Source organism: Typopeltis vanoorti, chromosome 1, assembly GCF_054136105.1.
Source record: "Typopeltis vanoorti isolate ZY-2024b chromosome 1, IOZ_Tvanoo_1.0, whole genome shotgun sequence".
Taxonomy (NCBI): domain Eukaryota; kingdom Metazoa; phylum Arthropoda; class Arachnida; order Uropygi; family Thelyphonidae; genus Typopeltis; species Typopeltis vanoorti.
Genome location: NC_143549.1, coordinates 48029930 through 48606645, shown reverse-complemented (window position 1 = coordinate 48606645; position 576716 = coordinate 48029930). Strand labels below are relative to the sequence as shown.

The window sequence follows — 576716 nt, the reverse complement described above, 5'->3', positions numbered from 1 at the left end:
AGAGTCTATGATTTGGATGATGTTTAGTGAGTATTTTGCAGTTATTAGTTTGTGGATGAGGCCTTTGTGCCACACTTTATCGAAGGCCTTCGCCACATCTAAGGAAGATTGCGACTGTATATTGTTTCCAATCAAATGCGATAGTTATGTATTCTATAATTCTCTGGATTTGTTGAGTTGTGCAGTGACCGGTTCGAAAACCAAATTGTTCTTTTGGGATTAGATCTAGATTGTCCGTTTCGTTTTGTAGGCGTTTTAGTATTACTTTTTCAGCGATTTTCCCAAGGCCTGACAAGAGGCTGATAGGTCTGTAATTCTGGGTGAACTGAGGTGCTTTTCCCGGTTTGTGGATGAGGATTATATCTGCCTGCTTCCAGCGAGTGGGGAAGTAGTTGAGTCTTAGCATCGCATTGATGATAGCCACTAGATGCATTATTGTTTTGTGAGGGAGTGCTTTTATAATTTTGTTTGAAATCTGATCAGGACCTGGTACTTTCTGTTATTGAGGTTCTTGATGATTTGGTATATTTCATTTGGTGTAGTATAGCTTGTGTTGTCACGGGTGATGGTTTGATGAAGTGCATCGCGTACTTGCCTGTGGATTTTTTCAATGAAGCGCAAGTCAGCATGAGTGTAGGTTGGTTGAAATTGCAGCTTCAGGGTATCTGACTATGCCTCTTTCTCCATGGATTGGTTGTATGTTGGGGTGATCGCTGCGAAGGGTTTTAGTCATTTTCCATAGTGAGTTATCTACAGTGTTTAAGGAGCTTAGTTTTCTCTCCCATAGTTGATTTTTATGGTCTTTGATTGCATATCGGACTAGGTTTGTTAACCTGTTTAGCTCTTGTTTATCCTGAGGTGATAGTATTGTACGGTATCGACGTCTGATGCTGTTTTTGTTGCGGATAAGCTTTAGAATCTCTTCTGGGAGCAGGTTGTTTGAACTGGTGTGGTAACGGTGGAGGCTGTTCCAAGGCCAGTTTGGATTGTGCTTTCCAGTTGGGACAGGGCCTGTGATGTTGCAGAGAGTTGCGTTGAGCTTCTTGAGATTTGTGTAGGATTTTTCGGGGATGGTTTTTGCTTCTCCTCCTTGGCTAAGCAGAACTAGATTGTGGTCGGAGCTAAGATCATTAATAACCTGTAACTGGAACTGGTGTGGGGGTGTTCCTGGAAATGGCTATATCCAGCACATCAGGTTTTCTCAGTGGTCCGTAGTGTGTTGGTTCAACAGGACCTGCTATGGTGATAATTCTTGCTATAGCGAATTTGTGTAGACTCTTCCCATTCTTATTGGTGTTTCAACTGTTCCACGCAGGATGTTTTGCTTTTAGGTCTCCCGCCACTATTGTTGCTTCGTTTGTGTCAATGAGCTGGGAGAGGTCTGAGGCTAGGAGTGGTTTGCCTGGGGGGGGGGGGTTGTAGACTGAATATAGTTTTAGACTACCTGTGTTGTGAGTGTGTATTTCAATTCCAGTTTCGTACAGGTTTGTTGTTGTTGTTTTCTTGATCTCATTAATCCTTTTTTTTAACAAATATAGCTGTTCCGCCCCCTCTTGCTTTGAGCCTGTCTGTCCTAAGTAGTGTGTAGTACCTTATTTTGGGGTTGTTGCAAAGCCGAAGATGCGTCTCGATGACTAAAATGATGTCTATTTTATATCTTTCAGCAAATTCTTTTAGTTCTAGGAGGTTGTTGTTTAGTCGGTTAGCATTCCAATAAGCAATCTGTATTGAGTTAGCTCTGGTGACCGTGTTATCCATTAATCATGGAGAAGATGACTTGTGTGTTTTTGAGGAACTTGTTGGTGTCGGCCTGATTGGGATTTGTTTTGCTAAAGGTTGCTAACATCTCTCCTAGAGTAGCAGCTAGGATTGCTGCTGAGGTTTGGTTGCAAGGTGCCGGTTTGTTACTTGTAGAAATCGCAGATGCGTATGATTTTTCGGGAGTACCAGTCCGCGTTCTGATTTCTGATGTAGTTCGCTTCTGAGTGGTTGGGGCTATTACCTCTCTAGTCTTCTGTAGGTTGGATGGGTGGGGTGAACATCCCTTGTAGTTGGCTGGGTGTAGGCCGCCACAGTTTGCACACTTAGCAGGCATGGTTCGCGGTTTGACACAAGTGTGCGAGGGATGGTTGTCACCGCACGTGACGCACTTGTAATCCGCTTTACATAGTTTTTGTGCATGCCCATACTTTTGGCAGCGATGGCATTGACCAGATGAAGCCTTTCTTCTGAGAGGTTCGGTCTTGATGACTAAGCTGCAGACTATTTTAAGGTCGTAAATTTCTCTATGGTCTTTACTGATCTCGACTAAGACCAGAGGCATGGGGCGCCTGTCTGCTCGGTACATGCGCGATATCTTAATCGGCTCCAGGCCTTGTGATCTGAGGTCAGTAGCTATTTCTTCAGCTGGTATGGTTTCAGCCAGACCTCTGATGACCACCTTTAGATTTTTTTCACTTTTAAGTTGAAACTTGTGATATGGGACTTTCTGTTCATCCATAAGTCTGGTGAGCTGGCGGTAGTCCGAAGTTCTTTCTGGTTGAATCCGTGTTCCTTCATCTGTGCTCTTGGCTGATGTAAATTTGATGTTTGCGTTCTTCATCGTCTCTGTAATTAAATACCATTTTTCTTTTGTTCTTAAAATTATTGGTGGAATCCTCTCTTGGGGTTGTGCCCTGGGACCGATCCCAGGGCACAACCCAAAGAGAGGATTCCACCAGTAATTAGGTAATAGAGGATTCTCTATTCTTTCATCAGGTTGTGCTGTTAGGTCAATTGGAGTTGTTCTTTCCAACGGTTGAGGTATTATTTCATGATCTGCAGCTGGCGAGCCCCCCTTCTTGCGCTTCTTTCTGCTGACATCCTGATAGTCTGTAGAGTTATCTGAGTCCACTAGGGGCTGGTTGTTAACTAGCGACATAATCTCTCTGGTGTTATCTTGAGAAGTGCTGGGGAGAGGGTGAGGGGATTGACAGTCTTCTGTTTCAACCTCTTCTATTTGGTGGATTGCCACCTTTCCTGGCCATTTCCTTTGCAGTAGGCCTCCTACATGTGAAAGTCCACTAGCTAATCCTGTAGACACTCTTAGGTGTCTACCAGCAATGCGTATAAACGTAAAAGTAAATCCTGCAAATATATGTATCTGAAATAGTTGTGCTAACAATGGCGATTCTAATGAATCTCCCTCGTTGCAATTACAGTCCACTTACCTGTGCTGCTGTTCTTAAATACAGTATAATCCGTAATTGAATAACTTTAATCACGTCTCTGCTAGTTAGTCTAGCAGCTACACTACAAAACCAGAGTTTCTCATATTTGATTATATTTGATTAACACGCTCTACCGAAAAGAAAATCCACAACCATAATGAAAATAATGAAAAAACTAGATTACTCGCCACTTCCCAAACTATTCTACTATCGTGATAGAAACTTGGAAGTGATGCAGAAGTCATATTTTCATATAAAACTATCGCGGTAGAAACTTTAACGTAATGCAGAAGTCATATTTTCATATACAAATAGCTAAAGGGTGTCACACCTTATTATTAAAATTCTTCGGATTAGAAATATGTTGGAAGTTTTTTTAATTTAATTATACTATAAATTAAAGATGCCGAGAAATTATTTGTATTATTTTAATATTAAAATAAAAATAATAGATAATGTTACCAACATTTTGTCCAAATTACTGAGTGGTTTCATAGTAACGTCCATGAACGTTAAACCAGCCAACTGATATGTTCAATTGTACTCAGAAATTATAACAACTTGATTAATTTTTCTCTAGTTAGTCCATGTGTGGTGCATAAAAGTAAGTTTTCAAAAGATTCCACTTAGTATTAATAACTTTTATCCTAGAAAGTAATTTTTCCTGTTGTTTTTAAATTTAGTGTTTCTAGATAAAAAAATCTGCCAACAGAGGGCGCCAGTTTACGGATGCTTAAACAATGTAAAGAACGTGTAAACGTACCAGAACACAATGACTTACTTTTATTTTTATTAGTGTTTTGATAGCTTTGAAAAGGGTTTCATTACATTGTCTGTTAGCAGTAAATTCTTTAGACTAAAACGAGCGCCATTCCTTATCACGCTCTGTTAAGTTCTTGATCGAACACCTCATTATATCTAATGGGAATATGCTCACTTAACGATAACGGTCAATGTAACAACATTAGTTGAAAAGAACGTTGACAAGCGACAGTTTTCTTATCAACTTCACGTGTCTAGAAGCAGATAAAACGCAAGTCTTAACCTTTATTATTATACGGTGCATTGCGTTTTTATTTTAACTATAAAAAAATTCATTGTAAATATCTGTTTTATTTGAATTTAGATATACATTTAAACAAAAAATATGATTTATTTTTAATAGAACAAAATTTATAAAGATACTATACATTTTTACTTAATATAAATAATTTATCATCATTGAGACAAGTGAAATTGCTTATTTCTATATCTGCTATATTGTTCCTTTTTGTGCGTTTTATAAATCCAGTCTTTAACCAATGATCCATACTTAAGAATTTGAAAGCTAAAAAAAAAAATTACCGTATTTACTCTAATATATCTCGCACTTTTTTTTCCCAAAAGCAAAGCTAAAAATCGTGGTGCAGATATATGCGGGGATTTTCGGAAATATATATAGTCTAAATATATATATATATATATATATATATATATTTAGACTATAATAGTTTATGAAATTCACATCGTATGATACTTTATGGGTTGTTTCCTTAAGTATCTAATACGTGGGTTTGAAAATGTTTAGTTTTAGTATATATGACTGTAAATTTTTTATTAATAAAATATAATAAGCACATATTTAACTGTCAATGGGAAATAGCGCCTTTTTTATTTGCTAAACTAAACGCTGTATTTTTGTAAAATATCCTGTTGCCGTAATACGGCTGAACGAGCGACCTTATTAAGCAGCGCCGTTAGGCAGGCTGCCTCTATGCTCACCCTGTCGACGGTATGAATTCACGGTCTGTCTTAAACTAACAATTTCCACTAAAAAATATAATAAACCATCGAGAATATTTATGCAATTTTCGCTGAGTTGATGCTTACTCTGTGAAATAAAATCTGTGGGAATATTGATAACGTTTCGCTTCAAACAAATTATAAAAACTGGTGATGTATTAAGTTAAAAATGTAGTTAGATTATTAAGAATTCATAATAATTTGACGGATTTAAAATTTCATTTTTATTGCATTAACTATAATTTTTAATTGTGATATTTATATAGTACGATATAATTCAAGAATAAGAAAATTTATATATATATATATATATATATATATATATATATATATATATATATATATATATATATATATATATATATTTTTTTTTTTTTTTTTTTTTCCCATTGTGAAATCGCGCCCCGCACAATCTGCACAACCACACTGCTCGGCCCTGTATAACAGATTAGCGTCTGGATGAGTAAATTATTATTAGTAGTAGTAATAGTTGTAGTATCTTTTTTTTATTTATTTATTTTTTACGTAGTCAATTTTCCAAGAAATTGACTATGACATGTCAGTCTATTTTAGGATTTTATTAAATTATTTAACCCTAAAGTCAAATTTTATTAAATAAAATCGAACATTTATAAATTCATTTTTATATCCGATTTATGAAAGATAAATAAATAAATAAATCATGTGAAATTAAGGCACAAGCCAATGTATACGTGGAGGGCTAATCGGTGAACATAAAATCGATCTTGATCAGTTTATTATTCTTTTATTTTTTATTTTTTATGCTCTTCTTCTCCCTCGTATGGTTCTATAGCCCAAATTGACCCTTGGTATTTTGTATTTGTTGTCTCCAATACTGTCTGACCAAAACTTTTATTTTCCAGTTTGGATATTGCAGTATGATGTTTCTGTCTTGACTGTTGGTATCTATCCATCTTGTTCTAGGTTTCCCAAGAAATGCACTATTTATCGTCTTCTGAAGAATACTGTTATTTTCAATACGAAAAAACATGTCCTCCCCACTGAATTTTGAACTGAATTATACTTGATATTATAATATCCTTACCCCATAATATCATTTTATTGAAATGAAAATATATTATTGGTTCTTTATAGAGTTGATACAACTCATGGTTCCATCTAATCCTCCAGAGAACATATCATTCACTGGTCCAAATAAGTTTCTAAGGATTTTCCCTTCCAAAAGCAGAAATCAAGTTCTCCGTATTTCCATAAATATTATGTCACACAACTTCTCAATGTTCTGCTCTTTATTATATTTCTGATCAAATATTGTACCACTTAATTTAAAAATTATCTTTAAGAATCTACTCAACATGTTGTGTGGAACCATCGCTAGCGAAAGGATTTCTTTAATACATTTTTGAATATTATTTTCCTACCGAATATTCAGTTCAAAATATTCTTTGAAAAGCGATGTGCCTTAGATGAAAGCATTTCTGATTATTCTAAAGAGATCTTAAATACAAATCTAAATTGCTCAAAAGGGATGATAAGTACAACTTAAGGAGCTGAAAAATTTTTTTATCATTTGGTACGAGTGCTAAGCAAAGAACTAGGTGATCAACAAAGTGTTGTTTATGACACAATTTAAATACGGTTAGCATTTTAGTATTTTTTTTAGTTGCTTCCATGACGCGATTAGAATAAATTTCTAATTATAACATCCGTGCAATCTGTGTACGAATTCTAATGTTTTCGTATTTTCATTCATGGGTCGAATGCTTCTTAATATTCATCTGGTATGAAGTGTGTGTGCGTAACAATTAGTAATTATTGGATCTTCCGTTTTCGGATTGATGAAGGCTATTCTGATTAACTTCGTTTTTCAAGTGTGTTTATTCCAACTAATAATAATTTGGTTGCAGGGTGCGGAGTTAAGTCATAGTCGACCATCTAATTATGTCTCTTGGCATCTCTATGCATCTTGATCCGAGACAGTTGAATCCCTTGTTGGGCAACTTTTTAAGGATCGCTAGGGATGTGGGAATCGATCCTTAAGTAACTTGGAACGCTTGCTGGTGCGGAGTGGAGATGGCAGAAAAAAGCTACACTTGACCAGTCAGCGAATACATCAAAGAGTTCGAATTCAATCATCGACACGTGTTTGTTCTAATGAATGAGTTAGTTGGTCTCAGTCAATGGACGTGAGGTTTTGTTCTGGGGCTCCAGTTTTCTCTCACAAACAGGCATATCGATCGAAGAACACGCTCAGTTTACATAAATTTATCAAATGTAGTTAATTTATTTTAAAAAATAAAGCATTTTATTTCATTCGATTATGTGTGTCATTTATTGTAATAAATAACTTATACTTTGCTTAATATTAGAAATTAGTAATTATCATAAAATACTATGAAAACGTTTGAAGATCTTTCTACGTTTCATAAGATTTGTTCTGCGTAACCAACGGATATTATTCTGATATTTTATTAAATTTCTGATTGAAGTAACGGTGGATCTAGCAAGGGGAGTAGTCGATCCTCCTCCTCCTCCTCTCTTAAAGGACTTTATCTATAGATGATTTAGAATTATAATGCCAATTAAAAATGCGATATGTTAAAATCCCGATATTCTAAAATCCCTCTTTCAATATTTATCAGATTGACTTGATTAGTTCAGAGCCTCCGTAGCACAGTCGGATTCGGTGAAAACCTCTGGTTGTAATCACGTAGATTGATTCCCATCTAGATCGCGACGAATCTCTTTAGTGCTTTTCAGATGAAGATTAGTTAACTCGTCTCATACAGAGATGGAAAGTTTTCATACAACAAACTAGCCGTAGCATACACGCAATAAAAATACATAATAGTTTATTTGAAAACAATTCAAACGAAATCTAGATAAGATCCATATGCTTATCTTCTTAGAATGCAGTTAATTTCCATCCTTTCTTGGCATCAATACATTACACATCCCCATCTTCTTTGTCAATCCCAAAAAGCACATTCCTTGTTTCATTTCATATATAATTTTGTTTATTTATTTATGATTATTTGTGTTTATGGGCAGGAGTCAAATTTCTTGTAGAAAATGTTTGTCCCATCCATTTGCGTGTGTGTGTGTGGGGGGGGGGGGGATTTTCACGCGTTTCTTGCAAAATTCTTGAATTAAAAGTTACCACAACATTCAAGAAAGTTTTGCTTACCAATTTGTGGTGCCATCTACTGTTGAAAATCAGAAACAAAGTTAAGAAATAGGTAATAAGCAAAAATGAATGGTTATATCTTTGATCAGACGTTACAAATATAGAAAATGAGGTTAGAGATGTGCAAAAGGAAACATTTCAGCTAGCATGGAATCACGAGATATGTTTAAAGGCATATAGTGACTTTTTTTTCAACTTGGATTCTCGAGTTGGTCGATTCTGAAAATGATGCAGAAAATTTGGGTTTTATCTTCCAGAAGAAGATGATAATGATATTCGGCCTGTTATCTACCCACTACAGGGTGAAGGCCTCTCCCATTGCAGGAGGGGTTGGGTCTACTAGTCCCACAGTGAACCAGTCCATCTTATTAGAATGTTTATTCACTTGAATGTATGAATGAATGTAAAAGACAATCACAACCATCCATGCCTAGGCGGGATTCGAACCCGCAGTTTCTTGGATGGAAAGCGGATACGCTAACCACTCGGCCAACTAGGCCAGCCAGCGAGTAGAAAATGTTTTATTTTTAAAAAAGACCTTAGAATTTAAAAAACTCTCAAAATAATGCTAATTAGTATTAGGAACACAAAATGGTGTCTAAAGTGCTTTGGTACGCTATTATCAAAGCACATCATTTAAGTATTGAATTAATCTTCAGGAATAATGAACGTACAGATCATTTTCTAACTAATTTCCAAATTTTAGGGCTAAAAAATTCTGCGTGTCCTCCTTGGGGAATAAAAAGGCATAGAGAAGTTTTACTAATTCACTTTCATTGGGAAAAGGTCATCTGGAAAGGAAGAGAAAAAAATGTACAAAAGACCATTATTTTGAATTATCGTTCCCCGTTGATATAAACGCACCATTAATAAACTTTCTGCAAAGATTTCTGTTGCAAATTCAATGTGAAATCATCATACTTAACGTAAATTGTGTACAATTTTTTACGGAAGTAGAAATGGGGCTTCTTTTATATATTTGTTTAATGGGAGCCTCTTTATATTCATTTAGTTTGTATTCCCTAAATTTGAAGTTACATCTTTGTTTGGAAGGACATTCATTTTACGAATTGCTAGAAAAGAATGCATTCAAGGACGGTTTTATGTTTGAAGAGGAAACCTGAGTACCCGGAATTTTAGCACATTTATTACATAATCCAGTCTTGAACGTTAATTCTCTCTCTCTCGATACATAATATGCGGGAACAAAGATGCTACGATACGAAAAACTGTACAAAATATAAACCTGTAACATATCTTGGACAATTATATAAAGTATTAACTATGCGAATCTCAGACATGATTGTGACGCAACACTATGGTTGCTATAGAAATCATGTGATTTGAGAGAAACAGGTAATAAACTCATAAGCCAAAAATCAAACTCGCAAATATAGCAGGATATTTATTATTAAATATAAGATTCAAAATAGTAAGAGAAAAACGCTATTTAAAAAATCATTATTAATATTTGCGGGTTACTTCAAATATATAAAAGAACAATGATTGGATAAATTCAAATTATATGAAGGAAGGGGGAAATATTACATATGATCGAAGACCATGAAAAAAAAAAGTCAAATATTTTAATGTGAATCCCACCCTCGAAAAGGTATAAACTTTTCAAAAAGTTCGAAAACGTGTCTTGAAAATCCCCATATTTGGTGCACTCGGAAACTCTTCAAACCTCCAATAAGCAGATGGAATTTCGCTCCAATGGGCGAAATCCCCCCCCCCCCCACACACACACTCATGAAGAAGGGTATCTTTGGAACCATTCCATGCCCCCCCCCCCTTTTGATTCTACTTCGTTCTGAATATACTGTTAAACAGAATTAGCAGCACACGTTATATACACGATGAATGAAGACACAATGAACATAACAGAACCAGTGGCTTCTTGTTGTTCCTTCTTGTGTAAAACTATATGCAGAAGGAAAGATTCGGGAATAATGCTAGCTTTGAATTGCACAAGTTTCGTTTTCAACTGATTTACTGGTGGGGATTCTTTCTTTATGCGTGTAAGATAATGCCCATTAAAATGAAACAATAAAGAAAGAAGGATAAAAAGAGAAAGGAAATAATTGGATCAGTGAAGATGGAACATATGCGAACTATAATGCGAACAAACAAAATTTACTAAAATTCTGTTTCAGTTTTTCTCTTCTTTAAGTTATTTAAATAAAATATTTTCAGGGACATCGCACTTTTAACAATTAAAACGAAAGGCAAATTAATTAATTGCTTAGATTGCAGCCATACTCTAATTTTAGCCGGAAAACATTCTCTCTCTCTCTCTCTCTCTCTCTCTCTCTCTCTTTCTCAATTTTCAATCCTTTGGTCTAAATGGATTGAAGGATGAGACCTGAAGAGATTTGATTTGAGTTTAGTTTATTTTTGTTATTTATTTATTATTATTTGCTTTTCAATTAAATTAATTCAAATTTATGAAAATTGTACTAATAAGTTATTTGTCGAATTGTTATTAATTTGAATTAATTTAATTTTTTATAAAATAAAAAGATTAGAAGATGAAATATAATATAACAGAATAAGAGCCATAGCTAAGAAAGAGAAGTCAGAAAAGAAAAAGAAAAAAAAAGAGAATCATGGAACGAATTTGTTTCTAATTTAGAAAAATGACTTATATAAAATGAGACCCAATGTATATAAGATGTAAGATTTTGAACCACTTAAGCGCAGATACTAAAGAAAGCCTAAAATTAAACACGGAATTGAAATCAAAAGAATTTCTAAACTTCTATACAGAATTGTCGACAGATAAATATTTTAAAAAAGACAACTGGCACACAATTAACGAAAATGAAAAGGAAATAACTAAAGAAGAATTAGAAATCACCCTGAAAGAAACAAGAAACGGAAAATCACCTGGAAAAGATAAGCTAGGTTCAGAACTATATAAATACGCAGGATCAAGACTCAAAGAAAGACTCCTGTTATTTTTAAATAAAATTTATTCAACTGGTATCCAAGCAAGTGTGATTCCTATCTTTAAAAAAGGTAATAGAGATGACCCTAAAAACTATAGAGGTATCAGTATACTAAATTCCTGTTACAAAATATATAGCAGAATCTTAAATAGCAAACTAATGAAATATTCCGAAAACTTTATTCTAGAAGTACAGAATGGATTTAGAAAAGGACGATCATGTATAGACCCAGCCTTTTGCCTAAAATTAATAATAGAGAAAAGAAGAGAATACAATTTAGAAACACATCTTAGATTTATTAACTTTGAAAAGGTATTTAAGAAATTAAAAGAAAGCATTTTATTTAACATATTAAAAGAAAGACAAATACGGAATAAAATCCTAAAAGCTATCACAAGTATATATGAAAATAGTAAAATACAAATAAGATTAAATTGCGAGCTATCATATACGAGAGAGATAAACCAAGGGGTCCGACAGGGATGTCCCCTCTCAGCAACTCTTTTTGATATCTACTTAAATGAAATAATAATAAAACGGAATAAACATTTACATCAAGGAATTAAACTTTCTCCTACAGTGAACTTAAACACTCTCCTCGTTGCAGACGACCAAATCATAATTACAAATTCTGAAGATAACTTACAGAAAGCTATTTTAGATCTAAATGAGATATCCAAAGATTATGGTATGATAATATCAACAGAAAAATAAAAAACTATGACCTTTGATGGACAAGATCCAGCAAGAACTAAAATAGTAATAGATAACAAGATCTTAGAGCAGGTGAATTCATTTAACTACCTAGGATGTATGATCACATACGAAAATGAAAAAGATATAAACGTAAAAATTGCAAAATATTTAAAAATAACAGGTGTAATTAACTCTATATTTAAACCAAACCTAGTTCAAAAATAAACCAGACATTAGGTTTACCAGTCTTGTTGCATGGAAGTGAAATCCGAACGCTAAAACAAAAAGACAAAAAATGATAACAGTTGAAATGATGTTTATGAGAAAAACTGCAAAGAATACTCTATTCGATCACAAAAGAAACGAAAAAATGAAAGAATTAATCAAGATTCAATAAAAGAAGAAATTTAAAAATATAAACATAAATGGATGGAGCACTTGCAAGAAAAATGAAAACAGAAATATTACCAAAACCAGTTTTAAATTACAATCCTCTAAAGAGATTCAACGATGACTTCTAAGGCCGGAACAGGCCACTCTAAGCTCAAGTCCTTGAAAAGCATGATGATGATGATGATGATTACTTCGTTATCCACATTTAATGTCGTTGCTAATTAGTAATGGTAATAATTATGGTAGTAATTATAGTAATTGGTTAATGGTGATTATTCTTGTAATAAACTGCACATAAAAAAAGGTAAAGAAGTTCCACAATTTCTGTTTGCTTATTAAAATATGCATGTCGTATAAACCCAGTATTCTTAGCTTCACCTCTTCACTTCCAAATCTACCATATAAATTAAACTGTGTCATGAGATGTTAAATATAATCCATACATATATGTGGAATTATGTCTACTAGTGTGCTTATTTTGTTAAAATGAACAATTCGAGATTGTTTACTCAAACATAATGTATCAAGAATTGAAGAAAAACTAGGAAAAAATTTAAGACTACATAAAAATAGAAAACATAATACACCTATTTTTAACCTGGACAGAATGTCATCATCGTCATCATGCCTATCAAGGATTTAGGCCTATAGTGGACTGTCCCGGCCTTAGAAGGCATCGTTGAATCTCTTAAGAGGACGTCCTGGTTTTCTTTTTTCCTAGTGGTTTGTAATTTAAGGCTTGTTTTGATAATCTCTTTTTTTTTTAGTTTTGAACGTTTATGTTTATATTTTTATTTCCACCCATTTATGTTTTTATTTTTTAATTTCTTCTATTACTGATTCCTGGTTTAATTCTTTCATAATTTCTTCATTTCTTTTGTGGTCGAATAGAGTATACTTTGCAGTGTTTTTCATAAACTTCATTTCAACTCTATTAATCTTCGTCTTTCTGTTTTAGCGTTCGGATTTCACTTCCATACAACAGGACTGGTAAACCTAATGTCGGGTATGTTTTTGAACTAGGTTTGGTTTATATATAGAGTTAATTACACCTGTTATTTTTAAATATTTCGCAATATTTACGTTATACCTTTTTCATTTTCATATGTGATCGTACATCCTAGGTAGTTAAGTTAATTCACGTGATCTAAGATCTTGTTATCCATTACTATTTTAGTTCTTGCTGGATCTTGTCTTTTAAAGGCCATAGTTTTTGATTTTTCTGTTGATATTATCATACCATAATCTTTGGATATCCCATTTAGATCTAAAATAGCTTTCTGTAAGTTATCTTCAGAATTTGTAATTATTATTTGGTCGTCGGCAAAAAGGAGAGTGTTTAAGTTAACTGTAGGAGAAAGTTTAATTCCTTGATGGAAATTTTTATTCCATTTTATTATTATTTCATTTAAGTAGATATTAAAAGAGTTGCTGAAAGGGGACATACCTGTCGGACACCTTGGTTTATTTCTCTCATTCGTTATTTAATCTTATTTGTATTTGATTTCATTTGATGAAATTAACTAATCAAGAAATTTTGAAATACCTTTCAAAATATATTCGTGAATGTCTTGTTCGTGTAACAATGTGGAATATAGGGATATTTGTCTGCTGTAACATAATGAAAATATCTGGAATAGTCATTTGCCTGAATTTCTACACCGATTGTTAACGAACGACTAAAATAAATATCAAGTAAAGTACTGTAGCATTCTATAGCTGCGTGCTTTTTACCATCTTTAATAAATTACAGCATGTTTATTTTCGACTGTTCATTTCGATTTTACTCTTTGTGTTTATTCAGCCTACGTTACAGAACAATATTCGTCATTCTCGCAATGAACTGGATTTTAATTCTTAAAAAAATATGGCTCAACGTTTGTTACTTAGGAGTACGAGTAGTTATGAAGTGGCATCGAAAGTCTGGAACAATAAACATGCATTTGAATAGGGCATTGCAAGCTATTCATGAATATGTACACATACCGGTCACTGAATGATAAACTTCTATCTAATACCTTGTTGGTCTTCTTTTAGCCTGAATTACAACAAACATGAGGATTACATAGACTCTACAAGGTGTTGGATTCTACAGCATACCAGACGTTCACAACAGTCCTTAAACTGGCTCAAATTTGAAGGAAGAGAATTTTGCTCCAAGAGCTAGTTTTCTAACGTTTCCCATACTTTCTCAATTGGGGTTCTGATCCAGGCTTTGTGATAACCAGATGGTGGAAGTCGCTGTCATGCTGTCATGCTCGGTGAAACAAAAACACTGCTGAACAATAATTGTTCAATGGACAGTAGCATCGTCGTCAATGAAACAACCCTCTCCTGCAGGATAAAAAGTCAACACTTCGGGATGGACTTGATCGGCAACAATGCTCAGATGTTCCTTGGAGAGCAGCTCATCTTCCACCAATAGCAGACGAGCCATTCCGTTCAAGAGAACATTCCCCACACAATGACACTAGAACCTCCAGAACCTTGAGTTGTGTTTACAAGGTAAGTTGGATTCATTGTTTCATTGGGACTCTCGCCCAATTCTCTGCCCATCGTCGGTACAGAACAAGATGTACCGAGATTCGTGGACACGCATAACTTTTTTTCCCGGTGTTCAGTCACGGTGTTCTTGACACTGTAGACGAACTTTCTGATTCTTCACAGAAATCAGTAGCTTCCTTACGTACAGACATGCGACTGCCATTACCGATCCTCTTCAATTCCCTGCGTATGGTTCAGTGAAATATGGATCCGGAATAACCTACATTAAATGCTTCGGTCAACTGCTGTGCACAGGAAGTTCGTTTTGTCGTACAAGCCGCTTTCTCAGATGACGCGTTCCTGCAGACTGTCTTAGAACCATAATCATGCCTCTTAAACAAGTAAGATGGATTGTTTCGGCACTGATTGAACACCCTGGATATCTCACCTTTTGAGAAACCAATCGGTTCTGCTGTTTACCAAATCGCGGCTCCACCAGACAGACACCCCTCAATAAGCGCTTTATCGAACGCTGAAACATTCGTTGTTTATCCCATTGATGATCACTGAGCAGCAGCATTCTTAAATAATTGCCTAGAACACATGATGACGCATGAGAGTAAGTATTTTGCATGCACGCTCCATAAGTGACGTTAACTTATATTTGCATGTGTCATTATACATATACCCCCATTCAGTGGCGGTATGTGTATAACAACAGTTTATTTATTTTTTTGCTTTCTCTGCACTCTGAAGACACCACGTTAGTTCCAGGGTTCACAACGATAAATATGAGTTTCATTGTTATTCAGCTCCTGTGTACATTTTCGTTCCGTAAATCAATTTTCAAGTTGATTTACGGATCAATCGAAGAAATGGCTGCCCAAGAACCTGCAGTGAATACTACTGATCCATCTGCTTCAGGAGACAATGCCATTATGCTTGATGCTCCTGGACATTTAGCTCCTGTTGAACCCCAGCAACCTAAACACGTTTCCTTTGGAGAAAATCAAGTTAGGGAATTTCAGTAAGTATGATTCTATTCAATGAATACCTTACAAAAGTATATGAAAGAAACCTTGTTAATGGTATTAACGATTATTGTAGCATTTTGTTTTTTCAGTTTTAATGTTGAAAAGTGTATACATTCAGTGCGAAACGCACCGACCAAATAAACGTTTACTATGTGCGTAACGAACAGAAAACCGTGGGAGGATGGTACTTCTCGTATCAATCTATGTAGAGATCTTTCCATGGAAATCTTGCGGCCATTCTGAGTTAAAACTAGCACAAAGTAACTCAAGTGATACAATCATTTACTTCAGGCGATTTATTATTGCTGTTATTTATTTATATATTTTAACTATCTCTAATGGATGTAAAAATGGAACTACGATGATAAGTTTTTTTTTTGCTAACAAACAATTTGCTTGGTTTGTAATAATCATGCGTCACCATTTATAATTATTATTTTCATCACTCCTTGCTTATCTGTAATACATTGTAGATTACCCATCCGGAAGACGATTTTTTCTCGTATGCCTAATAATCGAAAGAATCTTTCTTCACAACAGTATTTTTGAATATTTTCAAGCGAATAATTGCCTCTATCGTTCAAGATATTCTGTTTTGCTGGAAAATTCTGCACCACCGATGTTCAGAATTAATACGTTATTTTTTTTTTGCTTCTTTCTTTCCATCCTTTGATTCATATGGATGCAATGTTTGTTGATTGTTTGTTGATCACGTGTGAAAGATTTCAATGGGAAAATTAAATTTTGATTGAAACATTTCTCAATATTTCCGTTTACTATTATTAAAATTTTCTCAATTTTGTCATTCGTTACAGTCGCACAGAGAAAGAAATTAAGGTTATAAAAGAGCACTACAAGGAATTTAATGCCGTATTTGAATACCGTCAGGATCTTATAAGTTTGGGTGTCAACCTAGAAGAAAACATCGGCTATATTGAAGAGGAGAAATTCTCCATTTCGAAGTTTATAAAACGCCTCTTTTAAGCTGCTTTTAAAAATGTGAGGACGGACCGCGTGGATCTCGTAACCACTCTCCAATGAGGCTGAGGTTTTGAATCGAGATTTTTGTTTTTTTGAGGGGAGGTGAATTTTATCTTCAGGTGGGAGACTACCCTATACATATTGGAGGTCTCAAGGCGTTTGAAAATCATCCATGTTCAGTCTGTAGAAGAGAGTTCCCCGATAATTTTTTTTTTAAAAAAGCAACGCAACTAAAAAACTTAATAAAATAAAATATAATAAAATTACTAAAACATCTCCTAGCCCATGCGCAGTACAAATGTACACGTTGTCTATTGTGATTGCTGTGTTAATAAATGCTGTCGTTAAGAATTAGTTTCCCACGATTTTAGAATCGTGAGAAACTAATCACTCAACTAAACATCGACACATTCTTTGTTCAATGAATGCAGGAATTACGGCATTCAACCATGAGAATCCTGCTAATATTTATTTTATTTTCATTACAGGGTGAAAAAAAAAAGTCTAAATTCGAGAAGATGATGAGAAGTCCTGTTGTTTTACATTTGCTCTGTTATTTCGTCATGTAATTTTACCTTTGTTTTGTGTAAAACTCTAAATTCTCGTAGATTGTCAGGGCCACATTTATGCATTTACTTTGTTTATTTCGTGTTTTGTTTAATCTATTTTATTCATTTTATGGTTATTTAGTTGGATATTTTGTATTTTATTCTGTTATTATTTTTTATTTATTATGTTAATTTTATTTTATTCTATTCGTTTTTTTATCATATTTATCTTTGTTAACTTTAAAACCAAAATTCAAGATTAAGACTGCTACATTTATGAATTCAATTCGGTTATTTAGTTTATTGTTTATTTTCATTTTATTCTACTATTGCTGTTAAACTATTGTTATTATGTTTGCAAACATGCTCATTCCAATCATGTTGGGAACAATATCAGAGGTAGCATTGTTACCAGTAGGACTTGCATGCCAGAGAGGACCAATATTAGAGTTCAGACGAAAATATCATTACTAAGAGAAAAAAATCACCTAGGCCACACAAGCCTTGGTATAATATTTTAATATTAGGTTCATGGAATGCCAGAAGCTCCATACCTTGGAAATAAGAATGCTGAGATCGTTCTCACTGGACGGACTTAAATGGACAGCCACACAAGCCTTGGAACAATATTTTATTATTAGGTTTATGGAATGCTAGAAGCTTTTCAAAAGATCCATACCATGGAGAAAAGAATGCTGAGATCGACTTCACTGGACGGACATAAATGGATAGCCACACAAACCTTGGAACAATATTTTACTATTAGGTTCATGGAATGCTAGAAGCTTTTCAAAAGATCCATACCATGGAGATAACAATGCTGAGATCGTCTTCACTAGACGGACTTAAATGGGTAGCCATACAAGCCTTGCAGTAATACTTACGATATTAGTGGAATTCCTACTGATGAATGCTTATGATTTGGTGGCCTTCGAGGTGGTGTGTACGTGTTGAATTTTGGTGGCTAATTTCCAAACTCTAATATACATACCCCTGGAATAAAAAAGCGTAAAAATGTTAAAAAAAGGAATCACCTCTGGAGGTCAAACCTTCAAAACAATTCGAAAATATCCACCAAGACATGAAGAATTACTAAAATTCTAATGAAGAAATGCCATCGAAGCCAGCCTCCATGTACAGTATGTGGCAATTAATCTTTCGGCTGATGAGTTGATCCATCTGACGAATCACGAAAGAAGACTTTCACTTAGTTGAAGGAAGTCCTTTAATATAAACAAAGATCTCTAAAGTCATTAAATAGATTCTGTATCTTCAGAATTGAAAGAACAGATCGACTTCATTGCTGAATAGAGGTAATTATCTACACTGGCGTCAGGGAAGTGCGTTGCGATCCCGAGCCCGAACTGATACTTCATATAAGACTTAATTTGTTCCATGTATGTGACCTCAACACTCCAATTGACAATAATTGACATTAATGTCTTTAGGGGTGAAGCAAGATGCTTTTCATATTCCCCGCCATCTGTTACCGCTACAATGAGGGTAGAATTTTATGAGCAGTTTGCTCGCCCTGGATGGGCATGGAGATTATGCATCGCTACAGGAAGTTAAAATGACTTTTAGTCTTTTATGTTTGAATATATCCGTTGGCTCGTAGTCTACAGCTTGCTGAACTAGATCATTGGGGTGTATGGACTTCTTTAGGAAGAACTTTGTTGCTAATGATTGTAGGAAAGAGAAGATATAAGGTCAACACTGGAGAGTTTGAATCTGCGCTTATATACACGAAGCATGGAAATGCAGTGCATGTAAACTACAGAAACCATTTACGTCCCACAAAGGAGTCCAGTTTTTCAGCTGGAAAAATAGGATTAATGACATAACAGTTTTGGCTAAACTTCTGTTTTCATGTGTGCAAAACACTGTAGTGTAGTTAAGGAGTTATGAATTACTATTTTGTATACAGCTCTCTGAATAGAAAGATAAGCAAAAAAGTGTATTTTCTATTCAAAGTTAGCTACTTAACATGCCATATAAACTACGGCTTAAAGCTGGAGGTAGTAGTTTATAAGAAAATGAGTTGTATTCTTTAAGCAACGAGCACATTTTGCATATTCAATCAATTCTTCATCTCAATACAGTTTTGTTGTCAGTATTCGTATTACGTGAGAATAACAATAACACAACTGTATTACGTCCTCACTCCACTGAAGCCTTAGCAATGGAATTCGTCTTCTGCATGTTGATACAAACCATTCGTGTATGTATTTCATGAATCGCATTTATGTCTGCTTATAGCATTCATCATCACCAGTAAACGTAAAACTATTAAAACTATTTAGGCCAAACGAATCTTATAGCAAAACCTAAAATCTTATAGCAAAACTGAAAGTGCATATATCAGTATTATTATTTAGAGAGACTTCTAGAGAGTCAGGGAGTCATCGAGAAAAACCACATCCTACACGCACCAGCTATCATACTTATTCTTGGATTCATTCACACTGCTTGACCTCACAACATCCAATGGTAATCATTCCAATCATGCGCCATACTATGAGAAAAACCTATCCCTCACCCCTTCATTCTCAGCTTCCAAGGATGTCCTCTAATCTTTTCCCCACCTCCCATAAAATGAAAAATTCCATCAACTGAAATCCTGTATGACTCTTTCAGAGATTTGTGAGTCTCAATCATATCACCTTCCCCCCATCTTTCTCCTGTTTTCCAGTGTCTGCAGCCTACAAATTCAACATTTGTCTTCGTAAGTATTCCACAATCCTGATATCATTTTCAACACTCTCCTCAGCACTCTCTGTGTGCCTGAATCACAACGGATTCAGATCATTCTGCATGCACTGCATATAAGCCGCATTCTTGATTACCTTACGTACCTTTATATCATCAATAAATAACTGTATGTCACATGTTAAATCTTCCCAATGTCATTAATACAGATGGAATAACAGCGGACCAAGAACGGATCCTTGAGGCATGCTACTGGTTACCTTGAATCTCGTAGATTCACACATCCATATACGACTTTTTGATATCTGTCCGTCAGCCATCCTCTTAACTTCGTTAATATTTTATAATCCAAACCCATATTCTCCATGCTGTATTCTGTCAAAAGCCTTAGCAAAATCCAAAAGTATCATGGTGTGTCCATTCCTTCCTTGCCTAATTCAATAGTAACATTGTTATAGAGAGCAAGGTGCTAAAATATGACTTTCTCTTAGTTAACTCGTGCTGTTCATTGCAAAGTAGAGATTCACTGTCAACCCATTTCTGAGTGCGAGTACTGACCAACTTTTCCAAAATCTTCTCACCACTCCTGAGATACTGATTGGTCAATAGTTGGATACATCAGTTTGTGCTGCACCGTTGTGCAATCTGATTACCGTACATTATTTCTACTCCAAACTGAAAGCTTTTTTTTTATTACTATCTGGAAGATCAAAATTTAAAACATTTTTAAGAGATCATGAAAACAATTTAAGAGATCAAGTATATCTTGTTTATAAAACTAGATTATTAAATGACAAATATACAATCGCTATATGAATAAAAGAATTAACCAATACATAGATAAAATATAATGAAATGAAGAAATAGAAATAGAATGGCTTAATATAAAGACGATACTAAATACAGCAGCAAATGAAAGCTTAGGAAAGACCAAAAAATTCAATAAAAGGAAAAAAAACTGAAAATATATGGATGATACAATCAAAGAAATAATCAAAATGAAAAAAGAAGCCTATCACAAATGGTTAAGTAGTAAAAGATTAGAAGATGAAATAGAATATAAAAGAATAAGAGCCATAGCTAAGAGTGAAGTCAGAAAAAGACATATAGAATCATGGAACAAATTCGTTTCTAATTCAGAACCTGATATACAGGGTGTCCTTAAATTCATGGCTCAAACATAAGGAGATGGTAATACACACCGAAAAAACCACCAATATTCGTCATAGAATATGCAGCCGCAAACGCAGTGAGGATTCGGAAATGAAGAACTGACATAGGTTTCCAGAATGACATTTATTGGAGATAATTACAAATCATAATACCCGGCCAGATATTGAGGGCGAACCGTTGCTGGTTCTCCTGTGGACATGTACCAATGGGTTCTGGGCACCCACAAATGCGCATTATGGACATTGACTACACCTTCACGTGAGAAAGTTGATTCATCCGTAAAGAGCACATGAGCGGGGAAATCGGATTGTACGACAGTTTGCTGCAGGAACCACTGGACGATATCCATGCGCAGGGGATAATCAACAGCTGTCGATGCCTGCAGGTGATAGGGTGTGTAGCCCTTTCTTCGTGCAGTTCTCGTCAGACGCACATCCAGGCTCTGTGCTGCGGATCGCGTGCTTGTATCTGGGTTATGGGTCACCATACACAAGATGTCCTCGCTGATAGTTGGCGTTCTGAACCTCCGTGCTCGTCTGGCATCATGTCGACTGACGTGGAAGGTGCATGCCTCACACAGCTGACGGTGCAGTCGCGCAAACATTTTATGATCGGGCACACTGCGCATAGGATATCGCTCACGGTACAGTCTTTGCGCCTCTCTACCATTGCCCCGGGCTACGCCGTACATCAAGTGCATATCGGCTTTCTCTGCGTTCGTAAACCTCTCCATCTCGTGTCCGGCCAACGCTGAGAATGCTGGGATTTGGCCGATCCAGCGCTTTTAAGCCGTGCCGCGTCGTCTGTTTGTCCCCTACCGGCACCAGGCTGCGTTTGCTGCCACATATTCTATGACGAATATCGGTGGTTTCGGTGTGTACTAGCATCCGCTCACGTTTGGGCCATGAATTCAGGGACACCCTGTATATAAAATAAGACATAATGTATATAAGATTTTGAAACACCTTAATGCAGATACCAAAGAAAACATAAAATTAAACACCAAATTGAAATTAAAAGAATTTCTAAATTTCTATACAGAATTGTGGACAGATAAATATTTAAAAATAGGCAATTGGCAAACAATTAATGAAAATGAAAAGGAAATAACTAAAGAAGAATTAGAAATCAGCCTGAAAGAAACAAGAAACCTGAAAGAACATATTATTATTTTTAAATAAAATTTACTCAATTGGTAACCCCCCAATAGAATGGAAAAAAGCAATTGTGATTCCTTTCTTTAAGAAAGGTAATAGAGATGACCTTAAAAACTATAGCGGTATCAGTATCCTAATTCCTGTTACAAAATATATAGCAGAATCCTAAATAGCAAACTAATGAAATATTCCCAAAACTTTATTTTAGAAGTACAGAATGGATTTAGAAAAGGACCATCATGTATAGATCCCGCCTTTTGCCTAAAATTAATAATATAGGAAAGAAAAGAATACAATTTAGAAACACATATTGCATTTATTGACTTTGAAAAAGCATTTAAGAAATTAAAAGAAGCATTTTATTTAATATATTAAAAGAAAAACAAATACCGAATAATATCCTAAAAGCTATCACAAGTATATATGAAAATAATCAAATACAAATAAGGTATTAAACGTTCTCCTACAGTAAACTTAAACATTCGCCTCTTTGCCGATGACCAAATAATAATTACAAATTCTAAAGATAACTTAAAATAAAAGAAAGTAGGTATGTAATGATATTATGGAATAATAATATCAACAGAAAAATCAAAAACTATGGCCTTTAAAGGACAAGATCCAATAAGAAGTAAAATAATAACAATATTTTAGAACAGGTAAATTCATTTAACTACCTAGGATGTATGATCACATATGAAAATGAAAAATATATAAACCGAAAAATTGTAAAATATTTAAAAAATAACAGGCGTAATTAACTCTGTATTTAAACATAATCCAGTTCGAAAACGAATTGGATTAAAAGTATATAATACATTAGCCCCACCAGTGCAATTGTATGTAAGTGAAATGTGGACAATAAAACAAAAAGACAAACCAAAGATTAATAAAAGCTGAAGTTGAAGCAGATCATCACAGAGATGACGCAGAAAATTGCAAAAAGTTGAGAGGCGTTTAAATGAACAGAGGGAGAAAAGAAATTAAACAGGAAAATAAGAAACGACAAAAGCAAAGAAACAAGTAAGTCAGGAAACAACGGAAATCAGGTAACCATATTCACATAGGAAAGAATGACCGGAAACGCCATCCGAAAGTAATAGGTGGCGCTGTTCACCAGCGCTCCGGGTGAGCAGTTGGGGCTTCCTCATTCAAGCTTTCGACGTCGCACGAAGAACATGCGTCGTTTTACTAACACTGAGATGGTAGACATGCACTCGTTTACCATATTATGTATCCAACTACTATTGAACTGTTCAACTACGCCTAATAAATTTTTTTACGCTACTTACTGCCTTGTGTTATTTCTGTATCTTTGTGTCCCTGTTAGTACCTTCCGGTGGCGTTTCCGGTCATGCTTTCCTGCATGAATATGGTTGATTTTGATGTTCTCTACCTCCCCTCATAGTTTGTAGGTGAAATTTTGAACCACCCTGTATATGGAAACAATTTCAAGAGAATGGAGGAAAAAACAAAATCATAGGAATTAATATAGGATATAAAGAAGTAAACTAGCCTTTTATATGCTGAATGACCAAGTTATTTTTGCTAAAGATGAAGACCAATTGCAGAAAAATCATGTATTGAACAAAACAATAGAACAGTATGACATGAAAATCTCAATAAATAAAACGAAATCAATAGCGTTTCAAGGTAAAGAAATTAAAAGATGCAAACTAGTCATCCACAACAAAGTAATAGAAGAAGTGAACAAATTTAAATATCTAGGAAATTACATAAGTCCCATTGGAGAAATCGACATTGCATAAAAAAAGCAAAACTTCCTAGCAGTCACTGGAACTTTCAATGGACACCTCAGTAAACAGATGTCTAGAACAACCCAAATAAAACTATATAAAATAAGAGCCAAACCAATTCTGAAATATGGCAGTGAAACATGGACTTGGGGAGAACGAGATAAAAGACAAGTGGAAACCGCAGAAATGAAGTTCCTAAGACCGCTCGAAAGCTATAAAAGAATTGATAAGACAAGAAATGAAGAAATAAGAAAACAGTTATCCATAATTAACATAACAGAATACATCACAAACTATAGAAGGAACTGGAAAAACCACGTAGAAAGAATGAAAGAGGACAGATGGTCAAATATCGCTTGGAATATAAACCAAACGGATACTGATCAAGAGGAAGACCCAGGAGGAGATAGACAGAAGACTTTTTAAACCTTTGAAAATGTTACATGCAAACAATTGCCTAATACGGGAAGCCAAGAAGAAAAGGATAACCAAAACTGTTTTATTATAAGAATGGGTTAGAATTGATTATGAATAAGAAGATAGTGCATAAGCTGTTTTAACAAAGACTATTACGATTATAATTTTTTTCATTTTTATATAAATTTTGTTAATAAAATGAAAAAATAATGAAATCAGTCTGCACCCAATCTGAAACCCAATAAGAAAATAACAGAATTCGCCTAAGAAATTTTTGAGTAACAAATAATATTACAAATTGGAAATATCTTTTTCCTTTTTAAATATGAAGGAATTCATATTTAAAAAAAAGTTAGGCTTTGGGCAACAAACAATATTGTTTGTTGCTCAAAAACCTTCTTAGACGAATTCTATTACTCCTTTCATTTATGATATGTTCCGTAATGAATTAACAGAAAATAGAACAAGTCCAGATTATTCAGGTTGTTGCTATTTGATCTACGAATTCGTTTCTTCGAGACGAATAAAAACAGATTTTCCAGTCTGTCCGTAATATGATAAGCCACGAAATCAAGGAATCTTCTCTGTTGAATATTCGGAAAAGTAAGAGAAAGAAGGACACTTGTCCTTAAGAGATGCGAGAAAAGTTGAGATTACATCAAACAAAATGTTCGGTGTTTTAAACTTTTCACAATGAAAATTTCCAATAGTTGGAGAAAGAGAAAATATCTGTGAAAATATTTGTTTCGAAAAGTGAAATATCAGGAGGAAATGACAAACGCATCGTAATACTTCAAATAGTATTACAATATCCGATGGAAAATTGTCTTTCAATATTTCAGTGGTATCTGATAACAGAATGTTAGTAAACAAGGATAACAACATCAAGCCGGATCATAACATCGGATGGTTACTCGACATGAATGGTCCAGTAAATGATGTGAAATAAGATAATTGAACGGATGTTTAATCAGTAAAATATCTTAATCACAATTATCTTTAATTTAAAGTAGAAATGGGAATATTAAAAATAATTAAGATATGAAAACCAGAGAGAAAGTGTTCTCACAGACTAAACATTCACATGACCTCAAATCAAAGTTCGAAACTCTGCACCTTACTAAGATGTTCGGATTTATTAAAGACGTTTTGCTTATTTCTTCTCATACAAAATAAAAAAATAATGAGAACTAAAATTAATTTTAAAAAAAAATGTTTCCATGAAGCTAGTGGTCTGCACTGCTTGGTAATTTTAGTTCTCATTACAGGAACTTTTTTTTGGCTAGATAGGTGAAGCAAAAATGCTTTTCATATTCCGAGTTATCTGTAGAAGAAAATGTATGGATGGGATGTTATTGATCTATAAGCTCTGATCATGGCAGAAGGGTAACAGCAATAGCCGAGTCTCAGTTAATACTTCATTGGCTACAGCATTGCCGTCCATTACTCAGAATGCCTACAGTGGAATCCCACTATGCATGCAGTAGCCTTATCCTTATAAGGACTGGCTTAAAGAGGCGAAGCAATAATGCTTTTCATATTCCCCGTTATCTGTAGAGGACAGTGTAGGGATAAGGTGTTATTGAGCAATTAAAGCTCTGATCATGGCAGGAGGGTAACAGCAATAGCCGAGCCTCAGTTAGAACTTCATTGGCTACAGTATTGCCATCCATTACCCTCCAAGGGTATTGGATTGAATGAATCAATCACCGCATCTCACCACTTCGCAAACGCCATGCAGTAGCATCTTTGGTAGGGAATAATTATATTTTGCTTATGTAGATTTTGGATTGGTGCACAAAGTATGTAATAGTTCTTCAGAAATTTTACCATAATAAACAAATAATAACTATATTATTAATTATCTTAATTTTTTAACTTTATTTCAATACTTAGTTCCACATTTTATTAAATTAACACGTAATAATTTTACACATAACGTATTTTTAATTCAACAACATATGCATGAATTTGTTGTATATATATATATATTTCTTGGATTCCTGGAACGCACTTTTTGTGATAAAGCGAAGTTTTCTTATCCCATTTTCTTGAATCTCTTCTATGGTTTTGAAATGACGTCCTTTCAAAGTAGTTTGAAGATTGGGAAACACGAAAAGTCTGCTGGTGCTAAGTCCGGATGGCTGATGTTTTGTTATATAACTACGGATGAGGAGCGACGTGTGAGCCAGCACATTTGTGATGCAACATCCAAGTCTGGTTGTCCCACAATTCAGGCCTCTTCCAACGCACAGCATCCTTACATATATAAAGTATATATATAACTCTTTGTTTACCATCTGACCACGTGGTACAAATTCATAATGGACAATGCCTTTCCAATCAAAAACCCCAACACATCACCTTGATCTTTGACAGACTTATCCGTGCTATTTTTCGTCGAGGAGACTACAGTTCTCCTTATATGCTTTGTTAAGTAACAGAAATGTCTCTGTAAAATTTTTACCAAGTTTGCAGCAAAATTTTACACACACACACACACACACACACACACACACACACACACACACACACACACACACACACACACACACACACACACACACACACACACACACACACACACTGTTTTTCAACCTTTTTTCCTGACAAGAAGTGAGGAAAAAATGAAAACATTACTTTGTCATTAATCCGAAGAACAGCTTGTGCACGTGCTCAATTCAGCGGATGTAACTCGACGAATAATTGTCATAGCAAAACGGGGCAACTGGCTTTTTTTTTTCATTTGTTGTCAAAACCTGCTGCTAGGAGCCCTCAGTAGCCGAAGCGCGCGGTCATGTCGGTTGCCGCGCTATTTAAAAAGTATATATATATATATAAAGAAAGTTTTTAAACTTGGGTCTACTATGTTAAAGATACCAAGCTATTTTATAAGCTAGGTTTTAATCCTTTTTCCCAAGTAAGCAAACAGACTTACTTATTCCCAAATTTGACTTACTTTTTCCCAAGTAAGTCAAATTTGCGCCTGAACGTAGTTCAAGTCTGAGGCAACTCGTGGTAAAGGTAGGGGAAGCTCCGATCACTTTTTCTTAGTATTTCCCCTAATGCAAAGCACATCCTCTTACGGAGATGTATGATGCTATGCATTAAAGGCAAGGGGCCACTACCAGACCGGTTTCGACTTTTATTGAGGTCTCATCAGTGGGAGCCAGACCCAACACACACACACACACACACACACACACACACACACACACACACACACACACACACACACACACACACACACACACACACACACATACATCTTCAAGGCCCACTCTTCCACTCTTCCTAATTGGGTTGTGGGGGCAAAAGCTGCAAGAGGAACTTCCAATGGTCACAACCTCTGCCACCAAGTTCAGGGGTGTTCTGGTGGGATTCCCAAACGTGTCCACCCAAGGTTTTGGATAAAATCTATCCAGCGAGTCCTTGGCCTTCCACGTGGCCTCCCACCCTCTGGCTTGGCAAAGAGGGCCTGCTGAGGGAGCCTCTCTTGTGGCATTCTGACCAGGTGCCCGTACCAGCGTAACTGTGATCTCTCAACACGGAGAAGCTGCGGTTGAGTATTGAGGGTTTCCCGAATTGCATAGCTTCTGACTCTGTCGAGTTTTGTCAGACCGCAACCCGTCGAAGGAACCTCATTTCAGCCGCTTGGATTCGTGTCCGCATTCTTTCGGTCATTACCCAACTCTCATGACCATAGGTGAGGATGGGGACATAGACTGTATTAAAGACAGCCAGCTTTGCCTTCTGGCTTAACTCCCGCTTCAATACTACTGAACGGCCAAGCTCCCGCAATATTGAGCTTGCTAAGCCAATTTGAGTATCTAGTTCTACTCCCATTTTCCATCATCCGTGAATAAGGACCCAAGGTATTTAAACTTCTCCACCTGTCTCATTGGGACTCCACTTACATTTAGAGGGCACTGGGATGGTTGTCTTGAGACCACAAATGTTTCAGTTTTGGCCACACTGATCTTCATTCCGGCATCTGCACAAACAGCTACAAACCTATCCAGGGTCCGCTGGAGGTCATCTGTGGAAGAGCTAAGCAGAACTAGGTCATCTGAAAAAAGCAGACGTCCAATGCTACATTTTCCAATTCTGACACACTCACTGCCTCGGCTGTGCCTATCAATCTAGTCCATAAATATTATGAAAAGGAGGGGTGACAGAACACACTCTTGGCGGAGGCCAACGGAGACTGTAAAAGGTTCAGACTTTGTGCTGTTTACCCTTACACAAAACTCTGGTCATTCATACAGGGACTTGATGGCAGCTAATAGTTGACCATCCACTCCATACTCCTGTACTACTTGCCAAAGCTTATCCCGAGGAACCCGGTCATATGCCTTCTCCAAGTCCACAAAACATGTGTAGACATTCTTGGCATATTCCCAAGATTTCTCAAAGACTTGCCTTAAAGTGAAGATTTGGTCAGTTGTGCTTCTACCAGGACGAAAGCCACATTGTTCTTCCTGGAACTTTGACTCAACTATGCTCCTGCACCGTCTTTCCAAGCACTTAGCATACACTTTCCCAGGCAGGCTGAGCAGAGAGATGCCACGATAGTTACTGCAATCCTTCTGGTCTCCCTTCTTAAAGACTGGTATTATTATGCCAGTCGGACATTGCTTTGGTGCTCGCCCAGATATCCAAGCAGCCTGACACACTCGAGTCAGCCAGAGAACACCGTCTCGATTTAAGGCTTTTAGCATTTCGGGCCGAATTTCATCATCGCCAGCAGCTTTGCCCGATTTTAGCGATTTTATTGCTAAATGAACCTCTTCTGCTGTGAGACTAGTCATTGCCCCGATCTGCACCTCTTGGATGCCCACAACTGCTGGGCCACCCGGGTTAAGAAGGCTTTCAAAGTATTCCCTCCATCTGTGGAGGATATCCTTCTCGGTTGTTAAAGGTGCACCATCAGAGGCCTTAATCACCCTTGCTGTAAACGATTTCCTCCCTCACAGGCGGCGGATGGTCTGCCAGAATACTTTGTTTGCATTTGCATAGGATGAATCTAATCTTTCTCCAAAGGATTCCCAAGCCTTCTGCTTTGCTGTCTTTACTGCCTTAGCAGCAGCTTTTCGTGCCTCAGCATACTGCAAACGCATCTCAGGTGACCTGACTCTAAGCCATGTTAGGTAGGACTCCTTTTTTGCCCGGACAGTTTTTGGACTTCTTGGTTCCACCAAGGTGTCCTTTTCTCACTGCCCGTTGCCACGCCGAGCCGCTTTCTGCCACACCATGAGAGTGCAGAGGCGGTGACAGCTGTTCTGAACAGCTTCCATTCTTCCTCAACATCTGCGGTATGCCTGGGAATCACTTTGAACCTGGAGGAAATGTCATCTGCAAAATTCTTCCTCATAGCCTCATTTTCCAATGTCTCCCGTTTCACGCGGTATAGCTGCTTAGGCCTACCAGCGTTGATGGTAGCATCTGGTTTCTGAAGCCGTAGAGTGCACACAACAAGGTGGTGGTCAGTTGACAGTTCTGCCCCTCTTCTCACACGAACGTCCAACACTGAGGAAAATAAGTCTACTGAGACAATAAAGAAGTCAATCAGAGACCTTTGCTCTAGTGTATCCCTGTACCAGGTATACTTATAGAGCTTGAAAGTATAAAATGATAAAACATTTTGAGATATAATTGGATTTAGATATGAAAGTTTAATATTATTAATATTCATGTTATTTTGTTACAGGTAGCTCTTGTCACATGATAAAAATATTTTCTAACAACTCTTGAAATACAAAAGGAACCTCTACTCCACAATTTTGAATGTCTATTAATCTCAAATGCGATCCTAACTACTTTAATAACTAAAACTAACATACAGGGTGGAATCTAAACAGATAAAGCAGGAAATGGAATATAAAAACCAACATATCAGGTAATCTAAACTGGATCCCGAACAATTCACCACCACATAGTCCTTATAAGGATTGGCTTAAAGGGTAGAATCAAGAATGCTTTTCATATTCCCCGTTGTCTGTAGAGGACAGTGTAAGGATAAGGTGTTATTGAGCTATAAAGCTCTGATCATGGCAGGAGCGTAACAGCAATAGCCGTGCCTCAGTTAGAACATCATTGGCTACAGCACTGCCATCAATTACCCTCCCTGGGTACCCATTTTAGTCGCCCACCCAATTTAGTTACTTGAATACAAATTCAAGTAACTAAATTGAAAAAGATAGAATATCATTTGTAAAATAAATGTTGTATTTGTACCTACCCTATTCTTCTTTATGAACTGGTCAATAACATCGTCATAAAACGTTGTTTTTATTTTAATTTTCCCAAGCAACACGCACACTTGTAAAGGCTGACTGAAGCTCACTGGTTAGAGCTACTTTGACTGCGTATGGCCGTGTTTAAGCAACAGGGTGAGATGACGTGGAGGGAACGGAAATGTCTATGCGCGCGCATGAAATCACAATGCTGAAGCCTGGATGCTCCCACAACAAAGCAAGCCAAGGTATCTTGACTAATGTTGGCCCCTCGATACACATCGCAAAGCTCAATTATTGCCGCGCAAGCTTAAAATGTCTTCTGTCTACAAAAATAAAAGCCTAAATGGAATGCTTATAAATGCATGCATTTATTAACAAATAAATATTACTTTTTTTCTCAATTAATGAGCTTGCGCAGCAAACATGGAGTATTTTTGCAGTGGCGAATTCTCCATGTTTGCTAAATATAAATATAAATATAAATGTGAATCAGTACTTGTAAGCTGCATGTAATATAAGAATTGTATCCAATACAATCTAATATATTATATGAATAGGTCCTCCAATCGTTGACAAGAATCAAAGCGATAAGGTCCTCCCGCTCCATGATCTAGATACTAAAAGTTAATTTCTTAGCTTTTTAATCTAAGTCGGTCAATTGACATCTCTATAAACAATTGCATCCAATTGTGTAAAGTGTTCATAAACTCATTACAAAAAAAAATCGATAGAAATTATCGTTTTAAAGGTCTCTCTCTCTCTCTCTCTCTCTCTCTTTCTCTTAAGAATTCTTAAGAATCTCTTAATCTTAAAACCTTAAGAATGACAAGTGCTCACGTGCTAGACAGTCTAATAAAGTTTCATAAAGATGTCCTTCGAAGACGGAAGAAGGAAGCTAAACCTCCTATCTTCCACATTACGATGGTGAGGAATCCCATCACCATCGAGCGTTACTTGGCACTTTCTAAAATCACTCGTGGACTTTGAATACGGGAAAGAGCCCGAGCAGATACAAATTGTGAAATCTGCTTTTCAAGCTGCTATGCTTGATAGCATAACGAAAGAGAAGCTCAGGCCTTCTGACGCAGAAGATCCAGTGCCTTTCTTTTTGATAAAAACCAACAATGCATGGGAAAGACTTGTATCCTGCAATATAAACGACGACATCTACAGCACTCTAATACATCAGTCCACCCAAAGCACATCATTGGAAAATTCTCTATCACTCTACCAAACAATACTTCATTGGGACCTACCATATCGCACAAGAGCTGCCAAATCCGACGCTGATATTCATTGATGAATGTGGCACACACTCCATCTATATTACAGAAATTCAACCCGGATCATTCCGATAACTGTCTGTTCCAGTACTGAGCAGGAACAGTCAGACTTATCTATTTAGAATGTCCTGTCAATAGCCAATTAATCCGTTCGTCTAGGGCAGGGGTCGGCAACCGGCGGCCCGCGGGCCGCATGCGGCCCAAACGTGCGTTTTTGGCGGCCCATAATAGGGTGACCATACTTGCATGGCATGTGACCCGTATGTTAAACTATTTAAATAATAAATTTTATAATACGAATAATAAATTAAAAATAATTTCATACGATACTTCGTGCTATCGCCCTACAACTTGGCACAAGTCAACTTTGTCAGTCATTATGAGTGGGGATAACAAAGGTGACTTCATCCGACGACAACCGAGATTTTGGTTCACTTTTGCAGTTGCGTTCCCTGGTCCGTCTTATATATATGTTAAAAATAATTTCAAAAATGGGTTCAAGAAAAGGTAAAATTGCAGATGGAATAGCAAGTACTTCTTTATTGAAAATGGGGGTAAGCCCCTTTGTCTTATTTGTCATAAAATTGTCGCAGTTATGAAAGAATATAATATCGGACTTCATTATGAGAATGAACATGAAAGCCAATACAAGGGTTTGAACTCTGAACTTAGAAAAAATCATTAATAAATGAGAAGTTTCTTTGATTGCTCAGCAAAACATATTTAAGAAACAAAGTATTCATAATGAATCGGTTGAGTATAAGGACGCTACAAAACTAGCTCATAAAAAATGTATTATGACTCTTGCATTTATGGTAGACATTACAACTACCGTAATGAACTTAATTTGAACCTGTAGGGCTAAGGTGAATGAATAGCAGAATAGAACTGTTTTCTGAAATAAAAGCTTTTGAAGGCAAACTATGTCTGTTGAAGAAATATATGACGGAGGAAAATCTACATCAATATATATGTTGCAAATCTGCATCCACAGTTGGATGACAAACACAAAAGGACACTTTTGTTGGGACGATTTACAAACGGAATTTTTAACAAGATTTGTGGCTTTTCATAAAAATAGCATCGAAATGCGATTATTTTTGAACCCTTTTAATGTCGACGTTGATGACGTACCAAACCAACTACAGATGGAAGTTTTGGAATTACAACACAATGAAACATTAAATAACACATTTTCGTTAGAAAATATCCAAACATTTTATTGATGCTTACCAAAAATATTTTAAGGATTAATGAGTTTCACAAAGAAGATGATAGTCTCATTTCGAAGAACATACATTTGCGAAAAAGCATTTTTTCTGCCATGAGTTTTAGAAAAAATCAATTTTATTCTCGACTGACTGGTGGACATTTGCATGCTTCGATTTGAATTTGCACATGTTATTTTTTCTTAATTAAACGCTTGCGGCCCGATTTTTAAAAATAAAAACTGAATGTGGCCTGCGAGCCTGAAAAGGTTGCCGACTCCTGGTCTAGGTGCACGGCATCCTTGACCTTAGGTTGTCTCCATATAGAAGAGGAATATCTCAATCATGTGCAGTCAGAGTCAAAAAACCATTTGATCTACAATTACCTCTTCATCACTGAGAAAGCAGTAATACACAATTTCTGTTTTCGACATACAAGACCAGATAGCACAAAAGTTTCACAGAGACGGGTGGATGACCATTTTCTTGCCGCCCTTAAACAAAAAGTGAGAAGTTATCCTACATGAACATCATCACCACAGGCAGAACAACATCCCAAGACCTTTTCCATTAAGAGTGGAATCCTCGATATAATCTCGTGGCTGAGCAGGACGACTGCACATCACAATCCACTTTCCAACACAGAAGTGACATAATTTCTCCCCACCCCCCAAGAAAGGAGAAGAAAAAGATTTTCATGCTATTTAACAGTGTGAATAATGCGTCGATTACTTTCATGTAAATATGTAATATTTTCTTATCGCAATTGTTATTTTCGTGTAAGTTGCAGTATTATGTTACAATAACTGTTATTGGTATCTAAAGTGTAATATCGTCTAAAAACAACTGTTATTCGTAATATCTCAACAATCAATGACCATGGAACCTGACTGCAGACAACTAAAACCGATTAATACTGTATCACTGACGGGCAGTTTTGTTGTGTTGGCTGAACATTATGTTACTTTTGATACGTTTTGTATTTATATTTGCTATTATGTATGTAATACTAAAGATGATATTGTATAGGAATAAAATCAGATTCAAATATATCAAAACGATATCATAAGTGCGAAGATATATGTCTTCACTTTGAATTTGAGGTTGCACACAACAAGATGGCTGCTCTATACAAACACACTCAAAGGATGCTCCGTGAAATTGCACACTGATTAATACCACTGTTCACACCGGTATAGGAGAAAAATGAGATTATTTGGTGAGAGAGCTAGAGAGAGAGAGAGAGAGAGAGACATAAAATAAATAAATCAGCTAACGTCTTTTATTCCCTTATAGGGAGTAAGCGAGGCCTTTATACCCTATCTAGATTTTGGAGACTGAGTGGGCAGTTCAATCTCCACCGGTAGCCAATCAGTGATAGCTGGCCCATGTCTATCACTAATTATAGCAGCCACATGATGAAGAGGCTGGAAAACAAGTGCTGCCATCTCTTAGCACCTAACGGGTCTCCGGGAGGAAAACCCGCTTGCTGGTGCTGGAGATCGACTAACTCGGGAATCGGTCGAAGAAAAGCTTAGAAAAATTTCCTTCAGTCGGCGACTAAACTTGAACTTAAGTCTGACTTTGAGCGAGCAGGTGCCACTTCCACTGAACTATACAGGCCTCCGAGATTGACATTTATATTTGGTATGAAAATGAGAAACGTTTACAGCAGAATGTAATTAATACAAACTCGGTTTATGTTTGTGTTTATAAGGGTGGTCTGAAAAGTTCTAGGCCTAACAATGAAAAAAGAATTTATAATTTCAAAATTATTTTTATTTTTCAACATAATCTCCCTTAAGACTAATACATTTATTCCGTCGATGCTCCAGCGCCATTATCCCTTCCGTGTAGTGGTCTCCGTAAGATCTGCAAAACACCTCTCACTGCTGCAATCACCTATTGATTCGAATTAAAACGCTAACCAGCGATGAAGAGTTTTTGTTTTGTTTTGTTTTGCTTTGGGAAGAGACAGAAGTCAGAGGGATCTAAATCTGGAGAATAGGGTGGATGTTCCAATAATTCATAGTGCAGATCCCGTAATTTTCTCGTTGCCCAAACACCTTTGTGGGCAGGTGCATTGTCCTGATGAAAGATGATTTTTACTTCTGGAAACCGGGTCTTTTCTCACGAATTTTTTCCTCTAGTCTGGATAAAAGATCAGAATAATATTTCCCGGTTATTGTTTTTTATTAATTATAAACAAAATGCTAAAGGCATTTTGTTTATAATTAATAAACAAAATGCCTTTAGCATCCCAAAACACCAATGGCATGACATTTCCTGCTGATGAAACCGACTTTGTCTTCTTTGGCACTGAACAACCGGCTTCTGTCCACTATTTTGACTGCTGTTTGGATTCTGGTGTTTAATGGTGAATCCAAGTCTCATCCACAGTAATAAATCGACACACAAAATCAGTTCAATTTTATTCTTGTTAAAGCGCTCCAAGCACTGTTCAGAGATTGTCATGTGAGCGCGTTTATGATCTGTTGTGAACAAGCGCGGCACTCATCTTATGCAAAACTGTTTCATTTGCAATTCTTCATGTAAAATATATCCTTCACATTCTTGTGAAATGCCTATAGTTTCAGCAATTTCATGCACATTGACTCGGCGGTCATCTAATACCATATCATGCACTTGATGAATGATTTCTGGTGTTGTTACACTTTTTGGACGACAATTGCGTGGATCATCTTCAAGGCTGGTACGGCCACGTTTACACTCGGCAGCCTACTTCTTATTTGTCGAAAACGGGTTGATATCAGGACTCTGCACAGGCCTGGACAGCCGTTTAACACTTATCTCTTCAAACCATTCCATAACAGCTGCAGATTTGTGGCATGAGGTAATGTCATCTTGATAGTAACATTAGTCCGTTCCATAAAAATTCCACATTGTAGGCAGCACCTGATTATCCAGAATATCAAAGTACTGAGCTGCTTTCATGGTCCCACTCCAAATCAGCTGAATGCACCCCCACACCATTCTGAATACACTCCACCACCAGACTTTACTGTGGATACAACACACTGTGGTAACAAGCGTTTACCAGGCTCCATCCACACCCGCATCCTGCCATCAGACTGGAAACAGGTGAACCTTGATTCATCACTCTAGAGTACCGTTTTTCCACTGGTCAATTGGCAGTTTACACGATATTTGCAACAGGCGAGAAGAGCCGTCTTATTGGTTATCGTGATGTTCGGATTCTGCGTTTTCGTGGAAACCCAGTAAATGACTTCTTTTCGTACAGTATTAGTGCTCACTATTGTAATACCGGTGCTCTGGAACTCATCACGGATGGTCTTTGCCGATTGTAGAAGGTTTTTGCTTGCCATCCGTTTCTAGAACCTCCTGTCCCTGTCAGTCATTTTCGGCAGCTGCCCTGGGTGTTTTCCTGCACCTAGTGATGCCAAAACGTCTCTATTTGTTGATCACATCGTCAACAATGATTATGGAAGCTCCAGTTGAGTGGCAATAGTACGGATAGACATGCTACCAGTGTGATAGCCCAAGATGACACCTATCTCGAAGTCACCGAGTTCACGTCGTGCTGCTACGATGAAATACTGGATCTGTACACAGATTTAATATTATTAACAAACCTGGAGTGTTCCAAAACTTCAAATAACAAGGGCACACCTGACAATTATTGATAGATAGTGTATACTCGGATACACTAAGTTGTGTCAATTGTGCAATTTTTTTATTTATTTGTTATTGAGTTATGATTACATATCATCATATTATTACATTACATTATCATTTGCATATTATTACATTACATCCCATTCATTTAAATTTTCTTCCAAAATGATAAAACAATGATATCCTATGCATAACCCAAGAGCATTAGCTCATCCGGGTTACAAGGCGTGTAACAATTACAGAGCATAAATAATCAGTGCCGTAACGAGGGCGTGGCGAAAGAGGCGCCCGCCGAGGGCGCCGCTTTCGCCTCACACACCACACACACACACACACACACACACACACACACACACACACACACAGAGAGAGAGAGAGAGAGAGAGAGAGAGATTTTCTGTTAGCAAATATATTTTTCTCTTTAATCTATTCGGATTTTGGATGGATATCATTCTCCTATTTAGGTTAGATTAGGAGTGTAAAGGCATTAAATGCAAATGCCTTGCTAATTTATTTACTAATATATTACCCGACGATAATATATTGGTAAGTAAATATGGAGTACTAGATAGATGCCATGTTCATTTGTTTTTAATGGATATTTTTATACTCCATATTTCATTATTATACTGCATACTGCTGTTCAACAAAATATGACAGGCTGTCTTTAGGATAGCAATGAAAGCGTGCCAACTAAAAGATTTAATGAATCATTGATTTGTCTGTGACAATGACTCTGTAATAACACAACGCGATATAATCTTATGGCGTTGTGTAAAAAATAGCATATTCCAGGGGTTCTCAATCTTTTCCAGTGGCGTACCACTATATTTAATTCGGGATATTAGATGTACCAGTAAGCAAATTTATTCTGGAAAAGCGTGATTTGTTGGTCCCAGGGGCAAAATAACCATTTCTCTAAATACTAGTGATATTATTTATTTTTTTTATTCAGATATTTATTGGATAAAAAACAGATACTCCTGGAATTTATTCAATGGATTGTTCTGTAAAATGTGCAATTTTTAAAACTTAAAATAATAATCAGTGAATATGTAAACAAATTTTGACAAACACATATTCCTGATGTTGAAAGTTTATTTTTCACTTGGTTAGACTATAAAAAATTTAGTTTAATCCTTTATCCAAGTGTGTGCAAACAAAGTTTGCGCCTGAAAGTATCTTCAGGACTGGGGTAAAGTTGTACAACACCGGGCAACTCCTTGCAATGGTGGAGCAAGATACCAACACTTCTATCTCAGTATCTCCCATAATGCAAAACACATATCTTCCCTTAATGCATAACATTAGACATATCCGCAAGGAGATGTGTTTTGCATTATGGGAGATACTGAGATTGGAGTGTTGGTATCTTGCTCCACCTTTGCAAGGAGTTTCGCGGTGTTGTACCACTTTACCCCAGTCCTGAAGATACTTTCAGGCGCAAACTTTGTTTGCACACACTTGGATAAAGGATTAAACTAAATTTAACATATTCCTGATAATGATTCTCCAGTTCTCGAATAAACTTACAATCAGTACAAGCTATAAATATACCATATTTAAAATTACAGAACTCACATTCTTGTTTCAGTGTGAAGGTTGTGCGTGTTTAGCTAAACACAGCTTCTTAATGTCTGTTTCAATTGACTTAATTTGAATCTTAAATTGGGTTCAACATTCAACTTATTCCTGTACTTGTTTTTGATATAAATGAGAGAAGAAAACCCACATTCACAAAGGTAAGTAGTTGCAAACACTAAGAGAAATTTTTCAACTTTTTCTGAGATCATTGGGTATTCATTTCTTCTTGCCAACCAGAAGTCTGTTAAATCCATCCTCTTGATCGTTTGCCTGAGACTTCCGTTCGCAGGAGAGCTCGATCAGTTCATCTTTCTCGGAAGGAGTTAACGTTTCTGGTAAGCTGTCATCAATGGAAAATGGCTCTCTAATCCAAAATTCTGAAGCCAGGTTTTCAGGGAAGTATTCCTTGAAATCTGTGATTAGACTCCCAAGATGCTTCTTTATATTCACTGCCAGTTCACTATGAAGGAGAATTTTATTCTCAGTTAAGAAAGCATCCAATAATAGAAAGGAACACGTGTTTTCAGTATCGGTTTCTTTAATGATGAAGCAAAATGTTTTCCTGAGAGCCGCAGTTTTATCCTCTATCAAGAATAAGGAAGTACATGCACCCTGCAAGCTCGTGTTCAGCTGGTTGAGGATGCAAAATAAATCTGCCAGGTAAGCCAACCGGCAAACCACAGTTCATCAGTGAAATAATTCAAGTCTGACTCTGAGGATTTGTCAGAGAGAAACATCTGCACTTTTGAACGAAGTTCAAACAGGCGGCTCAATACATTTCCCCTCGACAGCCACCTAACTTCGGTGTGAAATAAAAGAGAATCATGTTCCGCACCCATTTCATTGCACAAAATGGAAAATAGTATCTTGAATCCATAGCTCTGGACTTAATGAAGTTAACAATTCTCACACTTTCATTCAAAACTGTCTTCAGAGCAACAGGAATATTTCTTGAGGCTAAATCCTCGCGATGAATGCTACAATGTATAAATTTTGCTTGTGGAGCTACTTCTTTAATTTTTGTAACAACGCCACTGTGTTTCCTAAACATTGCACGTGCTCCATCAGAATAAACGCCAACATATTATTCCACTCTATATCATTCATTTTCATAAATTGGTCTAATTTTGAAAATATTTCGTTTGAGGTTGTTCGAGCAGGCAGTGGTTCAGAAAACAAGAACTCTTCCTTCACTGTCTTCCCATCTATAAATCTTATATACGTAAGAAGATGGGCCATGCTGGTAATGTCAGTAGTTTCATCCAATTGTATGGAAAAATATTTACTAGCCTGAACTTTTTCTATTAACTGCTCCTTAACATTTGAAGACAAATCTGAAATGCTTCGTGATACGGTGTCATTGGATAATGGAATCATTTCAAGTTGTTTTGCTGCCTTTTCGCCCAAAATTATTCTAACCATTCTAACCATATCTGTGGCTGCTGGTAATATTAATGACTCTCCGATCGTGTGAGGTTTTCCTGCCTTAGCTATTCTTAAACTGACTTCATAAGATGCCTTCGTGTTAAATCCTGAAAATGAGGATATTCGTTTTTTCCTTGCTTACAAATCGGACAGTTTCCTCTGGAAATATTCCAGAGATTTGTGTTTTAAATCGCGATGCTTGGTTTCAAAATGAGGTTTAAGAAGGGAAGTCTTCATCGAATGTTTTGATAGCGTTTCATAACAAATCACACACTGAGGAACAGGTGCGGTTTCTTCTCCAATATATGTGAAACCATACGATAAATAACTAAGATTATATTTACGTTCTGCTGTACGTGGCTTTTTGTTGCATTCTTGTACAACGATGTCCTCAGTCGGTTGGTTAGGATTCGAATTGTTTCCCCCGCTTTCACTCATTTCTCCCTTCAATCTTTTATAGGACCCGCTCGTTAACCACTTATTCATGTTCTGGTTTCTATCCTCTGGCACAAACTACATATAAATCTGACAATTTCGCAAATAAAATCTCCCATTCAAAGACAATAATCTAACACCACTACTTTCTTAACTGTAAGTGCGGCTCGCAGCTAAACAAACGACAACGGAAAAACTGTTTCCCAATCAAATATATTCGAGTTACTTTCTGTCATTGTCATTTGATTAATACTTATTAAATTCAAATTGAACTTCCGTATTATTTTTATATATTATTATACAAAAGTTTTTAATAATAATGTAAAATCTAATTGTTTTCATTTAGTTGCATGAAATATTTTAAATGGAACTGTTAAATATCTGCGCATACATTTGTAATTCCCAACTCATGTTGCGAGTATATGTTAATTTACTCTCTTATTTTATACTCTGTTTTCGTACAACCTGGCAGTGGCTCGCGTACCACTAGTGGTGCGCGTACCATAGGTTGAGAACCCCTGGCATATTATTATTATTAATATTATTATTATTATTATTATTGACACCTCCAAGGTGTCCGAAGACTCATCGCGGGAGGACACCTACAACTGTCACAACTGATACACCGAACCACTACTACGAATCATATCGATCAACGCCATCTACCGCCCACTTCCACTACCACCACCACAACTGGTATTCTATGTCTGTAAAAATTGCGTGTGTTCTGAAGGGTATATATATATATTCGATAGCTTTTCGAGCTTTTACTAAGATACATCGACGCTTGTACAGTACTTATGATTTTCGGTTTTCATAATTGATAACATCAGCGCGCACCCGCAAGCGTGTCGTTCAAAATGAAATTTAAAATATGTCCTTGTTATATGTACAACGAATACTACCTTTCCAATTTAATTGGCGTGGGGGGGGGGTGGGGGGGGGGGGGGGTGGGGGGGGGGGGGGGTGGGGGGGGGGGGGGGTGGGGGGGGGGGGGGGTGGGGGGGGGGGGGGGTGGGGGGGGGGGGGGGTGGGGGGGGGGGGGGGTGGGGGGGGGGGGGGGTGGGGGGGGGGGGGGGTGGGGGGGGGGGGGGGTGGGGGGGGGGGGGGGTGGGGGGGGGGGGGGGTGGGGGGGGGGGGGGGTGGGGGGGGGGGGGGGTGGGGGGGGGGGGGGGTGGGGGGGGGGGGGGGTGGGGGGGGGGGGGGGTGGGGGGGGGGGGGGGTGGGGGGGGGGGGGGGTGGGGGGGGGGGGGGGTGGGGGGGGGGGGGGGTGGGGGGGGGGGGGGGTGGGGGGGGGGGGGGGTGGGGGGGGGGGGGGGTGGGGGGGGGGGGGGGTGGGGGGGGGGGGGGGTGGGGGGGGGGGGGGGTGGGGGGGGGGGGGGGTGGGGGGGGGGGGGGGTGGGGGGGGGGGGGGGTGGGGGGGGGTCAAAATGTGAATTTAATTTTTTTTTTTTTAATTTCAAACTTTTTGGTTCAAGTTTCATAGTCTGAGATGCACCGACAATCGTATTATTACATCATTATTTATTATTTAGTTTAATTTACTAAATAATTATCATTAATTATTTAGTAGACTAAATAATTCTTTAGAATGAAGAACAGATTTAAAAAAAAAACATGTTGAGTCATTAGTTTAGGATAACGTTCTCACACTGAATGATAAAAATCGTCTACTTCCTAAAGTGTATACGAATTAAATAATATGAGATGGAAATCTCTGAATTCATATGATTGCTGTTTACCTTTTGTACTCCAGTGAGATATTTCAGTTTCCAAAATTTAACCTTATTGGTTTGCTTTGTGTACGAAATAAAAAGTGAAAATATAAATGAAAATATTTCACTAATTGAGACTGAATATATATATATATATATAAAGCTTCATAGTGTAAATATAACTGTGGAATAATTCTCATCTACGTTACTTTTATTTCGTAGGGTTATTTGAAACGCGAGTACGAGCGAATTAAGGATATGCGCAATTTCGTTGCCACCAGACAGACCGCAAGATCGTGAGTTTTTGTTTTCTTATTTGTATTATTATAATGTATTATTACATCTTCTAATGTACAGTCTTTTGTTTCTTGCAATGGAACATGTCGAGATGATGTTAGAAAAATCATTTAAAGAGTGATAAAAAAAAATGACAAGATTGAAAACGACTAGCCCCTCATGTTATGATAGCCCTTAACATTGTTTTCAGGTCGTTTAACAGTTTTTTAAAAAGGTTCCAAAACTTGATAATGAATCTTTCAAAGAATATAGGCGTTTGTAGTTTGTACATATTTTACACAGTATAACGCTCATCAATCTGTGCAGATGACGCTTCGAGGAACGACCTAAAGCAGACTTTATGCTTATGCAGTTAGTGAAAACACATTCCTTTGTAAACGTAGAACAATAAACACTGTTTGTTTGTGATTGAGTAATCTTATCTGAGTTCATATCTAATATTTCTGAAAGTGTAACAACTTACCGAATTCTCTTCTCTTTTAGCTTAATTTTTATAATGGAAAAAAAGTAAAAACCACCAGCAGGACATTTCGGCAAAATTAAAGAAATTCATTGGTAAGTAACTTGAGTATCTAGCTTTGTGCAGACAGAAAGAAACGACAGTCTTTGCATCGCAATTAATTACATTTATTTGTCTAGTAGCATGTTTTTCCAGCCTCCATAGCTCATTCGATCTATACGACCCCCCTTTGATCAGATGGGTTCGAATGCCATTCATGACTCTAGGATCCTTATCAGGTCTTTTCGACTAAAGGTGAGTTAGCCGGTCTTATATGATCGATTTTTTTCTGGAAATGCAGATATTTCATCCCTCCGAATGGCAAACCGTTCCTGTGAATTTTCTACTTTTCAAGAAATTAGGTGATTTTATTTTGTTACCAAGTTTGAATCAAGTTCAGGCAATTTTCATAACGGACTATCGGGTTTGAGGATACAACAGGCAACTGCAAGTGACACCTTGAATTGCTGCATACTCTTTACTTAGCTAGCTTAGTCCTAACGACAAAATTAAATTTTTAATTCCGGAAAACAGTGAAACCAAAATTAAGGAATGCGATGAAAATCTGTTTCCACACCATTTTTGAAATATGACTTTTCGTTAAGGACGATTTCGGAGGAATTGATCTTATTATATTATTCCTATTATTATTTACGCCCTCGCGTGGACCCACACTTTTTACCGTGTAGGCATTCCAAAACGAAATCCTACGGAATAGGTTGGTTACTGGATATTCCCAAAGGTGATTTATGTCTATAGAAGCGTGTGTTCACGAGGCCGATTTGCCTGTTCTGGGGAACGAAACACCCGAGTTTCCGACGGAAAATATCCCCTACCTCCGTATGAGACTGGCTAACTCACCTTTAGTCGAAAGAGACCAGATAGAGGTTCCTCACGTCACTGACGGTAATCGAACGCAGGTCTTTCCAACCAAAGCTTCGTATATACTGACTGAGCTACGGAGGCTCATTATATTATATTATATTATATTATATTATATTATTTAAGAGCGTGGACGATTTCCGATTTCAGTGAATGTCTGAGAAAGGGAAACGAATCTCTTTGCAGATGACCAGACGTTCGGCATTTCCCCCCAGTACTTATAAACTACTATTATCACATTTTAAACAGAAACTCTCATAGGCATGGAATTTTTTGCTTATTGTGATTTCAGTAAATCTTATATGCTTTTGATCTCGTCTGTGTTATTGGGAAATTAAGTCAGGAAGTAACTTGCCTTGTCGGCCTTTGAAGTAGTGATTAGTAGTAATTAGTAGTAATTTATTTATTATTTTTAACCTTCCTATAATAATACAAAATGTTGAGCAGTCATACGTATATGTAACCTAAGAGCAAAAGCTCATCCAGGTTACGATATGCATAAAGTTACAAAAATTTATGTAATGCATTTTCTTTATATATACATATGTACATTCATATAATATACATATTACATATTATAATAATATCATTACATAATAAAATCGCAGGAGACATGCTAACATGTACAGAGAAAGTAGCATAATATTTCATTAGGAACAAAATAACGACAAAGCAGTTAAACAGCATTTACATTTTTACCTTTTACCCATGGGACTGGGGACTGGATCTTTGAATACAAATATGCTAAAAACCAATCATTTATACAATTATTTTTAACAGAGCTTCCTCATTTCTGTGGGAAAATAAATACTTTGATTAGAGTTTTGTATTTGTTTGGGTTAGTTTCATTTCTTATTGTTAATGGTAGTGTGCTGAATACTTTTGGCGCTAAATAAGTATAATGTTTGTGTATCGCTTCTTTATTTGCTTTTGGAACTATATATTTTAAACCCTTGTGTCTACTAAGGAAAGCATATTGTTTGATATTTATGTATTCGTCGTTCTTTTTTAATGAATAATATAACAGTACCATATAGACGTATAAATATCTAAGGGATAGTATTTAGTATGGTGTATTTATTACACATTGCAGTATCTTTATATTTGTTTCTAGTTAAGATTTTAATTACTTTATTCTAAGTCTAGACTAAAGGTTTCAGCGTAGTGCTATAGATTCCTCCCCAACTTAATATACCATATTGTGGTGTGCTTTGAACCCAGGCAGAATATAATATTTTTAGCATATTTAATTTTAAGAATCTATTTAGACAGTAAAGTCTGTTTAACAAATCCTTACTTTATTTACGACATCGGTAATATGCGGTTTCTAGCTTACTATCAATTCTTAATCCTAAGTAAGTTGAATTTGAATTTGTCATGCAATTCCAATCATGCAAAATTAATTGTGCAGTGAAGTTCATTTTGGCTGTTGTATTTCGCAAGTTAAAATTTGCATATTTAGTTTTTGAGACATTCAGACTGAGTTTGTTTGACTGGAACCATGTTACTTTCAAACGATCAGCATTCACGATGGTTTTCATTTGTTCGGCTGTGCCTGTAGAGAAAATTAGTACTGTATCATCTGCAAAAGTATTTATTTTACAGTTTAGTTTAAGATTGCAGAAGTCATTGATAAATATATTAAATAAAATTGGTCCCAAGACAGATCCTTGTGGTACACCGCTGTCTACAGTTTTTGGAGCTACTATAGGTGTTGTTTATTTTTACAATTTCTGATCTGGCATTTAAGTAATTTTTGAACCAGTTTAGGGCAGCACCTCGTATTTTATTCCTATGACTCCTAATTTTTTGATTAAAATTTCATGTGACACAGAGTAAAAAACTTTGTGTATATCTAGAAATACTGCTAATGTTAGTTTATGTTCATCAAGGGAGGCACAAACTGTGTTTGTGAAGTTCAGTAAAGCGTATTCTGTGCTAAACTTTTGCCTGAACCCAAAGTGATTCTTTGAAAAGAAGATGTCCAAAAATTTCACGATGGATTCCCTTTGATGGATTCTCTTCGATTGCCGTTTTTTCTCTATGCTGTGGGCAATAGCGTTTCATGCGCTTTAGCCTTCCACGTTCATTTTGGTAATCTAAGACATTAATCATGCAGGCTACTTTTACAGCCATTACAATAAGCGTTCTCAGTCTCAGTGACTCAAAGCTTGTTGCAGGACATCCGTAGGCGTTTTAACGTAACTTTGATTAGAGATTAGCTATCCCTATGCAGTCAAATTTCCATGTTGAGCAGTAAATAATAATATAAATATCAAAGAAATAAATAAGATGATAATGATAAATTGAGAGGTAGAAGTTGATATCTGTGAAAATCATTGATATAAAGCCTTAGGTTAGCTATACTGAAGACTGAGGGTAAAGATCGACTGATCAGTCTTCAGAAACGTCGTTAATAGCTAAATGACCTCACCTATTCTCGATGAGAAATGAAACGTGTTAGCGGATAGTTTTTTTTTTTTTTCCTTCTGATAACGAAAATATTAGTTTAGAGCAGCAGTGGCCATAACGTGCTCGAGTCCACGTTCGTCACGCGGCATTTCACGATCTACCAAAAATAAATAAACAAAAAGAGAAGAGAAGACAACAGAAAAGAGGAATAAAATAAAAAAGGAGAGGAGAGGAGAGAGAGAGAGAGAGAGAGAGAGAGAGAGAGAGAGAGAGAGAGAGAGAGGGTTAATAAAAATTACTGCACTAAAAATGTTTAATTCGAAACACAATAAATCAAGTTCACTTTGAAGTAAAATAATTTTAAAGTCGAAGCACAACAATTTATTTACTTATTTACTAGTAGAAGCCTTCCTTGTATCCATTTTCTTAGTAAACTCCTTAAAATTAGGTGTGTAATTAGACAAAGCAGTTCTTATAAGCTCGTTTCAACCCCGCCATGCGCACATTCACTTACTCCCGTACCATCGAATCGGTCAAAGGTTGCGGCTCTTCTAAGTCTTATAAGAATTATTTTGGCTCCAGAAGGACACGTAGTTGGATACCCCTGGTTTAGAGTAAATATCGAGAAGAGAATGGATGGATTTATATGCTAAAGACTCATAATGAAAACCAATGGAATGATTGTCTAAAATTCGGAAAGGTGTCGTCACCAAACAAAGTACTATTGTCTAATGTGACCCATTAAAACCGAACAGTAAACAATTTTGTGATTGATCAGAAAAAGATAATAACGGTCATTTACTTATTATGAGATAAGTAGCTGATCGTTGAGATATTGTATGCAAGTGTGATGATAATAATTTATTTTTTCTCTCTTTTTAGGTAAATAATATAAAAAGAAAGAAAAAGGAAAAAGAAATAAGAAGTAGAAAAGAGAGAAAAGATTTCTTCTTTAGGGTTTATATTAGGATTCAGACGAATAGATCACTTCTAAGGAAAAAAATCATCCAGTCACAAATCATGTGCAAAGTAATCTTAACTGGACGGACATAAAGGGACAGTCACACAAGAATTGGAATAAAATTTTACTTTAGGTTCGTCGAATGTCAGAAGTTCCATACCATGGAAATAAGAATGCTGAGTTCGTCTTCATTGGGCGGACTTAAATCGATACAGGATCACATTGCTATGCAGAAACAAAAAAGGAAAGCGACCAACAGAGAGAAGTGGAAGGACATGGTGCTGCACCCTCTCACTGAGGAAGCTACACGAAGAAGAAGAAGACGAAGAAGACATAACAATTTTGTCTAAACTGTTTTCATGTGTGCAAAACACTGCAGTGTAGTTTTAAGGAGTTGTAAGTTGTTATTTTGTAAACAGTTCTCTGAATAAAAAGTTAGTAAAAAAGTGTATTTCCTACTCAAAGTTAGCTGCACAACATGGCATATAAACTACGGCTTGAAGCTGGAGGTAGTAGTTTGTAAGAAAATGAGTTGTATTCTTTAAGCAAGGAGCGCATTTTGCATATTCAATCAATTCTTCATCTTAACACAGTTTTGTTGTCGGTATTCGTATTACGTGAGAATAACAACAACACAACTGTATTACATCCTCACTCCACGGAAGCCTGCGCAATGGAATTTGTCTTCTGCATGTGGATACAAACCATTCGTGTATGTATTTCATGAATCGCATTTATGTCTGCTTATGGCATTCATCATCACAGTAAACTTAAAACTATTTAGGCCAAATGAATCTTATAGCAAACCTAAAATCTTAAGAACTGCTCTAAATTTCAGTAAAATTCACCAGGCCAGAAAGCCAGACTAACTTGCTTGCATACGAATGGAAAAAATAAAATTATATTTTACATTCGGGACCTATTTAGGAATTTTAAAATTGTTTATTGACAAATGCCATTATGGCAGTTGGTGGATTTTATTGACAGTTGTAGATTTTTTATTTCAATCAAACTATTTTGGAAACACAAAATGCGAAACAAAAGTGTCTAAAAAAGTGTCAATGTTTTTACGAAAAATATGAATTGTCAACGAAGAAAAAAAGACCGAGATAATTGGCTTGATAACGAATATTAATAAAAATTTTAACGGAATAAGTATGAACTGCCGCTCATAGCTGAGTGAAAGCCGCCTTCCCCACCAATGGGAGGAGAGTAGTTGCACACCCCAAGTGCATATATGTGGTATGCACTTACGAAAGTGCATATTTCATTGTTATTCTTTAGAGAGAGAGAGTCATGGACTCATCGAGAGAAACCACATCCTACACGCACCAAGGTTTTATACTTAATCTTGATTTCATTCACGCTTCTTGCACTCACAACATCCAACTGTAATCATTCCAATCATGCGCCATACTATGAGAAAAACCTAGCCCTCACCCCTTCATTCTCAGCTTTCAAGGATGTCCTCTAATCTTTTCCTCACCTTCCATAAAATGAACAATTCCATCAACTGAAATCCTGTATGACTCTCAGAGATTTGTAAGTCTCAATCATATCACCTTCCCCCCATCTTTCATCTGTTTTCCAGTGTCTGCAGCCAACGAATTCTCAGTTTGTCTTCGTAAGTATTCCACAATCCTGATATCATTTTCAACACTCTCCTCGGCTTTCTGTATCTGAGTCACAACGGATTCAGATCATTCTACAAGCACAGCATATAAGCCACATTCTTGATTACCTTACGTACCTTTATATCATCAATAAATAACTGTATGTCACATGTCAAATCTTTCCCAACGTCATTAATACAGATGGAATAACAGTGGACCAAGAACCGATCCTTGAGGCACACTACTGGTTACCTTGAATCTCGTAGATTCACACCTCCATATACGACTTTTTGATATCTGTCCGTCAGCCATCCTCTTAACCACGTTAATATTTTATAATCCAAACCCATATTCTCCAATTTATGCAACAGTCTGCCATGCTGTATTCTGTCAAAAGCCTTAGCAAAATCCAAAAGTGTCATGGTGTGTCTATTCCCCCCTTGTCTAGTTCAATAGTAACATTGTTATAGAATGTGAGCAAGATGCTAAAATATGACTTTCTCTTAGTAAACTCATGCTGTTCACTGCAAAGTAGAGATTCACTGTCAACCCATTTCTGAGTGCGAGTACTAACCAACTTTTCCAAAATATTCTCACCACTCCTGAGATACTGATTGGTCAATAGTTGGATACATCAGTTTGTGCTGCACCGTTGTGCAATCTGATTACCGTAGATTATTTCTACTGCAAACTGAAAGCTTTTTTTTATTATTATCTGGAAGATCAACATTTAAAACATTTTTAAGAGATCATTAAAACAATTTAAGAGATCAAGTATACCTATTTTATAAAATTAGATTATTCATCATCATCATGCGTATCAAGGATTTAGGCCTAGCATGGCCTTTTCCGGCCTTAGAAGTCATCGTTAAATCGTTTAAGAGAACGTCCTGGTTTTCTTTTTCCTAATAGCTTAATGACACAAATATACAATAGCTATATGAACAAAGAATTAACCAATATCTAGATAAAATAAAACGAAATGAAAAATAGAAATAGAATTGCTTAATATAAAGACGATACTAAAAACAGCAGCAAATGAAAGCTTAGGAAAGACCAAAAAATCAATTAGAAGAAACAACTGAAGATATGGGATGATACAACCAAAGAAATAATCAAAATGAAAAAAGAAGCCTATCATAAATGGTTAAGCAGTAAAAGATTAGAAGATGAAATAGAATTAAAAGAATAAGAGCCATAGCTAAAAGAGAAGTCAGAAAAAGACATAGAGAATTATTGAACAAATTCGTTTCTAATTTAGAAAATGATTTATATAAAACAAGACCAAATGTATATAAGATTTTGAAACACCTTAATGCAGATACCAAAGAAAACATAATATTAAACACCGAATTGAAATTGGAAGAATTTCTAAATTTCTATACAGAATTGTAGACAGATAAATATTTTAAAAAAAGATAATTGGCAAACATTTAATGAAAATGAAAAGGAAATAACTAAAGAAGAATTAGAAATCAGCTTGAAAGAAACAAGAAATGGAAAATCACCTAGAGAAGATAAGTTAGGTTCAGAATTATATAAATATGCAGGAATAAGGTTCAAAGAAAGAATCCTATTATTTTTAAAGAAAATCTGTTCAACTAGCAACCCACCAATATAATGGAAAAAAAGCAATTGTGATCCCTACTTTAAAAAAGGTAGTAGAGATGACCCTAAAAATCATAGAGGCATAGGTATTGTAAATTCCTGTTACAAAAAATATAGCAGAATTTTAAATAACAAACTAATAAAAAATTCTGAAAACTTTATTTTAGAAGTACAGAATGGATTTAGGAAAGGACGATCATGTATAGATTCCGCCTTTTGCCTAAAATTAATAATATAGGAAAGAAGAGAATACAATTTAGAAACACATCTTACATTTATTAACTTTGAAAAAGCATTTAAGAAAGTTAAAAGAAGCATTTTATTTAACATATTAGGAGAAATACAAATACCAAATAATATTCTAAAAGCTATCATAAGTATATACTGTATATATGAAAATTCTTCTTCTTCTTTGAGTGCCATCTCCTATCAGAGGTCGGCGACTACCTATGCAAATTTTGAGCGATCCTCAGCCACTCTAAACAGTCCCTCAGAGCTCATGGCAGTCCACTGTCTGATGTCTGCCAGCCAAGATTTTCTTCGTCTTCCTGGTCCTCTTCTTCACATTTATCAATTGAAGCAATTGAAGTATTTTATATTTTTAATTACGAAGTAGGTGACCAAGATGTGCAGTTTTCCTTCTTTTTATGGTATCTAAAAGTTCACGTGATTTTCCCATTTGTTCCAGTACTTCCTGATTGGACGTTTTTGCTGTCCATGGGATTTTTAACATTCGTCTGTATAACCACATCTCAAAGGCTTCATTTTTTTTTATTGGTGTTGTCTTCAAGGTCCAAGTTTCTGCATCGTACAGAAGTATAGAACATACACAGCATTCAGCCATGCGTACTCTAAGCTTTAAGTTTAAGTTTCGGTTACACAGTTTTGATTTCATCAGGAGAAAATTTTTTCTTGCCATTTCAATTCTAACTTTTATTTCCATTTCTGGATTGCATTCTTTATTTAACAAGCATCCGAGATATTTAAACTTTGTCACATTTTCTATTTGTTTCCCATTTAAAGAAAGTGATGAATTAAGAATTGGTTTCTTGCTTATGCCAATCCAGAACCATGAATTTAGTTTTGGTGATATTTATTTTTAATCCCATTTTTTCACTCTTTTCATTCTCTAGTTCCAGAAGATTTTGAAGATCCTGAATATTGTCAGCCAGGAGGGATGTGTCATCAGCATATCGGATGTTACTGATGATTTCACCATTTACATTAATTCCTTCCTCTCTTCCTTTTAAGATTTTTTGAAATATGGCTTCTGAGTATATGTTAAAAGGAAGAGGTGACAGCACACATCCTTGTCTTACTCCTCGTTTGATGTTAATGGGGTCTGTAATAATGTCATCAACTTGAACAGTTGCCTTTTGGTTCCAATATAAGTTTTGAATGATCCTGATGTCTTTACCATCTAATCCAATTCTCTTTAATAGTGCAATCATTTTAGTATGTTAGACTTTATCAATTTCTTATTCTTATAAGAAATTTCTTATTCCAAAAATGTTTTGATCAATACATTTTTGGAATAAGATTTGAGAGCACAAAAGAGCCTCTCTTGTTCCCAAACCGTTTCTAAAGCCAAACTGGGTATCACTGATGATGATGTCTTCACATTTTCTGTATATTCTTTTTTGAATTATTTTCAGGAACATTTTGAGAACATGACTCATTAAGCTGATCATTCTATAGTCATTACAAGTCTTCGCATTTGCGTTTTTAGTTAGCATGATGAAGGTCGACTGTAACCAGTCTTGTGCGAATATGCCTGTATCGTAGATCTTATTAAATAGCTTTACTAATATAGCAATGACGTCACCTTCTAATAACTTTACTATTTCTGCTGGTATTCTATCAGGGCCTAAGGCTTTACCATTTTAAGCTGAGTTCAGCGCACATTCTACCTCTGATCTTAGAATGCATGGACCGTCCATCTGTTCATAAGTATTTTCTGGATTCTGTCTGTTATCAGAAAAGAGTTCTTCTACATATTTCACCCATTCTTGTATTTTGTCATCTTTTCCGGATATTATTTCTCCCTTTTTGTTTGGAAGGACACATAGTTGTATTTTCTTAAATATACCTGAGGGCTCTTTCAGCTTTTTGTGTAGATTAAAACTGTTATGCTTTTCTTGTAGAATTTCAATTTATCTACATTTTTCATTCATCCAGATTTCTTTTGCTTCTTTGATCTTGCCTTTAATAATTTTTTGAACCTCTTTATATTTTGTTGGACTGTGATTTTTATATGATCTGCGTTGATCCATGAGAGAAAGAATTTCGTCAGTTATCCAATCTTTCTTTTTTACTGCTCTATCAGGACACAAGGTATTGGTACATTTCTCTATGAAGACAGATTTTAATTTGTCCCATGATTCATCAACTCTCATTACGTCATCATTCTTGATAAATGCTATTTCTTGATTCAGATCTTGACTAAATTTGTTTCTTATCTCTGGGTTTTTTAACTTTCCTAAATTAAACTTTTTGTTGCTATTTCTGAAGTACAGGTTTCAGTCTAATTTTTAACACTGTCACCAATAGATTATGATCAGAAGCAATATCCGCACTAGGAGAGGTTTTCGTGCTCTTTATGGAACTTCGAAATCGTTGATTAATTAGCAAGATGAAAATTATTAAATACAAATAAAATTAAATCATGAGCTATCATATACGAGAGAGATAAACCAAAAAGTCGGACAGGGATGTCCCCCTTCAGCAACACTTTTTAATATTTATCTAAAATAATAAAATACAATAAAAATTTCCATCAAGGTATTAAACTTTCTCCTACTGTGAACTTAAACACTCTCCATTTTTGCCGATGACCGAATAATAAATTCTGAAGATAACTTAAAATAAAAGAAAGTAGGTATGTAATGATAATTATGGAATGATAATATCAACAGAAAAATAAAAAAAAAACGATGGCTATTTTTAGATATTTTTTAGATATGACTTTTTTTAGATATTTTTAGATAACAAGATTTTAGAACAGGTAAATTCATTTAACTACCTAGGATGTATGATTATATATGAAAATAAAAATGTATGAACCTAAATACTGCAAAATATTTAAAAACTAACAGGTGTAATTAACTCTATATTTAAACATAGTCTAGTTCGAAAACGAACTGGATTAAAAGTATATAATACATTAGCCCTACCAGTTCAATTGCATGGAAGCGAAATCTGGATAATAAAACAAAAGATTAAAAGCCGAAATGAAGTTTACGAGGAAACTGCAAAGTATACTCTATTCGATCACAAAAGAAATGAAGTAATTATGAAAGAATTAAACCAGGAATCGGTAGTAGAAAAAAATTAAAAAATATAACCAGAAATGGATGGAACATGTTGAAAGAAAGAAAGAAAACAGAAAGATTACGAAAACAAGCCTTAAAGTACAAACCATCAGGAAAAAGAAAACCAGGACATCCTCTTAAGAGATGATTCAACGATGACTTCTAAGGCCACTCTAGGTCTAACACCTTGACAAGCATGATGGTGATGATGATGACATTTCGTTCAGTTTTGAGAACAGAGGATACGCCGCCCATTGTTGTAATCAGCTTGCAGGTAATTTTTAATGATCGGTCAAAAACAGCGATATTCCCTTTCCCGAATGTTGAAAAATTTCGATGTCTAAATTCTCGATCATTTATGAATACATCCATGTTTAAAAATACGTGGCTTAGTCACTGACATTTGCTACACACATGTTATTTAGGCCTTCTGGGTCTGAGCTTGTCGACACATTCACGAATATTATTCTCTTCAGAATATTTCGATTATAAAATATTTATTCTTGAAAAATGCTTGGAAAACTAAAATCAAAAATTCCAGGAGAACCTTTCGCGGCACGGTATAATTGATACCAGGCCCCCGCGGTTGAGAAACACTATCGTAGAGGAAAGGCCAAACTTCCGGTTAACTAGACATCAGCAGCCGGTAGATGAGTTTCATTACCAGTATTGCCGCTACTTATTGGAAGCTTGAATTGTAAACATGGTTTTTGAACCAAAAACCATGTTTACAATTTAAAGCAATAACTCAGTTTACTTTTGCCACGTTTCTTGCAAAATACAATGCGAAGGATGATGATGCATCGAATAATTCAGGCCATTGGAATTACTGACAATAAGTTATTCATCTTTCATAACAAATAATAATACGTAGTTTATGTGAACAGTAAAAAAAATAATAATAAATAAAGTACAGGGAGTAGGTGAGGCCGTTTTAGCTCTATCTAACTTTTTGGAGACTGAGTGGGCAGTTCAATCTCCACTGCTAGTCAATCAGAGATAGCCAGCCCAAGGCTGTCGTTAATTAATCGGTACGCAGGGGAGAAGGCAGCTAACAAGTGTCGCCATCTCGTGGTCCCTAATCCCAACGCAATATTTTTAATGTATGGAAATAGCGTGGGTTCTACGGTCGATTTTCTTGAGTTCACGGAACGAAAAACCTGAGTTTCCGGGAGAAATAAGCCGCTTGCCCGTGCCAAAGAACGACTAACTCGGGAACTGGTCGAAGAAAGGCATAACAAATTTTCCTCTAGTCAGCGACTAGATTTGAATCTCAAGTCTTTCTTCGTGGTAAAGCGGTGTAGAGTGTAAACGCCACTTCTACTGAGCTACACAGGCTCTATGTGAACAGTCTCATACAATTTTTTAAAATATATTTCAGTCTCTTTATGACAAATTCCTTTATATGTTTCTTATAGAATCTGAAGATATTTGGTTTTCATTCTTAGATAACTTATTGTGCCTACTAATGATTAATGTATAAAGAATGCATAAAATATTCTTTATTTTTTATTTTAATTTTTTTTTCTGCTGATAAACTTTAAGCTGAATGCACTCAATGCAGCTAAATAAACGTTGAACTTGAAGTTGAATACAGTCAAGAAATTAATTTATATTGCAAAAGATAAAAAATGAAAAAAAAATAAAATTGTCTTGCAATTTTATTAACAGATTATATTTTATGTTATAACAACTAAAATAGATATATTTCATTTTATTTTTATTTTATTTTAAGTAAAATTTTTTAAAAAAATTTCTTTAATTTTTTAAATTCCTGACAAATTATTATATTTAATAACTATACCATTTATTTAATTGTTGTTATTAATAATGAAAAATTGCAGATGACGTCGCGTGTCTGATCTGATATCCATATTTGGAAAAACAGCTTATAATTGCCCTAGATTTGCACGTAATTATTGGAGATTATTTAAAATAAACAACAAATTGGCTTCAAGATTATTATAATAAGGAGATTATTATAACGACTATTTATATTTGTTATTTATTTATTTATTATTATAACTATAAGCCTACTTATGCCTACTCCCCACCATATATAAAGTTTTGACAAAAATTATAAATAATAGAATAAAATCTAAACTAGAGGGAATGCAATCCTGTGAACAAGCTAGATTTAGAAAGAATTACAATACTTTGGACCATATTCACACATTAAGACAGCTCATTGAAAAATCAATTGAATACAATAAACTCTTAAGTTTGGCCTATAGACTACGAAAAAGCATTTGATTCAGTTAAAACATCTGCAACACTAAAAACACTTGAAACCCAGAGAACTGAGAAACTATATATTGAAACACTAAAACATATTTACAATAATGCAACTTCTGTAATTAAATTATTTAAAAACAGTGAAAAGTTCCCAATACAAAAAGGCATCCTGCAAGAGGACACCATATCTCCCAAATTATTTACAGCTGCACTAGAGGAAGTCTTTAGAAGCCCTGATTGGGAAACAAAAGGAATAAACATAAATGGAGAAAGGCTGCATCATCTGAAATTTGCAGATGATATTGTCCTGATAGCAGATAATCTTGAAGATCTGGAAGAAAGGCTAAATCAGCTAAATGAAGCCTCCAGAGAAATTGGATTAAAAATAAATTGAGAAAAAACAAAAATAATGATGAATAAATACATACACCATAGAACTATCAAAGTTGAAAACCGTGAAATAGAACAAGTTACTTCATATGTATATTTGGGCCAATTGTTATCCTTTGAGGAGTGCCAAAGAAAAGAGATCGAGCGATGAATTCACCTTGGATGGATGGCTTATGGGAAAATGAGAGTCATATTCAGAAGTGACATCCCTATGGGTCTAAAAGGAAAGTTTTCGACCAGTGCATACTTCCTATCTTAATATATGGATTAGAAACATGGACTTTAACAAAAGCCCTAAACAAAAAGCTGAGAACAACACAACATCGCATGGAAAGAAGTATGCTAAAAATAACATTAAGAGATAGGAAGACACACATGTGGAGCTTGTCCACAAAAGTTTTGATGTGATCAAACAGAGTGTGCACCAGTTGATTTTTGGATTGTAGCCCCGTATTTAGGTCATTCATATGCAACGAGATGTCGCTCACAAAGGCGAAGTATATGATCACATCGCCGTGATCCGCTTCGCACTTGGGTCAAAAACTCTTGGAATTGACGATGATTCAATCATCTTGCCCTAATAATTTTGACGACAGTCACAATAATTTTCATGACATTCTCAAATTCACTAGTTTTCGCGTACAAATTCTGCTAGTGGATTAAACAGTGGTAATGGACAAAATTTTTTCCTTCTAGTTCCGGCTCTTTCCGTAGCAGCGCAACAAACGCTTCGTTCTTTCCCACTATAGCAGGGACACCATCCGTTACCGTACTCTCGAGGTTAGTTAAGTTGAGGCCGAAACGTTAGAGCATTTTCTTGGCGGCTTCAAGAATATCAGTGCCTTTCGTCGTTCCCTTCATAAGTATGAGCACTAGAAGTCCTTCTGTCACAGTGAATTGCTGATCAATGCCACGGACAAGGATAGCCATTTCTGCTGTATCCTTCACATCTGTGCTCTCATCTGAAGCAAGTGAATATCAACGTAAATTCGGAACACCGTTTTTTAAAGTACCTTCAATGTCATTCGCAAGTTCTTCGACACGTCATGCTACAGGAACCCGAGACAAAATCGGTTTTTTAAACACTTCCTTATTATTTGGGCACAGAATATCCCCAGCAGCGATGAGACACTCTTTCACAAACACGCCATCCAAGAAGGCTTTTGAGTTTTTAGCAATTTTTTCAGCTATTACATAACTTACTTTGACGCACGCTTCGCTCTCTTCCCTCTGCCTCTGCCTTTCGAATAGTTGGCATTTTAAATCAATTTGGAGACGATTCACTTTGTCCACACGAAGCCTCCCTTGAAGGTGATCGAAACTGGACGCATGCTTTGTCTCATAGTGTCGTTTTATATTGTATTTTTTTGATATTGACACTGACTCACGACAAATTAAACACACTGCTTATCGTCGATCGGCACAAAAAAAGTACAAATTGGTCCACTTTTCATTAAAAACTCGACAGGAATCACTTGATTTACGCTTTTTATTCGTAGATGCCATAGTGATGGAAGGCGACTAACCCAAAAAATTATCCAAAATGACCGTGTAACGGTTATTATCCCACACTAATGAAAAAAAAGTCTGGCAATAAAACCACAATAGTCTATGGCTAACATAATGAACCTGTGTGCGCTTATACACGAATATCACACTGTTCATGACTGACTGACTGTAGATGAGATCGTCTTGTATTTATATGAAAATAACGAAGTATCGAGAACCTTCGAGATGTATCAGGAAGGCACTAGACAGCGCACTCGAACGAACTACTGCTTCAGCGATCTACCTGAGACTTTAGTACTAGTACTTAAGCGCCAAGTGGTACTTAAGTACTGCTTGGCGCTGGTAGGTGGCTAAAGAAGCATGTCTATTTAATATTTATTTTTGTAGGATTTTATGTAAAGTATCAAATGCACAGCGTTCATTGTGAACCTTGAAAGCATATTACAATTCTAATTACCGCAGTATAGCTTAGTGGCCCGCGGGCTTCATTGAAATAATTTTTTATTTAATCTCATTTTAATGTTAAGTACTTATTTTTTCAAAATGGAGGACCACGGCAAAGAGCTCCACGGGTTATACGTTGAAGATTTCTGCCCTAAAGGGATAACTCTGATGAACGAAGTAGTTCATCAGAGATATCTGGCCCAAGATTATCACAAATTTATCAACGTCATCCAGTAACGAGTCGGCTGGTAAGTGCCGCCATCTCGTCGTCCCTAATCCTTATAGTACATTTATTGTCTGAACTTGTCTAGTGTGGGTACTACGGTCGATTTCCTTGAGTTTACGAGATAAAAACCCGAGTTTCCGGGAGGAAAAAACCCGCTTGCCCGTGCCAGAGATCGCCTAACTCTGGAACTGGTCGAAAAAAGGCTTAGAAAAAGTTCCGCTAGTCAGCGACCAGAATCGAACTTCTGACGCTCTTTCTTCGGGCGGTTTAATACTGAAGAGTATAAACACCACTTCCATTGAGCTATACTTGCTTTCGAATAGTTTATGTAATTAATAATTAATATGTGGTTAATGGGCATGGATGTTTGTGATTGTCTGTGGAAATAGTGGTGGTGGTCGGTGGTAGATGGCGTTGGCGTAGTTGCAGTCAGTTGGTGGATTGAATGGGGGAGACAGAGTTGTAGATCAGGTACCCTCCCTCGATGAGGCTTTGGATTCCCTGGAGGTGTCAAATAATGATAATAATAATAGTTATTATATTAATATAATTATTAATATAAGAATATATTATTATATCAATAATGATAATATATAATAATAATTAATAAAAAATAATAGCATATAAATATAATTATTAATATAATAGTGATAGTAATATATTAATAATAATAGTAAAAATTACTATTGGGCTCAAAATCACTATTTTAAGCCCAATTATAATTGGGCTTAAAACAGTGATTTCAAATTAATAAATTAGTAAAATAAAATAGTGATTTTGAGCCCAATAGTAATAGTAATTTTTACTATTATTATTAATATATTACTATTATATTAATAATTATATTTATGTGCTATTATTTCCTCTAGTAGAAGAAGATAATTATTAAATTAAACGTCCTATATATATATATATCTTTGTGATATAAATCCACATACTTATTTTTACCTTAAAAACTATCACGTGATTATATAAAAAGTTCGTCAATTTTATTTTCTGTATTCAGAAGACTTTATTATGATAATAAGTGTTTATACATTTGTGCATGTTATAACATGCATAGTACATGGCCATATATATCAGTGGCGGCTCGTACATAAGCAGTGCGACACTGCAGCACCCAGAAGGAAAAAACGAAAAAAATAAATTTTGTTTGTGTTTATTAATAATAACAATGCTTACAACATTATATAAATGCAATACAACATGTTAAAGGTTAAAGCTTGTGTTTCGAGATTGATTGAATAGTTAATAATTAGAATTGTTCGATTAACGCTTCAGAGTACGAAAGAAATACACTGCGATCTAACGCAGTGTCGAATTATCACGTTCGGTCAGTTATGGCTAGACTCGCCGAAATTCGTTTGCAGTTGTCATATAACAAGTGAATCCTACACTGCTCATTGAGCAGTGTCGCTACAGATAAAATTGTATGCTTCCGCGCGTTATTTCTGTGTGATACGAAACTTTTATTATTAGTGTGTGTTCATGGTGAGGTGAAATATTTTTTATAAATTTTTTTCTCTTAAAATAAAATATAATTATTTATTATAGATACAAGGCTGAATTATGACAAGTGTCACTGTTGAAAATATGAAAAGAATTATATTTTTCAATTATGATTACACGAAACAAATGCGCTGCGATGTGACGTAGTGTTGGAATGTCGAAACCGGCACTGCTCGTTGAGCAGTGTCGCTACAGATACACTGTATGCTTGCGCGTGTTATTTCTGTGGACGAAACTTTTATTATTATTGGTGTGTGTTCATGGTGAGGGTGAAATATTCTTAATAAAGCAATTTTTGTAACATGCAAATTTACTTATTAATAAATTGGTTACTGATTAAGAAAAAATGATTTTTTTTTAATTTTTATGTTGTGTATGCGGTATACCCACTTAAAAATTTTGCCAGCCGCCACTGATATATATATATATATATATATATATATATATATATTAGAGTGACCAGATGTTCCTTTTTTTTTAATAGGATTGTCCCCTTTTTTGAATCTGGTCCCGTTTTCCCCACAAAATTTTTAACGGGATGCTAATTGTCCCTTTTTTATTAACTTTAGTTAATAAAAAAGGGACAATTAGCATTTTTTTATTAACTTTAGTTAATAAAAAAAGGAGAAACCTAAGAGAGGGAAACTGTCGAAGCTCTACGTCCCATTTTAGTCGCCTCTTCCGACATGCATGGGCTACAGTGGCGATTTTTAAGTAAAGCTCTCTCTAAAAATTAAGACAATCACCCAGACTACTCCTTATGAGTGGTCAAAAGATTGTTTGATTCAGCATTGGTTCCATTCAGTGAAGGGCTCCTCACCAGTGAGCAAACCGGCTCATATTGCAGGGATGGGCATCCACAAGGCCCCTCACGGGCCACGCTAGAAAACACCCTCCTCAGAGAGACTCAAAATGCTCTCTCAGGGCAAAACCCTCAAAATCTAAGCCCCCCTCTCACTGGGAGCAAAATTCCAGAAGAAACCTAAGAGAGGAAACCTATCAAACTCTGCGCCGATTTTAGTCACCACTTACGAAATGCATGGGCTACAGTGGCGATTTTTAAGTAAATCCCTGTTTAAAAATTAGAATGATCCCTAGACCACTCCAAAGTGACCGAAAGACTGTCCAACTCAGAGTTGGTTCCACTCAGGACAGGCCCCACCACTAAGCAGAACCGTTCATATTGCAGAGAAAAGCATCCAACAACAACGACTCACAAAGGCCATGCTGGAGAACACCTTTTCAGAGACTCAAAATGCTCTCTCAGGGCAAACTTCCCAAAATGTAAGCCCCGCCCCCTCACTGGGAGCAAAATTTCGGAAGAAATCTAAGAGAGCGAAACTCTGGACCCCATTTTAGTCGCCTCTTATGACATGCATGGGCTATAGTAGCGATTTTTAAGTAAAGCCATGTTTAGAAATTAGAATGATCCCTCGACCACTGCATATTGGCCGAAAAATCGTCCAACTCAGCGTTGGATCACTCTGTGACAGGTTCACCCTTCCACTGAGCAGAGCAGCTCATGTTCAAGGGAAAGGCATCCACCAACAGGGCCCCACACGTGCCACGCCGGAAAACACCTTCCCCAGAGACTCAAAATGCTCCCTCAGGGAAAAACCCCTCGAAATCTAACCCCGCCACCTCACCAGGAGCAAAACTTCGGAAGAAACCTAAGAGAGCGTATCTCTCGAAATTCATCCCATTTTAGTTGCCTCTTATGACATGCATGGGTTGCAGTGGGATTAATAAGTAAAGCCACCTCTAAAAATTAAGACGATCTCCCAGACCACTCCCTACAAGTAGTCGAAAGATAGTCCAATCCAACTCAGCGTTGGTTCCACTCACACAACCACTGAGTAGAACCTCTCATATTCCAGGAAAATGCATCCACTGACAAGGCCCCTCACGGGCCACACCAGAGAACACCCTCCCCAGAGACTCAAAGTGCTCTCTCAGGGCAAACTTCCCATAATCTAAGTCCCTCCCCCTCACAGGAAGCAAAACTTCAGGAGAAACCTAAGAGAGCATAACTCTCGAAACTCATCCCATTTTAGTTGCCTCTTAAGACGTGCATGGGTTGCAGTGGAACTATTCTTAGCCCTGCCGCCACACGGGGAATTATTAAAATTACGGTTTATCTTTCTTATTAGAAATATCTTTTAAAATAAAAAAGGTGTATTATGTTTATCTAATAAATGCTTAAAAATGTTGTTTTTCTTTAAAATATTATTTTAAACTTCATATAATTATATATTTAACACTGTATTTTTATGATATTTTTCGTTTTTATTTTAGAAATAATAAATTAGTGAATTCCTGATGTATTCGGTATTTGTAACAACATCTGCACAATCACAGAATTAATTATTAATTTTCCTTAAACTGAATAACCATAAGGGATTCGAAATTTTTAGGACAGAAGCACTTCTTAACTGCGCATTGATATCTCTATCTACCAGTAATTACACTTTTTCCTTTATTGTAATTTCTCTCAAAGATATCTGCCATATTCGATAGCATGTTGCAGTTATTTTCTTTGCTAGAGTAAAAACAGAAGTTTCATGGAGAAACAACACTAACTACCTCTGCCAAAGATCGACTAATTTCGGACGCGAACGGACGAGCCTGAAATCGCTCCTGCTTTTATCTTGATTTTGTGTGGTATCGATCAGAAAAACTGGATGTATCTAGCACCGACTGATAGCTCGTACAGTGTTCTATCTAACAGTGTGTGTAATATACTCTATAGTTTCATAGCTCAAAGCATGTATGAGTGAAATTTTATTCCATCTTTTTGAACTGAATACTGCTGTGGTCAGACTATCTATTGTTCAGCTATCTCAAACCAGTCATAATAGGATTAGCTGCCACTGAAAGGGTTAACACCCCCCCCCCTTTCCAACTGCTGCCACTGGGAGGTACAAAGGACACAAGAAACAACTCTCTGATGCTTATTTCAATGGAAGCTTCACTTTAGAAACAAGCAGAAAAACTGTAAGTACTATCTTAAATTTTGTATCTTAGAAAGCGTAGCAGTTCAATAGGAAAGCTATAATACACAACTTTAAGTAAAATTAAGATGGCGGCACGGAACGAATTAGAGTTCGAAAAAGCCCTATAGATCTGCTGCGTAACATTGCCAAAGTAAGCGGCAATCTAAGAAATTATTTAAAAAAGGACATGTTAACTGCCGTGAGGGAACTAACAAAGGTATTTAATAAAATGAAAAATGCAACCAAAGCATCGATAGAACAATTTACAAACAACAAGGGACAGGCTAACTTAGCTCAGCCTACTCAGCGACACTCGCAAGTCGTTGAAAACAACGCTAAAAACAAAGACGAATCCGAAAACAATCCTTGCTATAAATTAGTAGTCAAACCGATAGCTCAACTAAACAGCGAAGAAACCAAAAATCTTATAAAAGAAAAAATAGACCCAAGAAATATAAAAATCGGAATCACAAATATGAAAAGTATTAATAACGGAGGAGAGCTAATTGAATCCAAAGAAAAGACCGATATAGACTTGCTACATAACGAAATATCTAAGGAATGCAAAGACACATTAGTAGCAAATCCCAGTAAGAAACATCTTCCAAGACTGATAATATATGATATTCCCAGTGAAAGTGATACGAATGACGCAATAGACTCAATTCGCATGCAGAATGAAGAACTCTTCATCGGCGACACAAAGATGACACAGAAATTTATCGTGACAAATAAAAAAACGAACAAAAGAAACCTGATTATAGAAGTCGATCCAACGGTGAGGACCAAACTGCTGAAAACCAGTGTTAAAATCCTATGGAGAATTTTTCATTGCGCAGACTATGTAAGCGTTCTGAGATGCTTTAACTGCAATAAATTTCACCACCATACACGAGACTGCAGGGTAAAAACCACCTGTCCATTCTGCTCTAAAGAACATAAGTTCAGTGAGTGCCCACGAAATAAGTACGAGATGAATTGCATAAATTGCCAAAATCACAATAAACATGCCAAAACCAAAACAACTGCAAACACATGGCATAAGCAAAGACTGCCCGACATATAACTACTACAAAACAGCTCAAAATTCAAAACATAGATCATGGAAAGCAATAATGAAGCTTGTAGAAACTGCACTGCTTCCCTGGCATGCTTTCAAATAAATCTTCAACGCTCTATCAAGGCTGTCAATAACTTAACAGAACTCATAAATAGAAAAAATATAGGAATGGCATTAATACAAGAACCTTACAACATCAACAACAAAATATGTGGCTTTCCTAGTAATTTTAAAATATTTTCCAAATGATCTGAAAGAATGAGAGCTGCAATACTCATGGTCAACCTTGAAGTTGAGGCAATGTTAATTTCTCAACACAGCAACGAGGACTCGGTACTTATTGAAATTACGTACAGAGGAATTAAAACTTTTGCTGTAAGTATGTATCTAAACTATCACACTGACATAAAATATGACTTAGAAAAAATTGGCAACATCGTGGATTTTATCATCAACCACGGCTTAATTTTGGGAATACATAGCAACGCCCATTCGGTTTTATGGTTTAATGACATCACAAATAATAGAGGTAAAAATTTGAAAGAGTTCATAGCATCAAACTCCCTACACATACTAAGCGACGACAGTAACACTTCATCATTCGAAAATACCAGAGGAAGCAGCTTCATCGATCTAACAATGGTAAACAGCGCTATTTTACCCTGGGTTTCTGAATGGAAATACGAAGAAGAGGAAAGCTGTTCTGACCATCGCATAATAAGTTTCATCGTCAGTAACAAAATTTAAACGGAATAGACAACAAAAACCATCGCATTAACATCAAGTACTTCACCAATAAAACCAATCTAGAGATATTTGCTAACGTATTAAAAAACCGAATTTTCATGCCTAATCTATATAATCACTATAATGGGATCAGCAAACAACAGTTCAGCTTAGACAAGAATCTAGCCATCTGGGCATCGGAACAAGCCGATATAGACTTCCTTGCTTATGTGCTTTCATCAGGTCTTAAAAAATTCAGCGACCAAACATTCAGAACAACCAAGAAGCTGAACATCGAAGGAAGAAAATCAGTACCTTGGTGGAACGCCGAATTAACAGTCCTAAGAAAAAGTGTTAACTCATTCAGACGACTATATCAAAGAACATACAATAACCAAGACTTAAGAGAGAGAAAGCAGAAGACAAAACTACTATAAAGCCAAATACAGCTATCAGTCCAAAATTACAAACGGGAAAACAGAATCATGGAAAAAATTCTGTACTGGTTCAACCGTATCGAATTCTTGGAACTGCATATATAAATTTGCAGCAAGCAAGAATAAGTCAACACCTATATTATCAACCATCAAGAAAACAGACGGTACCTACACTAAAAACTTAGCAGGAACTGCAGCTATTATGATCAACAAGTTTATTCCCGATGACGATGAATCAACAGACGAAGAAATCCACAAAACCTACAGACAAAGAATGAAAACAGACAGAGATACTCCTAACGACGACTTTTTATAACTAAAGAAATCGAGTCATTATTAAGATCAATGGATCCAAGTAAAACTCCTGGAGAGGATGGAATAACCAGCGATATACTACTAAGAGCTTTTGTAGAATTCATAACAACAGTTTACAACGAATGCCTAAAAAGAGGGCGATTTCCTTTAAAATGGAAACGTTCTAAAATGATACCCATAACAAAACCTGGAAAAGAAACATCCGACGAAATTAGCAAATACAGGCTAATCATTCTCATAAATGTTGCTGGTAAGGTGCTAGGAAAAACTTCTGATAAACCAAATAATGCACTGTGTACTCAAGAAACCTATTAATCAGCAATCAATACGCATTTAGAACTCAATCCAGCACAGTAGATGCAATTATGGAGGTAAAAGAGTTCACAGAAGACAGTCTACAGCAAAAAAAAAAAAAAAAAAGACGTACTACTGATCTCACTCGACGTACAAGGAACTTTCGATGCTGCGTGATGGCCAGCCATAATCAATCAATTAAGAGACTTAAAATGTCCAAAAAACTTACTCGATCTTACAAAAAATTATTTAACAGACAGAAGAGCAACCATGCTATTAAAAACCACAGCTGTAACGAAAGAAGTCAAACGAGGCTGCGCTCAAGGCCCCTGCTGTGGACCAGGCTTCTGGAACATTCATTGCGACTCGCTTTAAGACTTCCATTCACTACAAAATTAGAAATGTAAATGTTAATCAGTACTTGGAAGCTACATGTAAATATGCATTGTATGCAATGGAGTATGTAGGAATTAAATTACCCAATAGGGTTACTATTGGGAGAAAAACGCACGCGCACGCACACACACGCAGCTCGCACACGCACACACACACACACACACACACGCACACCGAAACAAAATTGGTGTAGATTCCTGGACCAACGAAACTACAGGCAATAGGACCACATAATGTACAGTTCAAGTACAGTTCCAAATACTGTAAGAATTAGATTCAGTGAGAATTAAACTAAAAAAATAAAACGAAATATTAGAGAAATGATTTTTTTTTAAAATACAAAGTTAAGAGCAATGAAAGGTTATAAAAATATATAGCAACAAATGTCTTCATCATCATCATCATATCAAGGATTTAGGCCTAGCATGACCTAAATCCTTGATATGCATGATGTTCTGGCCTTTGAAGTCATCATTGAATCGTTTAAGAGGACGTCCTTGTTTTCTTTTCCCTAATGGCTTGTATTTTAAGTCTTGTTTTGGTAATCTTTCTGTTTTCATTCTTTGAACGTATTCAATCCATTTATGTTTGTATTTTTTAATTTTTTCTATTACTGATTCTTGGTTTAATTCTTTCATAATTTCTTCGTTTCTTTTGTGATCAAATAGAGTGTTTTTCACTCTATGAGAAATAGTTTTTTTCATAAACTTTTGTTTTATTGTCCAAATTTCGCTTCCATACAATAAGACTGGTAGGGCTAATGTATTGTATACTTTTAGTCTGGTTTGTTTTTGAGCTAGGTTTGGTTTAATATAGAATTAATTACACCTGTTATTGTTATTTTTAAATATTTGAAATTTTTACGTTTATATCTTTTTCATTTTCATAGGTGATCATACATCCTAGGTAGTTAAATTAATTCACCTGTTCTAAGATCTTGTTATCTATTACTCTTAGTTCTTGCTGGATCTTGTCCTTTAAAGGCCATAGTTTTTGATTTTTATGTTGATATTATCATACCATAATCTTTGGATAACTCATTTTGATCTAAAATAGCTTTCTGTAGTTTATCTTCAGAATTTGTAATTATTATTTGGTCGTCGGCAAAGAGGAGAGTGTTTAAGTTCACAGTAGGAGAAAGTTTAATTCCTCGATGGAAATTTTAATTCCATTTTATTATTATTTCATTTAAGTAGATATTAAAAAGAGTTGCTGAGAGGGGACATCCCTGTCGGACCCCTTGGTTTATCTCTTTCATATATGATAGCTCATGATTTAATCTTATTCGTATTTGATTATTTTCATATATACTTGTGATAGCTTTTAGGATATTATTTGGTATTTGTCTTTCTTTTAATATGTTAAATAAAATTCTTCTTTTAAATTTGTGAAATGCTTTTTCAAAGTCAATAAATGCAATATGTGTTTCTAAATTGTATTCTCTTCTTTTCTCTATTATTAAGTTTAAGCAAAAGTTTGGATGTATACATAAGTCGTCCTTTTCTAAACCAATTCTGCACTTCTAAAATAACATTTTTGGAATTCATTAGTTTGCTATTTAAAATTCTGCTATATATTTTCTAACAGGAATTTATTATGCTTATACCTGTATAGTTTTTAGTGTCATCTCTATTATCTTTTTTAAAGATAGGAATCACAATTGCTTTTTTCCATTCTACTGGGGGGGGGGGGGGGTGCCAGTTGTATAAATTTTATTTAAAAATAACAGGTCTTTCTTTGAGTCTTGATCCTGCGTATTTATATAGTTCTGAACCTAGCTTATCTTCTGCAGGTGATTTTCCGTTTTTTGTTTCTTTCAGGCTGATTTCTAATTCTTCTTTAGTTATTTCCTTTTCATTTTCATTAAGTGTTTGCCGGTTGTCTTATTTAAAATATTTATCTGTCCACAATTCTGTGTAGAAATTTAGAAATTCTTCTAATTTCGATTCGGCGTTTAATTTTATTGTTTTCTTTAGTATCTGAATTTACGTGTTTCAAAATCTTATATATATTGGGTCTTGTTTTATATAAATTATATTCTAAATTAGAAACGAATTTGTTCCATGATTCTCTATGTCATTTTTTCTGACTTCTCTTTTAGCTATGGCTCTTATTCTTTTATATTCTCTTTCATCTTCTAATCTTTTACTGCTTAACCATTTATTATAGGCTTCTTTTTACTTTTTGATTATTTCTTTGATTGTATCAAAGAAATAATCAAATGAGATCCCATATCTTCAGTTTTTTCCTTTTATTGAATTTTTTGGTCTTTTCTAAGCTTTCATTTGCTGCTGTATTTAGTTTCGTTTTTATATTAAACCATTCCATTTCTATTTCTTCATTTTGTTTTATTTTATCTAGATATTGGTTAATTCTTTGTTCATCTAGCCATTGCTCATTTGTGTCATTTAATAGTCTAGTTTTATAAATAAATGTTTTAAATTTTCTTTCTGTTCTTGTTACTTGTAGCCATTTAGCAATAAATGTAATTATACAATTTTTAAATTTCCTAAAATTATTCACTTGCAATACCACTTGCAATACCACTTTCAAAGCTTTATTGCCCTAATATAAATTAGACTTTATTGATTAATACAACATTCCACTCCCCGTGTGGTGGCCGGGATAAGAATAGCTCCACTGCAGCCCATGCATGTTGTACAAGGCGACTAAAATGGGTACCCAGGAAGGGTAATGGATTTCAATGCTGTAGCCAATGAAGTTTTAACTAAGGCTCGGCTATTGTTGTTACCCTCCTGCCATGATCAGAGCTTATATAGCTCTATATTATCCCATCCATACATTTTCTTCTGCAGATAACGGGAATATGAAAAGCATTCTTGCTTCACCCATAACCGCGCGGTTAGCCTAATGGCTTTGCGCTTCGCAACCATATGCCTGGGGAAGGAGTGTCCCAGGTTCGATTCCCTTTGTATACGTGAGGAATTTGAGGATCTTCCTCAGGCATAGCCAAGTTAGCCGGTCTTGGGCGCGGTCAGTAGGGTTTTTTTCCGTCAGCTTATCTGACGTTTTTCATCCTACAAACCGGCCCCATGAACATACGCCTCTACAGTCAAAAAAATATCCCCCCAGCGGCAGACCAGGCGACGGGTCGGTTGGGAGTAGTACTAACAAGAAGTCGCATCTAAAGTAACACGCGGACCCTGCATGGGAAGCGGGAATAACGCGTAGTAGAAGAAGATTTTTGCTTCACTCATCTAGCCATTTTTGTATTTTTAAATACAACATTTCTATTTTCGTTAGAGTCAGTAAAAATCTTATAAATTGGTTACAATATTTAGTTAATAAAGTGCACCTCTAAAAAGCATTAAGAATAACATGTAGCTTTTCCGTACTTGAGAAAATGAAGCGAGAAATATTATAATAAATATTATAAAAGCAAAGAAACCAGATATAAATGTCAACATTGTCAGAGAGCATAAAATTTACTACTCGATTCTTCTGTTTACATTTGTTGCCTATTGCTGGTTATAATTACAAATCCCTAAGTAACATGTGTCCAAAACGTTGTGAAGGATCAGAGACCCATCCCCTTTCTGCTAGTTTTATCGAAAATATGCGAAGAAATTAAGGACAGTGAAATTACTACAACAACAATAAATACATAAATAAATTTCGTTTCGAAAACGGAAAAATCTGGATAAAAAATATAAAGATATAAAAATGAATATAACAATATTCTCGATTTTGAAGTATTTATTTTAAAAATCTGTATGAAACAAACGCAAGGTTGTAAATTACATATTACTACTATGGGTCAACTAAGGGTTAAACAATCCTAAAACCTTGACAGCAAACACATGGAACTTTATCAATCCTCGTTAGGCCTCAAACAAGATGGCGGTCTAATATCGCCTGATAAGTTAATCCACAACATATTTCAGACACTTAAGCTGTTGAAGGATTATTATTGGATTAACATTAGGGAGATTGCGCATGTGGTAGAATGAAGGGAAGGAACAAAATCAGGAGGTGTGGAAAGGCAGTCGGGGTAGATGACATTCGATCAGAAATCATGATACAGACAGAGATAGAAAATGTTTCCAGTGGCTGCACTGCATAATCAGAATGCTTGATCAGAAGGTTTTCGGATTCCAAGTAGGGCATCTGTGTTTGTAAAGACTTTTTTATCCTTTTTATCCTATTTTTAAATCCATTTTTTATAAAAAAAATAAAAAACAGCGTTATTTGTTTACTTTTTTAAAATTCAAATACTGTATTCCAAGATTATAATTAATTTTACTTAAAACTCTCTGGTAGAGTATATATCCTGCCTGACATTCCGCACGCACACGCACACACACACACACACACACACACACACAAATAGTCTTAGAATGATTTCCAAGAAGTACGTCGAATGTTTGGAAATCTACTCTGTTGATCAACAACTACGCAAGAGATGCAAACAGTTTTCAGATGCCAACTAGGCATTTTATAGAAAAGCCCGAACTACTGCTAATGTTTTTTTTTTTTTTGAAAAAAAAAAGTTGTATTTAAAAACGGTCAATAAGATTTATTAAGAATGATTTTTTATATTTTATTAATATACATTTTTTCAGAAGTGTATTTCAATGAATCAGTTTAGGTATCAATATGTCATTATAAGATGAACAAAAACAAGCACACAAAATGAAAGTCACACAAGCGGGCTCTTGCAACAATGGTTTGCAACCTAGCAAACCAAGTGGAACATGAGAATTTCAAATTATAGCCCTGTGATGTTCATATATTAATGTGAAAAACCTTTAAGAAGGTTCTTCTTATGCTGCTCTCGATTTCAACCAAGGCTTTTCCACCTCAAGGACATTGTCGATAAGGACAAAGGGAAATTATTCGTCATATATGTTCACGGAAATCATACTAATCATGAGTAACCTTAAAAAATAAAGCTACTTTTTCTGTGGAATAATTATCATAGTTGAACTAAAAATTGTTGAATAAAATAAGTCACTGAAACTGCAAATCTTTTTAAATTATCCGACATTTCTACATCTTCATTTCGTCAATCCTATAATTGCCTGCTCTGAAGAAGTAAAGTGGGATGTGTTGCTGGAGCATCATATTCTTTTTCATGATATGCCAATGTAAAGATGAGTAATTTATCTTAGTAGAAGTGTTCTTGAGTAATACAGGTTCGTATTTATGCCTGAAGATAAAATAATATATTTTGTGTAAACCAATACACAATAAACCTCCTCTGTAGTGTGTCTGAAGTGAATCAAGATAGTAATCTGCGTAAATATTTGAGATAGTAAACATTTGAAAAAGAAAAAAAATAATAAGCTGGGCCAGACACAGACACTTTTTTAATATTTCTAGTTGCTCTAGTCATTCACAAAAGCCTAGATATAAATAACAACAACAGTTAGGAAGGAAGCAACACTGTTTCATTTTTTTTTTTTTTTACAATTATGAGAACTGATAAATGGAGAAAAATCTGTAACTATAATATACTATGCCTAAAACTTCGATTGCTTGTTTTAATATAGTCAAAGATCTCTGTTTATCTCTTTGTCTACATATCTCTCTCTCATTGTAATATTATCAACGCCGTGGTGTGCCTTATTACATATTCGAGATTCGGATGTGTGTGGTTTAGATATAACGGCAGATCTATTTATATCTTGCATTCACAGCGGAGCAAGTAACTGATTCCCAATTATCGACAGAAATAACATCTTTGCCATTCTTAGGAATTAAAACTGAAAATATTAATGATAATATTCGTAAAGGACTCCTGGTAATATAATATGATAATATTATTAAACTGATAAAACTGGTCATAATCTGTTACTTAGATATTCCGAGCATAATTGGTTGTTTGGCGAATTTGGTGCTCCTGCGAAATTGGTGATTGATTTTTGTCTCTTTTAATTGTGTTTTCCCTTAGAAAATTAGTGTTTTATAGTATACTAGTGTAGATTTTAGTGTGTCGTTAGTGTATTAAATATTTTATCACATATTTGTATTAAGATATTTCAATATTATTATACGTTTGAAATGGCACCAAAAAAGGGCAAGAAAGGTAATGCTAGAAAAAGAACCGCGGGCGAGAACAAGGTTAGCCCTGCTAACGAGGTTATTGAGGAGATTAATGAAAATGAATTAACCTCCAAAATAGCGAAGTTGAAGCAGATCATCAGAGAGACGACTTTTTGCAGAAAATTGCAAAAAGGCGAGAGGCGTTTAAATGAACAAAGCGAGAAAAGAAAATTAAGCAGAAAAATAAGAAATCACAATAAAGCAAGGAAACACGTAAGTCAGCAAATAACGGAAATCAGGTAAGTGACTTTGTTAGTAAAAAAAGAAAGAAGTTATTTGGTATGGTGACTCTCTAATAAAACATGCTATAGATGAGAAAGGTATAACTGCGAATTTTCTTGGAATGAAAATTAAAAATATACCGCAAGCAATTCAGAAAAAGAAAAAGTAAACGAAATCGTAGCTGTAGTAGGTACTAACGATTTAACTGGTGATTAGTTCAGTATGAGAGAGGACATGAAAGAGTTGTTGGAAGAGGCGAGAGTGAAGAGGGAGAAAGTGAAATCGTTAGTATTTTACTGCGCTGTGATAAAAATGAATTAAGACGAAGAAGAAGGGCTATGATAGCAAATGATTCCAATTCATAGGCTGTGTAGAAGGAATGGATGCGAGTTTTTGTAGAGCGAGTTTGAGGGAAGACTGGATTAATCCTATACCTGAATGTGTTTGGTATCAGGAGTCTAGAAAAACTTATAACTGGTGAGACCTATAATTTAGTTTCCCTAAAACTAAATTATAAAGAGAGGAATAAACTGTATTATAAAGAGAAGAATGGCTGGAATTACTACTATAATATGCCAAAAGGCTATTTTACCGGCGACATAAGTTAAGTTAAAGGGGGATGGTAAATCCCGTTTTATTTTATAGCCGGGTACGAAACTCGGGTCGAATCCATAGAGTTTCATGCCGAAAAAACTATCGGCTTGCCCAAGTGTAGTGATCACTTGGGTAGTACAAAATCAGGGCAACTCCAAGCAAAGGTGGAGCAAGCTCCGTCACTATTAAGGTTAGTGACGGAGTTTGCTCCACCTTTGCTTGGAGTTGCCCTGGTGTTGAACTACCCAAGTGATCACTTACACTTGGGCTCGCCGATAGTTTTTTCGGCATGAAACTCTATGGATTCGATGGATTTCGATCCGAGTTTCGTACCCGGCTATAAAATAAAACGGAATTTACCATCTCCCTTTAACTTAATGGTGGAAATGTGAGTGTAAGAGGACAATGTTATGTAACTGTGTTAATGACGCGAATTGGCTTTGTCGTGAAAATGTTGACAAGGAGAGAACGATTTTGGATTTGTGTTCTTCCTGTTCGAGCCCATCAAATGTGTGCAAAGATGTCTACATGTGTAAGGCATTAGAGAAGAATAGAGATCTGCAAGATGTCCAACTGTGTCAGGCAGACTACAGACAAGACAATACAAAAGAACAAACAGGTAGTTTATTATGTCTATTCACGAATGCTAGGAGTATCAGAGTCAAAGGGGGTAGAGTTCGTTACCTTAATCAATATGTTGCGACTTCAGATTGTAGGTATTGTGACACGAGCTATCAGAATCAGACCTACTACCTAGTATCGAGTGTCAAGGGTACAGTATTTTTAGGAAGGATAGAGGGGTCAGGAGAGGAGGGGGAGTGCTGCTAATAATATCAGATGATTTGAATCGAGACCTATGATTCTACCATTACTACTACTAACAATATCTCATATGGCAGTGAGTTTGAAGCCATCTAGTGTGAGGTGGAATCTAACAAGATCAATTTACATAGTGGGGTGTTGTTACAGACCTTGTGGGTCTGTTGTTAGTGATGAAGAAATGCATCACCAAATAGAAAAGATGAGCGAAAAGAGTAATCATAATGGGAGACTTCAATCCAGATATTGATTGGGTAGCAGTAGAATATCATGAGAAGAATGAAAATACATTTATTGAGCTGTTGCGGGACAACATCCTCAAGCAGCATGTGACAGAAGGAACTCGAGGGCAAGGAGTGTTAGATTTGATTATAGTGTCAGAGGGCGTTTCAATTAAAGGCATAACTATTCTGCCACCGGTTGGTGACAGTGATCATGTGGTACTCACTTGGAAAGTCACTACGTTTATGAATGTTCCATTCAGAAAAAAGTTACATGCTGAACTACAAAGCAGGAAATTTTGACCGACTGAGGAATATGCTGGGTTCAGTGGAATGGGGTCGATTGCTGAATGGAAAGATTATCGATAGTGCATGGAGTCAAATGGATGTGTAATCTTATTAAGCAAGAGATTCGGAAGAAAAGGGCCATGTTGAAGGAATACCGTGTGTACAAGGATTGCACATCCGTTATGAACGTTATGAGCAGCGGGCTAGAATAGTCACAACTGTTGTATGGAAAGCAAAGTCTGAGTATGGAAAGAAACTGGCTCTACGTGCTAAAGAGAACCCACAAGATTTCTGTCCTTATGCTGCAAGTAAAAGCAAGAATAAATATGAAATAATAACTCTTTTAAATCCAGATGGCGTGTGGATTGCAAATGCAGAAAAGGTTGCTCAGTTAATAAGTACCCATTTTGTTAAAAGCTATCAACAGGGTGTACGCAACATTGAGCTCACTGTATGAAGACGAGGGATTAGAGCTATTATACAAATTCAATAATAATTCAGCAATAGGGACTGATGGGATATCAGTACATATGCTAAAAGAGTGTTCTGCTGAGTTGGCCATTCCTTTGACCAGACTATTTAATATGAGTCTCAGAACAGGAAAGATTCCTCAGGAATGGAAGGAATGTATGGTAATTCCATTGCACAAGGGTGGTGCAAAGACCGATGTATCCAACTATCGACCAAGCAGTATCTCAGGAGTGGTGGTGAAGATTTTGGAAAAATTGGTTAGGGCTTGCATTCAGATGGGTTGACAGTGAATCTCTACTTTACAATGAGCAAGATGGGTTTACTAAGGGAAAGTCATGGTTGAGCAACTTGCGCGCATTCTATAACAATGTTACCATTTAACTAGATAAGGAGAATGGATACATAATGATATTTTTGGATTTTGCTAAGGCTTTTGACAAAATATAGCATGGTAGACTGCAATGCCGGTTCTAGGAGTCCTGACACCCCGATGCAAATGTAAGTTGAGCACCCTTACTTTTTTCAAAGTGTAGTTAAGATTCGAAGTTTAAAAACTCAAAACACAATTTTTATGTAAACTTATACACTTTGAAAAATACATTAACACAGCAGAAATCGCAAAACATACAAAAATGTACAGAGTAGAATTAGATACGTAACTTGCCAATTACTGACTATGAGCTGTTATATAGTTGTATAAACTAGAAAAATTGCGCCATGATAAAAGTAATTTGTTTTTTTATGGAAAACGCAATGTATGAATAATTAGATGGTTTAAAATTGCTTTTCTTAATTTTAAGGAAGCACATTTATCACAAATTTTGCTTGTTTCTCGCAGATATCACCTATTGCGATTATTGATAATCCAACCAGTCTTTCCAGTGGAATACTAGATCATAGATATGTTTTAGTTTGTCTTAAAGGATCGTTCGATACTTCCTACTGAAACTGGTAGTGTCAAAAATAATCGAAATAAATTGTTAAATTAATAGGCTTAATAAATCATATGCGTGTATGTATGTATGTATATATATATTGCAATATTTTCAGTGGGTCTAAACTATCCTGTATGATATCCTTTAGAATTTCTATTTCGTTACATAATTCGGTGGCACAAATATCCTTTTCTTCATCAATCAGCGCAACTTGTAAATCAATGTTTTCTTATGGTCCTCATTCATATTAGAAATTTCCTTGAAACTGCATTAAAATTGATGTTAAAAGTGACTTGTCAGGAGATCAAATATTTCAGCCAAAGATTAATAATGAAATTATTAATTTCGTTATTATTAATTATTAATTAATTAATATAATTAATTAATTAATATCTTAGCTTGTGGATCAACTGGTGCTTCATCTGATCATAACAGAATAATCTTCTCTTACATTTGCGTAACACTGCTTTTGAACTGAGAAATTTCTAAATCTAATGCTAACTCTTTTGCTGATTCAAGTACATTAAAATCTTCACCCGATCTAAATTCTTCAGTAATTAGTGAAATATGGGCAAGCTATCTCTGATTGGCTACTGGTGGTGATTGATCTTCCCACTCAGTCTCCAAAAAGATGGAGTGTAAAGACCTCGCCTGCTCCCTATAAGGAAATAAAAGGCGATAGCTTATTAATTCTTCAGTAAAGTCGATTACGTTATTTAACAGTTTAGATACGCTTAAATTTGTTCTGATTTTTTTTTTTATTACATGACACCAAGGGGTCCAAAGACTCATCGAGGGAGGACATCCACTCCAACTCTCCATCTCTGCCATTCAATCCAACTACAGCGAGCCGCAACTACCATCTGCACCAACGCCATCTACTGGGCCACCACTAGTATTTTCAGACAAACATCCATGCCCACGGTGCGATTCTAACCCGGAGCCTTTTGACTGGAGAGCAGACACGCTAACCACTCTGCTAACCAGGCCATTTTACTCACTACATTGATCCTGCACAAAATTCATACTAGATTATAAGTGAACACAAAAATCCATAATCTTTAATTTTCAAAGCTAATGTTTTTGCTTCATATTTTGTACTATTGTCGTAACTCAAATATTATAAATTTCCACAAAAGAATCTAAAATTTCTTCAATATTATATCTAAAGCGAGATATAATATTGAAGAAATATCTATAATAGATATCTATTATATCTAGAGTTATCTGATAAAGTTTTAAGTACAGTTTTGGTGTACTTTTTCACTACATCTCATCGTTTAGTGCTTTGACTAAAGACTTGTATAGTGCTGAAAAATCACTGTTTCAGTATTAACTTGAGCAGCATCAGCGATCACCAAATTTTAATGTGTCCTGCGCAAGGGAGTTAATATTCGCTCGAAAAAAAGTGCTCGAGAGTTAATATTCGATGTCTCTGAACGCTACAGAGTTTTCCTCGCATGTTCTATCCGTTATCGTGTCCATCCATGTCCCGCGAATTTTTAATATCGAAATTTAAATATTTTAATTTATCTAAGACCTTCAGACTCATTGAGAAATTTAGTTAGCTGCCCTTTCTGTTTCTCTTCTTCAAGTTCTTTTGCCGCTTTTCTTTTTCTTTTTTTTTTTTTTTTTTTTGCAGTTCCGTATAATTTTTTCATCTCCATTACGTCCAGATTTATTCTGAAGTAAAAAATCTGTTGAACAAAAAATTCGGTAAGATATAAAAAAAAAAATACTTAAATGCGTAAAATTTTCGCGGATTTTTAGAGGCTTAGGTTAATTTTTGAATCTGCTTTCCTCAGTGAATTAACTACACATTCACTGTGGTTAACAATCAACAGTTCGATGATTTAAAACCGCGCGTGAGGTCTGTTCCACAAATGATGCCCAGATGTCACTTCGTAATAGAGATTAAACTGGATACACCTGCTCGCCTCGCGTTCTAACTGATGAATGCGCGCTGCATGTGTTAAAAAAAAAAAAAAAAAGTCCGTAGTGAAAGATCCCCCGGCTCGTTTAGTGCGTCTGTGCCAGCTCTATACCCACATAGCGGAAACCAACTTGAAGTTTTTTGCTAAATATTATTAAAAGTCGCAGTATTTATTACAATATATTCAGTGAATATCCACATTTAATAAACGCTAATATTAAAACGTGTTTATTTTATTTTTTTCAACTCACTTCGGCGTCCCGATGCGACTCATCGTCTGCTTACCTTGTTGATCCGACTCTGTTCACAACTAGAGTGGACTTTGCAAAAAAGCCGGACAGGGAAAAACTCATTGTAAAGTTTTGAAAAAGTTTTTCTCTCTCTCTTTACAAAGAGAGAGAGACATAAATCATATCATACATATAACATCATACATTTAATACAAAAATATCATAAATAATACTATGATACTGTATTATTTTTTCATAATAGTAAAAATTTCCAAATTTCATTTTTTTTTATCAATTATCAATTTGATTTAATTACGGTTGAATTTAAAAATCGGTTTGATTTTTCCCATCAAACAAGAATTGGGAACAATCAAACAAATACAAAATGGAAGCAGCCATATAAAACATAAGAAATAAATAATATCAATCCTGGACAGCATCGCTCAATATTACTTCTAAAAGAAGCGGCACCGCACAGGAGTTCTACTACCCTACATCGATGGCATCTCGGAATGAGTGGCAGAGATTATGAAAAATATAAACTCATCGGTGTATTCAAACGTATGTTTGTACAAGCTGTGACAAACAGGCAGATCTGTCAATAAACGTATTTTTGAACACTGGCTTATCAAATCGCATAAATCTGGCCTGGCATAGCATGGAAATGAAAACACAGACAACGGAATCCAATGAGAAAACACCAAACCCCAAGTATCAACAGATTTAAGTACAAATACTAACGCATATTCAAAACAGTGCGTAAGCCTACTTTATCGACCAAACTTTAATTGCAACGATTGTTTTATCATCCCTAAAGTTTGGAAAATTGTCATCTTCAATTGTATTAAATAATTTCGTAAAAATGACGACTGCTTGTATAGAGAAATCTAATCTAAGGCATGCGCTCTATAGTTCTTTTGTTCAAATTCCTTACTGTTGCTCTTCGCTTGCACTGATAATTGCTTATGATACGTAAGACGAAATATTTGTACAATAAATAATTTTCTAGTGTGTAATTGTGTAATTATTTCACATTTTAATTGAACTTCTATATTGTTGTTGACTTCATTCACGTTTGAAGTTAAAGATTTGAAATATCTGGTATAAAGGAAGGGCTTGCAATGCGAGAGTTCCCAACTGTGTGTGTGCGTGTGTGTGTGTGTGTCTGAGAGAGAGAGAGAGAGAGAGAGAGAGACAGGCCGTTTAGAAGCGTTGGTATACGTCAAATAGTGTTTGTTTCTTTAAATTTATTTACTGTTACTTTAGGTTTAGAATTTTCGAACTCTAATGTAAACAGCAGTTTCGTCCTGAACTCGAAGCTCAGATTATTAGTAAAGTCAAGTAGACTCGATCAGATCTTTCTTCTCAGAATGACGTACACCTTTAGCCTATTCTAGAGCAAGCACTTCATATCAGTAATCTGCTCAACTTCTAAAAACTTACTATCTTTTTCAGTTCAAGAGGTGACTTTTTACCTGTCGGGTTGCTAATCCTATACAAACCCCAAATCTCCTCAATCTTGGCGTATGATTTCATGTTTTGAATAAGGTACCAAAAATCTCCTTCAGTATTCTTGATGCTATCCAGAAGACAGCAGTTCAGGTAATCACAGGCTCAATTTTCATAGGGCTGGTCCACTGAACTGACATCTACCATTTCTCTACTGTTCACTAAGCTGCAATCTCCCCTTTTCTCGGCAAAACAGCCTTCCTCATGTTTCTCAACAACCCCTGTTCGTGAGGAATATAACTTTTTACTGATATTCTTTTTTTTAGCTATTAAAAAAGATGGCTCTTATAATACCTAAAATTTAGCGGAAACTGCAGCTATTATGATAAACAAGTTTATCGCTGATCATTCATGATGAATCCACAAATGAAGAAATTCACAGAACATACAGACAAAGAATGAAAACAGACCTAGAGACTCCTAATGACGATAAAATTGCGTCTAATGAAATTGAATCAATATTAAGATGAATGGATCCAAGGAAAACCCCCTAGTGAGGACTGGATAATCACTAGCGACGTACTGTTATGAACGTTTCTTGATTTCCAAGAATTTATAACAACAGTTTACAAAGAATGCCTCAAGAAAAGACGATTTCCTTTATTCCGATACACTCTAAAATTATACTGGTAATCAAACAAGGAAAAGAAGTACAACAAAAAACAAAAATAAATAAATAAAAAAGAAGTATTTTACTACTGATCTCATTCAACGTGCAAGGAGCATTCGACTGCATTGTAGTCAGTTATAATTAATCAATTAAGAGATTTCAAATATACAAAATATCTATTCTACCTTACAAAAATTTATTTTAAATACAGAAGAGTAACCACAACATTGAAAACCACAAGTGTACAGTTAGAAGTAACGGCCAATGAAGAACTCTTTAAAATTATAGAATGGACGCGTGGGAGGAAAGTCATATTCTATATCACCAAGTCTAAAGTGCGCAACATCTCACGTAAGTAATCAAAACAATCTATAACCGTCTTCCTAAACGAGGAAGTTCTTGAGGTAGCCAGTAAGTTAAAATAATTAGGAATAACAACAGACAATAAATTTAACTTCAACAAGCATACAAATTGTAAACCTTCTATGTCAGCAAGGGTAAACTAGGAAGTAGGCCAACGAGAGTTGAAAAACAACATATACCGGAGCTATACTACCATTCATGTCGTATGCCGCAGCCTTCCGTTTCACTACAGTAAGCGGATTCGCCCGGAAAGAAAACTTAATAAGGAAAAGGGAAGTTCTGAAAGCAACGGAAGTAAAACAGATGGAAACGTTAGTTGTTTTTTTTATGCTATATTAAAGACAGTCCATTATAAGAAGGCTGTTTTAGACTTCATCCTCTCTCTTCAAACAGTCAAAAAGAAAACAACTTGCTATGGTTTATTCATATATTTGTTCGCAACAAATCACATATCTCCAGGAATGAAAACCCAACACCTCTCATCAAAAGACCGCAACAATTTACAGTGACAGTAGAATCACTATAGACGACATAAAAAAAAAAACAGAACAACACCTAGCGTTAATAGAGCAGACAAGAAATCTGGTAAGCGATTTCACTTTACAAAGATGAGAAATTAAGTTCTGCTGTCTGAGAGAGTATACTGGAGTAGCAGGAAAATGAGAGGGCAGGCCAGAACAGATGCTAAAGAAGATGCTATAAACGAACGGTTAGAAATAAGTTACGAAAATTACTTGAAAAAATTCAGCCATAAAAACTTGCAAAAGAAATGTTTAAACTTGTGGGAAGAAGAAGAAGAATGGAAAACATCAAAAAACGGATCCGATACAAAAGAATTTGTGCTAAGTATCAGAAGCTGACTCCGGCTGAAAGTAGATGCCATCTCTCTCTCTCTTTAGGTTTAACCAGGCTATTAATGAGACATTGAAAATGGACACTACTTACATAGATTCTGTATTCTGAAATCGCCATTATGTATTGGTTGTCCACGCATTCAACAGCGTATCGATCATATAACTCTGTGACTATCAGCTACTGCTTCATCGCGATGCACCTAACAACACATCATCACTTTAGGAGACGAGTGGTCAGTGTCAAAACAGACTTGTCCGCACGTACTATTTAAAATTATTTAATTTTTCCAATAGGAAAATTTCCAATTTTCCTACATTTACAACGATACTTACATTTACATTAAATGTGGATATTGATGATACAAATACTGTATAAAGGCAATATTAATTAGCAGTGGCGGCTGGTGGCTTGAAATCGTGGGGATGCTGCAACTTTCGAAATTGTATGTATATTTCGAACATGTATACACTGTAAGTACAGTGTATACGTGTTTGGATAAAATATCAAAATGATGGTAAATATTTAAAAATAAAAATTAAACGTGAAACAATATTGTTTATTATAGATAAAATTGTACAGTTTAGTATAATTCAAAATTACTTAAAAATAAAATCCATTATCATAACCCAATATTCTAAAATAAAAACTATAACAAATGTTATGTCTTTAATTGCAACGTCCAAATATTTAAAGAGACGGAGTAAACCCGATAAGCACTACGAACACTCTACTACTGGCGCAAACTGCATATAAACAACAGTGTCTCATTACACTAATACCTCGCATCTCACTATGACGTGCATATGGATTTTTATTATTTTTTATACAAAATAAGAGAATTGTATAGGATGTTGATATTACAAGCAAATATAAATAAATTAATAAATATATTTATATATTGAGAAAAATTGGAGGTGCAATTCGGTAGTACATAGGCACTGTCCTTTAGTTTATTGCATAGGCACTGTTAATTAATTTATTTAGGCATTGCACGTAATGTATGCATTGCATGCAATGGAGCGTGTAGGTAGGACACACACACACACACACACACACACACACACATGCGCGCGCACACGCACTCATGGACGGTACATATCCAATGCAGCTTATACAGGGTGTCCCAAAATTCACGCAAGAAGTAATTTTGATAGAAAACACAGGTTTTTAATTAAAAATTGTAATTTCTTATTGATTCATAAAAGTATACAGTATAGGGTTATGCATGGAATAGCATATCGGGTAAATGGCCTCCACGACTTTGCTGGCACATACGCACTCTTTTGTCGAAATTTTCCATGACCGTTTTGCATAACTGTGGCTGAATTTCGTTGATACAGCGCTCAATTTCCTCCTTCAAGGCGTGGGCTTGTTGGCATAAACCTTAGACTTCAAAAAACCCCAAAGAAAAAAGCCCAACGGCGTTAAGTCACATGATCTGGGCGGCCAATGCTGATCACCAAAACGGGAAATTACACGACCAGGAAATGACTCATGCAGTAATTGAATTGTTTCTCGGGCTGTATGGCATGTGGCACCGTCTTGTTGAAACCACATGTCGTTCGCATCCATATCTTGCAATTTAGGCACAAAAAACTGGATTATCATGTCGCGATAGTGAGCACCATTAACTGTTATTGCCTTACCAGCCGCATTTTCGAAGAAAAATGGACCGATGATGCCTCCAGCCCAAAATCCGCACCAAACAGTGACACGTTGTGGATGCATTTGTTTCTCAACAATCACTCGTGGATTTTCTGAACCCTAAATGCGACAATTGGTCGATGAACGAAGCCATCAAGATGAAAATGAGCCTCATCGCTGAAGATGATTTTGTTCGAAAAATAAGTATCCACTTGTTGTTCCATAATCCATTCAACGAACTCTCTTCGCTGTGTGTGGTCAGTTTTTAATAACCCTGAACTGTCAGCTGTCACGCTGTCTTTTTTTTTTCTAGTTGGCAACATTTTACCGCACAAATGGCACTAAATTTAAATCTTGCGTGAATTTTGGGACACCCTGTATATCTCTAGAATATTTCTCCTTATCCGTCTATCAACGACCCTCTGTAACTCACAAATCTTCAGTCTGTGGAGCTGAGCGAACAGGTTATACCATACACTTGTCACCATCTTGGTCACTCGTCTCTGGATCTGTTCCGTCTCTTTCACAACTCCAAGAAATCCAAGTGACCAGATCACTGCACAGTAATCCAAATGGGCCTTATCAAAATCTTATAAACAGATACAATAATCTGCTTATCTCTGCTTCTCAGGGTGTTCTTCAATAATCATGTAATCCCATAAGTTGTTTTAGCCACTTTCGTAATATATTCTGTAAATTTCAACTCCCTATCCACCAACACCCTCAAATCCCTGTTTACATCGGATTCATGGAGTACAGTTCCATCATTGCAGTACACAGCTGATAATCTTTTCACCTAAAAATGCATAACCTTACACTTCCCATGTGGTATCTTCTCAAATGTCTCTGAGAAGTCCAACAGTTTCGCCGCATTGCTATTACCTTTATTCAACTGAGCTATCACTTCATCGTAAACAGTAAGTTACTGAAACATGACCCACCCTTCACAAAACCATAGTGCCCCATGTATTTTTCATGTTGTCTTATTCTATATCTTCACGACCATTCCTGAAATGCTGATCGGTCGATTTGATACTTCTGTTTTGAAGCTCAATGGAACTCATTCCTCTTCTTCCACTTCTTTGGCTCTACTACAGCTGAGACACAAATTGAACAGTCACAACTATTTCCCTAGCATATTCTCTATTTCGCTAGCTGATATTCTTTCAAACTGATAGATGAATTCACATGAAGATTCTGTAACAGTATTTTACACCTCAGCTTCTTCTCCCTCTACTCTCTGCCACGTCTATTGCTGAAATAGCTTGTCTCCTCTCCTCTCCTATCGTATTCTGTTTTGCTTTCTTATCATATGACCCTTACGACTAATTACCTTTCTCTGTGAATCCCCTTCCACATGCTTTTCTTTTTTTTTTTTTTAACTTTTGTTTAATATTACATTTCATTCATTTAATTCTTCATTTAGTAGTTCTGTTAATTCTAAGCATGTAATCTACTCGTTCTCTTAAACACCTCTTGATCACTTTGTCCTGCAGAATGTCCGATCATGGCGCCTTTCCAAGCAACCTGCTGAGTTTCTCAAAAGGGGGCTTCACCAAGTGACTTTTACCGAGAACCAGTTGCTGAGCATGGCGAAAAGTTGATGACAAAGAAGGAAGTATGTTTTTGGTGTGATGAATTTAAAGGGAATCGTAGTGACTGATCGATATCTGGCGGGTAGGCCTTCATCGAGCAAGACAGAAGACATTTAGCGAATTATGATGATTGTTCTTGAAGACCGGCGAGTGAAACCGCTTGAAATTTCACAACTGGTGAACTCGAGTAAGTCCACTGTTCACGAAATTGTTCACGATGTCCTTGGCTTTTAAAAGGTGTGCTCCCGTTATGTGCGCTGACAATTGCCAGAGGAACACAAGGCAGCATACATGGGAATGTGTCTGGAAAATCCGTTGCGATACAGCGAAAAGGCGAGGATGAGGAATCACAGGAGATGAAAAGTGGGTTCATGGCTTTTCCCCGGAGAGCAAACAAGACTCCATGACCTGGAAACTTTCTCAATCTCCCGTGGCAAAAAATTCAAAACTGTTTTACCTCTCCGTAAATTCATGGCCATAGTATTCTGGGATCGCCAAGGCGTTGTTGACTTCTTGCCGAAGGAAGGAACAATCAATACAGAAGTTTACTGTACAATGTTGGATAAACTGAAAGTCAACATTCTACACAAACGACCAGGACTCCTGACAAGTGGCGTGATTTTAGTGCAGGACAACGCTACTCCACACACACAGACAAACACACGCATCGCACACCACTGGTGAGTGGTCGGGCTGTAATCGTTGGAAACCCTGCCAGATCTCTTCCCCCCCCCCCCATAGTATGGGCTGTAGGGGCGGGATGTGGCAGGGCTTGTGATATTGTGGGGGAATGTTGCGGTGCGACGTTGGTTACTGGGTGAGAGCACGGACTTCTTCAGTACTGCTATTGATAAACTGATCTATCGTTGGAACAAGTGCATCAATAAATTTGGAAACTTTGTGGAGAAGTAGTGTATGTTCACTTATTTCTTGATGAATAATTTCAACTTCTAATTATTAAACATCCTCAAGAAAAAACAAAACAAAACACATGTTATCTGCTTTTCGGAAACACTCATATCAGCCACGTCTTGTTAATACCAGTACCTTTTAACAAATGGGTACTAACAAATGCCAAAAATTCTTCGTTCTTGTTCGAATAATTCTAGCATTACATAGGGGAACACAGCTAACGCTTTGCACTTACAGACTCATTCATATTTTCAACCTCGGGAACTAAATGCATCATTTTCTGTCCCTTCACAACCTTATTTGTCTTATCGGTATCTTCGTGCATCTTCACTTCCTTCCTCTCTAATAACTTTGATTTTGCACTTCTAGTCTCAGTGCACTCAGCAGAACTTGTTTTCTTAACTCCAAACATTTAGTGCAAATTCAGTCTGCCTTATATAAGTCTTTTCGGCCATCAATCTTACTCCACACATCCATAAACTTCCCTTCCATACAACGTACGCAGTGAGTCATCTGCAATTAATGCCCTCCATCTGAACTTGCATCAAACTGCAGGAACAGATTCACTATCTTTATATACTCTCAATCTTCTCCTAGTAACTCTTTATGTCTTCATGTCTTTCATGGACAGAATACCATCCATGGAAATACCCTGAAGAGGCGTAAGCAGGAATATTTACCGAATTGCTCTTTTCTGCATAAATACTAATAATAAACATCATCATATATTAAACGGTTTGTTTTCTTACGGATAACATGAACATTTTAATCTAATTTTGGTGCACCAATGGAATATGAGATCAAAATGGTGGGAAGATGTGGTATATATGAATACCATTTTATGAGAATATGTTTATAAGGTATAACTTACTACTATTACATTAGTTAGCAGCACAAAAAAAAAAAAAAAAAAATCGCTACTCGTACTTAATCACGTGTCTATGTCTGAAAATTCCAACGTATTTTTGGGTACCTTTTTTTATTATTTTTTTTATTATTTTTTTTTTAAATACGCTTAGATCATATTTATGTGTATTCCATAAAAGGTAGTGATCTCACATTAGGAGATAAGATTCATCTATAACTTGAAATCATCATAAATAAAAAAGTCCCCCCCCATGATGGAATTTAAACCAAAAGTATACGGGGAGTGGAGGGCAGGTACGTTAACCATTCTGCTAACAAGGTCGTCGGGGTTCGATAGGTCCTCCTAAAGACTACAAGAAATCATAATAAGCCATAAACTATAATACTCGTTTATAATTTAGGGAAGGGAGAATGGGGCTTATTAGGATTTGCATTAACTATTGCAAATAATGTGTTTTCATAGGCCGATCTTTGTCTTGTGAAAGGAAAAACTGTTTCAGGAATAAAAAAGACAAGAGCTATTTATAAATTTCTTGTATATGAATGCACATATTTATTATAATTAAACATTATTTAAGGTTCCTAATATCGGGCATACTTATTGCTTTTTGATTTTATTTCGTGATTTTAATAATAGACGTAATAGTTTTTAAACAAGTATAAAACAGACTAATGTGACATATTAAACGTTTGCCGTTAAGCACAGACATTCCACTTTTTAACGCGTAACATTTTAAGAGGCTCACGTGGTCTGAGGGTTGTTATATGTACCTCTGAATTATTCCATCGGTGTGTCATCTCTCTCTGTAGGCGTGTTGATGTTATTTTTCTGAACAGTAATTTTGTAAACAGTACATTACTTTTTTACATTACATGAATTGCACGTAATTCTTGTTAAAGATATTCACAAAGTAATAACTTTTCTTTTGGATTCTAATTGAGTAAATAAACTTGTTTACTTCGATCCTATATATGGAATTACTTCAAAGTTCATGCGTTAATTGCTCCTTAATGCAATATTATTATTCTAAAGAGCAGCATCGTCTAGGTTAAGAATACGATTAAAGGTTTCCCAATTTCCGTGTCAAGGAACAAAGAGGAAAAAACTATCTAGGCTAACATAAAGCAGCAGATACCTGCTTTCACCTGGCAGAAATATGACTGATTATCACGTGTTTTTATCTTGAATTTAACTCCGCCTTGGCATCGGTACACAGTCGAACCAACCAGCCATGAAGAAACCTTTGGCTGTGCTGTAACTACAAAGTTAGCGACGCGGCCTTATTAACACACATCTTGGCAAAGGCCGTCTGAAACAACACCACTCTCTCCACGGCTGATTCTCCACTCCAACTTAAATAAAGTGAATGAAACACGCGCGTCGCTATATCAGCGACGTACAGCATCCCCCCCCCCTACCCCATCACCTGTTTATCGTATGGCTACCGCAAGAGACAAGATTAACGTCGATGTTCCAGACAGTTCGTGGAGCTGGGTTGTGGCAGTGGCTTGCTGCTGGTTGACGTTTGTGATCCAGGGACTGGTACGCTGTGGTGGAGTGATTTACGTAACCCTAATAGACACCCTCGTCGTCTCCCGTGGGGAAGCATCATGGCCTTTTACGTTGAGGATAGCGATATGGAATATTACGGGTAAGTAGCTTCATTTTAATAATGCAAGAGATAAAACAAGTTGGGTATGATAAGTAAGAAACCACTCTCTTGGCATTCTGGCTCACCTGCGATTATATTATTCCCCACAGTTTTGGGATGTGGTAAATCCAAGAGTGCTTATATCTGTAATATGATGTTTAACACGCATTTTTTTAGACTTGCTATTCAATTATGAACATTTCCACGTGAGATTCTGATCCACATTCTTCGGTATGCCAAAAATGTGGGATCATTATCGACTTTAAAAATTGGAACATTTATGTAAATACATGAAGATTTTGCGGTGTTTTTCCCCTATTTTCATAATTTCAGTAATTAATGATCTACACTCTACTTTGCTTCAAAATCGGAAGCCAATGTTGTTGAATTAAATTCGAGGATCTGGGATCACGACACATGCTCTACTAGGATCACTGATGCCTATTAAATTTCAAACAATAACCGTGTTTGTCTTCCAATTTTAATACATTCACTTCGATTTCTCCATTTTCACAAATTAATATTCAGAAAGGCAGTTACCTTTTCTTGAAGCGAAATCAACATTTAGATGGTATTCATATTTAATATTTTCAGGTCTTTACGACTTTAAATTTGTATGTGTGTGTTTTATTAGAATTCAGATAACTTCCTTTGTGATGTGATGTCGTTTTAGATATATTGCTCTGTTAGAAGTTTCTAAACTGCACCTCTGAAAGTGGGCCACAAAATCTGTGATGAACCCCAACCTCTTTGCATATGTACATAAACACTGTGTACTGCTAATAATTATTATGCAGTATTATGCCTATACGCTATGTACGTGTATCTACTTTTATGAATATATTTACACGTATATATTGTAAATAGTATTTATATACAATAGTTTATGTATGATTGATCCTTTTAATATTAAAAATATTAAATAATTAATAATACTAAATGTTATATTTAATGAATTTTCCGTATTAAAAATTAAAAAAATATATAAATAAACTAAATATATATACACCATTTTTTATTATTTTCAATATAAATATAATTAAATTGAAAATGTTGAAAACAAGGTATGATGGCCTGGTGATTCAATCCAATACCCTTGGAGGGTAATGGATAGCAATGCTGTAGTTAATGAAGCTCTAACTGAGGCTCGGCTATTGCTGTTACCCTCCTGCCATGATCAGAGCTTTAATAATAGCTCAATAACCTTATCCCTACACTGTCCGCTACAGATACAGATAACGGGGAATATGAAAAGCATTCTTGCTTCGCCCCTTTAAGCCAGTCCTTATAAGGACTATAAACATCGACGAGGAAGGGAAGATGTTGAGAAGTTAATCGACCGTGAGATGAAGTGATTAATGATTAATACCCTTGGAGGGTAATGGATGGCAATGCTGTAGCCAATGAAGTTCTAACTGAGGTTCGGGTATTGCTGTTACCCTCTTGCCATGATCAGAGCTTTAAAAGCTCAATAACACCTTATCCCTGCACTGTCCTGTACAGATAACGGGGAAGATGAAAAGCATTATTGCTTCGCCCCTTTAAGCCAGTTCTTATAAGGTATATAAGGTATATAAACATCGAGGAATCCACTCTTCTAAGTCGTGTAATTTTCTATGTCTAAAGCTATGTATACGAGAATTTGGAAAGAACGTGACCTTTGGAGGGTAATGGATGGCAATGCTGTACCAATGAAGTTTAACTGAGGCTCGGCTGTTGCTGTTACTCCCTGGGGCGCAGAGATTCGAGAGTTTGAGTTCGCTCTCCTAAGGTTTTTGCCTTAAGGGAGCAATTTGAGTCTCCGGGGAAGTGTTCTCCTGCACGGCCCGGTGAGGGGCTTTGTCGGTGAATGCTTTTCTTCGGAATATGAGCGGTTCTGCTCGGTGGTGGGTAGAAGGCCATTACTGAGTGGAGCCAACGCTGAGATGGACGGTCTTTCGCCCACGATTGAGTGGCCTAGGGATCGTCCGAAGTTTTAGAGACGGCTTTACCTTAACATATGTCTAAAGCTATGTATACGATGTTGATAAGAGCATATAAGTATCGATGAAAATTGGAATAACAATCTCGACTGTAAGTAGCCTCAAATTTTCTTTCCTGTTATTTTATAAATCCACCCCGTTTTCTAGAAATTAAATTTTCAGCATTTTATTTATTTATTTAGTTTTTATTACTTTTTTTTTTTTTTTTTTTGTTAATTCCATTCATGAAAGGTTGGTCAAGTATATATTTAGTACTGTTTTTTTTTTGGAAGTATCAGAAATCCTGATCTAAGAGCAAACATGAAACTTTTTTACGATTCATTCTAGGTCCTCAATAAAAATTATGTATTTTCGCATATATCGGGTAGTGAAAATCATCCACCACCACCTAAAGAATTTCAGAATTATCTAGAATAAATTAAGCCAACAAGGGTTTTTATGTTGTGCTACTGCGATAATGAATGATTTGATCATTATAAGACATTTTAAATATTTTCTGAATGTTTTGCAATCATTTTCTACTTGCTGGGATTTTCTTTGATCACTTTCACACTAGTTTCGATTGCCATTTGAATTTTAGGGTGAAGCTTAATGAAATGAATGGACCAGATGCCTAATGCAAGGATTAATATCTGCGTTCTATTTCATATTTTTGACAAAGTAAATGTAAATTTTGTACTTTTTGCCATATCTGAACTGCCTCTTAGACACTGGATCACATCAGTTCAAGTGATCAGTGGCGCACCCAGAGGGGGGGGGGGGGGCAAGGGGCTCGGGTACCCCTAAAGAAAAGGAAAAAACACTAGAAAAATTTTCAAAAATCTTTTCCTAATTAAAATTCATTTTTTTTTTATTTATGTTGTGTGCTACTTATGAATTAGCGATCACTGCAGATGCTCAGTTATAGGTCGTATGCGATGTGTAGTGTGTATTCGCAAAACGTCAACTCGGTCCCCCCCAAAGGTTAAATTCTGAGCACTCGGCTCCCTCCAAGATTAAATCCTGAGTGCGCCACTGCAAGTGATAAAATGTTATAAAAGAAAAAAACATTGCGTTTTACAGAGAATTAAATATCTGAATAAAGAACTTTCTGTGTGTCCCATCTTATCAACTTCAAGAGCAACATAATTTACAAATAGATTAGTGACCGTGATCGGAAGAAGCCATTAACGGAAAAAGAAATATTTCGTTGACCATGACAATGAACGATAGCAGAGTGCAAAGTCTGTTATTTGTATAACTTGTTTCACGTTGCGACCCAAAATTCGAATTAGAGATAACTAGTTTATCCACTGTTTACACACACACACACACACACACACACACACACACACACACACACACACACACACGAAAAAAAGGGCGAGATAATGCTGACGAGGAAGATGCATTTAATCTCTCTTTTTATTTATTTAATGACAATCTCAGCCACAAAATGTAGGAACTTGTAGCCCATTTACTTAGGTTAAGATTTTTTTTTTCGTGCATTTCTTCAAACTGGTATTAAGTCATCTGCATTCGAATGTTAAAAGGTGGGAATCTATAAACATACTGCTCATCACTTGCTTCTGTTTTCCACACGACGAAGTTTGTTAACCAAATAGAGAACTCTTAGAGAAAACTCACCAGACTTATACGAAGATCGATCAAACAGTCAAAAATTATTATAATCATAAGACACTGTTTCTTACCTTATTTCACCTTTTGTTGTACCATAGCAGTAATAAATGTTGAACTGTGTAGGAATTCTTAACCTTGCATTTAGCGAAATAAACAAATAAAACAAAAGAAAAGGAACACTGAAATGTCCTTCCAGCATGATAAAATGTTTTCTAATGGTTTGTCATTTTGTAAAGCTGATAATGCCTAGAACAGAACAGAACATTATTCCTTGCTTTGGAGAAAAACGATCTATATCCGTATGTAGGTGAACATTAATGATAACAATGCTATTTTACCAATTCACAAATTAAGCAGAAAGAGTTTGCTAAGTTCGCTTCTGTAAGCCTAATTTTTAATAGAACAGGGCAATGACTCTGATCTCCATAATTTGTGGGAGATTTGAATAGAATGGATTGTTCCAACAAACAATATGTGCGAATGTAGATTTCTCCCCATCCACTTCATTGTTTTGTTAAGAGAAAAATCCCAGTTACCTCAAGTAAACCCTCTACTTCTGTACAGGATCCGGTCTTGCTTCGTAAGACCAGAATTCAAAGCAATTTTTAGAAGGAGAACATTTTTTTAAGAAGTTTGGTGATTTATAAGGAACGTTTAGGACGAAATGTTCTCATCCAGTGGCTGCTGAACCCTTCAGCTAAACATTCCAAACATGGTGTATCACCTGTCGGTGTCTCTGTCACAGTAACGAAATGTTGGGCAAATTTTGTAGCCCATGGTAGTGCATAAATATATTGTATGAACTTTGTAAAATAATGATTTTGAATTTAGTCTCTTTTGAGATGTAGTACTGATTTAATTAATTAAAATTTTACTACTATGGACTCTTTTAACGCTGCTTGTCTAGATTAAGTGTAGGTAATATCATGGTAGACTTAATAAATATAATAATAATAATTACACGTTATGTATTTTCATAATGTAAGTTACACATTTTGTTGATACTGTTATTTGACCACCACTTTGATTATGGGGAGCTGTCTTTGACTAAAGCAATTAAACATTTTAAGCAATTAAAATTGAAAAAAAAAATCTTAGATAAACAAATTAAAAAGTTTTAATTTTTTTTTATTTCACATTTTATTTATTTCTAGGAACATTTTAAAAGATACAAGTGTAAGATGATCGGTAGGAAGTGACAACTATACTGTCACTTATAACATTCCAAACATGGTGTATCATCTGCCGATATCAGAGTAGCGGAATGTTGTGCAAATTTTGTGACCCTGGAATGTCACACCAAGTGATTTATCAGCGGATGCACTCTCCTCCTTCCCATATAGAAAGACATCTGTTCAGTTAAACGATCAGCTTTCTTTCAGTGAAAATCAAATGTTGCTCTCTTCATAATTAGTACAAAACAGTTGGCGGTGTAAACAACAACTGCATTGAAAACTTCATAGAATGGAAGAACAGATTTTATGTCTTAAATATGTTATATGCAATGTTATTTCCTACGCGGAAGAATATATTACGAGTGTTTTTCAGGGTCTCAGCACAGCAATGGAGATATGTTTCGCAGATCATCCATGCTGCGATCTTGAGAAGTTCTTGTAACTGAATGATATGTGAAAGCAGCCTCCTTCCCAGCCAGTTTATAACCCTACACTCAGCATAATTTCACACTGATAAACAAGCAGACAAACCGTAAACAGACGTTACAACAGTCATTATCAATTGCTTGCCAACATTTTAGCAGATAACAAATATGTAAAGATAAAACGGTTTTTTTTAATAAACATTAAAATCGACCAATGTATTTGCTTGTTATTATTTGAATATATTTTTAGTTTATTATTTTCAATATATTTTAATAATTTTTCGCTTAACAATATTCTACGATTCTTAATTATTATTAATTGTTATTAACGTATATTGATATCTTCAAAGAAATGCTCATCAAAGCAGGATTGAAAACTTCAGTCTTAGCAAAATTAAATCTCTGAAATATTTCAATGTTTATAAAGAGTTTTAAAGTAAGGCAAGTTAGTCAACTAAATTTACGTAATCAGCAGGCTACCGCAACACCGTCACACAATGGATAACATAAAAGCAGCAGAGCGTTTCTGTTGACGTCATCGTCAAGAATTACTTTTTTTTTGCATTTGAAAAATATATAAAGAAAAGTGGTCAGGTTAGAATAATAACATCCACGGAAGTGAATAAAACTACAAAAATAACTAATGATGCAAAAAGAGTGGAGGAGTGGGGGGGGTTGTAACTTAAAAAAAACAATACATGTTCTGTTTAAATGTAGGATTTTTTGTCCTAATTGAAAAAAAAAACTCGTTGGGAAAACGTGCATTGTCAAAATAATAAAATTTATGATGGTCCATAATTATGAAAGAAGTTATTTTTTTTAATTCTCCTTCCGTTAATTCCATTTTTGTACAGAAAGTGTATTATTTTAAATCTCGCTCAGTTCACATTTATAATTAAAAGTGCGTGTTCCATTAATCGTGTTGTTAGATTTTCGACTAATAATATTATTAACCCTTAGAACTAAATAATTCTTGACCTTCGGATGTCAATTACAACGCAACTGCAACGAATATTGACCTTGTTGAATCGCTTTCGCTAATGCAACGTTAGAAAGACAGATCACGTAAAGCGTGTGGTAAAGGTCTAATTAGGTTAGCTGGCGGCTATATTAGAAAGTGGGACATTGGCGTCGGCCTTCGTTTTTGCGAAATCGCTATACGGGTTTTGATTATTTATTTTTTTTTTTACGAAACTCTTGTCTGGCTAATGTTGTCCCTTATAATGATCTGTAAAACTTTGCTAGACGGCACCAAACTAAATAAGCACTGCTATATGAGGGATACATACAAATATGTATATACAGTATTTCTCCCCCCCCCCCATTAGTCCTCGTATACTGCGATATGCATGGTAGCCTTCTTTAAAATTGCCCTTCGACACCCACATACCTTTTTTACCAACGCTGATAAAAGATTTTGAAATAAATTGTGTCGGCCAGCTTTAACGACTTCCAAATGACATTCGTAGCTTTGACCTTTTCACTGATAAAAACAGCCCAACCTTCCTTAGCCATTTCGTGGGATGAAGAACCAGAAGACGGGAGAAAAGGTATAGGGTAGAGAGAGAGCGCTGCAAGCATGAAGCACCAGGTTTTTCTAGGTATGGAGGCGCAAGTAATGCTATTTGTGTATATGAGATGATCCCTGCAACAGCCAGGACTATGGTTGTTATAAATAACTATCGTTGTTTTTTTTATTGCAATAGATTCTTTTGTGGGTTTCATCCCTCAGAACAAGAGGTAAAAACCCAGCTAGAAGAAACACACACACACGCACGCAAAATTCTACATCTTTATACTTAGTTGTTTCGTTAGAATAGAGAGAGAAATACATTTCAGATATCCCTTGGAAATAGAGATAATTTTTCACGATTTTTTGAGTGTTTATCTACGGTTACTTTTTCGGTAATCAATCCTACAAAGCACATCCAGTAATTGCTATCATTCAGTGTGTTCGGAAATATTGCAACACACCAATTCTGCTTTCGGGAGGGAGAAATATTCCCCATAGGCTATGCGGAGTTTCATAAAATGCGAAGACTGTTGCATAGCAATTAGCATGTCTTCCGTCAAGCTTGTAAAGTTGTTATTCATTTTTATTTGCTTGGGAGAGAGGGGAAGAACTACACTGCAATTTTTTCCCCTCTAAGTTTGCACATTTTTAAGTTGAATTTTTTCCTTTTGTGATAAGCTGTGATGGATCACGCTTCAAGTAGACTTAATGAACAGGTTTATTTCGAAAGATCGGAAAGCGTGATAAATTATATTTAGAAAATATGTCTCATTTATTAATGCTCTGATGCTTCTTAAAATTCCACGTGTTGTGTTGAAATTCAAAACTTATCACTAATAGTTTTTGAATACTTGCCAATATAGCATACGTCATATTAGCATCATGATGCAGCACTTACTAAACCGATACCCCTCTTTCCCGGTTTCTTTGAGGGAACCTGGAAAGAGGGGTATCGGTTTATTTCTTCAGGCCAGGTTTCCTTGAAATTACTTCAGGGGAAACCGTGTGCTGTTCGAAATTTCATAAAACCAATCAACTGATTTTTCTTTTTTCTTTTCTTTTTTTCTTCTTTTTTTTTTATTTCAAAGTAAAGTTAATCATCCCATTACAGCCTTCAATCACATAAATACTTTAAAAATTCGATGATTATAATTATTTAAAGTGAGAATGATTGGTATTGTTATGTGCTGAACAGAAGAACCTCCCGAGATAAGTTTAATGGCTCCGTGGAGGTATAAAAATATGATAAAACAACACTAATATAATAAACTTTATTATATAGACATATTATTATTATTATTATTATTATTATTATTATTATTATTGACACCTCCAGGGAGTCCAAAGACTCATCGAGGGAGGGCATCTACTCTACTACTCTATCTTCACCAACTACAATGAACCACAACTACACCAACGCCATCTATAGACATAGATATTTTATTTGGAAAGAATCTGCTGCATTGTTTTGGTTTCAATTAGAATTACGCCAAAGCGACTAAGGTTAGGAAACCAATAAATTATACTGTTAAATGTGTATGACTGGCTTAGCCATTTCGTGGGATGAAAAAAACTAGTTTCGGAGAAAAACAAACAAACAAACAAAAAAAAAAAAAAGCACTCAGACGAGATTCGAACCTGTCTTCAAATCAAATGGAGTCTGTTGCTATCGTAATATTTATCATAACAGCTTTGTAAAAGTTGTATAATTATACTAATAGAAATTCAACACCTCTTTGCTATCAGCCATCATAATTCCTGTTTCTTGTGTATGGGGGTGTCGTAGTTCGCTGCTTCGGTTTCTTTGTGCCTCCCCCCCCCCCCCTTGTACGCCATTTCTCGATCCTCTACGCTTTTCTGCCCGCACAAGGTGCTCAGTGTACTGTACGTCTTCAAACTTGAGTAAATAGAAATGATATGTTTTTTAATATAATAAATAAATAAATAAACTCCAGGAAATGTTGTAACCTTTCACTTCAGTTTCGATATGTTCCGGTAATTTAGTTTTGTGAAATTTGACATAAGGCGAAATTTTTGTCCGATGAGGATTTTGCGGATTCCATTGAGCGTTAAAAATCAGCTGATTATAAAACTTCAAGCGCCACTTAAAGCTTCTTCATAAAATATAAATAATCTGGTGTGGGTTACCCAAGTTTGAGAACTCTGATAATCCAAAGTTGTACGAAACTTCCAAATTATCTTAAAAACAAAACATAACATTCTTGTGTTATTTTGCAGGGCCAATAGCGGGAACTCTCAGCTACTGTTGGACAATACGAACGATAACCTTTGTGGGTGTTTTGATTGTCAGTCTTGGGAACGCATTATGTTTCTTTGCAACCGACATAACCTTCGTTACGGTGTGCTTAGGAATCATTCAAGGTAAATATTCACAGAATGCTGCAACTTCTTAAACTCTCCCTATAAGACCATTTGGTAAGCTTCTAAAAATGTATATTGTTTTCTTTGTTAACAGGTCTTGGAATCGGGATGGCTGTGACGCTGGTTCCTGTCATTGTCAATCAATACTTCGTCAAGTACAAAACAACAGGAATGGGAATAGCCTGTGCAGGGTCTACTCTAGGATCATTTACCCTTCCTTATCTGGTCGAATATGTTCTGGAGGAGTTTGGACTCAAAGGTGGTTTTTTGCTAATTGCGGGAATTACTCTACAAGGAGTATTAGCTGCTGTTCTCATGAAGTCTCCCAGTTGGCTCACAAAGAAAGAAGGGAGTGCTTCAAAAACACAAGAAGTTAAGCGTGTGACAGATAAAATTTCTAATGGTTATTGTGAAATTGGTCCCACTGAAGAGATAGACGCACTTCTGAGGAAAGAAGAGGCTCATAAGGAGATTGAAATTATACGAATTAAGAAGGAACCGATTCTTGAATATGAGAAAGAACTAATAAAGACAAATTCTTATATGCCTGACTCACCTGAAGCAGAGTCTCATTTGTTAAACGATGTTCATTCTCCGGTGCATCCCAACAGATCCAACCATTTGAGGATGGTTGGATCGATATTAACCAACCCTGTTTTCATTATAATTGCACTCAATCATGCCATATTTTTCATGACTTACATGACCTATCTTATTGTGATTGTAGACTTTGCCTTGGACCATTACATACCGAAAGTTAATGCTGTCTTTCTAGTGTCTGTGTTTTCAATAGCAGATCTGTTTGGGAGAATTGGCTCTGGATGGATAACGGATAGTGGATACATTAAAAGGAGAAACTTGATGATGGCAAACATGACAATCATTGGAACTCTCTTTGTAGCATCTCCAGAACTTACTCAGTATAGTGTAATACTATCATTGGCTGTTGTGCTTGGTCTTCTAGTAGGAGTTAATCTCATTATATTCTTTGCCCTTCTAGAAGAATACATTGGACTGAACAAACTAGCCATGGCTATTGGCCTGATGAACTTTATAAATGGGTGTGTAGCGTTCGTTGTTCCTGTCGTTACGGGTAAGTGCCATGTGAACTACAGTTCTGTGTAATCCTTATTTATTTTTTACTATAATCCAAACTATTTAGATTGAACCAATATTGAAATTTGTTTATGAATTAATGTAGTCAGAAAGCACGAAATTAGTTTCATTATTTTTTGCAAGGAAAGATATGAATAGGCATTTAGGAAAACAAAAATTTAGAAGAAAATTAACCCCTACCCTTCCCTCATGAAAGCAACAAAAACTATTTGATAAGAAACACTAAAAATTGCAAATTTTAAAAATAGTCAAGGAAAGAATCAATGTAATCAACGTATTAAAACTGTGTGTTTTTAAATATAGTTTTTGTTTTGTTTTTTGTCAATACTACCCACGATAGGTTAGTAACATACAGCATTTAGCAACCGTGCCGACCAAGATTTATGTAATTCAGAAGTTCTGATCTCGAGACAAATATTGTACTTTTTCTAACCATTTGAGGCCCTCAAAATGCCGCTACTGAGTTAAAATATTAGCTTATTGGCTAGAAAATGAACATGCTCTCCAGTTGACCAAAATGGATGATGCAACAATGTCTATTGATTTAGCGAAATAATTTCTTTAAAACGAATAAACACTTATTTCTTTAATGCTTTGGTTTATATAAAAATAATTCCAAACTAAATAAAATATTGTCAGAGTGCTCGCGCGAGCGCTCTGACAATATTTTACACATACACACACATACACACAAAATTTATGCATGAATAAAATAAAAATATATCCAAAATTACTTTAAAAAATTAATTTCCATAGTTTATATTACATTTGAATCCTAAGAGAACTGGAAGGAATGATAAGTAAGTTCGATTGATAAAACTTACTTTTGTTTTATTAATATAGTTTTCATTTTTCAATTATAACATTTATTGATATATTTCATTTTGAATTAGAATTTACAAGAAATATAGATACGAGTGTTTATTTTGTGGTTTCTTCTTCTTGAGCTTTCACCAACCAATGAGGTTCTTTAGCTGTCCAACTTTGGACTTTTCAAACATCCCCCCCCCCTCAAGGATAAGGTGGTTAGCCCTATGCCTACTGGTGTGTCCTATGTCTGGGGGAAAAGGGAATTGACTTGCTGTGTGGGAACTGTTCATGAACGTTTGCTAACAGGAAAATATTCCCGAGGAATGGAGGGAGTGTACGCTTGTCCCCATCTACAAGGGTAAAGGGGATGCACAAGACTGTAAGAATTACAGAGGAATAAAGTTAATGTTCCACACAATGAAAATCCTAGAAAGAGTTCTTGATAGAAGATTGAGAAAGGAGGTTGAGATTGCAAAGGAGCAATTTGGCTTCATGCCTGGTCGATCAACGACAGATGCTATCTTTGGGTTACGGCAGATGATGGAAAAGTTTCGGGAGAAACAACGGGAGCTACATCTGGCATTTATTGATCTCGAGAAAGCATACGATAGAGTGCCAAGGCAAGAAGTCCGGAGGTGTCTGAGGGAGAAGAAGGTACCGGAGAAATATGTCAGGCTGGTGCAGGAGATGTACAGAAATGTGAAGACAAGAGTTCGGACCTGCCTGCGACAAACAGAAAGTTTTCAATTGACAGTTGGCTTACATCAAGGGTCAGCATTAAGTCCGTTCCTGTTTAATATTGTGATGGAGGTGGTGACCGAGGCGATGAGAGAAGACGCACCTTGGACAATGTTGTATGCAGATGACATCTTGCTATGTGCAGATTCAAGAGGAGTGGCAGATAAACTGGAAAGGTTAAGGAAAGTACTGGAAGAGAGAGAGGTATGAAACTGAGCAGAAGTAAGACAGTATATGTGTTGCAAAAGTGGACAGCGGCCAGTAGCAGATCTGGACAGGAAGGTAGGGGACTTTAGATACTTAGGTTCAACAGTGGAAGAGGATGGAGAGGCTGAGAAGGATGTGGGGTGCAGGATACAAGCGGGATAGGGGAACTGGGGAGAGAGAGAGAGAGAGGGAGATGGCTGGAGTGCTGTGCGATAAGAGGGTGCCGATCAATCTAAAAGGCAAAATATGTAGGACAGTAGTGAGACCAGCTATGATGTATACTATGGAAACTGTGGCCCTGAGGAAAAATAACATCAGAAGGATGGAGGTAGCGGAGATGAGAATGCTTAGGTGGATGTGCGGTGTGACCAGAAAGGATCGTCTGAGAAATGACTATGTAAGGGAAACAGTGAAAGTTACGAACTTAGGAGCGAAGATACAGGAGGCAAGGTTGAGATGGTTTGGTCATGTGATTAGGAAGGAGGACGAATATGTGGGAAGAAAGGTCATGCAGATGGATGTGTAGGGGATGGGGAAGCGTGGGCGGCCAAAGAAGAGATGGCGGGAGCTGGTGGAAGAGTACTTGAGGATGAAGAACTTGGATGCGGTTACAGCCCAAGACAGGAGGATGTGGAGGAGAGTCACCAAAAACAGCGACCCTTTAAGTGGAACAAGCTGCAGAAGAAGAGTGTCCTATGTCTGTAGATGCGTGTGTTCACGGGTCGGTTTGCCTGTTCTGCGGGGACAAAAAACCAGAATTTTCGGGTGAAAAAATCCTCTATCTCCGCATGAGACGGCTGACTTCCCCTTCCTTCGAAAGAGACTAGATAAAGGTTCCTCGCGTCTTGGACCGGAATTGGATCCAGGTCTTTCCAACCAAAGGGTTTCGTCCATGCTGACTAAGGTATGAAGGCTCCAAGAGACATACACGTTCACAAATCACAAATAAACGCAAGAAACCCAAATACATATGGTACAGCACGTGAAAAAGGATATTTTCTATTTTTTTTTTAATTTTTATTTTTACATAGTCTCGTTATGTAAGCTCATCTATGGAGACCAAATATGAAACGTTTTCTTGCCACATCGCGTTTCCAAGCCGTGCAGTGGACTCACATTGGGAGATGAAATTCATCTTCCACATAAACACGTTTCAAACTTTCCTGGGTATGAAGGGATTTGAACCCGTAGCTTGTTGGTAGGAGAGGGAATATGCTCCCCACTCCGGCCAATCATTCCTGCAATATGAATTTGAAAAGGGAAAAAAAAAGTCCAAGTTATACATTTCTTTGGAATAAGAAAGGGAACTGCGAACTTATTCAAGACTGATGGTTCGCGAAATCAGTTTGTTCAAAAAAATCATCACAGCAATGTTATCAGTTACCTATATCTAGGTCCAGTCAAGGTTAAATAAAATAAATAATAAAGAAGACAGACTGTTACCATAGAAAAATAAATGGATAAATATAAAATATATCATAATGTAACATCTAAACCTCAAAACCATCAAAATCTTCTATAAATGAACGTGCGATAAATCAAAAGGAAATGTTAGCATAATGGACTAATTCGAGAAAGAATAAAGGATCAAATTTAGTAAAAAGAAAAAAAAAGAGAAGATAAAAAATAAATTAAAAAAAACCGGTAATGAGGCATTTTATAAGAGATATTTGGTCAAGCTAATTGCAGAACTTCACATTACTGCTACTATAACTGCTGTAGTGTGAAAAACTAATTTCAGGTCAGTCTGATGCAATTATCTTTAATTCTTGTAGATAGTAGCTTTTTTGAAATTGCACCAAATGCAATGTTAACTATTAAGATGACTTTGGTGCAACTGCTGGCCAACGTGGATACCCTGATCTCGATATTTAGTAATTTTTTCCAGTTCTTTGTTGTTATCGGGGGGGGGGGGGGGTACTGCGATGTGATGAATCCTAACTTATTACAGTTCAGTAATTGTGATCCGGTCTATTATGGTCCAAAGGCCGATCAGTACCCCCCCCCCCCCTCAATCAGAATTCTCTCAGTTTCATTTTCCAATACTGTCTTGATTTTATGCTGCCACCAGTTATTAGAAGTAGGAAATCTTTTTTTTTTTTTTTTTTTTTTGTATACATGCAAATGAATTCTTTTGACCACTTATCACAGCTGCATTTATAATCAGATTGGGCTAACTTTATCCGAGCACTGATCAGATTCTCTACAGTTTTAACTAATCGTATAATCTACCTTTGCTGTTATTACTGATGCTCAAATTTTTGCTTTGATTGCATCAATTTGTAACGCCTCTTCTTGAGCAGCCAGAATAAATTCTTCTGTTCCTTTTTTTTTTAATATATCTATATTGAAACCATCGCCACGTCTTGGTCAGGTCCGTAATTTTCTCAATGTCTCGCAGAAATTCCCCATGTAGGGATTTATTTTTCCAGCACACATATCGGTTATTTTGATTTTTTTTTGCAATCGTATTTATTTCCTATTGCTTTTAAAAGGCATTTTTTTGAAATTGGATGAAGCATTTGCTCAGTGTTATTGTGGATGTAATTTTTTTAAACAAATTTCTTCTTCTTCAGCGTTCTGTCTCATTTGCAGCCGATCCCGCCCACATTTTCTTCTTGACAGATACAGGCGGTCAACTTGACTTCGTGGATGTAATACGTGATGCATAGCGAGTCTTCCTTTGTCCAATCTACTATATCAGCTGTGTATCGGATCACTGGGATCGCCCAAGAGTTGATTGCACGAGTTGTGTTCGATACATTAAGCCTTGTTCTCAGAGTACTCTAACCATTTTGTTGTATTCAACTGCTGTTTGTTATTTGACTTTCGAATGGAGAAGATCACTGGCTTCTAATATTCCTAGGTATTTATAGTGTTCGTTAGCTAAAACTAATTTTATACATTTCTCCTGCTCGAAATTAAAATTGCTAGCGTCATTAATTTTTCCTCGTTTAATAGATAGACTTGCACATTTATCCAAACCTAATTCCATTTTGATGTCCAGACTGAAAATACGAACTGTGATTCTTTATTCTTTCAATAAAGAATCCATTTGCTGGGCAGATTTTTCATATAGCTTCAAGTTATCCATATATACAGCACGTGGGAAATTGTAATACTACCTTTATACATTTCATATCCAATTTGTTTATTTATTTCATAATCATAGAAAAAGGTATCAAAGAAATGCTGAAAGTAATGGTGACAAGGAATCACCTTGGAAAATTCCATGTTTAATATTGATATCTCCGAATCGTTTATGATTGACTATTACAGGGTTTGTTTTTTTTTTCTTCATGAATCATAGCAGCAGTGAGAAAAGAACAGGAAAGTGGTAGAGTGTAGAATACTTTCTTGTAGTGTATCCATGCAATACTTAAGTTCGTTTGTTTCGTTTTTCGTCTTTTGTGAGATTAATTTTATCAATAAGTAGCTGGTCTTTTTATTCCTCTTTATTAGTGTGGACACCTCCAAAGAGGCTGTACGCTATCGCAGAAGGTCTACTAACATTCCAGAAACCCAAATATCGGTGGGCAATCGACAGTGACTCTGAGTGACTGTCGATTGCACAACACCTGTCATACACACATCTTTGAACTCATTCACCGACGTCAAACCTGACCTTGATCTTCAAGCCCTTGCTAACTAAACACTTTTTTTTTAATTTCCAAGGATGACCCGCAGTTCTTCCCACACTAGTTATGCTTTGAAAAATATCATGTGTATCAGTTCTCAGATAATCTTTATGTAACATATATTTTTCTCATATTCCTCTTTTCCTACTATCGGCTAATTTCTGTTATCCACGAATTTTCAAGCTGTCCTCACCAGGTTTACCAATTATCACTCTCTGGACGATTGATCACTCTCTGGATCCAGCACCATTACTGCTACCTGAAAATATCTTTTAAAGAACAAAATGACACGTGACAGTTTCGTAATTAAGTGCTTGCAAATATAAACAAACAGCAGAGAACTATCTCTTTTTAAATCACTTGATTGCTGATTTCTAATATTAAACAAAGCGTACGATCTTAATTAAAAGAAATTATTTATGCAATAGATTACTGAAATAACTGGATTTATTAACAAACAATACAGCCTCCGTAGCTCAGTCAGTATAGACGAAGTCCTTTGGTCGAAAAGACCTGCGTTTCATTCCCGTCTATGACTTGAGGAAACCTTATCTAGTCTCTTTCGTCTAAAAGTGAGTTAGCCGGTCTCCTACGGAGGTAGAAGGTTTTTTACCCGGGAACCCGGATTTTTCGTCTCTCAGAACAGGGAAACTGGTCCCATGAACACACACGGATTTACAGTCATAAAAATTATATTATCTAATCCCTCTTTAGGAGGGTTCAACCTACCCCCATAAAGAGACGGGGGAGAAAGGGAGGAACCCCATATGAGTAAATAAAGAAACTGACAAACAATGAATAAATTACATTTAACAAGTATGCCTGTTTGCAAAATGTATGCATTCCGAGGTCGAATTCGCTATTTGAATAGGAAACCCTCTCATCCATTGACCGACTAACTCAGTAAATTAAACCAAACGCAAGTTGGTGATTAGATTCGAATCGCTGACCTCGAGCGTAACTTTTTTCCGCCAACAAACTCTCCAAGCTACTTAAGGATCTCCCCCCCCCCACCCACACACATACATACACACCCGTGACGGTCCTTAAATTATTACCTAATAAGGTGCTTCTACATCTAGGGTCAAATTGCATTGAAAAGCCAGGAGCTGGTCAATAAGCTCTATTGACCAGCTCCTGGTCAATAGAGCTTGTTGATCAGGAGATAATTCCGTATTCAACTATGTTTTTATTATTCTGGGAGATGGCTTTAAGAATTTAAGGAATTTAAATTCTCAAAGTGGTCTGCTTAAAGAATTTAAAATCACTGATGCCACATTGAATTTAAAAACTGACAGTTATGATGAGTTAGTTTGATGACGCATATGGTAAAGATATCTGACAGAACTTTTATTTAACATAGGAAACGACACTTGCGTTTGCGTTGTGTCTTCTTATTAAATGTAAATGACGTTTAAAAATTATTCAGCGATATATTTTGTCACTAGTAACTAAAATAAAACCAAAATTCACACTAAAGAATGCTTAAAGGATTGTTTTGTTTCGTATATAAACACTATTATTTTTTCATACTTCAGCATGAGTAATGTTTGACGTTCATAGTTTTTTTTTTTTTTTTTTTTAAATCCTGGGGAGTTTCTTTTACAAGTTGAAAGTTCAAACAGTCGCTTAAGATAAAAATGATTTCAACGAGAGGGCAATTTTTTCATTCTATCGAAAAAGCGACTCATTGCATAATGTTATCAGTAAATGGAAGTAAAACTCCTTAGCTTCTTGATTTCAAGATCCAGTCGCTTTTATTATTTACTAAGCGTTTTTCGGATGCTATAAATATAAATATGGTGCAATTTCCCTAGATGATTAATGACTCGGTGCTCGCCTTTACTCAATCTTTACGTTTACTTTGTTGGGAATGTTTCATAGTCCACTCTACAACGAACTGGAAGTTGTTATAAAACTTGCATAGTTTGGGTAGGAGAAGGTGAAGAGAAAAATTCTGACTGCAATGTCACTTTTGGCTATTCTGCGAATTTTTAAAATCGAATAATAGTTCAGCATTCATCTGGATGAACTGCAGTCCCTTTTTATACTTTATGTTACGACAAATGGTAGCAATATTGAAAGCTGGGAATTCGATATGTTGCAACTGATTTTTAGCTATTTGTCTGGTAACGGAGATATCAAAACAGAGAAAGATCATCAAATTAGTTTGCACTTTTAGTAAATAAATAAGAAGAAAATTTATGTAAGCATCATTAAAATATTCTTATTTGAAGAGAGAAAAAAACGAAAACAGCTGACGAATACTCATCAAATTCCATCAGTCGTCGTTTTAATTCTTTCTATTCCCAAAATTAAAAAAAAAGAAGGAAATAATAATAATAAAAAATATCCAATGGAATTAACCGATAAAAACAGATAGTCTAAAAGCAACCTGACAGAAAAAGAAAGAAAGAAAGAAAAAAAAAAATGAAACGAAACGATTTTCATCGATGATCAAAACTGTCGTAAATATTATCACCTTTATTGAAGGGAATTTTTCATTTGCAGTTGTTTATTTCGTAGCTCAAATTCCCGCCCCCCCCTCCCCCCTCATCGGCATCCGAATTTTTCTCACGTCAATAACAGTCAACTAGAGGAGAGGCAGTTTTGGTCTCTCGCTGCTTATTGGAGGTATGAAGTGGCTTAAACAACTTCGAATTTTGGTCGGTTAAATCAAGTTTTCGCATTATTTAACCTTTAAACCACGTAGTGTGTTAAATGTACCGAGGGTGGATTCACATTAAAAAATAAAGGGAAAAAATGGAGGCACTTTTTAAATTGAAATGCGTGTATCTCGTTACAGTGAACATGGTTAGCGAGGCAATCACCTGACCTTAAGACTAGTATTGAATCTGTTTATTTCAAAACGTACTCATAAGTAATGAAATGACTTATTTTTCTTTCCAGGTTACTTCAGAGATGTTCTAGGATCATATGACCATTTGTTTCATTTCTTAGGAGTGTCTTGCATAGTTTGTGGTTTCATGTGGTTTCTCGAACCCGATGGTTTGCTCTGCAAGAGTAAAAAGATGAGAGGAATCAAGAACACACAAGGAAACTGCAATGGACAACAGCCATAGAATAAACAGAAAAAATAAATATATTAAATATATATTGTTTGTATATTTTGATTATTTTTTGTACAAAGCCGTTAAATATTATGAAACTGATTAAAATTATTTAAAACAATAAAAATAATATTTCTTTTCATTCTTATGGTTCTTATCTTTACAAAACAGAAATGTACGCTGTGACTCCATCTACAGGTCGAAATAGGAAATACGTTTACATGCCTTCAATGTAATCTTCATTCTGCTTTAACTATGTACGGAGTGGTTTCTTAAACTTAGAGGAGATCGAAATCTGGAGAACTCATGCTTGTACCATAACGGGATGTGATTACCACGAATACTTTTCCAATAAGATCAGACACTTCACGTGAAACATGGATTCTGGCATCGTATTTCAAAATAAAGCCTCCGTTTGCGACAGGTCTTTCTTGCAGAAGATTCTTGTCGTATGCTGTTATCTGCTATAAAATCTCGTAACAATATTTCGTTTCTATGGGAACAATTCTGTTGTAAAACTTCACTTTCAATCTCATTAACGCTAAAGAGATTCGTCTACAACTCTCTTGAAAGCTGCTTGATGGTTAGTTGGACAGCAATTGGAAATTTCAGTAAAAATTCTGAATGCGATTCAGATTTTTCTACATTTGATATTTCATAACGGTTTTTTTTCGATCTCTTTCAAGCTTAAAATATGAATACAAAAATGTAACTTTTTCTGGATTAAAAAAAGATAAATAAAAGTCATCCCTGCGAGTCAGTGCTGAGCTGGCTCATATTTGTACTATAAACTGAGGATGTGTTGGTAAATTTAACACAAAAATACATAAATAAGTAAAAATTATAAACATTGAGTGCGAGACTGTGAGTTACAAGCAAGGAAAAGTACCCCCAATTTCATACAAAAAAGAAAAAAAAATTTTTTCTTACTTACAATTTCGCCTACCCTGTAGATCCTATGAAATTTTAACACTCTTTCAACTTGTCACGAGATCTTATATTTATAAAATATAATTCAGTCACCACTCTACTTTGCACAGTACATGAATCCATAACAGCCGATATTTGTATATACTTGTGCACTCGTGACCGATCGCAGCACTAATCATAGAGGTGGAGCTACGAGAGGAGATGGGGGTCTAAAAAGTTCTGATAACACCTAGAACAAAAATTATAATAACGCAATTGATCAGGGGAGAATTCCCCATGCTTGCTATGCCCTCTGCGCAAGCTCATTACTTGAGAAAGAAGTAATATTTATTTGTTAATAAATGCATGCATTTATAGGCATTCCATTTAGGCTTTTATTTTTGTAGACAGAAGACGTCTTAAGCTTGCGCGCCAATAATTGAGCTTTGCGTTGTGTATCGAAGGCCGATGCTTGCTCGACCTTCGATACACAACGCAAAGCTACCTTGGCTTGCTAAGTTGTAGGAGCTTCCAGGTCCTCGCAGCAGCAGCACTGTGATTTCATGCGCGCGCATAGCCATATCCGCTCCCTTCACGTCTTCTTAAATATAAGGCCATACGCAGTGAAAGTAGCTCTAACCAGTGAGCTTCAGCCAGCTTTTACAAGTGTGCATGTGTTGCTTGGGAAAATTAAGTTACAACCAACTTTTTATGATGATGTTATTGACCAGTTCATAAAGAAGAACAGTAGGGTAGAATTTGTATTCAAGTTGCTAAATTTAAAAGGATCGAATATCATTTGCAAAATACATGTTGTATTTGTATGATTAAATGTACATAAATTTCTAAATATATAGCTTTAAATAGTCAGTAATTCATTATTCCGCTAATCAGACTTCAATCACACCTCTCACTCTCTGAATGATAACAAGAGCAAGCGCGAATTTCAGCATTCGCTCCTGCAATTGATATAACCACAAGAAAGAACATACAGTAGCAGAATTATGAAAGTAACTAAAGTTCTTATATCCTCGCATGTTTATTCTTGTGTATTATGTCAATTGCATTAATATAATTTTTGTTATGTGTTTATCACAACTTTTCAGATTCACAACTTTTCAGAAGCTATTCCAGACGATACTTGTCTGGAATAGCTTCTGCAATCTTTCATGAGTGGGATTATTTTTTTGATGAATCATCTACACAGAGACTGATGTCTTGAACGGATAATTTAACACAAATTATTAGTTGTTTGCCACATTCATAGTACAGTGTGGAAAAGTGACGGTGCTAAAGTTGACTTTGGTGTCATGCATGCATTTAGATCAAAATACAGTCATTCAAAAAGGAGTTTGCAAATGACTTTTCGAAACACTATTGTATTTCCATTTTGTAGAATTATATAATTACCTTAATAGATCAGAATTCCAGGCCTTCTAGTGCTGTTATGATTTAATGAATTTGTTAGAGGCTATTGAATAATTAATTTTTTGTTCCAAGCAGAATACTTCATTTTCGTATTCATCACAGATGATTGATGTGCAATATGACTCGTAGAAACCATAGCACTGTTACTGTTCATTCACACGCACCATCCCCATTTAAAATTATCACAGATATTCAAAACGTATTGAATAAAAAAATAAAAGAAAAGTAGAGAGAACTATAGAATATACAGCAATTGCCCCATATATTTATGTGTCACTAAAATTGCTATAAATTTTAAGAGAAGTCCTTGAAGAAAACTAGTTTAGCGGTCTCTATGACGTTTATAGCTTTGTTTACAAATATGCTATGTTTAGGAATGGAAAGACTTCTAATTATCTTGCATTAAAGGACAACACGTGGCATGACCTCCGTATCCTTATAGAACCATGAGTTAAAATGCAATAAAGAGTCGATTTTCCAAGTAAATTCGTATTAGTGACATGGCAGATACTCCGCCTGCAGATTTTAAGCTCGAAATTGAAGATATTTAGTACTTTGTCGGTTCAAGATTAAAAAGTACTGAACTACAGTTAAGTTTTACAATTACAGTTGAAGGTAAGGAAATAGATATTTTTATCATATTAGTTCCGTGATGGGAAAAATATGAAAAGTATTTGGCAGTCAATCGTGATAGTCAAGTTGGATCGCTTAGCTTTTCATGCATGTCATCCTAAGTCTTCTCTGTCTCTTATTATATTTAATTGTTTATCTATTGTATCAGGGAACATCCTTAAAGGCTGCCATCATCTTTTGTAAGAAGACGTCTTGAAAATCTGCATTTGGTGCTGTCCGATGAGAGGAAATGATTTTAGAAAAATGCCACACAAAATACCCACTATTTACGAAATTAATATTTAAAACATTTTAAAGCTCGTAAAAGTGAAAAAATTACTCTGCACGAGCAGAATTATCATTTCATTTATCTTATTATTGAAAAATATCGAAGGTCGGATATTATTATTATTATCAGAACCTCCGTAACGCGGATTGGATTGGATTGGTTAGCTCCAGCTATCAATGAATCAAGGCTTTCAGAGAAGAGATTACGGAAGACAAGTGCCGCCATCTACTGGTTCTATACAGAATAATGCTAGAAAATATATAGAAAATAGAAGAAAATACTACTTGTTTGCACTAAAAGGCAATTATCTCTATAACTAAACGAAAAAATACCTAAATCTCATAAAAGTTCTTGTAGGAGACTAGAATTGAGCCGAACCGTCTTATATTGTTAAAAAAAAAAAAAACTTACAGAAAATCTTTAAAAATTTGATCGAAACCTCAGAAGCTGTCTAACCAAGAAGGAATAGTTTACAAAAAAAAAAAGTTGCTTAAAAAAAAAACATATTTTGGGCGTAATTTCAGGATGTCTCTTTGGAAGATGAAAAGACAATGTTTGTTCAACTGTCACATGAATAACGTCTATTTCCTTTAATAACAGTTAAAATGAATAAACATTTTAATTAATTCATTTACATTTTAATTCAAAATTCTGCACTGAGTACTGAATGAAATAATATACATATAACACTGTACTAGTGAAAGTCGTATAATACGACAGTGATGTACTATAGAATGCTACAGTTTGAATCTAAGGGATCGATATGATTCATGTGTGCGTAATTATGTATTTTTCAAGCCTCTTGAGGCAGCATTTCAGATAACTTACTACATGGGCAATGCTTAACATGGGTTCAAGAGTAAGTCATATTTTTAGTGAAATAAATGCAATTAAATATATAAAATCATCGTGTTCTTTGGTTATATAAAATAAGTATCATAAAGGTCATTATTATTCTACGCAGAGTCTACTACTGTCCACTCAGTGATGTGTAACACTTTCTACAGTGCGAATTTCGAAAGAAAAAATGTATTTTTTTCTTTCGAAATATACATTTCGAAAGAAAAATACATTTTTCTTTCGAAATGTAGATTTCGAAAGAAAAATGTATTTTTCTTTCGAAATTCGCACTGTAGAAAGTCAGAAAGAAAGTCAGAGGGGAAGTCAGAAAGAAAAATACATTTCTTTCTGACTTCCCCTCGTATAAATAACCCAATAGTATGGTTGTTTTTAATACAGAAGATAGCCTAACTTCTGTGCAATATTCATTTTATGTAGAGCTGTTTTTTTATAACCAGTAGACCGGCATAAGAAACGAAAGTTAATACATGATTCATATATTGTTTTATATATTACAGATTCGTTGCTTTCTAAGTGCCCGTCATTGAGTTCGATTCGCATAAGAGATCAGAAATCTTTATCAAGTTTTCGTTTTTATTTGGCATCTTTTAGCGTTATAAAAAGTTCATAATATACAAATGAAAGATAAATTAATGGTTTGGTAGAATATTTTCCGTCAGATGGAGACACTGCCCTTACTGTTATGGCATCCATCTCTCTCTCTCTCTCTCATGTGATGTCCAGAGAACCACAAATGATTTGGAATTTTTGGTCCCAGGACTATATTATATCGTCAGATCTAGTGTGAGCATTTATTTTTTGATGGAAACATTCAAATATTGAAAGGTCTCGCGATATATGTAATTTTAAATTCTCCCAGTATATTCTTGGAAGAAAATGGAGCCAAATATATTTTTTTTACTGCTTTCCTAAAATCTTTCAAAGTTGAGCTTCACCTTTCTATAGAGTGAATCTTCCATGTTAGCATTGCACAGATTTTTTTTCATATACAGTAACCATCTTTTGATGCTGAATGTTATTACAGACGCGAGGATCTAAAACAGTTTAAATAAATAGTTAATATTTAAATAATTGCTAGAATTTTGATTCAGAATATTTTCTGATATGCATTACTTACAGAATGATTTGAATAGGCTGGAATTGTGGGCATGGGAAAATGGGTGTATGTTCAATATCAGTAAATGTAAAGTCATTCACTTCGGCATGATTATGGTAGAGTGGTAACACTCTATCTCTTAATGGATACCCTTCTAACATTTTAAACAAACGGCTATTTAAAGTCAACCACCAACAACGTGTTACGGTGCCCCAATATGTGTCCACAGCTGTCATTCCATATATTAATTCAGTTTCCACAAAATTGGCGAGAATGTTAAAAGCTCATAACATCAGAGTGGTTTTTAAACCAACTACCATGGTCAGACAAATCTTAAGATCGCCCAAAGATGAGGTACCTTTCTTCAAATGTCCTGGAGTATATGAAATTCCATGCACGTGTGGCCTTTCTTACATTGGTCAGACTTCTAGAAGTTTTGAAATAAGACAGAAGGAACATGTGGGGGATGTCAATCATAATAGAATCATCACATCTGGTTTAGCTCATCATTTCTCAACATCAAATCACGTTATAGATTGGAAAAACAGTTCTATGCCTTACATTGAGAATGACTACAGACACAGAACTTTCAAAGAAGCAGCTGTGGTACTACGCACAGGCAATAATTTAAATAGAAATCAAGGTATTATTCTTAAAGACATATGGAAAAATCTCGTCATCTCTCTCAGTTCAACAGAACTACAATATGCAAAAAACTACACAACACGTGGTCATGTACCGGATTCTGACTGAAGCATTCGAACAGGTGCACGTCATCAAACACGAATGATCAAATGTAATGGCCTAACAGTTACTAAAGTGTATGTTTGAAATGTAACTTAATGCATTTGATTTCACACCAGTTCAGCCTTGAAAATGCTAGACAGTGGCTAGTGAAACTTATTGGCTCTTTGTATATTTTATCATTTATCTTCTGGTCTTTTAATAATAAAAGTTCTTTATATTACTACTCTCTTCAGAATCCAACGTAATCCACCATGGCAAAGGCTACATTTGTAAATATTATTTAATGTAAATCACTTATTTATAAATTAATATTCATATAATGAATATTAATGAATATGAATTCATATAATTCATATTCATTTAATCAAGTATGCGTACTAATAAAGAAAAAACTCTGTATTAAAATATTATATAATATTAAATGTTGTTATATAATATTAAAATATTATATAACAACAATTAATTTGTTGTTCGCTATTATTGTTTGCTACCACTTGTATGTGACACTATATGTGACTACTGGTCACATAATAATAATTATTATTATGCGACAAATAAAATAAAGTTTAGAAAGTGGGTTTATAACCAATTTTATTTGCATTTCAATTGTGTTTTTTTTTTTTTTTTTTTCAGAGAAAGGGACGAAGAAATGAAAGTTGTCAGCGAAGTCCTTAGTTTATTTTTCTCTCGAAAAGTTTTAAACCTGTTGTACCTCTGTAAAATTCGCTGCAACATCATAGTTCTTACATTGTTTAATTGCATCGATTTTACAGGAGTCACATCCGAAATTCAAAGAATTGTAAAATTGTATATAAGAGATGTAAACAATAATATCAGCCCATATAAAATTAGTCCAGAAAAATTTACATGATTCTGTAGATAAAAGATATATGAGTGTGTATTTCAAAAGAGAATCCCTCAGAGATTAGAAGTACGTTAGAATTACCTACATAAGTAATACAAAATGCCCATCCGTAGAGACCCAGAGGAATTACACATGCAAAAATAAAGTAAACAAGTATCTAAAAATAGAAGTTTAGGGGAAATTACCTTAGAGTTCGGAAATATATTTGATGTGTCACTTGGTATATGGTAGAATGGAATCCCATCGTAACCAAAGCAGTCTGACACTGCCGTCAAGGTCGATAGCAGAGGGGGGGGGGTATACATCAGAAGCTGTTACGCTATGCTGAAAAAGGGATTAGGGCGATAGAAGTCGGAATTTTCTAGAGGGAAAGGAGTTAGCACGTGATATGTACGGGGATCTCAGACCTTAGTTCAAAGTTTGCGCGGAAATATTTGGGATCTAAGAAACTTCGCGCAAGGTCCAGAGAGGCGAAATAAAAAAGGCAGGAATGGACTAAGGTGAATCGACTTGGAGAGATGTGACGCCAGGAGAAAAGAGGGGAGTCGATCCATGGACTACGTACCATCCCGGATGTAGTCAGGGAGGGTAATCGCAGGCGAAACCTCGTAGAGCGACCAGCGGCCCAGGACCAAGATGACCCTATGTCCGAGTGCCTACTACGCCGAAAGATCGCGCTCCAGCCCTGTGAGTAATTCCAGAGAAGAACACGGTGTCGATGATGCGTCTGAAGCGATAGAGCAAGCCGTAACAATAGAGGGGGACCAGAATAAGCCCAAAGAGAAGATACGATTAAAGTGCAATTGTGCCTATGAAAGAATTAATGTGAGTTGAAAGTTTTTTGTTGAAAACATTCTCTTAATTTATGATGTGACTGTTTTGGATAGACTGAATTCTTAGGATTGAAAGATGTAATAGATTGAAAACTTATTCGTATAAAGTAAATCTGCTTTTAGAATAATTGAAAAGATATTAATGAAAGTTTAAGCTTGCGTTGTATTACGTTGAAATGGTTTAAAAGAGCTGACAAGAAAATTATAGAATTTAGAATTGTAATGGTGTGAAAGGTTGATTGCTAAGTGAGTGTTACATTCTTTTTGTGAAAGTTAGAATTGGAGATTTTATTAGTCAAAGCATGATAATTCCTAGATTGTAAATGGGCTGATAGTTATTTTATATACAGAATTAATTGTTTGATGAGTTACGTATTTGATGCTTATAACATGCCTAAGAGTTGTCCTATGTGATGTTTAAATTTTGATGCTTGGCTTTGAGAGGAAATGATAGTAACATCATTTAAGTGCATATATTGTATTATTGTCCTAGTGTGAATAAATATGTTTGTTTTATTTATAAGAAGTGCCGTCTGATCTTTTATTATAACAAAATGCTTGACATGCCTGGAGAAGGGATGACAAGTCGATAAAAGAAATATCACTGACAAGGAAAGATGTGTGATGCACGGTGATAACAGCAGTATTACATCCAATAAACTGATGAAGAAAAAGAAGAGTGTCTGTAGTCTGAGTCACTTTTCAATGATACATTTCATTAGAATAAGTCATCTTTATTTGAGCCTGTTATGAGTTCAAAAAAAAAAAACTTTTTTTGTGAATCCCATCAAATGAAATATTATAAACTTACAGCACATCAGAGCGATGATCTTCCGTGGCAAGAAAGAAATATAAAGAAATTCATCCACCACCTAAAAGCATGCAAAACATCCTTTCTCAATGTGCGTAAGGTAGGCAAAAGCGGTTATTTAGGATTACTAACAGAGCGACAATTATTGTCTTACAATAGTGTGATTATGCCGTGTGTGTTCTGCCCGTTTGCCTTAAAAACTTGACTTTCCCGATTGAAAACCAAGCCACCTTCCATATGAGACTGGCTAACTTGTGAAAAAATTCTCATAAATGTTTTTGAGTCCTAAAGGAGATTCGAACTACGGTGTTTCCATCCAGAAGAAATCGTCCGGATCGAGTGAGCTGAAGGCAAAATTTGGTTGGTTGGTGTTATCATTACGTCAATGTAACTATAATTACGAAGCCAGTGTAATAATGGCTGCAAATCGTATGTTTTCTTAGGATGGTTCAGATTTCATGCATAATAAAAAAATTCTGAGTTTCCGAAGTCATGTGATGAGGAAGTGGAACAATTTGTAATTCCTCATCGGATCACTTCATTGATCTTCACGTAAAATGCTTTTGATATCTCAGAGAAGAAATCTGAATCCAAGGGTTTCCATTCAGAGGGTGTCAACACTAAAGGCATGTAGACTTGGATTTAACAATAGGTAAATATTTTTATGTAACGAAATCTGTGGTGAATTCATCACTAAAAACACACGTACTAACCACAGCGATAACTTTTAATACGTAAATATTTCATCCTAAATATGTTGGGATATCATCAGTACAGTTATTCAAACAATACTAAGAATAACCCACAGTTAGGGCGCATGATTACAATGGAATCTCAATGTGCGTGCAGTAGCGTGTTATAGAAACACGTTTTCGTTCAGTTATATTAAAAGATAACAACGAAAAAAAAAATAATTAAAAAAAAATAACATATAAAGATTATTTTACACAATTTTGTATGACAATTTCCCATACTTTAGGAATTTAGGAATAGTAAGAACGTCGTTGCGGTTTAAATTTGGTCTCTGTAGTAGGGTTTCAGCAATTTCTTCACATAAACGTTCATGTTTATATAAAGATCTATGTAAAAGTTTCAACTTTTCCCAATTGATCCTATCGTTTGGATTTTCAACCCCGTGTTGAGGGAGACCAGATTTCTGTGGTTTGAAAAGAAGAATGTGGTCCTGATGTTCCGAGATGCGTTTCCGAACAGATCTACCTGTCTGTCCAAAGTAAGACAATTTGCAGGAGCATGGGATCTCATAAACGCCAGGTAACATCAAAGGTGAGAGTTTGTCCTTGGGAGAAGGTAACAAACTATAGATTTGGTTGATGGGTTTTGTAAGTAGTGCAAAATTGTATTTCTTCATAATTTTTGAAAGACGTTCGGAGATGCCTTTGACGTAAGGTATGGGAATCCTATGGACTTCTTCCTGTCTGGTTTGATGTGTGGGGAAGTAACTGATGATTTTTTGAGTTGTTTTAAGATTGTATCTATTTAGTATGGCTGTATTTTTTATTATTTCTAGTTCTTCGTTTAGAGAATCTTCAGAGGAGCAGAATTTGTGTGCTCTGGAAACTAGTGATTTAATGATGCCAAATTTCTGAGATGGATGATGAGCGGAAAAATTGTGAACGTAGCGACCTGAAAATGTAGGCTTGCGATGGAACCGTCTTCTTTCTTTGAATGTGTAAATCCAGAAAGGAGATACCCCTGTGGAGATTCTTTTTCTAGCATAAAGTTGATGCGAGGATGAAGAAGGTTTATTTTACCTAGAAACAGTTGTAATTCCTATTCGGGATGATCCCAGACTGCAAAGAGGTCGTCGACATCGTAGCCAAATTTTTGATTTGGGTTCAAAAGTGAAACTTTTTCTTCATGGTATTCTAGAAACAGGTTTGCTAAGTTTGGTGATAAAGGAGATCCCATTGCTGTTCCTTCTTCTTGCTTGTAAAGTTTACATTTCCAGGTGAAGTAACCAGATGTAATAACAAATTTGAATAATTCAGCTATATCAGACGGAAATTTTTGAGTTAATAATTCTACTGTTTCTTTATGGGGAATGTTCGTGAAGAGGGAGACAAACTTCAATCTAATTAACAAGTCAGTTTTTAACAGTTGAATGTCTTTTATGTTTGCGTGAAACTTTGTGGAATTTTTGATTGAAGAGGCTAAGTGGCCTATGTGAGGACGGAGAAGGTTAGATAAGAATCTTGATAACTTGTAAGTCGGACTGCTAATAGAATCTAAGACTGGTCTGAGTGGAACATTAATCTTGTGAAGCTTAAGTAAGCCATAAATTCTAGGAGGTCTAGTATGGTATGTCTGGAGTTTTTTAATTGTTTCTTCGTCTAAGAAGGAGATTTCATCAAGTAGCTTATTTAATTTCCTGAGTTGACGTTTTGTAGAATCATTATCCAGTTTGGCGTAAGTATTACTATCTTGGAGTAATAAATTCATTTTTCGGTCATATGAATTGGTATCAAGAACACAGTGGTATTTCTTTTGTCAGCTCTGGTAATGATTATGTTTTTATTACGTTTTAAGGAGGTAAGAGCTTTCATTTCTGATGGTGGGATATTTAAGTCCGAAGGTTTGGCATCGTAGATTACTTTTGATACCTCGGAACGAAATCTGTTGGCTTCTGTACTGGAAAGATGGCCGATGTTTCTCTCTATGTTATGTATGAAATCCAAATATGAAAAACATTTGAGTGAAATCACAAATTTATGACCTCTTGCTAGAACATTTAATTCGTTTGTTGTTAGTGTTACCGCGGAAAAATGGGTAGTCAAGTTATCTAACCGTCCACTAACAACAGTCGAATTAAATCTGCAGGTTTGAAATATGGTTTGAAAATCCAAACCATAGGATCCATTGGGAAAAGTCGAAACTTTTGCATGGATCTTTATATAAACATGAATGTTTATTTAAAGAAAGTGCTGAAACCCTACTACATAGACCAAATTTAAACCGCAACGACGTTCTTACTATTCCTAAAGTATGGGAAATTGTCATACAAAATTGTGTAAAATAATCTTTATATATGTTATTTTTTTAATTAATTTTTTTTTCGTTCAGTTGTATTTTAATTTACTTCTATAACACGTTACTGCACGCATATTGAGATTCCATTGTAATCACGAGCCCTAACTGTGTTATTGTTTGAATTACCGTACTGATGATGTCCCAACATATTTGGGATGAAATATTTACTTATTAAAACATATCACTGCGGTTAGTACGGGTGTTTTTAGTGATGAAAAAAAAAAAAAAAAGGTAAATATTGCTCACCATTTTTCCTAACTTCTTCGAGTTTAATATCAAATAATCCGAACACGAGCAGTTGTATGAAACACTAATAGACTTGAAATGAGAAAATTAAACTCTCCAATTTCAAAAACTTCACCACAGAATTCCAGAGATGTGTCCTCTCAGCTATAGATATCATTAGAAAATTATACAGTGAGCTCAGTATGAGCTAACACTACAACAAACCACTCTATTTATACTTTTCATTGCGTTAATAAGTGAGAATTCATTAATTAAACCCTCAAAATGATTTTATTTGGAATTCCATACTCAGCTCAAAGAATGTCTTCTTTTCCCTCCAAACTAAGGCTGTAACGACCAAGTAAGTGATTTTACAAAAAAAACTCAATTACAGCTGTCAATTGAGTATGTTTTGGCTCGTTTGCATGTTTTGTAGGATGAATAACCAGTGTTTCCGGAAGGATACACCTTTCTACTTCCGTTACGACCAGGTAACTCACCTTCAGTTGAAAAGAAGGAAGAGGGTGGGGGAAAGAGTTTATAAAAAAAGTTCTTTGCATCGTAATTATCCACGGGGTTTAAACCCAATCCAAACTAAACAGAGCCTGATTGAATCTTTCTCCCTTGTCCCCCCCCCCAGCCCTGTCAGGTGCATAATGTTATAATTCTATAGTGCATTAATGTTAATGTCGTGGGTAAGAAAAGGGAAGATAAGCCGAAAATCTTTCTCTCGAGGCCAAACTTGGTGTGAATCCATACATGACGATGAACACCACCCCACCTGCTGGCAGTCAAGCGAAACGTGAATCAGCCGTTTCACTCCTAGCAAAGGTCAAAGAATTGAGTGGCGAAATGACAAAAGGATTTATTTATTCGTTTATTTGATCCGAGTACAAAAATAGTTGAGTACTCGCTCTGTAGTACTTTCTTCGTCTTCTTCTAGTTGGTGACTTTTAATGAAATCGTAGTTCAATACTTCTCTTTTGATTTATTTGTGAAAAATAATTTAATCTTCACGAGTAATTTTGATTACAGTCAAAATCAAAGTAATTTTGATTACATCAAAATGCAAATCCTTCATTGATTGAACTTCTCGCGATGTAACAATTTATACGAATTTATAACGACATTCCTTTTTAATATCGTTGGTATGCATCTCTTACTCATATAAATCCCTAGTTTATGATTAGCATAGCGAAATTTTGACAGCAGTTTTATAACGAGTACAACGTCTTAATTTACATCTGTTTTGTTACTCGTAGGGAGTGACTTTTAACATTCAAACGCACATAAAAATAAACAAAGAAAACACTGATGCTATAAAATATTTGTGAAATGCCAAAACTTTTTCTCGCCTCCCCAATTAAAATAATACGACAAAACAAACACCTGTTAATAGTTAGCGATTTAGAAATAAGAATATGTTAAGCCAGGAAGAGTTTTTATTTTTCATTCATTCTTTCCTTCTTTTTTCTTTGTCTGTGTGTTACTTACTCGATAAAAATAGCCTAACCTAGCAACAAACACGACCCAATTACATAACATTAAGAGTAAACAGAAGTTAAAATTTAACCCTTTTTCATCCAGAAATCTTCCAGTCACTTTAGAGAAGAGTACCCCCCTTCCCATATTTTCATAAAAGAAATGCCGCTTATTATCTCACTGCTTCCCTATGGATAACACAAAATCTTAAATGTTCTTATTGGAGGATCGTCATGTTTACAAGTATGCGATGAAAATATCACCAATACATGAACAGGAAGACCGTATACACTTATAAATAAAGATGCGTTGGCAGTGCCATCTAATGGCCAAAATATACTTCACAAAACTTTTGAAATCATCTTCCGTTATTTTCGCATTTATCCAATGTGACGTATAAAGCAGAATAGCGATGTAAGCATGGGTTGCGTTTTGGACCGCAAGCTTAAAACAAAAATTTACACAAATTAAGACCAATAATCCCATAGGATTATATTAAAATAAAAAAGGATGCGTTCCGCGAATTCATAAGTAGCCACCAAAGTAATTATTCGGCTAACCAGTCTGAATACTCGAAATTTTTGTATTACCGAATAGTGAAACTTGCTTTTGACAAGGCAATATTTAAGGTTGGACTCTTGGAACTCTTGCGCTCTTGGAAGTGTTATTTCTACTAACACTTACTCTTCGTTTAGAAGCAATATCAAAAATATTTCTCACTATTTTATTATTTAAATAATCGCTGTAATGAAACCACACACATGCGGTCAAAGAACTGGGCATTAAAGGTAACTATGCAGTGTTTAGTATATGCTGGCGTCATCTACTGGGAAAAAATATCACTCACTGCAGTCTTTTCATTTCTTCTTCAGGAAACAAAAACATTTTTGTAAGCTGTCATTATTTCGATTTTTTACATGTATAATAAAATTTATTTAGTTATTTACTGAGTGATATGAGGTTCAGCAATGTTTTGTACGAATCCAAGTTGCTGTTATCATTAGTTTACTTGGTTGTCAATTGCAAAATCATTTCATGAACTATTTTTTCTATGATTGGAAAATCTGACAATGCCTTCTCGATTTTATTTGTACTTTGGGTCCTAAGTAAAGCCTGATCCAAACGGATACAAAGTTATTGAATTCTCTCGTTGGAAAATGTATGAATTGCTCAAGGGATCATGAACAGCTAAGAAGCCAATATAAGGAGTATGTTGGTTATCTCTTAGCAAATCAATGTTTATGTCGCTATTGAAATAACATAATCATGATTGGTGACATGTTACATGTTGTCTTCAAATTGTGTGAAGTCATAAGACCTAATAGAGCGGGATATATAAGTCAGAAGGAATTCAAGGTCAAAGAGTGTTAGATATGACTACAGTGTCAGATGAGTTTCAGTTAAAAACGTGACAATTCTACCTCCGACTGGTGACAATGACCATGCGGTGAATTGGCAAAGTTTATGAAATTCAATTCAGAAAAGGTGACATGCCGAACTACAAGCAAGGGAATTGTGACAAACTGAGGAGTATGATGGATTCCGTGCCATGATACTGAATGTATATAAATTGTATATATCACTTGTTGGATGGGATGAATACCGACAGTACATGGGAGGTGTCTAAAAATACTTAAAACGTTTTATATTATCACTGTAATGATCTGATATTTAATTCTGTTGTTATTCAAGCTAGTAACACTGTTACCTGTGGATTGCATTGCATTTTTTTAAAACTGAGATGTAGTGGGTTTTCTCTTCCTGAGATTATTACAAATTGTTATTCAAAAAATTGTTTTTATAATGACGTTCTTATAACTTTGAATTTAACTCCTGATTTACTGAAAATAAAAAATATTTTAAGTAAAAAAAATAAATAAAACATGTCATTACTTTATCGAAATGAAATGGATATCACCCCACCCTAATAATAAATGTAATTGATGTAATGTAAACTAATGTCATTGATAATATTTTATAAATAATTGCTTATCAACTGGTCAATTCGAGTTTTTTTTTTCTGCTTCTCATTTTCCTAGGGAATAACAATGAATATTTCCTCGAGGATTTCCGTCTCTGTTTGCGTGTAGAAGGGGAGATTCGTTCTGACTCCTCATATAATGAAGCACTCGAATCTGTCTTCTTTGGTACGTGGAAGATGGTGAAATATAGAAGGTGGTAGTGGAGATGATTGGTTTGTTGTGTGCTCTCTAGGAGAACTTTTTTCACGCTGAAGTTGGGATTCCATCCCTAGATAATGTTGAAGAGCAGTAAGATATGCTTTCACTTTGACATCGGGATGTTCATCTGTCCACTTCAAAATTTGAGTCATTTCTTCATCTACTTTGTACATCTCTTTCTCCTCTGCAGGTTGAAAGAATATATTTATGAAATGTCGGCTTCATTTTAACAACCCGGAGAGGAAGGGGTGAAGGTGATAATATACTTGCCAAGAGGTGGGAAGTCCCTCCGTGCTGGGAAATCAATCTACGTTTTTGAATCAGACGGGTTTGTCTGCTTGCTAATTTTCTTAAAATATATATATATATATTTCTTTGTTTAGAATTGTTTTTATTCAACTTCACGTTAGCTTTCAGTTCGTTTTTGCAGATTTCAGAAAACACTGTAATTTGTTGAACAGTTTCTCAAAAGGGCATTAGACTAAGATCTGCTAGAATATTGGATAAGTCGTTGTTTGGATAAGAATTTTGGATAAGAAATGGCCGTTGGGTCTTCAAGCCATTTAAATTGGCCTTTAATAAACAGTATTACTTATTCCTTGTGTTTTTCATGTTAATTTAAGAAATGAAACTTGATGTCTCTGTGCAGGCGTTGCGTATCAGCTGAAGAGAGTGCATGTGATGAAAGAGCTGAAGCCTCGCTTCTTTTGTGTTCGATACTCTAATATATATATATATAAGATGCCACATAAATGGAAGACCGAGTTTCCGGGAGAAAAATCCCGCTGGCACAGCAAGGAGCATTTCTCCCGGAAACTAGGTTTTCCTTCCCGTAAATTTAAGAAAACCGACCTTAGAATCCACACTATTTCAGATATTAAAAATATTGTGTTACGGTTAGGGACCACGAGATGGCAGTACTTGTTAGCCGTCTCTTTACTGGGTGCCCGCTTAAGAATAGTCGTGAGCCAGCTATCTGTGATTGGCTACCAGTAGAGATTGAACTGCCCACTCAGTCTCCAATATCTTGTTCATTACATGGAATACAGTGATGTTTTGGTGGTGGCGGAGAGATAGAGAGAGTTTATTTGCGTTAATCTAAAAGAGAAATATTCTCAGCTAAATGCAGTCTGATTATCATCCATGAAAGGAAAAAGATGCTGCTTCCATTTATATGGTATACCCGTGAAGAAAATATTTTCAGTCTCCTCTCCGTCCTTCCCAAAGCAAGCAGAAGTTTGATCGTCTGCACTAAATACGCTTCCCTCTCCTAGTGAATAATAAACGGTTGGCTGGTCAAGTGGCTACGACGCTGCAACAGAATCACGGAAAGCTGCTAAAAATAACTGGGCTGCATCAACAAACAACTGAGAGTCAGAAATTATGTCTGTGTAGTTCATAGCAGTCAGTGCTCGCTGCTTTATTTTCAAGGACATTTATTCTTAATTCTATAAAATGAACAGAAGGAAGAGGGGTAGAGATTAACATTTTATTTACATTAATTTTCTTGAAAATCACTATACACATCTTAACATTGCAGTTGCTGTTAAAGAACTGTTGCTTTCCGTAATCTCCGTGTTGAGAGATCACAGTCACGATGGTACGAGTCCTTGGCCTTCCACGTGGCCTCTCACCCTCTGGCTTGGCAAAGAGGGCCTGCTAGGGGGAGCTTCTCTTGTGGCATTCTCTCCAGGTACCCGTACCATCGTGATTGTGATCTCTCAACACAGTCACGTGTTGAGAGTAATGTGTTCTGTTGGAACAAGTTTGGGAGTCCCACTAGAACACCTGGGCTTGGTGGCGGAGGATCGTGACCATTAGAAGTTCCTCTTTCAGTTACTGTCCCCCACAACCCAATTAGGAAAGGTGGACCTTGAAGATAGACAGATAGATAATTTCCGTAGCGCATCCACCGAAACACGAGTAATACATTTCTGCAGACACAATTGTTTTCTCTTTCTCCATCGCATTGGATTACAGCGAGAGAGCGTTAAGTTCGCCACTAGAAGAATGTCTTAAGTGACCACACTAACTGAGATTAATTTTCCGCACACTTTCTTCAATGGCAACAATGTAAAGTTCTTTTTTATTCTCCTCTTATAAATGTAATTGTGCCATTGAGGGCATTTCTATATTCCCCCTAATCTTTTCACGACTCTCATACCGGCGATCTCCAGTCTTTAATCAATTGTTTTCTTTCAAATCCGGGTCTCCAGTTCTCCAAATTCAGGATATATGAAGTAAATTAATTTAAACACCCTTGTATATTGCTAGTTTAATGTGTGACAAATTTATTTATCATTTCATATGTCCCTTTCTAAAGCCATTGGACACAATTTCTACTCACAGGTAAATTGCTCCTTACAATAAACGCAGTCTGACTGCATTTACCAAATAATCCGGACATTAAAACCACTCCTCCTCCTAATGGCATAGCTCTGATTGTTGTTGAAACAATCACACATCCATCCTATTACAAAAGACGGAGATAGATGCGTACTGCTAGAGGACCGACCAATTATCATCTTCTTAGTCCTTTCGAAAATAATGGAAAAATTCATGAATAGCCAATTTCTTCACTACCTAGAAACCATAGATTTGTTATATTTCAGTCTACAGTCGCCATTTGTAATTCGGTTGCCAGCGTCTTCTCCGATCGTTTACTACCCGTCAACTTGGATGGGGTCCCCCCCCCCTTCGAGCGTCATCACTAATCCAGAAGTACCTCAGAGCAAAATCATTCTGTCTTATCACATGCTCTCTTTCTCCAGTATCACATGAATGGACTACTCCCAGTCACTACTAAACCGATTAGCACTTGTGTAGATGACAATTTACTCATTTGTCCAACCATGCAGCACAACGACATCCCAGGCGTAAAGATTATCTACAGCCAGCGATTCAAATATTAATCTTAATATATTGAGCTCTTCAATAAAGCGATTTCAATCTAACAACTTCCGCCACCAAAACACAGTCTTGTCTGTTCTCTCGTAAAACAGATCTAGTTGACCCACCCTTAACCTCAGTAACACACAAGTCACCAGACAAGATCAGATTTATTTGTCTCTCTCTCTCTCTCTCTCTCTCTCTGCTTGGAGCATTCACTTCTGTCTCTCGCACCACAAACTCATCATGTCAACAGCCTTCCTCAGCATTCAATAAACGCTGATCTTCTTAAATATTTTTACACAAAGCCAGCTCTTTATACAAATCCCAAATCAGTCCATCCTTAGAATACTGATCACTGTAAACATTCTTCACGCTGTTCAGAGAAGCAAATCAGCTCAATATTAGGTCTCATTTCTATATATAGTTTGGAACAGCATGCCTTTTGGCTCCTTGTCATGCGCCTTTTCCAGATCTATAAAACTTAATTACACATCTTTTTATATTCTGAATGGATCTGCATTGGACTCCAAGGTTGGGCTCTTGTTTTCAAGCTCTTTCATTTTTTTCGTGAATAACGTTTGTTATTTGATTCTGCAGTTCATCTCTGAAGATCGCTAGTTCTTCTTTTCAATATAACATTCCATTTTATCCTGCTCAAACTAAATCGTATTTCAAGTACTCTGGATATTCTTGTGCTCTTGAACCAGCCAATGAGACTTTTCTTTTTAATTCGGGTCTTCGCTTCGTGTGGATTTGCGCACATTTCGTGTTGCAACTTGGTGTTTGTAATAAATAACAGATGACTTGAACAGAAATCCGGCAGAAACTTTTCGTTATTATTAAATCGCTTTATTCTTTATTCAAAAATTTCCGAACACATTTGTAATATGTCGTCATCATTTCCTACTCTGTTATGTAGGCTGTTCAACAATGAATTATTTTCCGGTTTTTATTTTGTGCCAACTACCAAAATTCCACCATATAAACTTCGTCTTGTAATATGGAAGAACTTTTGCAACAAAGTGCCTACCCATAAACTACATACGGGTTAAAAGCAAAATGTTTGATATCTCTTATGCTTTCTATGTATTCTCTGTTTAACAAGGTTACATTTAATTCTAATATTCTCTGTTGAATTTTAAACTACTACTTATTACTGAATTAATTATTGATATTTTTTAATCATGTGCAGTATCATTAATTCAATGTTATGATTAGGAAATATATAATTACAACAGACTTCATAGTTTGCATTGGAAACTGCTGTATCATCAACGAATATTGGGATTTCATGATGCAGTTGATTAAATTATGATTAATCAGGATATAACAACTTCAGTTTTCATTTACACAAGTTCATTCTCCATAAAAATCTCTGGATGTTTAATTTCGAATTCTCATTTGTGGCTTATATATTTATATGTATAATCTCTGTCTACTTTACCATTCGATATGACCTACGCTAATTATAACCGATATAATTTGCGAGATTTCAAAATAATTACTCGTGTAATTTCGAAAACTACACTGCAAGATTAGTTATTTGTATCAACAAATAGTCGAGAGTTTTTTCAGCAGTTCGTATGGAGTTTCCTCCCTTTTTCTCCCCCGTCCCTATTGGGGCGAGTTGAGTCCCTTCATGGGGGGTTAAGTATTTATGGCTATAGACCCGTGTGTGTTCACGGGGTGGGTTTGCCTGCTTGCGGCATGAAAAACACCAGATAAACTGGCGGAGGCTATGACTGAGGAAGATCCTCAAATTCCTCACGTCTTCGACGGGAATAGAACCTGGGACACTCCTTCCCCAGTCATATGGTTGCGAACCGCAAAGCCACTAGGCTAACTGCGCGGACTTTTCAACAGTAATAACTCAAAAGTAAAAGGAACCAACACACAGGTTACATATTTAACCAATTTATAGTCCTTATAAGGACTAGCTTAAAAGGGCAAAGCAAGAATGCTTTTCATCTTCCCCGTTATCTGTCTGTAGAGGACAATGTAGGGATAATAAGGTGTTATTGAGCTGTATAAAGCTCTGATCATGGCAGGAGAGTAACAGCAATAGCCGAGCCTCAGTTAGAACTTCGTTGGCTACAACATAACCTTCCCAGGGTCTACATTCTCATTGACACTTCTACCATTTAACCAATTTTTATTTTTTAATATCGAAATGAAATTTCAAGAGAATTATATAAAAAATTAAATGGTGTATAAATATAATTCTAAAATCTTTGAAAAAATTTAAAGTTTTGATAACATTTTTAGTTTTTCTATTTATTTATTTAGTTATTTATTTAATTATTTAATTTTGATCTAATTACTTAATCTATTTATTTAATTAATAATTAAAATTTAATCAGACTTGTTGGATTATAAAGTGGTGTTCACTACACTCATTACACTCAACGTTAAGGTAGTTTCGTCAAAAGCTAAACAATATCGCAATATCGAGTCGTGAATGATAATTTTAAAAATTTATCAATTGATTTTGTGACCAAAGAGATGAATATCATTTTTCATATCAAGAAAAAGTGATATTACTAACATAAAGCCTCAATAGCAATTGACCAAGGACTGATTAAGCGCCCCCCCGCCCCCCGCCCCACTTTCCAAGACTCTTTCTACCTAATAAATTAGGACACGGTTTAGCCTAATTTATTAAAGAGATATTTCCTAAGGATAATTTCATAATTATTATTATTATTATTATTATTATTATTATTATTATTATTATTATTATTATTACTATTGAATCATTGAATCATATAACTTGGTTGAATCATTTCCCACGATTTCCAAATCGTGGGAAATTATTAAAGTAATAATTTTCCACCATTAATTAATGATTACTTTAATCATTTCTCACCAAACTGGAAAACAGGATATACGGAGCATTCCACAACTTTCGTAGAAATTGTCTCGATGGTCCTAATGGTACCTAATGAAGGCCGAGAAAAGGAAATGCGAAAATAACATTAAAAAAAAAAAAAAAAGAATTTTTGCCAACTGGTGAACCTCATTGTTATGTTACTTTTTATTAAAATGCGTACTGATAAGAAATGTTTGGCAAACTTTAAAATACCACAAGAAAAAAACATTAATAATTAATAAAAAAATTCGAAACACCATCACATCTGTAGTCCAATTTATTGAATTTGCATGGTTTAACACATCAATGCTCGTTTCATATGGAAATTCTTAAGAATCCTTCGCACTGAAAGGCAAATTATACCTCCAATTCAGAACACAAGGGAATAGCCCACACTGCAAAGGAAAAGCAGAAACTCTAGTTGACAGCTTGGAAACACAATGTAACCCCTCTTATGAAAATCTGAAAATCAGTCTTATTTATAAGATTCACTGCCGAGTCAAGCAGATCATAACACAACAAAATGATTACTCAGAAATTATGACACCTACTTCTCCAGCAGAAGTTACAAATATAACCCATTTGAATAACAATAAGGCTCCAGGTCCAGACGGAATCACAAACAGAATAATTAAACTACTCCCAAGAAAAGCCATTGTGCATCTACTCAATATAATCAATTCCATACTCAGATTCAAGAATTTTCCCTTAACATGGAAGACGGTGACTATCAAGCTAATCAAAAAGATTAGAAAGAACCCCTAGCTACCAGAAAGCTACAGACCTATCAGCCTTCTGTCCAGCCTTGGAAAGGTTGAGGAAAAAGTCATCCTCACAAGGCTTCAATCAGATAAATTAGGTATTATTCCTAATGAGCAGTTTGGATTCAGAAAAAACCATAGCACCGTACAACAGATACACCGACTGGTCGAATATATCACTAAAGGTTTCAACTGGAACCTCCACACAGTCTATAAAGTGGTCTTTATAGATGCTGCGAAGTTTTTTGATAAGGTGTGGTCTACTCTGCAAACTCATCAAATTCTAAATACCAATTAATTTAGTAAAAATAGTTCACACATACCTCAAAGACAGATTCATGCAAGTCAAAATAAATGAAATTGTATCAACCAGACGCAAGATCCTGGCAGGTGTGCCACAGGGCTCACTTCTGGTCGTCCCCCCTGCTATTTTCTATCTACACAGCTGATATCCCTCAAAACCCAAGTTCAACAATCATAGCGTTATATGCAAATGATACTGCTTTATTAGCAAGATCTCTCAACCCCAAATTAGCTATCATAAGACTCCAAAACTGCATTCATACATTGGAGAAGTGGCTGATGGACTGGAGGATCCAAGCAAATCACAGAATAGTTCAACCATACTGTTCACTAAAAAGAAATCTCAGACCAAGGAAGACATACACCTGCTAGGATTCAAGATTCCATGGCAGAGCGAAGTCAAATATCTCTGCGTAATGCTTGACAAAAAACTTCAATGCACCAGTCATATAAAACACATAAGCTCGAAGATATCCAAAGCAATTGCTGAGCTCTACCCCGCGATCAACAGAAGAAGCAAACTGGATACTTGAAACAAACTACTCATAATAGAGGATGGTAATACGCCAAGTCATCACTTATGCATCTCCTTCATGGAACCATACCTCGATTACAAATATTCAAAAGTTGCAGAGGATACAGAATAAATGCCTGAGAATGATCCTGGACGCCCCATGGTTCATTACAAACTCCCAGATACACAGAGAAATCAACATTTCTTACATCACATCCCTCCTTTATGATCTAGTAGAAAAGTTCTTCACCAAGGTATATAATCATCCAAACCCACTGATCAAGCAAGCCTCAGACCTCAGACTACAATAAAATAGAATTGAACAAATACAAAAGACCCAAGTCAATTCTACGCTCAGCTGAACACAGCTAATCTCACTGCCCTTCCAGGATGAGCTTAAAGCTCAATAACACTCCACTGAAAGAACTTCCCTCTCAGACAAAAGGGAATATGAAAAGCATATATGCTTGACTCGTCAAATCAGTAATGTTCTGTGTGTCTGTGTGCTGCCAATGTCAATTGCCCGAATTATAGACATTGGTAATCATATTTTTATCTATAAGACAATCACAAACATCCATGCCCATGGCGGGATTGGCCAGCCTGGTTGGCCGAGTGGTTAGTGTATCCACTCTCTCCAGCCAAAAGGCTGCGGATTCGAATCCCGCCAAGGGCATGTATGTTTGTGATTGTCTGTGAAATTACTAGTGGTGGTGGTGGGCGGTAGATGGCATTGGTGTAGTTGCGGTTCGTTGTAGATTGTGTAGTGTGGTAAGTGGTGGACACAGAGAGTTGTAGAGTTGGCGCACTTCCTTGATGAGTCTATGAACTCCATGGAGGTGTCTTGTAATAATAATAATAATAATATCTATATTTAATTAAAATACTTCAGTAGTTGAACCAGTGCTGCAATTATAGACATCGGCAATCAAATTTCTATCTATATATCTATATATTTGTACAATTCTGAACAGATTTATCCGACTGAACAAAAAGGCAATTTTCAAAAATCTAGAGGATCAAAAAACCAGATCCTTATTAATAAAATGATTTTCAGAAGTTCAAAAAGACAAAAAACTAACTTAAATATGGCATGGATAGACTGTAAGTATTCGATACCCTCCAAAACTCCGGATCCTAAAATCACTACAAATATTTAGAATTAGAAAAAATATGTTCGTTTCTGGCTGCTGATATGAAATCATGGAAAACAATTTTAAAGTGAATAATGAACGATTCGAATATATCAGTATTAAATATGGAATTTTACAAGGTAAAATTCCTTGTCACCATTGTTCTTCAGCATCTCTTTGATACTTGTCTATGATTCTAAAGAAAACAAAACTTGGATATGAAATTCCTAAATATAATATTAAAATTTCCCATTTGTTGTATATGGATAAGTTGAAGTTATATGGAAAATAATAATAATAAATAGACTCTTCATTATCTATATAAATATACTCTTAATAATAAATAGAGCCCCAGCAAATAGACTCTTTACTGAATTCGTATTTTCAGTCAGGATATCAATGGAATTTGGTTTAGATAAATGCACAATTTTTCTATTAAACGAGGAAAAATTAATGACATTAATAGTTTTAATTTTGATCAACAGAAATACATAAAAATAATTTCGGCTGACGAACACTATAAATACGTATGAATATTAGAAGCCAGTGGTATTCTCCATTCGAAAGTTAAACAACAGGCAGCATCAGAATACATCAAAGGAGTTAGAAATATTCTGAAAACAAATTAAATGGATTAAATATAATTACAGCAATGAATTCGTGGGTTATACAATAATCCGCTACACAGCTGGCATAATAGATTGCAAAGAGGAAGACTTGGAAAAGCTGGATCGCAAAACTAGAAAACTAATGAACTATGCATCATACATTACATCCACGAAGTGATGTTGTCCAGTTGTATCTACCAAAGAGAACAGGTAGACGGGATCTGTTGCAAATGAGACAGGCTCTGGAAGAAGAAGAAATTACTGTAAGAAGTTACATCGACAATAGCTCTGAATAAATGCTTCAAGCAGTTACAAAAGAGAGCCTTATAAAAGCAACAGGAAGAAAATCCAATTACAAAAAAGGAACAACAAAATAACTGATATGTGCGCTGGAAAAATAAACCCTTTTATGGCCAATTTCTTCGAGATAATGAGAACAAAATTGACTAGAACAGGACGCAGAAATGGCTACGATATGGATATATTAAAAAAGAAACAGAAGGGTTTATTCTAGCAGCTCAAGAACAGGCATTGCAAACTAATTCAATAAAAACAAAACTTTTGAAAATCAATTATAACAGCAAATGCAGAGTGTGCGATCAGAAAGATGAGACTGTAGAACATCTAGTCGGTGCCTGCAGCAAAATCGCTCAAACTGATTATAAATACTGCCATGATTAAGTGGCAAAAATGATTCATTTTCATGTATGCAAAAAAACATTGCTTTCCTACATCTAATATCTGGTTGCAGCATACAATCGAGACAGTATTGGAAAACGAAACAGCAAAAATTCTCTGGGACTTTAGAATACAAACTGATCGGCATTTGGAACAAAATAGACCTGACATCACAATTACCGAACATCGACAGGTTTCGATTATTGATATCAAAGTACCCAGAGATAACAACATTAACAACAAAGAACTGGAAAAATTTACTGAATATCGAGGTCTGGAAATCGAAGTTGGCCGGTTGTGGTTTAAACACACCAACGTCATCCCAATATTTGTCAGTGCACTTGGTGCAACTTCAAAGAAGCTATCCAACTGTTTACAACAATCAATCAAAGAAGTGACCCCATATTACCTACAAAAAAAAAAAAAAAAACAGCATTTACTTGGAACAGTTCATATTTTACGACGCTACCTTACGGATTATTCTTAGATTCTTGGATAGAATCTGAATTGTTCTGTATCACCAATCAGATTGTTGTTTAAATTATTTCTTGTTTTGACTGTGTATCAATTATGCGAATACAATAATAATAATTATAATAATAATAATAAACACTTCATAGTTGACATGAGTGAGAAAAAACTATATCAACCTTTTTCTTCTTCTTCAACCATTTGGTTCTGTCCACTACTGGACGAAGGCCTTCGATATGATTTTCCAGACAACTCGGTTTTCTGCCTCTCCCATCCATCTCACTCTTGAAATTTGTTCCAGTTCATCTCTTCACCTTCTTCTCTGTCTTGTTCTTCCTCTTTATTTTTATGTTGTTTTTATAGTCCATCTCCCATCACTACATCTGGCAATATGGCCAGCCCATCTCCACTTAGCCTATTTAATATATTTTACAATATCCATACATTTTACAACATAGCTTTCTCTTACTTCTTTCCATGCGATGTTGTGTTGCTCTCAGCTTTTTGTTTAGGGCTTCTGTTAAAGTCCATGTTTCTCCTCCATATATTAAGACAAGAAGTATACATTGGTCGAAAGCTTTTCTTTTTAGACTCATAGGGATGTCACTTCTGAATATATCTCTCATTTTCCCATAAGCCATCCATCCAAGGTGAATCCTTCGTTCAATCTCTTTTCTTTGGCAATCCTCAAAGGATAACAATTGGCCCAAATATACATATGAACAAACATCTTCTATTGCATGGTTTTCAACTTTGACAATTCTATGGTTTCTGTATTTGCTCATCATAATTTTTGTTTTTTTTTCTCTACTTATTTTTAATCCAATTTCTCTGGAGGCTTCATTTAGCTGATTTAGCCTTTCTTCCAGATCGTCAAGATTATCTGCTATCAGGACAATATCGTCTGCAAATTTCAGATGATGCAGCTTTTCTCCATTTATGTTTATTCCTTTTGTTTCCCAATCAAGGCTTCTAAAAACTTCCTCTTGTGCAGCGCTGCAAATAATTTGGGGGATATGGTGTCCCCTTGCCGGATGCCTTTTTCTATTGGGATCTTTTCACTGTTTTTATATAATTTAATTATACAAAAGTTGCATTATTGTAAATATGTTTTTGTGTTTCAATATATAGTTTCTAAGTTCCCTGGGTTTCAAGTGCTTTTAGATGTTTTAACTGAATCAAATGCTTTTTCGTAGTCTATATAGGCCAGAAATAAGGATTTATTGTATTCCTTTGATTTTTCAATGACCTGTCTTAATGTATGAATATGGTCCAAAGTATTATAATTCTTTCTAAATCCAGGCTTGTTCACAGGATTGCATTCCTTCTAGTTTAGATTTTATTCCATTATTTATAATTTTTGTGAAGACTTTATATATGGTGGGAGTTTGAAGTTTTTAATTTCTTCCTTATTGCCCTTTTTAAAAATTACTTACCTTACTTTTATAAAAATAGCCGATTTGATATTCACTGCGAATATTAACACAAAAATTAATATAAAAATAAATAAAATGTAATATTTCCAAATATTTCTTAAACATTTTATAGAACTCTTAAATTGATTATAGAAATGATATTTATTAATTATTAGAATTTGATTAATTTTATAAAACAAATAATAATCATAACACACCAATTTTTGTTGTAAACGGTTAGGAATCAATCGACCGTGAGATGCGGTGATTGATTCATTCAATCCAATACCCTTGGAGAGCAATGGATGGCAATGCTGTAGCCAATGAAGTTCTAACTGAGGCTCGGCTATTGCTATTACCCTCCTGCCATGATCAGAGCTTTAATAGCTTAATAACACCTTATTCCTACACTGTCCTCTACAGATAACGGGGAAGATGAAAAGCATTCTTGCTTCGCCTCTTTAAGCCAGTCCTTATAAGGACTAAAGGATGTTCATAAAACACATCAGTACTGTAATTTCTAACATTGCTGAAACTTCTCAAAAATTGAATTTGTTAAAAAACATCTGAGCAATGCTTTGCTCGGATTAGATTATAGATTATTAGATTATATATATATATTTTTTCCAACAACATTATTGTGTGTATTTAGAAACCCCCATGGACCTGCAATTGCAAGTATGAGCTTGGCACAACTGGGGTACCTGAGATAAGTATAGCCTCCTTCCCTCTTAGACATACTGCTTTCCTATATTGTTCTACGTCTTGATTCCTCTTACATCTCCTCTATTAACATCTGTAGAAGAAGACACGATACTATAGTCTTTACTATTCTAATTCTGGAGGGGTTCCTGCACTCTCCACTGAAGCTGTTAGAGCAATCCAAAGCTAAGGGGAATTTCATTTGCCTTTAATAACTATTAATCAAGGCAAGCTTGAGAACCTTCCGGTGGCAGCACCACCATCAAGCTAGACAGCAGATTGCCAGTAACCCCTCACCCCCCCCCCCCCTCAGTTGAATTGAAACTCACTAAAAACTCATGACAAATCAAAAAGGACGGACCTTACTGGAAATGACTCAGCTTGGAGAATGGTACAATTGAGACACAAAAACGAAAAAAGAAGATACCTAATATTTGGAAAGTAGCTACATGGAACTTTAGAAGTATACCCCATAAAATACAAAAATTTGAACAAGAAAAAATAAAAAATAAAGATAGCTACCATTACAGAAACAAAGAAAAAAAAAACTGAACAGATGAAACCGAGAATTACATTTATCTTTATATGGAAGAAAGGGCAAAGTCAGGTGTAACGATGTTCATACATAAAACTTTAAGAAGAAATATTATACACTACAACTACTGGAATGATAGAATCATACAGACAAGACTAAAGATACATAGAGGATATTTAACAATAATAGGCACTTATGCCCCAGAAGAGGGAAAAGAAGAATAATCAGAGATTTTTTTATCAAGAACTACAAAAGATTATAGATCAAATAAACCCTTCTGATTATATTATAATAATGGTGACTGAAATGCAAGAAGTGGTAATACCTCGCATAAACCCAATATAGGATCGATAGGAGAACCGATATATAATAATAATGGGAAGAATTAAGAGCATTCACCTTATACAACAATTATAGAATAACGAATACCTAATTTAACTAAAGATATTCACAGATTCACCTGGCAGGCAAGAAATACAAAAAACATCATATACTATACAACAGTTAATATGAAATTATCAAATATGGTCATAGACACCAGAGTATATAGAGGAGCAGAGAGAGAATCAGACCACTATTTACTAATTGGGAAACTTAAATGGAAACCCAGATTGGGGGAAGGAAAAATGAAAAGAAAATAGAAACACAGAAATATATAAAATTAAAAAACTCTTAGACGATAAGAATATCAGAGGCTTGTACCAGAACAGAATTAGAGATTGGTTGAATATAACTGAGGAAAGTACGACAGTGGAAAAAGATTGGTCAAACATCAAATATATATTAGAAAATGCTGCAAGAGAGAGTTTGAGAACAAAAAGAAAACGGATAAGACGCAGAGGTCTAAGACAATGGGATGAAGAGATCCAACAGATAACTGAAGAAAAAAGATACAAACAATGGCTAATTTTATAGACAGATGAATCATTCATTGAATATAAAGGGAAAAGAGCAATAGCAAAGAAAGTATGTAGGGGAAAAAAATGGGTCTGTACATTAAAAAAACCTAAAACCAATAGAATCCTCAAACAAATGAATACGGATTTAAAAGAAAGAACAAAAATCGATTCGATCGAACCAAAAAACTGGCAGGAGTATTTTGCAGAAGTTATAGCATGATAACTCGTTGATAAAAGTATTCATCTTGAAATATAAAATTAGTAATATAGATGAGTTTACATACGAAGAACTATAATACACCCTCAAACAAAGCAGAACAGGCAAATCACAAGGAAAGGATAATATAAACACAGAACTTATTAAATTTGCAGGTAAAGAATTTAATACCAGATATCTAAAACTTATAAACCAAATATACAAAGAAGGAAAATCCCTAAAAAACTGGGGGTACAACTCTAGTGATCCCAATTTACAAAATAAGACAACAACGAGATTGCAATAACTATCGTGGCATCAGCCTCCTGAATACAGGTTATAAAATCTATGGAAAGGTGTTAACAAACAAATTAATATCCTATATAGAATCACAGCTGGGAGAAGAACAGAACGGATTCCATAAGGGAAGATCATGTATAGACTCGGATTTTATTTTAATAATAATTATAGAAAAACAAACACAATACAATATTGAAAGGCATAGCTTTGATTATATAAATGCACTTGACACAATTTTGAGAAATAAACTACAGGAAGCTCTATAGGAATATCACATTCCAAACCAACTACAATGCCCTATTGAACATTTACCATAATAATGAAATAGCAATAAAACAAAATGATACCATGTCTACTTGGAAACCAATTAGTCCTTTATCACCCATATTACTTAACATATATGGGTGATATTACTTAACATATATATCACCCATGTTACTTAACGATATTATCAAAAATGGAGAGAAGTAAATACATGCGGTTTCCAAATTAATCGATATGCAAAAATAGACACACTGCGCTTTGCTGGTGATCAGATCATCTTTGGAAAGACTGAAGACGAACTCAGAAAGCAATCTATAACTTAAATATTATAGTAATCAAAAAATAGTAACAAATAATGTAACAATTGAAGAAGTTAATAATTTTAAGTATTTACACTGTAAACTGTCTTACATAAATGAAATCTATATTGATTTTAAAATGATAAACTTTTTAGGACTTCCAGGGTAACAAATGACAATGCTGTAGCCAATGAAGTTTTAACTGAGGCTCGGCTGTTGCTGTTACCCCCTTGGGTGATGAGATTCGAGAGTTTTTGAGTTCGCTCTCTTAAGGTTTTTGCCTTAAGGGAGCAATTTGAGTCTCCGGGGAGAGTGTTCTCCGGCACTGCCCGCTGAGGGGCTTTGTCGGTGAATTATTTTCCTCGGAATTTGAGCGGTTCTGCTCGGTGGTGGCGTGTGGGTGGAAGGCCATCACTGAGTGGAACCAACGCTGAGATGGACGGTCCTTCGCCCACGATTGAGTGGCCTAGGGATCGTCCGAATTTTTAGAGACGGCTTTACCTTTAAATATGGCAATGAAGTTTTAAGTGGGGTTCGGCTGTTGCTGTTACCCCCTGGGACGCAGAGATTCGAGAGTTTTGAGTTCGCTCTCTTAAGGTTTTTGCCTTAAGTAAAGCCAACTCTAACAGTTTAGAGTTGGCTTTACTTACACATCGCCAATGAAGTTTTAACTGAGGCTCGGCTATTGCAGTTACCCAGCCATGACTAGAGCTTTTTAGCTCAATAACACCCCATCCACACATATTTTTTTCATTCAGATGACGGGATAAAGAGTCAAGGACTCAGTCCATCGCCCCGTTCTTATAAGAACTATAAGAAACTTTATAAAACTAACTGGACTAATTAACAGAACATTTATACCTAACTACGAGGATGGTCTGAAAAGTTCTCGGCCTAACAATGAAAAAACGAATTTATAATTTCAAAATTATTTATTCGTTTATTTATTTAATTATTTATCCTGTATTTTTCAACATAATCTCCCTTAAGTTAAGACGATTACATTTATTCAAGCGACATTATCACATCCCTGTAGTGGTTATCAGTAAGATCTGCAAAATACGCCTCTACCGCTGCAGATACCTGTTGATTCTAAGAAAAATGCTAACCAGGGAGGAAGAGTTTTAGTTTTGAGAAGAGAATAGAAGTCAGAGGGAGCTAAATCTGGGGAATAGGATGGATGTTACACCTAGTGCAGATCCCATAATTTTCCCACTGCCAACACGCCATTGTGAGCAGGTGCATTGTCATGATGAAAGATGATTATTTTCTTCTGCATACTGGGTCTTTTTTCACGCCTTTTTTGTCTAGTCTGGTTAAGAGATCGGAATAATATTACCCAGTTATTGTTTAACCCTTTTCAAGATAATTAATAAACATAATGCCTTTAGCATTCCAAAACACCGATGCCGTGACCTTTCCTGCTGATGGAACAGACATTGTCTTCTTTGGCGCTGAATAACCGGCACTGTTTTGACTGCTGTTTGGATTCTGGTGTGTAATAGTGAATTCAAATCTAATCAATAGTAATAACTCGACGCACAAGATCAGTTTAATTCTTGTTAAAATGCTCCAAGCACTGTTCAGAGATTTTCATGCGAGTGCGTTTTTGATCTGCTGTGAGCAAGCGCGGCACTCATCATAGGCAAAGCTTTTTCATTTGCAATTCTTCATGCACAATATATCCTACACGTTCTTTTGAAATGTGTATAGTCTCAGCAATTTCATGTACTTTGACTTGCCGGTCATCCAATACCATATCGTGTACCTGATCAATGATTTCTGATATTGTTACACTTTTTGGATATGCTTCACGTGGATCATCTTCAAGGCTGGTACGGCAATGTTTAAAGTTGGCAGCCCATTTCTTAATTGGTGAAAACGAAGGAGAAGAGTGTCCTTAAATTTTTATGAACTTCGAATGAATTTCTTATAGCGATAAACCTTCTTTTACAAAGAATTTTATAACCGCACGATATTGAATTTTATCCATTTCATGATATCCTTAGAGTCTTATCTTTTATCCTTAGAGTTTACAAAACAATAGCCAAACCTACACTATTATATGAAAGGGAGATATAGACCTTCTGAGAAAGAGATGTAGAGAGAATTCAAGTAGCAGAAATAAAATTCCTTAGTAAAACAGAAAACTAACCCTATTAGATAATAAAATAAATGGTGAAATAATTAAAAATCTTAAAATAAATTCCATAACAGACTCAGTGATTACATAAAGGAAAAACTGGCTAGACAATATAGCAAGAATGCAGAGAGAAAGATTACCAAAAAAAGATCTTAACATATAAGCCTATAGGAACAAAGAATGTCCGAAACTTTGCCTAGAACCTGGAAAATAATAAGATGAAGACTTCAGCAGTTGAATCAGTGCTGTAATTGTAGACACTGGCAATCGAATTTCTCGATATCTGAGCAATTCTTGATCGGATTATATTTTCAACAATATAAATGTATTACTGTGTGTGTGTGTTTCAATACGGATGGTCCATTGCTCAAAAGTGTTCTTTTTTATATCGGTATTTATTTTTTGAATCAACAAAAACAACGTCTTTCTAACAGTAATAATAATAATAATAATAAGCACTGTATATCGACACAAAAGATTAATACAAAATAAATGCAATGCATATTTCCAAATGTTTCTTAAAATTTTTTAGAAATTTCTTTAATTTTATAAAAAAAAAATAATACTCATAACACACCAATTTTAATTTTCAATATATGTTCTTAAAATACTTCAGTCGTAGATTACCAAAAAATGTACCCGTGTGGTTGCCGGGATAAGAATAGCACCAATGTAGCTAATGCATGTCGTACGAGGCGACTAAAATTGGTACCCTTGGAGGGTAATGGATGGCAATGCTGTAGCCAATGAAGTTCTAACTGAGGCTCTGCTATTGCTGTTACCCTCTTGCCATGATCAGAGCTTTATAGCTCAATAACACCTTCTCCTTACACTGTCCTCTACAGACAACGGGGAATATGAAAAGCAATATTGCTTCGCCCCTTTAAGCCAGTCCTTATAAGGATAAGGACCAAAAAATGGTGAAATGGTGTATTACTTTATGTTAGGATATCGGATTGGAGAAAGAAAAAAGTCCTTTTTAGGACTTCCAGTGTAACGAATAGCAATGCTGTAGCCAATGAAGTTTTAACTGAAGCTCGGCTATTGCCGTTACTCAGCCATGACTAGATCTTTTAGCTCAATAACACCCCATCACACAGATTTTTTTCATTCAGATGAAGGGATAAAGAGTCAAGGACTCAGTCCATCGCCCAGTCCCTTTTAGGACTATCAGTGGTGTACATGTCGACTATTTGACAATCAGATATCTGGACATCTGATCAATTCTCTCTCTCTCTCTGTGTGTGTGTGTGTGTGTGTGTGTGTGTGTGTGTGTGTGTGTGTGTGTGTGTGTGTGTGTGTGTGTGTGTGTGTGTGTGTGTGTGTGTGTGTGCGTGCGTGCGTGCGCGCGCGTGCATATACTACCCACAAATGTTGTAATCCACTAAGGAGATTGGTACCGTTGATTGGCCAAGAAATTTTACGAGAGAAATTTTGAAAGATAAGTTCACTTTGGATGGTAGAAATGATTGAGAATGTGACGATTGTGATATGCGAGAAGATATTAAAAAGTATTGCTGGTACATTCGAAAAAAAATAACAAGAAGTAAAAGTTGTGAGTCTGTTACTACGGTATGATATGACAGGGGCTAAGTGAGATGGAAAGCAATGATCGCGAGTGAGTCACTGGCAGACTGTGCAGGAGGAATAGCGTGGATGTGTGGAGTGAGTCTGATGGAAGGAAGGGTTTCTATAAAGTGGATATCTAAATTGATTTGGTATCAGGAATCTTGAGAAAGTGTTGCTGAGTAAGAATTCCGTAGTGCACACGCAAAGAAACTAGAATATTTAGGGAGAATGCAGATGGGTGTGGATCCATGCAACTTCGTAGGTGGGGGGGGGGGGGAGAGTGATGACGTGGTGCAAAATGTAGCACCCCAAGTTCTTAACATTATTGAACTAAGCAACACAAGGTGTAAAGTAGGTTATGGGATTAAGAGGCGTTGCAGTTTATGTACACTCATAAATCGAAATAAGGAGGAGGAGATTTTGGAATTGATTAACTAAACTTGCCCAAACGTGATAAGCATCAGTGAAATTTGGTTGACCGAAGATCACAGTGTCATAGGAAAATAATAGAAAGAATTACTTAAATTACTTAAATTAGCTCTTTATACTTAAGTAATAGAAAGAATATAGTATCTTCAGAAGACTGAAAGAACAAGATAAGGGAGGAGGTTTTGCTAAGAAGTGTGGACAAATTGAAGCGAAAAATAGAGTAGAAATACATCGGTGGGGGGGGGGGCAGGAATGCAGAGGGAAGTTCATTAGGTCATCTTTGTGTGTGTGTGTGTGTGAGAGAGAGAGAGAGAGAGGCCAAAAGGATGATATATGCAACTCATCATACTAATATAACAGTTCATATTAGCATGATGAGGGCAAGTCGAGTAATTATTATGGGGATTTCAACTATGAGTGGGAAAACAATCGCCTTAGGGTGGGAAGAAAATAGAATTTATGCAACTGATGAGAGATAAATACCTGAAGCAGCATTTAAGGGTAGGACACGACGTTTGAGAGTTATGTATCTGATCATAGCATTAGCGAATTTAACAGTCGCCAATCCACAGTATTCTTTAATGAAATATACGCCATTTACTTATTCTAAATAACTCCGTCTACCGTGCATACTTAAGTCAATATTATTAGTAAACAACTGAAATCAAAATCACTTATCTTTCAGCAGCGTTACAAACCAATGAGATTCACCAGATATCCTCGACCCGAAAGCCTGATTAGTTCTTTCTCTTTTTAAGCACATATTGTTGACCCTGTTCCACTATTAAATAACATTGATTTCGTTATTAATTATAAAAGAATTATCCAACACTTTCAGGATAATATTCATCCTATTAAAAATATACCTTTCAAACATACAATGGCAAACTCCGAAAAAAATAAAAGAATTATTGGTTAGATGAAAATTTGATCCAAAAGTCACTCTCAGCAGGCGACTCATTCTACGACTTCATTTGTCTGCTTGAAACTTAGAACATAAATTATTGAAATATTCGAGAAATTAAGAACATGTAAAGGGGAATTTTTTTCGAGCGAACTTAGTTAAAGATGAAAACCAGAGTAATCTTTTTATATTCACAAGCAAAGGAGATTGATCTGCTAAAATGTTATAAGAACACTTGTAGTACTTATTGCCTTCTTTGTTTCTGTCTGTATGCTTAATGAATTTAATGATTCAAAATGTGTGCATCGTAAATGAGCATTTTCATATGGTGAATTACTGACACAACAGGAGACAAACGCGTGTGCATGTGTGTGGGGGAGGGGATGGTAGAGAGAGAGAGAGAGAGAGAGAGAGATGAGATGGGATGAGATTTTGAGCCCAGTATATAAGAAAGAAAGAAAAGCAAGCCGTGTGTCTTTTCCATTCAACTAGAGAATAATCAAAATTACACCATTCAGAAATTAAAAATGTTTAAAGAAAATTAATAAGTTCTGATTCTTCGAAATGCATTCACAATTGTCAATCTACATGTTCCAAATAAAGCTGATATTTTCAGTAAAAATAATGAGTGAATGAAAAGAGAAGACTGAGGTATAAAAATGATGAAAGAAATATGAAAAACGAATATGAAAACGAACATTCCCTTGTTGAGAATTCATGAAACCAGTACCAGAAAGACAGAATAAAAACGAATAAAAATACTTGAGAAGTGATTAAAACATAAAACAAAACATTTCTTGAACTGCGCATTAAAGAAAGAGAAACGGAAATGTGTTTAGACCTGGCTGAATAGCTATTCCTTATGTGATTAATTTCTACTGTTAGGAATCCATTTCACTACATAAATACTTCTCAATTCCTCAGCGTGCCTGCTTGTTCAGTATAGTTTTTCAGTGTTTTAGGTTCTTGATTAATATCCTGATAGACTGAATAACTTGATACATTTCTTTTGGAACAAAATTCAAAATCTGAAGACCACATTTTAGAAAATCAATGAAAGAGGAAACGGGGAGGGAAAATTTTTTTCTCAGAACAGACCGATTAGAGGGAATGCTCAGGTGAGGTTTTAAATATATCATTCTCGTTTTTGTGTCCAATCCTATCGTAAAATTCATGTAATATAGTTAACTAATAGTTATTTATTTATTTTTTTTTAAGGAATGAGCACTCATTTATCTAAAATAGTTCCCAGAATATCACAAATTAATTGCTACTGATGTTCATCCTGAGCTCTTTAACTCAACATAAACTTTTTGACAATGGAGATTTTCTTTAAGGCGATTTGCAACCATTCAGGAATGCGCAACGTCGAAATCCATTCTGATTGAACAGAGTTGGAAGATACAGGAGAGGGAAATTTCACAAATAAACTGAGAAAATATAAATATACTTTGGAGAGAATGTACTGCATTAAAAAAATATTACTCACGTTATTCATTTTTATTCATAACGAAGGGAATTTGGAATGTGTTCGAGATGGCTGGTTCGCAAACTAAAGTTTAAAAAACTCATCAGACCAGTATCTTCGAGTTCTCTATTCGTTGCTGCATTCGCTGATAAAACAAAATACAAATTGGTGCAAAATATCTCCTTTAAACCGAAACTGCAAAAAAAGGGAAACGTATGAAACAAATGATAACATATCAGAATCTTATGAAAACAAAGAATGAAAAACAAGACAAAACAAAGCGGAATTAATTGACAAGAAATAATAATGGAAAATATAATATGGACCATTCAGAGTAAGAAATATTTAATGAAATGTAGTAGAAAATAAAGAGGATATATAAATCAAAGAGCAGCGATCCGTATTATAAGAGAAATTTTCTAAAAAATAAATGTCAGACAATAATACGAATAATATGACACAAATGATGTAAAGCGAAGTTTTCAAGAGAGAGAGAGAGAGAGAGAGAGAGAGAGTGGAAGTTTTAATCGCAACTATAATGACACAATCACAAACGTAATTCAATGCCAGAGGGGTATATTTTATGATTGCATTTAATAATTCATGTTATTGACTGGAAGCACAATAACTTCCATTTTACATGAAACAACAAAAAGTTAAGATTTTTCTTACAGCATTTTTTTACTGAAAGAGATTTGCTTTTGTAATAGAAAGTTATATATTTTTACCAGTAAAAATATTAGAAATAAATTTCTTCCTGAAATTGCAATAGCAACTGATGAGAAATAATTCAAAATGTAGAGTTGATTTTCTTTAATTCATGAGGAAACCATAAACTATAATGGGATATTCATACAAATGAGAATTAATATTTTCAAAATATTTTAAATTAAATTTTAAATAAATTTAAAACAAAAAATTTAAATTTACATAATTTAAAAAATTTAAATTTTATTAAACTTTTGTCATATATATATATATATATATATATATCACACCTATTTAGAAATTGAAGACGTTCTTTATAACTCTCTGTAAAAAGAATTCATTTCTCTGATGGTTGAGGTTTCAGGGTAAGGTCCTTTTTCAGGGTAAGGTTCTGAAAGTCCTTTTTAGGACTTCCAGGGCAACAAATGGCAATGCTTTAGCCAATGAAGTTTTAACTTAAGCTCGGCTATTGCCGTTACCCAGCCATGACTAGAGCTTTTTAGCTCAATAACACTCCATCCACACAGATTTACTTCATTCAGATGACGGGATAAAGAGTCAAGGACTCAGTCCATCGCCCAGTTCTTTTAAGAACATTTCTCTGATGCTGATGATTAGGTTTTTCTTATGCTGTGCTTTTGGAAGTAAGTACTGAGCTTTTCAAGATGTAAAGCGAGAGTCGAGACATGAATTGAGTTTTGAATGGTGATGATTGTGTGGACCGGCAAGTGATATTTGTTGTAAATGTGTCCTGAACACCACGCCATTATACAGTATGAAGATAATTTGGGGCAGAAAAATTCACGTTCTGAATGAAGTGATTTAATCAATAAAATAAAAAGAAAATGAAAGGTCTATTGATAAAAATAAATAGAAGGTACTAATTATAATTAAGATAAATTTAAAACAAAGATAAAATGACAGCGTTTTTGTGTATTTCTAAATCTAATGATATCAGTATTTTTGTATGACTATCGCAAATCACTACTTTCCATAATGATTTACAGTCTCGCCATCTAGTGACGAGAAAAAAACAGAAGTAGTGAAGTTATTTTGATTAGCCTTTGAAATAGAAATGCAAACGTATGAGTATAATTATTACAGGTTAACAATTATAAGCGTCCTTAAATCTGTTATAGTATTGAAATTATTTCACAAATGAATATTAAATATAAAATATAATGAAATCTACAATGAATATCTTCAAATATATGAAATATATAATTTTCTCAGGACGTAGAATATCCGGGATTGTAATCAAAATCACTTAAATTTAGGCACTACGGAACTGCAGCACCCCCAATTTTCTCGATATATAAATATATTTATTAATTTATTTATATTTACTTGTAATATTTAATTTTATCATCAACAATCCTGTACAATTCTTTTATTCTGTATAAAAAATAATAAAAATCCATCTTGTAGTATTTAGGAGGGCGAAGGACGCTAGCAGCTCTGTGTTTACCACAGTGTCATATTGCTACGCGAGCAAGAATGTGCACGTTATAGCGAGATGAGCTATTAGCGTAATGCGGCACTGTCTGTTGCGCAGTTCCACTGTTGTTTATATGCAGTTTGCGCTATTAGAGTATTTGTAGTGCTTATCGTGTTTACTCCGTCTCTTTAAATATTTGGACATTACAATTAAAGACATAAAATTTGTTATGGTTTTTATTTTAGAACATTATTGGGGTTATGATAATGGATTTGATTTTTAAGTAATTTTGAATTATACCAAACTATAATTTTATCGATATTTAACATGAAAAAAACAATATTTTTTCATGTTAATTTTTTTTAAAATTTTTACCATAATTTTGATATTTTATCCAAACATGTATACACTTACAGTGTGTATGTATATTTCGAAAGTTGCAGCATCCCCCCCCCCCCCACGATTTCAGCCACGAGCCGCCACTGCATTTTATTCTATTTTTAGTTTGAACATATACTCGCGCATATGTTTCTCTTAATCTTTCCAACAAAGTGTACCATTACAAAACTAATTGCTTATTTTTCACGTAATGTCCACAACAGTGAGAACTGATGCAATAATACCTTCAGATTTTCTAGTCTCAATTTACTAATTCAAATAAGTTCGTTACCGTTAACAGAGACAAAGAAACACTTTAGAAATAATAATAATAATAATAATAATAATAATAATAATAATAATAATAATAATAATAATAATAATAATAATAATAATAATACAATGTTTAACCTACCAGATAAGTTAGCGAGAAAGATTTGTTACTGTGGATATTTCCATTTCCTGGTCCAAATAGATATGCCTGTTGAATTGTAAGGCATCAGCTGCGAGTATTGCTTGAAGGTCTGCGTATTATTGACAGAAATAGAAAAACGAAATCTGTTCAAGCGGATATTAAATACAGCATTATTTCAAAGCCGAATATATAGAAACTATAAGAGTTTCGTATGAAATTGACCAGAAAGCTTACGAGAATACGCTCGCCGATATTTACGAGTTGCCCTAGCCTGACCTTATAGGAGAGATGACCGCTAGCCCAAGCGTCCATATATTCCTCTCCTATTGGTCCATTTTGAAAAGGTTTCACTGGCCTAACAGCTGTTTCAAACTGGTTCGTTTTCGTCAAAATCCCGACAGAAACATTTAGAGCGCAAAGACTCTTACTACTAAGGAAAACAAAAAAATTGGGGGGGGGGGGAGTTGGACAGAGTCCTTGACTCTTTATCCCTTCATCTGATTGAAGAAGATCTGTGTGGATGGGGTGTTATTGAGCTAAATTTTAGCTGCTAAAGCTCTAGTCATGGCAGGGTAACGGCAATAGCCGAGCATCAGTCAAAACTTTATTGGATACAACATTGCCATCTGTTACCCTAGGAGAGGATCCCCGCTTCTAATTGGAGAGGTGTATTTTTCGTAAATGAACTCTCAGTCGATGGTATTTACTAAAATAAAGAGCCAAAAGGCTTCACTTCGGAGATGCAAACTTATACAAATTAAGCGGATATTAAATCCAGCATTAGTTATCCAGAATATTTAAAAACTATAACATTTCGTATGAAATTTGACCAGAAAGCTTACGGGAATACACTCGCCAATATTTACGAGTTGCGTATTATTTTATTATCTATTCAGATATAAGAGATGAAAGCCTGGCGATGTTGTGAGATGAAAACAGCGATTTTATATCTGGGGAGATGTAGGAAATATAAACAGTATTTATTGCAATGCGTTCTATATATGTTAATTAATATTTAATAAACATTTAATGAAAACAGTGTACACTGAATCTCTTCCTTATATTTTTAAAACTTTTTTCAAAATATCCATAAGAAAATTTGTAACCATAATATTCTGTCAAAATTTTATAGTATTTTTTAAATATAATTTGGAAATATGTGCTTATTTTGATTTTTTTAAAAAATACCTGTCATTTTATTCAATACAAATTTAACTAATAAGAATTTTTCTGTATATTTTGATGGATGGGTAGAAAGATACCTCGTGTGGTGGCCGGGATAAGAATAGCCCCAATGTAGTCAATGCATGTCATACGAGGCAACTAAAATGGGTATCCAGGGAGGGTAATGGATGGAAATGCTGTAACCAATGAAATTCTAAATGAGGATCGGCTATTGCTGTTCCCTCCTGCCATGATCAGAGATTTATATAGCTCAATAACACCCTATCCTTACACTCTCCTCTACAGATAACAGGGAATATGAAAAGCATTCTTGCTTCTAACCAGTCCTTTTAAGGATTTCGATGAGTAGTACAGGGGATAGTACCGATCGTACTATTACAATTTATACACAGGGAAAGTATATATGGTATACAGGGGGATAGTACCGATCGTACTATGAAAATTTAGATACCGGGGGATACTACCGATCATACTACCAATCATACTATTACAATTTATATACGAGAGGTTAACAAGAACTGGGCTAGAAATCTTACATAACAAGAAATGCGTAATAGACGAATATATCACGTTATTTACGATATTCATTCTATTTGCTTTCCAGCATGTTTGAATAGATGATAATGCGATTGAAGCTGTACTAGAAATATAACTCGTAGATAATACCAAAGGAAGTTTAGCATAGTATTTTGAAGGCACAAATAATTTGGAAATTATTCTGTAGAGATCCAGCCTGTACCACTGAAAGCCACATCTGGTCTCCTTCAAGATGAATGGTGGTCTCAGTGTATGCATTAAAAATTGTCAACCACCTAAAAGAGTTAATAAATATCCTTGCGTTTGAATCCACTTCCTGCTTATTATGTAGCTGGCTCGATATCCATTCTACCAATCAGAAGAACGTAATTCTGAAAAAAAAAAAAAAAAAAACATTTAATGAGGTGCCTCCTTATACATATATAAAAAAAATATATAAGTGCATTTTTTTTTCTGGTTTGCGTGTAGAAGCGATTATACCAGCCCACGCTCAACCACTTCATGTACGCAATATAATATTTTTAAACAGGTGGGGTTTAAACAGGGCGTGTTTGTAATCTGTATTTGGAAGAAATTCTTTTTTTTTTTTTGAGTAATTTCCTTCCAATTTTCGATCTCTGTAATATGTGTTTAGTGTGCCTGTTCCGCTCTCTGTAGGTGCTTAGGTTTCTGTCGTCGAATGGCAGCTTGTTGACCATGTCAAGTATGTGGAAGCGTCGGTAGTGATTATGATACTCATATATCATGCAATTCTTTGACTGTGGTTTAATTATCTGATATGTTGTTATATCAGATAACTAAACAACAGATATAACAGATATAACAACATATCAGACAACATATCAGATAAAGTTGTACCCAGCTGAGAGGCATCCTCTTTAACGAATTCGATGGAATCAAAATTGTTATACTATCGATTTTTGTTAAACGTTCTTTTATGCATGAAGTAACATTGGATTGCATTTCAGTTCTGTTAATTATAATTCCAGTTATTTTTTCATAGTCGAAGAAATAAATGCCCAAGATTCTACAGGAGAAGTTCTGCCGTCATGATTTCGTAATAAATGGTGAACTTCTCCTGTAGAAAGTAAACAGATCATTCAAGATGCAACAAGACCTCGAAGAGAAGGACCATTTTCTACAGAAAAATTCGTAATGTGGTTTTACATGTGCATGGATATTGGTGATTAATAAATCACAGAAGGAAAGTGTTACTATATTCCTTTTATTGACATTTCTTACAATTTATGAAAACATACAGAAATCTGGAACAGATCAGGGAATCGCTTGAAATATTCGACAATTTCGAAAATCCTCTATCGCTTCCTATTCCTCTAGAAGATGAACGTATCTGCATATCATCGGCTGGAGGCCAAGTTTGTAGATTCCTTCAGGAAGCTGAAAGTTTTCGTACAAGACACTTCTAATGACGCATCGGCATTGATGGGTCAGTCTTGATGGCATCAAACATCGTTCTTTGATCATCGGAATCCATTCTTCCAAGAGATCAAGAATATCCACAAAGCCGGTGTTCTCGAGTTCTGCGACATACGGAGTTCCAAGTGTTCTACGAAATGCTGATAATACGATTTTTAGGTTCATCTGGGATGTGACGTTAAGAAGTAATTGAATTCTCGAGGCAATATTCGTGAGACCACTTTTTACATCATCTTTGATGATAGGTGATTGAACATCTAAATCATCCCAATCTATGAGCTCAAAGAAATTCTGAAGTTCGTTATACAGATGATTCTGTATGTTGACGTAGAAATAAGGGTGAGTAAGCTTCATTTCTTTTAAAAGATATCCAAGGGTGAGCATTAGATGCAACAGCTCAACACTACAGCATCCTATTGCAAACATACGAATCGAATGCCTTTCGCAACAACAAAGAACATCAATGAGCCGCTTACCGAATTCGAATTCCAACCTATTTTCATTGGCAGCACGATGGAAATAAGCTAAAGGGGATTTCCACTCTGATCTCCTCTCCGGAACTGCTTTTCCAGGCAATAACCACAATGAATTGATCTGCGTGGTATACCCCAGTATTTGATTTGCAAGACCTTCTAAACGATCACACTTGTACAAACACATCAGAACATCTCCAGCCAGTTTCATGTCACTAATGTTCTTCCAAAAGCACACTTTAGCCGTGGTGTAAATCATACTTTTCACTTCAGCATCATCGAAATCAGTACCAGTTTCGTTCTTCCACTTGTTGTACAGATCCACAATGGTCCGGATGCGCTGTTGTTCTCTCTGGGAATTTTCATCTTCCTCTTGAGTATTTATCAGTTCTTCGACGGCCAAATAAAATCTGTTGAGTACATTAATCGCCATAGTCCAGTAATTTGGTAGCTGATCTATCTGAAATGCAAGGACAAATGGTTGGTACCTAGTTCTCTAATATTTCCAGTAAATGTATTCTTGCGTCTGCTCTGTTGCTGTCTGTTACTGTTGGCTGGAACCTAATACATAATTGTTACCTTGTTACTGCTCTTAATTCAATTGTTCATTTTATGTTAATGTTCTGCTTTGATTTCTGATTTCACATAATTTTGCAAAACAATAAAAAAATTGAAGCTATTCCTCATTTCTTATAAATAACTCTAACAAAGTGTTAATTTAATACCATAATAATATCCATGCCTACACCAATTCAGTTTTCAACAAATATAGTCATCACTACGTCAAAACAATATTCAGTTACTGTTGGCTGATCTATTTCTGTAATGCTAGTCAAGAGAGTGATAACGCCCAGAGAAATAAACGTTTAATGATCAAAATAGAGTACATTTTTCTTTACTTTTTGGTGTTTGTGATCTTCCAAAGTCAAAGTCATTGATCTCCTTAGTTTATTTTATCTATTCGGAATCATTGGGATTTTCGATCGCCAGTTAGCCCTCGCAGTTTAAGATGCTTAGCACTATCATTCTGTTATTATTCCATCTACAATTTAGAAAGCATATTGGCGGTACTAATAAAGATTAATACTAACCTTTCTTCTTTTTTGCACTGGCGGACAACAGCAGTATTTCTAGAATCGTACTTCTCCTGGAATTCTTAGTTTCCTATTTCTACTAGAAGTGGGACCGTTGTGTTTCTGTCTTCATGTATCTTTCATTTTATTGCGATTTCTTTGGCACTCTGTACTCAAAGACGGATCCTATTTTAATGGAAAGCAGCGTTACACAATGCGGTAAAGAATAATTTATTGTTTCAGGGCCTAGCGGAATTATTATTTGTCTTATTCGAATAACAACCGGTATATTTGCTGCAGCTTGGTTGTCACTATTAATTCTTTTCAATTTAGTTCCTGTGATAAGCGCATATACACTATGCTGGTAGCTTTGGAGTATGCGTTTAATTATCCTTTATAATTAAATATTCCAAATTTCAACAAGAAATATCATACTGGTGATTGTAATATATATTTACTCAGTCCAGTAGAGAAAAGTAGAAAAAGCTTCTCTTAATAATTCTAACGATGTTTGTTACAGATTGGTACCGTAACACAGGTAGATCGAAGCCGCATCCCTCAGTGGTGGGTCAATAGAAGAATTGTATACATTCTTATTGTTGTAATTATTATTTCTCTGATTTAGCTGGAAAGGTATTTCTCCTTACCACCCTTATATTACTTTTCCATTTTAAGAATGGCTCAAATACTTGTGAGAAGAGAAGTGGACTCAATGGAAAACCTTGTTGGACCTCGTTCTCTAAGAAGATGTGATTAATTAAATCCCTGTTGAACAACGGACATGTTTCGGCAGCCTCAAAATGTTTTAATGTTTTGTCTGCAAAGAATGCGTTGTGAGTGTTCATGTGGTATGGAATCAAATGCCTTTTTCTAAAGCAACTTGTGAGGGTTTCTGGGGAAAATGGTATGATATATTGGATTAGGAGAATCTTTGATTGTAAGGTAAATTTAAATTCAACATATTTCTGACTGAACAAAATATCAGTTACGACCTTTCGAAGCAGAGATTAAAATCTGACTGGAAGGTAATATAAAAAATCACTGAACAGGGAAAGGTCTTCTTCCTGTACTCCCCCCCCCCCCCAAAAAAGTGAATCTCCTTTTATGTTAGTACAACTGATTTGCCTTTAGTAGAGAAGTGATGATGTGCATTTTTATTTCGATAATGTTGTGAAAGGTTCATCCTTAAAGACATCAGAAAATGTCCGAAAATGAAGGGGAAGACAAATTAATGGAATGTGGGCTATTTATTTGACTCCTATAATTGATATAATAAATTAAGAGAGTAGTGTGCTCAAGTTTAGTAGAGAAATTACACAAAGCATACAACTGAAGAAATAACGATACTTTTGATGCTTTGTGAATTGTCTTTTTAAAGTTCCAAAAGTATCGCCATTTTGTGATCGCATTATTCGCTGATAAACCTCCGATAGCGGATGTAAAATAAATCTGCTCGCATTCCCGATTGATTTTTTTAATTTCTTTATACAAATTTCTGATAAATTATATTATTCACCTAATTACAAAACAAAGTGGATTTTTAGCCACCCAGCTTGTAAAAATCGTACCTTAATTTCAGACTACAATTATGAAAATGATCATCTTTGTGAGATTATTGATACACTTTCAAGGGATGCATCCGATAATACGATGGATTACATGTCAACTGTTCTAATAACAATAACAAAAATAATAGCAAAATATTATTATTATTATACAGGACGTCCAACGGCAGACTGGCTTTACCAGATAAGCCCGATTAAATATGCCTCACACACTATTTTAAATGGTGAATAGATGATAGAATTCATCCATATCGGATCCGTAGTCATCCGACTCAAGAAGGACAGCAATTACTGATATTCCTCCTGAGAATCAGGCCAGAAATGAACTGAGTACAACCACTGTTGATGTCTGTGAATTAAAACAAATGCCTTGAGTCACTAACGGTTATATAAGGAATCACGACTGTAACGCATGTGTTCGCAGAACAGTTTTGCCTATTCTGGGGGACGAAAAACCCGTGTTTCTGGTTATAAACTTCCCACCTCCGTATGAGACTGGCTACCTCATCGTTCGTCGAAGGAGACAAGATAAAGGTTGCTCACGTCTTGGACGGAAATCGAACTCAGGTCTTTCCGACCAAAGGGCTATAGAATAATAATAATAATAAATGTTTCACTAATTTTCTTTCAATAATTACAGAACTACGAACAACTTCAAACAAAAGTTGGAAAATATTAAAATAAGTTTTTTCTAATTTATAATAGAAAGAAAGAAAATACTGGAATCACCATGAGAAAGATACAGTTATTATGTTACATTACACAGAGCTTATAATTATTTTTACAAGGCATGCTTTGCTAAATACAGCTTGCACAATTTGTAACTCATGCAAAAGTCGACCACTTCATTATCGAAGTTGTTACTATTAGCTATACATTTTTGCTTAAAAAGAAATTATTTTAATTCGTTTCTGATTTATCCCAATACATCTAAGCACTCCGCTTGGAACTTAAACTTGGTAAAATAAATTAATGCATGTAAAGTCGCAAAAGTTTTTGATATTGGCTTTACATGCATTAATTTATTTTGCCAAGTTTAAGTTCCAAGTGGAGTGCTTAGATATATTATAATAAATCAGAAACGAATTTATTGTCTGAAAACCTATTCAAAAACTGTATTTAGACAATAAAGAAATTGTTCTTGTATATACTATGAACTGTTTCTACATTAACTGTTTTATAAAATACGCACTGAAATTCATTGCTATGTGCTCGATTCCATCGTTATAAATAAGATGAAGTTGGAGATGCCACATTTTATAAGTGTTTCTAATTTTTCGGTTGCATTTGGTTTATCTGAAAGTCCATCTGCAGAGAAAACAGTTGAAGCTGCGCGAAACAGTTGAAGTATTGCTTCATAATCTACCCTGTGAACAGTTTTCATTCTTAAGTGTAAATATTAAATGAGCTTTACATTTGCTGGTCTGAGTAGTGCAATTGGTTTGTTTGTGCGATAAATAAAATGAATTTGTTGCGTTAGAGTAATTCTGTGTAACAAGGTCTGGATTAAAATCTTCTTCTTAAAGCATGGGTGTCCGTAAATTCCGTAAGCGAGCTGAAAAGTTTCCAGTGTGCGCATGTGTCATTTTTATGAAATTAGAAGAGCTTACTTTATAAAGCATAATAGTTTTCATGAAAACCAAACTCATTAAATGCAACTTAATCGGTTTTATATAAAAATAAAATTTTAAGATGTCTCTGCGAATTTTATAGAGCATTTAATATAATTAATTCACCAATTAATGTTTTTTTTAATACAACTTTTATTCTTTCAGTGAATTCGCTATTATTTATTATCTCGAGGGGTCCTACCTAATAATTATACGGAGAAATTTTTTCCAGTCTCGCATATTTCATCTAAAGGTAAAGGTCATTAAATTTTGACTTAGGTGTAATAAGTAAAAAATTATTTTTGATCTCACTTAGAGATTTACAGTTTTCTTAAGATAATACCATTCTATCTTCTTATATAAGAAGGAATAAAGGAGACTAGTTTTCATCAACGGAACATTTTTAAATGAACAAACTCAAGCATCGCATTTTTTTTTTTTTTTAGATTTTAAATAAATAAAACCACTGTTTCCATTTTAATTTAATGTATAAAATGTTTATTTTTGGTTATTATTAGCTTCTTGTATAAGTTTCGGATAAAATCAGAGCTATAAGCAAAAAAAAATTCTTTTTTTTTTTTTTTTCTTAGATCATTTTTCTGCTGATAACAGAGTTTGCCTATAAAACTCCTGTGGTTCCTTCTTTCTCTGAAAGAAGCTGAATCTTCTCACGATAGATTTTCTATGAAGAACTCTGAGGAAATTCACTCCGAGCGCATAATTATTGCACCATACTTCTACTGCTGTTTCTATTTTTAGGGGGCGGGTAAAAGGTTATATTTAAAAACTCTGATAAACTATATTAATATTTTTATTTATTTTATTAATTACTCATTTTTCATTTTATTTTAGTGAATCGTCACGAGATGGCTCTTGCAACAATGGCATGTAACATAGGAAGACAAATGGAAAATGTGTAATTGAAAAACATATATCCGTGTAATGCTCAATATATTAATGTTTCAACAGGATCTGACAACTGTAATAAAGAAGGGTGTGTTGTTGTAATTTATCAATTTTAGATGCTTGAAAATCCGAGATTTCGAGAGAAAGATCGCGTCCACCTCCATATTAGACAGGATGTCTTGCATTCAGTTCAAAATCCTTTACAAATGTTCTTTATATTCAAGACTGGATTTGAACCAACTTAAGCGCATTGTTGATACGGAGTGAACGAAATTATTCATCATGTATGCTTACGAAATCACACTGACTATGCGAATAATCTTAAAAAAGTAGATACTTCTGTAGAATAATTATCAGTTACTTCAAAAACTGCTGAATAAAATAATTTACTGAAGCCGAAAATCCTCTAAAATTTCCGACATTTCGAAATCTTCCTTTCTTAAGTGGAACGTGCGATATGGATGTTGTAGCATCATCTAAAGACGCTCTTTAACTTTTTTACAGAAAAAAACCTACTTAGGTGAGAAAATGAGTTAAGCTTATTCAAAAGAAAATCTACATCATCGGAATTTTGCAAATTTTCTTTTTCCTAATTAGCAGCCTATTTAACACATCTGGAATATGGAAGCTTTTGGTAGCCATTGGGATGTAGTTAGTTGTCGCGGATCTTTTTATACAGTGCTTGATTCTGACTATTCTCGAGTTAAAATGGAGGGAATATATTAGAATAATTATCTGTTGTGTTACTGCAGATTCAATAAAGTTATCATCTCCTGCTCCTGTTGGCATACGAAATGATGAACACTCATCACAGATGGATGAATGATCATCATTCCTCATTTCATCCCACAATATGATAAATGAATGAATCTCATTCAGATGACAATCTCAGTAATGTCGTTGAAGTAGTCTTTATATGGTCTTTAAATTGAAATAAATTGAAATTAAATATTCTAGTCAGTGAAAAATTATAATAAATTCATGCAAAACAATAAATGGTGTACTTATAATAACCCCAAATTCATATAAGAATTTTAATATAAATATTAAATTTAAATAAAAATTCCTGTTTTTTTTTAATTTTATTTATATTTTTATAAATATAAATATAAATATAAATATAAATAGAATTATTCAGACCAAAGATGATCGCATTCGGAACTCGAAATGTATTCGATTCGAAACTCATTTTGTTTACCACAGCTAAATGTCCGAATATCTTTGTGAAGATAGTTTATATTGGGGAGGGGGGTACTTACGCTTCTCCCAATATACACTATGTTTACAAGTGTAATAATAATAATGATCAGTATTTACTGGACTTCTGCTTTGGAGAGGGATTGGCCATTATTACTAAACCACGTTTCAACATAAATATGTGCACAACTTCATATGAAGAGAAGAAGACACAAAAAATAAGAAAATCCTCATTAACTACGCAATTGTTGATAGTGATATCTTCATGATATCTTCATGCTCGTTCAGGATACAACAGTGTACAGAGGATTTGAAATTGGAAGCGATCATTACTTGTTACTAATCAGGTTAAAAACGGATATTACATTGAAAAGAACAGTACGTAAGAACGTTTTAAAAATAATTAAAATTTGAACAGATGTTGCTAGTAAATTGTAGACTCGACTATACAAACACTTTTAAGACAAAATGAAACAAATGGAAAACAAGAACCAAACCTTGGAGTCTCAGTGGTAAACTCTGAAAAGACTGATTGATTCAGCTATGATGGTATGTGGTGAAATTGTCTGCAATGATTGATAAATAAGAACACCATGATGGACAGAACAAGTTAAGTAAGCAGTCCTGGAAAAGAAGAAAGCATACCAAAGGTTTATAGCAAATAAGTCAGCACATGCGCTAAAAGAATGCAGAGAAAAATGTAAGAGAGCTAAGCTGTGTGGAAGAGTAGCTAAACAAAACCACGGAAAGAATTTGGTAAGAGTATGGAAACTACATCAGGAAAGTAGTAGAATTTGTCACTCCCCTTCATTAGAGATGATAAAGGTGACATGGAAAGTGAAGATCAGAATATACAGGATGTCTGGAGTAATTATTTTGAAAGACTGTTAGACGAAACATTTTGAAGAGGAATGCAAAGAGGAATACATATCAATACTTTAGATAGAAAAGTCGTCAAAAACTTGAAATGTGGAAAGATAGTTGGAGTAGATGGCATTCGACCAGCAATGCTCAAGTACGGAGGTATAAAAGTCTTGCAGTAGCTACATTGAATCATTCAGAGGGCCTGGTCAGAAGGTTGAATTCCCGGAGATTGGAGAAGAGCTCATATGGTATCCATCCGTAAAAAAGGGAAATAAAATTGAATACGAGAATTACAGAGGAATTTCTCTGCTGAGTATTCCATGTAAGAAACTTGGACAAGAACAAGCTGGGTTCAGACCAAATAGAGATTGTGAAAGACAAATAGAAAAATCCTGCGAATATGACAAGGATTTATACTTACATTTTGTAGATCTGGAAATGACAAGGTACTAGTGGAAAACTTTGAAAAGTTTTCCGATAGCACCTACAACAATTACATGGGGTGAATGGAACATTATACATAGCAATACACAGTTTCTATTTAAGTTGTCAGTCAGCAGTTAGAATTGAAGGAAATACAGAAAGATGGTTTGGTATAGAAAGCAGGGGGGGTAAGATACACATTATATTCACTCTTATTCATCATCTATATGGATCACATTATGAAAGAAAGCGGCATCAAGCTGATAAGAGAATTGGAGATGGCAAACTTAGCTCTTTGCTATAACATCTAGCGCAAGTCTCCAAGATACCCTAACTACATTGAATTATAGCTATAACAAATTTGGCACGAAAATCAGCAATAAAAAGACCAAAAGTATGAAGATAGGCAGAAACACTGAAAACATCAACTACATTCGTAATGGAAAGCCTATAGAACAAGTAAAATATTTCAGCTATTTAGGGACAGTTTTAGTGACGATGACAGTTTTAATCTGGAAATAGACAACAGAATAAGCAAAGATGAATGGAGGTTAGTCAACTGAATAAATGTGTATCGAATAAGAGAGAAATTGCCCCAAACACCAAACTATAGGTATAAAAGACAAGTTTAAACAAGTTTTCAGTTATCGATCTGAAAGTTGGTTAGAAATAAACCACTTTTTCAAAGACTAGAGATCACAGATAATGGGGTTCTGAGAAATATTAAGGGAGTGAATCAATGACAGAATCATATTAAAAATTAAAATATTAAAAAGTGACTTGACATTGTTAGTATTCAAGAATGTGTGAGCAGGGCAATCTAAGGTGGTATGGCAACCTAAATAGAATGGGTGAAGAAAGATTAGCACAACAGTTCTTTGATGCCAAGATGCAGGAGAAAGACCCAGAAGAGCCAAATGTTTGATACAACAATATTGGAGCGGTCACAAGTAATAGAGTTAATTTGGGGGAAAATTGTTGATACAAGATTCGTAATGATGTACAAATTAATCATGTGGTGCTGTCAGAGTAGCCTGAACATCCGTTGATGGTACATATCAGAAAATTGATACGAAGCCGAATGCAGTTAGCCTTGGAAATATCAAGAATAACCATTTGGGGTTCTCCAAATCATTCCACTGCTTATCGTCACAGGTGTGTAAAGTCAATGAAAATGTGTGTTGTAGAACAGGGTGAGGAATCCGTACTGGTGGTCACTAATTAATTGATGGTCAGTAGGTGGTGAATAAACTGGATGTTGATAACTTTCTCCATCACCTTCGACAGCAACGAGACGATAGTTTGATGGCAAACGTTTCTCCTATTTTCGGAACAAGTTTCCAATGCTATTGGTGTTTTCGGTAGATTCCAGATAAAATATAATAGATCATACCCTTCTGGTCCAATTTTAGAGGATCCATTCTTTGAGCAATTCGTGATGATTTTACTTGGTCTTCTGTTTGGAGGAAAAGAACGACACCAAAAGGTCTGGGTGTTCATTATTTTTGGGTGATGTTACCATGGTATCATCATGATGTGAGAGCGGTGTACATAAGAAATGGCTTGACCTTATGCTCAATAGCCTTGGTAAGGCTCGTCTGTCAGTTGACCAGGAAGCAAGTTATTGCATTTAGTACTTACGAAGTCTGCATTGGATTTGTCGATGCCCTTCTTACTCTATTTTGAGATGTAGTGTAGGATGCGAAGGTTTTGACTTGAGCCAATGGAATATTTGCTGTATTTTTATCGGTGCCTACAAAGCACACTTTTTAGACAATTGTATATTGGAGAGAGAGAGGTTGAGGATTTGCAGCAGAGTAGAGATTGGTGGTCCTTATTCCAGTAAGAATTATTTCAGTTACTTTCTCAAAGCAGGTTTCTGGATCGAGGGGCAGAAACCCTAATCAGATCGTGCAAAATATGCGTGTAAATCTCTCAACTCATCCCGGTTGACACCACCGTAGTTCCAAAGGTATGAGGTTGAGACTGAGTGGGAGAAAATCGATCTCCAGGAAGTGGAGAAGTTTAGAGGCAGAGTTGCAAAGAGGAAAACCAAACACCGACAGTGTACTTGGAGGGAGAACTGATTAAGAAAATGTCTGGGTGTCGAGGGAACCAGAGAATGATGAATATTATGGGACATTCTGGTTGTTGAATGTGATTTGCGTTAAATTTTCACACTAATAACAAATTATTCGGCTGTGTGTGTGTGTGTGTGTGTGTGTGTGTGTGTGTGTGTGTGTGTGTGTGTGTGTGTGTGTGTGTGTGTGTGTGTGTGTGTGTGTGTGTGTGTGTGTGTGTGTGTGTGTGTGTGTGAGAGAGAGAGAGAGAGAGAGAGAGAGAGAGAGAAAGAGAGGAGTGTCATGAAGTCGTCACATAATTATACTTTATGAAATTAACTTTTATAAATAAGTAGTCCAAAAGTACAACAATGCTGTTTAAATTAGAAAAACGATAAAAGGCAGCAAGTGAAACCTATATGGTGAGGGGTGAGGAAAGTTTGGCCACAGTAGATCGTAAAGCGGGGATTTCAGATTTGATAACCTTTAGAAGAAATGCCTCATTTGAGAAAAGTGCGTAAGCCTCCTTTTTTTTTTACTGAAGGCATCATGCAAAATGCATTTGACATAACTGAGGTGGACTGTCGCGTGAAGGATACCAATTAGGAGGCAGTTAAAAATAGTAGATTTGGCTTGAATACGTGTAAGTGGTGTATATCATTAACGTTCGTATTGATGTCCAGATGAAGGTGAAATGGATGTTCATGTGTTTTATATTGGATAAAAATTTGGATTTTTTTTTATGGGGGGGGGGGGGTATTATTTTATGGAAAATATGCTTATAAGGCAGTAAGGCTCATCTCACCAGAGTCCAATTTCTGGAAATAGGTCATACCAGGAATAATGTTTGGTGTGTATTTGGTGTGAATATAAAGTTAAGCAAATCCTTAGATATAAGCAATTGATAAACAGACGTAAAATATTTAATATTACAACAGATTGGTTTCCAGAATTATTTAGAAATAGAGGTGAATAGAAATAAATATAAAAATGTTTATATTTTTTTAGAAAATATAAATGTAAAGAGCAAGCTCGATTATTTCACGATCTCTGAAGTGTCTTATCCCACAAAACTTTGCTGAAAATAAATAAAAACATAGATGCTGAAAATAAAAGGATGTTTATGAAACGCTTCACTAAAGATATAAATTATTATATTTGCTTTGGATAAAATTTTAATTTGCGAAGACCATTAATTTATCCTCAATTTATCTTATATCTTATATCCTGTCACAATATATCTTATATCTTATCACAATAGTCCTTATAAGGACTGGCTAAAAGGGGCGAAGCAAGAATGCTTTTCATCTTCCCCGTTATCTGTAGAGGACAGTGTTGAGATAAGATGTTATTGAGCTATTAAAGCTCTGATCATGGCACGAGGGTAACAGCAATTGCCGAGCCTCAGTTAGAACTTCATTGGCTACAATGTTGTCATACATTACCCTCCAAGGGTATTAATCACCGCATCTCACGGTCCGAAACCCTTCCTTATCACAATAACCTATACATGCAAAATGTTTATGATTATTTTGATGAATAAAAATATGGTTTATAAAAAAAACTAATGTTTATTTTAATGATTACTAAAATGGTTTAATAAAGTCTTCTCAATTTTAAAGCATTATTAATAATAACAATTTTTTTTAAAAAAATTTAAAGCATAAATTAATAATGTATAGAAATATTTAGAAATCGACGTATAAATATGGTTTTAGTATCTTTTAAATTCAAGAAAGACATAGAAATATCCATAACCAATCCGATCCAAAGTAGTTATTGTAGTTGTTGGCACATGGTGCCATCTATCCTTGACATATGAAACTATAATTAATATGTAAACAACAATGATAGAGCTCTAAATCAGAAAATACATATAATATCTACAGCAGGGGGTTCTCAACCCTTTCCAGTGGCGTACCACTATATTTAATTCAAGATATTAGATGTACCAGTAAGCAAATCTGTTTTCGTACCACCCGGTAGTGGCTTACGTACCACTGTAATATTTTGAGAAGGTTTCTATCTTTTATTTAATATTTACTTATAATGTTCTAATGTTACTATTACTGTGCCTTTGTAATATTTCTATCTTAAATCTGTCTATCGATTTCTTTATATATCTATCTATTTCTTTAGACTTTCTTCTATATTCTCATTCGTTACCTTTATTATATTTTATCCTTATCCGTTAGCTTTCTATATAGTCAGTTAATCTTTAATTCCTTTTCCCTACTTTCAGTATATTAAACTTATACTTGAGATTTCTCGAAATGTATTTGATTATTCCGGACTGTGCCACTAAAAATCTCTAATTGGCATAAGAAAATATTTATACTTCCAGTAAAGCACCTCTATACAGTTAATTACAATCGTGGCTAACTCCTAACATAAAGTTCGTACCAAGGTTTAATTTCTTTCCCGCTTACAGGATAGATTTATTTGGGAACAGTGCAGTTGCTAAAAAGATCAGACGTCACTTCTTATAAATAAAGCAAACATATTTATTCACACTAATACAATAATACAATATATACACTTAAATGATGTTACTATCATTTCCTCTCAAAGCTAAGCATCAAAATTAAAACATCGCATAGGAAAACTCTCAGGCATGTTATAAGCATCAAATACGTAAATCATCAAACAATTAATTCTGTATATCAAATAACTATTCAGCCCATTTACAATCTAGGAGTTATCATGCTTTGACAAGTAAAAAACTCCAATTCTAACTTTCACAAAAAGAATGTAACACTCACTTAGCAATCAACCTTTCACACCATTACAATTCTAAATTCTTATAATTTTCTTATCAGCTCTTTTAAACCATTTCAGTGTAATACAACGCAAGCTTAAACTTTCATTAACATCTTTTCAATTATTCTAAAAGCAGACTTTTTTTCCATACTAATTAGTTTTCAATCTATTACATCTTTCAATCCTATGAATTCAGTCTATCCGAAACAGTCCTTCACATCATACATTAAGAGAAAGTTTTCGACAAAAAAAATTCAACTCACATTAATTCTTTCATAGGCACAATTGCACTTTAATCGTGTCTTCTCTTCGGACATATTCTGGATCCCCCTCTATTGTTACGGCTTGCTCTATCGCTTCAGACGCATCATGGAAACCGTGTTCTCCTCTGGAATTACTCACAGGGCTGGAGCGCGATCTTTTGGCGTAGTAGGCACTCGGACGTAGGGTCATCTTGGTCCTGGGCCGCTCTACAAGGTTTTGCCTCCGATTACCCTCCATGACTTCATCCGGGATGGTACGTAGCCCATGGATCGACTCCTCCCTTTTCTCCTGGCGTCACATCTCTCCAAGTCGATCCATCTTAGTCCATTCCTGACCTTTTTATTTCGCCTCTCTGGACCTTGTGCGAAGTTTCTTAGACCCCAAATATTTCCGCGCAAACTTTGAACTAAGGTCTGAGATCCCCGTACCTATCATGTAGGTAATTCTAACGTACTTCTAATCTCTGAGGGATTCTCTTTTGAAATACACACTCATATATCTTTTATCTACAGAATCATGCAAATTTTTCTGGACTAATTTTATATGGGCTGATATTATTGTTTACATCTCTTATATACCATTTTACAATTCTTTGAATTTCGGATGTGACTCCTGTAAAATTGATGTAATTAAACAATGTAAGAATTATGATGTTGCATCGAATTTTACACCACCAGTGGTACGCGTACCATAGGTTGAGAATCCCTGATCTAGAGTATATTAATGTGTTTATATAATCTAGATTATATAAACGCATTACATGTTTTTCGATGGTGATATTTAACAATCTTCAGCAGTAAAAATTCATGCATCCGTGCAGGACAAGATGGTTCAGTTCCTTCTGATGAAAATCTAACTGAATCTAAAAATAATAATAAAGAGAAAGAAAACGTTTTGTGTAAATTTCGCGACAAAAATATGGTAATACATAACATTATCCATAATATAAAATTTATCAGCATCCGTTTTGGAAAACAGATGTAACGGTTAGATCAAATCCAAATATAAAGAACTTCAATCACTTCACAACTTAAATATAAACTCCATAATGTTGTCATGGCTGTTTTAATGAGAATCGACCAAACCAAAAAGTGAAAAAGCGAAATTCTTTAATATTTTCTAAATTTTTAAAATGCTAAATAAAACAAATAACATCAAAGCACTCCACTTTTAATTTACATATTTTATCTTACAAAATTATTTATATATTAAAAACAAAAAATATTTCGCTAATTTCTTTAAACTGTATTATAAAAAAAAAAGAAGCAGATCTTACCATTTTTATTTTCACATATATTTTCTTAAAATAGCACAGAAGAATGAATAAAGGTAACAGACGAGGGGGTACACCCCTGGAAGGGTAATGGATGGCAATGCTGTATCCAATGAAGTTCTAACTGAGGCTCGGCTATTGCTGTTGCCCTCCTGCCATGATCAGAACTTTATACAGCTCAATAACACCTTATCCTTTACTCTCCTCTACAGATAACGAAGAAGACGAAAAGCATTCTTGCTTTAAGCCAGTACTTATAAGAACTATAAAGGTAACAGAAGGCAATGTTGTAGCCAATGAATCTTTAATTGATGCTCAGCTATTGCCGAGCATCAGTTAAAGATACCCCGCCATGACTAGAGCTCATAGCACATATTACACCATCCATCCATTTTCTTCTACAGATAACGGGGAATATGAAAAAAAAATTCTTGCTTCACCCATCTAGCCAAAGGAAAAAATAAAATAAAATATAAAGAATAAACGTATTGTGTAAAGACTGCAATTCTATCTAGCTATCTGAGCTATAGCAAATTTATATGTGAATATTTATCACCAGGTGGCATACGGTGAAGTTCTGAAACATCTCACAAATTCCACTAAATTTCAGGATAATAACAACATAATTTGCAACGCAACTTCGATTGACATTTCTTGTTTTTAATTTTTGTTATTTTCTGGTTAACCTTGGTACGAAATTTCTTTGAAATACGTGACATCAGTTAATTAATAACATTTTCTTATATTTGAGCATTGAATATCACAATTTCATTAGTGTAAAGCATCATATTAAATAACAATGGAGAAGTGACCTGTACATTTCTTGCTTTAACGACTGGATGATAAGGAAATGAAATACGGAAAACATTTAAAGTAAGAGAAACAATTTCTTTTTTTTAAGTTATATAATTTGAAGATTATAAAATTATTTATAAAATCTTAATGTATTCTGCTTATTCCATGGAAATTGAAATGTTATTTAAGGAATATTGTTAGTATTATTAAATTTATGTTGACATATTAAATAAACCTTTTCATAGCATAGTAGAAATGATATAAATAAATAGAAAACGAAACAATTTGGCGACGGCATTGCCATCCATTACCCTCCAAGGGTATTGGGTTGAGTGAATCAATCACCCTCTCAACCGTCCCCAAATTCCTTATAAGGATAAGGAATTTGAATCCTTATCCTTATAAGGAATTTGGCGACGGTTGAGAGGGTGATTGATTCACTCAACCCAATACCCTTGGAGGGTAATGGATGGCAATGCTGTAGCCAATGAAGTTCTAACTGAGGCTCGGCTATTGCTGTTACCCTCCTGCCATGATCAGAGCTTTAATAGCTCAATGACACCTTATCCATACACTGTCCTCTACAGATAACGGGGAAGATGAAAAGCATTCTTGCTTCGCCCCTTTAAGCCAGTCCTTATAAGGACTAAAAACGAAAATTTCAAGATGGCGTCTCGCATTTTAGTGTTTCGTGTTGTGTATTTTTGATGGTGAATTGTATGATATATATAGAGGTAAGCGTTCTTCATTTTCTGAAATTTCATATGCTGTTGATTTGTACATTTAGTTAATCGCTCGATATTGCTGGCAATCCTTTCCATCTGCAATATCCTCTACAAAATTTCTGCTGGCAGGTCTCAAGACCTGCGGGATTTCTAATTGCGATCATAAGCAATTTTCCAATCACTACCTACTAGATATAACAACAAATAAAGCAGACATGGATAATATTACTGATCTGCTAGAGCATCTAAACAAAGAACAAGCATTAAAATTGTTTAAATTACTGCTTAAAAAATTTGACACTGAATGGCCAGGTTTCCTAAACCTGTACACACAACCGGAAGAATCCGATGATATGGACGGCGAAGTGGAAGAGATCAATGACACATCCATCTCCCTGACCGAGAGCCCCAGTCAGACGGTCTTCACAGGAGAACAGACGGGCAAGAGACGGCGAATCGAGGAAGATCATGTGGAAAACGAAACTACCTCACAAACAGTCCCGGAAAAAAGGGAAAAGGTCCCTCCGGTAATTCTCCGTGAAAAGGAAAAATGGACCACAGTTGCAAGAAACCTAAGAGAACATCAAATTGGATACTCCTGGGCCAAAAACACCGACGAAGGTGTAAAAATTCAACCAACAACAGTGACAGACTACAGAGGAATAACAAAAATGATGGATAACAACAAACTACAGTACCACACCTTCGCACTAAGCAGCGAAAGAAATCTAAAGGTTGTACTGCGAGGTGTCACAGAAGGCATTACCTCCGAGGAGATCGCGGCTGACCTTACCCAGCAGGGCCTATCACCTATCAAAGTCAGCCGGATGTACAGATCCGATAAACAACCAATGCCATTAGTATTGGTTGAGATACAGAACACTCAAAGACAAATTTATGACATAACTGCAGTCTGTGGACTTAAAATATCAACAGAGCCACTCAGGAAAAGGGCATCAGCAGGGCAATGCCATCGTTGCCAAAAGTTTGGCCATGCCCAAAGACTCTGTAAAGCCGAGTTCAGATGCCTGAAGTGTGGCGAGAAGCATGAAACCATTACATGCACAAAAGCAAGAACCACACCAGCCAAATGTGCCAACTGTGGAGGTCCCGACCCAGCAAACTATAAAGGATGCAGCCACCATCCCAGAAATCACGGAACTACAAGACCCGTCCAACCTCCCCCTATCTGGACCACCAATCAAAGCATCTCTGCTGCGCAGTAATCAAACCATCAAAACCCAAGCCATAAAAGTCAGGAAAGGGCTCAACCTTCCACCAAGACCTATGCTGAAGCAGCCCGCCCAAAGGACACAATACAAAGCAATCAAATAGGCTCCAACATCACAGCAATACTGACTTCTTCGCTAGCCACTATGCTCCAGGAATTCAGCAGAACAAACCCAACTCCATCCTCCACAAAGAGATTCCTGCAAAGAACCCATTCCATACTCTCAGCACTCAACTATGAATAAAACAAAAGTAAAACCTAACTCGCTTTTAATTGCAGCCTGGAATGCCAATGGCCTCACCAACAAAACATTAGAACTACAGGAATTCGCACAAAGACACAACCCGGACATAATGCTGATCAACGAGACCCACCTAAGACCTGCCAACAACCCAAAAGTGAGAGGATACACAATATACCGAACGGATAGACTCAGCTCCAGAGGGGGAGGCACTGCCATCTACATCAAACCATAACTCCACCACAATGCCATATCCAACCCACAGACTACAAACCTGGAAACCACAGGAATACAAGTCCACACAAGCAATGCTGGAAGCCTCAAGATATTTGCTGCCCACAACTCACCAAGCAATCCTCTACTGACAACAGACCTGGATGCAGTCCTCGGCACCACAGACCCCACCATCATAGTAGGTGACTTGAACGCCAAACACACAGCATGGTTCAGCACCACCAACAACAGAAGTGGTCGCATACTACACAACTATTCAACACTTAACTCAGTTGTGGTAGCAGGACCCACTGAGCACACTCATTACAGCCCTCATGGCAGATCAGATGTACTTGACATAGCTATCCTTAGAAACATCAGTTATCAATACAAACTAGAGACGCTCAATGAACTATCATCCGACCACAACCCAATACTGATCAAACTTGGCACGCAAGATCAACTAGCCCACCAGCACACCTTCATATCGTGGGATAGGCTAGCTAAAATCCTACCAGAATACATTGGTCCTGTACCAATCATCCACAAAAAAGAAGACATAGATGAAGCAATAAGCAATTTAACAAGCCTAATTAAAAAAGCACTAGAAACAGTCACCAAAACCGCAACCAACCACCCATCCGGTCGGCTCCCAGAAAACATAATGGACCTCATCAGAACAAAAAACAAAGCCAGGAAAAGATACCACAACACAAGAGCCCCACAGGACAAGAAAACTCTGAACAAGTTGAACAACCAAGTCAGAAAAGCACTTCAACTCCACAGGAACTAGGATTGGGACAATAAATTATCATCACTCAACCCAGAAGATCACACAATATGGAAATTTCTAAAGATTCTGCGCACTAAACACAATCCCCTACCGCCCATGCAAACTGCTCAAGGAACGGCGCACACGGATAAAGAAAAAGCAGAAGCAATAGCAGAAAACCTAGAAAAACAATGCAGCCCGTCATATGATAATATAAACATCACCCACATATATAAAGTCCACCAGCAGGTCAAGCGTACCTTAAATCAGTCTGAAGACAAACCAGCCAGCATCACCCCCACTACTCCATTTGAAATAACCAACATCATAAAACATCTAAACAACAAAAAAGCTCCAGGGCCAGATGGAATTACTAACAGAATCATCAAATTACTTCCTAGAAAGGCTATTATGCACCTGGTTAACATAACCAATGCAATATTGAGGATACAACACTTCCCCTCTGCATGGAAAACAGCAGACATCATACCAATAAAAAAGCCAGGAAACAATCCGCAACTCCCGCAAAGCTACCGTCCAATAAGCCTGCTCTCCAACCTGGGAAAGATTGCTGAAAAAATTATCCTTTCAAGACTACAAGAAAAATCAGACCAATTAGGAATAATCCCAAACGAACAATTCGGCTTCCGCCGTATGCACAGCACAGTGCAACAAATACACAGAATAGTGGAGCATATCACTCAAGGATACAACTGGAACATTCACACAGCTGCAGTTTTTCTGGATATTGCCAAGGCCTTTGATAAGGTATGGCATCAAGGATTACTCTATAAACTCATTCAGGCCAACATACCAACAAACCTTACCCGTCTAATAAAATCATACCTCACTGATAGATCCACGCAGATAAAAATAAATGGCGCCATCTCAACTAGGCGCAAAATCCTGGCAGGAGTACCTCAGGGATCTCTTTTGGCTCCTTTACTTTTCACAATCTACGTGGCTGACATTCCACAGAACCTGAGGACTATCAGCCCTATATGCAGACGACACAGCCATAATGACAAGATCTCTCCGCCCACACCTGGCCATCAGTCGTCTCCAGGATACTATCACAAAGCTAGAGAAATGGTTCTCCGACTGGAGGATACAAGTAAACCCCGTCAAAAGCTCAGCTATACTTTCACCAGACGCAAAAGCCTTCATCCAAGATGATATTGAACTTCTCGGAAAAAAGATACCATGGCAGACAGAAGCCAAATACCTTGGAGTACAGCTAGACAAAAAGCTAAATTTCACAGCCATATCAAGCTCATAGGCACAAAGACATCCAGAACCATAGCCCAACTCTATCCCCTGATCAATCACAACAGCAAATTGGATAAACGCAACAAGCTGTTATTATATAAGATGGTAATTCGACCTGTAATCACATATGCATCCCCGGCATGGAGTCACACATCCAAATCTAACATCCAGAAACTACAGAGGATAAAAAACAAATGCCTGCGGATGATCTTAGGCGCCCCATGGTTCGTCAGAAACACGCAGATCCACAGAGAAACCGGAACCCCTGACATCCGTTCTCTCCTTCATGACCATGCCGAAAAGTTCTTCAGCAAGGCACATTCTCATCCCAATCCACTAATCAGACAAGCTTCCAGTTATAGTGAACATGACTATCAAAAACACAAAAGACCCAAGGCAATCCTGCTTTCAGCAGAACAGAGCTAACTCCATATTGACAAAGTGCGAGCATAAGTCTCACAACCTCCCCCATCAAGCTTCTCCACACAGATAAAGGGGAAAATAAAAAGCATTTTATGCTTCACCCAGCAAGCCAGTAACGTTGTTGTTGTAAAACGAAAATTGGTTGGGAATGAACTCCACATGTGGTTGCGGATGAGAATGGCACCAATGCAAATCCATTCAAGCGTGTCGTAAGATGCGACTAATTGGACGCTGAGTTTCGAGAGTTCGCTCTCTCAGGTTTCTTCTACTGGTGAGGGAGGGTTACCCTGGGAGAGCATTTTGAGTGTTTTGGGGAGTGTTCTCCGGCGTGGCCAGTGAGGGGCCTCGTTGGTGGACGCTTTTCCCTAGAATATGAGCTATTCTGCTCATATTCTAGGGAAATGGAATATGAGCCAATGGTGAGGTGGACGGTCTTTCGGCCACTATGGAGTGGTCTAGGGATCGTCCTAATTTTTAGAGTCCGCTTTACTTAAAAAAAAAAAAAGCACCAATGTAGCTCATGCTTGTCGTACGTGGCGAATAAAATGGGTATCCAGGGAGGGTAATGGATGGCAATGCTGTAGCCAATGAAGTTCTAACTGAGTCTCGGCTATTGCTATTACCCTCCTGCCATGATCACAGCTTTATATAGCTCAATAACGCCATATCCTGACACTGTCCTCTTCAACGGGAACTATGAATTTTTTTTAATCAGAATCTCATACGTTTAGAATTTATATTAAGATCACTACAATACGGGCTTTACTTCCATCCCCTTATCAGGCATACCCCACATTTCATCTGCTTAACAGAGAGGACGACGGATGCTAGAGAGTGGTCAACTTTATGTTTTGATGCAAACATCTGTGGCTATCCTGAACTGGTTGAACGAATACATTCGTGGAAAAAAGATAGAAACCGTCTCTTTACAGCCCTCCTTTATCTTTTCTTCAATCAATTTGTTTTTTAAAGCTTCCATTCATTATTTTTCCTATCTTGGACACTCTAAATGCGTGCTAATATTTCACGTACTTCTTGATAACTATGACCCACTCAGCTTATGACCTCACTGGAAGTTATTTAAACACCCCGTGTCTACTATCACTGACAATACGAATGATTTGACGTAGCATGTACGACAGATATTTTTATGTGAAAGCTGTCTGTACGTGTACTATCAGGATTATCCAGAAATGCCAACTGAACCCGACGAAACACGAACCTATTTCTCCTAACGATAAAATTCTCTCTATCAATGCAAGACTGTCCAATGATTTTAAATCCCCACACTGGTGTTGTTGTCGTGTCTAAAATACTGTGAATTCTACTGTCGGTTTTATAAGATGCGAAACTGAAAACTAGAGTTTCCGGAAAAATTCTGCTTGATTCGGTGTTATTCTACAAACACTTGAATAGGAAGGGAAAAAAGCCTGGAATATGCTTATGTGGTCAGAGACTAGAATCAAACCGCTAAACTTTCTTCTGGGAGTATGTTACTGTGCCAGAAACGTTGTTTCAAGACTACACATGTACCTTTATAATACCAAAGTGGTAATTACAGCAGAATAACTAAGTGCATGATGGGAAATGTATTATTCTCTGCCAAATGTGTTCATGTGTTCTAGTAACCTATTTGACTGTTTTGGGGATGAAGAACAGGAATAATCTGGAAGAAAAACCCTGCCATCTTCGCATTAGGCTTGTCCGAAGTCTCGTAAATTGTCATTTTGAAATGCACCAGATAATCTCTTCCCCTACAAATGTTGTTTTTAAATGCAGATGTCTTCGAATATAGTTTTAACCTGCAAATGAAATCCTGCAGAAATGAAACGTTTTGAATGTACTGAATAACATTCTGAATGCCATCTTCTGGATGCAGTTCTTTACAGGCAAGTTTTAAATTCTATCTTTAAAACCCACATACTTTCTCATAAACCTTCTTCATATTTTGCAATGGATCAATCACACTGAAACTCTGTAACTGACAATTGACATTAATGCTTTAGGGGTGAATCTAGATGCTTTTCATATTCCCCGCTATCTGTTACGGCTACAGTGAGGGTAAAATTTTATTAGCAGTTTGTTGAATGGGCATGGAGATTATGCATCGCTACAGGAAGTTAAAATGGCTTTTGGTCTTTTATGTTTAAATATATCCGTTGCCTCGTAGGCTATAGCTTGCTGAACTAGATCGTTGGGGTCTATGGACGTTTTTAGGAAAAACTTTGTTGCTAAAGATATTAGGAAAGAGACGATATAAGGAATATTTGTATCGCGATGAAGTTGAATGTTTCTGATGAACCAAGGAGCGTTTAGAATCATTCGCAAGCACTTGTTTTGTAAATATTGCAGTTTGAGAATGTTAGTAATGGAGGTATGGCTCTAGGCTAAATGAGTATAAGTGACTATTGGACGAATCGTGAGCTGGTATAAAAGCAATTTGATTCTGATGTTTAGCTTGTTGTTCCTGTTAATTAGCGGGTAGATCTGGACGATGGCTTTAGATGCCTTAGCACACGTACTCTTGATGTGTTGGTAAAAAGTTAATTTTTTGTCGACCACGACAGCAAGGTATTTTGTTTCTGTCTGCTAGGGAATTTTAGTAGTGAATAGTAAGACGTCTCCTGCAGGAGATATCGATCTTTTCGTGAAGAGAATGGCTGAGCTCTTTTGGGGATTCACTTGTAGTCTCCATTTGTAGAAGACCATTTCTTTAACTTTAGAAGGTTTTCTTGAAGCTTTTTAGTAATGATGTGTGGCCGAAGAGATCTGGCTAATAATGCTGTATCATCCGCATACAGGGGTATGGCGGATCACATTGGGTTGTGCGGAATGTATGACATGTATATAAAGAACAGCAATGGAGCCAGCAGGGATCCCTGCAGTACTTCTGCCAAGATATAGCGCTGGGAAGAGGTAGTACCATTGATCTTCACTTGAATGCTTCTATTCTGTAGACATGATCTAACTAGATGTACCATGTTCAAAGAGATACTGGCTGAGATAAGTTTATGTAGCAGTCCGAAGTGCATTTTTTTTGTCAATGCTTATGAATGCTTTGGAGAGATAAAAAAAAAACAGCTCCAGTATATTGACACCAGTTGTAGCTGGTGGTAATACAGTATATTCAACTATTCTGAAGATTTGCTGGGTAGTATTATGGTATTGCCGAAAATTTAATTGCTCTTTAGGAAGGATGTTTAGTTCATTTACGGAAGCTTGAAGTCGTGAGAGGATTGACCTTCTCTGCAATCTTACCCAAGTTGGAGACGAGACTGATAGGTTGATAATTGTGAGACAGCTGCGGGTCCATGCCTGGCTTATGTATATGGATTACATCCTGTTTCTAGGTGGGAGGAAAAGAGTGAAACCTTAAGATTGCATTTATTATTATGATCGGCGCACTACAGCTTTTCAGGGCAGCAGATGATCACCCTATTTGTGATGCCATCTAAACCAGGAGCTTTTTTTGTTCTTTAAATTTTTTATAATATCATATATTTCAGCAGGTAATGTGGGTTCAATATGGTCATCACCGGTATCTGGGAGTTTTAATGAGTGTCTGACGTGTCTGTGAATTTTATACAAGTGATCGAAGTCTAAGGTTTGCGCTGCTCTTCTGAATTTTTTGCTATGACTTCTGCCTTTTCTACGTCTATGTGAACAAGGCTCTGGTCAGGAAGTATAGGAGGAAGGGATCTGCCTTTGTTTCTGATATTCCTCAATAGATGAGATAGAAGCTATTCTTTCTTCCCATAATTGATCTCTGTAGGCTTTGAATGCATCTCTTACTGCACCATTTAGTCTGTTAAGAACTGTTTTGTCTTGTGGCGCGGGTGTGTTGTGCAATCTTTTTCTTGCTCATTTTTTTTCTCTGATCGAGTTCATAAGGTCTTCGGGCACACGATCAGGCTTGCGTACAGATTTGGAGGAGGTGGCTGCCATTACAGTGGAGATAATTTGTTGGGTGAGGCTTGTGACTGCGGTTTCGACATCTTCTTTTGAATTTATATGAGGAACAGGTCCAATATAATCCTGGAGTACTTTTGACAATCTTTCCCACGATATAAATGAGTGAGAGGGAGGAGACGTATTCTTGTTTTCACATCTGTAGTAAAATTGGATTATGATCAGATGATAACACGTTCAATGATTTTAGGCTGTACTGAAGTTTAATATCTTGCAGGATAGCTATATACAGGATATCAGCGGTGCCAAACGTATTAAGATGAATTGATTCGGTGGGGCTTGCCACAACAGAATAGTTTGATCCTATGTAGTTTGAAAGGATGCAGCCATTCGTGTTGGTGGTTCTACAATTCCAGGCAAGGTGCTTGGAGTAAGTCTCCACCAATATTGAAAATCAAAAAAAATAATAATAATAAATAAATCTTTTTTTTTTTTATTATTCTGGTTCAATAATGTTGTATTTTCTAACTAAGAGGAGTTTAGAAAATTATTTCTTAAATTAGTTGTTGCCCAAGTTAACTATATAATGTGAAATTTCACTTAACATTCTGGGGCTAATTTATGTTAATCAAATTATTACTTTACAAACTCTAAAAGAATTCCTAGCACAATCTGAATAATCAAAGCAGTCAGAACTCAAAAGACATAAATCAGATATAAATTTCTAGAAAAATTTTATTGTTTCTAAAACTTCAGTTACAGCAAGTCATATTCTACATGATAGGGACCTACAATTTGGTAAGGGGTTGTTATGAAATCAATGGTGGAGAAGTTCTACAGAGAATAGTGGAAGAACAGGGGAGAACCAGAGGTCATCCCTGGAAACTATAAAGAGGGTGTGAGTAGGTGAGTGAGAGACAGGTTTTTTTCATGCAGAGTTGTGAATGATTGGAATGCCTTGCCTGAGAGTGTGGTGTCTGAAAGAAGTTTGAGTGTGTTTAAGACATGGTATGATGTCTTAAACACACTCAAGTATGATGAGATGTGTATGTGATAAAAGGATCTCCCAGATGAGTCTTTGACTCCATGAGGTCTTGGGGTAATAATAATAATAATTTCCTATTATGCAAACATGTTTCTAAAAGTTTCAATAATGTCTTTTATATTCAAGAAAAGTCTAGATTTAATGCTGGAAAGTTTTCCATCTGACTGCAACTCTCTTATTCATTGATAGCTTAAGCTCACTATTAGTGATGTCTTGAAGGATGGAGATAGGCTAAACTATTATTAAAAAGTTAGCAATTAAGCGACTCTGCCTTGTTCCCATTGGGAAATAAAAGGCATTAGAGTAAAACTGCGAATATTTATGCCAGTTGTAAAAAGGAAGGAGGGAACCGATTCATTATTCAACTGGATGTTTAAATAGGATCTCCCCTTTTGGAAGGACATCAGCATGAACTCTGATTGTCACAGTTTTCTTCCACTTCTAATGGCAAACATTTTCTGCACTCATGGCCCATCCAACTGTCACAATCTACCTATGTTAAACCGGCTTGTGGTTGCCATCAAAGAGCGTCTCTACACAGCCAGTAAAATACCTTTTAAACTCCTTCTGGATGGACATGCCAAATTTCAGCTATTCAAAATGGATGTAAGAAAATTGCCTTATGCTCCTACTCCTAATGGTCAATGTTTGACTACTGCAAAGTGCTGCTCAGTTAAGAGCAAATGCATCCATCATTCATCATACTTTAGGCTTCTCACTGAATAAATGGCCATCTTTAAAAAAAGAAACCTAACAGCTAACACCTTTTATTCCCTTATAGGGAGCACTTAACACTATCGTTACTTTTTTATAAGCATCATCCAATGAAGAGATGAAAAGCATCACCATCATACGGTTCCTAACCCTAACGCAGTATGTCTGAATTATTGTAGGCTCTACCAGTGGCGGCCGGTGAAGTTTTAAATGTTGGTGCTGCCTATGCAAAATAATGTTTAAAAAATTCTTTTTTTCCTAATTAGTAACCAATTTATTAATAAATAAATCTGTAAATTTATTTACTAATAAATTGGTTACTGATTAGGAAAAAAATTGTTTTTAATTATTTTGCATAGGCAGCACATCCACTTAAAACTTCACAGGCCGCCACTGGGTTTTACTTTCAGTTTACAGAATGAAAAACCAAGTTTCTGGGAGGAAAAAAAAACACTTTCCCATTGCAAGAGATTGACTACCTCAGGAACCTTTGAAAAAAGGCTTAGAAAATTCCTCTAGTTGGCAACTAGAATTGAACTTAGTCTTTGTTTGGACAGCATAGTGCAGAGAATGCAAGCATCGCTTCCACTGAGCTCCACAAGCCCACTCATGGTCACCTTCAAAAGGACTTTAAGGAGAAAGGTGACCTGCAGGCACATGAACGGTATAAAGCGCAGGGCAGAAGGGTAACGAGTGTGGTGAGAAAAGCAAAAATGGATTATCAAAGGAAATTAGCCATGCAAGCTAAAGAGAATCCCAAACAGTTCTTTCAATATGCTGTTAGTAAAAGAAAAACTGTACACGGCAGAATGATTTTAAGGAACGCCGATGGTAGGGAGGTCACTGAATCAGTCGATATAGTGGAATTACTGAGTGAGCATTTTGCAAGAGTATATCATCCAGGTGGTGATGTTGAAGGAATGAAGGAACCATTAGTTTATATGGGAATTGTGGTGAATGAAGTGGAGGTGAATAGTCTATTACAGAACCTTAATGTGAATGCATCTGTGGGATTGGATGGTATATCAGCACGGGTCTTACGTGAAGCAGCTAAAGAATTGTCAGTGCCCTTAACCTTATTGTTTAATCTGAGTCTCAGGTCTGGTTTAGTCCCGAAGGGGTGGAAGGAGGGGAAAATAGTTCCACTGCATAAAGGAGGATCCAAGACTACCGTTCCAAATAACCGACCGATCAGCATATCACGAGTAGTTGTCAAGGTCTTGGAGAAAGTAGTCAAGGGAAAAATACAGGAATGGATTGATAAAAATGAGATACTGTATGGAGGACAGCATGGTTTTGTAAAGGGTAGATCATGTCTCAGTAACTTGTTCAGGTTTTATAACACAGTGATGGCTGAACTGGATAAGTGTAATGAGTTTACAGTGTTACTGCTGGACCTGGCAAAAGCGTTTGACAGGATACCACATGGAAGTCTCATCCGTAAACTGCAATATATGGGAATGGATATAGGGTTGGTGAGATGGATAGGAGGATGGTTGATGGAGAGATACCAGAGAGTAGTTTACTCAGGAGTAGAGTCAAAAAAATGGCCTGTGACTAGTGATGTGCCGCAGGCTTCTGTTCTTGGACCACTGCTGTTTAATTTGTTATTAACGATATAGGGAAGGATCTGAGAGGAACGGTTCATTTGTTCACCGATGATGCTAAGTTGGGTAGGGTAATAGTGAATGCTGAAGATATCGAAATTTTGCAGGATGATTTGGATAGATTGGAGGTCTGGGCTAAGGAGAATGGATGTCAATTTAATGTGGCAAAATGTGAGGTTATGCATTTTTGGGTGAAAAGATTAGCAGCAATATACCACATTGGTGGAACTGTACTCCAGGAGATTGATGAGGGCAGGGACTTGGGAGTGTTGGTGGATAGGGAGTTGAAGTTTAGGGGGCACATCACAAAAGTGGCTAAATCAGCTCATCAAATCACTTGGATGCTGAAGAATACTTTGACGAGCAGAGATAAGCAAGTTGTTGTTCCTCTGTATCGAGCCTTGATAAGAACCCATCTTGATTACTGTGCCCAGATCTGATCACCTAGGTTTCTTCTTGATGGGGAGGATGTTGAGAGGATCCAGAGGCGAGTGACAAAGATGGTAGCAGGTCTATGGAATGAACCTTATGAAAACAGGTTGAAGATTTGTTGGTTGCAGAAATTGGTTGATAGGCGGAAAAGAGGAGATATGATTGAGACATTGAAATTGCTGAAGGGGTTCTATAGGATTAATTCAGAGGATATTTTTGAGAACAGGACTGGTGGTGGTGGGAGGACTAGGGGATATCCATGGAAGCTGGGCAAGAGTGTGGTTAGTAAGGGTGTTGAGCTGGGTTTTTTACTTTTGGAATAGTAAATGAGTGGAATAAGCTGCCTGAGTCTGTTGTGGGTTCTATGACAGTGAATAAGTTCAAAGCAAAGTATGATAGATAATCTGTGAATGTCGATTAGTTGTGATGCACATGGTGTTTAGGGCTCCCTCAATGATTCTAAGGACTCCTTGGAGTCACCCATAAGAATAAGAATAATAATAATTAATTAATTATTCAGAAAATGTCTAAATGTGCCGCCATCTCGTGACTCAAAACTAAAAATGCCCATACTCAATAACAGGAATGAAATACCACAAACCTATATTGGAAAATTCATACTGCCAACTATAGACAATCAAAGATAAAACGTGACGTCAATGACAGATGGGGGAACCCAACGAAATTCCAAACATTTCATACTCTGTCTTATCTCTGACCATCACCTACAATCCCATATGAAAACCATTCACTTATCTACATCTTATAACAACACACACCCATGACACTGCTGCACTTTCCCCATTTACCCTACCCCTATTTGGTTTAAATTGTCCGACTAATCACTGCACGAATCCATATCCACTACTATAACTTCCTTTTTTATTCAAATCAATGACGTCACTTATTTACAACTAACAAATTATGTCACTTATCTACATCTGATAACAACACACATCCAAACACTGATGTCGCTTCCCCCATTCACCTTACCCCTATTTGGTTTAAAATGTCCCACCAATCACAACACAATTCCTTATCTCTAACCATCACCCACAATTCTATATGCAAACCAAAACACACGACGTGACGTCAATGACACATGATCCTCCAGGGAAATTCCAAACTCATGATGTTACACACACAAACACATTACGATCTTATCAGCCAATCACGTCACGATTTCCTTATCTTGATTTTGATCTGGTTCAAAGTGCCTACCATACTACTCATGTACAAGTTATTAACTGGGAGTTTGCAGTCTACATTTCCAAATGTAGAAACGATTCTAAAATTTTTTTCACAATACCTATTTGTAACGATAGTGGTGATAGTTCATTTACGATTTTGATATGTGTTAAAAATTATTTTTACGAAATTCGTTAACTCAGTTGCATTTAATTAATATGTCAATGATGTTCACAGAAAATGAGGAAGTTCAGTTATTCGATTATATAAAGGCCTGTGTATCTCAGTGGAAGTGATGCTTGCATCCTCTGCGCTTGTTCGCTCTAAGGCCAGCTATCTCTGATTGGCTACAGGTGGATATTGAACTGCTCGCTCAGTCTCCAAAAAAAGATAGGTATAAAGGCCTTGCCTACTCCCTATAAAGGAATTAAAGGCATTAGCTGATTTATTTTATTTTATTTATAAATTCGCTCAACATAAAGCGAGAAAAGTTCCAATTTAGTTTTATATTTACAATTTTATATTTACAATTTTATATTTACAATTTTCTGCAATAAAGAAGATACACAATGCAATGTTTTTTTCAATTTTTTTATTAATAAATAATATTATAATTTGCATTTTATTTTAAACACCACAATAAACAATAATTGATAATGATGATCATATCTGCGAAAAAAACTGCAAAAGGCTAAAAATACAGATTTCCACACGCGGACAAATAACCGCGTTATAGGCAAAATATTTATTTATACGTGTGCTCGGAATAAAAAAAAAACATGTAAAACTTCCAAGAGAATCTAATATTATAAATATATCTTAATATTTATTCAAAAATCGCTATGGATGTACATAAAATTTTACATACAATGTAAAATTTCACATACAATCTCTATGAATCTATACCTGAATAGGGAAGTGTTTCATTTATTTTAACGAGACTTGATTCTTGTCAAATTTGCAGGACGCAGGAAATTTTAAAATCAGCCATAATATTTTATTTCTATATTGAAGTGCATTGAGTACTAAAATTTGGTAACGAATTTCTTGGATTTTTAATTTAAGCCGGTCAATTGGCATCTCTACAAACAATTGCATCCGATTACGTAAACTCTTTATAAAAAGAAATCGGAAGAAATCATCGTTTCAAAGCCTCTGAATATTTTAGAAAATACAGTTCTTTCTTTTAGATGCATTTGTTTTTTCTATTATCCTTTAAATTAATTCCAGTTTAAATAGTTTTTTTTTTGATTATCATTAAATGTCATTCGCCCTCTCATATAATATATATATATAAAGATAGATACACTTGATGATGATACCCTTGGAGGGTAATGGATCGCAATGCTGTAGCCAATGAAGTTCTAACTGAGGCTCGGCTATTGCTGTTACTCTCCTGCCATGATCAGAGCTTTAATTTAATAGCTCAATAACACCTTATCCCTACACTGTCCTCTACAGATAACGGGGAATATGAAAAGCATTCTTGCTTCGCCCCTTTAAGCCAGTCCTTATAAGGACTATAAGGATAAGACTCAGGCACATGCGCAAAGGGATCACATAATTTGATATTGTTGAACATATCGATTTTGTTACGCGTCTGTGTATAAATATAAAAGGGAATTAAAAAAAAAAAAATGAAAATAATGAATGCGAAGGAAGATAAGCTGAGTCGATTTATGTATACGCCATTCTATACGCATCGAGTGAATTTCGTGGTATTTCGCTACAGTAATCGTTAAGTACACAGCGCCTGATGTTTCTTTTTCATTTATTTTATTTTTCAAAGTGTGGCTGTGGATTGGTTTCTTTCAATCCGGACGCTTCACTTTCCCCTGACAAACGTCAAACCAACACTGAACTCCTTTTGTTTTAGCGACGAGTACAGTTTGGTAAAATATTAAATTGAATCCTGCAGTTTATCCCGTTGCTATCCTAAATGGACATAACTTTCCTGATAGAAAGTATTTAATAATAATAATAATAAAAAAATAAAAATAAAAAAATCAGCTAACGCCTTTTTATTCCCGTATACGGGAGTAGGCGAGTCCATTTAGTCCTATCTAACTTTTGGAGACTGAGTGGGCAATTCAATCTCCACTAGTACCCAATCAGAGATAGATGGCCCAAGGCTATCACTAATTAAGCGGTACACAGTGAAGAGAGACGGCTCAAATGTGCCGCCATCTCGTGGTCTCTAACCCTAACACAATATATTTAATGTCTGAAATAATGTGGGTTCTACGGTCGATTTTCTTGAGTTTACAGGACGAAAAACCCGAGTTTCCGGGAGGAAAAACCCACTTGCCCGTGCCAGAGATCGACTAACTCGGGAACCGGTCGAAAAAAGGCTTAGAAAAATTTGCTCTAGTCGCTGACTAGACTCGAAACCAAGTCTTCCTTCGTGCAGCCAAGCGCCGCGGTGTGCAAACGCCACATCCACTAAGCTAAACAGGCTCTCAAATCATCATCATCATCATCATCATCATCACAACAAAACCCATTTCAGAGCGCACATCAATCAGTACCAATTTGGAGCCTCCGTAGCTCAGTCGGTATAGACGAAGGCCTTTGGCCGAGAGGACCTGGGTGCGAATCCCATCCGTGAGGTCCCTCAGAACAGGCAAACCGGCTCGTGAACACGCACGGATCTACAGTCATAAAATACTTAATCCCTCACTTGGAGGGCCCAACCAATCCTAAGGGGGCGGTCGAGGAACGGGAGAACCCCACACGAATAAAAACAAGTACCACTTTGGATCGGACCATCGTCAGCTTACTGCAGACGCGCATCGAACTGCAGAGAAAATGAAATGTCTTCCCAGAATTCCAAACCTTCTTCGGTTTGTTTACTCCATCACATAAACAGCTTCTTTATGCATTTATTCATGTTTAATATAAATGCATACAGAAATGCAATTTTATTCAAATTTCTTTAATAACTATTTTTAAAGGTTTCTTTAATTCTTATTAGAAAATTTTCTAGAAAAACATTAAGATTAATTTTTATATTATAATTTTCTAACTTTATGTAATATTTATAATTTTTTTTTGTTTTTAAAACTAGCTTAAAAAAAGATGTTTTATCAACATTGATATGTTAGATAACGGTTGAGACAAAGTGACTATAATCTACTCCGTCAAAAAGACCGCTTCAAAAATTGTTGACGCTTGATGTCCAATGTGTAGTTTCTTCATTTTGTGTGTAGAAGACAGCACCAGTCATTTCAAAGTGAAGGCTTGTGTTATATTTAGTTACTGGATCAGCTGTGGGTAGGATTACGTTAGGCATTGCGTTTCATACTGAATTCATATTCATACTGAATCTGAATAACGTACAGTTAAGCACGTGGCATTCGATACTTTGTGGTATTCTAGAACTCAAACTTGAACTCTCCAACGAAAAATTTTATTCTTAAGCGCTGATGTGATCGATTTAAATAAATAATGCGTCTCCGCTCAGTTGGTGTGCCTGGTTGTTAATAGCTATGGAGACCGTTTGTAAATAGCGCAGTTCAACATCTTACCCAATGCTTTCATGTGAGATGCCTGCAGATAAATTAGTTTTGCCACTCTTTCTAAAAATCAAAAAAAGCAATACTCCCCAAAAAATTCATTTTATGGATGAATTGGATTTGGATTGAGACTCACGACAATCACATTGCCTTCCCCTTTTATAAGTAATAGGATAGGAAAGAAATTCATTCATCTACAGTAATCATCCTGTGTGTGTGTGTGTGTGTGTGTGTGTGTGTGTGTGTGTGTGTGTGTGTGTGTGTGTGTGTGTGTGTGTGTGTGTGTGTGTGTGTGTGTGTGTGTGTGTGTGTGTGTGTGTGTGCTTGCGTGCTGACCCTTGAAAAAGCTAGTGCACCGACTGAATCTTTTAACTGGAGCGTATTGTCCTAAGAATGGAGATGGCAGTGCAATGATATGGATTTCGTCGAGACTGTGCTTGCTCTACATCGCAGCAATTTATGGTACCGGCTTGTATCATTCCAACACAATACCGCTCCCTGCCAAAAAAAAAAAAAAAAAAAAGGAACCATTTGTATGTCGATAATAACATCTGAACAGTACCGGGCACAAAACATCAACCTTAATCATTTGAAAGGACATCTGTTGGATGAAAAGTAAAGCAGAAGGACGACATGCCCGAGACAAGATATTTTATTATAGGAACTTATAGATTTTGGAAAAATTGGTTAGTGCTCGCACTCAGAAATGGGTTGACACTGAATCTTTGCAATGAACAGCATGAGTTTACTAAGAGAAAGTCATATTTTAGCACCTTGCTCACATTCCAAAATAATCTTACCACTGAACTAGATAAGGGGAATGGATACACCATGATACTTTTGGATTTTGCTATGGCTTCTGACAGAATACAGTGTAACGATATGCTGTTATTGTAACGAAAGGCTGTTTGTTTGACTATATTGTAATATCTTCTTTATTCTAATTATCAGTGCGCTTTTGCCTACATAATCTTTCTTATTTATTCTATTACGTGTTTATCCACCTTTCGTATTTACTAGTCGTATGCCTAAGAACTCAGGAAAATTAATTTGTTAAGACTGCGCCACCAGTATTTCTATATCGGCATAAGACTCAGTAATACGTCCGGTAGATCTCTCTTTCTCTCTCTATCTCTCTTACTAGCGTAAATTCCTTCAACAAAGTTTACATAAACAGTCGTGGTTCTGAAGTACTTAAATTACACGTTTAATGCTTTAGTTGTTTCCCGTCACAGATCGTATTGTATTTAGGAACAGTGCATTGTAAAATAAGAGATCAGGCTGCGCTCCATTGACATAAATAAAACACATTTATTTACATTAATAACAAATTACAATAAATAATCGATAAGGGAGGTTACACTCGCTACCTATCCGTTAAACGTTTAGCATACTGAAACAGAATTCCCCTTTCAATACTAAATAAATATTCAATATAATTACTCAATTACTTCTCTGCTTATTAAACGAAATTATTGAAACTCTAACTTACAAAGCGGTTAGCTAACTATGCTAAGTTATTACACAAATTTTATGCCAATTATTAATAAATCAGAGGACTCTCTTAAAGACTTCTTATTACTATTTCTTATCAGTCCACCTATAACGTATCTCTTAGATTAAAAAAGGAATGTACAACAAAATATGGAACAGACTTACAGAGGCTCTGTGTCGCACACTCATCCAAAAGTCTTTGAAGGTGTTTATACACAGAGTTTGCAAACAACTTTCTCATACACTTAAATCGTAAACAACTTTCTTATGCTTACATAGAGCTATTATACAAAGTTCTGGTGGCAAAGCATTGCCTTTGTTTTTCAAATTCTAGAAATTTTTGTTAAAGCAGTAAGTACAGGCACTTCCCAAAGTGTTATTTACATTAATAGTTAGCATAAAATATATAAAGACAAACAAGGTTATTTTTGTAACAATCTCATGAGACTTGACCTCTGTAAAAATCGATGGAAAGCGCCTTGGTATTTTCAAAAGCTACATCCAGTTTTACAACAGCATGGAAGACGTTGCATAAATTGGAGAATATGGGTTTCGAGTATGAAATATTAACGTGGGTAAGGGGATGGCTGACCGACAGATATCAAAGAGTCGTATATGGAGGCGAGAATCTGTGAGATTCAAGGTAACCAATAGTATGACCCAAGAATCAGTTCTTGGTCAAATGTTATTCCATCTGTAAATTAATGACGTTGGGAAAGATTTGACATGTGACGTACAGTTATTTATTTGATTATGGAAAGATATGTAAGGTAATCAGGAATACGACTAATATGCAGAATGATCTGAATCCATTGTGATTCAGATACAGAGAGTGCCGAGGAGAGTCTCAAAATGATATCAGGATTGTGGAATACTGATTACGAAGACGAAATGAGAATTTGTAGATCGCAGACACTGGAAAACAGGAGAAAGAAGGGTGATATGAATGGGACTTATGAACTTCTGAAAGGATCACACAGGAATTCAGTTGGTGGAATTTTTCATTTTATGGAAGGTGGAGAAAGGACAATTCTTGGAAGCTGAGAACGAAGAGGGTGAGAGCTACATTTTTTCTCTCATAGGATGGCGCATGATTGCCCTTGGATGTTATGGGTGCAAGTAACGTCAATGAATTCAAGAATAAGTGTGATAGCTGGTGCGTGTAGTTTGTGATCTCCCTTGAATGATTCCCTGACCTAGGGATCCTAGACGTCCCCTAAAATAAGCCAAATACGCATTAGCCAAAAACGGGATGATTCTGTTTGTGGATAATGCGTCCTGTTGTTGATCTCTTAAAAAATGTTGAAGGAGAACTATCAAATTTAAAGAACGTAGTGGAGTTCGTTATGTGTATCCCTGGAAAAAATGCGAGTGTCGAAATATTATTTTCTCGCATCAACGCTCTGTGGACCGATGAGAAAAACAAATTGTCTGTAAAAACTGTAAAATCAATGCTTATTGTAAAATCATTCTTCAGTAAGGATTGTGTAGTTTTTAATGACATCATTCTTAAAAACGAACAATTGTTAAGTGAAATTCATTCTTCAGAAAAGTATTGCAAAAGTGAGCAAGACTGATTGGTTAATAAGAATATTGTCAGGTGAGAAGATCACTACTGCATTAACAATCTATTTTGTATCTATAATAGTAAGTAAAAAAACATTTGAAGGCAACTTAAAGTTGCTTAATGAAAATATGCAGCCTAACAATTTGATTTGTTATTTGTTTACTTATACTAAGTAAAGTGTGTGTGCATAGTAAACCTTCCCAGGAACATGCTTGGAAAGTTAGAATCATTTTGTAAGACTGGAGTATGTGATGGATGCGGATACTAAACTTTCGCTCTCAGTCATAAGTGTTCCGTATTTTTTTCCAATGCATCCGGGATCCCTACCCTAACCCCCCTTGGAAGTCTCTGTAAATAATAATAATGATATATGCACTTTCCCAAGTGCATACCATATGTGCACTTGGGAGAGTGTAACCACTCCTCCCATTGGTGGGGAAAAAGCCTCCGGTCAGCTATGAGAGGCAGTTCATACTCATTTAGCTTAAAATTCTTATAAATATCCGTTATTAAGCCAATTATCTGTCCAATTATCTAATAGTTTTACGAAAAATATGAATTGTTGACAATTCATATTTTTCGTAAAACTATTCAGTTCCCTATCTTTTAATCAAGTTCCAGTTGCGTTGTCTGTTTCAATTTTCATACGATTCTTATTCATTTCTTTATCGTTCAGTCTCATATATTCTAATTCTATTTTATCAAATTATCATATTCTACTTAACTTGAGTGATATTAAAAGAAAACATCATTTTGCCTCTTCAAGTAATTCGAACTAGAATACACCACAGTTTCATACTTTAACGTATATAATATTTAAGAATAAAAACTGGCATAGTAGGATTTTTTCAGAAATTAAAAAAATTCATACTTAAAAAACTTAGAAACTGGAGATTTAATACTACTGAATTTTTATAAAGATTTTCTAAGTTATTCTTTTTAAAATAATTTTATAAATTTCTGATATTACAGGTTGCTCAGACATTAATCCCATAATCTGAATGTGGTTTGTGTTCTTCGCGACAGCCAATACGAGAGAAGTGAGCTGACAAAATTTTACTTTACCTGTGCTAAAATGTATTAAAATAGATAAGTCAGTTAGTAATTGTTCGCCAAAATAACCTCATTATTAATTTCTTTTTTCTTTTTTTTGTCGTGGCCGACGGCAGCTTTCTTGAGTGACGACATGCTACTTGACCGTATAAATTTATTATTATTTTTTTAAATTTCTGAATACTGAATTTCATTTAATACTATTCAGTCGGCCAGTGAATTGAATAAAAGTTGCAATTTACGAAGTACACAAGTAAAAGAAAGAAATGGAATTCCCTGAATATCTGTTGTGTACATCCTACGAATATATCGCAAACTGTATTAAATATTGTGCGCATTTAAGGTTGTTTTATTGCAAATGTATGTTTTAGACTTTTTTCCCCCCGCAATAGTTCGATTGAAATAAAACAATCTGCAACTGTCAATAAAATCCACTAACTGCCATAACGGCATTTATCGATAAACACCTATAAAATTCCTAAATAGGTCGTCTCTTATGTAAAATATGTCTAATTTTATTTTGTCCATTTGCATGCAATTTAGTCTGGCTTTCTGGTTTGGTGAATTTTATTGAAATGTACAGCAGTTTTAAGATTTTAGGCTTTGCTATAAGATTCGTTTGGCCTGAATAATTTAAATTCTTTTAAATAATAATTTACAGCTCCTAAACTATACGAGATTGTTTTGTTGTTCACTTGTTGTGGTGATGAATGCTATAAGCAGACACAAATGCAATTCATGAAATGTTTTGTATCCACATGCAGAAGATGAACTCCATTGCGTAGGCTTCCTGGAGTGAGAATGTGATACAGTTTGCGTTGTTGTTATTCTCACGCAGTACGAATACGACAACAAAGCTGTGTTAAGATGAAGAATTGATTGAATATGAAAAATGTGCTCCTTTTTTAAAGACTACAACTCATTTCCTTATAAATTACTCCCTCCAGCCTTGAGCCGCAGTACGTATCAAATGTTCGTAGCTAAGAGTGAACAGAAAATACAATTTTTTTCTTATATTTTTATTCAGAGAACTATTTACAAAATGATAATTTACAACTCCTTAACTACACTCGAGTGTTTTGCACATTGGAAAACAAAAGTTTAGTCAAAATTGTTATGTCACTAATCCTATTTTTCCAGCTGAAAAACTGCACTCCTTTGTGTGACGTGAATGGTTTCTGTAGTTTACACAACTGAATTCTTACACAACTGAATTCCATGCTTTGCGTGTATTCGCACAGATTGAAAATCTGGAATTTCGAGTTCACACTCACGGATCAAATTGAGTCTTATATGAAGTAGCAATTCGGGCCCAGGATCGTGACGCCAGTGTAGATAATTCCCTCTATTCCACAACGAAGCAAACCTGTTCTTTCAGTTCTGAAGATAGGGAATCTATTTAGAGATATTTCTTTTTATTAAAAGACTTCCTTCAACTCAGTGAAAGTCTTCTTGGGTGATTCTTCAGATAGATCAATTCATCCCCCGAAAGATTAATTGCCATATGCATGGTGGCCTCGATGGGATTTCTCGATTAGATTCGTAGTCATTCTTCTTGTCTTGGTGGCAAATTTCGAATTGTCCTCAAGGTTTGAGCTCCACAGGTGATTCCTGTTTTAAGTTGCCTTTTTTATGCTTTCTTATTCCAGCAGGTATTCCAGCACTATATTTCTTATTCCAACACTATATTAGAGTATCCTTCATACGATTCCAGATGTTCGAAAGATTTTCACCCTCCTCCGGTTGCACATACTTCAACTTCTGTTTTAATTCACGTTCATATTTTCTTCTCTCTTGTTTTACATCTAGTTCGCTAATATTGCATCTCAGTTGATTTGCATGCGCTGAAAAATATTTATTGTTTACGTCAAGTAATGCCGATTAGATGGTAACCATAACTCTCAGCTCCTCTGAAGCAACGAATATTCAGAATGCAATTTCCATATTGTTTAATGAGTATGATATACCCAGGGAGGGTAATGGATGGCAATGCTGTTGACAATGAAGTTTTAACTGAGGCGCGGCTATTGCTGTTACCCTCCTGCCATGATCAGAGCTTTATATAGCTCAATAACACCCTATCCATACATTCTCTTTACAGATACCGGGGAATATGAAAAGCATTCTTGCTTTTCATTGAACGTATGACCATTAGGAGATTTCCACGTCTGCTTGAGTGTATTCTTCCTCATAAACAGAGTAGTGCGGCGTATTATTAAGTTTCTGGATGTGGCCAAGTTAATTAACATCTCTCCATTAATATTTGGCTTTTCGTGAACGCTTTGGTTTCCAATAATTTTTATATTATTTCTTCTTTTACGCCATGTTTCCATTCACATCGCCATAAAACGATTATATCCATTTTCCATGTCATTTAATGATTACGATACGAACTATTAGATTGAACGTATGATCAGTAGGAGAGTTCCACGTCTGCTTGCGTGTATTCTTCCTCATAAACATGGTGCGGCTTATTATCAAGTTTCCGGATGTTAACAAAATAATTAATTCCATTATTATTACTGGTGTGCGATGCCGAGCATCTTACGTATGTTGGTATTTGATAATCGGACGAGCATCTTACGTATGTCTGTATTTGGTATTCGGATGAGCCTGATCACGCAAGTCTCCATCTCAGCATTCTCGTTTCCATGGAATGGAGGATTTGCTCGTGTTTCTTTTTGTTGCCCGGCATTCTGCTCCGTACATGGCTACTGCACTAATGACTGTTCTACAGATCTTTGATTTTAGGAATAGTGGAATCTTCTTATCACAAAGAACTATTTCATTCAGGAATGATTTTTTGAAATGTTCGAAAGCTGTACCAAGCTTTTCGCATTCCATAAATTTATTCGTAAACTATTGTCTCAAGGCTTGTGTGGCTATCAATTTAAGTCCGTTCAGTGAGGACGATCTCAGCATTCTTATTTCCACAGTATGGAACTTCTGGAATAGATTGATGGACAAGCTTCTTGCAGTCCATTAATCTATTCATAAACTATTCTTTCGAGGCTTGTGTGGCTATTCATTTAAGTCTGTCTAGCGAAAACGATCTCAGAATTCTTATTTCTCACGGTATGAAGCTTCTGACAGTCCTTTAATGTATTCATAAACTACTGTTCCAAGGCTTGTGTGGGTATCCATGCATTCTTATTTCCCTGGTATGGAGCTTCTGATAAGCTCCTGGCAGTCCATTAATGTATTCATAAACTATTGTTCCAAAGCTTGTGTAGCGATCCACTTAAGTCCGTCCAGCGAAGATCTCAGAATTCATATTTCCCCGGTATAAAGCTTCTGAGAAGCTTCTGACAGTCCATTAATCTATTCATAAACTACTGTTCCAAGGCTTGTGTGGGTATCCATGAATTGTTATTTCCCCGGTATGAAGCTTCTGACAAGCTTCTGGCGGTCCATAAATCTATTCATAAATTATTGTTCCAAGGCGTGTGTGGCTACCCATTTAAGTCTGTCCAGCAAAGACGATCTCACAATTCTTATTTCTCACGGTATGGAGCTTCTGACAGTCCATTAATATATTCATAAACTACTGTTCCAAGGCTTGTGTGGGTAACAATGGTTATTATTTCCCCGGTATGAAGCTTCTGACAAGCTTCTGGCGGTCCATAAATCTATTCATAAATTATTGTTCCAAGGCGTGTGTGTCTACCCATTAAATCCGTCCAGCGAAGACGATCTCACCATTCTTATTTCTCACGGTATGTAGCTTCTGACAGCTTCTGGCAGTCCATAAATGTATTCATAAACTATTGTTCCAAAGCTTGTGTGGCGATTGACTTAAGTATGTCCAGCGAAGACGATCTCAGAATTCTTATTTTTATGATATGGAGCTTCTGAGAAGCTTCTGACAGTCCGTTAATCTATTCATAAACTATTGTTCCAAGGCTTGTGTGTCTATTCATTTAAGTCTTTCCAGCAATGATAATCTCAGAATTCTTATCTCCCCGGTATGCAGTTTCTGACTAGCTTCTGGTAGTCCATTAACATATTCGTGAAGTATTATTCCGATGTTTGTGTTATTGTCCACTTATGTCCATCCAATGAAGATTATTTGGCAGATGTTTTATCACTAGATGATTTTTTTTTTTTTTTTGAGAAATGGTTGTCTGGCATGCAAGTCCTACTGGTAGCAATGCTACCGCCAGTGTAATTAACAAAATGATTGGAATGGGCATGATTGCATACAAAATACGATGCAGCAAGAGTAGAATCAAATAAAAATATAAAACAATGAAATAAAAATAATAAACTAAATAATGGAATTTGTCCAGAAATGTAGCAATCACATAATTTTGAAGAATTTTGCTTTTAAAGCAAACATGGATAAATAATATGATAACCGAAAAAAACGAGTAAGATGAAATAAAAATAATACAATAAATAAATAATAATAACTGAATAAAATACAAAATATCAAAGTAAATAACGATTAAATGAATAAACTAGATGAAATAAACATGAAATGAACAAATTAACTCATAAATGTGACCATAACGTAATCTACAAAAATTTAGAGTTTTTAAGCCAAACAAAGTTAAAATTATATGTGAAAATAACAAAGCAATTAAAAACAACAGTTCATCTCATCATATTCTTCTTGAATTTAGACCTTGTTCACCCTGTAATTAAAATAAAATAAATATTAGCAGAATTCTCGTTGCTGATTGCCGTAATTACTGCACTCATTGAACACGGAGATTGTTGATGCATCTAAAATCGTCTAAAACTAATTCTTACCGACAGTATTTATTAATACAGCATTCGCAATAGACAACGTGTACATCAGTACTGCGCATGGACTAAGAGATTTTTTTTAGTAATTTTATTGTTTTATTTATTCACTTTTTTAGTTTTGTTGCTTTTTTTAAATAATTCGGAAACCCTCTTCTAGAGTTTAACATGGATGATTTTCAAACTTCTTCAGATTTCCAATATGCAGGGGGGTGGGCCAGTACCAGAAGATAAAATTCAACCCCACCATAAAAACAATCACAAAAATCTCGATTCGGAACCGCAGACTTTTTTTGGAGAGTGGGTACGAGGTCCACGGGGTCCGGCCAAGAAGATGGTTGGTTTCTTCAGCATTTCACTGCATCAGAAACCGAAGAGAAGTGCGGAGTGAAAGCACGGTTTATCTTTCGTTCGCTGCGGATGAGAATCTGGTATCATTCTGTTTATTAATAGATGAGTTTTAATATTATCATTATTTTATTTTTAATGGTTGTTTTATTTAAGTATACACTTCTGCTATTCCAAATGAAAAATCCGAAGGGGCATTTTTTTTTCCCGAGGATTTCTTTGTTTTCTTATGTCGATGCTTCAAAAACTTTGCTTAATCACATCGTATTTCATTCTCAAACTGGGGGCGAATTTACCATCACATACGACACCCAAAATTAATATTAGTCTGTAGTTATCAGTTACGTTTGATCTGCGCTTAAAAATGTGTAACAACAGTTATATTAAGCCATCGTGAAATATTTCCTAAAGATTATATAACATAAGATTATAATATAACTGTAATATAGCTAAAGATTATAATATAACATAAAATGCAAGGCGTAAAATAAAAATATAAAATAATATAATAATTTTATTTCCCTAAAAATAACTTAAAAATACCAAAACACCATAAACTATTCTAAAGATATACTCAATAATAAAACGAGAAGCATAATTTACTACTTATACTACTTAACTTTTACTGTTAGATCAACGTGTCCTTTGTATTTTGCATTCCGGTGATATTTTTGCATATTGCAATATGTTATAGTCGAATTTTAATGGTAATGATAAAAGCAAACTTCTTATTAAGTCAACCGTGTTATTTTATTATTAATGAGGGATCACGCCGTCCTTTATATTATATATATATATATATATATTCCCAATCTCATGAAAGGTTGGACGAGTCAGAATTTGTAGTTTTCTGTTTGCAATTAACGCACTATGGTTTGATAGAAAGGTTATAAATTCATTGCATTTTCATGATAATAAGGAATTCTGGTCTACGCTTCTTCACGGGTTTATATTTACGTCCCATATCTGAGGTGGCGCGTGTTTGATGGTGAAATGAATCGTAAATAATCTGAAGTAACACCTAGAACTTGCTTTCTGAAGTTGGGGAGGGCAATACACGCGCTGAATTCAGACCTAAGAAATATTTTGTTTTAAAATTATTGCGAGGATAAAAAAAATCTAACATATCCTGATTAACTGAGAGAAGAACACAGAAGATAAATGGAGGCAAAATATTCTGTCGGTATTTGGGGAGGGGGGGGACTAAAATGGAGGGGAAAAGTCCTGTAAAAAAAGAATCAGATATTAAGGTGGTGACGTAAAAACAGAAAATAAGGATATTGATGTCTCCACGAACGAGAGATGAGTGTGCTGCATCCACAAAATTTATTACGAAATGCGGAGTGGAAAGTGTTTAAAAAATTAAAACGCAAAATCATTTTAGCTTCTTCCACAGCTAACGGATTCATTTGGAATAAAAGTGTTCACGGATATCTGATAATAATGCATTCTTAATTATCATGATTATAAAGACATTGTAATATTAAAACATTTAAAGTAATTATAAAAATAATTTTAATTTATTTTAAATAATATTTTAAAATAATTATAAAAATTATTTTAAAGCAAGCGAAATAAATTATTTAATTGAAGTGAATATCCCTGGAACCCAGTGGGGTGCGAGGATGCACTTTGGTTGGAAAATCCTGCGTTCTGTTCTGAGACTCGAATTAGCCGATCTCAGGAGTATTTTTTTTTATATTTGTTTTTCTTCCACGCACGCACGCGCGCACACACACACACACACACACACACACACACACACACACACACACACACACACACACACACACACTGAATGGGAAAGAAAAAACAAGAGGTCGTTCTTGTGCATTGAATTTCGGTGAACAGGGAAATGAAAGGAAAAAAAATTTGTCGTGGCGAGTGGTGAAATATGTTACAAGAGAGAGAGAGAGAGAGAGAGAGATAGAGAGAGAGAATATGATGAGTGCAACTACAGTGAATAAGTTCAAGGATAGGGAGGAGCATTGAGAGAGTGTAACAGATTATTCCCGAAAGTGTTTCAGGTTTTAAGTGTAAATATGAAATAAATAAGTTGGCGTTATTTATCGAGGGGACTTCCCACGAGTGCCCCATGGAAATTCCATCGTCATAATAGTAATGATAATAATATAATTAAATTGATCGTTTTTCATTAGTGTTTATTTAATATTTAAAGTAAAAGCTTTATTTTATTTTTTTTTTAAAAAATCTTTTTTCTCTGAATTATGACTTGTAGCAGTCGACGCCTCTATTAATTCACTTGTGTCAAAACTACTGTAAAATGGGATGTTAATCATTAAACATAATTGATTATCTAGTTGGATTAAGGGAAATGAAATGTAATATTTATATAATTCCCGTTGTTGTTGTTATTAATGTTATTTGTTTGTGCAGAAAAAGCCGTTATTGTTTTGGAAGAACTTCCGAAACAGCAAGGCTGTGAGGCCCGGGTTATTAAAAACTTTTTTTTTTTTTTTTTTTTTTTTTTTTTTTTTTTAACGTGATCTGGAAAATGTAAGGAAAAAAAACACCTAATCATTTTATTTTATTTATTTATTATTATTAATATTTTTTTTGCAATTTTAATGTAAGTGTGACGACCAATAGGATGATGACTCCTCTCCCAACCAACAGGCTAGAATTCTGTAGTTCTTTGCCCACCCAAGATACTAATATCTTCGGTGGGCAAGATATTATGCTGTGTTTCCGTTAATTTTCTTAAGAACATGGGTAAATTAAAGATCTTCTATTAAAAATTATCAACAGAAGGTACGTTTTTAATAGATTGTAAAAAACAGACAACATTATTTTCCTACAGCAAGTACACTTGGCATACTGTATCACTTGAAAAAATAAAAAGAAAAAGAAACAAAGAGAAAAAAAATACCTGAAGAGGCAATAATTTTCATGTCAGATAATTTTAACAGGCCCAAACTTTCCGTAGTCCAATGGAAATTCAAGCATCATTTATAAATGGAGGAGGTGCTAAACCGGTAAAGGCGATCAAAATTTAAAATCCAAATTTGGCCCACGGTCTTTTTCCTAACCAAAGAGGGAAGTTCTATATAATTTGGCTGTGTTAGATGAAACAGAATAAACCGAGAAAGGAGTCTGTTGGCTTCATTTTTATGGTGGGGTTAGATCAAACAGTTTTCGAAGTATAAGTAAAAAAATCGTAAAATTCAAGAGAATGAGTGAGTGAGACTATCCAAGATTCAAGATGTTCAGTCCGAACATAGCCTACGGCCTTCTCAGAGCGAGAGGTGGGTTCCGTGAAATATATTTGATAACAGGGTCCAACAGTTCCAAATATAAGCATTGAACCACACAACAAGTCAGGAAAGGTGATTTTCGTACCCAGAAATTTGAAAATTTGTAAACAAAATGATTTCATATGCAGATTGCGACAAGGTAATATTTTACACCTTATGACAGACAGCTGTGCAATTGCCTTTTATGTGAACAGAATACACGAAAAACATTCATTTTTCAAATTAGCTTGGAAAAAGTCACTAAAATAAAAAGTCACACTCTTATTGCCCTGAAGAATACATATGAAACTCAAAGTTTAAGAATAATATTCTCCCCCATCCTTTTGGAAGTCCGTGTGTGAGTGTGTGTCGTACATGAAATCGACAAATTGCCTCCCTAAATTTAAAGCCGAAAATTTAACTGCAAAGAACTAAGTGGTTCGGAGTATCAGTGGATATCGTCTTAACGACAACTGATATTTTAGAAAAATATAATTACGGATTCAAAATCATTGGAAAATATGTTTCGTGTACATTAAATCACTCTATGTTCGTGGGAGAAATCATGTCAGTCGTAGCATGAATAAATTCATTTCATAAATGAAGAATCGATAATTTCCTAAATAATTACATAATTACGTCATTTTGAAACTGATAAATACTTACTAATATTTCTAGCATCACTTTAAAAGAGGCGCTTTATAAACTTCCAAAGGGAGAATTTCTTCTCTTCAATATAGCCGATGTTATCTTCTAGGTTGACGCCCAAATCTATAAGATCCTGACGGTATTCAAACACGGCATTAAATTCCTTGTAATGCTCCTTTATAACCTTCATTTCTTTCTTTGTGCGACTGTAAAGAATGACAGAGTGGAGATAATTTTAATAACAGTGAATGGAAATAATGAGAAATTCTACAATCAAAATTTCATTTTTCAGTTGAAATCTTTCCACGTGTGAATTAAGAAACAATCAAGAAACATAGTATCCACATGAATGAAAGGATGGAAAGAAAGAAAAAGAAAAAAATTATTAATTCTGAACATCGGAAGTGCAGAAGTTTCCAGCAAAACTTAATATCTTAAATGCCAGAGGCAATTATTCGCTTGAGAATATTCAGAAATACTGTTAGTTAAGCAAACTGTTTCGACCAGCAAAAAAAAAAAAAATTCTTATCACGATAGTTCCATTTTTAAGTCCATTATAGATAATTAAAATACATAAATAAATAATAGCAATAATAAATCGTCTGAAGTAAATCAATGTGTCAGTTGATTCACTTTTTGCTAGTTTTAACGCTGAATGGCCGCGAGATTTCCATGGAAAGATCTCTAGATAGATTGATACGAGACCTGTCATCCTCCTCCTACGGTTTTCTGTTCGTAACACACAGAGTAAACGTTTATTTGGTCGGTGCGTTTCGCACTGAATGTATACACTTTTCAACATTAAAACTGATCAAATTGCTACCACAATTGTTATCACCATTAACAAGGATTCTTTCGCATCTTTTTGTAAAATATTCATTGAATAGAATCATACTTACTGGAATTCCCTCACTCGATCTTCTCCAAAGGATACACGTTTTGGTTGCTGGGGATCAAGAGGAGTTGAAGGACCAGGAGCATCAAGCATGCTGGCATTGTCTCCAGAAGCAGATGGATCACTAGTAGTGGCTGCAGATTCCTGTGTAGCAAGCATAGTATTTTTTGATTCAGAATCAGCAATTTCTTGAGTACTTTCTTGTTGTTCAGAGGTGGAAGGACCAGCGAAATTAACAACACCTTTGTTTGAAAATACGACCATTTTCTTGGGTTTAGTATCCACAAAAGTGGATGGTCCGGGAACGCCGAGAGTGAAAGGTTTTTGTTCTGAAGAAACTGCGTTCTCTTCAGTGCATCCAAAAGGAGTAGATGGTCCCCTACTGGTAGCTGCAGGTTCTTGTTCAGCAAGCATTGTGTCTCTTGATTCATAATTGTCCTTTTCTTGATCAGTTTCTTGTTGTTCAGAGGTGGAAAGGCCAGCGCAATTAATAGCATCTTCGTCTGCAAATGCGGCAATTTGCTTAGATTGAGTCTCCACAAAAGTGGATGGTCCGGGAACGCCGAGAGTGAAAGGTTTTTGTTCTGAAGAAACTGCATTCTCTTCTGTGCATCCAAAACGAGCAGATGGGTCACTACTAGTGGCTGAAGGTTCTTGTGCAGCCAACAGAGTATTTCCTGATGCATTATTGACCATTTCTTGATTAGCTTCAGGAGTTGAAGGAGCAAAAACATTTAGTGATGGTTCATTCTGTGAACTAGCATATCGTGAAGTATGTCTTAAAATACCACGTGGTGGAGGTGGTGGCAGTTGTGGGCGTTTCCTTTTCATGCACGGTACTAATCCTGGAAGAAATTGGAAATAGAATATTTTTAATAATGGATTGTGTTCATCTGAAAAGACGGAGAAATAAATTCTTAGTTTATGCCGCCTTTTAGATAATTGAAATAGTCAAAAAATAAATATAAAAATTTAGCTGAGTACTAAAGAAAGATTGCCGTATTGCGACCACATGTTTATTAAGATAAATAAAAATAAACAAAACCCGAAAAGTTTCGTATGTCGTTTGACTTACATCTTCAGGGTTAAAGGTAACTAAACGTTTAAGCACAAGAAATGAGAAATTACTCAAAATAGTCTATTCTATGATGTTATGGCCGTCTAACTGTTCATTAAATTAAAAAATCCGAATGCAGAATCTGCGCATGCTAAGTTTGAACAATGCTGGATGTGTTGCCACGTTCTGTTGTTCACGTTCACACTGTCCGAGTTCTGACTCAGGTACATATATACTTTTCAATATATATGTACCTGAATATATAGAATGGACTATTTTGAGTAATTTCTCATTTCTTGTGTTTAAATAAAAATAAAAAAAACTCGACAAACTGGTCGAGTTTTTTTTTTTATTTTTATTTATCTTAATAAACATGTGGTCGCAATACCGGAATCTTTCTTTTGAACTGCTAAACCACAGAAAAATACGCCTACAATTAGCTGAGTACTGTTCAATTTGCGCAATATATTTTAGTGCCATACACAATCATGCTGCTATATAGTTCGCATAAAATAAATAAAGAAACCTGAATATTAAGTTGGAGAAGTGCTGTCAATCGAATTATGTTTTATCGCCAAAAGAAAAAACAATTTCGAAAATTTGTAACTGCTTATGAGAATATTATCTTCGACCTGGCAGTTAAGTAGTACCAGCAGTTAAGTTTTAAGTGGCAGTTAAGTTTTAAGTAGTACCAGCAAAGTTACCTTTGCTGGTACTACTTAAAAGACACACTCTCTACCAAACAAGTCGACATATTTGTTTTTGATTAGTGCTTGAATTAGATTTTCCTGGCTTGACAGCTGTTTCGAAATGTTGGTTCTCACAGAGACACAATAAGTTTGTTCAAATTTCCCAAATTCCAAAAACTCGTGAGGGACCTACGATGATCACTCCCTACCTCTGTCATCTAACTGCGAAACTGCTTATGAATCTCTAGGTTCCACCCGAGAACATTCATCCACATCTCACTTAGGTGCAGTCGCAGCCTCACAAAGCGTCAACTCAGAGCGAAGGCAGGCAATGAAATATCAGCTAAACCGAGGCGCAGACAAAGCCTGCCGGCTGGAAACGAATATTCTAACCACCCAAGTTCCACAAAGTTGGAAAGGGTGACATTTAAAAGACCAGCGTCCAGTAAACTGCAAACTCGTCAGCGTATCAAAAGGGATCATTCTTTCGATCGGCTAAGTAATCAGTGCCCGAAAGATCACTGACTGAAAAATACTCGGACCTTTTTACGGCAATCGGAGACAAATAGTACTGCCACTCAGCCAACTTCCGCTGAAGGCAGCGGCAGACAAACACGCCAGCCTGCACGGTCCTCCTATTTCACACAGCAATCCATCCACGGGCAAGAATACTTGTCTTTTGGTGGGAGATGAATTTCATCGCCCATTGTGAGACCACTCCTCTGTTTGGTGGAGGCCTGAAGTGGTTTTAAAAAGCTCCATGTTTAATGGTCCAGAGCAAGATTTCCTGTCTGTGTAAAACTTCAATAAAAAATTATGAAATTCAGGAATAAAAAAATCCTTAGATCTCTCACAGTACTAATGTATTATAACCTTTTGTGCGTCGGAGTTACAAAAAAAAAAAAAAAACTGAGTTCGCATGCTTACATTTTGTATTTGAAGGCTTTCTCGAAGTGAGAAAGGTGAAGGTAGTTCTATATTTTTGCAAAAAATATTTAAAATCAGTATTTGAAATCTAAATACATGATATTTCGGTGGGTTCTACACATTTAATTTCTTTCATGCAAATTTACTCTCCCCCCCCAAGAAATGCTTTAAACATTCCGCCAATTATTATATAAACACAGTATGTAAATTATAACCTAACACGGGCCTATAAAACTGGCTTTGAATAATAATAATAATAATATTATTATTATTATTATTATTATTATTATTGTTATTATTATTATTATTATTATTATTATTATTATTATTATTATTATTATTATTATTATTATATCCACACCATCAAGCAGACGTAATCACCCCGGAACATGATAATTGCCACATTCTGAAATCAATATCAGAATGGAAACAACTGACAATCCCCAAAAAAGGACTATCTATTCTCCACATCAACATCAGAAGCATTCAAAAATACTGGCTGACCCTGCAAGCTTATCTGAAGGAAGATATAGACGAAATAGACATTTTAATACTGACTGAAGTATCTACGACAAACCTACCAAATGCCACACTTCCAACAACACAAACACTGCAGACAAACAAAACGAGGCGGTGGTATAATAATATTTACCAAACACAAACTAGAAGTAACAGAAATAAACTATAAACTAGAATACGCAGAAAACATACGCATCGAAATTAAAAACATCAAACAAGAAAACTCCCTGATATTAAACGCAATATACAGACCACCCAACTTAAGCACCACAAAATTCCTAGAAGAAGTAAACAGATGACTTTCAGCCACGAAAGTAGGCACCTCAAAATACTTGATAATAATAGGAGACATTAATATAAACATTAGGAACATAAATAACAACACAGAACAATACCTAGACCTATTATCGGCATATAACATAACCCCATCCATACAGTCGTATACACGAGAAGAGATAGTCGGAAACACAACAACCTCAACCTGCATTGATCATATAAATATAAGGGCCCCTCCAAACAGCCACACAGCAGCCGTCATAACATGCAAACTAGCAGACCATTATTTCACAGCATTGCAGTTACACACTGAACCAGAACCCATAAAAATCACTGAGACTACAAAACAGTATCATAGCATTGTAAACGAAGCAATAGTGAACGATGAAATCAGAAAAACAGACTGGATGCAGATAGCATCTTTAGACTCTGCTGAAGCTGTATATAATAATCTTAAACTTGCATTTAACAAAATATACAACAAAGCATTAACAAAAATAAAAATACGCCCCCAAACGAAACAAAATCCATGGATAACAGACAACATACTAACAGACATACAAAGAAAAGATGCCCTATGGAAATAATTTAAGAAGTCACCGAACAATATCGCTTTAAAAGCTGAATACAAAAGAAAACGGAATCTCCTAACAACCCAGATTCGAACGGCAAAAAGAAACTATTACAGCAACAAATTAACAACAGCACAGAATGACATAAAGGAAACCTGGCACCTGATTAATGAAATGCTGGACAATATACACAGAACCACTGCCACAGAAACAATAAAACACAGCTTTGCCTGCGACCCCAAATCCCTCAAACAGTTGGCAAACAACTTTAATCAGCACTTCGTGAACTCTGTCCAAAAGCTACAAGAAACAACCTTTCCTCACACATACGAACATTCTCCACTAGGTCCACGAGCAACCCAGTCGATGTGGTTCCCCACAGTAACAAAAGAAGAACTATCACTGGCAATTCAACAAATTAATCCTAACAAAGGACCGGGGATAGACGGAATCAGACCAAAAGACATCAAGAAACACTCAACCGACCTACTTCCAGTTATACAAAAACTGTTAAATAAAATCTTCGAAACGGGACACATACCTGAAACACTGAAGACTGCATTAATCACACCCATACACAAACAGGGAAAAAGAAACATAATAAGTAATTACAGACCTATCGCCACGCTGCCTGTAGTCAACCAAATCACGGAGCGCATTGTACATCAGAAACTCTCCACATACGTTGAAAAATTTCAAATCATACCCAAAACACAATATGGCTTTCAAAAAAATAAAGGAACAGCAACACTCCTGGAAGATTTCACAGATCTAATAAACGCTGCATTGGATAAAAACAGAATAACATTAGTGGTATTCATTGACCTAACAAAAGCATTTGACACACTAACACATAAAACCTTGTTAACGAAACTTACCCATATCGGAATTGGAGGTCGTCTACTCCAGTGGTTTAAAGCATACACGAAAAACAGAAAGCACATCACACGTATAGGATCAACACACAGCAAAGAGGTACATGTAACCTGTGGAGTACCGCAAGGAGCTGTCCTATCTCCCATTCTATTTAACATATACACACACGACATAAGCCAACTCCCCCTAAAAAGTAAAATCTTCCAGTATGCAGACGACACTGCCATAGTATCCATTCACAACACTGCAAAAATCACTTACAAAAATATGCAACACGACATCAATCAAATCACTAACTGGTTAACCGAAAACGGCATATATATAAACCCTGGAAAAACAAAGCTAATGATATTCAAAACCCCCCAAACCCTGCCCATAGAAACTAAATATCTCACTATCAAACATTCATCCTCCTATACACAAAGTGCAGAACCTAAAATCACAACCATCACACAGGTGAAAACAACACGCTACCTTGGACTTCACTTCGATGCAGATCAAAGTTGGAATAGCCATACAAACTACCTACATACCAAGCTTAGGATAATAGCAAGCAAACTATACAGATTAAAAGACATTGCCCCAACCCACATAAAAATACTAATCTATAAAGCATTATGTGAAAACATTTTAAGATATGCAATCACATCATACGCATTCTGCGCAGACTACAGACTTAACAGGCTACAATGGTTGCAAGATAAAATGATAAAACTGATATTCTGGGAACAATCCACTCTTATGCAGGAAGCATGGACAAAACACAAAATATTTAAGGTGAAACACTTACACCACTACACAGTCATGTTAAAACACTACTACAGCCCAACATATAGAATAACCAGAACAACATATCAAATAACAAGACCACAGTCAACAAACTACATAACATATAAGTACAACAATAACTACAGCAAAGCCACCCGAAACTTCTACGTACCTGACATGATAAACAAACTGCGGTTCGACAACAGAAACCTAGGAACATACAGAGAGCTGAAACAGGCACTATATAAATATTATAGCGAGAATGAAAATTAGAGCAATTCCTGTTTCTCTCTCCCCCACCACACACACACACACACACACAAACCTACGACAACCCCCCCCCCTCTCAAAAAACTACCACTACAAGAACACAAAGAAACAAACACGCCATGTCTAAATCCAACCCAATTTGCACAAAAAAAAAAAAGAAGTTAAACTGTAATAGCAGTCGAAGTCTTTCAAGCACGTACCAACAAACAGTAAAATCAACACCTGGCTTGTGACCACAATAGGAACACAACCATGAAACTACCACTCTCTGTCATCTATTATCTTCCTCAGATAAGCTCTGCTAAGCTTCGAGGAAGAAAATTACTAACTTGCAAGTATCTGTTATACACACTTGTAATGCGTTATAAATATTATACACATATAATTACTACAGCAACTATGTATGCAATTCATCTGAGACATAAAAAAAAAAAAAAAAAAAAAAAATTCTGTATAATCCTTATTGTAAATACTGTAAATATTATTATTGTATATAACTTATACTGAGACATAATAAAATGTAAAAAAAAAAAAATTATTATTATTATAATCGAATTGTGTGTGTATGCTGCATTACTCCATTGTATCGTGAATTGTGTGCACATTGGTGCCAATCCATATTTAGCTAGTTTAAAAAAATGTATATTCATATTTATAAAATGTACTCTGCATTTTGTATATCGAATTTTCGTACTGTACAGAAAAGATAATATGTTTTTCATTGTGTGTGTGCAGATACTCTGTGTGATAGTGAACCTTATCATTTTCATTGTAAAAACAAAAACAAATAAGTCGTTTATTTAAAAAAAAAAAAAAAAATTATTATTATTATTATTATTTTAATCATAAACTATATTATTCATACCTACCATTTACATTATATGCATGTGTTGATAACTGCATACAACATAAAGCATGGGTTATAAGCATCTTTTTTATTATAATGCATATGAACAATCAAACTGAAGGTGAAGTTCTACTGTTTACAACTTCAATGCTAAACATGATTAGATAATGCTTATAACCAGTGGCAGTTCGTGGCTTGAAATCGTGGGGGATGCTGCAACTTTCGAAATATACATACACACTGTAAGTGTATACGTGTTTGGATAAAATATCAAAATTATGGTAAAAATTAAAAATATATATACATGAAAAAATATTGTTTATTATCGATAAAATTATACAATTTGGTATAATTCAAAAATACTTAAAAATAAAATCCATTCCTTTAATTGTAATTAAAGGAATCGATTTACAATTTTTGGATATTACAATTTTTTAATTGTAATGTCCAAATATTTAAAGAGACAAAGTAAACACGACAAACACTACGAACACTCAACTACTGTCGCAAACTGCATATAAACAACAGTGGAACTGCACGACGGACAGTGCGCATTACGCTAATAGCTCGCAGCTCATTATAACGTGATTATGCTTGCGCGCGTAGCAATATGACACTGTGGTAAACACAGTGCTGCTAGCGTCCTTCGCCCTCCTAAGTGCTACAAGAGGGATTTTTATTATTTTTATACAAAATAAGAGAATTGTATAGGATTGTTGATGATAAAATTAAATATTGCAAGCAAATATAAATAAAGTATAAACATATTTATATATCGAGAAAATTGGGGATGCTGCAGTTTCGCAGTGCCTATGTACGCAGTGCCGCCTCTGCTTATAACAAATATTTACAACATACATTTTTACAAGATATAATATTATAACATTAATAATAAATTAATCAAACTGTGTACAAGGTGACAACATCGCATTTAATGCGAAGTACGAAATTCCATATATTCCGGTGATATTTTGAAAAGTTCTCTAATTTACGTATAAAGTATAAAGTTCGCATCTTTCCATAAATATGCGAACACTGTGGAGTTCGCATATTTATGGAAAGGGGAGGAATAAGAGAATGAATTAATCAATAATAATGTTAGATATAACAAGTAATCACATGCAAATGTATTACGATGGCGAGCAGTCATCACCGCTGCAAGCTAATCTTCAATATTCGGGAATTCCATTGCAATTCGAAATTGCCTGGAATAGAAGTTAAAGCACTTACTTCGTATATACTTCATCTTCATCTTGACCATCTATGAAATCTTCTTAACTTTAGTTTTTATCAATAACGCTTTATTTTTTGGAAGCTTGGTAGATTTCTCCTAACAGGTGAATCAAATACTTGACAATTAATCATATCAACAAAAGCTAATTCTTTGTGTTAATGACGTGTTAACAATCGAATTCGTTGTTTTGGTGTTTAGCATTAGTGTCATGTTTCCTTTCATCAAAATAAGTTCTCCTATTTTTTTTTATTGTTTACGAAATTATGTCCAGATAACTGTTGCATTTGAATTCAAATTCTGTACGAACATCCACTTTTAATTACGGAGAACATATGTTAGGACACAACATTTTGATTCCTAGTTCATATCAACGCGTATTTTTTTTTTTTACTGTTATCATCATTTCAATAGACAAATGTGTTTCTTTTCCTTTGTAATTTTTCACTCATTAAAGGATAGGAAAATCTTGCGTTTTTAGTTTACTTTATTTTTTTAAAATAACGAATATAAAGAATAATTTGTGAAAAAAACAACTGCACTTAATATTTTTTACAATTTGTAACTAAAAAGACTTGCAGTAATCTATCTCAAAATATATTACTCTCCGGGATTTTTATGTATTAAATAAGTAAAACAAAGAATCATTAACTTTTAAACTGAGAATTGATTAAAAAAATAAAGTGACAATAAAAAATAATAAGTGAATTCAATGTCGAAGCAACTCCATATAATCTTGTAGTAAGTTACATATTCAGGACTTGACAGTTTTTGATTGCCATTTTAAATTATGGACAATCAAAGCAATCATCAGGTTGATAACAAAAAGGGTGCTTGCTCATCTCAATCACGAGCTTTACAATCATATTCTGCACCTAAATAAACTAAAGAAAAAGGTCCCAATGAACATGAATCCTCACATTTCCAATAAGCAAATGTTTGTAATTGCAAATAGCTACACATGCAAAAGAGAACGAAAAAAAAAAATGCAAAGAGAGAACGATTCGGTGTTCGTCTGGTTCGGACGTAACAAGCATGCGTTCAGATGTCTGCATAAGTAAGGAAATAGATAAGAACAGAGATCTGCAAGTTTTCGAACTGTGTCACGCAGATCACAGACAAGAGTATGCTAAGAAAAAAAAAAACGAAAAAGAAAGAAAGAAAGAAAGCATGCATGTATTATGTCTGTAGGCGAACGCTAGGAATATCAAAAACGCAGGATTAGAGTTTGTTGCCTTGTTACCCCAGATTGCAGGCATTAGTGAGACCTGGCTATAGAATCAGACAAACTAACTGGTATATCGAGTGTAAAGGGTACAGTATTTTTAAGAAAGATACGGGAGGAGGGTGCATGCTGCTAATTTAGAATTCAGACCTATGACTGCATTACTAGTAAGGATTTTTCACGTAGCAGTGAGTTTGAAGCCATCTGGGGTGGAGTCTAACCAGATAACCGTGACAACACTCCACTGACATAGTGGAATGTTGGTGCAGACCTGGGGGATCGGTTGCTTGTAATAAAGAAATGATCACCAAATAAAGACGATAGTCGCGAAAAGAGTAATCATAGGGGGAACTTTAATTAACAGAACATTGATTGGGTAGCTATGAAATCGCACGAGAAGAACGAAATTGAATTTATTGAGATGTTGCGGGACAACTTCCTCAAGCAGCATGTGACAGAAGGAACTCATGATCAAAGAGTGTTAGATTTGATTGTAGTGTCAGGGGGGGGGCCGAATTACAGTTAAATACGTGAATATTCTAGCTCCGGTTGGTGACAGTGATCATGCGGTACTCATTGGGAAGTGACTAAGTTTGTGAATGTTCCATTCAGAAAAGGTTACATGCTGAATTACAAAGCAGGAAGTTATGACCAACTGCGGAGACACTGAGTGCAGTGGAACGTGATCATTTGCTGGATGGAAAGGATATCGACTGTGCATGGGAAGCATTTAAACAATACTTAACTGATGCGATATCAGAATGTGTCCCGAAATTTCGAAGAATAAATAGAGTAGGAGTCAAATGGATGTGTAATCTTATAAAGCAACAGATTCGTAAGGAAAAGGTGATGTGGAAGGAATACCGTGTGTATAAGGATAATATCCGTTACGATAATTATAAGGAGAAGGCGAGAAGAGTCACAAGTGTTGTATGAAAAGCTAAGTCCGAGTATGAAAAGAAACTCCATCTGCAAGCCAAAGACAACCCACGAGAATTCTATGCGAGTGACTGATGCAGAAGAGATTGTTCACCTACTTTATAGTCATTTTGAAAAAACTATCAGCCTGTTATATGAAACACTGGACTTGCAATACCTCTTCACTCTATGAGGAAATCATGTATATGAGGGGAAGTACTAGAGCTGTTGTACAACTGAATAAGAATTCTGCAATAAGAACTGTTGGGCTATCAGCCCATCCCATTCAAATGCTATCTCCTATCTAGGAGGTTGACTACCTTGACTACCGTGATGTGAGTCATGGTTAACTAAATGCACAAAAATCCTGAGAGGGCCGCATCAGCCCGGGGACCGTTGGTTACTCATCACTGCTTGCGGCTCCCGAATTTTTTTTTAACAGATATAATTTTAAAAAGGGCTCTTCACTCCAAATAGGTTGCGACGCTGGTCTATACCGATTGAGCTAAGAAGACTCTGGGATATCATCACGGATTTGATTCAGTTAAAACATCTGCAACACTAAAAACACTTGAAACCCAGGGAACTGAGAAACCATATATTGAAACATTAAAACATATTTACAATAATGCAACTTCTGTAATTAAATTATATAAAAACAGTGAAAAGTTCTCAATACAAAAAGGCATCCTGCAAGGCGACACCATATCTCAGAAATTATTTACAGCTGCACTAGAGGAAGTCTTTAGAAGCCTTGATTGCGAAACAAAAGAAATAAACATAAATGGAGAAAGGCTACATCATCTGAAATTTGCAGATGATATTGTCCTGATAGCAGATAATCTTGAAGATCTGGAAGAAAGGCTAAATCAGCTAAATGAAGTCTCCAGAGAAATTGGATTACAAATAAATAAAGAAAAAACAAAAATAATGATGAATAAATACATACACCATAGAACTATCAAAATTGAAAACAATGCAATAGAACGTGTTTGTTCATATGTATATTTGGGCCAATTGTTATCCTTTGAAGAGTGCCAAAGAAAAGAGATTGAACGAAGAATTCACCTTAGATGGATGGCTATGGGAAAATGAGAGACATATTCAGAAGTGACATCCCTATGAGTCTAAAAAGAAAAGCTTTCGACAAGTGTATACTTCCTGTCTTAATATATGGAGGAGAAACATGGACTTTAAAGAAGCCCTAAACAAAAAGCTGAGAGCAACACAACATCGCATGGAGAGAAGTATGCTAAAAATAACATTAAGAGATAGGAAGACAAATACCTCATTAAAATCTCAAACAGGTGTCATGGATATTGTAAAATACATTAAAAAGGCTAGGTGGAGATGGGCTGCGATATTGCCTGATGCAGTGACGGGAGATGGACTAGAAAATCAACAGAGTGGAGACCAATAGATGGAGCGAGACAAAGAGGAAGACTGAGAAGAAGGCGGAGAGATGAACTGGAACAAATTGCAGGAGTGAGATGGATGGCAGAGGCAAAAAACCGAGTGATTTGAAAAATCATGGGGGTCCAACAGTGGACAGAAAACCAGAAGGTTGCAGAAGAAGAAGAAGTGCAGCCTAATACATATATAGGTTTTTATTTTTTCATTGTCTCATAATACAAAATAATTCAAGTTTTCTCTAATTTCTCTATTTGACAAATATACTGTGTATTTTGGTCAGACAGTGTAGTGCATTTTGACTTCAGACATATGCCAATTATGATACATTATTCTCCATGGCTTTTCCAACATTGATAAAAATTATTGCACGTTCTCAAAACAAATTTGTGAACACATTTTGAGTTAATTTATTTATTTTTAATTGTATTGTTTCTATGGAAATGATATTACTTGTGAAAAATGTAGAATGGTAGATAATTTGTTGTTCCGTTTATCCTCACAGGAAATTTCAGTTCTGGTAAAGTTATTTATAGCATGCAGCAAACAAATCTAAGCATCTATCTCTGATATGTAATCTGGAAATATGTAATACGATTATGAGAATTATTATTATTAATTATAACCAAGGTAGTATTGCATTGAGATTTAAGGACCCACTCTATACGGCACAATCCATAATATAACGTCCTCTGTATAGCGGTGTTTTTCTGAGTGTGTTGTATGGCTGATTTGTCTGTTTTTACTGTTCAAAATATCCTAATTTTAACAAAAGAGTCTTCTATCGCTACATAGTGTAAGCTATGTAGTTTGATAAACTCAAATTAAAATTGTTCGTTTTCGTATCGAAATCGTGGTAACTGACTTAAAAGACACTACATACTTTCATAACGTGAAAATACAAAAATCTCGCTATAAAATGTTCAAATAGCTTTGAATACTTTTATATAGTGATTGATTGTACTTTCGGATACTCAAAGTGACAAGGAATATATTTCGTCATTTTTCATTGTGTTGTTAAATTTCTTAGCATTATTACCAGTTTGATCTGTGAAATTGGTCTTTTGCAATTAATAAAATTATTCTCAGAAATTCAAAAAGACGAAAAACTAACGTAAACATGGCATGGATAGATTTTAAAAAAGCATTCGATTCCCTCCCATCCTCCTGGATCCAAAAATCACAACAAATATTTGGAATTAGCAAAGACATACGTTCGTTTCTGGCTGCTGCTATGAAATCATAGAAAACTTTAATAGTCAGTAATGGACGATTCTCGGAGATATTAGCATTAAAGGTGGAATTTTCCAAGGTGATTCCTTGTCACCATTACTCTTCAACATTTCTTTGATACCTTTGTCTATGATTTTGAAGAAAACAAAACTTGGATATGAAATTCCTAAATATAACATTAAAATTTCCCATCAGTTGTATATGAATGACCTGAAGTTATAAGAAAATTGGCCCAGAAAATAGATTCTTTGCTGAACACAGTTCGTATTTTCAGTCAGGACATCAAAATAGAATTTAGTTCAGATGAATGACAATTTTATCTATGAAACGAGGAATAATTAATGACACTAGCAGTTGTAATTTTGATCAAGAGAAATATATAAAAGCAATTTAAGCTGACAAACACTATAAATACCTAGGAATATTAGAAGACAATGATATTCTCCACTCGAAAATTAAACAACAGGAAGCATCAGAATACATCAAAAGAGTTAAAAATATTCTGAAAACAAAACTAAATGGATTGAACACAATTAGAGCAATGAATTCTTGGGCTATACCAGTGATCCGATACACAGCTGGCATAATAAATTGGACAAAAGAAGACCTGGACAAACTAGACCGCAAAACTAGAAAACTAATGACTATGCATCATGCATTACATCCACGAAGTGATGTTGACCGGTTATATCTACCAAAGAGAATAGGATGGGGTCTTCTGCGAGTGAGACAGAATGTTGAAAAGAATAAATTAGCTCAAAACGTTACATCGATAATAGCTCTGAGCAAATGCTGCAAGCAATTACACAAGAGGGCCTTCTAAAAGCAACAGGAAACAAATCCGATTAAAAAAGGAACAGCAAAATAATCGATATGTGCGCTGCAAAAATAAACCCTTCCCTGGCCAATTTCTACGTGATACTGAGGACAAAATGGACGTGAACAAGACGTGGCAATGGCTATAATATGGATTTATTAAAAAAGAAACAGAAGGATTTATTCTAGCAGCTCAAGAACAGGCATTACAAACTAATGCAATCAAAGCAAAAATTTTGAACATCAATAATAACAGCAAATGCAGATTATGCGATTACAAAGATGAGGCTGTAGAACATCTAATCAGTGCCTGCAGCAAAATAGCTCAAACTGACTATAAATACCGCCGTGATCAAGTGGCAAAAATAATTCATTGGCATGTATGCAAAAAATATGTTCTTTCCTACTTCTGATAACTGGTGGCAGCATGAAATAAAGACAGTACTGGAAAACGTAATAGCAAATATTCTCTGCGACTTTAGAATATAAACTGTACGGCATTTGAACCCAATAAACTTGACATCACAATTATCGAACATCGACAGGTTTGGATTATTGATATCGAAGTACCTAGTTGGTATCCAGTGATAACAACATTAACTGGAAAAAATTACTAAATATCGAAATCTGGCTATTGATGCAGTTAGTGCAATTTCAAAGAAGCTGTTCAACTATTTACATGAAATTAAACATCAAAGAGGTAACCCCATATGATCTACAAAAAATACAGATTACTTGCCACAATCCACATTTTATGACGCTACCTGAAAGACTATTTTTAGATTCTTGGGTGGAATTTGATCACCAGTCAAATTGTTGTTTGAATGATATGTTGGTTTGACTGAGTATCAATTATGTGAATAATAATAATAATAATTCTACTAGTAAGCTGACAGAAAAATATAATTGGATTGAATCTATAGGAAACGACCCTGGAATGGAAAAGGTAAAACAAAAATGGAAACGACAAAATATAATAAATATAGCAAACTGGAATGTAAGAGGAATAGCATATAAAGAAATAGAATTAGACCAAATATTAAATGAAAGAAATTTTAAAATAGCAGTAATCAATGAAACAAAAAAGAAATTAAAAGGAAACATGAGAACTGAAAATTTTAATGTGATATACAGTGGAGTCGACAGAGACCAAAGAGCACATGCAGGAGACATGATTTGGATTCATAACTCCCTTTCAAAACAGTTAAAACATTATAAATTATGGAACAAAAGAATAATAGAAGCTAGAATAAAAATAGATAGAGGCTATTTAACAATAATTGGTTTATATGCCCCAGAAGAGGGAAGAGAACAGGATAATATTGATTTTTATAATCAGCTACAAAGCATATATAATAAAATGAATAAAAATGATTACGTAATTTTAGCAGGAGACTTAAATGCAAGAATTGGAAACACGAAAATTAATAATAATATAGGAATACATGGAGAACATATTCTAAACAGGAATGGTAAAAAATTGATTGACTTTGTAGTTTACAATAATCTAAAAATAATGAATTCCTTCTATAAATATAAAGACATACATAAATATACTTGGGCAGCAAGAGGATGGAAATCAATATTAGATTACTTTATATTAAACGAAAAGACATCAAAATTTTCACTAGATGTTATAGTTCACAGAGGATATGAAATAAGTAGTGACCACTTCCTTGTTAAAATAAAATTAAGATTACCACCTAAATGGCTACAAGTAAAAAGAACAGAAAGAAAATTTGAAACATTTGTTTATAAAACTAGATTATTGAATGAAACAAATGTACAATGGCTTTATTAACAAAGAATTAACCAATATCTAGATAAAATGAAACAAAATTAAGAAATAGAAATAGAGTGGCTTAATATAAAAACGATACTAAATACAGCAGCAAATGAAAGCTTAGGAAAGACCAAAAAACTCAATGGAAGGAAAAAACTGAAGATCTGGGATGATACAATCAAAGAAATAATCAAAAAGAAAAAAGAAGCCTATCACAAATGGTTAAGCAGTAAAAGATTAGAAGATGAATTAGAATATAAAAGAATAAGAGCCATAGCTAAAAGAGAAGTAAAAAAAAAAGACATAGAGAATCATGGAACAATTTGTTTCTAATTTAGAACATGATTTATATAAAATAAGACCTGATGTATATAACATTTTGAAACACTTAAATGCAGATACCAAAGAAAACATAAAATTAAACACTGAATTGAAACTAGAAGAATTTCTAAATTAAAACACAGAATTGTGGACAGACAAATATTTTAAAAAAGACAACTGGCAAACAATTAACGAAAATGAAAAGGAAATAACTGAAAAAGAATTAGAAATCAGCCTGAAAGGAACAAGAAACGGAAAATCCCCTGGAGAAGATAAACTAGGTTCAGAACTATATAAACATGAGGAACAAGATTCAAAGAAAGACTGTTATTATTTTTAAATAAAATTTATTCAACTGGTATCCCTTCAATAGAATGGAAAAAAGCAATTGTGATTCCTATTTTTAAAAAGGGAGATGACTCTAAAAACTATAGCGGTATCAGTATACTAAATTCCTGTTACAAAATATATAGCAGAATCTTAAATAGCAAACTAATGAAATATTCCGAAAACTTTATTTTAGAAGTACAGAATGGATTTAGAAAAGGACGATCATGTGTAGACCCGGCCTTTTGTCTAAAATTAATAATAGAGAAAAGAAGAGAATACAATTTAGAAACACATATTGCATTTATTGACTTTGAAAAAGCATTTGACAAAGTTAAAAGAAACATATTATTTAACATATTAAAAGAAAGACAAATACCAAATAATATGCTAAAAGCAATCACAAGTATATTTGAAAATAATCAAATACAAATAAGATTAAATCACGAGCTATCATATACGAGAGAGATAAACCACGGGGTCCGACAGGGATGTCTCCTCTCAGCAAGTCTTTTTAATATCTACTTAAATGAAATAATAATAAAATGGAATAAAAATTTACATCAAGGAATTAAACTTTCTCCTACAGTAAACTTAAACATTCTCCTCTTTGCCAACGACCAAATAATAATTACAAATTCTGAAGATAAACTACAGAAACCTATTTTAGATCTAAATGAGATATCCCAAAGATTATGGTATGATAATATCAACAGAAAAATAAAAAACTCTGGCCTTTAAAGGACAAGATCCATCAAGAACTAAAATAGTAATAGATAACAAGATCTTAGAGCAGGTGAATTCATTTAACTACCTAGGATGTATGATCACATATGAAAATGAAAAAGATATAAACGTAAAAATTGCAAAATATTTAAAAATAACAGGTGTAATTAACTCTATATTTAAACGAAACCTAGTTCAAAAACAAACCAGACTAAAAGTATACAATACATTAATCCTACCAGTCTTAATGTCGGAAGCGAAATCTGGACAATAAAACAAAAAGACAAACAAAGATTAACAACAGAAGAAATGAAGTTTATGAGAAAAACTGCAAAGTATACCCTATTTGATCACAAAAGAAAAGAAGAAATTATGAAAGAATTAAACCAAGAACTAGTAATAGTAAAAATTAAAAAATATAAACATAATGGATGGAACACGTTCAAAGAATGAAAACAGAAAGATTACCAAAACAAGCCTTAAAGTACAAGCCATTAGGAAAAAGAAAACCAGGACGTCCTCTTAAACGATTCAACGATGACTTCTAAGGCCGGAACAGGCCATGCTAGGCCTAAATCCTTGATACTTATGATGATATATATATATATATATATATATATATCATCATAAGTATCAAGGATTTAGGCCTAGCATGGCCTATATATATATATATATATATATATATATATATATATGTATGTATGTATGTATTCATGAGCATTGACTCGGTTACTTTGATACATTTAGAAAGATATTTAATAACTAAAAAAACCGAGAATTAATTAGAAGCATTAATGATAAAAAAACACAACTAGTTTTGGCTTTTTATAGCCTTCATGAGGTATCTTTTTAGGAAGAGAAAACAATAATAAAAACTGAAGATTCTAAAAAAACTGAGAAGCACAGATAAGTCGCAGTACATTATTGAAATAAAAAAAACGTCCTATTAACAGTTGTTCTATTTTAGGTGCCATTGTTTGTTGTATGCATGGTAGCAGACTCCCGAGATTCTCTCCGATCTCCCTGGATTCCACTATCTTTCTTTCAAATTCATCATGGCAGCGGAAAATGTTTTCAGATCTATCCAATGAAATTGATTGACCTTGAAAATCATCATGAGGATTGCTAGAGAAGAAAATGTGGCTGGATAAGGCACTGGCATGTGATCTTTTATAGGAGATGTCTCTTTTATGTTCCTCCATAAAAGTTTAATAGACTTATTAGTTTCACTATAATAAGGAACATTACAGTCACACCATAGTTTATATACGCAGGGATATTTCAGTTTGTGATTGGGCTTGTGTTGCTTATAAGAGATCGGATTTTTTGAAGTGTAGTGAATAACGTCCTGATGTTGTACTTCTTAAGGACTTTTGCCAATTTTTGGGAGACCGAACTGATGTATGGGATTGAGATGCTACCTTCAAAATTGATAGTTTCTGTATTGCGGTGCCTAGGAAGATCTATAAGAAATTTCTTAATGTTTTTTTTTATAATACCCATTTCTTCAAAGACATGTTAGAGGTGATTAATTTCTTTTTGAAGTTCATCTGGATCGTTTAAAAGAGAGCGTGCTCTGTGTCCCAAAGTGTAAATAGTTCCCAGTTTTTGTGGTGGAAAATGATGAGAAAGATTGTGAGGATATCTATTAGTATGCGTTGGTTTTCTCTACATAGAGATTCTAAATTTTCCAGAGCAGCGTGAGAGTTTTATATCCAGGAATGGTAGGGAGTTTTCATGTTCTAGTTCGGCTGTGAATTTTATATTTGGATGTTGGTTATTGAGATGATGAAGAAAATCCATGAAAAAGTTTTTGCCTTGACTCCATATAATAAACATGTCATCTACATAACGCTTCGAAACTTTTGGTTTAAACAAAAAAGGGCGATATAGCTCTTGTTTCGAAGTCCTCAAGATAAATAGTCGCCAGAATAGGGGATAAAGGGTTCCCCATCGCCAAGCCCTGGTTCTGCTTATAAATGGTGTCTTGATATCGGAAGTAGCCAAATTGAACGCAATGCTTTAATAAAGCGAACATGTTTTTGGATAATTTATCCTTTAGTAAAATTAATACTTCTTCAGTTGGTACATTTGCAATAATGAAATAATATCTAAACTGGCTATAATATCATTCTCGTTGATGGATATATCTTTTATATGTACAAAGTCTATGGTATTGTTGATGAATGATGAAGACTTATTAGAGAAAGACTTCAGGTATTTTTCAAGATGTTTTGATAGCTTGTAGGTTAAAGAGTCAATACCTTCCACAATTTCCACAATTGGGCGAAGAGGAATGTTTTCTTTATGTATCTTCGGGACTCCATAAATACGTGGTGTAAGTGGATGTAGGGAGCGTAGAGAAAGACATACATTGCGAGAAAGTTCACTTGTATTCTGTAGTAAATTTTTAGTATACGGTTTTGTAGTTCACGTGTTGGATCTTCCTGTAATATTGAAAATGTGTCATTTTCAAGTAGTTGAAGCATCTTACTATGGTATTCTTCAGAATTGAGGATAACTGTGGCATTTCCTTTATCTGCCGATAAAATTATTATATTTCTGTTCTTTTTTAGATTTCTAATAGCTTGTCGTTCAGCTGAAGAAATGTTATCTGTTGGAGGTTTTTCATTATTAATAATAAAGACAGATTCAATACGAAGAAGTTTAGCCAAATGAGTAGGAAGAAATGAAGTAGCTTTTTCCATTTTTGTATGAAGAAATTCTTTGGGAATAAATCTTGGTGAAGTAATGAAATTAAGGCCTTTGCTGAGAATATCTTTTTCGGCATCTGTAAGAATAAGGATTTGTTTATTACCACTTTGTCTGGATCGACGCGGGCTTTTGTAATATTACATGTATTTTGTACTTTCTTAAGATTCTCAAATTTCCTGATAAGAGTAATCTTATTATTATTTTGTATCTATATTGCTTGTGTTTTACTATTAGAAATAAACTATTTAAGCTATCATTATCCAGAAACTGTTCAAGATTTTCAATTAAAGATATTTTTTCGTTGAACAAAATAGCCAGACTGCTTTTTGTATTCGAAATTCTTTCACTGAGTAGGTCTAACTTGGCTTTACGATAGATTCTTTTGGCGCGCATTGTAGTTATATTTTCTTAAATGAGATGAAATTTGGAAAGACCATGAAATTTACAACGTTTTAGGATTGTGAAGTTACTTGGTTACTAACCTCTTAGAAACTGTCATCACAGGAATTCTCCTTTACAGATGCCCAGATAAAAAATTTTCTGTACTGATTTAATTCTGAGTCAGAATTGCTAAGTGAAGTTACTTGGTTACTTGATTAATAGGTGTTTCACCTATTACTCAAGCAATGATGCATGTCGAAGACTTTATTGTCCAGCATCAAAATTACATTTCATAAACGTCATCTCGATTTCCATTCTATCCAAAACCAATGATGGAACTCAGTGTTCAAAAAAAGATCAAGACAGCGCATGGATTTTATTTTGGAGATATCCTGCTACATTTGCTTTTAAACATTATCTTCCCAAGGCCCATTGCATTAGATCGCACAGTCAAAAACAATCCTTGGATCCAATTTACATTGAACCTCTCATTTGTGGATCCATTGCAAAACTGTTATATATTATACAAATTAAATGCCATTTCGAAATCTCTGAAGGACAGTATGACCTGTCAAACTTTTCCCTCCTACTCAATTACTTTCCCCATTCGAAATTCTCTTAGTTCTCATTCTAGAAGAATACTTCGCTCTCTCTCTCTCTCTCTCTCTCTCCAAAACACATTCCTAGATTTCCCTAAATTGGATATAGGGAAATCTAGGATTTCCTAAATTGGATTTAGATTCCTAGATTTTTGCGTCGTTGTATAGAATTACATATTGTTTTAAATGCGTACGTTCCAGCCAGTTTTCTTCTTTTGAGGAATAAAAAAAAAAGTTTTCAAGAATAAAACTTCCACTTTCATATTAGACCCTCTAATTGACTTCACTTGAAAAGCTTTGATAAAGGTCCTCTGCTTCTTGGACCGGATTCGAACCGAGGCCTTTCCAAATAAAAGATGTCGTCGATACTGATCCAGCAATTTCAAGCTAATTTTGTTACAGAGCTTCTTGTAGTGTCTGCCTGTCCACTCTCCATCTTTAAATAATTAGTGGATGTTTTCAAAATTTCGTATTTGTTTTACTATAACATTCTTTGCATATTGAATTGTGTAGTATAAAACATTTTTATTTAATTTTTTACATTATATTTACATTTTACGTTAAGTTAGTCAATAGATACGATACTCCTACAATTTGGATTCCAGTTAATAAATGACGGCTACGTCTAAGTATTACTATTTAGCACACATACCATTTCGAAACTTCGAATCAGTGATGCATTATAAATATAATTTTCTGACATCTTGTAACGATATATAATGCATCGCTGATTAAGCGAAATACCTTGCATGTTTTACTTTGTTTTAGTGTGCTAAGAGAAAGTCGGTGTTATTTTCTTTCTATTTATCGTATCGTGATTTCTTGTTACCAGTTATTTTAATATTTACATTTTCGATATGAGATAAGAATCCAAAGGATTAGATTGAAAATTCATGAGAAAATCTGCCCAAGGATTTGAAGAATTTAAACTAACATTATTTTTAAACAAAATCCGATCCCATTCGCAGAGCAGAATTTAAAAAAAAAAAAAAAAAAAGACAACGATTTTTACGCAATTTTGCTTCAGTTCTGTCTTAACAATTTTTCAGTACCTGAACATGAAAACTATTGCGCAGTGTTATACAGAATAGTAATGGCAGCACTATTCCATAGTGCTGCCATCTTTTATCTCGTTGTGTCAACTACAAAATGAAATCGGTCTTTTCTTTTTCTATGAATTACCGTGAGCTTTTTCGAAAATGCTTTAGATAATAGCATAACTTAAAACATGAAATTATTTCAGTGATTTTTTTATACCAAGAGTACCTAGCAATATCTTAAAGTGGTCGTATAATATAAAGAAAATTTCAGGTTGCAAATAAATAAATAAATAAATAATAAAATATTGATAACAGCTTGAAATGAAGTTTATGAGAAAAACTGCAAAGAAACGAAGAAATTATGAAAGAATTAAATCAGGAATCAGTAATAGAAAAATTTTAAAAATATAAACATAAATGGATGGAACACGTTGAAAGAATGAAAACAGAAAGATTATCAAAACAAGTCTTAAATTACAAACCTTTAGGAAAAATAAAACCAGGACGTCCTCTTAAGAGATTCAAAGATGACTTCTAAGGCCGGAACAGGCCACTCTAGGCCTAAATCCTTGATAGTCATGATGATGATGATGATGATAAAATATTGAACATACGGAATCAGTTTTTTTTTTTTGTGTGTGTGTGTGATTCTGCAGTACATATATTCTCTGCGGGCTTATCAGATTAACCAGTAGTTCGACAATAATCAGTCAGCTCCATAAATTGCACACGTAAGTTTCCTTTTGAATATTAAAACTCTGATTAGAATTAATCATTCTCAATCTAGATGGCGAATATTGCCACATCTCCATTATTATTATTATAATTATTATTATTACTTTATTCACATAATTGATACACAGTCAAAACAAGATATCATTTAAAACAATTTGACTGCTGATACAGAACAATTCAAATTCCATCCAAGAATCTAAGAATAGTCCGTCAGGTAGCGTCGTAAAATATGGACTGTTCCAAGTAATGATGTTTTTTTGTAGGTCATATGGGGTTACCTCGTTGATGTCTAATTGCTGTAAATAGTTGTATAGCTTCTATGAAGTTGCACCAAGTGCACCGATAACTATTGGGATGACTTTGGTGTGTTTAAGCCACAGCCGGCAAACTTCGATTACCAGATCTCGATATTTAGTAATTTTTTCCAGTTCTTTGTTATTAATGTTGTTATCATTGAGTACTGCAATATTAATAATCCAAACCGTCGATGTTCGATAATTGTGATGTCAGGTCTATTGTGTTCCAAATGCCTATCAGTTTATATTCGAAAGTCACAGAGAATTTTTGATGTTTTCCAATACTGTCTCTGTTTTATGCTGCCAGCATTTATCACAAGTAGGAAAGCCATATTTTTTGCATACATGCCAATGAATTATTTTAGCCACTTGATCATGGCGGTATTTATAGTCAGTTTGAGCTAATTTGCTGCAGGCACTGATTAGATGTTCTACAGTTTATCTTTCTCATCGCATAATCTGCATTTGCTTCTTCTTCTTCTTCTTCTTCTTCTTCTTATTATTATTATTATTATTATTATTATTATTATTATTATTATTATTATTATTATTATTAAACGAGACCTCCAGGGAGTCAGGGACGCATTGAGGAAGGCCACATACTAATGCACCAGCTATTCATACTTATTCTTGAATTCATTCACACTGCTTGCACTCACAACATCCAATGGCAATCCATTCCAATCACCCACCACCCTATGAGAAAAAAATCTAGTCCTCACCTCCTTCTTAGCGACATTCATTTTCAGCTTCCAAGGATGCCCCCCTTGTTCTTTACCCAGCCTCCATAAATTGAAAAATTCAATTGAAATTCTGCATGACCCTTTCAGAAATTTGTAAGTCTCAATCATATCATCCCCCCCCTCTTTCTCCTGTTTGCTAGTGTTTGCAGTCTACAAATTCTCAATCTGTGTGTTCATAATCAGTATTCCACAATCCTGATATCGTTTTAACACTCTGCTTTCCACTCTCTCCAACATATCAGAATCACAAAGGAAACCAGGAGACCAGACCTGCGCACAATTGTCCAAGTAAGATCTTATCAAGCCTTATAAAGAGGCAAAATGATATTCTTATCTTTACATGGGAATGTTTGTTTCAGCATTGCAATTATCTTTTGAGCTGTATTTGCAATCTTTGCCACATGGCCGCCTGAACTTGAACTTCTTATCTAATAACACTCCAAGATCCCTACCCTCGTCAGTTTCTTCTAGCATAATCCCACCAATACAATACTTTTGAATCATCATCAGCAAATAGCTATATGTCGCTTGACAAATTCTTCCCAATATCATTAATGTATAGACTGAATAAGAGTGGACTAAGCACTGATCCTTCACCAGTGGTACACCACTAGTGACCTTACATTTTGCAGACTCACATCCCCCCCCACACACACCACTCTTTGATATCTGTCAGTCAGCCATCCTCTTATCAACGCTTATATTCTATAATCCAAACCAATATTCTCCAATTTATGCAACAGTCTACCATGCTGTATTCTGTTAAAAGCCTTATCAAAATCCAAAAGTTTCATGCTGCATCCATTTCCCTTGTCTAGTTGAATGGTAACGGTAACGTTATTATAGAATGTGAGCAAGTTTCTAAAACATGACCTTCCCATGTTGCTCATTGCAAAGTAGAGATTCACTGTCAACCCATTTCTGAATTCGATCCCTAACCAATTTTTCCTAAATCTTCACCACTACTCCTGAGATACTAATTGGCCGATAGTTGGATACATCTGTCTTTGCAACATCCTTGTGCAATGGAATTACCATAGATTCCTTCCATTCCTGCATAATCATCCCTGTTCTGAGACTCATACTAAACAGCCTAGTCAAAGGAATAGCTAGTTCAGCCGAACACTCTTTTAGCACACGTGCTGATATTCCATCAGTCCCTGTTGCTGAATTCTCTTTCAATTTGTGCAACAGTTCTAATACCTCGTCCTCATACACTTGCGTTTCTTCATCCTGTGAAGAGGTAGCAGCGATCTCAATGTTCAGCACATCAGGTTGGTTGATTAACAAAATGGGCACTCATTAGCTGAACAACCTCTTCTGCATCAGTAACCCTCACTCCATCTGGTTTTAGAAGAGGTTATTCTTTCATATTCATCTTTCTTTTACTTGCAGCATATCGATAGAATTCTTGTGGCTTGTTTTTAGCATGCAAAGCCAGTTTTTTTTCACACTCAGATTTTGTTTCACGTATACAACAGTTGTGACTGTTCTGGCCTGCTGCTTATAATTTTCATAAAGCACATCATTATTATGCACACGGTATTCCTCCCACATCATCATTTTCTTACAAATCTCTTGCTTAAGAAGATTACACATCCATTTGACTCCTACCCTATTTATTCTTCGAACTCTCAGGATGCATTGTGATATCGCATCATTTAAATATTGTTTAAATATTTCGCATGCACTGTCGATATTCTTCCCATCCATCAACCGATATCCCATTCCACTGAACTTAGTATATTCTTCATTGGCAATAATTTCCTGCTTTGTAGCTCAGCATATAACCTTTTCTGAATGGAACATTCACAAACTTAGTCCCAAGTGAGTATAGCATTATCACTGTCACCAACCTGAAGCAGAATAGTTACGTCTTTAACTGAAACGCCCTCTTATACTATAATCAAATCTAACACTCTTCGACCTCGAGTTCCTTCTGTCACATAATGCATGAGGAAGTTGTCACGCAACAGATCAATAAATGCATTTTCATTCTTCTCATGAGATTCTACTGCTACCCAATCAATATTTGAATAATTAAAGTCTCCCATTATGATTACTCTTTTCGCGCTCACCTTTTCTATTTGGTGATGCATTTCTTCATCACTAGTAACCGATCCACCAGGTCTGCAACAAACACCCCACTTTGTAATTGATCATGTTAGATTCCATCTCACACCAGATGGCTTCACTGACACATGAAATACTGCTAGTAGTATTACTACAATCATAGGTCTCAACTCTAACTGGATTCAAGTCATTAGATATCATATCATTATTTCGAATCTTGCCTAAAATTTTGTCATTTCGAATTTGGCTTCAGTTTCCCTATTTTTAGTAACATAGATGACACAAGGTTCAAAAATGATATATTGTGGGCAATAAATAAATTGTGTACAGTATATAGTGGAAGGATATATGGCTAGGTCAACTAAAACTTCACTGGTATTCAAAACTAAAGTCGAACCCTATTTATGAAGATTACAACCGCAAATTAAGACGAATAGGTTTGTGCCAACTTGTAGAGCTGATAATTTCGAGTAGAAAGGGGGTACATACTCACATTTTCGAATAGCGAGCAACGGAATTACGTAGTGACACTTAGGATAAGAAGTAAAAGGCTGCGCTAAGCAACTATGTTTGAAGGAAGCTCTTTTCATTAAGGAATTAAATTGCAAACTTGGATGTCTTGGAATGTCTCAAAGATATTCCTGGATGTTTCTATGCAGGGAAGAATTATTTGATGTTTGAAAGCTGCACGATACTGATATTGCGAGAAAATTTGGAATCTCACATAGCATTGTATCCAGGCTTAGGGCAGTGTTTTAAACCAGTGGAATGTGTTCTTAAGAGGTCGCCCTCGTTCTACCACTAGCTTTTGGAGACTGAGTAGGCAATTCAATTTCTACCGGTAGTCAATCAGATTAACAGATTGGAAAAAAAAAATATATATATATATATATATATATATATATATATATATATATCGCAAATCAGCACTAGTTTTAAAAGAAAATTGATTGCTGCAGGAATGATAATCTTAAAGAAAATATAAAATAAATACCAGAGACAAAGAAAATACACTTAAGTTTTGGAAAAACCTATGGGACAACCCTAAGAGGCACAATAACAAGGCAAAGTGGATTGAACAAATTACGAACGAATCTCAAGAACGAAAAATGGACCAATTGAAAATAACAACTGAAATGGTTCAAAAGCAAACTAAAAAGATAAAATATTGGTCAACACCCAGGAAAGATGAATTACATGGCTACTGGTTGAAATATCTAATAGGCTTACACGAAAGATTTGCTAACCAATTTTACGATGTTGTAGAAGGAAAAAGCAAAGAACAGTAGCTCACAGCAGGGAAAACGTTTTTGATCATAAGAGATAAAGAAAAAGGCCCAAACCCAGTAAACTTCCGACCAATGACCTGCTTGCCAACAACTTTTAAGCTACTCACAGGCATACTAGCTGATAAAATACACAGCTATCTTAAAGCAAATTCTCTTTTCCCAATTGAACAAAAAGAGGGACAAAAGACTAATTGCTGATTGATAAAATGATTCTGAAAAATTGCAAACGTAGAAAAACCAACCTTCATATGGCTTGGATAGATTATAAAAATGCGTTTGATTCGGTGCCTCATAGTTGAATTTTAAATTGCACAGAACTATTCGGTATTAGCGAAAACGTACAAAACGTTTTGCAATCCAGCATGAAAAACTGGAAAACAACGTTGGTTCTGAATAGAGAAGAAATTGGAGAGGTAAACATAAAAAGGGGTATCTTTCAAGGAGACTCATTATTTCCTCTATTGTTTATATTATTGTTGATCCCCTTAACTAAAATTTTAAATAAAACTGCTCATGGTTATCAAATTGCGCAAAACAGTGCAAAGATATCTCGCCTTTTATACATGGACGATCTGAAGTTGTATGCAAAACCAGAGAATGAACTCAGATCATTGCTTAATACTGTGTACATATTCAGTCAAGATATATCAATGGATTTTGGCTTAGACAAATGTGCACCTGCTGGAATAAAAAGAGGAAAGCTTGAAGATCTGAACGAAATCGAGTTGCTCAATGGTGAAATAATCAAGGCAATAAAATTCGAAGAGAGCTACAAATATTTGGGAATTTTCGAAGCATCACAAATTCTGCACAATAAGATCAAAGAAAGAAATAAAGCAGAATATATAAGACGATTAATTAAACTCCTTAAGTCAATGCTTAATGCTGGAAATTTGATAAAAGCATTTATTACCTGGGCCATGCCTATTCTGAGATATTCAGCAGGCATTGTTAAATGGACCCAGCACGACATGGAAGATTTAGACCGAAAAACTCGAAAATTAATGACAATGCACCATGCCCTCAATCCTCGCAGTGACATTGATAGGCTCTATCTATCACGCAAAAAAGGAGGTAGAGGATTATTACAAGTGAAGAAAGTTATTGAAGAAGAAAAATGAAATGTGAATGATTACCTGCAGCAAACAACGGAAAACTTTCTAATTGAGGTAAGGAAAGATGGTTTATTTAAACCCATGGAGATAAAATTGGAATACAAAACTAATCAAGCAAAAGTGAGAACTGAAAGATGGAAAAATAAGGCATTGTATGGAAAATACCTTCACAGCATGGAGGACAGCGCTGACAGCAACTTAACCTAGTAATGGAAGCACTTAAGAAAGAAACGGAATCGGTAATTTTTGCAGCACAAGAACAGGCCATAAAACCAATGTTATGAAGGCAATAATACAAAAAAATTCAAGAAAACATTAAATGTAGATTGTACAAAGAAAAGGAAGAAACAGTAGGCCACATTATAAGTGGATGCAGCAAAATTGCACAAATTGAGTACCGTACAAGGCATGATAACTTAGCTAAGATAATTCACTGGCATTTATGTAAAAAGTATGTGATTAAAGTATCTAAAGACTATTGGAAGCTTAAAGTTCACCAGAAAGTGGTTGAGAATGAAAAAGCTAAAATACTCTGGGATTTCAAAATCCAGACTGACAAATGCTTGGAATGTAATACACCCGATATCACAGTGTTTGAAAAAAGTGAAACAAGGGTGTTCAGTTTATCGAAATATCAGTACCTGGAGATAGTCTGATCGATGACAAAGAAACTGAAAAAATTACAAAGTATCGTGATTTGCAAGTCGAAGTTGAACGAATCTGTCAAAAGAAAACGAAAGTTGTTCCCATAATAATAGGTGCTTTAGGTGCCATCCCTAAAACATTGAAAAAACATCTAGAAGCACTCGAGTTAGATGGATTAAAAATTGGGCAGCTGCAAAAGGCCGCTTTGTTCGGCACAGTTTTCATTTTCAGAAAGTATTTCCACAACTCATAGGTCCTTGGGTAGGGCTCGAATTAGTGGAATATAACGGGCCTTTTACTTTAGACTGACGAAGCAAATCAAGCTTTGATGACTATTACACACACACACACACACACACACACACACACACACACACACACACACACACACACACACACACACACACACACACACACACACACACACACACACACACACACACACATATATATGTAGAAAGTTGTAGAAAATTTTTTACCTTGGGTAAAATATGTTATGTTAATATATATGTTAAAGATACCAAGCTATTTTAAACCTGGTTTTACTCCATTTCCAAGTAAGCAAACACACAAATAAGTCAAGTTTGCACCTGCACGAAGTGTGAGTCTAACTGACCCACAAGATAGTGCAAGGTCTAGGCAACTCGTGGTAAAGGTGTAAAAAGCTCTGATCACTATTCTTAATATTCACCCTTAATGCAAAGTCCATCTCCTTGAGGCTACGTGCAGGCGCAAACTTTACTTATTTGTCTGTTTGCTTACTTGGGAAATGGAGTAAAACCAGGTTTAAAATATGGTTGGTATCGTTAACATATATATTATATCCAAAGTAAAAAAACTTTCTACATCTGTCTCCCATCGTGAGATTTTTATTTGATAAGGTCAGAGCACCTTTTGGTAACTTGTTTTGGTAAAATACTTATAAGCTCTGTATTACTTAACCTTGGTATTTCTAAGCCTTGCTCCCACTGATGAGACCTCAATAAAGGTCGAAACTGGTCTGAGTAGCGACCCCTTGCCTTTAATGCATAACATCATACATCTCCTCAGGGAGATAGGCTTTGCATTAAGGGTAAATATTAAGAATAGTGATCAGAGCTTATTACACCTTTACCACGAGTTGCCTAGACTTGCACTATCTTGTGGGTCAGTTAGACTCACACCACGTGCAGGCGCAAACTTGACTTATTTGTCTGTTTGCTTACTTGGGAAAAGGAGTAAAACCAGGTTTAAAATAGCTTGGTATATCGTATTTAAGTTGCAAATCGGCAATTAGAAGTGAAAGGTTGTGCAAAAGATGGTTAATGTTATATCATATTATTGTTATTAAAAGCAGCTAATGCTTTTATTATTATTATTAATTTTAAAAAATCATGAAGCCATTTCTTCTTCTTCTCCTTCTTCTTCTTCTTCTTCTTCTTATTATTATTATAACCTACGGACCTGCAGAGAGCTGAAACCGGTGCTATGTAGGTATTATAGCGAGACTGAAAATCGAAAGTCATATTATGGCCAGACAGCTAAATCCATCATTTTGCGTATGGAATAACACCTGAGAGACATTTCCTACAATAGGACCAGAGCCAGCGCTCTCTCTCTATCTCTAGCCACGTTTTCCTCTCTATTAACTCAGATGAAGGCTACCAACACCCCGTAGGCTGGCCAAAAACTTTTAATATCCATGTGTGTTATGATGAACTCGAAAGAAAGTTCATCGAATCCAGAGAAATTTCACTAGATTCATCACATATTAATAACAGCCTTAGTTTCAATCTCTCTGACGCACACATTGCCACTATTCAGTATTGGCGCACTCGTGGCAGTTCATGCACATAGTCAACTTTAATTGAAACTCAAGCTCGTATTCCTGTTTTTAAATGTACTATTGTCTTTTATACTAGATCTGTTGATGTAATTTTATCATTGATGTAATTAATATATATATACTGTATATATATATATATATATTATATATATATATAAAATGATTTTAATGAATATATATTGTATCCTTGTATTGCTGTTTGAGAGAAATTCGTTATAGGGTTGTGTGTGTAATTTCCCTCTAATTTTCAGTCTCGATGTAATACCTACATAGCATCGGTTTCAGCTCTCTGCAAGTCCCTATGTTATAATAATAATAATAATAATAATAAGAAGAAGAAGAAGAAGAAGAAGAAGAATGGCGTTATGATTTTTTAAAATGAATAATAATAATAATAAAAGCATTAGCTGATTTTAATAACAATAATATGATATAACATTAACCATCTTTTGCACAATCTTTCACTTCTAATTGCCGATTTGCAACTTAAATACGAGACCTAAAATTTTTAATTAGCACTAAAGTGCAAGATGAATTTCATCGTCCAATGTGAGATCAACTTTCCAGCTTATTTGTGTCTTGAAGTGGCGAAAAATTTCCATGTTTCGTCTCCGAAAAAAGAATTTATACGTTAAAAAAAAAAGGTCAATTAAAATACAATACATAAGTTTATATCTGTGTAAAATTAACAGCCTATTTTTCTACCCACTGCAGAGTGAATGCCTTTCCTATTGCAGAAGGTTTTGAGTCTACTGCTCCCATGATGACCCAGTCCATATCGGGAGAAGACAATCACAAACATCCATGCATACGCGAGATTCGAAACCGCAGCCTCTTGGCTGGAGAATCGATTCGCTAACCACTCGGCCAACCAGGCCGACACACACACACACACACACACACACACACACACACACACACACACACACACACACACACACACACACACACACACACACACACACACACACACACACACACACACACACACACATTTAATGTTAATAATACTCTTCTAGAAAGGTTTGGTACCACATGTACCAAACATATGGTACCAAGTTAGATAATCCGAATCCTGCTGGAAAGACAAAACATGGAACTTTTAAAGCCGCTTCAGGCCTTCATTAAGCAGTGGGACGAGCTCACTCTATCCACTTCTCGTGATATTGTCTAATCGCCTTCAAATGAAGAGCCCAGATAAATGTTGATCGCGTCCTAGACGAGAGCAAAAAAAAAAAAAAAAACCTGACCTCACCTAATCTATTCTGCTAGATCTTCAATACCGATCTTCTTCAAATCCCTGCGCATAGTTCCGTGAGATATGGATTGGGAACAGCCTTCATAAAATGCTTCGGTCAAATGCTGAACGTAGAAAATCAATTAGTTTGTACAAGCTTACTCAGGCGACAACGATCTCATTCTTCAAGACTGTCTTAGACCACAGTTAGGCCTCAGACAAGCAATGTGGATTATTATCTTACTGATTAAACACGCGGGATATCTCACCTTTTGAGAAACCAGTCAACTCTGCTGTTTTCAAAATCGTGGCTCCAGCCAGATGGGCACTAAATAAAAAGTTCAAAATCTTAAAAATAAGATTTTGAGTATATCCGACGGTCACTTAGAATTTTCCCTTCATAGTCATACAAAGTTTTGTGGGTGTGTTTGCTTGTGTGAGGTACTCTCCTATCAAAAATCAATGCACACGCGTATATTTAAAAACAAAATGTCTTAATTAATATATTTTGTTTAATCGATAGAAATTGATGATATATCGCCCTGCATGTTGCTGTAATAACTGCGTAAATGTCAAATACTCCGTGAAAAACTTTGCTAACTTTTCTGGTAAAAGGTTGATATTATTGTGTTTCACTGATTCTATAAAGCTCCATTAATCAATAGGACTCAGGCCGTGTTCTGTTGTGGCATTAAATGATGCAAGACCAAAAAACCAAATTCTTCCGCTCATCATCCATCTCAAAAATTTGGCATCATTAAATCATTCGTTTCCAGAGCACACAAATTCTGCTCCTCTGAAGATTCTCTAAACCAAGAACTAGAAATAATAAAAAAATACAGCCATACTAAATCGATATAATCTTTAAACAATTCAAAAAACCATCAGTCACTTCCCTGCACATCAACCCAGACAAGAAGTCCATAGGATTCCCATACCTTACGTCAAAGGCATCTCCGAACGTCTTTCATAAATTATGAAGAAATACAATCTTGCCACTACCTACAAACCCATCAACCAGATCTACTGTATAACTTGCTACCTTCTCCTAAAGACAAACTCTCACCTCTAATGTTACCTGGCGTGTATGAGATCCCATGCTCTTGCAAGTTGTCTTACTGTGGACAGACAAGTAGGTCTGTTCAGAAACGCATTTCGGAACATTAGGACCACATTCGTCTTTTCAAACAGCAAAAATCTGTCCTCGCTAAACAAGTAGTTGAAAACCCAAACCATAGGATTCATTGGGGAAAGAGAAAACGTTTACATAGATCTTTATATAAACATGAATGTTTATATAAAGAAAGTGCTGAAGCCCTACTACACGGACCAAATTTAAACCGTAATGACGTTCTTGCTATTCCTAAAGTATGGGAAATTTTCATACAAAATTGTGTAAAATAATCTCTTTATATATGTTTATCTTTTTTTTTTCAGTTATATTTTAATTAAATTCTATAACACGCTACTGCACGCATATTGGGATTCCATTGTAATCATGCGCCCTAACTGTATGTTATTCCTAGTATTGTTTCAATTACTGTACTGAGGATGTCCCAAGATACTTGGGATGAAATATTTACTATTAAAACTTATCACTGCAGTTAGTACGTGTGTTTTTTTAGTAGTGACCACTAATTGCAAAACATTAACCCGATGCTGCTTACAAATATTTCTTTATAAATATTTCAAATTGTTGCTTTCACTGTATTCATTCGAAAGGCTCGTAAAAATCACCATACGTGAATATTAACGAATTTATATTAGCGAGATTATATGAAATATGAACTATGAAAACTTAGTTTTTCATCGTTAAAATGTCCGTCCTTTACTGTGCATTTTGTAGCTTTCCAGCCTTGCGCAAACCTTACCAGAATTCGTCATGTTTACATGCCTAACACATTCAAACTATGATAATGACTCTTGAAAATCTTTATCTGTTGGCCATCTGGTCTTGACTTGAGAAACTATAAAAAAATAAATAAATAATGAAATGGGGGAAGTTGAGAAAAAAAAGAACGCGACATAAAATCCCAGTTTCCTCTGTGTGTGTGTGTGTATGTGTGTATGTGTGTGTGTGTGATTACATACAAAAGCAGATAGCGCGGTATGTCCACTCATATTTACCAAAATGGGAAATGGGAGTATTGAACTTCTTTCCTTAATACATTGATTTCGACGAGTACAGGCACGAATGGTAACACAAAAATTCAGAGACGCCTGTTGTTAGAGAGCAAAGTAAATGAAGATGGACACATGACTACATTCACTTAAGTAGACAAACGCAATAGCGTAGCAGGACAAGGGAAGATTTGGCAAGAAAATCATTCAGTTAGAAATACCATCCATCTATTCCCCCCCCCCCCAATTTCCTCTTATGCTAACTGGATTTTGTTGTGCGTGGGGGGGGGGGGGATCTCTCTCTCATGCCTCCATTCAGCCCTTCTGTTCAGTGCAGCAACTAAAACACTCATCACATATTAAAATCTTTCTGTTGCTTAAGCCTTTGTGCTGTTCGATTTCTGTTCGAAGGTTGTCTGCTTTATTTATTTAAAGTTGTCATTCCTGTTGGTTTAGAGTCCACAGTAATAGAGTTTTTGTAGTTCAATGTAGGTCGGCATATTTTTGTGAACGGTATACTGAATATACAGTATACCGTTCACTACATAGTTTTATTCTAGAGTCTGCGATCTTCTTTTAGGACGATATGTTTATCTGCCGGCTATTGCTTGTCATTCCACTTTCGTGTGACGCGCTTTCAGATTTTACGAACGTAACATTATCTTATGCCAATAAAACAAAAGAAAAAAAAAATAGAGTTGCGCAATGGAAAAATAAAAAAAAAACATAGCAGCGGAAAAAATAACCAAATACACATAACAACAATAACAAGAAAACTGATTATATATTAAAAAAAGAAATTTCTCTCTCAAATAGTATTCACAATATAGTAATCAGTTGCACACACATGACGCATCGCATTATAGGTCGTGACACTTCTCATATGTGGAATTAATAGAGAAAAAAAAAAAGAAATATGAATTACCATACCGAATATGAGGATATATTCCTATATCCTCCTATGTTTTTTTTTTCTTGTGGTTATATCAGTTGCTTTAATATAATTTTTGTTCTAGGTGTTTATCAGAACTTTCCTGACCCCCCCCCCCACCTTGTATGTGTGGTTGGTGGAGTAGCAATACTACTTTACTAGTGAATTAATATAGAACAAAATACATATCCGGGCACTGAATTCGAATCCTTTATGCAGATGAACGTAAAAGCCACTTACGCAGCGAATATATGCAAAATATTTAGTCATTACATGTTATAGACAACTATTTAAGAATGCTGTTGGTCAGTAATCGTCAATAGTGCTGTTTTCCAGTGGGAAAAATAAAGATCTTTCAATATATATATATATATATATATATATATACACACAGGTATCCCTCGATTAACGACGGTTGATCAATCCCTCGGTGTTACCGCGTAAATCAAAATCGCGTTAATCAAATCTAATAATTAATGGTAAAAAATACAATTCGGCCCTGATCGATTGCTGTACTAATAGTTCGTTTTATATGGTACTCTTTTAGGAAAGATAAAAAATAAATGCAAAGTAAATGTTTAATAAATACTTGTACCTATATTAGTTACTGCAATTATTTTTAATCAAAAGAAGTTATAAAGAGTCGTTCGAGTTTTTTTCTTATCGACATAAATTCTACGATAAGCAAAATGACTCTCCTGACTTCGGCAAACAGGCACTCTTCAATTAACATCTGGATCCATATCCATTACTTGCTGCTAAGGCGATTCTAAACTGCGAAATATTCCATCCAGTTCTTCGACTGTTATTTCTTTTGTAACCTCATCTTCACATTCCATTTGTTCGTTGTCTTCATACGTGCGTTGTTCAATTTCAAGAAGATCGTTGCTACTGAAATCTTTTGAATTTGAATCCAATAATTCTTTAACATCTGCATCAACACCGAGGTCTTCACCAATTGCAACGATTTCTTTGACCACGTTGTTCACAGGATTTTGAAAACAACCTAAGTCATTAGCGCATTCTGGCAGAAGGTTTTTCCAAACAGCTTTCATGCAACTAGAAGACACTTGCTCCCACGAGACACGAATGTTCTCAATTGCGTGATTAATGTTAATTTTTTTCTAAAATTCGTGGAGCGTAATCGCATTTTCTCCCGTTGTTGTTTCTACTGCCTTTTAGAATGTCTTTTTAAGAAAATTTGATTTGGGTTCCATGTTATATGGTGAGTGGTCGGTGTAATTTAGCGCTCGTGTAAAATTGGTGATTATTGGTGTTTTTCTGTGTTTTTCCTTAGAAAATTGGTTTTATAGTATATTAGAACGATTTTCGTGTTTTTACAGTATTTTGTGTGTCTTTATAACATATTTTATTGGGGCTGTCGCCGCTAGAGGGATTCGTAGTGTGTAGTGTTCGTGAAAGCTCCAGATAAGATAAGTATTATTTTCAGTTATCGTTGATAAATTTATTTAATATTGCGTAGTTTTGTTTGCCTTCCGTCTCTTAGTGCATCTTTTTGTGTGTTTTTGGTGTGTTATAATTTATAATTTGATAAAATACGTTGCAAGTAAATATGGCTCCAGTACGAAGGAAAATGGAAAATGGCGGCCAGTAATGATGGTTCGCCATCTTTATCAAAGAACAGTAGTATAAAAGAGATGATTCAGTGCACTAGCTGCGAAATGTACGCTTTGCGGAGTGTGGTTAGATGATAATAAAGAAGTGAATGTGTGTATAAAATGTAGGGAGAATGAGGAATTGAAGAGTATTTCGGATCGTGAGTGTGATATTTTTGTCAAACTTCAGAATGAAGAAAATAAGGATATGACAAGAAACGGCGAGGTTGTACCAGAGAATTGTGAAAGTGTGAATGATGGTATTAATGGTTTTACTGAGAATAAAAAAGATGAGATAGACGCAATGAGTGATATCGCGTTGTTGAATGGTACGATACAAAGGGCAAAACAGCAGCTAGAGCATATTAGCAAAAATCGACTGAATGAACCAGCCAATAATAAAAAGTATGACAGGAAAAATAGAAGTATGAGTGTGAACATGAACAAAATGAAGGATAGAGTGCTGTATAGAGACTTGTTAGTACGAGGTGTGATAGTAGAGATTTTGACAAAATCGTGCCAACCTGGTGCGATCATAAAGGATGTAACTGAGTCTATTAGAGAGCAAAAGGAAAGGGTGAAAGAAATGATTGTTGTGGCAGGTACGAATGATTTGAAAGGAGACAAAATGGAAATTATAGAAAACCTGAATGAATTGTTTGAGATAGCAAAAGAAAAGAGTGAGAGAGTTAGAATGATTAGTCTTTTGCCACGGTATGACAGTAAAATGTTTAAAAGGAGGGCCATAATTGCGAATGACTTTATGCGTGGGTTATGTATGACGAGTGGTGTGGAATTTGTAGACGTGTGGAGTGAGTTCGATTGGCGAAAGGATCTATATAAGATGGATGGCTTGCATTTCAATGGTTACGCTGTAAGAAGACTTGAGAAAGTGTTCCTGAATGTGGTGGATGTGCAAATTCAGGGAAACTAGATTTATTAAGGGGTGGGCAGGAGTAGATATACAGTCCTTAGGGAGGCAGTTGAATGTAAGAATGAATATAATATGCCCGAGCAAATAAGGACAACAAATCAGAGTGGGATAGTAAATATAAGGCATCAAGGTAGGGTTGGGGCTAATCGGGGTCTTAAATTCATGTACACTAAAGCTAGGAGTATTAGGAACAAGAAGGAAGAGTTTTTGGCCATGGTTGGCACTTCCAGACAACAGGTTATTGGTATTAGTGAAATATGGCTGATTGTCGATGATATAGCTAGTGGGATTGAAGATGATGGGTATAGTGTGTTCAGGAATGACAGGGAGAATAAAATGGAGGGAGGAGTATTGTTGATGAGCTGCAGCCAAGGAGAATAGAAGTTGAATTGCAGGATAGAGAAAAGAGCACATTTGAGGCCATTTGGTGTTAGATTGTGGCTAGCAGAACTAAATATACAATTGGGTGCTGCTATAGACCAGGTGATGAAAAAGATGGTGGTGAAACTATGCACAAGCCAATAGAAGAAATAGGTGGAAGGAGGGTGATTATTATGGGAGATTTCATGGTCGCATTGATTGGAGTGAGGAGAGGACACATGGGAGGAAGGAATTGGATTTTATGCGGTTATTAAGGGATAACTATCTGCGACAGCATGTAATGGAAAATACTAGGGGTCAGAGAGTGCTTGACCTAGTAATTTTGGCTGTAACAAATATGACCACATTGCCGCCAATCGGTGAGAGTGATCATAGGGTCTTGACTTGGGAGGTGGCTAAAGGTGAAGAATTTTCAATTAAGACAGGGTACATGTGGAATGATCGGGGTGGAAAGTATGACACACTTAGGAGTTTGATTGGTTCAGTGCCATGGCATGCACAACTGCAAGGACTAAAAGTCGATAATGCATGGGAAGTAGTTAAGAAGCGTTTGCATGAAGCAATGGCTGACTGTATACCTAGAGTCCGAATAATAAATCAACTAGGGGTTAAATGGATGAATAACACCATTAAGCATGAGCTGCAAAAAAAGAAACAACTCTGGAGAGAATTTAAAGAGAAAGGTGACCGGCAGGCACACCAACAGTATAAAGCGCAGGCAAGAAGGTAAGAAAAGCAAAAAAGGGTTACGAAAGGACATTGGTCATGCAAGCTAAAGAGAATCCTAAACAGTTTTTTAGATATGTAGCAAGTAAAAGGAAAAATGTACATGGCAGAATGATTTTAAAGAATGCTGATGGTAGGGAGGTAACTGAATCAGTTGATATAGCTGAGTTACTGAGTGAGCACTTTGCAAGAATATATCATCAAGGTGGTGACATTGCAGAAACGAATGTACCAGTAGATTATACGGGAATTGTGGTGAATGAAGTGGAGGTGAGTAGTCTATTGCATAACTTCAATGTCAATACATCTGTGGGATTGGTTGGTATACCAGCTCGTGTTGTACGAGAAGCAGCTAAAGAATTGTCTGTACCCTTGACCATTTTGTTTAATTTGAGTCTCGGGTCTGGGTTAGTCCCTAGGGGGTGGAAAGAGGGGGAAAATAGTTCCACTGCATAAAGGTGGTTCCAAGACTGCTGTTGTAAATTACCGGCCGATTAGCATATCAGGATTCGTTGTCAAGGTCTTGGAGAAATTAGTCAAGAAAAGAATACAGTATTGGATAGATGAAAATGGGACATTGTATGGGGACAACATGATTTTGTGAAGGGTAGATCATGCCTCAGTAACTTGCTCACGTTTTATAACACAGTGAAGGCTGAACCGGATAGGGGTAATGGATTTACAGTAATACTACTGGACCTTGCCAAGGCTTTCGATAGGATACCACATAGAACCCTAATCGGCAAACTGGAGCAGATGGGGATAGATATAGGGTTGGTGAGATGGATAGGAGGGTGGTTGAAGGAGAGATACCAGAGAGTGGTTTATTCAAGAGTGGAGTCTAAAAGACGGCTTGTGACTAGTCGAGTGCCACAGGGCTCTGTTCTTGGACCACTGCTTTTCAATTTGTTTATCAATGATATAGGAAAGGATTTGAGAGGAAGTGTTCACTTGTTTGCTGATGATGCAAAGTTGGGTAGAGCAATTATGAGTGCACAGGATGTCAAAATTTTACAGGATGATTTGGATAGTTTAGAGGACTGGGCTAGGAAAAATGGATGTCAATTTAATGTGCCAAAGTGTAAGGTTATGCACTTTGGGGGTGAAAAGAATAGCAGCAATACATCGCATTGGTGGAACCATACTCGAGGAGATTGATGACGCCAGGGATTTGGGAGTGTTTGGTGGATAGGGAACTGAAGTTTAGGGGGCACATTGCAAAAGTGACTAAAACAGCTCACCAAATCACTTGGCTTCTGAAAAATACTTTAACATGCAGAGACAAACAAGTTGTTCCTCTGTATCGAGCCTTGATAAGACTCCATCTGGACTACTTAGCCCAGTTATGGGCACCAGGGTTTCTTCGTGATTGGGAGGAAGTGGAGAGGATCCAGAGACAAGTGACCAGGATGATAGCAGGTCTGTGGTATGAACCTTATGAGAATAGGTTGAAGATTTGTGGGTTGCAGAAATTCTTCGATAGGCGAAGGAGGGGTGATATGATTGAGACATTCAAATTACTGAAGGGTTTCTATAAGATTGATCCAGAAGATATTTTTGAAAATATGATTGGTGGTGGGAGGACTAGGGGCCATGAATGGAAGCTTGGCAAGAGCGTGGTTGACAAGGGTGTTAGAGCTAGGTTTTTTACTTGGAGAGTGGTGAATGAGTGGAATAAGCTTCCAGAGTCTGTTGTGGGTGCTACGACCGTGAATGAGTTCAAGGCAAGGTATGATAGATACTGTGTCAATGTCGAATAGTTGTTCTTGACATGATGTTAGGGCCTCCCTCGATGAGTCTGTCGACTCCTTGGAGTTGCCCGAAACAACAACAACAGTAATAATAATAATAAAATAGGCTTTGAAAGTTGCAATGACGCAAGTGTCCATAGGTTGTAACAATGATGTCGTATTTGTTTGGAAAATTAAAACATTCACATTCTCACACAGATCCTTAAGAGAATTTGGATGACCACGAGGCTAGCAGCCTCGTGGCGTGAGCATGATTTTACATGATAAATTTAAAGGCGCGTTAATCAAAACTCTTGCCGCGTATATCAAGGGATTGCCTCAATTAATTCCTTCGCGATAATCAAATCTGTGTTAAGCAAGGGATACCTGTATATATATACAGGTGAACTATATATATACAGGTATCTAATCCTGTATATATATATACAGGTAAAATTTGAAGTAACCGGACTTGATGCACTGTGTAACATTACTCAAGGACAAGTTATCCAAAAAAAAAAAAAATGTTAGCCTTGCTTACACATTGCATCAGGTCCGGTTACTTCAGATTTCAAGATACTATATACAAGCAAAATCATGGACTGGCTATGGGTAATCCTTTATCCCCTGTACTCGCAAATATCTACTTAGAGGATTTTGAAACCAAGGCTATCCCTTCCTTTATTTTAACACCTAAAGTTTGGAAACGCTATGTAGATGATGTCTTCATTATTTGGAGCCATGGACATGAATCCCTTATGGTTTTCCTCGAACATCTCAGTAGCAGACATCAAAGTATTAAGTTTACTGCCGAGCTTGAAACGGATAACTTTTCTTGATGTCAAACTTACTCGTTCTTCTGGTAAACTCAAAATATCGATATATATATAGAAAGCTCACACATACCAACAAATATCTGCATAGTCAGTCCCATCACTTCTCTCCTCATAAGCTTGGAATAATTTCCACCTTGGAACATAGAGCCCGTTCTCTTCTCGATGACCCAAATGAACTTCTTACAGAAATAAACCATCTGAAAACCTCTTTCGAAGTTAATGGATATTCCAAGAGAATCGTTGAAAGATTCCTTCTTAATCCACCTAGACATCACTCAGAAGAAACAAATAGATTCAAAGGCAATATATCTATTCCTTACATAAGTACAGTTTTACACAAATTAGCAAACGTTCTAAGAAAATACAATATCAGAACCTTGTTCACTCCTCTTCCAAAGATACGTTTCTTAATAAGCCACCCAAAACCTTGTCATCATCATCAACTCAAATACCCTGGTGTATATAAAATATTGTGTGATTGTGATATTCCTTATTTTTTGCAGACTGACAAATCTGTCGAATTGCGTATGGAAGAACACATGAGGGACATTACTTACAAGAGACAGCGAGCCAGTGCATTATCAAATCATATCCTTTTCTCGGCTAATCCTAATAATGAAAACCAAAGTCACAAAGTCTGCTGGGAAAAATCTACTAACATCTTCCAATGCAATGATGAACCAGAGAGAAAAATCGTGGAATCTAGAGAAATCATCTTCAATTCTGTTCATCTAAATAATAACTTGCGCTACAACCTCCCAGATTGTCATTCAGCTGTAATCATGTACTGGCGTTCACGAGATGCTGCTAGCACGCACTTTCCCAACAATACTAACGAAAGAACAGCTTTAAATACAACCACAACTATTTAATGTCAGTTATATATAGAGACTCTCTATGATGTTCATAGTTTATTTAAGCTTCAGTGTTTTAGCGTTTTTTCTTTTTTCTTTCTCTTTCTTTTATAATGTCACCTGATGAAGGCTGTTACAAGCCGAAACTAGTCGTGTTTTTATATTGAAACCTTTTTATTTATATCTCGGTTCTAGGCATTCAATTCTTTACACACACACACACACACACACACACACACACACACACACACACACACACACACACACACACACACACACACACACACACACACACACACACACACACACACACACACACACATATATGTGTGTGTGTGTGCGTGTGTGTCTGTGTATGAAAGAATGATCATTAATTCGATTAACATATATATTTTTATGAACAATTAAATGACTAGAACCGAGATTTAAGTAAAAAGGTTTTAATATAAAAACACTACTAGTTTCAACCTTTAACAGCCTTCATCAAGTGACATTATAAAAGAAAGAAAAAAGAAAAAACACTAAACACTGATGGTTAAAAGACTGAACAACATTAGACAATCTCTATACATAATTAGCATGAAAACGTTGTAGTGTTCTTTCGTTTGTTGCATTGTTGGGAGAGTGCGTGCTTGCAGCATCAAGTGAACGCCAGTACATGACTGAATGACTGTCTGGGAGGTTGCAGCTCAAGTTATTATTTAGATGAATAGAATTGAAGATGATTTCTCTAGATTCCACGATTTTTCTCTCAAGTTCATCATTGCAACGGAAGATGTTAGTAGATTTTTCCCAGCAGAATTTGTGACTTTGGTTTTCATCATTGGGATTTGTCGAGAAAAGGATATGACTTGATAATGCACTGGCTCGCTGTCTCTTGTAGGTAATGTCCCTCATGTGTTCTTCGTGAGAGATTTGCCCTGTCTGCCCAAAATAAGAGATATTACAATCACACAATATTTTATATACAGCAGGGTATTTGAGTTGATGATGACAAGGTTTTGGGTGGCTTATTAAGAAACGGATCTTTGGAAGTGGAGTGAACAATGTTCTGATATTTTATTTTCTTAGAACGTTTGCTAATTTATGTGAAACTGTACTTAATTAAGGAATAGATATATTGCCTTTGAATCTATTTATTTCTTCTGAGCAATGTCTAGGAGGATTAAGAAGGAAGTTTTTAATGATTCTCTTGGAATATCTATTAACTTCGAAAGAAGTTTTCAGATGGTTTATTTCTGTAAGAAGTTCATTTAGATCATCCAGAAGAGAACGGGCTCTATATCTTAAGGTGTAAATTATTCCAAGCTTATGAGGAGAGAAGTGATGGGACTGACTATGCAGATATTTGTTGGTATGTGTGAGCTTTCTATATATATATCGATATTTTGAGTTTACCAGAAGAACGAGTAAGTTTGACATCAAGAAAGGTTATCCGTTTCAAGCTCGGCAGTAAACTTAATACTTTGATGTCAGCTATTGAGATGTTCGAGGAAAACCATAAGGGATTCATATCCATGGCTCCAAATAATGAAGACATCATCTACATAGCATTTCCAAACTTTAGGTGTTAAAATAAAGGAAGGGATAGCCTTGGTTTCAAAATCCTCTAAGTAAATATTTACTAGTACAGTAGTACAGGGGATAAAGGATTACCTATAGCCAGTCCATGATTTTGTTTGTATATATTATCTTGAAATTTGAAGTAACCGGACCTGATGCAATGTGTAAGCAAGGCTAACATTTTTTTGGATAACTTGTCCCTCAGTAATGTCAGGACTTCATCTGTTGGGACATTAAAAAAAATAATAAATATATACATACATACATACATACATACATACACACACACACACACACACACACACACATGTGTGTGTGTGTGTGTGTGTGTGTGTGTGTAAACAATCTCCATCAAGATATCAAATTGACCATGGAGATTGAAGACAATAGTTCCCTCTGTTTCCTAGATATTAAACTCACCAAGATGCCCGAGGCTATAAAAGTCTCTATATTTAGAAAGCCGACACACATACGGACAAATATCTGCATGCGTCCTCACATCACCATCCAGCGCAAAAGTTAGATGTTATATCAACGCTAGCGAATCGTGCAAGGTCTGTACTGTCAGATGAAGAAGAACTAAAAAAGAACTACAACATCTTAAATGGACCTTTAAAAGCAAAGGCTACTCTTTAAAAAGTATTAACAAAGAATTATTCCACCGTCAATGTAGCAACGTAGAGACACAGGACGACTCCAAAGGTTATATCTCTTTGCCATAAATCAGTACACTATCCAAAAAACTGAGTAGAATCTTAAAGAAGTTTAACATACAAACGTGCTTCTCGACTTTTCCAAAAATAAGATCAAGTTTCATCAATTACAAACAATCTCACAATCTGCAATTCCCAAGTGTATACAAAATCACATGTGAGTGCAAAAAAACCTTACTATGGCCAAACGGAGAAATCTATCCTCCTACGTTTCGAAGAACACCAGAGAACATTGCTTACAAGAGAACCAAGGCTACTGCCCTATCAGGCCATGTTCCTGTATTCAATAAACACAAATAACGAAAGCCGCCAACATGAAGTAAATTGGACAACAACTTCAAACCTGCACATTTGCTACGATGAGGTAGAACGCCGAGTTCTACCTCATCGAGTCAAAAGAAATTACCTTGGACCCTCTTCATATGAACAATAATCTGAGGTATAATTTGCCTGACTCTTTCAGCTCTACTGTCAGACATTGGCGATCTCGTGGATCCACACACGTACAGGTGTACAAAAATAGAACTTTAACACGGATGCTCAAGTTCATAATAACTGTAATTTACAGTCGAATTTATAGCTTTATAATTTTATAGCTTTAGGTTGTCTTAGTGTTTTAATAGCTTTCTACTGTCTTAACGCCTGATGAAGTCGATCCTGACGAAACATGTTGTGTATCCAATAAATCTCAATTTGTTATAATTCTCGGATTTTTAGTCAGTTTATATAAAAAATAAAAAATGAATATATATATATATATAAATTTAAATGATTTTTTTCCTCCTTGTTAATAGTAACAATGAATAAATACTATTGTTGCATCAATTTATTTTTCATTCCTCAATAGTAAATAAAGAAATAAATAAAATACTTTTTTTTATTTATTATTTTCTAGGAGTAAAATTTTTGCCTGGAAATATATATTTAGAGGAAAAAATAGATTGTTCCAATCGGGAGATAAAAATTCTATGCAGGACTATTAATTCGTGCAATTAGGATATGGGGGGAGTTTCTTGAATTGTTTTGCGTGGAACATTTTGGTTCAAAACTATTTCAACCCTACACACTTGTGTTGGAACAAATGACAAAGTTCTCAGAACGCTACAAATCCACTTCAGATATCCATATGGTCACCAATCTCAATGCTATTCATTACTATCTCCATAAATTTCAACTTTCTCACGTATTAGTCACGTCGACATCAATATGAGTACAATAATCACTCTTCGTACACTTCGTTTCCATCATATATTTCAATGTAATATCAGTTTAATTACAATTTCAATATGCACTTAATATCCATGGTAACTTTGACGTCTATTCTCAGAGAAAGCTGAGATTCACGACCTTGCCTACACTCTTTGATTCCTTTTGTTTTGATCAAAGGTGAGGTTTGTGCATATGTTCTCTAATATACCATGCCAAAGAGCTCCAACGAAAGGTTAAAATCTCCGGATTTTGATGGGGAAAGAGACACCAACCTTCTTTAGTTGGTGTCTCTTTCCCCATTTTGTCAAATTCACTTGCTGTCTCTGCTGCTCTCCTAATAAGTTCTATACTGTTTGATTTCCTTCAGTATATTTTTTTATTAGTGAATTCATCTTCCTTTGAGGCTTCCATTTTTACAACATCACCTACTCTCCTCTTCCAACTTCACAGATCAAACAGCTAGAGTGATTGAGATGTTTGCCATCACTACACAATCTTTAACATATTGTTCATATGTCTATCAGAATACCAGCCAACTTCAACTGTTCTTCATATTCAAGCCTTCCTCCTCCCTGGTGGATAGATCTCCTCCCTATACAGCAGCACCTACACCTATGGGATGATCTTCGCAACTTCGGTGCCTAATTTCCTTGGGTGAATTATTGTTTCTAGCCACCTGACCAAAAGTTATGTACCGAACATATTACTGAAATAAGCGAACACCTTGCAACTAAGCGAACACCTTGCAAGAGTATATCATCCAGGTTGTAATATTGCAGGAATGAGATAATAAATGCCTGATACAGGAATTGAAGTGAATGAAACAGAGGTGAATAGTATATTCATCATCATCATCATGAACCATGGGTTCACTGCCCGTTGATGTCCGATGCCTGCTTCACTATCTTCTTCCACCTTTCTTTGTCCAGTGCACAGTGTCGCAGTTGTTGTACACCCATTCCACACCAGTCTTTTATATCATCTATCCATTCTCTGTATGGTCTATCTATTCCGTTTAAACGATCCAAAATACCAAACATAAATGTCTTTATCTTCCGGTCCTCACTCATTCTACAGATGTGTCCAAATAATTGCAGCTTCTGTTTTATAATCTTCTGCATTAGATTCTGTTTTGGTTGTATCTTCTGATAGAGCTCTTCATTGGTGATTTTCTGTACCCATCCTATTCTTAGAATCTTCCTGTAACAAGTTCTTTCAAATGCCAAAATTCTTTTTCTCGATTCCTTATTTATTACCCACGTTTCAGATCCATACAGTACAGTTTTGAAGATGTATGTTTCCAGTACTCTTAGTTTTGTTTGCAGACTGATCACTTTACTTTTCCAGATGTTATCCATGACCTTCAGATTTGTTCTTCCCTTTGCAATCTGATCTTTATTTCTTTTTTACAGTCCAAGTCATATGTCAGTTTACTTCCCAAATGTGAACTGTTCTACATTTTCTATATCAGTTCCATCCACTTGTATCTTTTGTTTCATGTTCTTCTTACCAAATACCATTGTCTTTGTTTTTTTCAAGTTCATAACAAGTCCAAATCTCTTCCTTTCCTCATTTAACAGTTCCAGTGTTTTTTGTAGTTCTCTTTCATCTTCTTCAATAATAACAATCATCTGCAAATCTCAGATTGTTAATTCCGTGTACAGATATTCCTTTGGCATCTTCCTTCAATTTGTCCATTGCTCTTTCTAAATGTGCGATGAAAATGCTTGGTGATATTCGGTCTCCCTGTCTACTACCTCTACATGTTTTAAACCATTTCCTTAAATCATCACCTATTCTAACTGCTGCAACTCCATTCTGATAAACATCTTTTAATATAGCACTTAGTTTTTTATCAATTCCATTGGATTTCAGAACTGCTAATGTCACCTTCTGGTCAATACTGTCAAATGCTTTCTGAACATCAACAAAGGAAGTATATATGTTTTTATTTTTTCTCCTGGCTTTCTCTGCTATTAACCTCATTGTCAAAATCTGTTGAATTGTAGTTCTATCCTTCCTAAATCCTGCTTGCTCGTCTGCAAGGCATGCTTCCAATTGTGTCCTCAATCTTTCTGTCAATATGATCATCATCACTTTACCAAGGTGACTTATCAAAGCAATTTTTTTCTATAATTTTTACAATCTAGCTTATTACCTTTCTTGTATAATGTTACTAATATTGATTTCACTCACTCCTCTGGCATTTTCCCTTCTTTCCATACCATATTACATTGTTGGTGCATTTCTGTAACCATACTTTCACCACCATATTTAATCATTTCTGCAGTAATGTTATCGTTACCAGGACTCTTGTTGTATTTTAGCCGTCCTATTGCTTTTTCTACCTCTCCTCTTAAAATGCCCATATCATGCTCATTACCTGGTTTTGATATCTGCTTCAATTCTTCAGTCAGTTTCCTAACGTTATCTGAATCTAGTTTTTCTTCATATACCTCACTACAGTATCTAGCCCACCGTTGTACAATTTTTTCTTTATTCATCAATACTTTGCGTTTTTCATTTTTAATTGTGGTCTGTTTTGGTTACCACTTTCTATTAATGGTTTTCATCATTTTGTACACCTCCCTTGATTTATGCTCTCCATAGTACTATTCTATATTGTTGCATTGGGCTTCTAATTATTTCATCGTATTCATGCTGACTGCTTTTTTCACCTCTTTGCACTTTCTTCGATATTACTCTTCTATTTGTTCTGACGTATCCCTTCTTATCTTCAACATTCTTTTCTCCTGTACTAACTTCAGTGTTTCTTGTGTAATCCATTTCTTCTTGATCTTCTCTTCTTCTGGTACTGTTTCTTTAACTGCATCTTCTATCGCCTTCATTACTCTTTTCACTCTTAAATTCGAGTTTTTTCTTTCTCCACACTTTTAAGTTTCTCTTCTAACACTGTTCTGTACCTTCTTCCTATTTCTGCTTCACTTATTTGTGCTGTACCTCTTCTATTCTGATGTTGGGGTTTATATTTCTTTTTAATTTCAACTTGATGTTTACAATCACTAAACTATGGTCCGAGTCAATATCCTCTCCTTGAAAATTTCGACATTGCTGTATTGATGTTATCGATCTTCTTTTAATCATAATCATATCAATCATGTTTTTGGTTTTCCCATCATTTGATCGCCACGTCCATTTTCTACACTCCTTTTGTTGGAATCTTGTGTTACAGATCATCATCTCGTGGTCCACAGCAAATTCTAACAATTTTCACCTCGTTCATTTCTTCCTCTGAAACCATATTTTCCCATGACTCTTTCCCAACCATCATTATTAGTATAGTATATTACAGAATAGTATATAGTATTAGTATATTACAGTATAATAGTATATTACAGAATAGTATATAGTATTATACTATGTTACAGTATAATAGTATATTACAGAATAGTATATTAACAGAACTTTAATGTAAATACATCTGTGGGATTGGACGGTATACCAGCTCGAGTCTTACGTGAAGAGGCAAAGGAATTGTCAGTTCTCTTGACGATATTGTTCAATTTAAGTCTCAGCTCTGGGTTAGTCCAGAGGGGGTGGAAAGAGGGGAAAATAGTTCCATTGGAGGTTCCAACACCGCTGTTGCAAATTTTCTGACTGATCAGCATATCAGGAATCATTGTCAAGGTTTTGAAGATATTAGTCAAGAGCAAAATACAGGAATGGATGGATGAAAATGGTGTACTGTATGGAGGATAGCGTGGTTTTGTGAAGGATAGATCATGCTTCAGTAACTTGCTCATGTTTTATAATACAGTGACGGCTGAACTGGATAGGGGTAATGGTTTTACAGTGATACTACTGGACTTTGCTAAGACCTTTGACAGGATACCACATGGAATTCTAATAAGCAGACTGCAGCACATGGGGATGGATATAGGATTGGTGAGATGGATAGGAGGGCGGTTGATGGAGAGATATCAGAGAGTAGCTTATTCAGTAGAAATTAGAAATTGTTACTAGTGGTGTGCTACAGGGTTCTGTTGTTGGACCACTGCTATTTAATTTGTTCATTAATGATATAGGAAAGGGTCTGAGAGGAAATGTTCATTTATTTGCTGATGATGCAAAGTTGGGTAGAGCAATGGTGAATGCCATGGTGTCAAAATTTTGCAGGATGATTTGGATAGATTGGCAGTCTGGGCTAATGAGAATTGATATTACAGAATATCAAATATCAATCAATATCAATATTTAACAAGCAGAGATAAGCAAGATATTGTTCCTCTTTATTGAGCCTTGATAAGACCCTGTCTCGATAACTGCTCAGATCTGGACACTGGGTTTCTTCTTGATGGGGAGGAGGTAGAGAGGATCTAGAGGGGGAGTGACCAAAATGATAGCTGATCTATGGAATGAATCTTACGAGAACAGGTTGAAGATCTGGGGGTTACAGAAATTGGTTGATAGGCGGAAAAGGGGTGATATGATTGAGACATTCAAATTATTGAAGAGTTTTTACAAGATTAGTTCAGAGGAAATTTTTCAGAACAGGTCTGATGATGGAAGAACTAGGGGCCATCCATGGAAACAGTAAGAGTGTAGTTAACAAGGATGTTAGAACTAGGGTTTTTACTTGGAAAGTGGGAAATGAGTTGTTGATGCCATGACTGTAAATGATTTCAAAGCAAAGTATGATAGATACTGTGCGAATGCGAATAGATGTTCTTGATATGATGTTTAGGGTCTCTCTCTCTCGATGAGTCTAAGGACTCCTTGGAGTTGCCAATAATAATAATAATAATAATAATAATAATAATAATAATAATAATAATAATAATAATCTCTACCTCGTAGAACACGTTTGGGACACCATAGGGCAACGCATTGCTGGTCGAAATTCTCCTCCAATAAAAACAAAGAAATTCTTTCTCTGAAGAGGAGTGGGCCAGTTTGTCTCATGAACTCCTGAATCACTTCGTGATCAGCATGGTATGATGTTGTGAGAGCTGCATTACAGTTCGGAGGGGACATATTCCATACTGAAATGTCTCTCCGCATAGTTTTGTAAGCACTGTATATTAATTCCATAACTGCGTCATTAGGAAATCTGTAGCCTTTGCAAAAACGTATATTATTATTATTATTATTATTACATGACATCTCCAGGGAGTCCAAACACTCATCGAGGGAAGGCGCCTATTCCACAACTCTCGGTCTCCACTACTACTTTCATAATCTGCGCCAACACCATCTATCGCAGCCGACCACCACCAGTATTTTCACAGACAATCACGAATATCAATGCCAATGGCGGGATTAGAACCCGCAGCCTTTTGGCTGGAGAGCGGATACGCTAACCACTCGGTCAACCAGGCCAGCAATTTAATGTCGGTCTGGTTGGCCGAGTGGTTAGCGTATTAAATTGTATTGCATATAAATTAAATTGCATTACATTTCATACAAATTAAATTGCAATAGCTTGCAATTTAATTTGTATGAAATTTATAACGCCGGCAAAGGTTAGTCGATTGGTAGAGCCTCTGGTACTAATGGCTCAGTTAAGTAAGTTTGAGCGCGGTTAATAGTTGGAAGGGGATGAACAATCGTTCGATGCTCTTGGCACACTCTCCCTCGATGAGTCTTTGGACTCCCTGGAGGTGTCAAATAATAATAATAATAATAATAATAATAATAATAATAATAATAACAATAATAATAATAATAACAATAACAATAATAATAATAATAATAATAATAACAATAATAATAATAATAATAATAACTATAATAATAATAATAATTTATTAGTATAAATTGCAATATCTTGCAATTTAATTTGTATGAAATTTATAACACCGTTTTGTGCAATATAATTTATTAGTGTGCTGACAATAAATTTATGCTACATTTGGTGGTAGTCATGAAATTTTTTTCATAAACATGTATAAGTGTAGTTCGTCCTTAGCTTTTGGACACTAGTGTAGTATATTTTGGCCTTGGCCAATGTTGTCGTTTGATTACAAATTTTAATCTAATTATTTCCACATTTTTTTCTCTAAAACTTTTTAAATTATTGTTCCTTTACCCCCCGTCTTAAATAATACGATACGTGGGATATAGAACCACGATTTGGAAGCCTGGTGTAGAGATTTCACGAATTTCTCGCGGTTAGTTTAACCGCGTTTTAGAAACGTGTGATAATGTGCTTATTGTTTTGAAAATTATGGTATGCTGATATTGCGGGATATTAACGTCCGCAGCGGATAAAATTTTATTATGATGGTAAAAAGAAAGGTCAGTAGAATTACATTTCAAACTGCGAGTGAAATAATATTTCGCCCGAATACTTTTCCAAAATTATGATGATGTTGGAAGAGAGAGAGTGACATGAAGCTGTAATGAGAGATCTGTTGTTGAGTAATTAATACTGTATTTTCAATTGCATAGGAAGTGTTGTTTTTTTGTTTTTTTTTTCACTCACGAAATGAGCAAACTGGCCAGAGAAATGCCAACTGTTGTGAGAGTTAGAGCGTTTATTGCGTCTAGTAATACATCACAGTGGAGTCAAAAGACTTGTTTCTGCACTCACCACACTGCATCCCATCCCAAGAACTTTTCTCTCACTCGCTCACTCCTTACACACATTCCAAGGGATGGTCCCTTTTGTTTCTAACCTTGTGTTCCTTCACTCTGTGAAAAATTTCTTCCATGTTAACCTAGTAATGGTTCCTTATCAAATTTTGTATCGTGATCATCCTTTTTTAAAAAAACTTTATAATTCCACCAACTGGAAGCTACCTTATCCTTTATGATATATCTTCATCTCCATGTAAACCGGATGGCTAAATATAATAATAATGTTTTTAGACAAATCATTTGATGATCCAAAAGCTAAAATGTTAGTCTGGTTGAACAAGAAAGCGAGTTAGTTTTTGGTATATTATGCAGTTATTTAAGGAGACCAGAATATATAAAATGTATTCTGGGCTCCTTAAATAACTATATATATATCATATACTGTACTACTTCATTAACCATGAAGTTATCTATCGTAATGCAATGCATTCATTGTTTTTGATGGAGAGAGGTATGAGGTAAAAATGCATGTAAAGGATATGCTTCATTATGTGTGAATACTGGAAGATATATTTTAATGGTACAATGAAATATTTGTGAAGTTTACAGACATAAGAATAAATTAATTTAAAAAGGAAGTAATTCATAAATCTCGCACATTATACACTAAATTTAATTATTTTTCTCTTTTCCTTTCATTTTGTTTCTTACAGTGGTCTAGTTTTCTGATGAATGCATATTATTCATTGCTATACATTCATTCAAAACAAATTAAACTCTTGTTCTTTTGCCTATTAATTTTTTGTAGATTGTTCAAGATCATTTGTTTCATTTTATAATGAGATGAAGTTTTTCTGAATAACGTAATTTTTTTTGTTTTATATTGACCCCTGATATTCCGAAGACTCATCCTTATGGTGATAAAGTAGCCCTAACTAGACAGCAAGTAAACCTTTATACATTGTCATAAACTTGCATGCCTGAAGCGTACGTGCTGGGAGAAAAAAAGTGTCAGTAGGTTTAGAGTTAGTGTTTAGTTGAAAATGTGTTCTCTCTTCGTTTCTCAGAGGGAGATGAGTATTGTAAAATGAATGCACAAAAAGTGTCTGTGGATTTAACAGGGGATAGTGTGAATAGGAAAATTTGGTAGTTGCAATGGTTGTCTGTGATTATTTGGATGAATGGTAAAAGCAGAATACTTGACGAGAGAGAGAGAGTACATATTTTATGGAAGGAAGTAGAATGCATGAAAACTAAGTTAAGAAGGATAAATGAAAAAAAAAAAAAAGAGATAGATTAGGAGGTTTGAGAAGTTCACTGATGTCCTACCATTCGTTTCAGGGAAGATAATGGTATACGAGAAAGAGGAAATGAATAGAAATCAAGCAAGTATAGGATTAAAGGAAAGTGAGATGAGAGTAAGAAAATGAGGAAATACTAGTGTTAAGAATAGTGAATGAGGCTATGAAGTTTGATTATTCAGAGTATATAGAAGTGAACTTGCCTGGAAGAATGATAGGCTATGTGACTGTTACATTGAAGAGAGGTCAATATGTGGATGAAAGTAATGATTGCTGATCCATGAAACAGTCTCAATTTGGATTGTACAAGATGTGAGTGCAAAGCATGCATGATAGGAATGACATGATGTATAGAAAGAGAGCTTTGGATTAAATGGATTATGTTCTCTTTCCTAGTACAGTACACTGTGGATGTCAATTCTCCAAATGAAGATAACTCGGACTGCAACCTCATAAAAGTCTTTTACCACTGAACAGCCTTCACCTGCCAGTCTCCTGTCCTTTGGCACTACAAGCATTCCAAATGGGATGACATCTATGACTTCTATTCCTCCTTCCGACTACTGCTTCAGTTCCGACAGAAATCATCCTCACATGAAGAAAGACTTTCATCATTTATTCCACTCCAAATTCTCAGCCACCATCCAAATCATGGTTCTCAAAAACAGTGTGTGTGCAAGCACAGTAAAAGAAGAAAAAAAAAAACCTGCATCCTACAAATGGCACAAGACCACAACTGCAGCTGCCCACACTACCTATACTGCATCATGCAATGGGTGTAAAAGATCACCAAATCCAAATCAGAAAGGGCCAAATGTTGAAACCTTGCCTCTTGCTCAAACAGCAGTCACACCTTCTGGTCCCTTGCCAAAGCCACTGGGTGCAACTTTTAAAAGCCCACCAGGTTTCCACCCTCTCACTTCCAGATGGTACTGTAGTTAAATCACCTCACAAAGCTAACTTACTGGTATCACTCTTCTCTTCCAGTTCCTGCATTGATGATGTGGGCAAAGTTCTCTCCACTCCATCAAGAATTGCTCTCTCTCTCTCTGTATGTATATATATATATATAATCATCTCTGTAATCTTCTGTAGAAAGAAATCCAAAGAATCCTCAACAAACTGCACACCAGCAGGCGTCTTGTCCTGATGATATTATTATTATTATTTGACACTTCCAGTGAGTCCAAAGACTCATTGAGAGAGAGTCTTTGGATTCAATCATTCGATGCCAACAGCATCGAATGATTGAATCCTTTCCAACTACTAACTGCACTCAAACTTGCTTTACTTTTTGCATGAGCCATTAGTAGCAGAGGCTCTACCAATCGACCAACCTTTGCTGGCAAAGGTGGTATTCCACCTATTGTGTTAAACAATTGTGCCCCAGAGCTCAATCTATCCTATTTAACTGTCTTCTACCCTACAACATGGAAACAGGACCACTTCCAACCCATCTCAAAGAAAGGTGATAAAAGTCAACCAATGAACTACTATCCAATGGTTCTCACTTTTGTTTTCTCTAAAATTGTGGAAAAAGTCATCAATAAACAACTCTTGAACCACCTAGAGACTCAACTAATAATTGACAACTAGTATGGATTCTGTCACTTGCGATCTACAGCTGATCTTGCTTACACCACTCACCTTTGGACTCAAGCAATGAAAAAATTTGGAGAAACTCATGTGGTTGTCCTCAACATTTCAAAGGCCTTTAGGACACACACACATAATTTATAGACAAAAATACTACTATGGTGGTGTGTAGTTGATGGAGACGGAGAGTTGTAGAGCAGTTGCCCTTTCTCGATAAGTCTTTGGAACTCCTTGGAGGTGCCATGAAATAATAATAATAATAATTTGATCAAGTTTGGCACAGGGAACCTGCTTAGCAGACTGCATCCTATGGGCTTCCTTCCACACTCTGCAACTGAATCTCCAACTTTCTCACTTGTTGCTCACAATGTGTTGTGGTGGATGGATTCCTCTCCTCAGATTTCCTCACCAGTGCAATCCCTTCTTTTGCCAACTCTCTTCCTCTTGTATATAAATGACCTACTCTCACAGACTTCTAATCATATTAGATTTTGGCAAAGTTGGTTAGAACTCGCATTTAGAAATGGGTTGACAGAGAATCTCTACTCTGCAATGAACAGCATGGGTTTACTAAGGGAAGGTCATGTTTTAACAACTTGCTCATATTCAATAATAATGTTACCACTAAGTTAGATATTGGGAATGGATACACCATGATACTTTTGACAGAATAAAGCATGGAATACTGTTGCATAAATTGGAGTATGGGATTGGATTATGAATTGTTGGCATGGATAAGAGGACGGCTGACTGACAGATATCAAAAAGTGATATATGGGGGGATGTGAATCTGCAAGATTCAAGGTAACCAGTAGTATGCCTCAAGGATTGGTCCTTGGTCCATTGTTATTCAATCTGCACATTAATGAGATTAGGAAGGATTTGACTTGACATACAGCTATTTGCTGATGATGCAAAGATAGGTAGATTTAACAGGAGTGTTGCTGATATGCAGTACTTGCAGAATCATTTGAACAGGCTGGAATTGTGGCCATGTGAAAATCACTGTAATTTCAATGCTAATAAATACAAAGTCGTGCATTTTGGGGTGATTAGATATCCAATATTATTATTATTATTATTTGACACCTCCAGGGAGTCCAAAGACTTATCGAGGGAGAGTGTGCCAACAGCATCGAACGATTAGTTAACCCCTTCCAACTACTAACCGCACTCAAACTTACTTAACTGAGCCATTAGTAGTAGAGGCTCTATCAATCAACCAACCTTTGCCAGCATATTATATTAGTGGGATTATGCTTGAAGAAACTGATGAGGCTAGGAATCTTGGAGTTTAGTAGACAGAAAGTTGAATTTCATGGGTCATATAGCAAAAATTGTAAATGCAATTCAGAGAATAATGGCAATACTGAAATGAACCATGACATGTAAAGATAAAGAAGTTATTTTGCTTCTTTGCAAGGCCTTGATGAGACCTCACTTGGACTGTTGCATGCAGGCCTGATCACCTGGCATGGTGATTTTGATACAGTGGAGAGTTTTTAAAGGAGACAGTGCCAAGAATGATATCAGGATTGTGGAATATGGATTATGAAAGCAGATTGAGAATTTGTAGGCTGCAGACGCTAGCAAACAGGAGAAAGAGGGTTAATATGATTGAGACTTACAAACTTCTCATGGACAGTAATCTGTTAAATTGGCCACTATTATTCCTCCATTCTTTCCTTCAAAATTATTACAAGAGCCACTACTAACCAGTACATCTTAACTCACCAAACCAACTTCACTGCCTCCTCTTTCATTCCATCTACTTCTGTTCTGTCTCCTCCCCTCCCACTCTGCCTTCCCCAAAGAAAAACGTTCAGCTTTCAAACCAAATGGTGAAGAGATTCATTTTTTCTTCTTGTCCACAGTTGGCATTAATGTGCTATAGGTGTTGTGGCCTTTCATGTGTGGGTCATATATATATATAATATGAAAGAATGATCATTAACTCGGTTAACATACATATTTTATAAAGAATTGAATGACTAGAACCGAGATTTAAGTAAAAAAGTTTTAATATAAAAACACGATTAGTTTCGGCTTGTAACAGCCTTCACCAGGTGACATTATAAAAGAAAGAAAAAACACTAAACACTGAAGGTTAAAAGACTATGAACAACATAGACAGCCTCTATACATAATTAGCATGAAAACGTTGAGGAAGGCTGTTACAAGCTGAAACTAGTTGTGTTTTTATATTAAAACCTTTTTACTTAAATCTCGGTTCTAGTCATTCAATTCTTTATAAAAACATATATATATATATAATGGAAATTATGAGGCCAGTGTAGTGTTTCTGAATAGCGTATTTGGGTTTATAGGAGTTACCAAAGCACAAAATATAGCTTATTCTAATATGTCAGCACCACTGTAATTACTAAATGAAGATATGATGACCACGTCTTAGCAGAGTTACTGATCCAACATACAGAGGAAATGCAGATGCCTGCTCATCCTAACTCTCTCACTCTAATATGAAAGTTGGTCCACCCTTTGCTGCTATAACTACCTTCAATCTTCAGAGAAGGCTTTCTACTAGATTTTTGTGTGTGTGTTAATACTCTTCCATTGTTTCAGAAGAGCATTAGTCAGTTTGCTTGGTCACTGATGTTAGGCGATCCAGTCTTGCTTGCAATCAGCATTCTTCAACATCCATCTGATGAAATTTTTTTTATTATAGGCCACATGTTAAGATTCTCCATCACTAGAGGTAGGGGCCCAAGCCTGTACTAGTAATGAAAAACAATTCAAGACCATGATGATCTCCTCCACCAAACTTCACAGTTGGCAGAATACATTCAGACTTGGAGCATTCTTTTGGCATCCATCATACCCAGACTCATCTGTTGGACTGCCAGATGGTGAAGTATGATTCATTACTTGAGAGAATATATTTCCAGAGTACTGCAGCAGCGAGCTTTACAGATGCCATTCTATGTGATGCTTAGCATTGTCTTTGTTGCATTAGCTTGGGTCTGGCTACAAAGTTCTGTTTTTCCTACTTGTTCTAGGATGATAGGACATCAAAAAAAAAAAGACATCAGCAGCAAATGAGTTTAGATTTTAGTTTAGGTTATTGAAACTTTTTACATAGCAACATTTTGCAGATGATGAATGATTATTGGTGGGGGCAGGGGGGGGGGGCAGATGACAGTTTACTTAGACAGGTGTTAAGTTTTCGAACTTCGTAATCTATAGAGAGAGTGGGGGGGGGGCCTTCATATTTTTTTGACAGAATTAGAAGAGAAAATATATATCTTGGAATGATGGTAGATAGAAATTTGATGTTCAGGGAACACATCACAAAGACTGTGAAAAAGCAACCAAAGGATTATTTAGTAAAGAGGATGATATTGACCACGAGAAAGAAGGGTATGGCATTTTCGTTATTGATGATACCAGATCTGTGATCAGATCGATATTAGGATTTTACAAAGATGAAGAAACTTTTAAGTGGAATTAAAAGCATTCAACAAAATGGTATGTTACCTGTATAGAACATTGGTTATGGATTCTTTAGAATGTAGTAGATGGAAGCAATATGATTGAGACATTGAAACTCTTAAGAGGAAATACCTGATGGGTACTGGGAAAATTTTTAAGTGTAACATGAAGGAAAAGGACAGAGGACTATATCTAGAAGTCGCATTATGAAGTGGTGAGAAAAATGAGAAGTTCCTTTTTTTTTTTTTTTTTGTATGAAATATTGGTGCATGGAATTCGTTACTTTAGAGGTTGATAACACAAATGAGTCGAAGTCTATTGTAGCACATTAGACTTTCTGGTATTTGATGTGGATCTCTCCATGGATATGTGATGATGATAATCTTGCAAATTTGACTACTGATATAGCACTGAGGTGAGAAACATATTTTTGTATCAAATATTATTAATGATGTTTGGTATTAATTGGGCATTTGTAGATATTCTGATATATATAAAAGAACAAACATGGATTTTCATAAATTATTTAGATTTATGTAGTTGCTTTGTTAATTTCTATTAATCAAGCATTGGTACAGTTCATTAAATTAAGTTAATAAAATTAGGTACAGATTTCATTGATATTTTAGTCTATATATTTAGTGATTAAGAAATTATGCTAATATACCTACAAGCCATGAAGAGACTAAGATTTCCACTTAGATTTTTTTCCAACCATCTGTTTACTGGGCATCTACAGATGCCTAAATTAAAAATGCAAATGGCATCCGATTTAATTTAATTTAATTGGTCAAAATCTTTTTTCTTTGTTTAATAGTGATTTTTATTTATTTATTTTTGTTAAAAAGTTAAAAATGCATTAAAACTAGTAATTACATTTATTTTTATAATCACCGATATGAGTTTTACTAAAAGGTGCACATACATAGCATTTCTTAAGAGGTAACAAATGTGTTTCTTGCTAATTAAATTCAAATTATTTATTTTAGTTCTGCTGGTACTTGTATTCATTTTTGAGTATATTTTTAGGAAATATAATTTTATTTTTGATCCCTATCTTGTAATATTAAACAATCGTTAGCACAAGTATCACTAAATTTAAACATCAAAAATTGCTAAATTACTTCTTGATTAAATTTAAAGTAAATTACTAAATTCTGTGACTGTTTCTTTATTTTATAAAAAATCATGTATATATTAAGTATATATTTAACTCTACTTGAAAACATTTCCACCTATAAATTTCTTTTACAGGCTCTAGAAGACAAGCTACAAACCAAGTTATCAACATTTTTTGTGAGTATTAGTAATATTTAGTTCATGTAATACTGCAGAAATGTACTTAAGATTTTATTTTTAGACTAACACTTTAACTTGTCAAATTAATATTTAAAACTTATTTGAGTTTTAAACATTTAATTTAAAACTTTTGATTTAATTTTCTTCTTAACATACATTAAGCTTGGTAGCCTACTACTGCCCAATAACTATTTAGTAGAAATCTAATTATTACTATGCAATCCTAATTGCATAATTTAATATATCCCTCAATTTTGTGGTCAGTTAGTGTGAAAAATCTGTAGCATCTTGGAAAAAATATAAATATCTTAACCTCCCAAACGGCTAGGACGTCTATAGACATCGAGCTAAATCTGGATATGTTTCAGCCCACCTATTTAAAGAACCAGGATAAGAAGTGCAATTTGACTGTCGTGTCCATTAGAAAGTGTGATAAACCCTCACGCTGAAGAGAACGGTTAATCGGATTATCTCGCGTTCGTAGCTGCCTCTCAGTTGCCTATAACAAGAAACTCACTTCCTTGTTCCATGCTGGGTAACTGGATTTTAGTTATATAGGATAGACTAAAACTAGAGAAATTATTTATATTTTTATTTTCTCTTTTTATTGTACAATACAATTTTAATATCTGGACAAAATAAAGATCTTGTATAATTTGTTCACTTAAATATTGCCTTACCTTGGAGAACCAATTTAATTATTTATTTTTTTGCGCTAATTTTTTTCTAATCGCTTACTAGACAAAAGATTTTTCTTTGTTCTCGAAGAAAGAAAAACCCATTGCTGTGTGTGCATACAACGAAACTATGGGTGGAGTCGACAGTACGATTAGCAGCTATCATTCTATCTGTCATGAGGAAACAGGCATAAAAAATATTACAAAAAAAGTGTTTGGACATGTATTGGATTTTGTTATTTGGAACAGTTTCCTCCTGCACAAGAAAAAATGTTTGTCTACCATAACATATCTAGAATACAGTATAGAAATTGCGAAAGCATTGCTGCATGCACATGCACCTTCTTCAGCAAGCAGAAAAACAGGAAATCCTGCCAGACATCTGAGGTTGAACGCTGCTAACTTCAACCATTATCCCGAAAATCTAACACCAATGCTAATAAAAAAAAAAAACCTTCACGCAAATGTTATGTATGTAATAAAAAAAAATATCAGAAAGGAAACAAAAATCTGGTGCCCTGAGTCTAAAACTGCTTTGTTTGTTTACCCTTGCTTCAAGGTGTTCCACACTGTTCAAGAATTTTAAATTCTGAACAGCGAAATAAAAAATGTTTGTTTTCAAGGCCATCAAAACAGTCCTTTTCAGGACTACAAATATTGATAGAGGGATACCTGAATGTACTGTTTATTTTCATCTTGAAGGCTAAATTTTAAGTTCTTTTTATGACACAATGATTTTTTTTTTTCTCATAGATAGATGAATGATAGAATAGATAGATAGATAGAAGAATGATATTTTCAAAGGAATAAAATATAAGAGGAACTGGAATACTCTTTCCAGTTCCAGAGGAACTGGAAAGAGTATTCCAGGTAAAGTATTTCACCAAAACGATAAAAAATAATGAAATAAAATCTACCCTATATATATATATATATATATATATATATAAAATGATAAGCCTTTTTTATGTCATGTTTTTCAAAACGTTTTGAAACTCAGCTACCCTGCGTGTCGAGTCATCTTCAGGGGCGGAACCCCCTTTCGAGTTATCACAATTGAAGGAGAACTGACCTACAGACCGGAACATGGGGGGGTTGGGCTTAGCCCCCCCCTTTAGTTAATAAATGAAATATATAAATAATAACAGGAACATATTCACCTTGCCAACACTCAACATTGATGTGATATGGGTTCCAAATTTGTTGTTTCAGAGATATATATATATTACAACGTTTTGTAATAAAAATTTCTGCTACAATGAAGTTTGACATAATCAACAATATTATTACTACCTTATTTCTGTTTCTCGTGTGGGAGAAAAACGGTAAAATATCACTCTTATAATTATATGAGATGTTATAATGGCAAAAATAGTAAGAAAAAAGTCATTTGCACTTTCTCTTCAAAACACAAAGAAAGAACATTGTAAATTCAGCCAGTGGAAAAAAAAATACTACATATTTTTCTTCTGTTATCTGATTTTTTTTTCTTGTAGTACAAAGAAGAAATCACTGCATATAACATGGAGTCTGCAGGAGGGAAAAAATCTGGAAATTGGTTACATTAGAACTAATAGAGAAATCATCTCAGAAAACTTATTCACGTAAGATTCTAATCTCAGCAGACATAACATTTCCTTCTAGATTACATATCTAAAGTAACTGAACTTTTGCTACTATTTTACACTAAAATGAATGAGTATGTTCCCCAAGTGATTTACGTTTGTAACAGCTGTCTTGCGAACAATTTATGAAATAAATTATCTGAAATATCTGCAGATTGATTAGGTCTATACCCCCCCCCCCCCAAAAAAGAAGATTATGAAATGCATGCACCTTTTCTTTGAAAATAATTCAAATCCTCTTTTTCAAGATAATTGTATGATTTAATTTCTAATTTTTGATAATAAAAGTGAAACTGATCATTATAAATTAAGCAATTATTTTGGCATAAATAATATATAAGCATGTAAACGAAATCTCATTATTTCTGTTAGGATATAGGTAATCAACAATCGAAAAGGAAACTAGACATTCTTGACATATTCTGCACTACAGCCTGAGGCACTTTAGTGCGACTTTAATGTTCTCCCCTTTCTTCTCAATAGCACTGAGAGTAATAAGCCTTCAACTTTTCCTCCAGCTAAGAGGATATTACCAAGTATTTATAAGACGTAGATTATTTCAGAAATAGCTTCCAGCAGCAGAAGAAGTAATATTTAGATTTTTTTAAAGAAAAACAAACAAAAATAATACTTCTGAACTTTCTTTTGTGTGGTATGCATATAAACAATTTTGCATGGTGAAAATATAGCATATTATTTCTAAAATTTGATTGCAAATAGATAGAACAGCATTAGAAGCTTCACGGTACACTCTGATTGCCGTATATCTTTTGTCAAAATGGTAAAATGAAGTAATTGATTTTCATTACTGTCTAGAAAAGCTTTCAAACCTGTATAGAAATTTAGAGTAGATATGCAATTGAGTTCCAGGAGAGGATAAGGAGGTGTGGGGGGGGGGGGGGGAAAGCATTAGAAAATCTTCAAAATGAGCAAAAATTTTGAATCATTCCGTATATGATATTTTTCACATTATATTTTCAACATATCTACAAGGAAATGCACTAGATATTATCGTAATATGCATAATACAAATAAATAAATAAATAAATGACGAAGGCAAAGAATTACTGCTAAAATATCATTGGATATAAATTTTTGATACCAAAAAAACACACAATCAGAAACCAAGTAATGCAATTTAGCATTTTAACATTTTTTTTTTAATTTTGTCTTTATGAATAACAAAAAATCGTTTCTAAAACTGAAATGTGATGATCCATATAATGCTATTTGGCTAGAAACGAAAGCAAACGGACATGTTTATTTCAATAAATATTATTTAAAAATAAATATTTGACATAATATTTTCAAAGCAAACTTTTGAAAATTCTGAAATTTGTAAAAAAATGATTCAATTATTATAAGTAAAGTGAAAGAACAATCAGTGCAACTCTTCTGGTGCACTGATTTGTAGAATTACCAAGTATTTATAACACGTAGATTATTTCAGAAATAGCTTCCAGCAGCAGAAGAAGTAATATTTAGATTTTTTAAAGAAAAACAAACAAAAATAATACTACTGAAGTTTCTTTTGTGTGGTATGCATATAAACAATTTTGCATGGTGAAAATATAGCATATTATTTCTAAAATTTCACGTAATTTCAGCAGACAGTAGAACATCTGGTTTTAGATTGCAAATAAATAGAACAGAATTAGAAGCTTCACGATACAATCTGATTGCCATATATCTTTTGTCAAAATGGCAAAATGAAGTAATTGATTTTCAATACTGTCTAGAAAAGCTTTCAAACCTGTATAGAAATTTAGAGTAGTTATGCAATTGAGTTCCAGGAGAGGATAAGGAGGTGGGGGGGGAAGCATTAGAAAATCTTCAAAATGAGCAAAAATTTTGAATCATTCCGTATATGATATTTTTCACATTATATTTTCAACATATCTACAAGGAAATGCATTAGATATTATCATAATATGCATAATACAAATAAATAAATAAAAGACGAAGGCATAGAATCACTGCTAAAATATCATTGGATATAAATTTTTGATACCAAAAAGACAAAATCGGAAACCGAGTAATGCAATTTAGCATTTTAACATTTTTTTTTTTTTTTTTGGGTGTGCTTAAGGGTCAAAGCTGCATAACTGAGAGGAGACCTCCACATAGCCTTTAAAGGAATGCGGAGAACTGACCAGGGCTTCTGACCTAATGTCCAATCCTCACCTTCTCGTGGTGCACCCTGTTGGGTATCTGCCTGGATACTGAACGAACGAGGATGGGCTGGCAATTTGGGATTTAGCCGACCAAATTGTATTCTTATTGGTTAAACCAAAATAAAAAACGATGGTACGACATGACAAAATTTCATGCCGGCTGGGGTGTCGCCCGGTTAAACAAGGCCCCTGTTGTTTTCGCCAGGAAACCAGGGCGAACAGCGAAAAGTCACTACTGGAACAAATCTGAAAGCAAACCCCAACTCAACATCACCAGAGTTAAAGATCGGTACTATCAACATAAGAAGCCTGAATGGCAAAGAAATGGAGCTAGCTGAGGAATTAGATAAGTACCAGATAGACATAATAGGAGTAACTGGAACAAAAAAGACAAAAACTGGTGAGATCTTTCTGAGCAATAAATACAAAATGTTATATTCAGGCAATGACAATCAAGGAAAAGAAGGAGTAGCCATAGTATTCAACACAAAATACGAGGCTAATCTTCTTGAATGGCAGTCAGTCTCAAGTAGAGTAATGTGGGCAAATATGAGAATGAGGAACTGGACAATGAGACGTATTTGTGCCTATGGTCCCACAGAAGACTCTACTAAGGTAGAAGTGGAGGAATTTTTTGAGGCTTTAGAAAAAGCAACTGACACAATGAAAAAGGAAAAGTTGGTCCTTGTTGGGGATCTAAATAGCAGAGTAGGAAATGATTGTGAGACATACAAAAATATTTTGGGAAAATTTGGAGAAAAGAGCAAAGTTAATAATAATGGCAAATATCTGTTGGATTTCTGCTCAGGACATGGACTGGTTATTACTAACACCATGTTCCAACATAAAAATGTGCACAAATTCACATGGAGAGAAGAGGCAAGGAATAAGAAAAGTCTCATTGACTATGTTATTGTTGATAGTGATGTTTTCTCCCTGGTGCAGGACAGCAGAGTGTACAGAGGATTTGAAATTGGAAGTGATCACTATTTAGTCTTGAGCAGTAAAATTGAATTTCATATTGAAAAGAATAACATGTAAGAAAGTTTTAAAGCGAATAAAAGTTGAGCAGCTCTCAGATGTGAATTGTAGACTAAAATTCACAAAGATTATTGAAGAAAAAATGAAAGAGTTTGAGAACAGGAATCAAACCTTGGAGATTCAGTGGCAAACTCTGAAGGAAACATTGATTGATTCTGCTAGAGAGGCATGTGGTGAGGTTGTCTGCAAGGATAAAAAAATTAGAACTCCCTGGTGGACACAGGAAGTTAAAGAGGCAGTGAAGGAAAAGAAGAAAGGATATCAAAAGTTCCTGTCAAATAAGTCAGCTTGTTCTCTTAGAGAATACAGAGACAAATGCAAAAATGCTAAACACTGTGTAAAACTAGCGAAACAAAAGTCATGGGAGGACTTTGGCAAGAATATAGAAAATAAATATCAAGAAGGTGGCAAAATATTCTGGAGGTTGTTGAAGAAGCTTAGGAATGGAGGAAAGCGTGCTGTAAAAGGAGTTAGAGATGATAAAGGTAACATAAAAACCAGAGAAAAAGAAATCCTTGAGGTATGGAGTAATTACTTTGAAAAACTGCTAAATGAAACAAGCAGTGATGACAGCGCAGGTCTGCATGCCTGGTCAAAAACACTGACCAGGCATGCAGTCAGGAATACATATCCATACTTGAAGTAGAAAAAGTCATCAAAGGCTTGAAATGTGGAAAGTCAGTAGGAGTGGATGATATTCGACCAGAAATGCTTAAGTATGGTGGTATAAGAGTCTTACAGTGGCTGCACTGCATAGTTCAGAAAGCCTGGACAGAGGGACGAATTCCCGATGATTGGAGTAGAGCTCTCATAGTACCCATATATAAAAAGGGAAATAAAACCGAATGTGAGAATTATAGAGGTATTTCCCTACTGAGTGTTCCTGGCAAGATCTATATAAGTATACTTGAGAAATGGTTGTGAAGAATTGTGGAAGAAAAGCTTGGTGAAGAACAAGCTGGATTCAGGCCAAATAGAGGCTGTCAGGATCAGATTTTCACTTTACGACAAATAGTCGAGAAAGCATAGGATTATAACAGAGATCTGTATTTAAGTTTTGTCGATTTGGAAAAGGCATATGACGAGGTGCCAAGAGAGAAGCTATTCAATACGCTACAGTTATATGGTGTCAATGGGGCATTATATCAAGCAATACGTAGTCTTTATTTGAGTTGTGAGTCAGCAGTTAGAAATGAAGGAAGTACAGGAAGATGGTTTAATGTTAAATCTGGTGTGAGACAAGGATGTACATTATCCCCTCTGTTATTCATTATCTATATGGATCACATTATGAAGGAAAGTGGTATTAAACATGATATCAAAATTGGAGATGTTAATGTCAGCTCTTTGCTTTATGTGGATGATGTTATACTTCTAAATAAATCCGCTACAAGTCTGCAAGATTCTCTGACTAAATTGAATAGCTGTTGTAATAGATATGGCATGAAGGTCAGCAATAAAAAGACAAAGACAATGAAAATAGGCAGAATCATTGAAAATGTCAACTGTGTTGTGAATGGAGAACCTGTGGAACAACTGAAACATTTCAGCTACTTTGGCACGATTTTTACTGAAGATGGTAAATTAAATATAGAAATAGACAACAGAATCAGCAAAGCTGGTATGGTAGGAAGTCAATTGAATAAATTCATATGGAATAATTAGAGAGAAATTAGTCGGAACACTAAATTAGCTGTATACAAGACAGTGTTCAAACATGTTTTAACTTATGGATCTGACAGCTGGGTCAGAAGTAAAACACTTGACCAAAGATTAGAGACTGCAGATATGAGAGTCCTGAGAAAGATTATAGGCGTGAACAGATGGCATCAATGGCAATATCATATTAAAAACGAGGATATTAGGAAAGAACTTGACATTGTCAGCATCCAGGAATGCGTTAGCAGAGCTAATCTCAGGTGGTATGGTCACTTAAACAGAATGGGCGAAGAAAGATTAGCAAAACAAGTGTTCTCTGCCAGGTTGGCAGGAAAACGACCCGGAGGAAGACCAAGATATAGGTGGATTGATACGGTACAAAGTGCCTTAGATGATAGAAATATGAGATCTGATGATGTTGAAGCCTTGACAAGTAACAGACTGGTTTGGAGGAAAATTGTAGATAGGAAGTTAGTAACGATTTAACTTTTTTCATGTAGTACTATCATATCCTATACACCCCCTTGAGGCTACATGGCAGGAATTTGATGATGATGACATTTTTTTTTTTTAATTTTGTCTTTATGAATAACAAAAAATCGTTTCTAAAACTGAAATGTGATGATCCATATAATGCTATTTGGCTAGAAACGAAAGCAAAAGGACATATTTATTTCAATAAATATTATTTAAAAATATAAATATTTGACATAATTTGATTTTTTTTTTTTTATTTTCAAAGCAAACATTTGAAAATTCGGAAATTCGAAAAAAAATTATTCAATTATTATACGTAAAGTGAAAGAACAATCAGTTTATCTCTTCCGGTGCACTGATTTGTAGAATAAAATACACCAAATTTACTATCACTAAATAGATTCATTGCAAAACTGATCAGTGGTCATTTCAGGATTGATTTTTTTCGCATATGTGAAATTCATTTCAATTTTTGGGAAGAGACACAATAAATCATTTTAGAGGCAAGAAAGGTCAAATAACTTAGGACAGTAAATGAAATTCTAAGCAACACCATAGATGTAAAGACAGGGGGACACAAAGGTCACTCAGCAACAGTTAATCCACTAATGGCTATAGAATAGCCATATCGAGATTAACGGCAGAGGAAGGTAATGGCATGATAAAAGGCAGAATGCCGACGAAGTTTTGATTCATGAAAAAAGCTAGGGAGAGCTGACTATTTTATCCACACCAGCCAGTTGGGAGGTTAACAAAATCTATAAGAGATTAGCCAGTTTACTTTCAGTTGAAAAGTTCTATTAACATTTGTCAGGATCAGTTGAAATTGTATAACATAAAATTATATTGTCAAAGTTGGATAATTGGGAGAAGCTCTCATAGCTGGTAAGGAATGCAGAACTAACTAGGTATCAGAAAGTTTATTTTTCACTTGGTTAGAGTATAATAAATTTAGTTTAATCCTTTATCCAAGTGTGAGCAAACAAAGTTTGTACCTGAAAGTATCTTCAGGACTGGGGTAAGGTGGTACACCTTACCCCAGTCCTGAAGTTACTTTCAGGCACAAACTTTGTTTGCACACACACTTGGATAAAGGATTAAACTAAATTTATTATAACTAGGGATCAATCCAGCATTCAGTCCTCATCTTCATGTGGTGTGATGTTATTCACCTAGATACTAAATGAATGAGGATGGACAGGAAATTTTCTGGGACTTTGTTAATTAAAATGTACTCTGTGTTGGGTTAAATCAGATGAACACGATGGCCCAATATGGAAAAACGTCATGTCGGCTGGGGTTGCCCAGTTAAACAAGACCCTGCTGTTATCATCAGGAAACTGGGGCAAATAGTGAAAAAGTCAGCTATCGGAACAAACTTAAAATCATTAGAATTGATAATGGTCACCATCAGCATTGAACGTATCAACAGAAAAGAAGTGGAAGAATTAGAGAAGTTCCAAGTCAATATAATATGTTTTTGATTGAGACAAAGAACACAAAAATATGCGAAATACTATTAAGTAATATGTATAAGATGCTATATTCAGGCAATAATGATCAGAGAAAGAAAGCAGCATTTATAATATTCCACAATGAACATGATAAACTTCTGGATTGCAAGGTAGTTTCAAGTAAAATGATGTGGACAAATTTTACAGTGGGAAATTGGGGGAAAAAAAAAGAAAGATTTATTTGTTTCTCTTGTCTATAGAAGATTATTGTAGATTATTTTTTGTTATTATACAGGGCAGCTGAAATAAAGAGAAAGGAAAATTTGATTTTTTTTTGTAGAAGAATAAACACTAGAGGAAGAAATGAATAATAGGCATATAGAAATGACATAGAAAAATTTGGAGAAAAGGAAGAAAGCTAATAAGCCTGGTGACCAGACTTATACATTCATATAAATCTGTTTCCTGATTTATATCCTCAACAAGTATACAGAATACTGCAACAGTACTACCTGATCAAGTTCGTGTTATTACTAATGTTATATCAATACTTTTCTGCCACATTAGTCTCTCACTGGTGAGCACCCTAATATCATCCTCATATCTTATATTTCTATCTTCATTTCACCTATTCACACCCCTTGATCTTCCTCTGGTTCATTTTCCTACCATTGTATCAGATCGACATCTATTTCTACTAACTTGTTCTCTTCCATTCTGTTTAAGTGACCAGACCATAGCACCTTAAATTGATTAGTTTTGCTTACGTCTTGAATGCTAACAATGTCAAGTTCCTTCCTGATATCATTTTTAATTATTCTGCCATTGATACCATCTGTTCGCTCCATTAATTTTTCTCAGAACTGCTCTATCTATAGTCTTGTCTTTGAGCAGATGTTTTATTATAACCTCAACTCTCAGATCCATAAGTCAAAAATTGTTTTGAACACACTCTTATATATTATTAATTTAGTATTTTGGCTAATTTCTCTCTTATTCCATGTGAATTTATTCAGATGGCTCCCCCCACCATATGAGCTTTGCTTACTTTGTTGTCTATTTCCATATGTAATATGCTATCACTAAAAGTTGTGTCTTAAATAGCTGAAATATTTTATTTGTTCTGTAGCTACTCTATTTCGAATGCAGTTGAAGTTTTCCATGTTCCTGCCTATTTTAATAGTTTTGGTCCTTTTATTGTTAATTTTTATGTTAAAATTGTTATATCTGTTATTCAGTTCAGTTATAGAATCCTGGAGATTTCATGGGATTTGTGTAATAATATAAAACAAAGAACTTCTTGATATTTCTGATTCTGATATCAGGTTTAATGACACTTTTTTATATATAATGGGAACATATCAATGATGAATAGGAGTGGAGATATTGTGCACCCTGTTTCACATCCGATTTTGCATCAGACCATCTTTTTGTATTTCCTTCAATTCTAATTGATGACTTTCAACAGAAATAGAAATATAGACTATATATTGTTCTTTCATTTACCTCATATAAGTGTATCATTCTGAGCACAAATCTTCAACCTGTTTCATAGTTCTGCTATTATCTTGGTCACTTGTCTCTGGATCCTCTCTACCTCCTCCCCATCGAGAAGAAACCCTGGCACCCATATCTGGGCACAGTAGTCTAGATAGGGTCTTATCAAGGCTCGATACAGAGGAACAATAACCTGTTTGTCTCTGCTCATTAAAGTGTTTTTAAGCAAACAAGTGATTTGATGAGCTGATTTTACCACTTTTGAGATGTGTCCCCTAAACTTCAACTCCCTATCCACCAACACTTCCAAATCCCTGGCTTCGTCAATCTCCTGGAGTACAGTTACACCAGATATACTGCTGCTAATTTTTCACCCCACAATGCAAAACCTTACATTTTTCCACATTAAACTGACATCCATTCTCCTTAACCCAGTCTTCCAAACTATCCAAATCATCCTGCAAAATTTTGCAATCCTGAGCATTCACTATTGCTCTACCCAACTTTGCATCATCCGCAAACAGATGCACAGATGCTTTCCTATATCGTTAATGAACAAACTTATTTTGTTCATTAACGATATAGCCACATAACTAGAAGCTCTGATATGTTGGTCCACTCTCCACTATATAGAATAGTAAAACTATCTATATATTTTGTTCCCTTTAATTTCTATTTTGTTTCTGTTATCACAGCTATATTAATATTTTTAGGTTTTAGTTATTTTAGTAATTCTAATTCCTTTACTTAAGTATAAAGAGCTAATAAGCTTCATTTCGGCAATGAAAACATTACTTAAATTAAGGGGATATTAAATCCCACATAGTTTTAAAACGGAATAAGAAACTCAAAGATTGGAATCAGAGAGTTTCTTGCCGAATATAGTAAACTATAAAGTATCGGCGACACTAGCATTAGCCAATGCAAGTGATCCTAGTACGTAGTACAGGATCACTTGCATTGGCTAATGTAGTACGTAGGCTGCCCTGGTATTGTACTACGTAGTACAGGATCACTTGCATTGGCTAACGTAGTACGTAGGCTGCCCTGGTATTGTACTACGTACTAGGATCACTTGCATTGGCTAATGCTAGTGTCGCCGATACTTTATAGTTTACTATATTCGGTAAGAAACTCTGATTCCAATCTTTGAGTTTCTTATTCGGTTTTAAAACTATGTGGGATTTAATATCCCCTTAATTTAAGTAATGTTTTCATTGCCGAAATGAAGCTTATTAGCTCTTTATACTTAAGTAACTTAACGGTTGCACCTGTTTGGAAAACTCGTTCGCAGAGTACATAAGTTCTTTTCGCTATACACTTTGGTATTAGGTCTAGCTACTCACTGATGAAGCCTCAAAAAAGGCTGAAACCGGTCTGGGTAGTGACCTCCCTCCATAATGTAATAACAGCATACATTTCCTAGGAAATGTGTTTTTACATTATGGAAAATACCTAAGAATAGCGATCTGAACTTCCCCACCTTTGCAACGAGCTGCCCTGGTATTGTACTATGTACTAGGATCACTTGCATTGGCTAACACTAGTGTCGCCGATACTTTATAGTTTACTATATTCGGCAAGAAACTCTCTGATTCCAATCTTTGATTTTCTTATTCGGTTTTAAAACTATGTGGGATTTAATATCCCCTTAATTTAAGTAATCTAATTCCTTTGTTGTTATTCTTTGCTCATTCCATGTGGCTAGTTTTAAAATATCCGAGATTCCTAATTGGTTACCTTTATCCTTACTTGGTCATTTTCTGTTGTTTCGGTCTGATGAATTTTCCAATTCAGTTGTAGAAATTTTTTATTTGATAGGGTAATCAGCCTTATGCAAAACTTCCAACCTAGAGGAACAGAGTCAAAATCTACAAATACTGTTACTTGGTTAATAGTGTGCATACGATATATTGTAGAGAATAATTTTGTTTTATTGGTGATAATTTCATCGATATAAAAGCTATACTAAAATGTGATCTTTTGGTTTCATCACAAATACTTTTTTTTTTTTTCAGTATTCACAAGGAGCAGCATTTATAATGTATTTATCACAAAGATTCTTCTTTCTGTTGCCTAAAAGATATGATAAACATCTGAGTTTTTCTTGGAAAGGATACGCTATCTGTATTATCATATAATGTAGTGGCTAATTGATTAATATCTTATCCCTCTACAGCTGCCATTACTTCCAGTATTTGAACAATATTTGATGGCTCATTTCTACTTTTGACTTGGAAATTCAATTCAAATCTCTCCTTTCTCTTGCATGGAAAAGTAGTTTTAATAAGTTTAGCATCCCAACAAAATATATCTAATTATTAAATCCTATCAAAAAAATTTCTCATCTATTGTCCCTATTGTTAGCTACTTTATCAGCTCACTTGTGAATGTCAGTTGATACTTTGGGTACATAGGCTGTTCTGTGGAAAAAAGAATTAATGAACATCAGTATTACATTGAATATGGGAAACTTCAAAAAGCTGTTGGAAGTTGTTTCACAAAAAATATTTCTAAATGCTACAACTTGCTTAAAAAAAAAAAAGTCAAACTTTGGAGTTCTCACCTGCACCTCAGACATGACACTGTTTATAGGTTTGTCAGCCTCTCTTGGGTTTAGATCAGTGTCGGGATAGGCTGGAGCAATTAGGAATGGAAGCCTACGTCGGGACCATAGTGGAAGAATTTCGGCAGGGGTTCATGAAGTGATTTTCATCGTCTGCAAGAGGAATTGGAAGTGCTCAATAAGGAAGTTCTGGAGTCTTTGGTGATTGATGAAGTAATAAATAGTATTTGAGTGATTGGGAGTCAACACAAAGAAAGCACAAGAGGTCTAGAGAAGAAACGAGAGGTCGTGAGAGTGAGGGAGTAAGTAAAAGAGCATTGAGTAATGAAACTGGGAAAGTCATGCTGGGTAGCATAGGAAACGAGGCCATGAGTGATGCTTGTTTGGACTTGAATGAAGTTATAAGTAGTAAAATATATGGTGATTCTATGATTAAGGGTATGGAGAGCGCTATGCCTGAGGAGTGCTTGGCTGGTGGAACAATAGAGAGAGTGGCTTTAACAATAAAGAGAGGGCATGATGCAGAAAAGATCATAGTTCTGGTGGGTACAAATGACATGAGTGGTAGTATAAATAGGGTAGAAAAAGATTTAAGAACATTGTTAGATATCGTGAAGAAGAAAAGTGTCAATGGGAGGATAGTGTGTGTGTGCTGCCTCGTTTTGACAATTATGAGATTAAGTAGACGAGCGATGATAATGAATGATATCATTGCAAGAATGTGAAAACAAAGAAGTCTGGAATCTTGAGTGTAAGAGGGAGAAACTTAAGCAGTGATTGTATATTTGTTGATCCTTATTTGCGGAATAAATTATAGAATAGAGCAGATAAAAATCGGCGTGAGACTACTGAAATTAGTGACATGTATATCAGTTCAAAAGCTGGTACAAGAACTAAAGGGAATCTGCAATTTTTGTATACTAATGCAAGAAGCATTCGAAATAAGAGGGAAGAATTTTTGGCATTAGTCAGTGCAATCTCACCAAAAGTTATAGGTATTAGTGAAGCTTGGCTTTCAGCAGAAGATGTGGTCACTGGAATTGAATGTGATGGGTACAGTATTTTCAGGGAGGATAGAGAAGATAGATCGGGGGGGGGTGCTATTGATGATAGCTAATGAGTTGCATCCAGAGAAATTGTATATCAAGATGATAGACAGGTGAATGATAGTTCATTTGAGGCAGTCTGGTGTGAAATAGTGACCAACGCAACCAAAGATACAGTTGGTTGCTGCTATAGACCAGGGGGTACAGAGGGTGATATTGAATTCATGCATCAGCAAATTAGTGCAATGAGTGAGGGTCAATGATCATTATGGGGATTTTAATTATGGTGATATCAATTGGAAGGAGGAAATATCACGTGGCAAAAAGGAAATTATAGAACAATCTCGATAAGTCACCTTGGTAAAGTGATGATGATCATATTGACAGAAAGATTGAGAACACAATTGGAAGCATACCTTGCAGACGAGCAAGCAGGATTTAGGAAGGATAGAACTACAATTCAATAGATTTTGACAATGAGGTTAATAGCAGAGAAAGCTAGGGAAAAAAACAAATATATTTCCTTTGTTGATTTTCAGAAAGCATTTGACAGTATTGACCAGAAAGTGACATTAGCAGTTCTGGAATCCAATGGAATTGATAAAAAAAACTAATAGCTATATTAAAAGATGTTTATCAGAATGCAGTTGCAGCAGTTAGAATAGGTGATGATTTGGGGAAATGGTTTAAAACAAGCAGAGGTACTAGACAGGGAGACCCAATATCACCAAGCATTTTCATCACACATTTAGAAAGAGAAATGGACAAATTGAAGGAAGATGCCAAAGGAATATCTGTACACAGAATGAGAATTAACAATCTGAGATTTGCAGATGACATTGTTATTATTGAAGAAGATGAAAGAGAACTACAAAAAACACTGAAACTGTTAAATGAGGAAGGGAAGAGATTTGGACTTGTTATGAACTTGAAAAAAACAAAGACAATGGTATTTGGTAAGAAGAACATGAAACAAAAGATACAAGTGGATGGAACTGATATAGAAAATGTAGAACAATTCACATATTTGGGAAGTAAACTGACATATGACTTGGACTGTAAAAAAAGAAATAAATATCAGGATTGCAAAGGGAAGAACAAATCTGAAAGCCATGGATAACATCTGGAAAAGTAAAGTGATCAGTCTGCAAACAAAACTAAGAGTACTGGAAACATGCATCTTCAGTGGTGTACTGTACGGATCTGAAACGTGGGTAATAAATAAAGAATCAAGAAAAAGAATTTTGGCATTTGAAAGAACTTGTTACAGGAAGATTCTAAGAATAGGATGGGTACAGAAAATCACCAATGAAGAGCTCTATCAGAAGATACAACCAAAACAGAATCTAATGCAGAAGATTATAAAACGGAAGCTGCAATTATTTGGACACATCTGTAGAATGAGTGAGGACCAGAAGATAAAGACATTTATGTTTGGTATTGTGGATGGTTTAAACAGAAGGGGTAGACCATACAGAGAATGGATAGACGATATAAAAGACTGGTGTGGAATGGGTGTACAAAAACTGTGACAGTGTGCACTGGACAAAGAAAGGTGGAAGAAGATAGTGAAACAGGCATTAGACATCAACAGGCAGTGAGCCCATGGTTCGTGATGATGAAAAAGGAAATAGAATTCATACATCTTCTATGAGATAATTACTTGAAACAGCACGTAACTGAAGGGACACGTGGTGTGAGAGTGTTGGACCTGGTCATTGGTTCAGAGGATATATGCATAAGTAAGGTGTCCTCATTACCTCCAATTGGTGAGAGCGATCATGTGGTATTGACTTCGGTGGTTGTAAAATTTGTGGATTTCTCTCTTAAGAAGGGATATAAATATATACAGAACTACAGGTTAGGCAGTTATAACAAGCTTCAGAGTGAGCTTAAGCCATCCCATGGCAGAACATATTGCATGGAAAAGATGTTAGCAGTGCATAGGATAAAATCAGTGTGTATCTGAGGAAGGCAATATCATATTGTGTCCCCCATGGTCAGGAAGACGAACAAGGTAGGTGTTAGATGGATGGTAGTAGTAGTATTAAGCTTGATCTGCAAAAAAAAAAAAAAGAAAATGTTATGGGGAATTTACAAGGAGAAAGGCGATCAGAACACCCATGAGCAGTACAAGACTCAAGCTAGGAAGGTTACCAGCATAGTAAGAAAAGCTTAATCAGATAATGCGAAGACCTTAGCCAAGGAGATCAAAGGTAATCCCAGAGTTCTTCCGCTGTGTGACAAGTAAAAGGAAAAATTACTTCGGAAAGATAACTTTAGTGGGTGCTGATGGTATTGAGGTGACAAATTCAGATGTAATAGTAGAGTTACTGAGTGATCACTTTTCAAATGTCTATCACCCAGGTGATGATATCTCTGTACCTGTAGCAATAACTAATGTGGGAATTATTATTATTATTATTCAGGCCTCCAAGGAGTCAAAAGACTCATCGAGGGAGGTCCTTCCTAAGACATAAAGTCTGTCAAGACTCATCGAGGGGAGGTCCCCCCCCCCACTGAGAAACACAAAGTCTATCATACCATTCTTTAAACTCACTGACCGTTCTCGCTCCCACCACTCCATCAGGCAATGCATTCCACGGCTCAACCACCCTCCACACAAAGAAACCACTCCTTACCCTCTTGCTCACAGTTTCCTTTCATAACTTCCAGGGATGGCCTCTTGTCATCACTCCTTCCCACTGATCAACCAAGCGAAAGAACTCCCCAGTGTCAACCCTGTAACCACCTCTCAACAGTTTAAAAGTCTCAATCATATCACCTCTCCTTCTTCTATCCACCAAACTCTGCAGTCCACATTCTCTCAGCCGATCCTCATAACTATCCTTGTACAGTCCTGAAACCATCTTTGTCATCCGTCTTTGTATCCTTTCCACAGTTAATTTATCCCCTTCAAATCCTGGGGACCAAATCTGAGAACAATAGTCCAAGTGTGGTCTGATCAGAGACTTATACAACGGAATGATAACCCTCTTATCTCTGCAGGTCAGTGTCCTTCTCATAATAGTAGCAATCCTCTGTGTTACCTTCACCACCTTTGCAATATGTCCCCTAAACTTCAGGTTTCTATCAATCATCAACCCCAGATCTCTTGTCTCCCCTACTTCCTCCAGTATAACTCCTCCCATAGAGTATGTAGCATCCCATCGATGTTTCCCAAACCTCAAGACCTTACATTTTGCTGCATTAAACTGACACCCCCATTCATTTGCCCATCTATCTAGCTTATTTAAATCCTCTTGCAGGGCTACCACATCTGCACTATTATTAATAATCCTTCCCAGCTTCGCATCATCAGCAAACAGCTGAATATTCCCTTGCAATCCACTGACAATGTCATTGATATAAAGGTTAAACAATATAGGTTCTAGTACTGAGCCCTGTGGGATCCCCACTTGTAACCCTCTGCCTCCTTGAAACTGCTCCACCATACACAACTCTCTGATACCTATCAGACAGCCAACCCTGAATCCAGTTGACCAATCTGACATCCAGACCCATGTGCTGCAACTTAAATATCAGCTTATCATGTGGCACCCTGTCAAATGCCTTCGCCAAGTCTAAGAAAATTGCAGTATATGCCTTATTAGGTGGCCTCTTGACTACACAGTGGTACTTCTGGATTTTGCTAAGGCTTTTGACAGGATACCCCCATGGAATACTGTTGTGCAAATTGGAGCAGATGGGGATGGATACTAAATTGGTGATATGGATAGGAGAATGACTTAGGGAGAAATACCAGAAGGTGGTGTATGGAGGAGCAGAGTCCAGGATGAGGCAGGTGACCAGTGGTGTGCCTCAGGGCTCTGTGCTTGGTCCATTGTTGTTTAATTTGTACATAAATGATATTGGAAATGGCTTAAAGGAAGATATTCAGTTGTTTCCTGATGATGCAAAATTGGGTATCGCAGTAAAAAATCAAGCTGATGTTGAGAGTTTGCAGGATGATTTAAATAAGCTGACAAAATGTTGAAAATTTATTTATCACTAGGTTAGACTATAATAGATTTAGTTTAATCCTTTATCCCAGTGAGAGCAAACAAAGTTTGCGCCTGAAATTATCTTCAGGACTAAATATAGTGTTGTACTATCTTATCCAGTAAGTAGTGCAACACCAAGGCAACTCGTGGCAAAGGTGGAGCAAGCTACCAGGCACTTCTAACCCAGTATCTCCCATAATGCAAAACAGGTGGTTTTGCATTATACTGAAAACAGTGTTTTGCATTATGGGAGATACTGGGTTAGAAGTGCCTGGTAGCTTGCTCCACCTTTGCCACGAGTTGCCTTGGTGTTGCACTACTTACTGGATAAGATAGTACAACACTATATTTAGTCCTGAAGATAATTTCAGGCGCAAACTTTGTTTGCTCTCACTGGGATAAAGGATTAAACTAAATCTATTATAGTCTAACCTAGTGATAAATAAATTTTCAACATCTTTCTCTAAATCCAGAGTAATTTTTAAAAAAGGTGATAAACCTTTTGGCAACTCCCATAGGCACAGATGACTTGCTACTGCTTCTGCCTGGTATCTCCAGCTCTGGGCCTGGCTCCCACTGAAGAGACCTCAATAAAGGTCGAAACTAGTCTGGGTAGATGGCCAATCCCTTTAATGCATAACAGTATACATATCCACATAGGAAATGTGTTTTGCATTATGGGAGATACTGGGTTAGAAGTGCCTGGTAGCTTGCTCCACCTTTGCCACGAGTTGCCTTGGTGTTGCACTACTTACTGGATAAGATAGTACAACACTATATTTAGTCCTGAAGATAATTTCAGGTGCAAACTTTGTTTGCTCTCACTGGGATAAAGGATTAAACTAAATCTATTATAAGCTGACAAAATGGGCAAAAGGTAATGGAAATGGATATCAGTTCAATAGAAAAGTGTCAAGTTATGCATTTTGGGATTAAAAGATTACTGGCTGTGCTACATTGATGGAATGATACTCCAAGAGATTGATGAGGCTAGGGACTTACGGGTGTTGATGGATAGGGAGATGAAGTTCAGGGGACACATTGCTAAGGTGTCCAAAATTGCACATAGGATTACTTGGTTATTGAGTAACACACTAACATTCAGAGATAAAGAGGTTATTATTTCCCTTTATAAAGTATTGATACTTCCACATTTGGATTACTGTGCTCAGGTCACCTGGATTCCTTGGAAATGAGGAGATTGTGGTGAGGGCTCGGAGGAGAGTGACTAAGTTGGTGAGTGATGTAAAAAATGCTCCCTACATTGATAGATTGAGAGCTTGTGGATTGCAGAGGTTGGTTGATAGGCGGAGAAGCGAGGGATATGATAGAAACATTTAAATTACTAAAAGGTTTTTATAAGATTGATACAGGGGAAATGTTTCAGCTGTGTGATAGTGATGGAAGAACAAGAGGTCATCCCTGGAAATTAAGGAAAAGTGTGGTTAACAAAGGTGTGAAAGCAAGGTTTTTTGCCTGGAGGGTGGTGAATGAGTGGAATGCATTGCCTGACTCAGTTGTGAGTTCATCGTCTGTAAATGAATTCAAGAAGAGACATGATAGATATTGTTTTGATAGTTTGGGTCTCCCTCAATGAGTCTACTGACTCCATGAAGATACCCATAATAATAATAATAAAAGCTTCCTTTCTCTGGTCACTTTTGCTTGAATTTTGCTTCTCTCTCTCTCTCTCTCTCTCTGACAATAATAATATAACATGACAGTTATCATTTAGAAGAATCTCATTTGCTTTTTGCCTTCTTTGTTTTGGTAATAACAGTTATATTTTTGTAGTACTTCTCATTTTTCTCTCAATTCCATATCTTTTCTGACGATACTTGTTATGTAGATAGTACCTATTTTGAATTTGCTGAAGTTGAGTTTGATTAAATCACCTAAGTGTAGAATGTTGCATTGTGTGCTTATTTATTACTTAAAATACAAATTAACGTAAAATTAAAATTCTCTACTAAAGAGAATTTTTTTTTCTTTTTTGAGAATTTTTCTTCTGTATTTGTTGTGAAATTCAAGCCTCTTTAATTATGTTCTTATCTTGATGAGATGACCACTTTAAAAAATATATCCATTCAAATACTTAATCTTGCTGAAGTTTAAGTATTTGAATACTTAAATCTAGTTAATGATTAATAGAATCCCATTAATCTAGTTAATGGGTTCAAGTATCATACAGTACCCAGTATCCATTCTTGTTTCACATGCTGTTTGCATTCTCCTTTGATTGCAAAGAAAACTAATACTAACCAATATTTTCTCTCTTTTATTCTGATGGCATTTTATTTTTCAGGTATTGATTCTTCTTGAAATACTTTTAATTCTAAAGGAGAGGAATCTTAAGGCTGCACTTGGCACCTAGTAATAACACACACTGAACTAATAATTCTACCTTTCCTTCATAATATGCTGCGTTTCTGCCATTTAATTGTAATTCAGTTGTGCATTACATGTTCTGTACATTTCCTTCATATGTGTACTTGGCTTTATTTCGTTGTTGTTTTAAATAACAGTTGTAATCATGAAAAATTATCTCATACATATTAGTACTGTGGTTATACTAATATGTAAGTTAAATAAATCAGGCACTCTGGCCTGGGGATCAAACATGGTCTATTTTCATATTACTTCACGCCTCTAGTAAACAAGTTAGTAGTATTACAGAAAATCATTGGCCATCTAAAGATGCATCGGTAGCACACTCAAAAGAGCAACAGTGCTATTCAATTAGAATTATAACCTAATGAATCTTATCTGCCATACATGAGAAACAATTTTTTTAAGGCTTTTATGGATCGAGAACATGTCAAACATTTAAATCTATTATAAATCTCCATGGAGACTGTTGACCAATTATCTTATTCAGTTTAAACCTTTCCTAGATTTGTGTACAACTTTATCAGGAGAGTAAAATAAAAATAAAAAATATAGTGGATAAGTTAAACAACAAGCTAATTAATATTAATAAATGTTATTATTATTTAAAAAAATAATAATAACATTTTTACTTTACTTTTCTGATGAGGTGTATCTACAAGAAGCTAGTGGAGGTTTAAACTCACTAAAATAAGTGGTCATCAAATAGTTCCATGTGGAATTCACACTGGACTTTTATAACAGGTTTTGTCACCTTAAGGTGAATTAGCCTGTCTCATATAGAGTTTAAGTATGGGACAGGCAAAGTAAGTATGTATTTTAACATTGACGTTTCTATAATTGCATCAGTACTACTTAAATCATTCATAAATAGCATCATATAATTCAAGCTCAAAACCCTTCACTGTATTGTTGGCAATAAAGTGAAGAGATGCTCTTCTTTTGATTTTCTATATGTTGGCAGTTTATTAAGCTGCTTAATTTTCTTTCTAATTTATGAAAGAAAAAAAATTTTCCTTAATTTTCAGTTTTACAATTTACTTAATTTTTTTATTTTTTAGGTTAAAACAACAAGGAATGGAACAACATCTCATAACAAACTGTCACTCACTCAGTCAAGATTGCCTTTTGCGGCAAGTGAACCAAAAGATTTAATTACAAAGAATGAAGAAAGGACTTCATCACTCATTAGTGTTCCTACTAGTGAAGGAATCTGTGGATCTAGTTCATCTGCTTTAAAACAGCAGAAAGAGAATAAATATTCTGTTGAAGTTGAATCTGTTTTTGATGCTTCTATCTATGATTGTGTCATTCCTGAAACACAGTTATGTAGTTCCAAAAAAAACTGTTTGCCATCTCCAAAATTTCCTCTTCAAGCAATATCTAATGATGAAATACATAATACAGGTGAGATTATATCCAATGTGAAATTGAATAATCTCCATGCTTCAGATCATGCTGGTATAACAGAAAATTCTTCTTTGTCAGGTACGTTTGTTGATGTTAATGAAATCCCTGATACTCCTGAAGTTATTCAGAGAAAGCTATCAAATTATAGTGGTGGGAGACATTTAGTAACAAATTCTGTTTTAGAAATCAATATTGCTAAAAAGGAAAAAGTAACACCCAGAAAAAAAACTGATGCTAATCCATCTACCTTGTCTTTAAAACGTCCATCCACAAAAGGTTTATCTCCAAATCCAAAGAAACAGAAAGAAGTTTTATCCTTAAAAAATAAAGCATCATCAGATGTTATAACTGATTTGAAAGATCTGTCTACTTCTAAAAAAGAAGTTATGAATATAGAGTTTTCATATTCTGTTCCAAGTATTAATGAAAGAGAAAATAGCATTATATCTGGCAATTGTATAGGTGAACTTTTTTCTTCAAATAACTCTGAAACCTCTAATACTGTTGCTGATGTTGCAGAAGCAGATATTTTAGGTGATAACAGCCAAAACAAACATAAACTGCACATTGAACCACTAGCGCTTTTGCATAATTCCATATCAGATAGTAGTTATCAGCCGAAATATAATACTGAAATTTCAAAGAATTCATATATAAAAAACACAAACTGCTTATTGTGTTCATCCAACAAATCAGAATGGTTAAGGACCAGTAAGAATGAAAGTCATCTGTTATTAGAAAATAATGGTGATCAACATTGCAAACACACAAATGCTGTTAATTTTGCTAACCTGCAAGATGAAAATTTGTCATTTTTTGCTAGTAAGTGCAAGAATAGTTCTATCAAAGAATGTATTTCTGTAGCAAAATCAAGGTAATTTGTTTTTTCTCATATATATATATATATATATATATATATTATTATTATTATTATTAGAAAGTTGTAGATGATAGCTCTTATTTCACATGGATAAGAGCCTTCTGCATTCTCTGATCAAAGCTAGCTAGCTCTTTTATGTGTAATTGGATGTATAAATTGAATATATAGATATATAAAGAGCAATAAATGTTGCTGTAATAGAATAAATAGAATAACATAGTTTTCTTCATAATCATCATATTTCCTCAGGAGGTATACAGTATTCTGTGATTGTAGTATATGAAAGTTTGTTATTATTAACTTTCTCCAGATTTTTCAAATCCAATTTTTTTAGATCTTGTATTTTGGTCTTCTAGGGATATTTCTATGTCACTCCACCTATAGATAATTTCTCTGAGGACTTTTTTTTTCCCCATCCTGACAACAAACATTTGTTTTAGTAACCTTTCCTCTTCCTCCATTCTATTTGAGTGATCGTACTACCTGAGATTAGCTCTACTCATACATTATCATCAGTTTCCTGGTATGTGTCCTCAAAGGTTTTCAGGCTCTTATCATTTTTCAACTATTGTCTTAAGTGAAAATATATTCCTGGCAACTCTTGTTTTGTCTGAGCCCAGTTTTTGTTTTTTCCAAGTTCCACAATTTTTCTTGAAATTGTTTCTTTTCAAATATGCCTGCATAAATCTTACCTGGAAAACACTTTTATAGATTAATGTGAGAACTCTATTTCAGTCATCTGAAATTCACCCTTCTGACCTTTTGAATCATGTAGTGCAGCCGTGTAAAACCTCTATACCTCCATATTTGAGCATCACTGGTCAAATATCCACAGCTGCTTTTCTACATTTCAGGCTTTTGGTTGCTTTTTGTATATTCTCATGATGATGTTCCTCTTGAATATTATCTACCACTTTTCTGTCACTTCTTGTTTCATTTAACTTCTTCTTCCTTCCCTCCTCTTTTACCTTGTGGTGTCGAGGATTTTCTATTCACTTAACTGCTACCATATCGAGGATAAGGTGTTTAGCCCTATGCCTCCGTGTGTCCTATGTCTGTAGATGCGTATGTTCACAGACCAGTTTGTTTTTCATACCTGTTCTGAGGGATGAAAAACCCCTAGTTTCCGGGTGAAAAAAGCCCTCTACCTCCTTATGAGACCGGCTAACTCACCTTTAGTCAAAAGATAAAGGTTCCTCACATCACTGATGGGAATCGAACCCGGGTCTTTCCGACCAAAGGGTTTCGTCTATACTGACTGAGCTATGAAGGTTCACTGTTTCATTTAACAAACTTTCAAAATAATTACTCCAGCCATCTAGAATATCTTCCTCTTCAGTTTTCATGTCTCCTTTATCATCTCCGATTCTTTTACACTACTCTTCTTTCTATCCCTAATCTTTTTCATAACCTCTGGAACTTTCACCATCTTCCTCATCAGGGACGAATGCTGGTCTTGAAATTCATGCTTGCTCTTGTTATCATTCAGGGAGTGAGAGGTGTGATTGAAGTCTGATTAGCGGAATAATGAATTACTGACCATTTAAAACTATATATTTACAAATTTATGTACATTTAATCATACAAATACAACATTTATTTTACAAATGATATTCTATCTTTTTCAATTCAGCTACTTGAATAGAAATTCTACCCTACTGTTCTTCTTTATGAACTGGTCAATAACATCGTCATAAAAAGTTGGTTGTAACTTAATTTTCCCAAGCAACACACACACACACACACACTTGTAAAGGCTGGCTGAGCTCACTGGCTAGAGCTACTTTGAATGCGTATAGCCTATGTTTAAGATGACTTAAAGGGAGCGGAAATGGCTATGTGTGCGCATGAAATCACAGTGCTGCAGTGAGCACCTGGAAGCTCCTACAACCAAGCAAGCCAAGGTAGCTTTGACTAGACGAGAAAGCATCGGCCTTCGATACACAACGCAAAGCTCAGTTATTGCCGCGCAAGCTTAAGATGTCTTTTCTCTACAAAAATAAAAGCCTAAATGGAATGCTTATAAACGCATGCGTTTATTAACAAATAAATATTACTTCTTTCTCAAGTAATGAGAAATACTTGCTGTGAAAGCATAGCAAGCATGGAGAATTCGCCCCTGTTCCCCATCTTTGTCCATGTTTTTAATTTTTTTTAATCTCTTTTTAATTTTTTTTTTTATCAGTATTTGTATATTTGAGTCTGCTAGTTTTTCGCTTTGTTATATTATAAATTAAAGATGCCAAGAATAACTGCTCTTCTTGAATGGCAGTCAGTCTCAAGTAGAGTAATGTGGGCAAATATGAGAATGAGGAACTGGACAATGAGACTTATTTGTGCCTATGGTCCCACAGAAGGTTCTACTAAGGTAGAAGTGGAGGAATTTTTTGAGGCTTTAGAAAAAGCAACCGACACAATGAAAAAGGAAAAGTTGGTCTTTGTTGGGGATCTAAATAGCAGAGTAGGAAATGATTGTGAGACATACAAAAATATTTTGGGAAAATTTGGAGAAAAGAGCAAAGCTAATAATAATGGCAAATATCTGTTGGATTTCTGCTCAGGACATGGACTGGTTATTACTAACACCATGTTCCAACATAAAAATGTGCACAAATTCACATGGAGAGAAGAGGCAAGGAATAAGAAAAGCCTCATTGACTATGTTATTGTTGATAGTGATGTTTTCTCCCTGGTGCAGGACAGCAGAGTGTACAGAGGATTTGAAATTGGAAGTGATCACTATTTAGTCTTGAGCAGTAAAATTGAATTTCATATTGAAAAGAATAACATGTAAGAAAGTTTTAAAGTGAATAAAAGTTGAGCAGCTCTCAGATGTGAACTGTAGACTAAAATACAGAAATATTATTGAAAAGAAAATGAAAGAGTTTGAGAACAGGAATCAAACCTTGGAGATTCAGTGGCAAGCCTTGAAGAAAATCCTGATTGATCCAGCTAGAGAGGCATGTGGTGAGGTTGTGTGCAAAGATAAAAAAATCAGAACTCCCTGGTGGACACAGGAAGTTAAAGAGGCAGTGAAGGAAAAGAAGAAAGCATATCAAAAGTTCCTGGCAAATAAGTCAGCTTTTACTCTTACAGAATACAGAGACAAATGTAAGAAAGCTAAACAGTGTGTAAAACTAGCTAAACAAAAGTCATGGGAGGACTTTGGCAAGAATATAGAAAATAAATATCAAGAAGGGGGCAAAATATTCTGGATTTTGTTGAAGAAGCTTAAGAACAGAGGAAAGAGTGCTGTAAAAGGAATTAGAGATGATAAAGGTGACATGAAAACGGGAGAAAAAGATATCCTTGAAATATGGTGTGATTACTTTGAAAAACTGCTAAATGAAACAAGCAGTGATGACAGCACAGTGGTAAAAAACACTGACCAGACATGCAGTCAGGAATACATATCCATACTTGAAGTAGAAAAAGCCATCAAAAGCTTGAAATGTGGAAAGGCAGCAGGAGTAGATGATATTCGACCAGAAATGCTGAAGTATGGTGGTATAAAAGTCTTACAGTGGCTGCACTGCATAGTTCAGAAAGCCTGGACAGAGGGACGAATTCCCGATGATTGGAGTAGTGCTCTCATAGTACCCATATATAAAAAGGGAAATAATGCTGAATGTGAGAATTACAGAGGTATTTCCCTACTGAGTGTTCCTGGCAAGATCTATGCAAGTATACTTGAGAAACGGTTGAGAAGAATTGTGGAAGAAAAGCTTGGTGAAGAACAAGCTGGATTCAGGCCAAATAGAGGCTGTCAGGATCAGATCTTCACTTTACGACAATAGTCGAGAAAGCATGGGAATATAACAGAGATCTGTATTTAAGTTTTGTCGATTTGGAAAAGGCATATGACGAGGTGCCAAGAGAGAAGCTATTCAATACGCTACAGTTATATGGTGTCAATGGGGCATTATATCAAGCAATACGTAGTCTTTATTTGAGTTGTGAGTCAGCAGTTAGAAATGAAGGAAGTACAGGAAGATGGTTTAATGTTAAATCTGGTGTGAGACAAGGATGTACATTATCCCCTCTGTTATTCATTATCTATATGGATCACATTATGAAGGAATGTGGTATTAAACCTGATATCAAAATTGGAGATGTTAATGTCAGCTCTTTGCTTTATGCGAATGATGTTATACTTCTAAATAAATCCGCTACAAGTCTGCAAGATTCTCTGACTAAATTGAATAGCTGTTGTAATAGATATGGTATGAAGGTCAGCAATAAAAAGACAAAGACAATGAAAATAGGCAGAATCATTGAAAATGTCAACTGTGTTGTGAATGGAGAACCTGTGGAACAAGTAAAACATTTCAGCTACTTAGGCACGATTTTTACTGAAGATGGTAAATTACATATAGAAATAGACAACAGAATCAGCAAAGCTGGTATGGTAGGAAGTCAATTGAATAAATTCATATGGAATAAGAGAGAAATTAGTCGGAACACTAAATTAGCTGTATACAAGAAAGTGTTTAAACCAGTTTTAACTTATGGATCTGAGAGCTGGGTCAGAAGTAAAACACTTGACCAAAGACTAGAGACCGCAGATATGAGTCCCGAGAAAGATTAGAGGCTGACGTGAACTGACGGCATCAATGGCAATATCATTTTAAAAATGAGGATATTAGGAAAGAACTTGACATTGTCAGCATCCAGGAATGCATTAGCAGAGCTAATCTCAGTTGGTATGATCACTTAAATAGAATGGGAGAGGAAAGATTAGCAAAACAAGTGTTCTCTGCGAGGTTGGCAGGAAAACGACCCAGAGGAAGATCAAGATATAGGTGGATTGATACGGTACAAAGTGCCTTAGACGATAGAAATATAAGATCTGATAATGTTGGAGTCTTGACAAGTAACAGACTGATTTGGAGGAAAATTGTAGATAGGAAGTTAGTAATGATGTAATTTTTTCATGTAGTACTGTCATATCCTGTACACCCCTTGAGGGTACATGGCAGGAATTTGATGATGATGATGATGAAGAATAACTGCCCCCGACTTGTTTTGGCCTTTTTGAAATCAGTCTGTGCATTGGTCCTTCCCATAATTTATAGCATTATACATGTTTCAAAGGGGGAGGGATTGTATTATGGGATACTAAGGCAATTGATGTTTTTTTTTGTTTCTCTTCCTAAAACTTTTTTTATTTTGACTGCTTTTATTTGTGCAGTACTTCCCAACTCTACATGAGAAGTACTGCAACTATATGTCATCATCATCATCATCATCATCATCATCAAATTCCTGCCATGTACCCTCAAGGGGTGTACAGGATATGACAGTACTACATGAAAAAATTACATCATTACTAACTTCCTATCTACAATTTTCCTCCAAATCAGTCTGTTACTTGTCAAGACTCCAACATTATCAGATCTTATATTTCTATTGTCTAAGGCACTTTGAACCGTATCAATCCACCTATATCTTGGTCTTCCTCTGGGTCGTTTTCCTGCAAACCTGGCAGAGAACACTTGTTTTGCTAATCTTTCCTCTCCCATTCTATTTAAGTGACCATACCATCTGAGATTAGCTCTGCTAACGCATTCCTGGATGCTGACAATGTCAAGTTCTTTCCTAATATCCTCATTTTTAATATGATATTGCCATTGATGCCATCTGTTCACCCCTCTAATCTTTCTCAGGACTCTCATATCTGCCGTCTCTAGTCTTTGGTCAAGTGTTTTACTTCTGACCCAGCTCTCAGATCCATAAGTTAAAATTGGTTTGAACACAGTCTTGTATACAGCTAATTTAGTGTTCCGACTAATTTCTTTCTTATTCCATATGAATTTATTCAATTGACTTCCCACGATACCAGCTTTGCTGATTCTGTTGTCTATTTCTATATTTAGTTTACCATCTTCAGTAAAAATTGTGCCTAAGTAGCTGAAATGTTTTACTTGTTCCACAGGTTCTCCATTCACAACACAGTTGACATTTTCAATGATTCTGCCTATTTTCATTGTCTTTGTCTTTTTATTGCTGACCTTCATACCATATCTATTACAACAGCTATTCAATTTAGTCAGAGAATCTTGCAGACTTGTAGCGGATTTATTTAGAAGTATAACATCATCCGCATAAAGCAAAGAGCTGACATTAACATCTCCAATTTTGATATCAGGTTTAATACCACTTTCCTTCATAATGTGATCCATATAGATAATGAATAACAGAGGGGATAATGTACATCCTTGTCTCACACCAGATTTAACATTAAACCATCTTCCTGTACTTCCTTCAATTCTAACTGCTGACTCACAACTCAAATAAAGACTAAGTATTGCTTGATATAATGCCCCATTGACACCATATAACTGCAGCGTATTGAATAGCTTCTCTCTTGGCACCTTGTCATATGCCTTTTCAAAATCTACAAAACTTAAATACAGATCTTTGTTATATTCCCATGCTTTCTCGACTATTTGTCGTAAAGTGAAGATCTGATCCTGACAGCCTCTGTTTGGCCTGAATCCTGCTTGTTCTTCACCAAGCTTTTCTTCCACAATTATTCTCAACCGTTTCTCAAGTATACTTGCATAGATCTTGCCAGGAACACTCAGTAGGGAAATACCTCTGTAATTCTCACATTCAGTTTTATTTCCCTTTTTATATATGGGTACTATGAGAGCTCTACTCCAATCATCGGGAATTCGTCCCTCTGTCCAGGCTTTCTGAACTATGCAGTGCAGCCACTGTAAGACTCTTATACCACCATACTTTAGCATTTCTGGTCGAATATCATCTACTCCTGCTGCCTTTCCACATTTCAAGCCTTTGATGGCTTTTTCTACTTCAAGTATGGATATGTATTCCTGACTGCATGCCTGGTCGGTGTTTTTTATCACTGTGCTGTCATCACTGCTTGTTTCATTTAGCAGTTTTTCAAAGTAATTACTCCATACTTCAAGGATATCTTTTTCTCCTGTTTTCATTTCACCTTTATCATCTCTAATTCCTTTTACAGCACTCTTTCCTCCATTCTTAAGCTTCTTCAACAACCTCCAGAATATTTTGCCACCTTCTTGATATTTATTTTCTATATTCTTGCCAAAGTCCTCCCATGACGTTTTTTTAACTAGTTTTACACACTGTTTAGCTTTCTTACATTTGTCTCTGTATTCTGTAAGAGTAAAAGCTGACTTATTTGCCAGGAACTTTTGATATGCTTTCTTCTTTTCCTTCACTGCCTCTTTAACTTCCTGTGTCCACCAGGGAGTTCTGATTTTTTTATCTTTGCACACAACCTCACCACATGCCTCTCTAGCTGGATCAATCAGGATTTTCTTCAAGGCTTGCCACTGAATCTCCAAGGTTTGATTCCTGTTCTCAAACTCTTTCATTTTCTTTTCAATAATATTTCTGTATTTTAGTCTACAGTTCACATCTGAGAGCTGCTCAACTTTTATTCGCTTTAAAACTTTCTTACATGTTATTCTTTTCAATATGAAATTCAATTTTATCCTGCTCAAGACTAAATAGTGATCACTTCCAATTTCAAATCCTCTGTACACTCTGGTGTCCTGCACCAGGGAGAAAACATCACTATCAACAATAACATAGTCAATGAGACTTTTCTTATTCCTAGCCTCTTCTCTCCATGTGAATTTGTGCACATTTTTATGTTGGAACATGGTGTTAGTAATAACCAGTCCATGTCCTGAGCAGAAATCCAACAGATATTTGCCATTATTATTAGCTTTGCTCTTTTCTCCAAATTTTCCCAAAATATTTTTGTATGTCTCACAATCATTTCCTACGCTACTATTTAGATCCCCAACAAGGACCAACTTTTCCTTTTTCATTGTGTCAGTTGCTTTTTCTAAAGCCTCAAAAAATTCCTCCACTTCTACCTTAGTAGAACCTTCTGTGGGACCATAGGCACAAATAAGTCTCATTGTCCAGTTCCCCATTCTCATATTTGCCCACATTACTCTACTTGAGACTGACTGCCATTCAAGAAGATTAGCCTCGTATTTTGTGTTGAATACTATGGCTACTCCTTCTTTTCCTTGATTGTTATTGCCTGAATATAACATTTTGTATTTATTGCTCAGAAAGATCTCACCAGTTTTGGTCTTTTTTGTTTCAGTCACCCCTATAATGTCGATCTGGTACTTATCTAATTCCTCAGCTAGCTCCATTTCTTTGCCATTCAGGCTTCTTACATTGATAATACCGATCTTTAACTCTGGTGATGTTGAGTTGGGGTTTGTTTTCAGATTTGTTCCAGTAGCTGACTTTTCGCTGTTCGCCCTGGTTCCCTGGCGAAAACAACGGGGGCCTTGTTTAACCGGGCGACGCCCCAGCCGGCATGAAATTTTGTCATGTTGTACCATCATTTTTTATTTTGGGTTTAACCAATAAGAATACAATTTGGTCGGCTAAATCCCAAATTGCCAGCCCATCCTCGTTCGTTCAGTATCAAAGTAGATACCCAACAGGGTGCACCACGAGAAGGTGAGGATTGGACATTAGGTCAGAAGCCCTGGTCGGTTCTCCGCATTCCTTTAAAGGCTATGTGGAGGTCTCCTCTTAGTTATACAGCTTTGACCCTTAAGCACCCCGCAACTATATGTTTAAAAAAAACAAAAAACAAAACTATATTAATCATTTCAAATCTAAATAGGTAAATAATTAATAAACAATTATATTATTGCAAGACTGGCCTGGTTGGCCGAGTGGTTAGTGTATCCGCTCTCCAGCCAAAAGGCTGCTGGTTTGAATCCTGCTGTGGGCATGGATTGTTGTTGTTTGTAATTGTCTGTGAAAATACTGGTAGTTGATGGTGGTGGTTGGCTGTAGATGATGAAAATAGTTGCAGTTGGTGAAATGAGTTGTGGAGACAGAGAGTTGTAGAGTATGTGGGTGACCTTCCTCAATGTGCCTTTGGACTCCTGGAGGTGTCTAATAATAATAATCTTGCAAATGTTTGTTTTTTACCATGTAATGTACAGATGGTCCTAGTCTTGAGTTTTCAGTTATTTTAGTAAAATTATTTTGATATGAAAATTAATTTTGTTGTTATAATCTTAAATGTTTGCTAAATGATCAAAACTTGATTGCATTTAGTAGAAATTTAAATTAAACTGCCAAGAAATTATATTTCTGTTTAATCCTTGATCCAAGTGTAAGTAAACAGTTTGTGTGTGAAGTATGGTATGGTATAAAAAATTTTACCTAATTAATATAACGGAATTCGTGGATTTTTAATATTTCATATTATTCATGAATTTTGTCAAATACAGGAGGACTCTAAGTGTACACCCATGGAACTATCTGCTGTTTTTTAATAGGTGTGAAGAAGCTAATGACTTCACATTAATCCTTACTGGGAGAGGAAACACTCAGAAATTTTGTGGACTTCAAACCAAAAAAAAACCTGCATTTTCTTCTCAGCGTGCATACATTCACATCACATTTTGGATAGAAAATAATCATAGATGTAAAAATGTATTTATTAAATCTTTCACATGTTACAACTTGCAGAGATCTAAGTAAGTAAGTAGCTGTTTAAGCTACTTACTTACTGGTGTTTTTGTCAAAGTCAGGTATGTTTTAAAAATTTTAATTTTTAGCTACTTTTTCAGTCAATATAACCGCAAATGACAGCAAACATCTTGACAAATGCAAGATCATAAATAATTTCACACTAGAATATACTCATGTAAAGTAGTGGTTATGTAGACAAACACTTGGCGATGACAGTGCATTTCTGAGAGATCTTATTTTATATCTTCATTGTTGTCTTACTCCAACCTTGATGACCATAACTACCACCACACAAATCTCCCAGTTTAAAAATGCTGCATTTGCTTTATAAAAAATTTTACCTAATTAATATAACGGAATTCGTGGATTTTTAATATTTCATATTATTCATGAATTTTGTCAAATACAGGAGGACTCTAAGTGTACACCCATGGAACTATCTGCTGTTTTTTAATAGGTGTGAAGAATAGATATTTCTGTCTGTTTAGGCTGCAGGTTGAATATCAGTACAAGCATTGGGTGCTTGTGAATGTGCCATTAAGTTGTAGGTGAATTTCATTTTCTAGTGTGAAATTATCGCCCTGCTTGTTAGGGATCTAAAGTGGTTCAAAAAAAATTCTCTGTCTGTGCTTTCTAGAGCAGGAAAAGGATCAGTTAATTTGAAAATTAACTGATCCTTTGTGCACACATGGTATTAAAAATATGATAGATTTGCATCTTTTCATGGTTGAAAAAAACTGCACTGGAATTATTTCCAGTAATCATTAGGTAACTGTTTCAAATCATATATCAACATTATCTATCCAAATAGTGAGGACTGATACTTCAATTTCATTATCTTATTATTTTTTTGAATGTTGGAAGTTGTGTCCAACATGACAGCCCTTTGTAATTGAGGTTTGATTATTAATGTTTCAATCAGTACCTGCCCCAAATTGTTATGTTATTTGTAAGGCATTAAATATAAGGTCAGAATACTTTAATCTCTGGATTTCCTTAAAAAATTCTTAATATTTTCATTCTATGATTGAATGTTTTTGTAACTTCTGACCTGACATTTATATCTGTAAATTAAAAACTGGTTCGAATTCTGTATTACAATAAATGTAATGAATTTTCTCAAGTTTCATATAAAGATATTTTACTGGATTTTTACATATGTAACATATGTAAACATGGCTACTTGGATATTTAATTTGTCCTTCTCTTTTTGTTTTTGCAGCTTTGGGTCTTTTTTATTATTGATTGTTGCATTCAAGATTTATTCCAACAATTATTTAACAAACTCAAGGTTTAGTACAACTGTTTAATTTGTACATAAATGATATAGGAAATATTCATTTGTTTGCTGATGATGCAAAATTAGGTAGAGTAATAATTAACATGATTGGAGATGATGTAGAGAAATTGCTGGATGATTTAAATAGGCTGTCAATATGGGCAAAAGATAATAGATGCCAGTTTAATGTGGAGAAATGTAAAGTTATGCATTTTGGGATAAAAAGATTAGAATTTGTGTACCACATTGACTCGTGTCGTACGAAAAGCAGCTAAAGAATTGTCAGTGCCATTGACTATTTTGTTTAATTTGAGTCTCGGGTCTGGGTTAGTCCCAAGGGAGTGGAAAGAGGGGAAAATAGTTCCACTGCATAAAGGAGATTCCAAGACTGCTGTTGAAAATTACTGGCATATCAGGAATTGTTGTCAAGGTCTTGGAGAAAATAGTCAAGAGGAAAATACAAGATTGGATAGATGAAAATGGGATACTGTATGGGGGACAGCATGGTTTTGTGAAGGGTAGATCATGCCTCAGTAACTTGCTCATGTTATGTAACACAGTGGCGGCTGAACTGGATAACAGTAACGGGTTTACAGCGATTCTACTGGACCTTGCTAAAGCCTTTGATAGGATACCACATGGAATTCTAATCAGTAAACTGCAGCATATGAGAATGGATAGGAGGGTTGGTGAGATGGAGAGATATCAGAGAGTGGTTTATTCAGGAATATAGTCCAAAAGATGGCCTGTGACTAGCGGTGTGCCGCAGTGTTCTGTTCTTGGACCACTACAGTTTAATTTGTTCATTAATGATATAGGAAAGGATCTGTGCATCTGTTTGCAGATGATGCAAAGTTGGGTAGAGCAATAGTGAATGCTCAGGATTGCAAAATTTTGCAGGATGATTTGGATAGTTTGGAAGACTGGGCTAAGGAGAATGGATGTCAGCTTAATGTGGAAAAATGTAAGGTTTTGCATTGTGGGGTGAAAAATTAGCAGCAGTATATCACATTGGTGTAACTGTACTCCAGGAGATTGACGAAGCCAGGGATTTGGAAGTGTTGGTGGATAGGGAGTTGAAGTTTAGGGGACACATCTCAAAAGTGGCAAAATCAGCTCATCAAATCACTTGTTTGCTTAAAAACACTTTAATGAGTAGAGACAAACAGGGTATTGTTCCTCTGTATCGAGCCTTGATAAGACCCCATCTAGACTACTCTGCCGAGATATGGGTGCCAGGGTTTCTTCTCAATGGAGAGGAGGTGGAGAGGATCCAGAGACCAGTGACCAAGATAATAGCAGGACTATGGAATGAACCTTATGAGAACAAGTTGAAGATTTGTGGGCTGCAGAAATTGGTTGATAGCAGAAAAGGAGTGATATGATTGAGACATTCAAATTATTGAAGGGTTTCTATAAGATTAATTCAGAAGATATTTTAGAGAATAGGACTAGTAGTGGGAGGACTAGGGGCCATCCATGGAAGCTTGGTAAGAGTGTGGTTAGTAAGGGTGTTAGAGATAGGTTTTTTACTTGGAGAGTGGTAAATGATTGGAATAAGCTGCCAGAGTCTGTTGTGGGTGTGCCATGACTGTAAACGAGTTCAAGGTGAAGTATGATAGATACTGTGCGAATGTTGAATAGTTGTTCTCGACATGATGTTGGGCCTCCCTTAACTTTTTAATAATATGTAAATATTTCATCTTATGTATCATAAGACATCATCAGTACCGTTATAAATAACAATAAGAACACAAATGACAAATTAAATTTAACATTGGTTAAGCAGGCTCCTCAGATCATGCTCTTAACGCCTTACACGAAATTTGTTATCCTCAACTGTATAAAATGAGTTTATCAGTTGTAATTTTTTAATTTAATTACTGCCAATAGTATTTAGTCCTTAAACACACTACCGTATACATAGAGAGATTCCAACGTAAGCATGTGCACTGATGTGTTTTTTTTTTAATGTAATTCCTATTGTTGTTGTTTAGAACTGTACAATAAAACCTCGATATTACAGACTAATTCAGACGAAGGGGTGTCCATTAAATTCGAAAGCCCGTCATATAATAAAGTAGATTTTCCGAATGTGCATGTTAAAAATTGACAAATTAGCAATCAAGTTCTTCATAAAGCTTCATCAAAAAATACATATAATATAAATATCCCATAATATCATGATATAGCTATCCCCATTATAATCTTAATGCTACTTTTATACCACCTATAAAATTAAAAAACATAGTCAACTCCTCTAAGTATTGTTTCCTGACATTGGCTCACCCTGGAGTATATCCTATCCATCACACCTGTAAATTACTATATTGGTGAAACTGGATGTACAATTCCTATCCATAAAAAAAGAACACAAACAATACATTAAATTTAACAATTTTGGTGAAGCAGGCTCCCCAGGTTATGCTCCTAACACCCTGCACCAAATTGATTGGATAAGTACCTGTTCTTTACATCACACAGAAACCTAGTATGAATTCAAATTTAAAGGAGCCTGTGAGATTTCAATCAAACATCCTATTTTAACAATAATGGTTTCAGAAAAATCTCAAGAATTTGGATGGCACACATTCATCCCACTTAGTTCTTCAAGTTTTCCAGCAAACCCTGACTTTAGGATCCTACTCTTATTGACTACCATCCACACTGTTTTGTTCTAATTTATATGTATACTTATATGAGTAATTATATGAGAGCATTTTGGAAGTTTTTCTACTTGGTTATACTATAAATTAAAGATACCAAGAAATTATATACACTCTGGTCTCTTTTTATGCTGTAGATATGTCCCACAGAAAACTGCTTAAAAAAATTGCACAAAAAAGACCTAACTTACGTTGAAAAATTACAAATATGTTCCATAATTTTCTAAAACTGAAACAATGAATTAAAATAAACCTAAAATTGCATAAGAGTTTATAAAAAATTCAGGAAAATAAGAATGCCTAAGTTTGTTTTAAAGCTCTATTCATTTAATTTTATTGAAAACTAACATTTTTTTTTTACATTTTTTCATCAGAATTATCATCACTATTAGACAATATTCGGCAACGTTTGCGAACTGGTGCGAAATCGCTTGCATCACCAGAAGAGATAGTCAGCCATCAGATCTGTATGGTAAAGGCAATGGTTCTTCACAAACAGAATTAGCTTCACCCTCGTCTGTGCTGATTTTTTTCTTCTGACAATGTAATCAGTGATTAAACTTTGCACTGATGATTTTACTAATTTTTTATACAGCTTGCAATATAAATTTGTTCTAATTTATATGTATACTTATACGAGTAATTATTTGAGAACATTATATGAGAGCATGAAGACATACAGTTCTTCAGCTCACATTGGAATTTAAAGGCTCGTTCAGAATTTGTGTCATTAACAAGAAAATGATTTTCCAATTTATTGCACAGTTCAAGACCACCTCGAATTATATTTGCAGCGAGGGGAACAGGTTTTTCTTCCACTTCACTGTCATTTTCTGGATCTTCAATGATATCTAAAGTTAATTGATATCCAATAATATCATTGTCATTTTAGACATTATCCACAAGCAATTGGTCTACATCATTCTGGCTAAATGTATCAAAACCTTCTCCACCAGTTTCATGTGTCAAAGTAATGATTTCAGCTGATAATGTAGATGTTTGAATTGTTGCACTGTTTGCAACACATCCAGGCCAAGCTGCTTTCCAGCAGGCATTTAAAGTTTGTGGTCTTATTTCAGGAATAGCAGATGCATCATGATTTAAACAGTCCAAAATAGAAAATTTTTTCCAAACATCAGGTACTGTTAATGATTCATTTTCTAGTTTATCATGGCATAATTTTGAATGAGCCTTTAAATTCCAATGTGAGCTGAACTGTATGTCTTCATGCTCTCATATAATGCTCTCACATAATTACTCATATAAGTATACATATAAATTAGAACAAATTTATATTGTAAGCTGTATAAAAAAAAATGTGGATGATTTGGGGCATTGTCAACAATTAATAAAACTTTAAAATCGAAAGCTTTTTGCTTCATATATGTTTCCACTTCTGGTACAAAGCAGTTATTGAACCGTTCAGTAAATACAGCAGGCCTTTGTATTAGCCATCCAATGTACTGGCTGCTTAGATCTTTGCCTTTTAGAACACGTGGTCTTAGAGATCGATTTACTAGGAGGGGTTTCAACATTTGTTTCCCCTGATGCATTGCTACAAAGTAACAATGTTACTCAATCTTTGCTTGCTTTAAACCCACTTGCTTTTTTCTCTCTCAGACTTTGGGATGTAAGTTCGACTAGGTATTTTCTTCCAAAACAATCCTGTTTCGTCAGCATTAAACACTTGATCGGGACAATATCTACACCTTCAATAATTTGGCAAACTTCTCTTGAAATTTTTTGGCTGCTTCTTCATCTGCTGCTGCTGCAACCTAGCCTGTAATCTTCATGTTATTGAAGTGCATTCCTTTTTTTTAAAAACCTGGTTAGCCATCCTTTGCTAGCCAAAAATTCTTTATCAGCCTGGGAAGCAGAAGGCTCCATTTGCTTCATCTATTCATAAAACCAAAGAGCTTTTTGTTTAATTAAATAACCACTTATAGGAATTCTTCTTTGAGTTAATTCTTCAATCCAAATTACGAGTGCCCGTTCCATTTTTTTCTAATAAAGCATCTCTTCAGTACGATGATGATTTGGCACTTAGTTTTGTGCTAGAAATGACAGATTTTCTTATTGCAACTTCATTCTTTTTAATTGCTCTTATAGTAGATTCGCCTAAATTAAAATGTTTACCAATCATCATAGATCCCTCTCCTTTTGTTAAGCGATCTAAAATTGCGATTTTCATTTCCAAAGAAATTGCTTTTCTATGGTGCTTTTTTTTCTCCATTGGGCCAAATTTAATCTTTCAAATAAAAATTAGCAAAATTTAGACTTATGATAACAAAAAGGCAAACACTTTACTCACATACAAAATTAAACTTCATGGACACTCACTGCTTACACTTTACTCACGTTATGCCAGAATGTGTTGCAACACGCTGTTCATTATGTACAAGGGGAAATCCCGAATTTTCATGAAATATGCACCACATAACTTCAAAACTGCATAAAAAGAGACCTGAGTGTACTTGGTTTAATCCTTTGTCCAAGTGTAAGCAAACAAAGTTTGCACCTGAAATATTTTCAGGATTGGGACAACTTGTATATAGAAGCTGATCACTTCACATCACTTGCCTTAGTATCCCTTAATGCAAAACACACATCCTTACAGGTATGTATAATGCTGTGCATTATGAGAAGGGTCACAGACCAGTTTCAACTTTTATTGGGGCCTTGTCAGCAGAAGCCAGACCCAGAGGCGATACTAAGGTTGAAGTAATGCTGAAGCCATAATTCTTATATGAGTAGTCAAAAGGTGTCCTTATTATTAAAATACTCTGGATCAGAGATAGATGTTGAAAGTTTTTCCACTTGGTTATATTATAAATTAAAGATACCAAGAAATTATATACTTGGTTTAATCCTTTATTGTGTAAGTGTAAGCAAACAAAGTTTGCACCTGAAATATTTTCAGTACTGGGGCAACTCGTATATAGAAGCTGATGACTTCACATCACTTGCCTTAGTATCCCATAATGCAAAGCACATATCCTTACAGGTATGTATATTGCTATGCATTATGAGAGCATGTTGCTCTTTAGCTTAATTTATTTTTTGTAAGCAAATAGATGATACTAATAACAGGACTCTAGTGTTGTAATGTAGTAAGGTTTTATTTATTTTTTTCACCAGAGGTCAGGCCAGTAGTTTTAACAGTTGACCAAATCAATGCAACATACCATGTAGATTGTAGTGTAGCTTGTTTCTTTGCAGGTAGTTCTCACTTTATGAATTCCTGCTTTTTGAATTTTTTGGATCAGCATTTTTATTTTAAATTGTGCATGGTGAAGATGATTAGGGGCATGTACAGAGAATTACACAGTATGTAATGATTTAATGATCGGTTAGAACAAGCCTTGGCAACGTGAGTGTATTATTCATAGTTTTCTTCAATTATGCCTGATTTTTTATTTTGTTTTCTTTTTAACTATGATGACCCTTTTACTTTTCCAACAATGTCAAAAAGAAGTGGCATTGCAAAACCAGAAAAGCAAAAGAAACAAAGAAAAGATTATGTTAGAGAAAAAATACGAAATTCTTACCAGCCATCAAGTAGATAGCACTATTAAAGCTCTTTCTGAGAAATGTTCTCTTGCCATTTCTACAGTTTGCACCATTTTTAAGGATAAAGAAAAATATTGAAAGAAGTAAAAAATGTGCAATCTATACAGTCCACTGGTTGTGGACTGTATAGATTGCACATTGATGGCTGCAAAGAGACTTTTACTGCAAGTAAGGGGGTCATGTGACTTCTATAAAAAATGCAAACTAGTTAGCATAACATTAAAGTAGAAGTTGAAGCTGCAAGTGATAGTGAGGCTGCAAAATCTTATCCAAAAAAATAAATAATTAAAGAATTAAATTACTCGCCATCACAGATTTTTAATTTTGATGAGATAGGTCTTTTTTGGAAACGGATGCCTGCAAGAACTTACATTGCAAAAGAAAGATTCTCAATCCCAGATTTTTAAGCATCAAAAAATTGCATCGTTCTACTATTAGGAGGAAATGCTGCTGTCGATTGCAAGTTAAAATCCTTATTTGTGTATCGATCAGAGAATTGAAGTCTTTAAAAGGAATTAATAAAGATACTCTCCCAGTAATATGGAAGGCAAATAAGAAAGATTGGCTTATGCATCACTTTGTTCCTGAAGTAAAACTTTATTGTGAGAAAAAACAAATTTCATTTAAAGTGCTTCTGATAATTGACAATGCACCTAGCCATCTCCCATCAATAACTTGCATTTACCCTAATGTAAAAATAGTCTTTTTACCTCAGGGGAGTGATTGCGACATTTAAAGCACATTATCTCAAAGAGACTTTTGAAATCTTAATAGAAGCAACTGATAAAGAAGGAAACTTTTCTATCAAAGAGTTTTGGAAAAGATTTGACATATTAGATGCATCTTGGGTAACGTAGCACCTGGCATAAAGTTTCCGAAAACAACTATGAAAGGAGTATGGCATAAACTTTGTCCTCAGTTTAATGATTATTTCGAAGGCTTTGAAAACACAATGAAGATTATGAATTCTGAAACTGAATCTTAGGTATGGCCAGTTGTGAATGGAAGTTTCAGAAAGTGGTGTTAATGACTGTTTCAATCTCACACTATGGAACTCTCACTTAATGATCTCCTTGAATTAGAGGAACAAGAAAGAAAAAACACAAAGAAGAAAAAGATAATGAATATGAAGCTCCAGCTTGGTTTTTCACTTTAAAAGGCCTAGAAGAAGCATATAAACTTCTCAAAAAAGCTCAAGTAATCTTTGAATCACAAGATTCAGACTTCGAACGATTTAGTAAATTTTCCCATGAAATGAATAATGCTTCTGCTTGCTGTTGAGATATTTTAAACAAAAAGAAGCGAAAGTCAACGAAGCAGATGACACTTGAGGCCTTCTTTGAAAAAAAAAAAAAAAAAAGAGAGAGAGATTTTTCCTTCCCATGTCAAGTATATCTCTTACTACTTTGACGGCTGCTGATTCACCCGGTGATATAGAAATGCGCTATCTTTTTTTTAATTTAAAATTTTTTTTATATTATTTTTTTAAATATGTAAATCTTTGGCCAGTACAGTCTTTTCTTACAAATGTAACTCTCGCTTATAATATTATCTAAGGCAAATAAACTCCCACTTTATGAATTCCTGATTTACAAATGGTCACCAGGAACCAATTAATTTGTAAAGGTGGGAACTACTTGTATATTTGTGTGTATACTCTAGATCAGAGGGTCTCAACCTTTTCCAGTGGCGTACCACTATATTTAATTCAAGATATTAGATGTACCAGTAAGGCAGTGGCTCACGTACCACTAGTGGTACGCATACCATAGGTTGAGAATCCCTGCTCTAGATGTTGATCTTAATACGAAGGTTGAAATGTCAAGTGATTATTTTGGTTTTTATTAAACTGAAGTTGTACTTTAACGCAGTAATTCTTTTCATAATTTTTATAACGAATTCTGATCACCACATAACCATGAAGAAAAGATTTTAATATCACTTCTTTATTTACTAATGTACCAGACACTCTTGATTTAATGAAGTCTAAAAATCCACCATATCTTTCACTTATTCAAATTTACTATGTATGCAGGTTACTTTACATGGTGAGGAAAAATCCATAAACAGATTAATCATACTGCTATTGGTTTCCCCTCGCTATCCCCCCCCCATAGCAAACTTTTACATGGAACACTTTGAAAACAAAATACTTATATATATGTCTCTAGTGTACTTTATTAATGATGCGTTTGCTATTTGGCCCCATGGACAAGACACTTTGGATGCTTTAGTTTCCTACCTAAACAGCCAACACCCCAAAATTCACTTTGCAGTAACTGTTTGCCTTCTCTTGACACATTAGTTACCTGCCTTTCAAATGGATCACTATCTTTTATCCATTTATAGAAAGCCAACACACACGCATGGGCGAAGATATCTATACAAAATCACATCATCATCATCCATCCCAACAGTTTGATATTTTAAAAACAATTATGTACAGAGCCATTTGTTCTAATGATACAGCTCTTTCCACAGAACTTTAATATCTTGGCTAATGGCTATAATTCCTACAAAATAGACACATAGCCCCATTACTTCTCTGTCTTCTAAATGGATCATTACTATTTTCTATGTCAGGGGGTACATCAGAAAATATAGCCAAAGTACTAATAAAGCATGGCCTTCACACCACATTCAAACCACATGTTAAATTAGCAACTCTGATCTGCTTTCCTGAGGATAAACTTTACCCTCTAGCATATCCTGGAGTGTTTGAAGTTCCCTGTGACTGTGTCTTGGCCTACTGTGGGCAGACAGGAAGATCTGTTAAGATCTGCCTTGGAGAACATAAAAAAATACATTTACTACCATTATTGTAGCAAATAAAGACTGGCCAACCACGCTTTGTACACTCCTTTACACGGGATTAAATGGAAGAAAATTAATGTGCTATTTAGAAGTAATTACAGATCAGAAAGATTATTTTTAGAGTCAGCCATAGCTGTGAAGAATTCTCCTAATCCTAATCAATTAATTTGCAAAAAATCTTGGAGACTGTTTTATCTTCAGATCAACTTCTACATATCTGTAATACTTTTATTTTATTATTTTTTTTTACAACAGAGGTACCAAATTAGGACTTGAGATAGTTAGTCCATTACAATTTGAATTGTTTTTTCACATACTAATTGTTACATATACATGCTGCTTTATGCTCTGAAGATGCTGATTTGAAATTCAGTGAAATAAAGCCAGTGAATAAACATCTTTTTTTCTGAAATAGTTCATCTGGTGTTGTTAATACCATTAAAATAAGTTTTGTTCTAAGTGTTTATCAGAACTTGCCAGGCTCCCTCGTATTTTACTTCTAATCTGCTATCAGATCCATTAGTCACACAATTGGTGGAATACCATTTTGTATACTACTAGTTTAGTGTTCTGACTAATTTCTCTCTTAATGCTACATAAATTTATCTAGTTGACTTCCCACCATACCACCTTTACTAAATCTGTTTATTTCTTCATTTAATTTGCCATCTTCATTAAAAATGTGCCCAAATCTCTGAAGTAGTTTACATTATGGATTTCCATTCAGAAGTTGAAGGTTTTTGGATTTTCTGTCTTTTTATTGCTGATTTTCCTGCTATATTTGTTACAGTAGTATACCATTTATCTGACTTTCACAACAACAACAACAACAACCCTTCAATTAACCAACCCTCTGCATGGATCTGAAAGTTAGGCTAGTAGAACAAACAGTATCAAAGAGCAGAGTCTACGGGTATTAGAATTTTTAGAAAAATTAAGGAAATGAACAGGTGACATCAGTGGTAGAGTCATATTAAAAATGAAGATATTGAGCAGGCACTAATATTATTATCAGAGACCTCCAGGAGTCAAGGACTCATCATATTCTCTCTGATTTTTGATGGCCCATGATGTGCATGGTAGACATTTTATGCACAAGCTTCCTGTCTCCGATTCAATGTGAACAACATACACACTAGTCTGTGTATGTTGTTCTTTAGCATTAGTTACTATTTCAACATATTTGTTCACCCATTCAAATTTAAATGAATTTGCACTTTTCTGTTTTTATTTCAAAAGGAACATTTTCAGGATTGAATGTACTAAAAACTGCTAGCGTAATATTTCTCGTATTAATGTTTACTCGTATTAATTTCTCGTACAAGCAATAAACAATTGGGTTGCTACCCAATTGTTTATTGCTTGTATTTCACATTGTTTTCTTATACCTGTATTTTTTATTTTATCTAATCTAGTTTTATTTATTATTTTTCTTAATATATTCATTAATACCAAATTAATTCACTTAAATCTGCATAGCTACAAAAATCCATCCCCGTGTGCACAAGTTCAAGTGATGCTACTGTCTAGATCAGGGCTTCCCACACTTTTATGGGTCGAGACCCACTTTTGAAAACTGTAATTTTTTGTGACCCACTTGCTTGTAATGCAGTGATTTTTCAGCGACTTGCATTTTTGCCAGATTCCTTAAGCTCTCTTCCATTACTATGGTCAATATCAAAAAAATAATAATTAGAAAAACATTTATTATTTACATAACATGCTAATTCTTAAATTAAGAAAATACATTTTATTTGCAATTACAAACAACTAACTTGCATCCATGCGTCTGTTATTTTAACCTGTAACAGTATATAGCTATAATAATACGTCACGACATGTTGTCGCAAGTTTGTTCGATCAAGCATGTTTGGCTACTCACCTACATTTTTGAACTATCTACAATAATGAAGTGTAATTTCTGTCAAGAGTTGATTGATAAGCATTCAAAATTTATTTGATATAGATCTACAAGCTAAGAGAAGCTAGACAAAAATAGTAATTCTCGTGCGATTTTTAATTGAATCGGCTTTGAATTGTTCATCTGACAATTCTCGATAAGTAAAACTCTCCTAATGAACATGTAAACTACTCTCATATTTTAATGTTTAGCATGACCCACCCAAAATCAGCTCATGACCCACACTTTGGGAATCTCTGATCTAGACAGTAGAACCACTTGACAGATATGACTAGTTGACATCAACCCGAAGTTAATTAGCAAATCCAATACCTGTTCTTACCATGGCTTTTTGCTCACTTACAGATCAGCTATCAGCTGATGATGTGTTGAGGAAAACCAATTATTTTCATTACTTCTTACAGTTTCATATGCTAAACACAGTCAAAAACTTTGGAGTAGTCTGTGAAATACATTACATCCTTTGAGGGTTCTTATTTGAAATTTGATGATGATGATGTTAATGCAAAAAGTTCCACTTGAAATCTGTATCTTGAAGACAAGATTCAGATTTTAAGATGCATTTCTGAGTATCTTAAAAGACAAGTGTAAAAGCTGATCCTGTTGGAGTTCTTGGAATTAATACACTACTTCAGGTGTGTGTGGGGGGGGGGGGATTTACACAAAACTAATAATTCATGCTTAAATGACTATCAACAGTATTTTGCACACCCTTTGAAGAAACTAAACCAAAATGCTGCACTTAATTTAGTACTCTAGTAAATGAGCTGGCGATATATGCTATAACCTATTCTGAGATGTAGTATGATTTACTTGTTCTGTGATAAAAATTCAAAGGCATAATATTTTCTCCCTGTTCTCTTATATATCATTTAACTAAGGGAATTCATGTGCTATTATCTATAATGTCATTACTGTACATCAAAGAAAGTTCATACATTTTGGCAAGTGATTGCAAAGAAATTAAATTAAATTTTTTATAAACTACACATGAAAATGACATTTAAAACAATATGCAGTGTATGTGTGTTAATTACTGTATTTCTCTTTGTAGTTTGTTTGAAAACAACAGGACATGAGTCCTTTAATTGTAATTGGGTTTGATTCTTGTCATGACAAAAGAAGAATCTTTATATGGGGTTCTTTTAAATGAAGATGATTTTAATTGGTATCATATGGTCCTGGAAACTTCCCCCCCTCCCACCCTCAAAACAAGGTCACAAAAATAATGATATTGTGTGGCTTGTGGTAGATAGTGTTGTGCAGATTGCAAATTGTGCAGTGTACAGATTGTGTTGTGGATTGTATACACAACACTACATAAGTGTCATGTATAGTAGTCTCCTGCAACAAGTCTTGGGGCTTCATAGAGGTATCTTGTGGTTAGTAATAATATTTTTTTTTCAGTATTTCATCATATTGCATTTTTTTTTTTTTTTTTTTGATAAATTTTTAAAGCTTATGGATTCATAATGTTACCAGTTATTTATTTTTAGATCTTTGGAAAATGCAAAAAGAAATGCAGAAAACGCGCCTACTTTAATAAGAGGTAAAATCTTGAACGTGGAATACTTTCCAGACATTCAGGAAGTCCATCTCACATTATATTCTGAAAGTTCTGATATTATAACATGTACCCTTAAAGGACACTGGTAAGAGTTTTCATCTGTTAACTGAAAATTAAAATATATTTCAATTGTATAGATTTAAAAGTATTTTAAACAATTTTTTAATTTACTTTTTTTTCTTAATTACTCTCAATGCTCTTTGAAGTTGAGTAAAAATAAAAGTCACATGGAGGCAGTTAGCATGATATTATGTTTATCCAAAAATTTCAGAAGTTGAACTTAGTTTGCAGATGTTGTCATGATTAAACCTTTTTTGGAAATCTATTTTTTTGCAATATACCATAGAATTTTTTTTTAAATGTAACTAACAGATTTTGATTTTATATTTAACTGTATCATTAGTGATTTGTGTGCAGAAAAAAAACAAAACAGGGATTCTATAATTGCTGTTAAGTTCAGTAGTGATTATGTGCATTTGTGTGTACGTGTGTGTGTGTGATGAAAAATTAATGAAAATTAATTTGAAAATATTTCCTTTTTTTTATAGGTCAGATATATTTGTCAAAAAAGATGACATTGTACATGTTATTGCAGTATTTCATAACAACCATGCACTTATTCATGAAGATGGTTTCGTGATTGTTAATCCAGATTCACTGATATCTAGTACTTTGGTGGTATCATCTCTGTTTTGCATGAGAAAAGCTGTTTTGAGTGAAAAATTTCGTGGATGGGATAGTGGAAATTTCATCATGTTGCTAGGAAATATTGTGCACCAGTTATTTCAAGAGGTAAAGTGTAAAAGTTGAGGTAATTCCTTATATGCTTAAACATCGTATGTTAAAAAAAAAAAAAGGAAATGTACACTGAATGATTATTTTATTAGGTATACCTATTTAATAGCAAGCAGCAGTTCTTCCCTTTACTTCTTCATTATCAATATTAGAACAGCCTGAGTTCATCAGAACTTGTCTGTATAGGATGCTAATCCATGCAGAATTGATTGTATCTTGCTTTTTTTTTTTTGTTTCATTTTTATTTTTATTTATTTATTATTATTATATTTATTTTGTTTATGTTGGGCTCATACATGAGAGGTTGGCTTATTAACCTATGGTGTGTTAGTACTGTGTATGGGAAGAGAATTAGGAAAGGAGGAACTCGTTCACGTTGGATTTGATGATCTGTGCAGTGTATTCCTTGGGAAAGGGGAGGCTGTTTCAGAATGCAGCAGTAGGAATGAAAGAGGAGGAGGAAAAAGAGAAACTTGTTCTGTGAGTATGGAGTTGGACTGTGAAGGGTATGTTGCGTGGTAGATACACGTTTCAATGGATTTGGTGGAGAGATGGGAGGTGGGGATTATTGATGATAGCTTTGAACATTTACCATGGATATATTTATATAAAATGCATAAAGTAGATACAAAATGCTTATGCTGTGAGAGTGGTTGGAGTGAGTTGGTAAGAGACGAGTCGTTAATCAGCCGGATTGGTCTCTTCTCTATTGCATCGAGTATTTTTAAGAGAGCTTTTGAGGTACCTCCCTAGATGTGCAAGATGGATCAGATTTGTGATTTGTACAAGGTTAATATGTGTTCAGAGGTAAAGTAAAAGAAAGAAGAATACTAATTTTTTAGATGCCAAGAAGGCAATGGTTGTAATGTGTTTATGCCAAGAGTTTGATGTCAAAGTAATCTTGGGGGGGGGGGGGTGAGATCACCTTGCCTAAAGATTTGACTAGACTGATACTAGTCAGAGGTATGGTTTGATATATAATTGATATATTGATTGATTGATATATAATTTACATAGGCTTTTATCTGATCACTTCCTGATGTTTTTTGAAATGGAGAATATGGTTCTTTTTTGTTGGAAATAAGGTAGATCTGTTTAGGAAGCATTGAAATCGACAAGATTATAGGAGCCCCAACAAAGAATAGTTTGGGGACCAGAATTTAGGCTTGAAGAGGTTGCAGCTCTGTGAATTGTGGTGATTTGTTTGATACAAGGTTTGTCAAGTGAGAAATAGGAATGTGGTACTGTCATCAGAAAAACTGTGTATTGGATTAGTGTTCAACTGGCATAGGAAACTGATGTATAGAAGATGGGGGGGGTCTGTGAGAGGACAGAACCTTGTGGGACCCCAACATTAATTGCATAGTTAAAAGATAGGAAACCATCCATCATCACATGCAATGTGCATCCAGTCAGAAAACTGGCCAACCAGTTGCAGAAAGACAAGCTGGATAATGGAATCTTACTTAATATGCTCTCGTGATGATCTGGTGAAAAGCCTTGGTAATTTCTAGTGCAACCACTTGGGATAACTTCTCCATGATGCTTATCCAGAGGTGGGGATGATATAGATGAGCAGATCCCTTGTTGAAGGGCATTAGTGGAATCCACACTGGTGGTCATTTATTAGTTGACTACTTTCAAGGTTACATAGAAGTTGGATGTTGATGGCTCTGTCCATTACTTGGAGAAGACTGAGGTCAGGGAGGTGGACAGTAGTTTGATAGTAAGGATCTGTCACTCTTCTTGAGAATAGGTGGTACAATAGATGCTGATGGAGTAAGAAAGCATAAAGAGGCAACACAGAATTGGAGTCAACTCTGGAATGCAAATATTCAGGACATTTGTAGGAATGCTGCCAGGGAACTTTTTGATGTATAATTTACGTAGGATTTTATGTGATCACTTCCTGGTGTTTGAAATGGTTGGAGGATATTTATCAAAATCATTTATGCAAGCATTAAGGAAAAGTATGATGCCCGGAGATTGTTTTCTCTATGAGTGATGATGCAATAGATCCATCGGGATGCAGTAGCAGTGGGGGGGGGGGGGGGGCAGTATCAGGCAAAGATTTAGCCAACTGTTTGTCTAGAGTGCACAGCTGCCATTTAGGCACAAAGCAAATTTCCTGCTTTTGGTTTTTTGGAAATCAGTTTTGGATGCACTGTTGATTTTCTTGTAGCTGTGAGAGAAGGTAGTGTTTTTGATGCATTGAGAGAAGACGGTTCTGGATGTTAGCCAGTTGTTTTCTCTTGGTTCTTCATTTGTACAACCTTGACAAATCTTTTTTTTTTAGAATCAAGGCTTACTTAGAGGATGAGAATTTAGTATAGAATGTGGAATATATGCTTCCATTCTGGAGAGGATTACTTTAGTGATGCATTCAGTGCATATACTTAGGATGGAAGGTGAAATCAGTAATCCAACTATGGAAATGAGGCATAAAAATCTTGATTAAAAAGACTGTGTGGTTGTCACTCAACAGGGAAAGAGATAAGCACAAGGTTGTGGTCTCAATTACCCAATCACAACCAGATAAGTCCAATCACTCTGGACCTCTTCCTAGCCAAGAAGAGGTCCAGAGTGGTTGGACTTATCTGGTACTCAGGTGAGCATATGAACAATTTATCTAAGGTCATTTGTGATGGCAAATGTCTCAGCATCTCTACCTGCTTGGGCTGTGCAGTTGGGAAAGGAAAGCCAGTTAACATAGTGTACATTAAAATTACTGAAGAAGATAACCTTATGGAAAGTTGGACTGAAAGACATCAACTTTCAAGGAGAGGAAGAGTTCAAAGTGGTTGGTGGCATTGAAAGTGCGATACTGACAGCAAAGTCCAACAATGACAGAATATTCCATGCATATCCAATGCAGCACAGCCACCATTAGTTCTGATGCACTTGCTGGTGTGTCACAGGAAAGTTGTCCTGTCCCTTTTTTTTTTTTTTTATTCATGGGTCCAAAGCAGTGACATCTAGTAATTTTTTTTGTAATTGAAATGATTAGTTCAGTGTGGAAGTTGAGGATAATGCCATTATATTTTCTGTTTTCAGCCTCGATCAAATTGTGAACCATTGATGCGATGTGATGAGAATATACAGCTAGCTGATATTTAGTGGCTGGTGATTTTTTTTAATCTAAATACTGGTTGTGGATCTGTTCTAGCTTGGGTTCAGTTAATTTGATTTTGTAGGAGGCACAGTGGACAGAAGAAAGGCTGGTTCAAGTTCATAAGAAGTTTATATGCCGATTTGTCAATTTTTATGCACTGAGCATATGACCATTGGTGACAGAAATCACATAGATACCTGTTTTAGTTCTGTGACATCTAATCTAGTCTCTAGCTGCAACGCTTGATATCATTGTTGGATTTATTGGTGCTGGTCAGCTTTGGATATGCCTGGAATACTTTGCCATCATTGGGCTTTGCTGTTGCCATCAGTGCTTTTTGCAGATAGTATTAGGAGGATTTGCAGATGGATTTACACACAGCTGATATTATAAGAATATAAAAGACTGTTATGGGGCACTTAAAAAGTACTTACAGGTATCATCATCATCAAATTCCTGTCATGTACCCTCAAGGGGTGTACAGGATATGATAGTACCACATGAAAAAATTACATCATTACTAACTTCCTATCTACAATTTTCCTCCAAATCAGTCTGTTACTTGTCAAGACTCCAACATTATCAGATCTTATATTTCTATCCTCTAAGGCACTTTATACCGTATCAATCCACCTATATCTTGGTCTTCCTCTGGGTCGTTTTCTGGCAAAGAACACTTGTTTTGCTAATCTTTCCTCTCCCATTCTATTTAAGTGACCATACCACCTGAGATTAGCTCTGCTAACGCATTCCTGGATGCTGACAATGTCAAGCTCTTTCCTAATATCCTCGTTTTTAATATGATATTGCCATTGATGCCATCTGTTCACGCCTCTAATCTTTCTCAGGACTCTCATATCTGCGGTCTCTAGTCTTTGGTCAAGTGTTTACTTCTGACCCAGCTCTCAGATCTATAAGTTAAACTTACAGGTATCTGTGTGATATAATCTCCTTGAGAATTGCAGCTGTGGTGTTGGTGAAATTCATGTAGGAAATTTCGTTTATGAAGATTTGACTGTGGCAGATCCTTGTTTAGACAACTTGTTCATTTCCATTTCATCCTACAGATTGTCAATTGTGTTGTGAATCAGTGATGTGTTCAGTGTGAACTGAGTTGGCTAAAGTAAATAAACTTCATTTTCCTGGAACCATTCACCTTGTGACATGCTGCAGTTTCTTACTGGAAGTAATGTTGCTAGATGATAAACTTTGAACAGAAAGAAGATACACTTGGCAGCAGTATTTATGTAGGCTATGACATTCAGACAGTTTTAGCTATACCAGGATGCCTAATCTGTGCCTAATCCAAAACTATCCACACCATTGCTGACACCATTAGTCTACAGCATTAGTCATAACAGATTTGTTGATTCCTGCTGCAGATCGCCAAACTCTGATCATACTATCAGCATGGTGTAATTCTAAATGGGATTATTTGTCACATGACAACAGTACTAACACTGGACATTTCTCAGGCTCCCTGTGCAAACTATACCTTGTAATTCCTCCTGTTTACATGAGTAGAATTTTAAAGAGTCATCCGTTGCTACACCTTATCCATGATAGGATTCAATGCATTGGGCTTTCTGATATGTTCCTTAGATCACTTATTACTGTGTTTAGTGCTTTGCTAACCCTGTCAAAATGGTTCATCTCTTGCACGATTCTTATAACCTTCCATCAACCTCACACATCAACACATTGTCTTCAGCTAGGACTACCATTAGCTGGATGTTTTCTTGTTGCAGAAGCATTCTAGCTTCCTTAGAATTTTTTAGCAGAGGAGTAGTTTCTGTTTGCATTAGCATGTTCAGCACTATCGTACATCACTCAAGTTGCTCGGGGTTGTGCATTTGTCCCATTATTGCACTGAATTCACACAACATACACAGGCATTCATGTGTTCTCTTTTTGTAGTTGAAACATATAAAAGTGAAACCTAGCAGTGGATTCCACATAATAAACTTTCCTGTCTTTGTAGTCAAGTCAAAATACAAGGCAAATTCCCTTGAAACTATTTTCCCTTTTTTTTTTTTTTCCCGTCATACTTTATTTTATTTCTTACTTATTTTATTTTATTTTTTCAGATGTCATCTCTTCCAATTTGTTTTCATTTTAAGGAACAAAAAATTGGCTAAAACTTAATTTATAAGATTGCAAAAAGTATAGGTGGTATAGGCATTTCATGTTTTTGTTAGTATTGCTGGTTGAGTGGTTAATATCACTGCCCTGTATATAGGTTCAGATTCCATGCTGCATGAATGTTTTTGTGAGACCATCATCTTGCTTATTGGAGAGCAGGCAAACTGGATAGTTTTACTTTAGTCCACTTGTGGTGGACTAAAGGTAATAAATCTTTGTTTATTACCTTTCATGAGAGCGATTGGGGGGGGGGGGGGGCTTGGCTGTTGTTTTATGCTATGATTCAGGGCTTCAGAGGATTTTGATTATAGGGAATGTGTAGATTTCTGAATTGCAGGATGCTTCATTTTTAGATCACAGAGAAATTAATATTGATTAATCAGCTTCTGTGTTGCATCTTTCAGGTTAGATCCATTTGATCAGTTTGCCATAGCATCTTTGAGCATCCAAAGAGAGTCTAATAGATACTGTTTTTAGGCCATTGTGAAGAATGTACTACTGGAACATGATATTTTAATAGTATTTACCATTTTATAGATTGTTTGTTTAGGCATTCATTTTGGTAGCCTCTTTTGTTCGATTGGTAGAGCCTCTGCTACTAATGGCATGCAAAAAACTTAAGCAAGTTTGAGTGCTGTTAGTAGTTGGAAGGGGTTCAATCGTTCGATGCTGTTGGCACACTCTCCCTCGATGAGTCTTTGGACTCCCTGGAGGTGTAAAATAATAAGTAAATTCCATTATGTTGTCGATCTATCCCTACGAGGTTCGTATACTATGGCTTATCTCTTGATGCTTTAAAAAGTATTGGTGCCATTTTCATAGCTGAAATACCTCACTCTGGTCTTCTTATAATATACTACTGTTTGCTTAGTTTTTTTTGTTTTTTTTTTTAGCACCAGATATTGTTACTTTGTTATCTGGATGCACTAACATTAATGTTTACAGGATTCTACAGATTTTAAAAATTAACACATGATGCAGCTAATTATGATTATGGTAAATCATTCTAAGGGATTGATATACCCTGAGATATTCATTACATACTGTTTATAGAAAGATGTAAAAAACTTTGCTAGTCATATGCTAGATATCATTAGATAACTGTGGATAGTTTGGGTCTCCTGCAATGAGTCTTCGGACTCCATGGAGGTGCTCATACAATAACTGCAGATGTTTGTGACCTTGTAAAATTAAGCATAATACACTGTAAACTTTTTAACTGATTTTTGGATGCTACCTACTGGTCTCAAAACACTAAGTAGATGTTGCTGATCTGTAATAACATGTGTTTTCAATATATAATTTAATTATAATTGCTAATAAAAATAACTTTAATGATTTATTGACAACACAGGAATAAAATAAATTTTAAAAAATCATCTAATAGTAACATTTTAACAAATCAAGAACAAGGATAACAAAGTAACTTGAATAGGAACAAAAATGCAAAACAAATTGCTCAGCAATTTTGCATCATTTGGTGAGGTGGTTAACAAAAAAGTATATCAAAATCAGGTTTTTCTGAAACAAAGATTAATGATATTAGTTATACCATATGGATGCAGAATTAATTGTCTTGGTTGGCACTAATGATCTGAGAGATGAAAAGTATTCTGTGAGAGAGGATGTGAAGGTGTTGGTGGATGAAGCAAAAAAGAAGCATGAGAAGGTGAAGATTGTAAGTCTTCTGTCATGCTTATGATTGAGGAAAAGGCATTGATAGCAAATGAATCAATTCTCAGTTGTGCAGAAGGAATGATTATAAGATTTGTGCTTATGGTCTGAGTCAGTGGAAGGAAGAATTTGTATAATACTGACAGGTGCACCTAAATGGTGTTAGGTGTGTAGAGAGAATTTTGTTCACTCAGCATGCTGAAGTAAATAAAGTTCTCTCTAGACACCTAACACAAAATTCAGGAAAACTCAAGCAATTAGGGTGGATACAAGTGTGTGAGAGAGAGATAGAGAGAGAAGGCACTCATGAGGCAAGTGAGTGAGTGCAGGAATGACCAATCAGTATGAAATTTAGTCTCTAAAGCAAAATTATTGAATGGGGTAGTCAATTCAGAAGGTAAAAGTGGGAGAAGGGACACTGCAGTTTCTGTATACTAATGCCACAAATATTAGGAACAAGAGAGAAGTTTCTGGCATTGGTTAGTGCCGCCTTGCCAAAAGTTATGGGCATTAGTGACTTGGCTAACAGCAGATGATGTAGTTACAGGGGGGATAGAATGTGAAGATTTAATAATTTCAGGGAAGATAGGACTGAGTGAGGGGCACGTGCTGATGAATACAGATGAATTGTAGCTCAAAAGAATGGGAGATAAGTGGGAGGATGACTGTAAAGTCATCCTCCATCAAGGACAAAAAGACAAAATATATGGTTGGTTGCTGCTATAGGCTTTGGGGGGGGGGGATTTCCAGGGATGGTCTAGAACACATGTATCAGCAATTTAGTATAATGAGTGCAGATCAAGTGATTATTATGAAGGACAACTATGGAGATATAGATTGGAAGGAAGAAAGAACACATAACATGAAGGAAATGCAACTTCTATACCTACTTGAGGCAACATGTGATGGAGGGGACTCAGGATTTCAAGAGTATTGGACCTGGTCATAGTATCAGAAAAGCTATCCATAACCAAGATGGCAACATTGTTTCTGATTTGGGAAAATGACCATACTGTCTTAACTTGGGGGATAGTAAAACATAAGTATTATGTCATGAAGGGGTATATGTGGAACTACAAGGCAGCTGATTATGACAAGCTTAGGAGGAGGGTTGGAAGTGTGCCATGGCATATAGCCCTCCAGAGGAAGGATGTTAGCAGTTCATGGGAGATAGTTAAATGGCATCTATAGGAAGCAGTATTAAATTGCATATCTAAGGTAAGGAACAAGCTCCAACTGAACATATGGAAGAAGAAGAAGATACCCAACATTAGAACTGAAGATAGGAACCATCAATATAAGGAATATTAATGAAAAGGAAATTGAACTTGTAGAAGAAATGAAAAAGTGTCACATGGATATAATTGGCATTACTGCCACAATGAAGGGGGGAAAAAACAGCTGAGATCTTACTAAGTAATAACTATACGATATTATATTTGAGCAATAACAATCAAGGAAAGGAAGGAAGCAGAAGTGATAACAATCAACATCAAACATGAAGATAAATTTCTTGATTTGAAGGAATTTTCAAATAGAGTTATGTATTAAACTTCAAAATGGGGAAATGGACACTGAAACTTATTTGTGCCTATGGTCTCCCAGAACATTCTCCTAAGCAAGCTGTAGAGGAATTTTTCAAGTAATTAGAGAAGGCAGCTGACATAAATGGAAGAATTGATCCTTGTTGTAGATCTAAACAGCAGAATAGAAAATGAATCAGGCATATTGGAACATTTTAGGAAAATTTGGAGAAAAGGGCAGGGCTAATAACAATAAGTAAGTATTTGCTGGATTTCTACTTAGGATAGGGACTGGTCATTACCATGTTCCACATAAAGATGTGAACAAGTTCATCTGAAAAGGAGACAAGAAATTAAAAAAAAGCCTTATTGACTACGTCATTGTTGATAGCGAGATCTTCATGCTGGTTCAGGATACAAGAGTGTACAGAAGATTTGAAATCGGATGTGATCATTGTTTAGTTCTAAGCAAGATTAAAATGAATATCATATTAAAAAGAACAGTATGTAAGAAAGTTTTAAAAAGAATTAAAGTTTGAGCAGCTTTTGCAGGTAAAAAAACTATAGACTAGAATTAGATAAAGGAAATTGCTAACACCATGATATTGCTGGACTTTGTGAAGGCATTTGACAGAATACCATACGGAAAATTATTACAAAAGTTGGAGCAAATGGGAATGAATATGGAGCTAGCAGCATGGATAGGGAGGTGGCTGACAGACAGACACCAGAATAGTATATGGTGGAGTGGAACCAGGATAATGAGGGTTCTATACCAGGGCCACTACTCTTTATTTTTGTATCATATCTATTCATGTGGGGTTCCCCCCCCCCCATTTCTCGACTGTCCCTAGGACTGGTTGAGCCCTCTTAATGAGGGATTAAGTATGTATTTTATAACTGTTAACTGTAGATCCGTGTGTGTGTGTTCACAGGGCAGTTTGCCTGTTCTGAGAGATGAAAAACCTGAGTTTCCAGGTGAAAAAAACCATCTATCTCTGTATGAGACCAGCTAATTCACCTTTAGTCAAAAGAGACCACCAGAAGGTTCCTCACACCATGAATGGGAATCAAACCCAGGTCTTTCTAACCGACTGAGCTACGGAGGCTTTGTATCAATGATATAGGGAAAGATTTAAGAAGGGATTTTCAGTTGTTTGCTGATGATGATGTAAAACTAGGGAGAGAAATAGTTGATAAAGGTTATGTAGATATCCTGCAAGATGATTTAAATAAAATGACATTGTGGACAAAGGTAATGATTGTCAGTTTAATGTTGCAAAATGTAAGGATATGCATTTCAGGTTGAAAAGGTTGCATACATTGTATCATATTAATGGAACAGGGTTATAGAAAATTGATGAGGCTAGAGACTTGTGAATCCTGGTGGGCAGGGAGTTGTAACTTTTGCATACTGCAAAAGTTGCATGGCTCAACAGGTTACTTGAATGTTGAAAAACATGTTAACAAGTCAAGTCAAGAAAAATACATACTTAATCCCTCACTAGGAGGGCTCAGTCAGTCCTAAGGGATGATCGAAGAATGGGGAGAATCCCCACACGAATAAATAAATAAATTGGCCACTTGACTACTGCGCACAGATTTGGTCTCCTGGGTTTCTTGGGGGACCAGGAGATGGTAGAGAAGATTTGGAGACGAGTGACTAAGCCAGAGACAGGTCTTTGGAATGCTTCCTATGAGGATAAAGTGAATGTTTGTGCTTTACAAAATTTTGTTGATAAATGGAAAAGGGAAAGCCTGATAGGAACTTTTAAGATATTAAAGGAGATTTATAAAATTGATGCAAAGGAATATTTTCAATATATGATAAATAGAGAACTAGGGGACCATTGTAGAAGTTGTGTAATGATGTAGTTCAGGGGTGTTCAACCCATTGATCGCGATCGACCGGTCGATCGCGGAGCAATTTTTGGTCGAGCTCTTGTGTATTCCTCCTTACTTACAAATTTAATTAAAACTGAAAACATAATATTTTATGTATCATTATTTTGTATTATTTTTAATTTGCTTTAAGTGTATTGCTATTGTTTATTTATTTTTTGTTAAAATTATCAAATCAGTAATTTTCTTATAAGTCCGGGTAAATGAATTAATTTGGATCACTGGAAGTCAAACAGCGAGCCAAGTGAATACGATTATAAGCAAAGTGTAAAAACTCAATTGTAGCTTAAATATTAAATATTCCAAAACACATTACATCGATTTTTTACTTAGGTTAAGTCCCATGTGAATATTGTAAAAAAAATAAACTTTGTTTGTCTCGGTATAGTTTGTATTAGATGTTTTTGTAAATAACTCTTTTGAAGCTAACTGTATATACTGATTTAATAAGAATATGTTAGAGTGGTAAAAACAATGGCAATGTTTTTGTCGCCGAAGCTGTACATGGTGGCATTAGAAAGATTGTTATTGAAACTTATATGTATAAGAAAGGCTTGCAGGCTCTAAGTGTAAACATGTCTGAAGTCAGTCAGAAAGAGTTCAAACAACTTTCTGATGGCCAGCAACTTACAATCAAAAGAAAATGGAGGAGAACTAAAGACATGCCAAACTTGAAACTTGAGATGAAAGACTCATACCGATTCTTTGAGGGTTACCAAACTTTATGCGAGGTCTCAGAGGAGGCCTAATAAAAAGGGACTGAAGCAAGCAGAAGGGGTCCCGGTTCCAGAATTGCTGTCAGAGAGGAGGCCGCCCAGTCCAGAGTTGCTGTCAGAGAGACTGTGTGGATCCACGTTGCTTGAGAGAGAAGTTTCCCACTTCCAGAAAGGAGCTTCTTGGTTCTAGATGTCGCTAGAGAGAGACTACTTCTAGGCCTCAGACATGGTTTCAAATTGCCGAAAGGAAGAGTTCCAATTGCTGGAGAAAAGTTTCCAGGCCAGGTTAATGTCAGACATTCACCAGTGTGTTGCATTTTCATTACAATTTGATGAATCAAACGACTTCACTGATATTGCTCAGTTAATGGTATTTATTTGCATGGTATTTCAAGATTATTCAAGTAAAGAAGAACTTTTGAAAATTATACCTTATTGGGAAGGACTAGTGGAGAAGACATTTTTTTGGCATTTGATGAATTTATGAAACAACACAAACTTCCGCTTTTTAAACTTGTGTCTATTACTACTGATGGTGCTCCTGCAATGATAGGTAATAAATCAGGCTTCATTTCATTATGTAAAAACGATGACAAATTATCCAGATTTTTTAACGTACCACTGTATTATTCACCAACAAGTGCTGTGTAGTAAAAGATTAAACACAAAAGATGTTTTGGATATTACATTTAAAATTGTAAATTCTGTTCGAGGAAAAGCCCTGCAACAGCGGTTATTTAAATTACAGGCAGATGATGATAGGGAACTTCTGTTGTACAATAATGTTTGCTGGCTCAGCAAAAGTCAATTTTTAGAAAGATTTCTTGTATTAATTAACGATATAAAAAATTTTCTTGATGAAAAGGGAGATATTTATCCACAATTGAGTGATAAAAGATGGTTGTTGCACTTATCATTTTTAGTAGATTTCTGTACAAAATTAAGCAATTTAAATTTAGAGTTACAAGGTAGAGATAAAAATTTAATTGACATGTTAAGTTCAATAAAAACTTTCCAACAATACTTACTTTTATTAAAGAAAAATATAAATGACTATGAATTTAGACATCTCCCATATTTATTAAAATGTTTTGAACAAAATCAAGAAATGCTTCGCTATGATTTAAAAGAATTTATTCGTGAAATAGAATTAGTTGAGGAAGAAATAAATTCAAGATTTAAAGATCTTAATAAAAGTTAAAATGATTGTATCTTTTATCAATAACACTGGCCAACAAAAAAAATTTTTTTTCTGCTGATTATGATCTGACACTTGTTTTTTACTAATTTGGGTGTGCTGATTTCTAATATCAAACTCATTTTTCTCTATCATGTCAGGTTTTTCCTCTATGGCATTTTCTTTTTGCTAATTTGTAAGTTTTTGATAGTTTTAAGGAGGCAGTACTATTGAGAGGATCAAAAAAATCAATTTTTTAATATTATTTTCTGAAAGTATGTACTTTTAAAAATCTGATCCTAACTTTTTATCAAGAAATTCGAAAAATTCCCGAAGATATAGCCTATTATTCAAAGCGGTGCGCAGATCAGAATCGGAGCGCTCACCGCTCTCGTTTGTTAGTAAACGAATAAATGCATAAGAACCTGCAACGGCACGCACTGGCACTTTGAATGCGAGAGAGGCCGATAACCGACCTAATACATTTAGGTGATGAAAAGTAGGCGATGACAACTGCTTTAAACAAATAAATGCTATATGCGTCATAGCGGTCAATCGTTAATCGATCGTGAAAGTATGATGAGCGCTTATAACGTTTCAATAAAGTCTCCGGTTTTTTTTGTCTTGTTAATTGCATGTTAGTTGGCAGTGAAGAAAATACATCATGTCTACTACTCGAAAATGTGTCAATAGTGTAGATTCCTTCTGCTACATTTGTGGCAGCTTTACTGTTCCCAGTCAGAGGACAAATATCACTGATTTTGTTAAGAAAGTGTACTTTGCATACTTTGACGTAAAACTTGCAGTTCAGGACAATTCATGGGCTCCAAATAAAGTGTGTAAGTCGTGTAGAAAATTTACGACAGTGGAGCAAGGGAAAACGCCAAAAATTAGCTTTTGGCATTCCAATGATTTGGCATGAACTGAAAAATGACGTAGATGATTGCTATTTTTGTTTAGTTCAGATTCTGGTTATAATAAGAAGAATAAGAAAAAAATTGTGTATCCAAATCTCGACTCAGCAATTCGGCCAGTTGCTCATTCCAATGAAATCATGCCAATTTATAAAGGACTTCCTTTACTTGAGAACGAGCATGATTGGGATATGCCAGATGTTCTTGAGGAGCAAGACCCGGATGTTGATTTAGACAATGAAAATTTAATTTCTAGTTTTGGACCACAACATTTTACTCAAGCAGAATTGAATGACTTAGTAAGAGATTTGGGCCTATCAAAGGAATCATCGGAATTGTTAGCTTCAAGATTAAATGAAAAAAACTTATTGGAACAAGATACGAAGATAACTTTTTATCATAGCAGGGAAAGTAATCTTGTACAATATTTTAAACACAAGTGTGGGTTTGTTTACTGTAACAATGTGTCAGGTTTACTAACTGAAATGAGTGTTGTACAATATCATCCAAATGAGTGGCATTTATTTATCGACAGTTCAAGCAGAAGTCTCAAGCGTGTCTTACTACACAATGGGAATGTATATGGCTCAATTCCTATTGGCTATTCAGTCCACTTAAAGGAAACATATGAGGACATTAAAAAGGTTCTGAAGTTATTAAAGTATACAGACCATAACTGGATCATCTATGTGGATCTTAAAATGGTGAACTTTTTACTTGGCTTTCAAAGAGGATATACAAAGTTTCCGTGTTTTCTATGCTTCTGGGATAGTCGAGCTAGAAACCAACACTGGAGTCAGAAACATTGGCCTCTTAGAATATCCTTAAATGTTGGAAAACAGAATGTTTTAAATCAACCTTTAATCGACAGAGAAAAAATCATTTTTCCACCTCTACACATCAAACTAGGTCTTATGAAGCAGTATGTTAAAACTTTAGATTTACAAGGTGACTGTTTCCAATACATATGTGAAAAATTTCCACGACTTAGTTATGAAAAAATTAAAGCCGGTGTATTTGATGGACCGCAAATTAGAAATTTAATGAGAGACCCAAATTTCATCAACTCCATGAACGAAATTGAGAAAGAGGCCTGGACTTCTTTACGATGGTTGCGAATAATTTTCTTGGAAACAAAAAAGCGTGCAATTACAAAGATCTAGTGGAAACAATGCTTGAAAATTTCTAGCACCTAGGTTGCAACATGAGCATAAAGCTTCATTTCCTATACAGTCATCTTGATAGATTTCCCGAGAATTTAGGTGCTATAAGCAATGAACAAGACGAAAGATTTCATCAAGACTTAAAAACTATGGAAGATCGGTACCAAGGAAGATGGGATTCTCACATGATGGCCGATTACTGTTGGAGTATTCAAAGGGATTGCCAAAACAGAACACACGGCAGAAATTGCTACAAACAAAAATTTATTCCCTGAAACTCATGTGTAAGTAAAATTGTTATTTTTTTATAAATATTCTTGTAAATTTTAATGAATATTGTTAAGTAGTTATGTATCTAATTATTGGCCTCTCTCGCATTCAAAGCGCCAGTACGTGCCATTGCAGGTTCTTACGCATTTATTCGTTTACTAACAAGCGAGAGCGGTCAGCGCTCCGATTCTGATCTGCGCACCGCTTTGAATAATAGGATATATCTTTGGGAATTTTTCAAATTTCTTGATAAAAAGTTAGGAACAGATTTTTAAAAGTACATACTTTCAGAAAATAATATTAAAAAATCGATTTTTTTGATCCTCTCAATAGTACTGCCTCCTTAAATCAAAAACTTACAAATTAGCAAAAAGAAAATGCCATAGAGGAAAAACCTGATGTGATGAGAAAAATGGGTTTGATATTTGAAATCAGCACACCCAAATTAGTAAAAAACAAGTCTCATATAAAAGTCAGCAAAAATTGTGTTGGACCTGTGTAATCCATGTCAAGAAAACTTGAACATCACAGAAATTTCAAATAAAATTCTTGGGCTGTTGGATATAAACCAAGCTGAAGTAGAACTTGAGATAATAAACATTCAGTATAGTTTACATTTAAAATCAATAAACAATGAAGTCATTTGGAAGTATGCACATGAAAAATTTTGAATATTAACTGATATTGCGTGAAAAATTCTCGTATTTTGGATCGACATACTTGTCAGAGTCTGCTTTTTCAAATATGACCGTCATAAAAAATCGATTAAGAAACCAAATTACAAATGATCATTTGGATGATTGTCTGTAATTGTCCACTTTTTCATATCAACTTGACCATGAAAAAATTGCGAGATCCAAACAATGCCAAATTTCACATTAACTTTTTTTTTTTTTAATCAACCAGCATTTCCTTTAACTTATGAGTTTGTAATCAATCGGTTGTTTTTTCTAACTTTGGTTTTCCAAAATAGAGAAGTAAATATTTTATTCCAATATATATATACGTAGGCTGTTCAATAAGTAATAAGACTAATTTTACTGTCGCGAAGCCACTCATCACAATATTAATTTCTTTGGAATAAAGAAATGTTGCTGTCTGTATTAACAAAAGAAGTTGATAGATGGCGTATGCAGTCTGATGTGTCAGAGTGTCACGTGATTAACGCAAGCTTGTTTCGGCATGCCTACGAGCGATTAGATTTTGTGTGCGTTTGCAAAAATCGGCATCGGACAAGCTTAAGAAGTTGTCGCCTTCTTGTTCCAGTCTTTCTTTCCATTCTGTGCACACATCCACTCGATGCTGCATTTTGCTCTGGTGTCAAGAGTTTGGGAATCCATCGGGCGCAAACATGTTTCAGTCCCAAATGAGTGAACACTTCCCCACAGAAATATTCAGGACAACATGCAGCTGGCATACTGTAATTCTGTGATCCTCCTTGATGATAATCACTGCTGTGTTGATCATTGCCTCTGTGATGGACGTTGAAGGTCTTCCCTCACGTTCAAGATCTTCCACATTTTGCCTTCCTTCCTTAAAAGTTTTATGCCAGCAAAAAACACTTGCCCTCGACATTGCTTCATCGTGGAAGGCTTCGCGAATGTTAAAAGTGTCCGATGCCGATTTTTGCAAACGCACACAAAATTTAATCGATAATGCTGTACCAAGGACGCTTCCATTTCGACGACTGGTCAAGGTTCGTAGGTGCGCCGAAACAGGCTTGTGTTTAGTCACGTGACACTCTGGCATATCAGCCCGTGTACGCCACATATCAACCTTTTTGTTAATACAGAATGCAATATTCCAAAGAAATTAATATTGTGATGAGTGGTTTCACGATAGTAAAATTAATCTTATTACTTATTGAACAGCCCTCGTATATATATATTTTTTTGTATTAAAATAATTAAAAGTGATAAATAAATTTTTAAATACACAAATAAAGTTTTTAGTTGTGTGTTTTTTTTGTAGTTGTGTGTTTTTTTTTTAGTTGTTTATTTGTGCGTAATCAGATATCAGGTTGGGAGAACATGATCTAAATAAGAGAGTAGATCACCGAATAACTTATATATAAGAGAGTAGATTGCTGAATAACTTTTTATAGAAAAGTAACTTGCATAGTAAAAAGGGTTGAACACCACTGGTATAGTTAGTAGAGGTGTGCAGAGCAGATTTTTTGTATGGAGAGTGGTGAATGAGTGGAATAGATTCCCAGAATTAGTTGTGAGTTCCCTGACAGTGAATGAGTTTTAGGGGAGGAATAATAGCTTTTCTGTGTATAATAGTCTGTGTTTCCCACAGAGTCCAGAGACTCATTGTACTCTGAGATCATGCTACTCTATAATAATTATTATTATTAAGAGAGTCTCCAGAGAATCCAGGACCCATCGAGGGAGGCTACATACACCAGTTATCATACTTATTCTTGAATTCATTCACACTGCTTTCACTCACAACATCCATTGGCAATCCATTCCAATCATGCACCACCCTATGAGAGAAAAATCTAACCCTCACCCCCCCCCCCTTTTTTTTTTTTTTTTTAGCGGCATTCATTTTCAACTTCCAAGGATGACCTCCTGTCCTTTCCCCACCCTCCATAAATTGAAAAATTCCATCAACTGACATCATGTATGTATCACATTATGAAGGAAAGTGGTATTAAACATGATATCAAAATTGGAGATGTTAATGTCAGCTCTTTGCTCAATGCAGACGATGTTATACTTCTAAATAAATCTGCTACAAGTTTGCAAGATTCTCTGACTAAATTGAATGTGGAACAAATTCAATCTGTGGAACAAATATGGAAATAGACAACAGAATCAACAAAGCTGGTATGGTAGGAAGTCGATTGAATAAATTCATATGGAATAAGAGAGAAATTAAGCAAAACACTAAATTAGCTGTATACAAGCCAGTTTTAACTGGCTTGTATACAGCTAATTTAGTTTTAATTCTGACCAAAGACTAGAGACCACAGATATGAGAGTCCTGAGAAAGATTAGTGGAATGAACAGATGGCATCAATGGCAATATCATATTAAAAACAAGGAGATTAGGAAAGAACTTGCTGATCTCAGCATCCAGGAATGTGTTGGCAGAGCTAATCTCAGGTTTTATGGTCACATAAACAGAATGCGAGAGGAAAGATTAACAAAACAAGATTTGCAGGAAATTAACAATTTCCAGGTTTGCAGGAAAAAGACCCAGAGGAAGACCAAGATATAGGTGAATTGATACAGTAAAAATTGCCTTAGAAGATAGAAATATAAGATTTGATAATATTGGAGTCTTGACAGGTAACAGAATGATTTGGAGGTAAATTGTAGATAGGAAGTTAGTAATGATGTAAATTTTTCATGTAGTACTGTCATATCCTGTACACCCCTTGAGGGTATATATCAGGAATTTGATGATGATTGACTCTTATTCTATTTATTCTTTGAACTCTTGGGACACATTCTGATATTGCATGATTTAAGTATTGTTTAAATGCTTTTCATGCACTGTCAACATTCTTCCCATTCCTCTGAACTCAGTGCACTCCTCAGTTGGTGGTCATAATTTCCTGCTTTGTATGTTCAGCATGTAACCTTTTCTGAATGGGATGTTCATTCATAGTCACTTCCAAAGTGAGTACTGTAATCACTGTTACCAATCGGAGGCAGAATAGTTTCGTCTTTAACTAAAACACCTTCTGACACTATAATCAAATCTAACACTCTTTGACCTCATGTTCCTTCTGTTACATGCTGCTTGAGGAAATTGTCCTGCAACAGCTCAATAAATTTAATTTTCATGAATTTCATGAGATTATTTCAGTAGAATCTCATGAGATTGTGCTGCTACCAATTCAATTTTGGATAATTAGTCTTCCATTATGATTACTTTTTTTCATGCCCATTGTCTCTATTTGATGATGGATTTCTTCATTACTGGCAACCGATTTTCAGGTCTGTAACAACACCTCCACTATGTAATTGATCTTGTTAGATTCCACCTCATACCAGATGGCTCCAAATTCACTTCCAAATGACAAACTGTTATTAGTATTGCAGTCAGTGTTCTCAACACTAAGATTCAAGTCATCTGATACCATTAGCTGCACACCCTCTCCTCTCCTATCCTGTCTGTTCTTCCTGAAAAAACTGTACCCTTTACACTCGATAACAATTAGTATATCTGATTCTGATAGCACGGTGTCACTAATACGTACAATCTGGGGTCCCAACATATTGACAAAAGGCAACAAACTCCCCATTTGTTTCTGATACTTCTAGCATTCATGTACAGACATAATAATCTACTTCCATGTTCTTTTGTAATATTCTTGTGTGCAGTCTACTTGACACAGTTGGACAACTTCCAGATCTCTATTCTTCTCTAGTGCCTTATACATGTAGACATCTTTTCACACATTTGATGGATCCAAACTGGATGAACACATATATTATATTTTGATTATGTTACAATCGAATATGTATTAAAAATCATTTCATGTATATAATTATACATATATAATTAAGATGTAAAATAAGTAAAGTTGAAGTGGTAATAAGCCAGTTAATTAATAATTTCATTCTCAAACACATCCTGAAGTGTATAAAGTTCCTTGTGCTTGGAGTTTAGTATATCAAGTTGGGATTGGTGTTAGAGAGACTGTTTTTAAAATCAGCATCAGCTGTGATCCATTCTCCCATTCTCAATAAGTATGGTTGCATTAATTTGCCAAAAGATCTTGGAAACCGTAATTTTGAGACCTGATAGTCTGATTTCTCCAAATTACCTCATGGTTATCTTGTCCTGAGATGACATTATGAAAGGATGTTAGTTCAGTTTTGGTTAGAGTTTGAATTGTTTTCCATATTTACTGAGTTCAGTGCTGTGTGCTAGTCACAGTTATTGTTGTGCTCTGAATATTCTGGCAGATAAAAAAAAAAGTAAAATATTAGTATGCTTAAATGTATATTTTCTTCTTTTGGTGTTATTTATCCATAAAACTCTATTATGAATAATCAATGGTACACCTGAGCTTTTCTATGATTGTATATGTATATATAATCTATTTTGATATGTTTGAATATGTATTCAGAATCATATCATGTATATGATTATACAAATATAATTAAAACATTAAAGTTAACATGGTGAGAAGCCAGTTAAATAAATTTATATAGAATAAGAGAAACCAACTAAAAGATTGAGCCAACAGTAACCAGCTGACTACTCAAGCCAATTTTATCATTCAGATTGAGAGTAGGATTTGAATTAAAATATCTGATCTTAAAGAACTAGAGATCATAGATTGTAAGCTTGAAGAAAATTAGAGGCATGAACAGGTGGCATCCTTGACAGAACGATATTAAAATGAAAAATATAAAATCTCTTGATGTTATTAATATATAGAAGCTCACTTAGAATAGAACACCAAAAAAACTAAAAATACATTTAAACATAAGAGCTTATCAAATCAGAGATCTGAAAAATAGACTAATTTAAAAAAAAAAAAAGTTGATCAAAAAAATAATCAGAAATCTTAACTGTTTTCGATTGTCATAATACCTCCATATTCCACGAGGCCAGAGAATTGTGATGAATACATAAGAGTTCTATAGCTCACTTAGAATCGGCAACAGCATTTGGAAAGAGCTGATTGACATTCTGTCTAGGATGGGAAGATTATTGGTAGTTTTCAATTGAGGATGAGTTACTAGTCACATATGGAGGCAGACGTATGGTGTTTTCTCCTATGATTTTTTTGTTCCCCACAAGACAGAAAAACCAGCCAAGAATATTATTATTATTACAGACTACTCCAAGGACTCCTTAGACTCAGTGAGGGGAGGACTTAAACATCATGTCAAGAACTATTCAACATTTGCTCAGTATCTATCATGCTTTGCTTTGAACTCATTCACAGTCATGGTATCCATAACAGACATTATTATTATTATTACTTGACACCTCCAGAGGTTCCAAGGACTCATTGTAGGAGTGCAATCTACTCCACTTTGCCAAATACATCTCACCCTCTCCACTACTGTTTAATTTTCCAACTACAACACTACTACCATCAATGGCATCTATCAGCCATCATCATCATCACCAACCGTACTACCACCATATGAGATCAGCCAACTCACTTTCAACTGAAAAGGGACATATAAGAATTCCCCTTGTCACGACAAGAATCGAACCCAGGTCTTTTCCAGTCGAAGGGCACAATGTTCTTCCAATTGCGCTACGAAATAGGGATGGCCCCTATTTCTCCCACCACCTTTCTGAAAAATTTCTTCTGAATTAATCTTGTAAAAATCCCTCAGTAATTTGTATATCTCAATCATATCACTCCTTTACTGCACACATCAACCAGTTTCTGTAACCCACAAATCTTCAACCTGTTCTTGTAAGGTTCATTCCATAGACCTGCTAGAGGAGCCAGAGGTGAGTGACCATCTTGGTCACTCACCTCTGGCTCCTCTCCACCTCCTACCCATCACCAAGAAATCCTGGTGCCCAGATCTGTGTGCAGTAGTGAAGATGGGGTCTTATGAAGGTTCGATAAAGAGGAACAATAACCTGCTTGTGTCTGCTCGTCAAAGTATTCTTCAGTAACCAAATAATCTGATTAGCTGATTTAGCCACTTTTGCAATGTACCTCCCCCCCTAACTTTAACTCCCTATCTACTAACACTCCCAAGTCTCTGTTTTCCTCAATTTCCTGGTGTACAGTTTCAGCAATGTGATATACAACTAGTAATCTTCTCACCCCGAAATGCATAACCTTGCACTTTTCCACATTAAACTGGCATCCATTCTCCTTAGCTCAGTCTGCCAATCTATCCAAATCATCCTACCAAATTTTGACATCTCTATTGCTTTACCCAACTTTGCATCATTCTCAAATAACTGAACAGTTCCTCTCAGATCCTTTCCTTCATCCTTAATGTACAAAATAAACAGTAGTGGTCCTACAGCAGAAGCCTATACCACGGCACTAGTCACAGGCCTTCTTTTGGATTCTACTCCTGAATAAACTACTCTCTGATATTTCTCCATCACCCATTCTCCTATCCATCTCACAATCCTATATTCATTCCCGTGTGCTACAATTTACTGATTAGAATTCCATGTGGTGTCCTGTCAAAGGCCTTTGCAAAGTCCAGCAGTATCACTATAAATCCATTACCTTTATCCAACTCAGATATCACTGTATTATAAAATGTGAGCAGGTTACTAATTCATGACCTACCCTTCACAAAACCATGCTTCTCCCATTCAGTATCCCATTTCCAGATATCCATTCCTGTATTTTGCTTGACCAAATTTCCAATACTTTGACAACAACTCCTGATATGCTGATCGGTCAGTAATTTGCTGCATCAGTCTTGGAGCCTCTATTATGCAGCCAAACTATTCCCCCCCTTCTTTCCACACCCCCTCAGGACTAACCTAGATCATCTGAGACTTAGATTAAATAATATGGTCAAGGGCACTGACAATTTCCTCACTGCTTCATGTAAAACTCAAGCTGGTATACCATCCAACCTAATAGCTGCAGTTACATTAAGGTTCTGTAATATGCTATGCACCTCCATTTTATTTACCTCAGTTCCCACATAAGCCTTTGACTCTCTTGCAATATCACCACCTGGATGTTGATAGTGGTCATGACCATGGCAATATGGTCATATTCGTTATAGACAAATTCTCATATGCAATTACTAAATCGATCACTCTTGAACCCCTAGTATATGCTGTCTCAGGTAATTGACCCTTAGTAGCTGCATAAATCCATTTCTTTCCTACCATGTGTTCTGTCCTCCTTCCAATCTATGTTCTCATAGTTGAAATCCCCCCCCCCATAATAATTACCTGTCCTACACTCATTGAATCTATTTGCTGATGCATGCTATCTGCATCATCTTTTCCCTTCTCCTAGTCTATGGCAGCATCCAGCTGTATACTTTGTTTTGCTAGCCTCTATCTCACACCTAAGATGTGCTATTTTTGCTGGCCTGCAGTTGAACTCTACTCGCTTTGGTTGCTGTTTATCGGCTGTCATCAATAACACCCCCCCCCCATTCTTTTCTCTTTATCCTCCCTGAACACACTATACCTTCACATTCTATCCCACTAAGTATATCATCTTCTGTTAGCCATGTCTCACTAATGCCAATAACCTTAGACCAGGATGAACTAACCAATGCCAAAAATTCCTCCTGCTTGTTCTGAATTCTCTCAGCATTAGCGTACATAAAGTGCAAAAACCTCTTAGTTCTACCACTATCCTGATTCTTTATACTGACTTGCCATATTATACACATTCTTACATTCAACAGCTTCACTGATGTCTGCATATCCACTCAACAACAACTCCCCACTGCTCTGAAAGCTCTAGTTTCCCTGATTCTGCACATCCACTTTCACTTCATTCAGCAATACTTTTTCCAGTCTCTGAACACCAAATCCATTCAGATGCAAACCATCCTTCTGTATAAGTCCTTTTGCCTGTCAAACTCACTCCACACCATTCCTCCTGCATAACCTACACATTGAGTCATTCGCTATTATGGCCCTCCTGCTCACCTCTACTCTGTCATACCATAGCAACAGACTCAGTATATTAGCTCTTTTAATCTTTTCTTTTGCCTTTTCCAGTAATTCTTTCATGTCTTCTCCCATGCCATACTTTTTTCCCTTCAAATCATTCGTTCCAGCCAATACAATCATTTCTTTCACCCTACCCTATCCTTTAGTGCTTTAATAGCCTCACTAATATCATTCATTTTCACACCCAGAAAGCACAATTTCTTGTCGATCTCATCTTTTATGATTGAATTGCCATACAAGACTTGCTCCTTAATTTTTTTTCTCTCTCTTGGTCAAGCCTTCATTTCTCTTATCTCACACTTCTGTCTGTTATCAGTTGACTCACTCACTAGATGTTTCTACATTTGCTCCATGTAACCAAGGCTCTACATCATGGATGGCCAGGTTTCCTATGCCCGAGAGCTACATAGGACATTCTGCAGATTTTTGTGAGCTGCAAAATATTTTCTGAAAATTTTAATAATTAATAACATATACAGATGTATATAATTATGCTAGCATTATTAAATTGTTTAATTACCACTCATAGAAAGCTTAGGCTGGGTCTTCATTTTTGCTATTAATGCATTTAAAATCTTACTGATGTGATTTTAAGATGGTATAAAGAACCTCATTCAGCTGTTTATGAGGGCACAAAATATCACACTCACAATATATTGTCAGTTCAAAGTTTCCTGATTTTTTTATATTTGTTTATATTATATGAAAAATATATATGTATCATGAATTTTTGTCTTTTATGATAAAGACACATAACACTAAAATTACCTCAATTAAATTAAATTAAAATAAATAAAAATTAAATACAGATGTAAACATTCTGTATTTAATAACCCAATCATTAATGGCTACCCTGAGCCTGATGAGATCCTAATTTTTCAATATCAGGTTCAATGTTTGACAAACGAATCTCAAGTCTCCTCTTTCACTAATTTGCAGTCTATTTCACTGCTCAGCTAACAATCGCAACATGATGCTGAATCCTTTCTCGACCAAGTATGAAGAAGGAAAAGCAATGAGCAGTAATTTTATTTCTTTGCCAAAGCTGAGGATACTTGCATTGCATGTTTGGCCAGAATTTCATACCCACACTGAAATTGTACTTGAGCTTCATAATCATTTTTAAGTCTATAAATTCTTCGCACAAATTTGGATGAACAGAAGTGGCTACTGCCCAGGTTAAGAACCACTGGTGTGGATGATGCGGTTCGCTGTAGTTACTGGAATGAGTGGGAAGATGGAGAGTTATAGAGTAGGTGCCCTCCCTTGATGAGTCTTTGGACTCCCTGGAGGTGTCACGTAATAATAATAATATGTTTTAAGCCTTCCTGGTTGGTTGAGTGGTTAACATATCCACTCTCCAGCCAAAAGGCTGTGGGTTCGAATCCTGTTGTGAGCATTGATGTTTGTGGTTGAAAATAGTGGTGGGCAGTGGATGGCATCGGTGTAGATGATGACGGTTGTTGCAGTTCGTTGTAGTTGGCAGATTGAGTGGTGGAGATATTTAGTCTTTGGACTCTCTGGAGGTGTCACGTAATAATAATAATAATAATGATAATAAATAGCCAACACTCTAAAATCCACTTCACAGTAGAACAGGAAGCTAATGACTGTCTGCAATCACACAGTTTACAGATGGTTCATTACCTTTTTCTGTTTGTAGAAAATCCACACATACAGGGAGATATTTGCACAAACAGTCACACCATCATCCTGCTCAGTAGTACGATATCCTAAAAACACTATAACTCGCAGAGCTAGAGCTATTTGTTTCAGTGGCAATGCTCTTACTTCTGATGTCACTCATGTCACACCTTTTTTAGCCAATGGCTATAATCTCCATAGGGCAGAAAAAATACTAAATACTCCTCATAAATCCCCTCCATTGCCTACCATACAAGACCACACAAAAACTGTTACCATCCCATACATTCAATGCCTGTAAAGGTATCTAGAGCTCAATAAATATCAGCTATGCACCATATTTAAACCTTATGTCAAATTGGCAACTCTCATCTGTTCACTTAAGGACAAACGCTCTTCTTTATCACATCCAAGAGTTTATGAAGTGCCCTTTTCTTGTGACCAGGCTTGCTATGGACAGACAGGAAGAACTGTTGACATCCACCTTAATATTTGTTTTCTCTCTTTTTCCAACATAGATGGTGCCTAATTATGATTTTAGTTCCTTGTGTTTCCATTACATTTTTTTAACATAGTCCCACTGTTATATACCAAATTGTTGTTTCGAGTACTGTTACAAAATGTTTTTGTGCTCTGAAGATACTAGATATAATATCAGCAAATAAGTTTATAAATATCATTTTGTGTTGTTATCAATACTGTGAAAATAAATAACGTACTCTGAACACATAAGCCTTTCCACACATTTGCATCAAACACTCTTGCAAACTGTGATCAGCCACTGCTAATATACATGATTGTGTTTATGTTTAACTGATTTAGCCTCGACTTATGCCTCTTCAACTTGAATCAGTTCACTGCTGAATGAAGTTCTCCCTCAATTTTCTCCATTCAATTCTATTTTAGCTTTTCTCATTCATTGCATTTCAGCAATACTAACAATTTCATCTTACTATGTCTTCTTTGGTCTTCCCCTTTGTCTACTGCCATCCATAGGTCTCCATTCTGTCAATTATTTGTCATTTTGCATTGTTATATCTTGCAATGTGTCCTCCCATCTCTGTTTTAAATATATAAATGTTACTGATGATGTCCAGAACACCTGTTCTTGAATCTTATCATATGGGATGGTATTATATCCTAAAGTGTCCTACTGAGCATATTCTTTCCATTCTTCTCTTGATAATTTTCAGTTTGTAAATCATATTTTGAGTTAAGTTACAGGTTTCACTGTCATATGTAATTACAGGTAAGACATACTGGTCGAAAGCTTAAAGTTTGCACTTTGAGAATATCACCTTTTAAAATATCTTTCATCCTCGAAAGAGCTATCTAATCTAGATGTATTCTTTTCATTTCTACTCTTTGTCTCTCTTTAATTTTTATTATTTGTCTTAGATAAACATATGAATCTATCCTCTCCACTTCTCTATCTTTCAGTATAATTCTCTCTTGATGTTAAATTGTCATTTTCATCATTATTTTTGTTTTTTTTAAATTCATTTTCAACCCAATTTGACTGGACACTTGAACTGATTTTCTTAATTTTATTTCTAGGTCTTATACCAAGAGAACTATATCATCACAGATGAGTTTCAGAATTTCTGTTAATTTTAATTCCTCAATTCTATCATATCAATTCATGAAAAACTTCTAAGGCAGATATTGTACCTTCTTGTCTTTTATTTATTGGAAAATTTTCACATTTCTTATGAGTTTAATAGCAGAGCATGACTATATATATTTAAAGGTTTCTATGTCTTCTATTCCCAATTTTAACAGTGATTACTCTGATAGCTGAATTTTGATTGAGTCAAATTATTTTTGTTCACAAAGGCTAAACAGAGTTTTTTTTTTGTCCATTTCATTCAGTTCATTCATTCATTATATATTTGCTCATTATATTTGTTTGTCTTTTCTATAATTTACCTAAGACTATGGATATGACCATTAGTACTGTAATTGCATCTAAACCTTACCTGCTCATCTCATTGCATGCACTTGATATTCTGTTATTTCTTACTTTTGTGAACATTTGTATACTGCTGATAATAAACTAATGATCCTGTAATTTTTATTATTCTTGTTTCACTGTTTTTTTTGTAAATGTTAAGCATAATTTAGCACAATTGTATCTAATGTGTTATAATATGCATTTTGTATTTAAATTTTTTTGCTATTGCAACAGTTGATAACTGATTATTCTGTATATAGGTGGTCCAACAAAAACTTAAAACTGAAGATCAGATTCTGTCTATTTTAGAAAGTCTTATGAAGAGAAGTGATAATATATTGGCAATGTAAGTCACTTTTTTGTATTAGTTTTCCTTCATGGCATTACTGAGACAAAGATGACAAAAACAGCTCAGATCTTGCTAAATAATAATTATAAAATGTTATATTTGGAAAATTAAGGAAAGGAAGGAGTTGTGATATCATTCAACAACAAATACTAAACTGCTTGATTTGAAGGCATTTTCAAGTAGTTGTGTATTAAACTTCAAAATGGGGAAAATAGACAGTGAAACTTATTTGTGCCTAAGGTCCCACAAAAGACTCTTCTAAGGAAGAAGTGGAGGAGTTTTTTTGAATCATTATGTCATGTTTATGTCAGCTGCCTATTCTTAGAACAGGCAGCTGACATAAACAAAATGGAAAAAGTGCTCCTTTTCAACAGCAAAATAAGAAATGAATCTCACCAGGCATCTAGGAAAATTTGAGGAAAAGGGCAAAGCTAATAACAATGGTAGATATTTTTGCCAGATTTCCACTCAGGATATGGACTTGTCATTACTAAAACTGTGTTCCAACATAAAAATTTGCAGAAGTTTATGTGGAAAGAAATAAGAAAAGCTTCATTACTATATCATTGTTGATAATGACATCTTCATGTTGATTCAGGATACAAGAGTGTTAAGAGTAATTAAAATTGGTTCAAACCAATTTTAACTTATGGATCTGAGAACTGGGTTAGAAATAAATCACTTGACGAAAGACTAAAGACCACAGATATGAGAAATATTAGAGGCATGAACTGATGGCATCAGTGGCAATATCGTATTAAAAACAAGGATATTAGGAAGAACTTAACATTATTAGCACCCAGGATTGTGTTAGCAGAGCTAATCTCAAGTGGTATGGTTCACTTTAATTTACCTTTACAGAATGTAAAGGAAAGATTAGCAAAACAAGTATTCTCTGCCAGGTTGGAAGGAAAAAGACCAAGATATAGGTTGATTGATATAGTAAAAAGTGCCTTAGAAGATAGAAATATAAGATCTGATAGTCGTGCGGTTAGCCTAGTGGCTATGCACTTCACAACCTTATACCTGGGAAAGGAGTGTCCTGGGTTCGATTGCCGTCACTGACATGAGGAACTTAAGGATCCTTCTCAGACATAGTCAAGTTAGCTGGTCTTTGGGCATGGACAGCAAGGATTTTCTCCCCAGTATATTTGGGATTTTCCTCCCACAAGCAGGCAAACTAGCCCTGTGAACACATGCAGCTACAACCATAGAATAAAGCCAGAGGCATAGGACTAGTCACCTTATCCTCAGGACGGATACAACTTAGAAGGGCTTAAGATAGCTCTGTAACAGCCCAGTAGGCCTAATATAGAAGGGAGGAGAAGGAGAAGAAGAAGATATAACTAAGATATTTAACTTAGCTCTTTACTTTATTCAGATGATGTTGTAGTCCTGAACATATCAGTGCAAGTCCCCAGGGTTCTCCAACTAAATTGAATTATAGCTGTAACAAATTTTGTGTGAAAATCATGAATAAATAGACCAATTCTATAAAAATTTGCAGGAACATAGATAACTTCATTCTCAATGGAGAATGTGTATAACAAGTAAAACACTTCAGCTATTTAAGCACAGTTTTTACAGAAGATGACAAATTAAATTTGAGAATAAACATCAGATTAAGTAAAGTTGTTATGGTGGGGGTGACAATTGACTAAATTTGTATGAAATAAGAGAGATATTAGCAAAACACCAAACTAGCAGTATACAAGACAGTGTTTTAACCAGCTTTAATTCATGGATTTGAGATTTGAGTTAGAAATAAAGCTTGATCAAAGACTAGAGACCACAGATATGTGAATTTTGAAAAAAATTAAGGGAGTGAAGATCACATCTATGACAGAATCATATTAAAAATGAAGATATTAGAAAGGAACTTGCCTCTGTTATCATTCAAGAATCTATGAGCAGAGCTAATCTAAAGTGGTCTTGCACTTAAAATGGGAAGTCAGAGGAATACCAAGGTCTAGTTGGATTGATTCTGTCAGAAGTGCCTTAAAAACACAAAATTTGGATACAACAGTATTGGACTGCTGACAAGTAATAGAGGAAATTTTTGGATAGGAGATTAATATTAGTGTAAAGAGCCTCTGTAGCTCAGTTGGTATAGATGAAGCCCTTTAGTCAGAAAGATCTGGATTTGATTCCTGTCCATGACATGAGGAACTTTTATCTCATCTCTTTCAACTAAAGGTGAGTTACACAGTCTCATATGAAGGTAGAGGGTTTCATCCTGAAAGTCAGGTTTTTTTCATCCCTCAGAACAGGCAAACTGTCCCGTGAACAAAAAGATCTACAGCCATGCATACTTACAATAATGTGGAAGAGATAGGGTCCTTGCTACATTATCCTTACACCCATAATCAACTTCTTGGACGGAGGCAACACATGATGATGGTTAATGCAAACTTAATGATGCAGTGCTGTCATAAGTAACCTGAACACCCCTTTAAGGTATATATCAAGAAATTGATAATGATGATGGATCTGGAACAGACATATGACAAGGTGCCAACAGAAAAGCTGTTCAGGATGCTACAGCATTTAGTGTAAATGAGACATTATGTTGGGCAATACATATTTTATATTTGAATTGTAAGTCATGAGTTGGAATTAAGATACAGGAAGATAATTTGAGGTTAAATGAGGTGTGAGACAAGGCTGCACATTATCTCTATTCTTATTCATCATCATTATGGTGGATCACATTAGAAGGAAAGTAGTAGTATTAAACCTGACATCAAAATTGGAGATGTTAATCTCAGCACTTCCTTTGCAGATGACATTATACTCCTAAATAAATTCAGTGCAAGACTACAATATTTCCTGACTAAACTGAATAACTGCCATATTCAGTATGAAAATCAGCAGTGAAAAGACAACTATGAAAATAGACTAGAACATTGAAAACATCATCTGCTCCTGAATGGAAAACCTATAGAATAATTAAAGCATTTCAAGTATTTAGACACAACTTCTAGTGAAGATGGCAAATTAGGTATGGAAACAGACTACAGAATAACCAAAGGGGAGTCAATGGAATAAATTTATATGGAATCAGAAATTGGTCAAAGCACTAAACTAACTATGTATAAGAGCGTTCAAACCAATTTTAATTTATAGATGTGAATGTTGATTTAGAAATAAAACACTTGATCAAAGCCTAAGGCCTCATTCTTAGAAAGATTATGGGTGTGAACAAATGGCATCATTTATTATTATTATTATTATTATTATTATTAGCAAACTGGAATGTAAGAGGAATAGCATATAAAGAAATAGAATTAGACCAGTTATTAAATGAAAGAAATTTTAAATAGCAGTAATCACTGAAACAAAAAAGAAATTAAAAGGGACTATGAGAACTGAAAATTTTAATTTGATATACAGTGGAGTCGACAGAGACCAAAGAGCACAAGCAGGAGTCATGATTCATAACTCCTTTCAAAACAGTTAAAACGTTATAAATTATGGAATGAAAGAATAATAGAAGCTAGAATAAAAATAGATAGAGGCTATTTAACAATAATTGGTTTATATGCCCCAGAAGAGACCTCAATAAAGGTCAAAACTAATCTGGATAGTGGTGGCCCTTCCGTAAATGCATAACATTATACATATCCACAAGGAGATGTGTTTTGCATTGTGGGAGATACCGAGATAGGAGTATTGATAGCTTGCTCCACCTTTGCAAGGAGTTGCCCGGTGTTGTACCACTTTACCCCAGTCCTGAAGATATTTTCAGGCACAAACTTTGTTTGCACACACTTGGATAAAGGATTAAACTAAATTTATAATAATAATAATAATATAGGAATACATGGAGAACACACTCTAAACAGAAATGGTAAAAAATTGATTGACTTTGTATTTTATAATAACCTAAAAATATTGAATTCCTTCTATAAACATAAAGACATACATAAATATATTTGGGAGGCAAGAGGATGGAAATCAATATTAGATTACTTCATATTAAATGAAAAGACATCAAAATTTTTACTAGATGTTAGAGTTCACGGAGGATATGAAATAAGCAGTGACCACTTCCTTGTTAAAATAAAATTAAGATTACCACCTAAATGTCTACAACAAGAACAGAAAGAAAAATGTAAACATTTGTTTATAAAACTAGACTATTGAATGACACAAATGTACAGTGGCTATATGAACAAAGAATTAATTGATGGAAAATAAAACAAAATAAAGAAATAGAATAGCTTAATATAAAAACAATACTAAATGCAGCAGCAAATGAAGGCTTAGGAAAGACCAAAAAATTCAATAAAAGAAAAAAACTGAAGATCTGGGATGATACAATCAAAGAAATAATCAAAAAGAAAAAAGAAGCCTATCACAAATGGTTAAGCAGTAAAAGATTAGGATGAAATAGAATATAAAAGAATAAGAGCCATAGCTAAAAAAGAAGTCAGAAAAAGACATAGAGAATCATGAAACAAATTTGTTTCTAATTTAGAACACGATTTATATAAAATAAGACCCAATGTATATAAGATTTTGAAACACTTGAATGCAGATACCAAAGAAAATATAAAATTAAATACTGAATTGAAATTACAAGAATTTATAAATTACTACAAAGAACTGTGGACAGACAAATATTTTAAAAAAGACAATTGGCAAACAATTAATGAAAAGGAAATAACTGAAGAAGAATTAGAAATCAGCCTGAAAGAAACAGGAAACGGAAAATCCCCTGGAGAAGATAAGCTAGGTTCAGAACTATATAAATATGCAGGAACAAGATTCAAAGAAAGACTCTTATTATTTTTAAATAAAATTTACTCAACTGGTATCCCCCAATAGAATGGAAAAAAGCAATTGTGATTCCTATCTTTAAGAAAGGTAATAGAGATGACACTAAAAACTATAGAGGTATCAGTATACTAAATTCCTGTTACAAAATATATAGCAGAATCCTAAATAACAAACTAATGAAATATTCTGAAAACTTTATTCTAGAAGTACAGAATGGATTTAGAGAAGGACGATCATGTATAGACCCGGCCTTTTGCCTAAAATTAATAATAGAGAAAAGAAGAGGATATAATTTAGAAACACATATTGCATTTATTGACTTTGAAAAAGCATTTGACAAAGTTAAAAGAAACATATTATTTAATATATTAAAAGAAAGACAAATACCAAATAATATCCTAAAAGCTATCACAAGTATATATGAAAATAATCAAATACAAATAAGATTAAATCATGAGCTATCATATCTGAGAGAGATAAACCAAGGGGTCCGACAAGGATGACCCCTCTCAGCAACTCTTTTTAATATCTACTTAAATTAAATAATAATAAAATGGAATAAAAATTTACATCAAGGAATTAAACTTTCTCCTAAAGTTAACTTAAACACTCTCCTCTTTGCCGACGACCAAATAATAATTACAAATTCTGAAGATAACTTACAGAAAGCTATTTTAGATCTAAATGAGATAGCCAAAGATTATGGTATGATAATATCAATGGAAAAATCAAAAACTATGGCCTTTAAAGGACAAGATCCAGCAAGAACTAAAATAGTAATAGATAACAAGATCCTAGAACAGGTGAATTCATTTAACTACCTAAGATGTACGATCACATATGAAAATGACAAAGATATAAATATTATTATTATTATTATTAAACAAGACCTCTACATGAAAGAGGAGGTCTTGTCATGTAGTACTATCATATCCTGTACACCCCTTGTGGGTACATGGCAGGAATTTGATGATGATGATGATGAACAAGACCTCATGGAGTCAAAGACTCATCTGGGAGGTCCTTTTATCACACACACATCTCATCATACCATGTCTTAAACACACTCAAACTCCTTGCAGACACCACACTCTCAGGCAAGGTATTTCAATCATTCACAGCTCTGCACGAAAAAAACCTGCCTCTCACTCCTCTACTTACACCCTTTTTATACAGTTTGCAGGCATGACCTCTGGTTCTCCCCTGATCTCCCACTATTCTCTGTAGAACTTCTCCACCATTGATCTTATAACAACCCCTTACCAACTTGTAGATCTCTATCATATCTCTCCTCGTCCTTCTCTCCACTAGACTCTGCAAATTACATCTTCTCAATCATTCCTCATACTCAACATTCCAGAGGTCAGAAACTACCTTAGTCAGTCGCCTTTGGACCCTTTCCAACATCTCTTCATCCTTCTGAAAACCCGGTGACCAAATCTGGGCACAATAGTCCATGTGTAGCCTAATCAAAGCCTTATACAATGGAACAAGAATCTCCCTACTTCTACACGTCAGTGTCCTCCGCATCATTCCCAGAAGTCTTTGTGTTGTCTTCACAATTTTGACGATGTGCCCCTAAACTTTAGATCCTTATCCACTATCACCCCCAGATCTCTTATTTCCTCTACTTCCAACATTATATTCTCACCAAGCATAAATTCTGCATCCCATCTTTGTTTTCCAAATTTTAAAACCTTACATTTTGCAACATTGAACTCACATCCCCATTTGCTTGCCCAATCACTCAATTTATTCAAGTCTTCTTGCAAGGCCACAACATCTTTACTACTCTTTATAGTTCGTCCCAACTTTGCATCATCTGCAAACAACTTAATATCTCCATCCAAATCTTTGCCAATATCATTAATATACAAGTTAAATAGTAATGGCCCTAAAACAGATCCCTGAGGCACTCCACTAGTGACTTTCCTTTTCCTGGATATCGCACCCCCATACACAACTTGTTGATACCTATCAGATAGCCAGTCTCCAATCCAATGCACTAATCTAATATCCAACCCCATCTGCTCTAGTTTGACTGTCAACTTATCATGAGGTACTCTATCAAAAGCTTTTGCAAAATCCAAGTATATTACTGTGTTATCCTTCTCCTCTGTCCAAGGAAGCAGTTACTTTATTGTAATAACTAAGTAGATTACTAAAACTTGACCTCCCTTTAGCAAATCCATGCTGTCCATCCAAGATTATACCATTGTTGTCAACCCAACTCTGGATCCTAGTTCTCACAAGCTTCTCCAACAACTTAACCACATCACCTGACACAGAGATAGGCCTATAGTTTGATGCTTGAGTTCGATCACCTCCTTTATGAAGTGGCACAATCTTGCTCTCCTTCCACTCTTTAGGAACTTGACCAAGTGCAAGACTAGTGATAAAAAAATATGTCAAGGCAGGTGTCAACTCTCTGGCACATTCCTTCAGAATACGCAGTGATATATTATCAAGTCCCACAGCCTTATTTATATCTAGTTTACTCAACTCCCCAAACACCTCTTGCTCACTTACAGTCAGTCTATCCTCCCCAACATCAACTGCTCTCAATCTCTCCATGAAGTCACATTCACAAGATCGAAAGATCTTTATGAACTGCTCATTAAGTATCTCCACCACACATTCTGCATCAGCTGTCTTTATACCATTTCCTCCAATCACTGTCATCCTTCCATAATCATTCTTTCTTTTGCTAGCTACATATCGAAAGAACTCCTTAGGATTCTTTTTGGCTTCATTAGCTAACTGCTGTTCATACCTCTCTCTCTTTAGCTACTCTCACCAACCAAGTCACCCTCCTTGCCTGGTCTTTGTAGACCTCATGAAATTGGTTACTTCCACTTCTCTTATGCTGCCTCCACAATGTCCTTTTTTTCTATATCGCATGCTTAATCTCTTTATTTATGCATCTCACACCTACCTTATTTAACCTTCTCACCCGTAGTATACATTTAGACATTGCATCTACTAAATAGTTTTTGAAAATCCCCCAAGCTGCATTGATCTCTTTTCCAGCTAACTCCTCATTCCATGCTACACCTGCAAGCTGTCTCCTGAGCTCTTCATAATCACCCCCACCCCCTTGAATTTCACATATATCCTTTTTTCACAGGGGTCCTTGCACTGCTGGCAACCGCCCAGGTAATCACCTCATGGTCACTTTCACCAATTGGTGGATGATTTGACACCTCATTTATAATTACATCCTCCGATGAGATGACCAAATCCAAGACCCTTAATCCTCGTGTGCCCTCTGTTACATACTGTCTGAGGTAGTTATCCCTTAAAAACTCAAGAAGCTCATTTTCTTTACTTCCAGTTGCTATCTCTTCATTCCAGTCTATATTGCCATAATTAAAATCACCCATAATGATCACCCTCTTCTTATTTGCTTGGTTATTTGACTATACATTTCACTATCACCATCATCCACATTACCAGGTCTATAACAACATCCCACCAAGTATTTGATTCTATTCACCTCTATCTCACACCATACTGCCTCAAAACCACTGGCCCTACTTCCCTCTTGCATCTCTACCTTATATGGACATAACTCTTTCTCTATCATCAATAGCGCTCCCCCTCCCTTTTTATCCCTTCTATCCTCACGAAACACATCATACCTTTCCATCTCTATTCCTGTCAGGATGTCGTCCTCATCTAACCATGTCTCACTTATTCCGACAATCTTTGGGTGCACAGATGCAATTAGTGCAACCATTTCATCCGCCCTGTTTCTTATACTTCTAGCATTGGTATACAAACACAACAGCTCCTTTCTGGATCTACAGCTAATTCCACTGATACCACTCACTCGATGTGATCTCTCCATGCTGGACTGGTGCCATTTCCCTTTCTGCTTCTTCATTTCAGAACCCTTTGCATTTCCATCTGTTTCCTCTTGATCCCTGGTCATCCCATTTCTTTCCTGCCTACACATGCTCTCACCTCCTCTTGGAGCATCCACCTTTCTCGTGCTGTGTACCCCTGTCCACCCTGAGCCTCCCTGTTTCCTTGCTCCTCTTGCACACCCATTCTCTCATTTTCTATACTCATACCACTCACTTCCCCATTCATTTCCACTTCTTCAATCTCTCCTGTCTTACTCTCCTGCTCTTCCACATCACTCCCCTCTCGATCTGATTTATTCTCTCTATTCACTTCTCTACCTTCCAGCAGCAGTCTCTCCAAGCGACTCACACCATAACCACTCAAATGCAGTCCATCGCTCCCATACAGCTCACTTCGTCCCTCAAACTCATTCCACACATTAACAAACTGTACTCCCATCTCCTCACACATTTCAGCCAGAATATCATTCATAATCCTTGCTCTCTGCCTCATTTCACCACAATCATACCTAGGCAACACACTGACTACCCTTCCTGTCACACTATTCTCTTTTACCTTTCCAAGCAGTCTCCTGACATTCATTTTGACATGCTCTTTGTTCACTCTCAAATCATTTGTACCAATTAATACAATTAACTCTTTTGCTCGCTCCCACCTCATATCCAATGCCCCAATCACTCTACTCATTTTACCACCTGGAAAACATACCTTGTGCATTTTATCCTCTAGCACACCTTTAATAATGGAGTCGCCCTACAACGCCACTCGCTCATCTTTCATTAACTCTTTCATGCCATCATGATTTTTTTTAATAGTTTTGACCTAAAATCTCTTAATTTCATTCCGCATCCATTTCATTTCTTGCCTCATCCAATCCAGTTCAACTTCTGAATCTCGCAATACATTCTCTCTATCATCAAATCTTTCTAACTTTCTAACTCTAGACTCCCTCTTCTCACTTTCCCTCTCATTCATCCTTGTTTGTTTCCGTACTTTCGGTCCAACTTTCACTATCGTTCTTCTCACTTTCACTCTCATTTATCTTTCTTTGTTTCCGTACTTTCGCTATCATTCTTCTCACTTTTACTGTCATTCATCTTTCTTTGTTTCAGTACTTTCGGTCCAACATGCGTCCAACTTTCGCCATCATTTATTCTTTCGATTCTTTTCACTTGCGATTTCTGCATCACGCCATTTCTACTTTCATTCGTTCTCTCCATTTCGTTTCTTTACACCTCACTTTCGTCCCTTTTAACATCCGTTACGGTTTTCAAATCGCTCTCTTTCTTTTTTCCTGATTTTTTAACATTTTTTCGCCTGTCTTTCTCACCATCCTTCTCTTTCAAACGTGCACTTGCGACACAATTGGTACTAACACTTTCTGTCATCAGTTTTTTCATATTTGTATTCATCAGTTCCTCGTTCAGGTCACACTTCACACACATACCCTTCTTCCATCTGCACTAAACATCCACAAATCATTTATGTAATCGAAGGAATACATATAACAGACCTCACACTTAACGGAATGACTGAAATCTAAATTAAAATCATGGAATGACAATGCTGTCGCCATTTTTTTTTTTTTTTTTTTTTTTTTTTTTTTTTTTCTCTGCAGGTTACTAGGTCTAATAATAATGATTTTGTAATTTAGTTTAGGCAAGAAAAATCACCCACACTAATAATACCGGTAGCGTACAACGTTTACAGCCGCTCTTACTCAAACAATTACGCATATATACTTAATTATTACTACTACTACAACTCCTTGGCATTACAGTCCATTTAGGACCTGGGCCTGTCTCAGGATAGCCTTCCATTCTTCATGATTCTGTGCTTTGCTCCTCCAGTTCTTTACTTTCATTTTCTTTAAATCATCCTCCACATCATCAAGCCATCTCCTTTTTGGTCGTCCTCTGGGCCTAGATCCACCTGGTCCAGACATGAAGACCTTTTTTACGGCTCTATCATCCCCCATTCGCTGAACATGTCCTAGCCATCTCAGTCTTCTCACCTTTATTTCAGTAATAATATCCACTTCATTGAATTTCTCCATTATTTCTTTGTTATTCCTCACTCTCCAAAGTCCATTCTCATTAATTGGGCCAAAGATCTTTCTTAATACCTTTCGTTCCCAAATTTGTAATCGGTTTTGATCTCTCTGAATCATTGTCCATGTTTCACAGCCGTACAAAAGCACAGGTTTGAGGATTACTTTATATAGCTGGATTTTACTTTTTATCGAAATCAAATTAGATTTTAATAATGGCTGAATACTATAATAAGTTCTATTTGCAGCAGCTATTCTATAGGTAATTTCAACTGACATATCATTACTTTGTTATTACTGAACCCAAATATTTGAACTGCTGGACTCGTTCAAAGATTTCTTCATCTACTGTGAAACTTTGGCTGTTTCCCAATTTTTGTTTATCCCTGGCAACAATTAAGCATTTTGCTTTAGTTTTGTTTGTTTGTATCCCATTTTCCTTATCTCCTCTCTCATTTGTCTATAACCTTCTCTAAGGCTTCTCTCAGTCCTTGCAATACAGTCCACATCATCCGCAAAAGCCAAAAGCTGTAGACTTCTATTCATAATAGTTCCTCCTCTGTTTATAATTACATTTCGTATTACCCTTTCAAGGCATAGGTTGAAAAGCATTGTTGATAGTTGATCTCCTTGTCGTAATCCTTTGGTAATCCTGAACTCAGGTGTGAGTTCGCCCTGTATTTGCACTCTACCCATGGTATTTCTGAGTGTCATTTTAACTAATCTTATCATTTTAGGTGGAATTTGGAATTCCTTCATGACTTTAAATAGCTTATCTCTATTGATGTTATCATAGGCTTGTTTAAAGTCCACAAACAAATGGTGCAGATTGATATTGAACTCATAGCATTTCTCCATTATTGTTCGTACTGTAAAGATCTGGTCGTACTGTAAAGATCTGGTAAAGCCACATTGGTAGTCACCCAGTGTTTTTTCTATAAAGGGTTCCAATCTAGTTGCCAGTACTCTTGCAAATATTTTGTAAATTACTGTTAACAGTGATATTCCTCTATAATTTTGGCACAGAGACTTGTCATTTTTCTTATGTATAGGAACGATAATAGCAGTGTCCCATTCAGTAGGCATAGATTCAGTTTCCCATACCTCTGACAAACACTTTTTGATTAATAGTGATTGCCCACCGTATTTTAATAGCTCGAGTGGTATTCCATCTTTACCAGGTGCTTTATTATTTTTCATTCTCTTTAGGGCTAATTCCACCTCGTTTAATTCTGGTGCTTCCTCTGTCTCAGCTTTTCCTATACTTGCCAGGGGTTCATTAAACTCGTCTTCTTCTGGAATGTTATTTTCCAAGCTTGTTTTGTCCTGAAGGAGATCTTCAAAATATTCTGCCCACCTTTTCAAAATGTCCTCCTTTCCACTGAGCAAGTTTCCTTCATGGTCTCTGCAGAAAGTTGTTCTGGGTTGAAATCTGCCTTTAATTTCCTTTATCTTATTATACATTTTGTTAATTTGTTCTGTATTCTTCAAAATCTCAATTTCATTTAGCCTTGCCTTTTCCCATTCATGTTTCTTTCTTCTACACATCTTTTTGGCTTGTTTTCGTTTTTCTCTATATTCATTCTCATTTGTTCGAGTTTTTCCTCCAAGCATCTTTAGACGAGCTGTATTTCTGTCTTCAACACACTTTCTACATTCCGAATCATACCATTCATTTCTTTTATCATTATTTCTGAATCCCAGGACTTCTTCAGCCACTTTAGTAATTTTATTCTTGATCCCTTCCCATTTTTTTATCTATTGTCATATTATTTATATGTTCATCCTCATTTTCTTCATTTATTTCTTCTCTCAATCTTTCAATATATTTTTGTCTGATTGTTCCATCTTTTAATTTTTGGACATCATATCTTGGTGTTCTCTTTCCTCTACCTATTTTATTTATTTTTATTCTTTGTTTATATTTAATTCTTAACAAGTAATGATCCACATCACAATCTGCTCCTCTGAAACTTCTTACATCAATGATATCTGTCGCATGTCTTCTATCGATCAGCACATGATCGATCTGATTTTCCGTTATTCCATCTGCCGATCTCCAGGTAACTTTATGTACTTTTTTATGTGGAAAACAGGTTGTACATATGATCATATTTTTGCTACTTGCAAAATCAATTAGTCTCGTCCCATTTTCATTACTTTCTTCATTTGCACTATCTCTTCCAATTGTTGGTCGAAAGGTCTCTTGCTTTCCTATTTTGGCATTCATGTTTCCTAGAACCTTTTTTACATCATGTTTTGTTACCTGATCATGTATCTTCTCCAATAATTCATAGAAATTTATCTTGTCTTCTTCTTCACAAGAGTCCTCAGTTGGTGCGTGTGCACATATAAGTGTAATATTGAATATCTTAAACTTTATTCTCAGTACACAAAGTCGTTCATTTACTGGTCTAAAATCAAGAACCAAGTGTTTCCATTTTTTATTAACCAAAAATGCGGTGCCAAAGGCTTTTTGATCTCCTCCACTGTAAAAAATAGTATCTGTTCTGGTATCAAATATGCCACTTCCTTTCCATCATCTCACCTCCTGCAATGCTGTTATCTGCACTCTATATCTCTGTAGTTCCTCACACACTCTCTTCAATGTTCCTGGTCTGTTCAGGCTCAAGACATTCCAGCTTCCAAACCAATATTCATAATCCTTTTTCTGTTGTCCCGCAAAGTCTGTCTGGCTAATTTTCCTTTTAACTTTCTTAACAAATGAGTTTTTACAGGACAGGGTTGTTAGCCCTGTGCCCAACCTTACAAGAAGGAACCCGGGTACTGGGTACCCATTTTAGTCGCCTTTTATGACATGTAGGGCTACATTGGGACTATTCTTTAACCCTGGTCACCAAACGGGGTATACTTAATTATTCCTAGTAAAACTTATATAGTAAAACAGGAGCTCTTCAAATCACATCTGCAGCACTTGGCTCACTAGCGCTCTCTCCCCCAAAAAATATAAATGTAAAAATTGCCAAGCTAAAAGTATACAATACATTAGCCCTACCAGTCTTAATGTATGGAAGCAAAATCTGGACAATAAAACAAAAAGACAAAGATTAACAACAGCAGAAATGAAGTTTATGAGAAAAACTGTAAAGACCCTATTTGATCACAAAAGAAACAAAGATATTATGAAAGAATTAAACCAAGAACCAGTAATAGAAAAAATTAAAAAATATAAACATAACTGGATGGAACACATTCAAAGAATGAAAACAGAAAGATTACCAAAACAAGCCTTAAAGTACAAGCCATTTAAAAAAAAGAAAACCAGGACATCCTCTTAAACGATTCAACAATGACTTCTAAGGCAGGCTGGAACAGGCTATGCTAGGCCTAAATCCTTGATACACATGATGATGATTATTATTATTATTAAGAGAGACCTCCAGGAAGTCAGAGGCTCATCGAGGGAGGCCACATACTACACACACCAGCTATCATACTTATTCTTGAATTCCTTCACGCTGCTTGCACTCACAACATCCAATGGCAATCCATTCCAATCATGCACCACCCTCTGAGAGAAAAATATGGCCCTTACACCCTTCTTGGCAGCCTTCATTCTCAGCTTCCAAGGATGCCCTCTTGTCCTTTCCCCACCATCCATAAATTGAAAAATCCCATCAATTGAAATCTTGTATGGACCTTTCAGCAGTTTGAAAGTCTGAATTATATCACCCCTCTTTCTCCTATTTGCTAGTGTCTGCAATCTACAAATTCTCAACCTGTCTTCATAATCAGTATTCCACAATCCTGATATAATTTTTAACACTCCCCTTTTGTACTCTCTCTCTCCAATATATCAGAATCACATCGGAAACCAGGAGACCAGACCTGCGCACAGTAGTCCAAGTGAGGTCTTATCAAAGCCTTGTAAAGAGGCAAAATAACATCCTTATCTTTACATGTGAACATTTGAGCATTGCAATTATCTTTTGAGTTGTATTTGCAATCTTTGCCACATGGCCCCTGAACTTCAGCTTCCTATCTATTAACACTCCAAGATCTCTAGCCTCATCAGTTTCTTCTAGCCTAATCCCACCAATATAATATGACATTGGATATCTAATCATGCTGAAGTGAATGACTTTACATTTACTGACATTGAACTGACACCCATTTTCCCATGCTCACAATTCCATCATCATCATTAAATTCCTGCCATGTATCCTCAAGGCGTGTACAGGATATGATAGTACTACATGAAAAATTTGCATCATTACTAATTTCCAATCTACAATTTTCCTCCAAATCGGTCTGTTACTTGTCAAGACTCCAACATTACCAGATCTTATATTTCTATCATCTAAGGCACTTTGTACCGTATCAATCCACCTATATCTTGGTCTTCCTCTGGGTCGTTTTCCTGCCAACTTGGCAGAGAACACTTGTTTTGCTAATCTTTCCAAGCCCATTCTGTTTAAGTGACGACACCACCTGAGATTAGCTCTGCTAACGCATTCCTGGATGCTGAAAATGTCAAGTTCTTTCCTAATATTCTCGTTTTTAATATGATATTGCCATTGATGCCATCTGTTCACGTCTCTAATCATTCTCAGGACTCTCATATCTGCAGTCTCTAGTCTTTGGTCAAGTGTTTTACTTCTGACCCAGCTCTCAGATCCATAAATTAAAATTGACTTCCTAGCATACCAGCTTTGTTGATTCTGTTGCCTATTTCCATATTTAATTTACCATCTTCACTAAAAATCGTGCCTAAGTAGCTGAAATCTTTTACTTGTTCCAGAGGTTCTCCATTCACAACACAGTTGATATTTTTAATGATTCTGCCTATTTTCATTGTCTTTGTCTTTTTATTGTTGAATTTCATACCATATCTATTACAACAGTTATTCAGTTTAGTCAGAGAATCTTGCAGATTTGTAGAGGATTTATTTAGAAGTATAACATCATACGCATAAAGCAAAGAGCTGACATTAACATCTCCAACTTTGATGTCCTGTTTAATACCACTTTCCTTCATAATGTGATCCATATAGATAATGAATAACAGAGGGGATAATGTACATCCTTGTCTCACACCAGATTTAACATTAAACCATCTTCCTGTACTTCTTTCAATTCTAACTTCTGACTTACAACTCAAATAAAGACTAAGTATTGCTTGATATAATGCCCCATTGACACCATATAACTGTGGCATATTGAATAGCTTCTCTTTTGGCACCTTGTCATATGCGTTTTCCAAATCGACAAAACTTAAATACAGATCTTTGTTATATTCCCATGATTTCTCCACTATTTGTTGTAAAGTGAAGATCTGATCCTGAACAGCCTCTATTTGACCAGAATCCAGCTTTTTCTTCAAAAAGCTTTTCTTCCACAATTCTTCTCAACCGTTTCTCAAGTATACTTGCATATATCTTACCAGGAACACTCAATAGGGATATACTCTGTAATTCTCACATTCAGTTTTATTTCCCTTTTTATATATAGGTACTATGAGAGCTCTACTCCAATCATCTGGAATCTGTCCCTCTGTCCAGGCATTCTGAACTATGCAGTGCAGCCACTGTAAGACTTTTATACCACCATACTTCAGCATTTCTGGTCGAATATCATCTATTCCTGCTGCCTTTCCACATTTCAAGCCTTTGATGGCTTTTTCTACTTCAAGTATGGATATGTATTCCTGGCTGCATGCCTGGTCAGTGTTTTTTATCACTGTGCTGTCATCACTGCTTGTTTCATTTAGCAAATTTTCAAAGTAATTACTCCATACTTCAAGTATATCTTTTTCTCCTGTTTTCATTTCACCTTTATCAGCTCTAACTCCTTTTACAGCACTCTTTCCTCCATTCCTGAGCATCTTCAACAACCGCCAGAACATTTTGCCACCTTCTTGATATTTATTTTCTATGTTCTTGCCAAAGTCCTCCCATGACTTTTGTTTAGCTAGTTTTACACACTGTTTAGCTTTCTTACATTTGTCTCTGTATTCTCTAAGAGCACAAGCTGACTTATTTGCCAGGAACTTTTTATATGCTTTCTTCTTTTCCTTCACTGCTTCTTTAACTTCCTGTCCACCGTAATAGAGTTCTAATTTTTCTATCCTTGCAGACAACTTCACTACATGCCTCTCTAGCTGGATCAATCAGGGTTTTCTTCAAGGCTTGCCACTGAATCTCCAAGGTTTGGTTCCTGTTCTCAAACTCTCATTTTTCCTTCAATAATCTTTATGTATTTTAGTGTACAGTTCACATCTGAGAGGTGTTCAACTTTTATTCGCTTTAAAACTTTCTTACATGTCATTCTTTTCAATATGAAATTCAATTTTATCCTGCCAAGACTAAATAGTGATCACTTCCAATTTCAAATCCTCTGTACACTCTGCTGTCCTGCACCAGGGAGAAAACATCACTATCAACAATAACATAGTCAATGAGACTTTTCTTATTCTTTGCCTCTTCTCTCCATGTGAATTTGTGCACATTTTTATGTTGGAACATGGTGTTAGTAATAACCAGTCCATGTCCTGAGCAGAAATCCAACAAGTATTTACCATTATTATTAGCTTTGCTCTTTTCTCCAAATTTTCTCAATGTCAGACATACATTTTTGTATGTCTGGCAATCACTTCCTACTCTGCTATTTAGATCTCCAACAAGGACCAACTTTTCCTTTTTCATTGTGTCAGTAGCTTTCTATAGAGCCTCAAAAAATTCCTCCACTTCTACCTTAGTAGAACCTTCTGTGGGACCATAGGCACAAATAAGTCTCATTGTCCAGTTCCCCATTCTTATATTTGCCCAAATCACTTTACTTGACACTGCCTACCATTCAAGAAGATGAGCCTTGTATTTTGTGTTGAATACTAAGGCTACTTCTTCTTTTCCTTGATCACAGTTCCAGCTAATTCAAATCATTCTGCAAGGACTGCATATCAGCAGCATTCATGATTATCTTGCCTATCTTTGCATCATCAGCAAATAACCGTATGTCGCTTGTCAAAATCCTTCCCAATATCATTAATGTATAGATTGAATAACAGTGGACCAAGCACTGATCCTTGTGGTACACCACTTGTTACTTTAAACCTTGCAGACTCAGATTCCCCATATACCACTTTTTGATATCTGTCAGTCAGCCATCCTCTTATCCATGCTAATGTTGTATAACGCAAACCCATTTTCTCCAATTTATGCAGCAGTCTGTCATGTTGTATTCTGTCAAAAGCCTTAGCAAAATCCAAAAGTATCATGGTGTATCCATTCCCCTTGTCTAGTTCAATAGTAACATTGTCATAGAATGTGAGCAAGTTGCTAAAACATGACCTTCCCTTACTAAACCCATTTATTACAAAGTAGAGATTCACTGTCAACCCATTTCTGAATGTGGGTCGTAACTAATTTTTCTGAAATCTTCACCACCATTCCTGAGATACTAATTGGTCGACAATTGGATGCATTAATCTTTGCACCACCCTTATGCACTGGAATTACCATACGTTCCTTCCATTCCTGCAGAATCTTCCCTGTTCTGAGACTCATATTAAACATCCTGGTCAAAGGAATGATCAATTCAGCTGAACACTCTTTTAGCACACATGCTGATATTCCATCAATCCCGATTGCTGAATTCTTATTCAGTGTGTGCAACAGCTCTAATACCTTGGACTCACGCACCTGCGTTTCTTCATCTAGTGAAGAGGTAACAGTGAGCTCAATGTTGCGTTCACTAGGTTGATAGCTTTTAACAAAATAGGCAATCATTAACTGAACAACGTCTTCTGCATCAGTAACCCTCACTCCATCTGGATTTAGAAGAGTTATTCTTTCATATTCATTCTTTCCTTTACTTGCAGCATATCGATAGAATTCGTGTGGGCTGTCTTTCACACGCAGATCCAGTTTCTTTTCATACTCAGACTTTGCTTTCCATACAACAGTTGTGATTATTCTAGCCTGCTGCTTATAACGTTCATAACAGACATCATCCTCATGCAAATGGTATTCCTTCCACATCATCCTTTTCTTACGAATCTCTTGCTTAATAAGATTATGCATCCATTTGACCCCTACTCTATTTATTCCGCGAACTCTCGGGACACATTCTGATATTGCATCATTTAAATATTGTTTAAATGCTTCCCATACACTGTCGATATCCTTTCCATCCAGCAACCGATCCCATTCCACTGAACTCCTCAGTTGGTCATAATTTCCTGCTTTGTAGTTCAACATGTAACCTTTTCTGAATGGAACATTTATAAACTTAGTCACTTCCAAAGTGAGAAGCAGAATTTGCAGAATCATATTAAAAGTGAGGATATTAGGTAAGACCTTGATGTTGTTTGCATTCAAGAATATGTTAGCAGAGTTCATCTCAGGTTGTATGGTCACTTAAATGGAATGGGAGAGGAATGTTTAGCAGAATAACTTTTTTGCAGGATGGCAGGAAAACAATCTGTAGGAAGACCAAGAAGGTCAATCGATACAGTAAGATGTGCCTCAGAAGATAGAAGTATCTGATAGCACTATTAAATTATTTAAGGAATTTACAGCATATACTGGAATATTAATTAAAAGAAACTTTAATAAATACCTCCCATATTTCGGCATTGTCACATTGCCATCTTCATAGGAACATACAACTATGACACATACATGCAGGCACCACAAAAAGCAAATGAAGCAGAAGAGAGAAAACTACTGTTGTTCCTAGAGTCCTGAAGGTGTGCCCCCCCCCCCCCCCAGTAGGCCATATTGGGTTATCTTGGCTGTTGGGCTGAAGTTCTCAAGATGCATGCTTCCCAAATTTGGGGCAGTTTCATGCACCCAAATTTGTTGAGGTTTTGAACGTTTTTTAGAGCTGAGGCTGATTCCATGAACAATCTTTCATATTTAAATTTGCTGCAGTGTATTAACGTGGCTTTCTTCTAACGTATTCTGTGTCGGGTATTCTTTTGCTGCCGAAGTGCATGAGAATTTGAAAAGATACGAAGTCGGCACATCAAAAAATTTAAAAACTTGAAAAACGACTCTACCTCCGAACATCAATAACCTCTCAGCACTGTAATAAACCTTTGTTCTGTTTCTTTGAAGCCTGAGGCACTCAACGCACTGGCACATGGCCACAATTTTGCCATATCTCCTATGAAAATACCGGCTGAAGAAATAACGATTCAAATAGAACGTGGTATCCGCAACCTTCCAAACCATATCGCTAACAATATCATACTGGATGTAACCGGTGTTCTCACCAAAGCAAGACCACCAAAAACCAACCTGTCCAAAGGAGAATATAGAGCTCTACAAGAAATGAAGAAAACAAAGAAATAGTAATCACCAAAGCAGATAAGGGAAATGCCACTGTGGTTCCTCAACCAAACCTACTACATGGGTAAGCTTAATGCTTTATTGTTATATCGGGCTACCTGCCTCCCCATTGAGTATAATCCCACCAGCTCCCAAATTAGAACACTCCAAAGGCTCCTTAAGAAGGTCACTTCTTGGACTGTGGAAGCTACCAACAAATTAAAACCTTTTAACTGTAGACCCTCTCGAATATATGGACTTCCAGAAATACATAAACAAAATGTGCCATTATCCCATAGTGGATGGCATTGATTCCACCACATACAAATTAGCCAAACATTTAGCCAAAGCGCTCACACACTATACTGGCAGTACACCATCACACTTAAAAAAACTCAGCCACTTCAAAGTCAGTATAGAAAACCTCTCACTCCAACATACTGACAATGGTCAGTTTTGACGTCTCCTCCCTGCACAAATGTCCCACTCAAGGAAACATTAGAGCTCATCCAAGCCAAATTTCCTCCCAATTTCTCAGCCCTATTTCAGTTCACAATGAACTCAGGCTATTTTTTTTGGCAAGGAAAATTCTACAAACAGATAGAGGGGACAGCCACTCTCTCACCCCCTGGCCAACTCATTTATGGAGACTTTTGAAGAGAAAGCCTTAAACTCAGTCCCACAAAAAACCCACTGTTTGGCTTCACTATGTTGATGATGTGTTCATTATTTGGCCACATGGCTCAGATTCACTCCACTCCTTCTTAACACATTTGAACAATCAACACCCCCATAATCCAGTTCACCTTAGAAAAAGAGGAAAACAACAGTCTCCCTATCCTAGAACCTGATTACTCGCCAGCCTGATGGATCCTTGGTTTTCTCTGTTTTACAGAAAACCCCACCCATACAGGCAGATACATTCACCAGCAAATCCACCACCCCCTCACAACAATATGGGGTTATAAAAATACTATATAACAGGGCAAAATTAATTTGTTCAGATGACAATGCCCTAACCACTGAACTAAACCACATCCTTAACACTTTCTTAACCAATGGCTACAACCCCCCCCAAAAAAAATCCAGAAAATATTAAAACCAGTTAATCACGACCCTCCCCTTCATAACAAAGATTACACTAAATCCATCACCATTCCCTATAACCAGGACACCTCTGAAAAGTTAACCAAAATCTGAAAAAAATATCACCTGACTTCTTGTTACAAACCATATAAAAAAATTGGCATCCCTTATCTGCTCCACCAAAGACCAACCACTTCCCCTAGACCTATCTGGGGTATACCAGGTCCCTTGAAACTGTAAACCATCCTACTTTGGCCAAAGAAGCAGGACAGCAAACGTCAGGATTTCGGAACACAAAGACTACATCCGGTTTCACCAGTACAGCCACTCTGGGCCTCCAGGCCATGCTCTGGATACCTGCCACAGAATACATTGTAAGAAAGCCACGTTAATACACCGCATCAAATTTAAATATGAAAGATTGTTCATGAAATCAGCCTCACCTCTAAAAAACTTTCCAAACCTCAACAAATTTGGCTGCATGAGACTGCCCCAAATTTGGGAAGCTTGCATCTTTAGAACTTCAGCCCAACAGCCAAGACAACCCAAAATAGCCCACTAGGGGGCTCCTTTAGGACTCTAGGAACAACAGTAGTTTTCTCTCTTCTGCTTTATTTGCTTTTTGTAGTGCCTGCGTGCACGTGTCATAGTTGTATGTTCCCATGAAGATGACAATGTCACATTTCCGAAATATAGGAGGTATTTATTAAAGTTTCTTTTAATTAATATTCCAGTATACGTTGTAACATATAACATTTTTTTAAAATACAAAATGTTATATTCATGCAATGACAATGTGACATTGCCGAAATATAGGAGGTATTTATTAAAGTTTCTTTTAATTAATATTCCAGTATACGTTGTAACATATAACATTTTTTTAAAATACAAAATGTTATATTCATGCAATGACAATCAAGGAAAAGAAGGAGTAGTCATAGTATTCAACACTAAATGCAAGGCTAATCTTCTTGAATGGCAGGCAGTCTCAAGTAGAGTAATGTGGGCAAATATGAGAATAGGGAACTGAACAATGAGACTTATTTGTGCTTGTGGCCCCACAGAAGGTTCTACTATGGTAGAAATGGAGGAATTTTTTGAGGCTTTAGAGAAAGCAACTGACACAATGAAAAATGAATAGTTGGTCCTTGTTTGGGATCTAAATGGCAGAGTTAGAAATGATTGTCAGTCATTCAAAAATATTTTGGAAAATTTGGAGAAAAGAGCAAAGCTAATAATAATGGCAAATACCTGTTGGATTTCTGAACAGGACATCGATTGGTTATTACTAACACCATGTTCCAACATAAAAATGTGCACAAATTCACATGGAGAGAAGAGGCAACGAATAAGAAAAGTCTCATTGACTATGTTATTGTTGATAGTGATGTTTTCTCCCTGGTGCAGGACACTAGAGTGTACAGAGGATTTGAAATTGGAGGTGATCACTATTTAGTCTTGAGCAAGATGAAATTGAATTTCATATTGAAATGAATAACATGTAAGAAAGTTTTAAAATGAATAAAAGTTGAGCAGCTCTCAGATGTGAACTCATCATCTTCAAATTCCTGACATGTACCTTCAATGGGTGTACAGGATATGATAGTACTACATGAAAAATTTACATCATTACTAACTTCCTATCTACAATTTTCCTCCAAATCAGTCTGTTACTTATCAAGACTCCAATATTATCATTATCAGATCTAATATTTCTATCATCTAAAGCACATTGTACCATATCAATCCACCTACATCTTGGTCGTTTTCCTGCCAAAATTACAGAGAACACTTGTTTTGCTAATCTTTCCTCGCCCATTCTATTTAAGTGACCATACCACCTGAGATTAGCTCTTCTAATGCATTCCTAGATGCCGACAATGTCAAGTTCTTTCCTAATATCCTCGTTTTTAATATGATATTGCCATTGATGCCATCTGTTCACGCCTCTAATCTTTCCCAGCACTCTCATATCGGCAGTCTCTAGTCTTTGGTTAAGTGTTTTACTTCTGACCCAGCTCTCAGATCCATAAGTTAAAACTGGTTTGAACACTGTCTTGTATACAGCTAATTTAGTGTTCCGAGTAATTTCTGTCTTACTCCATATGAATTTATTCAGTTGACTTCCTACCATACCAGCTTTGTTGATTCTGTTGTCTATTTCCATATTTAATTTACCATCTTCACTAAAAATCGTGACTAAGTAGCTGAAATGTTTTACTTCTTCCACAGGTTCTCCATTCACAACACAGTTGACATTTTCAATGATTCTGCCTATTTTCATTGTCTTTGTCTTTTTATTGCTGACCTTCATACCATATCTATCACAACAGCTATTCAATTTAGTCAGAGAATCTTGCAGACTTGTAGCAGATTTATTTAGAAGTATAACATCATCCGCATAAAGCAAAGAGCAGACATTAACATCTCCAATTTTGATATCAGGTTTAATACCACTTTCCTTCATAATGTGATCCATATAGATAATGAATAACAGTGTGGATAATGTACATCTTTGTCTCACACCAGATTTAACATTAAACCATCTGACTGCACTTCCTTCAATTCTAACTGCTGACTTACAACTCAAATACAGACTAAGTATTGCTTGATATAATGCCCCATTGACACCATATAAATGTAGCGTATTGAATTGCTTCTCTCTTAGCACCTTGTCATATGCCTTTATCAGATCGACAAAACTTAAATACAGATCTTTGTTATATTCCCGTGCTTTCTGAACTATTTGTCATAAAGAGAAGATCTGATCCTGACAGCCTCTATTTGGCCTGAATCCAGCTTGTTCTTCACCAAACTTTTCTTCCACAATTCTCAACTGTTTCTCAAGTATACTTGCATAGATCTTGCCAGGAACACTCAGTAGGGAAATACCTCTGTAATTCTCACATTATTTTATTTCCCTTTTTATATATGGGTACTATTAGAGTTCTACTCCAATCATCGGGAATTCGTCCCTCTGTCCAGGCCTTATGAACGATGCAGTGCAGCCACTGTAAGACTTTCATACTACAATACTTCAGCATTTCTGGTCGAATATCATCTGCTGCTTTTCCACATTTCAAGCCTTTGATACTGTTTTCTACTTCAAGTATGGATATGTATTCCTGACTGTATGCCTGTTGAGTGTTTTTTACCACTGTGATATCACTGCTTGTTTCATTTAGCAATTTTTTTGAAGTAATCACTCAATACTTCAAGGATATCTTTTTCTCCTGTTTTCATGTAACCTTTATCAGCCCTAACTTCTTTTACAGCACTCTTTCCTCCATTTCTATGCTTCTTCAACAACCTCCAGAATATCTTACCACCTTCTTAATATTTATTTTTTATGTTCTTGCCAAAGTCCTCCCATGACTTTTGTTTTACTAGTTTTACACAGTGTTTTGCTTTCTTACATTTGTCTCTCTATTCTCTAAGAGCAAAAGCTGACTTATTTGCCAGGAACTTTTTATATGCTTTCTTCTTTTCCTTCATTTCCTCTTTAACTTCCTGTGTCCACCATGGAGTTCTGATTTTTCTATCCTTGAAAACTACCTCACCACATGCCTCTCTGGCTGAATCAATCAGGGTTTTCTTCAAGGCTTGCACTGAATCTCCAAGGTTTGGTTCCTGTTCTCAAACTCTGTCATTTTTTCTTCAATCATTTTTGTGTATTTTAGTCTACAGTTCACATCTGAGAGCTATTCAACTTTTATTCGCTGTAAAACTTTCTTACATGTTATTCTTTTCAATATGAAATTCAATTTTATCCTGCTCAAGACTAAATAGTAATCGCTTCCAATTTGAAATCCTCTGTACACTCTGGTGTCCTGTACCAGGGAGAAAACATCACTGTCAACAATAACATAGCCAATGAGACTTTTTTTATTCCTTGCCTCTTCTCTCCATGTGAATTTGTGCACATTTTTATGTTGGAACATGATGTTAGTAATAACCAGTCCATATCCTGAGCAGAAATCCAACAAGTATTTGCCATTATTATTGACTTTGCTCTTTTCTCCAAATTTTCCCAAAATATTTTTGTATGACTGACAATCTTTTCCAACTCTGCCATTTAAATCCCAAACAAGGACCAACTTTTCCTTTTTTATTGTGTCAGTTGCTTTCTCTAAAGCCTCAAAAAATTCCTCCACTTCTACCATAGTAGAACCTTCTGTGGGGCCATAAGCACAAATAAGTCTTATTGCCCAGTTCCCTGTTCTCATATTTGCCCACATTATTCTACTTGAGACTGCCTGCCATTCAAGAAGATTAGCCTCATATTTTGTGTTGAATACTATGGCTACTCCTTCTTTTCCTTGATGTCATTTCCTGAATATAACATTTTGTATTTATTATTCAGAAAGATCTCACCAGATTTTGTCTTTTTTGTTTCAGTAACCCCTATTATATCTATCTGGTACTTATCTAATTCCTCAGCTAGCTCCATTTCTTTGCCATTCAGGCTTCTTATGTTGATAGTACCGATCTTTTTCTCTAGTGATGTATAGTTGGGGGTGTGCTTTAAGATTTGTTCCAGATAACTGTAGACTAAAATAAGCAAAGATTATTGAAAAAAAAATGAAAGAGTTTGAGAACAGGAACTAAACCTTGGAGATTCAGTGGCAAGTCTTGAAGAAAACCCTGATTGATTCAGCTAGGGAGGCATGTGGTGAGGTTGTCTGCAAGAATAGAAAAATTAGAACTCCATGGTTGACACAGGAAGTTAAAGAGGCAGTGAAGGAGACATCATATCAAAAGTTCCTATCAAATAAGTCTGCTTGTGCTCTTAGAGAATACAGAGACAAATGTAAGAAAGCTAAACACTGTATAAAACTGGCTAAACAAAAGTCATGGGAGGACTTTGGCAAGAACATAGAAAATAAATATCAAGAAGGTGGTAAGATAAGGTTGTTGAAGAAGCATAGAAATGGAGGAAAGAGTTCTGTAAAAGGAGTTAGACATGATAAAAGTTACATGAAAACAGGAGAAAAAGATATCCTTGAAGTATGGAGTGATTACTTCAAAAAATTGCTAAATGAAGCAAGCACTGATAGCACAGCGGTAAAAAACAACACTCAACAGGCATACAGTCAGGAATACATATCCATATTTGAAGTAGAGAAAGCCATCAAAGGCTTGAAATGTGGAGAGGCAGCAGGAGTAGATGATATTTGACCAGAAATGCTGAAGTATGGTGGTATAAAAGTCTTACAGTGAACTTGCACTGCATAGTTCAGAATGCCTGGACAGTGGGACGAATTCCCAATGATTGGAGTAGAGCTCTCATAGTACCCATATATAAAAAGGGAAATAAAACTGAATATGAGAATTGCATAGGTATTTCCCAACTGAGTGTGCCTGGTAAGATTTATGCAAGTTTACTTGAGAAATGGTTGAGAAGAATTGAGGAAGAAAAGATTGTTGAAGAACAAGCTGGATTCAGGCCTAATAGAGGCTGTCAGGATCAGATCTTCACTTTACGACAAATAGGAAAAATCATGGGAATATAACAAAGATCTGTATTTAAGTTTTGTCGATCTAGAAAAGGCATATGACAATGTGCCAACGGAGAAGCTATTCAGTACAGTACAGTTTTATGGTGTCAATGGAGCATTATATCAAGCAATACTTAGTCTTTATTTGAGTTGTAAGTCAGCAGTTAGAATTGAAGGAAGGGCAGAAAGAGGGTTTAATGTTAAATCAAGGATGTATATTATCCCCTCTGTTATTCATTATCTATATGGATCACATTATTATGAAGGAAAGTGGTATTAAACATGATATCAAAATTGGAGATGTTAATGTCAGCTCTTTGCTTTATGCGGATGATGGTATACTTCTAAATAAATCCGCTACAAATCTGCAAGATTCTCTGACTAAATTAAATTACTGTTGTAATAGATATGGTATGAAGGTCAGCAATAAAAAGACAAAGACAATGAAAATAGGCAGAATCATTAAAAATGTCAACTGTGTTGTGAATGGAGAACCTTGGGAACAAATAAAAGATTTCAGCTACTTAGGCACGATTTTTAGTGAAGATGGTAAATTAAATATAGAAATAGACAATAGAATCAACAAAGCTGGTATGGTAGGAAATCAATTGAATAAATTCATATGGAGTAAGAGAGAAATTAGTTGGAAACAGATGGCATCAGTGGCAATATCATATTAAAAATAAGGATGTTAAGAAAGAACTTGACATTGTCGGCATCCAGGAATGAATTAGCAGAGCTAATCTCAGGTGGTATGGTCACTTAAACAGAATGTGCGAGGAAAGACTAGTGGAACATTTTTTCTCTGCCATGTTGGCAGGAAAACGATCCAGAGGAAGACCAAGATATAAGTGGATTGATATGGTGCAACGTGCCTTAGATGATAAAAATATAAGATTCTGATAATGTTCGAGTCTTGACAAGTAACAGGCTAATTTGGAGTAAAATTGTAGATAGCAACTTAGTAACGATGTAAATTTTTCATCTAGTACTATCATATCCTGTACACCTCTTGAGGTACATGGCAGGAATTTGATGATGATGTATACGTTGCAAATTCCTTAAATAATTTAATAGTCATGTGTTACCAACATATAAGGCTATCTACAAGAATCTGATAGAACACTTAAAAATATTGGAGTCTTGACAGATAACAGATTTATTTAGAGTGAAAAGTATTCATAGGAAGTTAGTAATGATTAAACTTTTTTCACATAGTATAATTGTATAGCCTGTAGTCCTCATTGATACATATCAGGAATGTGATCATTCTCTTTTTTTTTTTTTTTTTATCCTATACCTGAGAGGACAAAGACCCTCTAAGCACATCAGTTCTATGTGTAGGTGTGTAGGGATGGTAGGAATGGGTAGAAGATCGAGAAAGAAAACGTTTATAATGAAAGTTATATTTGGTCTTTTTTTAAGATTAACACATGCTATTTGGATTACAAGAACTTAGGTTTTAATACCTTAGGTTTCAATTTGGGTTCGAATTTATATGAGTATTTTGTGTGTTTTTATAACATATTTTATTGGGGCTGTCGCCGCTAGAGGGATTCGTAGTGTGTAGTGTTCGTGAAAGCTCAAGATAAGATAAGTATTATTTTCAGTTATCGTTGATAAATTTATTTACTATTGCATAGTTTTGTTTGCCTTGCGTCTCATAGTGCATCTTTTTTGTGTGTTTTTGGTGTGTTATAATTTATAATTTGATAAAATACGTTGCAAGTAAGTATGCCTCAGTACGAAGGAAAATGGCGGCCAGTAATGATGGTTCACCATCTTTATCACAGAACGGTAGTATAAAAGAGATGATTCAGTGTACTAGCTGCGAAATGTATGCTTTGCGGAGTGCGGTCGGAGTGTGGTTAGATGATAATAAAGGAGTGAATGTGTGTATAAAATGTAGGGAGAATGACGAATTGAAGAGTATTTCGGATCGTGAGTGTGATATTTTTGTCAAACTTCAGAATGAAAAAAATAGGGATATGACAAGAAACGGCGAGGTTGTACCAGAGAATTGTGAGAGTGTGATTGTAGAAGGTTGTGAATGATGGTATTAATGGTTTTACTGAGAATAAAATAGATGAGATAGATGCAATGAGTGAGATCGCGTTGTTGAATGGTACGATACAAAGGGCAAAACAGCAGCTAGAGCATATGAGCAAAAGTCGACTGAATGAACCAGCCAATAATAAAAAGTATGACAGGAAAAATAGACGTATGAATGTGAACATGAACAAAATGAAGGATAGAGTGCTGTATGGAGACTTGTTAGTACGAGGTGTGATAGTAGAGGTTTTGACAAAATCGTACCAACCTGGTGCGACCATAAAGGATGTAACTGAGTCTATTAGAGAGCAAAAGGAAAGGGTGAAAGAATTGATTATTGTGGCAGGTACGAATGATTTGAAAGGAGACAAAATGGAAATTATAGAAGACCTGAATGAATTGTTTGAGGTAGCAAAAGAAAAGAGTGAGAGAGTTAGAATGATTAGTCTTTTGCCACGCTATCACAGTGAAATGTTTAAAAGGAGGACCATAATTGCGAATGACTTTTTGTGTGGGTTATGTATGACGAGTGGTGTGGAATTTTTGGACGTGTGGAGTGAGTTCGATGGGCGAAAGGATCTATATAAGATGGATGGCTTGCATTTGAATGGTTACGCTGTAAGAAGACTTGAGAAAGTGTTGCTGAATGTGGTGGATGTGCAAATTCAGGGAAACTAGATTTATTAAGGCTGGGGGCGGGAGTAGATATACAGTCCTTAGGGAGGCAGTTGAATGTAAGAATGAATATAATATGCCCGAGCAAATAAGGACAACAAATCAGAGTGGGATAGTTAATATAAGGCATCAAGGTAGGGTTGGGGCTAATGGGGGTCTTAAATTCATGTACACTAATGCTAGGAGTATTAGGAACAAGAAGGAAGAGTTTTTGGCCATGGTTGGCACTTCCAGACCACAGGTTATTGGTATTAGTGAAACATGGCTGACTACAGATGATATAGCTAGTGGGATTGAATATGATGGGTATAGTGTGTTCAGGAATGACAGGGAGAATAAAATGGAGGGAGGAGTATTGTTGATGATAGTTGATGAGCTGCAGCCAAGGAGAATAGAAGTTGAATTGCAGGATAGAGAAAAGAGCACATTTGAGGCCATTTGGTGTGAGATTGTGGCTAGCAGAACTAAATATACAATTGGGTGCTGCTATATACAAGAAAATAGAGGAAATAAGTGGAAGGAGGGCGATTATTATGGGAGATTTCAACTATGGTCGCATTGATTGGAGTGAGGAGAGGACACACGGGAGGAAGGAATTGGATTTTATGCGGTTATTAAGGGATAACTATCTGCGACGGCATGTAATGGAAAATACTAGGGGTCAGAGAGTGCTTGACCTAGTAATTACATCTAAGGATTTGGCTGTAACAAATATGACCACATTGCCACCAATCAATTGGCGAGAGTAATCATAGGGTCTTGACTTGGGAGGTGACTAAAGGTGTAGAATTTTCAATTAAGACAGGGTACATTTGGAATTATCGGGTTGGAAAGTATGACAAGCTTAGGAGTTTGATTGGTTCAGTGCCATGGCATGTACAACTGCAAGGACTAGAAGTCGATAGTGCATGGGAAGTAGTTAAGAAGCGTTTGCATGAAGCAATGGCTGACTGTATTACCCAGAGTCCGAATAATCAATCAAGTAGGGGTTAAATGGATGAATAACACCATTAAGCTTGAGCTGCAAAAAAAGAAACAACTATGGAGGGAATTTAAGGAGAAAGGTGACCGACAGGCACACGAACGGTATAAAGCGCAGGCCAGAAGGGTAACGAGTGTGGTAAGAAAAGCAAAAAAAATTACGAAAGAACATTGGCCATGCAGTCTAAAGAGAATCCTAAACAGTTTTTTAGATATGTAGCAAGTAAAAGGAAAAATGTACATGGCAGAATGATTTTAAAGAATGCTGATGGTAGGGAGGTAACCGAATCAGTTGATATAGTTGAGTTACTGAGTGAGCACTTTGCAAGAATATATCATCCAGGTGGTGACATTGCAGAAACGAATGTACCAGTAGATTATATGGGAATTGTGGTGAATGAAGTGGAGGTGAGTAGTCTATTGCATAACCTCAATGTCAATACATCTGTGGTATTGGTTGGTATTCCAGCTCGTGTTGTACGAGTAGCAGCTAAAGAATTGTCAGTACCCTTGACCATTTTGTTTAATTTGAATCTCGGGTCTGGGTTAGTCCCTAAGGGGTGGAAAGAGGGGGAAAATAGTTCCACTGCATAAAGGTGGTTCCAAGACTGCTGTTGTAAATTACCGGCCGATTAGCATATCAGGAATCATTGTCAAGGTCTTAGAGAAATTAGTCAAGAAAAGAATACAGGATTGGATAGATGAAAATGGGATATTGTATTGGGGACAACATGGTTTTGTGAAGGGTAGATCATGCCTCAGTAACTTGCTCACGTTTTATAACAGTGACTGCAGAACTGGATAGGGGTAATTGGTTTACAGTTTACAGTAATACTGGACCTTGCCAAGGCTTTTGATAGGATACCACATAGATCCCTAATCGGCAAACTGGAGCAGATGGGGATAGATATAGGGTAGGTGAGATGGATAGGAGGGTGGTTGAAGGAGAGATACCAGGGAGTGGTTTATTCAGGAGTGGAGTCTAAAAGATGGCTTGTGACTAGTGGAGTGCCACAGGGCTCTGTTCTTGGACCACTGCTTTTCAATTTGTTCATCAATGATATAGGAAAGGATTTGAGAGGAAGTGTTCACTTGTTTGCTGATGATGCAAAGTTGGGTAGAGCAATTATGAGTGCACAGGATGTCAAAGCTTTATAGGATGATTTGGATAGTTTAGAGGACTGGGCTAGGAAAAATGGATGTCAATTTAATGTGCCAAAGTGTAAGATTATGCACTTTGGGGTGAAAAGAATAGCAGCAGTATATCGCATTGGTGGAACCGTACTCCAGGAGATTGATGAGGCCAGGGATTTGGAAGTGTTGGTGGATAGGGAATTGAAGTTTAGGGGGCACATTGCAAAAGTGACTAAAACAGCTCACCAAATCACTTGGCTTCTGAAAAATACTTTAACATGCAGAGACAAACAAGTTGTTCCTCTGTATCGAGCCTTGATAAGACCCCATCTGGACTACTGTGCCCAGTTATGGGCACCAGGGTTTCTTCGTGATTGGGAGGAAGTGGAGAGGATACGAGAGTGGAGACGAGTGACCAAGATGATAGCAGGTCTGTGGTATGAACCTTATGAGAATAGGTTGAAGATTTGTGGGTTGCAGAAATTGGTCGATAGGCGAAGGAGGGGTCATATGATTGAGACATTCAAATTACTGAAGGGTTTCTATAAGATTGATTCAGAAGATATTTTTGAAAATATGACTGGTGGTGGGAGGACTAGGGGCCATGAATGGAAGCTTGGCAAGAGCGTGGTTGACAAGGGTGTTAGAGCTAGGTTTTTTACTTGGAGAGTGGTGAATGAGTGGAATAAGCTTCCAGAGTCTGTTGTGGGTGCTACGACCGTGAATGAGTTCAAGGCAAGGGATGATAGTTACTATGTGAATGTCGAATAGTTGTTCTTGACATGATGTTAGGGCCTCCCTCGATGAGTCTGTCGACTCCTTGGAGTTGCCCGGAACAATAATAATAATAATAATAATAATACACATATATGTACAAAACGTCTACTACCGTATATTTTCACGTATAAAGCCAACTAGAAATTTTGTTGGATTTTGTTGGATCTAATAACCAAATAGATTTTGTTGGATCCTACTACCTATTCTCAATCTATATTTGGATCCAATATATGGTTATTACGATGTTCTTAACTAGTTGATAGGTTGCAAGTTGATTTCTAATTCAAATATAAAGAAAATTTATATTTAAAGACTGCACCACTTTATGTCTGAATTAGTTCAAGAATTGAAAATAAACTAACTCTTAACCACCTTTCCCTTATATGTTGTTATTATATATACTGGCCGAGTATATTTAACTTACTTAATTTACCCACTTTAGTTCGAATATTTTATGAATGGTGCAGTAAAAGAGATTCAGGCAAAATAACAACTTTTGATTAACAAAAACAAACATTTAATTTTAAAATCACAAATTTTACACTTAACTTCAAATCAGTAATTAAGATATCACAAACATTTTAGCTTCTCTGATAAGTACAATCATACAAACTCAGACAATGGTAAATCTGTTATCTCTATAATACAGTCTTCTCACAGTTCCTTAAGTTCCAAATACAATAAAAATTGCAGTAACACCTCTTCACAAACAAACACTTTTAATTTTACACTTCAGCTAATTCTCCGCAATAGTTACTGTTAGTATAAGGAAATTCTAGGATGAAACTCACACACTTCTCTGTATAGAAATATTAAAGGTTGGAATAATCTTACCGATAATCTTTTTTCTTCATCTACTTATACGTAAACACTTTTTATAACTGTAAACACTTAAACGGTATACAGCACTCGTTACATAAATCTTCTAAGCAATAATGAATTAATCATCGGTCACTATACACATAAACAAACGTTCTTGCATGAAGTACTACTGATCACTCGTGAATTAAGGCAACACACAATAATTCTTAACTTGAGGTTTTATATGCACAGTTGTTCATTCTTCCTGCATTCAATTAATTCTTTAGGCACTATAATTCTAAACACAGCTATCCTTAAACTTCAACTTTACAGCCTCCACTATTCTCTAGTAACTTCATGCTTTATTTCAAGATTCTGTGTGTCCTTGAAAGGTCGGCCCTGAAATTAAATCTCAACTCAAGTATTGTTAGTCTATTTAGTAGTCACTCAGCTGTCTTCTGTAGCCATAATTGTTATTCTACAACTTATTAGCTACCGCCTCTCAACTGGTAGACTTTAATTAGCTCTTTGAGTGATTTTGCCGACTCGCTATTATCGCACTCTGATTCCAACCGAATGCCAATCCTCTCCCTCTATGTTTCCTCTCTATCTCCTTATCTATCCCTTCTATCTCCAAATTTTCAGCGTTCCTCGCTTATATATATCCGTTCTTTCCGCCTAAATTATTTTCATGATCTCTTTAACTAAAACTCTTTTCAATAAACTTTTAACATTCTCCTCATGCACTGTTCCAAACTCGCGCTCGCTTACTTACATATGTCTCCATGACAACAAAACATAATAAAATTGAGCTATTGCATAACGTTAAACTTCTACAAGTAGGAATAAATAGAGAATATTTACATTTCAATACGCAGTAAAAAATGTTAAATACAAATTCTTATAATATTACATAGCAATAAATAAAATAAACTTAATAATATTTAAACAAGTCTTGCTTGGTATATGGTAGATTATGTTAAATGTGAACGAAGAACAAAAACATACAAAATAATTTCATTCACAGTTTAACAGTAGGAATAGGTAGCAGATCGAGGAAGAAAACGTTTATGATGAAAGTTATATTTGGTCTTTTTTTAAGATTAACACATACTATTTGGATTACAAGACCATAGGTTTTAATACACATATATATATACAAAACGTCTACTACCATATATTTTCACGTATAAAGCCAACTAGAAATTTTGTTTGAAAACTAGCCCTAAAATGCATGTCCACGTATAATGCGATCTATTAATCTCGTTCCCCTAACATTATAAATAAAACAATACGAATCAATGAAAGAAATATTTATTTTAAAACAAAATGTCAGAATCCTTTAAATTCTTCTTCATCTTTTGAGTCATCAAACATTTCATTTATTAATTCATCTGCAAGCATTGCGTCATCAGAGTACCACTTGTCATCATCATCATGCTCTCCATTTTGTTGTGCGTTATACTCGCTTTTGTATATGACGTCATCTTCGGATCCATCCATTGAATTACTTATTCCACATTTAAGAAATGAGCGTTGAATCGTTTCAGATGGTATCGAATCCCAAGTCTCTTTAACCCAGCTGGTGACTAGGGTGATCTCAAGCTTCTGAAAATTCCCACCCTTTGTCATCTTCACCAAACTAGATGACATCCATTCTCTCCATTTTTCATGTAAATGATCTTTAAACGGCTTAATCAAGCTGACATCAAGCGGCTGCAAAACGGAAGTTAGACCACCCTAATATTACTCTCTGCTACACCAAATTCTCTCATATTATGTTCTTCTGCAAACTGCACGATACGCAATTTAAATCCTGCTTCAAAAGATGAACGTTTATGTTTCTGTTGGCTCATTTTCAGGCTAGGTTTGTTTAATGAATAATATTTATTCATTAAACAAACTGTGAATAAATATTATTCATATAATGAACTGTGGTTAAACCGATATAACTGTGCTAATATCCTACCTGGGGGGGGGGGGGATATTAGCACTACTTACATTATTGGCTTTATGTGCAGATACGATGTATGCTCGGTCGCCGAATGCGAGTGGGTCAAGTAGATTTGGTTGCATAGGCATTAGGTAGCATATATTGTGTGTGCAAGTCTAATAAGATGTTATATTTTTTAAGATCCTCATATAATGCGAACCCCTAACTTTAGACCATAAATTTTAACCATACATTTTTCGCATTATACGTGATAATATACGGTAGTTTCGCTAGCTGTAAGCTAGTCAGTTACAGCTAGTGAAACTAGTAGACGTTTTTGTATATATATGTGTGTATTAAAACCTGTGGTCTTGTAATCCAAATAGTATTTGTTAAAAAACGTTTTTAACACATACCGCAAGCCCTCAAGAAAAATTGACATTTTTCTTGAGGGCTTGCAGCTGTTTGAGAATAGTCCATGAGGGAAGCTCTTTCGGTGAACAGAAGTAGATGAAATAAAAGAAACAGGTTCGATAGCAGGTAAACTGGCCCCGTGAACACATATGGATTACAGTCAAGAATACTTAAGACCCAGCCATAGGCCTGATTCTTCAGCTATGCCAGTCCTGAGTCTGGATAAAATTTGGGGAGATTGAGATGGTGTCGTACTTCCCTGTAAAAGGGGCCTCATGGCCGTTATTATCATCACACACAATATATATATACACACACATACATACTGTGATAATTGCTGTTTAACTTATTCATGAATGATATTGGGGTTGACCTAGATAGTAATATGCAATTATTTGCTGCTGCTGATGATGATGATGTATAGTCAGGAAGTGTGACAAGATATAATTTCTCATACAGAGAATCCTTAAAGGCTGATATGAACAAACTTGTTTTATGAATAAATGAAGAAATGTTGGTTCAATGATACTAGGTGAAGATTATATATGTTGGACTGTAAGGGCATTGCAACAGAGTATTATATTAATGGTAATATCCTACAAATGAATCTTAAAGCAGGAGACCTAGAGGTGAATTAAAGAGTTAAATTGTGTGACTCACATTACTAAGGTGGTTATCACATCGGATAACTCGAGTGTTGAAGATAACGCTAGCTTAAGTCAGGAAATTATTCTTCCCTTGCACAAGGCTTTGATAAGATATTATGTTAACCATAGAATAGTTGACATACAGTCAACTACAAAATAGTTGGATTTTTCATTCCTATCTTTAATAGATAAACTTTTCTGTTTCACTTACTAATTATGTCTTCAAGAAATTGGTTAACCAAAGAAATGTACAAAAAAAAAAATATGGGAATTTCTAATGATAATTACTTTTGGAAATTATAACATTACAAACTTCCAAATATCACTTATCATGATACCCTGATTTCTGTTCGACATGAATTGAGAGCTTATGACTTCAGAAGGCTCTTTGAGATACACACATTCTAAAAACTTTGCTGTTTGAACAATGAATGGCTTACCTGCTATGTCAAGTGATTCTCATGAGTATTCCATGCTAATTTTTAAAAAGTAATTGTTAGAAGTTTATAGAATTTATTTTTATTAATATACCTACTTCTCTAGTTGGTCTACTCACTGAACTTGCTGTTACTAAAGTAAGCAAAACATGTAAAAAAATTTGTTTCTGTTAAATATACTAGTGAATCCTTGTATTAAATCCCACTATTTTGTAGTTATTGTTATTATATGTTGACCTTGTAATTTTCCTTACACAAGACCATGTCTTATTATGTTTGGATACAGTCAGTTGGGCTCAGAGAAGATGAAGAAACAACTGAAAATGATCTAACAGAGGGTAACCAAGAGTTTATCTGCTATAGGATGTTGTATGTATGTTTGAGGATAGAATGAGATTTTCAAACCATGGGAATACATTCTTCATATTTTAAGTAATAGGTGAAAGAGAGGAGATATGGTAGAAACATAAGTTTTTAAGGGAATCTTCTGGTATAAGTAAGATTTTCAGCCATCCCTCTTATACAAATCTAGTCTTCCCTTAAACTCACTCCATATATCTAAAACTTGCATCGATTCCTTCTACACAGCATACGCATCGAATCGTTTGCCATCATATCCCTTCTTAATTCATTTTATCATATCGATAAAATTCATTTTCATCGATATGAATGAGCGAAGAGTGAGAAAGTCGAGCGTGAACTCTTGCCTCTCCCAACAACCCTTTCATGTCCTCTCTCATACTGACCTTATCACTGGTTAAGTCATTAGTACCTACTACTCTTACGATCTCATTACTTTTCTTTTCTATATTTTTAATTGCTTTCTTTATATTCTTAATTTTCGCTCCGGGAAAATTCGAAGTTATAACTCGCTCGTAAGTAGCATGTTTTATTATAGCAAATAACCATACCAAATAACATCCTTCTTTTTACAAACGTTACTTACCCTGATTTCTGTTTACTTCCTAACTTACCTATTTCCATGCTTTGTTTCTTATTTTGCTGCTTAATTTTTTTCCCCTCCCTATGTTCATTTAAACACCTCTCGATATTTTGAAATTTCCACATCGTCTCTCTGATGATCTGCTTTAATTTTGCTATTTTGGAGGTTAACCTCGTTAGTGGTTACTCCAATAGCTAATAACCTCATTAGTGGGGCTAATGAATTATTGGGGGATATGGAGGAGGGTTATGGAAAATGCATTGCTCTTCTTAGCATAACATTACTTGTACATTTTTGCACCATTTTAAACTTATATTATTATTGAAATATCTTAATAAAAATATGTTAGAAAACACTGAAAATTAAATCTATACTAATTTACTAATATACACTAATTGTCTAAGGGAAAAGCACATTAAAAACAGTCAGAAATTGCCAATTTTACATGAGTTCTAAATTCACCGACCAACCACAATGTATCTTTGATAAAACCTCTTTAATATCTTATAAGATTCTGTCGTGTCCCCTCTCCTCCACCTATCAACCAAACTTTGTAATCACAAACCTTCAACCTATCCTCATAGGGAGTATTCCACAGACCTGTCACCATCTTGGTCACTCATCTCTGAATTATCCTGACTACCTTGTCTCCAAGTATGTGTGTGTGTGTGTGTGTGCAGTAGTAAAGATGGGGTAAAATCATAGCCTTATAAAGAGAGATAAGACTTCCTTTTCATTACTTGTTAGCATGTTTTTCAACATCCAAGTGATTCGTTGGGCTATTTTATCAGCTTTTGCAATATGCTTTATGAACTTTTAACTCTTTGTCCACCATTATCCCCAACTCCCTAGCCTAATCAATTTCCTGCAATCCAATACCATCCATATGATACACCATATACAATCTTTTCAACACGAAGTGCATAACCTCACATTTTGCAATATTAAATTGACAATCATTGTCCTTTGCCTATAATGTCAATTTATTTAAATCACCCTGCAGGATATCTTCATCACTTTTATCAATTAAACAATTTTTTTTCTTGACTACAGAAGCTATGTGAATCGACTATTTGGGAAATGTTGATCAAGTATCTGAGAAAAAACTATTTTAATACGAGATCACTCATATTTTTAAAGAAGCCACAACAGTCGCCCGTTCTGTAGAAAATCTTAATAGGAACCAATGTTTATCCGAGATCTGGAAGACCCTAATTAGATCTCTAAACACACAAGAAATGAACTTTAGTACCAACTATAAAACATTCCTAAACAACAACAAGTGAAATCATGTATGCGCCACATGTGTATTGCACATGTTCAGTTTTGTTTTGTAATTTATAATTAGAATTCTGTTATTGTCTTGTTTGTAACATGTTTTGTTAGCTTTAGTTCCTCTCATCAGTCCTGTACCCTGAAGATGCCAACAGTTTAAGTTGGTGAAACTAGTCAATTCACATAACTTTTATCAATTATTGCTCTCTCCAATTTAATATTCTCCCTTAAAAATTTTCTTATGTCATTGACATACAAATTAACGAGTAGTGGTCCCTAGTACCGAACCCTAGGTACTCCACTAATCACCATCATTCTACTTGATTCCACTCCACCATATACTACTCTCTGGTGCTTATCCATTGGCCAACCTCTGTCCATGCTGCTAGCCTCTTATCCAGTCCCATTTGCTCCAGTTTTTGTAATAATTTTCCATGTTGTATTCTGTCAAATGCCTTGGCAAAGTTGAGCATTATAACCATTACCATTACAATATATAACCATTACCTTTATCCAATTTTGCTGTCACTTTATTATAAAATGTGAATAAGTTACTAAGACAGAACTTACTCTTTACAAAGCCATGCTGCCCACTATAGAGTATTGCATCCCTATCCACTCACTGTTTTATTTTGCATTTTACCAACTTTTCCAATAATTTAACAACCACTCCCAATATATTAATTGATTTATAGTTTGCTACCTCTGTCTTTGAGTCACCTTTATGCAGTGGTACTATGTTATCCTCTTTCCACTCTCTTGGAATCCTGCCAGAGCTGAGACTTAGATTGAAAACTTCGTCAGGGGCGATGCCAATTCTCTTGCACATTCGCATAGTACATGGATGATATGCTATTCAGTCCCAATTTTTTTTAATATGCTGAACACCTCCTCTTCATCTACCTCAATGTTGATATGCATCTATGTAAAATCACGACCTCGATGATACACCTTTGCAAAATGATCACTCAGCAACTCAGCTATTTCTTTTGGTTCAGCCACCTTCCTACCATGTGCATTGTTCATAGTAATTTTTCTTCTTACTTCATACATAACAAAAAAACTCTTTTGGGTTTACTTTGGCCTGTTTGGCTAATTCTCTCTCTCTCTCTCTCATAATCTGATTTGGCCTTCCTTACCATACTAGTTACTCTTCTTGCTTGCACTTTGTGCTGCTCATGAGTATGCTGATCATTTTTTTTTCTTTATATTTCCTCCATAATTGTTCATAGTCATTTTTCTTCTTACTTCATACATAACGAAAAAACTCTTTTGGGTTTACTTTGGCCTGTTTGGCTAATTCTCTCTCTCTCTCTCTCTCTCTCTTTCTCTCATAATCTTATTTGGCCTTCTTTACCATACTAGTCACTCTTATTGCTTGCACTTTGTGCTGCTCATGAGTGTGCTGATCATTTTTTTTTTCTTTATATTTCCTCCACAATGTTTTCTTTTTTTGCAGCTCTTGCTTTATATCTCTACTCATCCATGTTAATTCCAACTTGTTTTAGCCTCCTAACCTTGGGTATGCAGTCTGATACTGCTACTCACAAGCAATCTCTGACAACTTTCCATGCACTACTGTCATTCTTTTTTTGTAGTTTCTCAAGCCATGGCACTCTTCTAAGATGACTCCTGAGTCTCTCATTCACCAGACTTATAGTGGAAAATAAACTCCTTATTGACAGAGAACTCCACATGTTTGGCAATTTCCCAGAACAACACCGCATGGCCACTGTCCCCAGTTGGAGGCTGAGAGTCTACCTTGGGTATGGATATATCTTTTGGTGCTGCTATCAAATTCAATACCTTCAAATCCCTTGTCTCCTCTATAACATGTTGTTTCATGTAATTATCCCTTAGCAACTGCATAAATCCCACTTCCATCTTGCCATGCCCCTTTCCTCTCTCCAGTCAAGGTCCCGATAGTTAGTCTCCCAAAATAATTGTTTGGCCTACACTTATTATGCTAATCTGCCGATACATAGCATCTTCATCTTCCTGTGAACCCGCTAGTCTATAGCAGCACCTGACAACGTATTTTCCTATTTGAAATGAACCATCTTGCTCAGACCTAATATCCTCTTTAATATCCAAATAAACTTAATCCCTAATTAAGTCCCTGTGAAAGCCTATTCGGCATTGCATAATTATTACTGAACACATGATAAGATAGATAAGATAAAAGATGATAAGAAAGCAATTCATCAAAATACCAAACTAGTTGTATACAAAACCTCTAATCAATTTTTTACTTTTGGATCTGAGAGTTAAATTAGAAATAAAACACTTAATCAAAGACTGGAGACTACAACTTTGAGAAGAGAAGAGTGAACAGATGATATCAATCATTGAATCGTATTAAAAATGATAATATTGGAAGTAATTTGACATTCTTAGCATTCAGGAATGTGTGAGCAGAGCTCTTTTCAGGTGATACTCTCCACCTGAAAATAGTACCTCGCTCATTCTGTTGAAATAGAATTGGAAAGGAAAATGAAGATTTATGCAGTAAGAAGTGCCTTAAAAGACCAATAAAACCTGATAAGTTAAATTCAAGAATATTGGTGTAACATTTCTAATGTTTGAAATCAGACTAGAAACAACAAAGACAAGGTTTTGAGAAAAATTATGTGCTTAAATAGATAATAACATCAGTAGCAGAATCATATTAAAATTAAGAACATTTCTTAATCATCATGTGAGTAGAGAAAATTGGAGGTGATGTGGTAACTTAAACATAATGGGAGAGAGGTAGGGTTAGCAAAATAGGTTTTCAGTGAGAAGAAAAAAAAAACCTGGAGGAAGACTGAATCAATCTAGGTGGATTGATTCAGTTATAAGACTTTAGAAGAATGAAATATAAAATCTGATAAAATTGGAGAATGGTAGATACTAATTTGCAGGAAAATTGTTGATAAGAAGTGGTAATGTAATCTTATTTTGATTGTCATAGTATTCTGAACACCTGTTGAGGGTACATTTGAATATGAGTATGGTATAATAATAGTCATTGTTATTTATAATGTTAGGGTTACAAGTATTTAAAAACTAATGATGGCAAGGTCATTGCATGGTAAATTAATTTAAATAATGAGACAGTGATATAAAATAAGGAATGGCTGCAAAGCCCCTGATTTATGCCAAGGTTAGATTCCTAGAAATTCTGGCATATATTAGATCAGAATAAATTGAAAAACCTAAAATATAATGCATTTCAATGAGATGCATATCAGGTGCATGAGAATTATTATTTTTTTTTTTTTTTCAGTTTCCATTGTCTTTAATTTTATCATCATTTCATGATTGTTGCAGTGGAGGGTTTCAATATATAGCTCCCTACAGCCAGTGGGATGTGATTTCCCAACCTACATTCTTCTAATAAGTTCCATTGTTTTTTGTATTATTATCTATTTGCATAGCTCTTTAACATTTTTACCACAATTGCGCTTCTACTCTTATGATCAGATATGGTTCCAGTTTTATTTATTTTAAATATCAAATTTGTTAAATTCGTTATTTAATAAATACTTCATTAAATTTAATAAAACAGTGCTATTGTACAGAAAAACCCTTGATAATATAGTATATAGATGATTATTAAATTATTTAAGGAATTTACAACATATACTGGAATATTAATTAAAAGAAACTTTAATAAATACCTCCTATATTTCGGCAATGTCACATTGCCATCTTCATGGCATACAACTATGACACATGCATGCAGGCACTACCAAAAGCAAATGAAGCAGAAGAGAGAGAACTACTGTTGTTCCTAGAGTCCTAAAGGTGCCCCCTAGTGGGCTATATTGGGTTGTCTTGGCTGTTGGGCTGAAGTTCTCAAGATGCAAGCTTCCCAAATTTGGGGCAGTCTCATGCAGCCAAATTTGTTGAGGTTTGGAAAGTTTTTTAGAGCTGAGGCTGATTCCATGAACAATCTTTCATATTTAAATTTGATGCGGTGTATTAACATGGCTTTCTTACAACGTATTCTGTGCCGGGTATCCAGAGCATAGCCTGCAAGCCCAGAGTCGCTGTACTGGTGAATTCGGATGTAGTCTTAGTGTTCCAAAATCCTGACATTTGCTGTCCTGCCTGTTTGGCCAAAGTAGGACAGTTTACAGCTGCAAGGGACCTGGTTTACCCCACTTAGGTCTAGGGGAAGTAGCTGGTCTTTGGTGGTATTTATAAGGGATGCCAATTTTTTATATGGTTTGTAACAAGAAGTCAGGTTATATTTTTTTAAGATTGTGGATTTTGGAAATATAGGAGATATTTATTAAAGTATTCAAGTTTTAAGCTTGAGTTTTAAAATGCATTAACTAGAGAGTCAATTAAATGCAACATTGTGATCTGAGACAATGCTCAGATCACCAGTAATTTATACTGCATTGATTGGGTTCCTAAACTCATCTTTGGGTCAATCCATCCATTAGTATGCAGTACAGTGCATTTTTTTTTAAATTGATGACAGTGTTGAATAGCTGCTGTAGGGATGTTGTCATCATATTTCTGTACTTGACTATTAAACTCGAGCTATTTTCTAGCCAGGCTGACTGTGAATGTATGGTTTTATGTGAAGTCCACTTTACTGTAATAGATTATAAACTATAAGAACATATTATTTAATGTTCCCACTGACATTTACTAAGAAAAAGCCAGAAATAATTTTTAATTGTCAAAATAGTGAAAATGGAATATTTTTAATTCTTCAATGAGAATGTGATATATTATGATATTGGTTTATTTAGGTATGGTCAGGATGTTATTGAATCAGATATGCTAAGAGAAGCAAGGCAGTTTATTCCAAGTATTCAGAAATGGGTAGAGCAGCATGTTAGTAAACCTGATAACAGTTCAGGAAATGGCATGATCCAAGTGACAGATGTATTGGATATTGAAGATAATATTTGGTGCCCTAAGCTTGGTCTAAAAGGAAAGATTGACCTTACTGTTAATGTGAAGATTCATTCTAAACACAAAGTGAAAAACCAGGTAATTTTTTTGGAAGGTTTAGCTAAAACTAAATTTGTTCCTTTCTGCAAAAGTGTTTACCCTTTCCATACTCTAGATGTCAAAATATTTCCCCTACCACCACCACCACAATTTGCTCAACCTATGCAATTCCTATTACTCTTTTCTTTAGATGATTAATTATTTTGAAGTTCCTTACTTAGCTACTCAGAACATTTAAAACTACTTGTTCTAATCATGCTTGTAGAATTCCAAGAGCAAGAGTCTTCTATGCTAAACTATTAAATTTGAATGAGCAGAAAAGAAGACACCATAACAGGGATAGTGAAACTTGCTTTGCATAAAAGCCACATATGATAAACTTCAGATGTTTGAGAGCCGCAAAACATGAACAAATATTACACACACATATTTTTTTTGTTACATGCATATTTTGTTTTAAAAATTTTGCATAAATATTAAGAAATATACGTAATAATATTTATTCATGTATGTAGTTTTTAAACTGTTAGTTTAAAAAATCACAACATATATACACACACACCAAACATTTTCAAAATCCTAATTGATCATTGTTTTAACTATATTGAGTGTATTTAATATGGTAAAACTATGGAAACATCTAAAAAAAAGTATGAAGATTTGCATTTCATTAAGAGCTAAGCTTGAATGCAATGGAATTCTTTAAATAATTTTGCCTGCATCAGCAGTGATCCAAGAGGTATGCCTCTTGGATCACTGCTGATCCAAGAGGCATACCTCTTGGATCAGCAGCAATTTGTACTGTAGTGTGAAGCTGATACTTGTGCTATTAGTCAATGAAGTTTTGTATTATTATTTCAGCTACATTCTTCATGATAAATTTGCCATCAGAATAAGGGCATTTAGCACATGAATGTTCCATGATATAACAAAACTAGCTTCAGTTGTTGTATTGGCTTCCTTACTAAACATTGTTAACAATGTTTGCTAGCTATTTATTGATAATTTTAACACATTTAACTTGTTTTTCCGTAATGGATAATCAGACAAAAAGTTTTTGTTATTTGTTTCATAGTGGCATTTCAAGTTAAAAAAAAAAAAAAAAAAAAAAAAAAAAAATGATAATTTTAACACATTTAACTTGTTTTTCCGTAATGGATAATCAGACAAAAAGTTTTTGTTATTTGTTTCATAGTGGCATTTCAAGTTAAAAAAAAAAAAAAAAAAATGTGTTGGATATTTCTGTTTAATATTGTGATGGAGGTGGTAACAGAGGAGGTGAGAGAAGATGCACCTTGGACAATGTTGTATGCAGATGACATCTTGCTGTGTGTAGATTCAAGAGAAGAAGCGGAAACTAATTTTTTTTTTTTTTTTTTTTTTTTTTTTTTATGAGTCGAAGAGAAAATGATATAATGGCTAGGGCGTACCCCTTAAGCGACGCGCAGCCACATCGCCCTACAGCTGTGAGAAGTGGACGAGGGCTACCGCATCAAGGGCGGGTGCGGTTAAAGAAGCGAGCCCAGCAGGTGGAGAGGATGTTGCGAGTGGGAACACTGAATGTTGGAAGTATGACTGGAAGGGGAAGAGAGGTGGCAGACATGATGAGGAAGAGGAAGTTGGACATTTTATTTGTGCAGGAGACAAGGTGGAAAGGGGGAAAGGCAAAGGAACTGGGAGATGGATATAAATTGTTCTACTCTGGAGCGAATAACGAGGGAAGAAATGGTGTAGGAATTGTGGTGTGTGGCAGAATGAAGGGTGAAATACTGGACGTGGGTAGAAGGAACGACAGGATCATGCGAATGAAAGTGGGTCTTGGAGAAGAGCGGGTGGTCGTATTATGTGTATATGCCCCGCAAGTTGGTTGTACAGCAGAGGAAAAAGATGAGTTCTGGAACGTGTTAGATGAAGAAATGAGGGAATTGGAAGAAAATGAGATGGTGATTGTCGGAGGAGACTTGAACGGGCACATAGGAAGACAGAATAGAGACTGTGAAAGGGTGCATGGTGGCCACGGAGTGGGAATGATGAACCAGGAAGGAGAGAGGGTTGTGGACTTTGCAGTAGCATTTGATCTGGCAATTGTGAACTCGTTTTTCTTCAAGAGGGAAGAACATTTGATAACATTTAGAAGTGGTAACAACAGCTCACAAATTGACTACATTTTGACTAGAAGAAAACATCTTAAGGTTGTGACAAATTGTAAGGTAATTCCAACAGATCAGGTAGCACAACAACACCGACTGCTGTGCGCAGACTTTAAATTAAGATCGAAGATAAGAACTTCTGGTTGCCATGGGATGAAGACAATTAAGTGGTTTCGCTTAAAAGAAGAGAGTGTGAGGAATCATTTTAGGGAGAGAGTGTTAGAGAGGATTTCGGATGGACTGGAAAGTGTACAAGATTGGTGGAAACATAATTCAAAAGTAATCCTGAGCTGTGCAATCGAGGTGCTTGGTGAGACATCTGGAAAGATTAGAGAGCAGAAGGAGGGTTGGTGGTGGAATAATGATGTACAAGTGGCAGTGACAGCTAAGAGGAAGGCAAAGCAGAAGTGGGATGAGTCAAGAGTGGAAGAGGACAGAGAGGTGTACAAAGAGAGAAAGCAAGAAGCCAAGAGAGTTGTGGCACAGGCGAAGGCCATGGCATATCAAGATCTGTATGATCAATTAGAAACAAAGGAAGGACAAAGAAAAATTTACCAACTAGCGAAATGTAGAAATAAAGCAGCTAAGGACATCTTACATGTGAGGCAGATCAAAGATGCTGAAGGAAGAGTATTATGGAGGGATGTGGAAATAAGAAACAGATGGAAAATATACTTTGAGGGACTTCTGAATGAGGAAAATGCAAGGACTCACAGAGGAGATGGGCAGCCTTCTGAGGGGATGGTGCAGAACATCAGTAGAATGGAAGTGACGGAGGCTATGAAGAGGATGAGGAATGGAAAAGCGGTGGGCCCCGACAGAATTCCAGTGGAGGCATGGAAGGCACTGGGGGAAGAGGGAATTGACCTGCTGTGGGACCTGTTCATGAAAGTTTGCCAACAGGAAAATATACCCGAGGAATGGAAGGAGAGTACTCTTGTTCCCATCTACAAGGGTAAAGGGGATGCACAAGACTGTAAAAATTACAGAGGAATAAAGTTGATGTCCCACACAATGAAGATCCTAGAAAGGGTTCTTGATGGTAGATTGAGGGAGGAGGTGGAGATTGCAAAGGAACAATTTGGCTTCATGCCTAGAAGATCAACAACAGATGCTATCTTTGGGTTACGACAGATGATGGAAAAATATCGAGAGAAACAAAGGGAGCTACATCTGGTATTTATTGATCTGGAGAAAGCATACGATAGAGTGCCAAGGCAAGAAGTCTGGAGGTGTCTGAGGGAGAAGAAGGTGCCGGAGAAATATGTCAGGTTGGTGCAGGAAATGTACAGAAATGTGAAGACAAGTGTTCGGACCTGTTTGGGACAGACAGAAAGTTTTCAAGTAACAGTTGGCTTGCATCAAGGGTCAGCATTAAGTCCGTTTCTGTTTAATATTGTGATGGAGGTGGTAACAGAGGAGGTGAGAGAAGATGCACCTTGGACAATGTTGTATGCAGATGACATCTTGCTGTGTGTAGATTCAAGAGAAGAAGCGGAAACTAAACTGGAAAGATGGAGAAAAGTACTGGAAGAGAGAGGTATGAGACTGAGCAGAAGTAAGACAGAGTATATGTGTTGCGCAGTGGGCGGTGGCCAGGAGACAGACCTGGAGCTGGAAGGAAATGTCATCAGGAAGGTGAGAGACTTTAGATACTTAGGTTCGACAGTGGAAGAAGATGGAGGAGGTGAGAAGGAAGTGGGATGCAGGATACAAGCAGGTTGGAGGAACTGGAGGGAGATGGCTGGAGTGTTATGTGATAAGAGGGTGCCGATCAATCTGAAAGGCAAAATTTATAGGACAGTAGTGAGGCCAGCTATGACATATGCTATAGAAACTGTAGCCCTGAGGAAAAATAACATTAGCAGGATGGAAGTAGCAGAGATGAGAATGCTTAGGTGGATGTGCGGTGTGACCAGAAAGGATCATCTGAGAAATGACTATGTCAGGGGAACAGTGAAAGTTACGAACTTAGGAGCGAAAATACAGGAGGCAAGGTTGAGATGGTTTGGTCATGTGATGAGGAGGGAGGACGAATATGTGGGAAGAAGGGTCATGCAGATGGATGTGCAAGGAAGGCGGAAGCGTGGGCGGCCAAAGAAGAGATGGAGGGAGCTGGTAGAAGAGGACTTGAAGATGAAGAACTTGGATGTGGTGACAGCCCAAGACAGGAAGGTATGGAGGAGACTCATAATAAACAGTGACCCCACTTAAGTGGGAGAAGCTGCAGAAGAAGAAGAAGAAGAAGAAGTGGCATTTCAAGTTACTGGCTTTGTAATGACTGAGTGACACATTGCAGATAAGATACAAAGGTTTGCTTCCTTTAATATTGAATGCAAAATCTTCCTCCTATTCTTGGTTAAAAATTCTGTTTTCATCTTCATATGTTTGCTTCTTACAATTTCATGACACACCATCTTCCTTCACAAAATTTTCACAGACACTTCTAAAAAAATTAAAGTGAAAGAAACAATATGCTCCAACACATCACACACATACACACACACACAAGATGCAGCTAAACTTTACAGTGCCAAATATCACACCATCATCATCATCATCAAATTCCTAATATGTACCCTCAAGGGGTGTACAGGATATGATAGTACTACCTGAAAAACTTACATCATTACTAACTTCCTATCTACAATTTTCCTCCAAATCAATCTGTTATCTGTCAAGACTCCTACATTATCAGATCTTATATTTCTATCTTCTAAGGCACTTTTTACTGTATCAATCGACCTACATTTTGTTCTTCCTTCTAGGTCTTTTTTCCTGACAACCTGGCAGAGAACACTTGTTTTGCTAATATTTCCTTTACCATTCTGTTTAAGTGAACCATACCACCTGAGATTAGCTCTGCTAATACATTCCTGGGTGCTCTTTCCTAATATCCTCATTTTTAATATGATATTGCCACTGATGCCATCTGTTCACGCCTCTAAACTTTCTCATATCCGTGGTCTCTAGCTTTGGTCAAATGTTTTATTTCTAACCCATCTCAGATATATAAATTAAAATTGGTTTGAACACTGTCTTGTATACAGCTAATTTAGTGTTATGACTGATTTCTCTCTTATTCCATATAAATTTATTCAGTTCACTTCTTACCATACCAGCTTTGTTGATTTTGATTTTGTTGTCTGTTTTCATATTCCATTTACCATCTTCATTAAAAATCATACTTGGGCAGCTGAAATGTTTTGCTTGTTCTATAGGTTCTTCATTCACAATTCAGTTGATATTTTCATTGTCTTTGCCTTGTTATTGCTGACCTTCATACCAAATTTGTTACAACAGTTATTCAATTTAGTTAGGGAATCTTTCAGACTTGTACCAGATTAAATTCTTATGTGTATTGTATAACATCATCTGCATACAGTAAAGAGCTGACATTAACATCTCCAATTTTGATATCAGGTTTAATATATATGATCCATATATATTAAATTTTATAAAGTTTAATATATGTGATCCATATAGATAATGTACATCCTTGTCTGACACAAGATTTAACATTAAACCATCTTCCTGTACTTCCTTCACTAACTGCTGCTGACTTACAACTCAAATAAAGACTAAGTATTGCTTGATATAATGTCCCATTGACACCATATAACTGTATTGTTTTGAATAGCTTTTCTCTTGACACCTTGTCATGTGCCTTTTTCCATATCTACAAAACTTAAATACAGATCTTTGTTATATTCTCATGATTTCTCAACTATTTGTTGTAAAGTGAAAATCTGATCCTGACAGCTTCTGTTTGGCCTGAATCCAGCTTGTTCTTCACCAAACTTCCCTTCCACAATCCTTCTCAACTATTTCTCAAGTATACTTGCATGACTCTTACCAGGAACACTCAGTAGGGAAATACCTTTGTAATTCTCACATTCGTCTGTGTGGTTAGCCGAGTGGCTATGCACCTCGCAACTATATGTCTGGGGAAGGAATGTCCTGGATTCGATTCCCGTCGCTGACATGAGGAGCTTAAGGATCTTTCTCAGTCATATCCAAGTTAGCCGGTCTTGGGCGTGGACAATAGGGATTTTCTCCCCAATTTATCTGGGGTTTTTCATACTGCAAAGCAGGCAAACTGGCCTTGAGAACTCAACTGCTAGATCTTGAATGAGGAATTTTTATAAAAATTATTTCATTCAAGATTTAAGAAGAATAAAATAACAACTAAGAGATTCTTGTACTATAGTAAGGAAACAAATTGTAAAAAGGGAGCATAAATGAATAACTTTAATGTGAAGTACAAAGGAAAAAATGATTTTTGTTTGTCTAAATAGAAATTCTGTTTTGTAAGTTGTAGCTATCAAAATGTATTCTATATGAAATGTATATCCAGTGTAAACAAAAGTCCAAGGGTCGCATGCTAGCCACCCAGTTTAACATGATGCTTGAGGCGAAGGCTTACGCAGAAGGCGAATTGAGCTCGCATTTCCCCAAAAAGAGTGCTCCTCGAAAAGAGTAATGACAAAACAGCTTAAGGGCACAATGGAAAGTGCCATGTGCAGATCTCTGCAGCAAAAAAAGGGTGCAACATAGATAGAATAAAGAAGGATTCGTGCAAGCTTCAAGCTCTCGAGTTTTGTTCCTGTTCTCGCTTGGACCTGAGGTTGCTGACCAATAGAAGAAATTCCTTCGATGTTGGACGGTGAGCTTTTCCCCATTAATGCTTGATGGGTACCAGACGGGCTGTGCATGAGATGTCGGCGTCCACGGTTTCAGGCTGTCAATGGAAGTCCTGCCAGAATGAGGCAGTGGAAGGTTATTTTCCAAAGGCGGGAACACTGACTATAGCGACCCGAAAAAGATCGAGACGAACGCTAGCATCGCTAAGTGCAGAGAAAGGCCTTATCGGATGAACGACATGACCTCCACATGGACGCAAACCGATGGAAGTGCAAAGTCTTATCCAACGAAAGAAGATGGACCAGGCCAGGAGAAATAGTAATCAGACACAGTGATGGTAACGTACAGAACTTTCTTACTTATTTTCCAATAGTATTAGAAGGAAAGGTGGATCAGTTTCTAGTGGAAAGGAAATTATGGACAAATACTTAGGGAACTTTGAATGACTAATATGCTTAGCAATTGGTTGGTGTTTTCATTAGACTGGTTGTCTGAAAACTTATGCTCATGTGTGTGACCAAATTAATGTGAGGAGGCTAGAATTGTAGATGGAATCTGATTTAAAATTTTGTATTGTGAATGTTATGTGTATCATTGATTAACATAGAGGCTAGAGTTGTTGATTATTTATTAGAATGTTCACTTGTATTTGCCAGTTTGATTTAGTGTTTAATTGATTAAATTATTGTGTGTATTTGAATCTAATTGTAAGTACTCTAAGATCCTAATAAACATGTTTTGTTATGTAAACCTGAGTGTTGCCTGAGCATGAGACCAACTTACCACTCAAAAAATCTGAACCTATGCGAAAGGGAATAAGAAAGGGGAATTTAGAATGTTAGAGTCACGACTGCCTTCTAAGAATTCTATAGACACTCTAGAACTTTAGTAAGAGATAGAATAGGTGTTAAGATTCTGGGGAGGTCTCTCTGAACAAGGATCCTTCTGTCCTAGGACTCTGACTGATGCAGCTTTAAAAAAAAAACAAATTTGTCATTGTCTAAAAAGGAGACGGCCCCAGAAAGAAGGTCTAGAGAATTCGCTGTTAGTTGGCGGCTGATTTTCGCTTTCATAGGAAAATTACAAAAGGGTGATTCGGAGTTTAAAGTTAGAAAATTCTGGAAGGAATAGATCACAGTATAGGGAAGGAAATTACATTAAGTAAAACATTAAGATTTTAGAGAAAGCAACGTCTTAACACAACACAACTGTGGACATAGGATACACCGGAGTGTAGGGCTGACCACCTTATCCTGTGAACAATTTAGGTCCATTAATTAATAACCTCTCGACACTGCAAGGTGAAAAAGGAAGATGAGATGAGATGAGATTTTCACATACAGTTTTATTTTCCTTTTTATATATTGGTACTATGAGCTCTACTCCAATCATCTGGAAATCATCCCTCTGTCCAGGCCTTCTGAACTATGCAGTTCAGACACTGTAGGACTTTTATACCTCCATACTTGAGCATTTCTGATCAATATCATCTACTCCATCTGCCTTTCCACATTTCGGGTGTTTGATGGCTTTCTCTACTTCAAGTATGAATATGTATTCCTGATTGCATGCCTGTTCAATATTTTTTACCACTATGTTGTCACTGATTGTTTCATTTATCATTTTTTTGAGGTAATTACTCCATATATCAAGGATATCTTTTTGTCCAATTTTCATGTCACCTTTATCATCTTTAATTCCTTTTACTGCACTCTTTTCTTCATTTCTGAGCTTTTTCAACAGCCTCCAGAATATTTTGCCAGCTTCATGATATTTATTTTCTATGTTCTTACCAAATTTTCCCATGACTTTTGTTTAGTTAGTTTTACACAGTATTTAGCTTTCTGGTGAAAAATCATAGGAAAACTACATATGTTTTGTGCGATAGTAAAAAGTTCATTTACGATGAAAATTATTCTGCATTTATTGTGAGATATACATTGATCATGTCATATTAATGAGAGAAATATTTTCTTTTAAGAAAGTTGAGAGATTCAGCAGACTTATCATGTCGTTATAGAGCATGTTTTACAGAAAGCCGTATTTTTCTTATATAATGCTATAGTGAAACTATTTGGATGCAGAACAAATGGAAGTAAGATTGGAGAGAGAGAGAGAGAGGTCACAAATATTGGCTGTTTAGCTTCTGTCTATTTAAGGAGGAAACATAGTTATCATTGTTATTTACATTAAAGTGTAGTATACTGTAGATATTGCATATATCGCATTACACTAATACAATACCTACTCAAAAAATTTTAAATATATATATATATATATTATTATCATTATCAGAGATTTCCAGGGATCTGAAGATACATTGAGGCAGTCCATAGATCACCGACACCTGATGTCATATCTTCTCTTTAACTCATTTGCATTGGATACACTCACCACTTCAATGAGCAAATTTTTCCACATCACTCACTGCTCTGTACAGAAAAATCTAGATTTTTTTCTCGCCCTTCTCTTAGCTGCACACAAACTTAACTTCTGTGGGGGCCCATTGTCATCTTGCCACATTTTATATAACAAAAAATTTCATTAGTGGTAACCTTAACACTTTATAGATCTTTATCATATTCCTCCTCCCTCATGTTTCTCCTGCTTATCAGTGTCTACAATCCACATACTCTCAATATTTGTCTTTGTAATCTATATTCCATAATTCTGATATCATATTTATACTTATTTTGCACAGCATCTTTATCCCCTACAAATCCAGGAAACTAATCTTTGCACAGATGTGGTAATATCAAGGACTTGTAAAGAGGCAAAGTTACTTTATTTCACATCAATGTTTGTTTCAGCATTACAAAGGTCAAATTGTAATTTTGCAACATAACTCAGAACTTCAGTTGTCTGTCTCTCACAACTTCAAGATCCCCAAACCCATCAATTTCTTGTAATATAATCCCACCAATACTATATTGTTGGAAATCTCTTCACACCAAGGTGCATAGCTTTACACCTACTAACTTTGAAATGATAGCCATTATCATTCGTCCACCTTTCAACCTATTCAGATCATTCCATTAGTGCTGCAGCAGCATCCCTCATGAGTGCAAAGATGGTATTTCTGTCTGTTGATCTGAATATTTAAGTAGATTTGACAAATTTAAATATACTCTCACCTTGGAATAAAAACGATGGCATAATAAGATCCTCTTGAACTTTTTCAGATCATATTTTCCACTGTTCTATATTTAGGTATAAATATAGAACAGTTATATTTAGGAGAAATATAGGAAAATTATAACTGTTCATTTATACTTACAAAATTCAGATAATATGTCAGTTTTGTGAAAATGCCTTTCTTTTTTCTCATCTTTCAGATGTAAAATTCACACTCTTGAACTAGATATGCTGCTCTCCTTAGTTTCAATTAAACAAAAGATCTAAAAGTAAATAAAGCTTAGTGCACTATAAAGTGCTGTGTATATGTAATTTGGTTTAATGCTCTCTACATGCCAGTGGAGTAGTTGTTCCAGAATTAGTCTTTAACTTCTTAATGAGATGTACAAAATTGATCTGTATTATTCCTGTGTTTAACCTTCAAATCTGTGCTTAATTTCATTTAATTAGATGCTGGTTATAAAGTTAAGCACATGTAGGTAACCACTGGATACTTACAATAAACCTTCATCTTATATGTATAATCATGGGACTTTTATATCCCAGTCTGTGAACAAAGAGTTCAAAAAACAAAAATAGAGTTCTACTGAACTTCAGCAGTTCATTAGAACTCTATCAAGAACTTCATAAATGATCTGAAAATATCTCTCATTGCTCTACTTACTTTCTACTTACATTGCTCTGATTACTCTAGGATACTGATTCTCTTTAGTTCTACTGTTGAAACCAAAGAGACCCAGTTCTCTTTGTTTCCAGAAGTAGTATCTAATACATCTAGTTCAGCAGGTGCACTGGATTCTCTTTACAGCTAACTTCAGTTAGCTTTGCTTATTATTTACTTCATATTATATTTCTTTACATCTTAATCTCTTCATATATTATAGAAAATTAATTGTTAATTTAATTGCACAGTATTCATTTGCATGTTATTTAGAATCTTAATTAAGAATTAATGATTTTCTAGTGGTTGATTAAGGGTCAGATGAAGATAACTTGAGGGGGGGGGACTTCCATCACATTGCATTTGTAAGGAATACAGAGAACCAATCCATTGTCCTATATTTATCTTCTTGCGATGTACCGAGTTCTTGGGTACCTAAATAATGATAGAAAGAAGAAGGAGCTGACTGTTTAAAACTTATCTGACCAAATTATTTTTTGTCTTAAACCACAAACAAACATGATGGTGCAGCTGAGAGTATTACTAAATTAAACAAGGGCCAGGTCTTCAATGTTTTCTTCAGAGAACAAGGATCAGTGTTACTCAATATTAGAAATGAATAAAAATAAAGTGTAGCTAGTGAAGATATGACAGAAGTACCATACTGACATAAAATGACAATTACTGAGATGTATAAATCAGGTGAGATATTTCTGATTAATAAATGTAAGGTGATCTCTTCCGTTAATCAGGGTAAGGAAGTAACTAAAAAATTAAACACTGGACATGACAGTAAACTGATTGAATTTGAGACAGTTTCAGTTAGTTGTATGAGCAAATTTCAAAATGGCAAAATGAACAGTGAGACTTGTGTCTCTAGTTTCACAGAAAGTTTTAATAGCACCTTCTGTGATAATAGTTTTTTGGGTCATTAGAGAAGACATCTGAAAAGCTAGTTGTGAAGATCTAAACCTAGGTGAGTTTAGACTCAAATATACAAATATTATTGAATCAAAAAATGAATGTTTGAGTAGGTGTGGGGTGGCACCAAGTCCAAGTTACTGTGACAAAATTTGAACAAAACATTGTGATGTTATTTGAAGAATAAAAAGAATTCAAACTCTTTGGTAAAGTTAGAGACAATTCTGTAAATTATGTTGAAAGTTACTGCCAAGTATATCAGCAGGTGTCCTGAGAGGAATACAGAGAAATGTGTAAGAAAGCTATGATATATGTAGAAGTAGCAAAACAGAAGCCATAGGAATACTGGTAAAAACAATACTTTTATTATAGTATTGTTAATAATAAAACGAAACACAAAAAAACACTTGCAACACCGACAAGTGTGTTGGTGTGACACAAGTCATTTTCACAAGGTGTAGGAAGTTTGTTCTGTCCTTTCTTTTATTTGTGGGTCTAAAATGATAGCACCTGATTATATTTCTGGGATCAAAGTTGCATTTTCCTGCTAACTTTACTAATGTCATCTTTTAGCGATTCATCGGTTTTCATTGGAAAGTTCAGAATGATGGCATTGAATTTCTGTTTTTGGTCTCAATTGAATCAGGCACTATTGACACAATGAAGTCATGGAGTTCATTAACATGAAATTGTTGGGGGGGGGGGCACTTATGTTGCAGTGTTGTAGATCTAGACCAAACATTTGATTGGATTAAAAACCGATCAAAACACTAATTATATAGTGTAAATGGAATGTACAAAGTAGTATATAGCCTATACGTAAATTGTAAGTCATTTAGAAATGAGTGATGTAAAAGCAAGATATAAGCATGGGTGCGTACTAACTCTGCTGCTATGCACATTAAACTGGATATCAGCATTGGAGATATACAACTGAACTCTGTTTTATGCAGATGATAAGAGAAGGAGGTTAGGAGACAGACTTGGGAGAAGCGGGATGACATCAGGTAATGCTGAGCCCAATGGAGTCTAGAGGGGATAATGCTATGTATAGAAACAGCGGCATTTTTATGCTTTATACTAATGCCAAGAGTATCCGGAATAAAGGAGAGGAAGTGGTGGCAATGATAGTATCAGCCTGGCCAAAGATTATTGGGATCACTGAGACGTGGACGTTTCTGTGAATGCTGTACAGAAAAATGCTGTACCCTGCTACTTCTATTCCTGAAGAGGATATAATAACAGGAATAGAAGTAGCAGGGTACAGCATTTTTCTGCAGGATAGGAAGGGAAAGTGGAGTACTGCTTATGATAAGTGACAATTTATGTCCTCTAAGAGTGGAGGCTTTGGAAGGCAGTGACACTAATGATTTTGAAAGCATATGGTGTGAGGTAGAGGTGGGCAAGACAGGATATTTAGTGGAGTGTTGCTACAAACCAAGGAGCACAGAGGGTGGGGACCAGGAGATGTTTAGACAGTTGAGCTTGGCAAGTGCAAGAAGAATGATTGTTATGGGAGATTTTAACTACAGCAGTATAAATTGGGGAGAGGAAGATGCATGTAGCAATAAGGAAATGGAATTTCTAGAATTTTTGAGGGACAAATGTCTTAGGTAACAAATGTCTTAGGTAATAGAGGGAACAAGAGGTTCAAGAGTTTTGGATTTGGTCATAGCATCAGAAGAGTTGATAATAAGATAGATGACATCTCTCCCACCAGTTGGAGAGAGTGACCATGTGGTTTTGACTTGGAAGAGATGTGGAATTATAAGGCAGGTGATTATAATAATCTTAGATATCAACTTGGGGAAGTTTCATGGAGGGAGGAATTGGAAGGCCAGGATATCATTAGTGCTTGGGAAATTGTGAAGGAATATTTGTTAGCAGCAATAGCAAGCTGTATTCCATAAGTGAAGATGAGGACACAATTTGTGCAAAGTGGATGACAAACAATATCAAACAGGAACTTTAGCTGAAAAATAGGTTATGGAAGAGGTATGAGGAGAGGGGTGGAGAGCAGATGCATGAAGAATACAAGACTCAGGCCAGGAGAGTGACTAGTATGGTAAGGAAAGTGAAACTGGAATATGAGAAGAGATTGGCTCTAAGATCCAAAGAAAATCCTAGGGAATTTTTTAGCTATGTGGCCAGTAGGAGGAGAAATGATTGTGGAAGAATGACACTGAGATAGAAATGGGAATAAAGTGACTGGTGCAGAGGACATAGTGGAATTGTTCAATGAACACTTTATTGAAGTAGTTCATCCTGAAGGAGTAAATTTTAATATTAGAGGGATAGGGCAGGTTCGAAGTTTAGAGGTGCAGGAGGATTAGGAGGAGAGTTCCAAATACTAAGTATTCTGGATGTTAGTAAGTCCTTTGACTGGATAGTATTTTACCACGAGTTTTGAGAGAACGTGCTAAAGAACTGACAGCTCCTTTGACCTGGCTTTTCAATGAAAGTCTGGCTACGGGAAAGGTGCCAGACTTTCCCGTAGCCAAGGAATGGAATGAAAGGAAGGTAAGATAGTGCCATTATATAAGGGTGGTAGCAGACTAGAAGTGTCTAATTATAGGCCAGTTTGTGTGTCATCAGTAGTTAAGATCTTGGAGAAATTAATGAGGGACCATATACAGCATTGGGCAAATGAGGGTAATGTTATCTGTGGGAGTCAACATGGATTTGTGAGGGGGCATTCTTGTTTTTAGCAATAGGCTAGCCTTTTATAATAAAGTTACAAAAGCAGTAGATGAGGGAAAGGCATATACTGCCATTTTCTTGGATTTAGCAAAGGCATTTGGCAGGGTGCCACATGATAAGCTGATATTTAAGTTGCAGCATATGGGTTTGGATATCAGGTTGGTCAACCGGATTCAGAATTGGCTGTCCGATGGGTATCAGAGAGTTGTGTATGGTGGGGCAGAAGGTTACAAGTGAGGTTTCCACAGGGCTCAGTACTGGGGCCTATATTGTTTAACCTTTAGACCAATGACATTGTCAGCGGATTGCAGGGGCATATTCAGTTGTTTGCAGATGATGTGAAGCTGGGAAGGGTTATTAGTAATAGTGCAGATGCGGTAGCCCTGCAGGAGGATTTGAATAAGCTAGACAGATGGGCAAATGACCCGCGGGGGATATCGGCTTAATGCAGCAAAATGTAAAGTCTTGAGGTTTGGGACACATCGATGGGACACCTCATACTCTATTGGAGAAGCTGAACTGGAGGCAGTAGGGGAGACAAGCGATCTGGGGTTGGTGATTGATAGAAACCTGAAATTCAGGGGACATACTGCAAAGGTGGTGAAGGTAACACAGATGATTGCTGACATTCTTAGAAGTACACTGATCTGCAGAGATAAGAGGTATCATTCCGTTGTATAAGACCCTGATCAGACTACACTTAGATTATTGCTCACAGATTTGGTCCCCAGGATTTGAAGGGGATAAATTAACTGGAAAGGGTACAGAGGCTGATAACAAGGATGGTTTCAGGATTGTACAATGATAGTTATGATGATCGGCTGAGGGAATGTAGACTACAGAGTTTGATAGATAGAAGAAGGAGGAGAGGTGATATGATTGAGACTTTTAAACTGTTGAGAGGTGGTTACAGGGTTGACATTGGTCAGTTCTTTTGTTTGGTTGAACAGTGGGAAGGAGGATGACAAGGGGCCATCCCTGGAAGTTTCAAAAGGAGGCTGTGAGCAAGAGGGTGAGGAGTGGTTTCTTTGCATGGAGGGTGGTTGAACAGTGGAATGCATTGCCTGATAGAGTGGTGAGAGCAAGAACAGTCATTGAGTTTAAGGAGTGGTATGATAGACTTTGTGTTTCCTAGGAGGGACCTCCCATGATGAGTCTTCATAGACTTTGTGTTTCCTAGGAAGGACCTCCCGCGATGAGTCTTTTGACTCCATGGAAGCCTGAATAATAATAATATTATTATTCAGGCCTGGTATGAAAGTTTGTGGATTTATTTAAAAATCCACAAACTTTCATGACTCTTAAGTAAACTGAATAATTGCTGTAACATGGTAATAAAAATCAGCTATAAAAAAGATAAAAACAATGAAACTAGGCAGGAATATGGAGCAGCTGCATTCTCAGTAGAAAATGTACAGAATAAGTGAAATATTTCTGCTATTTAGGCAAAAATTTTAGTGAAGATGGAAAATTAAATATAATGAATTAGTTTTCAGCTTCTTAGAACACTTATTTTTATTTTTTTCACAATATTCAGATATCTAGGGTAGGTCAGACTTCTTTTAATAACCTAGGTAACAACTTTTATTATAGTATTGTTAATAAAAAAAAAAATGATGAGGTTATGGAGTTCATTAACATTGTTGGGGAGGGTACACTTATGTTGAAGTGCTGTTCATCAAGGATTCAAAACTTGGCAGTTCAAGGGATTGCAGTAGTTCTTAAAAGTGTGTTGTGGTTGTGAGAAAGGGAGGGAGGAATCTGTATTGTACTTTTCATCTCCAGATGGGAGTCATGATCCATGTTTAGGTTGTATCATTTGAAATGATACAACTTAAACATAGATCATGACAAAAATGATACAAATGCTTTTTTTTTTTTTTTTTTTCCGCGTATATTCTGGTATTTAGCAAGTAAAAATCTCAAAAAAAAAAAAAGTCACAACTTTAGACAGAGAGGTTATTTATAAGGCTGTGATTCAGTTGCATCTTGATTATGTACACAATTGGGGACCTGGAAGTGGTGGAGAGGATTCAGAGATGAGTGAACAACTGGTAACAGGAGTCTGTAGAATTCTCCCTGGGAGAATAGTTTTGTAGGTGAGGGGGGGTGGTTGCAAAGTTTAGCTGCTAGGCAGATAAGAGGGAACATGACAAACGCATAAGTTATTACAGGAGTTCTAATAAGATTAATGCAAATGAAATTTTTCAGTACATAATACAGGTAAGAACTGGAAGTTATGTAAGAGTGTGGTTAATAAGGGTGTGTGAACTAGATCGTTGCTTAAAGTGGTGAATGAGTGGAATGGATTGCCAGAATTAGTTGCAAGTTTAAGGAGAGGTATCATGAGTATTGTGGATCTCCCACAATGAGTCTTCTGACTACATGGAAATACCCATATAATTAATAATAATAAATATAACTGTGATTTTATAATAATAAACAGCATTAGATATATAGGTAAATATATGTTATCACTTATAGGTTTTACCCCTGGAATTAAAAACTGGTCGCCCATCATTTTCAGCTGAACACCAAGGACAGGTTACTCTTTATATGATGATGATGATGAATAAGTATTCATCAACTCTTAGTGAGGGGCTTTTGCTTTATCTTAAAGGTGGACCAAAGATGAAAACTGTCATTGCAAATTATAACCAACAAAGAGGATTGGTTCAGCTTCGAAATGAATTGGTACATCATTCTGAAGCATTTTCTGCAGTGAATGAAAATTACTGCATTTCACAAAAGAAACTGAATGAACAGAATTTCTCTAATATTTTAGGAAGACTTCCCAGTCCTATAAGTAATATGAAGTCATGTTCAACATGTTCTTATCTTCTACCCTGTGTTATATATCAGAAGTAAGTGAATATAATTTATTAACTAGTTGTGGAAATATTACTAGTTCTATGCTAATTGCTACCAGTTAAATATTGCTGTTTAAAAGGAGGAGGGAATGCAGACTGCCTTTTTTTTATCATAAAGTTAAAATGAATTAATTAAATAAAATAAATAAAAGTTCAAGCCATTAGGAAAAAGAAAACCAGGATGTCCTCTTAAACGATTCAACAATGACTTCTAAGACCGGAACAGGCCACTCTAGGCCTAAATCCTTGATATGCATGATGATGATAAAAGTTTACTATGAATTATAGTGAACTTTTGTATACTTTACAAGATATAATAATTAAGAAAATAATAAAACTTTATATAAGTTGTTTTTATCATTAATTTTTAGGATATTTTCTATATAAAAGCTGCAAAAATCTAAAATGCATAACCCAGACCACATGCTTTGGGTTATACATTTATTCATGTGCTCTACCTCTCAAGTGTATATGTGTGCTTTTGCTTTCTTAGTCTAGTTTGTTTCCTGAAGGAAATATCAGAATTTCTTCCCCTGGGGGGTGACATTTTACCTCCATCTAAAGCTAATTTCGCCTTGCTATGAAAAGGCTAATAAATAAATAAAACAAACCTATGTGTAAATTTTGAATGTTTGAAAAAGCTGTCAGAAACCTGAAATGGGGAAAAGCAGAAATGTGAATAAATAAATGTTTTATAAGCTACACTGCATAATTCAGAATCTTGAATACCCTCAAGATCATTTTACTGCAACCTTAATATTTATCTTCAGTTCTTTGCACTTTCTCATGAACTTTAGTCTAGTGACTTTTGCATTGCTTAGTGTTTCCCATTTTCCTCTGTTGAGATGTTCCATTAACTGGCTTTGCATTGTTTGTATTACATCTCTGATGAAAACAGAGTGAGGAAGCTTTTTTTTGATCAGTCAATGCTCCATTCAACATGATATTTTATCATGTTGTACCATCATTTTGGTTTAATTTTAAGTTAATACAGAAACTGTTTGAATGGCTGTAGTCCCAAATTGCCTGCCCATTCTTATTTTTTCATTGTCCATATGGATACCTAATAATTGGATGTGCCCTAAGAAGGTGAGGATTAGATGTTGGGTCCAAAGTTGTATTCATTTCTTCTCTCATTCCTTCCATGTTAGGTTTTAGGTCTCATCCTAGTTATTTAGGTTTGAACCTAAACAACCCCCTAATGGTGCGAATAATTTCCATCAGTTTTTCACTTTTTTTTAATGAAATATTTGGCAAGGATATAGGTTTTTTTTATTTTATTTTATTTTTAAGTAAAAATATCTAAGTTTTATCGTGCATTTAGATTTTGGAGAAAATCTGAATGTTATGAATCATCCACATCTTTTGGACAGTGGAAATGATAAATTCTTCATCCCTCCCCCTCTTGTAGGCAATTTCTAGCTTATAAATCAGTGAATAAAAACTTGATGGTGTCTAAAATGACCATAACTTCACTGGTTGAAAGCCTTCCTTCAAAGTTTGTTATTATTTAACAGAACCCTATCTGTTTAGTCCTGTCATTGTAATAGTAGTTTATGTTGGTTATATGTAAGTACCTTAAAACTTTATATATATATATATAATAAAGTGCCTTACCATAAAAATGTGTGTGTGTGTGTGTGCGTGCGCGTGTGTGCGCACTTTATATTGTTGTTATATATGAAAACAGAATGCTGATTTGTTTTTACTACTAAAAAAGATTAGTAACTTTTTTAATGGTAATATTAATTGGTAAGTAATTAAATTATATTAAAACCAATGCAGTGAAGTTAATATAAAGATGTAGTAGTATAAAAGCCATCATCAATGGAGTTTGGAATGAATCCTGATAAAATACAAAATATTGTATTTTATCAGCTTTCCCATTGCTTGACAGTATTTGTTGAAATACATTCAGTATGAAATACTCTGGGATCAGATATATGTGTAAATTTGGTCATGATTGTTATTCTTCTAAGATTTATGGATCTGAGAATCAGGTTAAAAATAAAACAGATGATCAAAGACTATGCACCACAGATATGAGAACTCTGAGATATATTGGGGACCAGAAATCACTGTCAGAACCTTATTGAAAATGTCAGAAAAGAACTTTGACTTGAATATTGATCACTTGTGAGTAAAGTTGTTCTAAGGTGATATGACTGTTTGAACTGAATGGTTGATGAAAAGTTCAGGAAAAAAAGCATTTGAAGCAAAAATAATAGCAAAAGACTCAATAAACCAGTTGGTTTTCCTAGGTTTTCCTAGTTGATGCTATCAAGAGTCCTTTATAGAATCAGAATGCGAGAGCATATATATCCACCATACAAATGCAAGACAACTTTGGAAGAAAGTTGTTGACTGGTAACTAATTATGAAATATACATTCTGTTAGACTATTATATTTGTTACAGGCTTTGAGAGTACAACAGCAAATGATGTTATCATTTTTTTATCTGCCATCTGTTAACAACAATAAATAATAGATATAAACCATTTATAATTCACAATGAAATGAAAGCAAAATATGGAGAAATGTAGTGAGGAATGACATTAATAAATTGAATTTATCAAGACAACCATACACATGTGTGTGCATATTCACATGAGAGATAGAGAGAGCATTATAAGAAGTTTTTTCTATTTGGTAAGAGAAACTTTGCAGCTATGTTGCATCCATCATCATCAATTCCTAATTTATACCTTCAAAGGATGTATAGAATACTATGATAGTACTACATAGTGAATTATTTCAGGTTTTCTATCATCAGTTAGAATTTTTCCAAATACGTTATTTTGCCAGGACTCCAGCATTTTCAGATCTTACATTTCAGTCTTCTAAGACAGTACTAATTGTATCATTTCTTTACATATATATATATATCTTTCCCTAGGGTTTTCTTTCTGTTATGCTTTCATCAAACATTTGTTGTGCTAACCTTCTCTCTCTCTCTCTCTCTCTCTCTCTCTCTCTCTCTCTCTCTCTCTCTCTCACAGTATGAGGGAGCACACCATATTAGATTAGAAGGCATGCTTGCACACTCTTCATTGCTAGTGATATCAAGTTTCTTCCTAATATCTTCATTTTTAATATGACTGCAATTGATACCATTTGTTAACTCTCTTAATTTTTCTCAAATCTCATATTGGCAGTCTCTAGTCTTTGTTCAACTGTTTTATTTTTTACCAATTTTTAGATCCATAAGTTAAAATTGATTTGAAGGACTCTCTTGTATGCTGCTATTTTTGCAGTTTGGCTAAAATATTACACAAGAATTTTCTAATCACACTAGTTGCATTTATTTTATTACATATTTTTGTTTTTAATAATTTGTACTCTTCACTAAAAATTCTTCCTTTTTACTTTTTAGGCCTAGTTGCCTGTTATAGAGCTGTCCTTAGTCCTTCCAAACCATACCCATCTTAGGATAAGGTGGTTAGTCCTACGTCTCCCAGGTGTACTATATCTGTAGATGTATGTGTTCACGGGGCGGCTAGTTTGCCTGTTCGGGGGGGACAAACAACCCGAGTTTCCAGGTGAAAAAATCCCCCTACCTCTATTGGTGGTCTCTAGTCTTTGACTAGAGACCACCAATATGAGATTTGAAAAAAATTGAGAATTAACAAATGGCATCAATTGCAGTCGTATTAAAAATGAATATATTAGGAAGAAACTTGATATCACTAGCAATGAAGAATGTGCAAGCATGCCTCCTAATCTAATATAGTGTGCCTCCCTCATACAGAGAGAGAGAATCGAACCAAGTCTATATAAAAATTCTATCCATAAATATTTAAACATTTCCCTTGTTCCGTAGATCTCCATTGACAGCGTAGATTGCTGTTTTCATAATTTCTCTCTCTCTCTCTCTGATTTGTTACTCTTATGCAAAATTTGTTACAGTAATTATTCAATTTAGTTAGTCCTGCTTGTAGTGGATTTATTTAAGAATATAATATTAATATCATTTTGATATATGTTTCATGCCACCTTCCTTCATAATATGATCCACATAGATAATACAGGTAACTCATTTGCAGGGGATGCATTCTTGAGAATTGCAGCATACGAGGTGCAGCTATTAAATAACGAGACAAAGGCACACCGTCAATCGTGTACTTGTAGCAGTGGGATGCACTTTCGCCATGAATGACCTTGAAGGTTCTAGAAGCAGTTCAGATAAGCATTGTTCGCTATTGCTTGTAGTTAGTCTGTAGGCAGTTATAAAACACGCGTGAAGTTGCATTAATTTCAAATTACTTGTGAAATTGAAGAACTCGCCGACCGAGTGTTTGAAAGTGTTGCAGGAGGTGTACGTTGATAATGTAATGTCACATGCACGAATATTTGAATGCCACAAACACTTTGCTGAAGGTTAAGAAACGTTGAAGATGACAAACAATTTCATTAATTGCGGACAATTAATGAAATTGTCCACAACGATCACCAATTAAGCATTCGGATTATAGCAGACATGGTGCACATTGATAAGGAGACTGTACAAAAAATTTTGCATGAACAATTGAGCATGAAAGTCTGCGCCAAAATGGTTCCCAAAAACTTATGTCGGGAGCAGAAAGACGTCTGGAAACAAATTTGCACTGACATCGTAACTTCTGCTGCATGTCCAGCTCGCTGGCAGCTGAGCTGTACATGCAGGAGAAAATCATCACATGTGATGAGACATGGATTTTCCAGTATGATCTAGAAACAAAGAAACAATCGATGCACTAGAAAACTCCCACGTCACCGAGAATGAAAAAAGCAAGAATGAACAAGTCAAAACTGAAGGCAATGCTTATCGTGTTTTTGTTGTTGTTTTACCCATTCAACCATTACCACACCATTGATATATATATATATCAATGGTGTGGTAATGGTTGAATGGGTACTAGAGGGTCAGACAGTTCACCAACATTATTACTTGAGGTTCTGGCCAAACCGAGAGAACGAGTGAGGAAGAAGAGACCCAATCTGTAGATGAACAGTGGCTTGGATTCTACATCAGGACAATGCTTCAGTGCACTGTCTGTAAAGCAGCATCTAGTTGATAAGAAGATCCCAGTTTTGGACCATCCACCTTATTAGCTCCATGAGACGTTTACCTTTTTCTAAAGTTGAAATCCATCCCAAATGCCATATCAGATAAAATATTTAAAAACCGCCAATATTTTAAACATAAATTATAAGAAAACAATAACAAGCAACTTACCGAAGCACTAATTAACAGCGGTGAAATCATTAAAATCAAATCTGAATATCGTAATAACTAGATCCGATAAAGGAAGTGCCACCGTTACTTTAAACCGAACCACATATTTAGAAAAAATTAATCTGCTAGTCTTGGACAATAGTATTTACCAACTTGTTAACTATGATCCAACATAGAATAAAAAAGAAAACAGAGAAACTACTTAAATCAATTACTTCCGCACTGCGCTCGTTTCCCCGAGAATTTACGATCAACCAAAGATACACAAAACAAAACACCACTCTGGTTTCTTTTACAGAACAAATTCCCTTCAGATATCATGGTGCTTTTTGCACATGTATTATGTTCTGGTTATTTTGTATGGCAAAATGCTTTCTACGTACAAAAAGAATGCACAGCAAAGGGCTTGCCGTTATCTCCACCCCCCTATTGTTAACTTTTATATGGAACATTTTGAGCAACATGCTCTAGATTCCTCTCCTTTAAAACCCAAAGTCTGGCTTAGATACGTTGACGATGTTTTCACGATCTGGCCCAGTGGCTGCTAGACACTTTCCTTAGCCACCTAAAAAACAGAACACACTTCCGTTTCCAGATACACTTTTCACATGTCTTCCTTCTGGCATTCTTTCCTTCACTGTTTACCGGAAAGTGATACATAGGAGCCACTATATATGCTTAAACTCCTACCACCACCCAACACAAAAACCAGGTGTCATTAATACTCTAAAAACAAGGCTTTGAAGACCTGCTACAATGAACAAGTGCTAAAAAATGAATTTAAAGTTATCAGCAATACTTTTCTAAAAAAATGTTACAGCTAAAACACTAATAACAAAATTCTCTACAAGACCTCAACAAAAAACAAAGATAAACCAGACTACAATAAAACTATAACCATTCCTTACATTAAAGGCACATCAGATAAAATAAACAGAATAGTACAAAAATACAACCTCAAAACCACCTTTAAACCGCCTGCAAAATTAAAAAGCTTACTCAACTTATGCAAAGACCCACCCTGGAGTATACCATATTTATTGCACCTGTAACCTACCATATACAGGGGGAAACAGGACGCACAATTCCTGTCAGACAAAAGGAACATAAACAACACATTAAATATAACAACTATAGTGAAGCTGGCCTTTCTGATCATGCCCTGAACACTTTATATAGAATTGACCGGAAAAGCACCAGTTGTTTACATCACAGCAAAACATAGTATGAAAACAAATTTAAGTGTGAGATTCTTATCAACCACCCCAATCTGAACAATAATGATGGTCTAAAAATCCCAAGCATATGAAGGCACATATTCTACCCATGGAACCTTTCTCCCTAAGAGCTAACTATAAACAGGACTGTAGATAATCCAGAATCGTAAATCTAATATAACAATTATCATGTTGAAAATAGGACATCATTGTTACTGTAAGAAAACTATCTATATGAAAGAATGTTTCTCCCATGTTATCTTAAATAGAATTTAGCTTTGATGTAGTTTCTAGATATTTAATGAATTTTAATTTAACTGTATTTTTTTATTTTCACTAGAGGTCATGCCAGTAGAATAACTGGTGATCAAATTTGTTTCTTTAGCTTACTGTGTGAAATGTAACTCAGCTTGTCCTTATATATTTGTATATACTCCAGATGATGACCTTAATATGAAGGTTGAAACATCGGGAAATTAAAATAGTTATTTATAACACGGTTGTAAAGTCCATAATTTCAAAAATGAAAAATAAATTCTACTCTTCACTCCTTGCTCACACCCACCTTATACGGCCTCCAGGGATGGTCTTTCTTCCTGTCTCCAGATATTCTATGAAAAATCTTATCCATGATAATCTGTAATTATCCCTTACCAACTTATACATCTGGATCATGTCACCCTGCTTCCTTCTATCCACTAGGTTCTGTAATTTGCATTCTTTTAATCTGTTTGTCATATTCCGCATATTCCAGAAACCAACTTAGTTAATCATCTCTGAACCTTCTCCAAAATCTTATCATCCTTTTGAAAGCCTAGTGACCAAATCTGTGCACATTAATCTGTATGCTGTCTGATCAATGTTTTGTATAATGGAATCATAATATCCTTACTTCTACTTATCAGTGTTCTCTGCATCAATCCCATAATCTGCTGTGATGTCCTCACAATTTTAGCGAAATGTCCACAAAATTTCAAATCTCTATCCACCACAAATCCCCAAATCCTTCATCTCCTTAACACCCTTCAAAATATCCCCATCAATCCTATGCTCTGCATGCCATCTTTACTTCCCAAATTTTAAAACCTTACACTTCACAACATTAAACTAATATCTCCACACTCTCGCCTATTCGGACAGTCTATTTAGATCCTCTTGCAAACTTACAACACCTGCTCTGCTTCTCATAACTCCCTCCAACTTTGCATCATCTGCAAACAACTGTATATCACCATTTAAGCCCTTTCCTGTGTCGTTTACATACAAATTAAACAACAATGGCCCCCAAAAACAGAGACCATTGGGGCATGCCAATAATAAGTAAGCAGATTGCTAAAACACTATCTTCCTTTAGCAAACCCATGCTGTTCATTAAAGGGAATCCTTGTCCTCACTAGCTTCTCCAACACCTTGACCACAAAGGTCAAGGTGTTGCCTATAATTTGAAGCCTTAGTCTTTTCATCCCCTTTTACGAAGTGGAACATTTTTGCCATCTTTCAGAACTTGAGCTAATATAAGGCTTGTGTTAAAAAGGTAAGTTAAAGCTGTTACAACATCTGGAACATTCCCTTAAGACACTCAGTGATATATTATCAAGTCCCATTCCTTATTGACATCAGGTTCACTCAATGGTTCATATACCTCCTGCTCACTCACCATCATTGGAATATTTTATTTTAATGAACTGCTCATTAAACACTTATACTATATCCTCCTCAGTGTTGGCTACTGCAAGTCTCCCATTATCACTGACCAACATCATCCTCCCATAATCATTCTTCTTTCTACTAGTCACTTTTAGCATCATTTGCTACCCTTACTAAGTGAGTCACCTTCCTTGCTTGCTTTTGTACTCCTCGTGTAACTGATTATCTCCACCCATCTTGTGCTCCCTTCCACAGTATCTTTTTCTTCCAGGTTGCATGTTTCACCACTTTAGCCATCCATTTTTACACCTATTTTATTTAATCTCCTGTCCTTTGGAATACACTTAATCATTGCCTCTACCAGATACTTTCCGAGTAGAGACCAAGCAACATAGATTTCATTCCCATGCTAAATTCCTCATTCCATGATATTGCTGCAAACTGCCTTTTGAGTTTGCCATAATCATCCACTTTGTAGTTCTGCATATAACCCTTTCTCACAAAAGTCCTGATATAGCTAGCCATCATCCAATGATCAATTCATGGTCACTTTCACCAACTGGGGGAAGGTGTGACATTTCATCTACAACAATATCTTCTGATGAGACAATCAAATCCAAGAACTTTGATCCATGTTTTGCCTCTCTTACAGACTGTTTAAGATAGTTATCCCTTAAAAACTGAAGGAATTTATTCTCCTTGGTTTCCAATGCTGTCTCTTCATTCTGTCTATATTACCATGATCGAAATTGCCACAATGATCATTTTCTTATTAGCCAGACTTTGTATAAACATTTCCTTCTCACTACTTCCACATTAACAGTCATGATTGATCTATAGCAACACCCTACTAAACATTTCCTATCCATCTCCACTCTACTTCATACTGCTTCAAAACCACTGTCAGTATTTGTTCCTTGCATCTCCACCCTAGATAGGCACAACTCCTATGTCATCATCACTCCTCCCTTTTTTGCTTTGTCTATCTTCACGAAAGACTATGGGGTAATATCAGTGATTTTTTTTTTTTTTTATGAAATATTTACAATTAAATAATTTTCACCGTGGTTTATACGTGTGTTTCTTCTAATTAATATCAGTGATGTCTATCATCACTGATATTACCCTGCCAGACCCAAATATCATCCCCCACATCCTTGACTATCTCATTTCCCTCTCTCTTGCAGACTCAGACACATCTACTCCTGAAAACCATCACATACATTTTTCACACAGTGCCCTCACCATCCACTCTGTGTTCCTTCTCTCTCATTCTCTTTGCTCGTGCCACTCACCTCTCCATTCACAAACTTGCTGCTCTTCTACAAAATCTCCTGCTTCCTCAGGTCTTATATTCACTTCAGTGATTATCTCCTGAAGCAACAGTTTCTCCAACTGACTTGCACCAAATCCATTCAAATACAGCCCATCTCTTTTATACATCTCTATCCACCCCTCAAAATCATCCCACACATTCATAAAATTAACTCCTTTCTCCTGACACAATTCTACTATCATACCATTCAAAATCTTCGCTTGCCATTTCACCCCATACCTGGGCAACATGCTTGACTTCTTTACCCATTACAGTTATCTTTTACTCTCCTTAACAGCTTCCTGACATCCCTCACCCCTTGCATTCTTGTTATCAGTAAAATCATTCGTACCATGTTACCTTACATATACCCCTTCCTAACAGAATATTCCTTATATTTTGCAGTCTCCTAAGTTAAGACTGCATGGTCACTTTCCCCAGGCAGAGGTAGTGTGACTACCTTGGTTATGGATAGCTCTTCTGATCCTATGACCAGGTCCAATACTCTCATACTCTGAGTCCCCTTCATTACATGCTGACTCCAGTAATTATCTTTCAGTAGGTGTATAAATTCCATTTCCTTCCTGCCATGTGATCTCTCTCTCTTCCTTCCAATATACCGTATTTTTCTGTGTATAAGACGAACCCTACTTTTTCGAACCCAAAATTAAGAAATCAATATTTTAAGCATAAAACAGAACACATTTGATATTTTTTTAAATATTCAAAGTATATTTAGTAATTAGGTAATATTTTTAAGATACATACTGGCGGCATTTTTTGGGCTAACTTGGTCGTGTTCTCATGGCCAACCCTTCTCTCCGCATGAAGTTGAAGCACCATTTTGCCTTTCCTGTGAAATCAACAATGTTCATTTCTCTTGCAAACCTTTTTGCCTCACATTGAATAAGCTTGATTGACACACATAGCTCACTCTGGTGCTGCTCCATAATCCAAGTCTTAAGCCTCTGCTCCAAGTTTTTGGCCATTTTGATGGTTTTCCCTCTTAAGGCTCTCCTCTTTTTTTGGCATCTTGAATAGTTGTTCTTCCTGTTTTCTCCACTGTCTAATCATGCGCTTAGTGGGAGGAGGTCCAAACTGTCTCTATGAAGTTTTATTTCCATGTTCTTTTGCATAATTGATGACTTTTAACTTGAATTTTGAAGAATATGGCAATCGTGTTTTATTTGTGGACGTTTTTATGGGCTAGTGCGAGTTGCAGACATGAGTGCTTTCAGAGTTCTGATTGGATTATTCAGAATCACCATTAATGACGTCAATTGACAGAGTTAATGAAGGCTAGTGATTGGTGTAAGCCTGTTCACGGAGACAAGGTACCAGCAGTTTCGCCATGGTAACCGCTGATCTTTCAATGGTTATTCTCTCCCTCCCTCCCCTTATATAAAATGACCCCCGATTTTTGGTCTAAAAATTTTAGGAAAAAAGTATCGTCTTATACACAGAAAAATACGATATATCTCCATAGTTGAAGTCTTCCATAATAATCGCTTGATCTACACTCGTACAAATTTGCTGATACATGTCTTCGAGATCATCTCTGGAACTCCTTCCCTAGCCTATAGCACCAACCATATATTTTATCTTTTTGACCTTTATTTTACACTAGACTGCTTCAAGTGAACAGCCACCTTCCAACCTATCTCCTACTCTTTTTGGCATCAATTCATCTGTTATCATTAGCAGTACACCCTCATCCAAGCATATCTTCCCTGAAATTACTAAATCGTTCATATTCTGTCGCTGTAACCACATCATCTGCTGTTAAGTCTCACTCATGTCTGTAACTTTTGGCAAGGTGGCATTAACCAATGCCTAAAACTCCTTCTTCTTGTTTCTGACATTTTTTTGGCATCAGTATATAGAAACTGAAGCAAACCTTTAAGCTCCCAACCACTTTTACTTCGCAAATCGACTACCCTATTCAATATTTTTGCTTGAGAGATTAGTTATAAAGAGAGAGAGAGAGAGAGAATAAATATGAAGGTGGTTTTTTCTGAAACATGGCTGCAAAGAGAATGATTAGGAGTACAGAATTGGTTGGTAAATAGATGGTGGACAACTAGCATACATTTTAATTAGTCATAAAAATCAACAGAATAATAGATGCCAATTTGAATGAATGTGATCATTCTATGGGCTGTCCTGAGCTAATTTTACCATCTATGAAGTTTGAGTTGTATTATTTATTGTATTTATTTAGTGTATGGCATAACAAAGACACATGACATCAAATACATATTTGTACAGACAATAAGAATGAGACAAGTAATGCACATACAAATATCAGGTAAAAAAAGTCACTAAAATTTTAAATCTAGTTCAGATAGCCATTCAAGAGCTGAAGGATCTGCTTCAAAAAAAGGCTCTCGGGCCACCAGGGTAGGCTCTTATGCTGCAGTCTTACACAATATGCTGGATGGTTTGGTTTATTGCTCTACAGTCACATTACGGTGTAGGTGATCTTCCCAAGCTGTCTGTGCAGATACCATGTCCTGTGCGTATCCTATTTAAGATTTTCCATAGATGATGTGGAAGCTCAGTCCTTTTCGGATTTTGGTTGGGAAGGATATACTTGTTAAAGTCTGTTGGTGATTTTTCTTTCCAAGTTTCTAGTCATTTCGAATTAACATTGAAATTGCTATTTACGAGTTCTTCAGCCAGTATTAGTGGAGGCCGTTGAGATTTAAGGCGATTTATACTTGTACATGGGAGGTCTTCATGTATTTGTAACAGGGGATTGCTGTTTATTTTATTTGTACTCTTTTACTAGAACATCTTGTCTGCACAGGTTTGGTGGTGCAATATTGCTCAAAGTTGGAAGCCAGTCGAGGGTGGGGTGGATTTGACACAACCTGTTATTGTCCTCATCACTACATTTATTTGCATGTAGATTTTCTTGATATGAGGACTGTTTAGCCATACTGGTGAACAGTATTCTGCTGCAGAGCAGACTTGGCAGTATTCTATCCACGGTAACACTCAGATATTTAGTGAAATCTTGGTGTCGCAGCAGTGTGTTATTAAATCTGACCTTAAGTTTCCTATTTGCCAATTTGGTGTTTAGGTGAAAAGAGCTAACCTTGGTCTTATTTAGGTTTGGTATTAGTCTCCATTTATGAAAGTATTCCCCAGTGGTTCTAAGGTCATTTGTGAGAATGTCTTCAGTTACTTCGATGTTCTTGTGTTGGGTGGTGAGGGCTATATCATCAGCACAAGCAAATTTTCTTGACCTAGATGTTGGTAGATCAGATGTATATACGTTGAATAAGATTGGTGCTAATACTGAGCCCTGTGGGAGATTGTTGTTCAGCTTTCTGTTTGCTCATTTTGTTTCTCAGTACCACATGAAAGAACTTGTCAGAAAGCATGTTACCAATAAGTTGTATGATGGATTGGCACGGTATGATTTGTAGCAGTTTGTATAGCAACCCCTCTTTCCATACCATCCTATGCGGCAATAAGGTCAACAAACACAACAGAAGTTTTCAAACATCTGTGAAAGCCTGCTTTGATATGAGTAGTAAGCTTAGTACTTGGTCCATACAACTATGTTGAGCCCTAAAGCCTGCTTGCTCATCAGGGATAACTTCAGATATTTTTGGTCCAATTCTGTTAAGGAGGAGTCTCTTGAGGAGCTTATAACAGCAACTGAGGAGCACAGTTGGGCAATAGCTCTCTGCTTGATCTTGAGGCTTGTTGGGTTTTAATATGGCTATAATTTTGGTTCTCTTATTGGAAGGTTTCCCATCCTTAAAATGTGAGAAAAGAATCTTGTTAGCCATTGACAAGCATTTTTTCCACAGTTAACCAAGAATTCAGGATGAATACCATCAAAGCCTGATGCTTTGCCAGTTTTCACTCCTTTAAGGCCTCATTTCATCTGTGGTAAATTCTCTTGAAAATTGGAGCTGTAAAAGTATTATTTATTATTATTATTGTTCCGGGAAACTCCAAGGAGTCGACAGACTCATCGAGGGAGGCCCTAACATCATGTCAAGAACAACTATTCAACATTCACACAGCATCTATCATATCTTGCCTTGAACTCATTCACGGTCGTAGCACCCACAACAGACTCTGGAAGCTTATTCCACTCATTTACCACTCTCCAAGTAAAAAACCTAGCTCTAACACCCTTGTCAACCACGCTCTTGCCCAGCATCCTTGCATGGCCCCTAGTCCTCCCACCACCAGTCATATTTTCAAAAATATCTTCTGGATCAATCTTATAAAAACCCTTCAGTAATTTGAATGTCTCAATCATATCACCCTCCTTCGCCTATCGTCCAATTTCTGCAACCCACAAATCTTCAACCTATTCTCATAAGGTTCATTCCACAGACCTGCTATCATCTTGGTCACTCGTCTCTGGACCCTCTCCACTTCCTCCCCATCACGAAGAAACCCTGGTGCCCATAGCTGGGCACAGAAGTCCAGATGGGGTCTTATCAAGGCTCGATACAGAGGAACAACAACTTGTTCGTCTCTGCATGTTAAAAGTATTTTTCAGAAGCCAAGTGATTTGGTGAGCTGTTTTAGTTACTTTTGCAATGTGCCCCCTAAACTTCAACTCCCTATCCACCAACACTCCCAAATCCCTGGCCTCATCAATCTCCTGGAGTATGGTTCCACCAATGCGATATACTGCTGCTATTCTTTTCACCCCAAAGTGCATAACCTTACACTTTGCCATATTAAATTGACATCCATTTTTCCTAGCCCAGTCCTCCAAACTATCCAAATCATCCTGTAAAATTTTGACATCCTGTGCACTCACAATTGCTCTACCCAACTTTGCATCATCAGCAAACAAGTGAACACTTCCTCTCAGATCCTTTCCAATATCATTGATGAACAAATTGAAAAGCAGTGGTCCAAGAACAGAGCCCTGTGGCACTCCACTAGTCACAAGACGTCTTTTAGACTCCACTCCTGCATAAACCACTCTTTGATATCTCTCCTTCAACCACCCTCTTATCCATCTCACCAACACTATATCTATACCCATCTGCTCCAGTTTACTGATTAGGGTTCCATGTGGTATCCTATCAAAGGCCTTGGCAAGGTCCAGTAGTATCACTGTAAACCCATTACCCCTATACAGTTCAGCCGTCACTGTGTTATAAAACGTGAGCAAGTTACTGAGGCATGATCTACCCTTCACAAAACCATGTTGTCCCCCATACAATATCCCATTTTCATCTATCCAATCCTGTATTCTTTTCTTGACTAATTTCTCTAAGACCTTGACAATGATTCCTGATATGCTAATCGGTCGGTAATTTACAACAGCGGTCTTGGAACCACCTTTATGCAGTGGAACTATTTTCCCCTCTTTCCACCCGCTCGGGACTAACCCAGACCCGAGACTCAAATTAAACAAAATGGTCAAGGGTACTGACAATTCTTTAGCTGCTTCTCGTACAACACGAGCTGGTATACCATCCAATCCCACAGATGTATTGACATTGAGGTTATGCAATAGACTACTCACCTCCACTTCATTAACCACAATTCCCGTATAATCTACTGGTTTATTCGTTTCTGCAATGTCACCACCTGGATGATATACTTTTGCAAAGTGCTCACTCAGTAACTCAACTATCTCAACTGATTCAGTTATCTGCCATGTACATTTTTCCTTTTACTTGCTACATATCTAAAAAACTGTTTAGGATTCTCTTTAGCCTGCATTGCAATGTTTTTTCGTAATCCTTTTTTGCTTTTCTTACCACACTCGTCACCCTTCTGGGATGCGCTTTATACCGTTCATGTGCCTGCTGGTCACCCTTCTCCTTAAATTCCCTCCATAGTTGCTTCTTTTTTTGCAACTCAAGCTTAATGGTGTTATTCATCCATTTAACCCCTACTTGATTTATTATTCGGACTCTAGGTATACAGTCAGCCATTGCTTCATGCAAGCACTTCTTAACTACCTCCCATGCACTATCAACTTCTAGTCCTTGCAGTTGTACATGCCATGGCACTGAACCAATCAAACTCCTAAGCTTGTCATACTTTCCAACCCGATAATTCCACATGTACCCTGTCTTAATTGAAAATTCTACACCTTTAGCCACCTCCCAAGTTAAGACCCTATGATCACTCTCACCGATTGGTGGCAATGTGGTCATATTTGTTACAGCCAAATCCTCAGATGTAATTACTAGGTCAAGCACTCTCTGACCCCTAGTATTTTCCATTACATATTGTCGCAGATAGTTATCCCTTAATAACCGCATAAAATCCAGTTCCTTCCTCCCGTGTGTCCTCTCCTCACTCCAATCAATGCGACCATAGTTGAAATCTCCCATAATAATCACCCTCCTTCCACCCATTTCTTTTATTTGCTTGTGCATACTGTCACCACCATCTTTTCCATCACCTGGTCTATAGCAGCACCCAATTGTATATTTAGTTCTGCTAGCCACAATCTCACACCAAATGGCCTCAAATGTGCTCTTTTCTCTATCCTGCAATTCAACTTCTATTCTCCTTGGCTGGAGCTCATCAGCTATCATCAACAATACTCCTCCCCCCATTTTATTCTCTCTGTCATTCCTGAACACACTATACCCATCACATTCAATCCCACTAGTTATATCATCTACAGTCAGCCATGTTTCACTAATACCTATAACCTGTGGTCTGGAAGTGCCAACCATGGCCAAAAACTCTTCCTTCTTGTTCCTAATACTCCTAGTATTGGTGTACATGAATTTAAGACCCCCATTAGCCCCAACCCTACGTTGATGCCTTATATTAACTATCCCACTCAGATTTGTTGTCCTTATTTGCTCTGGCATATTATATTCATTCTTACATTCAACTGCCTCCATAAGGACTGTATCTCTACTCCCCCCCCCCTTAACAAATCTAGTTTCCCTGAATTTGCACATCCACTACATTCAGCAACACTTTCTCAAGTCTTCTTACACCGTAACCATTCAAATGCAAGCCATCCATCTTATATAGATCCTTTCGCCCATCAAACTCACTCCACACATCCACAAATTCCACACCACTCGTCATACATAACCCATGCATAAAGTCATTCACAATTATAGCCCTCCTTTTAAACATTTCACTGTCATACCGTGGCAAAAGACTAATCATTCTAACTCTCTCACTCTTTTCTTTTGCTACCTCAAGCAATTCATTCAGGTCTTCTATAATTTCCATTTTGTCTCATTTCAAATCATTCGTACCTGCCACAACAATCATTTCTTTCACCCTTTCCTTTTGCTCTCTAATAGACTCAGTGGTGCATAATCTGGTTCATGTTATACAGCTTTTAGAGATTTGATATTTGTAATGGAAAATATGAACAGACAAAACACTTTATCAGGAAGTGCATGGCTGAAGAATTAGAATGCTAATATAAGTATGAGATCTTATCTCAACTAGGTTTCCAACTTTTTTTTTAAATACTAATCTGCTTTTGTTTGTTATTCCCACCCATGAAAGGTTGAAAATACAGCATTGGTACTGTGTATGGGATGAGGATTAGATGATTTTAAAATCCTTACCAAACATTGGTGGTGATGCTGGCAATTCAGATATGCGAAAGAGAAGCCGTAAAGTGCTTCCTTTTAAGTGAAAAGGTAAAAGTTCTCAACTTCATAAAATAATAAATAATAAAAAACATATGCTTTGATTGCTAAGATTCCTTCCACATTCAGATACCTTTATTACAGTATCTTGTTATAATTGTTCTATTTTATTACTACTTTTCAGGTCACTTAGTATTGAAAATCAACAATCTAAAGGCATTCATAAATATTTTCCACATTGGGATTTGAACCAATTGTATGATGACAAGCAGATACGCTTTCCATTGGGGGTATGCTGCATTCAGCACGTGTGTACACATTTATTATGCTCAATGCAGCTTTTAAATTTTCTGTTATAAGTTGTTTGTTTATATACAAATATACAACCCAAATATATACCAGTCCTCCCCCATCTGCAGTCAACGCTGGTCCAAAAATATTAAATGGAAAATTCCAGAAATAAACAGTTTATAATTACATCGGTAAAGTGGATATTAAAGATCCAACATTATTTCTAAGCCGAATGTTTGTAGAAACTATGAAAGTTTCATAAGTTTCTCTGAGAGCTTATGAGAATACAATCATCGACATCCCCGAGTTGCACTACCTACTTGACTTAAGTAGCTAAGGTAACTCAGGGATGCTGATGATTGTATTCTCATAAGCACTCAGATCAACTTATGAAACTTTCATAGTTTCTACAAACATTTGGCTTTGAAATGTTGGATCTAATATACACTTTGCCTGTGTAATTTAACATTGCTGAAATGAAGCCATATGGCTCTTTTAGTAATAGACAATTCGGCTTATCCCAGAAGTAGTCCAGCATCAGGGCAACTCATTGCAAAAGTAGAGAAAGCTATTTGCACTTTGCAGCCTTTTGGAAATCAGGAATTGCGTGCCATTCTGAGTAATTCTTGGCTATCAGATACTGTCACGATACTGCAGTACTTTGTTCAAGTAACCCTTATTTTACTTAATAATGGCTCCCAAAGCACAGTGGTGGTGATGCTGGTAATTCAGATATGCCAAAGAGAAGCCGTAAAGTGCTAAGTGAAAAGTTAAAAGTTCTCGACTTCATAAAAAAATAAATAATAAAAAAACGTATGCTTCGGTTGCTAAGATTCCTTCCACATTCAGATACCTTTATTACAGTATCTTGTTATAATTATTGTATTTTATTATTAATGATTGTTGTTAATCTCTTACTGTGATTTATAAATTTATAAATTAAATTTTATCATAGGCATGTACATATAGGAGAAAACATAGTATGTTTAGGGTTTGGTGTTATCTGCGGTTTCAGGTATCTGCATGGTGTCTTGTTGGAATGTATCCCCCCCCCCCATGGATAAAGAGGGAACTACTGTATATATATATATATATATATATTTTTTTTTTTTTTTTTTTTTAAATAACTTATGACTATATAGCCAAATGATAAATAGAAAATAATTAATTTTTTTTCTCAAGGCACTACTAGTTTCATGTTTCTAGAAGACTTTATCAGGTGCATTACACAGAAGTGAAAAAAAAAAAGACATACATAAAGACATTACTTTAGTACAACTACCAAACTTTTAAATTATCAACCAATTGTTCATATATTCTTGACTAGCTGCATTGCTGTTCTCATATATGTATTCCTAATATATACCCTCAAGGATTGTCTAGAATACTATCATAGTACTACTTGAAAAGTTTACATTGTTACTAGTTTTCTATTTGGATTGTATGTGGTACAATCCAAATTAGTCTGTTATCTGGAAGGGCTTTATTATTGTCGGCTTTTATATATTTGTCTTGTAAGATACTTCTTACTACATCAATCCACCTATGTCATGGTCTTCCTCTGCCTTTTCCTTACCATCTCGGCATCAAACATTCTTTGCTAATCTTTTCTCTCTTATTCTGTTTAAGTGACCATCTCACATATCTTCAATGGTATGTGGAAGACTGTTTTAGTTACACATTCCTGAATGCTAATAGCATCAAGTACCTTCCTGACACATTCATTTTAGGTCTTCATTTTGGTCTTTAGTTCTCATATCCATAAGTTAAAACTGGCTTGAACACTGACTTCTTCTTTACCTCTAGTTTAATGTTCTGACCAATTTCTCTCTTATTCCTTATAAATATATTCATTTGACTCCCAACTATACCAGCTTTGCTAATTCTATTGTTTGTGTACATATTTCATTTGCCATCTTCATTAAAAATTGTGCATAAATAGCTGAAATGCTTTACTTATTTCCATAGATTCACCATTTAGAATGCAGTCGAAGTTTACTATGTTCCTGCTTCCACACACATTCGTGAAACTCTACTTCTGAACTTTCAAGATATAAATAATTCATATTTCTGAATATTGCATGGGCTAATGAATTGATACCCCTAATTCATTTAATGAACACAGAACTCCATGCTTATGCACATTTTACTATACCTGAAGTTCACCTGTACATTAATAATGTTAACAATATATCTTATGAAAAAAAATTAAGTTTATGAACGTTCAACTTGCAAACACATTTCAAGGTACAAATTATGTTCATAAGTGGATTCTGCATTTAAAATACCAGTATGAGAATCCACAAAATCTACAATACAACATGGCATGTGAGCAAAAGAAAAGAAGTAATCTGTTGATGATATTATTAAACAGCTGGTAATCATTGTCCTCACACAAAGACTGTTTCAAAGAACTGCAGCAGAAGGAAATGAAAGAGTAAAATGAGAATCTGATTCAACAAATTTTGACCTGTATATCACATTTGAACTACTTGTTATTATGTTGTTTTTATATATCAGAGAATTAGATAATGTCTTAGAAAAAAAAAAAAATATATATATATATATATCATGGAATCAGATAAGGTCTTTTGACATGTTTTTTTGGACTTTTTTCTTTAGAGGCTTAGAGAAGGAAATTAATGATCCAGAACATTCAATGTTTGCTCTTATACCAAAGTTTACCAGTCATCTTCTTCCATCTCATTTGCAGTACTTCAGACACTGGTGTATGCTGCTAAATATTGAAAATTCTAGAAATTCGCCTGAATATTTTTGGAACGAAGATAGTTTTAGCAGGTATATTATAATAATAAAACATATTTTTATATCAATAAAAATGTGGTTTGATTTATTCGCAATATTTCTTCTAAATTTGTTTTATGTTATCATTAAATACAACAAAAGTTATCATTTGAAGAAAAAAAGCAGAAGGAATTATGTAGTTTAAAAATAAATTTGAATTTAATTTTTGTCTAAATTATTCTTTGCAGTAAAATCCATTTGAATGAGAGAAAAGAGCATGCTTGGTAAAGAAGTTTAATTAAAAGTGCAAATTATATAGAAATAGTGTGGTTTATGTATCTAAACCATCATCACTGTTAATGAATGAATAATAGAAAGTTCAAAAATAGCATTCTGGGCCACTTTATATAAGTAGTTATGTAGCAAAATGTAAAGGCTGGATTGCAGGAAATTGATGAGGCTAGTGACTTAGGGGTAATGGTAGACAGGGTTGAAATTCAGAAGGCATATTGCAAAAAAAAAATTGGTTTAAATGGCTTACTTAAAAGTTGAAAAACACATAAACAAGTAAGATAGGAAAGTTATTATCCCTCTTTATAAGACTATAGTCAAATCCTTGCACAGGAGTTCACAAATGTTCTCACTTGAGTGCTTCGGGGATCAGAAGGTGGTGGAGAAGATCCAGAGACAAGTAACCAGGCTGATGACAGGTTTGTGGAATGTTCTCTATGAGGATAGGTTGAAAGTGCATGGATTGTAAAATTTAGTTGATAGGCAGAAAAGAAGGAAGATGATAGAAACATAAGTTATTAAAAGGATTATATATGATTGTCACAAAAGAAACTTTTCAGTATATGAATAGTTAGAGAAATAGAGGGTCACTCAGATTTAGTTATGAGTGCCCTGACAGTGAATGCTTAAGGAGAGGTATGATAAGTATCATGATGAATATAAAGGTTAGTGTGGGTCTCCTGCAGTGAACCTTCCAATTCCATGGAAATACCCATAGAATAATAAAATTAAGAAATACAGTTTTCAATGGCAATTTCTCATAGAAAATCCATCACTAAGATTGAAATTTGGACAATGATGAACTTCAGCACTTTCTTTGAAAATATTTTTAGGTTTAGATTTATTGGAATGTAGGTAAGTAGAAGCTTGAAATTATCTGAAAGGATTCTGTGGGTAGTGAATATTAATTATGTGCTCTGCAAGACTTGACATTTATTTATTGAATTGGTGTTCAGATATACATTTTGTGATGGAGCAGCCAGTCAATCAAAAATTCTTTTGAAGAAAGTAAAAAGAACCTAATTTGATTCTTTTTTGGTTGATGTGTTTGCACATAACTGTAAGACGAATCTTTAGGATATGAGCACTTTCTGAGATATCTTGAATATAAAGATACCTCGGATGTTGGAAGTTTTTTTTCTTGGTTAGACTATAATAAATTTAGTTTAATCCTTTATCCAGGTGTAAGCAAACAAAGTTTGCACCTGAAGTATCTTCAGGACTGAGGCAACTCGTGGTAAAGGTGGACTAAGCTCTCATCACTCCTTATCTTAGTATCTCCCATAATGCAAAGCACATCTCCTTGCGGACATGTATAATGCTATGCAATAAGGGAAGGGCCACTATCCAGACTGGTTTCGACCTTTATTGAGGTCTCGTCAGTGGGAGCCAGACCGAGAGGTGGTGATACCAAGGTGGAAGCAATGGAGAAGTCATATTTATCTATACGAGTTACCAAAAGGTGCTTCACCTTATTTTTAAATTACTCTGGATTTAGAGAAAGATGTTGGAAGTTTTTTCCACTTGGTTAGACTATAATAAATTTAGTTTAATCCTTTATTCAAGTGTAAGCTATGGTTAAAAAGAAAGATGAAAGTAAAATAAAAGCTACAGAGATGAGATTTATTTTTAAGAACAATTAGAGGGTGCACAAAATTGGACCATATAAAAAATGAAGACATCAGAAAAGAACTAGATATTTATAACATAAATGAAAAGATCAAGGAATATAGAGAGAAATGGAAAGATATCGGATACCAAAAGAGGGGATTTAGACCAAAGGAAAAGCCAGTGAAAAGATGGAAAGACCAGTGAAGCTGATACATGCAGATGCCTAATCCTTGATAAGAAGAAGAAGAAAAAGACTTTTTTCTGAATGGTACTTATCAGGAATTTGATAATAATGGTGGTGGTGGTAATAATAAAAGAAAATGAGAAATGATCTGTTGTTTGTCTTATGTGTGTACTGAATGAAGCTTCAATTAACTGAAACTTCAATTAAATATCCTCTCCACCTTCTTTTACAATAAATTCAACATACAACTAACCAATGGAATCATAATTATTAAGATATGATCCTGCATGAATTTTAGTGAACTTTCTGTGAATATCTTTGATTCTCTTTACACTGAAGTTTTGTATGAATGTCAAGTTGTTAGCTATAATACGAAGACTGCCATTGAAACATCATAAATTCTTAAAGTGAAGCTTCTGTTAATTAAGCATGTAATCTTGTAAGCTTTACTAGTTGTCTTACTAATATTATCCTTATATTTGCAGACTATTTTTAAAGCTTGTTCATTTGCCTGATATCCATCTAATTTTATCATCTTCCTGAATCACATACATTTGCATTTGTACTCATTAAATTGTAAATCTCACTCCTTTGCTTGCCCTTCCAATCTTTTAAGATTACCTTCTAAAGGATTTACCAACTGAAGAATTAACTACTCTGTTTAGCTTCATATCATTATCAAAGAAAATTGTTGGTGTCTTATATTTGAACAGTCATTTTATAATACACTTTGGTTAGACTTTTGAATTCTGAAGATGACTTATCTGATGGTGTCAGGGTTTTTGCCTTTGGGAAACAGATTTTTCATCCTGCCAAATAGACAGTCAGCCTAGAATACATGCAACCAGTAGACCATGCTGCTCATTGCATGATGATCTCATCTGCAAGGCATGTTATGTCATGCTTTGTAGATGTGATTAACAGTCGAAGCATTAGGTTTCTGTAAAGCCAACTTGTTTTGCTGTGACAGGCCATTGAGTCTGATTTGTAAGGGAAGATAAAGTGAGCTTTGATCATTTTTGAATCTATTAAACAACAGTTAGGTTAGTGCATCCTGTTCCTAACTACCTTACTTTTTGACAGTACTCTATAAACTACTGTCTGTCAACAAGTCTTTTTCTTAACCAGCTTGTTAAATTATCATCATTATTTGTGCAGCACATTTTAATCAAGCATCTCAAACAATTTGACATGCTGGAAGCTTTTCTGAAATCAAATAAATCGTTTTTTGACTTAACCATAGAAAGATTTATCATGTCCTGTACTTACATAACAAACCCATTCTTTTCTCTGCCCATCCAGTAGCCACTATCAAGAATACCCCTTATCATCATCATCATCATTTTCTTTATGAGTATATATACAAGGTGTGCTATTAAATAATGAGACTGTTGCAAAAATAGTTTTTAATTATTACAATTATACTCCCCTCCTCTATCTATACACCATTGCATATGAATTTTCCATTGTTGGAAGCAGTGTTGCAAGTCATCAGATGTTATCTGCTTCAGTAGCACTGCCATTTTCTCCTTTATCTCATCCACTGACTGGAAATAGGTGCCCTTCAATGCGGATTTCAACTTTGGAAAAAGGTAAAAGTCGCATGTAACTAAGTCCGGCAAGTAAGGTGGATGGTCCAACACTGGGATCTTCTTTACAGACTGCACCGTGGGCTGAAGTGTTGTCCTGATGTGGAATCCAAGCTTTGTTCTTCCACAGATCGGGTCTCTCTCTTCTTCCTCACTGGTTCTCTGAGCTTGGCCAGAATTTCGAGGTAACTCTAGTACCTATTCAACCATTACCATGTCATTGATATATATATATATATATATATATATATATATATATATATATATATATATAAATATATATATATATATATATATATATATAAAATAAAAAAAAGATCAGCATTGCCTTCAATTTTGACGTGCTCATTCTTGCTTTTTTTTTTTTTTTTTGCCATTCAAACATTCACACACGTGACATTACATTATCACCATACACCTGCAACAGTTTCAAACACTTGGTTGGTGATGTCTTCAATTTCACAGAATTTGAGAATTAATGCGCTGCTCAAGTTTACTGTTAGACATGTTTCTGGCAAAGCAACTTCACGCGTGTTGCTTTTATAGCTGCCTACAAACTAACTATGAGTGATAGCAAACAGTCCTTATTTCAACTGCTTCTAGAACCTTCAGTCATTCATGGCTCAAGCACTTTCCACTGCTAGGAGTACACAATTCACAGCACACCTTGTCTCATTATTTAATAGCCATACCTCGTGTATATATATATATATATGTTAAAGATACCAAGCTATTTTAAATATAACCTGGTTTTAATCCATTTCCCAAGTAAGCAAACAGACAAGTAAGTCAAGTTTGTACCTGCAAATAGTGCAAGTCTGGGTGATCTGCACGTAGTGCAACTCGTGGTAAAGGTGGAATAAGCTCTGATCACTATTCTTGGTATTTACCCTTAATGCAAGGCAAATCTCCTTGAGGAGATGTATGATGCTATGCATTAAAGGCAAGGGGGCCACTACCCGGACCAGTTTCAACCTTTATTGACGTCTCATCAGTGGGAACCAGGCTTAGAAATACCAAGGTTTAAGTAATATAGCGCTTATAAATATTTTACCAAAACAAGTTACCATATGGTGCTTTGACCTCATTAAATATAAAAATATAAAAATCTCAGGATGAGAGATAGATGTAGAAAGTGTTTTATCTTGGGTATAATATACGTTAAAGATACCAAGCTATTTTAAATATAAACCTTGTTTTAATCCATTTCACAAGTAAGCAAACAGACAACTAAGTCAAGTTTGTGCCTGCACTTGTCTGTTTGCTTACTTGAGAAATGGATTAAAACCAGGTTTATATTTAAAATAGCTTGGTATCTTTAACGTATATTATACCCAAGGTAAAAAAACTTTCTACACCCTCGTATAACGGGGTACTTATACAACGCGGTTTCGCTATAATGCGGTCTATAAATTGTAGCAACCCTTGTTCAATGCGGTACTTATACAATGCGGTTTCGATATAACGCGGTCTACAAATTGCAGTAATCCTTCATCATTTCATATATTTTTCACTGCGTGACTTAAAAATCAAATTTCTTCATTAAATTTGTGTCTGCCCTTATTGTGCATGTAGTTATAAGTAGCGAATTTTAGGGGAAATACCCTTTAGCATGCATGCACATCAAGTGTTTTTACCTGTAAAGTGTTAATTATTGTTGTATACGTTGTCTTCGTTTTCTGCCAGTAAAACGTATTAAAAATCATGTGTGTTAATCTAAAGCTGAGCACTTTATTTTCTGGTGAGTTACATACAATATGTAATGTTTTTTTTTATGTAAAAAAATTATTTCTATAGTAATTGCTGCTTAAAGGGCTTTTGCAAAATGGTTGAAAATGAAATTAGTGAATTAATTGATGAGGAAATGAATTTAAATTAGGAGGAACTGGTACAATTAATAGATGACGTCGAACCAAATGGAGGGGAAAGTTCTGTTGAAGATTCTGATTGTGATGAATCCGTTAAAAAATTCAGTTTAAAGAAATTAGCAAAAGGATTGGACTTGGCAAGAAAGTTAGGAAGCTATTTTACCGATAAAGATCCCTCAACGGAGGGCTCCGGAAAATTCAAGAGACAATTGGATATTTGTTTAGCTCCGTATTATGAACTTAATAAAAAAATTGCAGCATAGTTATAAACAAGGTCTTATTACTGACTTCTTGTTAACTAAACCAGCCGAAGTATGGAATTAGAATTATACAAATGATGTCCAAGAGATTTCAAGTGACAACAACTTCCGGCCATTCTTAAATAAAGAAATTCCGATTACTTGTAACATCTACGAAATGTTCGTTTTGAAGACAGTGATGATGATTAAAATATGCACTTTATTATGTGGAATGATGTTTACGTAAAATTTGTAATTTTATAAGTTTATATTATATATTTGTTCCATAGTTTATATGTTTTCTTAACTTACATGAATTACAAGAATTAAATAAAAATATTTTTTTATTGGGTATGTCATTGTTGTTTATATAATTTAATTTAAAAAAAATAATAATTTCGGAACCTAACCCTACTTTTTCTATGTGATCTGAGGCTCGCATAACGCGGCATTTCTATGGAACCTAACATCCGCGTTATACGAGGGTTACCTGTATATAAAATCCTCAATGTAGATCTATGACAGTTCTATATGATTAAATTTACATTACTAGTAATAATGTAATTTATGAGATATTTTTGAAATATTTTGAAAAATAATATTTTTCCTTCATATTACTTTTCCTACTTCAATATTCTCATCCCATATTTCTGTCTTTTAGAGCACTGATTGAATCAATATATCTAGATCTTGATTTCATATAGGTCATTTGCTTGCCATCTTAGAAGCAAACATTTTACTAACCTTTTCTCTTCCATTCTATTCAAATGACCATTCCACATTAGCTCCACACACACACACCTTCTCTCTTTTCAGATACTAATATTGTCATGTTTCTTGCTGATATTTTCATTTTTAATAGGATTTTGCCATTGATTTCATCTGTTCATTCTCATAATTCTCGGAACTCTGATATCCGTGGTCTATAGTCTTGGTTCAACTGCTTTATTTATCATCCAACTCTCAGATCAATAAGTTAAAGTAGTTTAAACACTATCTTGTATATTGTTTATGGTTTAATATTTTGGCTAATTTCTCTCTTATTCCATATAAATTTATTCATTTGGCTTTCCATCATGCCAGCTTTGTTTATTCTGTCTATTTCCATCTTTACTAAAAACTGTGATGAAATATTTTACTTGTTCCATAGTTCTCCATTGAGAATGCAGTTGAAGTTTTTTATGTTCCTGCCTATTTTCATAGTTTTTGATCTTTATTTCCAATTTTTGTGACAAAATTTGTTATAGCTGCTCTTCAGTTTAGTTAGAGAATCCTGGAAACTTGTTATTTCTTTAGGAGTAAACATAAGCAGTGTAAGTCTCTGGCATGATCTGCATAAAGCAAAGATTTATGTTTGATATCTCTGATTCCAATATCGGCTTTAATGCCACTTTCTTTCATAATAAGATTCATATGGATGATTAATAAGGATGGCAATGATGTGCACCCTTATCTTATTCCTGATTTTACATTAAACTATATTCCTGTACCTCCTTCAATTCTAACTGCTTACTTACAACTCAAATATAGTTTGTGTATTGTTCTGTATAATATTCCATTTACCCCCTATATATATATATATATATATATATATATATAGGGGTAAAAAATTCCTTGTAATTCTCACATTCAGTTTTATTCCTGTTTTATAGATTGAAACTATGAGAACTCCAGTCCATGTCTGGAATTTGAACTCCTGACCAAGCCTTCTGAATTCATAGCCACTTCAAATTTTATACCTCTATATTTTGAGCATTTATCATTGTATATCATCCACTCCAAGTGCCTTTCCACATTTCAGGATTTTTATAACTTTTTATGCCCCATATTGATATGTGAGCCTGTTTGCATTTTTCTTGAATTATCTAATACTACTGTTTTGTTACTGCTTGTTTCATTTGTCTTTGAACTAATTATTACAGACAGAATCTGTTTATCTTCAGTCTTCATGGTACCTTTATTGTTTTGGGTGCCTTTTACAGTATTTTTTCTCTTCAATTTCTAAGCTTTTCAATAGTCTTCAGAACATTTTGTCACCTTCCTGATATGTGTCATCTGTACTCTAACAGAGGTCTTTCCATGACTTTTATTTAACTGCTTTTCCACACAGCATATCTTTCTTACATTTTTTTTCTATATTCTTTTAAGGCATCTCCTGAATTATTTGCTACAATTTTTTTACTTATTTTTTCCATCACTGCCTCTTTAACTTTGTATATCTACCATGGTGTTCTTATTTTTCTGTGCTTGAAGACAATTCACAACATGTCTCTATAGTTTTTACATGCCTGTGTGTAAAAACTATGAGAACTCAAGCGCACGCACACACACACTGATCCCATACATGCAGCTCCAATGGCAATAAGCACATCAGTACCATGTGTATGTGTGGGTGGGTACAGGTGGATTCAGATAAGTTTTTAAGAGTTGCAAGTTGTAGTTGTGTGGAAATACTTTGCAAGGAAGACTGTTCCAGATCTTCTTCAATCTAGATCAGTCTACTGCTGAATGAAGGTTCCCCTCAATTTTCTCCATTCCATTTTTTTTTTTTTTTCATCCATTGCATTCTAACAATTGTGAAAATTTCATCTTGCCATCTCTTTCTTCGTCATCCTCTTTGTCTGCAACCATACATAGATCTTCATTCTGTCAGTAATTTAATCCATCTTGTGTTATATCTTGCATCATGTCCATTTTGAATGGAGAGGGAGAGTGTCCACTCCTTAAGTTTTTCACACTTAGCATATTCCTTTTCATTCTTCTCTAAGTAACTTTCAGTTTGTGAATCTTGTTTTGAGTTAAGTTTCAGGTTTCACTGCCATATGTAATTACAAATAAGACCGATGATTAAAAGCTTTCCCCCTTCAAATAAATGGAAATATCACCTTTGAAGATATACCTTTTATACTCCCAGAAGCCATCTACCATATTTGTATCCTTCTTTTTATTTCTTCTGTTTGTTCATTTTTATTTTATTTCATTTTTTTGCCCCAGATAAAAATATGAATCTACTTTCTTCACTTCTCTATCTTCAAGTATAATTCTATGTTGGTGTTAAATTGTCATTCACGATTACTTAATTTTATTTCTAGGTCTTCTGCACCTTCTCCCAAGAGAAATATATCATCAGCAAAACACAAATGAGTTTGAAACTTTCTGTTGATTTTAATTCTTCTATTCTTCTAGTTCAATTCATGAAAAACTTTCTCTAAGGCATATGCAAAAAGTTTGGGAGATATTGTATTGTGTTATTCCTCTATTTACGGGAACATTTTTACTCTTCTTATTCAATTTGATAACAGATTTTTTATTTGACCCACACACAAAAGATAACGAGACTTATAGCAGAATTAGTTCCATATGTGGGGGCAAGAGGATAAGAAGAAGAAAGATGACTCTGTTCACATTCTGTTTGAACAGCTGAAGGTTGTATTTTTTGGAGGAAGACAGTGTTGGAGGCTGTTCCAAAGAACAGAAGTAGATGGAATAAAAGAGGAGGCAGGGAAAGTTGGTTTGGGTGTTTCAGCAATGAACCATAATAATAATAGTGACCAATTCAACAGACCACTGTCCTTGAAAGTATCTGTAGAGGCACAAGCCATAAACTGAAGTAAAGAAATAGTGAGCCTAGCAAACAATCTGAATCTTGAAGTGAATAATGACAACATAGTTCAACTCATAAAAAATACTCCTGAAGAATTGTCGAACTGGAAGAACAACATTTTCAGGAGAAGGAGAACAAAAAAAGGAAGAGGGAAAAGAGAAACAAGAAGAGGTAGTTAAACAATTCACAGTAAAGGGTCTTGCAGAAATGTTCTCTGCAGTTAGTAATGTTCACAAAAATGGTTGAAGACACTGGCCCCAATGTTGAACACTACTTATTAGTAGAAAGGAAAGTACATGATACATTTGCTTGCTATAAACAAATTTATGATGAAAAGAAGAGGAATAAGCAAATCACATTGGACATTTTCGTCAAAAAAACAAAGGTTACACCAGAAGAGCTGCAGCTTGGTCCTTCACATAGGGAAGGTAATGAAGATGTGATTGTCAAGGAAGATTTGGGTGATTATTCTCCTGTTTTATAGTGGCAGTAATGCACAGTTTTAAGGTTTAAAAATTAAAATGACAGTATACTTATTACGGTTAAGTCCCTAATCCCTACAACCCTTGTTGATTTAATGTACCGACTTACATCCAGCCACTACTTGACACTACTTAATTTTTATAAAATTAAATGAATTACAAGGCTGTATTTTTGCATTCTGGAATTCCTAAGTAATGATGGCATTAGTGATAATTACTTTGCATTGCAATTTACACATTGAATTAATGTGTTAGCAAAGCTTTTGGAAGTAATTTTAGCATTTCTAGCTAGACTGCTCGTTAAAGTTGACTCTCTGATTGTTGCTTTTGTCTACTATATTTCATAACTAATTTTTTTTTTTTTAAATTTATTTGGTCAAAATTACCCAGGGGGGCTCACTATATTCACTGTATATTTGGGAGGGTCATTGGTAAGGAAGAGATCTAGGGTATTTGGGGAGTGATTTGGGTTATCTGGTATTCTGGTCGGCTTTTGAACTATTTGCGTAAGGTTAGGTGATGGCAAATATTTCAGCGTCTCTGTCTGCAGGATCTGTACAACTGGAAGAAGAAAGCCAGTTGGTGTTATGGACATTAAAATCACCTAGGAAGATTTATTTATTTATGCATATGGCTTTATGGAACTGACAAGTGAAATGTACAATCACAATCTCCAGAAACAAATGATGAAAATCTTAGCATGTAAAAGTTCATTACATAAAAGGCACGAACTGCATTCGAAGTCTTCCTTTTTTTTATAAAAAAAAAGCAAAAGTAATGTGTTATAATTGAGTCAGAGAAAATTATCATCCTACTGCACCAAATATGAAACCAAACAACAAGACTTCATGTTTTCTCTCAATGCATCACAACACAAATGTAGCTGTATCCAAGGTTTTATTAGAGAGCAGTTGTGACTATTGTGAAAACTTGATCCATTAGAGAAAACCCATTTAACTTTGCATCATCATTTTCTAGCACAAGGAGGAATTCTGCTGATACTTCGACGAGGACTATGAGAGCAGCTATGAGAATAACATCTTCGTGGTGAATAGTGCCTTGAATCTTTATTTCCTCCATAACCACCGCCGCCACCACCATACCAACTACAGGTCAATATCCAGACTGGAAAGCCAATCCAAGGCCTCATCCATCACCTTGTGGATGTCCCGTAGGCCACCACCATGAAATTGGCACCTTGGGCAATCGTTCACAATATGAGTAATTGTCTGAGCCACGGGAGAACAATCACAATAAGGGTGGTCACACAGCCCCCATTTATGTAGTAGGTGGCCACATCTGCCCTAGTTAGTCCTGATCCTGTTGATTGATGACCAAATCTTCCTAGGAAGAGCAAAACCAGGCTGCAGAGCACAGGGATCTTCTACTAGGAAGCTGTTTGTTGGGAGATTGTTGGACCATTATTTGATGTGCTTGTCAGCGTGTCGCAAGTCACTTTTACTAGGCATGGAAAGTTCGTTCCGTCCTTTCTTTTGTTAATGGGTCCGAAACGATGGTACCTGATGATATTTTTTGAATCGATGTTGAATCCTTCTGCTAATTTGATGATGTCTTCTTTTAGTGCTTTTCCGTTTTCCTTTGGAAAGTTCAAAATAATGGTGTTGAATTTTTTTGTTTTTGGCCTCCATCGAGTCGTGTACAGTTGATGCAATTAGGTCATGGAGTTCATTTGCAGGGAAGGGTGAACTTGCATTGTGGTGCTGATTGCCAGTTGGTTCGAGTTTGGTTTCCAGGGCTCGTATTTTAGAGGAAAGAGTTTCATTCATAGCATTGATGTGCTGTTCGAGGTTTTCAATTCGTTTGCCTAATTTCAGAAGTTGTTTTACAGGCAGGAGGCACAGCGAACAGAAATAGGGCTGGTTAAGGTCGATATATATCTTGTATGCCGATTTGTGTATTTTTTGGCAGGAGATGTGTAACTAGTGGCAGCAGAACTCGCACATTATATCCTCTTTTTTTTATTGCTGATATCAATTTTACAGCTGTGGCACTTTGTGTTTTTGTTGGTGATTGACGGCGTTATGCTGGCAAGACACAGGTGCTTGTTCGTCATTGGCTTTTGTTGCCGCCATCTTTACTTTGCACGGTGGGCATAGCGGGCACTTGCATGTGGCTGATTTTTTGATCGAAATATAACTGTTTTAATGCAATAAATAATATAAGAAACGAGTCCATAATATTAATTACTCCATTGTACAGATCAGTTCCTGGATAGGAATTCATTGATCTCATTAAATTAAACTTGTCAAGAAATTATATGTTTGTTTAATCCTTTATCCATATGTAAGAATGTTTGCATGTGAAGTACTTCACAACTGGGCTGCTTTCATATAGGGGTTGATGACTTCTTATCAGTCTTGTTAATATCTCATAATGCAGAGCACACATCCTTATAGACATGTATAATATTTTCATTATGAGAAGAGTCACTATCCAGACCAGTTTTGACCTTTATTCAGGTGAAAAAAAAAAGTAGTTAGTATAAGGGTACAAGAGAGCCTAATAGTATTAGGAGAAAGAAAAGGCAGATAGAAGTATGAGAGATAGAGTAAAGGCCTCAGATCCTTTATGTCATCGTATAGCCAAATGCTATCATTTTCTCTTTTTCACCAGTCTCATGCAGCTGAACAACCAAAAAAACATTTGAAACTAAAGCACAAAGATAACTGATACCCAGGTGGTTAGCCACATCAAATTAACCACCTTGATTTGGGCTTCTCAGCCTGGAATTGTTCTGTAGTCATCCCTGCTAGTTCTGGCCATAAGACCACAATGAACTAAGAAGATGGAACTATTTAAAAAAACCTCTCCTAGTAAAAATAGACAGAATTTTATTCCCCCCCCCCGGTGAATATTACATAATGTGGGTGGTCTATGCCATCTAGCGTAGGAATTTGGTATCTCCTAGAATGCTTCTTTCTAAATACAAAAATAAATTATCTGACTGAAGAATAAAATTTCCATAATATAATGTTGCAAAGTATTTTGGGAAAAAAAGCATTTGTATGTGATATTACTGGTTTTCAAATCCATGTTTTTTACTAAGAAAAAACATGAATTAAAATGGTATTTTAATTCATTAATTATAAAAATTTAAATTTTCTTCCATTGCTGACAGGTGGAGATTGCTGGGGAAAAAAAAACTTATTCTGGTGTAAGTAATAATGGAATGCCCAACACATTACATAATCTGTTCCAAATACACAATGCAAGAGGGCAGCTGTAGAATGCATTTTCTACTGTTTGCAGTTGGTAACAGATGTCATAGTACCTCCATTTGATAGTGTTTACTGGAAGGTGACCATATGCAATTCTTCAATCAAGATCCCTCCTGTTAGGGTCTCCTTGGAACTTCAGTAAGCTATCAAAGTATTATTGTCAGTACCCATTGAAGTTCCTGGTAAAAGAGGTTAACGATTTCTTTATACCAAGTTTTGCTTTTATTAATGGAAAGAATGTCAATGCCAGAATGTTGAAGTGTTCAAGAACAATCTCAACTGTTGGCCTTTTATAATCATTTATGGTTAAATTTAGCTAAAAACAAATATGACCTCAAGATTCTTATAGATAAAGCCCTAAGTGCAGCAAACAGTATGGCCTCAGTTTCAACTTTAAAAAGACGGAAGTCATGATAATTTCAAGAGAAAAGGAAATAAAAAAGAAGATGAAATTAGAAGGGGGATTGAAATCGCAAAGTCAGCTTTCAATAGTATGAAAAATCTACTGACATTTAGAGAATTAAATCTGAAAACAAGACAAAGAATTTCCAAATACTACATATGGTCCACATTATTATATGGAGTAGAGACATGGACACGTCGATCTGAGTGTGAAAAAACTGGAGGTCTTTGAAATGTGGATTCTGCGAAGAATTATGAAGATATCATGGAAAAACGAAAAAGACAAAAGAAGAGGTACTAGAGATGTTGGCATAAACAGAAGCCTGATAAAAGAAATTAAAAAGAGAAAAGTCAGCTATTTTGGACATATTCTTAGACATAACTGCCTACAAAGGACACTTCTCTAAGGAACTGTTGAGGAAAAGAAAAGGAGAGGAAGACAAGACTGGAATGGATGAAAAATATAGAAGACCTATCTCTTATACAAGGAATGCAGCAGAGAGGCACAGAATAGGACATTGTGGAAATACATAGTAGTCGATCTCCTGAAGGAAGAAGACACCTGACAGGATAGGAATCATTTACTCCAGTACTCCATTGTGATTAGTTTTTCACACCAATTTGCTGGATGTGGAACAGAAATAGATGTAAAATAGAAGTAACATTATCAAATGCTTGAGATAGCATCGCCATTGACTATTTATTTTCTATTAACTAAGCAGAGTAGATCTTGTAGCAGAAACAGATTATATCTACTGCTTGGCCTGGACCTCCATACACCAATGTGCTTTTAATTATGTATCTCATTCCTAATTGAGCATGTTATTGATAATGAAAAAAAAAATCTTATTGTCAGTATTAGATAGAGAAATAGGCTCCAGCTGTTAAGCTATGATCTCTGTTAAGTTTTTTTAGCTGCTGCTGTATTCTTATTTTAAAATTTCTTTCTTCCACTTTTTTTTTTTTTTTTTTTTTTTTTTTTTTGCCTTTCCACTTGTTGGTTTGCTATGAATCAGCTTCTCTCTTTATACAGGTCTTTCAACTTTTTCTTTTGAGGAAAGTTTCTTCCTTTCAGCTTTCAGTCATATTCTGCTTTACTGCTTGTTGGAATTTTAATGATATATATATATATCCCAGTTCCAAGTAACATTATTCCATTTGAACAGGAAATCTGGAGTTTAGTTGAAAATATCAGTGGGAAAATTGGTGCAAAATCTCCATGGTCTGGAACTGATCTCTGCTTGTTCCATGCAGTGGAATTTAAGTAGAACTGGTTATGTTTTGACATGTTGATGTCAAGTTGTTTTATCTGAGTTTTCCTATTTATAAGGGAAGAAGAGATATAAATTTGATCTAGGTGGGTACCTTGATTCATGTATGTGTAAGCTTGGAGATTAGGATTGCAAATCCTTCATATGCCTGCTAGTTGAGCATTGTCAATGCATTTTTAACTGTGTATATCCCACTTTTCCACTTTTGGGAGTGCTCTCCTATTTGTATAATGTGGGATTTTCAATACAATTCTTGTATTGAAACCATTGGACAGAGCATAAACACTAATTAACCTTATTACACATCCACAGTATTTCCAGTCAATATTCTCCCTTCTGCATCTCTCTCTCTCTCTGGATATTACAGAATGGAACAAGAATAAGAATCCCTACTCCAGCGCTGTTAAATCTTTCAATGCTCCATTAGGAAAGAAGTGGACATCTATCCGTTAAAGATTTTATATCTTTGTACCTGCAAAAAGTATATTTCATGAAGAAACAAAAACTTGATATTATGGCATAATATAAGTTTCCATACAGCATCTTGTTTAAATGGAATCATCATACATTTAAAGATGCAATGCAGAAGGGAGATGATATGATTAGTGAAGTATCATTGGTATGTCTTTAACTTCTAGAATTTGAATGAGCCTAATGAGTTCTTCAATCTGTGAAGAAGAACTGTACCCTACTTGTAAATTCTTTTCTATTTTTTTACAGTTGCTTGACATTATTTCAATTTCATGGCTACTGTTCTTGATTTGGAAGCTAATTATTTTCTTTTTATATAGATGATAATCATACTAATAAAACTTATCAGTAAATTTTATTATTTTTTCTATAATTTCTTTAATTAAATTTAATTTAATTTATCTCTTGCCTTCCCTTTATTAGTACGAAATGGTTCCTCATAGTCCATAAACTCGTCTGAGCCTCAGGAGTCTTCATTTCATGATCCACAACTTCTCCATCTTTATGTTTTTTATTATTTCTTCTCATTTTAGATTTTGTTCCTGTTTTTAGTTCATCTTTTAATATTTTTTTTGTTTATCCTCAGTTTTTTTTTTATTAATTCATCTTTTCTTTTTGATAATATTGTTTGCATATTAAGTTCTTTCAGATGTCTTATTTGCTTTTCTGTTTCTTCTAGTTTCTCCTTGTATAACAGTTTTCATTTGTTTGCACTTGGTCTTGTATCTGTTTAGTTGTCATACTAGACTGATTATTGTTAATTTCAGCTGTTTTTCCATTTATATTTGACTCGGAAAGTGGTTCCTGCAATTCTGGACTTTTTGGGCTAATTTATGGTGATTTTGTCAAAACGTTTTTGTTATTTTACCAAGTATAGTTTGTGTGAAAGCACCATCTTCATTACACTGAATTGGAAGATCCAGGAACTCTTCTTTCCATTCCTGTGATAGTTCACCATAACTCAAGTTGGACTGATGTTGGCAAAATTTGGTACATGCATTTTCATATCCATTGTGAAGGAGACCTCACCAGAAAGCCAGTTTGAATCTTCACCTGATATACTCTTTTGTATGTTACTGCTTTTACTTCATTTTGAGGTCTGGAGAAAGCAATGCAATGGTACATGCAGAAAACAGAAATGTAATAAGAATTTCATTTCTGTTTTCTGCATGTACCATTGCATATCTCCCAATTTTTACTGTTTTAATCTGGCTTCTTATATTACAGGAATTATTTTGCTACCTTGTAATGTAAAACTCTGTGGTAGTAGTTTATCCCTTGTTTCCACATCTTTAACTACAATTAAATTAAATGTTTCCTTCTGCTGTATACCTTGAAAGAATAAATCTTGGTTGCCCCAACTATCTCTTTTAAAACTTTAATCACCTGTCTCTCTTCTTCACATCCTGGAATTTCAATTCCTAGAGTTCAGAGGAATTGGTACCATTATCTCAAGAGGAAGAAAAAAACTACACCTCATCTTTTGATTATAAGTAAAGCCTTTCAGTCATAAGACTGAAATTAAATGAATAATGATACAGAAAAAATTTCACACCACCAGCAAATGCTGTAGCTGAGCTATAAAATGGTGGCCTTGATATGGCCAAAAATAATATTATAATGCAAATCTTAACTGCAGTAGCATCAATAAAATAAAAATGAATATCAAAATGAAAAATAAAGTACATGTCTTGCTGAAATCTGAGGTCTCATCAGTTAGAGCTAGTCCCACAAGAGATAAGATACCAAGGTTTAATTAATGCTCCTAACTCTGCCCTTTTTGACTACTTGTCCCTAAAAATCGATTTCTTACAAGCTAATAACTCAGATTGTGAGATTGTCCTCCCTATGGCATTTTTGCTATAGCCATTATTTATAAATGTAATGCTAATAATTTGTAATTCTTCTTTAAGAGCTTGTTCATTAGAACAAATTGTTAGAGTTATAACAATTTGCTCTAATGAACAAGCTCTTAAAGAAGAATTGCAAATTATTAGCAATACATTTATAAATAATGGCTGTAGCAAAAATAATAAAGTTCTTCATAAAACTTCATCAAAAAATACATATAATATACATTACAATAAAACCATAGCTATTCCATACATTAAAGGGTTATCAGAAAAAATAAATTCTATACCATTATAATCTTAATGCCACTTTTAGACCACCTATAAAATTAAAAACATATTCAACTCCTCTAAGGATCCTCTCTCCCATTGGCTCATCCTAAGTTTATTGTATCTATTGCATTCATAACTTCATATTAGTGGAATATGAATAACTTCATATTCCACTAATATGAAGGACGAACAATCCCTATTCATAAAAAAGAACACAAACGACACATTAAATTTAACAATTTTGGTGAAGCAGTCCTCTCATATCATACTCTTAATACCGTACACCAAATTGATTGGAAAAGTAAGTTCTTTACATTATGCAAAAACTTGTATGAACGGAAATTTAAAAAGTCCTGTGAAATTTTGATTAACCATCCTAATTTTAACAATAATGGTGGTATAAAAATCCCAAGAATTTGGATGACCCACTTAGTTCTTCAAGTTTTCCACAAACCCTGACTTTAGGACTCTAAGCAATTATTTCAGTTTTTATTGGCCATGTTCCATACTGTTTTGTTTTAATTTATTTTTGTAACCAAATAGATAATAATAACAGGACTCTAGCTTTCATGTTGTAAGTTTTTTTTTTTTTTTCACTAGAGGTCAGACCAATAATTTTAATGGTTGACCAAGTCAGTGTAATTTTATCATATCATGTAGACTGTAGTGCGACTTGATTCTTTGTACAGCTGCATATATTTCAGATGATGATCTTAATATGAAGGTTGAAAAATCAAGTGATTATTTTGGTTTATATTAAACTGAAGTTTTACTCTAATGTGGCAGTTATTTCCATAATTTTATGATGAATCATTCTACCAACATTCTTGACCTTTACTTAACCAGGTCCCCTTCGAAATACGCTGCGGATGTCTGCTCTCTCTCTCTCCTTGGCAATTCTGACCACAGTCTTATTCAAGTCTCCTTCTCTGTAGTTCATTCTCCTAGATAATCTCAGCCTCATAGCCTATAGTATTATAATTGTGCCAACTGGGATAACCTTTGGAATTATGCTGCTTTTCCATGATCAGATTACTGTTTTTGCTCTCTGAATCCAAACATCTCACTGAATTAATAACAAATACATCCTCACTGAAATGAGAACTTTCATTCCCCACTCCACTGCAACCCCACCCCCCACCTCTGATCTGTATTCAATCCCTGGTTCTCAAAAAAATATAAATGGTTCTATCATCCTTGATAAAAATGCAGCTTGTGTTCAATGTGTCCAGGTCCACCAGGCGGCGTCGGTGAATAAGCTACTTTAAATTTGTGCTCTCCAATTTACTGTTATTGCGAGTGTTTTTCCATTGAAATTAACCATCAAATGGAAACCCAACAGCGGTTACTGAACTGCGGAATACTTCAGTACAAACTGTAAGTAGCTATAGTGTATTAATCCAACTATTCTTCCAATTCTTAATCAACCACGTGTAAACGCACACAATGCCTACCGTACACAGCAAAGATGGCGGCATCAAAAGTGAACTAGCACCACGTGTCTCGCCAGCTCAGTGCCTTCGACTGCCACCGATATACCTACTACATGCCACAGCTGCAAAACTGGTGTCACAGACAGAAAAAAGGGCATATTCTGCGAGTTCTGTTGCCACTGGTTGCACGCTTCCTGCATGAAAATTGACGAAGCTGCGCAAAAGCTACTTATCGAACTTAATCAGCCGTTCTTCTGTTCGCTGTGCCTCCGTTCAGTAAAACAACTACTGGAACATAGGTAAACGTGTCGAAAACCTCGAACAGCACATCAATGCTTTAAATGAAACTTTTACCTCCAAAATACAGGCAGTCGAAACTAAGCTAGAACAAATTGAAAACCAGCACAATGCAAGCTCCACTCCATCAGCAAAAGAACTTTGCGATCTAATCACAGCAACGGTAAACGACTTGATGAAGGCTAAACAAAAAAAAAATTGAATGCCATCATTTTGAATTTCCTGACAGAAAACGGAAAATCATTGCAAGAGGACATCAACAAACTCGCTGAAGAATGCAACATTGATCCTAAGAATATCGTCAGGTGCTACTGTTTCGGGCCTATAAATAAAAGGAAGGATAGTACGAACTTCCTGCGCCTAGTAAAAGTGACTTGCGACACGCCGACAACCTCATCAAAAATAATACAGTGATCAACAACAAGTTCAAAGACACCTGACCCCCAATCGCGCATACGTGCACAACCAGACCCATCATTTGCACAAAGGGAACAAAGACGCCAGCTTCGAAGAAAAATGTCAAACAGTGACAACAACTGGACCATCGACTACAGACAAGATAAACTGGTGAAAAAACCAAGTGATGCCACTAGCAGCCACCAAGGAGACCAGCATACAGGCACCCCATAAGAAATGTGCCAGACCCAAGCTGTTCAACATACGACACACAAAACCCTACACGTTCACTTCACCAACATCCGTGACCTAAACTCCAACCTGAATAGTGTCCACTACCACCAACAGTCTACCAAACCCCACCCACTCTTCCTGGCAGAAACACAAATCTCAACCTTCCAAACTACTCATTCTTCAGCAACTTTCATCCCAAGGGTGGTGTTTGCACATACATTTGCTCTGACATCCTTGCCAGAGAGCACCCAACTTTGACCTCCTTTGGTTGAAAATATTCCTTCCCCACTCAGTCCAATTCATCTGCTGTCTCTATTGCTCCCCCAACACAACCAACCACCCTGACTCTTTAATTTCCTCTCCCTAAAAGTCGACTTTCTCCAATCCCACTTTCCCAACAATGAAATCATCCTCCTAGGCAATTTTAACGTCCACAACATTAGCTGGCTTTTCTCCTTCAGCTGTACAGATCTTGCAGGCAGAGATGCTGAAATATTTGCCATCACTAACGACCTTATACAACTTGTCCAGATGCCAACCAGAATATCAGATAACCCAAACCACTCCCCAGACACCCTAGATCTCTTCCTCACCAATGACCCCCTCCAAATACACAGTGAAAGTAGTGATCCCCCCCCCCCTGGGCAATTCTGACCACAACCTAGTGCTCAACTTCTCCCCCATACAATAATGTACATTCCCACACAAGAGTAGTTTGGCATTATAATAACCCTTCCCCCCCTCCACAATAAAGATTACACCAAATCTATCACCATCCCCTACATCCGAGGCACCTCTCAGAAAATAACCAATATCCTCAAAAAATATGACCTGACTTCTTGTTATAGACCATATAAAAAGTTGGCATCCCTTATCTGCTCTACCAAAGACCAACCACTTCCCCTAGACCTACCTGGTGTATACCAGGTCCCTTGCAGCTGCAAATTGTCCTACTTTGGCCAAACAGGCAGAACAACAAATATCAGGATTTCAGAACACAAAGACTACATCTGGTTTCACCAGTACAGCCGCTCTGGGCTGGCAGACCATGCTTTAGATACCCACCATAGAATTCGTTGGAAGAAAACAAAAATAATACACCGTAGCAAGTTTAAATACGAGAGATTATTCAAGGAATCTTCAGCAGCTCTAAAAAACGTTCCTAACCTCAACAAATTTGGGTGCATGAAACTACCCCAAATTTGGGAGACTTACATTTTGAGAACTTCAGCCCAACTGCCAAGTCAACCAAATTAGCCCACCAGAGGGCACCATTAGGACTTTAGGAACAATATTAGTTTCTTGCTTTCTTCCTCATTTGCTTTTGTTAGTGCCTGCGTGCACATACCATATCTTTATGTTCCTGAAGATGGCAACGTGACGTTGCCGAAATATAGACGTTATTTATGAAAGTTATCTTTCCATATGATTTTTCCTGAGTTGGCACTCAAATTATGCAAAATATCAAGGGCCTACTAACCAATTCAGTTGAACATTCCTTATTTTGCATATGCACTGACATCCCATCTATCTCTATTGCTAAATTCTTATCCATATACAATAAGATTGAACTAGAACTCCCTTCTCATGCACTTATTTCCCTTAATCCAATGCAGTGGTAATGCTGTGCTCTTAGATATGCCAGGTTGGAAGGTGAGAACAGAGAAAGCACTCATTGAATAACTGAAATATTTTATTTATTAAGTACACCATATTTTGCTATTAGCATTAGTGTTGTAAACTTCCAGATAAGGACATGCTCTCAGGATTTTTTCCCATAGAATTATTTTTGATTTAAAGAAAAATATATAGCTAAAATTTGTAGCACTTATCTATAAATGGTTAAACTGGCGATCAAAAATGTAGTTTTATTTTTATGGACATTTTTGTTGTTGAGATAATGATTTCTTTCCCTGAACTTGTATTTTATTTATTTATTTATATGTTTCCTTATTTTTATCTTTTACAGGGAACAGAAAGGTTTATGTTTTGGAAAAATGATGCTGTCTTTTGCTACTTCTGATGAAGATACACTTGGAATGTATTACATTCACAATTTTAAGAGAAGTATAAATTACTCTGGTGCTTCAAGTTTAAAAAATGTTGGCCTCTGCGCTTCAGATCCAGTAATAGCTAGCAGTGAGCATAATAAACTTGAAATTGCATTGGCATCTGGTTGGGTTGTATTAGTTGCAGATAACCATGTTAAAGTAGCTCTAGACAGGTACAGAGGACAATTTCACACATGATTTAAGAAAGAAGTACATACAATCATTTAGCATAATTAGGTTATCTATTTTTTAGAAATATGTAACACAATTATGTTGTCTATTTTTATTATTTTTCTTCTAGAAGAAAAGATTCATATATGATTTAAGAATATATAATCATATATGAATTTAGCATAATTATGTTATCTACTTCTTAGATTATTATTTTTCTTCTTTTATAATTTAATTTTAATAAAATGAATCCATTTTTATAAATTGCTGAGGATTGTAATTTTTTTTTTTTTCCTTTTGCAAAAATGGTGAGCTGCTCTAAAGAATGCTTACATGCATAATACACAAAAATTTCAGCAGCTTTCTAGTGGCTGAAATAACAGGAAGAAAGATTAGCTACAAATAAGTTCCAACCAGACAGTTACATAGATGTTTCTTATTTTATTTTATTTATTTTTGTTAACATGTATGTCCTGGGTTTCTGTGTGTCATTTCGGGTTTATCCATGCTACAAATAATTTAAAATATGCATGATTAATTTTTTAAATAATTTTATGGTTTTACTGTTGAAGTTTAATAGGCCTTTACAAATAATGTAATAAATATATAAAAATATCATAGAGTATGAATTCATACTCTATGATCATTTAAAATTGATAAACAAATATGTATTCTCTATTGATCAAAGGAAGTTTGACGCAGCAGTAAAAGCAAAAAAAAAAAAAAAAAAAAAATTCATACAATAATAATAATAAAAATGAGCTCATAAGTTAAATTCCTAGAGATTTTGTCTGAACTGTAAATATTTATGATTGATTGCCTCCATAATATATATTTTGGATGGGTACCGTATTATATATATATAATGCACAAGAAATTAATAAGGGAATGTGTGTAGTTCAGTGGAAGTGACAAACTAGGGATGTTTGCCTCATAAACTCAAGAAAATTGACCATAGAACCCACTCTACTTCAGACATGAAAAATATTTTGTTAAAGTTAGAGACCACAAGATGGTGGCACATGTTAGCCATCTCTTCACTGAATGCACTTAAAATCAGTTACAATCTTGGGCCAGCTATCTCTGATTGACTTCCAGCCCACTCAATCTCCAGAAGTTATATAGGGATAAAACATCCTATAAGGGAATAAAAGGCATTACCTGATTTTTTTTTTTTTTTTTTTTTTTTGAAGAAATTAATTATAGTGTACTAGATGTTATGAGGAGATGGTGCAGAACATTAGTAGAATGGAAGTGAAGGAAGCCATAAAGAGGATGAAGAATGGAAAATCGGTGGGCCCTGACAGGATCCCAGTGGAGGCATGAAAGGCACTGGGAGAAGAGGGAATTGACCTGCTGTGGGACCTGTTAATAAAAGTTTGTCAACGGGAAAATATACCTGAGGAATGGAGGTAAAGTACTCTTGTTCCCATCTGCAAGAGTAAAGGGGATGCACAAGACTATAAGAATTACAGAGGAATAAATTGGATGTCCCTTGCAATGAAAATCTTAGAGAGGGTTCTCGATGGAAGAAGATGGAGATTGCAAAGGAGCAATTTGGCTTCATGCCTGGTCGATTAACGACAGATGATGGAAAAGTTTTGAGAGAAGCAACGGGAACTACATCTGGTATTTATTGATCTGGAGAAAGCGTATGATAGAGTGCCAAGGCAAGAAGTCTGGAGGTGTCTGAGGGAGAAGAAGGTACCAGAGAAATATGTCAGGTTGGTGCAGGAGATGTACAGAAATGTGAAGACAAGAGTTCGAACCTCCCTGGGAGAGACAGAAAGTTTTCCAGTGACAGTTGGCCTGCATCAAGGGTCAGCATTAAGTCCGTTCCTGTTTAATATTGTGATGGAGGTGGTGACGGAGGAGATGAGAGAAGATGTGCCTTGGACTGTGTTGTATGCAGATGACATCGTGCTGTGTGCACCATCAAGAGAAGTGGCAGCTAAAACTGGAAAGTTGGAGGAAAGAACTGGAAGAGCGAGATATGAGACTGAGCAGAAGTAAGACAGAGTATATGTGTTGCAAAGTGGATGGCAGCCAGGAAACAGATCTGGAGGTGGAAGGAAATGTCATCGGGAAGGTCGGTGACTTTAGATACTTAGGTTCAACAATGAAAGAGGGTGAGGCTGAGAAAGAAGTGGGATGCAGGATGGAGGAATTGGAGAGAGAGATGGCTGGAGTGCTATGCAATCAGAGGGTGCCGATCAATCTAAAAGGCAAAATCTACAGGACAGTAGTGAGACCAGCTATGACGTATGCTATGGAAACTGTGGCCCTAAGGAAAAATAACATCAGCAGAATGCTTAGGTGGATGTGCGGTGTGATCAGAAAGGATCGTCTGAGAAATGACTATGTAAGGGGACTGGTGAAAGTTACGAACTTAGGAGCAAAGATACAGGAGGCAAGGTTGAGATGGTTTGGTCATGTGATGAGGAGGACGGAAGAGTATGTGGGAAGAAAAGTCATGCAGATGGATGTGCAGGGGAGGAGGAAGCGCAGACGGCCAAAGAAGAGGACTTGAGGATGAAGAACTTGGATGTGGCTACAGCCCAAGACAGGAGGTTGTGGAGGAGACTCACCACAAACAGAAACCTTACTTAAGTGGGAAAAGCTGCAGAAGAAGAATTATAGTGTACTCCATTCTTTGGTCATGTTAGTGTAAATTTGTGTATTTTTATGGTTGTTTTGCTGAATTTTTATTTATTCTTGATTCTAAATGTATACTCAATATTTATCCGTTACTTGCTTGATTATACTTATTAAATTCTTGTCGTAACGCCAAGCTCTAAATACGTTGTTTGATTTAGTCTCCTATTCTTAATCCTCTCGACTTTACCCCCCCCCCCCTTGTCTCAAGGCCGTAATTATGATTCTTCACATACACAAAACTTTAGAACTAAGAAATTGCCTCTGGCTGGAGCCAATTTCTTTGTCAGAACTACTGGCGTTTTTCTATATTGGATTTTGAAAATTTATTTGTGTATCGACTGCACCATCAAAATTCATAGATAGGAATTGAATATCCTTCCAAAGAAAAACACTCAGCAAGACATGGAATTTTTCTCTTATACTTATTACTAAATCTAACAATGCAAAATTTCTATCAATCAGTCGTTGTTACTTATCTCTCAAGGTCACACAGATTCAATTTTTATGAGCAGTACATTGGTATGCAGGAATCAGGCAAATTATTTGACAAACAAAGCAATTTATTCATGCTAAAGGAATGTACAAAAAAGTTAACTCTAATCACACAATTATTTCTCAGACTCTATGCTTCTACAGCAACTTATGTTTGGAAATATGATTAATCCTCCTAGGTAAACAATTCTTTCTTAAACTACTTGTCTAAGGTACTACTTTAGCTATCACTTAGTCACACACAGAGCAATTTTACACATGCCAAACAATAGACAGGATTTGCTAATAAGCAATATTAAGCATATTAAATTTTCACCTTAAATTAATGCTATTCTATCTCACACATTTGAACAAGAAAATTTAATAATTAGCTATATGCCTTCAGTCCTCAAGTATTATTAACATAAAAAACTTGAGAGAAATCACTTCACCAATTCCGCCTCTAGGAAGAACAATATATTAAATCTTACTTTATGGTCGTCTGGTCCACACGAATAGATTCTTGAAATCACTAATCACTGCTACTTTCTGATCTTGGCTACGCACACGGGTACCTTTTTCTGAGATTAACGTGGTCACTTCTTACTTCTCTGAGATTGTCTGGAAACTTGGCAGCTTGAAATCCAGAACTGATTTTCTTCAAAAAAAAACTCAACCGAGTTATCTCGCACTTCGGGCATCTGTTGGATGGAACATAGTCTCCGACTTTGAATCGGCATAACTTTCTTGAACATCGTCCAGATCTGTAGCAATCGATATGAACCCCTCTTCCTTATGTGGCCATCTACCAGAAGACAATTTTCCCCTGCTATGGCTCACGAAAAACCCCTTGACGACTACAAACCATCTTCCGACAGCGAATACCAGGACTCTGTTTTTGATTCCGACCCAGTGAACCTTTTTCAGCCAATATCTCTCCCTTTTATCTTGCTCATTTGACCTTGTGTCCTGCTACGATTTTATTCCCTTGGGTGTTTCCTGGGTGTGCACCTGCCACTTTTTTTGCCATTGCGTTAAGGAGGGAAACTCCGTACATATTTGACTTTTGCAATAGTGATTGTCTTAGGTCATAAGTTAATCCATCTGGAATGTTTCTTTGTCTGGAACTTTCCTTTGTCACAATTTAATTTATACTTAACTTTCTTAGTTCTTTACAGACTTTTGGCAGTTACATTATTTAACAGTTCACAAAAAAAATATATCCATATTACTAAACTATAAAAAAAATGCTGATTAACCACAAATATTTTGTATGGAATTTCGTTTTCAAGTAAAATCAGTATATAAGGAATTTTTGAACAAAAATGCTTTTATACAAGATTTTACATTATATATCTCCATGAGTCAAAAGATTCATCATGGAGGATCCATTATTCAAACGATACCTGTCATATACCTCTCCTTAAGTTCATTCAAATTCTCAACCCACTCACCACACTCCAAGCAAAATATCTAGTCCTAGAATCCTTGCTAACCATTCTTTCACACAATTTCCATGGGTAATCTGCATTAAAAAACGCCTTCAATGTCAATCCTGTAAATGCTCTTGAACAACTTATGTGCTTCTATCATGGCTCCTCTTTTTCACCTACAGCTAGGTGAAAGCCCTCAGACCATCGATCTGTTCTCATTTGTCACTTGCCTCTGAATCCTCTCCACCACTTCTTCATTCTCGTGGAATCCAGGTAGCCAGATCTGTAGCAGTCCAGATGTGGTCTTATTAGTACCTTACATAGGAGAACAATAACTTCCCTATCCCTTCAACAACCACTTGATCCTTTTTGCTACCATCGCAATATTCCCTCTAAACTTCAACTCCCTGTCCATAATCACCTCCATTTCCTGACCTTATCAGTTTCCTGCAGTTCAATTCCATCAATATAGTACACACTTTTGATCTTTTCTCTGATCTGCGTCGCCTTCATTTACCATTGCTCTTCTAAGTTTATCATCATCAGCATACAATTGAATATTTCCTCTCAGATATTAATAATACCTATATTATATCATTGATGTACAAATTAAACAACAGAGGACCAAGTGTTGAGTCTTGTGGTACACCTCTGATCACCTACCTTCTCCTGGGCTCAACTTCTCCATAACCATTCTTCGATATCTGCCCATCAGCCATCCTCTAATTCAAATTACCAGATATCCAACCCTATTTGCTCCAGTTTATGCAACAGAGTTCTTCTGTGTGTAATCCTGTCAAATGCCTTTGCAATGTCTTGCAATATCACTGAGTAGCCATTTCCCCTATCCAACTCCATTGTCACTTTATTATAAAACACAAGCAAATGACTAAAGGCAAGACCTATCCTTGCTATCTGCCCAGTCTTGAAACTGACTTTCAGCAATCCTGAGATGCTGATTGACCTATGATGGACTAAGGACTGATCCTTGAGGTACACCACTGATTACTTGACTCTTGACAAAATTTACTCCTCCCCATATATGACTTTGTGATATCATCCTCTTATCCATGTTGTAAATGGAGAATATGGGATTGGATTATAATAGTTTATAATCCAATCCCATATTCCCCAATTTATGCAACAGTCTTCTATGCTATATTCTGTCAAAAGCCTTATCAAAATCCAAAAGTATCATGGTGTATCCCCCTTGTCTAACTCAGTGATAGATTTTGTAGAATCAAATGATTATGTTTTTTCAGACTATGAGGAACCAAAATGTCTGTATTAATATTTGCATCCAATGCTGATGATAGTGACAAGAAAGACTTGTTGATCACATTCACAAGTGAAGTATCATGCGATTGCAAAGTATTCTGAAAATATCTGTTAATTTCTTGCATCCTATAGAAGGTAGGATTATTATTATTTTTTTTAAACTTCTCTCAACAAGTCTAAAAAAAAACTTTTTATGACAAATTTATGGGTATATTACTAAATAATAAGAAATAATAACACCATATAATGTATAACACACTATACTGGCCAACTGCATTGGCCTGTTCATCCAACAGAAATGCTCACAATGCCCTCTCCAAATCCACCTTCAGGCTGGCGATGTTGGGGGGGTGTTTATTTCTTGCGTGCTATTCTCTCAATCTCTGAACACAATTCAAAGTTCAGTAGATTCAGATCAGCCTTCCAGACAGCCAATCAGATGGTGGTATGGGGTCAGGTATATTTGCTTCCAATCACTGTTGTGTGTTCCTCGCCTTGTGTGCAGGTGCCAAGTGCTGTTGGAGGGTTCACTGCCAACCGTGAAACAAGGTGTTGCTCATAGGGCACACCACAGGTTCCAGCAGTGTCTTGATACACTTTGGTGAAGGTTTTGACCATTTTCTCACAGAAGTGCAACTTGGATACCCCCGATACGTGACCACTCACCAAATCATCACTGACACGGAGTGATGACCTCTCTGAATCCTGGGTGCTGTGGAAAGCGTTGTATGACCACCCAGTGCATATATCTGATCATTTTGGTGGTTAAATGACTTCAATGGTGAAAATTTTCTTATCTGTGAAGAGGATATCTGTCTCTCTTGTTCACATACTTCCAGAAAAGTGCCTTTGATTTTATCACACTCTGCTGCATAAGTTGTAGTGTTAGGAAGTTTTCAGTAGAACAATAAGCTCTCATCTCCAGGTCATTAGTTAGTATAAGTGATATCATTCTCTGCAAAATGTTCATCTCTTGCGACATCACTTTCTGCATTCTCACAGGATTATGGTGGAGGTGTGTCTTTACAGTCCTTACAAGCTGTTGCACCCTAACACAACGTAGTCGACCTGTTTTTTAGCAGTCATATGCATCTTCTGTATAGTTATGGTTAATAGTCTGCTATTCAAACATCCTACTGATCCCAAGTGTTTTTAGCATATTGAAAATAAGAGGTGATTGCGGTCCAACCTTGTGAAGTACTATTACAGCTACACAGTTCTCATAATCTACCCGTACATGTTAACCTGTACAGCTAGACAACTCTCTACTGATAAACATGTGAATTAGCTGTGCAGGAGGTGTGCTGAAGTTGTAACAGTATTCATGGAAAGGATCTGTAATTGCTGACTTACAACTCAAATGCATATATTGCTTGAGGTACCATTTGCACCATATAATTGAAGTATTTTAAACAGCTTATCTTTTTTTAAACCAGCACCTTGTAATATGACTTTTCCAGATTTACCAAACATAAATACAGATCCTTGTTGTCGAATTACATAAATCTTACCTGGAACTCTCAGGAGACAAATCCACTATGATGCTCAGATTCAATTTTATTACAGATGGGTACTATGAGGGCTTTACTAGGATATTCTGACTGAATATCTTCTACTCTACTCTACCTACCTACCCACCCGCATTTCAGGTTTTTGATTTTTCTAACCCACGCATTGATGTGTACCCCTAATTGCATTCTTTTTGAATGTTTTTCAATCATCGCGATGTCATAACTTGTTTCATTTAGCAATCTTTCAATGTAATTACTCCAGGCATATGAAATGGAATTTATATACCTGCTCAGAGACAAATATTTGAAACACCATGTAAAGGTGGAGACATGAGGTCTGAGAGTGCTGGATCTGCTCACAGCATCAGAGAACTTAACACCAACCAATCTAGTTATGCTGTCCTACTTGAGGGAAAAGTGATCATGTAGTCTTGACCTGGAAGATTGTCAGACATGTAGAATTTTTTGTTAAGAAGAGATATATATAGAATTACAAATTTCATATATATCTTCCACGTATTTATGACAAGCTGAAGAGTCAACTTTCAGCAGTGCTATAGCTTATGAATTTGGAGGGTGAGAGATGTTAGTAGTGCATAGGAGACAGTCAAGGGAGTGTTTGAAGAAAACAGCATTAGAATCTAGTTGGAAGGAGAAATCAGGTAAGAGCTAGATGGATGAATAGATTCATTAAGCAAGAGTTTCAGGCAAAGAAGAAGTTGTGTAGGGATTATAAAGAAAACACTGATCAGTATGCCCATGAGCAGTACAAGACAGGCAAGAAGGATGAGCTGTATTCTTCTTGGAAGGCCAAAAGTAATTATGAGAGAAAGCCAGCTGATGAGGCCCAAAAAATGCTACAGCTCTTTTGCTATTTGGCAAGTAAAAGCAGTAATAACTATGGAAGGATGATTTTAAAAAGTGATGGTGATGAGAAGTAACAGAAGGAAACCAAACAATTACTGATTGAGCATTTTGTAATAATGTACCATACGAACACATCCATGGGATTAAATAGATATCAGCCATGTATTATGAGAATGTGCAAGTAGATTATTAGCTTCTCTGACCAAGATGTTTAATTTAAGCCTCAGTATTGAGAATATGCTGATGGAGTAGAAAGAGGGCAAAATAGTCCCATTGCATAAAGGAAGCTCCAAGACAGAAGTACAAATTGTTATTCAATCTATACATCAGTGATATTGGAATGGATTTGACATCAGCAAATACCTGCAATATACAGGTATTTGCTGATGTCAATTTTTATTATTATTTATATCAATTTTAATATATATTTATATACATACATTTAATATAGCTGCAAAATTGTATAATATGAAGATATCAAAAACTAAAACAAAATGTATGACAATATCACAAGAACCACAAAGATGCAAATTAGAATTGGAAGGTACTATTATTGAACAAATAACGAATTACAACTATTTAGGTATATAACTGAACTGGGAAGGAAGGCCACATCTAGAAGTCAGAGAACAAGTTGCAAAAGCTGCAACAATATCAGGATGCTTGAATGAAACAGTATAGAAAAATAAACATCTTAGAGTAGAGACAAAAAAAAAACAGTAATAAAGTAGTAATCCCTATTATGACATATAATGCAGAAAACAAGACCAGACACTAGGAAAACAAGACAAATGTTAAACACAGGTGAAATGAATATATTAAGAAAAATAGATAAAACTAGATTAGATAAAATAAAAAAATACAGATATAAGAAAACAGTGCGAAATACAAGCAATAAACAATTGGTAGCAACCCAAAGAATAAAATGGATTGAACACGTGGAAAGAACTGAAGATAGAATAATAAAACAAGTCTATAGTTGGAAAGATACTATTAAAGAAGGTGAAGTCTTGGTTGCAACAAATACTACATCAAATGCGTGAAGAAGAAGAAACTGCATGGAACCAGAGAAGAACAATAGTCAAAAACACAGCTATCAAAATTCTAGGCACAATCATGAAATCAAATAATAATTGGATCACCCCTGAAATCTTAAAACTCTTAGAAGAAAAAAGAGGCTAAAAACACATTAAATCAGAATAATTCCAAAGAAACCAGACAACATTATAAAAGGCTAAAAAATAAAATTGATGGAATGCATCAGCAAAGGAATCATGGTTAGAAGAAAAAGTAAGACAATGTGAGAAAGCAAATAAAAAGTATGATGCTAAAACTGTTTACAAAGTAATAAAAGATCTAACTAAAGAATATAAAAACATCACTTTAATTCTAATAATATGGAAACTAGCACAATCCAAGACATAAAAAATATGGAAAGAATACTATCAAACACTAGTCCAAAAAAATTAAATGTGGGATTCATCAAATAGTGAAGAAAAAGAAAGAGCACCTGCTATTTTAAAAGATGAGCTACTTAAAGCAATAAACCAAATAAAAACATCAAAAATTCCTGGAATTGACCAAATTCCTACTGAACTCTGGAAACACATAGGCCAGGGAACCATAAAATATTTATTGAAACTTTTTAACCAAATTTTATTCTCAGAAGAAATACCTAATGATTGGAAAACTGGGATTATAATACCCATCCATTAAAAAGGTGATAAACAAAAATGTGAAAACTATCGCTTATCACCCTTTTAAATCATAGCTACATGATATTCATTTGAATTATACAAAACCACATACACAAATTAATGGAGGAAATCATCGAGGAGGAACAAACTGGTTTCAGACCCACAAGATCTACAATTGATCAAATCTTTGCACTTAATACTATAGCAGAAATGTGCTGGGAACACAATCTACCACTGTACTGCAATTTCATTGACTTTTAAAAAAAAAAAAAAAAAAAAAAGCTTTTGATTCCATAGACAGAGACAAACTGATCAACAGCCTCAACTTTAAATAATAGATTCCAAATTGTTGATTGACATTCATTTCAAACTTTTACAAAAACACACAAGTACTCGGCAAATTTAATATAAGCACAGAAGAATTTAAGGTAGAAAAAGAAGTCATTCAGAGGTGCCCACTCTCACTGCACTTATTCAACATATACCTAGAAGAAATATGCAAAGAAATCTCCAATGAACCAGGGATAAATATAAATGGAAGAAACGTCAACTCAACCACATCAAATACACAAGTGATATAGTAATCCTGGAAGTATCCAAGCTACAATTAGAAAAAACAGTCCAGCTTCAGCAACATATGGAAGTGAGTTATGGTGACTCACTAAGAAGGAATTACTCAAAATAAGTGCATTCGAGGGGAAGTGCCTAAGAAAAATAAACAAAACACGCTGGACTGAAATTAAAACTACAGAACAAGTAAAGCAGGATTTGAACTACCAGGACAACCTCACAGACATTCTTCAACAACAGCTCCAATGATTCGGCCATGTCCAGGGAATGTCTCCTCACAGGCTTCCAAACATCATACTAAATGGAAGAACATGAAAACTCAGAAGACCAAGGAAAAGTTGGCTCAGATCCTTAAAAGAAAGAGGCGAATTCCCCATCTTCATTACTATGTTCGAGAATACTAGAAATAGACCATTTGGAGACAGATTGTACAAAGGGGGACCCAACCTCACCAGACAGATGAGATGAAGAAGAGAAATAACAATTACTTGTGTACTCATTGCATTAATTCACTAATGCAATGTCTTCCACATCATCACTGGCACCACCTGACCTGCAGCAACCAGTTTTATATTTTGTTCTCTCGACCTCACTTTCACACCATCTTCACTCAAAAGAACTGCCATCTGCCTGACTGATACTATTGTTGGCTGCAATTCATCTATTATCATCAGCAGTAACCCCGCCTCATGTCCTGTCTACTTAATCTTTGCTGAAAATACTGAATCCATCACATTCTATTTCGGTAACTACATCATCTGCTGTTAGCCAAGCTTCACCAATGTTTATAACTTGACGAGGTTGCACTAACCAATAAAAAACTCCTCTCTCTTATTCTTCATTCTGCTAGCATTTGTATATAACTTTATGCTTCTACACTCTCTATAAACAAAGCTCTCTCACTCTAGACACATAACTCTGAATCCACTTAAGTGCAGTCCATCGGTATTGTACAAATCTTTCTGTCCGTCAAGCTCCGGGAATAGGTCCACGAACTACATCATTGCTTCTGTACTACTCTCCTATTGATTCATTAGCTATTATTACCCTCCTTCTCAGTTTGCCTCTATCATAGTCTGGTAGCAGAATGACAAACTTCACCTTCTTGCACCTCTTTTTCACTTCTTCCACTATTTCACATCCTGCCTCATACAGTAGTTCACCTCTCACATCATTGGTTTCATCCAAAATAATTCTTTTACCTTCCCTTTCTGCATTGTGACAGAATTATTAATATTAATTTTTGCAGCACTTTTGAAAGGGGGAGTTCTTCACAAAAGTGCTAATTATGGATTGCCGTAAAATATTATCAGCTTATGCTCTCTCTCTCGTTTATTCTTATAATTTTTTTTTTTTTTTGGTTTGAACTTCCTGCTTTTTTCTGTTCTCAGTTTGATTGATCTATTTCTGTTTCTGCAACCTTTCACTTTCGAAATTTGTCCTGTGAAGAAAACGTGAATATGCTGTTTCTTGATTCAGGTCTTCTACATTTTCCCAAACTTCTGATGCTTCATTTCAGTATTATCACTGATATTTACGTTTTCCAGTCTACTATCAATACTATCTCATATTAAACATCAGAATGTTTAAAACAGGTTATAAATAACATTTTTATGATAATTTCCTTTTTATTTAAAAGGGACCTAACAAAAAGATCTGACTGGCAGAAAACTATATACAGATTGGACAAGTATTCATCTCATAGTGTCATGTCCAGCAGTTTTACTAATTTGCTTCGTCTGATGTCTGAAGAATCAGTTGCTACTCATTTGAGACGGCTCATTATTACTCGGGAAGCTCCAACTTATTTAAGCTCTTTAGGAAGGGAAGTAATCACCAAAGGATATACAATTTTGAAACCACTGAACAAACCCCAGCAAAGAGCCATCTTTAAAGTTCTCATGAGTAACGATTATGTTCTGTTGAAAGGAATGCCAGGTACAGGTATGTTATAGTTTTCTTTATTATTTTATGTTTTGGTTCTGTGTTATATTTAAAAAAAAAAATTATCATCATCAATTCCCTGATATGTACCCCCCCCCCCTTGTCTATTTCCGAATTTAATTTGCAATCTTCACTAAAAACTGTTCTTAAATGGCTGAAATATTTTACTTGTTATATAGGTTCTCCACTGAGTATGCAGCTGAAGTTTTATACATTTCTATTTTCATAGTCTTTTTTATTGCTGATTCATATTTGTTATAGCTATAATTCAATTTAGTTAGAGAATCCTTGAGACTACCACTGGTTGTGTTTAGGAGTACAACATCATCATCTGCATAAAGCAAAGAGCTAAGTTTGATATCTCCAATTCTAATATCAAATTTAATACCACTTTCCTTTCTAATGCCATCCATATAGATGAAGAATGAGAGTGGAGATAATGTTCATCATTGTCCTTGATTTTACATCAAACCATTTTTGTTTATTTTCTTCAATTCTGATTGCTGACTTACAACTTAAATATAGACAATGTATTACTCTGTATAAAAAGAGTTGTATATATATATATATATATAGAGAGAGAGAGAGAGAGAGAGACCAGTTAAAAAAACTGCAAAGAAGATTAAGGGAATTATGTGGGCAATTTGGCACAACATGCAACATTATGGCACATTAGAAGACTGTATGAGTTGACAATGAAAATGTGCTCTGAAGTAAAAAGCAAGGAAATGTTATAAAAAATAAAGATTTGCTGCTAACACAGAGGATAAGATTGTTAGAAGATGGAAAGAAAACTGCTGAGATTTTAAATAATAGAAAATTATATAACTGATGTGCTTAGAAGTTCAATAATGAAAGAACCTCCTATAAGCATAGATTTAATCTTACACTAAAATCAATATATAAAATTTAAATAATGAACCTAATTGGAACGTGGAAAGGCTTTGGGCAATAAAAATATACCATAGAAATGCTCAAGACAAATAAAGAAACTGCTGCTAAACTGCAACTGGTCTTTAACAGTATGCTAGAGACTGAAAGATAACTAAACAGTGGAAAGAAGCAACGATAATTATAACTCCAAAGAAAGGAGATCTCACGAGTTGTGAAAATTGGAGTAAAAATTAGCCTACTATCAGTACCTGCAAATAAACGTTTCTGTAAAATAATGATAAATAGGATTAAAAATGATGTAGAGAAGATATTATGATGTGAACAAATTGAGAACAGGCGGGAGTAGTGTGCATCACATTTTTACTTTATGGAACATTATTGAACAAAGCATAGAACTTAGAATCCCATTATACCTAAATTTTATAGATTTTGGTGAAGCAATTGGCAGTATATAGATAGAGAAATGTTATGAACTTCCTGACAAATACATAAGAATAATCAAAGAAATGTATGAAGGAAGTACAAGCTGAGTTATTGCAGAGCAAGCAACATCTGATTGGTTTGAGATATGTCTGATGCAAGGCAGGATTGTGTGATGTCTGTACTACCATTTAACACAATCATTGATTGCATTATGAGAAAAGTTACAGGTGTAAGAAGAGGAATTAAATGGAATCCTGTGTCACAATTAAAGGATCTAGATTAGATCCTTTGTTGCAGATGGGGATTTTCTCTGGGTACCTTCTTGTGTGCCTTTTCCAGATCTACAAAACAAATACAAATCCTTGTTATATTCTCATGATTTCTTAACTCTTTGTTGTAAAGTGAAAATCTGATCTTGACCATCTTTATTTGCCCTGAATTGAGCTTGTGATTCTTCAAGTTCCCTTCCACAATTTTTCTCAGACTCTTTTCAAATATGCTTGCATAAATGTTACCTGGAACACTTGATGGAGAAATTCGTTCTGTAATTCTGTTCAGCTTTATTCCCTTTTTTTTATAGTTGGGAACTGTGTTACTGCTACTGCGTGTATCTGCAATTCGACCTTCTGACCAGGAACTTTAAATTATGCTGTGTAGCCACTACCAAACTTTTTGGACCTTGATATTTGAGCATTTCTGGTCATCTATGTTATCTATTCCAGCTTCCTTTCTACATTTCAAGTTTTTAAGGGCTTTTTTTGGCTTCAAGTGTATTGATATTATTATTATTATCTGAGACCTCCAGGGTCAAGTCGTCAAGGACTCATCGAGGGAGGCTGTAAATTACCCAACCCAGCTATCATACCTTCCCTTAAAATCATTTACACTAGATGCACTCACTACCCCCTAAGGGCAAATTATTCCACTCACTCACTGCTCTCTGAAAGAAAAACCTAGCTCTTACCTCTTTCTTGACTGAGAACAACCTTAACTTCCATGGATGCCCCGGTGTTCTCTCCCCACCTTCCATATAACGAAAAATTTCTCGAAAAATATATACTTTCATTTGTATTCCTCTTGAAATTTTTCTATTACTGTTTTGTCCTGTTTGTTTTTTTAACAGTCTTTCAAAGTAATTGCCCCAGACATCAAGGATATACTTATGTTGAGTTTTCATGTCACATTAATCATCTTTGATGCCTTTTACAGTACTCTTTCCTCCATGTCTAAGCTTTTTCATTTGCCTCTAAAACATTTGCCACCTTCCTGTTTATCCATCTTCCATATTCTTACCAATTGTCACAGTTGACTTTTGTTTAGCTACTTTTATACATAGCCTAACTTTCTTTTTTTTTTTTTTCCTGTGTTATTTTAGGGAATCTGCCAACTGATTTACACTGAACTTTTGATATGCTTTCTTTTTTTCCTGGACTGCTTCTTTAACTTTTCGTGTCTGCAATAATGTTATTTTTCTATTCTTGCAATCATTGTTTTCTTCAGTTTGCCAACTCAAAGGTTTAGTTCTTGTTTTTGAACTGTTTCATTTTTTCTTTGGTAATGTTTGGATAGTTGAGTCTACCGTTAACCTGTGAAAACTGCTCCACTTTAATTTTTAGAACTTTCTCACGTGCTGTTCTTTTTAATGTGATAATAATTTTTATCCACCTTTAAATTAGTGGTCACATCCTCTGTAAACTATCCTGAACTAGCATGAAGATATTGTTGTCAACAATGACATAGTCAATGAGGCTTTTCTTATTTCAAAAAAGTGAATTTGAATTCTTCTCATATGAGATTTGATATCTCTTCTTATTATTTTTTTAATGTGAATCCTATCCTCAAAAGGGCTGTTATACTATAATACATTAATATTAGTTACATGTATGAGCTAATAATAGGCTAAATAATCCAGAAACTCTGCTTTAGAAAATCACACATAGAATGTTGTCAAGCTACTTCAGGTATATTAGCGGGGGGGGATTCATATTGAAATTCACTTAAAATTGAAAGACATCCATTGCTATGTTATAATATTTAAATCTAAACTTGTGGTTAGTTATACTGGTCTGGTTGGGTAAAGTGAAATAAAATATACTTATCACTTGACCCAACAAACTGAGGAAGTATATTCTATCATTAATTTCTGTTCTGAGCAAACAAAATGCTTATTCTTTTTGATAAACAAATATGAAAAAGCAACTTGCATTAAATAATAAAACATATGTAAACCTTTTTAGATAAATTGCTAATAAGAAACTCATTATGGACATAAATGAAATTTTCATTCAACAAAAAAATGTGAGGGTATCATATCATAATTAGAAGAACAGCAATTCCCTTATGAGAGAGAAAGACTCAAGTATGAATCCAGTTTAAGATATGAGGGACATTATTGAAATGTTAATGGCTGACGATGTTGCAATACTCATAATTCATAAAAAAATTGTGGCTGAATAGCTGAAACATTTTACTTCTCCTATAGGTTCTCCTTAGAAAATGAAATTGATGTTTTTCCCATTTACTGTCTCTCTTTTTTGTTGCTGATTTTCATACCAAATTGTTATAGCAGCTTATTCAATTTAATTAAAGATTCCCAAAGGCTTGTACTGTTTTTGTTTTTATTTAAGAGTATTACATCATCTACAGAAAGTAAAGAGTTGAGTTTAATATTCTGATTTTAATAATGTGATGCAATTCAATAAATAATGAACAGTTTATATAGCATACATCTTTGTCATACACCTGATTTTATATCAAACCATCTTATATGTCTTTCAGTTTTTTAAATGTTTACTGAAACTTTCAGTATAGTTTCACTAGGGACATGAAAAATTGACTTCATAATGTGTCTTTGTGTAAAGATATAACTTCTTTAATTAAAAGTATATTATAAAGATATTATATTATAAAAAATATAAAAATAAAGATAGTATATTATAAAAGTACACCCAATTCTCCATTTCCACAGTAGATTGGTTCCAGAAAAAACCATGCAAATGAAATACAGTGCATATGAAAAAATAGAAGAATGGTACCAAGTGTGAAAACCTGATATGAACAATAAGTTATTTTCAAACAAAAGATATGAAAATCATTGAATAAAACTATTTAATTTTAATGGAATATTTTTTTTATTTTAAATACTTATTTAAAGTATGTACATATGTATCTTGACAAAAACGTTGTTTTTGCCAGGGAACCAGGGCGAACAGCGAAAAGTCAGCTACTGGAACAAATCTGAAAACAAACCCCAACTCAACATCACCAGAGTTAAAGATCAGTACTATCAATATACAAAGCCTGAATGGCAAAGAAATGGAGCTAGCTGAGGAATTAGATAAGTACCAGGTCGACATAATAGGGGTGACTGAAACAAAAAAGACCAAAACTGGTGAGATCTTTCTGAGCAATAAATACAAAATGTTATATTCAGGCAATGACAATCAAGGAAAAGAAGGAGTAGCCATAGTATTCAACACAAAATACGAGGCTAATCTTCTTGAATGGCAGTCAGTCTCAAGTAGAGTAATGTGGGCAAATATGAGAATGGGGAACTGGACAATGAGACTTATTTGTGCCTATGGTCCCACAGAAGGTTCTACTAAGGTAGAAGTGGAGGAATTTTTTGAGGCTTTAGAAAAAGCAATTGACACAATGAAAAAGGAAAAGTTGGTCCTTGTTGGGGATCTAAATAGTAGAGTAGGAAATGATTGTGAGACATACAAAAATATTTTGGGAAAATTTGGAGAAAAGGGCAAAGCTAATAATAATGGCGAGTACCAGTTGGATTTCTGCTCAGGACATGGACTGGTTATTACTAACACCATGTTCCAACATAAAAATGTACACAAATTCACATTGAGAGAAGAGACTAGGAATAAGAAAAGTCTCATTGACTATGTTATTGTTGATAGTGATGTTTTCTCCCTGGTGCAGGACACCAGAGTGTACAGAGGATTTGAAATTGGAAGTGATCACTATTTAGTCTTGAGCAGGATAAAATTGAATTTCATATTGAAAAGAATAGCATGTAAGAAAGTTTTAAAGCGCATAAAAGTTGAGCAGCTCTCAGAGGTGAACTGTAGACTAAAATACAGAAATATTATTGAAAAGAAAATGAAAGAGTTTGAGAACAGGAATCAAACCTTGGAGATTCAGTGGCAAACTCTGAAGGAAACATTGATTGATTCTGCCAGAGAGGCATGTGGCGAGGTTGTGTGCAAGGATAAAAAAATCAGAACTCCCTGGTGGACACAGGAAGTTAAAGAGGCAGTGAAGGAAAAGAAGAAAGCATATCAAAAGTTTCTGGCAAATAAGTCAGCTTTTACTCTTACAGAATACAGAGACAAATGTAAGAAAGCTAAACAGTGTGTAAAACTAGCTAAACAAAAGTCATGGGAGGACTTTGGCAAGAATATAGAAAATAAATATCAAGAAGGTGGCAAAATATTCTGGAGGTTGTTGAAGAAGCTTAGGAATGGAGGAAAGAGTGCTGTAAAAGGAATTAGAGATGATAAAGGTGAAATGAAAACAGGAGGAAAAGATATCCTTGAAGTATGGAGTAATTACTTTGAAAAACTGCTAAATGAAACAAGCAGTGATGACAGCACAGTGATAAAAAACACTGACCAGGCATGCAGTCAGGAATACATATCTATACTTGAAGTAGAAAAAGCCATCAAAGGCTTGAAATGTGGAAAGGCAGCAGGAGTAGATGATATTTGATCAGAAATGCTGAAGTATGGTGGTATAAGAGTCTTACAGTGGCTGCACTGCATAGTTCAGAAAGCCTGGACAGAGGGACGAATTCCCGATGATTGGAGTAGAGCTCTCATAGTACCCATATATAAAAAGGGAAATAAAACTGAATGTGAGAATTACAGAGGTATTTTCCTACTGAGTGTTCCTGGCAAGATCTATGCAAGTATACTTGAGAAACGATTGAGAAGAATTGTGGAAGAAAAGCTTGGTGAAGAACAAGCTAGATTCAGGCCAAATAGAGGCTGTCAGGATCAGATCTTCACTTTACGACAAATAGTCGAGAAAGCATGGGAATATAACAAAGATCTGTATTTAAGTTTTGTCGATTTGGAAAAGGCATATGACAAGGTGTCAAGAGAGAAGCTATTCAATACGCTGCAGTTATATGGTGTCAATGGGGCATTATGTCAAGCAATACTTAGTCTTTATTTGAGTTGTGAGTCAGCAGTTAGAATTGAAGGAAGTTCAGGAAGATGGTTTAATGTTAAATCTGGTGTGAGACAAGGATGTACATTATCCCCTCTGTTATTCATTATCTATATGGATCACATTATGAAGGAATGTGGTATTAAACCTGATATCAAAATTGGAGATGTTAATGTCAGCTCTTTGCTTTATGCGGATGATGTTATACTTCTAAATAAATCCGCTACAAGTCTGCAAGATTCTCTGACTAAATTGAATAGCTGTTGTAATAGATATGGTATGAAGGTCAGCAATAAAAAGACAAAGACAATGAAAATAGGCAGAATCATTGAAAATGTCAACGGTGTTGTGAATGGAGAACCTGTGGAACAAGTAAAACATTTCAGCTACTTAGGCACAATTTTTACTGAAGATGGTAAACTAAATATAGAAATAAACAACAGAATCAGCAAAGCTGGTATCGTGGGAAGTCAATTGAATAAATTCATATGGAATAAGAAAGAAATTAGTCGGAACACTAAATTAGCTGTATACAAGACTGTGTTCAAACCAATTTTAACTTATGGATCTGAGAGCTGGGTCAGAAGTAAAACACTTGACCAAAGACTAGAGACCGCAGATATGAGAGTCCTGAGAAAGATTAGAGGCGTGAACAGATGGCATCAATGGCAATATCATATTAAAAATGAGGATATTAGGAAAGAACTTGACATTGTCAACATCCAGGAATGCGTTAGCAGAGCTAATCTCAGATGGTATGGTCACTTAAATAGAATGGGAGAGGAAAGATTAGCAAAACAAGTATTCTCTGCCAGGTTAACAGGAAAACGACCCAGAGGAAGACCAAGATATAGGTGGATTGATACGGTACAAAGTGCCTTAGACGATAGAAATATAAGATCTGATAATGTTGGAGTCTTGACAAGTAACAGACTGATTTGGAGGAAAATTGTAGATAGGAAGTTAGTAATGATGTAATTTTTTCATGTAGTACTGTCATATCCTGTACACCCCTTGAGGGTACATGGCAGGAATTTGATGATGATGATGACATATGTATCTTTCTTAAAGAAAATAGTGTGTCGCTAATAAAACAGAAATTTGAAAAGGCCCAAATACACCCGTGCATATGGTTATTAAATTTTATTGAAGTTAAATTTTATTCGCCATCACTTTCTGACAGTAGCCACATTCTTTTGTGTGAAATTGGAATGAAATCACTTCCATTACTTGAAACGCTTTTGCCATGCTGTTCGTACTGTAATGGCAAAGCGTTTTCTTCAGTAAAAGGAACTAAATTACTAAATCACTTAAGGAATTAAACAACGTAGATACAAATATAAATTAAATTACACTTTAATAAATATTTCCGATATTTCGGCAATGTCACATTGCCATTTTCAAAAGGAACTTACAAAAAAAGGCACATGCATGTAGGCAATACAACACAGTAACTGAGAATGAAGAGATGAAGCTAATTGTTCTTCTAAAAGTCCTGGTGGTGCCCTCTTGCAGGCTAAGTAGGTGTTCTTGGCCGTTGGGCTGAAGATCTGCTGATGTAAGCCTCCCAAATTTGGGGCAATCGCATACAACCAAATTTGTTGAGGTTTGGAGAGTTTCTTAGGGCTAAGACTGATTCCATAAATAGTCTTTCGAATTTGTATTTGCTACGATGTATTACTGTCGCTTTCTTCCACCATATACTGTGGCGTGTATCCAGAGCTGCAAGACCTTAATGGCTGTACTTTAGGACTAAAGGTGTAGTCCTTGTGTTCAGAAATTCTGATATTCGCTGTCCTGCCTGTTTGGCCAAAGTAAGACAGTTTACAACTGCAAGGGACCTGGTATACACCAGGTAGGTCTAGGGGAAGTGGTTGTCTTTTGGTGGAGTGGATAAGGGATGCCAATTTTCTGTAAGGCCTGTAACAGGAAGTCAGGTCATGTTTTTTAAGATTTTGGTAATTTTTTCCGAGGTGCCTCGGATGTAGGGAATGGTGATGGATTTAGAGTAATCCTTGTGGAGGGGGGGGGCTGTGGTTTGTTGGTTTTAATATTTTTTGGATTTCTCAGCCAATGGCTTTTCGTAGCCATTGGCTGAGAAAGTGTTGAGGATGTGATTTAGTTCAGTGTTTAGGGCCATGTCGTTAGAACAGATTAGTTTAGCCCTGTTGTATAGTGTTTTCACCACTCCATATTGTTGTGAGGGGGGGGGGGGGGTTGTTGGTGAATGTATCTGCCTGTATGGGTGGGTTTTCTATAAACTGAGAAAACTAAGGTTCTATCAGGCTTGTGGGTGACTGTAGTGTGTCTAGAAAAGGGAGGCTGTTGTTTTCCTCTTTTTCCAGAGTGAACTTGATTCTGGAGTGTTGGTTGTTTAAGTGTGTTAAGAAGGAGAGGAGTGTTTCAGAGCCATGCGGCCAAATTGCGAACACATCATCAACGTAGCGAAGCCATATGGTTGGTTTTTGTGGGGCAGAGGCTAAGGCTTTTTTCTTCAAAGGTCTCCATAAAGAAATTGACCAAGGGTGGGAAGAGTGGTGAACCCATGGCTGTCCTCTCTATTTGTTTGTAGAATTTTCCCTGCCAAATGAAATAGCCTGAGTTCATTGTGAACTGAAATAAGGCTGAGATATCGGGAGAAAATTTAGCTTGGATTAGCTCTAAAGTTTCCTTGATTGGGACATTTGTGAATAAGGAATAGACGTCAAAGCTGACCATTATATCAGCATGTTGGATTGTAAGGTTTTCTGTGATGGCTTTGAAGTGGGCTGAGTTTTTTATGTGTGATGGTGTGTTGCCAGTATAGTGTGTGAGCTCTTTGGCCAAATGTTTAGCTAATTTGTTATATGGGGGAATCAATGCCATCCACTATGGGACGTAATGGCACATTTTCTTTATGTATTTTTGGGAGTCCGTAAATACAGGGGGGGGGGGGTATGGAGTTAAACGGCTTTAATCTGTTGGTAACCTCTACAGGCCAAGAAGTGACTTTCTTAAGGAGCCTGTGAAGCTTTCTAATTTGTGAGTTGGTGGGATTGTATTCGATAGAGTGGTAAGTATCCCGATCTAATAGAAGAGCATTAAGCTTACTTGTGTAGTCGTTTTGGTTAAGTACTACAGTTGCATTTCTCTTATCCGCTTTGGTGATAACTAATTCTTTATTATTCCTCATTTCCTGTAGAGCTTTATATTCCTTATTGGATATGTTGGTTTTTGGTGGTCTTGCTTTGGAGAGGACACAAGCTACATCCAGTCTTACACTGTTGATGATTTGATGTGGAAGGTGGCAGATTCTGTGTTCGATCTGGATCATAATATCCTCACTAGGTATTTTTCTGGGAGCAATGGCGAAGTTGTGGCCATGTGAAAGCGCGTTGAGTGCTTCAGGGTGAGGTGACTGAAGAAAGGTTGATTACGGTGTTGGTAGCAAGTTTTGGTAGAGTTCTTTTTCAATTTGGGAGGCTTACATCAGCAGACCTTCAGCCCAGTGGCCAAGAACACCTACTTATCCCACTAGAGGGCACCATCAGGACTTTTAGGAGAACAATTAGCTTCATCTCTTCATTCTCAGTTACTGTGTTGTATTGCCTACCATGCATGTGCCTTTTTTTGCAAGTTCCTTTTGAAAATGGCAACGTAACGTTGCCGAAATATCGGAAATATTTATCAAAGTGTAATTTAATTTATATTCGTATCTACGTTTCAATTCCTTAAGTGATTTATAAAGGAACTAAATTAGCACTAATTTCTAATAATTCTGAAGTTTTTTTTTATCAAGAACTCTGTAGTTAATTGTTGAGATCCTGTTTTGACTAGATCTTTGTATAATTCTTCATATCGTACCATACATGACTTCAGTTCATGTTTAAACTGTTCAGCTCGTTCAATATTTGGATCATGTGTAAGAAAATGACTTTGCAATTTACTATCCATTTGAAGACTTCCTGTAGTGAGTGGATCTCTTCTTCATCATCACTTTTTCTTTTTCATCGGGGTTCTCGAGGACAGCTTTTATTATTTCATCATCACTAACAGCCTTGTCAACCATCAATTCTTCAATATCTGCAGCCGAAAAATCATCATATCCTTCTCCACCAGCTGCATGTGCTAATCTGATGATATTGGGATATTCAGTTATATGTAAAGGTACAGAGTTTTTCTTTTTCACACATTCTGGCCAAGCAGCTTTCCAGCATGCATTTAAAGTTGATGGTTTCAATTCTGATAACGCCAACTTAGCAAGTTTTATGGAAAATCTAAAATAGAAAATTTCTTCCTCACATCAATAATTGTCATTTAATTATCCTTATCTAGTTTATCCAAAATGTATTGGAATGTTCTTATGTAGTAAGTTTTGAAGGTTATTGAGCACACCCTGGTGGTTGTATTAAGGATGCTGTATTAGGTGGCAGAAAACAAAATTCCACATGCAGGTGTTCTAAAACAGGATGGCCAGGCACATTGTCTATAATCAATAATTAAAGTCCAGATTTTTTTCCGTCAAATAGCGTTTAACTTCTGGAACAAAACATTGATGGAACCATTCATTAAAAATTTCTTTTGTAACCAAACATTTCTTTGTTTACCTTCCAGTGCACTGGTAACATGTTAAAATCCACAACTTTCATTGTCTGCTCTCTTAGGGATCGATTAATGAGTAATGGTTTTAATATATGATCTCCTGAAGCATTGATGCAAAATAATAGCGTCACACGATCCTTAGCTGCTTTAAAGCCACCACCACTTTTTTTGTGATTTCACTATATAAGTTCAACTTAACTTTTTTTTTTTTTTTTTTTTTTAAGGCCAGCCTCATCTGTGTTCCAAACTTGATCAGGAGTGTAGCCACCATTTTCAATAATTCAAGTTTAATTACATATGTACCATTCTAGGAAATGATAATTATAATGGAAATATCCTTTTTAACAGAACTAAATTCAAACAGAAGTTTTAAAAATAAGCACCACATTTGAATCATGTTAAATCAAAATATGCAGTGTAAAAGTAGAATTGCTTTTATTTTCTAAACTGCATTATTTCGAAATTGTTTAAAAAAAAAAGTCGTGTAAAAACAGAATTAGCTGTATTATAAAAAAATTACACAATATTTCTAATTAAAGAAAAAATATTGTGTAATTTATAATGATTTAGTTTACAATATAGTTTTGATTCAGTTTGAGTGCTTGTTTGAGTTTTGTATGTTTTTACAAGCTTTATCATCATCATCATCAAATTCCTGCCATGTACCCTCAAGGGGTGTGCAGGATATGATAGTACTACATGAAAAAAACTACATCATTACTAACTTCCTATCTACAATTATCCTCCAAATCAGTCTGTTACTTGTCAAGACTCCAACATTATCAGATCTTATATTTCTATCATCTAAGGCACTTTGTACTGTATCAATCCACCTATATCTTGGTCTTCCTCTGGGTCGTTTTGCTACCAACCTGGCAGAGAACACTTGTTTTGCTAATCTTTCCTTGCCCATTCTGTTTAAGTGACCATACCACCTGAGATTAGCTCTGCTAACGCATTCCTGGATGCTGACAATATCAAGTTCTTTCCTAATATCCTCATTTTTAATATGATATTGCCATTGATGCCATCTGTTCACGCCTCTAATCTTTCTCAGGACTCTCATATCTGCAGTCTCTAGTCTTTGGTCAAGTGTTTTACTTCTGACCCAGCTCTCAGATCCATAAGTTAAAACTGGTTTGAACACTGTCTTGTATACAGCTAATTTAGTGTTCTGACTAATTTCTCTCTTATTCCATATGAATTTATTCAATTGACTTCCCACCATACCAGCTTTGCTGATTCTGTTGTCTATTTCTATATTTAATTTACCATCTTCACTAAAAATCGTGCCTAAAGTAGCTGAAATGTTTTACTTGTTCCACAGGTTCTCCATTCACAACACAGTTGACATTTTCAATGATTCTGCCTATTTTCATTGTCTTTGTCTTTTTATTGCTGACCTTCATACCATATCTATTACAACAGCTATTCAATTTAGTCAGAGAATCTTGCAGACTTGTAGCGGATTTATTTAGAAGTATAACATCATCTGCATAAAGCAAAGAGCTGACATTAACATCTCCAATTTTGATATCATGTTTAATACAACTTTTCTTCATAATGTGATCCATATAGATAATGAATAACAGAGGGGATAATGTACATCCTTGTCTCACACCAGATTTAACATTAAACCATCTGACTGTACTTCCTTCAATTCTAACTGCTCACTTACAACTCAAATAAAGACTAAGTATTGCTTGATATAATTTTCCATTGACCCCATATAACTGTAGCGTATTGAATAGCTTCTCTCTTGGCACCTTGTCATATGCCTTTTCCAAATCGATAAAACTTAAATACAGATCTTTCTAATATTCCCATGCTTTCTCGACTATTTGTTGTAAAGTGAAGATCTGATCCTGACAGCCTCTATTTGACCTGAATCCAGCTTGTTCTTCACCAAGCTTTTCTTCCACAATTCTTCTCAACTGTTTCTCAAGAATACTTGCATAGATTTTGGCAGGAACACTCAGTAGGGAAATACTTCTGTAATTCTCACATTCAGTTTTATTTCCCTTTTTATATATGGGTACTATGAGAGCTCTACTCCAATCATCGGGAATTCGTCCCTCTGTCCAGGCTTTCTGAACTATGCAGTGCAGCCACTGTAAGACTCTTATACCACCATACTTCAGCATTTCTGATCGAATATCATCTACTCCTGCTGCCTTTCCACATTTCAAGCCTTTGATGGCTTTTTCTACTTCAAGTATGGATATGTATTCCTGACTGCATGACTGGTCAGTGTTTTTTACCACTGTGCTGTCATCGCTGCTTGTTTCATTTAGCAAATTTTCAAAGTAATTACTCCATACTTCAAGTATATCTTTTTCTCCTGTTTTCATTTCACCTTTATCAGCTCTAACTCCTTTTACAGCACTCTTTCCTCCATTCCTAAGCTTCTTCAACAACCTCCAGAATATTTTGCCACCTTCTTGATATTTATTTTCTATGTTCGTGTCAAAGTCCTCCCATGACTTTTGTTTAGTTAGTTTTACATAGTGTTTAGCATTCTTGCATTTGTCTCTATATTCTCTAAGAGCACAGGCTGACTTATTTGACAGGAACTTTTGATATGCTTTCTTCTTTTCCTTCACTGCCTCTTTAACTTCCTGTGTCCACCAGGAAGTTCTGATTTTTTTTATCCTTGCAGACCACCTCACCACATGCCTCTCTGGCAGAATCAATCAATTTTTTCTTCAGAGTTTGCCACTGAATCTCCAAGGTTTGATTCCTATTCTCAAACGCTTTCATTTTTTTTTCAGTAATCTTTGTGTATTTTAGTCTACAGTTCACATCTGAGAGCTGCTCAACTTTTATTTTCTTTAAAACTTTCTTACATGTTATTATTTTCAATATGAAATTCAATTTTATCCTGCTCAAGACTAAATAGTGATCACTTCCAATTTCAAATCCTCTGTACACTTTGGTGTCCTGCCCTAAGGAGAAAACATCACTATCAACAATAACATAGTCAATGAGACTTTTCTTATTCCTAGTCTCTTCTCTCCATGTGAATTTGTGCACATTTTTATGTTGGAACATGGTGTTAGTAATAACCAGTCCATGTCCTGAGCAGAAATCCAACAAGTATTTGCCATTATTATTAGCTTTGCTCTTTTCTCCAGATTTTCTCAAAATATTTTTGTATGTCTGACAATCATTTCCTACTCTGCTATTTAGATCCCCAACAAGGATCAACTTTTCCTTTTTCATTGTGTCAGTTGCTTTTTCTAAAGCATCAAAAAATTCTTCCACTTCTACCTTAGTAGAACCTTCTGTGGGACCATAGGCACAAATAAGTCTCATTGTCCAGTTCCCCATTCTCATATTTGCCCACATTACTCTACTTGAGACTGACTGCCATTCAAGAAGATTAGCCTTGTATTTTGTGTTGAATACTATGGCTACTCCTTCTTTTCCTTGATTGTCATTGCCTGAATATAACATTTTGTATTTATTGCTCAGAAAGATCTCACCAGTTTTTGTCTTTTTTGTTTCAGTCACCCCTATTATGTCAATCTGGTACTTATCTAATTCCTCAGCTAGCTCCATTTCTTTGCCGTTGAGGCTTCTTACGTTGATAGTACCAATCTTTAACTCTGGTGATGTTGAGTTGGGGTTTGTTTTCAGATTTGATGCTACAAGCTTTATTTATATGTTATTTTACTGCTGCTAATGGTGCCAAAGCACATTGACAGCCAAGAAGTATTGCTCAGGGAATTCATTATGAGAGATTTGGTAAGATGTAGTGAGTACAGCATCTAACTGAAGTGAAAGTTTGTGGATAGGAAATGATGAGTATATAAGAAATGTTTGTGAAGAAAAGCACAAAAGTGTAGATTCACAAGCAATTGTGGATCCATTAAAAAGACATAAAATGCACATGGGAACACAGTGGAAAAATATTTGATTTACTGTACTAAATTATACAATTTTGGTTTAATTATATTTTAAACCATCATCTGTGAATAAATTCAATTGAGAAATTCATACAGAAATCCAAAAGTTATCAAATCATTGGCTGTGTTTCTCCTCTTACTGAAAAAAAGATTATAGAGTTGCAATTTCATTATTAGCAGTGTGTTTCTCTTATCCTCATTTTCATATAACTGTTAATTATTTTACTTCATTTCAACAGACTGTTTTCTCACTAAGAATATTTCTGAATGCCTTTCCTGTACTGAATCCAAAAAAATATCATTAATATAGTTAAAGACATAACTAATTCTGTCTTCAGTTGGTGACAGTAATCGTATAGTACCAACGTGGGAAGTGACTAAATTTATGAATGCTCCATTCAGAAAAAGTTACATGTTAAACTACAAATTATGAACAGTTGAGGCATATGCCAGTTCTGTGTCATGGTATTGATTGTTGGATAGGAGGTATATTGACAGTGCATGGAAAGCATTTAAAAAATACTTAAATGATCCAATATTAGACTGTGTCTCTAGAATTCAAAGAATAATAAAGGTTAGGAGTGAAATGGATGTGTAGTCTTATTATACGAGAGATTGATAAGAAAAAGATGATAGGGGGGAAGGGACACTGTGTGCATAAGGATCAAGCCAGAAAAGTTACAACTGTTGTATGGATAGCAAAGTGGCTATTCCTTTGACCAGGCTATATAAAAGTCTCAAAACAGGAATATTTCACAGGATTAGAAAGGATGTATGGATCCCATTGCACAAGGGGTTGTGCAAAGACTGATCCATCCAACTATTAACTCATCAGTATCTTAGGAGTGGTGATGAAGATTTTGGAAACATTTGTTATGTCTTGCATAGAGAAATAGGTTGAAAGGGAATCCAAACTTTGCAATGAACAACACTGGTTTATCATGGGAAGGTCATGCAACTTTCTCCTATTCATAAACAACAAATTACACAATAACCACAGTAATTAACTTGAATGAAATGAAAATACAGATATTTCAAAATGAAATAACAGTATCTCATCAATGCATAGAAACAAGTAAATCAAAGAAACTAGAATACAAGGTGCATACAACAATTGGTGGTTTACCAATTAAAAACTATTGCCACTTGCTAGAAACTAATATTAATAAATAATATTATTAAAAACTATTTTTGTTGGTTATATAAAATGAGAATCTCCAAAGCTTTTGGGAGAGAGAGACAATTGTTCTGATCAGATTTGGCCAATGTAAAAGGCTTTGCAACTTTCTTTGAAAAGGTGTTCATATTTAAAATTGCTTCATCTTTTCCATAAAAGATGAGCTTCATCCCACTGTACTAAATGATCAGACCAGGACTTTTGAGGTTTCATGTATTCAATATAATACTGATGTTCATTAATTCTGTTTTCCATAGAACAGCCTGTCTGTCCAAAGTGTGCCAGATTACATTCACAAGGTATCTGGTAAATGCCAGCTAATGATAGAGGTGACAGTTTGTCTTTTGTAGAGCAACAGATATGAGAAATTTTTTTGATATGAAAATATGTGGGAATACGGTGATATATCTTCAAAATTCTACCATTTGGTTCAGAGATACCAGAAATATAAGAGATTGGAACCCTGCGATCTGTTGAGGAATCCTGAGGTGTTGGAACATGAGCTTCTTCTTATTATGGTGCCATATTCTATCGAAGGTCAGTGACCATCTTGGCAAAAAAACTGCATCTTTGCATTAATCTGAGCAATCGTGTGCTGCTCTTTCCTATTAATGTTGACAAACCAAGATATTCTTTTTCTTCCTCTACTCCTTTGCCATCAATTCTTCCTGCCAAAATAGTCAAAATAGTTTGTAGAAGTTATTTGCTGTTTCTCATGATGTGGCCAAGATATGATGTTTTTCATTTCTTGATTGTTTGTATGAAATCTTTGGCTTTGCCAATGGATTTTAAGACATCTTCATTGGTAATTTTTTTTGTCCATGATATCTTTAGTATTCTTCTACATAACCACATCTCAAATGTCTTCAATTTTCTTGATGGTTGTCACCTTCAATGTCCATCTTTCGATTACATAGAGCAGAATGGACCAGATGTAGTATTTTAGCATTCGACATCTGACTTCTGTGTTTAGATCTTTATTACAGAATAATGTTCTCATTTTCATGAAGGACTGCCGTGCAACTTCAATCCTTGTCTTATTATCTATTTCGAGATCCCACCTTTCATTAAGCCAGCAACCAAGATATTTATACCTTGACACTCGATCGATGTTTTTCCCATTGATTGTCAGTTTCATTGATGAGGTTGGATGTTTGCTCATATATTTATTCCTATTCTTTGGTTTTCTATGTATACTCTGTCAGTGAGTTTTTGAAGATCCGTAATGTTATTTGTAATTAGCATGGTGTCATCTGTATGTCATAGGTTGTTAACAATCTTTCCATTTATTGTGATTCCCTCTGGACATTCTTCCAGTGCTTTTTAAAGATTACCTCTGAGTATATGTTGAACAAGAGTTACCACTCTTGTTCAACGTGTAAGAGCATGCATCCTTGTCTCACTCCTCTTTTGACATTAATATCACCGGTGGTAATGTTGTCTAATTCAGTGGTAGCTGATTGATTCCAATACAGATTTTTTATTAGTCTTGTCTTTTTCATCTAGCCCTATTTGTTGAAGGACGTCTATAAAGTTATGAACATCTATATTATATTCAATGCATGAAAACACATGAAATATTGAATACATTGAATACCTCAAAAGTCTTGTCTGATACAACATAGGTATTGACACTAAACACAGTATCCAGTAGGATGAAGCTCATCATCTCCATAGAAGCAATTTTAAATATAAATGCCTTTTCAAAGAAAGTTACAAAGCCCTTTTACATCAGCCAAATCTGAATCACAACAATTGTCTCTCTCTCTCTTTCTCTCCCCACCTCCCAAAAAAAAAAAAAAGTTTGCGAGATTCTCATTTTATGTAACCATCAGAAATAGTTTTTAATAATATCATTTATTAATATTAACTTCTAGCATGCAGCAATAGTTTTTAATTGGTAAACCACCGATTGTTGTATTTACCTTGTATTCCCGTTTCTTTGATTTGCTTGTTTCTACACAGTACTGTTATTTTCAGTATGAAATATCTGTACTTTCATTTCATTAAAGTTAATTTCTGTGGTTATTGTGTAATTTGTTGTTATATAGTCATGCCACTGATACCTTTAAAGATTTCTCTTATTCTATAACAAAGCTTCTATTGACTTAGATAAGGAAAATAAATACACCATACTACTTTTGGATTTTGATAAGACTTTTGATAGAATACAGCGGAAAACTGTTACATAAGTTAGAGAATATGGGAATGGGATTATAAAGTATTATTGTGGATAAGAGGATGGCTGACTGACAGATATTAAAAATCAGTATATGTGGGATGTGATTGCACAAGATTTAAGACCAGTGGGGATGCCACAGGAATCAGTTCTTGGTCCCTTGTTATTCAATCTAATACATTCACATTGGGAATGATTTGGAATGCTACATACAGCTGTTTCCTGATGATGCAAAGATAGGTTAGATAATCAGGAGTGCAGTTGATATGCAGTGCTTGCAGAATGATTTGAATAGGCTGAAATTGTAGCCACATGAACATGGCTACATATTATTGGTGGGATTATGCTAGAAGAAATTGATCAGTCTTGGGGAGCTTGGAGTTTTAGTAGATCGAAAGTTGAAATTCATGGGTCATATAGTGAAGATTACAAATGCCACTGAGATGATAATTGCAATGCTGAAATTAACTTTGACATGTAAAGATAAGGAAGTCATTTTGCCTCTTTACAAGGCCTTGCTAAGTCCTCATTTGGACTATTGCATGCAGGTCTGTTTGTGATTCTGATACATTGGAGAGATGCAAAGAAGAGTGTTAAAAATGATATCAGGATTATGGAATACTGATTATGAAGACAATTGAGAATTTGGAATTTTTCATTTTATGGATGATGAGGAAAGGACAAGAGTGTATCCTTGAAATTGGGAATGAATGCCATTAAGAAAGGGGTAAAAACTCGATTTTTATCTCAGAGAGAGAGCAATGCGTGATTGGAATATTGATTGTCATTTGTACAATTCAGTACAGTTAAATATTAAATATTTATATGTGTAGTTTTTTTTTTTTTTTTAAGTGTGGGTCTTGTAGAGAATACAGAAAAAAAAAAGATGAATTCAGGAATGACTGGAGATAAATGAAGTATGAATAACAAAAAAATCAGTTGAAAGAAGGATAACATGAAAGAACTAGTCAAACATGAGGAGAATAGTAGCTTTAATAAAATAAATAACACACCTATGCAGAGGCTTTCAGAGCAGAAACTTTAGCTAGCAAAGTATTTGGCAAATGATATAACAAATAAGATTGAGAACAAAGAGGTAGGAGAGAAGAGCCAAGAGGAGTTGAGTATCTTCAATTTTGATGTCATATTTAATGGCACCTTCCTTCATTCATGTAGATGATGAATAATACTGAAGATAGTGTACACTTGATTTTACATCAAAAATCTTCCTCTAATTCTGACTGCTGACTAGTATTTAAATATGTTAAGTGGGCATTATACAAAGATATATAATGCCCACTTAACATTTCAAAGCCGTCTGATTTGGTCTGTCACACAGACTTGCTTATGAATTCCATGCTTTGCAATTGGGTTTCCAGTTCCTCCTTAGTTGTTCATTTGTTTATTGCATATGATGATGATTAGCTTCATTTCAGATTTCTCCACCCATGCTTCAGTATACCTGAAGAACACACTTTATGTATAGGAGGAAGAACATTGTGTTCTTCCTCCTATACATAATTTTGGACCGAATTTCGTTTTTCAAAATATTCAGTATCCTTTTTTTTAACACTACTTCTCACATATACACTGCATGGAAAGAAGTTAATGGATACCGTAGTATGAGGAACAAACAGCCATTGCATCCACCTCAATGAGATGTAGGACCTCCTTGCACTGCGTTGACTGCAGCAATCCTACATGATATACTTTCCACAGGCATACAATAGTGATCAATGGAAATTTTCGACCATTATTCCTATAGACATGTAATGAGGTCCTGGACTGTTGTGGGGTGGATGTCCCTTGACCTCACCCAGCACTTCAGTTCATCCAACAGATGTTCATCAGGATTCTGTGGAAGCCAGTTAAGTGTGGTGACATTCATGTCAACAAATCACAGTTACAGCAGCCTTATATAAAACATGGTGTGTTGTCTTGCTGAAAGAGACGATGGTCAGTTCCATAGAAATGCCACAAAGAAAACATTTCATTGTCCAGAATACTGAGATACCTCTTGACATTAAGTGTTTGCGGCACTACAAAAAAGGGTCTGTTTTTGCAACTTTCACATGTAGGATTGATGTACAAATAATAAAATCATCATCAATTCCTAATATATATGTATCTTCACAGAGTGTAAGGGATGCTATTATTGTAAGGTTTAATTAAATTTCCATTATCACATATCATCATCTTCCTTTCAAGGATTTAGGCCCATTGGCCTGTTCTGGCCTCATTCTATATTTTCCTTGGTTGTTCCTGACTTCTTTGTCCTCCATCTTTGGTATTGAAGTGTCTTTTTTGGGAACTCTTGAACTGTCTATTCTTTCAATATGTTCATTTCCTTTCTTTCTGTATTCATATATTTTGTTCAAGAGAGTAAAGCCTTCTGTCTACAGGAATTTCATTTCTCTGGTTTCTGTTCTTTATTACACAGATTTTTCATAGTTTACTTCCTTACAGTAGAAAAGGTCTTGCAAGAACTTTATAAGCTCTTAATTTTGTGCTTTTCAAGCTTGAATAGTTTAAAAATGCTATTGATCATCCTCCCTGTTATCTTTAGCAAGTTTGAAATGTTCATATCAATGTCAGTTACTTCTTTTGTATATGATATAGTTCCTCCATGGTATTTCAAGCAACTAATTTGTTCTAAAATTTTATTTTGAATCATGATTTTATTTCTGATTGGAGGTAGTTTAAATGCTGTGATTTTTGTTTTGTATTAGCTATTATATCGTATGTTATATTCCTTAGGTGTCTCGTTTTCCCTACTACCATAATTTATTGGTAGTCTTTGTGCCCGAAGAATTTTTAAGTTACTGTATGTGGAGAAATCTCTTAGTCTTTATCCATTTATTGCACGTGATTTCAACATTTGTTCCTGTATTTGTACCAAGGGGTCTGTTTTGCATTGTAATTTCCCATTATTAATAGATATCACAAATTTGTAATCACTTTTGCTCCTAATATTCTTCTCATTGCAATTATCCTCATTCATTTTCATAGCTTCTATAATAACTTCACTACCACTCCTCATTTTCCTTTCTGCTGTGCTGCATCTTTTCTCATTAGCTGCTTTTGCACAAAGTAATTCTCTCCAACTTTCTATATTTTTTCATATCATTTGCCATAATCACACCATCTTTGTTTTATCTTTTATTCCACGTAATTTTAGCTCATTTATTCAAACAATGCCATTGTCTGCTTAACTTTTACTTTCTTCCTTTATGAGGTCATTTGACTGCTTTTTTTTACTTTCACTTAGTTCCGCACTTACATTCAGATTCAGATAAGTGCTTCAGATAAGCACTTATCTGAATTGATACATTCTCTCTCATTGACATTGCACTTATGCTTTCATATTGGTTAGATATCAGTAATTCATCTTTGATTAACACACTCTCTCTCTCACACACACACACACACAGAGTCTGATTTGAATAGTAAGGCTAATTCACATGAATCCAAAGGATAACATGCACTTCACTGAATGATTGAAATCAAAATGATGAGACAGAGCAGCTGAAGTTTTCAGTAAAACATGCCTATCAGTGATAACCATTCTTCTTGTGAATAACTTGTTAAAATAACATAAAAATACATCACACGTGATTTTCTATGAAAAGTCTCTGAAAAACACTACATTTTTACTGATAATTAAATAAAACTCATCCTGTTGGAAGAGCCTCCATTTACCAGGACTTTCTTTAACTGTGTTTCTTTTTAACTGTATATATAATTATTCTGCCTATTTTATCATTTAGCTATATAGTCATATGAGTTGTTTTTGAATATATATATTTTTTTTTTTTTTTTTTTTTCTCAGGGGCTTACATTGGTGAGTACGGGCATGGCAAACCCGAGATACCCAAGCTAGACCTGATCTTACTTCATACAATATACACTTGATATATCATATCTGGAGACTGGTCTTCTACTCTTCTTTCACTCTACTCTCTCTCTTACTTCTTACCCCCCCCCCCCCCAGTGCTATTAGTGCAATTCGAAGGCAAGGGGGTGACTCTTTCCTCTCAAACTATAGTTTCCACTATCTACTTAAAAAAAGGCAAGCCTAGTTGTCTTAAGGTGGCAGCCCCACCACTAGGATACCTATCATCATGCTAGTCACTTGACATAGGGAAACACATATTACTTTCAAGTCTGAACGAAATCCAAACCGGACAGAAAACATGGAAAACGACCACAAACTGGAAAAGGTTAAGAAACTTTGGAAAAAAAAAACGTGATTAAATATGCTACATGGAACATTAGAAGCATAGCACATAAAGAAGAAGAATTAGATAAAATTTTAAATGATGAAAGTATAGAAATTGCAGTTCTTACAGAAGCAAAAAAGAAACAGCTAACTACAATATCATATATAGTGGAGTGGACAAACAAATACATGTAAAAACTGGTGTAATGATTTGGATCCATAAATTAATTAAAGCAAAAATAGCTCATTATACATACTGGAATGAAAGAATATTAGAAGTGCAATTAAAATTAAATAAAGAAAATTTAACAGTTGTTGGAGTGTATGCCTTTGAAGAAGGAAAAGAAGAAAAAAATTATTACTTTTACAAAGAGTTACAAGGAGTGTATGAAAAATTAAATAAAACAGACCATATAATTATAGCCGGAGATCTTAATGCCAGAATAGGAATGAAAAAAATTAACAATAATATACAAAAATTTGGAGAACCAACAGTAAACAAAAATGGAAAGCGACTCATTGATTATACAATATATAATAATTTAAAAATAATGAATACATTTTACAAACATAAAAATATACATAAATATATGTGATGTGCAAGAGGACAAAAATCAATAATAAACTACTTTATAATACCAAATGAAAAAGCAGCAAACCTCTTCCTAGACGTTAAAGTTAGAAATTAACACAGATCACTATTTAGTACAGGCAAAACTAAGATTTCCACTGAACTGGCTACAAAAAAATAAACAAACTAGAGAAACAAAATCTAATCACAAAGTAAGACTACTAAATGATTCAAGTATAAGAAATTTATACCAACAGAGGATTAATAACTACTTATGAAAGGCTAAAATTTTTGTGTTCCTAGACATATGAAAGTCTAGGAACACAAAAAATATCATAAAAATAAAAAATTACATATATGGGACAATGAAATAAAAACAATAATTGAAAATAAAAATCTGGCTTTTAAAAGATGGTTAAGTAACAAAAAACAAGAAGATGAAATTGAATATAAAAAATGAAGAGCAATAGCCAAAAGAGAAACCAGAAAGAGACACAGAGAAAGCTGGATAAAATTTGTATCATATCTAGAAAATGACATACAAAATAAGACCCAGTGTGTACAAAATCTATAAACCAAGGAGTAAGACAGGGATGCCCTCTGTCTCCAATACTTTTCAATATTTACATTAATGAAATATATACAGTGTAACACCATAAACAATCAAGTTATAGAAATTGAAAGTTTATTTTTCACTTGGTTAGACTTTAATAAATAAATTTTTAATCCTTTATCCAAGTGTGAGCAAACAAAGTTTGCGCTGAAAGTATCTTCAGGACTCGGGTAAGGTGGTACAACACCGGGCAACTCGTTGCAAAGGTGGAGCAAGCTAACATCACTCCTATCTCAGTATCTCCCATAATGTAAAACACATCTCCTTGCGGAATGCATTAAGGGAAGGGCCACTACCCAGACTAGTTTTGACCTTTATTTGACTCTACCTATAGGTAGAGATGACCTTGCTAATGCTTCTTCCTGGTATCTCCACTTGGGCCTGGCTCTCACTGAAGAGACCTCAGTAAAGGTCGAAACTAGTCTGGGTAGTGGCCCTTCCCTTAATGCATAACATTATACATATCTACAAGGAGATGTGTTTTGCATTATGGGAGATACTGAGATAGGAGTGATGTTAGCTTGCTCCACCTTTGCAACGAGTTGCCCAGTGTTGTACCACCTTACCCAAGTCCTGAAGATACTTTCAGGCGCAAACTTTGTTTGTTCACACTTGGATAAAGGATTAAACTAAATTTATTAAGGTATAGAAGTATCCTAGAATAACAAAATAAATATGCTATTATTTGCAGAGGATCAGGTAATAATATCAAATAAGGAAGACAATTTACAAAGAGCAATATATAATTTAAAGATTATAGTAGAACAGTTTGGAATGAAAATTTCCATAGATAAAACTAAAACAATAGCATTTTGTGGATAAACTCCAGTTAGAAGCAAAATAGTTATTAATAATAGAACAGATAAATACGTTCAGTAATCTTGGATGTGAAATATCATTTGAAGGAGAAAAAGACATAAAATTAAAAACTTCAAAATTTTTACAGATTAAAAGTTTGATACAACAATGTTAAAAATCATGGCATTAGTAATTATTATTATTATTATTTGACACCTCCAGGGAGTCAAAAGACTCATCGACGGCAGGCATCTACTCTACGACTCTGTCTCTGCCACGCAGTCCACCAACTGACCACAACACACCAATGCCATCTATCGCTGACCACCACTAGTTTTTCCACAGACAATCACAAACATCCATGCCCACAGCTGGATTCGAACCCATGGCCTTTTGGCTGGAGAGCAGATATGCTAACCACTTGGACAGCCAGCCAAGCTGTCCAAGTGGTTAATAATAATATTAATAATAACATACATTTCATGTAGAATAAGTATTTTATTAGTATTTTTGTACTTGCATTTTGCAAGATATTTCACTTTAATGCACATCCTGTCTAATAGGAAACCATTAATATTTTTGAGAAGTTTAGTATGTATTAAAACTTACTAAAAATTACCATTTTTGTTTTGCTATTTCCTCTCACAGGTAAGACATCAACTATTGTTGCTTTAGTGAGACTGTTAGTATCCCTGAAGTATTCTGTGTTGATAGCCTGTTATACTCATTCAGCAGTTGACAACCTTCTCCTGAAACTCAAATGCTACAATGTTGATTTCTTGCGAGTTGGACAGTTAGCAAGGATAAATCCAGATTTGCATTCGTATTCACTTGAAACCCATTTGAAAACATTAGCTTCAGTTGATGAACTGAAAGAATTTTTGCAGTCAAAGGTAAGTGTAAAGTTATTATTATGAACACATTTTCCTTGAACTCATTTACAGAGGACACAAAAACACCATCTAATGTTAATCCATTCCACACATTCATACTTATTGCATGCCATGAGAAGATTCCAGACCTTGCGTGTTTCCTAACAATACTTCTAGCTGCCCTCCTTAGCTAGGAGTTCCACGAAGTGCTACCTTCACCATCATTATCATCATCAATTTCCTGATATGTGTGCTCTTAGAAGGTTGTACAGGTTACTATGACAGCACTCCAATATTGTCATATCTAATATTTCAGATATTAGGTTACAGAATATCTGAAATACACTGATTGAATAACTTCACCTAGATCTTGGTCTTCCACTGTGTCTTTTTCCTGCACTCTTAGTATCAAACACCTGTTTTGCTAGCCTTTCTTCTCCCATTCCGTTTAAGTGACTGTACACCTTAGATTAGCTCTACTCATACATTCTCAAATGCTAATGCTTCCTAATATCTTCATTTTTAATATGATTGTGCCATTGATGCCATCTGTTCACACTACTAAAGTTTCCTAAATTTTCTCAAATATAATTTGAAAAAATTAGAGAAGTGAACAGATTTTTCTCAGAACACTCTCAATCTGTGGTCCTCCAGCATTTGATTGACTTTTATTTCTAACCTAACTCTTGCATCCATAAGTTAAAATTAGTTTGAACAGTGACTTACACCATAGCATCAAACACCTGTTTTGCTAATCTATCTTCATCCATAATGTTTAAGTGACTAATACTACCTTAGATTAGCTCATGTCATATGCCTTGTATACTGCTAGGTTTAGTGTTTTGGCTAATTTCTCTCTTATTTCATACAAATTTATTCAACTGGCTCTCCACCGTACCAGCTTTGCTTCATCTGTTGTCTATCCCCAAATTTAATTTGCTATCTTCAATAAAAACTATCCTTAAATAGCTAAAATAGTTTATTTATTCTATAAGTTATCCATTGAGAATGCAGGCTGAAGTTTTCTACACTCCTGCCTACTTTCATTGCTTTGGTCTTTTTATTGCTGAATTTCATCCCAAATTTGTTATAAATTAGTTTGAGAATCCTGCCCTCAGGATTCTCAAACTAATGGAATAACAGCTGTGACAAATTTGGCATGAAACTCAGCAATAAGTACAAAATCATCTGCATAAAAGCAAAGAGCTAATGATAATTTAGATGTTTCTATCATATTGCCTATCCTCTGTTCCTCTAACTTTGAGGATAACAAAATGGAATTCTGTCAAATGCCTTAGTAAAATCCAGACGTAATGTGGTACACCCAACTCTGCTATTACTCTGTTAGAAAATGTGAACAGACTGCTAAAGCAAGACCTACCTTGAACAAAATTCTGTCCCCCAGATGATCCTAGTACTGTCTATCCACATTTCGATGCGATTCCTAACCAATGCTTCCACTATCTTGATGACTAAACCAAATACTAATTGGGTCTCTAATTTTGCTGCATCAGTCATAACAAATTTATCTTGCTTTCTTTGTACTCATTAGGAAGCTCATGTACTGAGACTTTAGATGAACAATCAGTTAACAGGCACTGCTAATTGTTTTGCATATTCTTTTAGTACTCTTGCTAATATCATCTCTAGTCTATCTGTTGTTTTCAACTCAAGCCCTTTTAACAGCTTTCATACTTCTAACTCATCTACCTCTATTCTGTCATTCAGTTCTCTCCCTCATCTAGAGAGCTAATAGGTCTGCTTGAAATATATAAAGTGATTGCTTAACAACTCAGCTATTTCTTGTGTGTTTGACACTTTTCTACCATTCACTAAGGTTATTCTTCAATGGTTGTTCATCTTTTTACTTGTTACACAGCAATCTGTCCAAAGTATCAATTATTTTCACAAGGGATCTGGTAAACACCAGACTAAAGATAGAAGCGACAGTTTGCCTCTCATCTACAGAGATGGTAAACAGATGAGAAATTTTTGATACAAAAATATGTGGGATTAAGGTGAAACTTCTTCAAAATTCTACGAATAGGTTCAGAGATAAAACTGGAAGTTATAAGGGATTGGAGCCTTGTGGTCTGTCAAAAAATCATTAGGTGTTGGAATCTAGGAGTCAATATTTGTTGAATTTGATATGAGTTGTAACCTTTTAATTCCATTAAAGTTTTGATAGTGAGAAGTTTTTGTTGTAAACATGAGGGAGAGGAACAAACATTATGCACTCTATAGATTAATGACTTGACAACAGTTTTTTTGTGAGGGTTCATGTTCAGACTTTTGATGAATGTATCTACCAGTAAAGGTAGATTTCCACTAGTTGACAAAGTACTGGAAGCTATGCAAGTAAAAGGATGTCCAAGAATAGTAAACTATCAGCATTTTCTTTTTTTATGATGGATATTGGCTAGGGTAAGTTGATTTTCAGAATGAGGCCAAAGAGCAAAAACATAATGAAACCAAAGAGGGAGATGAATGGATGAGAACAAGATTGTAAGATATCTTCTAAATAGTTCAAAAAATAGTTTGCCAAAGTTGAAGACCGAGGGCTACCCCAGGCAGTGCCTTTAATCTGTTTATAGATCTTGTTTTATTACTTGAAATATCCTGATTGTTTAACACATTTAAAGATCCTCACAACATCATGAGGGAAATCATCATATAGTAAACTAATAGTGTCAGGTAATGGAATATTGGTAAATAGAGACACAATGTTAAAATTGACTAACATATCTGACTCTTGTATTTGAATAACCTTGATTTTTTTCAAGAAAATGTGCAGAATTATTGATAAATAATCTAGATTGCCAATATTGGCAGTAAATAAAAGTGAAAGAAACTTAGCAATTCTGTATGTGGGAAAGTCGATACAATTCACAATGGGTCTTTCTGGACAACCTTCTTTATGAATATTTGGTAGGCTATACAAATGAGGAATTCTTCCAAAATTAGTGTATAACTTATACAAAGCATTTTGATCCTAACTAACAACTTCATTAAGGAACTTATTTAATTGTTTAATCTGTGGTTTTGTAGGGTCATAATTAATTTTTTGATAGATGGAAGTATACTGTAAAAGTTAGTCTGTCTTCCTCTCACAGTCGGCCTTATCCATCACCAGTACAGCTTTTCCTTTATCCTTTTGAAACAGATATGTGGTTCTTTTGTTAAAGCAGCATATGGAATTCAGTAGTAGTAAGTAAATTACACAAAGATAATTTGCTTCTAAAGAATGAAGCAGCCACTTGAAAGCATAGTATGTTAGCATCTGTGCTTGAAAGGACCAACAGATTGCATTTGATATTATGCAAAAAATCAACATCAAAATCATGGCCTTCACCTGACATGCTAGTCTCAGCAACATACATTGTTATCTTCTAAGTCAAAACTGCATGATTACTCTCACCAGTTTGAAACAATGATCAACTCATTTATAGACATCTCAGATGCTATTAGTCCATTGTCCTTGTACCATGAATCTGTTTCATGACTTTACTGTAGTTATCCTGGAGTAATTCTGTAAATTTGGCTTCCCTTATCTTGCATGCTTTCTCCATCCTGCAGTCTACATTCCAATATTGAAATCACCTGTAATGATAGTCCTCATATCCAGTTGTGAATTTATTCCTCTTACTTCTATTTCACACACCAAACAGTCCTAAATCTGTTTTTACTGTATTACTCATACTTCTCCCACCATTGAAATTTCTAGTCTGGTTGGATTTAATTACTCTGCAGTCATTTGTAGTAGTCATCTACCTTTATCTTGCCTGTCCTCCCTGAATAAACTGAACCTGTTACATTCTGTTCCTGTAACTATCTTATGTTAGCCAGATCTCACTGATGTTATAATTTTTAGTTTCACTACATCTGCTAGGAACGTTTCACCTTCTCTTCCTGATACTTCTGGGATTATTGTATGCACTTAACAACCAACTATCAAGACGATGAGTTGAATCTTGAATCAAATTTCCATTCCTATTTCCATTATAGGAATGGAAATTTGATTCATTCTTTCTTGAATGAATGATTGATTGAAAATAACATCCTGCATTTCTTGGGTGTCATTCCTAACAAGTTATCTTTCTCTCACTGTATTTTTTATTATGTTCCTATGTGTGGTCCATCTTTCATGTACAGCTCCTTCTTTACTTGCAATGAACAAAAATAACCCTGTTGTTTGACCTCTGTATCAAGGTCATCATCATCAGGACGGTAGAACCGCAACACAAGAAAATCTGATCAATGGACAGAACCTAAAGGTAACAGGACTGTAGAGAAGTAAACAAGTAGCAATTGATATAGTGCTCATTTAACTTTTTTTTTTTGTATCAAATTTATTTTATTATTTTTTTTAATTTAAACTTCACTCTTTCCCTCACCAGAGATTAGGAATTTTAAAAAAAGCAGTTATACTATAGTCTATTTCTGATAATGGCTTGGATATAGAGATAAAAACATTGAGGATTATTTTTCTTAGGTGTAAGTAAATAATTGCTCTAACTTATGTTTTTGTGTCCATAATTTCTATGCAATGGATCTTTCATGTACAAATCTGTTTAACCATCCTGACTAACATTTACCTCAGTATATTTTAAGATATATTTATTCAAATCAGAAATGGAAAGTTTATCTATTCTGATATCTTATTAGTATAAACTTTGTACTTGAACATCAATCATCCTATGTAGTCATTCAACTGTCCATTAAATTTACATAATTTTACATTTTGTGTTATGCTTATTTTACCTGCATATTTATAGATTCAAAAATGAAACAGTTATAGTAGAAACCTAGGTATATTGGTTATTTGCAGATGTACCATGTAGTATACATCTGTGCTGTTGACAGCAGAAACAGTTTCTCTTTGCAACAGGTAGTTGCAAGGAGAAATTGTGGTTGACATGGAGAAAAAGACACACAACCATGCTATCACATGTATCAAAATCATAAATGAATAAAACTGTTTTCTGATATATATATATATATATATATATATATATATTTATTTATTTATTAGTTTATTCATATATTCATTTTATTCATATATAGTTTTATTCATTTATTCAAAAAAAAAAAGAAAATAAAAAGATCAAAAACTATGAATATAGGCAGGAGCATAGAAAACTTCAGCTGCATTCTGAATGGAGATCCTATGGAACAAGTAAAATATTTCAGCTACTTAGGCACAGTTTTTAGTGAAGACAGCAGATTAAATCTAGAAGTGGACAACAGAATAAACAAAGCTGGTATGGTGGGTAGCCAGCTAAATAAATTTATATGGAATAAGAGAAAAATTACCCCAAAACACCAAACTAGCAATGAACATGACAGTGTTTAAACCAGTTTTAAGCTATGGATCTGAGAATTGGGTTAGAAATAAAGCATTTAATCAAACACGAGAGATAACATATATGAGAGTCCTGAGAAAAATTAGGGGAATGAACCGATGGCATCAATGGAAGAATCATGTTAAAAATGAAAATATTAGAAAGGAACTTGAGATTATTAGTGTTCAAGAATGTGTGAGCAGAGCTAATCTAAGGTGGCCACTAAAATAGAATGCCACCTTAGATTAAGAAAGGTTAGCAAAACAGATGTTTGTTGCCAAGATGGCAAGAAAAAGACCAGAGGAAGACCAAGGTCTAGGTGGATTGATTCTGTCAGAAGTGTCTTAGAAAAGTACGAAATGTTAGATATGACAATATTGTAGTGTTCACAAGTAATAGATTGATTTGGAGGAAAATTGTTGATAGGAGATTAATAATAATGTAAACTTAATCATGTAGTGCTGCCATAGTAACCTGAACACCCCTTGGGAGTATATCAGGAAATTGATTATTGTATATGTGTGTATATATATATATATAGAGAGAGAGAGAGAGAGAGAGTGAGAATGAAAATTCAACATGAAAATAAACATTGTCATTGCAAGACAGAAACTTATTTGTGCCTATGATCCCACAGAAGGTTCTCTTAAGGAAGAAGTGGAGGAATTTTTCAAGGTAATAGAACAGGCAACTGACAAAGAAAATTGAAGAAGTTGTTTGTTGGAGATCTAACTGCAGATCTCCAATTCATGTGGGAACGTTTTGGGAAAATTTGGAGAAAAGAGCAAATCTAATAATAACGATAAGTATCTAATAGATTTCTGCACAGGATATGGACTAGTCATTACTAATCCCATCTTCCATGTTCCAACATAATGATGTGTACAAGTTCATGTGGAGAGAGGATGCAAGAAATGAGAAAAAAGCCTCATTGATTATGTCATTGTTGAGGGTGATATCTACAAGCTGGTTTGGGACGCAAGAGCGTACAGAAGATTTGAAAATTGAAAGTGACCATCACCTTTTGCTAAGTAGGATAGAAATGAATATCGCATAGATAAGAGCAGTATGTAAGAACGTTTTAAAAAGAATTGCAGTTGAGCACTTTTTACAGGTAAACTGTAGACCCAACTGTATGAACACTATCAAAGAAAAAAATGAAACAGTTTGAAAGCAAGCCCCAAACCTTAGTGGCAAACTCTGAAGAGCACCTTGATTCAGCTAAGGAGGTATGTCGTTAAGTTGTCTGCAAGGATAGAAAAATAAGAACACAGTGGTAGACACCAGATGTAAAGAGACAATCCCTTGACAAGAAGAAAAATTATACCGAAAATATATAGGTTCCCTAAAAAAAATTCAGAGAAAAATTCTAGTGCTAATCTATGGTAAAGGTAGCTAAACAAAAGTCATGGGAAGACTGGTAAGAATATAGAAAATAAATATCAGAAAGGTTGCAAAATATTCTGGATTCTGTTGAAAAAGCTTAGATATGGAGGAAGAGTACTGTAAAAGGAATCAAAGATGATAAAGGTGACATGAAAACTGAAGATAAGAATATCCTAGATGTCTGGAGTAATTACTTTGAAAGACTTAAATGGCACAAGCAATGACATGATAAAAAATTTGCAAGAGGAAGCAAACAGGAGTAGATAACAATACTCGACGAAGACTATCAAAAACTTGAAATGTTGAAAAGGCAGCTGAAGTTGACAATATTTGATCAGAAATGCTCATATATGGAGATATAAAAGTTTTGCAGTACACTGCACAATTTACAGTGCCTGATCAGAAGGTCAAATTCCAGATGATTGGAGTAGAGCTCCATAGTTTCCATCTAAAAAAAAAAAAAGATAATGAAGCTGAATATGAGCATTATAGAGGAATTTCTACATTAAGTGTTCCAGGTAAGATTTATGCAAGCATACTTGAAAAGAGGTTGAGAAGAATTGTGGAAGAGAAACTTGGAGAACAAGCTGGGAGCAGGCCAAATAGAGATTGTCAAGATCAGATTTTCATTTTACAGCAAATAGTTGAGAAGTCATGAGAATGTGACATGGTGCCCAGAGAAAAGCTTTTAAAAACATTACAACGATATGGGTAAATGAAATATTTACAGAGCAGTATAGTCTCTATATTTAAGTTGTAAACTAGCAGCTAGAATTGAAGGAAATGCATGAAGATGGTTTGATGTAAAATCAGGGGTAAGACAAGTATTTACATTATTTCCATTCTTATTCATCATATGGATCACATTATGAAAGATAGTGTATTAAACTTGATATTAGAATCAGATATACCAAACTTATTTTTTTGCTTTATGCAGATGATGTTATACTATTGACAGCTGTGACAAATTTGGCATGAAAATCAGCAATAAGAAGATCAAAATTATGTAAATAGATAAGAACAGAGAAACTTCAGCTGCATTCTGAATGGAAATCCTATGGAACAAGTAAAATATATCAGCTATTTGAATTTTTAGTGAAGATGACAAGTTAAATCTGGAAATAGACAACAGAATAAGCAAAGTTACTGTGTGGTCTGTAGCCAGGTGAATAAATTTATATAGAATAAGAGAAAAATTATAAAAACACCAAACTAGCAGCATACAAAACTGTGTGTTCAAATCTATAACTTAAAACTTAATAGTTTTAAGTTATGCTCTGAGAATTGAGTTAGTAATAAAGTGCTTGATCAAAGATTAGAGAACACAGATATGAGAGTTCTAAGAAAATTAGATAAGTGAACTGATGGCATCAATGGTAGAATCATATTAAAAATATGAAGATATTAGGTAGCGATCTGATATTGTTAGGTTCAGGAATGTGTGAACAGAGATAATCTAAGGTCACATAAACAGAATGAGTTAGGAGAAAGGTTAGCAAAGCAGGCATTGTATCCCTTACCCAAGATGGTAGGAAAGAGACCCAGAAGAAGACCAATGCTTAGATGGATAGATTCACTCAGAATTCACTCATATTGTCATATCTTAGAAGATATGACAATATTGTAATGCTGACAAGTAAGAGAGAGAGAGAGAGTAATTTGGAGGAAAATTGTTGATGTGAGATTAATAATGATGTAAACTTAATCATGTAATAGCCTAAACACCTCCTTGAAGGTAATTATCAGGAAATTGATGATGCATAAGAAACACACACTCTGGAAGGTGCTTACATAGCAATTGCATATCGTCCATTCCCAAAAGTACCGTATCCTCAAAACGCACACAGTCAGTGCTGTTTGTTTGTATGACCCACCTCTTGCTACTGAACTTAAGTATCTTCATAATACTTTTTGAGCCATTGACTACATCCCCTGTAGACAAAATATTGCATACCCTTCCTGCAACCAGCAGGCAAGATCACAGAAAGCAGTCTCTAAAATGAAAAAGCAGTGGTTTTTCCAAAGTATTAAAAAAAAGGGGGGGGGAATAATTATGATTCCACTAACTAGAGAAAATTAGTCTACTAAATGCAGATGATATATGCAGGAATATTAAAAGAGCAGCTGAACAGTATTGTAGGAGATAAGCTACTTGAACAAAATGGGTTCTGAAAATTTTTGCCAGTCTTTCATAGATTCAGTTTTTACTTCAAAATTAATAATTATAAACATATTTCGAAAAAAGAAATGTATCTTTATTGATTACAAAAAAAATTCTTTGATAAAAAAATTAATACAGAGGTTCTCAACCTGGTTGTGATTGCAGGCACATTTGAGATCAAGAAGAGAGTGGCGTGCACTGATATTTTTGTCTATGAAAATTTATACTTGTTTATCATATCAAATGATAGCAATTAACAAATTAATTAACTATAAAATTTGAATAAATACACGTCTAATATTTATTATACAACTAAATTAAACTATTGCACAATAATCAATGGTTAAAACAATAGTCTTCTTCCCGTTTGTTGTTGAATTTATAGGCACGTTGTTTTTTATTAAACTATTGCACAATAATCAATGGTTAAAACAATAGTCTTCCCATTTGTTGTTGAAAGTTATAGGCACGTTGTTTTTTATTTGATTACTCATTTGGGGACAAAATTTTTAAACATGAGAAAACAATGTACGGTCAAAGCATGCCGACAACACTGGTGAAGTGGTGACATCGCTCAGACTAAATACATAAAAACATAACCACAAAATTGGCACTGGTAGCACTCGCACTGAAAGACAGAGGAATTTCAAAATGTTCGTAACATAACATAAATGTTAACATTTCTTATGATTTCAGTAAATGTTATTACTAGGAGAAGACATTTTCCAGTTTTAATTTTATTCTTTCCTTATTTAATTGGTAGCAGGTGCATGCATATAGTTCTGCAGGTGCAACCATGGGCATAGAATTGCTGAATTAATAGGGAAAATTTTTTTTTATGATATTTGTCAATTTACATATATCAAACCAATCTTATAGTCTATTCAAGAAATATATTCAGGAAATAAAATAACAGTCACATTTAAGTGACTCATTGCCAAATTACTCTTTCAAATTACTCAAACTTACCTTCTAATTATGTATGTGTGTGTGTATGTGTGTATATATATATATATATATATATATATATATATATATATATATATATATATAAAGTTATAACAATCTGGAAATAGTATAACCAATTTGGTTTAAAAATGGTTCCACGAACAAATGTATTAATGTTCATCTGCTTAAAGTAAAGAGCCAAGTTTAATATCTGCAGTTTTGATAACAGGCTCTTTCATAATGCAATCCATATAGATGATGAATAATCCCAGAGATGGCATGTGCCATTGTGTATTTGATATACATCAGACTATCTTCCTGCGACCTTCAGTTTTTAACTTCTGACTTATAATTTAAGTATACACTTAAATCCACTGATTCTTTTTAATCCCAGAGGGAATAGTAAGGCCGTTTTAAGCCTAATCTAAATTTTGGAGGCTGAGGAAAAGTCAGTCTTCACCATTACCTCAGAGATAACTGGTCCAAATGATCAATGACTTTAAATGGCATCTGGTGAATAGAGTTTGGCAGACAATTTCTCCCCATCTCATTTTCCTTAGTGCAATATATTATTAAATGAAATAATGTGGGTTCTACAATTGATTTTATTGAGTTTTGGGGTTAAAACATGAATTTCTGGTAGAAAAAAACCTCCTTGCTCCTGCCAGGGATAGACCAGAAACTAGCTGAAGATAAGCTTAGAAAAAAGTTCACTGGAATCCAACTTAAAATGCTGTTTCTCTGGATAGCCACCTATCAAAAATGCAAATGCCATTTTCAGAGGTCTACACAGGCCTAATTATAGACTTAAAGTGACCCTCATATATTGTTCTTGAAGTGTTTTCTTCATTTTTACAGCACAGAATCAGTGCTTTATTGTACAATGAAACCTGTGGCGAATTTGTGACTAAACAAACACACGTAATAACCACAGTAATGAGTTTTAACACACGTAATAAATTTCATCCTAGGATAATTAGGATGAAATAGTAAATATTTCATCCTAATTATCCTAGGACATCGTCAGTACAGGATTATTGGATTACTCAATAATCCTGTACTATTATAATAAGTTAGGGCACATGATTACAATGGAATCCCAATATGCATGCAGTAGCTTGTTATAGAATTAAATTAAAATATATCTGGAGGGTGGGAATTACATTAAAATAAGATAACATATATAAAAATAATTTTTACAATTTTGTATGACAATTTCCCATATTTTAGGAATAGCAAGAACATCATTACGGTTTATATTTGGTCTGTTAAATAGGGCTTCAGCACTTTCTTTATATAAAGATCTATGTAGAAGTTTGGTCTTTTCCCAATGGATCCCATGGTTTGGGTTTTCAACTCCATGTTGTGCGAGGCCAGATTTCTGCGGTTTGATTAGACGGATATGGTCTTGATGTTCTGAAATGCGTTTATGAACAGATCTACCTGTCTGTCCATAGTAAGACAATTTACAGGAGCATGGAACCCTCATACATGCCAGGTAGCATCAGAGGTGAGAGTTTGTCTTTAGGAGAAGATAATAAGTTATAGATCTAGTTGATTGGTTTGTAGGTAGTAGCAAGTTTGTATTTCTTCATAATTTTTGTAAAACGTTCAGAGATGCCTTTGACATTAGGTATGGGAATCCAATGGCTTGTTCTTGTCTAGGTTGATGTGTGGGGAGGTGACTGATGATTTTTTGAGTTGTTTTAAGATTGTATCCATTTTATTAATTTAATTCTATAACCCGCTACCGCATGCATATTGAGATTCCATTGTAATCATGCACCCTAACTGTATGTTATTCCTAGTATTGTTTGAATTAACTGTACTGACGATGTCCTAAGATACTTAGGATGAAATATTTACTTATTAAAACTTATTACTGTGATTATTGCATATGTTTGTTTAGTCAGAATCAGTATTATTTGTCTGTATCTCTTGCCCGAACATCCCTTGAGGGTACAGTTTTAAGTGATATTTCTACTCGTGACTCTTGCAGTTATGGCATTACCATAATGACATAACTGCATCATTTAATTAATTTCCAGTAATTAGTTGAGACATGCAGAATATTCTTTACAGTTTTAATGTCACTTTTGTCATTTCTGATTCCTTTTGCAGTATTTTCTCCATTTTTTACATTTTTGAAGTTTTTACATTAGCCTCCAGAACATTTTGTTCTTCATGATATTTATCTTCTTTATTCTTGTAAGTCTTAATAATCTTGACTTTTGTTTAGCTACTTTTATGCATAGCCCAGCTTTCTTTAATTTTCTATGTTCGTAGGGAACATGCTGACTTACTTGCATGGAACTTTTGATATAATATGTTGTAATATTTTTCTCTCCTTGTAGTCAACTTCACTACATGTTTCCTTGGCTGATTGCTGAGTCAATGTTTTATTCAGATATTCAGTTTGTAATTTTTTTTTTTTTTTTTTTTTTTTTTTTTTTTTTTTTTTTTTAAGAACCTTGTATTACACATTTTAATGTGATACCATAGTTCAAGTCCAGGCAACTCGTGGTAAAGTATATATATAATATATATTATACCCAAGGTAAAAAGAACTTTCTACATCTATCTCTCATCCTGAGATTTTTATTTAGTATTTCTAAGCCTGGCTCCCACTGATGAGACCTCAGTAAAGGTCGAAACCGATCTGGGTAGTGGCCCCCCTTGCCTTTAACCTCCATACCGGCCGATGTGGATGAAATAGTGACACCAAATTGCACTTCTTATCCATGTTATTCAATGGGGGTTAGAGCTTTCTATCCAGATTTAGCTGAATGTCTATAGACGTCGTGGCCGGTTGGGGGGTGGGGGGTTAATGCATAGCATCATACATCTCCTGAAGATGTGCTTTGCATTAAGGGTAAATATTAATGCATTATTTGCAGGTGCAAACTTGACTTGTTTGTTTGCTTACTTGGGAAATGGATTAAAACCAAGTTTATATTTATATACATATAAAATAGCTTGGTATCTTTAACGTGTGAATATATTATTATTATTATTATACAGCACATCCATGAAGTCTGAATACTCATTGTGAGAGGCCTAATCTATCGACACAATCTGTCATACCTCTGCTTGAACCTATTAACAGACAAAGCACTCTCAACTGACTCTGGCAACCCACTCATTCCACTTATTCACAACTCTCCAAGCATAAAATCTAGTCCTCACCCTTATTAACCACACCTTTATTGAACTTCCTAGGATGACTCCTTGTTCTGATCCCTCTTGCCAAGCACAGAAGCTTTTCCCCTGCATCTATCCTATAAAACCCCTTTAAGCAACTTAAATGATTCTATCATATCCCTCCCCCACCACCACCACCACCCTCTTTTTTTCTCCTATCAACCAACTTCTGCAATCCAAACACCTTCAATTTCCCTGTAGAATGTTCCCTCATAGGTAACATTCCACAGGTCACGTGCCTCTGAATCCTCTCCACTGTTCCTCATTCCCAAGAAAACCTAGGGGACCAGACTTCAGCACAGTAATCCAGATGGGGGCATATCAAGGCCTTATAAAGAGGAATAACTTACTTATCTCTACTTGTTAATGTGTTCTTCAATAGACAAGTAACCTTATGGGCTACCTAAGCAATATGTACTCTAAACTTGAACTCTCTGTCTACCACCACTCCTAGAAAAAAAAAGTTTTTCTCTAGTGCCAGCGACTAGAATCGAACTCGCGATGCTTTTCCTTTGGGTAGTCTAGTGTTGCAGAGTGCAAACACCACTTCCACTTAGCTAAACAGGCTCCTATATATGATTATAGCTCTGTTTGCTAATGTTTTCTATGCTACTGGAAGAATTCATCATCTTTCACATCACATCACTGAGTGGTAATGTATTGGTTGGTTTCTTCTAGAAAGAGAAGGGAAATTATGTTTTTTGTTTGTTTTTTTCCAGTGGTAAAACACATCCTGCTAAAAAGCAAATATATACATATATACAATTCATTGCTACTGCTAGTATTATGATTTGAATATATGATTATAGCTCTATTTGCTAACATTTTTTCTATACTGCTGGGAGGATTCATCATCTTTCACATCACATCACATCACACACCACCAACTCACACATTACCATTCAATGGTAATGTGTGGGTTAGTTGGTTTCTTGTAGAAAGAGAAGGGAAATTATTTTATTTTTTCAGTGGTAAAAGAGTTCCTGCTAATATGCTAAAATGTTACTACCACTTCCATTTCATGTGACCATATGGAGAATGTATCATACACAAGACATTGCCGCATTATCTACCCAACTAGCCTTGACATGTACACCTGTCAAAATTGCCTTGGGTGCAAAGTACTTATTAAAATTTTAATAGCATTGATATTATATTAAAATATCATGGATATGAAGTGTATGTGGAGTGATGTATTCCATCCATATTGAAGTGATGTGGTTATATTACCCTACTCAATCCTACACGTTGCCATGCATTGACATTAATTTCTCCATTTAGCCACATGGTATGGATTGTGTTACAAATGCAACACCCCTTTAATATCCTAGGTTCTGTTTTACTTTTGGGGGAAAACAAATAATAAAATAAAATAAAAATAATTGTCTGCCCTGCCTTGATGCTCTAGTCACTTCACATACTGATCCTTATCCTCTTCTGACTGCATGAAACTTATCCACAGTGGTAGGTAAATCCTTCATCTTTCATATCACAACCCTCCCAAACATTAGTAAATAGAGTTAAAACCATTTATTCAAATGGTTTTAACTCTATTTATTTCAGTGATGGAACAGTATTAGTTCCATCACTGAACTATGTGAACTATGATGGATGTGACCGATATAATGGGTTAAGAATTTCTCATTCAAATTTATTTGAATGAGAAATTCAAATAAATTTGATTTTCTCATTCAAACTTCTATAATGCTTTACCAACTCACTTAAATCATCCTGTCATCTGTAGCATTCTTGCAAACTGGCATAAACTGGAAGAACTTCCAACACCTGTCTGCATAAACATAAAAGGAAGTCCAATATCTAGTGTCGCTACTTTATGGTTGTAGATCATGCCATTTGATTTCGATCGTCATATTCACTTTAAGAAAACTTCTTTATTATACAGATGTAGATTTAAATCAGAGAGACTACTGTTGAAATCTGCTCCACTCTAATGAAAAATAATCAGGAAATCTTATAGTCAACTTTAAATCCTGTCAACCTTAAAGTATGACAGGATTGGAGGATTATACCATTCAGTACTCATTTTGTTGTTTGTGTTCCTTCTGTGCTTACATGCATATGCATACTCTTAATAATTTTTGATAATATTAACCTAAAAATTAAGTAAACTTCAGTTATTCCTAGACCTCTGTTTCTTCCATTAAACTAAAACAGGGGAATGATTTATAATCCTTTGAAAATTAAGAAGTTAATATAATATTAATTAAACAATTAGAATATTTTGAAATGTTTCTCATTTATTAATTTGATGTTTCTAGGTTGTTATGGCTTCCACTTGCCTTGGTGTTAATCATGCTGCCTTTCACCAGCGATATTTTGATGTCTGCATTATAGATGAAGCAGCTCAAGTCCTGCAGACTGCCTGTCTTGGATCTTTATTTCTAGCTAAAAAATTTGTCCTGGTAGGTGATCCCAAACAGTTATCCCCTGTGGTTCAGAACAAGACAGCAAGGTAAATAAAACTCCTTGCTTTATATAAGTGTAAGAATAAAAATTACTTACATATCATAAAGAGAACTGTTTAATCTTATTTATAATCCTTTGGGGTTATAGTGATTATTATTTGTTATGTAATGTTGAAATAGTATTCCGCATTGTAATTAATCATACCATCAATTGATCTTCATCTATAGTGAACTGGTAGGGACCAGTGAAATTGTTTGCTAACAAGAAACATTTACTGTAGTGAATCTCATTTAAAATAACATTGATTACTGTGTAACTTTTGCAAAGGTTTTTGGATAACTTATTATAGTCAGTGAATCATGAATTCTCTGTAATGATGCTTGCTACAAGGAGAATCGACTCCAACAGTAGAATTTCTTATAATGGGAGTTTAAGATGTTTTTTCTCCCAATTATTTGGCCACTTTACTGCATATAATAAATGATATTTAGTTTTAGGTTTAAAATTTCTTTTGTTAGTTTCTGCTGCCTTTTCTTTAGTTCTTTTTTTTATCTTATTTAAGCTGTTTATAATTATTTCTATATCTTGCTTTAGAGTATTTACATTTTTTTTTCTTTTGCTTCCAATATCCTTTTATTTATTTTTGTTTGGTATATTTTTCTATTTTAAGTATTCCATTTGTTATGGAGTCATCTGTTTTCTTTTGTAATAAGTTTCCTTCTTTCTACTCCTGTTCCTTAAAGTTCCTTGTGCAGGTACAAGGAAATGTATACACTCCCAGCTGTTCAAGAGAATGTAGTTGATCTTTAGGAGAATGTATAAAAGTAGCTAGTTGAATGAAAAGAGAACTTTGGCTATTATCTTTGCTCTTTTTTCAAAATTTTCCAAAACATTTTGGTATGTCTGATAATCATTTCCTTCTCTGCTATTTAGATCACCAACAAAATATAAAAATAAATGGCTCAAAAAATTCTAAATTCTAATTTGTGCCTATGGTCCCACAGAACCTTCATGGGGCCATAGGCACAAATAAATCTCATTGTCCATTTCCACATCACTCTACTTGATGTGGACAAATATTAAAATATAACCACTAGTGCAAAATGATGGTTATACGTATTATTAAAATAATTTTTTTGGGGGGGGGGGAACCTGAATATAGCATGCACGATACCACAGAACACGATAGCAACAATTAATGATGTTCCAATGTGCATACAGTAACAATTTATCATTTGTATTCTGGTTTATCAATTATATTTAACAGTTGTGAAGTTATCAAAAATATCTAATATGTGTAATTAATAGGCTTTTGTTGTGCCATCCTTGTGATGTAAGTATCATAGTACATGAAACTTGTTGGGTTTTAATTGCTTAATTTTAATAAACTCCTTATTTATATTATAATGTGATCTCAATACTGAAAACTTCCCACAGAACTGCTTAACTCCAGAAACCATGTATATAAGGAATCTTGTATACTTATGATTTTTGTAAGGTGTTAATTAGTTTTAAAGCTGTTCTGCCATTGACTGATTTTAATAATTGGACCTTTTTTTTTTTTTTTTATGTGTTGCGATATGCTGGCAACACATCAAGAAAAATGGTAACGAGACCATTTTCTTGAGGAGACCTTTATAATGGATTATTGGGATAGTTCTTTGGAAAATAACAGTTTCTTTAAAACTCTTTAATAGTCATTTTGGAGGAAGTGGTAAAATAGGATTTCAAACTCTTCTTTTCTTTTAATTTTATTATTCTTGAGTATATTTAAGCCTATATTTTAAGATTCTGATAATATTTAATTTTTGTCGAGGGTGATACAAAAGAGCTTTAAATACATACCCATATGTGTTTGTTTTCTGTTCTATGTTAATCCCCCACAATGATTTTATTAAGAAGAATACCTAAGAATAGTAAATTTACTGTTCTTTTCTATTTCCAATGTCAGTTTGATGTTTGAATGGTAGATTATTCAGGATTTGCAGAAAATATTTATGGTTTTACTTTGTTTGCTTCCATATAATAAAAATATCATCTGTGCTATATCTTCTTCCTATGTATAACTGGATATAATGTCCCATTTACACCATATAACTGTAGTGTTTTGAAGTGCTTTCCTCTTAGCACCTTGTCCTTTTCCAGATCAACAAAACTTAAATACAAATCCTTGTTATATTCCCAAAATTTCTCAGCTATTTGTCTTAAAGTGAAAATCAATCCAGTTTATTCTTTTCCAACCTTCCCTTCCGTAATTTTTCTTAGCTATTTCTCGAGTATATGTGCATAAATCTTACCAGGAACACTCAGTAGGGAAATACCTCTGTAATTCAACCCTCTGACCAGGCCTTCTGAATTATGCAATGCAGCCCACTGTAAAACTTTTATACCTCCATATTTGAGCATTTCTTGCTGAATTTTTTCTACTTCAAGTATGGATCATTCCTGTTGTGAATTTTCTACCATTATGCTGATACTGCTTGTTTCATTTAGTAATATTTCAGAGTAATTATTAGACATCTAGAATATCTTTATCTTCAGTTTTCATGTCACCTTTTATCATCTGTGATTCCTTTTATTGCAGTCTTTCCTCCATTTCTAAGCTTTTTCAATAACCTCCATAATATTTTGCCACCTTCCTGATATTTTTTATACTTTTACACATAGCTTAGCTCACTTAGATTTTTCTCTGTATTCTTTTGAGGCATTTGCCAACTTATTTGCTAGGAACTTTTAGCATATTCTCTTCTTTTCCATTACTGCTTCTTTAACTCCTTGTGTCCACCACAGTGTGGACACAAGAAGTTTGCTATCCTTGCAGACAACTTCACCATATACCTTCTTAGCTGAATCAGTCAGTGTCTTCTTCAGAGTTTGCCATTGAGACTCCAATAATTCATTCATATATTGCCCATCCCCATATGTTGTCCACATTCATACTTTCTAAACCATTTTATATATGTGTGTCTGTGTATACACACACACACACACACACACACACACATTCATAGTAGGGGCTCTGCCCCCCCCCCCGGGTTCTTGGCTGGTAAGTCAAAAAACGTGACATAAAGAAGTTTCAAATTTCAGCTTATCTGTTTATATATATATATGGAATGGCTGAGAGTCTCTTTTCACGACTGGAAACTAAAGACAATACTTTGAAATTAAACCTTCAGTACAGAATGAACAGGTTATTATATGGATAACAGAAATTAAAATTATTTAGGCATTTTATAATTAATGGTTTTAAATATGTTAGTCTAATTTATTTTTTGAAGTTACACAAGTATATACAGGGTGTTCGGGATAAATTTGACATATTTATAATTAATTACATTTTTCCGTAAGTTACATGTATTAACACACACTTCTCTTCATTTAAAAGTTTGGACCCTTCTTCATTCATATACAAGATGTCAGAAAGGATGGATAGCTGGAACCCACCTGAATCATGGAAGAGAATAACTTGTATCATGATGATTCGTGCCCGCCATCAAAATAAGGATATTACGACTGCTGCCCAATGCTCCCTGAATACAGTAAAAACAATCAGGCATGAACTAGAGACTTGCAATGGTGACTACGAGGATGTAGCAAGAAGAAAGATCCCTAGCAGACGATCTGATTGCGTTCGTACAGCAGAATTCCTCGCAAATCTGCAGGAACAGGTGTTGAAGAACCCTGGCATTGGAATTCGGGCTTTGTTCGTGGAGTTGCTAACTGTAGTCAAGCCCTGGATAACAAGGGTAGCCAATGGTAGGCCGTATGTATGGCAGCAGGATTCGGCCCCTTGCCACACCTCTGGGAAAAGTCAAAAATGGTTGTCTGAAAATTTCTACGACTTCACCAGTCCAAATGTTTGGCCTCCAAACTCCCCAGACCTTAACCCCATGGATTATTTTGTATGGGGCGCAGTTGAAAAAGACACCAATCGCACTTCCAGTAATACAAAAGCCCAGTTAATGGATAAAATTAAAACAGTTTTTGCGGCCCTTCCCAGGGAGACTGTAGCATCAGCTTGTTCGAGGTTCCGAAGCAGAATTGAAGCTGTGATCGATGCTAATGGTGGTTATTTTGAGTAAATCTTGTTGATAGTATTGTAATTAACTCTGCCTGTAATGTTTTTTTGTCAATTCATTAAATTTAATAGATACAAAGAAGATTTTCTTTTTCCTTACGAAACTGTCAAATTTATCCCGAACACCCTGTATATATATATATATATACACTAGGGGCTGCCCCCTCCGAGTTCCGGACTGGTAGGCCAGTTCTTGAATTCTGATGACTTAAATTTTGAAGACTCGACACTCAGGGTAGTACCTGAGTTTCGAAACATTTCAAAAAACATTACAAAAAAAAAAAAAAAAAGCTTATCATTTTATATTATAGGGTAGATATATATATATATCCTTTTTGACTTCCATCTTATTCTTTGGAAACATCAGTCTTCCTGTTTTCTGTTGGGATTGCAACTAGAAGTCTGCTCAAACTTTGTAAGGTCCTTCTGTGTTTAAAACTCAACTTGCCTATATATATTTTGCAGTCAGCAGTATGTTAATTCTTTGTAGGACTGGTATAAAAAGATTTTTGCATAATCTGTAGTTATTCAGATTAGAAATATTCTATGTTTTATTTTGCTGATTATTCTAATGCCAAACTTAGGAAGCATCAAACATAGATTTTTAAAGAAAAGGGAATGAGTTTTCATTGGAAGTGCTGAACAACTACATTTCACTAAATTATATATGAACATCCATCCTTAGTTATGAGGTAATTTTCTTGTTAAGTTGCAAAGCTTTCTGAATTGTTTTACAAAATTAAAAAAGGCTGAACAACATTCAGTTTGAATTGACTGTTAGAAAAGTAGTTTACTTTTTTTTTTTTTTTGCTTAGGTTTTAAGTTTGAAGTTACACAAACTTTTTGGTAGACTGCTGTAGCTTTAAATTCTGTTCATTGCTTTGTATCTGATCTGGAAAGTAATATGTTTGATTTCCTTGAACTGAGGCTCTTAACACCAAGATCTGATGATGATGATGATGAATGATTCTGATACAGAATATACAGGTCATAAATAACTAATAGTAAAAAACAAATATCAGGTTCTGAATTATATTCCTATTTTTGTTGAATTATGTGTAGTCATTGTGAACATCCATCCCCCCCTTGAATGCTACAAACTATATTTTAGAATAAAGTTTTTAACTGGAATGGAAATTGTTAGTTGTTTAATTATTTTTGTATTCATTCTAGGGCTCTTGGAATGGGAGAGAGTCTCTTTTCACGACTGGAAACTAAAGACAATACTATGGAATTAAACCTTCAGTACAGAATGAACAGGTTATATATGGATAACAGAAATAAAAATTATTTAAGCATTTTATAATTAATAGTTTTAAATATGTTAGTCTAATTTATTTTTTGAAGTTGCACAAGTGTGTGTATGTGTGTGTGTGTGTGTGTGTGTATATATATATATGAACATTTTTTTTTCTGTTTCACCACATTTTCATATTTAATAGACCAAACAGCAGTTCAGTGGTATTTAATATACCACTTTTTATTCCATTTAGTTCTGTGGAATGGACTTCTTCTCACTCTTGTTTTCCTAAAGACTGCATTCCTTCAGTTGTTCAAAAATCATGTTAACTGATTCTTTCTTTCTTCTTACTTTCCTGTATGCACCAATATGCTATACGTCTTATGACCCTTCATATGTGAATCAGATTTTAAATTGTCAGCAATATTGTATAAAATCATCATTTTTAGCAAATGTTTATAATTTATCACAGCCATCACTTATATGTGTATTAAATATTTAAAAATATTTAGGATAATAATATAAATTAATGATTGTTATAATTTCATTTGGGAATTAAACACTACTTGGAATCATTCTTCTTCACAATCTGTTTTAATGTATTCTAAATTCATGTTAGAAATATTCATCTTATTGTGATGTCTGTCTTTATCTCTAATGCACGTCTGTCATGCATTTGTAAGAATAACAGAACTATCATTTGGAAGAGATCTGATGAGTTTGATTTCTATTATTGCAGAAGGTATATATGGACTCTTTCAGCTGAAGGTGAGTTAGCCTATCTCACATGGAGGTAATAGCCCCTCCACAAGAAATTCAGGTTTTTCATTCTACATATATCTGCAAATTGTTCCAAGAACACACACAATTTATAGATGAATACTATTAGAAGATAGTAGATGGTGTTATGAGTAGGGAGGGAGGAATTGCTGATGCCAGCAATGAATTGAGGAATTCCTCAATTCTCCACTTCATTACATTCCTCTTCTGTTCAAGAATTATATGGATAAAGAGATAGAACTTCACTAAGATTGACTACTTCTCTGATAATTTTTGAATGTGAGCAGGAGCATATATATAGGTTTTAGAAAGCATCTTTACTGATAATGTCACCCCATTCTGTGGCAGTTTTTATCTGATTAATTTAAAATTGAAACTAAAAGAGTAAAACTCCATATAAAATTATGCAGTATCAGATATGGCTTATATGTCCAGATATAAAAGGATCTTAAGTTCAGAATTATAAGGTTAATTATTTATTTAAATTCAGAAATTACTTCTTGGTGCAGTTTGCAAAATTACATTATTATAATCAGGGCTAGACAGATTATGCAAAATCCGAATCCTACTTGCCACAAAAAAAAAAAAAAAGTACTTGCTTTTGTGGGAAGTTTTTGGTATTGAGACCACATTATAATATAAATAAGCAATTAATGAGTTTAATAAAAAATAAGTTTAATAATTAAAAACAATTAAGGAATCTTGCAGATATATACTAAATTGATTTAAGAACATGGCATCAATATAAAGCAAAAACTGACTTCACTATCTCTAGTGTTGACATTAAGTGTAATGCTACTTTCATTTGTAATGTGATCCATAAAGATAATGAATATAATGAGGACCATTGTCTCACATCTGATTTAACTGTCTAACTACTGATGATGACGTACGGCTGAAATATAGAGAGCAGTAGTTATTGCTGAATATAATGTTACATTTACACCATATAAGTTTAAACATTGTAGCAGTTTAACAGCTTTCTTTTGACACCTTGTTTTTTTAGATTCACAAAACTTTGTGAATCTAAAATTTATTTGCATTTTATGCCTTTTTTTTTAGATTCACAAAACTTTGATACAGGTTCTTATTATTAAAAGAATCATAAAAACAGAGATTATTATTATTACACCCTCCATGAAGTCGACAGACTCATTGTGGGAGGTTCATTCAACTGACAACATATTTGTCAGTTGAATATCTTATAGAATCTTAAAATCCTTAACACTTCTTGCATTAACAACACATTCTGGTAATGCATCCATTCACTGACAATTCTCCATGTAAAAAATCCACTCCTCATGCTCTTCTTCACAACACTTTTAGATAACTTCCAGGAATGACTTCTGGTTCTTCCCCTCTCACCTTCTGCTCTTTTTATAATCCCCTATGGATTAATCTGATAAAATCCTCTCACTAACTTAAACATCTCTATCATATCACCTCTCTTCCTCCTATCCACCAAACTCTGCAATCTACATCTCTTCAACCCCTCTCTCTCTCTCTCTCTCTCTCTCTCTCTCTCTCTCTCTCCATAGCCAGCATTTCAAACTCCTGATATTGTCTTAGTCACTTGTCTCTGGATTCTCTCCAATGTCTCCACATCACATTGAAAACCAGGTGACCAGATCTGAGCACAATAGTTCAAGTTGTCTGAGTAGTGCCTTATACAGTGGCACAACCACTTTCTTATCCTTGCATTTTAGAGTACTTCCTATCACAGCAGCACTACGATGTAAAACCTTTGCAACCCTAGCAATATGCCCTCTAAACTTCAGTGTACTGTCAACCATCACTCCCAAATAGAGATTTGAGAGTGATGGTTTTAATATCAATTTTATTGATATTAAAACTGTCCAGGTAAAAAGTCTGTTTGAATCTTCCTGAAGGGATTCAGCATGAGCAGTGCTACTTATAATTCTTCCCAACTATGCATCATCAGCAAATAACTGAAGATCCCCCAGTCAGTCCACATGATATATTGTTTAGAAACAAGTTAAACAGCAGGGGCCCAAGAACAGAACCTTGGGACATGCCAGTGGTTACCCTTCTTTTTTGAGACACTGCTTCATCATATACAACCTGATGGTATCATTCAGAGAGCCAATATCTGATCCATCTAACCAGTATATTGTCTATTCCCATCCTCTGCAGCTTGTACCCCAACTTATCAGTGGTAATCTATCAAACGCTTTTCCAAAGTCTAAGAATATCACTGTATATGATTCTCCCTTATCTCTCACACTCATTACCTTATCATAAAATGCAAATAAATTACTGAAACAGGACCTACCCTTTACAAATCCATGCTGGCCTTCATAAGCCATCAACCTAATTCTGTATTCTATTCCTTATCAATCTCTCCAACACCTTGAATACAACTGCAGTTATACAAACTAGCCTATAGTTGGAGACTTCTGTCTTAGAACCATGCTTGTGGAGTGGTACTATTTTGCCCTCTTTCCACTCTTTAGGAACCCTACCCACTACAAAACTTTCATTAAATAACCAGATCAAGGACATAACCAACTATAGTGCGCATTCCTTAAGCATACGTGGTGATATGTCATCAGATAACTCGTAAAAAACTTTAACATAGAATTTTCACCGAAGTATCATGGCCATTGCGAACAAGACCACAGAATGGCACTTAAACATTAACAGACAAAAAACAGTCAATATCTTTATTCTTTTTTTTTTATTTATATAAATCTATATGTACATAGACAAAATAAAGTTAGAACTTTTTAAAAAATAAAAATCTGTTATCTTTCTTTTTTTTGGGGGGGGGGGGTGTGCTTAAGAGTCAAAGCTGTATAACCAGTGAGAGGAGACCTCCACATAGCCTTTAAAAGAATGCAGAGAACTGACCTAATGTCCAGTCCTCACCTTCTCGTGGTGCACCCTGTTGTGTATCTATCTGGATACTGAACTAATGAGGATGGGCTGGCAATTTGGGATGTCTCCCGGTTAAACAAGGCTCTCGTTGTTTTCACCAGGACACACAGCAAAAAATCAGTTATTGGAACAAATCCTAAATAACACCCCCAACTCGACATCACCAGAGTTCAAGATCGGTACTATCAACATAAGAAGCCTGAATGGCAAAGAAATGGAGCTAGTTGAGGAACTGGCTAAGTACTAGATCGACATAATAGTGGTGACTGAAACAAAAAAGGCTAAAACTGGTGAGATCTTTCTGAGCAATAAACAAAATGTTATATTCAGGCAATGACAATCAAGGAAAAGAAAGAATAGCATAGTAATCAACAATATGAGGCTAATCTTCTTGAATGGTAGGTGGTCTCAAATAGAATGATGTGGGCAAATACCAGAATTAGGAACTGGACAATGAGACTTATTTGTGCCTATCGTACCATAGAAGATTCTACTAAGGTAGAAGTGGAGGAATTTTTTGAGGCTTTTAGAGAAAGTAACTGACACAATGAAAAAAGAAAAGTTGGTCCTTGTTGGGGATCTAAATAGCAGAGTAGGAAATGATTGTCAGACATACAAAAATATTTTGTAAAAATTTGGAGAAAAGAGCAAAGCTAATAATAATGGCAAATATCTGTTAGATTTCTGCTAAGGACATGGACTGGTTATTACTAACACCATGTTCCAACATAAAAATGTGCACAAATTCACATGGAGAGAAGAGGAAAGGAATAAGAAAAGTCTCATTGACTATGTTATTGTTGAAAGTGATGTTTTCTCCCTGGTACAGGACACCAGAGTGTACAGAGGATTTCAAATTGGAAGTGATCACTATTTAGTCTTGAGCAGGATAAAATTGAATTTCATATTGAAAAGAATAGCATGTAAGAAAGTTTTAAAGTGAATAAAAATTGAGCAGCTCTCAGATATGAACTGTAGACTAAAATACACAAGCATCATTCAAGAAAAAATGAAAGAGTTTGAGAACAGGAACTAAATCTTGAAGATTCAGTGGCAAGTCCTGAAGAAAACACTGATTGATTCAGCCAGAGAGGCATGTGATGAGGTTGTCTGTATGGATAGAAAAATCAGAACTCCATGGTGACACAGGAGGTTAAAGAGGTAGTGAAGGAAAATAAGAAAGCATATCAAAAGTTCCTGGCAAATAAGTCAGCTTGTGCTCTTAAAAAAATACAGAGACAAAAGTAAGAAAGCTAAACAAAAGTCATGGGAAGACTTTGATAAGAACATAGAAAATATATATCAAGAAGGTGGGAAGATATTCTGCAGGCTGTTGAAGAAGCTCAGAAATTAAGGAAAAAGTGCTGTAAAAGGAATTAGAGATGATAAATGTGACATGAAAATGGAGAAATAGATATTCTTAAAGTATGGAGTAATTACTTCGAAAAATTGCTAAATGAAACAAGCCATAATCACAGCATAGTGGTAAAAAACATTGACAAGGTATGCAATCAGGAATACATATCCATGCATGAAGTAGATAAAGCCATCAAAAGCCTGAAATGTGGAAAGGCAGCATGAGTAGATGATATTCAACCAGACTCAAGTATGGAGGTATAAATCTTACCTCCATACTTGAGGAACAGGCCTTCTGAACTCTGAAAAGAGTTCAGAAGGCCTGTACAGAGGGATGAATTCCAGATGATTGGAGTAAAGCTCTCATAGTACCCATATATAAAAAGGGAAATAAAACTGAATGTGAGTAATACAGAGGTATTTTATCACTGAGTCTTCCTGGTAAGATATATGCAAATATACTTGAGAAACGGTTGAGAACGATTGTGGAAGAGAAACTTTGTGAAGAACAACCAGATTCATACCAAATAGAGGCTATCAGGATCAGTTCTTCACTTTACGACAATTTATTGAGAAATCATGGGAATATAACAAAGATCTGTATTTAAGTTTTGTCGATTTGGAAAAGGCATATGACAAGGTGCCAAGAGAGAAGCTATTCAAAATGCTGCATTTATATCATCAATGTGGCATTATATCAAGCAATACTTAGTCTTTATTTGAGTTGGAAGTGAGCAGTTATAATTGAAGGAAGTACAAGAAGATGGTTCAATGTTAAATCTGGTGTGAGGCAAGATGTACATTGTCCCCTCTGTTATTCATTATTATCTATATGGATCACCTTATGAAGGAAAATGGTATTTAAACCTGATATCAAAATTGGAGATTTAATCTCAGATCTTTGCTTTATGCAGATGATGTTTTATTTCTAAATAAATCTGCTACAAGTCAGCAAGATTCCCTGACTAAATTGAATAACTGTTATAATAGATATGGTATGAAGGTCAGCAATAACAAGACAAAGACAATGAAATAGGCAGAAACATTGAAAGTGTCAACTGCATTGTGAATGGAGAACCTATAGAACAAGTAAAACATTTCAGCTACTTAGGCACAATTTTTAATGAAGATGGTAAATTAAATATGGAAAATAGACAACAGAATCAACAACAGTGGTATGGTAGGAAGTCAACCGAATAAATTTATATGGAATAAGAGAGAAATTAGTCAAAACACTAAATTAGCTGTATACAAGACAGTGTTCAAACCATTTTTAACTTATGGATCTGATAGCTGGGTTAGAAATAAAACACTTAACCAAAGACTAGAGACAGCAGATATGAGAGTCCTGAAAAAGATTTGGGGCATGAACAGATGGCATCAATTGCAATACATATTAAAAACGAGGATATTAGGAAAGTACTTGACATTGTCAGCATCCAGGAATGTGTTAGCAGAGCTAATCTCAGGTGGTATGGTCATTTAAACAGAATGGGAGATCAAAGATTAACAAAACAAGTGTCTCTGTCCAGTCAGTAGGAAAAAGACCTAGAAGAATACCAAGATATAGGTGGACTGATACAGTAAAAAAAAGTGCCTTAGAAGACAGAAATATAAGATCTGATAATGTTGTATTCTTGACAGGTAACAGACTGATTTGGGGGAAAATTGTAGATAGAAAGTTAGTAATGATGTAAATTTTTCATGTAGTACTATCATATCCTGTGCACCCCTCCCCCACCCCTTGAGGGTATATGTTAGGAATTTGATGATGATGAATCTTTCCTTTGTGGTGTGAAACTTTACTTCATTGTTCTAACTTAAGAAGATAGAACAATGAAGTAAAGTTTCACACCTTTCTTTATAAAGACGTCTTTAAGTAGATGACTTTTATGAAGAAGTCTTATCTAGTTCTGTTGAACTCTATGTTTAGTGTCGATAGCATGCTCTGCAAGTTCAGACTGTTCAGGCTCATGGTATTTAACATAAGACTCATGTTCTTCTAGAGCATCGGTTCCCAACCGGTGGTATTCGTACCCCTGGGAGTACATACTGGGCCGTTCAAGGGTACACGAAAAATAATCAGTAATGGTGGAAAAACAAGTAAAGTAAACAATTTTGCATTAAGATAGGCACTGAACAAAAGTCTCAGTATTTAAAAACAAGGGATACAATTTATAGAAATGGGTTTAAAAGGGGTACACAAGTGGAAAAGGTTGGGAACCACTGGTTTATAGGAATAGAAGCAGATCTTTCTATAAATTAAAGATACCAAGAAATTATATACTTGGTTTAATCCTTTATCCAAGTGTAAGCAAACAAAGTTTGTGCCTAAAGTATTTTCAGGACTGGGGAATCTTGTGGTAAAGGTGGTATGACTTCACATCACTTACCTTAGTATCCCATAATGCAAAGCACATCTCCTCAGACGTATAATGCTATGCATTATGGGAACGATCACTACTCAGACCGGTTTTGACTTTTATTGAGGTCTCTTCAGTGGGAGCCAGACCCAGAGATGATACTAAGGTTGAAGTAATGCAGAAGTCATATTTCATTTCTGGGTCTGGCTCCCACTGAAGAGACCTCAATGAAGGTTGAAACCGATCTGGGTAGTGACGCTTCCTATAATGCATAGCATTATACATGTCTTCGAGGAGATGTGCTCTGCATTATGAGATAATAAGGCAAGTGATGTTAAGTATTAGCTTCCTTATACAAGTTGCCCTAGTCCTGAAAATACTTCATGCGCAAACTTTGTTTGCTTACACTTGGATAAAGGATTAAATCAAGTATATAATTTCTTGGTATCTTTAATTTATAGTACAACGAAGTGAAGAAACTTCTAACGACCTTTCTCTAATCCAGAGTAATTTAATAATAAAGTGTGAAACCTTTTGGCAACTGGTATAGAAAAACATGACAACTGCATTACTTAAACCTTAGTATCACTTCTGGGTCTGGCTCCCACTTGTTGGATTCTGAATGAAGAGAAATTTAGATTATTAACATATTTTAGATTATTAAATAATCTAAAATATGTGTTGACAATAATAGAACTCTGTATTGAGATATTATTCTATTTATTCTGATTATTCCTAATTTAATATTATGAGGAATTGTATATATAAATTTGATATGCCTTATGTGAATTGTAATATTTTAGTTTTTATTTATTATTACCAGTGTGTAAAGGTATAATGTTGTGCAATACTTCTGTTTTTATTTTATTTTTTTTTGTTACTATGGAGATGGATGAGAAATAGCTGGCACGTGCATGAATGGCAAGATATTGTATTGAACTGAGAGAAGGAATTTGACATAAACAAGAGCATGAGAAACATTTTGGTGGAAAAATAGAAGGGAGGTATATAAGCTAGGAGCGGAGAAAACCGGGGCTCTTTTCTTTATCAGGACGGACCACTCAGGGATAGGAGAGCATTTTAGTATAGCACAGGCAGACGAGGAAAATACGGAGTAGCAGAAAAAGAATGCAAAGGATTGCTGTAACTAGAACCTTAGTGCTGTAATTAAGCTATTAAATTACCGGGAAAGTATTAGGCAACTGAGAATAATTCTAGAAGTTAAAGAATTACTGCGTGTTCCATTAGTTTCATGGAACTTTAACAGAGTGCTAAAATATTCAAATAGTGTTAAGGAAGGAATGAGCATTTTCCTTTATCCTAATACGTCCATACATGTAAAGTGCAACCGTTTAAAGTTCAGTTATCATTGAGAAGATTTATTCTAATTAGTGCTGTCATAGTGTGCGAAATAAATACAGTTATTAAGTGTGCCCATAGTGAAATTGATGAGCAAAGGATTTACCCGGTAAGAATTGTCCATTTATGTGTTACTTCAGTCCGGAAATATATGTGTGATTCCTCCTGTTATTCCCCACATTAACTATAACGTTTTTTGCTGAAATCAGCTGGAGTAAGAAGTATGAAAGTGAATACTTGTGAAGCAGTTGTTGCCACCATTAATGTATTGAGACTTTGCTGACTGTGTGATAATAGTAAAAATTGTTATTAAGAGATTTTGTGATATTTAACTCTATTAGAAGTTAATTCAATGTTGTGAAAGCTGTAAGTTTGACAGCAGAGTGATCATAGATTGAATCTATAAGCTGTTGTGACCTGTATGCTAAGATATTTATAATATTTTCTTGTCAGAGTTGAGCTTATGTGTATATTATATGACCCTGAATTAAATGTTTTGCTTTATTGATTTTAAATTTGTGTTTGCCTGAATCTTGTTTATTGCACCGTTTATAAAATTATCGGACCTACCGGGAGCCTTAAAATTAAGAGAGAAACTCGGCCTGTATAAGAAATAAAGTTACTATAAAAAAATTAGTTATTGGTTGGTTCCACTATATTCCAATAGACTAATCTAGATATAGAGTGGCGCAGTCTAAAAATATAAATTTCTCTATATTAAAATTAGTAATCAATCAGCAACTAATTACTTGTTTAAAAAACTAAGTTAAAACAAGATGGCGGATAGAATAAAAGGAAGAAGTACGATCCAACACACTGAAGAGACTTCAATAAAGGTCAAAACCTTCTGGGTAGGGATCCTACCCGTAATGCATAGCATTATACATGTCTGCAAGGAGATGTGATTTGCATTATGAGATACTAAGACAAGTGATGTGAAGTCATTTGACCTTTATCATGAGTTGCCCCAGTCCTGAAAATACTTCATGCACAAACTTTGTTTGCTTACACTTGGATAAAGGATTAAACCAAGTATATAATTTCTTGGTATCTTTAATTTATAGTATAACCAAGTGAAAAAACTTCCAACAAGCAGATCTTTCTCATCATCATCAAATTCCTGACATGCACCCTCAAGGAGTGTACAGGATATGATAGTACCATGAAAAATTTACATCATTACTAACTTCCTATCTACAATTTTCCTCCAAATCAGTCTGTTACTTGTCAAGACTCCAACATCATCAGATCTTATATTTCTATCAGGGGTGCTTAAGGGTCAAAGCTGTATAACTGAGAGGAGACTTCCACATAGCCTTTAAAGGAATGCAGAGAACCGACCAGGGCTTCTGACCTAATGTCCAATCCTCACCTTCCCGTGGTGCACCCTGTTGGGTATCTGCTTGGATACTGAATGAACAAGGATGGTCTGGCAATTTGGGATTTAACCGACCAAATTGTATTCTTATTGGTTAAACCAAACTTAAAAAAATGATGGTACGACATGACAAAATTTCATGCCAGCTGGGGCATCGCCCAGTTAAACAAGGTCCCCGTTGTTTTTGCAAGGGAACCAGGGCAAACAGCGAAAAGTCAGCTACTGGAACAAATCTGAAAACAAACCCCAACTCAACATCACCAGAGTTAAAGATCAGTACTATCAATATACAAAGCCTGAATGGCAAAGAAATGGAGCTAGCTGAGGAATTAGATAAGTACCAGGTCGACATAATGTGGGTGACTGAAACAAAAAAGACAAAAACTGGTGAGATCTTTCTGAGCAATAAATACAAAATGTTATATTCAGGCAATGACAATCAAGGAAAAGAAGGAGTAGCCATAGTATTCAACACAAAATACGAGGCTAATCTTCTTGAATGGCAGTCAGTCTCGAGTAGAGTAATGTGGGCAAATATGAGAATATGGAACTGGACAATGAGACTTATTTGTGCCTATGGTCCCACAGAAGGTTCTACTAAGGTAGAAGTGGAGGAATTTTTTGATGCTTTAGAAAAAGCAACTGACACAATGAAAAAGGAAAAGTTGGTCCTTGTTGGGGATCTAAATAGCAGAGTAGGAAATCATTGTGAGACATACAAAAATATTTTGGGAAAATTGGGGAAAAGAGCAAAGCTAATAATAATGGCAAATATCTGTTAGATTTCTGCTAAGGACATGGACTGGTTATTACTAACACCATGTTCCAACATAAAAATGTGCACAAATTCACATGGAGAGAAGAGGAAAGGAATAAGAAAAGTCTCATTGACTATGTTATTGTTGATAGTGATGTTTTCTCCTTGGTGCAGGACACCAGAGTGTACAGAGGATTTCAAATTGGAAGTGATCACTATTTAGTCTTGAGCAGGATAAAATTGAATTTCATATTGAAAAGAATAACATGTAAGAAAGTTTTAAAACGAATAAAAAGTTGAGTAGCTCTCAGATGTGAACTGTAGACTAAAATACACAAAGATGATTGAAGAAAAAATGAAAGAGTTTGAGAACAGGAATCAAACCTTGAAGATTCAGTGGCAAACTCTGAAGAAAACATTGATTGATTCTGCCAGAGAGGCCTGTGGTGAGATTGTCTGCAAGGATAAAAAAATCAGAACTCCCTGGAGGACACAGGAAGTTAAAGAGGTAGTGAAGGAAAAGAAGAAAGCATATCAAAAGTTCCTGTCAAATAAGTCAGCTTGTGTTCTTAGAAATACAGAAACAAATACAAGAATGCTAAACACCATGTAAAACTCGCTAAACAAAAGTCATGGGAAGACTTTGGTAAGAATATAGAAAATAAATATCAAGTAGGTGGCAAAATATTCTGGAGGTTGTTGAAGAAGTTTAGGAATGGAGGAAAGAGTGCTGTAAAAGGAGTTAGAGATGATAAAGGTGAAATGAAAACTGGAGAAAAAGATATCCTTGAAGTATGGAGTAATTACTTTCAAAATTTGCTAAATGAAACAAGCAGTGATGACAGCACAGTGGTAAAAAACACTGACCAGGCATGCAGTCATATCCATACTTGAAGTAGAAAAAGCCATCAAAGGCTTGAAATGTGGAAAGGCAGCAGGAGTAGATGATATTCGACCAGAAATGCTGAAGTATGGTGGTATAAGAGTCTTACAGTGGCTGCACTGCATAGTTCACAAAGCCTGGACAGGGGGACAAATTCCCGATGATTGGAGTAGAGCTCTCATAGTACCCATATATAAAAAGGGAAATAAAACTAAATGTGAGAATTACAGAGGTATTTCCCTACTGAGTGTTCCTGGCAAGATCTATGCAAGTATACTTGAGAAACGGTTGAGAATAATTGTGGAAGAAAAGCTTGGTGAAGAACAAGCTGGATTCATGCCAAATAGAGGCTGTCAGGATCAGATCTTCGCTTTACGACAAATAGTCGAGAAAGTATGGGAATATTACAAAGATCTGTATTTAAGTTTTGTTGATTTGAAAAAGGCATGAGACAAGGTGCCAAGAGAGAAGCTATTCAATACACTACAGGTATATGGTGTCAATGGGGCATTATATCAAGTAATTCTTAGTCTTTATTTGAGTTGTAAGTCAGTTAGAATTGAAGGAAGTACAGGAAGATGGTTTAATGTTAAATCTGGTGTGAGACAAGGATGTACATTATTCCCCTCTGTTATTCATGATCTATATGGATCACATTATGAAGAAAAGTGGTATTAAACATGATAATAAAATTGGAGATGTTAATGTCAGCTCTTTGCTTTATACAGATGATGTTATACTTCTAAATAAATCCGCTACAAGTCTGCAGGATTTTCCAACTAAATTGAGTAGCTGTTGTAATAGATATGGTATGAAGGTCAGCAATAAAAAGACAAAGACAATGAAAATAGGCAGAATCATTGAAAATGTCAACTGTGTTGTGAATGAAGAACCTGTGGAACAAGTAAAACATTTCAACTACTTAGGCACGATTTTTACTGAAGATGGTAAATTAAATATAGAAATAGACAACAGAATCAGCAAAGCTGGTATGGTGGGAAGTCAATTGAATAAATTCATATGGAATAAGAGAGAAATTAGTCAGAACACTAAATTAGCTGTGTACAAGACAGTGTTCAAACCAATTTTAACTTATGGATCTGAGAGCTGGGTCAGAAGTAAAACACTTGACCAAAGACTAGAGACTACAGATATGAGAGTCCTGAGAAAGATTATAGGCGTAAACAGATGGCATCAGTGGCAGTATCATATTGAAAATGAGGATATTAGGAAAGAACTTGACATTGTCAACATCCAGGAATGCGTTAGCAGAGTGAATCTCAGGTGGTATGGTCACTTAAACAGAATGGGCGAAGAAAGGTTAGCAAAACAAGTGTTTTCTGCCAGGTTGGAAGCAAAATGACCCAGAGGAAGACCAAGATATAGGTGAATTGATACGGTACAAAGTGCCTTAGACGATAGAAATATAAGATTTGATGATGTTGGAGTCTTGACAAGTAACAGACTGACTTGGAGGAAAATTGTAGATAGGAAGTTAGTAATGATGTAATTTTTTTCATGTAGTACTATCATATCCTGTACACCCCTTGAGGGTGCATGGCAGGAATTTGATAATGATGATGATATTTGTATATCATTATCATTATCATCATCACCTTGGCAACACACTGACTACCTTTCCTACCACACTGTTATCTTTTACTCTCCTTAATAATCTCCTTATATCCAATTTGGCATTTTCCTTGTTCCCATCCAAATCATTTGTTCCTACTACAACCACCAACTCTTGTGCTCTCTTATTCCTCATGTCCAACACTTCAATCACTCTCTCCATTCACCCACACCTCTAATAATGGAATCTCCATAGAGAGCCACTGTCGAATCATTTGATGTATCTTTTGCATGGCTATCCTCCCTTCTACTCTTTTTCACTCCTCCATGTATGTCTGTAATCCTTTTCATTTCATTTTGGATGGAGTTCATCTCTTGCCTCATCATCATCATCAACTCTGCTTTCCTGTCCGCATCCAATATATATTCCTGTCTGACATTTTCGTGTAGTTTCATGTTATGTCTTTGGATATTTTTGGTCGCACAGCATCTAAAGCAGCCCTCACACCGATGTGCTGATGAGGATATCCAAGGATAATTAACTGACCCATTTTCCTTCTCTTGAGCAACATTCTGATCCTGTAATGGAAGTGCTGATCATGTATTTTATGAATGTTTGGCAGAACAGCAGTAGGCCTGGATGTATCCCAAGACATTGTCTACTGTCTTGATGTGAAGAACTGGCACAAGGTGAAACTGCAGCTCCAGGTAATAAGAGTGAGACACCAGGTTCAATATCTTTTATCATACTTTGTGCAACTTGAAAAGAAGTGGATAATTCAGGTGATACAGAAGAAGGAACTAATTTGGCTATCTGTACGTAGCCCTGATTCTATGTTATTTGAATGAGTTTCAATTAACTCAACAGTATTAAGAATAGGCATCGTATTCATTACTGGGATTGACATTCTATCTTGGATCAAACTCAAAAGATGTTGTCACCACCTGTGATTCCTCAATTTCTGTTACTGTATCTTCACTTTGTTGTGATCCTTTTACCAACACTGAACTCTGTATAGATGGAAATGAGTTCTGAGTTGGACTAGGATATATATTTGAATTAGAAACAGAAATATCATTTAACGGATAATCAGTTCCTGATGGTTCTAACCTTCCTTCACTTGTGAACAACTTTATTGACATGTTGGTATCTTCTGGTGTGTCTAATTCATTTACTTTTGATGACACATTGGCCTTCATGCCTTTACTGTTAGAACCACGAAGATATCTACTCCGAAGTCTTCCTCTTTTCTTCTTAATTACCGGTGGCAATTCTGTGCTGCGTTTTTTTGGTTGCACCTCAGCAAGTAACAAGCCTGGTTACTTGAGTCATGTTCACTCTTCTCCTGAATATCAGTACAGGAAGTATCCCGCTATGCAACTTCTGTACAGATCTCAACATTCAGACTTTTAGCAGCACTAAGCAGCGTAGCAAGTTGGTCCTATGAAATGATCACTTCACCCTTGTACATAAAATCTATTATTATTTTTAAATCCGTGTATTTTATATCTTTGAGAATAACAACTGGATGTTTACAAGAGTTATATCAAGAAATATGCCATAAAAGAAAGAACTGCAGGCAGGCAACACTATTTTGTGTGCTTTAAGTCTATTACCTTCACATACTAAAGTCACATCTACAAACGTTTCAGTAAAAAATAATTCATTAAAAGTAGTTAGTACATTGACATGGTGATTATTCCTTCTTAAACAGATCTGTGAACCTCCATCTTCATAATCTAGTAAAAAAAAATTTTTTTAAGTTAACCAATATCAAGTTGGAAAAATGAAACTAGCACCTAAATTGTTATGTCTTTATCAACAATACAATGGTAGTCATACACTAGCCAAACATGTGTAAAATTAGGCCTAGCTCGACGCATATACGAAACTCCAATCAGTGAAAAACGACACCGCATTACTGACTTTACTCACCACATTAATGACTTCATTTATCCTAGGAATGTCTGATCACACATATGTCATCAATATAATTGAACTTCTGTACAAACTAATAATGTAAACACGAGAACTGAAAATTATCCTTTGTTGAGTGTGTGGTGTATTTCCATATTTAATTTACCATTTTCACTAAAATTTGTGCCTAAGTAGCTAAAATGTTTTACTTGTACCACAGGTTCTCCATTCATTCACAATGCAGTTGACATTTTCAATGTATCTCCTGTTTTCATTGTCTTTGCCTTGTTTTTGCTGACCTTCATACCAAATCCATTACATCAGTTATTCAATTTAGTCAGAGAATCTTGCAGACTTGAACCTAATTTATTTAGAAGTATAACATCATCTGCATAAAGTAAAGAGCTAGATTAACATCTCCAATTTTGATATCAGGTTTAATACCCCTTTCCTTCATATTGTGATCCATATAGACAACAAATAACAGAGGGGATAATGTACATCCTTGTCTGATACTAGATTTAACTTAAAACCGTCTTCCTATACTTCATTTCTGACTGCTGACTTACAACTCAAATAAAGACTAAGTATTGCTTGATATAATGCCCCACTGAAACCATACAACTGTAGCATTTTGAATATCATCTCTCTTGTAACTTTTTCATATGCCTTTTCCAGATCTACAACACTTAAATACAGATCTTTGTTATATTCTTACGATTTCTCAACTATTTAACGTAAAATGACAAATCTCATCCTATGGCCTCTATTTTCCTTGAATCAAGCTTGTTCTTCACTAAGCTTCCCTTCAACACTCCTTCTCAACCATTTCTCAAGTATTCTTGCATAAATCTTACCAGGCTCAGTAGGAAAACACCTATGTAATTCTCACATTCAGTTTTATTTCCCTTTTTTATATGCTGCTCAAAACAATTAGGGATATGTAGTCTGTCGGATAATTATAAATTTCTGCAAATAATTATAACTATTTGGTACTTCATACATGAATAAATATTTCTTTCTTATTGATAGGGTGTAATTGATGAGATATTGTTTAAATAATCGATATTTATTACAAATTCTATTACATTTGTAAATTATTTTTATAATTTATAAGAAAACCAAAATATCTCCTAATTGTTTTGATCAGTATATATGGGTACTATGAGAGCTCTACTCCAATCATCTAATATTTCCCTCTGTCCAGGCCTTTTGAAGTATGCAGTGCAGCCACTATACGACTTTTATACCACCATACTTGAGCATTTCCGGTCGAATATTATCTACTCCTGCTGCCTTTCCACATTTCATGCCTTTGATGGCTTTTTCTACTTCAAGTATGGATATGTATTTCTGATTGCATGCCTGTTGGGTATTTTTTTTACCACTATGCTGTCACTGATCGCTTTGTTTAGCAATTTTATGAAGTAATTACTTCATACTTCAAGGATATCTTTTTCTCTGGTTTTCATGTCACCTTTATCATCTCTAATTCCTTTAACAGCATTCTTTCCTCCATTTCTAAGCTTCAACAACCTCCAGATATATTGCTACCTTCTTGATATTTATTTTCTATGTTCTTACCAAAGTCTTCCTATGACTTTTGTTTAGCTAGTTTTTAGTGTTTAGCTTTTTTACATTTGTCTCTGTATTCTTTAAGAGCACAAGCTGACTTATTTGCCAGGAACTTTTGATATGCTTTCTTCTTTTCTTTCACTGCCTCTTTAACTTCCTGTGTCCACCATGGAGTTCTGATTTTTCTATCCTTGCTGACAACCTCACCACATGCTTCTTTCTGACTGAATCAGTCAGGGTTTTCTTTAGGGCTTGCCACTGAATCTCCAAGGTTTGGTTCATGTTCTCAAACTCTCATTTTTTCTTGAATAATGTTTGTGTATTTTAGTCTACAGGTCACATCTGAGAGCTGCTCAAATTTTATTCGCTTTAAAACTTTCTTGCATGTTATTCTTTTCAATATGAAATTCAATTTTATCCTGCTCAAGACTAAATAGTGATCACTTCCAATTTGAAATCCTCTGTACACTCTGGTGTCCTGCACCAAGGAGAAAACATCACTATCAACAATAACATAGTCAATGAGACTTTTCTTATTCCTTTCCTCTTCTCTCCATGTGAATTTGTGCACATTTTTATGTTGGAACATGGTGTTAGTAATAACCAGTCCAAGTCCTAAACAGAAATCCAACAGGTATTTGCCATTATTATTAGCTTTGCTCTTTTCTCCAATTTTCCTAATATATTTTTGTATATCTGACAATCATTTCCTACTCTGCTATTTAGAACCCAACAAGGACCAACTTTTCCTTTTTCATTATGTCAGTTGCTTTCTCTAAGGCCTCAAAAAATTCCTCCACTTCGACTTAGTAGAACATCTGTGATACTATAGGCATAAATAAGTCTCATTGTCCAGTTCCCCATTCTGATATTTGCTCACATCACTCTACTTGAGACTTCCTGCCATTCAAGAAGATTAGCATCATATTTAGTGTTGATTACTATGCTACTCCTTCTTTTCCTTGATTGTCATTGCCTGAATATAACATTTTGTATTTATTGTTCAGAAAGATCTCACCAGTTTTTGTCTTTTTTGTTTCAGTCACTTCCCATTATGTCAATCTGGTACTTATCTAACTCCATTTCTTTGCATTCAGGGCTTCTTATGTTGATAGTACTGATCTTGAATTCTGGTGATGTTGAGTTGGGGGTTGTGTTTTAAGATTTGTTCCAGTAGCTGACTTTTCGCTGTTTTCCCTGGTGAAAACAACTGGGATCTTGTTTAACCGAGCGATGCCCCAGCCAACATGAAATGGAGGAGGTGCTACTCTCTAGTTAAATAATTATCATGTGGAGAGTGTGAACATTAAAGCCACCACCTTCACTGCATGTGAGAAGAAAGGAGACAGAAACCCTACTCTATAGATAAAACATGGCAGTGGTCCCTTCACACCTCTAATAAGCACATTGTTTATTAGAGGTGTGATGAGTCATCACCATTAAGACATCTAGTTTGCATTTCCTCAAACTAGGAAAGGAATACTTTTTAAGTCAACAATACTTGGCTAGGAGAGGCTGTGTGTGTCTCTCTCTAACTTTTTGGAAAGTTGGTCAGAGGCAGAGACATCCAGTCTCTGCCTCTGACCAATTCAGCATATTTCAGCATATAGCCTGCTGGATGAACGGAAGCTAATGATTTTGTTTGTATATACTCATGTGACTGTTTGACTTTTCTTGCATCAAAGACAAGGAGCTCTAGAAAAAGTTACAGTAGTTGGTGACTAGAATCAAACCTATACGGTTTCTTCCCTCTCCCCTTTTTTTTATATATATATATGGCATACCTATTATTTATGCTAGTTACTATGAGCTGTGTAGGTTAAGAGACTTTCATGCTCTTTTTGCCTACAGACTGATTTTAGTAAATCCATGCCATCATTACTTGTGGCAAGAACTTACCCAGAAATTTTGATATTTGTATAAGATTGAAAATTCCTAGTAATCATGTTACAATCTGTTAAATCTGTTTTGTTTTGTTTTTTAATCAGTTTTTCATTTGAAAATACCTCAGATGATCTTAATGTTTTGTTCTTCAGCCTTATATATATATATATATATATATATATTGATTACCACATTTCAGTACAATCATGGAACAATCAATGAAATCCAATCCAGAAGTGTTCCTAGCAAAGGCGTTATTAATTAAATGTAATAGTAGACATACAATGCATAAAATAAATTTCAGTTTTTCATTTATATTCTGATAAAAACGTTATTTACATGAATTACCCTCATTATTTTTTACTAGTTTCATTTATTTTGTAGTATTTCTCATGTCTAGGGAAATTCAACATGTCTGCAGTGAACTTTCTTATGATGGTGCCCTTGAGTGTGGTTCAGAAGAGGTAGCTAAAAGTACTCTGTCTTTACCCACTTTAGACATGGTCTTGAGAACATTATCAGAAAGTGATTGGACTTCATCTGTTCTAGCAGCTGATTTATCTTCTTCCGTGATATTTCTTGATACTGATAAAGTGCCGGGTTTGGAGATTAAAGATGCTCAAGGAATTGTAACAAATGAAGTTGAAGCAGAGTTGGTTACTGGTCTGGTTTATTTATTTAACAAAGTATGTAAATTGTATTTTAATTAATAAGGTTTAAATAAAATTTTGTAGGTTTCATTATGTTTTATTTTTATATAATCAGTCTGTTCTTGGGTCAAAACAAGTATAACACAACAATGCCAAATATGCATAGACTGCCACCAGACACTCAATGCACATTTGGTATAGTATTCAATGCTAAACATGAAGATAACCTTCTTGAATTGTTGGCAAATTCAAGTATAATGATGTGGTCACAGAAAGGTCTAGTAGGGAAGAAGGTAGAAAATTTTCTTGTCATTAGATTGGGGGGGGGGGGGGAGTTGGACTAAAGGAAAGGCCAGGTTTTGTTAAAAGCTAAGTATGAAATTAATGTGAGATATATACAAAAATGTGTATGGAAAATTTGGAAAAAAACATGTTAGTAATCGTAAGTGCATTCTGGATTTCTGTTCAGAACATGGACTAGTTTTATTAACATCATGTTCCAAAATAAAGATGTGAACAAATTAAGTTCACATGGAGAGAATACATAAAAAGTAAGAAAAGTCTTATTGATTGTTTTATTGTTGATAGTATGATGTCCTTGCACTGGTTCAAGAGACAATAGCATATAGTAGATTTTTGGTTATGAGCAGGATAAAAAGGAGTATCACATTAAAAAAAATATATATATATTATTATTATTATTATACTGGTATCTCCATGGAGTCAAAAAACTCACTGCAGGCGATCCACGCTATTATTCACACAATAGGTATTGTGTGAATATATAACACCTCTCCTCAATTTATTCTGCATCACTGCACTCACAACTACCTTTGGCAGTCCATTCTTCCCATTCACCATGCTCCAAGCAAAGAATCTAAACTGCATATCTTTACTAAACCCACTCTTACATAACTTCCAGCAGTGACTCCTTGTTCTCTCTCTGTTCCACATGTATTGAAAAATTTCTTTTGTGTCAATCTTGTAGAATCCCTACATTAACTTATAACTGTCTAACATGTCCCCTCTCCTATGCCTGTTGACTAAACTCCTCAACTCATATACTTTCAATCTATCCTCATAGGGAGCTTTCCACATACCTAGTTTGGTTTGTCACCAACTTGGTCTCTTGTCTTGGAATTCTCTCCACTACTTCCTGATCTCCAAGAAATTCAGGTTATGACCAAATCTGCCTTCTTTATAAAGCTATGATATGATTACCTCTTGACTAATGAACACAGAATAACATCCCTTTCTTTTCTTGTCATTGCATTCTTCAAAATCCAAACATTCCTCTGATCCCTAACCTTGTGAATTTCCTGTAATCCATTACCATCAATATGATACAAAGTATTGTTTTCATCCTTAAGTGCATTGCATTACATTTTACAACATTTCAAAATGTCTTATCAATTATTTTCTTCCAAATTAGCCTGTCACTTGTCTTATAGGGTACTTCTGACTTCATAAATCCACCAAGATCTTAATCCTCCTCTGTCCTTTTCTTCTCATCTTGGTATCGAAAAATTGTGCTAATGTTTTCTCTCTCATTCTGTTTAAGTAACCAATATCACCTTAGATTTTGAAATGTATGAGCAGAAATCATAAATTCCTGAATGCTAGCATTGTCAAGTTCCTTCCTGATATGTTTATTTTAAATATAATTCTGCATTGATGACCTCTGTTCAGTAACTAATTTCTCAAAACTCTTATGTCTGTGATCTCTAGATCACAGACATGAGAGAAAACCTTGATAAACTGATTTATTTCTGTTCAAACACTGACATGTATGCATCTAGAGTAGTTTTTTGACTAATTTCTCTCTTATTCTATATAAATTTATTCAGCTGGTTCCCTAGCATACCAGCTCTGTTATTTTTTACATAGTCTGGAAACCCTGATCTTGAGACCAGACATGAAACTTTTCAAGCCACTGCAGACTTCCTATAAGTAGGACACTGGTCTTGCTTATTGGAGGCCTAAAATATCTCAAATATTTTACTTCTTCTCTAGGTTCTCCATTGAGAACACACAGATGAAGCTTTCTATGTTGCTTGTTTTCATAGTTTGATCTTTATATTACCAATTTTCATACCAAATTTGTTACAGCTGTTATTCGGTTTATTATGATTATTATATGTGCACCTCCATTTAGTCTGAAGAGTCATCGCAGGAGACCCAGTCTATCCACACAATCTACCATACTTCTCCTTAAATCCATTAACACACAAAGCACTCACAACTGACTCTGGCAATTCACTCATTCACAACTCTCTAAGCAAAAAATCTAGTTGTCCTCATCCCCCCCCCCCCTACTAACCACACTTTTATTCATCTTCCAGGTATGGCCATGTTCTGGTCCCTCTAGCCAAGTACTGACACATTTCCCCTGCATCAGTTCTATAAAACCCTTTAATCAACTTAAATGTTTATATCATAGCCCCTCTTTTTCTCCTATCAACCAACTCCTGCAGTCCACACACCCTCAATCTATCCTCATAGGGAACATTCCACAGGCCACTCACCATCTTGGTCACTTGCCTCTAAATCCTCTCCATTGGTTCTTCATACCTAAGAAATTCAGGGGACCAGATTTGAGCATATTAATCCAGATGGGAACATATCAAGGCCTTATAAAGAGGAATAATAACTCCCTTATCTCTACATGTTAATGTGTTCTTCAATAGCCAGATAATCTTATGAGCAACCTTAGCAATATGTCCTTCCTGAAGTACAATGCCATCAATGTTATACATGACTTGTAATCTGTTTTTCCCAAAATGCGTAACTTTACATTTCCCCACATTAAACTGACAGCCTATTTAATTCCTCTTGCAAATGACTGTTTTAAAATGTCCTTTAAAATATATAAAAAAACAACTAAATATTTCCTTTCAGGTTATTTCCTATGTCATTTATGTACAAATTAAATAGCAATAGTCCCAGCACTGAACCTTGCAGCACACCACTAGTTACCTGTTTTCACCCCGATTCTGCCACTGCATGTCTGTATATCAGCCACCCTCTTATCTATTTAACCGGTGTCATGTCCATCCCCATTTGTTCTAATTTGCATAACAGAGTTCATGTGGTATTCTGTCACATGTCTTTGCAAAATTCAGCAAAATCATCATGTTGCCATTTCCCTTATCCAACTCAACGTTACTCTATTATAAAAAGTAAGTAATTATTAAGGCATGACTGATCCTTCTCAAAGCCATGTTTATCCTCATACAGTATCATATTCTTATCCACTCAATTTTTAATTCTCTTTTTGATCAGTAATTTTTCCACTACTTTTACCACAACACCTGAGATACTGATTGGTCTGCTGGACAGATATCAAAAAGTGGTGTATGGAGGGGAAGAATTCAGGTGAAAACAGAGTAACTAGTGGTGTGCTGCAAGGTTCATTGCTGGGATTGCTATTTAATTTGTACATAAATGATATAGGAAATAACCTGAAAGGAAATATTCAGTTGTTTATTGATGATATGAAATTAGGTAGAGTAATAGTTTATCAAGGCGATGTAAAGAACTTGCAGGACATTTTTAATAGGATGCCAATAGGAATCTCTGATTCCTTTAACTGTATTCTTTCCTCCATTTGTAAACTTTTTCAACAGCATCCAGAACATTTGTTTCCTTCCTTCCTGATATTTATTTTCTATATTCTTACCAAAGTCTTTCCATAACTTTTGTTTACCAATAGCTCAGCTCAGCTTTCTCTCTCACACACACACACACACACAGGGCATATATCAACTTACTTGCTAAGAACTTTCAGTATGTTTTCTTCTTTTTCACAATTGTGGCTTTAGCTTCTTTTGTCCACTATAGAGTTCTCACGTTTGTGTCCTTCCAAAGAACTTCACTAACAAATTCCTCCCCAGCTGAATCATTCAATCTTTTCTTCAGTTTGCTACTGAGTTTTCAAAAAGGCATGGTTCATATTTTTAAACTCTTAATATGTATAGTTGAGTCTGAAGTTCACCTTGAATGTTGTGTGACATTTTTTCCTTTTTAAAACTTTCTTACACTATTTTTAACGTGCTTTTAGCTAAGTGATGATCAATTCAATTGTTTTTTTAAAATCTGCCCTATATTCTCAACCATTGAAGGTGTTGTTATCAACAATAACATATTGAGTAAAGCTTCTTTTTTGAGATTGTACAGATGATGCATAAAGTAAAGAGCTGAGTTTAATATACAGTTGACCCTTGAAGAACGTGGGTTTAAACTGTGCAAGTCCACTTTTTTGAATAAATATACTGGAATTTTTTTTAGAGATTTCAACAATTTGAAAAAAACTTGCAGACAAACTGCATAGCTTAGAAATATCTAAAAAATTAAGAAACGTTATATATGGATAAGGTTAATGCCATGTAAGAAATTTTAAAGCAAATAAAAGTTGAGCACCTTTCAGGTGTGAACTGTAGACTAAAATACACAAAGATTATTGAAGGAAAAATGAAAGAGTTTGAGAACAGGAACCAAACCTTGGAGATTCAGTGGCAAGCCTTGAAGAAATCCCTGATTCATTCAGCTAGAGAGGCATGTGATGAAGTTGTCTGCAAGGATAGAAAAATTAGAACTCCATGGTGGACACAGGAAGTTAAAGAGGCAGTGAAGGAAAAGAAGAAAGCATATCAAAAGTTCCAAGCAAATAAGTCAGCTTGTGCTCTTAGAGAATACAGAGACAAATGTAAGAAAGCTAAACAGTGTGTAAAACTAGCTAAACAAAAGTAATGGGAGGACTTTGGCAAGAACATAGAAAATAAATGTCAAGAAGGTGGCATAATATTCTGGAGGCTGTTGAAGAAGCTTAGGAATGAAGGAAAGAGTGCTGTAAAAGGAGTTAGAGATGATAAAGGTGAAATGAAAACGGGAGAAAAAGATATCCTTGAAATATAGAGTAATTACTTTGAAAATTTGCTAAATGAAACAAGCAGTGATGACAGCACAGTGATAAAAAAACACTGAACAGGCATGCAGTCCATACTTGAAGTAGAAAAAGCCATCAAAGGCTTGAAATGTGGAAAGGCAACAGAAGTAGATGATATTCAACCAGAAATGCTGAAGTATGGTGGTATAAAAGGCTTACACTGCATAGTTCAGAATACCTGGACAGATGGACGAATTCCCAATGATTGGAATAGAGCTCTCATAGTACCTATATATATAAAAAGGGAAATAAAGCTGAATGTGAGAATTACAGAGGTATATCCCTATTGAGTGTTCCTGGTAAGATATATGCAAGTATACTTGAGAAACGGTTGAGAAGAATTGTTGAAAAAAAGCTTGGTGAAGAACAAGCTGGATTCAGGTCAAATAGAGGCTGTCAGGATCAGATCTTCACTTTACGACAAATAGTGGAGAAATCATTGGAATATAACAAAGATCTGTATTTAAGTTTTATCGATTTGGAAAAGGCATATGACAAGGTGCCAAGAGAGAAGCTATTCAATACGCTACAGTTATATGGTGTCAATGGGGCATTATATCAAGCAATACTTTGTCTTTATTTGAGTTGTAAGTCAGCAGTCAGAATTGAAGGAAGTACAGGAAGATGGTTTAATGTTAAATCTGGTGTGAGACAAGGATGTACATTATTCCCCTCTGTTATTCATTATCTATATGGATCACATTATGATGGAAAGTGGTATTAAACATGATATCAAAATTGGAGAATGTTAATGTCAGCTCTTTGCTTTATGCGGATAATGTTATACTTCTAAATAAATCCGCTACAAGTCTGCAAGATTCTCTGACTAAATTGAATAACTGTTGTAATAGATATGGTATGAAGGTCAGCAATAAAAAGACAAAGACAATGAAAATAGGCAGAATCATTGAAAATGTCAACTGTGTTGTGAAGGGAGAACCTATGGAACAAGTAAAACAATTTACTTGTTCCACAGGTTCTCCATTTCAACTTAGTCATGATTTCTAGTGAAGATGGTAAATTAAATATGGAAATAGACAACAGAATCAACAAAGCTGGTATGGTAGGAAGTCAATTGAATAAATTCATATGGAATAAGAGAGAAATTAGTCAGAACACTAAATTAGCTATACAAGACAGTGTTCAAACCAGTTTTAACTTATGGATCTGAGAGTTAGGTCAGAAGTAAAACACTTGACCAAAGACTAGAGACTGCAGATATGAGAGTCCTGAGAAAGATTATAGGCGTGAAGAGATGGCATCAATGGCAATATCATATTAAAAACAAGGATATTAGGAAAGAACTTGACATTGTCAGCATCCAGGAATGTGTTAGCAGAGCTAATCTCAGGTGGTATGGTCACAAACAGAATGGGCTTGGAAAGATTAGCAAAACAAGTGTTCTCTGCCAAGTTGGCAGGAAAACGATCCAGAGGAAGACCAAGATATAGGTGGATTGATACAGTACAAAGTTCCTTAGATGATAGAAATATAAGATCTGATAATGTTGGAATCTTGACAAGTATCACACTGGTATGGAGGAAAATTGTAGATAGGAAGTTAGTAATGATGTAAATTTTTCATGTTGTACTATCATATCCTGTACGCCCCCGTGAGGGTACATTGCAGGAATTTGATGATGATGATGATATATGGATAAAAAAAATATATAGATACTAGATTATTTTATTATTTACTACCATAAATCTATTATAAAAAATGCTAAAATTTATCTAAACTTGCACACACAAATACTTACAGGCCATACATGGCCATTCACAGTCAAGAGAAATGTAAACAGACTTAAAGATGCAGTACCACAGCCCTCAATTCTGATCTCGATGCCATTGTCCAATGGAGGCTCAGATAACCTTGTCAATTTCAGTGCTAGTAAAACTCAGTTCTGTCTCATTTTTCACAATAATGAACAATTTTCCCTCTGTATTATTTTTGATAACACTCAAATTTCCAGACAAGATGAGATTTCTCTTCTTGGAATTACCCTGACATTAGGCCTCTCCTGAGATAAACACATCACAACCATTGCATCCTCAGCTTCCAAAAAACTAGGATTTCTCTTTCGCTCAAGATGTTACTTCACCTCTAAACATCTGTTAACCTCATACAAACCACCCAGCTATCAAATACTGCTCTCACATTTGGAATGGGACTCCTAAAGCTCCCTCAAAATGCTTAACTCAATACATAGGAATGCAATTAGATTGATAAATGACCCATCTCTTACCAACTCACTCCCCCCCCCCCCCCAACTTTCACACAGATGTTTGGTATCTGCAATTTACGTATACTATGAATATTTCCATGACAAATGTTCATCTCAAATAGCATCAATAATTTCCCTACTCATACTAAGCCCATTGGCACACATACAGCTGCCTCCCAACATCCTTTCACAGTACACCTTGAAACCCACAGAACAAGTTTCTTTTCCTCCTTCATCCCTGCTGTACTGTGGAACAGTCTTCTCCCGATGCATTTCCGAAGGAATACAATATACAAGCTTTTAAATCAAATGTAAACAAGTTTCTCCTTTCCCAACCCACTACCTATGTACGGTACTAATGTACTATAGGTTGATCAACCAACTTCTCTTGTATGGGCCTGACATAAAAAATAAAATTAAATTAAATCATAACTGCATAAAATTAACTGTTAATTAATTAAATGAATTAGTATAGAATAAAAAAGTATACCGATTGATTCATTAGTATAATAGGCTAGGCTAGGCTACCATACAGTAATCATATTGTTGCTTCTTTGTTATCAATGCATGAATCATTATACCTGTAAATAAATATGAATAATTTCTTTTTCCCATTATCTTTTCATTTTTGCTGAAAAGATAATGTGAAAAATGAACTCGGTCTGGTGTTAGTACGTATAACACTGTTTTGTATCATATAAGACAATATTAATGTAGGTACTGACAGACATAAGATTCATCTTGTAAACAGACGACGTAAACTTATGGTATTGACACATGCAGTACAGTACAGTAAATGTATTTTCATTTCCTTACATTTTCCTTTAATAACATTTTCTTTTCTCTAGCTTACTTTATTATAAGAATATAGTATATAATGCATACATACATACCATATGTTAATCGACTGTTTATGTTATCAGTAATGCTTCCAGTCAACAGTAGGTTATTAGTAGTTAAGTTTTTGAGGAGTCAAAAATTATACATGGATTTTCGAACATTGTTCGAAAATCCACGTATAACATGGAGCGGGGAGTTGGTGCCCCTAACCCTCTATATTGTTCAATGATCAACTGTATTTAATATTGATATCAAATTTAATGCCTGTTTCCTCATGTAGGTGATGAGATGAGGCATAGAAATGTTTTCTGAATAACTAAGTTTCTTTTCTTTGGAGACTACCAGGAGTATGTCCATAAATGATAGAACCCTGTTATTTTCAAGTTCAGGAGTAAAATGTATGCAAGAATGTAGGCTGTTCAAAGTTTGTGAATTCTTTTAGTTGTTCTGTTAACACAGCCAGATGATGAATATATCATTTGCATAATGTAACTGAATTTTTGGTTTATGGTAGTAATTTTCTGACTTTTTTTTTAAATGATTCCATAAATAAATTGGCTAGAATTAAAGAATTAGAGTTGAGCCCATGGCATGACTCTGTTTTCGTTTTTGTAATATTTTTCTCAAAACTAGAATAATGTGTCATTTTCTGTGCAATGTTTGAACAGTTGGGTGGTGCCTGGTGGGTAAGAAATATTTTGAAGCAGTTCTAAAGTTTTGTCTCTTGGAAACAAACTTGTGACATCTATGCCTGCTAGAAGGTTTGATGTTCTATCACTAATTCTGTTGTTTTTTCAATGAAATGTGAGGTGTTTTTTATTTATTTATTTATTTTTTTTTTTATAAAGGTCTCTGATTTTTTCTATATCTGCGCAGTACTGCTACCTGTGATATATATTGGAGATCAGTGAATCACTAGCATTGCAACATATTTCAAATGTGGTTCTGCTTTTGTGTATTTTTGGAGGTCTCTGTCAGTGTTTCATTTCTAATAGATGTTTTGAAGTGAGCCACTTTTTGATTTCTTCCAGCCAGTATAGAAGGATTTTGACCACATTATTCTTGTCTAGTAAATTATTCATTTTAAATGTATATTCTTCACTATTCATAATTTATAAGCATGATGTTCTAAAGTAAATTTTTGAACAGTTGTCAATTCTGTTTTTTAAATATTTCTGGCTTACTGTTTTGCTTATAGTAATGTACTAGCTGTGGGAGTGCATCTTAGGTCTAAATCTTTCGTAATCTTCCAGATTTTTTTCCACATTGGTTATAATGTCCACTTTGGAGATACGTTAGGAGATTAAGGTAACAGTAAAACCTTTGAATAATATTTAATTTTCAGATCAGAAATATTAAATATGACTTTGTTGTGGGGTAACTTGTATTGCTTCTCTTTTTTTACAGAACAGATTGTTGAATAATTTTCTTTGGCATTTTTAGACTGTAGACATTGTAGACTGTCTGCTGATAAAACTTTGTAACATACAGTCTACAATGTTCCTGCAGAACTGTGGAACATTGTAGACTGTATGTTACAAAATGTAACATCAGTTCTGAATGTGATGTAACCATGTTGAACTCAGTCTTCATAATCATCATCAAATTCCTGCCATGTACCTCAAGGGATGTACAGGAGTGATAGTACTACATGAAAAATTTACACCATTACTAACTTCCTATCTACAATTTTCCTCCAAATCAGTCTGTCTTGTCAAGATTCCAATGTTATCAGATCTTATATTTCTATCTTCTAAGGCACTTTGTACCGTATCAATCCACCTATATCTTTGTCTTCCTCTGGGTCGTTTTGCTACCAACTTGGCAGAGAACACTTGTTTTGCTAATCTTTCCAAGCCCATTCTATTTAAGTGACCATACCACCTGAGATTAGATCTGCTAACGCATTCCTGGATGCTGACAATGTCAAGTTCTTTCCTAATCTCGTTTTTAATATGATATTGCTATTGATGCCATCTGTTCACGCCTCTAATCTTTTTCTCAGGACTCTCATATCTGCGGTCTCTAGTCATAGATCAAGTGTTTTACTTCTGACCCAACTCTCAGATCCATAAGTTTAAACTGGTTTGAACACCGTCTTGTATACAGCTAATTTAGTTTTCCAACTAATTTCTCTCTTATTCCATATGAATTTATTCAATTGACTTCCCACCATAACAGCATGCAGTCAGAAATACATATCCATACTTGAAGTAGAAAAAGCCATCAAAGGCTTGAAATGTGGAAAGCCAGCAGGAGTAGATGATATTCGACCAGAAATGCTGAAGTATGGTGGTATAAAAGTATTACGGTGGCTGCACTGCATAGTTCAGAAAGCGTGGAGAGAGGAATGAATTACAGATGATTGGGGTAGAGCACTCATAGTACCCTTATATAAAAAGGGAAATAAAACTGAATGTGAGAATTACAGAGGTATTTCCCTGCCGAGTGTTCCTGGCAAGATCTATGCAAGTATACTTGAGAAACGGTTGAAAAGAATTGTGGAAGAAAAGCTTGGTGAAGAACAAGCAGGATTCAGGCCAAATAGAGGCTGTCAGGATCAGATTTTCACTTTACGACAAATAGTCGAGAAAGCATGGGAAAGTTTTGTCGATTTGGAAAAAGCATATGACAAGGTGCCAAGAGAGAAGCTATTGACTACGCTACAGTTATATAGTGTCAATGGGGCATTATATTAAGCAATACTTAGTCTTTGAGTTGAAAGTCAGCAGTTAGAATTGAAGGAGGTACAGGAAGATGGTTTAATGTTAAATCTGGTGTGAGACAAGAATGTACATTATCCCCTCTGTTATTCATTATCTATATGGATCACATTATGAAGAAAAGCGGTATTAGACATGATATCAAAATTGGAGATGTTAATGTCAGCTCTTTGCTTTATGCGGATGATGTTATACTTCTGAATAAATCTGCTACAAGTCTGCAAGATTCTCTGACTAAATTGAATAACTGTTGTGATAGATATGGTATGAAGGTCAGCAATAAAAAGACAAAGACAATGAAAATAGGCAGAATCATTGAAAATGTCAACTGTGTTGTGAATGGAGAACCTGTGGAACAAGTAAAACATTTCAGCTACTTAGTCATGATTTTTAGTGAAGATGGTAATTTTAATATGGAAATAGACAACAGAATCAACAAAGCTGGTATGGTAGGAAGTCAATTGAATAAATTCATATAGAATAAGAGAGAAATTAGTCAGAACACTAAATTAGCTGTATACAAGATAGTGTTCAAACCAGTTTTAACTTATGGATCTGAGAGCTGGGTCAGAAGTAAAGCACTTTACCAAAGACTAGAGACCGCAGATATGAGATTTCTGAGAAAGATTAGAGGCGTGAACAGATGGCATCAATGGCAATATCATAATAAAAACGAGAATATTAGGATAGAACTTGACAACATCAGCATCCAGGAATGCGTTTGCAGAGCTAATCTGAGGTGGTATGGTCACTTAAAGAGAATGAGCGAGGAAAGATTAGCAAAACGTGTTCTCTGCCAATTTGACAGGAAAACTACCCAGAGGAAGACCAAGATATAGGTGGATTGATATGGTACAAAGCCTTAGACAATAGAAATATAAGATCTGGTAATGTTGAAGTCTTGAATAGTAACAGACTGATTTGGAGGAAAATATTGTAGATAGGAAGTTAGTAATGATGTAAATTTTTCATGTAGTACTATCATATCCTGTACATCCCTTGAGGGTACATGGCAGGAATTTGATGATGATGGTGGTGGCAAAAAAAAAAAAAAAAAATTCATTTTAGTATACTGTAAGACTGAATAAAAACTATGTGCAAGTATGTAGGAGTTATTTTCCAATAATAAAAAGTCTATTAGCACATACTTTGTATGTAATGTATATTGTATTATATACTGTATTCTTACAATGAAGCCAGTGAAAAGAAAATCATAAGAAAGAGAAATGTATTTATCTATATCATAAGTTTACGCCGTCTGTCTGTCAGTACCTACATCAGAGGTCTTCAACACATGGCTTGCCTGCCATTTTGAAAAAATGACTAGCTAACATTAAAACTAGTCATTTTTATAAATAAAAATTAAATATATAAATTAAATAAAAAATAATCTCAATGAAGTCCACAGACCACTAACCTATACTGCGGTATTTAGAATTGTAAGATACTTTCCAGATTCACAAAGAACACTGTGCATTTGAAACTTGACATAAAATCCTATAAAAATAAATATTAAATAGACATGCTTCTCCAGCCATCTACCAGCACTTAGCGGTACTTAAGTACTAGTACTAACGTCGCAGGCAGATGGCTGAAGCAGTAGTTCGTTCAAGTGTGCATCTAGTGTCTTTCAGATACATCTTGAAGGTTCTCGATACTTCGTTATTTTCATATTAATACAAGAGGATCTCATCCACAGTCAGTCAGTCATGAACAGTGTGATATTCGTGTATAAGCGCATGCAGGTTCATCGTGTCAGCCATTGCCTATTGTGGTTTTATATTGCCAGACTTTTCATTAGTATGAGACATATTCTGTAGATAATAACCATTACACGACCATTTTGGATCATTTTGGGGGGGGGGGGGTCACCTTCCATCACTATGGCATCTACGAGTAAAAAGCATAAATCAAGTGATTCTTGTTGGGTTTTTAATGAAAAGTGCACCAATTTGTACTTTTTTGTGCCGATCGATGATAAGCCAGTGTGTTTAATTTATCATGAGTCAGTGTCAGTATCAAATGAATACAATATAAATCGACACTATGAGACAAAGCATGTATCAAATTTCAATCTCTTTCAAGGGCAGCTTTGTGTGGACAAAGTGAATCATCTTCAAATTGATTTAAAATGCCAGCAGGGTATGTTTAAAAGTCAGAGGGAAGAGAGCAAAGCATGCGTCAAAGTAAGTTATGTGATAGCTGAAAAAATTGCTAAAAAATCAAAAGCCTTCTTGGATGATGAGTTTGTGAAAGAATGTCTCATTGCTGCTGGGAAAATTCTGTGCCCAAATAATAAGAAAGTGTTTAAAAAACTAAGTTTGTCTGGGGTAACTCTAGCACGACGTGTCAAAGAACTTGCCAGTGACATTGAAGGAACTTTTTAAAAAAAATGGTCATCCAAATTTACATCATATTCACTTGCTTTAGATGAGAGCACAGATGTGAAGGATACATCACAACTGTCTATCTTTGTCTGGGGCATTGATCAACAGTTCGCTGTGACAGAAGAACTGCTAGCGCTCGTACCTATGAAGGGAATGATGAAAGGCACTGATAATACTCTTGAAGCCACCAAGAAAACACTTCAGCGTTTTGACTTCAGCTTAACCAACTTCAAGGGTGTGGTAATTGATGGTGCCCCTGCTATGATGGGAGGAAACGAAGGGTTTATTGAGCTGCTATGGAAAGAACCGGAACTAGAAGGAAAACATTTCGTCCATTACCACTGTTTAATTCACCAGGAAAATTTATGCACGAAAACTATTGGATTTGAGAATGTCCTGAAAGTTATTGTGACTGTCGTCAACATTATTAAAGCAAGAGGATTGAATCATCGTCATTTCAAAGAGTGCACAGTGGATCATGGCGATGTGGTTTATTATAGTGATGTGCATTGGTTGAGCAGAGGGAAGGTTCTTAAAAGAGCCTTAGACTTAAGGAGCGAAATACAGCAGTTCATAAAAACCAAGGGGGAAGCTGATTGCAGAATTCATTGATCCAAAGTGGATGACAGACTTTGCTTTTGTGACTGACATCTCGTAGCATATGAATGACCTAAATATGTGGCTACAATCCAAAGATTGATTGGTGCACACTCTGTTTGATCACATCAAAGCTTTTGTGGCCAAGCTCAAACCTTGGGAGGCACAACTCGCAAAAAAAGACTTAACTCGTTTTCAACTTCTAGCTGAGTCCAATTGTTCGTCTCTTGATGAATACACTACAGAATTAGCCGTGTTGCGAAGTGAGTTTCGAAGAGAGATTTAGTTAGTTTCGTAACCAACGGTCTTCTTTAGATTTATTTTCAATACCATTCAGTGTCAATGCTGCTGAAATGCCAGGCTCACTACAAATGGAGCTGCTTGAACTCCAAAACAACTCTTCTTTGAGAGAAAAATTATTCAATGTGCCCTTGCTTACATTTTACAAAGACTACATTTCTGAGGATGCACTCCCTAATCTTTGACGGCATGCTTTGAAGATGTGCGCTTTGTTAGGAAGACATGTGAGCAGTTCCTCTCCAGCATGACGCATGTGAAGTCCAAGACAAGAACTCAAATTACAGACCAACATCTCAAGAATACTCTGTGCATAGCGACTTCCAACATTGATGCCAACATCAACAAGCAGGTTAAGGAAAAACATTACCAAGGTGCCCATTCACATTTTAAAAAATGCATGTTTTCTTCATTCATGAACCCATCTCCTACCTACCCTCTTAAAGCTGAGTTTCTTTATTTTTATAGGATTTTATGTAAAGTATCAAATGCACAGCGTTCCTTGTGAAGAAAGAATCTTACAATTCTAAATACTGCAGTATAGCTTAGTGTCCCGCGGGCTTCATTGAAATTTGTAATGCAGCCCACACTGTCTGAAAGGTCGAAGACCCCTGACCTATTGCCTTATATGATAAAACACTGTAGATGTTATACATATTACTAACACTAGACATCAAAAATGAAAAGATAATGTGAAAAAGAAATTCATATTTATTTACAGGTATAACGATTCATGCATTGATAATGAAGAAGCAGCAATATGATTGCTTTATGGTAGCCTAGCCTATACACTAATAAATGAATCGTTATAAAATGTTTATTTTATGCATTGATGATTTAATATTGCATCTTTACATTTGTTTACATTTCTCTCACCTAGAAACAGTCTAGCATCTACATATATTTTATGCATTCACGGCATACCTAACTTTTTCTTAATTTTTTTTTATATTTCTAGGCTATGCAGTTCATCTGTGAGTTTGTTTCAAATTGTTACAAATCTCCAAAAAATTTTCCAATATATTTATTGTAAAAAATCTGTGTGTAAGTGGATCTGCCCAGTTGAAACCTCTGTTGTTCAAGGGGTCAACTGTAGTTCCTATTATTTAAATGAAATTGCTCCAAATTAATTTTAAATTTGTTTGTATGATATTTTTAACAGGTACAACTGATTTTTTAAATCTAATCAAATGAAAAATATTTAGATATGAACTTACAAAATAATAGTGTCATACATTCATTATATAGAGTGGCCTTCATGATGCTGATATTGGCATTATAAGTCCTTACAGAAGACAGGTTCACCTGTTGCGGGATATGCTAAAGAAGTATGGCCAGAATAAAGTTGAAGTGAATACTGTAGATCAGTATCAAGGACGAGACAAAGAGGCCATTATCGTGTCCTGTGTGAGGAGTACAGTGGATGAAAAAGCTGTAGGTTTTCACTGTTATGTTTACTTTACTTTCCTGACTTGGATTTATTATATTTTCATTTATTTATTTATTGTTTATTTTTTATGACTTCCACTCACAAAATGTTAAAATCATGCTAGCACATTATAGTACTCTAGGTATTATTAATTTTATACATTATTTTTTATTTATTTTTATTTTTTATTATTATTTTTACATAATCTGAAAAGTCTTTGATTGCAGGCAACAACCTCTGCAATCAAAGCCAGTTTCAAGCCAGTCATTCTTGTTGGTTGGAGAGCAATTGCCAACCAGACCAGCAAATTCATCATTAGTTCTAATAAGATGTGTACAAGATTCTATGAGAGAGTGTTACATAATTAAGGTTGCATTATTACTAGCCCCTTTTAAGAGTTTTTCAGATTAATTTATTATTTGTCAGATTTTACATTTTAGTCATCTAAAGCAGCACTACTAACCATGTGTATACCTAGATCATCATCTTCCTCCGGCTTTTATGTCCATAGCCATCCACAAAAGTGAAGATGCTCCTTGCCTCATGACTTTAGATTACTTCTACTCACAGTCTTGAATGCTAATAATGTTATGTTCTTTTTTTATATATATATATTTTTTTGCTATACTAAATTATCTTAAAACTTAAGATTCCAGGTTTTAAGATAATTCTGCTGTTGATGTCATGTGCTCATACTTTTGATTTTTTTTTTTTTTTTAATATCCCCAGCAGCCTATGGTCTCTAGCTATTGATCAACTGTCTTTTTTTTAACCAAGCTCTCTCTCTCTTTTTCTCTGATCCATAAGTTGAAATTGGTTTGAACATTAGTCTATCTTGTTCCATGTGAATTTATTTTTTTTTTATTTATTTCATTTGCTCCCTACTATACCAGGTTTACTTATTCTGTTATCTGTTTTTTTATTTAACTTGCAATCGTCACTGAAAATTGTGCCTTCATCGATAATTTCACTGGACATTAGAAGATGTAGAGGAGTGACTCTGTACCTTAGTGATGTGCCACTATTCATGCTAGATAGTCCTATCATAAGACCTTCTTTTCATGAGCCTTCACCTCTCTGAAGACCAATCAATATCCATCCAACTCATTGATTCCCCTTTTTCCAGGAACTTTACCTTCTAATACTGTTTGGAGAAATGTGTTTCATTTTTTTTCCTGTCAGTTCTCTTAAAGAGTTTCAAAGTTCTTCCTGTCCTTTCCAGAACCCATCAATTTGTCTGCCTTTTATATATGAGATTCTTGCAGTCTCCTGTAATGCTACATCTCAAAAGTAGCTATCCTTTTTCTATCAGAATTCTTTAGGTCAAGTTTCACATCCATTATCTGCTGAAAATTCAGCTGCATCTAGAATTCTCAGCTTTGTTCCAGTAGTGTTCCAGATCTGTCCTTCCAGACTTGAGATAAGTCTCCATTGTTCTTGCCATTCCTAATTTTCTGAACAACATTTATTCATATAAATGGATCCCAGATACTGAAATTTGCAGACTTAGTTATTTGTCCATTAAGTTACACTTGTTTCTCAGAATATTCTATATTTCCTTCAGGAATCATAATCTTTGTCTTTCTAGGGTTTGAGGTAAAGTTATCTGCTTTTGCTGACCTCATTAACTCTATCAAGGTTCATGATAGGTCTTCATAATAGTTGTTCTCTGTCATCACAGAAATTCTGTATCATCAGATTGTTAACCTGTCTGCTACCTGTCTTGATTTTTTCTTCAGCTCATCTACTGCTACATATTCTTGATGCTCATAATATAAATACTGAACAGGTGAGGAGAAAGTAAATATCTTGTATACTTTGAAGCCAATCAGTTTATTCAACAGCTATTCTTACTATGGCTCTTGGCTTACAGTACAAGTTAGCTATTCAACCTGATAATGTGTTGAGGAAACCCATTACTTTCATTAACCACAATTTTAGGTACTGAACAGTCAAAAGCTTTTGAGTAGTCTATTAAGTACATTACTAAAGGAAGCTTAAAATGTATACTTCTCAGTGATCTGCACCTAAGGCAAAGAATCTGATCTCTGGCATCTCGGCCTCGAATTGGCCTCACTCCTATTTAGAATAATCTTTAGTAGAATCTGGCTTGCATGAGAGAAATAGTTCTATTGTTCTTGCAGTCTTTCATATCTCCCTTGTGCAGTGGTATAAATACTGACTTCCAGTCTCTAGGTCATACTCCAATCTCCCATATCATTATAAGCAATCCATGAAACAATCTTGTCCTTCCGTTCCTTTGGGCCTCATTGTTATGAAGCTCCTTAAACTGCTGTTTCAAATTCATGCCTAAGTGGAGATGATTCCAACTCATTGGGCAGAGAGCTATTCCAAATGTTCCACATCCTCTCTGCAGTACAGTACCACATGGTAATCTTTCCATCAGCTCTTGATCTGTTCCTCTGTGGTACTGCTCCATTCTCATGCTTAGGAATATTCGTTTTGAGTTTAAACTCAAACTTGAGCTCACAAACAAACCCAAACATCTTTTTTTGTAATGGTACATTCTCTTCACATTTCTTAGAATAATATTTGTCCATGTCCTGCATGGTTTGATTTCTTACTTTTCTACATAATCTCTCACATTCTTCAGGTCTTATGTACCTGTGTTTCTCCAGCCTCCTCCTCTTAATCAGATCCCACTCTGATTCTGAGATTCATGGTCTCTTCTGATTGGACCTAGATATTCCTTTGATAACCTTGACTCCTTCCCAGAGCATTTCAGGTGTGTACTCCTAATTGGTCTTCAAAAGAGCATCCAACTTTCTTGAACTCATGTTGATATTTAGTGAAGAAAACACATCTAGAGATGATAATTAATTAAATTTAACTAATTAGATTTTTAGAGCAATATTTCGCTTTGGTCGCCAAGGCATCATCAAAGGCACAAAGACACCAAAGGAAAGCAAGCACAGACTGAGCATGAAAGGTAGGATCCTACAGTTCTAACTAGCACTCTCTATGGATATGATGATCTTGCTTGAAGGTCTCAATAAATTTTTCAAGTAATTATTACATACTCCAGATTATATTTAGCTAGTGTGTTTATTCTGTCTAGTCTCTGACGACTAGACAGAAACCTTAAGAGAGCAAAAACTCTCAGTACTAAGGAACTTGAAACTCTTATGAAAACCAACCGGTTTGAAACAGCTGTCAGGCCAGTGAAACCTTATCAAAATGGACCAATAGGAGGTGAATATATGGACACTATCATAGCGGGCATGTCTCCTATAAGGTCTGGCTAGGGCAACTCATAAATATTGTTGAGTGTATTCCTAAACTCTCTGATCAAATTTCATGCAAAACTTTTACAGTTTTTGTATTAGGCTTTGAAATAATGCTGGATTTAATATCCACTTGATTTTTATAATTCTGCATCGCCAAAGTGAAGCCTTTTGGCTCTTTATTTTAGTAAATAATATTAGTGTAAATTTTGGTATTACATGGGTATAACTGTGTGTGTGTGTGTGTGTGTGTGTGTGTGTGTGTGTGTGTGTGTGTGTGTGTGTGTGTGTGTGTGTGTGAAATGTTTGTCTCAGAAGCACTATATACAAGTGTGCATTATAACTAAAAACTTTATTCTAAAGAGAAAAAGCCCACAGAACATAAATGTCTGACAAAATTTCTTTTCTTCAAGATTACAGAATTTGACAAGAACACACACACAGACAAAAGCAGTTAACTTCAAACCTTATCAAGCACAGTTTCTTCCTCTCTCAACAATGGCTATTGAAATATAATAATTAACTCATACATGTTTTCTTTGAAAACATAAAAAATAAATAAAATTAAATTTAAAAATTTTAAAGTTCCCTTTTTTTCTTCTGGAAACTTCTTCCTTATTCTTGGGCACAAAAAAATTTCATCTCTTTCATGTGTAAAATGTTCCAAGTTAGCTGCTTAATGTATCAAAAGGAACTATATAATTCTTCTTAGCAGTTTTATCAATGCTTCATCTGTTAATTTGGTAGAACTGATTGTTTCCCTCATAATGTTCTTTTCCATGTCTTCAAAAAAAACATCCTATCCTTTATACTACATTTATTCCCTAAACTTCCAACTTTCAGAACTTATTCTGTTCTTTGACTTTATTGACTTTGAAAAAGCATTTGACAAAGTTAAAAGAAGCATTTTTATTTAAGATATTAAAAGAAAGACAAATAATATCCTAAAAGCTATCATAAGTATATATATGAAAATAATCAAATACAAATAAGATTAAATCATGAGCTATCATATACGAGAGAGAGAGAGAGAGAGAGAGAGAGAGAGATAAACCAAGGGGTCCGACAGGGATGTCCCCTCCCAGCAACTCTTTTTAATATTTACTTAAATGAAATAATAATAAAATGGAATAAAAATTTACATCAAGGAATTAAACTTTCTCCTAAAGTTAACTTAAACACTCTCCTCTTTGCCGACGACCAAATAATAATTATAAATTCTGAAGATAACTTAACAGAAAGCTATTTTAGATCTAAATGAGATAGCCAAAGATTATGGTATGATAATATCAACAGAAAAATCAAAAGCTATGGCCTTTAAAGGACAAGATCCAGCAAGAACTAAGATAGTAATAGATAACAAGATCTTAGAACAGGTGAATTCATTTAACTATCTAGGATGTATGATCACATATGAAAATGAAAAAGATATAAATGTAAAAATTGCAAAATATTTAAAAATAACAGGTGTAATTAACTCTATATTTAAACTAAACCTAGTTCAAAAACAAACCAGACTAAAAGTATACAATGTATTAGCCCTACCAGTCTTATTGTATGGAAGTGAAATCTGGACAATAAAACAAAAAAGACAGAGATTAATAACAGCAGAAATGAAGTTTATGAGAAAAACTGCAAAGTATACCCAATTTGATCACAAAAGAAACGAAAAAGTTATGAAAGAATTAAACCAAGAACCAGTAATTGAAAAAATTAAAAAATATAAACATAAATGGATGGAACACATTCAAAGAATGAAAAAAAATGATTACCAAAACAAGCCTTAAAGTACAAGCTATCATGAAAAAGAAAACCAGGACGTCCTCTTAAACGATTCAACAATGACTTCTAAGGCCGGAACAGCCACTCTAGGCCTAAATCCTTGATATGCATGATGATAATGATGCATATCAAGGATATGCATGATGATAATGATGCATATTTTCTCTCTCATTATATCAAACTTCCTATTCAGAAATATAAACAGTACTGTAACAGGCACTACTGCCTGTTACAGTACTGGCGAAATGAAAACAGAATCATCACCTGCTGTGTAAACAAGACTACAGTTCTTTACTGGCTTGAAAAGTTCATTTTTTTTTTTTTTTCTCATATTTTCTAGGTTACAGAAAAAGAAAAAGAACTAAATATGAGATAAGCCTTTTTATTTACTTGATACTAATAAATCTTGCAATTAAACAATTGGTTACAAGCCATAACTATATAAAGATTTCTTTTATACAAAATATTATTGAAATTTCTAATTACAAGAAATAGTGCATTATCATTATACATTTAGTAAAATATTTAAAGAAAAAAAACTAACATATTCCTTTTTATGTTTTTTTTTAAGACCTACCATTCCTCAAAATTAAAAATTTAAATAATCTTATATCACTAAATAGCAGATATCCTACAACAACAAATCTAGAGAATGTAACTAGTCAAGGTGGTCACCAGGTTGTTTCAGAATTTTGCTTTTTTTTTTGTCTTTTTTTTTTTTATGTGGCCCAGAGGTGGTGATGGTTTTGCTTTAGTTTGTATTTAAGAGGACAAAATATGCTCATTTGGATTGTTAATATTTTTCTGATTTGATTGCAGTTGTAGCCATCAGCTGGAATGGCATTATATATGTGATTAAGTTTGGTATTGAAGGCATTATTACCAGAGCAAATTCCATTCTGCCCTGTTGAGCAAGGTGTTTACAATGACGTGCTGTTGGGAAGGATGGTGATAGGATTTCTGTAGACAGTGAGGTGCTATGGATCCATGATACATTTAAATCACCAATGACATTATCAAAAGATACATTATATATATATATATATACATATATATATGACAGAATGATCATTGATTCGGTTAACATACATAGTTTTGTGAAAAAAATTGAATGACTAGAACCGAGATTTAATTTAAAAGGTTTTAATATAAACACACTACTAGTTTCGGCCTGTAACAGCCTTCTTCAGGTGACATTATAAAAGAAAAAACACTAAACATTGAGGGTTAAAAGACTATGAACAACATAGACAGTCTTTATACATAATTAGCATTAAAACGTTGTAGTTGTATTTGAAGCTGTTCTTTCATTTGTTGCATTGTTGGGAGAGTGCGTGCTTGCTGCATCACGTGAACACCAGTACATGATTACAGCTGAATGACTATCCGGGAGGTTGTAGCTTAAGTTGTTATTTAGATGAACAGGATTGAAGATGATTTCTCTCGATTCCACAATTTTTCTCTCTATTTCATCACTGCAACGGAAGATGTTTGTAGATTTTTCCCAGCAGACTTTGTGACTTTGATGATAATAATGATGACTCTAATGATGATAACCAAAGTCACAAAGTCTGCTGGGAAAAATCTACAAACATCTTCCGTTGCAGTGACGAAATAGAGAGAAAAATTGTGGAATCGAGAGAAATCATCTTCAATCCTGTTCATCTAAATAACAACTTAAGCTACAACCTCCCGGATAGTCATTCAGCTGTAATCATGTACTGGCGTTCACGTGATGCAGCAAGCACGCACTCTCCCAACAATGCAACAAATGAAAGAACAGCTTCAAATACAACTACAACGTTTTAATGCTAATATGTATAAAGACTGTCTATGTTGTTCATAGTCTTTTAACCCTCAATGTTTAGTGTTTTTTCTTTTATAATGTCACCTGAAGAAGGCTGTTACAGGCCGAAACTAGTAGTGTGTTTATATTAAAACCTTTTTAATTAAATCTCGGTTCTAGTCATTCAATTTTTTTCATAAAACTATATATATATATATATATATATATATATATTAAAGATACCAAGCAATTTTAAAACCTGGTTTTACTCCATTTTTTCCAAGTAAGCAAACAGACAAAAATGTCAAGTTTGCGCCTGCAAGTGATGCAAGACTAGCTGATCCTACAGGTAGTGCAAGACCAAGGCAACTCGTGGTAGAAGTGGAACAAGCTCCGATCACTAATCTTAACATTTACCCTTAATGCCAAAACACATCTCCAAGAAGGGGATGTATAATGTTTTGTATTAAAGGCAAGGGGCTACTACCCAGACCGGTTTCGACCTTTTTTGAGGTCTCTTCAGTGGGAGCTAGGCTAGAAATACCAAGATTTAGTAATACAGAGCTTTTATAAGTATTTTACCAAAACAAGTTGCCATAAGGTGTTTTAATCTTATTAAATAAAAATCTCAGGAGGAGATATAGATGTAGTAAGTATTTTTACCTTGGGTATAATTATGTTAAAGATACCAAGCAATTTTAAAACCTGGTTTTACTCCATTTTTCCCAAGTAAGCAAACAGACAAAAATGTCAAGTTTGCACCTGCAAGTGATGTAAGTGAAGTGATTATACATCCCCTTCTTGGAGATGTGTTTTGGCATTAAGGGTAAATATTAAGATTAGTGATTGGAGCTTGTTCCACTTCTACCACGAGTTACCTTGGTCTTGCATTACCTGTAGGATCAGCTAGTCTTGCATCACTTGCAGACGCAAACTTGACATTTTTGTCTGTTTGCTTACTTGGGAAAAATGGAGTAAAACCAGGTTTTAAAATTGCTTGGTATCTTTAACATAATTATACCCAAGGTAAAAATACTTACTACATATATATATATATATATATATAAACTGAAAAAAATCCATTAATATAGGGTAATTGGTGCTATAGAATCTTCACACTTGAGAGACTTAAAGATTTGTAAGCACTAACCTTTTCATTTTGACACATTACATTGTTTAGAAAGACATTTGTCCTTCAATTTTCCTGTTTTAGCTTTATTTCTTCTTCAGCTTCATTCCCACTCAAGTAATTATGTTAATTATAACATTTGTTAATTATTGCATGCTTTGTTTATTATTGCATTTTCACCTTTCAGAGTAAGCAGAACTAATAGAATGAATATTATAAATCTTCAATAACATTTTTTTTTTTTTTTAGGCTGGAGAAATTCTTCACGATGAACGTCGTCTTAATGTGGCAATCTCGCGGGCTAAACATAAATTAATAATCATAGGCAGCCAGTCAACGCTTGTAGCATACAATCCATTCTGCAGGTTCTTAACTTGCTTAAGAAAGGAGCAAAAAATCGTTTTACCAGCTGGAGCTAATTTGAAGTTGCAAAATTTGATATCTTAATACTCAAGATCTATTAAGGTTGGTTGGCAGTCATTTCTTCATTTAATTCAGAAAAGGACACTTGATCTGAAAGTCAGGTCTGATTTTTTTAATTAACCATTAGATTAGCAGTTTTTAAAAAATGATAGCAGTGATAAGAAATAACAATAACTACATTCCTCTAAATGTATGGTAAAGTATCATAATTTCTAGTGTGTGTGTGTGTGTGTGTGTGTATAAAAGTGGTAGCTTTCTATCAGTCCAGAAATTATCATAGTCCCACACAGTATTTCATCACTAGTTATCAATAGTTTTCTAAATCAGAAGAAACTCTATAGGAGACTTCCTGATTTAATCAGCTCTTTTCTATCTTCTAATGTGCTACTCTTGGATACAACACCAAAACTGTACTGCAAGCAAGCAGGCAACAACTCATGACTGTTTGTATGGAAATTGTACCAATAACCTTTTGCTCATCTGCTCTCAGAAAAAAATGAGGGATAGCTGATAATTTTGTAATGATTATTTTGAAAGATTTCATATGTCTTAGTAACATTGATTGTTGGTATTGTATTGCTGAAAAACTCCTCAGCTAGTTCCACCTATTTTCCATTGATGTTTTATATATTGTTGCTACTTATCTCTAGACTCTAGATGCATTTTAGTAATTTAAGGCTAAATGTTACTAAATGAAATGAAATCCAAATTTCACTTTCCATTTTCACTTCACTGAAATGTCCATTGTATATTTCAGAAGACATTTCCAGAGAGGAGACCTCAACATACCCTTACATGGAATGATGAAAAGTGACTAGACTTCTGACCAAGTGTCTAGTCTTAACATTCCTATGATGCATTTGATTGACTGGACAAGGATAGACTGGTAATTTGAAACTTAGCTGCAAACAGTATTCTGTATTGTCTAGAGATCATGATCTATGCAGCTTTAGACAATATGGAACCCTACCTCATCAGTTATCATGCTGGCTTGGGAGTAGGATTGGGAATTCGTGATTATTCCTTATTCCTGAATTGCAATTCTGTTGCACTATCATATCTGGCACCCCAAACCCTGCACTTGAAATTGTGTATACTTATAAGGTATGATTTCCACTACTGCTCTATTATTCAAAAATGGAACAGAATGCTTGGAAAGCAAAAATGGCTGTTAAAGTATTTCTGAACATCAGATAATAATAATTATTACTACACAAGATCACTATAAGTCAGAGACTCATTGAGAGAGGCCACATATCTCACACAGACACCATGCCATATCTTCTCTTGAATTCGTTCATTCATAGTAAATGAGCTCACAACCTTCATAGGCAAGCCATTTCAGTTACACACCACTCTATGAAGGAGAAAACTCTAGCACTCACCCTTTTCTTGACTACATTCATTCTCAGCTTCCATGAATGCTTCTCATCCTCTCTCCATCCTCCATAAATGAAAAATTCCATTTACCAGTATCCACAAATTCTCAGTCTCTCTCTCTCTCTCATAATCTATATTCCGCATTCCCATTATCATCTTTAACACTCTCCTTCCTTTGCCTTTTCTTGACTGTATCTACATCAACTTGAAAACTAGGAAACCAGAACTCTGCACAGTAGTCCAGATGAGGTCATATTAAAGCTCTGTAAAGAGGCAAAATGACTTACTTATTCTTGTGTGTCAGTGTTCATTTCAACATTGCAATTATTTTCTGAGATGTATTGACGATTTTTGCTATATAGCCCCTGAACTTCAATTTCCTATCTGCTAAAACTCCAAGATCTCTATCCTGGGAGTCTCTATCCTTATCAGTTTCTTTTAGCATAAATTCTACCATTAGAATGCACCCGATGAATCATTAATCCAAAGTGCATACCTTTACATTGGCCAACATCTCTTTTTAACAATTCATTGGAAGCCTGAAGTGACTTGGAAAAAAAAGAACAAGGCAAGGTTTCCAAATTATGAAAAATTATCATCTATACATTCTCATACTCAGCTGGCATTTACACATTAAAGTTACTCATTAAAAGGTGTGTGTGGGGGGGGTCCTGTTGTCAAACTCTCACCTCACTGTCATCAGTCAGCATCTTTATTACTTGAAGATCTGCCAGTGAGTAATAAGGTTGGGCCATGTGGATTTGTGTACTCTGGATCCATGTTAGATCTCCTAGCCTACATCACCCACTTCTAGATACATGCCATGGAAATGTTTGGAAAAATCTGTGCTGTTATTCTTGATGTCCAGACTATTGTTTGGTCTGGCATTGAGTCCTATTCAGCAAATTGCCATCCTTTGGCTTGCCTTCCATTCTTTATAACTGGATAGTCAATTTTCTTTGTGGTCAGTCACTGTGCAGCATGGTTGGGTCCTCTCTCTTTAGATTCTCTCTCTCTCTCTCTCTTTCTCCACCAATGCAGAAGTATACCCTAGGGCACTAATATATCACCTGTCCACTTTCTCATACATAAATGATCTTTTCTCACTGTCCAATAATCCTATCATCTATAGCTCTGGTGATAACAGTATTTTCCACTCCTCTTACTCATTAAATCAACTCCCACGTGTCCAAACATTCCAAACCTGTAAGTCCTACACAACCAGTGTCATAAATGTAAACTTCCACACTGTTCTTTGATGGAGGGAAAATAATCTAATCACCTTCAATGCTACCAACAGTATTCTTCTTTTTTTAATCTTTATTTTCATACTGACATTTACTTCTAGTCTTTCCTGGTGCAAACACACCACATCATTTGTGGTGTGTTTGCACCAGGAAAACCATTAAAAACTTAGCATCCTTTTCCATTTAAGATGCTACTTTTAAATCATTCTATATAATGAGTGCTTAATTCTCTTGTGAAGTAGCAATTCAACTTCTGTAAATCCTGAAATGTAGCCTGTCAAGTTCTCATCCAAATTGGTTATTTCAAAACTGATAATATTTATACTTTGCAAGTAGCAGGTGCAAATTGTCTGTCAGTGGTGTCCTTTTATTACTATATAAGGCACCTGGAACAAAGAGGGGATTAACTTGAGTGTTAAACTTAGTATATGGGGAGATGTGTAAATGACATTATATCTGTTATAAAATGTGCAGATAAATGCAAAAACAGTTATCATTTCTACTGTGCAAGTCTCAGTGAAAATAGTTTAAAAAGTTCTCAAAAGATAGAAAGAAAGCAAAACTAGAAATACACCCATTGTAAATTTGACAACAAACAAAACTCTGCAAGTTTATACCATTTCTCTGTCCATTAACAGACACAACTCCAGTGCCTGCAGCTAATTTCTCCCATGGGAGATGAATCACACATGAAAAATCAGTAGTGTGAATAATAATATTGTTAAAATGATATTGCAGAGATATTTGCCTGACTCAGGCAAATATCTCTGCAATATCATTATCATCTTTATTTCCTGGATCTGTCATTTTATAAGCTTTTGTTAATGCTGTGGCTAATTTCTATCCTGTATGGCTATCAATATTGAAGAATATATGTTAGCTATCTTTTTATTAGTATGTTTATTGGTATGGGAAGAAAAAAAATCATGCATTTTGAGTGATATAGGACTATTTATTGTTTTTATTAACAATATCATCCCCCCCACACACACACACACATTTTCATTTATATTGCTTGTAATGTGTCTTGAATTGCTTTCATGGGACAAAAGGAAATAATTTCTTCTCTGCAATTATTAGCATACATCCAAAAACATTCAGTCTCGTAAAAACTTTCAATAAAATAAAATTCTTAGGTCCATGCATATAGCTACATTCATTAATGCTTTCTGAATTCTGATTACTCCAAAACATTTTTGGATAGACAGGGCCAGTAATGCCATATAACATGGTAACAACTCAGAAAAGAAACAAAAAAAAAAGTAAATAAAAAATTGAATTCAATATAATGAAATAATTTGGTAAAATAACTACTTCTTTCTCAACTTTCCAAGTTTTAATATCTGCTATTAATGGTGAGATTCTGCATATTCCATAACTGAGTAAGAAATAAGCAAATTTCTGACTCAGTAATGGAGTAAGAAATTACCACTTTCTGCTCATATCTTATACTCTTATACATGTTTTGCTGTTTTACATGAGACTTATGGAGACATGAAACTTATTTGGGCCTATGGTCCCACAGAAGGTTCTACTAAGGTAGAAGTGGAGGAATTTTTTTAAGCTTTAGAGAAAGCAACTGACACAATGAAAAAGGAAAAGTTGGTCCTTGTTGGGGATCTAAATAGCAGAGTAGGAAATGATTGTCAGACATACAAAAATATTTTAGGAAAATTTTGGAGAAAAGAGCAAATCAAATAATAATGGCAAATACTTGTTGGATTTCTGCTCAGGACATGGACTGGTTATTACTAACACCATGTTCCAACATAAAAATGTGCACAAATTCACATAGAGAAAAGAGGCAAGGAATAAGCAAAATCTCATTGACTATGTTATTGTTGATAGTGATCTTTTCTCCCTGGTGCAGGACACCAGAGTACAGAGGATTTGAAATTGGAAGTGATCACTATTTAGTCATGAGCAGGATAAAATTGAATTTCATATTGAAAAGAATAACATGCAAGAAAGTTTTAAAGTGAATAAAAGTTGAGCTGCTCTCAGATGTGAACTGTAAAATACACAAAGATTATTGAAGATAAAATGAAAGGGTTTCAGAACAGGAACCAAACCTTGGATGTTCAGTGGCATGCCTTAAAGAAAACCCTGATTGATTCAGCCAGAGAGGCATGTGGTGAGGTTGTCTGCAAGGATAGAAAAATCAGAACTCCATTGTGGACACAGAAAGTTAAAGAGGCAGTAAAGGAAAAGAAGAAAGCACATCAAAAGTTCCTGTCAAATAAGTCAGCTTTTGCTCTTAGAGAATACAGAGACAAATGTAAGAAAGCTAAACACTGTGTAAAACTGGGTAAACAAAAGTCATGGATGGACTTTGGCAAGAGCATAGAAAATAAATATCAAGAAGTGGCAAATTATTCTGAAGGTTGTTGAAGAAGCTTAGGAATGGAGGAAAGAGTGCTGTAAAAGAGTTAGAGATGATAAAGGTGACATGAAAACAGGGGAAAAAGATATCCTTGAAGTATGGAGTAATTACTTTGAAAAACTGCTAAATGAAACAAGCAGTGATGACAGCACAGTGGTAAAAAACACTGACCAGGCATGCAGTCAGGAATACATATCCATACTTGAGGTAGAAAAAGCCGTCAAAGGCTTGAAATGTGGAAAGGCAGCAGGAGTAGATGATATTCGACCAGAAATGCTGAAGTATAGTGGTATAAAAGTCTTACAGCGGCTGCACTGCATAGTTCAGAAGGCCTGGATAGAGGGACGAATTCCCAATGATTGGAGTAGAGCTCTCATAGTACCCATATATAAAAAGGGAAATAGAACTGAATGTGAGAATTACAGAGGTATTTCCCTACTGAGTGTTCCTGGTAAAATTTATGCAAGTATACTTGAGAAACGGTTGAGAAGAATTGTGGAAGAAAAGCTTGGTGAAGAACAAGCTGAATTCACGCCAAATAGAAGCTATCAGGATCAGATCTTCACTTTATGAAAAATCTTCACTTTATGACAAATAGTTGAGAAATCGTGGGAATATAACAAAGATCTGTATTTAAGTTTTGTAGATCTGGAAAAGGCATATGACATGGTGCCAAGAGAGAGAGAGAGAGAAGCTATTCAATACACTACAGTTATAAGTTTTAATAATGGCAAACCATGAGCAGACATATAAATACAAAATTAATAAAGGAAAAATTCATGTAAAAAGATTATTTAATAGTATAATTTTCTTTAATAGTATAAATTTAGGCGAGTGAAGTAAAGTTTCACGTGTTTCTTTATAAAGCGGTTCCGTGAGGAACCGACTTTTGTGAAGGACTCTTGTCTTTTTCCAATGAACTCTATGCCTAGTGATGATGGCATGTTCTGCAAGTACCGACTGTTCAGGCTCGAGGTATTGAATATAAAAAAATGGTGTTCTTCTAGCCGAAAAGAGGCAGATCTTCCTGTTTGTCCGAAATAAGATAATCCGCAAGACCAAGGATTCTGGTAAACACCTGGATAATTAAGATGTGGAAGCTTGTGCTTAGGAGAAATGAGAAATGTGGAGATTTTTCTGAATGGTCGAAAGGCAACAGAAAAAAATCAGTGGTTTTAAAACTTTTTCTGTACGTTCACTAATGCCTTGTACATAAGGGATAGGAATGCGCGTTATTTCTTCTGTATTTGAAGAGGAAGACAAACTACTCATAGCTCTTTTGATGAAGGAATTCTTATATCCATTAGATATATAGGAAAAAGCAATATATTGCAGTTCTTTCTTTACGATCTATTACAGAAAGAACTGTAATATATTACTTCTTCCTTTTTATTTATTGGATATAAGAATTCCTTCATCAAAAGAGCTATGAGTAGTTTGTCTTCCTCTTCAAATACAGAAGAAATAATGTGCATTCCTATCCCTTATATACAAGGCATTAGTGAACGTATAGCAAAAGTTTTAAAACGACTGAATATTTTTGTTGCCTTTCGACCATTCAGAAAAATCTCCACCTTTCTCACTTCTCCTAAGGACAAGCTTCCACATCTTAATTATCCAGGTGTTTACCAGATTCCTTGCTCTTGTGGATTATCTTATTTCAGACAAACAGGAAGATCTGCCTCTGTTCAGCTAGAAGAACACCAGTCTTATATTCAGTACCTTGAACCTGAAAAGTCTGGACTTGCAGAACATGCCATCATCACTAGACATAGAGTTCATTGGAAAAAGACAAGAGTCCTTCACAAAAGTCAGTTCCTCATGGAACAGCTTTATTAAGAAACATGTGAAACTTTACTTCACTCACTTAACTTAAACAGATCCGATGGTTTACATCTATCCCCTTTATGGGAGAGTACTTTATAGTTCAGCTAATCTTTCCTAACTTTTTATTGTGTATGTATATATATATATATATATATACGGTAGAACTCGGTTATAACGAATTCCACGGGACCACATATATTTGTTCGTAATAACCGTTATTCGTTATATCCAAGAAGGTCATAATTTGAGCAAATTAAAAATGTTTTCAGATTTTTCTCAGCATAGGTATATTGGGTAACATAAATAACATATGTGCATACATATAAAGAACAAAAATTTATTTTTAAGTTCACATTTTTACATAAAAAAATCATCAAGCGTGCTTTGCTTTGCACAAGACGCATATTTCATACGTTTGAAATTGTTCCTTATACCACTAAGATGCTTGAATGTGTCATCTGAACTTACAGATCGCAATTCCATAAATCTTGTTAAAATATGTAAAGCACTTTCTGCTTCACACCAGGTAACGATTTTCTCAATCATTGCTATTTTCTTCCTCGGAGTCACTACTACTATTATCTTCTTCTGGTGTATGAGAGATTTGTTTTAAGATGTCAGCATCTGTCGGTATACCTGAAGTTGCGAAGCCATTATCAATATCTATAAAATTATTAATCTCTGCGCACGTTTCAAAATTATTTCGCGCTTTTAACCACGCTGATAACTGTAAGTTATCCTCTTCATCTTCTTCAGATTTGCATTCATATTCCGCAAGACCGACTTTCTTAAAACATAGACGATGACACCAAATTCCAAGCATCACTCATTAAACATATTGCGTGAAGTACACTGATCTTCGAGTCATAAGCATTTTCTGCGGATTTTTCTCTGCGTTCTATCAGTTCCAAGACTAACAGACGATGAAAATGGGATTTAAAATATCTAATTACGCCTTGATCAAGTGGTTGCAAGACAGATGTCACATTTGGTGGCAAAAAAACAAGTTTTACATTTGTTAAATTAGCCACTGGGCAGGAGAGTTGTCTATCAATAACAAAATTTTCCGGTTTTCACTGCGAAGATTTTTATCCCACTTGCAAATTTCATTTTCGAAAATTGAAGATGTCATCCAGGCCTTCTTATTCTTATAATCAATGGGAAGTTTCTTTACATTTTAAAGCATCTAGGCTTTGCCGATTTTTCAATTACAAGAACCTCTCTTTTATCGCTACTGGTCATGTTCGCACAAACTAAAACTCTGAGTCTATTTTTGATAAGTTTTCCGCCAATGCTCTTTTCATTTTTAAATTGAAAAGTTTTATCGGGCGTTAAATTATAAAAAAAACCTGCTTCGTCTGCATTATAAATGTTGTTGTATCCATACCTTCGTTTGATGTCTGGCCATACATTCTTGATCCAGTCAGAAACAACGTTTTTGTCAATGGACAACGCCTCGCCACTTACTTTTGCGTAGACAATATTGTTTCTGTTCTTAAAGCGATCGATCCACCCATTGTTGCATTTAAAATCACTATAACCAAGTTGAACAGCAAATTTTTCTGCTTGAACTTTCAAAATTGGTCCGCTAATAGGTAAGCCAGCAGTTCTTTGCACTTTAAACCACGAAAGAAGTGCCTCATCAACGTCACTTTTATTACATTTTATGTTTTTTACACTTCGATAAATTATTTTCAAAAGCTTTCAGAGTCGACTCGCAATTCTTCCAAATTGTTGATATTGTGGATGGGGACAAACCATACTTTTTTGCTACTGTAAGATTTGATTGGCCACTTTCTGCCTCCCATATAATTTCTACTTTTTTGGAAACTGATAAAATTTTCCGTTTGACTCCCGACTTTCCACAACCAGAAAATGCGTATGTACGAAATGTCAGTAAAGGAACGACTAATGTGTATTATTCGTTTGTTATTCCCGTGAAACGAATTTGTAATAAACATGAAATACGTGCATTAAATCAAATGTAATTCAAATATACCTTCAAAATTATTCGTTATAAACGTGAATTCTCTGTAACCATGATCATTATAACTGAGTTCTACTGTGTGTGTGTATATATATATATATATATATATATATATTTTTTTAAGAAATTTATTGACCTTTTTAGTTATCGTATACTAGCTACTTAGGTGGTGCTTTTTGGAATTGTCATTTATTGTTTAATTTGAGCTTAAAATGTACTGAATATGCCGGTGACACACAGGCGAAAATTATACTATTAAATAATCTTTTTACGTGAGTTTTTCCATTATTAATTTTGTATTTACACTACAGTTATATGGTGTCAATGGGTTATTATATCAAGCAATACTTAGTCTTTATTTGAGTTGTAAGTTAGCAGTTAAAATTGAAGGAAGTACAGAAAAATGGTTTAATGTTAAATCTGGTGTGAGACAAGGATGTACATTATCCCCTCTGTTATTCATTATCTATATGGATCACATTATGAAGGAAAGTGGTATTAAACATGATATCAAAATTGGAGATGTTAATGTCAGCAAGATTCTCTGACTAAATTGAATAACTTTTGCAATAAATATGGTATGAAGGTCAGCAATAAAGAGACAAAGACAATGAAAATAGGCAGAATCATTGAAAATGTCAACTGCGTTGTGTTATCAATTGAATTAATTCATATGGAATAAGAGAGAAATTAGTCGGAAGACTAAATTAGCTGTATACAAGACAGTGTTCAAACCAGTTTTAACTTATGGATCTGAGAGCTGAGTCAGAAGTAAACACTTTACCAAAGACTAGAGACCACAGATATGAGAGTTCTGAGAAAGAACTTGACGTTGTCAGCATTCAGGAATGCTTAGCAGAGCTTATCTCAGGTGGTATGGTCACTTAAACAGAATGGGTGAAGAAAGATTAGCAAAACAAGTGTTCTCTGCCAGGTTGGCAGGAAAACAACCCAGAGAAAAGACCAAGATATAGGTGGATTGATACGGTACAAAGTGCCTTAGACGATAGAAATATAGGATCTTGTGATGTTGTAGTCTTGACAAGTTACAGACTGATTTGGAGGAAAAATTGTAGATAGGAAGTTAGTGATGATGTAAATTTTTCATGTAGTACTTGAAATGTACTTTTTCATGCAGTCTACATTGTATACTGCTAGTCTAAATAGCTGAAATATTCTACTTATTCTGTAGAATCTCCATTCAGAATGCAGCTGAAGTTTTCTGTGTTCCTGCCTATTTTCATAGTTTTGTTGCTAATTTTCATACCAAATTTTTATAGCCATTATTCAGTTTAGCTAGTGAATACCGGAGACTTGCACTAGATATGTTTAGGAGTACTGTATCATCTGCATAAAACAAAATGGCTAAGTTTGACATTTCTAGTATCAGGCTTGATGCCACTGTCTTTCATATTGTGATCTATATAGATGATTAATAAGAGCTCCCAATGAAGAGACCTCAATAAAGGTCAAAACTATTCTGGGTAGTGGCCAATTCCTTAATACATAACATTATACATATCCGCAAGGAGATGTGTTTTGCATTATGGGAGATATTGGGGTAGGAGTGTTGGTAGCTTGCTCCACCTTTGCTATGTGTTGCCTGGTGTTGTACTACTTACCCAGGTAAGATAGTACAACACCATATTCAGTCCTGAAGATATTTTCAGGTGCAAACTTTGTTTGCGCTCTGGATAAAGGATTAAACTAAATTTATTACAGTCTAACCAAGTGAAAAATAAACTTTCAACATCTTTCTCTAAATCCAGAGTAATTTAATAAAAATAAAAAAAATATATAAAAAAAAAAAAAAAGGTGGTAAACCTTTTGGCAACTCCTATAGGTAAAAATAACCTTGCTATTGCTTCTGCCTGGTATCTCCAACTCTGGGCCTGGTTCCCACTAAAGAGACCTCAACAAAGGTCGAAACTAGTCTGGGTAGTGGCCAATCCCTTAATGCATAACATTATACATATCTGCAAGGAGATGTGTTTTGCATTATGGTGGATACTGGGATAAAAGTGTTGGCAGCTTGTTCCACCTTTGCTACGGGTTGCCTGGTGTTGTACTACTTACTCAGGTAAGATAGTACAACACCATATTCAGTCCCTGAAGATATTTTCAGGTGCGAACTTTGTTTGCTCTCACTTGGATAAAGGATTAAACTAAATTTATTACAGTCTTACCAAGTGAAAAATAAACTTTCAAGAGTGGAGATAATGTGCATCCTTGTCTTACACCTGAATGCACATCAAACCATCTTTCTGTATTTCTTTCAATTCTGTTGACTGACAACTTAAATATAGACTTTGTTATTGCTGTGTATAATGTGCCATTCACTCCATAATTGTAGTGTTTTGAAAATCTTTTCTTTGGGCAGGCACCTTGTCATATTCCTTTTACAGATCTACAAGGCTTAAGTACAAATCATTGTCATATTCCCACAATTTCTGCTATTTATCTGAAAGTGAAAATCTGAGCTTGACAACCTGAACCTGCTTGTTCTTTACCAAGTTTCTCTTCCACAATCTTTATCAACCTCTTTTCAAGTATGCTTGCAAAAATCTTACCTGGAACATTTAGTAAAGAAATTCTTCTTTAATTCTCACATTCAGTTTTATTCCCTTTTTTACAGATGGGTACTATGAGCTCTATTCCAATCATTAGGAATTTTACCTTCTGATATAAAAGTTTTGCAGTGGCTACACTGCAAAACTTTATATCTCCATACTTACTTTCTGGTCGATTATCATCTATTCCAGCTGCCTTTCCACATTTCTAGTTTTTGATGACTTTTTCTACCTCAAGTATTCATATGTACTCCTTTTTGTATTCCTCTTATAATTTTTCTAGTATATTTCTGTCATTGTTTGGTTTGCTTAACAGTCTTTCTCTAGACATCTAGGATATCTTTCTCTTTGGTTGTCATGTCATCTTTTCATCTTTGATTCCTTTCCATTTCTAAGCCTCCAGAACATTTGTAACTTTCTAATATTTATTTTCTATATTCTTACCAAAGTCTTTCCATGACTTTTGTTTAGCTACTTTTATACACGGCTTAGCCCTTTTACATTTTTATGTGTATTCTTTTAGGGCACTGCTAACTTATTTATTAGGAACTTTTGATATACTTTCTTCTTTTCCAGGACTGCTTCTTTACCTTTTTGTGTCCACCATGTTGTTCTTATTTTTCTATCCTTGCACAACTTCACCACATACCTTACTAGGCTGAATCAGTCAATCTTCTTCACAGTTTGCCATTGAGATTCCATGATTTAGTTCTTGTTTTTAATTTGCTTCATTTTTTATTCAGTAGTGTTTGTATAGTTGTCTGCAATTTACTTGTAAAAGCTATTCAACTTTTAATTCTTTTAAAACTGTCTTACATGCTGTTCTTTTCAATGTGATATCCATTTTTATCATGATTAGTACTAAGTAATGGTCAATTCCAATATGAAATCTTCTGTACACTCTTGTATCCTGAACGAGCATGAAGATATCACTATCAGCAATGACATAGTCAATTAGGCTTTTCTTGTGTGCTCACTCCATGTGAGGTCGTGCACATCTTTATATTGAAATATGGTGTTAGTAATGAGTTGTCCTTGTCGTGAGCAGAAGTCTTAAATATTTACTACTGTTATTAGCTTTGTCCCTTTCTCCAGAGTTTCCCAAAATGTTCCTATATGTCTGGTGGGATTAATTTCCTACTCTGCTGTTCAGATCTCCAACAAGAACTCAAAATATTACTCCACTTCTTCTTCAGAAGAACCTTCTGTGGGACTGTAAGCACAAATAAGTTTCATCTCCATTTTAGAGTGTGCCCACATCACTACTTGAAACTTCCTTCCAGTCAAGAAGTTTACCTTCATCTTTGGTGCTGAATGCTATCGCTACTCCTTCCTTTCCTTGATAAGTTATAATATTATACTTGTTGTTATTTAGTAAGATCTCCCTTGTTTTTGTCTTCTTTGTCTCAATAATGCCAATCATGTCCACCTGATACTTCTCTAATTCTTCTGTGAGTTTGATTTCGTTTCCATTAATACTCTGCTCGCTGGCATATGAAATCTCATCTTGTTGTACCATCATATACATTTGTGGTTTAAGCCAATTTATTTAACTGGTCAGGAGCCAGTTAAATAAATTTGTATGGAATAAGGGAGAAATTAGTCATAACACTACATTAGCTGTATGCAAGACAGTGATCAAACCAATGTTAACTTATAGAGATGAGAACTGAATTAGAAACAATAAAACAGTTAATCAATGAGTAGATTAAGTGATCTCAGCAGGCATGGTTACTTTAAATAGAATGGGAGAGGAAAGGTTATCAAAACAAGTGTTCTTTGACAAAATGGCAAGAAAATAAATTTTCTGCTGTATCAGTCTAGGTGGATTGATACAGTAAAAAGTGTCTTCGAAGAGAGAAATTATGAGATGTGATAATTGTGTAGTCTTGATGGACAAAGAGTAATTTGGTTGGAGTCGACTGGTTATCAATGATGTAACTTTTTTTATATAATACTAACATAATTTTCCTCCCCCTCCCCCAACAGTACATGTCTGGAATTTGAATAAGATGATATTTAAATGCTAGATTCCAAGCTATGGTAATTTTCTAGCATTAGAGTATGGTGTTCTACAGGGTTCAGTCCTACTTGCCAGCAGATATCTAAATGAATAACACTAGCTTGTGTGAATGCCATTCGTGAAAATATTAATTTATTAACTTTTTCATCAATGGTATCAAGATAAATGCCAATCTAAAAATAACAAATTGGTTCTGTGGTAATAAACTTTGTTTAAATATCACAAAAACATGTAAATTAACAAAGAAAGATCCAAAAACTTTATTTCAGCAGTATAAAATAAATAGGATCGGGGTATAATAAATATCAAACCCTATTTCAAGGGCATATAAATGTAAATACTTTGAAAATTTTGACCAGAGAACTTACGAATGCACAACCTTTGCAATCTTAGTGCCTTAGCTTATACTTCTTAAAATACATTTATTTTTATTTATTATTATTATTATTATTTTAATAAAGACTTCATCTTGGCAGCTGTTTTGCACTGGTTGGTTCTCTTTCAGGTCGAAACCTTAGAGAGCAAAACTCCTTATTCAATACAAAAGTAAAAAAATATGTCAGAGAGTTGTATTTTTCATAACTGAATTCTTGATCAATTCATAATAGTAATATAAAAAGCTATTCAGCTTCATTTCAGCAATGTAAAATAAATAGATATAGGAGATATTAAAGACCCAATCTTATTTCAAAGCTGATTAAATGTATAAACCTGGAACATTTCAAAAACTTTAACTATAGCACTTATGAAAATATATAATGAGCATACCTAGTCTCTGAAAAGAATCAACCAGTTTGAAACAACTATCAGGCCAGTAAAACCTTTTTCAAAAGCACTGATAAAAGTGAATATACAGACACCTTGGCAGAACTTGTGTCTTTTAAGTAGTGCAGGCTAAGGCAACTGCAGTGCCAAGGATTATATTCTCAAAAGCTCTCTGGTCCAATATTTCAAAGTTTCCATACTTATTCGACTTTTAAATAAGGTTGAATCTTTAATATCTCATTTCTCTTTATATGTAAATTAACTTTTGGAATTGTAGCAAATTTAAATTTTAACTTACTTAATGTAATTTATTTAGGTTTAAAAATGAATGGTAATTTAAGTTGAAACAGCATATCACTGATGTAATTAATAGGAAAATGCAGGTTAAGTAGACTTTACCATTTGCATAGATCCTTAAACTTAAATAGGTTAAAAATGTTATATTCTACATAGATCAAACCACTCTGGAAATACGATTTAAAAAAAAGAAGAAGAAATCTATCTTATCTTCCTCTCCCTCTTTTATTTTGTGGTGGCGAGGGTTTATTAATCATCGGACCTCAAACTGTTCACAGGATAAGGTAGTCAGCCCTACGTCCTGGTGTATCCTATGTCTGTAGTGTTGAGTTCTCAAGGCCGGTTTGCCTGCTTTGCGGGATGAAAAACCACAGAATAAACTGGGGAGGGGAACCTACTGTCCATGCCCAAGACCGGCTAACTTGGCTATGGCTGAGGAAGATCCTTCAGCTCTTCAATTCTCATCGGTGACGGGAATCGAACCTAGGGAAAGACACTCCTTCCCCAGGAATATGGTTGCGAAATGCACAACCTAACCTGACTCTATCTCATTATGCTGAATTCTCTAGTTTCAATTCAAAATAAAGTAATTCAAAACTTACCTAGAAATAAATATGGGTGCATTGCATGCACAATAAATATACCTTATTGAAGAAAAAATGAAAGAGTTTGAGAACAGGAATCAAACCTTGGAGATTCAGTGGCAAACTCTGAAGAAAACATTGATTGATTCTGCCAGAGAGGCATGTGGTGAGGTTATCTGTAAGGATAAAAAAATCAGAACTCCCTGGTGGACACAGCAAGTTAAAGAGGCAGTGAAGGAAAAGAAGAAAGCATACCAAAAGTTCCTGTCAAATAAGTCAGCTTGTGCTCTTAGAGAATATAGAGACAAATGCAAGAATGCTAAACACTGTGTAAAACTAGCTAAACAAAAGTCATGGGAAGACTTTGGCAAGAATATAGAAAATAAATATCAAGAAGGTGGCAAAATATTCTGGAGGTTGTTGAAGAAGCTTAAGAATGGAGGAAAGAGTGCTGTAAAAGGAATTAGAGATGATAAAGGTGACATGAAAACGGGAGAAAAAGATATCCTTGAAGTATGGAGTAATTACTTTGAAAAACTGCTAAATGAAACAAGCAGTGATGACAGCACAGTGGTAAAAAACACTAACCAGGCATGCAGTCAGGAATACATATCCATACTAGAAGTAGAAAAAGCCATCAAAGGCTCGAAATGTGGAAAGGCAGCAGGAGTAGATGATACAGTCTTACAGTGGTTGCACTGCATAGTTCAGAAAGCCTGGACAGAGGGACGAATTCCTGATGATTGGAGTAGAGCTCTCATAGTACCCATATTTCCCTACTGAGTGTTCCTGGCAAGATCTATGCAAGTATACTTGAGAAACGGTTGAGAAGAATTGTGGAAGAAAAGCTTGGCGAAGAACAAGCTGGATTCAGGCCAAATAGAGGCTGTCAGGATCAGATCTTCACTTTATGACAAATAGTTGAGAAAGCATGGGAATATAACAAAGATCTGTATTTAAGTTTTGTCGATCTGGAAAAGGCATATGACAAGGTGCCAAGAGAGAAGCTATTCAATACGCTTCAGTTATATGGTGTCAATGGGGCATTATATCAAGCAATACTTAGTCTTTATTTGAGTTGTAAGTCAGCAGTTAGAATTGAAGGAAGTACATGAAGATGGTTTAATGTTAAATCTGGTGTGAGACAAGGATGTACATTATCCCCTCTGTTATTCATTATCTATATGGATCACATTATGAAGGAAAGTGGTATTAAACATGATATCAAAATTGGAGATGTTAATGTCAGCTCTTTGCTTTATGCGGATGATGTTATACTTCTAAATAAATCTGCTACAAGTCTGCAAGATTCTCTGACTAAATTGAATAGCTGTTGTAATAGATATGGTATGAAGGTCAGCAATTAAAAGACAAAGACAATAGGCAGAATCATTGAAAATGTCAACTGTGTTGTGAATGGAGAACCTATGGAACAAGAAAAACATTTCAGCTATTTAGGCATGATTTTTACTGAAGATGGTAAATTAAATATAGAAATAGACAACAGAATCAGCAAAGCTGGTATGGTGGGAAGTCAATTGAATAAATTCATATGGAATAAGAGAGAAATCAGTCGGAACACTAAATTAGCTGTGTACAAGACAGTGTTCAAACCAGTTTTAACTTATGGATCTGAGAGCTGGGTCTGAAGTAAAACACTTGACCAAAGACTAGAGACCACAGATATGAGAGTCCTGAGAAAGATTATAGGAATGAACAGATGGCATCAATGGCAATATCATATTAAAAACGAGGATATTAGGAAAGAACTTGACATTGTCACCATCCAGGAATGCGTTAGCAGAGCTAATCTTAGGTGGTATGGTCACTTAAACAGAATGGGCAAGGAAAGATTAGCAAAACAAGCGTTCTCTGCCAGGTTGGCAGCAAAACGACCCAGAGGAAGACCAAGATATAGGTGGATTGATACGGTACAAAATGCTTTAGATGATAGAAATATAAGATCTGATAATGTTGGAGTCTTGACAAGTAACAGACTGATTTGGAGGAAAATTGTAGATAGGAAATTAATAATGATGTAATTTTTTTCATGTAGTACTATCATATCCTGTACACGCCTTGAGGGTACATGGCAGGAATTTGATGATGATGATGACATAAACTGCCTTTTAGATAGTTATGTGCTGATATGTTACTATTATTCTTTTAAAAAAAAAAAAAAATTAGCTGACACCTTTTTATTCCCTTTTAGGGATACCGAGGTTGTTTTAGCCTTATATAACTTTTAGAGACTGAGTGGACAGTTCAATCATCACTAGTAGGCCATCAGAGATAACTGGCCCTAGGCTCTTACTAATTTAAGCAGCGCACCATGACAACTTACAAGTGCCACCATCTTGTGGTTCCTAGCCCTAACACAATATTTTTAATGTTTGAAATAGTGTGGGTTCTACAGCCGATTTTCTTGAGTTTACAGGATGAAAAATCCAAATTTCCGGGAGAAAAACCCCGCTTACCCATGCCAGAGATTGACTAACTCGAGAACCAGTCAAAAAACAGCTTAGAAAAAGTTCCTCTAGTTGGAACTAGAATCGAACTCATGACACTCTTTCTTCAGGTGGGCTAGCACTGAGGAGTGCAAACACCCTCAATAATGAATTTATTTAAAAAAAAAAAAAAAAAAAGAAGTTTTCTTTCTTTCTTTTAGCAGACATTGTATTAACTTATCACCAAAAATATTCATAAGCCTAACTTTCATCAGTGCAGAATGAAATATGAGCAAATCCACACAATTGCATTAACATATTCAAAGGGTATTTATTCTCTTGAAGAAATAAGGAAATTTGTTCCAAAATATTTTATATTTTTGTTGCAGATATATATTAGAGAGCAATCAACGATCCAGTCATATGTGTAAAATTTAAATTGTGCTACTTAGCCTCTCTGTTTATTTTGTTCCCAAAAGTAAATTAACTGTGGCAAACTATCCACTTTTATAAATTGCTCTTGTGGACCCTATGAGTCGGCTATAGTGAGTCAACTGTAGAATATTGCGTTTCTTTCCTGTATATATATATATATTTGTAATGATTATGATATAGCTGCCTATAAATTTATGCAATTTGTAAACTGGATGAACTGTTGCTGTCAGTATATAACTTAATCGCAACTGTTCATCCAATTTTTTCCAAAATTTTATACTGTAATGTGAAGTTTATTTATGATAAAATGATTAAATTTAAAAAGAAATGAAATTCCCAAACTTCAAATTGTGCTATTTTTGATCTAGTGCAACAAAAATTCTTAATGCTACCCAAAGGAGAGCAGCATGGTGATCCATCCCTCACTGACTTCAACAAATCTCTTCAGCCATATATCTTTTTCTACAAAGTGTTTATCCATGATGGTCCTACTCCATTACATCCTTTTGTAATTCAGCTCCACACTCATCAAACCCACTTTTCTTATTTCATTTCAGCTGTCTCTATTCTTTGGAGCAGTCTACATCACAAAATGTTTCTTAACAACCTTACTCTTACTCAACTACTGAGGCGTTGAAAGTAACTGATGAGGTATGAAGAGAAAGTCTTCATACCTCATCCCTTCACCATCCTTCCCAAAAATGAGGCATAATCCACACATCCTAAAGAATTAACAGTTTCTGTTATACGAAATGATGACAAACTCAAGATTGAACTTCAGATTCACTTAAATTTATTTGTTTTTGATTACTATTTCAAGAAACAATTGATAGGATTTTATTTTTGAATCCTACCTCTCTCAATAACCGGAATGTCCAGTATAGAGATTCAATTGGAGTTCCATATATTGGCAGTCTATGAATTAAAATTGCATCTTCTTCCAAGGATCACAACATCAGAGTGAATTTTAAAAAGATTCAAAAATTTGCAGCCTCCTCGGGTCTCTTAGAACAGCAAACCCTTCTACATCTAGGCAGATAAAGAATATCATGCTTACATAGAACAAACAAGTCATGGATTTCAGGGTGAGAAAGAAGGAACATATTTCAGATAAAAGAAAATAAACATTTTGGTCTGGCTAACCTTTTTTTTACTTCATACTTGTAAAGGAATCTTTTAACATTAGTAACTTCAGCTCAACTAATAATCACCTGCAGGCAGCTAATATTATTATTATGGGCAACTCCAGGGAGTCGACAGACTCATCAAGGGATGCCCTAACATCATGTCAAGAACAACTATTTGATATTCACACAGTATTTATCATACCTCGCCTTGAACTCATTCACAGTCATGGCACCTGCAACAGGCTCTGGAAGCTTATTCCACTCATTCACCACTCTTCAAGTAAAAAAAGCCTAGCTCTAACACCCTTGCTAACCACATCCTTGCCCAGCTTCCATGTATGGCCCCTAGTCCTCCCGCCACCAGTCCTATTCTCAAAAATATCTTCTGAATTAATCTTATAGAAATCCTTCAGTAATTTGAATGTCTCAATTATATCACCCCATTTACTGCCTATCAACCAATTTCTGCAACCCACAAATCTTCAAACCTGTTCTCATAAGGTTCATTCCACAGACCTGCTATTCATCTTGGTCACTTGTCTCTGGATCCTCTCCACCTCCTCCCCATCAAGAAGAAACTCTGGTGCCCATATCTGGACACAGTAGTCTAAATGGGGTCTTATCAAGGCTCGATACAGAGGAACAATAACTTGTTTGTCTCTGCTTGTTAAATTATTTTTCAGCAACCAAGTGATTTGATGAGCTGATTTAGCCACTTTTGCAATGTGCCCCCTAAACTTCAACTCCCTATCCACCAACACTCCCAAATCCCTGGCCTCATCAATCTCCTGGAGTTTAGTTCCACCAATGTGATATCTTTTTTCTTCTGCAGCTTCTCCCACTTAAGTGGGGTCACTGTTGATAATGAGTCTCTTCCATACCTTCCTGTCTTGGGCTGTCACCACATCCAAGTTCTTCATCCTAAAGTCCTCTTCTACCAGCTCCTTCCATCTCTTCTTTGGCCGCCCATGCTTCCGCCTTCCTTGCACATCCATCTGCATGACTCTTCTTCCCACATATTCGTCCTCCCTCCTCATCACATGACCAAACCATCTCAACCTTGCCTCCTGTATTTTCGGTCCTAGGTTTGTAACTTTCACTGTTCCCCTGACATAGTCATTTCTCAGATGATCCTTTCTGGTGACACCACACATCGACCTAAGCATTCTCATCTCTGCTACTTCCATCCTGCTGATGTTATTTTTCCTCAGGGCCACAGTTTCTATAGCATATGTCATAGCTCTCCTCACTACTGTTGTAAGATTTTGCCTTTCAGATTGATCGGCACTCTTTTATCGCATAACACTCCAGCCATCTCCCTCCAGTTCCTCCAACCCACTTGTATCCTGCATCCCACTTCCGTCTCAGCTCCTCCATCTTCTTCCACTGTTGAACCTAAGTATCTAAAGTCTCTCACCTTCCTGATGACATTTCTTTCCAGCTCCAGATCTGTCTCCTGGCCGCTGTCCAACGCATATACTCTTACTTCTGCTCAGTCTCATACCTCTCTCTTCCAGTACTTTTCTCCATCTTTCCAGTTTAGTTCCTGCTTCTTCTCTTGAATCTGCACACAGCAAGATGTCATCTGCATACAACATTATCCAAGGCGCATCTTCTCTCACCTCCTCTGTTACTACCTCCATCACAATATTAAACAGAAACAGACTTAATGTGACCCTTGATGCAAGCCAACTGTTACTTGAAAACTTTCTGTCTGTCCCAGACAGGTCCGAACACTTGTCTTCACATTTCTGTACATTTCCCGCAACAACCTGACATATTTCTCCGGCACCTTCTTCTCCCTCAGACACCTCCAGACTTCTTGCCTTGGCACTCTATCGTATGCTTTCTCCAGATCAATAAATGCCAGATGTAGCTCCCTGTGTTTCTCTCGATACTTTTCAATCATCTGCCGTGACCCAAAGATAGCATCTGTTGTTGATCTACCAGGCATGAAGCCAAATTGTTCCTTTGCAATCTCCACCTCCTTCCTCCTTACCATCAAGAACCCTTTCTAGGATTTTCAAAATTTTCTAGGATTTTCAAAGGACATCAACTTTATTCCTCTGTAATTTTTACAGTCTTGTGCATCCCCCCTTTACCCTTGTAGATGGGGACAAGAGTGCTCTCCCTCCATTCCTCGGGTATATTTTCCTGTTGGCAAACTTTCATGAACAGGTCCCACAGCAGGTCAATTCCCTCTTCCCCCAATGCCTTCCATGCCTCCACTGGAATCCTGTCGGGGCCCACCGATTTTCCATTCCTCATCTTCTTCATAGCCTCTGTCACTTCCACTCTACTGATATTCTGCACCATCCCCTCAGAAGGCTGCCCATCTCCTCTGTGAGTCCTTGCATTTTCCTCATTCAAAAGTCCCTCAAAGTATATTTTCCATCTGTTTCTTATGTCCACATCCCTCCATAATACTCTTCCTTCAGCATCTTTGATCTGCCTCACATGTAAGATGTCCTTCACCTGTGCCATAACTCTCTTGGCTTCTGGCTTTCTCTCTTTGTACACCTCTCTGTCCTCTTCCACTCTTGACTCATCCCACTTCTGCTTTGCCTTCCTCTTAGCTGTCACTGCCACTTGTACATTATTATTCCATCACCAACCCTCCTTCTGCTCTCTAATCTTTACAGATGTCTCACCAAGCACCTCGATTGCACAGCTCAGGATTACTTTTGAATTATGTTTCCACCAATCTTGTACACTTTCCAGTCCATCCGAAATCCACTCTAACACCCTCTCCCTAAAACGATTCCTCACACTCTCCTCTTTTAAGCGAAACCACTTAATTGTCTTCATCCCATGGCATCCACATTAAATTGACATCCATTTTCCTTAGCCCGGTCCTCTAAACTATCCAAATCATCTTGCAAAATTTTGATATCCTGTGCACTCACTATTGCTCTACCCAACTTTGCATCATCAGCAAACAAGTTAACACTTCCTCTCAGATCGTTTCCTATATCATTAATGAACAAATTGAAAAGTAGTAGTCCAAGAACAGAACCCTGCGGTACACCACTAGTCACAGGCCGTCTTTTGGACTCTACGCTTGAATAAACCACTCTGTGATATCTCTCCATCAACCTCCCTCCTATCCATCTCACAAACCCTATATCCATCCCAATATATGCCACTTGACTTTACGTTTATTTGTTAGCATGAATGTATTTATTTTTCTTATAATGGTTTTATCAGAACTTGGACAACTTTGTTATATATTTATTGATGTTTATTAAGCTCTGATGAATCCACCAGTTTTTTTTAAGTGCATACTACTAGGTGTAAGTTTTAACTTTTAGCAACTAATTATACTTTCTTATTATTACTGTAAGCTCAAAATAGTAATGAATGATTTAAGAAAATAACCCATTGTAATAGCAGTAAAAAAAAAGAACAAAAAAAAAGAAAGAAAAAGTTTCAAAAGAAAAAGTTCAGAAACTTCTTGTTAATACCTGTATAACAAAGTTATTGTTTTCTTCCACCATGGTATATAATTATTTATTTTTCAGCTCATGATGTGAACAGTACATTTGCATCCTGTCTGAAAAACAGAATGCAGCAAGATATGTCATAGGAACATTGGTCAGATACTGCAAGGAGCTCCTGAGAGCAGCAAATGGTGTATAAACACAGGCTGTTGTTCACATGCTGAAGTTGTTAAAACATAAATATTCTTTGGCATATTGTACATATCTGCATAAGATGGACATGTATAACTCAGGGATCTGTATATTAGTAACTTATAAGATCATCAAATATAATTATTATCTTCGGTTATCTAGTATTTGAGTTGTGATGTGAATTTTCATTGGATGTCAACTTTTAACTTTCCTCCATCCAAGTTTCACATCTTAGTAAAAATTTTAGACTAAACTTCATTTAAAATGTTTTGCTATATAACTGATTCAGAAAATGTGATTTTTTGAAGAACCAGTTAAAAGTTATTCTCAACTGCAGCTTGCTTGAATTTCATGTTTATGATTTCATGTGAATTCCTTTATTTTCAGTAAAGAAATTGAATTTGTATAGCAGAATAAGGATTCATGAAACAGCCAAAATGAATTATGTATTTTTCAATGATTTAAAACAGTGAAACAAAGGTAGAAAAAATTAGAATAGTTAGAAAGTGAAGAATTTTGTAGAAAAAACTTATTAAAATGTAAATGAAATAGCATATCAAAAATAGTTACATGAGCATTGAAAGTCACATGTGACTTTTTTTTTAATAGAGCAAGATGGTTAGAGGATTAGAAAAAAATTAAAGTTACCAAGGGATAATAGAATAGAATACCATTTTTTCAATAAAGAGCTCAAAAATAAATAAATAAATAAAATAAAATGTTTTCAACATTAGCTAATGATAATGTATAGCCATGAGACAATCGGAGCATCAACTTTCTTTTGATGGAATTAAATGTTTTTGTTCATTTTTTCTTCTTTTGATAGATGAAGAGTGTTTTTATATTAAAATGAGCTGTTATAAATAATGGTTAGGTTTCTGATCAAAATTATTTAATTCCATATGTTGTACTTTTGTAATGAATGAAAGAATAAAACAACACATACAGGGATATACAACACATAATATCATCTTTCATGAAATGTGAAAAAATGTGGTGTGTTGGAAGAAAACATTCTTTCCCCTCTCTGGTTTTATCATTATTTAAAAGAAATTTGAAGAAAATAATTTCATAAAGGAGAGAATTTAGGCAAATGTTTCACAGGTAACCTGCTTTTAGGTTGAAATTATGGCCAAAGAAACCTAAAGCTATGTTATCCTCATAGACTGGAATCATGCATGTGTATATTAAAAAATATTCTCTGGCCAGTATCAGTATCTTTGTTTTATAGAATAACTTGGAATTTCCAGAAAATTAATCCAGTCATCACTTTACAAGATCAGGTTGAAAAGTTCTTTGCTTCTTACATCTTATATGCAATTTGAACCAATTCCTTTGAAATGCAACTACATCTATCACGTAAGCTGGGGAAAACTTTTATTTTATGTATGTAGTATATCTGAATCTTATATTTGATAGATTAATTATATGAAATGTTTTGCTTGGTTTTGTATATACATTTTATTAAACATTTTCCTGAAATTTTGGAAAATGCCTTGTGACATATTTTTTATGAATATTTCTGTTTACACTATTTAGAAAAGCTTTTTGCTTATTTATTAAAATTGATATCTGTGAATTTTTTGCTCTTAATGTTCGTGAATTATTGATGCATTTATATCATATATTATTTTAACAAGATGTATTTATTCGTTTTAAAATAAAATTATATAATCCACAATAAGATGAGTGTTCTAATTTTTTAAATGGAAATAAATTTAAAAAAAACTTTTTTTTTATTAAATTATGTATATAAGAATTTTTAGAACAAAAATTCTCAGTATCCAGTTGCATTCTTAAAAGTATTTTGCACCCTTTCTTCAAATTTTTAAAGTAATGTAGAACTTTAAATTTAAACTTTAAAACATTTAAGATTAATTTTTAATCTTAAATGTTTTTTTTTAAACATTCCATCTATAGAAGGGTTTCTAATTGCTCACTCATGGTATTAATATGCTATAATTCTATAATTTACAACCTTCTATCGATGGGAGGGGGTGGGGGGAATCAAGAACAATTTATATATAGCACACGCACTCAGAGTTGCAGAACCTATAGCTCAGTGCTATGTGTTGACAAATCCATAGTAACTCTCAATTATCAATTTCAATTTTTTTTTAAGTACTTCATATATTGGAAGTCAAACTATAACATGACAGGGTCATTTGCGGGCAATGATTACAGAGAAAAAATTAATCTGTTAATGTGTTTCTTGAAGATCTGAGGAGTGTATTCATTGGAATAAATGGTGTGGGTAGGCTGTTCCAAAGGAAAAAAAGGTTAATGGAATGAAAGAAAAAGATGAGAAATTGGTTCAGCTAGCTTGGATATGATCTGAACCATTGGTTACTTGTGTTATACAATGGCAGTCACCAGTTAAGGGGAACTATGCCCATGGAAATACTTATGAAGAAGACAATACAAAAAAAAGTGTCTGTAAGAAATTGGTTGGAGGGATGTGGTGAAAAAGACAGGGGGTGGATGGGGAGAGCTTACCAAGTGGATAAGTTCCTGAGGATATCAGTCCTCAGGATACATGGGTATGCATTCTGAGAAAGGATTTGGGATTTATAAAGTGTTAGGAATTGTGCAAAGAGTTTGTTCTAAACATTAATGTTTAGAACAAATATGAATATCAAGTTGTTTGGAAGCTACTGTGGATGTGATGTGTTTGTGACAGGATAAGTTGGATGTGAAAGTCTTCTTTATAGAAAATTTCATGGTTTACACATGTAAAAATATAGAATTTTATTCAAACCTCCAGTATAGTTTGCCTTCGTAACATGGACATCATCAGGGACAGAGCAATAATTACATTTCAAACATGAATCATAAGAATAAGTCATGAAACATGTTCTTACTAGCTCATGTTTTGGTTGCAGCTGAAATGATAGTATAACACTATTAGAGGTTCAAAGGAACAATGGTAAAAGTTGCATAAATAAATAATTAAAAAAACATGAACAATCAATCACTTCCCAAATCTTAGAGATTGGCTTAAGGAGAGCTGTTAAGGTTCAGATGATTTTGTAGCCTTTCACATGTTTCAAGAAAAGGCTATCAAATTCGAACCTGTTTAATGAAATGAATCATTCATTACAAGGAAGGAGAAAAAAGTAACATAGTTATATTACATAAATGTGCCTCCAAGATAGAAGTAGCAAATTACAGACCAGTTAGTATCTTAGATAAAAAAAAATGAAGGAACCATTAGTTTATACGGAAATTGTGATGAATGAAGTGGAGGTGAATAGTCTATTACAGAACCTTAATGTGAATACATCTGTGGGATTGGATGGTGTACCGGCAAGGGTCTTGCGTGAAGCGGCTAAGGAATTATCAGTGCCCTTGACTATGTTTAATCTGAGTCTCGGGTCTGGTTTAGTCCCGAAGGCATGGAAAGAGGGGGAAATAGTTTCACTGCATAAAGGAGGATCCAAAACTATGGTGGTAAATTACCGACCGATCAGCATATCAGGAGTCGTCGTCAAAGTCTTGGAGAAAGTAGTCAAGGGAAAAATACAGGAATAGATTGATGAAAATGAGATACTGTACAGGGGACAGCATGGCTTTGTGAAGGGTGGATCATGCCTCAGTAACTTGCTCAAGTTTTATAACGAGGTGACGGCAGAACTGGATAAGGGAAATGGGTTTACAGTGATACTGCTGGACCTGGCAAAAGCGTTTGACAGGATACCACATGGAATTCTAATCCGTAAACTACAACATATGGGAATGGATATAGGATTGGTGAGATGGATAGGTGGGTAGTTGATGGAGAGATATCAAAGAGTAGTTTATTCAGTATTAGAGTCCAAAAGATAGCCTGTGACTAGTGGTGTGCCACAGGGTTCTGTTCTTGGACCACTGCTGTTTAATCTGTTCATTAACAATATAGGGAAGGATCTAAGTGGAACAGTTCATTTGTTCGCTGATGATGCAAAGCTGGGTAGGGCGACATTGAATGCAGAAGATGTCAAAGTCTTGCAGGATGACTTGGATAGATTGGAGTTTTGGGCTAAGGAGAATGGATGTCAATTTAATGTGACAAAATGTAAGGTTATGCATTTTGGGGTGAAAAGATTAGTAGCAGTATACCACATTGGTGGAACTGTACTCCAGGAGATTGATGAGGCCAGGGACTTGGGAGTGTTGGTGGATAGGGAGATGAAGTTTAGGGGGCACATTGCAAAAGTAGCGAAATCAGCTCATAGACTCACTTGGATATTGAAAAATACCTTGACGAGCAGAGACAAGCAGGTTATTGTACCTCTGTACCGAGCCCTGATAAGACCTCATCTCAACTACTGTGCCCAGATTTGGTCACCTCGGTTCCTTCTTGATGGGGAGGAGGTAGAGAGGATCCAGAGGCGAGTGACTAAGATGATAGCAGGTCTATGGAATGAACCATATGAGAACAGGTTGAAGATTTGTGGGTTGCAGAAACTAGTTGATAGGCGGAAAAGGGGAGATATGATTGAGACATTCAAATTGCTAAAATGATTCTATAGGATTAATTCAGAGGATATTTTTGAGATCAGGGCTGGTGGTGGGAGAACTAGGGGACTCTATGGAAGCTGGGAAAGAGTGTGGTTAGCAGGGGTGTTGGAGCTGGGTTCTTTACTTTTAGAGTGGTAAATGAGTGGAATAAGCTGCCAGAGTCTGTTGGGTGCTATGACAGTGAGCGAGTTCAAGGCAAGGTATGATAGATACTGTGAGAATGTCAAATAGTTGTGTGGACATGATGTTTAGGGCCTCCCTTGATGAGTCTAAGGACTCCCTGGAGTAGTCCGAAATAATAATAATATCTCTGGAATGGTAGTGTATTGGGAAAAGTTGATTAAAAGTAAAATTCAGAAACTGTTAGATAGGATTTTATTTAAATTAAGGGGATATTAAATCCCACATTGTTTTAAAACCGAATAAGAAACTCAAAGATTGGAATCAGAGTTTCTTGCCGAATATAGTATAGTAAACTATAAAGTATCGGCGATCACTAAGCGTCCGCTAAATGCAAGTGACCCAGCACGTAGTGCAATACCGGAAATCTCGCAGCAAAGTCGGTAAAGTTCTGATCACTATTCTTAGGTATTTACAATAATGTAAAAACACATTTCCTAGGAAATGTATGCTGTTATTACATTATGGTGGGGAGGTCACTACCCAGACCGGTTTCAGCCTTTTTTGAGGCTTCATCAGTGAGTAGCTAGACCAAGTTAATACCAAAGTGTATAGCGAAAAGAACTTATACTCTGCTATACGAGTTTCCAAACAGGTGCAACCATTAAGTTACTTAAATATAAAGAGCTAATAAGCTTCATTTCGGCAACAAAAACATTATTTAAATTAAGGGGATATTAAATCCCACATTGTTTTAAAACCGAATAAGAAACTCAAAGATTGGAATCAGAGAGTTTCTTGCCGAATATAGTATAGTATAATATAGTGTTAGATAGGAATATAATACTCCATAGGGGACAGTATGGCTTTGTATAAGGTAGGTTCTGCCTCAGTAATTTCACATTTTATTATAGGGTGACAACAGAACTGAATAAAGGAAATGATATTTTCTTTACTGCTGGACTTTGCAAAGGCATTTAACAGAATACCACATGGAAAATTATTACATAAGTTAGGAGCAAATGGGATTAGATATTAGGTTGGCTGATAGACATCAGGAATGGTGGAGCAGAATCAAGGTGAATGAGAATAACTAGTAGAGTGTCCCAGGGCTCTGTACTAGAAACATCACGTTAATTTGTACATTAATTATATAGCAGATGATTTGAAGGAGGATATTCATTTGTTTCCTGAATGATGCAAAATATGGAGGGCAATAGTTGATAAAGGTAATGTTATCTTACAGGATGATTTAAATAAATTGGTAGTGTGGGGAAATGACAAAGGTCAATTCAATGTTGTAAAATGTAAGCTAATGCACTTCAGGACGAAAAAGTTACATTGCTATCATGTTGATGGCACTAGTTTACTGGAAATTGGTGAGGCTAAGGAATCTGGGGGTGATATAAAGATTAGAAATTCAGAAGACATTGCAAGAGTTGGCAAAAGAGCTCAGACGATTACTTGGATTTTGAAGAATGCATTGACAAGTAAAGAGGAAGGTTATGATTTTGCCACACCTGCATTTCTTCGGGATCAGGAGGATGTGGAGAGGATTCGGTTTTGGGACGATTGCTTTGTAGAGTCATGTTCCCTATAGACTTCTGCTTTGCAGATCAGTTTTTGCAATTTGTTCACTAGGAAAGTTTTGATCTCAATGATATCAGCTTCTCTGTGAGGCTGTATGTATGTTTCTTGCGAACGTGCGTTAAATGCTGTTCGTGAACATTTATTTTGGATTGTCTGAGATTTAATTCTTTAGTGACTTTCTACAGTCTAATAGTATTATCCTCTCAGCTATTTTTCCTAGGCAGATAAGCAGGCTGATTGGGTAATAGTTTTGGAGATGATATGCTACTTTTCCTGTTGTTTGTGGATTAAGATTACATTTGCCACTTTCCATAATAGGAAGTTCTGATATCTTAATATTGCATTAATAATAGCAACAATGTGCATTATGGTTTTATGTGTCAGGCATTTGATTATTTTGTATTCTTTTTTAATTGCTTTCCTATTCTTAAGTTTAGTGATGATTTCACGTACCTCAGCAGATCATGACAGTTGAATGGGGTTTATGTGCTCTGCTTTTTAGCATGCAATGTACCCACTTGTGTCTTTACTGATGAAGTCTAGATCTCCATGAGTATGCTTTGGACTACATTTCTTCTCTAGGCTGTTGGCAAATGCTTCGATTTTATCATGTCATAGTAAACCTGATCATGTTCACCATATATTGGTGTGAATGAGGTTTATAGTCTGTGCGTAGAGCTTGGTCATTTTGCAAAGCATTTAGTCTTCTGTGTTTAAGAACCGAAATTTGGTCTACTATTAATTTCAATAGTTTTTTAGCATACCTAATTTTCTTTATAGCCCTATTGAGCACTTGTCGGTGTTCTGAGGCCAGTTTCTGTGGTATTGGCACCTGGCTCTGTTCTTTTCAGGTTTTTAATCTCATCCGGAAGTTGGAGTTTGGGTATGGCACATCCTTGGTAGCAACTATTAATGTAGTTACCTGCTTTTCTAAGCTCGAAATTGAGTCATTTTTTTTCTTTCAGTCAATGGTAAAAAATAAGCCAACAGATTCATGTAGAGCCGTCTTTAGTTTTATCCAGTTTACAGTTGGAACCTGATCTGTGATGTTTTCATGTTCCAAGCCCGATTGGATTAAAACTGGGTTTTGCTCAGAGCTGCAGTCATCCATCTCACTTAGTATTGATGTGCGATATTTTGTAGTATCACTGTGTAAAGGACATCAGGAAGTTCTGCCACATTATAATACGTTGGTTCTGGAGGTCCTGTGTTCCTGGCAGCGGCAAATTCATTAAGGGTTTACTGTTTCGATTTTGTAGTCATGCTGTGTGCTTAGTGTCCAGGTCTCCTGTCTAGTCGTTTGCTTGGAGAGTTATATACGGAGTACATTTTCAGGGATCTGCATTTGCAGTTTATGACAGAATTTCTTTGTGTTCTACATTGAGCTTGACAAATATGGCTGTCTCCCCCTAGCGTTGAATCTGTCATTGCAGTGTAGAACATAGTACCTGAGCTACTGGTTGAAGGTACGTTTCATTTACAAGGATTACCTCAACACTGACATCTTGTAAATTCTTGTAGTTCGTGCATTTTGCTTCCTAGATCATTGGCATTTCTCAAACACAGATTGTTGAACAGTGTTTCTCAACCTCTGGGCCCTGGCATCAGTTATACCCGGCTGCGAGAGTTTCTCCTGGAATTTGTCATTATAGTTTTCTAAGTATTTCATGAATAAACATTTTATAGTGAAAATATTCTGGGGAAAATAATATTCGTGCATCTGTCGAAAAGTTAAGACCAGAACGCCTAAATAACATCTGTGTAGCAAATGTCAGTGATCAAGATGCGTATTGTTAAACATGAAAGTATTCATGAATGATCGGGAATTTTTAGACATCGAAATCTCAACATTCGGGAAAGGGAACACCGCTGTTTATGACAGGTCGTAAAAAAAAAATTGCAAGCCAATTACAACAATGGGTGGTGTATGATCTGTTCTCAAAACAACGAAATAACATCTGTTGCAAATGTCAGTGACCAATCAGCAAGGAAGTATAAAGAAAAATTTTCGACTGAAATTGAAGATCAAGGCTGTATCCGGCTTTCAAATCTAATAATACTGCATACTGTTTCTTCGGAAGTTTGCATTGCAGTGTGTGAGTGCTTGCTTTGAAACTCGAGTTCTGATTTTTTAGAAGTAATAGGCCCACAGATTTAAATTTTAATATGAATAAGAGAAAAGGTGCTTTGTTCAATTTTTGCGTTAAGAAATCTCTTATTGGAGGTGTTTGTGATGCAACAAATAGTGATTCATCCACCTCAAGCCTACACGGTGATATCCAGGATGTACAAAAGGAGAGGAAGTCACAACCACACAAGAAGAAAAAGTCCATTCACTCGTAAATGCATTTTATTTTTATGTTGAGCCCATACACGAAAGGTTGGTTGATCAACCTATAGTACGTTAGTACCGTGAACATACACGGTATGGACAAGGACAGCTATTTAAAATTTGGTTTCATACAGTGCCCTCACACTGACCAATTGCCACGCCCTCAATGTATTATTTGTGCTACTGTTCTGGGAAATGAAGCTATGAAGCCATCGCTACTTACTCGACATCACAACACATTCCGATCTAGTCAACAAACCCATTGAATTCTTTATGCTTTAAAAGAGATACACTTAAAATATTAAAGAAAATCATTTCCCAAGATTCAACCACTGACACTTCACTTCTGACAGCATCCTATTTAATATCACAAATAGCTAAATGTATAAAACCGTATATCATTGGCGAAAAACTCAGTAAGCTTTCTTTGATTGCTGCTTGTAATGAAGTATTAGGCCAATCTGTGGAAAGATATGGTAGAAAATACAGAAACGCAACTCATTGAAAAATTAAATCGAAATTATTTGCATTACCGCTGGACAAATCTATAGATATTCAGAACAGCATTTTACTTATGTATGTACGCTATATTGACCATGATGAAAGTAATATGAAGGAAGACATTTTAAGTGTTTCTGAATGACATGTGCATTACCAGCAGTGAAATTTTCAGTTTTAAATGGTTTCATTGAAGAGAGGTCTCGAATGGAAAAATTGCTAGTTTGTACTGACGGCGCTGCCTGTCTTACAAGTAGAAATTAAGGTTTAGTCACTAAAATTAAGGATATGATGGTCAATGCTTTGCTATATTCATAGGCAAAACTTGACTTCCAAAAAATGGCACCTGAGCTTAATAAAGTCCTGTCCCAATCTGTTAACATTATTAAAAGCATTGTGCAATGAAATGGACTCTGATCATAAAGATCTTTTCCGTTCGTGCCTGTGCCGTGGTAAAGTTCTCAAGATGTTATATGAACTCCGAAAGAAAGTTGAGATATTTCTAATTTATAAGAAAAGTGACCTATCCCATTATTATTATTCCTGATACCTCCAAGGAGTCCGAAGACTCATCGCGGGAGGACATCTTCAACTGTCTCTACACCTTACCTCTACTACGAATCAACGCCATCTACCGCCCACCTCCAACACCACCACAACTAGTAATTTTTGTCTGTAAATTGCGTGTGTTCTGAAGGGCCGATTTGTATTTGTATAAGAAATGGATAGCCAGGCTGGCATATCTCAGCGACATATTTTCTGACATAAACGAGTTGAATTTAAAACTAAGGTCCAGATACAACAATATTTAATGCTTGGAACAAGATCGAATCAGACGACTGAAAATGTTTCAGTCGTCCTTAGATTATATTGTGGAAGCAGATGATTTCTATTTACAGAATTCAGTTTCAGATATTGCTGCAGTTCACTTGAAAATGTCGTTTGAGAAGTATTATCCCGAACATGAGGATCCCTGGAGGCAAAATATGTGGATTGTGAACCCCTTTGTTGAAAACAAAGTGACTGCCCTTTCTCATGAAGAAACCCCTCCACATATTGAATTATCATCGGATAGAGGACTGGAAAGTACTTTTTATTCTATGAATAATTTGAAATTCTGGATAAGAATGAAAAATGAATATTCAAATTTACTTGAAATGGCAATGATATTTCTGTTTTTCGACCGCATATCTTTGTGAAACTGTTTTCTGAGTAGTTAGGTACACTGATAGAGAAGTTTTAATTGAATTTTTTATTTACCCCTCGTTATCAAAAAGTAATTAAATCCATCCCCTTCGAACCTGTCTGACTGGTTTTGTGACTAATCATCCTGGTTTCGTTTTTTGAGGACAGCTGATGACATCCTGTAGATGGGAGAACGTCGTTTTCTAGTGTAGTTTTAATGTATGTTTTAATTTAATTACTTTTAATAAATTCATCCTCCTTATCAGTCTCTGTGGTTGGCTGTAGTTAGGTCACATGATTGTTCCACATCATGTATTTCACTCCAAGGTAATTTTCATGGAAAGTTAATTTTTCCATTAATCAAAAATTAATAAATTCATCTCTAATAGAACCGGTCTGGACTCGTTTTTGTGGCTGGTCGTTTTGAGGTGGTCAGACGGTTGCATTTATATCATATGACAGCATACCTGTCTTGTCTTGTGGTTGTCTACAGTTAGGTGCCATGTATTTCTCTCCAATGGGGAGAGAACCATAAGACTGGTTTTTTTTTTTATCTCTGTGTAGCTCAATGGAAGTGCACTTGGTCAGACTTAAGTTCAAGTCTAGTCCCTGACTGGAGGAACTTTTTCTAAGCCTTTCTTCGACCGACTCCCGAGTTAATAGATCTCTGGAACAGGCAAGGATGTTTCGTCCCGGAAACTATCGGGTTTTTTATCCCGTAAAGAAAATCGACTGTAGTACCCACATTATTCAAAGTAACATATCTTGTTAGGGTTAGGTGCCAAGAGATGACAGCACTTGTTTGCCAGCCTCTTCATCGGTGGCTGCTATAATTAGTGATAGACATGGGCCAGTCAGCTCTGATTGGCTACCAGTGGAGATTGAACTGCCCACTCAGTCTACAAAAACTAGATAGGGTATAAAGGCCTCGCCAACTCCCTATAAGGGAATAAAAGGCATTAGCTGACTTATTTTAAGAACCTCTGTCTAGTTCTTGAATTGTTTTAGATCCTGAAATATGTTTTGGATCCCGTTCAACTACAATAGTTTTTGGTGGTTCTGATGTATGGGATGTGTTGAGATTCCAGCTTCCACAAATCAAAGGATGCCTGCAGGAAAATGGAGGAGGGAAAATTTTCTCTTCCCTCTTGCACTTACTCTCACAGTGCAGGAGGGAAGAGGTCTTCTTCGTTTTATTTGTGGCGATAAGTGATACAGTGTGATCCAGATGTAATATTAATGTAGATTGATCGTGCAAGTAGTATTTCCCAACATCTAGATGCTTTGAAAGCAAATGCTAATGTGTTTCGTCTTATGTCAGAGTTATTGCATACAATTTCAAGGACGTTTCTATAAAGATAGGTTTGGAATCTTCTTCTTCTCTGATGGATGGACAGTTTTTTGAAGTGTTATCCTCATTTATGAAACGCTGCTCTCCGTTTTCGATAATAGAGGAATGTGAATTGTTATGTAGTAAAGGTGTGGAATGTACTTTACAGACGTATAGTGTCTTTTATGTAATGATTTCTCAACACAGCTTTGCTGTACCTAGTGATTAGTATTGTAATAAACAAAAACATAAGGCATCAAATATTTATTACAAACATACTAGACATACAATGTAGATAATACTGATATATAATATATATACAGTATAATATGTATAATATATATAATATAATATAATATAATATATATTATATAAGTGGCGTTTGCACTCTACAGCGCTTGACCGCACGAAGAAAGGGTTTGGTGGTTCAAATCTAGTCGCCGGCTAGAGGAAATTTTTCTAAGCCTTTTTTCGACCGGTTCCCGAGTTAGTCGATCTCTGGCACGGGCAAGCGGGTTTTTCCTCCCGGAAACTCGGGTTTTTCGTCCCGTAAACTCAAGAAAATCGACCGCAGAACCCACATTATTTTCAGACATTAAATATATTGTGTTAAGGTTAGGGACCACGAGATGGCGGCACATTTGAGCCGTCTCTCTTCACTGTGTACCGCTTAATTAGTGATAGCCTTGGGCCATCTATCTCCGATTGGTACCAGTGGAGATTGAACTGCCCATTCAGTCTCCAAAAAGTTAGATAGGGCTAAATGGCCTCGCCTACTCCCGTATACAGGAATAAAAAGGCGTTAGCTGATTTTTATATATATATATATATATATATATATAAGAAGAAAGTATTTTACCTTGGGTATAATAAATGTTAAGAATACCAAGCAATTTTTAAACCTGGTTTACTCCATTTCCCAAGTAAGCAAACAGACAAATAAGTCAAGTTTGCGCCTGCAAGTGATGCAAGTCTAGCTGATCCTACAGGTAGTGCAAGACCAAGGCAACTCGTGGTAAAGGTGGCATGAGCTCTGATCACTAATCTTTATATTTACCCTTAATGCCAAAACACATATCCAAGAAGGAGATGCATGATGTTTTGTATTAAAGGCAAGAGGCCACTACCCAGACCGGTTTCGACCTTTATTGAGGTCTCATCAATGGGAGCTAGGCTAGAAATATCAAGATTTAGTAATACAGAGCTCATAAGTATTTTACCAGAACAAGTTGCTATAAGGTGTTTTAACCTTATTAAATAAAAATCTCTGGAGGAGATATAAATGTAGAAAGTATTTTACCTTGGGTATAATGAATGTTAAGAATACCAAGCAATTTTTAAACCTGGTTTACTCAAAACCAAGTTTAAAATTGCTTGGTATCTTTAACATATATATATATATATATATATATATATATATATATATATATATATATATATATATATATATATTATGTGTGTCTGTGTGTGTGTGTGTAACGACTGGTTTACAAGTTGAGACATGTTTTTAAAAAATCAAATGACTGGACACCGAGGGATAAAAGTAAAATATAGTTTATTAGCACAATTAGTTTCGTGTTTTAACAGACTTCTTCAGGTGCATAAAAAAGAGAAAACCAAGCACACACATGAAAAAATAAACTTCTGGGAATACTAATATATATATATATATATATATATATATATATATATATATATATATATATATATATATATATATATATATAATATTATACAATAATATAATAATAGCTATAACCCGGTAGATTATAGCTAAGGTTATTATTTTTGTGATGAGGGTCCAGAGCAATTTCCTTAGACTCGACTATGCGGCGCTCCACCTCGTCATGGCATATATGAATGTTTGAAGTTGTTGTCCAGCTTATCTCATGTTGACGACCTTCATCATTTGTGTTTACTGAAAACAGTACATGGCTTGCCAGGGCACTTGCTCTAGTTCTTTTGTAGGCAATGTCCCTCTGGTGTTCTTCCAGACGTAGGAGGATGGATTTTTCAGTTTGGCCATAGTATTGCTTCCCACAGTCCCACGTGATTTTGCACACTCCTGGGAATTGTAGATGGCTATGAGCTTGTTTGTATTTGCTTAAAATCGACCTTAGTTTAGGAAGAGTAGAGAAGCAAGATTTTATGTTGAATTTTCGTAACATTCTTCTTAGTTTCGTGGAGAGCGGGCTAATGTATGGTAAGGAGATATAACCTAAAAACTTAAAGAACTGCTTCTCTACTCTTCCTGAACTAAGATCGAGTTATTAAATATAATAACTCAATTATTAAGTATAATAATTGAATAATTATTAAGTTAATAACTGAATCTTAATTTATCCTAATTTAAGATTCAGTCAGCTTTGAACTGTAGCTACAGTTCAAAGTTAACTGAATTTTATAATAGTCGTTTTTATAGTGATACGATGTTTTTTATAGTGGTTATTTGCTTTCTATGTTCCCACGCCTGAAGAAGTCGGACAATCCGATGAAACATGTTACGTTTTGAATAAATTTAATTGTTATTCTAGTCTCGGTTCTAAGTCAGAAAAAAAAAAAAAAAAAATCAGCTAACACCTTTTTATTCCAGTATATACGGGAGTAGGTGAGGCCATTTAGCCCTATCTAACTTTTGGAGCTTTCTCTGCGGTTCTAAGTCAGTATATATAAATATGAACATATTCCAATTCCGAGTTAATACTATAAATTGTTATATATATACAAGAATACTTCGATTATCGCTGTTTCGATTATGGCGATTCTAGATTTATCGCGGTTTATAATTTGATACCAAAATACTAATTATTGCGTTCCAAATTATTCGAATTACCGCGGCCGCGAGATGTGGCCCACTACATATGTAACCACTTCGAGTCTCCACTCTCCAGGTATCGCTCTCTTGTAAGGCTTCGTTTTAATCTGACGGCGCCTGCTCCGCCTTTGCCTGATGTACATGTGGATATTTATTTCTCTTCTTATTTACCCCTACAATGAATGCTAAAAGAAACAAGGACGATGTGAAGTCTACAGCTATCAAGAAGAAACGTACATTGATCAGCTTAGAAGATAAGTTGCATATGATAAATAAGTATGAAGCAGGCATAACCAAAGCCAAAATTGCAAGAGCGTACGGTCTAAATGAATCAACTGTTCGCCCTATTTTAGACCAGGCTGCAAACTATAAGTAACTAGAACAAAGTGCATCGACTTCGTCTGGATCCCAAACTACGAGAAACAGAAGCCATCTTGTGATAGAAATGGAAACGCAATTGTCAATGTGGATAGAAGATTGTAACCAAAAGAGAATTCCTCTTAGTCAAATGACTATAAAAAACAAAAGCATTGAATTTGTTTGAAACTTTAACAAGAAAATAATTAGAAAGCGAAAATGATTTGGCGTCAGTAGTGGAAGAAACTTTCTCTGCGAGTTCAGGGTGAATTGATCGGTTCAAAAAGCGATCGAGCGTTTCTAGTGTTCGTGTACAAAGTGAACCAGCAAGTTCCAATGAAAAAGCAGTAGCTAGTTTTCCTGGTGAATTGGAACAGATCATTGAAGAAGGAATTTATACCGATGATCAGATATTTAATGCTGACGAAACAGGCTTATTATGGAAAAAAATGCCCACCAAAACATTTTTAGCAAAAAGTGAAAAATCACAGCCTGGCTACAAGGTTTCGAAGGAGCGTGTAACACTTTTACTATGTGGCAATGCTTCTGGAGATTACCAGAGATGAAGCCTCTCTTTATTAATCGTTCACAAAATCCTCGCCCGCTTAGAAGTTTAGATAAAAATTTTCTCCCTGTTCATTGGAGATTCAATAGAAAAGCTTGGATGACGAAAACTATTTTTGAGGATTGGTTTAAAAACTGTTTTTGTCCTGAAGCTAAAAGGTACTGCAAGTCATTAAATCTTGATTTTAAAATCTTGCTGACATTAGATAATGCACCTAGTCATCCAACAGCACTGAAAGATTTGTGCGAAAATGTAAAAGTTATTTATTTACCAACTAATACCACTTCCATCATCCAGCCAATGGATCAAGGTGTAATCGCATCCTTTAAGGCATATTACCTACGAAGAACTTTTTCACAAGCAATAGAAAAGACTACAGGAGATGCATCTATGACTTTGACAGAATTCTTGAAGGCATTCAATATCAAAAATTGCATTGCGAATGTCAAGGAAGCATGCAGTGAAGTAACCTCTTACCTGAGAACTACGTGGCAAAAGATTATTCCTCATGGTGCAAATTATTTTGAAGGATTTGAAAATGAAGTAACCCGTGTTATCAATGACATATCTAAGCTTAGCTTCGATCTAGTACTAATTGAGAAAAGGTGATGTTCAGGCCCTGCTTCAGTCACATGATAAGGAGCTGGATGATGAACACCTAATTAACCTCAAGAGAGAACGTGCTTACGATGCTCAAATCGACGATAATGACGAACAAATTGATCCTAATCTCGAGCGATCAACGAAAATTTGTCAATAAATTGAAAATTCCATCGGTGGTACCGAGTTTTATACAAAGAAAAAAAGAAAGAAAAAATTCCACGAGACAACTCTACATCAATTTTTATCCAAGAAAGAATAATTGTATGTACTGTATGTACACCTTATATAAATAAATAAATAAATAAAGATTAAAGAATAGTCTTGTTTTTCTAAATGAACCTTCATTTTTTATTTAACAGGTTTAACACGTTTCTGTTTTACTTCATATATAAAATTTAATTAACAGATTTGAAAAATCCTTGGTAATGATCACCCATTTTACGCGCATTATTTATCCCGATTATCGCGGATTCGATTATTTAGGTATTTTTCGTGTCAACAATAACCGCGATAACCTGTATATATAGATTTTTTTTTGTTTTTTTGTAAACATAACAATCTTATGTACAGGATTAACCGGTTTTTGGTTTTATGAAGTCAGGCAGAGAGGTTACATGCTCATACTCTTGCTGAGGTATGTTACATCGAAATATCAGTTATAAGGTGAATTACATTTTTTTTTTAAATTATAGCCATCAACAGTTATTTTGACGATACTCTATAAGAACAAAATCTGACATATATGTGGAAGAACATAACAGTTACTATAGGACAATATTATCTATTTACAGGCGGGTGACTGCTGATTAATATTCGCACTGTTACGCACGAAAAGTCTTTCTTCCCCCTTTCCTTGGGGGGGGGGATGATATGACTTCTATGCTGGAAAGTGGATTATGATGCAGTCGCCCTGCTCAGCCAGGAGTTAATTCCGTGGATTCTAGTCTTGGTGGAAAAGATCTAAGATGTTGTTTTGACTGTGGTGGTGATGCTCGTGTAGGATCCGACTTCTCACCTTTTGTTTGAAGGCTACAAGGAGTTGGTCAGCTGCCTCTCTCAGTGAAGTTGCTGTGCTGTCTGGTCTTGTATGTCTGAGGTAGAAGCTGTATATTACCGCTTTAGCAGTGATGAAGAAGTAATTGCAGAATGAATGATTATTTGACTCTGCATGGACGAGATTGAAATACTCCTCTTCTGTATGAAGACTACCACAGATGAGAGCTGCCGTTTCCCAACGCAAACTGATTAATTGAGTATTGACTGGGCATTCCAAGTAGATATGCCGGACTGTTCCTGATCGGTAGCAGAACAGGCAGTTATCTTAGATATCTGAGTTAAATTTTCGTAATATAGTTGGAGTGGGTAATACATCGTGCCGCATTCTCCACTGAATATCTGCTTCAGGTTTGATGGCTATTGTGCTGGGGGGTGGGGGGGGGGGGGGGTGGGGGGGGGGGGGGGTGGGGGGGGGGGGGGGTGGGGGGGGGGGGGGGTGGGGGGGGGGGGGGGTGGGGGGGGGGGGGGGTGGGGGGGGGGGGGGGTGGGGGGGGGGGGGGGTGGGGGGGGGGGGGGGTGGGGGGGGGGGGGGGTGGGGGGGGGGGGGGGTGGGGGGGGGGGGGGGTGGGGGGGGGGGGGGGTGGGGGGGGGGGGGGGTGGGGGGGGGGGGGGGTGGGGGGGGGGGGGGGTGGGGGGGGGGGGGGGTGGGGGGGGGGGGGGGTGGGGGGGGGGGGGGGTGGGGGGGGGGGGGGGTGGGGGGGGGGGGGGGTGGGGGGGGGGGGGGGTGGGGGGGGGGGGGGGTGGGGGGGGGGGGGGGTGGGGGGGGGGGGGGGTGGGGGGGGGGGGGGGTGGGGGGGGGGGGGGGTGGGGGGGGGGGGGGGTGGGGGGGGGGGGGGGTGGGGGGGGGGGGGGGTGGGGGGGGGGGGGTCAAGCGTCTATGTTTATGAGATAATGTATATTAATGATGAATTAGGCCTAAAGTATGTCTTACATTCAATTAATTTTATGCTAGATTGTGAATTAGCTTAGAAAGAATGCTAAATTAGAAAGAATTGAGACTAGTAAGAAAATTGTAATGATATTTTGTATATGTGAGAATGTAACTCATTCTGTACATATTTCTGTTTGACTAAATTAAATGGTTTATAAACAACACATGGGACTGATTCTGTCAATGCACTATCTTTGACTCCGTGGGGTCTTGGGTTATAAAAATAATAATAAAATTCGACCTGCAAATATAGAAGTTTATGTGAATTATATTTAAGCCACTAGTTTAAAATAAGAATAATATACGCAGGGAATAAAACGATATTTGCTTAGTCTTTGATTTAAGATCGTATGTTCTCATACTCAATATCTAGTCAAACTGGCACATTCGTTAAAACAAATAAATGAGGGTAATATAAACAGACTACGTTATTACAGTGTAACGTTGGCAGGAAAACCTATTTAGTTGGATGTTGCTATGGGCCAGGGAATGTGGATGATCAGTATAGTAACGAGAATATGACTCACCTGTGGCATGTGTCTAACCTGAATCCCCTAACCAAAAAATGACAAAAATTTCGAAAAATGTAACTGTAACAAGTTAAATTTTACTAAATGCAATGTTAAATGCTTACTATTAATCCCATCACAATGAGTTGCAAAATTTGTGTCTAAAGCAGCGTATTGTCGAATTTAAAAATGCAATATAAAATAGCAGACTTTTATATCTATTTATTTATTTTTATTTTCTTACACCCCAAACCTAGTTGTACCCATGGCAGGCGCCTCTTTCGCCATGCCCTCATTATGGCACTGGTGGTGGTGAAGAGATATACAAACAACTTATATTAGTGAACAAAGGAAGGATAATTGTTATGTGTGATTTTCATTATGGCAGTATAGATTGGAATGAAGAAATAGCATTTAGGAATAAGGAAAATGAATTTCTTGAGAGACAATTATCTCAGGCAGCATGTAAAGGAGGGCACATGAGGAGCGAGGGCTTAGATCTGATCACATCATCAGAGGATGTAATTGTGAGTGGGGGTTACACACTTTCCTCCAGTTGGTGAGAGTGATCACCTAGGCTGAGGCTAGCCATATGCGGATTATTGTGCGTAAAGAATATATACTGTTTTTTGGTTTAAGCCAATATAGAATAGAATAGTCTGATTGGCTAAACCCCCAAATCACTAGATCATCCTCACTATTTAATTTCTAGGTAGATATCCTAAAGGGATGCACCACAGAAAGATGAGGGTTGCATATATTCTCATTTATCTAGCTTTGATTGTTAATCCCCATATATATATATAATTATTATTATTAATCTTACATTTGAGAAGTCACATAACCTACATCCTTAGGGGAATACTGTGTGAGAATGATAGATATGATCAGAAATTAGCACTGCTGATATTTTTATAGGCTTAAAAAAAGAAATTTGTTCAATGCTTTAAGATCAAGCTGCATTTCATGAATAGCAATCTTTGTTGCATTAAACTTTTCATCTGCCAAGAAAATGGAAAACATCTTTCAGATTGCAACCTCACTTATTAATCCTGTGCAATAGTTTGATTAAAAATTTCTAAGAGTGACATCAAACAACTGACTAATTGTCAACAATTAGTTTCTTAGTAAAGGCTATTTAAGGAACAAATTTTGGATCAGTCAATACTAGGGATCCAATACTGAAAGAGAGGATGCAGCAGTATATGCAAAATCAGAGTGCAAACCAACATTTACACAACCAAAGTGAGTTATACGAGAACTTACAACAGTTGGATGAAGAAGCACGTCATGTTATCTTAGCTCCATGGAAAAGTATTACAGGGAATTGAAAAATTATTTGCATTGATACCCTGTGTTATACAGCACTAACACAGCCAACTTTCACTACAAGAAACACCATTATAAGAAATCTGCTCACTACAATATATTACTGAAAAATTCCCCACCATAGCCACAATGCCTTCCTAAAGGAATTTACAATATTAAACTATTCTTCTTGTAGTCACAAGTTTACTCTAGGGAGTTTTAACTGTACTAATAAAGTTACAAGAGTTTAGTAATGACTCTTTTTAACTCTCTCTCTCTCTTTTTCTTCTTTTTTTTCTTTTTCTGAATTTAGTTTGTAGTCCACTGGGAAAGCTAGAAAGTCACAAATATACATGCTTGACTGGTTGGTCAAGTGGTTAATGTGTCCTCTTCAACAAACAGGCTGTAGG

At 35.4% G+C, this 576716-nt stretch overlaps 2 protein-coding genes across 2 annotated transcripts; both read left to right on the top strand.

Moving 5' to 3' along the window:
* Nucleotides 1-87695: 87695 nt before the first annotated feature.
* On the top strand, nucleotides 87696-106665 carry LOC150109956 (monocarboxylate transporter 13-like). Its single transcript, XM_090400502.1, has 4 exons — nucleotides 87696-87909; nucleotides 96863-97006; nucleotides 97101-98099; nucleotides 106426-106665. Exons 1-4 carry the CDS (start codon nucleotides 87696-87698, stop codon nucleotides 106596-106598), a joined length of 1530 nt encoding a protein of 509 aa, XP_090256628.1. The 3' UTR covers nucleotides 106599-106665.
* A 140653-nt stretch (nucleotides 106666-247318) lies between these two features.
* Nucleotides 247319-558200, top strand: Dna2 (DNA replication helicase/nuclease 2). Its single transcript, XM_090416054.1, has 18 exons — nucleotides 247319-247333; nucleotides 255217-255258; nucleotides 276931-278153; nucleotides 301422-301577; nucleotides 302041-302284; nucleotides 329355-329440; nucleotides 372843-373086; nucleotides 389743-390122; nucleotides 410011-410187; nucleotides 431837-432091; nucleotides 444214-444518; nucleotides 469717-469961; nucleotides 485258-485451; nucleotides 490657-490743; nucleotides 509847-510132; nucleotides 525358-525543; nucleotides 533730-533945; nucleotides 556497-558200. Exons 1-17 carry the CDS (start codon nucleotides 247319-247321, stop codon nucleotides 533925-533927), a joined length of 4323 nt encoding a protein of 1440 aa, XP_090272180.1. The 3' UTR covers nucleotides 533928-533945; nucleotides 556497-558200.
* Nucleotides 558201-576716: the final 18516 nt, after the last annotated feature.

What these genes read in the sequence shown, in the direction of transcription:
- LOC150109956 (XM_090400502.1), top strand. Translation starts at nt 87,696, where the DNA reads ATGGCTACCGCAAGAGACAAGATTAACGTCGATGTTCCAGACAGTTCG. An exon ending in AGCGATATGGAATATTACGG is followed by an intron (nt 87,910 to 96,862) that starts GTAAGTAGCTTC and finishes GTTATTTTGCAG; the next exon opens with GGCCAATAGCGGGAACTCTC. An exon ending in GTGCTTAGGAATCATTCAAG is followed by an intron (nt 97,007 to 97,100) that starts GTAAATATTCAC and finishes CTTTGTTAACAG; the next exon opens with GTCTTGGAATCGGGATGGCT.
- Dna2 (XM_090416054.1), top strand. An exon ending in GAAAGGAATGCCAGGTACAG is followed by an intron (nt 444,519 to 469,716) that starts GTATGTTATAGT and finishes TTCCTCTCACAG; the next exon opens with GTAAGACATCAACTATTGTT. An exon ending in GTACAGTGGATGAAAAAGCT is followed by an intron (nt 525,544 to 533,729) that starts GTAGGTTTTCAC and finishes TTTTTTTTTTAG; the next exon opens with GCTGGAGAAATTCTTCACGA.